At 49.9% G+C, this 486,302-nt stretch overlaps 2 protein-coding genes, 1 long non-coding RNA gene and 1 other non-coding gene across 6 annotated transcripts; 3 read left to right on the forward strand and 1 right to left on the reverse strand.

Annotated features, from left to right (window-relative positions):
* Positions 1-105,996: 105,996 nt before the first annotated feature.
* P2RY6 (pyrimidinergic receptor P2Y6) lies at positions 105,997-211,649 on the forward strand. 3 transcript variants are annotated; one of them, XM_050930854.1, is made up of 3 exons: positions 105,997-106,044; positions 202,143-208,470; positions 209,034-211,649. In XM_050930854.1, exon 2 carries the CDS (start codon positions 202,194-202,196, stop codon positions 203,178-203,180), a length of 987 nt encoding a protein of 328 aa, XP_050786811.1. In that variant the 5' UTR covers positions 105,997-106,044; positions 202,143-202,193; the 3' UTR covers positions 203,181-208,470; positions 209,034-211,649. The 3 variants fall into 3 exon arrangements, with proteins under 3 accessions (XP_050786811.1, XP_050786803.1, XP_050786794.1); XM_050930846.1 differs by lacking the exon at positions 105,997-106,044 and adding an exon at positions 174,183-174,362; XM_050930837.1 differs by lacking the exon at positions 105,997-106,044 and adding an exon at positions 181,300-181,410.
* LOC127043421 (U6 spliceosomal RNA) lies at positions 107,206-107,309 on the forward strand. The gene has a single exon (XR_007772266.1). It is a non-coding gene; the product is annotated as a U6 spliceosomal RNA (small nuclear RNA).
* LOC127038655 (uncharacterized) lies at positions 211,638-218,290 on the reverse strand. Its single transcript, XR_007770759.1, has 3 exons — positions 218,245-218,290; positions 216,695-216,808; positions 211,638-211,721 (listed from the first exon to the last, which is right to left on the reverse strand). It is a non-coding gene; the product is annotated as an uncharacterized LOC127038655 (long non-coding RNA).
* Positions 217,978-477,972, forward strand: ARHGEF17 (Rho guanine nucleotide exchange factor 17). The gene is made up of 21 exons (XM_050930300.1): positions 217,978-221,310; positions 399,630-399,707; positions 410,582-410,764; positions 427,951-428,067; positions 429,324-429,416; positions 445,566-445,742; positions 446,620-446,670; positions 451,808-451,917; positions 453,721-453,806; positions 456,301-456,419; positions 458,898-459,111; positions 459,847-459,920; positions 461,391-461,584; positions 462,678-462,928; positions 467,182-467,428; positions 469,373-469,459; positions 470,317-470,384; positions 472,109-472,257; positions 473,791-473,965; positions 475,024-475,281; positions 477,557-477,972. Exons 1-21 carry the CDS (start codon positions 217,978-217,980, stop codon positions 477,745-477,747), a joined length of 6,255 nt encoding a protein of 2,084 aa, XP_050786257.1. The 3' UTR covers positions 477,748-477,972.
* The last annotated feature ends 8,330 nt before the right edge of the window (positions 477,973-486,302 follow it).

Below are 486,302 nucleotides of genomic sequence, written 5' to 3' on the forward strand. Positions count from 1 at the left end.
GAGGAGTATGGAACTTCTGAACTCCAGAGATAATGCTGAAAGCTTTTCACTCTGTATGTGCATAGTTCACCTCAGGAGTAGGCAGTGATGCAAAGGCAATTGGTTTCTCCATGCCATTAGAAAAATGTGGAAAAGAACTGTACCCAGTCCATGTGGTGAAGAATCACAAGCCAATTGCAATGGCAGAAAAGCATCAAAATCCATAAGACCTTCAGGGGACATCAACAGTTTCCTTGCTTCCTTAAATGCACACTCACTCCATTTCCATTTTTGTTTTGCTTATAACAGTTCGTGCAAAGGTGTCAATACTGTCGCCAGATTAGGCACAAATTTACCATGGTAGTTAAGCAGTCCTAAGAATGAACGTAACTCTGACATGTTCTCTGGCGATGATGCTTCAAGAACTTCTTTCTTTTTCTCTGATGATTTCCTTAAGCCTGTGGCGCCAATTACATGTCCAAGATATTCAACTGAAGGTTTGAAAAACTCACATTTCTCTTGCCATACTCTCAGTCCATGGTCTTCCAAACACAGTGTCCAAATTTCAAAGATGATCCTCTCATCCTGTTCCTTTAATAAGAATGTCAACCAAGAGCATAGAACTCCATTCAGTCTCTTCAGAATCTCATCCAGGTCTCTCTGGACCTGACCAGGTGTTGGTGTGATACTGAAAGACAACCTGTTGTATCAAAATAAACCTTTTTGTGTGTTGATTGTGAGATATTTGCAAGATGCCAGATCTATCTCCACCTATGGGTACACACTGACAGGGCCGGCTCCAGGGGTTTTGCCGCCCCAAGCAGACAAAAACAAAAAAAAAGTCGTGATAGCAATCGTGATCTGCGGCAATTCAGCGGGAGGTCCTTCGCTCCGAGCAGGAGTGAGGGACCCTCCGCCAAATTGCCGCCGAATACCTGAAAGTGCCGCCCTGCTCTGGAGTTGCCTCCCCAAGCACCTGCTTGATAAACTGGTGCCTGGAGTCGGCCCTGTGCACTGAGCAAATCCTGGAATGATAGAATGTAGCCACTCACCATGTGCAACAGTAACAAGACTGGGATGTTCGCTAATAATCAGCTTCCACCAGAGGCTTCAAAGCAAAAGCCACAGCTCTGGGCTTTCAATATTTCAGCTGACTTTTAGACTTAACAGTGAGCTTCACTGACACATTGCTCATCTGTCCAACCTCTTTTTCAAAAACTTTGAAGTGTCTGTCCAGTATTTCTTGAAGATTTCAAGATTCTTCTGTAATCGTCTTGATCTTGGTCCAACTCACCTTGAGTTTCTCAAGCCAAGATCCATCAAATACTGGTTCATACTTTCCTTCAGTCACAGAGAAGGGTAAAATGACCAATTGCCCATCTAGTTGAACTTTCACATGGAGCATCCCTTTGGGGATTAAGTTTTCTCCATTATAAGTCTTCAAAACGGTGGCGGTTTCTTGCAGGGGAACTTGTGACAAAGTCTGGTGACAGGTAGATGCAGCTGTCAGTGAAACCGCAGCTCCACTCTTGTAGGAATTCCTTCAATCAAGAGCGTAACCTGACTCCAGCTTCCAAAAACATGCGTAGTGCTAGGTCTGAGATAGTGTCACGAAAGCTCTTGTCCTTTTACACATAATGAATTCCTAGCTTCAATTCTTTCTTAGGTTCAGTCTTTATAGGTGTCTTCTGGGATATAGTTACTCTGTGTTGCTGGTTGTTGAAATGTGTGACAGGTCTCAGTGATGTGTCCTTTCTTCTGGCACTTCCTGCAAATAACCTGGCATACCCAGCAGTCCTTCTCAGTGTGTGTGGTTTGTGCACAGTGGCCTCACAGAATGTTTCTCTGGTCTTCTGGTGAACTGCTTGGTCCACCCTAAAGTCCAGAGAATCCTTACCTGTGCTCTCCATTCGAACTGCTACTTCAACACTCTTCTTGAATGTAAGCCCTGATATGGTCAATAATTTCTTCCGGACCTGGACATTGTGTAACCCAGAGACTAATTGGTAACGCAGGGCACCACTTAATGTTTGTCCAAACTGCCAATGCTCTGACAACTTCCTTAAAGCAGCAACAAACTGTGCTACTGACTCTCCACTTCCCTGATGTCACTGCTGAAACTGACATTGGTCTGCTATCATCCATGGGGTAAGACAAAAATGTTCCTGCATTGCTGCAGAGCTTGTGGCATACCTGGCAGCTCCAGGCACAGCTGGAAACAACAGGTCACACAGCAGTCTGTACGCCTTCAGACCCATCACTATCAGCAAGGTTGAAACTTGTCCATCTGGAATGGAGTTGCAAGCTACAAATTACTCACAATGTTTGCAATACACCACCCAGAATTGGCGGATTTTGTCGAACTCACCAACATTGCCCATGAAAGGTGCCATCTCTCTGTTCTCCTGTTGGATTTCACGCCCCCCAGATGCCTTTTCCACAGGGAAATTCTCCCGTTTTTTTTTAAATTATGCACTATCTGCATCTGATTGCCCTCTTCTGGCTGTGCTGACACAATCCTTTGGCTGCACCAGGGTTCCCTACCGGTAGACTAAGCTGTTTCTCAACCTGGTTACATGAGGTTAAGAAAGACGGCTGCTTGCTGAGGCTCCCTCCTCACTGCTAGGTGTGAACAGTGACTGCGGACCCTTATCCATAATTCTATCTTTATTTGTCTACTTCCCCCTCTCTAGCTGGCTGGTTCACACTGTCCCAGGACCAAAAACCGGAGTCTGGCACCCTGTGCTTCTCGGTGATTGTTAACACCCTTGTTTATAGTATTTGTGACGAACAGGGAATGTTCTTAATGTTTTATCTGAATACTGTGTTGGTGCCTCAGTGTCCCCATGGCAGTTCTTAAGTATCTGGCAGAGCAAAGGTCCAGTGCACCTAAATGCCTGACACTCTGTCTCCTAGCAACTGATGGCCTGGGCCCCTCCCCTGCAAAGGTGCCAGCTGAAGGTGTTGGAGACAAAGAGATCAGGTGACCTCGTGTCCCGGGAAAGGAGCTGAGCAGAGAGGAGGGGCTGGGGGGCAGGTTGTTAGTCTGGAGCTGGCTGGGGTCGAGGAGTGAATTGCAGACGCGGGGGGTTTGTTTCACTGCCCCCCAGAATGGACCCGGCCGAGGGGTCCTGTTCTCTGTATCTACAAGCTCTGTTGACCCTGTTCCTGTCATCGAATAAACCTCTGTTTTACTGGCTGGCTGAGAGTCAAGTCTGACTGCAAAGTGGGGGTGCAGGACCCTGTGGCTTCCCCAGGACCCCGCTGGGGCGGGCTCGCTGTGGGAAGCGCACGGAGGGGCAGAGGATGCTGAATGCTCCAAGGAGAGACCCAGGAGGTGAAGCCATGTGAGCTTCTTGCCCTGAACAAGTCTGCTCCAAGGGAGAGGAGGCTCCCCAAAGTCCTGACTGGCTTGGTGGGGAGCAGTTCTAGAGCATCGCCTGGAGACTTCGTGACAGTATTGTTTACTTTTTCTTCTTCTTGGTCAGGCGTTGGGAGCACTGCATAGTCATGGGATATAAATTCCTCATTGCTGAATGTTATATTTCTGGAGCCAGCAGAGAAGGAGACAGACAGACAGATGCAGAGGGGGAGCTGATGGACATTCAGCTGTCTGCTGTGGCAGCTTCATTGTTCTTGCAGCAAAACATCTGCCTTTCCACTGCATTTCACACTTCTTTACCCTGTCTCTTTGAAGCAAATACAACAGGTGGCAGATTGCCACTCCCAGAGACGGGCATGTGATTGATCTATGGAATGGCAGAAGAGTAGAGACCAGCTGTGGAAGTGTCCCAACATTGCCTTGCACATGTGCCTTGAAACATGCATGCTTGGAGTTGGATTAACTCCTCCCTTCGCAGCAAGGTCAGAGACAGGCAGTTGGATGTGAACTACTTTCCTAAGCCCTGTGCACACAGTAACTTTCAATTGCATTTGCAACCAGCTAGTGGACTCTAAATGTGATCTGTGTCCATCCAGTGCGGGGTTAATGCTGTGTACTGATGGCAGCTAAACATGTATTGTTCTTGCCACAGGCCTTAATTGACACTATGCTGTCTTCTGTAACCAGGTCATAATGACACTGGAGCACATCTGAGCGTATGTCTACCCTTGGAGCCAGAGGTGTAATTCCTTACTCAAGGAAACTTGCCTGCACTAGCTCTGATCACGCTAGCTTGCTAAAAGTAGAATGTAGCCGTGGTGGCAGGATGAGCTGCCTGTCCCAAGCATGAGCCTAGTCCTGGACGAGTATGTTCTTGGGGCAGCTAGCCCCTTCCACTACTCACCCCATGGCTACATTCTATTTTTAGGGTGCTAGTTTATCAGAGCTAGTGTGGATATAGCTCCTTGAACTGAGAATTACGCCCCCAGCTCAAAGTGTAGACATATCCTGGAGGTCCTAGAAGCCACAATGATACAAATAGTCAACATTAATTTTGCGCTATGGACAGACCCCCTAACTATGCTGCTGTAACTAGTTTGGCCAATCTGCCTTTCTCCCAGCTCTCTGTGGTGGGACATCCCAGAGTGCATTGCTCCACACCCACCTGATGCTGCTTTGTTATCATGTCTTCTGGGCATTATGGGATAGCTGCCCAGATTTTTCCATAACGCACACCACATAGCCGGGAAGCATTGTAGGTGCGGATGAACAGATCCACTCTTCCCATGGTTGTGTTGTGAAAAAAGTCGCTGTTTTGCTTCAGTTAGACCATGTTTGTGGTAACCATCTCAGATGAGTCTCTTGAGCTGGTTCCAAAAACACGGTTGTCCTGGCAGCACAAGTTTTCCTTCCATGACCCATTTTCCTGAGGTATCCTTATACTGTCAGTGAAATATGTGGGCGGGTTTAATCTAGATCTACTAATATGTGAACACTTCCCTCTTTGTGTACTCTGTTTGTGTAGGGCAGGGATTCTCAAACTAGGGCTGCCTCTTGTTCCGGGAAAGCCCCTGGCGGGCCGGGCAGTTTGTTTACCTGCCGCGTCTGCAGGTTCGGCTGATCGCGGCTCCCATTGGCCGCAGTTCGCTGCTTCAGGCCAATGGAGGCTGCAGGAAGGACGGCCAGCACGTTCCTCAGTCCATGCCACTTCCTGCAGCCCCCATTGGCCTGTTATCACTCAAGAAAGAGATCTTGGAATCATTGTGGATAGTTCTCTGAAAATATCCACTCAATGTGCAGCAGCAGTCAAAAAATGAACAGAATGCTGGGAATAATTAAGAAAGGGATAGAAAATAAGACAGAAAATATCCTGTTGTCTCTATATAAATCCATGATAACACCCACATCTTGAATAGTGTGTGCAGATGTGGTTGCCCCATCTCAGAAAAGTTATATTGGAATTGGAAAAGGGAAACAAAAAGTATTAGGCGTATGGAACGGCTTCTGTATGAGGAGAGATTAATAAGACTGGGACTTTTCAGCTTGGAAAAGAAATGGCTAGGGGAGATATGAATGAGCCTATACAAAAAGCATGACTGGTGTAGAGAAAGTAAATAAGGAAGTGTTGTTTACTACTTCTCATAACACAAGAACTAGGGGGTCACCAAATGAAATTAATAAGCAGCAGATTTAAAACAAATAAAAGGAAGTATTTCTTCACACAATGCACAGTCAACCTGTGGAAGTCCTTGCCAGAGGATGTTGTGAAGGCCAAGACCATAACAGTTCAAAAAAGAACTAGATAAATTCATGGAGGACAGGTCTATCAATGGCCATTAGCCAGGATTGGCAGGAATGGTGTCCCTAGCCTCTGTTTGTCAGAAGCTGGGAATGGGTGACAGGGAATGGATCACTCGATGATTACCTGTTCTGTTCATTCCCTCTGGGGCACCTGGCATTGGCCACTGTCGGAAGACAGGATGCTGGGCTAGATGGACTTTTGGTCTGACCAAGTAAGGTCGTTCTAATTTTCTTATGTTAGGTTCTGAGTCGTCCCCCCAACCTCCTTCACTGCTGAGGAAGTGGGTGGACCATTGGACTGTGGTACTGTTCCCTGAAAGGGGAGAGCACAGAGTGTGGCACAGCTAGAGGGCTATGTTCTGAAGAGGACACTATGGTCCTTGGAGCGACACAGGTCCAGAAGCAGAAGTGACGGCAGGCGCGACACCACCAGGGGTCGGTGTACCGACCTGTGGAGCTGATTCGCAAGATGACCAGCAGGAGGCACTAGCGTGGTGAGTTGCACCCTGTCATGCTCCTGCTGTTTGGTCTTATCTTGTCTGTTTACCCAGAGCCTGGTGCACGTGCTCAACTTTACACACGGAGTCCTCCTCCCAACACCATGCATGCAGCTAAGCACATGAGTAAGTCTGAACAGCACCCAGCACAATGGGGTCCAGATCTCAGCTGGGGCCTCTAGGTGCTACTACACTATAAATCATAATAACCAAACATGGCAGCTTTCTAACATCCTGCCAGCACTAGTCGGTAATGCAGTGATAAAATGTCCACAGTGACTGTTCCACACTACGTTCCATAATTAACTTCAGATGCCGTTTTTCTGAATGCAGTAAAATCCCTGATCCTTTCATGAGTAGCCCCAGCCGGCCAGCTACATGAACCCAGTTTAGCATCTTGCGGTCTGCCATCCATTCATTGAGAAGGGCCTGTGCCTTATGATCTCATTCCTGTGTGCTTACTAGAAGCTATCCTAACATAACACAGCAGCGAATGAACCGCAGTTCTTGCCAAGTAAATATCAGGTGACATCTGCTCTTTGGAAATCAAATCAGATGGGTTGTGTTTCTGGGTGGTCTTGAAGCAGGAGCTTTGAAACTTGCTTTCTGAGGTCTGCATACTTGGGTTTGTGTAACAAACACTGATTGTTATGCTCTGTTTTCAATGGCCTGTCTTTTACTGGGTCTGGCCTGAATCTGAAATATGAAGCACCTACAACGTTATTGCAGCAAAGAATCCTGTGGTACCTTATAGACTAACAGACATTTTGGAGCATGAGTTTTCGTGGGTGAATACCTACTTCATGGGATGCATGACTAACACGGCTACCCCTCTGATACAATGTTATTGTAAAGGTTCAGCTTGTACTCCTGAAGGATGAAATGAACTGCTCTGCAGAGGTACGGCAGAAGGCTGATGCACCCCTACGGTCCTGTGTAAGCCTTGTTCTGATGGCTTAAGTGGTGCATTCACCCTTTGCACGGGTTGAATCGCACTCTAATGTTATTACTTTAACTCTCTGCTCAAGTGGTGTTGGCAACAACAGGTCCAGGTTCAAATAGTGAGGCGTCCCTCTTAAAACTAACAAACACCACTGGCTCAAGCCCCATTCAGAATTGCTGGAATCTTTAACCACCTTCCCAGAGTGCCCATAATAGGCAGTTCATCCCCAGTCGCAAGCACCGAAACAAGGGGCATGTCCAGACTACCCGCTGGATTGGCGGGTAGCGATCGGTTTATCGGGGATCGATATATTGCGTCTCATCTAGATATATCAATCCTCGAACGCGCTCCCGTCAACTCCGGAACTCCACCAGGGTGAGCAGCGGTAGCGGAGTCGACAGGGGAGCCGTGGCCGTCGATCCTGCGCCGTGAGGACGGGAGGTAAGTCGAAATAAGATACTTTGACTTCAGCTACGCTATTCCCGTAGCTGAAGTTGCATATCTTACGTCGACACCCCGCCCCCCAGTGTAGACCAGGCCAAGGAAAACTCTGAGGAGGAGAACGGGAAAACACTGCAACAAGTGAAATGAACAATAATAATAAATAAAATGCTCCCATGGTGATGGAGTCCATTAATTCAGTTCCTTACCCACCGATGTGAATGCCACTAGGCAACTGTCCCTTTACCATGACTCTTCTCATCTGCTAAAGCCCACGCATGATTTTGTGTCAGTGTGTTGCGTAGTCCCAGCACCCTGAGGTGCGTTTGGGAAGGCCTGTCTCTGGCCCCTAGCAAAGTCCTGCCTGGTCCTGTCCGGAGGCTCCTCCACCTAACCCAGCAATAGTGATTTCAGCGTTAATTAGGGGCTGGATAGGATGGGCCTCACCAGCTTTCCCTCAGGTCTGCCAGCCTCAGGGCAGAACAGTGCAGACCGGACCGCCCCCGCCCCCTCTCCCCACCAATTGATTGTATGTTCCATCATTAGACTTCATCAACCCACTAGCTTTATTGCCTCATTATGGAGCTGATAGAGCATTTATAAAGCAGTCTCTTATGCTGCCAGCGAGAGAGAAAGCAATTAACTTGCAATGAGAGCAAATGTTTACCCTGAAAGACACAAATTGACCTTTATCTAATCTCGAACCTAATGAATAGTTTGATTTAATAACACTTCGAAGGGATTGGTTCCTATTTATCATATGCAAATCCAGAGTTGGTTAGGCTGGGCAAAGAGGCGAGGGTTTGGTTATTTCTGCCCATCCAATTAATGGTTTTATACTGACACTCAGAAGATGTTCTCAGAACTGCAGAACTACTTTATGAACACGATCTTCATTTTCTATAACCAAAGAGAACCAAAGATGGGTACAGGTGCTGGCTTTGGAGAAATAATCTTCTTGCTTCACAGGCCAGGAACAGCATGGGGTATGTCTAAACAGTAATCACAGGCTGTGGTCGCAGTTTTCTGTAGACATACCTGAGCTAGTTTTAATCTAGCTCTGCTCAGGTACCAGAGCAAACTGCCCCCATGCTGCCCTCCCATGTGCCTCAGTCTGGAAGTCTAAGGGCCTGTTCTAAGAGCAAAGAAGGCAGTACAGTCTCTGGCCAAGATTTTCAGGGTTGCCCAGTGTCATGGTATAATTCCCCACTCTGAACCATAGTGTCCAAAAGATGGGGTACCAGCATGAATTCCTCTAAGCTCAATTACCAGCTTAGTACTTGTAGCGCTGCCACCAACCAGGAAGTCCAGTGCCTGGTACACTCTGGTCCCCCCAAAACCTTGCCCGGGGACCCCCAAGACCCAGTCCCTCTGGATCTTAACACAAGGAAAGTAAACCCTTTCCCTCACCGTTGCCTCTCCCTGGCTTCCCCTCCCTGGGTTACCCTGGAAGATTACTGTGATTCAGACTCCTTGAATCTTAACACAGAGAGGAAAATTCACCTTCCCCCCTCCTTCTCTCTCCCCCTCACAGACTCTCCCTGAGAGAGAAAGTAATCCTAACACAGAGAGAAAATTAACCTCTCTCTCCCCCTTCCCTCCTTTCTCCCCACCAATTCCCTGGTGGATCCAGACCCCATCCCCTGGGATCTCACACCAGAATAAAAAAAACAATCAGGTTCTAAACAAGAAGAGCTTTTAATTAAAGAAAGAAAAACAGTAAAAATTATCTTTGTAAATTTAAGATGGAATATGTTACAGGGCCTTTCAGCTATAGACACTGGGAATACCCTCCCAGCCTAAGTATACAAGTACAAATTAAAATCCTTTCAGCAAAATACAAATTTGAACTCCTTCCAGCCACATACACATTTGCAAATAAAGAAAACAAATATAAGCCTAACTCGCTTTATCTACCTAGTACTCACTATTCTGGACATATAAGAGACTGTATCAAAGAGATTGGAGAGAAACCTGGTTGCACGTCTGGTCACTCTTAGAACCCAGAGAGAACAACAACCAAATTCTAACAGTACACACACAGACTTCCCTCTCTCAAGATTTGAAAGTATCCTGTCCCCTGATTGGTCCTCTGGTCAGGTGAGAGCCAGGCTCACTGATCTTGTTAACCCTTTACAGACAAAAGAGACATGAAGTACTTCTGTTCTATTAAATCTTACTTATCTGTTTATGACACCCAGTGATTCTGTGCTTCTTGATTTTGGTGGCCTCTTTAGGACCCCTTAAAGGAGCCTGATTTTCAGAAAATGATGAGCACCTGACCTTGGGAAATCAGGTCTGTTCAAGGTCTCGCATTGGTCACCCCAAAAATCGAGGCATCCAGAATGGCTAATTCCTTCTGAAAATCTCAGCCTTCATGGAGTCAGTCCTTGGCCGCTCTTCTAGTTACTTCTTAAGGCCTCAGTGCCTGAGACTGAGAATGGTACGTGGTGGTGGGTTTTATGATGTGGAGTTTTGTCCACTATAAACTGGATTAAGTCCATCAGCATCGGAGTTTCCTTTAAATGACGTCAGGGTCTGCCTTGACTCATACACGCTGCACTCCTTCAATGCAAGATTACCGTCTCTTTTCCACCTCCCCCAAATGCTCATGGTACCTTTGCGAAATTTTGCTCTTCCTATTCTAAAGCTCCATATTTATACTGCTGTGAAAGTGCAAATCTGATCTCAAAAACAAGGTAAGGGTTTGCTGCTCAAGAAGCCAAATGGAACAATCTGGCACTGGTGTGTGCGTGTGTGTATTCACGTGTCTGCACACGAGAAAGCAAGACAGAAACCGCTGCCACCGGACCACCGAGAGACCCTCAAACCAATTCAAATGTGTGACCATGTTGCTCTCTAATGGCTGCAGCCTATAAGCCGCAAAGCTGCTATAGCTAAGCAAGATGCTTAATGTCGGACTGAAGGTCTGGCTACACTAGGGTGACCAGACGTCCGATATTATCGGGAACATCCCAATATTAGGAGGTTTGTCTTATATATGCAACTACACCCTCCCCCCACCCCCAAAAAAAGAGTATCCCAATTTTTCACACTTGCTACCTGCTCATCCTAGTCTCCACTGTGATTAGACATCCATGGGCTGTTTAATTGTGGTGTAGGTGTTCAGACGGGGGCTGGAGCCATTTGCTGTCTCTTGTATTTCAGTTAATTGCAGCATTATAGGGTGTCTCAGATGACACCTATAAGGCACAGCATGGTACCACACTCAAGTTCCATAAGAGAGGCAGCAGAGCTGAGTTATTCCTTTGAAACTAATGCCAGCTGCACCACAGTGAATGCCTCCAGCACCACGCTGGGAAGATGGTAATAGTTCTGTTGTATTAGCTTTCTGGGAAGAATCTCACTGATTGACACCAGCTGAGGGTCTGGTCAAGATGTGAAAATTCAGGTTAACCTTGCTATTTAGAGTCCCAGAGGTCAAGGGTCTATTACAGGAGAGAGTGGGTGAGGTTCTGTGGCCTGCAAGGTGCAGGAGGTCAGACTAGATGATCATGATGGTCCCTTCTGACCTGAAAGTCTATGAGTCTATAACTCGAGTCTGCTGAGTCCCAGTCTCTTGCCGCAGCTACTAGGCCAAGTGCAAGTACTAAAAGCAGTTGAACAATCATAATAACCCCCCACAAGTGTCTACTGTGAGCGAAACCACTCAGCTCTGTTAACAAAAAGACAGTAGCAGGCTCATAAACCTCAGTGTGGTTCAGAGAGGGATTGAGACATTCTCTGTGAGCTCAGGTTATACTTTTGGGGCCTGAACTCCCTATTCGTACACAACTGGCCTCCACCTAAGAAACTGCTGGAGTGTTGAACTTAACAGAAAGAACGTTGGGTGTTAGGTGAGGCCCCGCCATGGCCCACGGCACCCGCTTCGATAAAAGCACCTTTAATTACACAAGCCTGTTTCCTTACTATTGTTTTTGGATGCGTTGAAGTTTATAACTAACACTGAGATGAAGTAAAATGGCAATAAGCCCTAGGGCCCAGGAAGCCAGATGTTGGCGTGAAGCGTGATCCAGATGTGGAAGGGAAGCGATGGTATCCAGGAGAAAGGAGAGACATTTGGGCTTGCTCAAAGTCAGCAGTTTAGCTTTGGATGCTGATCATGAGGCCAAGGCTTTTTTGTTTGCTCAGCCAGGGGCTGACCAGGAAATGAAGCCAAGGGCAAGTTGCCTGGGTGGTTATGGGTGACTGGTGAGGTCTGTCAGCTGTTTTCTGGGTCACGTTTTACTTGTTCAGACTGGTTTACTAGTCTCTACTGATGAAAAGCTCTGATTGGTGGTTCTTCTTCCTGGCGTTAATCCCATCAAATGAGATTCGCTCTACAAATCCCGTCCCACCAAAGTGCTCTGTCCTCTAGCACGCCCCATGCTAACATGTCTTCCTTTATGACAGCCCACCACTTCTTATTGGGCATCTGTCTTTTTCCTTCAATCTTGATCCATTGGACTCCCTTCCTCACCCCATTGTCAGGGCTGCACTTCACAGAACCAAACCATCTGAGCCTGCATGCTCCCCATTTTTTGTTTATGGGTGTTGCTTTGAAGTTGTCTTTAATATACACATTCTTCAGGGGTGTGCCGTGTTGTTGTAGCCATGTCGGTCCCAGGATATTAGAGAGACAAGGCAGGGGAAGGTAATCGGGGCTATCCCTACCCATACGCAAAGTGCGCAGCTCCAAAGGGCACCAGGAAATTTGGGGCACCAAATTTCCTGGTGCCTTACGCAGCTGCATGCTGCTCCAGTCCCTGCCCTGCTCCTTCCACAAGGCCCCTGCCCCTGCTCCACCCCAGCCCCACCTCCACTTCCCCCACCCCTGCTCCACCCCCAGCCTGCCTCTTCCCGCCCCTGCTCTGCCCCAGCCCCACCCCTACTCCAGCCAGCCCTTCCCCTGAGGACTGCAGCAGGGATCGGGCTCCCTGCACCCACTGGCAGCAGTAAGTAGAGTGACCTAGCCCCAGCCTACTTCGATCCCCTGGCTCCCAGCCGTGCCACCAGCAAGTGCTGGAGGGCAGTTCCCCCTTGCCCTCCAAGCCTGGGAGCCAGGGAAGCAGAGCAGGCTGTGGGGGTCACTCCACTTCCCGCAAGAAGTGGCCAGCTTTCCCCCCCCGCCCCCTGCGGAGGGGCTGCATAGGGCACCAAAATGGTGAGGGAGAGCCCTGAAGGTAATATCTTTTATTGAATCAACTTCTGTTGATGAGAGAGACAAGCTTTTGAGCCACACAGCGCTCTGCTTCAAGTCTGGGAAAGGTATATATGCTCTGTCTACACTACCACTTAGGTTGGTATAACTTACATCACTCAGGGGTGTGAAAAACACCGCCCCCAGAGTGACATAAGTTACACCAACAGAAGCACCGGGTGGACAGCACCAGGTTGACGAGCAAGTTCTTTCCCATCGGCACAGAGCAGCTACACGGGAGACCTTACAGCAGTGCAATTACATCGGTATAGCTGTGTGGCTGTAAGCTCCCTAGTGTAGACATGGCCTTAGCATAGTGGATCTCAGCTAAATACAAGATTGAAGTGATAGTTTAGTGAAGGGTTAAAATCCATGTGCATTTTATATAACAGCCTGATATATGGATTGTGCCAGCTCTTTTCCAGACCCAAAGTCCAGAGTTTGGTCAAGAGACCAGAGGCCTAGCAAATAGTGATCACCTAAGAGAAAGCTGGGGTAAACAAGATAACTGCCTTTGCTAAGATCTGCTTGGTCAGTAGAAATGCCAGATGTTGAAGCAATAACTGAATAATTATGTTTCATCCAATGTTTCAGACTGAACAAAGGATCCCTGTTCCTATTGTGTCAGTCTCATTTGTAGGGAACATTCTTCCCACAGATCCAACCTTGAGTTTATGAAAAGTTGGCACATGTCAGTATAAGGTATGGCATCCTTCCACCTCCCTTCTCAGGGACCAATGCCTGCCTTAAGACATAAAGGAGACGATCTGTATTGTCATATACTTGCACTATTTCTTTGCTTTAACCCCTAGGAATGTACCTGTTGGACAATCAAAGGAGATTCTCCATTCCTATGGACCCCAAATCAGAATTCAACGTATATATTTTATACTAATAACATTTTATCAAAGTATTCATTAAATGTTAACTTGCTTGCTTGAGACCATGTGTCACGGTATAATTCCCCACTCTGAACCTTAGCATCCAAAAGATGGGGTACCAGCATGAATTCCTCTAAGCTCAATTACCAGCTTAGAACCTGTAGCGCTGCCACCAACCAGGAAGTCCAGTGCCTGGTACACTCTGGTGCCCCCAAGACCTTGCCCGGGTAACCCCAAGACCCAGACCATCTGGATCTTACCACAAGGAAAATAAACCCTTTCCCTCACCGTTGCCTCTCCCAAACTTCCCCTCCCTGGGTTACCCTGGAAGATCACTGTGATTCAAACTCCTTGAATCTTAAACAGAGAGGAAAATGCACCTTCCCCCCTCCTTCTCTCTCCCCTTCACAGACTGTCCCTGAGAGAGACAGTAATCCTAACACAGAGAGAAATTAGTCTCTCTCTCCCCCTTCCCTCCTTTCTGCTCACCAATTCCCTGGTGGATCCAGACCCCGTCCCCTGGGGTCTCACACCAGAAAAAAAAACAATCAGGTTCTTAAACAAGAAAAGCTTTTAATTGAAGAAAGAAAAAACAGTAAAAATTATCTTTGTAAGTTTAAGATGGAATATGTTACAGGGTCTTTCAGCTATAGACACTGGGAATACCCTCCCAGCCTAAGTATACAAGTACAAAATAAAATCCTTTCAGCCAAATACACATTTGAACTCCTTCCAGCCGAATACACATTTGCAAATAAAGAAAACAACCATAAGCCTAACTCGCTTTATCTACCTAGTACTCACTAGTCTGAACTTATAAGAGCCTGTATCGGAGAGATTGGAGAGAAACCTGGTTGCACATCTGGTCCCTCTGAGCTCCCAGAGTGAACAACAACCAAAAACTAACAGCACACACAAGAGCTTCCCTCCCTCAAGATTTGAAAGTATCCTGTCCCCTGATTGGTCCTCTGGTCAGGTGACAGCCAGACTCACTGAACTTGTTAACCCTTTACAGTCAAAAGAGATAAAGTACTTTTGTTCTATTAACTCCTACTATCTGTTTATGACACCATGGGCGGAGACATTATGTAACCTTTTAACCATTGGCTAATGTTCTTTCTTGTCTTGCTGCAAAACCTATCCCAGGGTGTGGAACAGCCTACCCCATCATTGTCCCCCACCCTTGGAAAATCTACATATTCTATTGTAATCAATTGATTGACAGTGTCTCTGAGCCTGATAAGCAAAGGGACACTCCGCCAGCGCTGTGTGTAATAAACTCCTATGCTTGACCTCTACACGGTGTGGATTTATGTCCTTCAGTTAGCATAAGTAGTTAGCCCATATTCTAAGGGACCAGCCAAGGTGAAGTGGGCCCTTAACACCCTGTAGTCATAGGATAAAAAAGGGGGTTAGTGAGTAACAAGTTTGTTGTAATAAGCCAGACAGATCCAGTGTCTTTATTAAGACTATGATTTTTAGTGGCTAGCAAAGTTATGGATTTAAGCTCCCAGGCTTGTCTTTTGAAAAGCTAGGTCAAATGCCTTTTCCAGATCAATGAATGCCTTGTTGGTATTTTTCCATTTCTCTCTACATGTTTCCACTAGCTGTCTACCTTCTTGGCACAAATTCATATGCATTATCTCTACTATCTACTTCACTTCTCAGTCTCTTATCGATGACTCTCTCCCACAGTTTCACTGAATGATTCACCAGCTTTACACTTCTATAATTTGTGCAGTTCCCAGCATCACCTTTTCCTTTATATATAGGCACCAGGATTCTTTTCCTGCACGGGTTTGGTTTCATTCCCATTTCATAGCTGAACTGGGATGTCAGCAGCTGGATGCCATCTCTTGCAAACTCGTCCATGCCTCAGTAGGGATTCTGTCTGGGCCTAGGGCTTCATTCTTTTTCATTTCACTTACAGCATTTGCCACTTCATCTGGTGCGGCAGGTTCCAAAGTTCATCATTTTGAAGTCGCACTGCTCTCTTCATTTAAAAGCTGCTGTGATTGGTTGTCTCACGCAAAATTATTGTGGAAGGGCCTAGAAAACCCAGCTGAGACGGGAGCCCCATTGTGCAAGGCACTGTACTTACACACCCCTGCCCTAAAGCTCTTCCAGTCAAAACAGACACGAGAGACAACAGGCAGAGGAGGAAACAGAGGCACAGAAGGGGGAAGTGACTTGCCCAGGGTTACACAGCAGGTTGGTGGCAGAGCTGGGAACAGACTTCAGGTCTCCACTTTGTAAGGGGATTAAGCTAAGTTGCACAAAAGCACTCTCAGCTCCCACCCCACCCCACAACGGGGAGGTCTTGCAGGATAGCTATGGCGCGTTAAATTCCAACCCTAGCTTATATTGCAGGAGCTTCCTGGTGTAGACAAGCCCTTATGAGTGTATCACAAAATATCTGAGAGAGAGTCTGACCTGCATTGCAACTCACCCCATTATAAGAGGAAGGATGGTGTTGTGGGTAAGACACTGGACTGAGGTTTATGGAAAGGTCGCATATCCACATACTGCCCAGGAGGTCCCATCCTACTCAGATGACAAGGCCTGTTATGATCACAGCAAAAGCGGTGAGGCAGAGGCTATACCGAGTAACAGCAATGTTGAAGCATTTCCCAGAGTCAATTTGTTTTTTGAGCTGTCTTGAAAATATCCGAGGGCCACCGATGACTGTAACCAAACTCTGCCCTCCTGCAACCTGTGATCTCCCCTCCACGTTCCATGATCTCATTATCAGCACCTAATCCTGGCCGTAATTCACTCTGTTATTGCTTCATTGCTCTTTGCAATCAGTCGACTTGTGATGATAAGAAGAGACACACAGGACAACACAAGTTTTGTGAATCAGTCTCACCTCTTCTTCCAAGGTGATAAATACATATCAGGATGTTTATGACAGGGGAAGAGTGACAATAGCAGGGTGACCTCGTCTCCTCGCATCACGCAGGGATGTCCTTGAGCCATGTTGCAAGAAGGGGTGTCTGGAATGACGGGAAGATGATGCTCTTCAAGAAGCTCTTTGCAGCATTGCCAGACCCAATTGTTTAAAAATCATGAGTCACGTCCCTCAGAATCATGAGACTGGCTTAAAAATCGTAAGTGGATTTTTGTTTGTTTAAAAAAATAATGAATGTTGGGTTCTTTTTCTTTGCTTTCTGGTTTCTGAGACATTAGGTCACTCTCAGATCATGGTTTCAAGTTTTTCTCTGCAGCCACCAGGGTTAGAAACTTTTTTTTTCTTCATTTAAAATACAAGCCGACAACGCAAGGAGCTGGGGCTTTAAGAAAAACACAAGATTAAAATTGCTGTAAGTTGGCAACACTGCTTTCCCTAATTCTTGGATCCCGGTTATTGGAGAGGCGCATAAAAATGTACCTAGATTTCTTTTTAAACAACCTTCTTCGTTGTGCTATTTATTCCTGATCCACACTGCATGTTGGCAGCTTTTGTTGCTCTTCCCTGGGAATTTTGGATAATCTCCTTGTTATATTTAATCAAAATAATACGTCTAGAATTCACTCTTTGGCCCAGTATTTGGTCACCCACCCTAATGTCACTCAGATTCCTTTTCCAAGCTTACCTCTTCTGCAAAGAACTCAAACCTGTATCAGTAAGATGCATCTACAAGCTACTGCGTGCTGGGTAACACCATGAGAGGACTACATGTTTCCAAAAGAAAACTGGCTAGTTATGTAGAGAGCTATTTACAGAGTTGTTGCAACTGCAGCTAGCATTAGCCATGTGCAGCACATAGAGCCTGCCTTCCTAGTGGCTCTTCCAAACTCCTCCCTCCTGCAACCTGTGCTCCTCGCTCTAACTTCCATGCAAACTAGATCAAGACAGATATGCTACTTTCCTGGGGAGGGGGGCAGGGTGGAACTGCACTGTCCTGGGATGAGCCCCAGGGATTGTGCCTCTGGCAGGCACTGTTCCATGAGCACAGGAAGCAGGTTGAGTACCCACTGCACCAGCCCCGCACTGGAGCACCCACTTTGAGGGCTGGTGCAAGGGGATGTGGGGGGGAGAAAGTGTCCCCCTGCTTCCCAGCCCTCCTGTTCCCTTTACATTGTGTTAATGACCAGGATCTGGGCAGTCATGCCTAGTGGTTGGAGCAGGAGTCAGCAGAAAAGAATTGGAGCCAAGCATCAGAACTGGGTTATCTGAGTGAGGCAAGGCTGCCATGGGCAAGTGCTTCCAGCCAATCAGACGACCTTGCCTGCTGCTGGCCAGTTGTGCTGGTAGGTTGCCCAGAGACGGGCTTGCTGGGGGCCAGGGCCGGCTTTAGGAAGTGCGGGGCCCAATTTGAACAGTTTCAGTGGGGCCCTGGCAGAGATGACTTAAATAAAAAAAATATGAAAAAACACGGGGGCTTGTGCTCACCGGGCGGTGCTCCGAATCTTCGGCGGCACTTCAACGGTGGATCCTTCACTTGCTCCAGGTCTTCAACGGCACTGAAGGACCCGCTGCCGAAGACCTGGAGTGAGCAAAGGACCCGCCGCCAAAGTGCCGCTGAAGACCCGGAGCACCGCTGGGTGAGTAAAAATTAAAAAGGCGCCTCTAGCCAGGGAAGGGATTCTCACTGGGCACGGGGCCTTCTTAGGCGCGGGGCCTGATTCAGGGGAATTGGGAATAGGCCTAAAGCCGGCCCTGCTGGGGGCCCTCCTCCTCGACCCATTGTGAGGAGCAGGAGTGAGCACAGCTTGTGCTCCTCGAGGTTGTTGTTGCGGGCAGCCTTTGCGCAGACATCCAGGGCAGCAGTTTTCATGCCCATCCCTCTGCTGCAGCCAGGCCGAGCTGAGCCTGGCTCTCACTCATCACCATCACGGAGGGTCTGATCTTCACCTGCCCACTCAGATTATAAACTCCACAGGTCACAGGCTGTGCCTTGATTTCGCACAAGCAGAGCATCGCGTTGGTACTTTAAAAATAACAGTTGTTACCAGGAATAGCTTTATGTAGCAGGGGACAGGACAGTGATCTGGGAGTCAGGAGAGCTGAGCTCTGTCTCCCAGTGCTGCCACACATTCACTATGTGCCCTTGAGCAAGACACTTCACCTCTCCATGCCTCAGTTTCTCCCATCATAAAATGGGAGCAAAGATATTTGTCTTTCTTTGATCTCTGTAGGTAATAGGTCATTTATAGCTGCTAGGAATCAGTATTACTTTTATCTCAAAGAACATTACAAAGCCTATAGGAATCACTTCACCTAATGCTACAAGGCAGCCACCTCTGGGGAGGCACATGGCAGCTGTTTAATAGTGCACAACAAGACTGCACAATCAATTAGGGCAGGAAGTGAATAAGAATCCCATGTCCATTAGGAATGGCAAGGGGGTGTTTATTTCACCTATCAGCATTTGCTCAGGAAGTTGGGGCTACTTATTTATTTTTTATTAATTTCTAGAGAGCCTAAGGCTGCAGCAGATCAATCCTTCACACACTCTGTCTTTGAATTAAAGGCTCAGATATTCCCAGCTGCTTTCCCTCCAGCCAATGATTGATGAGGGAACATGAAGTGACACCCGCCAGGAAAAGAAAGGTAGCCATTTTATCACTCATTCCCAGTGGGTAAAGCTCTGAGCGTGTTTGAATGAGACAGGGAACCGCCCTGCCTCTGACCCAGAGTTATGCAGGGATGCTGCTCTTGCATGAAGTTTATCTTCAGGTTCTGAAATCTGGTTATTACTTGGAACTGGTCCACAGTAGCTGCTGGGGCGGTTTCACCTCGCATAAAAACATCAGGATTGATTTTTCGCCCCTCCCTTACAACAGTCTGACTCTAACGTAGCTCTGTTGATGTCTTTGCAGTTTCTCCTGATTTGCATCCGTGTGTTTTACAGGTGAATCAGGCATTAGTCATCGTGTGTGCGCAAAGCAGTGCTAGTGCACTGAAATTCTCCGGTCACTTTGTGTACGTCTGTGCCGGTGTATGCTTTACGGGTGAGTTATGCGGCCTGCAGTGAGGTGCCATAGGTTATAGAGCAGTCCAATACATTAGGAAAAGTGCTTTCATGCTGTGGTTTCAGTATTGTCCCGGCTTTCTTTGGCTTTGTCTACACTGGATGAAGGGGTCAGAGTCAACACACTGAGCGAGCCCTGGTCTAACCGCAGCCTTCAGCTCTCTGCGGGTTAACCGTTCGTGCCTCGACGTAACTGACTGTAGGGGGAACCTCTCACAGAGACAAGGTGAAAGGAGGAATGATTTTGTGGTTAAGGCAATAAACTCAGGCAACATCTACACTACTAACTTTGGTTGACACCAGTTACGTCAGTGTATAGCCACTGCGGTTAGTATATTGCTCGTGCACATTGCATCAGCACTACACGGACTCACAGTGTCGATGCACAGTAGGCATCTCAGTGTGTGGCCTGCCACCATCCAGCGCACTCTTTTGGGAAATCTTCGCAACACCTAGTGGGGCAGAAATGAGTCATGCAGGGTGACTGCGAGCTAGAGGTTAAGTTCCCATCATGCAGTTTTCTCCATCCCATAATGCCATCTGGCATTTTCAAGCATCTATCCAAAGCGTGGAGCCCGCACAGCTCTGCATTCTTGTCACAAATGCTGCAAACACAGGACAAACAATCCTCCGGTATTTGCAGAGCTGCACAAAGAACTGCAGCAATGAGGGAACACGATCTTGTGGAGAACAGTTTGCTGAAGGCCACAGTGAAAACCAATTCAAGGTTGTTGATGGCGTTCCCGGAGCAGCTGCAGACGGTGGAGCACCACTTCTGGGCCTGAGAAATGAGCACTGACGGGTGGGTGGCATCGTAATGCAGGTTTGAGATGACAAGCAGCAGCTGCAGAACTTTTGGCTACAAAAGGCCACATCCCTGGATCTGTGGGCTGAGCTTGCCCCAGCCCTCCAGCACAGGGACACCAGAGTGAGAGCTGTATGGAATGCGATCGCACTATGGAAGCTTGCACTGTCGGATTGCTACTGGTCAGTGGGAAATCATTCAGGAGAGCTGCGGTCAATTCCCTACTCTGCCACAGACTCCCCATGTGACCTTGGATAAGGCACTTAATCCCTCTGTCCTTAGGGCCTTCTCTGTAAAACAGGGGTAATAACGCTTCCTTTCTCCCACCGCTTGTGCGTCTTGGCTATTTGAACTGTAGGCAGGGAGTGTCTCTCGCTGTTTGTATCCAAAGTGCTTAGCACCACAGGGCCTGAAATCCCCTAGAACCTCCAATTGCTACTGCAATACAAATAATAAATCATGAGGTGCAGGCAAGGCTGCTGGCACCTCCCCTCATTTAACGAGCACTTAATTAATCCAAAAAATGTCATAAGGAAATACATCAAGTCCAAGCCATTTCAAACTATTCACGAATAAGACCAACCCCTAGCTCTTATCGTCAGTAGATCTCAGAGTACTTTACAGAGGAGATATGGATCAGTATCCCTGTTCTATAGATGGCGAATCAAGCCCACAGAGGTGAAATGACTCACCCAAAGTCATGTAGCAGCCAGGCTGGCAATGTGAACGCTGGTCTCCAGAGTCCCAGTCTAGTGCTTGTCACACTAGGCCACACTGCTTTCAATAGTGGAGGTGTATTTTGGAAAGCAAGGGATCTTCTGAAGCAGTATTGCCAACCAAATGCACATAGAAACGATCAGGCAGATCCAAAACCCATGTTTGTTTGGTTTTTTTTTAATGTTGGGATTTTGTTTATTTATTTATTTATTTAGCCTCCTGGTTTCTGAGCCTTTGGGTCATGTTTTCAAGCTTTCCTCCACAGCCATGAGAACTAGAAACTTTTTTTTTAATGTAGGCTGAGAGTCCTCCATAATCTCATGACTTCAGCAGCTGGTGGCTTTAAGAAAAACTCCAAATAGCGTGAGAGTCGGCAACAATGCAAAACGTTTCCTAGCCAACTTCAGGGAACAACCCCCAAAGTCTCCAGGGCGCCTTTGGAATTTTGCAGAGCAAATTTAAAACTTGAAATGAGAAATGCGAACATTTTTTTTAAAAAAAGAACTATTTGCTTTGAAATACATTTTGTGAGAGGTCATTTGGATCTGGAGCATCTAAATCATAAGAAAGATCCAGGAAACAAGATAACTTTGAAACGTATGTAGCATCGGAGCTATTTCCTAACACACAAACACATTGCTCTTTAATCTCATGTGATATCCCATCCCGGCACTTGAGCTTTGAGCCTGGCATCAGAAAAACCAGTGGATTCCTTAAGTTTCCCAGTAGAGTTGCAGAAAGAGACAAAACGCAGTAGCCGACAGGTGCAAACAATAGACTTGTCATCTCTGCATCTGTGAGTCAGTAGACACCCCTGGGCCTGGTTCTCCATTGCTTTGTACCTTGGACAATCATGAACATCTGAGCAAAGCGGGGTCCAAACACTGCCACAGGTAGGTGTGGAGGATTCCGAACTGGTAGCATTTGATAGCCACTTGTATCAATGGCTACACATGATGCAAAGGCATGAAGAGTCAAGCCCTAGGAGTTCAGGAAGTCAAGAAGCACTCTGGACTCAGCCATAATTCCTAGGCGAACCAGCCCTTCTCCACAGCTCTCTAGTCCATAGATCGGAATGCAGCTGAGGAAGGGGGGGCTATTTGTGGTGTTCTAAACTCTGCTGGTCCAAGCAGTCCTCAAGGAGCTGTCATGTGGGTGGGAATTGCTGGAGGGTAGCAAAAGCTGGCCCCATCCCTGCATACCCCAAAAAGGCCTCTTATTCCATCTCTGCCCCAGCCCAGGGCTTCCCCACGTCAGGGAATCTTCAGCTGCTGTTGTGTCCTGTACATGCTCAGCGTCACCAACTCTCAAGAGTTCAGCTGGGGCTAGTTTACACCTCCAGCCAATTGCATCCTTGCCTGGGGGAAAAATTCCTCTGATTGGCTGCCCTCCCCACTGCCCTGCCTCCCAGAGAAAAGCAGGGCTGCTGCAGGCAGAGATCTCTCGCCCCTTACCAGCAACTCAAATTCTTGCAGGAAGGGAAGAGGGAGCAGAAAGAGACCAGTATCTCAGGGTAGCACTGGGATCTCCTCTTGCCTTCCCTCCTGTGAGTGACAGAACAGCTCCTCAGCCCCCCTTCTTTACAACACCTGGCCTGGGAAGGGGCAGAGGGAACTCAGCTGCTCCCCCTGCCCGCAGATCTGGAGAGGGGAGTGAAGAGCCCCAGGAGCTACAGGAGGGGCAGAGATGAGGCTGAGGGGGTGGGGGAGAGCAAAGCCACATTAATAAATTTGGGAGCGGTGACAACACTAATTGTCCTAGGCGCCCACTGGGGATGGGCGGGGGAAGTTCAAAAATCAAAAGGCAAACCAAAAAAATACAATATAATTGTTAGAAAAATCTCATGATTTGGGGGCCAATCTTGAGATTTGGGGGTCAGACGTCTGATTTTTGAACCTTTCGAGTTGGCCATACTGCACCGTACACACCAAAGCAACCCCACATGGGCACAGCGGGGTCCAAATAACCATGTTTACTGATGACACGCACACATGCGAGAGACCTAGCTAGCCATATATACACGCCGCTGCTGCAACTAGTTTCGAAAACATAGAGCAGTGAGCACCACTAGAGGGCTCCCAAATATTTAAAGGGATAGTACCCAGTTCCTATTGTGACACTGCACCCATATGCTTCATAAGAATATTGTTATGATATGACTATGGCATAACTAAGATATGTTTTATGCAAGATGGATCATGTGAATACTGACTATGTAACAATTACAACTATGTGTGTATCTGAGGGGGGACGCCCACCAGACCGTAGGCAATCAGCCTGGATTGGGCCGTTAAGAAGGACAATAGAACTTTGAAGATACTAATCTCCCACCTTCCTGAGAAGCTTCCTGGGATCCTGCTTTGACACTGCAGAGTCATGTGATAATGTCACCTGGTACGGAGTACCACCTGGGACACTGCTGGTATTTTTCCATTGGAAGCAAAGGATTCCCACCTTATGTTAATTCTATTTAAGGCTGGGAAGTGAGTCAATCAGGGCTCTTCTCCATTGCCTTCCCGCCCAAGAAGGAAGACGGCTAAAAATCTCTGAAGGAAGAAAGGAACTAATCAGGGGAAAGGCAAGGGCTGAGTCCAGGCAAAGAGAGGGTTCTAGCCTGTGAAGAGAAATCATTGGAACTCTGAGTTGCAGAAATGCTGCATCCTGCCTAAAACAACATTTAGGGTGAGATTTTACTGTTTGTAACCTGTTTTTTGAGTATATTAAGCTTAGTTTGCGTGTTTTGCTTTATTGCTCAGTAATCTGCTTTGTTCTGTTTGCTATCCCTTATAACCACTTAAAATTTACCTTTTGTAGTTAATAAACTTCTTTTTTTGTGTATTTCACACCCCAGTTTGTGCAATTCATATGTGTGGGGGGTGGGGAAGCTGTGCATATCTCCCTCCACATTGAGGGAGGGGGCGATTTTTATGAGCTTGTGTTGTACAGATCTCTCTATACAGCCAAGACAATACTTTTTTGGGTTGAGGTGTGCACATGAGTGATGGGTAAATCCCCAAGCTGAATCCTCCCACACAGAGCCAATTTCAGTCTGTGTCTGCAGCTGGGTGAGGCCTTACCTGTGTGTGTGCTAGAGAAGGCTTGAGGGCCCGACACAGCAAGAAAAGGGTGAGGAAGCCCAGGCTGGTGGAATGGGCAGGCTCAGTGTGACCATTAGTGGTCCAACCCATCACACTTATACACTATAGCTACCCTCCCAAGGCAGCTTTATGACCTCCTTCCACCACCAGCGTGGGCACCAAGACCTAGCACAGGATCTCCCTAAGTCCTGGCCTGGAGTAAGCCTGTAATAGGGTGGTCTGCTCCTTTCAGGCCCAGGGGACTTGGGGCCAGGCAGCCCTGTTCTGAGGGAGAGCCGCTTTGAGTACGTCTACACTGCAGCTGGGAGCAAGCCTCCCAGCCCAGGAAGACAGACTCACATTAGAGGGGTCGAGCTAGTGCCCCATGTGCCTACTGCAGCTCAGGCTCTCAAACCCACCCAATCCCACTAGCCATGAGAGCCTGAGCTCCAGCCCAAGCAGCAATATCCACACAAAGCAGCTGCGGAAATGATTGCTATTAGTGTTTGTATTACTGTAGCGCGTGAAAGCCCTAGTCATGGACCAGGAACCTATTGTGATAGGTGCTGTACAAACACTCTTCATAGCCTCTGTTTCTGTAACCATTTCCTAATGGCCAACTACTTATACATTTTGATTAGGTGAGATCCAGATTGGATGGCAGCTGCCTGGTATTCGCTGTTTGTTAGGGAAGAGAAGCCCAGCCTTGGCATCTCAGACAGAGGGAAATTGACTAGGGCAGGGGTTCTCAAACTGAGGGTTGGGACCCCTCAAGGGATCGTGAGGTTATTACATGGGGGATCGCAAGCTGTCACCTTCCACCCCAAGCCCTGCTTTCCCTCCAGCATTTATAATGGTGTTAAATATATAAAAAAGTGTTTTAATGCATAAAGAGGGTTACACTCAGAGGCTTGCTGTATGAAAGGAGTCACCAGTACAGAAGTCTGAGAACCCCTGGACTAGGGCTAATCTGTTTCTCTCTGCATCCAGCTCTTCAAGCCAAAGCACAGCTGGCTGTAAAAGCAAACTGAGTGATCTAATGGACTACTACAGCTATTTAAGACTTTTTGGTTTAGAGAAGGGGTTTTCTACCTAAAAAATTTCAAATGGAGGTGCAGACCCCTTTGGAAGTCTTAGACGTAGTCTGCAGACCACCAGTGATCCATAGTCTATATATTGAAAACCACTGCTCTATGGTAACAACAACCTTTCACGGACCCCCTTAGACACACTCTGCGGACCCCAAGGGTTCACAGACCACAGGTTGGAAACCACCGGTTTAGAGCAAGTGATCCAGCATTTGCGTAGAGTCGTACTTCTTCCGGGGAAGGTGGCAGCATGTTTGTGTGTCAGTGTTGCCAGCTCTTGTGATTTTTATCATCTCTTGCTGCATTTGGTGGTTTTTTGCTTAAAGCCTCAGCACTCAGAGTCCTGGAATTATGGGAGAATCTCAACTTTCATTTAAAAAACCACGAAGCACGTTTCTAGTCCTCCGGGCTGCAGAAAGAAGCTTGAACGTATAAAATGGGCCACCATAAAGGCAAAGCAAAATCCACCACTCAGAAGGCAAATAAAAAGAATCCAAAATGGCTTTTATAATCTCATGGTTTTTAAGATAATCCCATTAGTTTTGGAGCCTGACATGTGACATTTTGACATGTGGGATTGGCAGTGCTGCTCTATGCACCCCCAAAGCTTACACCAATTGCAACGGGTGTTTATTTTCTACCTCTAAGCTGTTCAGTGTTGCTGACCCCCAGTTCTCTGTGTGCTGTCTGCTGTGCATAGCATGGGGCTCCTCATAACACTCCCTCATCCTTCAGCCAGATGAGACATGTTCTAAGGACATGCTTTTGTATTACCAAGAAAGAATAAACCTCCTGGAGTGAGTGGCTCCAGCTGTGGGGGTCTCTGAGTTTGTACCTTATCTCCCAGGGAACAATGTATTCCATGTGTTTATAAACTGCAAATGCTGCTGCTTTACCAGCTAGGTCTGGTCAGTGCCTTGGTTTGCGATCAAAAAAAAAGCTGTCTCCCAGCAAGAGGAAAATAAACTTAACCAGAAAGTTAAACTATCAAAATCAGCTCTCTCGGGTCTCCTTGTTTTATTCCTCTAATCTTCCCTGCTGTAAGCAGCTCACTTCCATTTCCTCTGACCTCTAGTAGATCTCCTTGTTTATTAATGCAGCGTGAGTGGGAGCAAGGCTGCCTCCAGCTTTTTTGCCGCTTCAGTGGGAGCCCATTGGCAAATACCAAAAGTCACTGTAACAAAAAGAGTCAGGATGTTCAGGTGGGGGCTTTGTGTGGTGTGGCAGCAAGTCCCACAAACGCCAAAATGTTTCTATCCCGAAGAGGGACATCATGAGATTTACAAAAGGTCATGGACTCATCCAGTCTGGGTGCGTCAGTGCACGACACTCACTAAGTTTTCAGAGATCTCTGCCCATCGTGCCTTAGGTCAGGGGTGGACATACTATGGCCCGAGGGCTGCAGGGACAGCTCTGGCTTTTTTGCCACCCCAAGCAAAACCATGCAGGGCGGTCGGAGTGTGGGTGCAGGGATGGGGAGGGAGCAGGGAGGGAGAGAGAAGGGGGGAGGTCAGAACTTCCATTGTGCCATCTGCCAGGAGGGCTCTGCTCCGCTCCGGTCAGCAGGGAGGGAAGGACACGGGCTGCCCTGCCAGGCTTGCTACAGACCTGGCACCAGTTGGGGCAGATGGAGGGCGCAGCCCACTCCCAGCAGTGCGCTCCCCTCCTCTGTGCTGCCGTCCCCTACAGGGCGGCCGGAGCAGTGAACCAAAAAGAAAAAAGAAAAAAACCTGCGGGGTGGCCGAAGCGTGGGCTGCATCTGGCCCATCAGACCTTTTAATCCAGCCCTCGAGCTCCCACCGGGGAGAGGGGCTGGGAGCTTTCCCTGCTCCAATGCTCCAACTAGAGAGCCAAGTAGGGGTCTTGCCTTGCTCCACTCTGTGCGTGCAGCAGCTGCGCACAGCTCCTGGAAGCAGGAGCAGCCAGGGGGCTCCACATTCTGCCCTCATCCCAAGTGCTAGCTCTGCAGCTCTCATTGGCCAGGAACCGCGGCCAATGGGAGCTGCGGGGGCGGTGCCTGCAGATGGGGAAACATGCAGAGCAGCGTGGCCCCAACTCCACATGGGAGCCAGAGGAGGGACAGGCCGCTGTTTCAAGGAGCCACTTTAGGTAACTTCCACCCGGATCCTGCAGCCCTGAGCCCTGCCCAACCCTGATGGCCCTCCAAACCCTTTGATCCAAGCCCAGTGCACCCTTCTGCACCCCAAACACTCATCCCCAGCCCCACCCCAGAGTCTGCACCCCCAGCTGGAGCCTCAGCCCCCATGTGCCCCTATCCCCTGCTCCAGCTGAGAGCCACCTCCCACCCTCCAAACTCCTCCATCCTAGCTCAGAACACCTTCCTGCACCCCAAGCACCTCACCCTCAGCCCCACCCCAGAATCTGCACCCCCAGCCGGAGCCCTCATCCCCCTTGTGCGCCCCAATCCCCTGCCCCAGCCAGCCCTCCATACAATTTCCTCACTGAGATGTGACCGTCAGGCCAAAAAGTTTGCCCACCCTCTGCCTTAGGTCCTTGGGTTGGAGTCTTGACAGACGGTCTCTACTTCAGTTGTCCCAAAGTCCTGGTCATAATAGAATCGTCAAAGTTTCAGGCGGGAAAGGACCAGGAGAGGTCACCTAATCCAGCCCCCTATGCTGAGGCAGGACCAAGTAACCCTAGATCATCCCTGACAGGTGTTTGTCTAACCTGCTCCTAATAACTGGGGGGGAATAAGAATCTTGCCAAGTCATTAGGGCTGCTATGGAAGCAAGATGGCCCACAGGCAATGTGGTTCAGTGGATCTTTGGACTGGTTCTACTAATGACCAGCTGTGTGAACTTGAGCAAAATCATTCACTGTTCAGTGCCTCAGTTTTCCCATCTGCAAAATTGGGGTAATGAGCCTCGCCATCCTCGAAAGGGCTTTGACAGTGATGCATGAAAAGAACAAAATGTTTGTCTTGAATTGCTGTGATTGGCACTGTACGAGATACAGCTTTGTCTCTTTCCCCACTGCTGTGAGCACCTCACCATCTTTAATGGCTTCACAACACCGCAGTGAGGTCGGGCAGTGCTATTAGCCCCATTTTACAGGTCATGCACTGAGGCGCAGAGAGACAAAGAGCAGGTCTACGCTTAAAACGCTGCAGCGCCGCCGCTGTGGCCCTTCAGCGAAGATGCTACCTACACCGACAGGAGCAGTGCTCCCACCACACCGAGAGGCGGGGTTGCTCTGTCGACAAGAGAATTCTCCCATCAACTTACGCTGTCTACACTGGGGATTAGGTTGCTTTAACTGCGTCACTTGGGGGGTGAACTTTTCACACCCCTGAGTGACACAGTTCTACTGACCTAATTTCCTAGTGTAGATATGGCCTTTTGCTAGGCCTACCCTGAGAATACTACAGTGGTAGTGCTGCAGGGTAGACACCACAGTGATGGGAGGGATTCTCCCATCGATATAGTTAATCCACCTCCCCAAGAGACAGCAGCTAGGTCGACATTGTCTACACTGGAGGTCGGCTTAACTAGGAGTCTCAAGGGTGTGGATTTTCCACACCCCTGAGAGATGTAGCTGCGCCCACGTAACTGTTCATTGTAGACCAGTTCTAAGAGACTTGTGCAAGGTCACACAGGATGCTCATGGTAGAGTAGGGAATTGAACCTCTAGCTCCTGAGGTCTAAACACATACCCTAAACACTGGGCCATCCTTCCTCTAAAAAATAATCTCCCCAGCAATCCAGACGATGGACAAATATCAGGCAAGAATGCACGGAGATCCCCAGAGGACAGGGATAACATGGCAATGATGTTACACTGACACCGGACAGGAGGAAGTAGTTTTTTTCAGAAGAATTTAAAAGAAGAGCCAAAGGATGCCTGATCCATTGGGATTAATGCACTGCACTGCCCTGATCTGTATTAGCCAAACATGGCAAGTTTTAGCCAAACCCTTCAATAATAATAATAATAATAAATTTAGTCATATTCTACGTTAAGCTCTAAAGGGTGAATAAATAAGCATTAGATGTGTTAATAAATAGTTTGTTGCAACTAGGCTTGGTAAAATTTGATCTTTTCTCATTTTGACAGATAATATTGATGTGTATTTTTAAGCATTTTTTGAGATGATCAATTTTACATGTTCACAGTTGTGGTAAATTATGTGGGGGTCAAACAATTATTGGACGACAGTAGATGTTGAGATGCAAAAAGTTAAAACTTTATAAGCCATTCAAATACGAATCGTCAACATTACATGTCAAAATATACAAAGTAAATAGCCTCAAATCAACAAACCATACCTGTCTTTACTATAAATTCACTAGTGCATTTGTAACAAGCCTAACTGGAAAGTCAAAATCACTGGATTTCGATTCTAGTAAGTTCTCAAACAGCATTTTTCGTACTGTGCCTATTGATACATTTCTGTTATTATGGATGGAAGTAACTGTTCGTTGATTTGTGTATATATGATGACATTGACATTTACCGATAAAAATTTAATCCTTCCAAACTGGGCTTATAACCCGTTACAACAGATACTACATGTTTCAGACACGTACCATTAATATTAATGAATCGGTGTGTCAACTCTATAAATGTACCCTGATAAAAAGTGTGGCCAGTAATTCTTTGTTCAGCATTAGCACCTTCCATCAAAAGGATTTCAAAGCTCTTCAGAATATCTGTGACTGTATCCCCTTGGCATCCTGTTTTATGTCAAGCTGGCAGATGTGGGGGGAAGGGGATGGAGCAGAAATACACAGTCACTCAGAGGCATGAATAGAACTCTGATCTCTTGACTTTTTCTCCTGTACCCCAATCACAGGCCTGTCCCTCCTCTCCAAAGGACCTAAGAAAGCTGAGAACTCTTCCCTATAAATAGTGCTCTGGGGATGGCTGGAGTGCATAATCCTAGTTCTTTTAGCTGCTTTATATTAAAACATCTAACAAAACCCTAACAGGCCAAAAAGAGCCCCCGTTTGCTTATTAATTTGCATTCCTGGGTAGAGGTTGATTCTGGGGGGTAGGGGAGAGGGGTTCTGTGACTGGCTGAATTTTGATATGTTCACCTGAAGGTCTGTTAACTAGGGCACCTTGATTTTCACTTCCTTCAAAGGAATAATAGAATATCAGGGTTAGACGGAACCTCAGGAGGTCATCTAGTCCAATCCCCTGCTCAAAGCAGGACCAACTCCAACTAAATCATCCCAGCTAAGGCTTTGTCAAGCTGGGCCTTATAAACCTCTAAGGATGGAGATTCCACCACCTCCCTAGGTAACCCATTCCAGTGCTTCACCACCCTCCTAGTGAAATAGTGTTTCCTAATATCCAGCCTAAACCTCCCCCACTGCAACTTGAGACCATTACTCCTTGTTCTGTCATCTGCCACCACTGAGAACAGCCTAGATCCAGCCTCCTTGGAACCCCCCATCAGGTAGTTGAAGGCTGCTATCAAATCCCCCCTCATTCTTCTCTTCTGCAGACTAAACAATCCCAGTTCCCTCAGCCTCTCCTCATAAGTCATGTGCCCCAGCCCCCTAATCATTTTTGTTGCCCTCTGCTGGACTCTCTCCAAGGCAGATGGAATCCACAGATAAGTCCCAAGGCCAAGTTCACCCTGTAGCTCTGCTTGGATGAGACTCGTTCCATCACAGAGCAGCAATAATTCTAGATAGCTGACTGTGTGTGACTTTGGTGCTTCAGACCATGGGGGGTAGGGTCATGACCATGTAATGCGGGGCATCATGACCACCCTACTGTTCCCAGATTGCTAGCTGGGAGAGCGGGTCTTGGGGAGAGCTTGGCTAGTGGGGAAAGGGAATTTCTCCAGCCTTCTAAGACATTTAGAGAAGGATTGTCTTTAAACCCTCTGCAGTGGTGTGTGTGAGGTCGCTCAGCATCCTCTACATTGCAAGGCTCAGGGCTGTCTTGAATTGAGCCTCTCCCTTGGTTACAATCTTGTGTTATCCCAAGTGGGTGAAAGGTGGCTTTGAAATGCATGAAGTTATGGAATACACCTGTTGTTGAAAGACAGCCCAGGACAGAGCCAAGGGAATGGTGAGAACTGGGTTTGTTTGGGCTGAAGGAATGACTGATTAGGGTTTTTCAAGGTTCTTCTTGAGGTCATAGAATTATTATAGCAACAGGCCTGATTCTCTCCAAGATGAGAGGAAGTGCCCAGATATGGATTACGCCAGAGATGCGTGCTGGGTTTATGCTGCTAGCTCCATCCTCCTTATCTCTAGCTGCTAAACTGCACTAATGTACCTAAATATCCATTTGAGCCAAGTTTTTCAGAAGCGACTAATGGTTTCGGTGCCTTAAAAGGGTCTGATTTTGAGAAAGGGCTTTGAAAATCAGGCCCCTTTGACGTGTCACCCAACATCACTAGCAGCTTCTAACGATCTTGGCTTAACTGAACGGTACCTTATCTCTCCACATCAGTGATTGCTGTAGCTAACACAGGGACATTATCCGATTGAGACTGGGAAGGGAAATGTCTATTGATCTCCCTCTGTTTAGCTGTGGTCCAGTCTATGAAAATGTTTGAGAACCCTTGGACTGTTATTATGGTCGTTCCTAGGGACGTCAATCAGAGCTCAGGATCCATGGTGCTCAATGCTGTACAGGCAAGAAACAAAACAGCCCCTGCCCCGGAGAGCTTAATGTCTATGACACAACAATGGAGTCTGTCGTTTGTTTGGATTCCATCTAACACAGGAACAGAAACACACAAACGTATAATATTCTGGTGTTCTCTAAGATCTGGAGTCAAGGAATGAATGGTAGTTCTCTAGCATGTTGTTAAATAGAGGCATGAGAAATGAATTCCACTATCTCAGCACACATCGTTGCATTCCAGTGGGTTAAAGCCGTCTATTACTGCATTCAAGTGTGATCTAGTAACAACAAACATTACAGGGGCCTCCACTCTACCTGCTGCCTTGATCACTTAATCCTTATCTACTGAAGTTTTAAGAGCCCATTTTTCTGCCTGAGTAGCATGACCCCTCTGTCTAAACACTGACTGATATGCTCATTAATCCACAGCACAAACAGTCAACACATTAGTGGGAAAATTGTGCAATGCTTGACAGATTGTTCAATGAAGATAAACCCAGCAGTATAACCCTGTGTGCAGACTTCGCAGGCAGACGGCTCTGGTAGTAATTTCAGGGCTGGGTCTGGAATGGTCTCCAAAAGCCCTAGTCCTGTATGCAAACCATTGCCCTCTGCTGGATATAATCCTGCTTGCTCAAATGTGATTGAGTATTAATCCTGGGGGAATTCTGCACCACTGCATATGCGCAGAATTCATGTCCCCTGCAGATTTCTTTGCTTCCCCACAGAAAAATGACTCTCTAGCAGTGTAGGTACATCGTTTCAGAACAGTTTCACCTGGAGCAGCCGGTGGAGAGGTAAATCACTGTGGGTCTGGGGACATCCCAGACAATGGCTCTTACCCTGAGCCAGGATCAGATGTTAGTCCTGGCTCGGCTGGAGACAGGAGAGGATGGGACTTCCTCTTCCCCTGAAAGGAGTGGCTGGGGCTGTGTCAGACCTACCCCCAGAAACCTCCTCCAGCTGCAGGAAGCTCGGCATCCTCCCCTGCTTCCTTCCCCTATCGCTCCTCGGCTGTGTGGGGAGGGGTCACTGTATGGGGAGCTGCTCCCCCATCCACTCAACCCCCATGCATCCGGACCTTCCATACTCAGACACCCTTGCCAAGCCTCATCCAGTACATCCAGAACCCCCCTTGCCCTTCATACCTGAATCTCACCCCACTGAACCTCAACCCCTGCATCAGGAGCTGCCCTGCACCCAGACCCCCTGCCTCCAGACCCCCACTGAGTTCAAATCCTCACCTGATGCCCCCCCCTCTGCACTACCTTAAGCCCCACATCCAGACCCCCACAACACTGACCACCAACTAGCTGCACCTAAACGCCCATCCCACCAAGCACCACTCCCCCGGAACCCAGACCCCCTGTGCTGAGCCCCCACATGCAGACCCCTCCACTGAGCCCCAACCACTTTCAACAGGAAGTCCCTGCAGAGTCCCATTACCCCTTCACCTGTAACCCCACCATGAGCCTCTGCGCATCCAGATCCCTCCACACCTAGATCCTCCACTGAGCTGTCTGAACCCAGATTGCCTCATACCTGGGTCCCCCAACACTGAGCCCCTCCACACTTGAATCCTGCCTGGTTGAGCCTGCCTGCCCCACACCTGGTGTAGAGGGGCAGGGCCTCAAGGTGTTTCTGGGGCAGGTCCAGGCCTTGTGCTGTGTCAGGCTCGGGTGCAGCCTCACTGCTGAGTCCATGTCCCAGGGGTGGGGGGTGGAGTGGGCTGCAGAATGATCTTCCACCTTCGTGCAGCCAGTAACCTGTGCTGCCCACTGCATGCTGCAGCCTCTGCATTTATTTATTGACAAATAAAACTTGCAAAACACTGCAAAATTTTAAAATACTGTGTGCAGGATTTTTAAAATATTGTGTGCAGAATTTTTAAAAAATTTTTGTGCAGAATTTTTAATTTTTTGGCACAGAATGTTTTCAGGAGTAGAGTTTATTGCCCTCTGGTATCTAGAGGACTACAAGGAAAATCAAAACCATACTACTAGTGACAAATAGTGGTGATTCTCTTTGATGGATGCCTGCATCTTTGGAGTCAAAGGGCATGAGTGCTGTTTCCTCCTGCGGTGTGTAATAACCTGCATAATTAAGTTATTGTCGCCTTGTAAATCCCAGAGTTTCCCATCTGCTGTCCCAGGCCTTTCTGCCTTACTTTTCCTCTCTGTTCTCCCTGCTCTATAGCTGGCCATGGTTTCTTTATTGGTCACTGCTTGGCGAGAGGGGGATGCATGTCTCCATGACTGATAGTTCAGGCAGCTGCTCAGGGGTGTGATCACCCTGATTACTTGCCAGAAGAGAAGTCTCTCCTCTCTCTTCCGCCTGTGCTCAGTGTGGGGTTTGTAAACCCCATTACAGGGCCCGAGTAGAGATGAACTCACTGGCAGAGTAAGTGATTAATACCTGGGGGAGCAAACAGCCGTACATATCTCTCTATCAGTATTACAGAGGGCGGAGAATTTATGAGTTTACCCTGTGTAAGCTTTATACAGAGTAAAATGGGTTTATTTGGGGTTTGGAGCCTATTGGGAACTGGGAGTCTGGGTGCTAGAGACAGGAGCACTTGCTGAGTGGTTTTCAGTTAAGTCTGCAGCTTTGGGGGCGTGGTCCAGACCCTGGGTCTGTGTTGCAGCTGGCTGCTGTGTCCGGCTCAACACGACAGGGTTCTGAAGTCCCAAGTTGGCAGAGAAAACGGGCTCAGAGGTAGTCTCAGCACATCAGGTGACAGTCCCAAAGGGGTCTCTGTGACCGAACCCATCAGAAAAGAGTTCACAGGAGGGCCACAAACATGATCCAGGGGCTGGAAAACAAACCTTACCATGCGAGGCTTCCAGTGTCTTAAAGTGGAAGCTAGACAAATTCAACCTTGCCACAAGACATGATTTCCTAGCAGGGAGGGGAGTTGACCGCTAGAACAGTTTACCAGGGGATGTGATGGACTCATTGCTGCTTGGAGTCTAAAATGAGATGAGATCGCTTTCTGAAAGATATGCTTTGATCTTTAACCCAGCTTCTGGGAAAAGTGGTACAGCCTCCATGTGTGGGGGGCAGGAGGGAATTAGGCTTGATGGTTGTGGTGGTCCCTTTTGGCGTTGGAGTGCACAAATCAATGAATTCCCCTGCCCTTTCCCTTCCTTTATGGGCCATAGGGAGAAGTTATAGTTCTGCCTCAGCCTCAACATGCTCAGAACACTTGCAGCTCTGCATTATAATCAAATCTCATGCTTCTGGGCTTCCACTGGCTGCCTGCAAGGGTCAGGAAGGATTTTTTCCTCCCAATGCACAATTTACCAGATTTATTCTGGGGGTGGAGCTGCCTTTCTCTGAAGCATCAGGTATTCACCACAGCTGGAGAAGGGACACTGAATGGGGTGGACAGGTGTGTAGTAAGTGAAGGCCCTGATTAAGGCCCAGTATGAAGCCTGAGGCCTGAACTAAAGTAATGGTCAAGACTTAGCTAAAAAGCAAAGTCAAGCTGTGAGCTGGAAGCCAGCTCGGTTCACAGATGCTGGCTAGGAAAGGGCTGATGATGCATAAACATATAGTCACCTAGCATATTGAAGTATAAATACGGCACCAGAACACCTTATACTGGAACATTCCACAGATAAGAAAGAACAGGCCGACCCATCCCAATGACAGGGGCAAAAGGGTAAAATGATGGATAGAGTTGTTGTGATCGAACCAACATGTACAAGGTGAGAGGTGGCACCTTACTACGTAGAAGGGTTGCACCTTACTGCGTAAAGGAGTTGCACCTCAGTACGTCAGGAGTGATGTGTAATTTGTTTGTACCTGTGTATAAGAATGTACCCCTGGGGCGGTGTCTTGGTCCGGCCAAGGGGGCAGTGGAAAGTCCCGCCACTGACTGAGCCAGGTCCATTGCCAAGAGGCACTTTCTCGTAGTATGCCCGGTAGACTAAGTAATCTACGGGGAACTGCCATTGTGTCCAAGATCGCAATAAACCTAGCCAATGTGACTTCTAACCTTACTAGACTCTGTGGTCATTGGGGGTTCTCTTCGGGTCTGCTGTGTCAGCTATCTGCGCAGAGCTGGGGCAGCACACAGAGGGAACACACGCACGCAGCCGAATGATACCAACAAGGAGAGAGCAGAGCACCACACCGGTAGCATCTGACAACACATCTGACAACAAGGTGATCTAAGGTGGTACAGAGAATTGTCTTACTTCAGTGTCAGCTGGTGTGTCATCCTCACAAGCTGAGAAGCTGATTGCCAGATTAGGAGTCAGGAAGGAATTTTCCCCTAGGCAGACCTTCCCCCAGTCCCAGGTTTCACAGGCCTATCCTGCTTTGACCAACAAAACCTCTCATCCCAGTTGAAGCAGTTCTTGGTCCCCCAAGGCTGACTGGGCTCAAATCCCTCTTCTGGGTGTTGTGACCCGCTCCCCTTCCCATCCCTGCTCTCCAATTCACTCCTTGTTCCCAGATGTACCCCACCAGGGACCTTTCCCAGCCTTTCCTCATCCTGAGTCTGGCACATGGTCCCTGCTCAGACTATTGGCGCCGAGCCCAGCCAGCCCTGTGGGACAGGTGCTGTTCCTGGGGATGAGTTTGGGATGGGCTTGCTCTACAGCTCCCTCTCACCACCCTCTGCCTGATCTTCCCAGTTCCCCTCCTCTCCCCAGCCTACTTTAGCCACCTGACATATTGGGAGATATGCCCAGGTCAGAATGGCAGGGGACCTTGATGTGTTTCCACATTGTGGCATGGAGCACTAGTCACCTGCTAGGATCATCTAGGCGTATCCTACTAATCAATTCCCTGACATTGCAGGAGCCTGGGGCATTGACAGCACCTTGGATTCTCCTGTTCCCTGCCTGAGCCACACAACAGTTTTATCTCGTGAGGCCAGAATTGCTTTAGTCTACCCTAAGTTAGTGGGCTCGGTACAGGTAATGGGGTGAAATGTAATGGCCTGTGCTAGACAGGAGATCAGACTAGATGATCTATGGTCCCTTCTGGCCATAAATTCTATGAAATTATGGCATGGGCTTAGGACACAGGGGACCTTGGTTCAGTTCTGCTCTGTCACAGATTGTCTCCTGCCCTTTGTTTGCGTTGTCTATGTCCACTGTAAGCCTTCAGGGCAGGGACTACCTTTTACTTAGCCTTGGCCAAATTCAATTGTTATTTTTTTATCCTTTTGATGCATAGTACCAATGTATTTTTAAGCATTTTTTAACTGTCATCAATTTAACTTTTCACCGTTACAGGAAATTGGAGTCGGGAGATCAGACAATGACAGTGGATGTTGAAATTCAAAAAGTTAAAACTTTATAATGGTTACAACACAAATTGCCTCTTGGTGTTATTGGACTAGAGATAATAATTACACCAGTACACTTCACTGGAGCCAACCATGCTGGCCTGGTGTAAATAAAAGCAAAATTTGCTCTCCTGTGTCTTAGAATAGAAAGTCAGTGGAAATGAAGACCTGAAAATAACAAGCCAAAAGGAAATGCTGCCAAAGAAATCTGTCAGCACAACAAATCTTATTAACTATACAAAAGTCATCATCCAGCTGGCCTGGCATCCTAAATCAGGAACAATGATGGAATTACAGTCAAAACTACTGGCTTTCCGCAAACTATTTAAAGGCCATTCTGAATAATACCTAGTGAAACAAACGTTACTCGTCTCGCATGGAAATAGACTTTTTTAACTTGGAAAAGTACATCATTGGGCAATAGTCTTCCAGGCAGAGACAGGTAAGTGGCACGTAGCAAAGAAAGTGCAAGTTAGAGATGGAGGGAACCAACTCCTGCCCACCCCACCACACACCTCTAACCTTCCCTGTGGTACTTTAAGAAAGTCCAGCTCCCAAATCTGAATGGTGTGATTCAGGTGCAGCTCTTGGCTTCCCTCACCATAGTATGTGAGCACTTCAGGTTCGTGAATGGATTTTATCCTCCCAGCTCCCCTGCAAGGTGGAGAAGGACAAACATCTCCATTTTACAGCTCGGGAACTGAGGCACAGACAGACTAAGGCCCAGGTCTTAGGCTGCTAACTGCCACTGACTTCAGGTAATCTGGGGTAGGGCTGGGACAATATCCCTGGCCTCTAGCCCAATGTCTTAATCTCAAGACCACCTGATTTCACTTTATACTATAGCCAACTTGAACTGTGTTTAGGAGCCATTGCCCCGCTGAAAGCCAATCCATTTCAGTTAGTAAGTTTCAAGGCTTTTCACATCCTGCACCCTCCCCTGGTAAGTTTTTGAGGCTTGAACAGTTCTGTGTTGCCATCGTTCATTTTCGGCTCTTCTCTCTCCTGTGGCTACAGGAGAGACTCAAATACACAAAAGAGGAAACTGGTTCAGGTGAAATAGGGGTAAGGGGGCAGATGTGCCACCCACATTGCACTCTGCTACCCCAGCAACCAAAAAATATCCATTGACCTCCGAGGGGAGGTCAGCCAAAGCTGCTGAGCCCTGCCTGCTTTGGGGCTGAAAAATCACAAGAAGCCATAAGTCACTCCAGGAGTGTCTGAACCTGAGCCAAGTGTCTGGTTTCAATCCAAACATTTTGCAAACTCCACTAGTTTTGCTCTAGCTTCAGCAGACTTCAATCTCCTGTAGGTGCCTCTAATCTGGGCCTAGATGGTCCTGGGTTCTGTCCCCTGTGATGATCCTCGGTGGTAGATAGAACCATAATTCTCCTGCACGTTCATTTTGAGGACCACTCCATAAGAGTTTCTCTTGTTGAGCCACCTCCCCTCCCAGCCCTGCATTGTTTGGTTTCCCCAAAGCCTTGTCTACACTGTGCAAGAACACATTGAAGCAAACCATTGGCTAGAACACCTTATGATTCACATACAATGACCTGCAGCCACACACAACAGTTGTGCCAGCCTTTTGCAGACATGGATTGTAATGACTGTGTTCCATCTCATGCACCGAGGTCTTTAGCTCAGGTCCAGCTAAACTAGGGTAATCTACAATGGTTTCTCCCCAGTGCAGACAGGAAGTTTCAAGCATTGAAGTTGTACTGATCCGCCTAACTCCACTCCATGGCAGGTAAATGGAAAACTTAGAAATAAAAGAGAGGGAGTGACCCAATTCCCAGCCCAATGCTCTAATTGCTAGACCCTATTTCTTGCCTGTGTGCAGCTTCTATTAAGGTTTTTCTGAAAGATATGATGGGGTGAGGGGCAGACTAAATGCCCCACAAGGGAGAGGGCAGTTAAAAGAATCTGCCAATCTGGGTGCTTCAAGAGAGTCATTCAATCTATCTTTGCATATTGTAGGATCTTGTTTATGATGGTTTCATGGAAAAATACACATAATTTGGCTGAGGTAATAGATTTTGTGTTTGCTTTGGAGTAAGGCCATTCCTAAGGAGTCGAAAACTGTTTACTGCATGTTTAACTTATTCATTCCTGTTCTACAGCAGTTCAAACAAGGAAGTTAACCTATAATCCATATCAATTACATGAAATCAACTGAGTAAAGACCAGTTTACAGTTAATACTGTCATACAAACCACTGATTTGATCATTGCAACGTTTCTTAATCAGGTTGATAATGCAACAAATCTGTGACCAGTTAGGACTTCATGATCATCATGAGGCAACACATGGTGACTGTAGCAACACGCCTGGAACTTGGAGAGAAGAGCTCATGTTGAAGGAAGGAAGAGCTTGGAGAAGGCACCCAGCAGTCAGTCTGTGTGCACATGGCTAGAGTGCTCACTGCAGTTGTTGCACCTTTGTAAATAGTTCTCTTAATAATGAGCTAGTTTAGTTTACAAGCATAGAGTTCTGTCATATTATTACTGAGCACATAGTACCTGAAAAAGTGACTGCTCAGTAACTCACAGCAGCATCGGGGCTCGAACTGCTCCAAAAGCATAGCCCCCAGGCACTTTGAGCTAAGAGGGAATCCCTATTAATGATTAGCAGGTGTCACAACCTGGTCCAGTCCTCCTCTCTGGGCCGATGCTGGCCTGTTGTGAGTGGGCCCAACTGCTGGAATCCACTTCTAAACCTCCTGGGTCTGGGAGTGACTGGTCACTGTTCTTGGCTCTGGGTGTCTCAGGTGCAGACCCCCCCCTGCAGTCTTAGCCATCTTAGATCCCAAAACATTGTGCCAGCTCTCCTGAGCCTTCACTTGCTTAGACACGTTTCCCCAGGTCCACCTGGCTGTGGATGTTTTGGTTTCTAGTTAACCTCTTCATGGAAAATGCAACAGGAAAGCAAGGAACACAGGATTAGCAAAGGAGTTTCGTATACACACAGGCTTTACTCTTCGCAAAGCACACTGAAGGATGACAGATCTTTGAAAAACAACATACTCTTGAACGTCGCCCACCAGGTCTGATCTCACCCCTTCTATGAGTGCTGAGTTTGGTCAGCGTCCTTAGGCCAGGCAGCCATTCCTGCCTCCTTAGCCTGGTCTTCTTGCATGTGGTGGTGGATGGCCCTTTGTTTTCGCAGTCTCTGTCCCCCTTTTGCCCACATGTTTCTGCTGGGGGTGTTCTGGGATCCAGCCACACATCTGCTTCTGTGCAGAAGAGTCCTTCAAAGTCTGGGACCCTACCAGTAGAAAACCTACTGCTTCGGCAGGGGAGCATCATTCAAAGTTGATGGCCTTTGATGGTTCCATCATAGCTTCTTAGACATAATCTTTCCACCAGTTGTCAAGCTCCTGCTACGAAAAGGATGCTCTAATCCACTAATATGTCTGTTGTGTATTTGGGGAAAACCCAGATGGTGCAGTCATATCATATCCCATTTATCCTTTTTAAATATTGCCACAACATTAACTTTCTACAAATCTTCTGGAACTTCCCCACTGTTCCAAGCTATATTGAAAAGCAACATAAATGGTCCAGTGAGCTCCTCAGCCAGCTCTTTTAACACTCTTGAATGCCAGCTGTCTGGACCCGCTGATTTAATATCTAATTTTAGTAGCTGCTATTTAACATCTTCTACTGGAATGGAAAGTGTGTTATCATGGGATGACCCAAGTAATTAGAGGCCTGTCAGTCTGATATCAATCCCGGTCAAGATAATGGAACGGCTGATACAGGACTCGATTAAGAAGAATCATAGGAGGGTAAAATAATTAATGGCAATCATCATAGGTTTGTGCAAGATAGATCCTGTCAAACTAACTTGATATATTTTTTGATGAACTTACATATTTGAGCGAAAAAGGTAACAAAATGTTGCAGTGATATTCTGTGGACTTGCCTACAGGGCTCAGCTGTTTGGACTACAGGGGTGTGAATTGCAGCACGTGCTAGTTTGCTGCACTGTAACTACTCCACACAGATGCTTTGGGTACGAACAAAAAAGTATCTAGTATCTAGTTCCCAAAAATGGGGAATTGTCATTGAGCAGGTGTGTTTCTAGTAGGGATGTAGAATAGTAAACGGTTAAACCATTAACTGGTGAACATTAGTCTTGCCAGTTCACCCAGCCTAACCGTTAACCCCCAGCCCCAGCCCTATCAGCTGGCTGACCCCAGTCCCAGGGGCTGTGCCGGAGGGAGCCGGAGCCACAGCCCTGCGGGCCACACCAGACAGAGCCGCAGCCCTGTGGGCCGTGCCGGCTGGCCGACTGACCCAAACCACAGCCCTGGGCCATGCCCGATGGAGCAGCAGCCCCAGGTCACGCCAGACGGATGGCTGATCCCAGCCACAGCACTGGGCCACACCGGACAGATGGCTGATCCCAGCCGCAGCGCTGGGCCCTGTCGGCCGCAGCAGTAGCCTCACTGGCCCCACCGACCAGAGTAGCAGCCCCGAGCCATGCCAGCCAACCCCAGGAGCAGTCCCAGCTCCGTGCCCGCTGGCCAGAGCATCCCAGCCCCTCTAGGGTGACCAGATACCCCGATTTCATAGGGACAGTCCTGATTTTTGGGACTTTGTCTTATACAAGCGCCTATTACCCCCCACTCCCATTCCGAGTTTTTACACTTGCTCTCTGGTCACTCTAAGCCCCTCTCCCTTTAATTATTTAACAGCTTAACTTTTTAAACGATATTTACATCCCTAGTTTCTAATGAGATGGCTCCACTTTTCACCACGGGCTTCCCCGCCCCTCCTCTTTCCCCCTAAGGTCCCGCCCCCCTGTCCAGGCCTGCAGCTGGAGCCCGGGCTGCGTGGGGCACCACGCAGCTGACCCTCCTCATGCAGGGTGTGGGGGCCCCACAGCTGCACAGCTTGTACCATGGCTTGGGTGCGGCTCCAAGGCTCCGTCTCCCAGCCAGAGCCGTCTCAGGGAGAGCCACGCAGGCAACCATGGGGAACCGCAAACCCTCCACCTGCCCTGGGCAGGGGGTCTGCAGGGCAGGGACACAGGCTGAGGGCTCCTCTCAGCCCCTGCATCACGGACAGGTGGAGGGTCCATGGCTCCCAGCTTGCTTCCGGCTTGGCCAGGGGCAGGGCCTTAGGGGGAAGTGGCAGGGCAGGGCCATGGAGGGGATGAGAGCCCCTGGACCCCTACTTTGGGGAAGGCTCCATCATCCCTGCGGGGCATGGATCTTTGTAATTGAAATGAATGACAGTATATGGCACTGTCACAGGGTCCACACAGGTTTCCGCCTTCTCGCCCTGTGCTGAGGCTGGTAAAATAAGAGTTCTCACGCCTCCTTCTGGTGTTTCATCCTTGTGCTTTATTTTACAGGGCCACCGTGCAGTCCCCTCTATCTCCCAACAGTTATCCCCTTCCCAACCAGTTCCAGGGTCTCTTGGCCCTTGAGGCTCCCTTCCTGTGGTGAGGAGACAGAGGCCTGGTCTACACTACGCGTTTAAACCGATTTTAGCTGCGTTAAACCGATTTAACGCTGCACCTGTCCACACAACGAGGCCCTTTATATCGATATAAAAGGCTCTTTAAACCGGTTTCTGTACTCCTCCCGGACAAGAGGAGTAGCACTGAAATCGGTATTACCATATTGGATTAGGGTTAGTGTGGCCGCAATTCGACGGTATTGGCCTCCGGGCAGTATCCCACAGTGCACCATTGTGACCGCTCTGGACAGCAATCCGAACTCTGATGCACTAACCAGGTAGACAGGAAAAGCCCCGCGAACTTTTGAATTTCATTTCCTGTTTGCCCAGCGTAGAGCTCTGTTCAGCATGGGTGGCGATGCAGTCCCAAATCCAAAAAGAGCTGCAGCATGGACCGTACGGGAGATACTGGATCTGATAGCTATATGGGGAGACAAATCTGTTCTATCACAACTCTGTTACAGAAGACGAAATGACAAAGCATTTGAAAAAATCTCCAGGCTATGATAGACAGAGGCCACAGCACAGTGCTGTGTGACAAGCGTAACGGAAAGTCAAAGAATCAAATGGACGCTCATGGAGGGAGGGAGGGGGTACTGAGGACTCCAGCTATCCCACAGTCCACAGCAGTCTCCTAAAAGCAGTTGCATTCTGCTGAGCTCCCAATGCCTGTAGGGTCAAACACATTGTCCGGGGTGTTTCAGGGTATATGTCATCAATTTACTTCCCCTCCCTCCCCGTGAAAGAAAAGGGAAAAAAATTGTTTCTTGACTTTTTTATATGTCACCCTGTGTCTACTGCATGCTGCTGGTAGACGCGGTGCTGCGGAAATGAATAGCAGCATCCTCTCCCCTCCCCTCCCCGGTGGCAGATGGTACCGTACAAAAGAACTGATAGCTGTCCTCATCATCCTGTGAGTGCTCCTGGCTGACCTCAGGTGAGGTCGGCCGGGGGTGCCTGGGTAAAAATAGGAATGACTCCCGGTCATTCCCGGTAGATGGTACAGAACGGCTGGTAACCGTCCTCATCATAGCAACTGGGGGCTGAGCTCCATCAGTCCCCTCCCTTTCCTGTGTAAAGAAAAGATTCTGTACTGCCTGGACTATCATAGCAGCCTGGACTATCATAGCAGCTGGAGGCTGCCTCCCACTCATTTTATCTCACTAAAAACTCAGTGTTTCTTATTCCTGCACTCTTTATTACTTCTTCACACAAATGGGGGGGACACTGCCATGGTAGCCCAGGAAGATTGGGGGAGAAGGGAAGCAATGGGTGGGGTTGTTGCAGGGACACCCCCTAAAATGGCATGCAGCTCATCATTTCTGTGGGATCTGACACAGAACGGCTGTGCTCTCTGATTCTCTAGTACACTCGCCCCATATTATAGGCAGGACTGACTCTATTTTTAGATACAACATAAAGGAGGGAATGACCTGGGGGGGTCATTCCCATTTTTGTCTTTGCGACCCCAGCCGATCTCAGCAAAGGTCAGCCAGGAGCACCCATGACAACAACAACAGCAGCAGCAGCAGCAGCAGCAGCAGCAGCAGCAGCAGATGGTACAGAATGACTGATAACCGTCATCTCGTTGCCAATTTGCAATGGCACAGCAGCCGGTACAGAACAACTGGTAACCGTCTCTGCTACCTTGCAAAGGCAAATGAATGCTGCTGTGTAGCGCTGCAGTACCGCCTCTGTCAGCGTCATCCAGTACACATACGGTGACAGTGACAAAAGGCAAAACAGGCTCCACGGTTGCCATGCTATGGCATCTGCCAGGGCAATCCAGGGAAAAAGGGCGCGAAATGATTGTCTGCCGTTGTTTTCACGGAGGAAGGATTGAATGACAACATTTACCCAGAATCACCTGCGACACTGTTTTTGCACCATCATGCATTGGGATCTCAACCCAGAATTCCAATGAGTGAGGGAGACTGCGGGAACTATGGGGATAGCTACGGGATAGCTACCTACAGTGCAACGCTCCAGAAATCGACGCTAGCCTAGATACATGGACGCACACCGCCAAATTAATGTGCTTAGTGTGGCCGCATGCACTCAACTTTATACAATCTGTTTTACAAAACCGGTTTATGTAAAATCAGAATAATCCTGCAGTGTAGACGTACCCAGAGCTGTAGCCTCCTGTCCCCTCCCAGGCTAGCCTCCTGAGTTTTGTTCAGGGCTTTTATAGCCCTCCCAGCCTTCAGCCCAGCTGTTGCTGCTTAGCTCAGTGTATTGCAGTGAGCCAGGCCTATTTAGGGCTCTCTGCTGGCTGCTTTGCACCTCTGCCCCTGCCTCTCTGCCCAAAAGCAGGGCTTAGCCAGCATTTCAGCAGGGCATTCAAGGGCTTTCACTCCTGTCCTGCCACCGGCACTATAAGGCACTGAGCAGTGGACAGAGCAGAGCAAAACTGAACACTACATAACAATAGGCCTGATTCGCCCCTGTGTTATTCTGGGTAATGTTGTGGCGCATCAGCCCAGCCCACAACAAACTTGACTGCGGTTAAGCAGCTGATGTGTTGTCTCATTGTACTTCCCCACCTACCTATCACCATCTGTTGTCTCTTGTCTTATACTTCAGTTGTAAGTTCTTTGGAGCAGGGACTTTCATTTTGTTCTCTGTGTGTACGGTACCTGGCATAGTGAGATTCTGATCCATGAGTCAGGCTCCTAAGCAGTAAGGGTACGTCTACACAGCAACTAGACACCAGCGGCTGGTCCATGGCAGCCAACTCTGGCTTGCGGGTCTGTTTCCTTGCTGTGTAGAGTTTGGGACCCTCCCACCACTGGGTCCTGGAACCCAGGCCCCAGATAAACCTGAAAGTGTACTCAGCAATGCAAGATGCCCACAGGCCGAGCTCCACGAGCCTGCAGACATACCCCAAGATAACACAACTAATAAACAATAAGTCAACTTCAGCCTTGGTGTAAGTAGCTGAAACACCACTGGGTTGTTCAGTGGAGTGGCAATGCCAGCATTGAATCTGGCCAAATGAAACACAGATTAGGGTTCAGAATGTATCGCATTAATGGATAAATGGGAGATTTGCTACTGGCCTCCCTGGCTGGGAACAGTGTTTATAAGGAATATCATCCAGTTTTTCTCTCTGTTTTTTATTTTAATTGTTTGTTACTGTTTAGTCTCTATTAAAAAAAATTCCCAAGATCCAAGAATAGAGAATTATGTAAAATAATAATAGGAAAGAAGTAACAATTCCTAGGTTCCTCGATGGCTTACATTAAACATAACCCACAAGTTCTTTCTATTTATTCCAAAGCTGCTTTACTCAACCCAAATGTTCAGCTGTTAGGATAAGGCCCAGGAAGGAAGGATGACCTGGTGGTTAAGGTGCTGACTGGGAAAGTGGCAGATACGATTCATTTCTCTGCTCTGCCACAGACTTCCTGTGTGACCTTGGGCAACTCACTTAAACTGATCCACACTGCAAAATGACATGGCTTGGACATGAGTCAGAGCAGGCCTCAGGCTCTCACCCACGCCCCTAGCAGGGCCCTAATACCCAGGTCCTGAGTCCTTGCTGACCCAAGTCAGACTGATTTGTGTGTGGACAAAAGTGGGGCTTGGGCTCAAATCTGAACCAGAGCCCAGGCTTAGTGTGCAGCGTAGCCATACCCCCAGTCTCTCTCTGCTTCACTTCTCCATCTGTCTAACGGTGATAATAGCACTGAGCTACCTCACAGGGGTACTGTGAGGATAAACACATGGAAGATTATGAGGTACCCAGATATTTCGGTAATGGGAGACATATAAGGACCGTAAATAGAAATGTATCGACTTGTCTATGCTGGAAATGCTACAGTGGCACAGCTGTGTGGCTAGAGCACTTTAGTGTTAACTCTACCTACGCTTATGGGAAGAGTTCTCATCCACTCCTCCAAGTGGCAGTAGCGAGCTTGATGGAAGTGTTCATTCATCGACCTAGTGCTGTCTACAGCAAGGGTTAGGTTAGCTTACCTACAACTCTCAGGGTGTGGGCTGAGTGACAGAGTTAAGTCCACTTAATTTTCTAGCGTAGACCAGGCCTTCATCTACATTACTCAAGGGATGCTGTCCGATTAACAGTTATATCTGTTTTTTTAAAATGTGTTTTCTCCCTTGTGTTAGCAATAACAATGCCAGTTACTAAAACTAAGAGAATGATTAAAAATCAGACTTTGTCCCTAGTTATTCTGTTAGTATTAGCCCCCGCCCCAAAGAGCTAACCATCTAATGAAATAGTTTGTAAAAATGATGTATTTACTTTACAGAACCTAATGGATGGGCCTAACCTCTCTTGGGTTCATTTTTTGTTAAGGGGCATCTTTCTTGTGGAGAAAAGCAGAATGGCAAATGACGCACTTTATAAAAGGTCACGTGGGTTGTAATTTGTTATGAAGACCTATGGTCTGTCACACACTGATAATACACTGTGGATCTGGGGGAGGGATTAGAGTAGTGGCTCATTCACGGATGTCAATTGGAACTGCATGCAGGGAAGGCCTTGCGGGAACAGGGCTGGTTTCTGCAATCTTCCGGGAACGAGACAGTCTCGTTTTGCAGTGGAAATCCCCATGCAGAGAAATATTTTTTACAAACCATTTTAAACAAGATAGACTTGTTCCAACCGTCTTATCTCACAAATATTGCAGGGCTGAAAAATGTGGACTGCACTCTCTCAATCTGAAGGCAGATCATCTCATGCCGAGAAGCCCAGGGGTAGGGCACAGAGCTTGACCCTGCAGAGTTCCCAACTAACTGGTGGGTGGGGCTTTGGCCCAGATCTACAAAGGGACTTCAGAGCTGAAGTCCCAGTTGTAGGCACCACTATGAGCCACAAAACTCCTGCTCGGCTGCCACGTAATCCTAAAGGGGCCTCCATTTCCTCTGTAGAAGTCCCCAAGGGCCTCTCAGCATGCGCGCTGCTGCCTGTCTCACACCTAAACCCCAGCGTGATCCTCAAACCAGGTGAAGACAGATCATCACGCCTGCAGGGCCCAATCCGACACGTGTGCTTTGGGCACACTCAATTCCACACCAATGGCAGGGTGTGGGGGAGGAGGGTGACTGTCTGGTAACCTTGATCCCAATGGTTATGTGTAGTGGGGTGGTCACCCTGCTCCTGCCCTGAAGGGGTTAAAACTGCCCTGGGAGAGGGCTGTGGCAGGGGAAAAACTGGACAGGTAGAACCCTCCCCCCCTTGGTGGGGTATCTGAAGGGGGAGGGTGTGTAGTGGGGTGGTCATCCCACTCTGGCCCTGAAAGAGTTAAAAGCAGCCCTGCAGAGGGCTGGGGTGGGGGAGCTAGGCTGATTGGGTGAAGCAGCCACAGCTGGGGTCATGCGCCAATCAGAGCCCAGCTGGCCCTTATAAGAGGGCTGTGGGCCACAAGCAGAACACACTCTCTCTAGCTTTAGAGAGAGCAGACCCTGGCTGCCTGGGAGCTGGGAAGGTACCTAGGGTGGGGCAATGCTGAGGAAGGACAGAGGGAGTTGGGGAGCTCCAGCCTAGCTAAGCCCCAGGCTGCAAGCCTTGTTAAAGGCCTATAAATAGGTATTGGGGCTGCAGAGGGGCAGCCCAGAGATAGGCAAAGGCAGCAGGTCATAACCCCTTTGCCGATGATGAGTGGTTTACAGGCTGCCGTTGGCCCCAGGGAGCACGGGCTAGATGGTGACTGGCAGTAGCCAGTGAGCCAAGGTGGGGATAGTGGGTTGGGGGTTCCCCTGTGTGGGGAGACCCAGATTGTGGGTTACTGCTGGCGGCAGAACCCTGATGTAAAGGGCACCGGGGGTCTGGGAGGGACATGAGGGCCAGCGGCAGGTGAGATACTGGCCTGCAGAGGATGCGCCAGGCTGGAAGAGCTAATTCCCCAGACGACTAGCAGGAGGTGCTGGGCCAGTGAGTCCTCACCCCGCCACATGAGGGTACTCAACTGGGACGTGGGAGACCCCATTTCAGTTCCCCCTCTGCTTAATGAGAGGGGCTTTGAATGGGGGCTCCCACCTCCCAGGGTAGTGACCTAACCTGTGGGCTATAGAGATTCTCATGGTCCTCCCAGCCCAGGGCTTATTTCACTGTTATTTATACACAGTGGAGCAGCTTCAACAGGTGGGATTGAGCGAGCCCCACATCATCCCAGTGGTTAGAGCACTTTGTGGATCTAGGTCTTTGACCTCATGATCCTGGGATTCGTGGAGGCCCACAGCTGGGAAGTCCTTCTGTACTGTCTGCTGGCTGAGTTCCCCGCAGCCAGGGAGGATGCAGTGAGGAATCATGCTGGCTCTCCTGCATATCAGCTGAGGCACAGGGGTGGCGGGTACAACAGGCCAGGAGAGGCTAATCCTCCCTGGTGCAGCCACTGTTGACCCTGCTGCCAGACACCTGGGCCAGGGCGGCCCCACATCTTCCCCTCCTGCTGGGAGTGGGCTTCTGCGGGAAGTTTTTGCTTATTTATTATGTGCCAGGTAGGTTCCTGGGCGGCTGAGGAGGTGGTATCTGCTATTCAGCTTCCCGGGTCCCCTGGACTCCCCAGGGAGATTACTGGTGAACCCGGGAAGCTGAGTCGCAGATACCGCCTCCCCAGCCACCCGGGAACCTGCATGGCACAGATAAAAGCTCAGCATTCTCTGCCTGGCTGCTCCTCACCGGCACTCTCCATCCCCCTCTCTGGAGATCGGGTGACCAGATATCCCGATTTTATAGAGACAGTCATGATTTTGGGGTCTTTTTCTTATATAGGCTCCTATTACCCCCACCCCCACCCCCGTCCCAATTTTTCACACTTCTTGTCTTGTCACTCTGTCTCAAAATCACCACCACCGTGCACCGGTTCCTCCTCTCCTCCCCACTGACACCCCCCTGCCACCACTCGCTGGTCCCTCCTCCCCATTTGGGCCCCCCGCTGCCACTTGCCAGTCCCCCCCTCCAGTGGGAGGAGGGATGCAGTGAGTGGCAGCGGGGGGCTGAGTAAGGAGGGAGGAGAAAAGGAGGCACCGCATGCAGTGAGGGGTGGCAGGAGGGAATGGGGGGGGGAAGAGGGGAGGGATGCATGTGGTGAGCAGGGAGGGGGCCGAGCAGGTGGGAGGGGAAGAGAGCAGATGAGCGGAGAGGGGAGGGAGAGGAGAGATGCCTGCTCCAAGCAGGGAGGGGGTAGAGTGGGGTGGGGCCAGAGGCAGGAGAGGGGGCTACCCTCGCTGAGGGGAAACTGAGGCGCCTGGATCTTTCACACCCCTGAGCACCGTTGCACCGTTGTCCTACCTTTCAAGTGTAGAGCAGGCCTTAGACTGGTGACTATTTCTGCGAGTGCCCTTGCCGGAAAGGGAGTGCCTAGCGTAAGCCTGTCGCTGAGCACATAAGGAAAGCTCTGTCTGTGCAAATGGTTAGAAACTGGCTGGTCCTGGCAAGCAGCCCTGACAGAAAAGTACTGTGCCCTCCTTCTATAACACCTTCCATTGGAAGAGCTCTATGAACTTAACAGTCATTAATTAATAGAGCCCCGCCGCATGCTTGGAAGCTGGGCAGCTTCCCTGTTTTACAGACCACTTAAGGTTGCCTGTGTCTGACCCTCCTCTCTCCACCAAGGGCATTTTCCTTTCTTTCCCTCCATAATTCGAGTCCATGCTGAAGCAGAGGGACAGGTGTGGTAATTGGCAATAACTCATTATCAATCCCTAACTTTTACACAGTGCTTTTAATCCAGAGATCTCAAAGCAGGTCAGCATCACTACCCCCATTTTACAGAGGCCCAGGGAAGGAAGAACTGGCTTCTGTCATTGGCTCTGCCACTGGTCTGCTGGGTGACCTTGGGCAGGTCACTTCACAGGAGCCACGGGAGGTCCACCGGAGCCACAGGACCAGCGGACCCTCTGCAGGCATGCCTGTGGGAGGTTCACCGGAGCTGCCTGCCGCCCTCCCGGCGATCAGCAGAGCGCCCCCACGGCATGCCGCCCCAAGCACGCACTTGACGTGCTGGGGCCTGGAGCCATCCCTGACAATGTTACCAAGAGCAGAAAGGTAGCATTTCACACCCAGCTCTGCACTGGTATGAATGACTGTACAAGGTGCAGGTGAATCAGGCCCTCTGAGTTCTCCTCTTCAAGGGCTCAGTCCTGCATGGGGCCAACCACTCGGCCCCTGATCCACCAAGGCACCTGCTGAGCTCTACTCACACAAGTAGTGACACTGATGTCAATGGCCCAGAGTGCTTCGCACCTTACACTGCTAAGCGGGGAGGTCACACCAGACAGCAGAGTTTGTCCTGTTTGGCAGACAGACAGATTCCAGACGTTGCAAGGGCTTGTGGATGCAGAATTTTATCAGCTCCATTATTTCACAACCATGGCTTAGCACTGGAGCTGCTGTCAAAGGAGATTAGTTTTCCTGCCCATTGATGGATCCCTTAGCAAACTACCTTCATATTTAATGTGTGGGAGAGGATGACAGCGCAAGAGAAGCCATCAAACTGTTCCTTATGAACTGCTGTTTGCTTTAAATAAACAAGAATGCAGGAAAAGGGTATTTACTATCTGAGCAGCACTTGTCTCCAAGCCAAGGCCTGTCAGGAGGCAGCCCTGAGCCTAGACAAGGCAAATTTCAAAGATGTTAGCAGAGAGACCAAACATCTCATATGAACATGAGAATGGTCATACTGGGTCAGACCAATGGCCCATCTAGCGCAGTATCCTGTCTTCCAGCAGCACCTGGTGCCAGATGCTTCAGAGGGAGTGAACAGAGCAGGGCAATTTCAACTGATCCATCCCCTGTCATTCAGTTCCAGGTTCTGGCAGTGGGAGGCTTAGGGACACCCAGAGCATGGAGTTGTGCCCCTGACCATCTTGGCTAATAGCTGATCCTCCACGAACTGATCTAGTTCTTTTTTGAACCCAGTTATACTTTTGCCCTTCACAACATCCCTTGGCAATGAGTTCCACAGGTTGACTATGCATCATAGGCACTGACTTCTAGCTTTCTCCAGGGGTGCTCCAGCCCACTCTGCTCCAAGGCCCTGCACCCACTCGGCTATCTCCTCTGAGGCCGTGCCCATGCTCTGCTTCTTCTCGCCCTCCTCTTAGCCCCTCCACAAGCCACCAAACAGCTGTTTGGCGGTGATCTCTGATCAGCTGTTTGGTGGCACCTCCCCGATTAGTTCAGCCAGGGCACCGCCAAACAGCTGATCAATGACAGCAGCAGCACCGAACAGCTGTGGCTGGTGGGTGCTGAGCACCCACTATTTTTTTTTCCCCATGGGTGCTCCAGCCCAGTCGTCCCTTCTCTAAGCTGACCAGTCCCGGTCTTTTTAAACACGCCCAATAGAACCAGACTTGCCCTGGAACTTCCCGCAGTTAGGTGCACTAAGGAGTCCCAGAGACTCTTCTCTTCCTGCTGGATTAGCTCTTTGTCATGGGCAGGTGCGGTGGATCTGTCTATATGCAGAGGAATTGCTGGGCTCGTGCTCTGTCCAGCCCACTACCCTGTCCCCGAAAGTGGCCAGGTCCAGATGCTCCAAGGACAGTACAAGAAACCCAGCAGTAGACAGATGTGTGATAATCTGTCCCCAGGGGAGTCTCACCTAGTACTTAGCAGTGAGGTCTTATATCCCATCCTAACCTCTTTTTGAAGTATTTAACACACCTGGGAATCTAGGGAAGATTAGAGCCAGGACCATGGGCTGCTCAGGCCCCAAACTTCCTACCAAGCTCATATTTTCCAGTAGCCTGGAATCACCTGGAGGAATTCTTTATGTTTAAGGAAAGAAGCATTCAGTGGTGTTTGTTCTTTATTGACTCTCCTTTGGAAGTTAACTTGGCCCTTATTATCGGAGCTATTTAAGCGGGTATAGCGCTGGTGCAAGGTCTCTTTAGCCAGATAAGAAGTACAGCAAAAGCAGCACAAGCTTCCCCTAATACTGGCCTTACCCGACCAGCAGGAAGTACCTTTGGGAGTAGAACTTGCCCATTCTGCAGGAGAGAGACTATTCCGCTCTCTATGCCAGTTCAGTCTCCATTGAGACTGTTGACAAGACTGCAGCGGTGATATGAGTTAGCTGGGTGGCACTAGAGTGGTGGGTGGTGGTGCTAATGGGGCTGTTTGGAGGATAATGATCGTTGGGCTGAAATTCTTAAAACGAAGTAGAATGGCCAAGTCTAAGGTGCAGTAGCTGCGTTCCGAGTACAGGTAAGTCACTGGTGCCAGCCGCAATGGATTCTCTCCAGCCAGCTCTGTGCTTCTTACTTTTGTTTATGCAGATTGTGTTTCTCCAGCCACTCTCTGCCACCTTGGCCAGACCTCACACTAGGGTGCACACCCTGATCGACAGCTTCAGTTAGGGAGAAATTTCCCTGATAACGCAACAAGATGCATAAAGTGCATTTTACACTGAAGCCTGACGCACATAACATTGGCCACTGCTGGAGGCAGGATACCGGCTCAGATGGATCATTGGTCTCCCAGGAGGCATTTAATGCTGATGAGAAAAGCGAGCTGTGCCAGGTTCAAAGTGGGTGGGGCACCTGGCGAGCACAGAGCTGGTAGGAGAAGTCCACAAGAATTGATAGGTGCCCAGCTACCATAGTGAGGGCAGCCAGATGCCTACCTAGATTTGTCATCCCCTCCTGCTCTTACCATATGGCTCTGTCAATGTAACACACTGGTGAGCATATGTGTCAAGTCCCCCTCTGTGCCCATCCATAGAGGATAGGAGTTGTTACAGCCCCTAGTTACAGAGGTTTGGTTCTTTAATTAACATATAGGAACTTACGCTTTTAGCTCTGGGGTCTCTGGTTCAATGCCCAGTTTGTCATCCAAGATGCAGCCATCACATCAGTAAAGCTGGAGAAATAAAACCATGGATGGTGGATGCATGTTTGTTTATATCGTAATCAGTGATGCACAGCGTTGGCCGATGCACAGTGACATTGGTGAAACCCGATGAGACCCAAAGGGCAGCTGTGTTCATAATGCTGCTCCTCAGCCCCCGGTCATGACATCCAGTAAGCTACAGTGCAATACTCACAAAGTCAGGTGGTGATTGAGCCACATCCATCGTCACACGAACATATGTGGGCTCTCTCAGTCCCATGACGTGTTTTGTCCCGTTGGATACAGCGTGGTACAGACGGGGAGAATTTTGTGGGCTGCAAACCAGGTCATGTCATTACAGCCCCAAGTTCCTTCTCAGCTAGCTGGATGCACGTTCTTCTCCACTGTGTTTTTACAGCTCCGGGCATGGTGGGGTCCTGTTCCATGACTGCGGCTCTGAGGTCCTACAACAATACAAATAATAATAATCAGTTAATTTAGGCACGGTTTGGGGTTCCAGCATTGTAGCCACTGGGACGTCTCACCTGAGTAAAATTACTCGTGTGTAAATATGTGTAACTCGTGACTGGGTTCTGGGTTCTGCATCTGCCTCTGCACGATCTACAGATCTGCTACAGCCATCTATTAGGTGGATTCATCCTCAGACTGCAGACGTTTCTGCTCTTAACATTGGAGATCCTGGGTTTGACTTCTGATGACAACCATTGGGAGGATTGTTCCGTTCAAAGGCCTGAGAGCTCAGTGACTAGATACAAACTGGCTAGGTCTGGAAACTGAAGCCATGCCAACCAGGTTTTAAGCTACCTGGCAGTTAACAGTCATCTGTCAACAGGATCTGAGCTCTCCATATTATGAACTAGCTTGTTTGCTCAATTACTGCAATATTTGTATTAAAGAAAGAAGCCCAGCATTGTTGCTCTTTTCCACACTTGCTGTCGAAAGCCCAGGCTAATGAGGGGCTGCCACAGATCTGCTGCCCCATGACTCAACAGTGAGTTATTCACAAATCACTGCCCAAAAACGTCACTGATGCAAAGTTCAGGTTGAGCAGCAGCGTCTCATAGTCTTCTGGAACCTCAGAGGTACCTGCACTGAAACCTCTGCAGCAGGAGCAGTGGAAGCTCCTTTAAAGTGGGGGGCCACCAGTGCCTGCTGGGGCGGCTCCAGGCACCAGCACAGTAAGCGCGTGCCTGGGGCGGCAAGCCACGGGGAGCAGCTTGCCACTTGCCATGAGTGCGGCAGTCAGGCTGCCTTTGGTGGCGTGGCTGCGGGGGGTCCGCCGGTCCCACAGTTTCGGCAGTAATTTGGCGGCGGGTACGCTGAAGCCACGGGACCGGCGGATCACCTGCAGAAACGTCACTGAATCTGCGTGACCGCGGGCTGCCTGACTGCCGTGCATGAGGTGTCAAAAAACACAGAGCCACCCCTGGGCACCTGAACTGTGGCCACGCCCCCTATGCTGCTCCTTCTCCCCAAGGCCTTGACCCTGCACCGCCTCTTCTCCCTGAGGCCCCTCCCCCACACCCCCTCTTCCCCAAAGCCCCTCTCCCTCATTCCTCTCCACCCCCTCATCACTCGCCCCTATGGCTGCTAAAAAGCTATGCCCTCCCACTTTTAAAAGTGATGGGGTCATGGCCCCCTGTCCCATCCCCCCACATTCCGGCACCCCTACTCTGCAGACTAGGGAATACAGAGTTAAGATACGCACCAACCCCACAACCTTAACGCTGCCCTCTGGGGCTGGTGAGGGGTTATACGGCACATATGCTTCAACCAAGCCTACTCCATAATAAGCAGCCAGGAGAAAGGGCTACATCAATATGCCATTTTATGTTTTGGGTTGTGTCCGACGGAACCATATTCTCTCAGTCATCGTGCACTGACTGTCCGCCACCCTTTGATCAAACAACCCCATATTTGCACCACTAACTCCACCCCAGCCTTGCTGTGGCACACCACTTTGACAGGTTCTCTTTGTGTGTGGGGCTTAGAGCAGTCTGAATGTTATCTATTGGCGGGGCTGTATCAGAGGAACAACTTGGTCAAATGAGCTCCCAGCTAGCAGAGACAGGCAGAACAAGAACAAATGGCAAATTCAAATTAAAAATAAGGCACAAATGTTTAACAGTGCTAGTGGTTAACCGTTGCAATAAACTACCCAGGGAAGTCGTGGATTCTCCATCTCTTGATGTCTTCAGGTCAAGACCAGATGCCTCTCACAGAACCATAAAATCATAGGACTGGAAGGGACCTCGAGAGGCCATCTAGTCCAGTCCCCTGCACTCATGGCAGAACTAAGTTTTATCTAGACCGGGGTCGGCAACCTTTCAGAAGTGCTGTGCCGAGTCTTCATTTATTCACTCTAATTTAAGGTTTTGCGTGCTGGTCATACATTTTAACTTTTTTAGAAGGTCTCTTTCTATAAGTCTATAATGTATAACTAAACTATTGTTGTATGTTAAGTAAATAAGGTTTCAGAATGTTTAAGAAGCTTCATTTAAAATTAAATTAAAATGCAGAGTCCCCTGCACTGGTGGCCAGGACCTGGGCAGTGTGAGTGCCACTGAAAACCAGCTCACATGCCGCCTTCGGCACCAGTGCCATAGGTTGCCTACCCCTGATCTAGACCATCCCTGACAGGTGTTTGTCTAACCTGCTCTTAAAAATCTCCAATGATGGAGATTCCACAACCTCCCAAGGCAATTTATTCCAGTGTCTAACCACTCTGACAGTTAGGAATTTTTTCCTAATGTCCAACCTAAACCTCCCTTGCTGCAATTTAAGCCCATTGCTTCTTGTCCTATCCTCAGAGGTTAAGAACAATAATTTGTCTCCATCCTCCTTGTAACAACAATTTTCTGGAAGATCTGCTTTAACCAGACACAAGTTGTTGGGCTCTATATAGGAATCACCAGATGAAATTTAATGGCCTGTGCTCTACAGGTCAGGCTTGATAATCTAATGGTCTCTTCTGGCCTTCAATTCTAGGACTCTGTCTGCCCCACTAACTGTACCCCTGGCTCTGATGAGACACAGCAGTTTTCAAAGTAATCTGAATACACGTGTGGATTTCAGAGCACCTTCAAATATTGGTTCTCACTGGAAAAGTCCTGCAATTGGGGCAAAAGTTTCAAAAGCCCCTTTGCAGCTCCCCTCTACAGGAGCACAATGAAGGCAAACAGTAAGAACATGCACAGCAGACACAGTCAGCAATGCGCCAGAGGCAGGACTCGAACTCAGAATCAATGAGCATAGCTCCTGCTTGACGGCTACAGCACATTGTCCTGAGAGCCTCTGATATTGGATATGCCTGTTGCCCATCACTGAGCAGCAGTCCTGCAGCATGTGCAAAAATCACTGATTCGAGCTGCCTTGGAGAGGCTCCTGTCCCCAGAAGTAACTTTTGAAATAGTTTCCCCAAAGGGACAGTGGGCGCCAGACACTAGCTGAGTTGAAAGGTGAGAGGGACGTACCACTTTGAGGAGGATCAATGCAATGCTTTGAGCCTCAGGTGCTTGCAGAACAAGAGATAAGAGCCACAAGGCTTTGATGCCATGTGATTTTTTTAATTCTTTTTTTTTTTGGGGGGGCGGGGGGTTGATCTCAAAGTTAAACCACTGACCCCATCCTGAGCCCTGATGCAGTACAGCACATTTCAAGGTGTATTTTAGAGCACTTAGAAAAGCTGGCTATTAAAGATCCAACCTGTCTCTGCCCCACCACTGTAATGAAGGGTTGGCCTAACTCTACACTCTGTGCAGTTGGTGGCCGAAGTCCCATTACTTCAATGGGAGCAGAAATCAAGCCATATGTTCTTGTGCTAATTGGCTCTGTCCTGGGACTTTCATCTTGACTCTCCCCCACATACATTGTTCTGAATTTGTTTCATAAACACAAGGGCAAACTGTCCTGTTGGGGCTCTGGGACAACCAGATCATTCTTACCATGCCTTACATACAAGTGCAGAACTGTCCCTGGGAAACAGTCAGACTCCCAGTAACAAGGCTCCCACAACAAACGCCAGATCATCCTGGTTAGGTCCCTTGGCTTTTAGACTCAGAGAACTATAGGGTTAGAAGGGACTGCAAGAGTCATCTAGTCTAACCCCCTGCCAAGATGCAGGAGTCTTACTGCCCAGACAGTAACCGTGTGACTCTCACAGACTGCGTTTGTCCCAGATTCCATGAGGAGGCTGGTCTGGGTTTGTCCAGACTCAGAGAACGACTCCCAGAACTCTTTCCATTCTGCTAGTCCCAGTCTGCAATCTCATTTCATCTGCGCCCAGGCACGTGTTCCCCAGCAACAAAGGCAGACAGCAGCTTAGCTCTGTTGCTCGGGGAGCAAACTTCAGCCCTCTTTCAGCCAATCAATGAGCAGGATCTATCCACCCTGTCAACATACCTTGGGTTGAATAGCATCTGATGGGTAAATCTAGATGAAGGGACCACTAGGTTGAGTTTGACCTCCTGTATAACACAGGCTAGACAACCTCACCCAGTTACTTCTCTACTGAGCCCATCATTTATCTTCCACTAAAATGTATCTTCTAGAAAGGCCTCCAGTCCTGATCTGAAGACTTCAAGGCATGGAGGATCCACACCTCCCTTGGTAGTTTGTTAATCACCAGCACTGTTTGGGGGAAAAAATGTGCCTTATTTCTAATTTGAATCTCTCTGGCTTCAGCTTGCAGTCATTGGTTCTTGTTCTGACTTTCTCTGTGAAATTAAAAGAAGCCCTTTCCTACTCTGTATTTTCTCCCTGTGAAGGTACTTATATATCATAATCAGGTCACCTCTCAGTTTTCTTTTTGATAAGCTAAGCAGATTGAGCTCCTGAAGTCTCTCCCGGGAAGGCTTTTTGCCCAGCCGGGGGTCATTCTCACGACTCTTCTCCGCGCCTTCTCAACTTTCCAACAGTCGGTGGAATCAAGTCTAACGGGGCCAATTCCTGGTCCCACTGAAATCTAGGAGAGTTTTGCCACAGACTGGTGGGAGCAGAAATTTGATCTGTTGTGTGTGACTGTGTAATTAACACACCAAGATGCCATGGTGAAAAGCTCTGTATAAAAAATCTTTACCAGGGTGAGATGAGGCGGAAACCCAAAGAAGATGTAAGTCACCCCAGCTTGGAGTACTTCCGGCTCCCCTCTGAGTTTGGCTGCCTGGGCTGCATGTCAGGGCAGACTCTGAACCATCATCTTGCCATTAGAGCTGTGAAAAGGAGCCATGCAGTCAGCCTGCACCATAGGTTGTTAAGATCTCTGCTTGAAAAGAAAATACCAACGCTGATGTTTACCTCTGAGACATTTAAGAAAATCAAAGAATCTGACTGAAGCCACAGTTCCAACACCTGTTAGCACATCACTGAAGATCAAAGCTTCTGAATAGAGACTGGAACAAAGGCGCCTTGCCTGAATGCACCTAGCCAGTCAACAGCGGTGACCCACGGGGACCGGATTCTCCCCTGTTATGGTTTCAGCTCTTTGTTTGTGGAACTATTGAAATCTTTGCAATTTAAGAACGAGAAATCTGGGCATCATCGCTATTTATAGACTTGTTTACAAGATGCTGCCAAGGCTACTGGGGTTATGTCCTGGCCAATGAGTGTGTGTTCCAGTCGTGTGGCAAAAATAGAGACGCCATCCTGGAAGGATGTCTGCCCATTACCCTGCAGACTTAGTCCTCAGATCTGGCCAAAGGCTAGCTGCTATTTATTATTTCTGTCTCTCTTGGGGTTTTATACTGCTGTCCATCTCCTGCAGTATCTGGGCGCCTTCCATGTAGATCAGCAGCAAAGTCCCTAGTGGACTTCATGGATTCTAAAGATTTGTCTACACTGCGCACTAAGCCCAGGTTCTGACTCTGGTTTGGGTCCACCCACCTGCTTTCCATCCACACACATCAGTCTGACTTGGGAAAGCAAGAAAGCACCCAGGTCCTAGGACCTGCTAGGGGAGTAGGTCACAGCTTGAGTCCCACTGTGACTTGGGTCCAAGCCCTGTCATTTTGCAGTGTGGACACTGGTCAAGCCAGAGACCTGAGTCAGAAGGTCTGCATGGTGCAGTAAGGATGCATTAGCATGGCTGTGAGACCCTGGTCCAGCAATGGTAAACCCATGGGTTGGATACTCTGAATCCACAAGCCTGAATCCCACAAACCTGGGCTTAGTGTGCAGTGCAGACAGGTTCTTCTCCCTTATTTGGAGGTGTAGTGCCTAAAGGCTGCACATAAGATTGTGTCCCCACTATACTTGGCATTATAAAAACTCACAGTTGGATGGTGCCTGCCTGAAGATCTTAGACTGAATAGGCAGACAAAGGGTGGGAGAAAGGAAGGCGTATTATCCCCATTTTATAGTGGGGAATTGAGGTGTGGACAGATCAAAGGACTTGCCCAAGATTCCCCCAGTGTGTGCTCCTGCCACATCTTACAAGCTATGTTGGGGAGGCCTGGGTCAAACTTAGGCATTCCTTGAGCATCTCCTATCTAGGTAGTGGAAGAATTGGTAATAGTGGTTTAGCAGCAGCACCCTTCCCCCTGAGTCAGTACTGAACCAACATACCACCATGGCCGTATGTTGTTGGAAGAGGTTTTGACCACATGAGATCATCAAAGAGACACTTTTCATAAGAACAGGGTCATTATTTCCCTGTCCTGGCCAAATTCCAAACCCCAAATCTGGCAAGTACATGCTGTCCCCCTGCAGCTTACCCCGGATCTCGTTTTCGTCCTCCCTTCCTGCCCTGTGTGAATGCACAGCCTTGCTCTGTGGTGTTAGACAGTGGGTGTGTCTGTGGCAGGAAAGTGATCCCTGCCCACTCCTTGCCTAAACTGCCGGGGGGCAACAAACTCAAATTAGTTAATGTTTGCAAAGCACTGTGGCATCCTCAAATGAAAAGCACCATGGAAGAGCATCGTTTTATTACTCCTTACTCACTTCCCAGGGAGGTTGTGAGGGCAAATGGATGCTTGTCGGGATCTTTAAGCACCTCAAATGGAAGACAAGTGCAAATTGTTATAATCATATTGAATACTGCTTAATGAGAACTCACCCTTAGGAACCTGGAGACTGGGTACCAACCCTAAGGAAATTTTTGCCCTTCAGGTTATTTTTTAAGCCTAATGAACACAACAGCAAATTAATCTTTTTTATTCACCACTAGAAGATGTAGCAGAGAAGACTGTCCTATGTTTCAGTGGTTCTGAACCTTTGGAGCTAATCTCATAGTAAGAAAAAGGCAAATTCCTTGAATGACCTGACCTGCCTTCCGTTTTCCCCCTCTTCCAGTGTACTTCTGAAAAGCAGAACAGAAATACAGAAGCAACATTATGTGGCCATAGTCCCATGACTACCAGGCCCAGAGTTGGGGGTGGGGGAGACATGACACAATGCTTTAGGGAGGAGTTAAGTCTTAAATTAGAAAGTGGGATCTAGTTAGCTTGCATTGCTAGATCAGGCACTAGGATACATGGGTTCTACTCCCAGTTCTGTTATTTGCTAGCTGCAGGGCACAAACCCTGGCTGTGAAATGGTAACTGTTTCTTGAGTGGTTTAATTCATTCAGGTTTATAAAATGCTTTGAGACTTTTGAATAGAAACCACAGATGCCTGACTCAGCTAAGGAGGTAGATGCTTATTTGTAATGCAGGGGCTTACAAAGCAGGGCAACATTTCTGCCCATATTGGTGGATCATTAGCTACCACGCATGCTTTGTGTTGCCTTAGAGGGTAGCTACTTTTGTTGCTTGTTTATTCTCCTTGTACAGTAAATGTAAAAGCCCTATAAAAGCGGGTTTTCTTTTTTTCTTCTGGATGAGACCCTTGTGTGATTTGTGCTGGGGGGCAGGGAATCCAGTCAGTGGCGCAGCTGGGGTGCAGAGGCAGGCTTTGTCATAAACAGATAGCTAAGGGTTAATGTCTCTTTCACCTATAAAGGGTTAACAAACAGTGACCTGCAAACACCTGACCAGAGGACCAATCAGGAGACAAGATACTTTCAAATCTCGTGGAGGGAAGCCTTTGTTTGTGGGTTTGGGGTTTGGCTTTGTTCTCTCTGGGTCCTGGATGGGGCTAGAGGTGCAACCAGGTTTCTGCCAATCTCCCTGCTACAGACTCTTATCTATTCAGAATTGTGAGTAAGAAAAGGCGGTCACAGTCTTTTAATTTGTTTTTTTTTTTCATTTACATATGTGTACTTGCTGGAAGTAGCTTAAATTGTGTTTCTGCTGGAGAAAGTTTCTTTCTATTGTTTATAAGTTGAAAGACCCTGTAACTGTTTACCGTCTAAAGTGCAGGGATAAACCTTTTACTTTTTTCTTTCTTTTTTATTAAAAGTTTTGCTTTTTAAGACCTGTTTGATTTTTTTTCTCCTAGTTAAGCTTCAAGGGAATTGTGTCTGTACTCACCAGGAAATTGGTAGGGAGAAGGGAAGGATAAATTTTCTCTTTGTGTTATATTCACGCAGCTTGTATTGCCTCTGGGTGAGGGGGAAGGTAACACTCCTCTCGGTGTGGTGATTCAAGAAGTTGAATCAGGCAGTCTCCTAGTGTTCCCAGGGCGGGAAGGAGCTGGGAGGAAGAAGGGAGGGGGAAGGGAATGGTTTATTTCCCTTTGTTTTGAGACTCAAGGAATCTGGGTCTTGGGGTCCCCTGGGAAGGTTTTGGGGGGACCAGAGGGTATCAGGCCCTAAAAATTCGTGATTGGTGGCAGCATATCAGATCTAAGCTGGTAATTAAGCTTAGGGGAATTCATGCTAGTACCCATATTTTGGACGCTAAGGTCCAGATTTGGGAATTATACTTAACAGGCTTCCCGCCTGTCCTGGCACTGCGGACCACGCTGCGCCCCGGAAGCAGCCAGCAGCAGGTTCTGCTCCTAGGCAGAGGTGCGCAAGCGGCTCCACACGGCTCTCACTTGCAGGCACCACCCCCACCCCAGCTCCTATTGCCCAGTTCCTGGTCAATGGGAGTGCGGAGCCGGTGCTCAGGGCGGGGGCAGCACGCGGAGCCCCATGGCCCCCCTGCCTAGAAGCCGGACCCGCTGCCTTAGCTGGGTGGAACCACTGACGGGACTTAACATCCTGGTTGGCAGTATGACCAGAGCCACTAGGGTCCCTGGGCGCTGAGCAAGGTGACCCAGTGTCTTACATGACCCAAACTTTGAAAAACACTGCACTAGTGCCCCTATGCTTTGGGGCAGGGACTTGACATTTGGGCAGGAGGTGGCCTGTGTGTCAGGGAAGCGCAGTTTGCTGTCCCTGGAGAAATCCACCCAAATTTGGCCAAATTATAAGCTGTTGAAAAATGGCATTTTGCACATGCTTGGTAGAGACTTGCTAGAGCGTTAGAACGTAATTCCACCAAGATTCTATCTGCACTGAGCATGCTCCAGCCCAGGGGTGAACAGGACTTTCCCTGTAATTACATTTTTGGATTGTATTAGGTGAGGACCAGGTCCAGGCACCTAACTTGAGAGCAGGAAGCCTGTCTCTTCTGTGCGCTCAATGCCCCTGCCCACCTGGCTGGGCCCTGGCAGCTTGAAGGAGGAAGCTGCCTGACTTGAATCCAGACCTGGGGAGAAGCGGGGAAGAGACTGGGGCTGGAGGGGACCAGGACTGGGAATTGAGAGGCAGAGATTGGGACTGGTTGAGTGAGGAGACGGGGAGAGAAAAACAAACAGTATGTGATCACATACTTAAAAGACTTTATCATAATGTATATGCACCAGGGGGCCACGTTAAGACTGCTAGGCAACCTTGATTCTGAGATTTCCTAGCATCTGAGTACTTGACTTTGCAACCTCTATAATGTTATTTTAACATAGCGTTTTGTGCATCTAACACTGCAAATAGACTGGAGTAATGGTTCAAACAACAAAGCAGACAGTCTATGGCAGTGGTCCCCAACCTTTTTTGTGGCCGGTAGCATGTTCATGTTTTCAGAAGAGTGTGGTGGGCACCAACAATTTTTCAAGGCTTATTTTGTATTTGTACATTAAATAATACAAAAAACATCGTATTTAATATATATAATATATGAATCCATAAGATAAAAAGGGTAATTTTACATGTAAAAGCTATTAATTAAATTATTCGGCAGTTACTCTTTCACCTTACCATGTGAATTTGCTCTTTTTTATCTACCCGTAAGAAAAATTAAGGAGTTTTTACAAAATAAATATCATAAACAGTTTTCATTATTTATTTTTAAAAAGCTAAACATTGTTGAACTGCTGGTCCAAATATATTTATTATTCTTACTTTAATATAGAACGAAGCCTGCAGCCCCGGAGTTCTCTGTCCCCTGCAGGTGCAGGGCTGTGGTTTCTCTCTGGCTTATGCTGCGGCCCCGCGCCTGCCAGGGACCGAGAACTGGCGCCTACAGCCTGCGGCCCCAGAGTTCTCTGTCCACAGCAAGGGCTGGGCCACGGCTTCTGTCCGGCTTCAAAGCCAGAGAGAAGCCGTGGCCCGGCACCTGCTGGGGACAGAACACCAGCGCCCGCAGCCTGCAGCCCTGGAGAAGCCGGAGAGAAGCCACAGCCCCGTGCCTGCCAGGGACAGAGAACGCCGGTGCCCGCAGCCTGCAGCCCCGGAGTTCTCTGTCTCCAGCAGGCGCGGGACTGTGGCTTCTCTCCCTTGCTGGACATTAGCCAGGCGCACATAAATGCCCCAGCGGGTGCCATGGCACCCGCAGGCACCGCGTTGGGAACCACTGGTCTGTGGGAACTACTGCACTAATTCCAGCCCATACACGTCTCCAGTGAAAAAGCTGGGACAATGAACTACTGGTATGTGTTGCCAGCTTCTGATCCTGGGCGGCACAGGAAAGGCCTAGCCATGAATAAAGGAAGTTACAGTTCGAATATTTGCTGGTGTTGCAGGGTGTGATGCATCTACCTGATGATGACACACCTGGTCCAGGAAATGTCAGAAGAGGCTAAGCATTCCTGGAAGGTAACATTAATCCTTTTGTTCTACAAGTCAGGTTTTTAATTCCTAATGAATCTGGGTCCACATGAAAGGCACTGGATACAGAGGTTCCTCTATGCACAGAACAGATACATTTTTATTAACAGTTATTATCATTTGTCTTGCAGAAGTGGCTGGAGGTCTCATCTGAGATCGCCGTCTCCCCACCCCCACCCCCACCCCGTGCTAGGTGCTGTACAGACATATAATGAAAGACTGTCCCTGCCCCCAAAGCTTGCAGTCTAAATAGACAAGACATGCCAAGGGGGGGATGAAGGAGGTATTATCACCCCCATTTTACAGAGGGGGCACTGACACCCAGAGAGTGATATGCCCGGGTCAGACATGGAGAACTGAGCCCAGAAATGGTCAGTCCTAGTCCAGAGCTCTAACCACAAGGCTACACTTCCTCCTGTGTTGATCGATGGGGCCTTTGGTGCCCTGGGGCTAGCACAGAACTCTGCTTTGTCATCATTTGCGTTGTGAGTGCCTGGCAGCTTGATACAAAGCAAAGGGACATCCGTGGTTGTCAAGAGAGAAGGAAATCATGGAGCCCTATTAGATCAATTAAAAACAACATGCAGATACGCTGCCTGCCAGTGGCCAGCTGGTGCATCTCGGGGTTTGTGGAATAGTGGTGTTGTGCTCCCCTTGCAAATATTCTGCCCATGGCTAGGTGGAAAAACCTACTCGTTTCTTTAATCCAGTGGACGGATCTCATGGTGACATGTAATTGGTTTTACTCTTCCATCGTGGGATGGAATTTAATTGAGTCTAATCTGACACAAGATGAGGAGATGGTGGGAGAGAGAGGGAGGGAATGTTTCTACTTCTAACTCCTAGGCAGTCTGGGAGCTCTGTGCTGCGTGACCCCGACCAACGTAAGCATCATTTGTGGGATTAGAGTAGGGTCCTTGAGAATGACTTGATAGAGCAGTGGCCCCTGTTCATTTCACATTTGCCAGGCTCTCCCTTGAATTGTACAGCACCTAGTGCAAAGGGCTCCTGATACCTGACTGAGGCCCCTGGGCACTACCATCATACCGATAATCAATATTTACCTCTCTAAGAGGGTTCACAAAAGAATGAGAAAAGTTCGTGGAGGATGGAGGCTGTTAGCCAAGATTGCCATGAATACAACCTCACTCCAGGTGCCCCTAAACCTTCAACTGCCAAAAGCTGGGACTGGACAACAGGATCACTCAAAATTTCCTTGTTCTGTTCATTCCCTGTGAAGCACGTGGCCCCTGTCAGAAGATAGGATACTGGGCTAGATGGACCTTTGGTTTGACCCAGTATGGCTGCTCTTATGTTCTTACAATCACATTAATTCTGGTTCCCACCTCTAACTCACACCCAGTATCAAAATCTGACTTACATAAAATATACACATTCTCTATGTCAAACAGTAATTCTGTGTCTGATACTAATAATTCTGTGCATCTAAATCTCATTGTGATTGTCCTCATCCCCTTGTACTCTGTATTTGTAATGATCACCCTTGCTCCGTGATTGTAATGGATGAAATATCCATATATTCACACACTCTCCCCTCTTCAGAAACACCCACTCACAACTCTGACTACCCACAGCCATGACTATGCTGTCCTTGTGAGCTGGTGCCAGGATGACTCATGTTTCCTGGGTGATAACTGCAGTGCATGTTCTCTCCTGCATCCCCAAGAATTCCTGTTCCAGTTCTGACCCAAATCCCACCCTATCAGGTCAAGCGAAAAACTCTGCTTTAGAAAACCCCAGCAAAAGAATCAGTGTGATCCATTTCGTGCTGCTATCAAAGAGTTACAGCTGTTCCGTTTAGTTGTACAAAACATCTATTTAAAAGACCCCCAGTCCCTTTGTGATGAGCTCCTCGCCTCTTTTGCCAACTGATACAGCTTCCACCACCTCTTCCCAGCAGTCACATAACTAGCTTGGTCACAGCATAACAAAACCCCCACTGTTCTCCAAACTAAACTCTGCTCTCTATGGGGAGCCCTCTGTATTACTTAAGCCCAGCAGTGGGGCTATGCCAAGGCAGGGGTTTATACTGAGGGCAAAGCAGCTGCTGCCAATAGAAAAGGGGTCTCCACGCTGCTCCCAAAGAGGCGAGTGCAAAGCAGCAGCTAGGGGATGGGCACAGGATCCGCACTGATGGCCCTAAATCTCTGCATAGGTATATCAGCCGCTATTCCAGCCCATGGGCTGTAAGAGAGACGAGGATGGGAAGGACACCCCAGTGGTGAGGGTGCTACCCTCGGCTCTCTGACACCTGCATGCAATTCCCTGCTTTGCTCCAGGCTTCCTGTGTGACATCGGGCAATGCTCAGCTCCTATCAGTCAGAGCGGGATGGTAGCCCTGGCCTTCTGCACCGACGTATTCTGAGGATAAATACATTAAAGATTTGAGAAGCTGAGATTCTATGGTAATAAGAACCATAGACAGAAAGAAAGTGAGCAAAGGGCCGAATCTGAAAAAACCATTTCCAGCAGTGAGAGCCATTGGCTGGTGAACAGACTCCCCAGGGGAGTACTGGAAGCTTGATTGCTTGAGATACATCTCTGCAGCAGGGAATAATCCTGCCTTGGGGCCTGAACCAAAGCTAGCTGATGTCAGGGGGAGCCTTTCTATTGACTCCAGCAGGCTTTGGATCAGGCTCAAGGCCTCGTCCTTCTCTAATGTCTATGAGAGCCACTCGGATCTCTACAGTGACTGCCAAGCTCAGATCTGCCTGCTTCAATGGCACTTGAACTAAGGGAGCGTAGGGCCTATGACACTCACTAGAGCAGTTCTGGTTCCATCCAGTAGAGGGCAGTGGTATTCACACACCAGCCAACTTCAATACGTTAGGCCAAACCACACGCTTATTGGCAAGATGGATTTTCCCCAATGTTACCCTGCTTTCTAAATGTGTAGGCACTATCTTCTGTGTCTCCTGCACTCAATAACACACCTTTATCCCAGCAAATATCTTGGTTAACTGACTGCTGGGTGAGGAAAGTAGACGGTGGAAGCATGTGACTAAGAGAACCAGGCAGAGGAAAAGACGGACCAGTGAAGGAGGAATAGAACTCAGGAACAGGTTTGCTGAGTTGGAAAATGAAGAAGGGGCACAGCAGGTGGTCGCTGAAGGAAAGAGAGCAAGGAAAAAGAGAAGAGCTGTTAGTCCTACAGGAAGAGGGGAGGAGTCAAAGGAGGCAACACCAACTATGAGCCCAGGAGGATTGCAAGGGTGAATAGGAATCGAGAGGACTTGCAGCCAGTGGGTGCAGGGGATAGACCGGAGAATCACACTGTCACCAGGAAAAGGCAGGTCTACGTGATTGGAGACTCCTTGCTGAGAGGAATAGACAGGCCTGTAACTAGAGCTGATCCAGAGAACAGAAGGGTGTGCTGTCTGCCGGGTGCTAAGATACGAGATGTGAACCTGAGGCTGAAAAGGATCCTAACGGGAGTAGGAAAGAATCCGTTGATTGTCCTTCATGTAGGAACGAATGATACGGCTAGATTCTCGCTGGAATGTATCAAGGGAGACTATGCCAGACTAGGGAAGATGCTTAAGGAAATCGAGGCTCAGGTGATCTTCAGTGGGATTCTGCCGGTTCCTAGAGAAGGGCAACAAAGGTGTGACAAGATTATGGCGATCAACAGATGGCTCAGGCAGTGGTGCTATAAGGAGGGCTTTGGGATGTACGGCCATTGGGAAGCATTTATGGACAGAAGACTGTTCTCTCAGGATGGACTTCACCTGAGTAAGGATGGAAATAGACTTCTAGGATGGAGGCTCGCCGAACTGATTAAGAGAGCTTTAAACTAGGAATTTGGGGGAGATGGTTGGGAGATGTCCAGGTGATCTCCACGCCGGAATTTAACTTTGAGAGTGAAGAAAACAAAGTAAGAGGGGATACAGCCGTGGACAGAAGAAATGACATAAGGAGGAAGGGTAGTGTAGATACCAGTCTAACAGGTGATGCTGGTGGTAGAATGTCTGTGCCTAACAGGGTAAAGAATGTTAGTGAAGCCAAACGGCAAAAATTAAGATGTCAGTACACTAATGCGAGGAGCCTAGGGAACAAAATGGAGGAACTAGAGCTACTGGTGCAGGAAGTGAAACCGGATATTATAGGGATAACAGAAACATGGTGGAATAGTAGTCATGACTGGAGTACAGGTATTGAAGGCTATGTGCTGTTTAGGAAAGACAGAAATAAAGGCAAAGGTGGTGGAGTAGCATTGTATGTCAATGAGGAGGTTAACTGTAAAGAAATAAGAAGTGATGGAATGAATAAGACAGAGTCTGTCTGGGCAAAAATCACACTGGGAAAGAAAGCTACTAGTGCCTCCCTTGAGATAGTGCCTGGGGTGTGCTACAGACTGCCGGGATCTGATTTGGATATGGATAGAGACCTCTTTAATGTTTTTAATGAAGTAAACACTCATGGGAATTGTGTGATCATGGGAGACTTTAACTTCCCAGAGATAGACTGGAGGACAAGTGCTAGCAAGAATAATAGGGCTCAGATTTTTCTGGATATGATAGCTGATGGATTCCTTCACCAAGTAGTTGAAGAACCAACAAGAGGGGATGCCATTTTAGATTTGGTTTTGGTGAGTAGTGAGGACTTCATAGAAGAAATGGTTGTAGGGGACAACCTTGGTTCGAGTGATCATGAGCTAATTCAGTTCAAACTGGATGGAAGGATAAACAAAAATAGATCTGGGACTAGGGTTTTTGACTTCTCAAGGGGTAACTCTAAAGAATTAAGGAAATTAGTTAGGGAAGTGGACTGGACTGAAGAACTTGTGGATCTAAATATGGAGGAGGCCTGGAATTACTTTAAGTCGCAGCTGCAGAAACTATCAGAAGCCTGCATCCAAAGAAAGGGGGGAAAAACCATAGGCAGGAGTTGTAGACCAAGCTGGATGAGCAAACATCTCAGAGAAGTGATTAAGAAAAAGCAGAAAGCCTACAAGGAGTGGAAGATGGGTGGGATTAGCAAGGAAAGCTACCTTATTGAGGTCAGAACATGTAGGGATAAAGTGAGAAAGGCTAAAAGCCATGTAGATTGCACCTTGCAAAGGGAATTAAAACCAATAGTAAACGGTTCTATAGCCATATAAATAAGAAGAAAACAAAGAGAGAAGAAGTGGGACCGCTAAACACTGAGGATGGAATGGAGGTTAAGGATAACCTAGGCATGGCCCAATATCTATATAAATACTTTGCCTCAGTCTTTAATAAGGCTAATGAGGAGCTTAGGGATAATGGAAGGATGACAAACGGGAATGAGGATATGGAGGTGGATATTACCACATCTGAGGTAGAAGCCAAACTTGAACAGCTTAATGGGACAAAATCGGAGAGCCCGGACAATCTTCATCCGAGAATATTAAAGAAACTGGCACATGAAATTGCAAGCCCATTAGCAAGAATTTTTAATGAATCGGTAAACTCAGGGGTTATACTGTACGACTGGAGAATTGCTAACATAGTCCCTATCTTTAAGAAAGGGAAAAAAAGTGATCCGAGTAACTATAGGCTTGTCAGTTTGACATCTGTAGTATGTAAGGTCTTGGAAAAAATTTTGAAGGAGGAAGTAGTTAAGGACATTGAGGTCAATGGTAATTGGGACAAATTACAACATGGTTTTACTAAAGGTAGATCGTGCCAAACCAACCTGATCTCCTTCTTTGAGAAGGTGACAGATTATTTAAACAAAGGAAATGCAGTAGATCTAATTTACCTCGATTTCAGTAAGGCATTTGACACGGTTCCACATGGGGAATTATTAGTTAAATTGGAAAAGATGGGGATCAATATGAAAATTGAAAGGTGGATAAGGAACTGGTTAAAGGGGAGACTCCAATGGGTCACACTGAAGGATGAACTGTCAGGCTGGAAGGAGGTTACTAGTGGAGTTCCTCAAGGATCAGTTTTGGGACCAATCTTATTTAACCTTTTTATTACCGACCTTGGCACAAAAAGCGGGAATGTGCTAATAAAGTTTGCGGATGACACAAAGCTGGGGGGTATTGCTAACACAGAGAAGGACTGGGATATCATACAGGAAGATCTGGATTACCTTGTAAACTGGACTAATAGTAATAGGATGAAATTTAATAGTGAAAAGTGCAAGGTCATGCATTTAGGGATTAATAATAAGAATTTTAGTTATACATTGGGGACGCATCAGTTGGAAGCAACAGAGGAGGAGAAGGACCTTGGAGTATTGGTTGATCACAGGATGACTATGAGCCACCAATGTGACATGGCCTTTAAAAAAGCTAATGCGGTTTTAGGATACATCAGGCAAGGTATTTCCAGCAAAGATAAGGAGGTGTTAGTACCGTTATATAAGGCACTGGTGAGACCTCATCTGGAATACTGTGTGCAGTTCTGGTCTTCCATGTTTAAGAAGGATGAATTCAAACTGGAACAGGTTCAGAGACGGGCTACTAGGATGATCCGAGGAATGGAAAACCTGTCTTATGAAAGGAGACTCAAAGAGCTTGGCTTGTTTAGCCTGATCAAAAGAAGACTGAGGGGGGATATGCTTGCTCTTTGTAAATATATCAGGAGGATTAATATTAGAGAGGGAGAGGAATTATTTAAGCTTAGTACCAATGTAGACACAAGAACAAATGGGTATAAACTGGACACTAGGAAGTTTAGACTTGAAATTAGACGGTTTCTAACCATTAGAGGAGTGAAGTTCTGGAACAGCCTTCCAAGGGGAGTAGTGGGGGCAAAAGACATATCTGGCTTTAAGACTAAGCTTGATAAGTTTATGGAAGGGATGGTATGATGGGATAGCTTAATTTTGGCAATTGATCTTTGATCATCAGCAGGTAAGTATGCTCAGTGGTCTGTGATGAGATGTTAGATGGGATGGGATCTGAGTTACTACAGAGAATTCTTTCCTGAGCGCTGGCGGGTGAGTCTTGCCCACATGCTCAAGGTTTAGCTGATTGCCATATTTAGGGTCAGGAAGGAATTTTCCTCCAGGGCAGATTGGCAGAGGCCCTGGAGGTTTTTTGCCTTCCTCTGCAGTGTGGGGCATGGGTCACTTGCTGGTGGATTCTCTGCAGCTTGAGGTCTTCAAACCACAATTTGAGGACTTCAATAATTCAGACATAGGTTAGGGGGTTGTTATAGAAGTGGATGGGTAGGGTTCTGTGGCCTGCTTTGTGCAGGAGGTCAGACTAGATGATCATATTGGTCCCTTCTGACCCTAAAGTCTATGAGTCTATGATTGAATCCTATTTCTCTTTGTCTATATAATCAACTGGCCTGAACGCTCCTGACAACAGGGATGTGATAGGAAAGTGTCTATCTGCTGGAGAGGGTTGTGTCCACAGCTGCCTTCTCAAGCGCACAGACTCTTCGGCTGGGGCCCCTAAGCTTTGATGGATCTGGATCGTAGACTGGCCAGAGCAGGACCCTTTGCTTTATACCTGCCTGTAAAATGCCTAGCAGTGCTCAGTCCATCACAATAATTGCCTTCTGACATCACCTTCCTCAAGAATTACAACTTATTGGCAGCTGTTCCTTGCTCTGCTGGGAGCTCAGGAAAAGCGCACGAGCCACGATAGCTGCAGGGTTAAAAGTCTCCCTCCTAATTTCTCAAAATGCTGCTAAGACCAGGTCTTTCTGACCTGCCCATTGATTTTCCTTCCTCTTCACCTGCTCTCAATCTAATGAAGGCCCCCGGTCCTCATTAAACCTTCAAATATTGCTCTGGATCCATATCTAGGGCTAGGCTAATGCTTCCTCAACCAATTTAGGTGGCATGGATCCATATGCTCCAGCCAAGCTTGTGATCAAACCAAGGCTTATTATGCCCTCCTGTGCTTCCTTACACGTATATATTTTCAAAGCACCGCACATATAGCAGATAATTAACCCTCCTGTCACAACAGCGAGGGTGGGAATCATGATGCACCACACCTGACAGATGGAGAAAATGAGTCACAGAGCTACATCTGCCCACTCCAGTGGAAATATCCACTTCAGCTTCTCCTCCGAATGAAGGGTTTGGGATGGCTCCAGCTCCCAGCACCATGGACTCGGGTGGATGTGGAAAGGCAATGAAGGATCCTCATGCAGATGCTCCCAGGACCAAGGTTGTGGAAGTGTTGTCTCCTTTGGTTTTTTTCATCTATTTTTTCATCTAATTTATTTCTTTCCTGCTTTCCCTAGTGTCCCCACCCCTTATTTTCTCGTGTCTCTATTCTCTCTCTTTCAAGAGAGACCAGCTCAAGGCAATCTGGAGTCCTAGCCACAACTCATATATCAGCCCCATCTCCATTGCACCGTGCCCCTACCCCTCCTTGAGGTAGCAGCAAGTGTCAAAGTTAAGAAGAATAAGGCAGTTCACACCTCTTGGAGCTATTGTGTCAGGCTTTCTGCAGACTCAAGCAGGTCTGAGTTACACCCATGCCACACCTTCAACCTTTTCTTTTCATCCATGAGTGCTAGAAACAAAGGTTTTAAAGAAAATAACAAGAGCTGCGCTCCTGATTTCATCACATGACTCCAAGAGCTGGTGCTTTAGACACGGTGGTATAGTGCCTGTACCTGAAGCCAGCCCTGGACTAGATAACACACTCTCCTTACTTCCAGCTGCAGGTGATGGCTTGAGGGTGCTGCCTTGGCATATAGGTAAGCTTCCAGCCCTGCAGGGATTATAGCAGCAGCAGCTTCCTCCACATTACCCCACTTTGTGCCTCACCCCAATTTAGGGATGAGAAAGTCACTCGCTCCCCAAGGCCATTTGCTCCTTGCACCTGCAGCAGAGAGGGCCCGTTGCAGTGGTTGTGGGCCTCCATGGCTGAAGCAGGCAGGATTGGAGCTGAGGAATTTAGTGGCAAAAGGCTCCGTGTCCAACTACCAACCTCTCCCGCACCATCTCAGGAGAATGGCTTTCTAGCAGTGTGCCAGCATCTGCCTCTGCTACTGAAGAATGCTTAGCCTCTTTGTTACACACTCTCCTGAGTTAGGCAAGTCCTCTCTCCAGAGCACTCACTATACCTTAGGGGCTGTAAAGCATGCACTCTCATCCGAGGGCTGAGCGACAGGCACAGGGCACTGGCTAACCTGTTCGCTCTCTCGGCTCCATGCTGATGTGCTACCATGTGCATCCTTCTCTCAGGTTTCATTTCATGCTATCTTAACCGTAACACTTTCCACCTCTCTAGCACCTTTTCATTATTTGTGTTTCCATAGTGCCGAGAGAACCCACCTGGGCGCCTGGCCCCATTGTGCTAGGCGCTGTACGGATGCGTACTAAGAAACCAGCTCTGCCCAGAATAGCTTCCAATCTAAGTAGACAAGAGGGACAAAGGGCAGAAGGAAGGACTACTAATCGTATTGAAAGGTGAACTGTCGGACTGGAAGGAGGTCACCAGTGGAGTCCCTCAAGGATCGGTTTTGGGACCGATCTTATTTAACCTTTTTATTACTGACCTTGGCACAAAGAGCGGGAATGTGCTAATAAAGTTTGCGGATGACACGAAGCTGGGGGGTATTGCTAACACGGAGAAGGACAGGGATACTATTCAGGAAGATCTGAACCACCTTGTAAACTGGAGTAATAGAAATAGGATGAAATACAATAGTGAAAAGTGCAAGGTCATACATTTAGGAATTAATAATAAGAATTTTGGATATACGTTGGGGGCGCATCAGTTGGAAGCGACGGAGGAAGAGAAGGACCTTGGGGTACTGGTTGATAGCAGGATGACTATGAGTCGCCAATGTGATACGGCTGTTAAAAAAAGCAAATGCGATTTTGGGATGCATCAGGCGGGGTATTTCCTGCAAGGATAAGGATGTATTAGTACCGTTGTATACGGCGTTGGTGAGACCACATCTGGAATACTTGTGCAGTTCTGGTGTCCCATGTTCAAGAAGGATGAATTCAAACTGGAACAGGTTCAGAGACGGGCTACGAGGATGATCCGAGGAATGGAAAAACTGCCTTATGAAAGGAGACTCAAAGAGCTTGGCTTGTTTAGCCTGGCCAAAAGAAGGCTGAGGGGGGATATGCTCGCCCTATATAAATATATCAAGGGGGTTAACGTTAGGGAGGGAGAGGAATTATTTAAGTTTAGTGCTAATGTAGCCACGAGGACGAATGGGTATAAACTGGATATTAGGAAGTTTAGACTTGAAATTAGACGAAGGTTTCTGACCATTAGGGGAGTGAAGTTCTGGAATAGCCTTCTGAGGGAAGTAGTAGGGGCAAAAGACTTTCCTGGCTTTAAGACAAAGCTTGATAAGTATATGGAGGGGATGTTATGATAGGATCGTTAATTTGGGCAATTGATCTTGAATTACCACCAGACAGGTCTGCTCAATGGTCTGCGGGGAGATGTTGCATGCGATGGGTACTGAGTTGCTGCGGAGAATTCCTTCTTGGGTGCTAGCTGGTGACTCTTGCCCACATGCTCAGGGTTTAGCTGATCGCCATATTTGGGGTCGGGAAGGAATTTTCCTCCAGGGCGGATTGGCAGGTGCCCTGGAGGTTTTTCGCCTTCCCCTGCAGCGTGGGGCACGGGTCGCTTGCTGGTGGTGTCTCTGCAGCGTGAGGTCTTCAAACCATTTTTGAGGATTTCAATAACTCGGTCCTGGGATAGGGGTTGTTATAAAATTGGATGGGTGGGGTTCTGTGGCCTGCCTTGTGCAGGAGGTCAGACTAGATGATCAGATTGGTCCCTTCTGACCTATGAGTCTATGAGTAATCCCACTTATAGATGGGGAACTGAGGCACACAGAGACTGTGACCTACCAAAAATCACATTCAGCATCCGTGCCAACAGCAGGAATTGAACCAGATCCCCAGCCCAGGACCATGAGGTCTAAGCTGAGCACAGAACTCCGGCCTCCTAACCAGTAGATCAAGTTATTCCTCTGATTGCTGCCATGACCCTTCATCCCTAGGATGGAGCAGGCAGTGCTTACCTCCTGGCTATGACCTGGGAGCAGTTACCATGCAATAGGAAAAATCTGGGCCACTGGAGATACTGTTCTGGGGATTTAGCCAAAGATAACAAACGATCGAGGAAATAGTAATGAGTGGCCTGGAAGTTATTTTAAATCTTTCCTAGACTGGAAACACAGAAAACAACATAGAAGGCACCTGCAGAACGTGACCACTTTAAACCCCAGGGAGGCTGGGAAACGAGCTGGAAAAATAGACCGGTTGGGAGTGAGTAGCTGAAGTGGCATCGTTTAACTTCCCTCTGCGTTTAGGGATCCCAGTGTGCTGTGGGTATGGCCGGGGAGAGGTGTGGCATCATACTCCTTCAGAGCCATGGGGACTGTCCTGCAGGAGATCGTGCTGATGCTGTCCACATTAGCTTCCTCTGGATACACCTCCCCACTGATAACACACCACCCGGAGCTGGGTCCAGAGCAGCCACTACTGAGGAGCTGGAGGTTCTGCTCCGGGAGGCCAGATCTATAGAAGTGTGGGCTGTTGGAGAGGGAGACACTAAATCCATATGTCTCCCAGCCACCATGGCCCCATCACATCCTAGGCCAGTTCTGCGGACTCCGGAGGCCTTGCAGGAAGCTGCATTGTTGCACCCCAGTTCCTGAAAAAGTCAAGTGCTCTAAGGCAGGATTATCCTCCAGTTGTCCTAGTGAAAGTCTAAACTCTTGGGGGCAGGGACTGTGCCTGGATGGTGCCTGGCATATTCCTGGGTGTGGGCTCACAGGAGCCCAGGGTTTATGCACTGACTGGCTGTATGAATGAACAGTGTGGGAAAACAAGATGGTGAGCGAGGGAAAGGTCAGAGAACCTAGCTCTGTGCCTGGGGAGGGTGACACGCGGCAGGGGAGCCTCATCTAAGCAGGGAGGGAGGACGAATCCACCATTTTATGTTACAAAAACAGATACGTGTGAGAGAGTGTGTAATTTGCATTGTAGGGCTGTGCCAGGCAGGCTTCCAGGTTCCACATGGTGCTGGGGGAGGTCATGGCAGCTGGGAATGGATGGGAGCGCATCAGTGTTCTAGCAGGTGAGGAGAGCAATCAGCGTGTGCTCGTCACGTGGGGCTGGAGCTGGGAGGGTTCTTGGCTGTCTGGATAGGGGAGATGAGAACCTGACAACTCAGGGTATGTCTACACTGCACTCAGAGGTGTGAGCGGAGCCCAGGTAAGTTCTATGGTTTCTTTTCTTTGGTATTTGCATGAATATAAGTGCTGGAGTGCTTTGATTTGTATTCTTTTTGAATAAGGCTGTTTATTCAATATTCTTTTAAGCAATTGACCCTGTGTTGTATCATCTTAATACAGAGAGAACATTTGTATGTATTTTTCTTTCTTTTTATATAAAGCTTTCTTTTAAGACCTGTTGAAGTTTTTCTTTACTTCAGGGAAATTAAGTCTGTACTCACCAGGGAATTGGTGGGAGGAAGGAATCGGGGAGATCTGTGTGTTGGATTGCTAGCCTGACTTTGCATTCCCTCTGGGGGAATAGGAAAGTACTTTTTGTTTTCAGGATTGGGAACAGAGAGGGAGATTCACTCTGTTTGGATTCACAGAGCTTGTGTCTGTGTATCTCTCCAGGAGCACCTGGAGGGGGGAAGGGAAAAAGGATTATTTCCCTTTGTTGTGAGACTCAAGGGATTTGGGTCTTGGGGTCCCCAGGGAAGGTTTTTCAGGGGGACCAGAGTGCCCCAAAACACTCTAATTTTTTGGGTGGTGGCAGCAGGTACCAGGTCCAAGCAGGTAACTAAGCTTGGAGGTTTTCATGCTAACCCCCATATTTTGGACGCTAAGGTCCAAATCTGGGACTAAGGTTATGACAGCTCGTCACGTGGGGGTGGAGCTGGGAGGGTTCTTGGCTGTCTGGATAGGGGAGATGAGAACCTGACAACTCAGGGTATGTCTACACTGCACTCAGAGGTGTGAGCGGAGCCCAGGTAGATAGATCCGAGCCAGCTTTGCTCTAGCTAGCTCAGGTACTGATAGCAGGAAGTTGCAGCTGTCTGGACGTCAGCATGAGCAAGCTGCCCAAGTACATGCCCAGGCTCCTGCATGGGTTTGCACAGCCAGTGCTGCTGCAGTTTCATGCTATTGGTACTCACGCTAGCTAGATAAAACGAGCTCAGGTACTTCTAAGCACCTCTGACTGCAGTGTGGACGTATCCTGAGACGCTGCAGGGGGAGGGAAGGTGCGTATTGGGTGGTGTTGCTCTTTGTTGCAGCCCCAGCTGTCTGAAATTCTCTCCCCCTCCGAACCACTCAATCCTGCTAGGCCAAATTCAGATCTGGCACAAATTCAGATCTGGCACAGATCTGGCAGCTCCACTGAAGTCAATTCTCCTCCTGTCACCAGGCCATTCCTGTCTTTGAATCTCAGTTCAGGGAATGTGGCCACTACATGTTTCCATGTAGTCACAGCTTTCAGCAGAACTGGAGTAATAAATCACTGGAGGTTCAGATTCACAGACTAGCTCAGTCACTTATGTTCACCCACAGCAAATGCCCCTCTACTGGCAGTGTGGATAGAATGATAGACCAGAAGCGCTGGGTTCTAGCCAGTGCTGTCACTGCCCTGCTGGGTGATCTTGGCCAAGTCGCTTCACTGCTCTGTGCCTCAGTTTATCCATCTGTGAAATGGAGATAATGATATTGACCTCCTTTGTAAAGCACTTTGAGAGCTATGGATGATAAGAATGAGGTATTTATATTTTTATACCCACAGGCAACCACTGGCTTCCATAGCTCAGGGGCTGAATTCTCAGGAACTAACATGCTGCAGAGTCCAAAGTGACACATGGGACAACACACGTTGCTAGCAAACTTGCAGCTATCCCAGTGCTTGGAGAGGGCTAGGATTCCTCGCACCTGCAGCGCTCCAGTTGTACCTTGGCCAAATGTTTCAGTGGATCATGTCAACTCGGAGCAGGTGACCTATTCAATGTGCTTTGAGTCACTTTTCAGGCCATTTTTTGGGTGCACTTGCTCTGGGGAGTTTATCCTGTAGGAGTTTTGTTATCACACAGCCTAAAAGAACTAAATTAAATTGTGTGGACCAGGGCCGCCCAGAGCGGGGGGGGGGGGCAAGAGGGGCAATTTGCCCCAGGCCCCGGGCTCCGCAGGGGCCCCCACGAGAGTTTTTCGGGGCCCCTGGAGCGGGGTCCTTCACTCGCTCGGGGGCCCCAGAAAACTCTTGCGGGGCCGGGCCCCGGAGCTTCTTCCGCTCCCGATCTTCGCTGGCGGGGGAGTCCTTCCACTCCGGGGAAGAAGGACCCCCCGCCATCGAATTTCCGCCGAAGCGGGACCTGCCACCGAAGTGCAACCCGGTCTTCGGCGGTAATTCGGCGGCGGGGGGCCCTTCCTTTCACGGACCCGCCGCCGAAGTGCCCCAAAGACCCACAGCGTGGGCCCCCCACCACCGAATTACCGCCGAAGAGCAGGCTGAACTTTGGTGGCGGGTCCTGCTTCGGTGGTAATTCGCCAGCGGGGGGCCCCCGCCGCGGGGCTTCGGGGCACTTCAGCGGCGGGTCCCAGAACGGAAGGACCCCCCGCCGCCGAACAGGGCTGGCTCTAGACATTTTGCCGCGTGGGGGGCCCCCTGCCGCTTGCCGGTCCCACGGCTCCGGTGGACCTCCCGCAGGCATGGCTGCGGAGGGTCCGCTGGTCCCGCGGCTCCGGTGGACCTCCCGCAGGCGTGCCTGCAGATGCTCCCCCGAAGCCACGGGATCAGCGGACCCTCCGCAGGGACGCCTGCGGGAGGTCCACCGGAGCTGCCTGCTGCCGATGGCCCCAGGCCCCTTGAATCCTCTGGGAGGCCCTGGTGTGGACGGGGAGGAGGCTTGTAGTCTGGAGAGGCTAGAGCTGACTAACATGGAACAATGATTTAGTTGGGGATCGGTCCTGCTTTGAGCAGGGGGTGGGACTAGATGAGCTCCTGAGGTCCCTTCCAACCCTGATATTCTATGATGCTATGAATGGCCCTGGGGGACTGGAAATAGGACATCATGAAGAATGGCTCTAAGTTAGTTAGGTGCCTAAATATCTTTGAGGAGCTATGCCTAAGTGACTTGCCCAGATCACACAGGAAGCCTGTGGCGGAGAAGGGAACTGGATCCAGGTCTCTAGAGTTCCAGGTCCGTGCCCTACTCACTGAACCACATTTCCTCCCTACTAGGGACAGATTCGCTCCTGCTGGCACGTAGAGTTACCCCTCCTGTCACAGCTGGGCTTGCTGGGCCCCAGCACATCTCACCCAAAACAGGCAGGCAGCAAACCTGCCTCCTGCTCCTGGGATTCCCAATGGGACTTGGCGTAGGATTAATTTCAGCCAGGGGCTCCTGCCGAGGCTCTGTACTGACTCTGTCCATGCCCAACGCCACCCTAACAGGGCCGTGCCACGCACTTTGGGGCCGGGCTCCCGTTCAGCAGAGCCCCTGACAAAGGTGGGGCTGCGGAGGACTTCAAATCCCGCACCCCCTGCTCTCCTAGAATCTAGTATTAGGGGACCAGATTCAAAGGCAGGGGAAGACTTTCCATTGACTTGACTGGGCTCAGGGACAGGCCCTCTTTTGGAGGCCAGAAATAGGAGGGGAAGAGGTGGACCCATGCTGGGCAGATCGTGGGAGGCCCCATTGCCTAAAGATAGAAATGACACACACAAGCTGGCCCCCGGAGCTGCGAACATTTAATTTTGGACTGAAGTAAATCCTGGAAATAGCAGTGAAATCTGACCAAAGGAAATGGCTCTGCACATCCAGAAGGCAGATCAGGATGTGCCTGTGTGGCTAGAGGAAGCCTGTGAAAAGACAAGCGCATTAATCATATTTGTGTTTGGGGAGGGGTTGGAGTTTTGGAGGCCCCATCCTCCGCTGGTGACAGCCGTTCGCAGTGTTGGACTATTGAGTGGCCGCTGCCTGGTACACAGGGTCCGATTGCCCCCAGCATGCGAGATCAGAATGAAAAATGGTGAACGTTTAGGGCAGACGGCTGCAATGCAATATCCAAGCTAATCAGCGCTGCGTCTAGCTACCACCAAGGGAATTTTGCCAAGAGAAAAAGGGAAGGTCTTAAATAAAATCTAAATGAATAATGAACCATCAGGCCCAAATCTGTCATCTTGGCAGGCTGGCATTGCAAGTAAGAGGATGTGAGAAATGAGCTTTACTGAGATGATAACGTCCTGCTTAGATTAAAGGTAATGTTGGTTTGAGAGGCTAGCACGCCTGCGGGCAGAATTTTCAAACGTGGGTGACTAAAGCTGGGGTTGGCAGCACTGTCTAGTGGACAGGGCAGTGGACTGGGAGTGAGGAGACCGGTCCCTAGCTCTGCCACTGAGTTGCTAAATGACCTTGAGCAACTCACCTCACCTCTTTGTGCCTCTGTCTCCCTTCCTACCCTTTATCTGTCTTGTCAAATTAGACTGTAAACTCTATGGGGCTGGGAGTGTCTTTCACTAGGTGTTTGTACAGCACCTAGCCCAATGGAGCCCGGATCTTGCTGCGGGGGGCCTCTTGGCATTGCTGTAACACAAGTAATAATAAAGTTGGGCACCTAAATAAGAGTGACCTGGTTTTCAAAGGAGCCGCACACCCGTCTCTCCTCAGGCAGTGGGAGCTGCAGGTGTCCTGAAAGGCCGACCATTTATTCAGATGCCTAACCAGGGAAGTCACATGTCTAGCTTTAGGCACCTAAGCTTGGAAATGTTCATCTAGATAACTAGTAACACACATCCCCTCCCTCCCCCGCCCCCGCTGGTGGTGCCTAGGGGACGGAATTAAAATGTGTTTGTAACAATAGACTAGAAGTGACCTTACCTCTGCTTGGAATGTCTCCTGTGTTTGGCCTGGGCTGCGAATTTCCTTTGCCACAGCCTGTCTCATCAGGTTTGCTCCTGTTGAGACAGATGCCAGCATCCCACCCATTGATGGAAATACTGAGACAGTGGCAGGTGTTTAAGTGTTCTGAGAATTCAGTTTCCCAGGCTGAACATTTCACTAGTGATCTAAAACGAGAACAAACCTCTGTCATTTTCCAATCAAAACAATCGGGAGATACGAGGCTGAATGGTGTGTAAGCACGTCCAGGGCTACTGAAGACAACAGCCTGTGCTTGTCTACTCTTTGATTTACGATTCGTAGGATGCTAGTGTCTGTTGGGTAGGGCGCTGGACTAGGGTGCTGGAAAGCTGAGTTCTGTTCTCAGATCTGCCACCGTCTGCTGGCTGACCTTGGGCAAGTCGCTGTTCTGTGTCTCAGTTTCCCCTTTCTCATTCTTTCTGTCTTGTCTAGTTAAGAACGTCTGTGCTTCAGGGCAGGAACTGTATCTCACTGTGTTTATATAGTGCCCAGCATAACGGCAGCATAATCTCAGTTAGGGCCTTCAGATGCTACTGTAATACAAATAAACAATAATAGGAGGATAGGGAGCCCAGTAGGTGTATCGACACATAGCAAAATAAGATCTCTCTCCCAAGAAAGAAATCCCAGAAACAGAGTGTAACTACCACTCGGACACTGCAGAAATACATAAGAACCCAGTGGCAATGATAGATATACTAGAAACAGAACAGGAGACGAATGGCATAACTCACATACCTTGTGCGTGGCAAAATGGATTTATTTCAGATACCTCCCCCGGGCAAGTTTATAGACCAGGAGTGGTGCATGTTCTGAAGCTGCAGCTTCTTTAAAACGTTACCTAACCGGGAACCAGAGTGGATGTGAATCTCCTCCCGTTTTCACTGGCGCTATATTCGAGTGTCTGTGCTGAACTCAATGACTGGAGCTATCCTGGTATAAATCTGGCCTGTGAGACCTATTCTCGGTATCGGAATTAAAGGAGCAATCGCACATTTGTCATCACCATGACCAATTAACCATCTTCCAACACTGATGTGATGAAACAATGACCATTGTCGCCACGCTCAATATCATCAACATTAAAAAAAATAAAATAGACCCCACCCATTATAAAACAAACTACAGCTGTACAAACTGAGCCTAGGGAAGTATCATGCGAAGCAGGATGCAATATCAAACCCTACGGCAAACGAAGGGCTTAGCTCACAGTGGCCAAATAGCCTATGATCCTTGCTAATACAATTATAGAAAATATAGCACCAAATGCACAGAAAATAAAGCAGATCCAAAGTCTCACAAGGCCAAATTAATCCACTGCAGTCAATGTACTCACCCAAGGGATTAATTTAATTTTATTAGAGGCCTCCTGGTTGACAAAGGCCTAAGATATTGGGTCCGGATTCTCAAAGGGAGTTAGGCACCTAACTCAATTGATTTCAGTGGGATTTTGGTACCTAAATAGCTCTGAAAGTCTGGGCTTTGGTCTTTAACTTTATCTAACCACCTCTCCCCAGAAGGTCATTCGCCACTCTGTGCCTCAGTTTCCCCATCCGTGAAATGGGACAATAATACTGACCTTCTTTGTAAAGCACTTTGAGACCTACTGATGCAAAGCACTAGAGAAGAGCAAGGTATTGTTCATAACTCTTTCTGGCCTCATTGCTTGCAAAAGGGAGGAGTCACTGAGGTGACCTATTTTAACCACTCTAAAGCAATGGACCGATGGAGCCTTCAAACTCTCCCCGACACGACTAGCCTTTAGCAGTTGAATATTCCCACTGACTGATTGCATGTGAGTAAGGGTGTGCAGGGTGTGCAGAGCCACTGCAGTGCCTCCAGATTCACTCTTGTGTAGCTGAGATCAGAATCTGGCCCACGTTCTCTAGGCTCAGTTAGGGTCTGTCTTCACTGCAGAGTTAACTGAATCATCTCCACTTGAGTTAGCCTAGCTTAAGCGACGGCAGCCAGGCTACGAAATAACACTCCATCTGCTGTGTCCGCACGGGCACTTGCTCACTTGCGTGAGTTGCTGGGACTTCCAGGGGCGCATCCCATGGTTCCGTGCAGTGCGGTAAACTGAGATGCTCTGTGAATTCTTTCCCAGTGAATTGTGGGGGGACTTTGCTGTCCTTCTGGGGAACTGTGGGAAGGCATTGGAGGACTAGCAGCACTTGAGTGGAGCCAGCGTGCGTCTGCACTACAGAGCAGTCGTGCTAGCTGATGACAAGCTGTGCTAACTTGAGCTTTAGCCAGCCAATGTGAGGTAGAAGCACCATCACACACGTGCTAAGGGTTTGTGTGTGTGGATGGGACTTGAATTAGGGGCAGCACTCCAGTTATAACTTGAGTTAAATTTGCAGTCAAGTCCAGCCCTTGGTACCACAATCTAGACAGCAAAATAACAAAGCCACCGCATGCACATTACAATCAGTGATGGGTCAAGGAGGCAGAGTTTAGATCCAGATAGCACTGGTTGAACCCCAAACCCTAACGGGTGATGTTATTACTATACAACAGCAGCTAGCAGCCCCAGTTGATATTGGGTCCCAGTCTACTGGGCACTGCACATATACATACTGAGAGACAATCCCTGCCCTGAAGAGCTTACAATTTAGATAGACAAAGAGAGAGAAGAAGGGAGTATTATCCCTGTTTTACAGATTGGGAACTGAGGCACAGAGAGACTGAATGATTTGTCCAAGATCATACAGGGAATCTGCTGTAGAGCTGGGAATTGAACCCCAGCCTTCTGAGTCCCAGCTCAGTGCCTTACCTATAACAACATAATTTGGGGGTTTAGATGCAACTACACTGAAGTAGCTCAAGCTGTTTTCAAAGATTTGGGCCTCATCCAAACCAGACCCATGGGTCCCTGTATAGTTTTGGATCCTACACAGAACCAAAGTGGTTCAGATCTGGGGATTTCTAACTCTTGAAACAAACATATAAACAACAGTTTGGGAATTAGAAGGGGGTTGGGCTGGGTTCAAAGTCCTGGTCTGTGCCCATCTGTAATTACAAAGGGAATCTGGAAGAAGAAATTTCTTTTGATTATCCAAAGTGCTGCCTGACCTGCCAAGTGACCTGCGTAAACTATAATATAATAAAAAGGAGAACGCTTGGGATCAAGGATTAAGCCCTCATTTGACTGAATTTCAAACATCACTGGACTTACTGTGATTACCACACTCAGCCTAAATAATCAGTCTATGACTTGGATTTCTTCTTCAAAGGAAGCAGGAAAACACGGAGAAATTCCCCAAGCTTTGGACTTTTTTCAAAGGATACAAAGATAAGACATTGGGTCCAGCTTTATACTGTAGTAACTGCTGTCCCGTTAAATAATCTAATTTGAATGCTAACAACTTTGGACTTGATTTTCAAAAGTGTGGGAATTTGAAGAACTGAGGCCATCAGACTCTCCAAGACACTTGTGCTACTTAGAAGCTTTTTGATAATCTCCCCCTTTATTTCTGTCATTAGCCAATCATTGTCGATTAAAAATATCAATGTCCCAACAACTTTAAGCAATCTTCCATTCTACTCTTGTCAGGGCTGTGAAAAAAAGTTTGTTGGTTTGTTTTTTCTACCAAGAAACCCAACCTAGTGGTATTTTGGGTATTTTACTGGGATTTTCAGGTTTTATTAAAGTTATTATTTAGAAGTTTTGTGAAGCATTTACATGTCCCTTTTACTTATATATATATATATACACACACACACACACAAACACACATACACTACTATCAGAGGGGTAGCCATGTTAATCTGGATCTGTAAAAGCAGCAAAGAATCCTGTGTACCTTATAGACTAACAGACGTTTTGGAGCGTGAGTTTTTGTGGGTGAATACCCACTTCGTCAGATGCATGGAGTGGAAATTTCCAGGGGCAGGTATATATATGCAAGCAAGCTAGAGACAACGAGGTTAGTTCAATCAGGGAGGATGAGGCCCTGTTCTAGCAGTTGAGATGTGAAAACCAAGGGAGGAGAAACTGGTTTTGCAGCTGGCAAGCCATTCACAGTCTTTGTTTAATCCTGAGCTGATGGTGTCAAATTTGCAGACGAACTGAAGCTCAGCAGTTTCTCTTTGAAGTCTGGTCCTGAAGATTTTTTGCTTCAGGATGGCCACCTTAAGGTCTGCTATAGTGTGGCCAGGGAGGTTGAAGTGCACACAGCAGAGGGGCATTGCTGGCATATGATGGCATATATTACATTGGTGGATGTGCAGGTGAATGAACTGGTGATGGTGTGGCTGATCTGGTTAGGTCCTGTAATGGTGTCGCTGGTGTAGATACGTAGGCAGATTTGGCATCAAGGTTTGTTGCATGGATTGGTTCCTGAGCTGGAGTTCAGATGGTGCGGTGTGCAGTTACTGGTGAGAATATGTTTCAGGTTGGCAGGTTGTCTGTGGGCGAGGACTGGCCTGCCACCCAAGGCCTGTGAAAGTGTGGGATCATTGTCCAGGATGGGTTGTAGGTCCCTGATGATGCGTTGGAGAGGTTTTAGCTGGGGACTGTATGTGATGGCCAGTGGAGTCCTGTTGATTTCTTTCTTGGGTTTGTCTTGCAGTAGGAGGCTTCTGGGTACACGTCTGGCTCTGTTGATCTGTTTCCTTATTTCCTCGTGCGGGTATTGTAGTTTTGAGAATGCTTGGTGGAGATTTTGTAAGTGTTGGTCTCTGTCTGAGGGGTTAGAGCAGATCAGCCATACCATCACCGGTTCATTCTCCTGCACGTCCACCAATGTAATATATGCCATCATATGCCAGCAATGCCCCTCTGCTATGTACATCGGCCAAACTGGACAGTCTCTATGGAAAAGGATAAATGGACACAAATCGGATATTAGGAATGGCAATATACAAAAACCTGTAGGAGAACACTTCAACCTCCCTGGCCACACTATAGCAGAGCTTAAGGTGACCATCCTGAAGCAAAAAATCTTCAGGATCAGACTTCAAAGAGAAACTGCTGAGCTTCAGTTCATCTGCAAGTTTGACACCATCAGCTCAGGATTAAACAAAGACTGTGAATGGCTTGCCAGCTGCAAAACCAGTTTCTCCTCCCTTGGTTTTCACATCTCAACTGCTAGAACAGGGCCTCAGCCTCCCTGATTGAACTAACCTCGTTATCTCTAGCTTGCCTGCATATATATACCTGCCCCTGGAAATTTCCACTCCATGCATCTGACGAAGTGGGTATTCACCCACGAAAGCTCATGCTCCAAAACATCTGTTAGTCTATAAGGTGCCACAGGATTCTTTGCTGCTTTTACATATACTACTAGAAATATTCAATCTGTGAATGAAAATTTTAATTATTCTGATGGCAACAATAATGTTCTTGTCAGGCCTATTGGGGAACAATAAGGAATTTACAGAACTGCATAAAAGCCTGGGGAAGGAGACTGGGTAGAGTCATTCGGTGACTGGGAAAAGGGGGGTGATTAGTAGTTAGAATCCACTGTCATTGCATGTGGACGAGATGGAAGGGTGAGCTCTTGCGGGGCTTGGTTTGCTGGAATTTAGAAATTTCTGGAAGATGGAAAAGGCACCTGATAATGAGGTCCTATAAAAAGCTGTTTAGCTAATCTTACTTTTAGTCTTTAGCCTGCAGAGTGTTGAACGAACTAGGTGATTGTTTCTCATTCCAGCAGGGGTAACTGTGAACGCTGATGATCAATACTACAAATAGGTGATTAGTGTTCAGTAATTTACTAAACATCAGTGTATGTATTTCTTACTCAGCACAAAAGAGGTAATTAGTCTGTTCTTCTATTGGGAGACTCATTCATAGTCTAAAAGATATTATCCCTGGGTTCTCAATTTTTCCCTGATATTCTAAATTATCTTTAATCATTTTTCCTTTAAACACTTAAATATTTCCTTTTCCTCCTTGGTATTTGTATTTTTCAACTATCTATCCCCTCTTGGCCATCTCTTTGCCTATGCAAAGAAATTAATTCAGATTAAAGTAGGGTATGAATTGAAAGCAGAATACATATGTCTGATTAACTTCCTGTGTGGATGCTCTTATTCTGGAATAAGAGTGTTTTATTGTGAATTAGCTTCATCCCTGGATTAATCCACTGGAACAAACTAAAGTAATGCACATTGGAAAAAATAACTCCAACTATACATACAGTATGGTGGGGGCTAATTTAGCTACAACCGATCAGGAAAGAGATCTTGGCGTCATTGTGGATAGTTCTCTGAAGACGTCCATGCAGTGTGCAGCGGCAGTCAAAAAAGCAAACAGGATGTTAGAAATCATTAAAAAAGGGAAAGAGAATAAGATGGAGAATATCTTATTGCCCTTATATAAATCTATGGTACTCTCACATCTTGAATACTGCATACAGATGTGGTCTCCTATCTCAAAAAAGATATACTGGTATTAGAAAAGGTTCAGAGAAGGGCAACTAAAATGATTAGGGGTTTGGAAAGGGTCTCATCTGAGGAGAAATTAAAGAGGCTAGGACTTTTCATCTTGGAAAAGAGGAGACAAGGGGGGATGTGATAGAGGTCTATAAAATAGTGAGTGGTGTGGAGAAAGTGAATAAGAAAAAGTTCTTCCCATAATATAAGAACTAGGGGCCACCAAATGAAATTAATGGGCAGCAGGTTTAAAACAAATAAAAGGAAGTTCTTCTGCACACAGCGTACAGTCAACCTGTGGAACTCCTTGCCTGAGGAGGTTGGGAAGGCTAGGACTGTAACAGGGTTTAAAAAAGAACTAGATAAATTCATGGAGGTTAAGTCATTCAATGGCTGTTAGCCAGGATGGGTAAGGAATGGTGTCCCTAGACTCTGTTTGTCAGAGGGTGCAGATGGATGGCAGGAGAGAGACCACTTGAATCTGTTAGGTTCAATCCCGCTGGGGCACCTGTCATTGGTCACTGTTGGTAGACAGCATACTGGGCTGGATGGACCTTTGGTCTGACCCAGCATGGCCAGTCTTATGTTCTAATTCAGAATAAGGCACTCTTATTCCAGAATAAGAGCATCAACACAGGAAGTTTATCAGGAACAGCTATTCTGGAATAACTCCCTGGGCAGATAAACCCTGAGATAAATAATAGATATTTTGTTCTTTTCATCCTTCTATAAATAAATGAATGACCTTAGTCCCCGGATAATTTTTGAAGTTTTAACTCCCTCTAATTTTTCACATCTTTCTGCTTATAAGGAAGCTGGGACTCAACATGTTATTCTAGCTGTTATGTCACCAACATCTGAAAGCTTCCTGGCAGCAAGACAAGATGTTTCTGTGAGTAGAGCCCTCGGTCACATTGGCTTTTCTGGCTGCCATATTGCATTTTAAATTCAAATCTCACTTGCTCTCCGATCACCCTTAGCCAGGCTTCTCCCTCCCATTGGATATCTGCATTTCAGATTCTTTTTTGACAAATGGAATAGCTGCATTTTCCCAAGCTCGACTTCATGTTGCTATTTGGTGCCCATATTTCTCATCTGTTATTTCTTTGTGCTTCCTGATGTTATCAACATCTCCCCAGCTTATCACTATTAGCTCACTGACGGCCAGATTCTGCTACTCTTATTCATTGTGCGTAGTGCTTTCCTCCTTAAGTAATCCCATTGAAATCAGAACTACTCCTTCATTATCATACTGCTTTAGCATTCTTCCAGATAGCTAATACCCATGGATCAATGGATAAGGCTATAAGAAAATGGTGGGCCCTGATTTTGTTGCAGGAACCAGAAGTTCTATGGTTTGTGTTACACAGGAGGTCAGATTAGGTGATCATAATGATCCCTTCTGACCTTAAACTCTATGAATCTATGAACTGTTAACACACACCACAACTTTTTATAGTCGCCCTAAACTTGAGCAGGGACGTACTCCGATTTGTCTGCCTTTGAAAGCCCAGCAAGACACACTGTGTCTCCCCTGTGCTGCTGCCCTGCTTTGGAAGGCAGGCTGCATGCCTGGAACTGCAACTTTAACCATTGATGGCCACAACTTTTGAATTAAAAAAATATATATCAGAACTGTCTTAGAACATAAGAATGGCCATATTGGGTCAGACCAAAGGTCCATCTAGCCCAGTATCCTGTCTTCTGAAAGTGGCCAATGCCAGATGCCCCAGAGGGAAAGAACAGAACAGGTAATCATCAAGTGATCCATCCCCTGTCATCCATTTCCAGCTTCTAGCAAACAGAGTCTAGGGAACGGGCAGCTCCAGGCACCAGCAGGCCAAGCGCATGCCTGGGGCGGCAAGCCATGGGGGGCACTCTGCCAGTCGCTGCGAGGGAGGCAGGCAGGCTGCCTTCGGTGGCCTGCCTGTGGATGGTCCACTGGTCCCGCGGCTTCGGTGGACCTCCCGCAGGCATGCCGCCAAATCCGCAGGACTGGGGACCTCCCACAGGCAAACCGCCAAAGGCAGCCTGCCTGCCATGCTTGGGGCGGCAAAATACCTAGAGCCGCCCCTGGTCTAGGGACACATCCCTGCCCATCCTGGCTAATAGCCATTGATGGACCTATCCTCCATGAACTTATCTAGTTCTTTTTTGAACCCTGTTACTGTCTTGGCCTTCACAACATCCTCTGGCAAAGAGTTCCAGAGACTGACTACACGTTGTGTGGGAAAATACTTCCAGGGAGAGGGATAGTTCTGTGGTTTGAGCATTGGCCTCCTAAACCCAGGCGTGTGAGCTCAATCCTTGAGGGGGCCACTTAGGGAACTGGGGTAAAAATCAGTACTTGGTCCTGCTGGTTAAGGCAGGGGGCTGGATCCAATGACCTTTTAAGGTCCCTTCCAATTCTAGGAGATTAGGCATATCTCCAATTGTTTGTTTTAAACCTGCTGCCTAATAATTTCATTTGGTGGCCCCTAGTTCTGGTGTTAACAGAAGGGGTAAATAACACTTCCTTATTTACTTTCTCCACACTAGTGTTAGTGTCACAGACCTAAGCAGCTTTTGCCCTTTCCTCCATGTTCAGGAAACGAGCATGCACGTACTCTCAAGCGAGAAACATTTCCGAAAGTTACCGTTGGGGCTAGGCAAATTTTGTGGTCAGCCATTTCCAGGAACCGCCCCCCCCCCGAGGGTGGTAATGAGGCACCTGTAAATCTCCTAATTAGGAGAAACCTGGCCAAAAAACTGGACACGTCATTACCCTTATAAATTGCCCACCGTGCAAGGGTGGGCAGGGAGAAAGAAACGCAGAAGCCCGTACCCGTAACCGAGCCTGATCAACTCGAAGTCTCCCTTGGCTCTGTGTTCTCAGAAGCCTACCCGTCTGCCGGTGGTGATGAAACGTTTGTGGTTTGTGTGTGTGAGTATGCCTAGCTGCTAGTTCTGCTACTTTTGCTAGCTAACTGAGCCTGTAATCGTGTTGTAAGCCGGAGACAAAAGCCGATCCCAGCCGCCCCAAGGCTCCTGCTAGGGGAAACCCGTTGACCAGGAAACCTTGAACGCAAGGGGGATTGACCAGAGTCTCACGGCAATCTTTAACTGTCTTATTGCATTTTGTTTTTATTTAGACGAGTAATTGCATTTATGCTTAATAATAGCACCAATAGCACCCTTACTAACCCTTGGAAGGACCTGAATAGCTACTGGGACCTAGAGCGGTACCAGGGTCAGCTTCTGTTTGTAATTGCAGTATTTTTATTATTTGTTCTGGTATTATATTGTAAGCCCAAGTTGTAACTAGTATTAAGTTGTTCCTCATCCTCACTTGTGACCCATTCAATAAACCCTCAATTTTAACCCCACGACTGATTGTTTGCGTTATCCCCATTGCTACCTTCGGGGCACTTGTCACCCCTCCCGAGGACATCCAGTGATCGAACCTCCACCCTATCCCAACGCTCATTACCCGGTAGATAACGGGCACCTTGTGACCATATCGGTGAAGCGAGGGGCGAGAGTAATTGGTAATCAACAACTAGTCATGATTTTATAGACCTCAATCGTATCCCCTCTTAGTCGTCTCTTTTCCAAGCTGAAAAGTCCCAGTCTTACTAAGCTCTCCTCAGATGGAAGCTGTTTCATGCCTCTTACAGTCTTGCAGCCTTATCAATAGGTCTTTTCCATTGCTAACTCATAGGATCAATCAAAGGTAACTAGGGACTGGAACTAGCTTGAGGGCTCCTCCTTAGTCCCCTCTCTCACTTGATACCTGCTTTCCGTCGCCACTCTCCCTGTCTGCTTTCCGTCAGCAGGTGTTCAATCCAGGAAACCAATTTCAATCCAGGTCAATTTGATTTAATTTTGCAAGAGAGGACACATTATCAAATGCTTTACTGAAATCCAAATGTAATTTCACCTCCATTTCCTGTGTCATTCGTTTTAAATCGAGGGCAGACTTTATGCTGACGCCAGAAAGGCAAAGCCCTGGGGGAGGGGAAGGAAAGGTGACTTGAAGCCACCCATGTTCTGGGCTGCTGCAGAAGCCACGTGGAGCCGGCATAAATCAGAGCAGCCCCAAGAATTGCTCTAGTTTATGACCACCACCCTGCTGCAGTCTAGAATACCCATAATGCTGAGGTGCATCCCTTTAGGGTTGTCGCTTTTCTAACTGCTGGTAACTGGACCCCGAGGCCCAGCCCCCTTCGTCACCTCTCCACCCCCAGGCCCCACCCCGTCACTCGCTCCTCTCTCCCCCTCCCAGTCATTCGCTGAATCATCTCCCCTTCCCTCCTGCCCACCCCCTAGCTGGGCTACCTCTGCTCTGGGGCTGGAGCAGGAGCTGCTACAGCCTGACTAGGCGTCTGCCTGCAGATAGGAGGCAGCCCTGGCTGAGCACGGGCTGGTGTGGGTTAATGACCTGGTGCCTTCCCCTGCCCCATGATAACCAGTCTTTTGGTGTCCAGTCTGTACATCAGACCGGACACCGCCAGGTGCCCTTTTCGACCAGACTTTACATTTGAAAAACAGGCACCAGACAACCTTAAATGGAACCTAGACACAGAAGCCAAAAACCAAACTGTCCGGGTAAAACCCTAATCCCCTTCACCACCTACCAGGGCCGCCCAGAGGATTCAGGGGGCCTGGGGCCTTTGGCGGCGGGGACCCCTCGCCGCCAAATTGCTGCTGAAGACCTGGCACTTCGGTGTCAGGTCCCGGGGTGGAAGGATCCCCCACTGCAGGTCTTTGGGGCACTTCGGAGGTGGGTCCCGGAGCAGAAGGACCCCCCGCTGCTGAATTGCCGATGACGACCTGGAGCGGAAGAAGCTCCAGGGGCCCAGGCCCCGTGAGAGTTTTCTGGGGCCCTCGGAGCAAGTGAAGGACCCTGCTCCAGGAGCCTCGAAAAACTCTCATGGGGGCCCCTGTGGGGTCTGGGGCAAATTGCCCCTCTTGCCCCCCCTCTGGGCAGCCCTGCCACTGACACACCACCGCCACCAGCGCTGCTAAGGGGAGATGCTGTAGGGTTGCTTATGTCAGCCCTGTGCTCCTGCTCTGGACAAATTCTTTCTCTACCCCTTGCAGCACATAAGGGTGAGGTGCAGGGCCAATAATTGGTCTCCGAGCTTGACTGCCAAGATCTGTTCATTAAGGGTGTGATCCCCATGCCTCAGTGGAACGTTGACTAATACGCAGCTGGAATCAGTCTGGCTCTGTGCATTAAAACAGGTATCAGAATGATAAGAATGTGTTTAAACTTCATTGAATGCGTGTGAGTTGCTGTCTGCATTAATCTCACCTGTAACCTCTTTATCCCATATTGTAAGGTAATATTTGAGTGGTTGTATTGTGAGCCTCTGTTACCGTGTAAATCACCAGACAGGAGAGAGCCAATTAGTGGGAAGTGCCGATCTGCGACAGAAGGTGTTACGGTCTGCTCAACAGAAACGGTATATCGACACCAGAAGGACAATAATGAGATGTTAAAGGGGACAAAAGACTTTGTTGCTCTGCTCTGCTCCCCCATCAAGATGAGTCATGCAAGTGGTTTCCCCCATCATCTGAGTTTTGCTGCTCAGAGCACATGGCAGGAGAGAGTAAAAACCCCAAACAGAAGGAACTGAGTATTTCTGTGCTGCTTGGACTCTGGAGAGCAAGGTTTTCTAGGCATAAGCCAGAAGTTTGCAGCTGTTTCATCGGGGCTAACCCTAAAGGACATATGGAGTTTGCTTATTATAGAAGTTTCTATTACCTGTTGAAACTTAAGATTGTAACTCATTTGAATATCTATGTTTACCTGCTTTAACCTTGTAAATAATTCTCATTTCCTTTTCTTATTAATGAATCTGTATATAGTTTATTATAGGATTGATTACAAGCGCTGTCTTTGGTGCGAGATCTAAGGTGCAAGTGACCTGGGATAAGTGACTGGACCTTTAGGACTCAGAGTAACCTGAATATTGCTAAAAGTGACAAAGAGTCCTGTGGCACCTTATAGACTAGCAGACATATATTGCTGTGATTCTTGATGTAAGGGACCATCTATAACAAAGGTTTGTTTGCCTGGGTGGCGAGACAGATTGGTGTACCACAGGGGATTGTCTGTACCTCCATGTAAAGGATGTTATAGTGCTGAGGAGTTTACACTTGATAATTGGTGGGGGAAATCTAAGTATAGAACTCACCACCAATTTGGGTTCTGTGCCATGGTTCTTAACATAGTTGTATGCAGTATCGTAGCCTTGTCAGTCTCAGGATATCAGAGAGAGAAGGTGGGGAGGTAATATTGTTTATTGGACCAACTTCTGATGGTGATAGAGACAAGCTTTCGAGCCACACAGAGCTCTTCTTCGAGTCTGGGAAAGGTACTCCAAGTGTCACAGCTAAATACAAGCTGGAACAGAGTGTTTCTTGGGCCTGGTCTACACTACGCGTTTAAACCAAATTTAGCAGCATTAAACTGAACTAACCCTGCACCCGTCCACACAACGAAGCCCTTTATATTGATATAAAGGGCTCTTTAAACCAATTTCTGTACTCCTCCCCGACAAGGGGAGTAGCACTGAAATCGGTATTGCCATGTCAGATTAGGGTTAGTGTGGCTGCAATTCAATGGTATTGGCCTCCAGGTGGTATCCCATAGTGCACCACTGTGACAACTCTGGAAAGCAATCTGAACTCAGATGCACTGGCCTAGTTGACAGGAAAAGCCCTGCGAACTTTTGAATTTCATTTCCTGTTTGCCCAGCATGGAGCTCTGATCAGCACGGGTGGCGATGCAGTCCCAAATCCAAAAAGAGCTGCAGCATGGACCTGGAGATACTGGATCTGATTGCTGTATGGGGAGACAAATCTGTTCTATCAGAGCTTCGTTACAGAAGACGAAATGACAAAGCATTTGAAAAAATCTCCAGACTATGATAGACAGAGGCCACAGCAGGACTCAGCACAGTGCTGTGTGACAAGCGTAACGGAAAGCTAAAGAATCAAATGGATGGTCATGGAGGGAGGGAGTGGGGACTGATGACTCCAGCTATCCCACAGTCCCCGCAGTCTCCGGAAAGCATTTGTATTCTTGGCTGAGCTCCCAATGCCTGAAGGGTCAAAAACATTGTCCGTGGTGGTTCAGGGTATATCTCGTCAATTTACTCCCCCTCACCCCCATGAAAGAAAAGGGAAAAAAATTGTTTCTTGTCTTTTTTCAATGTCACCGTATGTCTACTGCATGCTGCTGGTAGACACGGTGCTGCGGCGCTGAACAGCAGCATCCCCTCCCCTTTATTTCATGATGGCAGACGGTGCAAAATGGTGGAAAACCGTCCTCATCATCCCGTGAGTGCTCCTGGCTGGCCTCGGTGAGGTTGGCTGGGGGCGCCTGGGTAAAAAATGGGAATGATTCCTGGTCATTCCCAGCAGACAGTGCAAAAGGCTTGGTAACGGTCCTCATCATAGCAGCTGGAGGCTGAGCTCCATCAGCCCCCTCCCCTTTCATGTCTAAAGAAAAGATTCTGTACTCCCTGGACTATCATAGCAGCAGGAGGCTGCGCTCCTCTCCCCCTCACCCTTTAATGTCCTGCCTGGACTATCGTAGCAGCTGGAGGTTGCCTCCCCCTCATTTTATCTCACTAAAAAGTCAGGGTTTCTTATTCCTGCATTCTTTATTACTTCATCACACAAATGGGGGGACACTGCCACGGTAGCCCAGGAGGGTTGGGGGAGGAGGGAAGCAATGGGTGGGGTTGTTACAGGGGCACCCCCTAGAATAGCATGCAGCTCATCATTTCTGTGGGATCTCTGGGGCTCTGACACAGAGCAGCTGTGCTCTCTGGTTCTCTAGTACACTTGCCCCATATTCTAGGCAGGACCAACTCTATTTTTAGACAAAACATAAAGAAGGGAATGACCCAGGGAGTCATTCCCATTTTTGTCTGTGCACCCCCAGCCAACCTCAGCGAGGCCAGCTAGGAGCACCCATGACAGCAGCAGACAGTACAAAAGGATTGATAACCATCATCACCACTTTCCAATTGCAAACAGTGCAAAATGACTAACCATCATCTCATCACTAATTTACAATGGCAGCTGGTGCAATAGGGATGGTAACCATCTCTTCTACCTTGCAAAGGCAAATGAATGCTGCTGTGTAGCACTGCAGTATCGCCTCTGTCAGCAGCATCCAGTACACATAGGGTGACAGTGACAAAAGGCAAAACAGGCTCCATGGTTGCCATGCTATGGCGTCTGCCAGGGCAATCCAGGGGGAAAAGGGCGCGAAATGATTGTCTGCTGTTGCTTTCACGGAGGAAGGATTGAGTGACGACTTTTACCCAGAATCACCTGCGACACTGTTTTTGCACCATCATGCATTGGGATCTCAACCCAGAATTCCAATGGGTGGGGGAGACTGTGGGAACTATGGGATAGCTACGGGATAACTACCCACAGTGCAACGCTCCGGAAATTGATGCTAGCCTCGGTACATGGACGCACAAACACCGAATTAATATGCTTACTGTGGCCGCATGCTCTCGACTTTATACAATCTGTTTTAAAAAACTGGTGTCTGTAAAATCGGAATAATCCCATAGTGTAGACATACCCACAGAATCATAGGATGGGAAGGGACCTCGAGAGGTCATCTAGTCCAGTCCCTGCACTCATGACAGGACTAAGTATTATCTAGACCATTCCTGACAGGTGTTTCTCTAACCTGCTCTTAAAAATCTCCTCCTCCCTATGAAATTTATTCTAGTGCTTAACCACCCTGACAGTTAGGAAGTTTTTCCTACTGTTCAACCTAAACCTCCCTTGCATTGCAATTTAAGCCCATTGCTTCTTGTCCTACCCTCAGAGGTTAAGAACAATTTTTCTCCCTCCTCCTTGTAACAACCTTTTATGACTTGAAAACTGTTATCCCCCCTCAGTCTTCTCTTTTCCAGACTAAACAAACCCAGTTTTTTCAATCTTCCCAAATAGGTCATGTTTTCTAGACCTTTAATCATTTGTGTTGCTCTTCTCTGGACCTTCTCCAATTTGTCCACATCTTTCCTGACATGTGGCACTCAGAACAATACTCCAGTTGAGGCCTAATCAGTGCTGAGTAGAGCAGAAGAATTACTTCTTGTATCTTTAAAAGCAGCAAAGAATCCTGTGGCCCCTTATAGACTAACAGACGTTTTGGAGCATGAGCTTTCATGGGTGAATACCCACTTCCTCAGATGCATGTAATGGAAATATCCAGGGGCAGGTATATATATGTGTGCTAGCAAGCAAGCTAGAGATAACGAGGTCAGTTCAATCAGGGAGGATGAGGCCCTGTTCTAGCAGTTGAGGTGTGAAAACCAAGAGAGGAGAAACTGGTTCTGTAATTGGCAAGCCATTCACAGTCTTTGTTCAATCCTGAGCTGATGGTGTCAAATTTGCAGATGAACTGAAGCTCAGCAGTTTCTCTTTGAAGTCTGGTCCTGAAGTTTTTTTGCTGCAGGATGGCCACCTTAAGGTCTGCTATAGTGTGGCCAGGGAGGTTGAAGTGCTCTCCTACAGGTTTTTGTATATTGCCATTCCTAATGTCTGATTTGTGTCCATTTATCCTTTTCCGTAGAGACTGTCCAGTTTGGCCGATGTACATAGCGGAGGGGCATTGCTGGCATATGATGGCGTATATTACATTGGTGGATGTGCAAGTGAATGAACCAGTGATGGTGTGGCTGATCTGGTTAGGTCCTGTGATGGTGTCGCTGGTGTAGATATGTGGGCAGAGTTGGCATCGAGGTTTGTTGCATGGATTGGTTCCTGAGCTAGAGTTATTATGGTGTGGTGTGCAGTTACTGGTGAGACTATGTTTCAGGTTGGCAGGTTGTCTGTGGGCAAGGATTGGCCTGCCACCCAAGGCCTGTGAAAGTGTGGGATCATTGTCCAGGATGGGTTGTAGATCCTTGATGATGCGTTGGAGGAGTCGATGCCAACTCTGCCCACATATCTACACCAGCGACACCATCACAGGACCTAACCAGATCAGCCACACCATCACTGGTTCATTCACTTGCACATCCACCAATGTAATATACGCCATCATATGCCAGCAATGCCCCTCTGCTATGTACATCGGCCAAACTGGACAGTCTCTACGGAAAAGGATAAATGGACACAAATCAGACATTAGGAATGGCAATATACAAAAACCTGTAGGAGAACACTTCAACCTCCCTGGCCACACTATAGCAGACCTTAAGGTGGCCATCCTGCAGCAAAAAAACTTCAGGACCAGACTTCAAAGAGAAACTGCTGAGCTTCAGTTCATCTGCAAATTTGACACCATCAGCTCAGGATTGAACAAAGACTGTGAATGGCTTGCCAATTACAGAACCAGTTTCTCCTCTCTTGGTTTTCACACCTCAACTGCTAGAACAGGGCCTCATCCTCCCTGATTGAACTGACCTCGTTATCTCTAGCTTGCTTGCTAGCACACATATATATACCTGCCCCTGGATATTTCCATTACATGCATCTGAGGAAGTGGGTATTCACCCACGAAAGCTCATGCTCCAAAACGTCTGTTAGTCTATAAGGTGCCACAGGATTCTTTGCTGCTTTTACAGATCCAGACTAACACGGCTACCCTCTGATTCTTGTATCTTGCTTACAACACTCCTGTTAATACATCCCAGAATGATGTTTGCTTTTCTTGCAACAGCGATACACTGTTTAGCAATAAACAATCATTATAATCCACTAACAACCCTCCCCACAGCTACCTTCCCCTCTCCTTATTTTCCCCCTATGACTGGAGAGGTGTTAACAGGACACTTCACCTTAAATGGTCTCTTGAAATATAATATGCGTTAATTACTTTTGCTAAACAATCTGTTCCACCTTGTATTTGGCTGTGACACTCTGAGTACCTTTTCCAGACCAGAAGAAGAGCTCCGTGTAAGCTTGAAAGCTCCTCTCTCTCACCAGTGGAAGTTGATCCAATAAATGATATTGCCTCCCCCACCTTGTCTCTCTGGTTCGGATTCAATCTGCCATGAGGTTGGTACTCACACTTTTGAGTCACTGCAGGCCGCTAGCCAAAGGACTTGCTGCAATTGCCACTGAAGTCAACAGACAGACTCCTTTAGACATCAATGGGAATTGGATCAGGCACCCATACAACCTTGCTGCTTAGTAGTAGGCATCCTTCAGTCTTGAGAGACCGGGGCATGCACCCTTGAGAGGTAAAGAATTTACTCAAGTTGGTTTTGTGGCAACTGCAAACGTGGCTGAAGAGACCCCACTCGAGAGAGAGAATCTGACTCTGCTGCATCTGTCAAGTTCCCCGAGTGGGGCTCGAGCCACGAGCACCAGCTCGCCGGGGTGCCAGAAGTCCAGTCACTTCCGCGCAGCTCTTGGCAGCTCCTGGCATGTCCTTGTGGCCCCTAGGAGCAGGGGCATCAGGGAAGCTCTGTGCGCTGCCCCTGCCCCCAGTACCGGCTTCACGGCCAATGGGAGCTGCGGGGGCAGTGCCTGCAGGCGCGGGCAGCACACACCGCGCAGAGCTCCCTGGCCTCTCTGCCTAGGGTCCAGAAATGGTGGCAGCTTCTTGGAGCAGCGCAGAGCCCTGGCAGGCAGGAAGCCTGCCTTAGCCCTGCTGCACCACCGACCGGGAGCCACCTGAGGTAAGCACCACCCAGCCTGAGCCCACACTCACTGCCCCAGGTCAGAATCCCCTCCCACACCCTAACTCCCTCCCAGACCCCAACCCTCGGCCCCAGGTCAGAACCCCTTCCCACACCCTAACTCCCTCCTGGAGCCCCCACCTGCACCCCTACTTCCTGTCCCAGCCCTGAGCCCCTCCCACACCCAAACTCCCTCCTGGAGCCCACACCCTGAACCTTCTCCCACACGCCAACCCTCTGCCCCAGCTTGGAGCCCCTCCCACATCCAAACTCCCTCCTGGAGTCCACACCCTGAACCTCCTCCCACACCCCAACCTCTGCCTCAGCCTGGAGCCCCCTCCTGCACTCCCCAGCCCCACACCAGAGCCCACACCCCCAAAGACCTCACCTCCTTCCACACCACAACCCTCTGCCCCAGCCCAGAGCCCCCTCCAGCACCCTGAACCCCTCATTTCTGCCCCACCCTGGAGCTTAAGGGAAGCCCTGAGCCTTCGCACACACACCCTGCAAGGCTGGAGCCACGACTGCTGGCTCGCCCCCCTGCGGGGGAAGCCACAAGCCTCCGCCCCCACTCGCTCCCACGGGGCTGTGTGTGGCCTGCGACTGTTTTTTTCTGTGGGTCAGTGGCCCAATAGAAAAAAGGTTCCCCACCCCAGTCTACTAGATACTTAGGCACAAATCTTCAGAGGTATTTAGGTGCCTAACTTCCATTGATTTTAATAGCAGGTAAGTGACTAAATATCTGGGCCATAATGATTTTTCTCTTACCATTTGTTCTGTTCTGGTCTGTTATTGAAGCTTGAAGTTAATTGTAAGTTTGTCGGCTGGCTCCCTATTTAAAACAAACAGAAGGAAGTACTTCAACCTGTGGAACTCATTGCACAGATGTTGTGAAGGCCAAAACTCTAACAGGGTTTTGAAAAAGAAACACCTAGGTAAGTTCACGGAGGAGAGGTCCATCAAGGGCTATTAGCCAAGATGGTCAAGGATGCAACCCCATGCTCTAGGTGTCCCTAGCTTCTGGTTGCCAGAAGCTGGGAATGGGTGACAGAGGACGGATCACTTCATGATTCCCTGTTCTGTTCATTCCCTCTGGGGCACCTGGCATTGGCCACTGTTGGAAGACAGGCTGCAGGGTTAGGTGGAACATTGGTCTGAGCCAGTATGGCCCTTTCCATGTCCTTAATACCTGCGGATGCATGTCAGTTGGAGTTACTGATACATTTGTATTGACATTTCCAAGGCTTCCCATCTTTGATCTTTATCAATAGCTGTTTTTACAAGGTGTGTGTTACTTCTTAACTGCCAAACTTCTCTGGCAATTTCCTTTAATCCAAGCAAGGCAGATTTGAAAACATAATTTCAGTATCTCAGCTATTTAACAGGCCTCAGTGATTTCCTCACTCCCCTCCTGGATCGCCCTTTGCCTCGCTGTGATTTCTTTTGCCCGTGCTTCGTTTGCTAACCTCTTTAGCTGCATTACTTCACTCCGCATCTTGGCTGCTCTCCTCTTTCCCTGCAGCATTGACTGACTCTGAATATTCTCCTTTGGCTGCTTCCCCATCTGTCTCCTTTACAGATTTACTTTTCACTCAGGTTCCCAATCAGGCCTTAGGAAGCCAGATTGAGCTATGGTATTAAAGGGCCAGATTCACTTCCACAGGAGGAGCACACGGTCCTTTCCTCTGCACACTGGGGCTTACTGCACCACGGGAGGCAGTCGGCCACTGGGGTGGGCTGGCCACAGCACAGCCGCCACCACATCTCCCAGGGCTTCTACCACTGGGAAGCAGCTTTAAGTCCCATCCACTGGCAGAAAATGTGCGAGAGGGGCACAGAATTAGCACGTCCTCCTCCTGGCCCACACACAGCTGCACAGCCAGCTCTGGGCACCCCAGCGGAGCAGGGATTGCAGGGGACTTGTGCAGGGCCATCCCTAGCCATTTGGGTGCCCAATGCAGCCCCCCTGTGAGGGAGGAGGCTGTGTGGGGCCCCAGGCCTCTCCCTCCCAGGGTCTGGGAGGCAGGAGCTGTGGTGGACCACTTTTGGGGGGGCCCACAGGCCCAGAGTGGCCCAGGAGATTAGTGGGGGGCCGGGAGCAGCCCACTCCACTTCCCTCACCCCGGCCCCAGCCATGTCGCTCAGAGGAAGGGGTCTGGGGGAAGAGGTCCCCCCCCCACACTCACTGGCAGCAGCGGGAAGTGGAGCAGCCTGGCCCTAGCCTGCTCTACTCCATCAGCTCCCAGCCTCAGCGCTCCGCTTCCCCCCACCGGTGAGAGCCTGGGACAGTCCTTTCCTCAACCCGAGCGACATGGCTGGGGCTGGGGCCGCATCGCTCTGCTTCCCGCCACTGGTGAGTGCGGGAGTCACTGGGGGAAGAGGTGGAACAGGGGCAGGACAGGGGGAGAGTGGGGGGAAGGATAAGAGGCAGGGTAGAGGGAGTTATCCAGGGCCCCACACCCCCCTAGGGATGGTCCTGCCCCTTGCAGTGGGTGCAGCCCGTGGGGGGATGGCCAAGGGTTAGGGCTGATCGCTGGGGCTGGTGCTGCTGCATATGCAGCATACAACTGCCTAGGGCACCATGAAATATGGGGCACCAAACGCAGCTGTATATGCCTAAGGATGGCCTGGGTTTGTGCTGCAGTTACACTCCACCCTGCACCCTCTCCCACCAGGGGCCGCATCGTTCCAGACTGGGCTGGTGGAACCCAAGAGAATCTGGCCACTAGCCAGTTCTCTCCCCACCTCCCTTCTTCCCCCGGGTCATCTTTTCAGACAGCAGCCCCATGCTCAGACAAATTCCTGTCTCACGAGGCTACTGGCTGCTGCTGCTGGCTGACGGCCCCAGATGGTGCACCTGCCACGAGGTGGTGCCTTGCTGAGTACTGAAGGAGAGGTGCCTATGCTGGCATGGCTGTGTACAATATAGAGTGGCTAGCCCCATAGCAGAATGGCAGGGCGCAGCATTTCCACAATGAACAAGCACCTTAGGGGAAAGGTCACCAAAGAGGTGAGGAGCCATAATGGCTGGAGGGTTAGGTGCTGCCTTAGTGCTGGAAGGCGAGGGGATGGGTGCTAATGTAAACCACTGGGGAGGGTGTGTTACAGGTCCCCCCTCTGCCGAGACACAGAGGATATGAGTCTGTTACCGCCGCTAGTCCAAGTTGTAACAGCTTATGCTATGAGGCTCTGGGGGTCCCTGGTTCAGTCCTTGGTGTGTCAGCCTAGCGGAGGCAAAGCCCTGCGGGCTCTGAATGACTTTCTGCAGCTCATTGTGGGCAGCTGGCAGGTCTGGAGGCATTGAACTCTCTATGGGGTCCAGGGCTGAGCAGGGAGGGCCCTGGATGGCGTGAGTTTTGAGTTTGTGACCACTTGACAATGGTGGGTAATAATGCATTTTTAAAGAGTGAATTTTCCACATGCCTGGAGTCTCACAAGAGGAGCATCGGATACACAGATATCAATAAATCTACAGACTAGACAGAAATTGATCCCAACAGAGACCAACTGGAGAAAGCGGTTTAAATGAAGCTCCTGTTTCTAGTGTTTCATTGCACAAAACTTTCAATGAAAAGGGACACACTCCAGGCTTAAACAGTGTACAGCTGGGGTCCTGGGCCCTGATTCTCTCACTGACTTTGTGTTTACACCGGTCGACCCCCCTAGAGCTCAGGGAAGTTGTTCCTGGTTTGCACTGCATTCAGGTGCCTGCCCCAGAAGGCGTTTCTCTCTGTTTCAGTACCGGCGTTGTGCTGAGTTACCCAGGGTGTGTTTTCTGGTATGAACCCATCCCGGCCTGGTGTATTTGGCTGCACCCCATTGGAGGCTTGTGATCAGGGTCAGTCTTGGAGTTTCCCTGGTGCCCTGGGCTGCTAACAGGGGCAGCCTGAAGCCAGAGGCTGCATTCGGTTTCACATCTTTGCTACTGCAAGTTTTAAAAAGCCTGACACCTGGTGAGTACAATTCACTCTCGTAGCGTTGACAGATAAGGTGACAACCAGCACTGTCATTACGGTGAACCGATGCTGCGCGTGCACTGGTGCGCTTCTTCTCTGCCTCATCCATAAAGACTGCCTTGAGGGCACAGTCTGTCTGGGTTCAATCCCAGCTTTTATTGTCTTCCAGCTCTTTGTCAATCTGTCTCTGCGCAGTCATCAGTCACAGTGTCTAACCAGTGCCAACAGACCCAGCTACTGACTCATTGCATAGTCCCCACCCACCTCCATTTCTCTCACGCTACCTTACTCCGAGATTGACGCCTGGGGTATCACACGATTTGACAGAATATATCTAACTGGACATTTCCCTAATATCTGACTGGTCTCTTCCCCAGGTCCAAGAAGGGAGGATCATATAAAGTGAGAACAAATCCATCAGCTAGTCTGTCCTTCTGCGTAACATCCATTGTTGGTGGCAGCATTGCTGTAGACATGTGGGTCCCAGGATATTAGCGAGACAAGGTGGGTGAGTTAATATCTTTTATGGGACCAGCTTCTGCACAGAAATAGGTTCAATAAAAGATATTACCTCATCCACCCTGTCTCTCCTGCAGAACATGCAGGCCAGGGGATTTCAACCATTGATTCTTGAATTGAGCCCAGAAGTTGTGGCTGTGTGAGTTCGCATCTCTTAGAAAGACAGCTAGTCATGATGTAGAGACTTCAAGTGATGGAGAATCCATCACATCCCTGGGCAAATTCTTCCAAACGTTTGAGGAGCTGAATTCCTACCTCCTCTTAGAAGTTTGTCTCAGCTCTGTTTAATGCTGCCCATGTCACCTGTACATATGGCTGCTAACGGTCACAGATATCAAGGCCCAGAAGAGACCATTGTGGTCATCTAATCTATTCTTCTGCATAGCACTTCACCCAGTTATTGCAGCCAGGCATAGCATTTCACCCAGTTATTGCAGCCCGGTAATGCATCTCTTCCCAGCTGTGATTCACTCGCATGATCCTTGGTTGACTATGTTGTCTCACGCTAGCCTGTTTACCTCCCGTCACCGCTTGCACGTATGTGTGTGCCCCCCTCCAGGCATTGCACAACTGAGTCACAAAGGACAGCTGGCTCCCAGTCCGTCAGCCTCCCGGCAATTACAATCTGTGCCCAGGCTTGCCAAAGGCTGAGTGTCCACTCATCTTGGAAAATAAATAGTGGGTACATAGTCTGTATATCCTCCAGCCCCGTGTGAGAGAGATGAGCTGCATGGAAGCCTCTTGGGGGATGGAAGCCAGGCTCTCAGGAAGAACGTCCCGACAGATGGAGGTATGGAATAGTTTCCCAAGGGAACTGGTTAGAAACACCATCCCTGGAGATGTGTAAAACCCAACTCTAGGGACCAGCCAGCAGGAAAGATTGGTCTTTCCCATTGCTGTCATCCTATGATTTAATTGTGCATTTACTGCCTTGTGCCTTTATTAATTATTGTGCCTTAGGGGGCATTTAGTTATTGCAGATTTAATGGTGCATTTGATAAAACACAAACATTGAATAAATCTGTAATGCAGTGGTCGCTCCCCTCCTCTCCCTTTCCCCTGGTAAAATCCAGCTGTTTTCCAAATGAACTGCTTCTTCCCACCCCTTCCTGGTACAATGCAGTTGGTTTGTAGAAGCGCTGCTCCCTGTCACCAATTACCAGTAAACTCCAGCTGTTTCATAGATGCATCACCCTCCCCCCCTTACTGGTAAAATCCAGATGTTTTCCAGATGGATTGTCACACCGACCCCCTGCACCCCCCAACCCAGCTGCGTTGCAGGTGCATTGTCACACCTACTCCCCTGCACCTCCCAACCCAGCTGCTTTGCAGGTGCATTGTCACAACTACCCCCTGCACCTCCCAACTCAGCTGCTTTGCAGGTGCATCATCACAACTACCCCCTGCACCCCACCATCCGCAGCTGCTCTGCAGGTGCATTGTCACAACTACCCCCCAAAATCCAGCTGCGTTGCAGGTGCATTGTCACAACTACCGCCTGCACCGTCTCCCCAGCTGCTTTGCAGGTGCATTTTCACACCTACCCCCGGCACCCCCCCAACCCAGCTGCTTTGCAGGTGCATTGTCACACCTACCCCCTGCACTTCCCAACCCAGCTGCTTTGCAGGTGCATTTTCACACCTACCCCCCTGCAGCCCTCAACCCAGCTGCTCTGCAGGTGCATTGTCACACCTACCCCCTGCTCCCTCCCCCCAGCTGCTTTGCAGGTACATTGTCACAACTACCACCCCCCCAAACCCCAGCTGCGTTGCAGGTACATTGTCACAACTACCACCCCCCCAAACCCCAGCTGCGTTGCAGGTGCATTGTCACAACTACCCCCTGCACTTCCCAACCCAGCTGCGTTGCAGGTGCTTTCTCACAACTACCCCCCAAACCCCAGCTGCGTTGCAGGTGCACCGCCACTTCCTCTCCTTTGCGGCTCCCCTCCTAGACCTGCTGCCACGAGAGCGAGCCCCGCGCTCCCCGCCCAGGTGGGTGCGGGTGTGCGAGGGAAGGAGCCGCCTGGCAGCGCCCCAAGGGGGTGGGGTCGGGGCAGCGGGGCCGGGGCAGGCGAGCGGAGGAGGCGGCTGCCGCTGAGAGCCGGGCAGGCGCCGCGCGGAGCGGCCGGGCAGAGCGATCTCCGCGCCAGTGCGGGGTCCCCGGCCCTTCCCAGCGCCTGCCCAGGCTCCCGCTCCGCAGGCGGGGCCCCCGAGCCAGAGCACGGAGCAGCCGGTGAGTGCCCCAGCCCCCTCCTTCCTCCTCTCCCCGGGGAGCTGGGCTTTCCGGGGGACCTGCTGGGGTGGGAGGGTTCACGCGCGGGCGGGCAGGCTCCAGCGTGGGGTTTGGGGCTGCTCCAGGCGATGGCAGCATTAAATCACCAGCCTCACTCGCATCCCGCAAAGATTGGTGCGTGGGGTTTAACTTTAAGCAGCTGAGTCGTGCCACTCGCGTGCTCAAAGTTATTGCACGCTTGGGCAACTGTCTTTGTGTTCTGGGTTTGCACCGTTGCATATGCTTAGAAGACAGCACCTGGCACAGAGGGGTCATGGTGGATACCTGGCCTAGGTATTATGGTCATACAAATAACACAAAGTAATAACCACATAAGCTTTTGCAGGCTCTACTGTTAATATTATTTGCCTCTGTCCTGAACTTGAAGGGGTTGGTGGCAGTAGGAGTGTTTTGTGTTGATCTGTGTTACTCGCATTCAAATAGAATGAGAAAAATGAACAATTTCTAAGTCCTGTTTTATTCAGCTAACCTTCATTTGTGGTTCATACGCATCAGTGTGTTACCGGGTTTCCCTGCTTTTTCTCTTATGCAGTTGGCTGGGTTTCCTTTCCTCTTTGCCCATCCAGTGGGGGAGCTCTTCTGAGGGTAGCTATTTAGTGTTGCTGTTTGTAAGAGCATAGGGCTGGAAGGGACCTCCTGGGTCACAAGTCCAGTGCTGACCCTCGCAGGCAGCCCCGTCATGTAATCTCGCTCATAAATTGATCAGACTCCATCTTAAAATCAGTTTGGTTGTTTGCCCCACTGCTCCTAGTGGGAGCCTGTTGCAGGTACTCGTTCCTCAGGCTGTTAGAATTTCTTATCTAATTTCTCATCTAAATATGCTCATGGCCAGGTTCAGACCCATTGTTTCTTGTGCCAACGTATTCCTTTCGCTAAAGTAGCTCTCCTCCCTCCCTTGTGTTTTACCCCCCTGACTGGCCCATTCAATGAATGGGAACAAATATTTACAAGAATCTACCTGTCTTCAGGATCCTGATCAGCTTCATACCTTAAGATCACGTACACGAGTGTTTGTTAACAATGCTTGCCTCTTACGTAGCACTTTTCAAAGTGCTTTTAAAATATTAATTGTCTGTTTATCTTCAATATCTGCACTTAAGATTGCTTGCTTCGGCAGCACATATACTAAAATTGGAAGGATACAGAGATTAGCATGGCCCCTGTGCAAGGGTGACATGCAAATTCGTGAAGCTTTCCATATTTTCAGGGAGGGATATCTCTGTGGTTTGAGTATTGGCCTGCTAAACCCGGGGTTGTGAGTTTAGTCCCTGAGGGGGCCAGTTAGGGATTGGAGGGGAAAACTGTCAGGGACAGTACTTGGTCCTTCTAGTGAAGGCAGGGGACTGGACTCCATGACCTTTTAAGGTCTCTTCCAGTTCTGTGAGATAGGTATATCTCCATATGTTGCTGTTGTTATTATTATAAGATGTTGCTGGAATCCATCTATTAAGTTGGAAGCATTTTCCTATCAGACTATTTTTACTAACAGTCCTTTTGAAATGGAATTTACTGATGGGCTCTTTCTGTGATTTTACTCTCTCGCTTTCTCAAACCGATCGTGAATTTGTTGACGCCCTTTGTGTGTGTGAAGGCCTGGTCAGAGTTTGGCAGGCACTCAAGTTGTTTGGATCAGTGTTACATTGCTATCAGGATGGGGGCTTCTCTGCTACAGGCAATTCACTGCTGGGGACCTGTCCAGAAAAGTTAGGTTGGCTTGACAAGCATCTGTGTCCTTAAGGAAAGATCGGACTAGTCAGTGTCTTGTAACTGCTGGAAAACATGAAGTTATTGCCCTTAATTTCATTATTGCAAATGTGGATAAAATGTAATGGTTGCAGTTCTAGCTGCAGAGCTAAGAGCCCTGCAAATCCGCGGACCATGTTTGCGGATCACGGATTGGATGCAGATACAAATTTTGAATTTGCTCAGGGCTCTATGCAGAGCTCAGATTGAGTAACTGGCCTGTGCATTGTGACCTCTGTTGGGATAGGGGTGAGGGGAATCCCGCTCTGTACTCACAGGTATCTTAGCTGCAGTAGTCCACAGTGACTTCTGCATACCCCTTCCCTGATGTAGGCAGGACTGAACAGCGCAGGGGTTCTCAGACTTTTGTACTGGTGGCCCCTTTCACACAGCAAGCCTCTTGAGTGTGACCCCCCCCTTATACATTAGAAACACTTTTTAATATATGTAATGCTGGAGGCAAAGCAGGGTTTGGGGTGGAGGCTGGCAGCTCGCGACCCCCCATGTAATAACCTGGTAGGCTCCTGAGGGGTCCCAACCCCCAGTTTGAGAACCCCTGGAATAGCATGAGGCAGGTGGGAGCAGCTGAGTGCTGAGCTCCTTTGAAAATCTGCCCAGCACTCATGGATCCATCTGCTTTCCTCCTGCACGCTGGAGAGAGGTGTGGAACGGCGTGTAGGGGGTTTGGAGCCAAGGCACAACGTTCCAGCACCCCTGGAACAAGGGGGCTGGCCTATTCTATGAAACTGGGCTCAGCGCCTGTTAGGTCCAGGTGCTCCCTGTTTGCGCCAATTAAGCGGGCGGGGCAGAACCTGGGGGGCTATAAGGAAACTGTGAGAAGACCTAGAGTGTTAGCGATGGCTCAGGCAGGGAGCTGCGCTGCGCTGCGCTGCGACGCTACAGAGACTGGGGGAATGCAGGAGAGGAGCAAGAGGGGTTTGCTGGCTCCTGTCCCCAATCCAGAAAGCCAGGGCTGGAGAGGGCTGAAGGCAGCAGCAGCTGCACCAGAAGCAGAGGGAGATGCCAGCTGGCTCTGAGCTAGAGAGCTGTAGCCGAGGGCCTGAGAGGACTGGAGGGACGGGGAGCGGATGAGGAGTGGGGAGTTACCTGCTGCTGTCTCCTTGCTGGAGAGCTGGACCCCCAGGAACAAGAGAGGATGCTCCCAGCAGAGAGGCGGTGGCTGTCCCCTTGGGAAGGGTAGGATTACGTCCTAGAGCAGAGGCGTTGGAGCAGGACGGGCCAGGGGGCCATGGCCCCACCACTTTTTAACCAGATGTAAGGGCAAGGGAGTGAGGGGGCAGAGAGGAGTGAGTGGTGAGCGGAGTCTTCGGGGGAAGGAGTCACAGTTTTGGGCGCCTGTGGTGCCCCCATGTTTAGGGTGCTTCTGCCGCTCCTGCTAGAAGGAGGACTGATAACAAATCCAGTTACGGCGGAAGATGCCAGGAGGAGAGACTGAAGCCATGATTTCAGAGACTACTTGCAGTGGGGTGATATGGCCCATGCAGTGGGATGGCTGCATTGTGCTTGGTTAACAGTCGTGTTGATGGACTTGAGAACTTGCTTCCATGCAGTTACTGGTGCCTCAAACGGGAAACTGAGGTGAGGGGCAATTTGTAGGGTCGCTGTGAGGAGGTGTTGGGGAGGAGGGCAACGTGTTTAGAAGACTGCTACGCATGTGGTCTTTAGGAGCATACTGGGTCAGGGTGCACCATGGCCACAGTATATGCTGGGGTGGGGACCAATATTTGCCCCTCAGAGTGTAAACCATGATGGGATTGTACTTCAAGTGACTGCATTTCCCAGGGAATGCATCACAAAAATAAGTCATCTGGTCCAGTCCCCCGCCTGTGGCAGGACTAAGTATTATCTAGACCATCGCTAATAGGGGTTTGTCTAACCTCCCACAACAGAGATTCCACAATCTCCCTAGATAATTTGTTACATTGCTTAGCTACCTTTACAGTTAGGGATTGAATGATAAAACACTGTGCATTGGCCAACTGTTGTTTCTTGTTAATTGATAAAGGCAGAGGGAAGCTAAGGGCCGGATCCTGTGCCCCTTAGACAAACAGAAGCTTTGAGTTGTATCTAAGCAAGAAATGCAGAATTGGGTGCTGGTACTGTAAGAAACCAGCTATAATTATGTAAAGAGATGTATGGAAAGAATTAGCTGCTACAGTTGTTAGCCACCTAGGGTGAGTCTGCAAGCTAGACAACAGTGATGTTCGTAGAAGTCAGTAAGATCCAGATGGTGATTGTCAATTTTATAATTTTTTTCTGCTGTTTAGACCCATATTTGGAAATATTAATGCAATAATACCTAGCTCTTCTATGGCACTTCACACAGGAGCTCAGTATCATTATCTCCATTATACAAATGGGGAAACTGAGGCACGGGAAAATGAAGTGACTTGTCCTAGGTCAGCCTGCAGGCTGGTGGCAGAGGCAGAAATAGAACCTAGGGCTCTTCTGTCCTAGTCCAGTGCCCTGTTTGCTAGACAGTTTATGAATGGAATCTGGTCAGTGCTCCTTGCTTATGGGAAGGTCCTGTTTCAAAATGAACACTGCTGGTTTTCCAGGGCCTGGCACTGTGGAATGCCAAGGGGTAGATCAACCTGAAAACCAAACCGCTGACAGAGGTCCTGATCCTGCAAGCTCACGTGCCTGGGCAGACGCTGGCATTCCCACAGAGCCCCACTGAAGTCAGTGGCTCTGTGCAAGAGCAAAAGTCGGCCATGCACAGGAGCTTGCAGACTCCAGTAAACTTGTCTTGGGTCTTTCCTGTTCAGTGGATGTAGGGCAGTGGGGCTGCTTCACCAGGATGACTTGAATCCTGCTCCCTTTAAGATAAATTCTGTACAGCGCTAAGCACGATTGGCCCCTGACCTGGTTGATGATGGGCCCGTGGGTGCTCCAGTGATACATGCAAATCCCAACCTGACCAGTGATTATGGGCACACGAGCTTTTACACTGTCTATTGACTTTAAAAATCCAGCAGTCCTGCAGTTAGACAGTAGCTTAGGGCCTAATCCCGCAAAGTCCAGAGCACTTTCTGTTGCGAAGTGCCTTCAGCTCCCTCTAAGGCTGCTGGTCCTGCATTATTGAAGTCAATGGGTGTTTGCCATTGGCTTCCATGAGCTCAGGATTGGGCCTGAAAATTAACAAGAGTTGTCGCTGCTCAGCATCTTGCAGGATCAAGCCCTGAGATACCTAGACAAGTGAATGCATAAGCCAGGTAAAGTCATAGAGTCCTGTCATTTTCCTCCTTGTTTCTTTGCTCTGGGGAAGCCGGGGGGTGACAGACCTTCTCTTCTTCCACTCCCCTCACCCCACACAAACAGCACCATTCTCCGTCAGTCCCAAGTCTTTTGGAGAACTGCCCTGCTGCATGGGGCCTGTTGGGAGTGGTCAGGGCCAAGCTGGGAGATGGTCTCTCTCTGGATCAGACCTTCTGTTAGCGTTGTTAAAACAGATGTTAAGTTCATGAGAACCTGTCTAGTGTTTAGACTTTATGAAATGCTTGTAAATTGCTCCATGTATTAATGTCATAACAGCTGTACCTGGCATTGTAAGGTTGTATTGAGTGTTTGCGTTGTAAACCTCTGTAACTGTGTAACTCAAACAGGAAAGAAGCATTAATGAATGTAAAATGCTGGCTTGCTACAGATGGTGTGAGGTCCTGCCCACCAAGAAGGCCCACTGAAACTCAACAAGCTGTGGTGAAACAAAGAACAAAAGATTTTGTTAATTACTCTCCCCATGAAGAGGAAATGTGCATGAGGACTCGTCCCATTGGCTTGAACTCTGGGGGAAGGGAATAAAAATCCCTGACAAGAAAAAACTATCTCTGTGCTGCTTGGACTTTGAGAGAGCAAGATTTCTAAGCATAAGCAATAGCTCCCCAGCTGCTTAGCCTGGGTTAGCCCTAGGGGACATATAGCTACCTTTTGAAACCCATTACTGAACTCATTTGCGTGTGTCTGTTTAACTGCTTTAACCTTATAAATAACTCATTTCTTTTTCTTAGTTAATCTTTAGTTAGTTTATAATTGGATTGGCTACAAGTCTTGTCTTTGGTGTAGGATCTAAGGTGTAAGTGACCAGAGATAAAGTGACTGGAAGTAACCTGAATATTATTGTGATTTTTGGTGTAAGGGACCAGGTATCACAAAGGCAAGCTTACCTAGGTGACAAGATGTACTGGTTTCAGAGTCGTAGCCGTGTGAGTCTGTATCAGCAAAAACAATGAGGGACACCATCATAGGGCCTAATCACATCAGCCACACCATCAGGGGCTCGTTCACCTGCACATCTACCAATGTGATATATGACATGTGCCAGCAATGCCCCTCTGCCATGTACATTGGCCAAACCGGACAGTCTCTACGCAAAATAATAAATGGACACAAATCAGACATGAAGAATTGTAACATTCAGAAACCAGTAGGAGAACACTTCAGTCTCCCTGAACACTCAATAACAGACTTAAAAGTGGCAATTCTTCAACAAAAAACCTTCAAAAACAGATTTCAGCGAGAAACTGCAGCACTGGAATTAATTTGCAAACTGGACACCATCAAATTAGGCCTGAATAAAGACTGGGAGTGGATGGGTCACCACAAAAAGTAATTTTCCTTCTGCTGATACTCACACCTTCCTGTCAACTGTTGAGAATAGGCCACTTCCACCTTAATTGAATTGGCCTTGTTAGCACTGACCCCCACCTTGGTAAGGCAACTCCCATCTTTTCATGTGCTGTAATTTCTATTATTTACTGTATTTTTCACTCCATGCATCTGATGAAGTGGGTTTTAGCCCACCAATGCTTATGCCCAAATACATTTGTTAGTCTCTAAGATGTACTGGAGTACCCAAGGGGACTGTCTGTGACTCCATGTTCAGGCTGTTGTTGTGTTCGAGGAGTTCACACTTGATACTTGGCTGGTGAAATCTAAGTTTAGAATTCACAGCTAGTTTGGGGTTTGTGCCCTGCGTCTTGACAGACGCACTGGCATCACGGCAGAATGAGAGCCACTCCCAGCAGCTTGACATCTCACAGAGATGCATTCTGACGGCAGAGTATCTACTTCATTGGTGAGCCCTTGACCTCTGTTCTCCCAGGAACTCACTGCAATTTTACATGCATTATTTCCTGGAATTACTTACTGGAGAGGGGTGGAAATGGCATGGGTTGAGCCACAGACGACAAAGAATGGCTACAGGGAGAATACAAAAAAGGAAAGGGGGATCCTCTTATTAACTTCCTATTGTCCAAGTGCAGGTTTATCTAATAACAATATCTAGCTCTTACGTAGCATGATGCATCGGTAGCTCTCAAAGCTCTTTAAAAAGAAGGTCACTATTGTTTTACCAATGGGGAAACTGAGGCACAGAGTGATAGACTCATAGAACCATAGGATTAGAAGAGACCACAAGGGTCATGTAGTCTAACCCCCTGCCAAGATTCAGAATTTGTTGTGTCTAAGCCATGCAAATCTGGTAGCTGTCTAGCCTTTTGAAAACCTGCAATGAAGAAGCTTCAGCAAGTGATTTAACCAAGCTCACCCAGCAGGTCAGTAGCAGAGTCAGGAATAGAACCCAGATCTCTTGAGTGGTGCTTGAGTGCTCTGTCCACTGAGCAATACTGTCTCCCGATGCAGTTGTTCGTCCAATACAGTCAAAACAAAGATACTAAACTTGAGTCAGGAGCCCTTAGTGCTAGAGGAGATTTATAAATAGTGGTTGGCTATTGTCAACTAAGCCAGCAAGGAAATGTATCTTCTCCCACATTCAAAGAACAATACAAACTTTAGAGGCTGTATCGTACTGGAAATGCCAAATTTAGGTGCATCAGAATCTGTTTTCCAGTAAAATCCTATTTGTACAGCTGGGTTGAGGGTGGAGGCTGAGGGAGGGCAATATAATTCTTAATTTTTTAAATCTAATACCAAGTCTAAGGTGGTGGATGAGTTCTAGAAAATAGTAATGTGCAAGACTGTGTGTGTAGTTCACCCCAGTGGGTCTGGCCCGAACACCTGGGTTACAATGCCTTCCAAATACAGTTAGATCCAGTTTGTTGTAAATTTCAATTAACCTGAGTATTGTAGGGTTTTGTCAACCTTCATTTAAAGGTGACCAGGAAAGGAAAATAAAATTGGGTTCTCATTTTCTGCTTCTTTTGATTATATAAGGAAGTCTTGACTTTATTAATAGAAGAAGCTTATTTTTCTGTCTAAGGTACTTTACGTTACCGAAGTGTTGGAGCACCTCACAATCTCTTAATGTGTTTATCCTGGCAACCCCATACAGATGGGGAGTTGTGGCCCAGAGAGATTGTGACTTGCCTGAGTCACATAGGAAGCCTATGGTAGAGCAGGGAATTGAACTAAGGTCTTGCTGTCCCAGTCTAGTACCCTACCCGCTGGACCATCCTTCCTTTTCTGCTTGATTTTTTTATATCATTTTATTTTCCTTATAAATATCAGGAATATTGAGTTTTATCTTCAATTTAAGCATTGGCCTGCTAAACCCAGGGTTGTGAGTTCAATCCTTGAGGGGGCCACTTAGGGATCTGGGGCAAAAATCTGTCTGGGGATTGGTCCTGCTTTGAGCAGGAGGTTGGACTAGATGACCTCCTGAGGTCCCTTCCAGCCCTAATATTCTATGATATCCACTGGAGGTCTCCTTGGTGACTAGCCCTCTGTGGAGAAAGAAGTGATTCAGGACTATTTAGAAAGCTAGACGAGCACAAGGCCATGGGGCCGGATGCACTGCTAAAGGAGTTGGCGGATGTGATTGCAGAGCCATTGGCCATTATCTTTGAAAACTCATGGCGATCAGGGGAGATCCCGGATGACTGGAAAATGGCTAATGTAGTTCCCATCTTGAAAGAAGGGAAGAAGGAGGAGCTGGGGAACTACAGGCCGGTCAGCCTCACCTCAGTCCCTGGAAAAATCATGGAGCAGGTCCTCAAGGAATCAATTTTGAAGCACTTAAGGGAAAGGAAAGTGATCAGGAACAGTCAGCACGGATTCACCAAGGGCAAGTCTTGCCTGACTAACATAATTGCCTTCTATGAGAGATAACTGGGTCTGTGGACGAGGGGAAAGCAGTGGACATGTTATTCTTTGACTTTAACAAAGCTTTTGATATGATTGTGAAAGGTTGAATCACAGAAGCCCCCTTAGGAGCTGCCACCTGATGTGCCAAGACTACTTCTGCCTCTGCTTTCCTACCCCTTCAGCTTGGGACTTCAGTGCCCTGCCTGGTTTGAGCCAGACCTGCTAGCCTGCTGCAAACCCAGACCCAGGTCTGAACCACGTCCCCTAACAGCCGTAGGCTTAACTGAAAGCAGCTAACAGAAGTGTTTTTGTCTTTTGCACTCAGGTGCCTGACTCCCAATGGGGTCTAAACCTAAATCCATTTTACTCTGTATAAAGCTTATACAGAGTAAACTCATAAATTGTTCACCCTCTATAAGATTGATAGAGAGATATGCACTTTGCCCCCACCCCAAGTATGAATACATACTCTGGGTTAATTAATAAGTAAAAAGTGATTTTATTAAATACAGAAAGTAGGATTGTAGTGGTTTCAAGTAGTAACAGACAGAACAAAGTGAATTACCAAGCAAAATAAAGTAGAACATGCAAGTCTAATACAGTAAGAAACTGAATACAGATGAAACATCTCTGAGGGTGAGATCTTAATACGTTTCTTTCACAGACTGGACACCTTCCTAGTCTGGGCACAGTCCTTTCCCCTGGTACAGCCCTTGTTCCAGCTCAGATGGTTGCTAGGGGATTCCTCATGATGGCTCTCCCCTTTGTTCTGTTCCACCCATTTATATATCTTTTGCATAAGGTGGAAATCCTTTGTCTCTCTGGGTTCCCACCCCTCCTCACTGGAAAAGCACCAGGTTAACGATGGATTCCAGTTCAGGTGACATGATCACATGTCACTGTAAGACCCCAAGCCTTCATTCCTCCCAGCCTGACTCACAGGGAAGGCTTGCCAGCAAACAGAGCCATCCACAGTCAATTGTCCTGTTTGATGGGAGCCATCAAGATTCCAAGCCACCAGTAATTGCCCACACTTTGCATAATTGCTGTAGGCCCTCAGAGTTATATTTCATATTTCTAGTTTTAGATACAAGAGTGATACATTTATAGAAATAGGATGATCACACTCAGTAGATTACAAGCTTTGTAATGATACCTTACAAGAGACCTTTTTGCATGAAGCATATTCCAGTTACATTATATTCACTCATTAGCATATTTTTATAAAATCCTATATAGTGCAACAGTATTCTTGTCAGCAAGTTGAAGTATGGGCTAGATGGATGGACTATAAGGTGGATAGAAAGCTGGCTAGATCGTCGGGCTCAACGGATAGTGATCAATGGCTCCATGTCTAGTTGGCAGCCAGTATCAAGTGGAGTGCCCCAACGGTCAGCCCTGGGGCCGATTTTGTTCAATATCTTCACTAATGATCTGGAGGATGGCGTGAACTGCACTCTCAGCAAGTTTGCAGATGACACTAAACTGGGAGGAGTGGTAGATATGCTGGAGGGTAGGGATAGGGTGACCAGACAGCAAATATGAAAAACTGGGACAGCAGATGGGGGGTAATAGGAGCCTATATAAGAAAAAGACCCAAAAATTGGGACTGTTCCTATAAAATCGGGACATCTGGTCACCCTAGGTAGGGATAGAATACAGAGGGACCTAGATAAATTAGATGACTGGGCCAAAAGAAATCTGACAAGGTTCAACAAGGACAAGTGCAGAGTCCTGCACTTAGGACGGAAGAATCCCATTCACTGCTACAGACTAGGGACCAAGTGTCTAGGAAGCAGTTCTGCAGAAAAGGACCGAGGGGTTACAGTGGACAAGAAGCTGGATATGAGTTAACAGTGCACCCTTGTTGCCAAGAAGGCTAATGGCATTTTGGGCTGTATAAGTAGGAGCATTGCCAGCATATCGAGGGATGTGATAATTCCCCTCTATTCAACATTGATGAGGCCTCATCTCGAGTACTGTGTCCAGTTTGGGGCCCCACACTACAAGAAGGATGTGGAAAAATTGGGAAGAGTCCAGTGGAGGGCAACAGAAATGATTAGGGGGCTGGAGCTCATGATTTATGAGGAGAGGCTGAGGGAATTTGGATTGTTTAGTCTGCAGAAGAGAAGAATGAGGGGGGATTTGATATCTGCTTTCAACTACTTGGAAGGGGGTTCCAAAGAGGATGGATCTAGACTGTTGTCAGTGGTACCTGATGACAGAACAAGGAGTAATGGTCTCAAGTTGCAGTGGGGGAGCTATAGGTTGGATATTAGGAAACACTATTTCAGTAGGAGGGTGGTGAAGCACTGGAATGGGTTACCAGGGAGAGGTGGTAGAATCTCCTTCCTTAGAGGTTTTTAAGGTCAAGCTTGGCAAAGCTCTAATTGGGATGATTTAGTTGGGGATTGGTCCTGCTTTGAGCAGGGGGTTGGACTAAATGACCTCCTAAGTCCCTTCGAACCAGGATATTCTGTGATTCTATGGATATGTCTACATTACGAGATTATACCAATCATGGATGTTGTAAACACCTTGCGCATTATTGTGCAGTCTGTGCTGAACCAGGAACTGCAAAACCAGGCGAGGAGGAGGCGGCTCTGGCAGCGCGGCGACGAGAGTGATGAGGACATGAACACAGAATTCTCTCAAACCGCGGGCCCCTGCGCTTTGGAGATCCTGCTGGTAATGAGGCAGGTTCTAGCCATTGAACGCCGATTTTGGGCCCAGGAAACAAGCACAGACTGGTGGGACTGCAAAGTTTTGCAGGTTTGGGACGATTCCCAGTGGCTGCGAAACTTTCGCATGCGTAAGGGCACTTTCATGGAACTTTGTGACTTGCTTTCCCCTGCCCTGAAACGCCATAATACCAAGGTGAGAGCAGCCCTCACAGTTGAGAAGTGAGTGGCAATAGCCCTCTGGAAGCTTGCAACGCCAGACAGCTACCGGTCAGTCGGGAATCAGTTTGGAGTGGGAAAATCTACTGTGGGGGCTGCTGTGATGCAAGTAGCCAAAGCAATCATTAAGCTGCTGCTACGTAAGCTCTGGGAAATGTGCAGGTCATAGTGGATGGCTTTGCTGCAATGAGATTCCCTAACTGTGGTGGGGCGATAGATGGAATTCATATCCCTATCTTGGCACCAGGGCACCCAGTACGTAAACCGCAAAGGGTATTTTTCAATGGTGCTGCAAGCACTGGTGGATCACAAGGGACGTTTCACCAACATCCACATGGGATGGCCAGGAAGGGTTCATGACGCTCGCATCTTCAGGAACACTAGTGTCATAAACAGATAGCTAAGGGTTAATGTCTCTTTCACCTGTAAAGGATTAACAAACAACACCTGACCAGAGGACCAATCAGGAGACAAGATACTTTCAACTCTGGGTGGAGGGAAGCTTGTGTGTGTGTTCTTTGTTCTTTGTCTGTGTTCTCTCTGGGATCTGAGTGACCGGACGTACAACAGGCTCTAATTTTCTATTCAACTAGTAAGTGCAAATAGAAAGGCGGTTTAGTCTTTTTAATTGGTTTTCTTTATTTGCAAATGTGTATCTGGCTGGTAGAGTTTTAATGTGTATTTGGCTGGAAGTATTTTAAATTGTATTTCTGCTGGAGGAGGCTTTTTCTCCAGTTTCTATAAGCTGAAAGACCCTGTAATATTCCATCTTGAATTTACAGTGATTTTCTTTATTCTCTTTTCTTTTTTTAAACGTTTTTCTCTTTGAGACCTGATTAATTTTTTCCCCTTGTTAAGGCAAAGGAACTGAGTCTGTACTCACTGGGGAATTGGTGGGGAGAAGGAGTAGTGGGGGAGGAAAGGTGAATTTCCTCTGTGTTTTAGATTCACGGAGCTTGAATCTGTCTATCTCTCCAGGATAACCCAGGGAGGAAAAAGCCTGGGAGGGCGGGGAGAAGGGGGAGGAGAAACCTGATTTCTTTATGTTGTGATTCAAGTAGTTTGCAGCACGGTGATCTCCTGGTGTACCCAGGGCGGGAAAGATCTGGGATGAAGAAAGGAGGGGAGAAGGAAAATGGTTTATTCCCCTTTGTTGTGAGACTCAAGGAATTTGGGTCTTGGGGTCCCCAGGGAAGGGTTTGGGGAGACCAGAGTTTATCAGGCACTCCAAGTCCTGACTGGTGGCAGCTTATCAGATCTAAGCTGGTAATTAAGCTTAGAGAAGTTCATGCTGGTACCCCAATTTTTTGGACTCTAAGGTTCAGACTGGGGAAAGATACCATGACAATTAGTCTGTTTAAACGGCTGCAGCAAGGGAATTACTTCCCAGACCAGAAAATAACAGTTGGGGATGTTGAAATACCTGTAGTTATCCTGGGGGACCCAGCCTACCCCTTGATGCCATGGCTCATGAAGCCATACACAGGCAGCCTGGACAGTAGTCAGGAGCTGTTCAACTACAGGCTGAGCAAGTGCAGAATGGTGGTAGAATGTGCACTTGGCCGTTTAAAGGCGCGCTGGCGCACATTACTGGCTCTATCAGACTTCAGTCAAACCAATGTCCCCTTTGTTATTGCTGCTTACTGTGTGCTCCACAATCTCTGTGAGAGTAAGGGGGAGACCTTTATGGCGGGGTGGGAGGCTGAGGCAAATCACCTGGCCGCTGATTACGCGCAGCCAGACACCAGGGCAATTAGAAGAGCACACCAGGAAGCGGTGTGCATCAGAGAAGCTTTGAAAACGAGTTTCATCACGGGCTAGGGTACGGTGTGACTATGTTTGTTTCCCCTTGACGAACCCCCCCCTTGATTGACTCATTCCCTGTAAACAACCCACTCTCCTCCTTCGATTACAGCTTGCTTAAGGAAATAAAGTCACTATCGTTTAAAAATCATGTATTCTTTATTAATTCATTATAAAAAGAGGGAGAGAACTGACAAGGTAGCCCGAGTGTGGTTTGGAAGGAGGATAGGAGGGAAGGAAAAGGCCACTAAAAAAATTTCAAAGTAATGACAGCCTTTTGGTTGGGCTGTCCGCGGGACTGGAGAGGGCGGGTGCACAGAGCCTCCCCTCACGCGTTCTTACTGTGACGAACTGGGAATGTTCTTAATGTTTTCTCTGAATACTGTGTTGGTGCCTCAGTGTCCCCATGGCAGTTCTTAAGTATCTGGCAGAGCAAAGGGCCAGTGCACCTAAATGCCTGACACTCTGTCTCCTAGCAACTGATGGCCTGGGCCCCTCCTCTGCAAAGGTGCCAGCTGAAGGTGTTGGAGACAAAGGGATCAGGTGACCTCCTGGCCCGGGAAAGGGGCTGAGGAGAGAGGAGGGGCTGGGAGTGGTGGTCAGTCTGGAGCTGGCTGGGGTCAAGGGTGGAGGGCAGACCTGGGGGTCTGGCTCACTGCCCCCCAAAATGGACCCAGCCGAGGGGTCCGGTTCGCTGTATCTACAAGCTCTGTTTTAAACCCTGTTCCTGTCATCGAATAAACCTCTGTTTTACTGGCTGGCTGAGAGTCACGTCTGACTGCAAAGTGGGGGTGCAGAACCCGGTGTTTCCCCACTGACCCCTGGGCAGCCCCCTATGTCTCTCTGCTCCACCATCACCAGTCCACGCTGCTGCTGCTTCTCATGCAGCTTTTCCTCGGGCTCTTGCTTTCTCTCACGGTCCTCTCGCTCTCTTGGGCTCTGCTCCCATCCCATCCGTCTCCAATCTCCTGATGGGGAACCCAATCGTGAAGACCCTCGTCTTGATTGGGGACCAGACTCCCGGGGATGCCTGGCTGATGCTCCAGCTGCTCTCAGATGTGGAACATGGTGAGTGGTGAGGGTGGTTACACAGGGGCTGCAGTGGCACTCTGTGACCCTGCTGCTGTTCCTGAAGCTCCACCAGACGCCGGAGCATGTCAGTTTGATCACGCAGCAACCCCAGCGTTGCATCCCGCCACCGCTCATCTTCCTGCCTACACCTCTGATCTTCCTGCCACCACCTCTCGTCTCGAGCGTCCCTCCTGTCCTCACGTTCACTGGCATCTTTCCTATAATTTGATACCACGTCCTTCCACTCTTTCAAATGAGCTCTTTTTCATTGCAGGTCTCTTCCATGATTTCCGAGAACATTTCGTCTGACGTCTTCTTTTTCCTCCGCCTTATCTGAGATAGCCTTCGGGATGGAGTAGGGAGGCTTGAAAAATTTGCAGCTGCATGAGGGAGGTAAAAAAGGGAGAGAAGTATTAAAAAAGATACGTTTTACAGCACAATGGTTATACTCTTTCACGGTGAACAACACTATTCACATTACATAGCACATGTGATTTCACTACAAGGTCACATTTTGCATCTTAATATTGAGTGCCTGCAGCTCTGGTGTTAGACATCTCACAGATGCTGATCCGGGCAGCAGAATTCGGCTTGCATGCGGCCATAGTAAGCCATTGTCTTCTGCAGCCTTCATATGTCCAGCGCCCTCCTTTACCAAATAGCAAGCAAAGCCCGTTCAGTGCTGCTTCTTTCCTGTTAACATGCAGCAGCAGAAACCACCCCCCCATCCAATTCTCTGGGATGATCGCTTTACCCCTCCTCCCACCGGGTGGCTGGTATCATGGAAGATCACTGCTAAACACCTCCCTCCCCCCCCCCCCCTCCAACCGCGTGGCTGGTAGCAGGGAAGATCCCTGCTAACCAAATGTGAAAAAGCTCAGTGCCAATCACCTGCCCCCCTTCCCCCTGCTTGGCTACCTGCAAGGAAGGATTTCTTTTAAGCAACAGGCAAACAGTCCAGTAGGAATGGCAATCTCTGTCCCCTTAATTAAATTCTGAAATTTCAACCAGCTTACCATGAACGAGATCACTCTCCTGAGGATAACACAGTGAGATAAAGAACGGATGTTGCTTCAATGCCAGCAAACACCGGGACCATATGCAGCTAGGCTTTGTCATGCAGTGATACCAGATTACTTGCTACATGCATGGTGTGGTCAAGTGTCCTACCATGGAGGACGGAATAAGGCTGCCCTGCCTAGAAACCTTCTGCAAAGGCTTTTGGAGTGCCTCCAGGAGAGCTTCATGGAGATGTCCTTGGAGGATTTCCGCTCCATCCCCAGACATGTTAACAGACTTTTCCAGTAACTGTACTGGCCGTGAATGCATCCCAAGTCCTCAGGGCAAATTAATCATTAAAAAACGCTTGCTTTTAAACCATGTTTTGTATTTACAAAGGTACACTCACCAGAGGTCCCTTCCATGGTTTCATTATCTGGGATAGTGGCTTGGGAGGGCTGGGAGGGTAATTCCCTCAGAGTGAGAAAAAGCTCCTGTCTGTTGGGGAGAACGGAGTGCTGTGTGCTCTCTGCAAGCTTGTCCTCCTCTTCCTCCTCCTCATCTTCCCCGTTCACAGAATCCTCAGCCATGGCTGAGATTACCATCCCCACCTCGGAATCCACAGGCAGGGGTGGAGTAGTGGTGGCGGACCCCCCTAGAATTGCATGCAGCTCAGCGTAGAAGCGGCATGTTTTCGGCCCTGCCCCGGACCTTCCGTTTTCTTCTTTGGTTTTCTGGGAGGCTTGTCTGAGCTCCTTAACTTTCACTCTGCACTGCACTGAGTCCCTGGTGTGGCCTCTCTGCATCATGGCCTTGGAAATTTTTTCGAATGTTTTTTCATTTCGTCTTTTGGAACGGAGTTCTGTTAGCATGGAATCCTCTCCCCATACACCGATCAGATCCAGTACCTCCCGTGTGGTCCATGCTGGAGCTCTGTTTTGATTCTCAGGAGACTGCATTGTTACCCATGCTGATGAGCTCTGCATGGTCACCTGTGCTGGTGAGCTCTCCACGCTAGCCAAACAGGAACTGAAATTCAAAAGTTCGCGGGGCTTTTCCTGTCTACCTGGCCAGTGCATCCGAGTTCAGATGGCTTTCCAGAGTGGTCACAATGGTGCACTGTGGGATACCACTGGAGGCCAATACCGTCGAATTGCGGCCACACTAACCCTAATCCGACATGGCAATACTGATTTCAGTGCTACTCCCCTTGTCGGGGAGGAGTACAGAAATTTTAAGAGCCCTTTATATCTATGTAAAGGGCTTCGTTGTGTGAACAAGTGCAGAGTTAAATCGGTTTAACTCTGGTAAATTTGGTATAAACGCGTAGTGTAGATCAGGCCTATGATTGGGAGAGTGGAGATCTATGTGGAACTTTCTCGGGCCTTAGGTGTAGCAGCAAAGCTAGTGGCTGAATTTTTAACAGAGACGTGCTCTCCTTATGGGGCCAAGTGTTGGAGTAAAAATGGAGGTTAAGCAAAGTAACAAAGGCATTGAAACAGGCTGACTAAAGTATCCCTTCGCTTCTCAGATGTTCAGGTTTCACTTCCTTAGAACTTGTCATAAACCTCCTAGTTCTCTAGTCATCCATAGAACTATCCAGGAAAAAAACAAGGAAGACAAAACCTGAACATGTAATATTTAAAAACAAAACAAAACACAAGCAGATTTTTTTTTTTTGAGAGGAGGGGAGACAACTAGCTAAAAAAATGGCCTCGGACTCCAAAGTACCGTATCCCAGTTTGCGGGTAACTTACTTGCCCAGGTAAACTCGCACCTCTGGTGTGATTCTGCTGCCGTCAGCATAAGTACAGAGCACACCCTGCAGAACTGTAAAATTGAAACCACTTTTTGAGAATCAACCTGAACTTACCTCTCAGAACGGATTGGGAATTTCCAGTACTTTGTGCTTGTGTGTCTCTCTTTCAGGGTTATTTTCCCACCTCTCCTGTAACATAGACATTCAACCAGTTTGACTGGTTTAATGGCACAGTCCCCATGTAATCAAGGCAGCAGAAGCTGAGCAACAGGATTGCTCTGGGGAATGGCAGCAGGTTAGGATTCTCCTCCCCATTTAAATCAACAGCTTCAGTCCAGGACAAGCCCTCAGTTTTGCAAAGCCAATGGGACTGTTCTTGGCACTGAGGGTCCATGCTTGCAGATGTTTCCGCAGGATCAGGAAGTATTGACTGCAAGAAGTTACCATCTGACAATTGTTCTGTGTCCTATGTGAGCTGAATAGACAGATCTTGGAACAGTTTCTCTTGGACAAGTGTCCACACACCACAGAAATCAGACCCCTTCCCCTGAGTACCTGGTGGGAGCTTCTGGAAAAGGCAATTGAATGCATCTGCATTAAAGGGTTTGCTTACCACAGATTTAAGTGCTGTCAGATGCACAAAGAAGGCAGCTGCTGCAGTGAGAGAATGTGCATTCCCTATTCATGCATCTCTCTGTCAGCAAAGGAAGACAGACTGCCCACGGTCAGACAGTGTTGTTCTAGCTGTGTTCTGAGTGAGACAGTGTGGATGAGGTAATAACTTTCGTGGGACCGATTTCTGTGGGTCGAGGTAGCGTAAAAGTGGGTCCCTTTCACCCACAGAAAGTGGTCCCATCAAAGATATTCCCTCTCCCGCCTTGTCTCTCCAGGGTCTGACTGTTCTGTACATAGCGGTAAAACAATGTCCGTGGTGAGCACAAGGCAATGCACTGCTGGGAAGAGTTGCTCGGTAATATTTGTGGAGCGATTTCTGCACCACTAGAAAAGGTACACAAAGGAGATGTCTTCTGCATTCTGTCCGCGTCAGTTTCCTGATTCTGCCACAATCCCACCCCATTTGGGGGCCTGGAACTATTTGCCCGTGTAGCTTACGCATATACAGCCGAATGTCAGCCCCTGCGCACAGCCCATGCAAACAGGATAGAGCAAAGTGGGGTGGCTCGGGGTTGGGAGAACAGAAGCCTCTCTTCCAGGCTCAGTAGGCCCTAGAAAGGAAGGCCGGTCCAGCGGTTGAGGCACCAGCATAGGATTGAGGAGAATTTAGTTGAGTCCCTTACTCTGCCACAGTTTCTTGTGTGACGTTGGGCAAGTCACTTAGTGTATGTCTACTCTGCAGTTAGACATCTGTGGCTGTCCTGTGCCAGCTGACTCAGGCTCACGTGGCAAGGGCTCAGCGGCTGTTTAACTGCCATGTAGACATTGGAATCGGGCTGGAGCCCAGGCTCTAGGACCTTGCAAGCGGGAGGGTCTCTCTCAATATCTACACCACAGTTCAACAGCTCCTTAGCCCGAGTCAGCTGCCATGGGCCAGCTGTGGGTGTGTAAGTCCCTCTGTACCCCAGTTCCCCATCTGTACTCTGGGGGCGATAGCGCTGCCCTACCTCACAGGAGTGTCGAGAGAATAAATACACTGACAAGTGTGAGGAGCTCAGATACTATGACAATGGAGACACTGTAAGTACCTTAGGTAGCTGCTACCTGTGGGGGAGTTTGGCCAATAGGTAGAGCTGGTTGGGAAATCCTGGGTTTGCCCCCTTGAAAAATGTTGATGAAAATGTGGGGGGTTTTGTTTTTCTCCCTTCTCCTCCATCACAATTGACCTCTGATCCCCTTTGTGAAATGTGTTGCTTTGGGCAAATCACATATAGCCTGGTTTTCCAGAGGTGCTGACTGCTCCCAGTTCCCACTGACATTAACGGGAGATGTGGATAATCTGAACCTTTGAGAAGTTTCATTGATTTCCAATGTCTGTTCTACAATGTGTCAAACGGGCATAGTGATGCTCTCCTCCCTGAGATGTGGTGGTGTGAAGCTGGATTACTCGCTGGTGTTTGTAAAGATCTTTGGAGATAAAAGGGGCTTCTTAATGGCCATAAAGGAGCAACTGATCCCTGCATAAAATAAACATTCCCCTTTGGGTGTTGAAAAGTTGATCTTTTGTGGTTATGTCATTTCTCCTTCAACTGCCAAGCTGTGAACAGTAAAGCAATTAGGGACAAAGGGAAAAGAAAACAGGAGGGGTGACAGAGGAGGAGCTCTTGGGAAAGCGAAATCTCCCCCCCCAAACTTGCCTGTGCCGTGGTGCTTGCAGATCAGCCCAAAGTGATTGCAGAGCTGGCAGGGTGTGACTGCTGCTTATCATGCTGATCATAGAATCATAGGGCTGGAAGGGACCTTGAAAGGTCACCAAGTCCAGCCCCCTATGCTGAGGCAGGACACATAGAGCATCCCAGACAGATGTTCTCCAACCTGTTCTTAAAAACCTCCAGCGATGGGGATTCTACATGGGGATTCCAAGGGGATTCCCTTGGAAGCCTAGTCCAGACCTTAACTACCCTTATAGTTATAAAGTTTTTTCTAATATTTAACTTAAATTCCCCTTGCTGCAGATTAAGCCCATTACTACTTCTCCTACTGTCAGTGGACATGGAGAACAATTGACCCCATCCTCTTTCTAAGAGCCCATAACAGATTTGATGACTCTTTTCAGGTCCCCCTCAGTCTACTTTCTCAAGGCTAAACATGCCCAGTTTTTTTTTTAACCTCTCCTCATTGGTCAGGTTTTCTAAACCTTTTATCATTTTTGTTGCTTTTCTTTCGACTTTCTCCAATTTACCCTCATCTTTCCTAAAATGGGGCACCCAGAATTGGACACATTACTTCAGCCGAGTCCTTACCAGTGCCGAGTAGAGAGGGAATAATTTCCTGCCATGTCTTACAAATGACACTCCTGTTAATATGCCTGAAAATGATGTTAGCCTTATTCACAATTGCATCACATTGTCTCGTATTCAATTTGTGATCCACTATAACCCCCGATCCTTTTCTGCAGTGCTACCACCTAGCCAGTTATTCCCCATTTTGTAGTTGTGCGTTTGATGGTTTTTTCCCTTCCTCAGGGCTGTGCTTTGCATTTATGCTTATTGGCTTTCATCTTGCTGATTTCGGTCTAATTTGTCAAAGTCATTTTGAATTCTAATCCTGTCCTCCTGAGTGCTTGCAACCTGTCTCTCTGCTTGTGTGGCAAATTTCATAAGCATGTTCTCCTTTCCTTTATCCGAGTCATTGAAGAAATATTGAAATGATATGATGAGGGTGGTATAGATGTATCGTAATCATCGTGCTGTTACCTTGGACTCACCCCACCTGTCTGTATCCACCAGTTGTCTCATCTTATTATAGTTGGATTGTAAACTCTTTGGGGTAGGGTCTGTCTTTTGAGAGTCCAGAGGGAGAGCAACAGTAGGGCCCAGATCACTGAGTGTGGCCTGTGTTCACTTTCTTAATACACACATCAATGAGGCCCACTTTATAGATGGAGCACTTTGGCCCAGAGAGATTAAGTGACTTGCCCAAAGTCCTCCAGGAGCCTGTGGCAGAATTCTCTTCTTTTCAGTGGCCTCTAAAGAGGGGATACTCTTTGTATGACAGCATCATCGCGTATAATGTCTATTAGGGTGCACCCCTGCTACAGCCAAGATGTGAGGTGTGTTGGGATCTGCGGCCTGAGCTGAAACCTCTCGGTGTTATTCAGATGTAGAATCTGGACACTGTGATGCTAGGCATGAATATCGAGGTTCCATGTAGATGATTTACAGGAGTGATTTTTCTGGCTTTCCAAAAGTGAAGCAGGCATCTCAGTGGAAACCAAGAAGGACATGGTCTGCGTCCTGGCCATCTTGCAGCCTCAGTTTGGACGTAAGTGAGGGTCATTAACAAACACAGGATGGGACAAGGGTTACAATGATCAGGCCTGCACGGTTTCCTCAGAAGACTGGACCATGTGATGGTTCAGATAAGTTAGATTTATTATTAACTTCTGGTGGGCGACGTGTCCCTATTGAATGTTTTGGAGGGATTTCAGCTTACAAGAGCTTTGGAGGAGGGCGTTTCAGGGACAGGGTCACTGTGGGAACAGAAACTAGGCCTGATTTTCAGAAGTGTTGAGCACTCAGGAGAATTCCTGCTGAAGTCAGTGGGAGCTTCAGGTGTACAGTCCCTCTGAAAATCACACCCACTGAGGCAGGAGAAATAAGGGACATTAGGGGTGGATCAGAGGCAGTGGGGATGAAAACAGAGACAGCATTGGGGATCCAATCTGGCCTTAAACTGTGTCTGATGCTGATCCCAAACACAATGAGATGTTAGCTCCTGTTTGCTGGGCACAATGATTCCACTCAGCCGCTCACACTGAGCTATTCAGACTGGAAAGAAAGAACAACTTTGCTGGGAAAAATTACAGTGGGCATCTGCTGTGTGAATGGCACTGGGCAGCGTCCAGCAGTAAACAGCAGCAAGGTCTCCGTGCCCAATTCCAGTAGCGAGTGGGCAGGGCGGGATACCAAGAGGAGCGAAAGAGGGTGGCATTTTTACAGGGCTGCATAGCTAGGTGAATAACTGGCACTGCTGTGGCCCCGTGGAGGGACGGTGCCAGCGAGGGCATGTAGCAGACTGTGTTAAGCAGCTTAATCCAGTTAAAAGTTAAGCACTTTTTTACTGCAAAACCTTTACTTGACAAACCTACTGACAGCTTGCAAAGCTCTCTGCAGCAGGGACTCCTGCAGAAGTCAGTGGAAGTTCTGCATGTCAGGGACTCTTAGGGTTGAGATCATGTTTTGTTTCTTCATTTCAATACACAGGGCCACATCCTCCGCTGGTGTAAATCAGTGTCACTCCAGTGAAGTGAATGAAACTACTTTGATTTATATCAGCAGAGGATCTGGCTTTCGAAGGGTTTGGGAAAGGCTTAACTGAGACAGCAGCAGAGATCAGGGCTTACAGCAGGGGACCCCTGGGTTCTCTTCCTGGCTGTGATACCGACTTGCTGTGTGGTCTCAGGCAAGCCACGTCTGTGTGCCTCCATTTCCCAATTTTCGAAGTGGCGATGGTGATGCTTAGCTGCCATACAGTGAGGTTTGCTGCATCTAATGACTATTTGCAGAGCTCTTTGGGATCTCAAGTTGAGAGCGAAGTATTCATTATTATTACATGTTAACGGTGATTACTACGTTTCTAACTAATAGTCCCAGGAGGTTGGAGAATTAGAAGCTACTCTGGAAGAGAGGTTTGTTTCCACTGAATTTAGTAAGAAAACACAAGTGGTATTTTCTGTTTTCATTGAAAATTCAACGTAGCAGCCACAAAGCTTTTATCCGTCCCTACGGAAACGGGGGGAGTCAAACAGGTGCTCGGCTAAGTGACTCAGAGTTCTCTGCGGTATAAGGTCTTTGGGGCAGGGACTGTGGTGTTTGTTCAGAGCCTGGTTCAGTGAGACCCTGGTCCACGAGTGGGACTGCTAGATGCCACTGCAACACAAACAATAACACTAACACACATGCCACTGCAGCAAATGCTCATTGTCCGATGGCCATTACTCGTCCAATAACCATCTCTGCGGGAAGTTAAGGGTCCGTGGGCCTAGCTCAGAGATACTGTCTCATTCCACTCGTGACCCAGCACATGAAAATCTCCAGCTGAGGAAACCCACAGGTTCTGCAATTGTAAATCTGTGCCATTTTTGCTCTTCTGCAGAACTAAGCCATCACTTGAGAGCATGTGAGGGATGTGGGCGGGGAGGTATGTACAGGGCCTGATCCCCGTCTTCCCCCTGCCCCCGGGCTTCCCATCGTTATCAAGCCACTGACTTGAGTGCGGTGACTCCAGGCTTACAGCGCCGTGAGCGAAAGGAGGGCCAGGCCCATTGTGCGCTGCTTTTTTTTTTTTTTTTGCCTTCCTGCTGTGCTCATTTCTCTCTCCCAATCTAAACAGACCCGTGTACTCCTGACTTGTTAACTCAGCCTGTCAGGAAACTATCTACAGGGCAAGGAGAGGCCATTTCCCCAGAGCCTGCTGTCAGTAGGAGCCCCCTCCACCTGGGGACTGGCCAGGAGAAGACACTTCCAGGCAGAAGAGAGGTTGTTTCCCAATCTGCCTTTACTCAGTAGCAGAGAATTCCCTTCCCCATCCTCTAACTTTCCAGGCAGGGGAAGAGTCCCTCCCCGCCGGCCCACCAGCATCCTGTTGACTTGTCTAATCAGGTTTGTGTCTGGCTTTGCAGTAAACTTTACAGGAATGCGGGGATTTGGAGGTGGGGTGGGAAGGGAATTGATGACGGTTACAGGCAGTTCAAGGAAAGGGGTGAGCGGCTAGGAAGCCTGAGACGTCGTCGTTACATTGAGTGAAAATGAGGGAGGAAGGTGGTGGTGGTGGGCTCACAAACTGGGAAATGAGGTGGAATAATCAAGGGATAAATCTTCGTCCTTCACAACCTCCTTTGTAGGTCTGGTCTGTTACAGTAACTCCTCACTTAATGCTGTAGTTATGTTCCTGAAAGATGCGACTTTCAGCGAAACGATGTTAAGCGAATCCAATTTCCCCATAAGAATTAATGTAAATTGGGGGTGTTAGGTTCCAGGGAAGTCTTTTTCACCAGACAAATGACTATGTACACAGCGATGATGATCGTGAAGCTTGGTTGAGGTAATGAAGTCAGAGGGTGGGATATTTCCCAGGGGATGCCTTACTGCTAAATGGTGAACTAGCAATTGGCTGAGTCCTCAGCGGTTAACTGGTTGTTAATATAGCCTCACACTCTACAAGACAGCATGAATGGAGGAGAGGAGGCAGCATGACAGACAGAGACAGACGCACACACCGTGTGTGTGAGAGAGAGATATGCGTTGCCACTTTATAAGTATGCTGACCCCACTCTAAGTACACTGCCTTTTTAAGTAGATCAGCAAGCTGAGAGGGCAGCTGCTGCCAGGAAGCTCCCTCCATCCTGAGCCCTGTCATATGTCCCTCCTGCTCACGGAGATGGGGTAAGCAGGGTGCAGAGGCAGGCGAGAGGAGGACACCCTGACATTAGCCCCTGTCTTGGGCCCCCTCCTCCTCCCTGCACAGCAAGCAGGAATCTCGGGGAGCAGCTCCAAAGCAGAGGGCAGGAGCAGCACATGGCAGTCGGGGGGAGGGGCAGCTGAACTGCCTGCAATTGATAGCCTGCTGGGTGGCTGGGAACTCAGGAGAGTTGATTAGGGGGCTGCCCTGGTTCCAAGCCCCAATCAGCTAGCTGCAACGGGCTGCTCTTCCTCCAAGCAGTGGACAAAGCAAATGGCTGCCAAAGGACGTTATAAGGGAGCATTGTGCAACTTTAAACAAGCATGTTCCCTAATTGATCAACAACGTAACAATGAAACAACGTTCACCAGGATGACTTTAAGTGAGGAGTTACTGTATCTGCTTGGGTGTGCAAGCCCTTTGGGGCAGGGACCCTGGCTCTTATTCTCAGTCCCACCTTGGCCAGGGGCCCATCCTTTATGCTGCTGTCATGTTCCTCTGGAGTTTGGTCCCCAGGGCTGTTTGAGATCACCTTTGCTTGAATGGCTAACTCTGAGATCCCTCCTTGTGCATCAACCCATCTGGTCCCATGTTCCCCTCGGGTTACTGGGTGTGTCTCTCAGCAGCGAGGTGGTCTGGACGCTTATGGAGCCTGCAGTCCAGGATTTTAATTACAGTGCATGCCTGGGCACAGGTGTAAATGACAACATGGTGCAATTATGAACCACCCCCAACTCAGGGTGACGTGCTGGCCCCCTCGAGCAGTGGGGGCCATATGTAGCGGTTGACGAGCTGGCTACAGCAGAGCTGGCTCTCTTAGCTCCAGTGGTAACTCTGGCTTTTAGATCCAGACGTCCCAGGTTCGGTCCCCAATGCTGGTGGCTCACCCAGAGTATTGTCTTGCCCGGGCAGGAATTTGAGCTGGCTGGAGAATGCGGCCCATAGCTGCTGGGGCGAGCGGGTTGCGTAGTCGGAGTACGCGTTTAGTCTCTCTGGTGAGAGAGAAGAGCTGGGGTGAGAGGCTCAGCAGAGCTTGTTAATCTCCCTGCAGATTTTGGCTGCAACTGCAGCTGGACCATAAATTGGACACACAGGCCTCTGTCACAGAGAATGAGGTGCATGCTCTGCAAGGCAACACACCATGCTCTGGTAACGTGGTTCAGGCCCAAGCAGTCACCTCTCCCCTCTAGCACAGGGTCCCGTTTGTCCACTGACCCTTTCCAGCTTCCCTCTCCAGCGCTGGTGGGCATTGCCCTCCTTCCTTTCTTTACTAGCTCCAGGTGGGTGTCATGCTGGTGCTGGGGAGGGCTGGGTGATGTTGGGGCACAGGGTGGAGGTGATCCCAGCACTGAGCAGGGCTGTTCCCTGGGGCAGCAGCTGTCTCTGTGCTTGGCCACATGTGGCTCCTCGCTCTGCTGCTCGTTAGGGTTGCCAGCTTGGTAATATTTGAAAACCGGACACTCCAGGAGTGCCAGAACCTCCCCTGCCCTGCCTCTTCCCCTGAGGCCCCGCCCCTGCCCCGCCTCTTTCCTTGAGGCCCCGCCCCATCCCACCTCTTCCCCTGAGGCCCTGCCCCTGCCCCGCCTCTTTCTGTGAGGCCCCGCCCCATCCCACCTCTTCCCCTGAGGCCCTGCCCCATCCACTCCTCTTCACCCTCCCTCCTGTCGCTTGCTGCTTTTCCCCTCCCCGCCCGGCAGGGGTGGTGAGTTGTATGGGCCCTTGGTGTCCGTGCTCCAGCAATATTCAGGGCGCAGGGGCCAGGCTCCACCAATGTTCCGGGCTGGGTCTCTCACCTACCTCCCCCACGTGCCTCCCCCAAACATCCCTGCCTATGCCCTGGGCAGTGTGCAGCTGCCCCCTGCAGCTCTGTGCTGTGCTACACTCTGCCGAGTCCCGGCATCAACTGCTGCTGCAGGATCCTAGCACCCCCCAACCACTAGTGCCATTGCAGCTGATCCTGCCCTCCTTCTTCGAGTGCTTGCTCATATCCATTCCAGTTAGGTGCGCGCGCGCCGCGTGCATGTTCGTCGGAAGATTTTTACCCTAGCAACACTCGGTGAGTCGGCTGGGTACCCCCTGGAGTGGCGCCGCTATGGCGTTGAATATATACCCCTGCCGACCCAGCCACCCTTCAGTTCCTTCTTACCACCCGTGTCGGTCGTTGGAACAGTGGGAGCGCGGCTTAGCTGACCTCCACTTCCCTACGGAGCCCATGCCCGGCTCACCGGGTTTTAAACCTTGCTCAGCCTGCCACAAGCCGATGCCGACAGGAGATCCGCACGACTCCTGTTTAAGGTGCCTCGGGGAATCGCACTTCACAGCTAAGTGCCCCATTTGCAAGGCTTTAAGCTGAGAAAGAATGGAGCGGGACTTTCACTTACCCCTCCACCTTCGGCACCGAGCTGTCATAAACAGATAGCTAAGGGTTAATGTCTCTTTCACCTGAAGCACCTGACCAGAGGACCAATCAGAAAACCGGATTTTTTCAACTCTGGGTGGAGGGAAGTTTGTGTCTGAGTCTTTGCCTGCCTGCCTGCTTTCTCTGAGCTTTGGAGAAGCAGTTTCTACTTTCTAGTCTTCTGTTTCTAAGTGTAAGGACAAAGAGATCAGATAGTAAGTTATATGGTTTCTTTTCTTTGGTATTTGCATGAATATAAGTGCTGGAGTGCTTTGATTTGTATTCTTTTTAAATAAGGCTGTTTATTCAATATTCTTTTAAGCAATTGACCCTGTGTTTTGTCACCTTAATACAGAGAGACCATTTGTATGTATTTTTCTTTCTTTTTTTTATATAAAGCTTTCTTTTAAGACCTGTTAGAGTTTTTCCTTACTTCAGGGAAATTGAGTCTGTACTCACCAGGGAATTGGTGGGAGCAAGAAATCAGGGGGGAGATCTGTGTGTTGGATTTGCTAGCCTGATTTTGCATTCCCTCTGGGGGAATAGGAAAGTGCTTTTGGTTTCCAGGACTGGGAACAGAGAGGGGGAGTCACTCTGTGTAGTTTCACAGAGCTTGTGTCTGTGTATCTCTCCAGGAGCACCTGGAGGGGGGAAGGGAAAAAGGATTATTTCCCTTTGTTGTGAGACTCAAGGGATTTGGGTCTTGGGGTCCCCAGGGAAGGTTTTTCAGGGGGACCAGAGTGCCCCAAAACACTCTAATTTTTTGGGTGGTGGCAGCAAGTACCAGGTCCAAGCTGGTAACTAAGCTTGGAGGTTTTCATGCTAACCCCCATATTTTGGACGCTAAGGTCCAAATCTGGGACTAAGGTTATGACACGAGCGCTGGTCAATCGGCGGGCAGAAGCGCCTCCCCGGCACCGGACCCCGCCGGCACTGCCAAGGCCTCTCAGCACCGGCTGTCGCTGGCACCGAAGTCGACTCTGCATCGCTCCCTCTCTCCGAGGTCGAGAGAGCCCACGACTCCTCCTGCCAGTGCCTGACAGCTCCCCGGCATGCACCGTGGTTGAGCTCCCTGCTCCTGCTGCTTCTGTGCCAAAGGCACCGCAGCCAGAGAGCTTGTCTAAGTCAGATCGCCCGACACCGGCAGAGGCACCGATGACGTCAGCACCGTCGATTCCGGTCCCACGGGGCCGTCGAATCCAGTGCCTGACAGCTCCCCGGCATGCACCGTGGTTGAGCTCCCTGCGCCTGCTGCTTCTGTGCCAAAGGCACCGCAGCCAGAGAGCTTGTCTAAGTCGGATCGCCCGACACCGGCAGAGGCACCGATGACGTCAGCACCGTCGATTCCGGTCCCACGGGGCCGCCGAATCCAGTGCCTGACAGCTCCCCAGCACGCACCGTGGTTGAGCTCCCTGCTCCCGCTGCTTCCGTGCCAACTGCACCGCAGCCAGAGAGCTCGTCTAAGTCGGATCGCCTGGCACCGAGACCTGCTGAGGCACGGACGACGTCGGCACCGTCGATCCTGGTCCCACAAGGGCCGTCGAATCCAGTGCCTGACTGCTCCCCGGCACGCGCCGTGGTTGAGCTCCCTGCTCCCGCTGCTTCCGTGCCAACTGCACCGCAGCCAGAGAGCTCGTCCAAGTCGGATCGCCTGGCACCGACACCTGCTGAGGCACGGACGACGTCGGCACTGTCGATCCCGGTCCCACAAGGGCCGTCGAATCCAGTGCCTGACTGCTCCCCGGCACATGCCGTGGTTGAGCTCCCTGCTCCCGCTGATTCCGTGCCAACTGCACCGCAGCCAGAGAGCTCGTCCAAGTCGGATCGCCTGGCACCGACAACTGCCGAGGCACGGACGACGTCGGCACTGTCAATCCCAGTCCCACGAGGGCCATCGAATCTAGTGCCTGACAACTCCCCGGCACGCGCTGTGGTTGAGCTTACTGTTCCCTCCACGCTGGAGACATTCCCAGCGGTGAGGGATCTCATTGCCATTACAGAGTAGTTGCTGCCTGAATCCCCAGCACTGCCGGTGCGGGTAATACAGTCTCTTGGCAAGCCTCCCTTGATACGACCATCCTCTGTCGGCACAGCAGAGTGGCACCGTTCATGATCATGGTCCCGCAGACGCTCCAGGTCCCATCGGCACTCCCGCTCCTGACGCCACTTGCAGTCCCGGTGCTGTTCTCCTCCTCGGTACCGGTTGCACTCGCCGCCCCAGTCGGTGTCCTGTTCGCCGACCCGCTACTCTCAGCACTGTTCCAGCTCCCGGCACCACTACAGGCACCGTGGCTCCTGTAGGAGCTCCCAACATCGAGCCTCGAGAACTCGGTCGACCTCCCGGCACCGCTTTGGTCGCAGGTCCAGATCTTGTTCCAGGTACCGGTACGCCCTCTGGTACCGGTCTCCAGTGTGGAGTTGAGCAAGGTCCGGTAGAGTCAGAGACTCTGACCATGATTTTTCAGCACCTCCGTGGCCATCCGGACACGCATCAGTGCCATCCCACGCGGACAGCTCTTATGCTCAGGACTGCGATTCTGATGTGCTCACCAACAACCTGAGAGCCCATCAGGACCTCCTAAGCAGGGTAACACTCTATATGGACCTCCAGGTGGAGGAGGTCCCGGAGGTAGGGGACCCGGTAGTGGACATTCTATCGGCGGTTGCCCCGCTAGAGAGGCCCTACCCGTTTATTTGGACCATCCAGTCGAATGCCGATACTCTATGGGGGATACGACTACTTGTATGTCCGTCTTCCTCCCTGCTCACTAGTCGTTCAGTCTGTTAAGGAAAGGGAATGGCATGGCCAGCAGGCGCCAGCCCTGAAATCAAAGGAGGCTAGGCGAATGACCCTACTCAGATGCAAGGCGTACTCTGCAGGGGCCTTATAGCTCTGCGTGGCAGATCAACAAGCCTTGCTTAGCCCATATCATTATAACACCTGGGTGACGGTGGATAAGTTTATGGAACTTCTCCCTCTAGACTCCCGCCAAGAGTTCACTGCCCTCTTGGAGGAAAGGGGAAAAAAAAAAAAAAAGTGGCCAGAGCTTCCCTCCAGGCCTCGTTGGATGCAGCAGACTCAGCAGCCAGGGCTCTGACATCGGGTGTTACCATGAGGAGCATCTCATGGCTTCAGGTTTCAAACCTCCGGCCAGAGCGGCAGTGTACCATTCACCGACTTACCATTTGATGGTAAAGGCCTCTTCGTGGCAAAGACAACCCCAGGCTGCAAAGCCTGAAGGACAACAGGGTCCTAATGCGCTCTCTCAGCGTGCATACGCCGACGACCTAACGCAGGCCTTTCCGTCCCCAACCACCCTGCCGTACTCTGTGCCTAGCCACAGACAGGTCTTTGGCAGACGGCGCGGCCGAGGTGGTCGCAGATGACCGTCAGGACCCCTAGAGGGCCAACATCAAGGTCCCTCGCAATCACCACCGGGACCAAAGACGAACTTGCGAAGGTGCGCCCGAGAGCGGCGTACCAGTTACAGGCGGGATCCCACTCCTACTTCCTCTTGGTGTGGTCTCAGTTAACTTCAGATCGCTGGCTCCTACACATGGTGGAGTATGGGTACCACCTTCAATTTGTTCCAGTCCTGTCCCTCTTCAGGGACCCCTCTCAAGAGCAATTTCTCTTACAAGAGGTGCAGACGCCGATGGACGAAAGGGCAAGGGGTTTTACTCCCATTATTCCCTAATCCCCAACTCATACGGAGGTCTCAGACCTATCCTAGACCTGCGAGGACTCAACCAGTTTATGATAAGGTTGAAGTTCTGCATGATATCTCTGGGAACCATTATCCCATCCTTGGATCATGGGGACTGGTATGTCGCCCTCAATATGAAGGATGCGTACTTTCACATCGCCATCTTCCCTCCGCACAGGAGATACCTCCGCTTCTAGCTACAGCCCCACGAGTATTAACCAAGTGTATGGCCGTAGTCGCCACCCACCTCCGCCGACGTTGGCTATGCGTTTTCCGTATCTGGACGATTGGCTTATCCGAGGAGACTCCGAGACACAAGTCACTCAGCATGTGGGCATCATCAAGGACCTATTCACACGTCTAGGCCTGATGATCGCTATAGAAACATCCACTCTGGTTCCCACGCCGAGGTTAGACTTCCTAGGAGCTATCCTGGGCTCCGACCTAGCCGGAGCCTGCTTACCACAGCCGTGGGTTTCAGGCGATGGCAACAATCATCCGAGGTCTGCAGACTTTCCCAATGACCTCGGCTCGCACTTGTCTCGGTCTCCTGGGTCCCATGGCTGCCTGCAAGTTTGTAACCAAACACGCCAAGCTGCGCCTCTGTCCTTTCCAAGTTTGGCTCAAATCGGTGTACCACCCGGACAGGGACCCAATGGTCACGATCGTCACCATTCCGTCAAGCACCCTAGGCTCCCTAGAATGGTGGCTAACTCCTTCCCTGGTGTGGGCAGGGATGCCGTTCCATCCGCCCCAGCCCTCACTGTCCCTGAGGACGGACGCGTCATCTCTCGGCTCGGGTGCTCACCTTGGTCACCTTCGAGCTTAAGGCCTTTGGTCTTCTCAGGAGCTGGCATTCCACATCAAGTCCAAAAATGAGAGCAGTCCGCCTGGTGTGCCAGGGGTTCCAGCAGCAGCTGCGAGGCCGTGGTGTCTCAGTGTTTACAGCCAACACAACGGCCATGTGCTACATAAACAACCAGGGAGGGACATGATCCTCCTCCTTTTGTCAGGAGGCCATCCATCTCTGGGACTTTTGCATAGCCCACTCGATAAATCTGGTAGCGTCCTTTCTCCTAGGCGTTCGGAACGCCTTAGCGCTTTAACTCAGCAGGTCTTTCCTGTCTCACGAGTGGTCGCTCTACCCCGATGTGATGCATTCTGTTGCCAGAAGTGGGGATTTTTCCCCACACAGACCTGTTCGCTTACCGCGAGAACAGGAAATGTCCGAGGTTCTGCTCCTTCCGAGGTCTCTCCCTGGGATCGATCTTGGACGCTTTCCTCATGCCGTGGAAGGGCCAACTCCTTTATGCCTTCCCACCGTTCACCCTGGCTCATTGGGTCCTGCTCAAACTTTGCAGGGGCAGGGCGCGCATCATCATGATCACTCCACCGTGGTCCAGGCAGCACTGATACACCACATCGCTCGACCTGTCAATAGCCAACCCAATTACCCTGCCACTCCACCCAGACCTCATAACTCAAGACCACGGCAGGCTTCGTCACCCGGACCTGCAGTCTCTTCACCTCACAGTGTGGCTGCTGCGTGGCTAAACCAGGGTAGCAGGAAGCCTTCCACCTGGTCAACATACCTGGCTGAGTGGAAGCGTTTCTTCTACAGGGGCGAAACGCTCGATCTTACTCCTACTGAGGTCTCCATCCCCTCTGTTTTGGACTGCCCTCTGGCCTACAACAGCAGGGCCTAGCGGTGTCATCGCTGAGGGTACACTTGGCGGCCATCTCTACCTTCCACCCAGGCTAAGGTGGACGTTCCGTGTTCTCACACTCTATGGTTTCAAGGTTCCTCAAGGGCTTGGAGCGCTTACACCCTCAAGTATGCCGCCCAGCCCCAACCTGGGACCTCAACCTGGTTTTAACCAGACTTATGTCTCCCCCATTCAAGCCGTTAGCGACCTGCTCGCTGCTATACCTGTCTTGGAAGACAGCTTTCCTCGTAGCTGTTACATCGGCCAGATGAGTCTCCGAGCTCAGAGCTCTTATGGTGGTTCCGCCGTACACTATGTTCACAAAGACAAGGTGCGGTTACGACCACACCCGGCTTTCCTCCCTAAGGTGGTTTCGGCCTTTCATGTTAACCACACTCAATGCAATGGGGGCAACAATTGGACTCCCTGGACGTCTGTAGAGCGCTCGCATTTATATTGAGCGGACAAAACCATTTCATAAAACGCCCTAACTCTCGGTCGCAGTAGCAGACTGAAGGAAAAGCCTACCTGTTTTCTCTCAGAGGATCTCATCTTCGGTGATCACGTGCACCCGCACTTGTTATGATTTGGCTCACATTTCCCCAAACCACATCACCGTGCATTCTACCAGGGCTCAGGCTTCATGTGCCGCCTTGCTGGCTCGTGTACCTACCCACGAGATCTATCGCGCAGCTCCATGGTCCTTGGTCCATACTCTTGCTTCGCATTACGCTCTGGTTCAACAGTCAAGAGATGCTGCAGCCTCTGGCTCAGCAGTTTACATTCTGCCACATTTCACTCCGACCCCACCACCTACATAAGGCTTGGGAATCACCTAACTGGAATGGATATGAGCAAGCACTCGAAGAAGAAAAGACGGTTACTTTGTAACTGTTGTTCTTCGAGATGTGTTGCTCATATCCATTCCAAACCCGCCCTCCTTCCCCTCTGTCAGAGTAGCCGGCAAGAAGGAACTGAAGGGCCATTGGGTCGGCAGGGGTATATATCCGGCGCCATAGCGGTGCCACTCCAGGGGGTGCCCAGCCAACCCACCGAGTGTTGCTAGGGTAAAAATCTTCCGACGAACGTGCACGCAGCGCGCGCACACCTAACTGGAATGGATATGAGCAACATATCTCGAAGAACAACAGTTACAAAGGTGAGTAACTGTCTTTTCCACCTCAGACGGATGGACGCTTCCCTTTTCCAGCGGGACCCTCCACCAGCACAGGGGACCCCCCTACCTCCAGTCACCACTTCTTCCCCATGCTGAGCAAGGGGCAGCCCCCACCCCCAGTGAGGCTACAGTGAGGGGCAGCAGCAGAGGAGGAGGCGCACATGTGATGGCAGCTCCCTCCACCCCTGGCACCCACCACAGGGGAAGTGAGGGGGCTTCCTGGACTTCCTGAGGGGGCCCTAGGAGCACATACAGTGACAGTGGTGCGAAGTGAGTGTGCTGCTGGGGCAGGGGAGGAGAGGGGGCCCCTCTCTCAGAGCTCACTGCTGCCATCTGGGACGGCTGGAGGGGAGTCCTCTCTGACCCCAGCCGGGGGCAGCCTGCCTGCACCCCAAACTTCTCATCCCTGGCTCCGCTCAACCCCACCCCAGAGCCCTCACCCCCCGACACACCCAACCCTCTGCCCCAGCCCTGAGCCCCCTCCTGCACTGTGAACCCCTCATCCCTGGCCTCACCCCTTTACCACAATCCTCGGCCTGAGCCCCTCCCACACTGCAAACCCCTCATCCCCAGCCCCACCCCAGAGCCCTCACATTTTTACATTATTTAAAAATATATATATTGGCTTACAAGGCAGGTGGGTGGGGGTGGGACTTGGACCTGTTCTAGGCACCACCAAAAATTATACAAACCTGCCGCCCCTGCCGTCTGGGTCAAGAGGGACTTGCCTGCGGAGCCGGGGCTGGGAGCTGCAGCCACCTGACAACGGTAGGCGGCAGCACCAGCTGAGTAGGGAATGGAGCAGATGATGACCCGGCACTTCCCTGACTCTCCTGGTCATAGTAACCGGACTTTGGGTATCCAGGCAGTAGATCTGACTAGACACTGTCAGGTCCCCTTTGCAGTTGAAAACCAGGCAACTGGTCACCCTACTGCTGGTGGATAATGGATGACTCGGCAGAGGCCTGTGGTGTGTGGCTAACATTGCCCTTGTTTGCAAGGGTGCAGCTCACAGCGAAGTCCGTGGGAGTTTCGTGCATGGAGCCAACAGGGCGTTGGGCCAGTAGTCCAGCAGTCAGGTTCAGTACCAGCAGAATCGTCACTGCGGCTGGCATTCAGCTCTGCTATCCTGCCCTTGCTCTGGAGGTTTCATTTTGCTGGACAGTTCCCTGGTTACTTTTGGCACGGCAGTAGCAGATGATATGCTGTGCCCCTCTAGTTCACAGCAATTAGCGTAACCTGCTGGAGGGAGGGAATTCTTAGAGACGTGGCGGCCAATGTTCTATGCTGGGGTTTCTCCTTCATATCATAGGCGCTGACTCCATGGGTGCTCTGGGGCTGGAGCACCCTCAGGGAAAAATTAGTGGGTGCTCAGCACCCACCAGCATCTCCTCGACCCTCTGCCCAGCTCACCTCTGCCACCTCCTGGAGCTTGCTGCATGCCTGCTTTTTCCCCCTAGCTCCCAATGCTTGTGCCGTGAAACAGTTGTTTTGCATGGCTGGGAGGAAGGGGAGAGGCGGGGGAACGCAGCGCACTTGGGGAAGAGGCGGGGCCGGGGCAGAGATTTGGGGAAGGGGTCCAATAGGGGCAGGGAAGGGGCGGAGTTGGGGCGGGCACTTCAGGGAAGGTGTTGGAATGGAGGTGAGGCAGGGGAGGGGAAAAGGTGGAATCAGAGCTGGGGTCGGGGGCGTGAACACCCAGTGGTGCCGGGGAAAGTTGGTGCCTATGCTACTGTCATGAAGCAGACTGTATTCAGAGTGCTAGACTGTCTCTTACGGCTTCTCCACACGATACCGCAGGCCGGATTCCGGGGGTGTGAATTGTAGAATGCTTTAACTGCCCCGTGTAGACCCTGCTGGCACGAACTGGAAGGTACCTAGTTCACTTTGATGCAGTCTCATTCCAAACAGGGCTACATCAACCTGCACCAGGTACAGATTTACTTGTAAACGCTCTGAAAACCCATTCTGTATGCAAAGAGTGAGTGCTGCGAGTCGGGGGAGGGTACAGTGCATTTTTCATACGTAACGAAGAGACTGAATCCCAGTTTTTGGTGCCAAATGAAACTCAGCTTCATCTCTGGAGGCATGGCGTGCACCTGCATAAGAAGATCTATTCACTCAGAAGGATTCCAGTGTATCCTCTTACTCACCCCGATGTGGAGCTGCCTCTGGGGAGCAGCACAGCACCTGTTCCAGTGGCAGCAACATTACACAAGAGTTTAGAACCAGAAGTAAAGAATAACCACATTCATCTGAAACTGCAGAGGGATTTCAGGTAGCAGAATGAAAATGAACAGCAGTATGAGAAGAATGTATTAAGTGACGAATCCCTGGGCTTCTCTCTGCCTCATGAAATTGAATATTGAACCAGACTTAGTTCAGGGTGATAGAACCTGTGGCGTCTTTCAGCCTGACTGAGTTTTGAATGTGGAGGCAGATGAGTTAAACCGACCCATTTGTTTTCCCTTTCTCGTGGCCATGAGGCTGTTCTGTGGACTCTGAGGCATGTATGAAATGAATTCCTTCTCTCAGGAGCAGTTATTCTCCTTATTCGTGTGGCCCCGTAGTTAGATCTCCAGATCCGCTGAATGCAATCTTACCGCTGGGGATGTTTGTTTATTTTAGGAGCTGCTCTGAGAGGAAAGCAGGGCTGTATTTGCTGGACCCTGCCAGAGCTCAGTGATTAGACATACAGTGCCTTGGCCTCCTTCCCAGCCTAGATGGTGTAATTTCATTAATTTTTTCAGTGCAGTCAGGACACTGATCCCAGACTGCTCTAAGCTCGCGCTGATGTCGCTGGTAGATGAGGGAGCTCAGCCTGTTGCAGCATTGGGCTCTTACCTCGTTATTTGTAAATTTGTCTCACTAAAAGGTACACTATCAATTGACCAAATTAGGTTCAAAAGTGTGTCTGTGTGTGTGTGTGTGTGTGTGTGTGTAAGGGATGGCTACAAAACCTAATATTAATAGAAAGGGGTGGGGGTGAAAGTTATTGTTTGTCAATGGGAAAGTTTGGTGTGTGTGTTTTGTTTTATTTTTAAAGAAGAATTAATCACACTCTCTTACAATGGTTGGAAACCCATCACAGCAACCTTAAAGATTGCCTTAACTTCTGAACCATGGGATAGCTACCATATTTTCCCAGAATGCACACATACAAAAGCAGTCAGGCAGTGTGGTAGGTGTGAACATACAAACATGGCTGACCGATGCCTGTGTCATGGGGAAGGGAAAAAAGGATGTATGAACAGAACAAAGTATTATTATTTATTATTGTTGTTTTATTATGTGTATTGTGGAAGTGCCTATAAGCCCCAGTTTTGGGTCAGGACCCCATCATGCTAGGCGCTGTACAGACTCAGAACAAAAAGACCGAATCAGGCGAGTGTCACAAACTGGTTGTACTTCAAAGCTGAGATTTTTCAAAGCTACTTAGTGGACTCGCCTGCCCTGGGCCCATTAATCATAATGAGAATAAGGCGTCCATACCCCTTTGACAGCTCTGAAGCTCTCAACCATAGCAGAAGCGTTCGTCTATAAGGTGCCACAGGACTCTTTGCCGCTTTTACAGATTCAGACTAACACGGCTACCCCTCTGATACTTGACAACCATAGTGTTAGGATATAGATATTCAGGCCTGTCTGCAAAGACCTATACTTTAAGAATTTAGGTGTATTCTTATCACCTAGCTAGTTATAAAGGTATAAAGGAAAGAATCAAAAATCACTGTCTGTCTGTGTGATGGGCTTCTCTTACTGTGACAGTCTGAGGCCTGGTTCTTCAGCTAAGCAGCAGAGGCCAGCCATAAACTGGGAAATGTATGGTCACATCCTCACATTCCAAACTAGTCACATTGAAATAATGTGCTCTTGGGCTGTTAGATATATTATTTCTATCACCTCCAGAGAAAGGGAAAAGCCTAGAAGATGTAAAGGGAAACTTAGTTTGATAGCATCCTGTCTGGCAAGAACTCACTTATCAATAGCTGGGACGTGAAATCCTCATTTTTGTATTGTTCTATCACTGTAGTCTCCACTTCCCTATTGTTTGTCTGTATAAGCTCTGTCTGGTTCTGTGATTGTTTCTGTCTGCTGTATAATTAATTTTGTTGGGTGTAAACCAATTAAGGTGGTGGGATGTAATTGGTTAAATAATCATGTTACAGTATGTTAGGATTGGTTAGTTACATGTCAGTAAAATGGTTGGTTAAGGTATAGCTAAGCAGAACTCAAGTTTTACTATATAGTCTGCAGTCAGTCAGGAAGTGGGCGGGGGAATGGGAGCAGGGACTGGGGATGGGGGAATTGGGATCATGTTTTGCTAAAGGGGGAAATGGGAACAGGAGATGGGAACAGAAACAGGGACACAGGCAAGGCTCTGTGGTGTTAGAGCTGGGAAGGGGGACACTAAGGAAGGAAACTGGAATCATGCTTGCTGGAAGTTCACCCCAATAAACATCGAATTGTTTGTGCCTTTGGGCTTTGGATATTGTTGCTCTCTGTTCATGCGAGAAGGACCAGGGAAGTGAGAGGGTGAAGGAATAAGCCCCCTAACACATAGCATAGACGTGACCCACTGCTGTGTGTTACAGAGACTTCTCTGTGCCCAATCTGCCGAGGATATGAGGCTGGCACAGCCCCAGCTAATGAGCCAGAGTCTTTAGCTCAATCTGCTACAGCTGGAGCCAATACTTTTAACCTGGAGGTCCGTAGCGTGTCAGTCAACATGGCGGGCATCCAATGTGCATGGCCTTGGCTGTGTTCTCATGGCTCATTATGGTGTGTGCACGCAAAAACCCGAAAGATAATGTTCCTCTTCCTGAACTGGCCGATTGGTCGCCCTGCTAAAAGGCCATTATAAAATGTAGGACACTTTTCTTTTTTCCAGATTTAATTTTTTTTTTAAAGAATTAATCTGATTGCAAGGTTTATTTTTGAATTCTCTAGTCTTGGATGGCTCTGGAATCCATGGCCTGAACCCTCTCAGGAGCTCAGCCCAAGAGGTTGGGGCGGGCCAAAGATGGCCTCTCAAATTGTGGCCCCAGCCAGGGGTTGCTGTGAATGACATACCTGGGCTACTCCATCAGCTCTGAATAGGCAGAGCCAAATCTGCTCTTGAGCTACTCAAGATAGTTAAGTCCCAAGCAGACTGTGAAGAGCTACAAAAGGATCTCTCAAAACTGGGTGACTGGGCAACAAAATGGCAGATGAAACTCAGTGTTGATAAATGCAGAGTAATGCACATTGAAAACATAATCCCACCTATACATATACATTGATGGGGTCTAAATTAGCTGTTACCACTCAAGAAAGAGATCTTGGAGTCATTGGGGATAGTTCTCTGAAAACATCCACTCAATGTGCAGCAGCCATCAAAAAAAGCAAACAGAATGTTGGGAATCCTTACAGAAAATATCATATTGCTTCTATATAAATCCATGGTACGCCCACATCTTGAATACTGCGTGCAGATGTGGTCGCCTCATCTCAAAAAAGATATATTGGAATTGGAAAAGGTTCAGAAAAGGGCAACAAAAATGATTAGGGTTATAGAATGGCTTCTGTATGAGGAGAGATTAATAAAATTGGGAGTTTTCAGCTTGGAAAAGAGACGATTGGGGGGGATATATATGATAGAGGTCTATAAAATCATGACTGGTGTGGAGAAAGTAAATAAGGAAGTGTTATTTACTCCTTCTCATAACACAAGAATTAGAGATCACCTAATGAAATGAATAGGCAGCAGGTTTAAAACAAACAAAAGGAAGTATTTTTTTCACACAACGCACAGTCAACTCTTAGTCAGAGGATGTTGTGAAGGCCAAGACAGTAATAGGGTTCAAAAAAGAGCTAGGTAAGTTCATGGAGTATAGGTCCATCAATGGCTGTTAGCCGGGATGGGCAGGGATGGTGTCCCTAGCCTCTGTTTACCAGATGCTGGGAATGGGTGATAGGGGATGGATCACTTGATGATTCCCTGTTCTGTTCATTCCCTTTATGGCACCTGGCATTGACCACTATCAGAGAACAGGATACTGGGCTAGATGCACCTTTGGTCTGAACCAGTATGGCTGTTCTTATGTTCGTATGCCCTTTCCACTCCCCCAGCATGACCCTGTGCTGGGTCTGTTCATGGGATGAGCCCAGGGCCATTACACTGGACTGTCCAGGATCAGAGGTATTCCCCAGGCGATGGCTGAGCAGCTAAGGGACTGCATCAGAGGCTAGAATTGGGCCCCAGGTCTGAGGTTTGCACGGCTCAAAAGGTTGAGGAGTCAGTGTGCTGCATCAGCTACAAGGAGTACGTTTGCAAGCATTTTGATATGAATTCTTCAAGCCTTACCATTCCTCGTTTGCCATCACCAGCCCTAAAAGCAGCTTATCTGTGGTAGGTAACAAATGAGTAACGGTAGCGCACAGGGCCATGTGCTCATAGGCAGTCTTGCAGTAAAGACAGTCTTGTGATAAATACCCAAGCTTGGTGTCTTCTGCCGGGGAAAGGCAGATGCTTGGTATGGTACCATGCCAATCTCTGGATCAGACATACCAGTGCACTGATGCAGTGGGGCTTTAGCTGAATAAGAGCAAGAAGCTGTGGCTTGGTGGTGAGGGGTGGGGGAGGTTCTGTTTCTTGCCCACAGGGTGTCTTTTATTTTGTTTGGTTTTTAATGAATAAAATGATGCCGTCTCCTTTTTTAAATCCTGCAGCTATCCCTGATCTGTTGATATATTTAAAAAGGCTGTTGTGTCAAAATGAACATGATTCCCATGTCGCTGTACCAAGATGCCTCCGCTTCATTCTGGAGGGACCATTTCTAAGAATGAGCAGGAAACGTAGTTTCCATTCAGTCATCTAGCCGTCGGATTACAGGGCTGGGATCCTTTGATGTTGATGTTGATTTCAATGGCAGCAGCAGCGTTGTGACTTTTATCTCGCTTTGTTTTTTCCACCGCTGTAAAAATCTTTTCTGTTGAGGTTCTTTTGCTTGTGCCCGTCGCCATGATATCAGGATTACTGGGAAATAGCCCATTGCTGGGTGAAGTGACTTCCAGGTGTGGCTTCTGAAGATGAATTTTATGCATAATTATTAATAGCGCTCCATTATGATCATCTAGGCTGACTTCTGCTTAGGCCAGGCTAGAGAATTTCACCCACTGATTCCTTCCATAGCCCATGGCTTGTGATTACGCGAGGGTAGACAGCCAGTCTTGATTTAAAGACTTCAAGTGATAGAGAATCCACAGCATCCCCCAGTGGCTTGTGCCAATGATTAATGACCCTCAGTGTTAAAAATGTGCATCTTATTTATAGCCTAAGTGTACCTATCTTATACCCGTTATTCTGTCCCCCCACCCCTACCCTGCTGGGAAGTGCTAGTGGTGGATATTTGTTCACTAGACCAGCCACGCATTTCACACAGGTCACCAAATAGCCATCAGAAATATAGTGGCTTTGGGGCATTGCCCACCTAACCTTGACTCTGTTCAGTGATCAGGCTAGATGCTTCCTAGTCTCCTGAACCATCAGGCCCCCAAATTGGGCAGGTTCTGAAGGTCAGAAGAGCAATATGGCAGTGTGTGCTGAGCTACTCCCATTAAAGTCAGCGGGAGCTGAGGACTCCCAGCACCTTCTAGGAGATACTCAGTACCTCACAGGATGGGGATTTGATGCCCTTGTTTAAATTCTTTGGAGCTGATAAAATACTGCAGGATCGTGACCACTGAGATAACCATTCACAATCTCCCAGCATTCACTGGGAACGGCTGGTGTACTATGGCAGGATCCAGTGTGATGCAGCTGTGACCCTAAGAACCTCTCAGTGCCAGCTGGCAACATGTTCATTGCTCTGTAACAACAACTCTTGACAGGCCTGACAAACTCACTACACCCAGTGCACTGCTTTCATGGTATTTTATCCAACGAGGGTCAAGTGAGGTATCTAATAAAATCTGTTGTCATGCTGACCTTCATAATCACTGTGAGATGTATGTACAGATCTTTAAGGAGCTGCATATAGATATTGGAAAATATATTTTAAAGTCTGAATCAAAATAGGATTGACAAGCAGGTTTTGACCAGACAAATGATATATATTCACCTGTCTGCCTTGGATCCCATGCAAAATAAGCATTGTAAGCCAATCCAATATAAGCCTATTTACATAGAACATCAATATGAGGATGTGAAGGCAACATGGAGCCAGCCCACCATGGAGGTCATCCTGACGCTGGGGACAAAACAATGGACTTCGGGGATATAAGAGGAAGGTAAAAGGACAGCACGTTTTGCATTCATGAAAGAGGGATCCCAGTCATATTGATTGGAGATGCTGGGAAGTTGCTTTAGGTGAGGCAAAACTACTTTAAACAAGGGTTTTTAGCCTGTTAAAATTCAATTTAGACTCTAGGAACCATGTTATACCTTTTGTTTTATATGTAATCATTTCTGTTTCCATTATTATCCTTATTCACCACCTCTTAAATCTTAACCTTTGATAATTAACTTGATTGTACTCACTGTAAACATACCTCAGTGCTGAGATATTGGCGCTGATCCTCAGTTGAACTAAACAAACTAGCATGTGCCCAGTTTGCAAGCCATCCGTTTGTAAACGGACTCTTCCAAATCTAAAGAGACGCTTCTGATCATCTAGACCGACCTCCTGTATTACACAGGCCATAGATTTCACTCAAACCCAACACTTTGTGATTGCACTAGAGACTCTCTCCCATCTGGATTTAAAGACTCCAAGGGATGGAGGAATTGACCGCATCCCTTTGGTAATCTGTTCCAATGCTAAAATATCCTCAAAAATATACCTCTTACTTCCAGTTTAAAGTTTACTCATTTCCTGCTTGCCCCGATGTTGAACTTTTGGGAACAGAGAAGCTTTTTAAAACTTATTTACTCAAATAAGAAAAAAAGCAGTGCCTATCTCTTTAAGTGACAAGAGACAGCCGCAGCATACTTGCGATTGCTTTGATGTGACTTGAAAGGGACATCTGCTTTGAACAAGTCAGTTGGAGGTTGTGTTAAAAATATTTGTTGACATAAATGTTTACCGTGTAAATTTAACTAACTTGCCAAGAAAGGGCAAGAAAAATTATATTCTGTTTCCTGTGAAGATTATGTTATTTTACACATTGTCGTAGAAATGTCAGGCTGCAAGGGACCTTGAGAAGTCATCTAGTCCCTGTGCTGAGGCAGGACCAAGGAAACCTAAACCATCCCTGACAGGTGTTTGTCCAACATGTTCTTAAAAACCTCCAGTGATGGGGATTCCACAGCCTCCCTCAGAAACCTATTCCAGAGCTTAACAAATCCTTATAATTAGCAATCTTTTCCAGTTGCATGGGTCGTGGCACCAGAGGCACAGCTGAACTGTGCTGAGAACTAACCTCCCACCGCTGCAGCTACGCTTTACTGCTAGCTCAGGTTGATCTAGAACAGGTGAGTCTCCGTGAACTGGGAATTGCACCCGGAGCTCGAAGCATAGACCTGCTCTTCGGCTCTCTGTGACATCTGTCTCTTGGCTCTGCATTGCAGAGGTTTGTGGTTTAGGCCCCGATTCAACAAAGCACTTAAGTATGTGGTTAACTTTTAAAGCATGCGCTTAGCTGCCATTGGCAGCAATGTGATTTAAGTATGTGCTCAAGTATGCTCCTGAGCCAGGGCTTTTCAGCATTAAGAAATGGAACCCAAGTGCATTGAAACCTATGGAAAGACACTAGTGGCTTTGAATCAGTCCCAAAGATATCAGTGTGGGGGTCAGGAAGGAAATTCCCTTCCCCTACTTGGGGCAGCACTGTGCAGTTGACTAGAGGCACTGTGGCCACTTGTGTCTTCCTGAGTAGCAGGCGATGCAGGTCGCTGCTGGAGACGGTACCATCCTTCCCCTCTGAGCAGCATGTTCTGTATCTTCGTTCAGTTGTGCTCTTCTTCTGTTTTATAGGCTGATGGAAAACAGGTCCCCTAACACATTGATCTGCATCAATAAGTAGGTGTAAAATTCTGTCTGGTGCCTTAAAAAATGACTAATCACCATCGTCTCCACCTCAGCAATACCCTTCTCTACTGCACTGTTGCCAGCTCTTGTGATTTTATTATTTATGAGGCTTGTGATAATTGGTAATTTTCGTAAAACCTCAGCTGCTGAGGCCATGTGGTTTGTGGGAGAATCTCAGCTTTTATTTCAAAAGAAGTAGGTTTCTAGCCCTTGTAGTTGCAAATTGAAAATGGGATTCCTCAAGGCTCAAATCCCTGAAGGTGCATGAAAAGACCCCCAAATAATTACTGTTTGTCTCATTGTTCTTAAAGCCAGCCTCGTGATTTTTGGGGCCTGACTTGTGATGGGTGCCTGCTTGGAGAATGTGGTTTCTATTGCAGAGCAACGAATTCTTCAGAAATGTAAAAGTGGGGACATCAGATTCCTGTGTCGAGCCAGAGATAATTTGGGTCCAAAAAGAGGAAGTGTGATAGACAGACAGTAAGAGTGAAACATACCCAACTTCCTGCACTGCCTAGAAACAGCAGGGCTATACTGGAAGGCTGGATAGCTGCCAGCGTGTGACGGAGAATTCTCCCACTAACAGGCAGCTTCCCGTCCCCTCAATGAATTCACGCTAACCACCCTGCCACATGTCTGCCAAGCAGCCGGGGTGCACAGCTGTTACATTTCGGTAACATTGACACTGCTGGACTGGATCAGACCCATCATCAAGCCCAGCACCCTGTCTCTGACAGTGGCTAGCACTAGATGCTTCAGGGGAAGGTGCAGGAGCCAGCTGGTGGGGAGATGTGGGATAACCTGCCCCCTACCTAGCTCTCATCCTGGTCTCTAACAGAGATTGGCTAAGCACTGGCACATAAAGTATCCCATTTATATCCATTAACTCTGGCGAGTCTTGATCTCCATAGAAATGTCCAATCCCTTTAGAGCCCTTCCCTAGAAGGGAGCTGAAAAAATCCCCTAAAACTCCCCAGAGGGCCCCTCAAACAGCCGGTTTAATTGAAGAGCTTCTCTTGAGGAGGGATGTCACTCCCTTGTGCCTTATGGCTCCCCTTTGCCCCCCACTGGGGCTTTTTTCCCCCATATCTTCCTGGCTACCCTCTCTAGGCCCACAATGCGGGCTTCTTTCTTGGCTAATCAGTCTCCCTCTGCCAAGGGCCTCTTTCAGCTGCAGGCAGCTGGGCCCTAGCTCTGCCCCCTGGAGCTGACCCAGCCCCACACAGGGCTCCTGTGGCATTTCTGCTGCTCATAGGGCTGTGGCTGGGGGGTGTTGACGCAGTTGAGAGAAGGTTCCTCATGTTCCCAGTGCAAATATTTGCCAGTGAAAACAAGAGATATTGACAAATCTGTCCTGAGCAAAGTCCTATTTTATTTTTTTTTGTGATGAGCAGAGCTCACAATCGAATCCCTTTTTTGCCAACCCATCTGCACCCCAAAATTTCATAGGGCCCAAAGAGAATGGAGACAGCCTAGGTGGAGGGCAACCGATCAATTGCTTATGTGGCCTTGCACCTCCCCTGGTGCCTTTTTGACATGAGGTCTCCAAATCCTAGGTAGACTAGAGGGCTGTTCTGCAATATCTTAATTTGAGCCAGGACCCCATTGCGCTAGGCGCTGTACAGACAGTCCCTACTTGTATTAGGGGAGTGGGTGGATCAGGGCCTCATTGTGCTAGGCACTGGGCAGAGATAGAAGAAAGGCAGTCCCCACCCTGAAGATGTTACAATCAGCCAATTATGTGCTGAAGAGGGAGTCACGTTACAGTTTAATGTGTTCTGTCCCCTGTCTGACACCTGCATTGTCAGCTGTCTGGAGCAGGTGCCATCTGCTTTGTTGTGAGTTGTCTATACAATGCCCAACGGCCTGGAGCTGTGCTGGGTTCCTACGTGTAACCGTAATATAAGTAACACCAACACTTTTTGGGGATTCACGGAGCAGATGCGTCTTGCGGAGGCCTCTGGCCAATGGAGAGTCTTGGCCAATTAAGTAAATGTCCAGCAAGCGCGGGGCTGCCAAGCTGTGAGAGCCTTGACGATTTTTGTTTTTAGAATGATCTTCTAAAAGCTTCCTCAAAACACATTGCGAATTCCTTCCCTGGTGGAGTGAGACATGCAATCGCCTTCAGAGGTGTCCCTGTGAACGACCCCCCCTCTGCTTCATCCCCACGGCTGCAGCGGGTCCATGTGCCACACGTCAAGCACCACGTGAAGGGAGGGGGCCTGTCTGAGTAGAGCACTCGATGAGCAGTTAAAGATCCGGGTTCAAGTCCTGGTCTCACCATAAATCCTCTGGCGCATTACAAATCCCCTCCACAGACCCAAACGTATCGGGAATCTCTGCCTTCTGTAGCACCCCTGTGAGCTAGGGCAAGTCACTTAATCCATTCACTTCCCTATCTGTAAAATGGGGATCATGATAATACTTATCTCCCACCCTTCTGTCTTGACTATTTTTAGTTTGTAAGCTCCTTGGGGCAGAGACCGTCTCTTTCACGATGCGTATGTACAGTGCCTAGCACATTGGAGCCCTGATCGCTGTTACTTTAAGACAGATAATAATAGGAGGGCTGCATTAGGGACCATCTTTATAGTTATGGCTTCTCCAGTATAACATGTTAACCCAGCATACAGAGAAGCGTTTTGAGATGATGTAGGTCTCTGAGTGAGGGACAGTCTCCTGGAGAGGCCTCTCTAATGCCTTGTGGCGCCAGCAGCTTTAAGGGAGACATAAAGGAAAATGGTTTTTGGACGACTGATTGTGGCTCTCTGCCCCAGGGGTGCTACAGAAGGCAGAGATTCCCGATACGTTTGGGTCTGTGGAGGGGATTTGTAATGCGCCAGAGCCTGTGACCATGATGCCACAGTATAACGGGTGTTGGAGGAAAAGGAGGGTCACACTGCCTCTGGGTCTGCGACCAAGCGTGTGGCATGATACGGCGGGCGAGGGACTCACGCAGCACTTCATGGTTCAAATAAACCAATCTGGCCAGGCGAGAGCGCTCTCCTTTGACTGAGGACAGCACGTCCCTGCAAGCTAGTGGGTGTGTACTGCTTCTTAGGTCTGACATTGCCAAATCTGCATTTTCTACTTGCTCTCGTTGGGAGTATGGTGGGTGAGGTAGGGAGCTCCAGGGACTCTGTGGCCACGGTTAATATCATACAAGCTTTGCCAGGCTAGCCATGTTTAAACCCAGCGAGCACCCGCTGTGACCCACCATTGACTGCATGACCACCAGGCAGCAGGACTCTCAGCCATAGAGCTGGGTGGCCCCATGAGAGGAGGAAAGAGCTGGGCAGGGAGTCCCATTGCTAACCCCAGCACAGCTTGTGAAGCCGCACCCTTGGCCAGTGCCCTCCAGTATTTCAAGGACATTGAAACACTGAGATGAGTTGCACTTGCTTTACTGCCCTAACCGCTCCCATGTCATGCCCCTTGCTGTGTGCTCCCCCGAGGCAGTGAGCTCTTCTGGGGAGCAGTAGCGGATGCAAATGGGCAGGTAACACCCTAGTCCTTGAGGACAACAGCTCTCATGGGTGGTTTCCCCTTGTAAGACAGCAGCTGGCTCCACACACACATGGACAAAATCAGCCTGGAACCTCCACAGCTTCCTTCAACCCATCACCGTCCCGCGGGTGAGGGGAGCTTGGCCTGGTCCAGTGTCTGCCCTCCTCACAGCTCACTCTGGCAGTTCAAAGGGACACACAATTCTTTACTTGCCTCTGCTTCCCAGTGCTCTGTCTGTCCCGCTGTGCTACCCGGCTATCATACAATCATAGAATATCAGGGTTGGAAGGGACCTCAGGAGGTATCTAGTCCAACCCACTGCTCAAAGCAGGACCAATCCCCAACTAAATCATCCCAGTCAGGGCTTTGTCAAGCCTGACTGTAAAAACCTCTAAGGAAGGAGATTCCACCATCTCCCTAGGTAACCCATTCCAGTGCTTCACCACTCTGAGTGAAAAAGTTTTTCCTAATATCCAACCTAAACCTCCCCCATTGCAACTTGAGACTGTTACTCCTTGTTCTAACATCTGCTACCACTGAGAACACTCTAGATCCATCCTCTTTGGAACCCCCTTTCAAGTCGTTGAAAGCAGCTATCAAATCCCCCCTCATATCCAGCAGCAGAATCCAGACACCAGAGGATGCAGCAACCTGCAGGGACATGTGACTCCAGAAGCAGGGGATTATGGCTATTGAGTGAGAAACGTCCTGCTCCTACATGGGAAGAGGAGGGAAGCTTTTAAACGGTATCCATGGTCCTTGGGGTGGGAAGCTGATCTGAGGGATGGTAGGATAGCTTCCCAGAATACACTGCTGAAAACACAGTCAGGGTGCTAGGTGTGAGTTAAAAACCTGCTCATGGTGATAGGAAAGCTGCTGTGTGGACACATCCTGAACTGGGCAACCAGCTGCACAAATGCTGTCCTAGCGGTGGAAAGGTGATCGGTAGGGGGAGCTCTTCCTTCTCTGTCAGTAAGATAGGGGGCGCTGTGTTTCTGAAGGTGGAGCCCTGCAACCCAGCAAGACCAGGCTTCAGGCTTGGATCAGGTATCGCTCAGGATTTGTCTGCAAACAGGAACGTTCTGTTCGTGGCAAGCTGGGGATTGTACCCTGCTGCAGTTGCTTGCTGCGACCTGTTGGTGTATTCTGCAGTGCGCTATTTCTCTGACCTTGTGTGCTGTCCAACCACAAACATGGTGAAGTTTGCTCCCAAGTGCGCAGGTTAAAGCAGGTGGAGCGGATCCCGTAAAGCAAAGCAATGTTATTGATGATCCACCAATAGCTCAGTGGTTTGAGCATTGGCCTGCTAAACTCGGTTGTAAGTCCAGTCCTTGAGGGGGCCATTTAGGGGTCTGGGGATTGGTCCTGCTTTGAGCAGGGAGTTGGACTAGATGACCTCCTGAGGTCCCTTCCAACCCTGACATTCTATGATACTAGCTGCCCAAAAAAAGCACTGCCTGGTTTTGATGCCGGGGGGAATCTACACGACAATGAAGGACTTACAAGAGGATGAAGTGCGGCCGTACATAGCACAGATGGCCATCATGGAAAGTGAATGGTATGTGTTGAGTTGGTGGGTGAATAGAGCGCTGTGTATCCCAGATTGGCCGTGGGAGCGAGAAGTGTGCTATGTATTCCAGCCAGCAACAGCAAAAGGATCTTCAATGTGGCTGGAAGGCCCATTAGCCAGTGGAAGACTGTCCACAAGCCATCAGCAGCGAACTCTATTCTTTTCTTAAATGACTTTTAAAAAAAATAAAAACCTGCTTTTTTAATAACTTTTAACATGTTTTCTGTTAAGTGTTTAATAGCTTTACCTATCCAGTCTAAGTTGACCAACTTGAGACTAAAATTACATTTATCACAGATCAGTACAGACCTGCAGGATTACTTAATTATTGAAAGAGGATGGACATGCATGACTCCTGGTTTACAGTAAGAAAAACATATTGTTTTTAGAATCTTCATGTTCAGGTCAATGTTAATGTTGCTTATTGAAGCTAAGAGGTGCCTTGTGGGTGGGTCTTGGACTTTGAAGTCAAGAGGTTCGAGGACAATATCGTCCAATTGTGGGTAACCCCATGCTGGTAATGATAGCAAAACTGGGGTGTCCCCTCCCACCTGTAATCATAACATAATTCTAGGTATCATAAGTATGTTGCACTTTCCAGTACTAGTGGGAAGAGAGTGGGGTTGTTCAGAACTTGCTTCAGGGCTTCTGTACTAGTAAATATGAATGTTACTTTGTGGCAAGCAGGGATGTGAATCATGCGCGCGCACACACGTGTCTGCCATGGACTGAGAGCTTGTATACATGGAGACAGCCAAGAAAATTAATCTGAATTAACTAAAGGGGTGGATTTGAAGTGGGTTAGTTAAATGGCATTAAAACCCCATATGGACACTGTTATTGAGAATTGGGGCTTGTCTACTGGGATACTTGGGAAAATTAATCCAAATGAACTTTTAAAATAGATTAGTTTAAACTGCAATCCCTATGTGGATGCTCTTAGTCAGAATCAAAGTGGCCTTAATTCGGTTTAGTTTGGAAAATGACATTTGGAATTTGAAAGCAAATTAAACTAAATTAAACTAAGGCTAATTTAATTCTGAGAGAGTGTCTATGCTGGGGTTTAAGGTGTTTTAAGTAATCCACTTTTAAATTCACATCTTTAGTTAATTCAGATTTAATTTTCCTGAGTATCCCTGTGTAGACAAGAACTTTGGGTGTGAATAGCAGTGTGCACCAAAGTGCTGTGCGGTAATTCCCCTGTGTGGACACACAGGCATGAATCTAAAGGTCCTGAATTAACTCCGGAATACACATATCCTTAGTCCAAATGGCAGGGTAGTATAGATGTGCCCTTAGTGTGGCCTTAACTTGGTTTAGTTTAATTAATTTTGGAAGTGTGTCCACAGAGGAGTTTAATGCGGTTTAACTAATCCAGTTCAAATTCACACCTTTAGTTAATTCAGATTAATTTTCCTGGATATCTTCTTGTGCATAAACTTTGGGTGTCTATGTGCACCCTGCTGGCTCGTGTATTCACTGGACTGGATCCAGTTGGGATTGGAATTGATATAGATCAGAGCGCATTAACAAACCGTTAATGGGCACATCAGCAAGTTGCAGTGCATGCACTCTTATTAGCTGGGACAAACAGGAGTGAGTTTGAATCAACCGAAAGCTCGGGGGGAAATTTTAGAACTATGGTATAACGTCATGAGAGTCCATTACGTGCATCGGATTGGTGCTGAGTGCTAAAGCAGATCGGCTGTCACAGGCATTAGGGAATGATCTGCGGCAATGTATATTAAAAATGTCGTTTAATTTGTACATTTGAGGTTTACTCCTATGCTTCTGAAACTCTGAACTTCTTGTACTTAATTCAAGTCTCGTATTCCTGTGCAATTAACATGAAAGATGTTAATTGATAACTGAACCTTTCCTGTTGAAGTTTGAAATTCCTCACTTGTTCTCAGGTCTGTCAATTAACGATGAAATAAGTAGGAAGAATGATTTGATTAAAATGAAGACGCTTATATCACTACTAGTAATTCTGGTTAACTCTTTTGTAGTTAATTGTTTGAGAGCATAGACTGTCAGAGCTATGACTTGCTGCTTAAAGATCTTGAAATGAATGCTGCTGATGATGTTTCATCAAGAACTGCATCAACTTTTAGCTGTCTGTTTGGAAAAATGGGCTATTTGCTCCTTACATAAAATGTGAATGCTGTTCTTTCATAATTTCCATTGTTAATACTTTATACAGGAAGATGCCTTCGTGATTGATAATGATTGTATGCACTTTGATCATCAAACTGTTACAGTTAAACAGGTTGTTACAGTCAAACTGATTATTCATGCACTTTGATCAGAAAATATCATGTTGCCTCTATAAAAATCCATGGTGCGCCCACATCTTGAATACTGTGTGCAGATGTGGTCATCTCATCTCCAAAAAGATATATTGGAATTGGAAAAGGTTCAGAAAAGGCCAACAAAAATGATTAAAGTTATGGAACGGCTGCTGTATGAGGAGAGATTAATAAGACTGGGACTTTTCAACTTGAAAAAGAGATGACTAAGTGGGGATGTGATTGCGGTCTATAAAATCATGACTCGTGTGGAGAAAGTAAATAAGGAAGTGTTATTTACTCCTTCTCATAACACAAGAACTAGGGGCTGCCCAATAAAATTAATAGGCAGCAGGTTTAAAACAAACAAAAGGAAGTATATTTTTCACACAACGCACAGTCTGTGGTTCTCTTTGCCAGAGGATGTTTTGAAGGTCAAGATCATAACAGGGTTAAAAAAGGAACTAGTTAAATTCATGGAGGATAGGTCCAGCAATGGCTATTAGCCGGGATGGGCAGGGATGGTGTCCCTAGCCTCTTTTTCCCAGACGCTGGGAATGGGTAACGGGATGGATCACTTGATGATTCCCTGTTCTGTTCATTCCCTTTGGGGCACCTGGCAACAGCCACTGTCGGCATACAGGATACTGGGCTAGATGGACCTTCGGTCTGACCCAATATGGCCGTTTTTTGTCATCTTATAATCTAGACTCAGTGAGGTGTGCACTTTGATCAAAGTGTTAGAGTCAAACAGTTTGTTAATGCACTTGGATGTGGACTAGATCAAAGCACATTAACAAACTTAATGCGCACGTTAGCAGGGTGCACAGGGACGCTTAATGTGTGCAAGGTTTTGGGTCAGGCTGGAAGCAGCTCCACATTCTTGGGCTCACCCAAGTTGGGATTGCTTCTGGTCTGCTTGGGTTTGGGTTGGATATCAAAATTCAGCCCAAGCAGACCTCTAGCTGATGGTGTAATCTGGAGGGAGAGGTATAAAATGTAGGCTGTCTATACTGCACTTTTGTTTGTAAAACTTTTGGTGTTCAAGAGTGCGGGGAAAAAACCACCTCTGGCTGACAGGAGTTTTACTGACAAAAAGCACTGATGTGGACAGTGCATTGTCGACGGGAGAGACACAGCTACCACCCCGCGTTGGGGGTGGTTTTATTTTGTCAACGAGACAGCTCTCTCCTCCCAACAAAGAGCGGCTACACCACGTATCTTACAGTGGTTCTGCTGTAGAGGCATAGCTGCATCGCTGTAAGGTGCAGAGTGTAGATAGACATAGCCTCAGTTATCGCTAAAGATCTTCTGGCACTTTTCACAAGAACGTGGTGTGTCTTGGCCAAATCTGAATCGGTCAATTACACTCTGCCTTCCCACCATGGCCCCTGCCTTTCACATCAATACACCCGTTCCTCAATTCCTGTCCTAAATGGGGTTGCTGGGCACTGTTGCAGCATTTCACCCTAGAGGTGGTTATGTTTCTAGATGTTATTTTGAGGAAGTTCTATGGCCTGTGTTATATAGGAGAGCAGGCTAGATGATCACTATGGTCCCTTCTGGCCTTGGGATCTATGGTGGGTTTATTTTATTCTTACATAGGATCAAACTGTGCTCTGTTACACCCATGGAACCCACTGACTAAAATGGAAACAGTATCTGGCCCACGGTTTAATTCTGAAAGGTGCTTTGAGGATCATCTGCTAGTAAAGTGTTAATTTATAAAAGAGGGTCATTATTCAAACACAGTCACCAGCTTTCTGGCTGAGCTGTACTGGATGGATAGTGCTTCCTGTAGTTAATCAAAACGCCCACAGGACTCCCTGGCTGAGTCCCACTTACGCTGCTGCTAGAGAGTGGAAGGCCAGGGGTGCAATCTGAACCCATTCCAGTACTCGTAATTGGGAACAAAGGAGTCGTGGTACTCTACGCAATCTCTACCCCTGGCTGGCTGCACCTGCTAGCAAGGACAGCAATGAAATAGTTAATGACCTTGATGTATCATCAGCGTTATATTTCAGAATTAATACTCCATTAAGCTGAATGGAGGCAGATTGCACCTCTTGGGGCTCTCAGTCTGTTCCAGGCAGAGTTGGTGGGTTGGTTTTAAAATGACAGCTTAAATTCTGCAGCGACTACTGGAGTCCCCAGTAAAGTATGGTTGTGCTGTGTGATCTCTCAGACCAACAACCCCACCCTAGTCCCTTCCATGGCAATGCAGAACACAATTTGCCATCTAGATCTTCCATCCTAGATACACATATTTTGTTTTTAACAGAAATGCTGCTTTCCTTCCAGCAAGGAGATGCTCTGGCTGTATTGCAGGGTTGTTTCTCTCCCCCCCACCCCACCCAGCAACTTCTGGGAAACAAGGCTCAAAGGTTTCTCAAGTAAAGACATTTTGGAGCCATTCATTAACATGAAAGGCCAAAATTCTGAACATCTGGTGTCAGACATGGACTCCCTCTGTCAGGGGTGACTTACCAGTGGGAAAGATGAAGTCTTTTGCTGAGCTGTTTAGTGCTTTTCAGAACAAAACCCTGGAAGATGCCAGCTGCATTTTAATACGGTTCAGGGAACACTTTGAATGCCTGCTCTTAAGAAAGATCTTCAATTGGGGCTGGGGGTGGGGAATGTGTGCTTTCTGTTGTTACAAAGGAGAGCACAAGCTTCCCCTTCTTTGACTTCTGGCAAGGAGAGTGTAATCGCCCCAAAGCCTTCCACGGCCTTGCAGAATAGTGGGATGGTTTTAGATCATCCGTAGCTTTTTATAACAGCAAACTAATCTTATTACATGAATGGACATTGCTTGCTCTTTTTCATTGTCTTCGCATCTGCTTTTTAATTTTCCACTCTTTACAAAATATTACTGCTTGTTTGCATTCCAGTAGAGTCCCCAACCAATATCAGGAACCCATTCTGTGTCTGTCTCTTGTGCTAGGCGCTGTATAGTCCCTTCCCCAAAGAGCTCACAGTCTGAATAAAAAGTTGGTGTTCTGTCTCTGGACCTAGAAGAGCCAGAGATAGACACGGAGGGAGCTGATACAAACACAGCTGTCTGCAGTACTCCCTTTATTGTTCCAGCTGCAAAACTGATGCTAACACAAACAAGAGGCTTTGCACTGGGGAGGAGCCAGTGCTGAAACATTTAAAAGGACAGGACGTCACACAAAGGATGGGAGAAAAGAAGTTATTCCCATATTACAGATTGAGAATCTTAATTTTTTGCTGCATGTATGTCCTTATGGGAAAGTCCCTTAGAATTGAATGCAAAATGATCCCCTTTCTATCTTTTTTTTATTTTTCTATGGAACTAATAGATACTTTTGTCCCTTGGACAAAGCTTTGAAAAGAATCTAATTATTTCCTGATTTTTACAGGGTTTGATAGATGTTTGTATAGAAACCTGTATGTTTCATCCCTACTTATGGCCCTAGACTGGGGACTCAGGAGACCTGGATTCTATTTGTCGCTGAGTCTTCTGACAAGGCCTTGCACGCCTCTGTGCCTCAGTTTCCCCATCTGTAAAATGGGAATAATGTCATCTGTAGCACTCAAAGTGCTTTACAAACTATCTTTATCCCCATTTAACAGATAGGGAAACTAAGGCACAGATGGGCAACGTGATGATCACCCAGCAAGCCGGTCGCAGAGCAGAGCTGAGTCCCAGTCCAGTGCTCTATCCACTAGGCAGTGTTGCCTGGACTCTCACATGGGATATGCAGAATCACTGGCTACATTTTGGAAATCTGGCTTAAGGATTCCGTCTTGTAAATGCTTCTGTTTCTTCCTGCAGTTTGTGACTTTTATGCCTCTGTCTGATGGATCCTAGTTCTTGGCATAACAAGTTCAATGTACTAGGAGCACTTACTCATCTCTGTAGCAAACAGCAGTTTGGAGGCAGGACATTAAGTAAAATGCGTTAGCAACCGAAACCCCATGATCCTGTCTTACTGACTTATTTCAAATCTTGCTTTCACAAACCTCCATCAGAAGCTCATACTATTCCAATAGAGGGTAGTGATAACATTTGCCACTTGCATAATGCGTCTTGTCTCCAAAACACACTGCAAAGAGAATTAATCTGTGATAGATTTCACCACAGATATATCTGGCTACGTATCACATCACCTATTTCCCAGAATAGTGTTTGTTTGGTTTTGTGGGGTTTTTTCCACTCAGTTTAAAAAAAAAAAAGTGAGAGTGAAAAGTTCATTTGCCTTCCTGGAATTACCCAGCAAACTCTTCCTAAATGAAATGAATACAGTACACCCATTGTACAAAGGTACTCTGCAAAACTGACAAGAGACTTCACTACTGAAATATTTAAAAGGCAAATACATTTGCTTTCCCTATTGGCTTTCAGACACACACATTTCCCAAACGAGAGCCCAGCTTGGTTGGGCAGCTGCCCGGGATAGCTCATAGGCTGGTGATGTCTCTCCTATGCAGCTTTATTTTCAAGGGTCAGCAGCAGCAGGTGACCTCATTTCCCTCTCTGCTTCCCCCCACCCTCTGGACCCCCACTTGCCCCCCTTCAAACCCTCCCTCTGAGACTGTCTTATTTCTAATTGAGTTCAGGCTACAGACAATCTCCTCATGCAGCAAGCTACACTGCTGCCTCTGATACGTAAAGAGACAAGGTGGGGACCTTTTATTTGACCAACTTCTATTAGCGAGAGAGATGAGCTTTCGAGCTTACACAGAGCTCTGCTTCAGGTCTGGGGAAGGCATTCAGAGTGTCACAGATGGAAGAGGTTGTTTAGCCTAAATAGTTAGCACGAATTCTAAGGGACCATTCAAGATACCTGATACATGTAGGCAGCAATAGGGGAAAGCAGAGAGATTCCTCTGCCTGCAGCACCAGGCCGTCTGGGTGCCCTGATTTTGCCATGAATCAGGCGTTTCCGGTGTTCTGATCTGCACCAGAGTGGATAGGGTTGTGCCAACGGGTGCCTAGAACATTCCCTGGAATTTTGGAATTGAACAGCGCAACATGCCAGCGTTACCACATTGCAGACAAACAGAAAATGATGTCATATTAGGTACTAGCCCTCACTTTGCTCAGCCAGCTAACCCACCGGCATCTCTTGCTGCAGCTCCAACGTGCTGCTGGAGGAGTCACCTATCCAAGGGCTGACCCAGCCTCGCTTGCGAGAGGAGATCCTACTGGATTTCTCAGCTCATGTGACTAACCTGATACATCATGGCCCAGTGCCACTGTCTTGGTGGGTCAGTAACAACACTGATCTTCAGTAATGAATGAGACTGTCTCTTTTATTCTTTCTTTGTCCCCTTGAGATTAAGTGTCCTATAAGGGAGAAAAGATAGGACCAGAGGACAGAGATCTCCAGTTCTAGCAATATCTCTAGGACCTGCTTTTTTTCTTTTTGTCAAAGCATGTTACCAGGGCTTAACCATGTTCCTTTCCTAGACTTCCAGTGTGACTCACGTAGCAGGACTGCAGTCTTCATCAGCTACCCTTTTGTACAAAAATAACATGACACTTTTATAATGCCTTCCATCCAGGGAGTTCCAAGTACATGCAAACTAATCCCCACAGCCCCCTCTTCGCCCCCCGAGGAGGTGCGAAAGTATCATCCCCATGTTACAGACACATGAACTCCGGGGATCTCAAACGTAGTATGGAATCCAGCTTGAAAGGGACGGTTTAATAATCAGAGTTGTAAGACCCTTGTAGAGCCATACAATTAATATTAGATGCATCTGCATGAATCTCGTGCTCTTCTGGTTTCCGAGTATTATCATATTTATTAGGGGCATGTTGCAGGAAGTGCTGGTTGAATTCTCTGGCTTGTCTTATGCTGGAGGTCAGACTAGATGATCACAGTGGTCCCTTCTGGCCTTTACAATGTATGAATCATTCACAGTCACATAACATCCCTGTCTGAATGACCACAAGTGCTGCAGTGTAGCCATGTGGTGCCCTGCTTACGGCCAACATTCGTAATTGGGGTTCTGGGCTTTGCTATGGCATCTGCTTAGTGCACTAATATCCTGCTCTGCGCAGGCTGGGGCTGATTTGATTCCCACCAGTGCTTTGAATGAATCCACTTAGCAGAATAGTCACCTAATAACAATGCTGCACATCTAACGGGATGCCCTGCTCCCAGCATGGTCCTTTGATGCTGAAGAGAAATCATGTTAGCATAGCCTGGATCTGAAAGAAGTGGGCAGCTTTCAGAGAAGGATTTTGGAGCTTGGCAATGGGATGCAGAGTCTCTCCATGCTGGCGTGGGCCAGCGGTTCAAATCTAGCTCAAGAGTGGTAGAGAGGGACGGCTCACTACTGGCATGTGAATTGGCATCCAGATACTGTGGGAGTGAATTGGCATCTAGATGAATTGGCATCTAGACGCCATGGGCGTTTGAATTCCCAGGTGGAGAAGTGATCACACTGCCAGCAAAACTGGCTGTAATTGGACTCCCTTGTTGGCATTCTCATTGGAGTGGCCAAGTCTTGACTGGGTCCTGGAGACTGACATGTGCAGCCAGCCCTAGAGATGGTCTCCTCCCAGTTCAGGTATGAAGTGCCCTTATGGGGCAGGGTAGGGGAAGTTGGTTTTGCTACTGCCCACGCCAACTGGGATAGAGGACTTTGTTCCCCCGAGCTATCAACCAGAGCTAAATCCCCAGGAATGTTAGATTTCAGAGTGGCAGACGTGTTAGTCTGTATGAGCAAAAAGAACAGGAGTACTTATGGCACCTTAGAGACTAACAGATTTATTTGGGCATAAGCTTTTGTGGGCTAAACCCCACTTCATTGGGTGTGTGCAGTGGAAAATGTTAGAGTAACATTGGTGGTGGTCAGAGTAAATAAGATCCCAAGGGGTTAACGTGATAACTCTGATGCTCACCAGATTCGTAAAGGTTCAGAGTGTCCCCTCGTGAATTGGTCTGTTGGCTTTCTCATTGACTGTAACATTTCTACAGCAGGGAATTGCTTATGCTGACTTTAACATGGCTTAGCTGGGAGACAGGATGTGGAAGGCATGAATGGGTTCGGTGCTGAAAGTGTAGATATCAGTTGATAATGAACTGAACCCTGGGGACTACAGTTGGGTTCTGGAGATCACCTTTTTCATCACGCTGAGGTCTGAGGACCAAGACCTAAGACTCAGTCTTATGAGGTGCTGCCTGTATGCCTCTCCCATGGAGTGAACTTTTCTCTGCAGATGTAATCAGTAGTGCTGTGTCCTTCCAACAGGAATTGAAAGGTAGTGGAGGACATTCTTTCATCCCAGTAAGGTCTATTATCGGTGCTATCCCACCTGATAGTCAGCCTGGAAACTCACCCAAGCTCTTCCTTTAATTTCAGGTTCTGTCTTGGCATTTTACCCTTCTTTGCTGAACATGCTGTTTGTCCACAGGAGAAGCAAATGTAGGAGGGAGGAAGTGGGGGTCATTTTGTGTGGGGGGTGGCTATTATTTGACTGGGGAGTGTTCCACAGAAACATACCTTTGGACTGATGTCGAGGCAGGCTCTTCCTCCCCCTTGTTGCAGTGGCAGTCACGTTAACAGATCTAAGAGGAAGCCAACATATTGATGTTTAGGTCTTAGGGAATTTTAGCTGCGTGTTTGCACAGCAAATGTCAAATATTGAAAGATGCAAGCTGATTGCCGGAGCTAGGTGTTTACTTTGACTCCCAGTAAAACGTGAAGGAACACAGCAGGGTGGGACTCATGCAGAAAGACCCCCTGTAGAGCAATAAAATCAACGTTAGACGCATCTTCATGACTTTCCCAGTCAGTGAGATCAGGTTTGGCAGAGATGACCTAGCATTCCAGAACATAGCTTGCTATTGCTCTTCTCCGTTATGCACAGGTGCAGCCCGTGTGGCCACAGGTTCCAGCCTGTGATCTTTCTTCAGCTCCAAGCAGCTGAGCCATCACCTGTGTCTCCTGCCCTCTAGCTTCATGACCAATGTGACTGCTGATTGTCACTCAGTTAAATCTTATGGTCAAAGTCAAGGCTTTGTCTTTCGATACAGGATCAGTTTCATGAGAATGAGAAGCCAGTGACATTTCTAAAGTGTGGTCTCTCGCAAATGCTTGGGGCTGGAAATGAACATCATGGACCCTTTGCCAGCTCTGAATCTCAGCTTTCCAATGCAGGTAGTGTGTGTTTCTAGCCCAGGCGGGCCCTGCAATATTGGATTGCCAAAGGGCACTGGTCTGAGACTATCTTGCCCTCTTTCCCTGCCTCTGTTCTACTTTGATTTTGGTTGTGGTCTTGGGAACTGCGAGAGCCCAGTGTCACGGCTGTATGAACGCGGAGAGCTGTAACTGTGTCCTGTTTCAGTTCATGGGACCTGGGTTGCTAATAGGTGTTCCAGGTGAGGACAAAACCAAAACCCAGAGAGAGAAACCCCAGAATAACCAATAGCCCAGTAGTCAAGGCACTCAGCTAGGAGGTGGGAGGCCTAGATTCAAGTCCCTGCTCTGCCTGATTCAGAGAGAGTGCCGTGACCATGGACTAATGGCTATTCTGGGGGGAGGACTGGCGGGCGGGAGGAGGCTGAGTATTTCTCCGTGTGTGTGTGTGTCTCTCTCTCTCTCTCATTTGGATCAGAAATTCCATTCTCGCTCTGATAATCCTTCCCAATGAGTGTTGTGTCAAGCCCAATAGCTTTCCACGTTATGACGAATTGGCCTTTTCCCTTGAAAAACCCTTATGTCCAAAAATTCCTGACCAGCACTACTTGAGATCCCTACAAGCTAAGCAAGCGAGGGACAGATCCGTTCTTAAATGGGGGACAACGGAAGGCTCAAGGTGCTAGAGGAGGTGATTCACTGTCCTATCAGGATCCCAGTATGGTGCAAGGGACAGCTGTCTTGTGGGAGACGCCGTCTTGTGGATGAGCAGGTATAACAGAGGTCTCCTGACTAGCTGCAGTCCATAAGGATCCTCCTTGTCAAAGGGTGTCCCTGGTCAAATCTAGACTGAGGTAATTATGTCCTGCCTATTTAAGTCCATCCCCTGCTGTTTCCCTTGGATAGGGTCATCTTCGCTTCTGGCCGTAAACTGTTGTGTAGTGTTGCTGTCATAGAATCATTAGGGTTGGAAGGGACCTCAGGAGATCATCTAATCCAACCCCCTGCTCAAAGCAGGACCAATCCCCAAATGGCCCCCTCAAGGATTGAACTCACAACCCTGGGTTTAGCAGACAAATGCTCAAACCACTGAGCTGTCCTTGTCAAACAGCTGCTGTAGTTCAGTGGTGTCTAGGGTGATCTCTGCTTATAATTTATAGAGCAGCTTTAAGTGCTTTGAGGGGAACTGTAGGACAACGTTGTTGTTATTTGGGATTTGAGTCAAAACCTTGCATTGTTCTGCTCAGCCTCACTCAGGCAGTAATCGAACACTGTGGAATTAACAAGCCTTGTATTCCTCTCCTGATGAGCAGGAAACGAGATGCAGTAGATTCTACCCTTGGCACGTGCATCACACGAATCCCCAAATGTTTTGGGTAGAATCTGGATTTGCTCTCTGGTTCCAGGGCCCGTCTGGTGTGTTATTGGACTGCTCATTTGCTGCACTTTCATCTCCAAACTCGGGCATGGCACTTGAATGTATTGATATGGCAGGTTTTAATTATTAACCAGTACAGCACTGTAGCATTTTATGTAGTGGTTTCCCAGTGTCTGAGTCTGGGCTCTCCCTCTCCGAACCTGAATCCTGGCTAAGATGTGGGCTAACCGGGTTCTTGCTTTTTCCCAAGGTCTGATATTTGCTAGTCCAACCTTGTCCCACCCCTTCATCTTCTGCAGCCATTTTTTCCCTTCCCAGTACAAACCCATCTTCTCCTCCCCAGGCCAGCCTTGGACAGAATCAATGCAAGCAACTTCTCTGCTGACTTCAGCATGGAGCGCGTCCAACTAGAAAGGGGAAAACTCTGTTGGCCAAATTCTGCTTTCAATCACATCGAACACCGCCAAGGAAATCGGTGCGATTGCATGCACTTCACAGAGGGCAATATTTGACCCTGTGCCTTCTGCTTCTCTGCTGAGTGACTCCTCTCTGAAAGCTATGGCGCAGAAGAAGCCAGCTGGGGCTTGTCTGTTTTGCTGTGTAAGAGAGGCAAGGTGGGTGAGGTAATATCTTTTATTGGAGGACTTCTGTCGGTGAAAGCAACAAAGTGTCGAGCTTATGCAAAGCTTGTCTCTTTCGCCGACAGAAGCTGATCCACCTTGTGTCTCCAATATCCTGGGACCAACACGGCTACAGCACATGTTCTGTAAGAGGCAGTTTTCAGCAGCGAAAGCAGCTACCTTTTTAGCTCTTTGGTAGAGCTGGGTGAGCAACGTGGCTTCTAAGTGCTACCCAGGCAAAAACCTCAAAAATCCCAGTGTCCCCGGATGAGAACCTCAGGAAATGTTGGCCAGATCCCACCATGAAACATCATGGAGTTAAAAACCCAGCAGGGCTGGAAATACCAAGTGAGGCAAGTCTGATTTTAGGTGCATTGGAGAAGAGCCTTTCCTGGGGCATCCACCCCTATTTTCCAGAATGCTGTTAATTTCTTTCATTCCTATCTCTCTGGTCCATCCCTCTCAGTTCAGGTGAGGATCTTGTCTTCTAGCCAGCTACTCAGGGACTTTTCTAGCCAGCTGGCTGCCTGCTGCTGTCTATACTTTGGGGCAGGGGGACTCAAGAGCATAAGCCATTTTCTAGTTATGGTTTTTTCTTGCCACAGTCAAGTACCTGGCACACACCCCAGCTTACGGTGCCCGATGAAACGGGGTGCTCTGGGCAGCTGCCTCTGAAAAATTGCTTTGTTTTCTATCAGGGATGTTCTTGATCCATCCCACCCCACAGCCAAACCCCCTCCTCACCCTGGGTATATTTGGTTCAGATCTGAATTTTACATGCCTGGGCCATCTCTACTGTTATGGTCTTTTTGCATAATGTGTGTTTGCCTTGGAGAATTCGTTCTCTTTTTTTGCTGCTTGATTTGTTTGGCATGTTCCCCTCCAAAGGGAAAATCGCTTGTGACAGAAACACTTCCAAAGCATGAAACTCAATTGCTCTGGCTCCTTGAAAACGTCTGTCCTGGCTCCATTTCCCCTCGGAACCAGTCTGACAAGGCTACAGGCCCACAGAACGGCTTCTCTCTCCAGGACTCACATGTCCAAGCAGGGAGCTGAAGAACCATGCTGGACCCTGCTCTTGCTGTGTTGCTTGGTGAGGAAGGCTGGTCCGGGGCTTAGGGCACTAGTTGAGGACTTGGGTTCAAATCCCTGCTCTGCCACAGACCTCCTGTGTGACATTGGGCAAGTCACTTAGCTTCTCTTGGCCTCAATTCCCCATCTGTGCAATGGGGTCAATAGCCCTGCCCTGCCTCACAGGGATGTTATAAGGGTAAATACATTAGAGATTGTGAGTTGCTCAGATATTACGGTCATGGGGGCTATATAAGTATCTAAAAATCTAGGTGCAATACAGTGGGATTTGGTTTTCGTTGCCACTGGTTACAGGGTGAAATATCCAAAGGAGGGACCCAACATTAGGCCTGTGTATGCCCACAAGCCTCATGCTGGGCCCTCTGCACACGGGTGAATTTGAGTGGTGCCTAATCCTTCCCCAGACATCTGCACAGGGGTGACTATCACCTGTAGTGATCACTGTAGGTCAACAGCCCCTTTCCAAAAGCTACTCTGAGTCGGTGCGGACGTGTCTCTGCCGTCGCTGAGCAGTGGGATACTTGACTCTAACGGTCAGCTTGACAGTCTGTGCTTTCTTTCTGGGGCAGGAAAAAGTTTTGCCCCTTTTTGAGAGCCACAGGGCCCCAGGTTAGGTGTGTTGCAACTTCTGGGAGTGACCACCGAAGGCAGTGAAAATGTGCCTAGCAGAATTCCGTCCCTCTTAACACAATTGATACTTGCACGCCTAGGTAGGATTAGGCAGTTGGGCGGATCTGGATTTAGTGATCATGCTGATACAACAGCCAGTTAAAAAGAAAATGATTTGTACTGTGGTAGCACCTAGCAGCTTCAGCTGAGATCAGGGCCCCTTTGTGCTAGGTGCTGTACAAACACATGAGGCGAGAGAGTCTTTGAATGAAGGAGATTATCAGCCAAATAGACTAAGTGTGGATGGGGAAACTGAGGCACAGAGGGAGGAAATGAGGTCAGTGGCACAGCTGTGAACAGAAACCAGTGTTCTATAGCAAAGGAGGGAAGAGCATTGGAGTGAGAGTGGCAGGCAGTCTGAACAACACCAGCCTTGTTCTTTCACCCTCCACCAATCTCTGCTCTTCCCAGTGGGGTGAGATGAGAGGGAGAATTTCTTCTTCTCTATAGTTTTAGTGATGGGGCAGAAATCCTTTACTGTGAAAGAGGAAAAGGAGAAGCAGGTTAACCTGGAGATGCTCGAGCAGCTGTGACCTCTAGAAAGCATGATTTGGAGGCACCCTGCCAAATCCGGCACAGTGACCGAACCCTAGATGCCCCTGAAGAAAGGCAGGAATGAATGGCTTCCTGTCAGCCCAAGCCAGGCAAAGCTTTCCAGTCTTGGAAGGTGATGATAGAAAGCACATGTCAGAGCTCACACGTGTGCTGACCCAAGGCTGGCTGACATCCCGGCCATATGAATTCCCAAAGACCTTTGTGCTGTATATGCAGCTAAACCCCATCTCCTGGAGTCACTAGCTGACACGTGAATGCAGAGCAGCCACCAACAGTAACACCGCTTGACAGAGTGTGTAGCCATCTGTCATGGGGCGGGACTCACCCCTGCGGCGCCTCCTGCTGGTTCATAGAAATTAGCTCTGTTTCCAGCTCCGGAGCACCCTCTGCAGGCCAGTGTCCTGCTTGTCGCTGGGCCTGTGTCCCTCCTGGACCCCGGTGCCCTTTCAGGCCGGGGTGCTGCCCGCTGGCAGTACCCCCGCAAATCTGGGTCTCCTCTCCCCAGGGAAGCCCCACCCTCTATCCCCACCTCGCCTCAGACTGTGACTACTGCCAGTCTCGATCTAGCCCCTGCTCACTGGGGCAGAGTGCAGTGTAAACGCCACTCATCACTGGCAAGAGGGCTTTAGGACCTGCTGCCTTTGCCTACCCTTGGGCTGCCTCTCTGCAGCCTGGGGATTTTCTCTGCTGGAGCTCCCCAGCTCCCTCTGCCCTTCCCCAGCCCTGCTCCAACTCAGGTACCCTTCTCAGCTCCCAGGCAGCCAGGTCCTGCTCTCTCAAAGGCTAGAGAGAGAGTGTCTTTGCCCCTGGCCCACTGCCCTCTTATAAGGGCCCTCGGCCTGATTGGGTCATGGCCCCATCTGAGGCTGCTTTCCCCAATCAGCCCCGCTTTTCCTTCTCTGCCACAGCCCTCTCCCCGGGCTGTTTTAAGCCTTTTAAGGCAGGAGCAGGTGACCACCCCGCTACACCATCGAAGGATGAAGCCTAGGGGAAGGAAACCAGGAAGGGCCTGATCCTGTGAGGTGCTGAACACCTGCCATTTCAGCTGACGTCCAGAGGAGAGGGCTCAGCCCCTCACAAGAATCAGGTACAAAAGGACTGGCTTTTCCATGCAGGAGCTGAGCCCCCATGTTGATTTCAGTGGCAGCTCCGAAGAGCAGGATGCCCTTGTTAGACGCTGAGCTGTAGATACCAGTGCCTAAGTGTGGGCACTTGGATTGAAATGTTTCTTCCGGGCTACTTGGACAAGCGGGTGAGTTTGGCAGGGTGGTGAGAATGAACCCCCAGTGGCAACGTGGAAATCTCTCCGGCAGGCACCGCCCCCCAACATGCTCATGGTGCAGTCCCTCCCTCGGGGCGCTGGGGACAGGAAAGCAAGCGGGCGCAGGCTGGAGAAACGATCAAACCCGGCTAAGGGGAATGACACCCAGGCTAGCCAGACCCTGCTGACGCTGAGGTCCAGTGGGATGTTACTGCATTGTCCAAGGGCAGTGACCAGGCTTACGCCAGGGTACCAGAGAGCTGAACCCTGGCCCGCTCTGTCTCGGGCCTTTCCCACTTAGTGAAGTCAATGAACAGGCTCCCACTGATGGGATCAGGCCCATGGAGAGGAGACCCATTGTATCTCCCCCCATCAGAAATGCCCATAGACATAGGAAGAGGATAGCAGCTTCTCCCACAGCGGAGGGACAGTGCAGTGCCGGCTGTTGGAGCACAGCTTTCTGCAGGTCCCAGCCATACCACGTGTGAGCCATCCCCGTGAGCTGCCGGAGGGTGCCCCTTGCAGGGGCTCTGCTGTTCGCTCTGGCTTGCATCCAATCATCCTCCTCCTCCCCCCCCCCCCACATAATATGAGAAACTAATACCCTGGCTTGTTTACAGTTTATTTGTTGGACTGAAAGGAGGCACTTTCCTGAGAGTAAATGTGTCTGTGCTCAGTTACCCAGCTGTACATTCAGAGCCACTAGCTCGCCGGACGTCCGGGGGAATAACAGGACAATCCAGCCCTTGTGTGCAGAAATGGGGCAGGGTACTCAAGGGAGGGGGACGTGAGCTGGACAGGGTATGATCCGACTAGAACGCAAACACCACCGACAGGCCTTTCTTGAGGCCTCTCTCTGCCCGTTGCGACTGCTGCAGTTTGCCAGCGAGTGAAGCGATCTCTTGCCTGTCTCGTGTCTGGGCCTGAACCTGCCATACTGACTCATCCGGGGCTCCCCAATGAGGCCTGCTAAGTGCCGAGGCCGGAGGAGTGTCAAGATCTACCTCCACAGGCTGCCCCCAGAGGGTGAGTAGTCACTGGCCCACCTGGCGTTTTGGATGTGACTGTCTAGATTAGGCACTTATCTGGCCCTCCCTCCCCTAGTGTCTCAGCATCTCACGCCCTTTTAACGTATTTATCATCACCCCACCCCGGGAACCAGGGCCAGGCTGTTATCCCCATTGCATGGATAGGGACCTGAGGCCCAGAGAGACTAAGTAACTTGCCCAAGGTCACACAGAAAGTCTGTATCGGAGCTGGGAATTGAACCCAATTCTCCTAAGTTCCTGGTAAGTTCCTTAACTGCTGGACCATCTTTCCTCTTGCTGCGCTCTCTGGTGTTCCTCGAGTCTGAGGCTGGTAGAAGTCTACTGTAAGCAACGGCATTACCTAGGGCCAGACGTGCAGTAACACGAGTCATAGTCACTCTTGCCGAGCTCCATCACTAGCTCCTTCCTTTCAAGAATCTCCAAATATTCTTCCCACGCTAGCCCCGTTTGCAAGTGTAACGTAACGCACCTCCTTCTCATTTCCCTGACTCCCTGTGTACTAACACTGCTGGGTTGCTATGAAAAGTTCACCTAACCCATGTGACTTATTGAAACTTTGGGGTTGTTGAGGCAGCACTCTTGTCCTGCCACAGTGAATACCAGCCTTTCAAAACCCTGGTTTTTTTTTCTTTTGCTGCTCTGAAAGGGAAATGGAGATGTTGGATGTTTTTTGGCTTTGGCAACCTAGGCCCTGCAAATATCTGTGGGCTTGGCCCTACAGCCATTGTCGTCTGTTTAAACTCTCCTCGAACTCCTCGGCCGGGCGTCAGCTCCTGCGGTTTGCTGTCCAAACTGGAGTCCCGTTCCCAAAGTGCTGAATCACTAGCGAGGTTTATTTGTTCAGTGAAATATCAATACACAAAAAAGGCTGGACATGCGCCTTGTGCCTCCAGAGACTCTGTTAAGGACAGTGTCACTGCTCCTTCCTGGCACTTGGCTGCTGTGTTGCTATTAAGCAATTATTGATGTATTCGGCGCTGGGTTTTCCAGGAGCATGTATACTATCCTCTCTGTAAAGAGATGTGGGACCTGGACTCTTTCAACACAGGTTGCAATCAGTCATGTGTTGGCATTGTCTTCGCCATATCACTGTGTTTGTGCTACTGCGGTTGCTTCATTTCAATGGGGAAAATTTCCATGCTTGCAACTCAGAAACGGTCTTCAGCTCACAGGCAGTAGAGAAAGGGTCTCTTGCTTATGGCTCTGTGCTGGGACGCAGCAGGGAGATCTGACTACAGTTCCCAGCTCCTTCTCTGTCGGCCTCGGGTGTCCTTGTTCGTCTCTTTTGTCCTCGGAGAGCCATATACACCACTGCAAAGTGAGTGTGAAATGAACCTGTTCTGATCTGGTGGCACTTCACACCCACACTGTACAGGCCAACAGAAACTCAGGCTCCTTGTGTCTCGGTTCCCCAAGTGTAACGTGGGAAGGTTACGCCTTCCCCACTTCGCAGGGATGTTGCACTGACACATTCAGTAATGACTGTAAGATGCTCTGATACTAGAGCAACAGGAGCCAAACTAGGATCTAGATCTGTGGTCCTCAAGCTGTGGGGTACGCCCCTCTAGAGGGGCACGGAGAAACGTCTGCGGGGGGTGCCACCCAGCCCTGTTCTGCCCCCAGCTCTGCTCCAGCCACAGCTCTGGCCTCAGTCCTGGCCGCAGCTCCACTCCCAGCCCGGGGATGGAGTGGGGCAGACATATTCCATTACTGGGGGAAGGGGGGCGTGAGAGGAAAAGTTTGGACACCACTGAGTTATCTGTGACTCAGAAACAGGCATTGCCTGTTTGACATAGAGTGCTACTCCTCCTCCCCTTTGTCCCCTCGAGCCTTCCTAAATAGATGATACCATTGAACCACGGCATCTGCCAGCTCTACACAAGCCGTCAGCCAGTCCGTGGGCTACCAGGAGAGCAAGTGTCCATGGACAGGCCGCAGAGCAGGAACCATTGCTCTTATCCTCTGTAGGGTGACTTGTATAGCCTAGTCCATTTGACTACAGTAACTATCCTCCTCTGCTGGAGCCAGGTCCCTTCCAAAGGCAGGTGTCATTGAGACTCTAATAGACGAGTCTGGCCTCATTAACCTGACACTGTTCACTTCAGGTATGGATCCAATTTTAATTGTAAACAAACAAATGCAATGGGCAACCCCAGTCTTTATATACACACACACACACACACACACACACACACACACACACACACACACACACACACACACACACACACACACACACGTGTCGCTGGCCCCTCTAGCTCCGATTTCCAACAGTGCAACCAGGATTACATAGCGAGTCTTATCACTGGTACATCTGATTGCTGCAAAGCTCTTCACTCCAGTCTTTCTCTGCTATCCTAGATCCTCTTCTCTGGACTCAGGATGTGGTTGCTGGACTCCCCTGACAGGCCAGATTTGCTGATCCTATCACTCTTGTGCTTCGTTCCTCACTCTGGCACCCGAGATGTCAATCAGTTGACTTTCCGGTTCTGCTTCTTTTATTTCCAGCCCTTCACAGCCTATATAACCATCTTCTCGGGCTGTCCGCCTACCGCTGTTCCCCCGCCATCCCAGCACTCAACCGGAGCAGGTACAATATTCAGACCGGCCCCCTTGAGCTGAGCTGCAGGGATGCCGTGTTCTGCAAGCATGGGAGCAAGATGTATCCACTTTGAGTAAACCCTCTCTGCCCTGCCAGCTGAGCATCCTGTCCCATCCACCTCCGTGAGAACAGCAGAGGTAAGTGATGGACTGCGTGTTCGAGGCATGAGGCTGGGGGAAAAATCTCCCAGCGGCAGCAGCCAATGCGCCATTGCTTGGCACTTTTAAAATTGGCTTGAACAAAGATCTCTACCCTGGGAGGTAGGGGTCTGGGTGACCTCACGGAGATGGAAAGAAACCTCCTTGGAGGCTGGGAGCAAGGCAGGGTGTGGGAGGGTCACCTTGGAGGTGTGTTCACAAACTTGAACCTGCAGGAGCCTCTTTGTGTCATGAACTGAACTCTGGGTTCAGCTTGTGACTCCCCATCACGAACCAGACTCTGTAGGTTTCTCAGCTCTACTCCTCCCTCCCCAGCCATGGCCTGAGGGTCCCCTGGGCTTCTGGCGGCTGATCTGCAGCCCCTTCCTCTCCTGCTTAGGAAATAGGGTGATGAAGGGGAATGGGCATAAAAGTGTCTAATCTAAGTAAATCAGTGTCTAAGCAGATGGTCCGGGGTGAGGGTGTTTATCCTGCAATTCAGGAAAGTTGATTTCAATTCCCACGACTGCCACAGCCTCCCTGTGAGACCATGGGGAAGTGTCTCTTTGTGCCTCAGTTTCTCCTGGTATAAAATAAGAATCATGCTTCTCTACCTCACAGGGGTCTTGTGGAGGTAAATCATTGAAAGACTGTGAGGTGTGTGGTAGTTGGCAATAGGAGCCATGTAAGTTTCGTATGTAGGTGCGGCAGGAGATTAATTCGCAACTGCTTGTAAAATGCGTAAAAGACAAAAAGCATTGTACTAATGCTGGTGTCTTCTATTCCTGGCTGCCTGGAGCACGGTATTTTCAACACTTAGTCATCTCTAGCGACTTGTATGTAATAGAAGCATTTAAACGCTCTTGATACAAAGTGTGCACTACGTCAGGGGTAGGCAACCTATGGCACGTGTGCCAAAGGCGGCACGCGTGCTGATTTTCAGTGGCACTCACACTGCCTGGATCCTGGCCACCGGTCCGGGGGGCTCTGCATTTTAATTTAATTTAATTTTAAATGAAGCTTCTTAAACATTTTAAAAACCTTATTTACTTTACATACAACAATAGTTTAGTTATATGTTATAGACCAGGGGTTGGCAACCTTTCAGAAGCGGTGTGCCGAGTCTTCATTTATTCACTCTAATTTAAGGTTTCATGTGCCAGTAATATATTTTAACATTTTTAGAAGGTCTTTTTCTGTAAGTCTGTAATATATAACTAAACTATTGTTGCATGTAAAGTAAATAAGGTTTTTAAAATGTATAAGAAGCTTCATTTACAATTAAATTAAAATACAGAGCCCCCCGGACTGGTGGCCAGGACCCAGGCAGTGTGAGTACCACTGAAAATCAGCTCGTGTGCCGCCTTTGGCACACATGCCGTAGGTTGCCTACCCCTGTTATAGACTTATAGAAAGAGACCTTCTAAAAATGTTAACATGTATTACTGGCACGCGAAACCTTAAATCAGAATGAATAAATGAAGACTTGGCACACCACTTCTGAAAGGTTGCTGACTCCTGCACTACGTAAAATCTGAAGGCCTTGCACTTTGGCATGCAGGCATTGGTACTGTGAGCTCTGTCTGTGAGCAGTCTGAGGCACCTTATTCAGGTGTGAGAGCTTTATAAGCCTAAGCGGCGCAGGGAAACAAACTAGCCCTGACTTTGCCTAGTTTAATTTCGATCATTAAGGGTTCAATCCAATTCTAACTGAAGTCAGTGGGAATCTTTCCCGTGCTTTCAATGGGAGTTGAACCCCTAGCATCTGATGCTTTTTACTGCCACAGTTTGTTAAAAGCAACGAAGAGTGTGGCACCTTATAGGCTAACAGATGTATTGGAGCATAGGCTTTTGTGGGTGAACATGTGTCTAACAAAGTGCGTATTCACCCACAAAAGCTCATGCTCCAATACATCTGTTAGTCTATAAGGTGCTACAGGACTCTGTTGCTTTTTACAGATCCAGACTAACATGGCTCCTGCTCTGATGTTTGTTAAAGTGTGTGTGAGTGAGAGAGAGACACACACACACACTTCAAATCTTTGCTAGATGATATGTTCTCTTCCTCTTCTAAACGTAGCTTTTATTCCCTGGGGAATGGTTTGGTGGGTTGAGGTTATGCAGTTAGAAATTGGTGTTGATTAGGCTGTTGGCTACTGAGACCACTGTTGTGACTGATTTATGCATGCACTCCTGTCTCTGCTATTATCTGTATTACAGTAGCCCTGAGGGGTTAAATTGTAATTTGTGAGCTCCCTGGGAGCAGGGTTTGTTCCCTGGTCCCTTTCAATATGGAGATATAACTGGAAGGAACCTTGAAAGGTCATTGAGTCCAGCCCCCTGCCTTCAGTAGCAGGACCAAGTACTGATTTTGCTGCAGATCCCTCAAGGATTGGGCTCATAACCCTGGGTTTAGCAGGCCAATGCTCAAACCACTGAGCTATCCCTCCCCCCAGTGGTGACCTGACTAATCATGGTCCATGGACTGATCACAGCTGCTTAGGAGCTCTCACTGGACTAGACCCGGCCTCGTGGCTTGTTTTTCACAGCACTTTCCTCATCGGAACCCTTTGCAAATGTTAGTGAGACAATCCCGACGTTAGAGGAAGTAGTCCAATTAAAGAGCATTAGGACTAAATACCAGGACCAAGCCCAGATTCAGCCTGAGGTCAGTAGATTTACACCAGAGAGTGAATTGGTCCCTTAGTTTGAATGATTAAAATGGAAACAAAAAGGACTCCAGAGGTTGCTCCCAGAGCTCTGCTGTTGGTGTAAGGCTTTATCCAAGGTTCTCTGCCATGCTTTCATTGACATCTAAGCTGCGCCATCTAGTGGGCCCTTGCATGGAATGCATCCCCAACCACGCACGCTGGATCCACAGTCATGGGGCTGGATTCTCCTTGCAGCAGTGTAACTCTGTTGAATGAGGTGTTCCTGATTTACACCAGCGTAACCAGGAGGAGGAGCAGACCAGTGGCATGGGCTCAAGGACAAAGCAGATTGTTCCCCCAGCCGGGGGAGGTGATAATATCACATCTTGAATTCTTGTAGCCCTGCAGGAAAGGGTACAGCGGGGCTGGTGCCTTTCCTTGCTCAGTACCTCTTCCCGTCCTTTGCCAAGAAAGCTCACAAACTGGGGGTGCTTTGGGGTCCCCAAATGCTCCTAGAGCTCCAGGCAGCCAGACAAATCATTCCCATCTATGTTCGACTAGACTAGTGCCCATGTGTGTTTTCAGTACGGCCCTCACCCCTGGCTTGCATGCCTCTCTGAGCTCCCACCTGCAATGGTTCTGTGGGGTTTAAGCTAGCGCAATGTGTGTCTTGCCACCTTTTGTCAGAGAGCCTCTAATGCTTGTGCTGTAGAGGCTGCACTGGCTTTGTGTTCATCCTCCTGTGCCACTCACTCGGCTGAGGGTTTTTTAATCCAGAACCAACTGAACAGGAGCTCTGAGTTGGATGCTGTAGTGAAGAGGGCTAACGTCTGGATGTTTAAATGGGGGAATATCTAGCTGGGCCAGGGAGCTGCTATTTTCTCTGCCTATGGCACTGCTGGGACCATTGCATCCACTTCTGCGATCCACACTTGAAAACCAGCGTCAAAACTGGAGAGGGTTCAGAGAAGAGCCACAGAAATTATTTGTGGTCCTTAAAGTGAGAGACTTAAAGACTGCCCCGCTCTAGCATATTGAAGAGAAGTTTGAGAGGGAATTGAATTGCAGTATAAATACCCACACAGGGTGAAGTTCTCTGATACTTGAGTGCTTTTTACCATGGGGCTGGAAGGGACTGCCGGGTAATCGAGATCAGTCCCTGTGTAGTCAGCCTGGGCTTGGCCTTCGTCTCTTTACGTCTCTTGTCCCTGGGTCCCCTCCGGAACCACCACTCCCGGGCGAGCCTGCTGTTGCCCGAGGGTATTGTGAAGGCCAGTACTATAACGGGCTTCAAAAGGGAACTAGATAGATTCATGGAGGACAAGCCCATCAATGGCTATTAGCCAGGATGGGCAGGGATGATATCCCCAGCCTCTGTTTACCTAGTTGGGATTGGGTGACGGGATGGATCACTTGATGATAACCTGTCTGTTCATTCCCTTTGGGGCACCTGCTATTAGACACTGTCAATGGACAGGATACTGGGCTTGATGGATCTTTGGTCTGACCCAGTGTGACCATTCTTATGTTCTGATGTTCTAGAACAGAACAGCTGTTCTATTGATGTCAGCTGGGAAGCTTTATCTAACTGCCCCTGTACAGGACATCCTCAGCTCAGGGGCCGTTGCAATTCCTCTCCCCTACCTAGCTTCGACTGGGCACAAGTCAGTTGACTTCCAGGGCCAGGTGTAAAGCTCGTCTGCTCGTTCAGGCCATTCCCTGAAGGAGGGAATTATCCGGAAGATCTGCAGCTGTTCAGGGAAGCGAGTCTGTTTAACCTTTATTTTTTTTTAATTTGCATACATATTGCTCAGTCCAGTTGTGTGGCCAGATTGTTTGGCCATCGTTGCTGATGGACAGGTTAGATACAGATATGATGCTCAGTGCTTGAGACATTTAATGGCAATGATTTGTTCTTGGCTTGATTTCCTGAGTACTTCAGTGGGAGCCCAGAACAAATGAATGGCCATGTTGAGTCAGACCAAAGGTCCATCTAGCCCAGTATCCTGTCTTCTGACAGTGGCCAATGCCAGATGCCCCAGAGGGAGTGAACAGAACAGATAATCACCAAGTGATCCATCCCGTCGCCCATTCCCAGCTTCTGGCAAACAGAGGCTAGGGACACCACCCCTGCCCATCCTGGCTAATAGCCGTCAATGGACCTGTACAACAGACAAATAAATAGCACCTTCGTAAGGCTCTTTATTTGTATCCAAGCCCAACTGTTGTTTGCTGCATGTGAATTAAATCCTGACTCAACCAAATAAATGTGATTCAGGCGGTAGATCTGGAAAACAACACAGAGAAGGCATCAGAATCCAGGGTCTCACACACACAAGGCATGAAGTCACTTGAGCAGCAGTGAGCCCCGAAGACCAGAATTTCAGAAGAACTTGGTGCTGCTTCATTGAGCTCCTTGGAAAATCTGGGTCCAGTTGTGGGTATGGAGCCCTTTGAAAATTCTGGGCTAATTAGTCCCATTTCAAGCGATAGCGGCACTGTGAATCTTTTGTGTCCGACAGTATAGGTCAGAATCCAGTCGAAGGTACCGGACTCCATGAGTTACACTGGATGTGACTGGATCGTGGGGCGTTCGTATAATCAGGAGTCAGTACACCAAGGGGACAGGCTGGTGGTTGATGAAGAAGGGAGTTTTGAACAGCTGGGGGGTTGCATATTTGGATTCGGCGACATGCAAGGTTATATCATGGGGGAAGAATCTTCCCTTTAGTGAAACATTAGCCAGTCTTTAGTTCCGGTCACAACTATGCTATGGTTTTTTTCTTTTTAAGGGAAGGTTCGGAAGGGGCCCATGCAAGGTATTTTCCATACGTTTTACTATTCTATTCCTTTTTTAAATAACTCTGGAAGCTGACATGTGCTTCCATGCTGGATTGGTGTTTTTTTCCATCACACACACACACACACACACACACACACACACACACACACACACACACACACACACTTGTTACTGTCATTTGTTCAGGAGTTCTTGGCTGCTGGTGGACGCAGGAGGGGCGTGTGTGTCTGTGTTAAAATCAGTATTAGTACTTGATCCTGCAAGGGCAACTGTATGGGTGGACCCTGGCACCCGTGACTTCAACAGGTCTTCACATGGGCCCACTTGGAGATGGGGGGAACTCTCTGCAGGATCAGGACCTTAAAGAGCTCACGTTTAAAAACAGCCTGAGAAGACCTGCTGAGATGCTGGCATTGAAGTTAGTGGAGCGATGCCATTTTACACCTGATGAAAATCTGGTCCATGAAGTCAGTGATGCTATTCCCCTTCACACCAGCTGAGGATCTGGCCCAGCGTTTGTGAAGCATGGGACAAACCTTACTACAGGTGTGTTCTGTAATGCTAGTTACACTTGATGCTAACACAGTTTTTAATTCCACTAATGGCACTGTGGGATGGGTTATTGCTGGCATTGCACAAGGAGCTGTGTCTGCATTTTATACCATCTGTCTTCTCCTGATCCACTCCTAGCTGGGTCAGCAAGGGACCAATCCCTCTGCACTGTAGAAGCCTTTGAAAGTTCACCTTGCTAACCTGACCCCCAGGGGCAAAACGCTGCAGAGAGAAATATGTCAGATGATTGTGTCCTATTCCCTGCTCCCCTGCCATCTCCTCATGTGAAGTCCTATATTTTCTGAAGTGGCCTCTAACTTCGGGGGCCCAATTTTGTACACCTGGGACCTGATTTTTCAGAACTACTTAGCTGCTTGCAGCTGTTATTGACCTCAGCTGGAGCTATGGACCCCCTGAAAATCAGGCCCTGGGCACCTCAAATTGGGCACCCAAAATTAGAGGCCACTTATGAAAACGTGGATGTTACCTACCTCAGTGTCCCCACCTTTGAAATGGGTCTGTTGGGCCTGATCTCAGAGCTGTAACTGACGTGCATAAGAAATGTGTATTCAAGTGCTTAGACTATTTAAGTGCTTAGAGTTTCATGCATGGATGCTAAAAGAGAAGAGGAAAATTTCATTCTCCTTATCACAAAACCGCTGATATTCATGCTGCATTTCAGAAATGCTGATGCAACTTTTATAGCAGCAGGCAGTGTGTTTTCTACCGAATGGGCAAGCATTTTCTGTTCCCTTTCCTGTGCTGTTTCGTTACGCTGCTTGAATGATAAAAGGAAGTCTTGCCAGAGCAGAAAAAAATCCACATAGCAAAAGTCTCAGATGCAGGCCATGTTTTCAGGGGCTGAATGGTGGGCTTTTCTTTGGCAAACTTGGATTCATAAGCTCTGCACTACATAGCAAGTGATTAGAAAAGAAATGCCTAGAAATTATGCTAGCAATACCAGCCTGAAGCTGGTACCGGAGTGGCTTTTATATTTTGTTCCTGGAAAATAATCTTCATGGGTAATTTTTGCAAAATACTGGTAAGTTATCAATCTCTTTATCTCTTCTTATGTTTGATATTCCACAGGTATGTGAGGTGGCTTCTGTGCTATATAGGTAGGTGGTAATACTAGGGATACAGGGTAACGTTTGCAAAAGCACCTGAAATGACCAAGGAGATACAGGGTATTTCTGCACAGCAAAACAAAAAAAACCCACAGCAGTGAGTTCAGAACCCAGGTCAATGGACTGGGGCTCACGGGGTTCACACTGTGAGGCTTAAAATAGCAGTGTAGACATAACTTGCTATTTTTAGCCCTGCAGTGCAAGCCTGATTCACTTGACCCCGGTTCTGAGGCTTGCTACAGCAGGTTTTGTGGGGTGGAGGGGGAGTTTTGCTGTGTAAATGTACTCTAAGTCCTACTGAAAATCAGTTTGCTGGGAGCTGGATGGTCACACCTAATATGTGGCTCCCTTATTGAAATTTCATGGGACTTGGGCTCCTAAGTCACTTCGGAGCTTTTAAAAATTGCACCCACACTGCTTAGATCTGAAAGTGCTTTACAAGGGAAGGATCATTCTCCCTGTGTAACAGATGGGGAAACTGAGGCACATAGCAATGACATAACTTGCCGGAGATCACACTGTGAGTCAGTGGTAGAGCGAGGTGTAGAACCCAGCACACTTAACTCCTAGTCCTGTGCCCAATCCACCAGGCCGCATGACATCCTATATATTAGTTTTGGGTCATAAACTGGTTAGCGTTGCTCTGTGTTTACCAGCTGCTACGATCCACTCAAGAGGTGGCTCTATAGTGGTGGTGGCTGAGGTAAAGAGCTCGAGTATCTTGCTGGCTGTAAGGTGCTCTGGAAATATAAGCTAATTACTGGTGCTTTATTCTGCTGCAGTGGTACCTGGGTGATATAAACTCAAGCCACAAAGTCCTTTCTTTCCATTGTTCTTTTGACACAGCTTTTTTAACATGGCGACAAGTAGGCTTCCTGTAACCCAACTTCTGCTTCAGTGACATTGTCACCATTCCCAGCACCTTGATATTGGGGTTTAGCCTGAGCAAAGCAAGTGGGAACCAGGATGCCCTGCAGCCCTCTTGAGATGCATGGGGGAAGGAGCACGCTGGCAAGGGGTTGCCCTGTGTCTGAGCAGGCTGGGGCGGATGCTAGTGGGACTGGGATCTCCAAGAACTGCTGCAAAAATAGGAAACATTCTCCCCTCCCTCCACCCCATCTCTTCTGTTTCTCAAAAAAACTTTAACTGGCTTGGAATTTTCCATAACCAAGCACTAGGCAGACAAGCTTCTCCTAAAGGCACTGGCTAGCAAGGCCTGGATTTTGTTCCTGAAACATTTCATTCCCTCCAAGATTGGGTCCCAGCGTGCTGGATGCTGTACATACACATAGGAGGGGCTGGTCCCTGCCCTTGAAAGCTAGCAGTCTAAACAGACAAAAGACTCAGAGGAGAAAGAGCAGCACAGAGAGGTGACATGATTTGCCTGTGGTCAGTGGCAGAGTCGGGAACAGAGCCCCACATTTCTTGCTACTTCATCCGCTGCTCTGTGTACTAGGGCAAACTACTGCTGGACCAAGTTTATGTCAGTAGGCTGCAGTGTCATTTCAGAAGCTCCTGAGGATTTATTTGCTGCACTCCTTCCAAGGGCAAACAACGGGCTTTGTATTTCTAGTGTCTATCCTATCCTGTCCTTAAGTATTTATCCTGCCCTCATCACCACAGTATCGGAGCACCTCCAGTCATGTATCATGTGACAACGCATAGTCAACCTGTGGAACTCATTGCCAGGGGTATGTTGTGAAGACAAAGAGATAACTGGGTTCAAAAAAGACTTAGAGAGTCCCGGCAGGATAGGTCCATCAGGGGCTATTAGCCAACATGGTCAGGGATGCACTCCCATGCTCTGGGTGTCCCTAAACTTCTGACTGCGAGATGCTAGGACTGGATGACAGGGGATGGCTCACTCGATAATTGCCCAGTTCTGTTCATTCCTTCTGAGGAACCCGGCATTGGCCACTGTTGGAAGACAGGATGCTGGACTAGGTGGACCAATGGTCTGCCCCAGGATGGCTGTTCTTGTGATGTAACTGACATTTGTCACATGGTTGTTACAGAGTCCCCAGGCGATGCTCCGGAACTGCTCCCCACCAAGCCAGTCAGGACTTTGGGGAGCCTCCTCTTCCTTGGAGCAGACTTGTTCAGGGCAAGAAGCTCCCACGGCTTCACCTCCTGGGTCTCTCCTTGGAGCATTCAGCATCCTCTGCCCCTCCGTGCGCTTCCCACAGCGAGTCCACCCCAGCGGGGTCCTGGGGAAGCCACCGGGTCCTGCACCCCCACTTTGCAGTCAGATGAGACTCTTAGCCAGCCAGTAAAACAGAGGTTTATTCAATGACAGGAACAGGGTCTAAAACAGAGCTTGTAGGTACAGAGAACCGGACCCCTCGGCCGGGTCCATTCTGGGGGTCAGTGAGCCAGACCCCCACGTCTGCCCTCAGCCAGCTCCAGACTAACAACCCCCCCAGCCCCTCCTCTCTGCTCAGCCCCTTTCCCGGGCCAGGAGGTCACCTGATCCCTTTGTCTCCAACACCTTCAGTTGGTACCTTTGCAGAGGAGGGGCCCAGGCCATCAGTTGCTAAGAGACAGAGTGTCAGGCATTTAGGTGCACTGGCCCTTTGCTCTGCCAGATACTTAAGAACTGCCATGGGGACACTGAGGCACCAACACAGTATTTAGAGAAAACATTAAGAACTTTCCCAGTTCGTCACACATGTGGTTCATTCTCTCTGTATCCCTCCCCCAGGGGGAGAATTGCGCATGCAGTGGAGGGCAGGGTTTGGGCTTTTATGTCCACGTTCCTCTACATTTACGTTAGAGAAGGCAGGTCGGAGAACTGTCCCTCGCCCCAGGAGCAGAAGATGGAGAGGTTTGTCATGGCCTTTAATTCCTGGAGTTCATTCCACTGCTTGGATCAGCCCCCGCCCAGGAGCTTCACCGTTACTGCAGAGGGCTCCACTGTGCCAGAGGGGGCAGTTGTTGACCATAGTCTTCATCTTAGAGCTTTAGATCGTCTTAGGCACCCTGGACTCAGGCTGGTGAGCACCGTGAAGAGAAGGACCAAACCCTTGAATCTGACTCTCCGGGAAGCCCGCGTCGGGAGCAGAGGACCAGGATGATGTGCTCATGGTGGCCTGGGTTGCTGAGGAGACATGCTGCTGTATTCTGTAGGAGCTGGAGGGATACGTCCTCTCTGACGGGGGTGATAGGGAATGAGCCCATCAGATGCAGGGAAATCACCCCCATCTCCCTGCAGCCTGATGGCCAGATAGTCATCTGAGCCTCCCAGGAGCCTCTTCGGGTATGTCTGCACTGCAATAAAATACCCGCGGCACTGAGTCTGAGATTGGGTCAATAGACTCGATCTCGCCGGACTCAAAATTGCAGTGCAGACGTTTCGGGCTGGGGCGGGAGCCCAGGCTCCAAGACTCACCTGCCTCGCAGGGTTCCGGAGCCTGCCCTTTATGGCCCGAGCCTGAAGGCTACTCTGCGATTTTTAGCTCCCAGCCAGAGCCTCCCAAGCCCAAGTCCACTAATCTGGGCCAGCAGTGGCGACACTCCAGGGCTTTTAATGCAGTGCAGAGGTACCCTTCCACTACAGAACTCTTATTCCAGGGCATAGAGCAGCCTCCAGTAGGGGGAATGGAATGGATCGTGTGAGAGCAAGGGATTAATAGCAGCTACTCAATCCCAGGCCTGGACCAACTCTCCCTGTGCAGCACTGCCAGATGCCCTTTGTTGCTGGCCTGCTGCCCCACTGCTCATCTCGATCTCTGCCCCCCAAGGAGCTCCATAGTGACGATAACACTTTGACTTACAGACAGTGCCTTCCCCCGGAGGATGTCAAAGTGTGGGGCAAATCCTAACGTGTGTAGCCTCACTACACCCCCTGGGAGAAGTAAGCTGCAGTAGTCATGTTCTGGGGGGCAGAACGAGACTCAGAGAGGTGGAGCGATTTGCATAAGGACCCACAGGAGTGCAGCACTGGCAGAGTTGGGAAGAGAAACCAGATCCCCAGGCTCTGGCCACAAAACCATCCTTAGCCTCATTCTCAGAGAAGGTCTGCTAGTGGTTTAAACACTTCCCTGTTCAGAATCTCAGCTGCTGCAGTACCCAGGCTCAGGAGCTAGAGGGGCAGCCTGAACCACCAGGAGTCCCAGCCATCTCTCCCCCGATCTAATGACTGCAGCGGCCAGTTCTCAAAATGCCAAGCATGCTCTCAGCCACAAACTCTTTCACTCATTGGATTTCTTCTCGTTTTTGCTTCCTTCTTGGCCTCGGTGAGTCACAGCCCCGGGCTGTTGGGGAGGGGACGTGGAAGCCAACATGTAAAAGCCACTAGAGAGGCGGGAATTGAAAGAGGAACTGGTGGCACCAGGCCTGCCTGCCTTGCAATACCTCAGCTCATTGCACCACGTCTGCACAGCCAGCGGACCCAGCCCCTGCATTGTCCACACGCAGGGCCAGCCTGTCACCCCTTCCAAGACCACCCATTGCCCCTCTCCACAGGGTGCAGGCTCCTGGGGGGAAGCACCCCACCATCCCCTCATCTGTTCCCCCTTCCTCCCCCCAGCATTGGAGACCCCTGCCACATAGAATCCCCCATCAGGGGGAGCAGCTCCAAGAGGAGGACCTCTCTGCAGCAGGATGGTGGGGCAGTCCCCTGCCCTGCCCACCCCCCAAGAGCTGGAAGAGTGGGGGAGGGGAAATGAAGTTCCTTTCTGCATCAGGAGGATGGGGATGGACAATGCAGCTCCTCTTCCCAGCTGCCAGCGGGACTCCCCTCCCAGCAGCATGGTGGGGGGCAGGAAGGGCAATGGAAACCGTCCACCAGCAGCCTGGAATGGGGAAAGTCTCCAGTGGGTTCCAAAGAGGGGGCCTGAATGAGGAAATCCAATGCACTCCCCCCGCCCCCGCCACAGCCAAGAAGGAGCAGGGCAGCGTAGAGGCTGGGGTGACACTGAGCTCTTGCTGGGCATCCTTCCTGCAGGACAGGAGTTAGGATTTAAGGCACTAGGATTTAAGGTTCAATTCCCAGCTCTGCCCCAGACTCCCTGTGTGACCCTGGGCAAGTCACGCGGTCCTCATTCCCATCTGTACAATAGGGATAGCCTGCCATGGCTCACAGGGGTGTTGTGAGACTAAGATATTAAAGAGTGTGAGGCTCTCAGATGCTCTAAGGATGAGGGCTAGATAAGTACCTTCAGAGCTGGGACTAGGGGGTATGTCTACACTATGGGATTATTCCGATTTTACAGAAACTGTTCTTTAAAACAGATTGTATAAAGTTGAGTGCACGCGGCCACACTAAGCACATTAATTCGGTGGTGTGCATCTATGTACCTAGGCTAGCGTCAATTTCTGGAGCGTTGCACTGTGGGTAGCTATCCCATAGTTCCCACAGTCTCCCCCGCCCATCGGAATTCTGGGTTGAGATCCCAATGCAAAACAGTGTCGCAGGTGATTCTGGGTAAATGTTGTCACTCATTCCTTCCTCTGTGAAAGCAACGGCAGACAATCATTTTGCGCCCTTTTTCCCTGGATTGCACTGGCAGATGCCATAGCATGGCAACCATGGAGCCTGTTTAGCCTTTTTTCACTGTCACTGTATGTGTACTGGATGCTGCTGACAGAGGCGGTACTGCAGTGCTACACAGCAGCATTCATTTGCCTTTGCAAGGTAGCAGAGACAGTTACCAGCTACAGCACTGTCTGCAATTGGAAATTGGCAATGAGATGACGGTTACCAGTCCTTTTGTACCATCTGCTGCTGTCATGGGTGCTCCTGGCTGGCTTCGCATTACGGCAGCATTGGTTCAAACCCCTAGTGTAGACTGACAAAATGGCTGTGCACATGGCTGGATTTTTCAGGGGGGCATTGCCTCCCCCAAACGGCAAGCCTCAGGGAGGCAGCCTTAGTGTGCAATATAAGAGGTTCTGCAGAGGAGCCAGGAGACTGCTCCCAGCTTGCGCCCCTGAGGGCACACAGGGATTAACGGGTGATTAAGATAAGAAAGGGCTGTTAGCATGTTTCCTAAAGTTAAATGATCCGTTCCAAGCTTGATGAACTGCAAAAAGTAGCCCAAATGATAGAAATTAGTTGTAGATTCAAGATGTAGTAACAAAGTCACTAATATCTTTCTTTGAGAAGATAACTCATTTTTAAGACAAAAGAAATGCAGTAGATCTAATCTACCTGTGCGTCAGGAAGGCATTTGATACAGTTCCACATGGGAAATTGTTAAACTGGAGAAGATGAGAATTAATATAAGAACTGAAAGGTGGATAAAGAACTGGTTAAAGGGGAGACTGCAACGGGTCGTACTGAAAAGTGAACTGTCAGGCTAGAGTGGGGTGGGCAAACTTTTTGGCCTGAGGACCACATCTGGGTGAGGAAATTGCATGCAGGGCCATGAATGTAGGGCTGGGGCAGAGGAGTGGGGTGCGGGAGGGAGAGCAGTATGTACAAGGGGGCTCAGGGCAGAGGGTTGGGTGCAGGAAGGTGTGGGGTGCAGAAAGGGGGTCAGGGCAAGGGGTTGGGATGCAGGAGGGATTCAAGGTGCAGACTCCAGCGTGGCAGCGGCACACAGCAGGGCTAAGGCCAGCTCCCTGCCTGCCCTGACCCTACGCTGCACCGCTCCCAGAAGCGGCCTGCACCACATCCCTGTGGCCTCTGGGAGGGTTAGAGGGCTCCATATGCTGCCCTTGCCTGTCGGTCCCTCCCCTGAAGCTCCCATTGGCCGCGGTTCTCTGTTCCCGGCCAATGGGAGCTGTGGGAGGCGGTGCCTGCGGACAAGGGCAGCATGCAGAGGACCACATAGACATGGTGCTGGCCACTTCCGGGAGTGGCGTGGGGCCCCTGATGCCACAGGGGTGGCTGTCCCGTGGGCCAGATCCAAAGCCCTGACAGGCCAGATCCAGCCCGTGGGCTGTAGTTTGCCCATCCCTTGGCTAGAGGGAAGTTGGGAGGTATTGCCAATATGGAGGGGGACCGGAATATCCTACAAGAAGATCTGGAGGACCTTGTAAACTGGAGTAATAGAAATGGGGTGAAATTTAATAGTGCAAAGTCATGCATTTAGGGACTAACAACAGGAATTTTAGCTATAAACTGGGGACTTACCAGATGGACGTGACAGAGGAGGAGAAAGACCTGGGTATATTGATTGATTCCAGGATGACTATGAGCCAGCAATGTGATGTGGCTGTGAAAAAGGCTAACACGGTCCTGGGGTGCAACAGGCAAGACCAGGAAGTGTTAGTATCATTATACAAGGCACTGTTGAGACCTCATTTGGAATATCACATTAAGTTCTGGTTTCCATGTTTAAGAAGGATGAATTCAAACTGGAACAGGTGCAGAGAAGGGTTATTAGGATGATCCGAGGAATGAAAAACCTGCCTTATGAGAGGGGACTCAAAGAACTTGGCTTATTTAGCCCAACCAAAAGAAGGCTGAGGGGTGATATGATTTCTTTCTGTAAATACATCAGAGGGTTAAATACCAGGGCAGGAGAGGAGTTATTTAAGTTAAGCACCAATGTGGATTCCAGAACAAATAGATATAAACTGACCATCAGGATGTTTAGACTTGAAATTAGATGAAGGTTTCTAACCATCAGAGGAGTGAAGTTCTGGAACAGCTTTCCCAGGGGAGCAGTGAGGGCAAGAAACCCAACTGGCTTCAAGTCTAAGCTTGATACATTTATTGAGGGGATGGTATGATGGGACTGCCTATATTGGCATATAGCCCGTCTATGACTACTAGCAGCAAAAATCCCCAGTTGGGAAAGAATTCTCTGTAGTACTAAAGGATAACCAGTTATCTTCCTGGTGGGTCTTGTCCACATGCTCAGGGTCTAACCGCTTGCCATATTTGGGGTTGGGAAGGAATTTTCCCCCAGGTCAGATAGACCACCACCAGGGTGCCAGTCTTCTTCTGCAGCGTGGGGCATGGGTCAATTGCAGTTTTAAAATAGTGTAACTTGAAGTCTTTAAACCGTGATTTGAGGACTTCAGTAACTCAGCCAGAGGTTGTGGATCTATTAGATGAGCGGGTGGGTGAGGTTCTGTGGCCTGCAAGGTGCAGGAGGTCAGACTATATGGTCATGATGGTGACATCAATAAGTGTATCTGAGTAAGAATATACATTACAATTTTAAACCTAACCAGTATCCCTTAAGAGACTTACCACATGACAGAACATGTTAGTATTAGAGCTGAGTGGGTCTAATTAATTTTTTTTCTTGATTTAGGAATTAGATACAGTCAGATGATTTTTAAGTTATCTGCCAAAAAACTCCTAGAGTTTTCAGTTGCCTGTGTAGTCCCTGGAATAATGGTTAAAGTTGCCCCCCCCCAAAAAAAAAAATATCTGAACTGGTGCCCCGGTGGGCAGGCATGGAATTTGCCCCAGGCACACACATGCAGCCCCATTGGCCTGACTGGAGCACCCCCCAAAAATTAAGAAGTCAAACTCTTCCTATGGCTGTGCACCTTCCTCTAGCTTCAGGCAAACTCCCCCAGCGCAAATCATGCAATGTAGTGGCTTTGCCTGTGCCAGTGGCTGGTCACTAACAGTGAAAATCCTCAGTATAGACAAGGCCTAAGACATGCTTTGGACCAGTTAATGAGCTGCCATGGTAATGAGACAGCCCAGCCTGACTAAGAAGGACTGTGTATGTTCCCAAGGCTGTATCTGCCATCAGGAATCTCCAAGGCTGTGCAGATCCCATGGCACCCACTCGTTCACAAATCTCTGCTGATTGGTACAACAGGAATAGTTGGGGCATATGCAGGGGGCCAGATTCTGCAGTGATAGCCTGTAGGAACCCCAGAGTAGCTCTACTAGCTATTACTCTGGATTTACACCAGCATCATTGAGATCAGAATTTAGTCCACTGTGTAGAAAATTACATGGATATACACTTAGGCAAAATGGTCTAAGTTGTGGTGCCTAAACAACAGAGGCCTAATTTTCCAGAGGCAAGCAGAGCCTTCACGAGGAGTGCACGGCAGCTCAGAAATTCAGGTATCAGACCACTTGCACTGGTGGAGTTCTGTGTTAACCTTATGTTGTACTACATGGTATAAAACCATATGTACTGTAGCAAGGCAACAACTCACTGGCACAGCACCTCCTGCTGGTCATCCTGGGAATTAACTCTCCAGCTCCAGAGCACCCTCTGCTGGCCAGTGACTTGCATGTCATTGCCCCCCCATGTCCCTCCCAGACCCTGGTGCCCCTTTCATAAGGGCTCTACACACTGCAGTGCCCCTGCAGTCTCTGGGTCTCCCCTCCCAGGGGGAACCCTCAATCTCACCTTGCCTCAGTAGGTGCTGCCAGTCATCATCTAGCCCCTACTCACTGGGGCAAGCTGCAGTCTGTCGTGTCCACTCATCATCAGCAAGGGGGTTTTGGACCTGCTGCCTTTGCCTAATTCTGGGCTGCACCTCTGCAACCCCAGTACCTGCTCTGGGCCTTCAGCAAGGCCTGCAGCCTGGGGGTTTCTTGGACTAGAACTCCTCTGGCCTTCTTCCAGCTCTGCACCACTCAAGGTACCTTCACAGCTCTCAGGCAGCCCAGTTCTTCTCTCTCCAGCATGAGAGACTCTTCAGTGGGCTCACAGCCCTTTTATAGGGCCAGCTTCGGACTGATTGGGGCATTGCCCCAGCTGTTGCTGCTTCCCCAGTAGTCTAGCCTTGTTCTCAGCTGCAGCCCTCTCCAGGGCTGTGTTTAACCCCTCTTAGCCAGTACTGGATTTACTATGGTGCTGGGCCCATGGCCCAAAGGGGCCCCCAGCCTGCTCTTCTCTACCCATGCCCTTCCCACCCCCGCTGGGGGCAGAAGCTTAGTGCTGCCGACAGCCAAGCTTCTTCCTCTTCCCTTTCCCCAGTGTGCTACATTCCCCCTGCTGCTGATCAGCTGGATCAGCTGCTTGAGGGAGGAGAAGGAGCGGAGCCTCGGCACCCTCACTGCTCGGGGGAGGAGGAGAAGGGGAAGGGGCTCGAACTGGGGCATACCCCCTCCAACCCCCTGATGTGAGCACCCCCATGACCCCAGCCCACACTCACAGCCCTCTGCCCACTCAGACCCTGAACCCCCCTCACACACCTTCAGCCTCCAGCCCCTACCCCGTCACACACACCCAACCCCATGCCCTGACCCCTGCACCCCCATCACACACACCCAGCCCCCTGCCCTGTCTCCACCCTCCACATACAGCTAGCCCCTCCACACCCCATGCCCTGACTTCTGAACCCCCCACATCCCTATCCCCATCCTGAGCACCAAACATGAGCTCCTGCACCCCCCCCCCCCCGCATTCCCACCTGCACCCCTCACACCAAACAGGACCTGCCTCAGGTAAGCGCACCACAAACCAACCTCCTGCCCCAACCCTGAGCCCCCTCCCTCACCCTAGCTCCTGGCTAGACCCTGCACCCCAACATGTTTTACAATATTTGGAAAGATCATTAAGTGGTCCATCGAGACCCTCCGCGATTTTCAAGTGGTCTGTGGAAAAATAAATTAGACTACAAGAACAATCAAGGTACCTCACTTTATTTTCATTTACTTGCTGTTACTTATAGGAGGAGGATGAAGGAAAAAAACCAGGGGCGGAGGGAGATGAGAGAATGTTCTTTTTTCTTGGCTGGGTCCCAAGGAGGGGCCCCAAAAATGAAGCTGAGCACAGGGCCTGGGGGGGTTCCACTAACTCTAAACCCACCACTGGCTGTCACGTCACCTGGGCTGGTGTCAGCTGATCCCCACAGTCTCCAACCTACCTGGGCAGTACAGCAGACATGGCCCTGCCCATTAGTTCCTCTCTACTCCCTAGCCCACCCACCCCTTGCTTCCCACTGCTTAAGGCTTAGCCGTCTCACTTCTAAAAATGATTGCTTGCCCCTCTCCTCCCATCAGGCTTTTCTGGCACCTCTATTGCCAGGTATCCAGTTTTAGACTGGAAACTCCAGTAGAAAACGAGACCTGGGTGTCCAGTTAGCCGTACTGACTGGAAACTAAGAGTCCGGTTATAGGAGTAAACCGCATTATCCTCTGCTCCTCCCAACACCCACCCCCGAGGGCTGGAAGAGAACCTGTCCTGCTGCTGCTGGATGTCACGGAGTGTGGGGGAGTCAGGGTCCTGCACCCCCCACTTCCTGTGATTACTGTGACTCTCAGCCAGCCAGTAAAACAGAAGGTTTATTAGACGACAGGAACACAGTCAAAGCAGAGCTTGTAGGTATGGAGAACAGGACCCCTCAGTCAGGTCCATCTTGTGGGGTAGGGAACCCAGACACCAGTCCTGGGCATCCCTCCATTTCCCCAGCCAACTCCAAACTGCAACACTACCCCCCAGCCCCTCCTCTGTCCTTTGTCTCTTTCCCTGGGCCAGGAAGCCACCTGATCTCTTTGTTCTCCAACATCTTGCAGAGGAGGGGCCCAGGCCATCAGTTGCCAGGAGACAGTGTGTCAGTCATTCTCTGTGCAGACAGCATCGCATCTGCCCTCTTGGGCTCTGCAACAATCACACTCTCTTATCCCATCTCCTAGATATTTAAGAAATGCATAGGGGAAACTGAGGCACCCACACACTATTCATAGAAAACATTAACAACATTCCCACTTTGTCACACTGGAGGAGGGGCAGATCAGTGCAGAGAGGGATAAAGAGAATGGGCTAGAACCAGAGAGAAGGTAGGTACCCACTCTATGCGGGCAGGGGTGGATCCTGTTTACCACCATCCCCAGACCTGCTCTGCTTGCAGTTTGCCCCTCACCCCAACCCTAGCTCCTGCCCCACTGTGCTTTTGCCCCGGCCCCTTTTACAATCATTTCCCAGGGGTGCCCACAAGTATGTTTGGAGCTGGGCCCACAAAAAATTAATCTGGCCCTGCTCTTAGCCAGGGAATGGGGTGACTGCCCCACTACAGTACATATGTGCTCTATCCGAGAGGTCTTCCACGAGACCTCTCCAAGCTGCCGGTCTTCTACCAGGACCTTCTCTGGACCTGGAAACTGTTCTCAGCGACCAGGTGCATGGCGGCCACAGAAGGGGCAGATCTCCTCGCGGAGCCCCTGCTACACAACCCCCAGCTCTGTGTGCATGTGGTGGAGTCCCCTGCGGTGCGCTGGAGGTTGGTCCTGGCAGAAGCTAGCAGGGTCGGAGACCTCTTGGATTACGACCGGGGAGAGTGGCTGGATCCCCTGATGCTCACTCGGCGTATGGGGCTCTCCAGACCTTGTACTCCCTGGCACGTACTACAGGAGGTGAAGGCCGCTTTGCCACCCACTGCTTGGGCCTACGTCGACCGGGTCCTGCGAGAGGGCACGCCCCACCCACTCTCCAGCCTGGGCCCTCTGGACCTTCTCATCATGCCTCTGCCCCGTGGACCCGACTGGCCCCCTTGCCCCTTCTCCGCAAGCCGGCTGCACAATCTGCAGCCGGTCTGCTTCCAAACCGTGCCAAGGAAACATCTCTACACACTCGTGCTCCACACCCTTCACTTCCTCACCCTCGTGTCCCGCCCCGACACAAAGTGGCAGGACCTCCTGCCACCTCTCGAGGGTGAGGAGCCCCAGTGGGCCAGCCTCTACTCTACTCTGGTCCCGAGGCCCGCTAGGGATATCAGTTGGCGGCTCCTTCACGGGGCCATGAGCACGGGCGTGTATTTGGCGCGGTTTACCCCTGTTCCAGACATCTGCCCCTTCTGCGGCGTGAGGGAGACCCTGGCGTATGTTTACTTAGAGTGCCCCAGGTTGCAGCCCTATACTGGCTCCTCACCAATATCCTGTTATGTTTCTGGCTGCACTTTTCCCCTCACCTCCTTCTTTATGCACTCCCTATCCGTGGCCCCACAAAGTCACGGGACCTCCTGGTAACCTCCTCCTCGCCCTGGCTAAAATGGCCATCTATGCAACCAGGGAGAGGAGATTGGCCGATGGAGACTCCTGTGACTGTGGGGCTTGTTTCCGATCCTTAGTCTGTTCAGGTATCCGGGCGGAGTTCCTCTGGGCGGCGTCCACTGGCTCCCTTGATGCCTTTGAGGAGCAGTGGGCGCTGTCTGGGGTTCTCTGCTCGGTGTCCCCGTCAGGCTCCCTCCTTTTGACCCTCTGACCGCACTCCTGTCCCTGTTCTTTTATTAGTTGACCCTCGAACTCAGTTGGGTTTTGAGGTCCTGTAGATCCTCCCTTTAGGCTGGGGGGAGGGGGGATCCTTAAGCAGAAGGGGAACCCGATAGGTACAGTACATATGTGTATCTCAGAATATCAGCCGTATAGTCGTGAGAATAAAACTGTATCTGCCTGGTTAATTTCACTTTTACCTGATGTCATACAAAGTGGCACCACACAGAACTTGTAAAGGAACTGTACAAGGAAATCATGCAAGGGAGAGAGGTCAGCGCTTTTAGATGGGAGTCCAACGCACGGCCTGTAGGCCGGAGCTGTCCTCTATTGTGCAGTCACGTAGCTTGCGTGGCACAGTCAGATATGCTATCTTAGCTTTAATGTTAAACAAAAAGTAAATTTCTAGCCCTCTTGGCTGCTGAGAGACCCTTCCCAATGTGAATCAAAAGTAATGGATGCAGTGATGCTTGCCTGCGTCTGCAGATAGCCTGAGACAATGGCTCAGAGGGGTGAACTCCCCTGGCTCCTATTACTGAGATTGGTGTATCGACTTTAAGTGACACATCAACATTAAGTGTGCAGTTCTGGGCTCCCATGTTTAAGAAAGATTAATTCAAGCTGGAACAGGTGCAGAGAAGGGCTACTAGGATGATCCGAGGAATGGAAAACCTGCCTTATGAAAGGAGACTCAAAGAGCTCGGCTTGTTTAGCCTAACCAAACTAAGGCTGAGGGGAAGTATGATTGCTCTCTATAAATATATCAGAGGAATAAATACCAGGGAGGGAGAGGAGTTCTTTAAATTAAGCACCAATGTGGACACAAGAACAAATGGATATAAACTGGCCATCAACAAGTTTAGGCTGGAGCAGCATCCCAAGTGGAGCACTGGGGGCAAAAAAAACCTAGCTGGCTTCAAGACTGAGCTTGATAAGTTTGGAGGGGATGGTGTGATGAGACCGCCTACACTGGCATATAGCTGATGTGCAACTGCTAGTAGAAAATATCTCCAAACAGCTAGAGATGGGGAGGGCTCTGAGTTACTACAGGGAAACCTTCCCCAGATGTCTTGCTGGTGGGTCTTGCCCATATGCTCAGGGTCTAACTGATCACCATATTTGGGGTCGGGAAGGAATCTTCCCCTAGATCAGATTGGCAGAGACCCTGGGATTTTTTTCACCTTTCCCTGCAACATGGGGCCAATTGTCCATAAATCTTCCTTTCTATGACAGCTTCTTACTCTCAGTTTAACTAATAACAGCGCTCTTGGGACGAACGAGCTGGCGTCATGTGGGTTATATTGCTTTCTGTAAATACATCTCCCTTCCAGTGGTTCTCCTAGTCCTTCATTTTCTACTTGTGATATAGTCCTCCTAGGGCTGTCGGTTAAGTACGGTTAATTTTGTTTTCAATTAATTGCAGGCATTAACTTTTTTGTCAATTAATCGCATACCTCTGGGTGGGGAGGGAGACATGGGGGTGGGGGGAGCATGGGGCTAAAGCCCCAGCCCAGAGTTCTGGGGCGGGAGAGGGTGGGAAGAAGGTGCTGAAGCCGCAGCCCACAGCTCTGCAGGCAGCTGGGGGGAGGCTGGAGCCCAGAGCCCCACACCCTGATCCCCCTGGTGCTGAAGATGGGGGGGCACACTTTTTTTTAATTCCAAAAGGAGTCACCAGCCCAAAAAGCTTGATAACCGCTGCCACAGGGAAGAGGGGCCTGGCGAGCTCAGCCTCCCTGCCCCAGCCTCTCCTCACCGGCCGCTGCAGAGTCCCTGAGGTAAAATCCACCCTCCCTTGCAAACAAGGGCTTGCTTGGCTGAAGGGTGTTATGCAAACATCATAATGATTCATTTGCAACTTCACCTTTCATGATAAAGATTACCCTGCAATACGTGTACGAGGTGAATTGAAATGTTGTTTTTTCTGGTTCTTTCTTACGGTGCAAATATCTGTAATCAGAATGAATAGTGTAAAGTGAGCCCTATGGACTTTGTGTTCTGTGTTGTCATTGAAATCAGTATGTTTGAAAATATAGAAAGCCCCCAAAAATATTTTTTGAAAAGTATTCAATTATTGCTTAGTGCTATTAACACCGCAGTTAATTACGATTAATGGTTTTAATCGCTCGACGGCCCTAATTCCTAGATCGGGGTTGGCTACCTTTCAGAAGTGCTGTGCCGAGTCTTCATTTATTCACTCTAATTTATGGTTTCGCGTGCCAGTCATACATTAACCTTTTTAGAAGGTCTTTCTATAAGTCTATAATATATAACAATTATTGTTGTATGTAAAGTAAATAAGGTTTCAAAATGTTTAAGAAGCTTCGTTTAAAATTAAATTAAAATGCAGAGCCCCCCGGACTGGTGGCCAGGAACAGGGCAATGTGAGTGCCACTGAAAATCAGCTTGTGTGCTGACTTTGGCACATGTGCCATAGGTTGCCTACCCCTGGCCTAGATAATGAGTCTGACCAACCATAGCATCTACCGGCTAAGAGCAGCACCCCCTTGTGTCAGACACTGCAGGAGAACGGAGCGTGACGGCCCCGGCCCCAAAGGTGGTCTAGATAAGACAAGGCAGACAGACCACAGGAGGGAAAAACAGAGGTGAAGTGACTTGCCCAGGATCACACTGTGAGTTAGTGGCAGGGCTGGGAATAAAAGTCAGGTCTCACGATGCCCCACTCGCCTCCCCCGGTCTCAGCCATACTGGGCTAAAAGGTTCCTTCGGGTCGGCTGCAAACCTCCCTGTCTCATGCCGGTGGTTTTATCCTGAACGTTCCCAGCAAAGCTCAGATTTCAGTGGCTGGTTCGCTCTCACATTTGTGCTTTTTGAGTCTTGTTCTAGCCAGGCTCGCCCAAGGCACGAGGCAGTCAGTCTGGTGACTTCTGAGTGGCTCCGGAGCCTCTCTAGTGTGGGCCCTGATCCTGGGAGCTCTCCCAGCCCACGAGATGTTGAGCCCCCCGTGACAGGGCGATGACTCACCAGCGCAGTGCCTCCTGCTGGTTGTCCAGGGAACTAGCTCTTTTCCAGATCCAGAGCACCGTCTGCTGGCTGATGTCTCACCTGCCGCTGGACCCCGTGTCCCTCCCAGACCCCGGTGCCTTCTGTCCAGGGGTTCTGCCCCAGCAGTAACCCACAATCTGGGTCTCTCCACAACCCTCTATCCCCACCTTGCCTCAGTGGCTACTTCCAGTCACCATCTAGTCCCCGCTCACTGCAGTCTATAAACCACTCTTCGTCGGCAAGGGGGGTTGGACCAGCTGCCTCTGCCTGTTCCTGTGCTGCTTCTCTATAGCCATCGTACCCTTTTTGTGGGCCCTTAACTCGGCCTGCAGCCTGGGGCTTAGCTAGGCTAGAGCTCCCCAGCTCCCTCTGCCCTTCCCCGCACTGCTCCAGCCTAGGTACCTTCCCAGCTCCCAGGCAGCCAGGTCCTGCTCTCTCCAGAGGCTAGAGGGAGAGTCTCTTCATCTGGTCCACTGCCCTCTTATAAGGGCCAGCTGGGCCCTGATTGCACTGGCTGCAGCTGTGGCTGCTTTCCCAATGAGCCCAGCTTTTCCCCTGCCACAGCCCTCTCCCAGGGCTGCTTTAAGCCCCTCAGGGCAGGAGCGGGGTGACCACCCTGCTACACCCCGCCCCTCAGATGCTCAGGATCGGGGTTCACAGAGCCTTCCTTGGCAGTGATGTTATCCTGCCCACTAACCACACAGCCCCTGTGCCAGCAGGGCTGGTCACAGCGTGACCACAGGGCAGACCACGTAGCTGTGGGCTGGACCCAAGTCACTGCGGCTCCAGCAGGAATGGATTTGACGCAGAGCGTCTGGCCCCGCTTGCTCTCTTGCGCCACTGACGACGATTCTCAGACACTGGAGTCGTAACTCACCAGAGGACCTTCCGCCTCGACCCAGTGTCTTTTATGATTCAGTAGATAAACAGTTATCGTTAGCACAGCGGCGTGTCCCGGCCTGACGCGCTGCAGGGCACGGCTCGCCTGTGGGAAGCAGCAGCCAGCAAACCTCCTGGGACAAAGGGATTGAGCTCTTCCCACTCCCCCTCGTTCCCCTGCTAAAGGCCGATCCTTTGCTGCCATTCTGCTCCCATTGCTGGTTCCTGTACCTGGCCTGGTAAGACAGCTCCTCATCCCTCCCTCCCCTGCTCCTGTCACACTCGCTGGGAGGCCAGCCTGAGTCAGGCCTCACTGTTGGTGCTGCGTATGTTCAGTGCAGCTCCTGGCAAGCGCTTGGGGCACCCCTGTGTCACAGAGCACGGACCCCCTGCCAAGGAGGGCAGGCACTTAACACACGCTCCAGCCCCAGGGCACTTGATAGATAACAAGCCAGGGCCCATAGGCGCCAACTTTCTCCGGCACCAATGGGTGCTTCCACCCCTGCTCCACACTTTCCCCACCCCTGGCCCCACCCCCATTCCAACCCCTTCCACAAAGACGCTGCCCCAACTCCGCCCCCTCCCCTCTCCTATTGGATCACTTCCCCAAATCTTCCCCCTGGCCCCCCCCTCTTCCCTTGGCACACCACATTCCCCCTCCTCCCTCCTACCTGCCTGCCCCGCCAAACAGCTGTTTCACGGTGCAAGCACTGGTAGGGGCGGGAAGAAGTAGGACACAGCGGTGCACTCGTGGAGGAGGTGGAGGCGGAGCGGAGGTGAGCTGGAGCAGGGGAGGGCGGAAAGCTGCTGCACCCACCAATTATTTTCCCTAGGTGCTCCAGCCCCAGAGCACCCACGGAGTTGGTGCCTATGCCAGGGCCTGATTCAACTCCCACTGCAGTCAACAGGCTGCCATGGAGTTAAGTGGCAACTGGATCAGGCCTTTCTGTGGGGATCTAGTTACTCTCTGCCAAGGTTGTGCTGCCTGTCATCCCGTTATACACTCTTGGGGCATTTGTATCCATGACCTGTTCCAGGAGGGAAGAAAGGAAGCTGTCTGTCCATGTTAGGAGGACCTGGGGGTGTTTTATTGTTAAGGGATCTAATAATTTCCAGTTCACATCATACTAACCCATCACCATTGGACTATTTGCTCCCGTTGTTGTTTGCAGTGTTGGTCCCAGGATACTAGAGAGATAAGGTGGGCGAGGTGATAGCTGTTATTGGACCAACTTGTGTTGGTGAGAGAGACGAGCTTCTGAGCTACGCAGAGCTCTGCTTCAGGTCTGGGTAAAGCACTCAGAGCATCACAGCTAAAGGGTGGAGCAGCTAAAGAGTTAACACATGTTGCAAGAGACCATTAAAATTGAAGTGGGCAGGTAGCACTCGTACAGTCATAGGACAACGGAGGAGTTAGTGGGTCACAACATTTTGTAATAAGAGACACTGGCTTTATGGCTCATTAAGTCCATCATTGTTTGGTGTCCAGCAGAGCTATGGATTTAAGCTTCCAGGCTCATCTTTTGAAGGCTTTGTGCAGCTTTCCTTGGAGGACGAGGACTGAGAAGTCAGATGTTGAGTGATCACTTTGTGAGAAGTGTTCGCCCATGGGTAAGAGGGTGTTTTTGTCTTTTATCATTTTCCTGTGTGAGGTCATTCGAGAGTGGAGTGATGGTCTGGTGTCCCCCGCACAGTTGTTATTGGGATGTTTCGAGCACTGGGTGAGATACATCACATGTCGTGATGGACTTTTTTAGGACTCGTGGAGTTTGAAAGGTGTGTTGGGGGTGGGGTATGGAACAGCAGCTGAGAAATGTTTGTAGGTTTTGCATCTGTTGTTATGGCAGGGACTGGTGCCACTTTGTGTTGGTGGATCCTGGTCTGTATGGAGCTGGCTCCTGATGAGACTGGGGGGTTGTTTGATGGCCAAAAGAGAAGGGTTCAGGAAAGTTTTCTTTCAGGATGTGGTCCCCACTGAGTATGGGTTGTAGTTGTTTGATGATACCCCATCGGGGTTCCAGTGTGGGGTGGTAGGTGACAGAGAGGAGTGTGCAGTCAGTGGGTTTTTCCCCTCTGTATTGAAGCAAGGTCTCTCTGGGTATGTGGGTAGCTCGTTCCATGATGCGATCTAATTCTCGGGTAGAGAGTCCTTGTGTGGGGAAGGCAGTTTGAAGTGTGTTAACGTGTGTATCCTGGACTTTCTTGGGGCATATTCTGTGATATCTGAGTGCCTGGCTGCAGGGTTCAGAGTGGTGCTGGGGAAACATGCAGCATCAAATAGTTCTTGTGGCACTTTCTGTATCCACAGCATTTGATTGCATTAAGGCCTCGTCTAGACTAAGGGTTTACACAGGGACCTCCTACAGCTGCAATGGCAGCAAAGCCACTGTGTAGACAGGGCACTGAGATCTTCCCTGGATGGTACCTGGCCTAGTGTGCCAGTGCTGTTAATGCATTGGATAAGTGTTGTCACAAGGCAATCACAGTGAGCCATCGCCAGTTCTGGGCCATTTTACACTAGGTAGCATCTTCCACACGTGCTCTGTTTACCATTGCTTATTGGGGACCATGTTCTCACTTGACTGTAGCTCAGTTGACTTCAGTGGAGAGATGCTGCTGCTGATTTACGCCAGGTGAGTGTTTATATTACACTAGCGCCCGCCCCAGAGGCCCGGGTTGGGATCAGCCACCCACTGTACTGGGCCCTATATGAACACAGTCACTGTTCCCAAAGAGTCTAAAATCTAGCTCTCCCTAAGGGCTTTATCCACTTGAATGAATTTGCTTGGAGAGTGAGATAATACTCACAGTGGAGGGAAAGAGATGGAGCCATGTTTTCAGAGACATGGCAAGATGGCAGCAGCTGCAAGGGAGAAGGCACTTGCACCGACAGCGTGGCAGTGGGAAGGGGAAGGATTGTCGTGCGGTTGAAGCACTGGATTGGGATCCAGGATAGCTAGGTTCGTTTTGTGGCTCTGACACAGACTCACTGTGTGACCTTGGGCAAATAATTTAATCTCTGTCTGTCTCAAAGCCCCGCAGGGGCTAACCCTTCCTTGCTCCCACTTTTTGTCTCTTGTCTGTTTTCATTGGCTGCACCTCAGTGCAGGGACTTGCTGTGCATGTGTACAGCACCTAGCACAACGGGGCTCTGATCTTGTGTGGGGTCTCTGGGCCCAGAGTGGTATTAGTACATCATGAGGGGAGGGGAGGAAGCTGGTGCTAGGGGAATGGGGAACAGAATGGGAAGAGACAAGGTCCATGAAGGAGATTGAAGCGAGAGAAGCAATTCTGTGCAGTCTGGGGCTGGGTGGTAATGGAGAGGGGTCGGGGGAGGACAGGAGAACCGCCTCACTAAATCAAGACGGGAGGAGATGCTATGATCTGGCTCCGCGAGTAGTTCTGAGGTCAATGCAGGAGTCACTTGGTGAAATCCTCTGGCCTGGGCTATGCAGGAGCCTTAGATGATCATATTGGTGGCACTCAGATTTATGAGCTGGACCTTGAGCTGAATGAAGGGCCAGTGGGGTCATTTGAGGGATGGGGGTGATGTGTTTGTGCTCCTTGGTCCAGGGTGAGTTTGATGTCAGCATGGCTATCATGCGTGTCGGTATATCGATGTGACGCATGGTTCCTAGTATGGAACGAGTTCCTGACTGTCCTGTTCTGTTTTGCTTGCAGGCTCTTCTGGCCTGGAAAGCCTGCTGGGTCTGGGCCAAGTCCGGCGCGGAGATGGAGAACAACACCGTGGCTCCGGCGACAAACTCCTGCACCTTCCATGAGGAGTTCAAGCAGATCCTGCTGCCCCTGGTCTACTCCGTGGTGTTTGTGGTGGGGCTCCCCCTGAACTTCATCGTCATTGTGCAGATCTGGCTCTCCAGGAAAGTGCTGACCCGCACTGCCATCTACATGCTGAACCTGGCCACGGCCGACCTGCTGTACGTGTGCTCCCTGCCGCTGCTCATCTACAACTACACGCAGAAGGACTACTGGCCCTTCGGGGACTTCACCTGCAAGTTTGTCCGCTTCCAGTTCTACAGCAATCTGCATGGCAGCATCCTGTTCCTCACTTGCATCAGCGTCCAACGCTACCTGGGCATCTGCCACCCTCTGTCGTCCTGGCACAAGAAGAGGGGCAAGAGGTTCACCTGGATGGTGTGTGGTGGGGTGTGGGTCATTGTCATCGCCCAGTGCCTGCCCACCTTCGTCTTCGCCTCCACGGGCATCCAGAGAAACAGGACCGTGTGCTACGACCTCAGTCCCCCGGACCGCTCCGCCAGCTACTTCCCCTATGGCATGACGCTGACGGTCACGGGGTTCCTCATCCCCTTTGTCTTCATCCTGGTGTGCTACTGCAGCATGACCAAGCTGCTCTGCCAGAAGGATGAGATGATAGGCCTGGCCGTGCGCAAAAAGAAGGACAAGGCCATCCGTATGATCATCATTGTGGTCATCGTCTTCGCCATCAGCTTCTTCCCCTTCCACCTGACCAAGACCATCTACCTGATCATCCGCTCCTCGGCGGGCGTGCCCTGCCTGGTCTTGCAAACCTTCGCCATCGCCTACAAGTGCACCAGGCCCTTTGCTAGCATGAACAGCGTCCTGGACCCCATCCTCTTCTACTTCACCCAGCGCAAGTTCCGGGACAGCACGCGCCACCTGCTGGACAAAATGAGCTCCAAGTGGAGGCACGATGCATGCCGCACCTACAAATCGTAGGCTCTGGGGAAAGGAGAATGAGGGAGGATGTTCTGCTGGGCGGAGGCAGAGGACTGAATGGCTGTAGCTTTATCGCAGCCAGCTCTGCTTTACCCAGCAACAGGGAGAGAGAGAGCAGGAGGCAAGGGCTGATGGTCCTGAGCATAGCGCTGGGAGCCAGGAGCTTCTTAGTTCTACTCCCAGTTCTGGCCGTGGGTGGGTCACTTGGTCTCTCTGTGCCTCAGTTTCCCCATCTGCAGAATGGAGAACAATACTCTGTAAATAATAGGTAAAATGATGCTGACCTGCCTCACACCTTGGTCAGGGCCCGGAAAGTGCTCTGAGGATGGACCAGGCTAAGAACAGTTTATCCTTAAAATTCCAGCAAATGGCCTGAGCTGGGAAAGGTTACAGTGCAGTTGGAAAGAGGGAAGTGAAAATAATTGGGCGCAGGCTTTGGGGCTGGGCTAGGTGGTGTCCGACGCAGTATTAGTGCGGTTACTGTGGTGCACTGCAGCTGTCACCGCTGAGGAGGAGCGGGACTTTTTGCAGATCGGCTGCTCAATATTAACTGCTGCTCTCTCTGTGGATTTCAGCAGAACTGCTGAGGAACTGGTGGTCGTTGCCACAGATCTCTGACTGGCAAAGCCCTAGCAACCACGCATGGGGCTTTGCAGTGACTTGTGCTACTCACACTGATTACAATGGGCCACAGTCCACGCCAATGGAGTTGCAGCACGGATGGGTTGGTCCCAACGCGTTTCATTGAGATTGAAGTTTCCAGTGATTTGGGGGATCAGTTATTAGCAAGTAGTTCAGTGCTTCCTCTGCTTTACAACTACCTAGATTTTGTGGACAAAAATCTCTCCCCACGTCAGTCCCCTACAGAGGAGATCACCTCTGAGAACCAGCAGTTCGGGAATGGGAGAATCAGCTGCTGCTTGCCAGTGCACGAATTACTGGGATCTGGCCAGCTTATCCACCAGCCAGTGTTTTTTCACTGCTTTGCCACAGTAATTCAGCTGAGTTTCCCAAGCAGAAAGCTGCTTTACTAATGCAAGGAAAACCTACCCTGGGAATTTAGAGAAGACAGTAGGTCTCTTGGGACCACATGAGTCTACAAAAGGATTGATCCATATGGGAGGGCAGAAAAAGGGAAATCTAGCGAGTACATCTACAGTATTATTGGCTTTTAACAATGAGGACACAGTCATTAAGCTAACCTGACTGCTACAGTCCGATTCAATTCCATCTAGGTCGTCTTACAACTCTCATCACTGTAATACCTGAGTACCTTACAGTGCGATCTTCCTGGTTTCTACTGTTTTAAAGATTCACCAGTTGCCTGACTGGCTCTAATAAGGCTCTGGTGTGTTTTTATTTTATTGTATTTTTGTGCACCCTCGTTAGAAAAGAATTCTCACATCCTCTCCAGCATTTTGAGCTAAGATCTAGTTCATGGGAAATTTTAATCTTGTGGGGGTTTTAAAAAAGGAACTGGAAACCAGCGTATTTTTAAAGAATTGCCAAACTAGCTGCAGTGTTTTTATGATAACGCTGGTTTAGTGTGTATAAGCATGTTTCCCTCTAGTGGCAGATCCCAGATACAAGTCTGCTACTTCATTTAGCTCATGCAATAGAGACCTGTGTTTTTGAAGATGACGGGTTCAGCCCCTACTGCAGTTGGCGTATGCGCAGCCACATCTCCTGACAGGCTGCGCTGGGCTTTTTAAGCAAGTCAGCTCTGTTGTGACCCATCACTGACTAACATTTCATTTGGGTGTGGGAGTGCAAGAAATTATGGGAATGACTGTCAGTGCTTACTCCTGGGATGGTTCTTGATTAGCAGCAGAAACTAGCCAGTGAGTATGTGCAGGGTATGAAATAAGAGTTGAAGAATTTAAGTGAACAAAGGTGGAGTCAACATACTGGGCCAAAGCCAGCCCTGGGGTAATGGAGCACAACTCGGATGAAATCACTTTGAAGTTTGTGGAGTTGCATCTGCTGACAGCGGGGGTGAATTTGACACAGTGGGAAAGTGTAGGTGCTATATCTTCCCGTGCTGGGCACATTTGAAATCAGTGTTGAGACAAGTAGCCAGACCTCTCCTAGGCACTACTCTGAGCAGTAAGGTGCCATCTATCTACCAGCACAATCACGTCACAGCCACTTGTGCCATTGTCCTCTGAGCTGTTTATGGGATGACTGTCCTCTTGGCCGATGGACCAGGGGTTGAACCAGGGATCCCCAGAGCTAAAAGCACAAGCACTTACAGTGTGAGCTAAGGAACCTAGCTCCTCTAGTGCATAGCTGTAACAGCTTCTGTCACTGCAGATCCTCTTCTCCAACCCACCACTCCCATGTCTGGGGGGTAATGGAGGCTGGGGGACCCAAACCTCTGTTAATGCTCCCCGCCGCAGCCCTGGCGTGGGCCACGGCAGGGCTCAGAGCTCCTCTGAGCAACCCAGGCTAAGGACTCGGTCCCGGCCAGCCAGCTGGGGCTCAGGACTCCTCTGGATTGCTCCAGGCGCCAGCAGGCTGTCTGAGGCTCGGGGCTGCTCCGAGGGGCTGGCCAGAGCTCGGGGCTGCACCAGCGGGCCAGCCAGTGAGAGCAGAGGGGCATCAGGCGAACAGGGCAGGGCCTCGGGCACAAGAGGCAGGACAGGGGGCTACCCTCCCCAAACAGGAGTGAATATGCCACCCGTGGCCACTCCTTTCCAGTCCTCGCACCTCTCCCAATCTCATCTCCTTGGCAGCTCCCTCTCTCTTGCTAACCATAGAATCCCAGAAGTGTAGGACCGGAAGAGACCTCAGGTGTCCCCTGCACCAAGGCGGGACTAAGTAATAACTTGACCATTCCTGAAAGGTGTTTGTCTAACCTGCCTCTTAAAGCCCTCCCGTGATGGAGCTTCTACAACCATCGCCATGAGCTGCACTCTAGTCATTTGCACTGAAGAATAATCCCACTTCCCCGACAGGAGCTTCTTTCCCATGAAGCTCTGCGCAGAACTCATTTGCATAATGCTCTTCACTGTAGTCCTTTGTGGCAAAGGCTGGGTTGCCTTCTGTGTTTGTGCAACGCCTCACACAGTGGGGCCCTGAATGAGACTTTGAGGGACTTCCGAAATCCAAATAAATAGTATAGTGTGAATCCATCCCTACCGCTCTGTACCAGTGCATTCTGGGAAAACTATCCCATAGTGCCTTAGCAGGCGATAGCATGCCCAGACTAGAACTAGCAGCATGTGTAGCAATGCCTTCTGGGATGTCCTACCACGCACGCAGCTGGGAGGGAGCAGGCCTGGCCAAGCCAGTGATGCAGGCCTGGTGTGGGGGTACCATGGACACTGCAAAGGAAACATTGTGCCAAAGCAGTTCTAGGAAAGCATCTAGGGTTCAGGCAGGGCTGGAACTGCTGCCATGGTTGCTAACCAGGTGTTAGTGGTGGAGGCAAGCCAAGCAGGCCACTGCCTGGCTACAGACGCTACTAGCAGTTGTACTATGGACGCTGTAAGGTCAAAGGCAAAGCACCCACTGAGCCAACAGGTGACATGTCGCCACATCCACACACACAAGTCCCACAGAGTGTCCGTCGCTGTAACTCTTAGCCATTCACTGGACACCACAGCTGCAAACGCTAGATCTGAACCACCAGTTCTTGCCCACTTAAAGCTCCCCCTGAACACGCATCAGGCCTTGCCTAGGGGGAACTGAGAGGCTAAACCGCCACCATCTGGTGCATGTGTTTTGAGAAGCTGTAGAGGGACTTTGTGTGGAGTAACCATAGTGTTACCAGCCCGGCCCCAGGTGTAACTCTACACTCAGCACAGGCGCTGACTTGTAATTTTCCCCAGGGGTGCTCCACCCCCACTCCGCTCCTTCCCCCGAGGTCCCACCCTCGCTCCACCTCTTCCAGCCCCCACTCCAACCCCTCTCCCAAAGCCCCCGCCTGCTCACTGCTCTCTGCCCTCCCGCTAGTGCCTCCTCCAGCCGCTGAACAGCTGATCGGCGGCCCCACTTGAGCCCCAGAGCACCCATGGGATCGGTGCCTGTGCCTTTAGAGCTGACCCAAAGCCCAATGACAAAAGTAGGAAAAACTCCCATTGACTGAATGGGCTTTGGATTGGGGCATTTCTACTGGTTGATTCTGGAATTTGAAAAGCTCCTAGAGAGAGTTCTCATGCAGCTCTTTGGCCTGGAGGGACCTGCCCCAGTCTGGCATCTTCCCAGAGTGGCCCTGTCTCTGGAGTTGAATGACTGGTTGTCAGACCTCCTCCTCCTTGGTGGAGCTCACCGGGTCTGATTGACATTTGCTTGAGAGCAGCGCCCTCTGTTTGGGCCAAATCCAGGCTTGGAGTAAATAGGATCATTTCCACCATAGTCCGTCAGCCGGCAAAACTCCCAGATGCTTCAGTGGCTCTAGGTTCAGTGATTCTCAGACTTCAGTGGTCCAGGAGCCAAATCAGCCATCAACAGTAGCCCCAGGAGTGTGAATTCATTGTTTCATTGACTATTTTTATATCTGTATAAGTATTCTCACAGCAAAATGGCTGACCAAGTAGTCTACAATTGGTTAATAACATAGTAAAAGCTTCCTGATTGGTTAATAACTTAGATTGGCTAATAATGAAATCACCCAGGGTTTTAATATCATGCTCTGCAAAGAGCTGCAGGAAATGCAGTAAAGAGCCATTTGTGGCTCCCCAGCCTCAGTCTGAGCATCGTAGATAGGACTCTGCACTGGGACTCAGGAGAGCTGGCCTCCAGTCCCGGCTCTGCCACTGGCCAGCTGCATGATCTTGATCCAGTCACGTCATCTCTCTGTTTCCTCTCCTACCCTTTGGCCGGCTTCTCTGTTTAGACTGTAAGTGCCTTGGGGCAGGGAGCGAATCTCACTATTGCCTTTATAAAGCGCCTCGCACGATGGGGCCCTGATCTTGACTAAGGCTCCTAAGCACGGCTGTCGGACCAAGGATGATAACTAGCTGAAGGCCCGTGCTGTCACACGGGTAATTCGGAAATTCATGTGTATCAAAAAGCTGAAAAGAGCTGGGGGCTTAAAAACTGGAAGGTAACAGACTGCGAATCCTCATGCTGATTGGACCTGCTTCTAGTCTAAACACAGAGAGCTCTCAGCCGGGCTGGTGCTGTTCCCATCACTTACTCAGCAGGGAATCTGCACTTCAAGGGACACCCAGACAGACTGAGAGCCCTGCAATCTTCTTCTCTAGCTAACTAGTTGTCCCTGACTAGTCTAGGCCTGGATTTTGGGCTTTGAGGAGAAGGCCCAGCAGAGATACCTGTAAAGAAGGTTTCTGACCATTAGGGGAGTGAAGTTCTGGAATAGCCTTCCGAGGGAAGTAGTAGGGGCAAAAGACTTTCCTGGCTTTAAGACAAAGCTTGATAAGTATATGGAGGGGATGTTATGATAGGATCGTTAATTTGGGCAATTGATCTTGAATTACCACCAGACAGGTCTGCTCAATGGTCTGCGGGGAGATGTTGCATGCGATGGGTACTGAGTTGCTGCGGAGAACTCCTTCTTGGGTGCTGGCTGGTGACTCTTGCCCACATGCTCAGGGTTTAGCTGATCGCCATATTTGGGGTCGGGAAGGAATTTTCCTCCAGGGCGGATTGGCAGGTGCCCTGGAGGTTTTTCGCCTTCCCCTGCAGCGTGGGGCACGGGTCGCTTGCTGGTGGTGTCTCTGCAGCTTGAGATCTTCAAACCATTTTTGAGGATTTCAATAACTCGGTCCTGGGATAGGGGTTGTATAAAATTGGATGGGTGGGGTTCTGTGGCCTGCCTTGTGCAGGAGGTCAGACTAGATGATCAGATTGGTCCCTTCTGACCTATGAGTCTATGAGTCTAAGAAGGATCATAGACACATAATGGAGTGTCAGTTTAGAATTTACAGACAGGATTTCCCTTTGTCCATTTCTTGCTTTATTTACAAATATCCTCTGAACTCTTATGGTCCCAGTGAGCCCGTAAATAGCAGTAAATGGCTCATTGCACTGCCCTGGGACAAGGTTTCAATTGAATTTGTGGGCTGGCTTGCTGGCTTTTACTCCACTAATTCAGGGGTTTCAATCTTTTTTCATTTGCAGACCCCTAAAAAATTTCGACTGGAGGTGCGGACTCCTTTGGCAAACGCTGACATAGTTGGCGGGTCCTCATGGGTCTGTGGACCGCAGGTTGAAACCCACTGCCTTAAATTAACTCTAGGGATGGAACAACTAGTGGGCTGCATTTGTTACTAGAAACTAGGTCTCGGCTGAGGACTCACTCTGTTGCTTGGATCCCTGACTTGCCCTAGTCCCTTTAGCTGCTTCATAGTCAGTGCAGCAAATACTAACTGGACTTTTCTGAACCCAGACATTCTGGGCCGAATTCACTCTCCTTGTCACAGATGTAAATCAGGAGTCACCCCACTGAAGTGGGTAGAGTATAAAAATGGTGTATGGGAGATCTGGATCAGGTCTCTTGTAACTTAGGCTTGGCTTGTCTGTTTTAAAAGGTTCTAGCCATGTAATGTTAAGAGTGGCCACAATTCCTAATGGGCTTAAGTAAACCTTATGATGAGTTATGCTATGTAAATATATCATATTGTGCCAGTCTGGCATGCAGCACCCTGCAATGTAACACCCGCTCCCCCTGCCCCTGAGCCGAGGACAGGAAATCCAATTCTCACCCCTGCCTGCTTTCACTATTTGACCATAACGAAACCCCCTCCTTGCAGAAGGGGCAGATTAAACACAAGGTATCCAGATCTGAGCAATATAACATGCCATGACGGAATCTGTACAAACTCTATGTTCCTCTGTCCTCCCAGGACAGGGCACCAAACAATGACCAGGGTGTATAGAAGTGAAAAAACGTGCTTGTTGCTGTGAGGAGGAAGTCAGGGGTGGAGTGGGGAAGAGGAGGGAGAAATGTGGGTGAGCAACTGTGCGAGAAGGAGGAAGAATGAACAGGCCTTTAACATTTTAAACAGATCCCTGTAGGGTTCCCTTACCCCAGTTGTATACGGGTGGATTTATTTTCCATGCTCTGCTTTGCATTGTTCCGTTCCCCAGACAGAAAAGAACAACAAATCCTGAATCGGATGCAGACCCTGCTTCCACAGTCCCGTCCTCTGGGATAGTTTTCTCTCTGTTGTTTTTTCCCAGCTGCTAGGAACTTCCCTTTTTTTTTTTAAATAAAAACCAGTGTCCGGATTTTACTTTCTGCTAGTAATATCTGCTCCTGCCTGATGATGAGCCAGAAAGATCAGGAGAGCTTCAGGTAGACCCAGACTAGAGTTAAGGCCTGAGCCATGAAGTTCTGATCTGGATTGTAAGAAGAAATTCCCCACCACGAAGTACAGCACCTGATCCACAACCGTTTGGGAATCTTTACACTGAATGTAATGGGCTTTGGATCATGTCCATATGGAACAATGAGATGCATTATGGGGATTGTAGCCTTCCTCTGAAGTATCTGGTCGGAGACAGTGTACCAGCTTAGATGGGTCTGTCCCTGTTGGAGATGGGCCCAAGCCGCCCACTTTGAATCCTGTCCATTTGGGCTCATCTCTGTTTCTGCAAGGTGGTGGTCCCGGCCGTTCCCCCAGCAACTGTAGGTGCATGCCCGATGGCACTGCTGCTTGTGACAATGGCATCACAGCCTCAGACAGACAGATGTGGGTCGCTCGCGGCATTCTGTGCTCTCAGGTGCTTCCCTATCTTGGGAAGAACTTGCAGCTAGTGGGGTGTGGTTTTGATCATGCGTCTTTGATCGGTTCATCCCTTGTGTTGATGGTGCGCTGTCCAGTGCACGTGCCATGCATGTATCAGCCGTCCGGTGACTGGGTTGTGCTCGGTGACGCTGCTGGCACCATGCTGCTGGCAGGGCCCTGTTTTACCACCTCCCTCTCAGACATAATTTTGTAGCATTGAGATGAAGGTAAATTATTGTCTTGTCCTTTCAGAATGACTAATGGAAATAAAATGGAGGTTACTGTACGTCAGTGTCAGTGTGGTTCTGTTGGTGCTCTCTGATGTTCTCCAAGGACAGGGGCCATGGATGGCAGAGATGATGCCAAGACTCAGCAATCGAGCTGAAGAACAGTTGAAAGCGTTTTCATTTTTGATAGCATCGAAGAGGCTTCCAGTCCCTCTAAGGGACTGATAAAGCGGAGTGGAGATATTTCACATACTGTACATCACTGAAACGCAGCAACTTCTAGCACAGAGACAGTAGACAGCAGAGATTAACAGCATTGTCCATAATGGGCTGGAGGGGGGATTTGGGGCAAAGACGTTAGGGCAGACCTGCTTCTCTTGCACACACACAAAAAGATCTCCAGTTTCTGTGATCTCCACGCAGAACCGAAGCTTTTAAAGAACCTGTGGTCCCAAGTGTTCTGTCACTGGAGTCTAAGGGAGTTTGAGCAGGCTTCCCCCCTCTCCGGGGTCAGTGAGGCCAGAATCTGTATTCTAAATTATCATTCAGAAGAAGGTGGGCGTGGCGGAGGATCAGCTTGGCTCTCTCAGATCCCAGTATGAGTTTGTGGCACTGGCCTTTAGAGAAAAAAACAACAATCTGTAGTTATGATCTTAGCCCATTTGATCTGGAGTCTCTGAGACAGGCCAGAAGCATGGAGCCTCTCAATGCCTTTGTTACCCCTTCAGAGTAGAGACGCACATTAAGATATTTCAGTGTCTGTGTGCCAGGGCCCTCTGCTGGACAGAATTAGAACCACTTAACTGCATGTCATAAGCCTTATACTGCTGTAGCGAATGGCGCTTCCCCTTCAGCTCCTGTGGTAGGAGGCCTGTGCTTTTAAATTCAATGCCCTCTGCTGCTGTGACGTTCTGAATGGCCATGACACAGGACACGGAGCTGACTATGAAGGTCCTAGGAAGCCACAGACTTATATCAATATTGACAAAATAGCTGAAACTGGCCAGTGGGGTCCTTTTTGTGCTGAACGTCTTCCATGGGGTCTGGGAGAGGAATGTCTTTGTGCACCTTGGAAGCTGGGTTGATGCCTGCCCAGGGAGAGTTTAATGCTGAAAGCCTAGTTGGTTTCATTTTTGATTGCTTTAGAAGAGCAAGTGTAAGAGCTGGGTTTGTCCATACAGGACAACAGCTAAGGCCTGGTCCTCGCTATCTGTTCTGATTCAGTAGCAAATCCCCCTCCTGGAGATGCTGCTTGGACTGGCAAGAGTTCTGCTGCAGATGTAGCTTATACCAATTCCCTGAGCAAAAGCTGCTCCATGGCAACAGGCTTTCTTTGCCAGTAAAATTTCATCTACACGGGGACTTGTGCTGGGCCAGCTCTGATGGTTAGAGGTGATTTTCCCCCACTTTCCTAACTGCCACAGCTATGCTGCTGAAGCTTTGACGTGTAGCCCAGGTTTCAGAGAAGGGCAGGTGATTTTGAAGGTCCGACTAAATAGATTTCAGTCTGATGGGAGTGAGAGCTCTGTTTTTCCCACGGACCAGAGAGCTCCCCCCAGCCCACAGCCCTGCCATATGCATCAGCCCAGGTGGAAGGAGCTAGGCTCAGTCCCCGCTACTTGTGCATTCCTTGGCCTCTCTCCAGAACCTGCAGCTATGGACTCCTGGCCTGGGCCCCATCCCTGTTCGCTAAGCACCTTCTCTAATCATTGTCAAACCCGCTTCTTTCATGGATCCCCTCTGGGTCGGTCACTTCGCCAGTGGGTTCTCCCACACGTCTCCTACCCAACCATTGCCCTCTGGGTGGTCCTGTTGTGAGAGTGTAAGCTTCTGGGGGCAGCCACCAGGTCAGTCTCTCTGTGGGTGGTGGAAACTGCCAGGAATATAGAAATAAGTCCTCCTCCTTGGGCACAATCTGCACCCTGGGCTTGGAGGTGAAAGGCTCCACTTCCCACCACGGATCCCTCTGGACCCAACTATTTGCCCAGAAGGAATGCAACATTTGGAGCAGACTTACACTCAAACAGGGGCTGGAGGAAACTTATTGTAAAGAACCTTATTTGTTGAGGCATACTGGGGAAAGAAGAACCTGTGATATAACAGCAGAGTGCTTAAAACAGGGGGGTCATTACTGTGGAGGGGATGTGTATTTCAGAAGCTCCTCGGTGACTAACAGCAAGCAGGGAATCATCTAACCCTACACATCTCAGTATGAGAGTCTGTCTGTCTTCTCCCACAATGTCTGGCCTCTGCCCTCTTCCATACAGAACGTCAGGCCTGCTTGGGATGGAAGTGAACGTCACCCCCTAGCAGTGGCCGCCTACAAAAGGGTATAATCCTTAATACTATTACACAAGAACAAATTTGGATTGCTGCTAATGATTTTCTATGCACCACCAGCAGCAGCAGCGAGTTGAGCAGTGTTGCATGACTACACTGCTGTCTAAAACACACACGGTGCTTTTGAACTCTTGCGGAAATCTGTCCCGCTCCCATACCTGGTACTGCCATGTTAGTGAGTGGGTTAGGAATACAGAGCAGGAGAGCTGCAGTACTGGAGCCACAGGTACCTTAGGTTTCTGTTCAGTAACCCCTTGGCCCAACTCATCACCAACTGGAGCCACATGAATCTCCAGCAAACCTTCTTCAGAAAGTGCCAGGGAATTGAATAAGCACAAAGGGCCCCAATTATCCATTATAACTAATTCCTAGTGGTGCATGGCACAAACACTCAATGAGTTACTGATTAAAGGCTGGATGAGAATGGACCAGGGCTGTAGTCACCTTCCCCATGCTTTCTGATGGGTTTTCTGTCCTGCTGGCTTTTGCTGGTTAAAATATAACTAAAGCACAGCTCACACAGCAGATTTTTTTTAAAGGCGCAATCTTCACAGGAAACCTCTCTGAAAAGGTTTAATTTGCCTCTCCTGAGCTGGAAGGAGCAAATGTGAGAGGTGCCAAACACAGAGGTGCACTCTGATTACATTGCACTTGTGTTGTCCCGTGAACAGGAGCATCCACTTTCTTGTGACAAAGCGCTGAGATTAGGGGCATGCAAATACTTGCATCTAACAGAGTAATTGACATCTATAGGACTGTTCCCAGGAGTCCAGACAACACTTCCAAATAAGGGGTCCAGGACCAGGCCCTGGGTTAGTGACAGAGCCAGGACTAGGGAGCCCAGGAGTCCTGCCACCCCCAGACCACACTCCCTCAACTTGTGTTGTAGTCAGCACCACAATTACCATTTACTTTAATGGGAGAAGGTTTGAGCCACTCCAAAGATTCATGGGTTTGGAGAAAAGATTAAGCAAAATTATCTAAAACACTGAGAACAATAACAAAGGTGGGGGGGACCCTGACACTGAAAAGCTAACTCATTTTCCCACATACTTTCTAAGCGAAAGAAACACTACTCAAGATTTGACACTGCCAGTCTAGAAGCAGGTTTCAGAGTGGTAGCCATGTTAGTCTGTATCAGCAAAAACAACAAGGAGTCCTTGTGGCACCTTAGAGACTAACGAATGTATTTGGGCATAAGCTTTCAAGGGGTAGAACCCACTGCATCTTATGAAGTGGGTTATAGTTAGAAGCAGTTACCTTTCCCTATGTCCAGTAGGGGGCGCAACACTGTCAGGTTTGGAAAGAGTCCTGATAAAATCTATAGTGCTGAGAACTAACTTTAATAGTGAAACCAAAGCCCTGCACTGAATGAAGACATAATTAGTTTGTGTCCCTCTAGCAGGTTACTCAGGCCTCTTGGCTATTTCCTATTTTCCTTCTGGTCCATCTCCATCCAGCAGCCTAACCTGCAGCATGTCAGGGCTCCAGGAATGAGGGGTGTGAATTCTGCCTCTCTCACCACCTCTCCACACAATGTTGTGGGGGCCACAGCACGGCCCACTGGCTCGCTGGGTTAGCAGCGTAAGCACAGCACTGGGGCTGACCTCTTCCTAAAACAGACCAGTGAGGACAGAGTTTTGATTTATGTACCCTGTAAGCATTTTGGAGCAGGGCCGGTCTCTTACCATGTGTCTGACCAGAGCCTAGCAGAATGGGGCCCTGATCTCCGCTGTGGCCCCTTGGCACTACTGTAACACAACTAATCATACAATCTGCTAGCTCGCAGGCTGGGGGAACGGAAGCACCGAGCAATTTCCATTCGGCTGTCAGGAGTGGTGCTCGGCTGAGCAAATAAGACAGCTGCAAATTGGGCTCAGTTTGTGGGATCCTGTGGCCCACCCCTGCTCCATCACCTTCCTGCTCTGCAGATCATGACCTTGAAGGGAACCCTTCACTGGATCCTAGGAGCAGGGGGGACGGATTATGCAAAGGATTCCCCAGAGACAGTGAATTCCATAACATTATCAGGCTTTTTATGTCACCGGAATGGGGAGGTTGTAGGAGGGGATGGATCCAGGGGCTTCTGCTTCCCTGTCCCTCTTCTAGTCATCTACCCTGGCCTCCAATAGGTCCTTTAGCCATGCATGCAAGACCCTCTTTCTTTGTATCTTTCCCCATCCGGACAAGCCTTCCTCTGCCCCCACCGATTCACTGATGCGACCCGTTTTCCAGCCTCAGCTCACAGCATTTCAGCCAGGGCGACCCATGAGAATTTCCCTGTTCACTTCGAGGGGAAGTCCAAGCCCAGAGGGAACTTGCGTACCAACCAACCAACCAAAAAAGGAATAAAATAAACTGTACAGACCGAATCTTAATTATTGTAGTCAATGGGTGCTGCTGAAGGCCTCTGTGTTAGGTGCCTATGTATGGAATTAGGAGCCCAACTGCAGGCACCTTTTTTCAAAATCTTGGCCGTGATTTTGCTGTCTCTTAGCTAGAGACACTGTTATTATCTGTCTTGTAGTGACACCTCTGCGTGCCAGCCCCCCCACTGTGCCAGGTGCTGTACAACCACAAAACAAAAAGAAACTCCCCCATCCCCAAAGAAGTCACAATCTGAGTCAATTACTGAGCTATTAGTACTATTAATATTCATTTGCATTGTGGTAATACCCAGCAGCAGCATTCCAGACCGGGGGCGGGGGGTGTACAATTATATAGCAAAAGGTAGTCCAGGCCCTGAAAAGCTGACTGTGTATGGATAAAAAAAGCCTTTGAAAAAGGCACAGGCAGAGTTCATTGTTGATTAAAAAGGGGGAGGGGAACATCATGAAACTGTCAGTGTCCCCGGTTCTTCCCTGCACTTGAAAACTTGGCAGAAAAATGTTATCAGCATTTCCAAATCTGAAAAGTGGCCGCTTTCTCCGCTGCCTCTCCAGGTACTGGAATGGATCGAAGAAGGAACCCAAGACCTCCTGCCTTGCGATTGTTTTTATGTTTAGGGGAAATCCACCCCCATCAAAACAAGCAAAAGACCTGAAAATATTTAAATTCTTGCCCTGTCTTCCTGAAAGGCTCAGAGAGAAGTAAAAAAAAAGGGGAGGGGGAGGCTGATCTCCAGTCTAACCACATTTAGTAGATATTTAAAAAGTATTAGATCTGTAGCCAAAGCAGAGCCCAAAGATTTAACACGTGAATACACTGGAAAATAAAGGCATATCGGGCACTCATAGGAACTCAGCGTTACCGTATTGCCTCTCGCCTCACGTTCTTTTTCTGGTAAAGCCCTGTTCCCAGACTTTCCTTCCGAGACCACCCCCTCATTTCAAGAAACCACGCCTCTGAGGGAAAGTTTATTTGCCTGCAAAGGGAGGAAGAAATTTAAGCCAAAAAATAATAATTGAAAAAAGAAGGGACGAGGGCTTGTCTCCATGTGGCAAGGCAAGTGGGCCGCTCTGGCGTCTGACCAGGAGATGCCTTCGGATTTCGTGCGGCGGGGAGATGTCGGTGCGGCGGCTGGGCGCAGGGGATGAATTCGGATTGGAAAGGGGGCCACTTCCTTTCACCGACACGGATCGGCCGCTGCAGCTGGGAATGTGCCACTGACTGAAGTTTGCCGCCTGCTTCTCCCCCTCCCCGCAAAAGAGCCCTTCGGGCTGCCTGGGAATCGCCTCGGAACCGGAGCAAAGGGGGAAAGCGATCAAGCCGCGATCCGGGGCTTTGGGAGAGGGCGCGTTTGCAATCCCCCCCCCCCCCCGACTTGCCGTGGGAAGTGGAAGTTGCCTCCAACTTGGCAGCGCCGCGGGGACCCTGGATGGCGGAGGGCGGCGTGCAGGGGCCGGACTGCTCGCCGGAGCGGGCTTAGGGCTGGAGCACAGGGGAGGAGAGGAAGGGGGGGAGGCAGAGAGAAGGGGGTGGGTGGGCTGAGCGCGGTGTGTATATACAATGGCGGAGGGGGAGGCCGAGGGGACAGCTCCCCTCTGCCGGAGCGTCTCCTTCAAGCGGCTGGAGCGGTGGCTGGAGGCAGCGGCGGAGGGGGAAGGAGCCCGGCAGCCGCCCTGCCCGGGCGCAAGGGCGCAGCAGCCGCCGTGCCAGTGCCAGCCCCCCGGCGCCAGGGCGCAGCAGCAGCAGGAGCGGGACTCGCCGCAGCGCCGCCGGCGATCGCCCTCCAGAGCCGCCTCCAGCGGCCTCTCCAGGAAAGTTTCCAAGCTCTCGGCCTCCGCCTGCCCCTCCCCGGAGCTCCGGGGCAGAGCCCTGCGGAGCCTGTCCCCCTCCGTCCGCCAGCTCTCCCAGCGCTTCGACGCCGCCGCCGGGGCCGCTCCCCCGCCAGCCCCCCGCGGCTCCCAGAGCGAGGAGGAGCCGGACGAGGACGGGGCCACCTGCTGCCCGCCCCAGCCGGCGAAGAGGGAGGCTCGGCCGCCGCCCGATGAGGAGGGCGGGGGGCAGCAGCGCGGCCAGGGGCTGAGCGAGCCCCCCAAGGCGGGGGAGGCCGGGCTGGAGCCGGGGGGGCTCTGGCCCAGCGTCACCGAGATGCGCAAACTCTTCGGGGAGAGCTTTCGGCGGCAGCCCCCCGGCCGGGCGCCGGAGGAGGAAGGTGGGGCCCGCTCCCTGCACGGAGCCGGCAGCTCGGCCGCCGCGGGGACTCCCCCGGCGGGGCTCGGGGCGCCCCGGCCGGGCCTGGACAGCCCCCCGCTTCCCAGCAGCGCCCCCGCTCCGGCCAGGAGGGAGGAGGAGCGGCTCCGCGCCGGCCCCAAGCAGCCCCCCCCTCCCCCGCCGCCCCGCAGCTGCATTCCCTACCCCGGCCTGCTGCGAGCGCACCCGCTGCCCTGCGCTCCGGCCGGCGGGGAGGCCAGGCCGCAGCACCCGCACCCGCACCAGGCGCCTTGGGATAGTTTACATTCCTGGCATAGTTCTGCCAAACCACAGGCTGCCCCCCCGCCCTCCACCACCTCCTCTGCTGGCTGCAACCTCCTCCGAGAAGAGAGCTCCAGCCACCAGGAACTGCCTGCTCACAGCTTCCCCTTCCCTGGCAGCGCCAACAGCAAGCATGGCCCCTGCGGGGACAGGTCCAGGTCCCTGGAGAGGTCCTCGGGGAGTGAGGAGGAGGGGAACCAGCTAGTGACCCCCAGGAAACGCTCCGTCCGGAAGAAAAAGAAAGACCTGGGCCTTTGGGACCATGAGTCCGACAGCGATGGGCTAGCGGGAATGGAGACTGTGCCAGGGCGGCCCCCCCGGACTCATGAGGTCCTGGCACACCTGCCTCTTCCTGCGAACAATGGAGCCAAGCCGACCTCGGTGACAAAGAGTCTGGTAGCAGCAGATTGCAACAATGGGAACACCTTTGCCGCCCTGCTAGGTGAAGCCAAGGCCGTGGGCAGCGCCGAAGGGCACCGACAGTACACGAGGGGCATGTCAGAAGGCGTATCCGCTGCTCACTTCCCGCTGGCCACAGCGCCACCTGTACCCCTGGTCTCCCGCGTCTCCAAAGTGAACATCCCGCCTTTCGGGCCGAGCCCTTGCGGGTCGAGAAGCAGCAGCAGGTACTCAAGCACTGAGACGCTGAAGGAAGAGGACCACTTTGGGCCCTGCTGGCCCAGCCAAAGCCGGAGCTTCCAGGGGGGCCTCGGCATGTACAGATCCCCCAGCTTCGGCCAAAGCGACAGCCTCGCCAGGCTTCAGCAGCAGGTCCGGGTGCGTCCTAAGCTGCCCATGGGCGTCGGCAGAGTGAAACAGGACCCTTCCAGTGAGATTCTGCTCCACCGTGGACCCGAGGCTGAACAAGCCAAGCACAGGAAGTCCATGTCCAATCCTGACATAGCCACTGAGACGCTGACTCTCCTCAGCTTCCTGAAATCGGATCTCTCTGAGCTGAAGGTGAGGAAGAAAGGTGGCGGGGTCAGTGACCAAGAGGAAGGGGCCTTAAGCAGTGGCAGGAGTGAGAACTACCAGAGCCCAGCTGGGCACCAGCTGGGAGGCAGAGGCCAAAGTGTGGCACAAACCTCAAACCGGTGGGCCCTAGGCGTCCGCCCAACTCTCAAAGACCTCACCGCAACCTTACGCCGGGCCAAGTCATTCACCTATTCTGACAAACTGGCGCCACGCAGGCTCTTCCTCCAGAGCTCCATGAAACAAAGCTCCTCGGAGCTTCTCCTGGCCAGCAGCAGCGACCATGACAGCGTGGTTTCGGACGGTGATGCTGTCCAGGGAGAGGACGTTGACGGGCTCCCGGTCGTTATCCAGGATCAGTATATTCAGGAAGCACGGCAAGTCTTTGAGAAGATAAGTCGGATCGGCTCCCAGCACGACTACGGCTTTGTGTCAGATCAGAAGGACAGCGCAGGTGTGAAAAGTGGCGGGGAGTTTACAGAGAACCAGAAGGAAGCCGATGAGGCCCTTCTGGGGAGCAAAGAGCACAAGCAGTGCCTGAAGAAAGCAGAGTCTGAAGAAAACCTCTCTTGTGGGAAGTCCATGGAGGAGCTCTCAGGTCATGAGTCTAGTATGACCGATGAAGGCATCGTGACAGAGCCTGAGATGGGTCCCACCAATGCTGGTTACAGGGATCTCCATCAGGCTGTCACAGTGTGGACCCTGGCCAACGCCGACCTAGGGGAGAGCGACACTGATCGAATGAACAGTAAAGAGATTCCTCTCCCTGGGCTCGCAGCTAGAATTAACCATGAGGGTGCTGCTGTTGATGACCTTCCTGGTAAAGTCATGGCCCAGGGGTCCCTAGAGGCACCTTCCACCCCAAGCACCCTGCGGCGTCGAAGGAAGTTTCCCTCTGTTGGCAACAACTGGTCCGATTCCAGCAACGGGGAATCCAGTGGTGAAGCCTACAGATCCTTAAGCGACCCCATGCCCCACAGGAGGTGCTCAATCACAGAAGAGACCGAGAACTTCTCAGTGGACAGTAATCTCCTAGGTTCCCTGAATTCCAAGGCCAGTGTCCCAGAGTCTTTGGCCATGGCTCTGTCCGAGTGCACCGGCAGCGCTGCCAGTGACCTGTCCGTGTGTAGTGATGGAGTCAAGGATTACAGCACCGTGATCCAGAACATTGTTAGCCAGCCCGGCGCCATGGACAAAGTGATTGACGAGCGGGGAAACGGTAAGACAGTCAAGAAGAAATCATTCAGCGACCCCAGCCGTCGCAGTGAGTTGGCCAGTGCAGGCTTTGAGGGCCCCAGCGAGCCAATCAGTGAGATGGACCAGACCATCCCGCCTTCCAGCAGCGAACCCATCCTCTCCGAGCAAAGGGACGAGGTGGAGGAGCTGGAGGAGCTAGGCCAGGAGGTTGAGAAGCTGCGCTCTCAGTCTGAGCAGGTCCTACCTGCAAAAGCAGGAGGCAGCAATGCAGGAGAGACCACTCAAAGCTATAGCTTTGACCCCAAACTGGCGGAAGTCCTGTCCCCCAGGATCATCAGGCGCAGTTCCAAGAAGCGCACCAACCGGGTGACTCACCAGGAGAACCATGAGACTGCATCCTCTGCCGCAACTCCTGCTACTATCCTGAGTAGGTCCAGGCCTGCATCCAAGCATGTCCGGCACACCAGCGAGCCTGCCGCTTTCCTCCCCATCTCAGCACCTGAGCCTCTTGGGTTGCTCAGGCAAAACGTCCATGTAACTGTGCCAGAATCTTCACCTCTCCCCATCAAATCCTACCCTGTTCTCCAAGCTCCATCCTTGGAGGATGTCACCAAGCAATACATGTTAACTCTTAACTCAGGGGACTTGTCTTCTGGTGGCACTGTGGATATGCCCAGGTCTTCGCCTGCTACACCGACTACTTCAGAGCCCAAGCTGCTGAGATGTCCAAAGCAGCAGGAGGAACACAGCCTGAGCAGCACCAAGAGCAAGCCTCAAGTGGTAAGTGCCCCTGGATTTAAGATGCTCTAGCTTAGGACCTGATCCTAAACCCAGTGAAGACAATGGAAGTTTTTTCTTTGTCTTCAGTGAACTTTGGATCTGTCTTTTGGGGGGTGGGGGTGGGGGCAAATTCTCCTTTCATTAACACAATTGTAAATCTGGAGGAACTCCATTGACTTCAGTTAAGTTACTCCAGACAAATGAGATCAGAATCCGGCCCTTAACTTAATTCACTGCCATCCAAGCCCTTACACGGGGCAAACTCCCATCGATGTGAATGTCTGAATTCGGACTCAGTAGTATGGGGTATAAGACACAGGTTCTGGACCCATTTTAGTGGATGACTGTTTTCTTGCTTTCAAATTCAGTCCTGCTGTTTTGTCTTTGTGGGATGCTACATAAGGTCTCCATAAACTGTTGTTCTCTTGGCTGGCGGTGGTTGATGTTTTGTTTTTATTTGTTTGCCTTGAATGTTGAACAAATGTTGCTTTTTCCTAGTCTATAGGGAACTTCCATAGCTTTTTCCTTTCATTATTATCCCTGATATTCTGCCCATCGTACTGTAGCTCAAGAACACATCACTTGTTTTAAATATGTATATAATCTTGAAATTCCTACCTGTGGGAATCTGTTTAACAGGAATAAATGCAGCTCTTTCCCCACCTACAGCTGAGATTCTTTTTGGCACTTTAATTTTATTCAGGCTTGTTGATAATTTATGACATTGCTAAGGGCTTCAGAAATAAAACAGACCCTCTTTTTTAAAGTATCAAAATCAGGGAAAACTGAAAAAAACAACAAAAAAGTTTGTGGCATATTAATGATAACCAAAGTTAGCATCCTGTTCCCATAGTAATTCATTAGGATTTTGCCTTTGGCATTAGTGGAAGTAGAATCAGGGCCAAATGTTACTACCAGACTGCAAATTGGTATTCAGGGAAGTTGATTTCTAGCTATAACCCACATCCCTATGTTCTGGTCTGTTTGTTCCCTCCCTGGTTGAAATCTCTGTCAGGGTGGAATGTTCTGTGAAATACCCGTTGCTCTGATCTGTTTGATTTAAATATTGAGTAGATTAAGATGTCTCTGTTGTGCTGGAGGATTACATTGGATTCAGAAAGATTTTTCCAGTTGGCACAGGAGAATTTGGAGAAGACCGCCAATCTAGCTTGAATCACGTGACTTTCCGACGGGAGCAAGGGGCTGAGAAATCTCAAGAGCAGTGTCTTCTGTAAGGTGCTTTGAAAAACAAAAGTTCAATATTATTAAAACAGAATCCGCATTGTGGGCGAGATTTGCAGTTGACTTGATCTAAAGTTCCCTTGAAAGTGCATAGGCAAGTTTTGTTTCTTCTTTCACTCCTATAATCAGAAACGATCATTGTGGCTGCTGTTGCGGTCTGCTCGTGTCATTTTTTACCTAGTAAAATCTCTTCTTTGGGGGAGGAGGGTGTGTGTGTACTTTTGCATGGTTTGTTTACGAGAGCTGAATGCCGTGTTCACCAGAGCATAAACTGTCTACTAATTTGGCAACAACTGTTCTCTTGCTCCGTTGTATTTGCCCCTAGTCATGTGTTGTTATTATTTTTTGAACTTTTCTTTCAGTGGTTTTCTTGCAAAGGCGTTTGAGTTTTATTTGTGTAATGTGCTACTAGAATTGTGAGCACCTGACCACGCCTTACTGATTTATGGGATCGTTACTCATCAGTGTGGAGTGACCACTACTGATGTAATGCTTTCACTTTTAGCTTTGGCTTCTTCCCGCCACCAATCCCTGCATTTATTTGCTTTTCACTACCTGTTGTCTCTCATCATATGCGTCGGTTGTAAGCCCTGTGGGGCAGAGAATCCCTTTGTAAAGGGGCTGTGGTCCCTTGATTGGGGCCACCCTAAATAATAGGCTGGTGGAAGGGCACAGTCCGGCCTTGTGATGACTGTCTCAGTCTGAAACAATGGGCAGGCTGGAAATCCCACCTCCTGTATCTAGTGGGCAATTCATTCACCCCTGCTGCCAGAGGTTGAACAGCTCCTCATTGGTAACTGTGGGCTGGCTCCTTAGCTGGTGGAAATGGATTGAATCCAGCCCTATCAAGATGTTCATAACAGAGGAGCGTGGTGGGGAAGGGAACAATCTTGTCACATTGAAAAGCTTTTAGAGGAGAAGAGTTTACCACTGTTCTGATGTGTGATGTGTGGATGCTGGTAGATTGCCCAGTCCCACCTTGAAAAATTAGCAGCAGCCAAGCAAGAAGTGACCGGCAGCCAAGCTGCTGGGCTGGAGCAAGTAGTTGTCCGTAACTCTGAAAGGTCATTGCTAGGGACTGAATTGTTTCTTGATCGAGTGAGGAGCTGACACTTCTTTCTGTCCGAGTCACCTGACTGGGAAGAGCCAAGGAGTCTTAAGTCTCGTCAGATGTTTCAGTTTTGTTTGATCTTGGCAAGTGCTGCGTGGTTTGTTCTGTTTCTTTGGCAATGGCTGGAAGGGAGCAGGGCTGGTATCTGCACTAATTGGAGCAGTCTGTTTTGCTGAAAGAGACTGGGGGGAGCTGGCGCTCCGTAGGTTAGTGTCTCATTGAATGAAGTGTGTGCGTGCGCCTGCGCGTAAAAGAGAGATGGGTGGATGGGTGGCTACAGAGGATTCTTACTGGATATTGATTTTTACTTGAGTTGGGCTCAGATCAAAACCCCAGATCCAAACAGCCTCAACTTCAGGCAAATCCAGACCCACAGCTGGACTTTTTCTGTGACCCACCTTGCAATAACGGGTCAAACCAAATCCCCCCGGCTCCAAATACCCTTGTGATTTAAGAAAGTTTGGATCTTGATAAAGATCCAGATTTGCACCTGGTGTCTGGACCAAAACAGCCCTGATCTTTGTAGCTTGGGCCTTCCTCTGAGTTTTACCAAAAGCTCAGCAGCTGTGTTCAGTCATTTGAGTTTTGTTTTGCCTTGAGCTGAATCAGAAGGAACTCTCCATCCTCTGTCCCCCCACCCGCCCAACCATGTTGTAATTTACCCCCTGTGTTCTCCAGGATTAAACTCCTGCCGCTTTCCTTTGTCAGGACTCATTCCAAATTATATATATGTTGGTCTCATTCCTAAAGATTGTTTATTATAAAGGACCTGCAAGGGGGAGTAGCCCAGGCAGCTACAAACAACCATCTGAGACAAATGATCTTATCTCCCAAGTACTGTCTGGGGATTTCGGATTGGAGAGGTTTGTTTTGGGATTGAACTTCGAGGTTGAGCTTGAATAGAAAAAGGTTCCTTCACTCTCTTCTGGTCAGGGCACATTTACCAGTATCTGTACATCATTACCACCAGCTGGATCCTGCGAGGTGCTGAGCACCTACGGCCTGGTGCAGTCAGTGGGAGTTCAGGGCACCATGCCCAACATTGAAATCCCCTTTTTTCATAATATTATCCAGAGATCAGGACCAAAGCCCCGTTCCAGATGTTTGTGCTGGATGTTAGGCGACTGTTCCTAACCCAGCTGCTTAGAATGAATTTTAAGATGGTTCATTTACGGGGTGTCTTTATAAGGAGCTGTAGTGACTTTAGGAACGAGTAAAGGAGCCACAAGGAGTGAATTTGGGCCAAGGTCCACAAGGTATTTAGGCTCCTAACTTGGAGCCTAAATACCATTGTGGATCTTGGCCATAATCTCCAACCTTTAGAGTGGCTGATAATAATAGCACTTATTTTCTAAGCACTGGACAGACTTCGAGTCCAGTCCATTGTTCCCTGGGTCCCCAGGCCTGCTGCTGACCTCAGTATGCAGGATTAGGCCCTCAGACTAATTAAGCCTCACAACATCACTGTGAGGCTGGCAGGGAGAGTTCTATTATCCCCATTTTACAGATGGGAAAACTGAGATTTGTTCAAGGCTGTAGAGGCAGTCCAATGCCAGAACCCAATTGAGAGTGCAAGGGTTCCTAGGGCCCAGGTCTGTGCTGCAGCCAATGGAATCTCATCTTCTGTCTCCACTTCCCCAACCAGGGGCGGTGCTTTTCTAGCAATTGTTGCTTTTATTTTCACCTCTCCTGGGCCCTGTTGCCCAATTGCTTTTGTGCTATGCCAGGGTCAAAGCACTCCGGCAAAGAGAGGAACTTGCACCAGATCTGCAGCATCTCTTGCCCCGAACTCAGTGTTGCGCTCAGGCAGGCGCTGTGCATTTTTGGCGAAGTGGGTGCGGCCAGGAGGGAAGTAGGTTGGAGCCAACGGGCTGCTTTAAGGCTACATGAAACAGCCAGGGGCTTCTTTAAGGGCTCTCCATACTCCCTCTCAAATCTTTTGTGGGACAGTGGTGTGGGGGAACTTGGCCTTTAAGGGGATCAAGTCCCTGCTCTGACTTGGGCCTAGAAATAAAAGGCAGGTCCTTTTTCCTAGCAGATGGGAGATTTGATATCCGAGCGGCATTCTGGGGCCAGTGAACCAAGAGGGAGCTAGGAATGGGCCACGCAAGGGGCTCAGTGAAAGGGGTCCAGAAGTCAGGCCAAAGTCAGAACGTGGCCTGGAGAAAAGTGAAGCAGAGTCGGGGTTTCTGGTGTAGGGTCCTTGGGCCAGAGATTGGGGTAGAGCACGAGCTTGGCTCCCCCTATTGTGCCACCAATAGGAGGTGGAAAACCCCACAAGCCAGGGTAGGAAGCTGTGGCCTTGGGAGGCCAGTGTCTGTGACATCAGTGAGACCGATACTGGAGTACTGTGGACGGTTCTGGGGTGCACATCATAAAAAGGATGTTGGGAAATTTGGAAAGTGTGCTGCGAAGAACCACGGGAGTGATGCCAAGGCTGCAAAAAATGCCTCGCAGTGAGAGACATAAGAATCTTAAAAAGAAGATGGAGAGGTGATTTGATTAGTGTCTGAGCACCTTCATGGGGAGAAAGTACCAGCTAGCAAAGGGCTCTTCAGGCTAGTGGAGAAAAGCAGATCAAGAACCAATGGGTAGAAGCTGAAACCAGACACATTCAGGGCAGAAATAAAGTGCAAATTTCTGAACAGTGAGAACAGTTTACCACTAGAACAAACCACCAAGGGAAGTGGTGGGTTTGCCATCTTGTGATGTCTTCAGCTTGAGAGGGGCTGGCTTTCTGGAAGGTTTGCTTTTGTCAAACACAAGTTAGTGAGCTCTGGGTGACTGGGAAGAATTCTATGGCCTGGGATACCTACAACCTGGGACATATACAGGAGGTCAGACCAGATGATCTAACAGTCACTTCTGGCTTTAGAAATCTCTGAGTGCTGTCACACCTGAGCGATAGGGTTGCCAATTCCGGTTGGACATATTCCTGTCCTCGCATGACCTAGCATTTAACTGAACATTAATCTTTAATTCCTGGAGACTCCGGGACAATCCTGGAAGGTTGGCAACCCTATGAAGGGAGAAGCAGGCAGACCCTCAGCAAAGTGACTGTGTAATCCCCCAGTTTACTCCACTATAACCTGCTGACATTAGTGACACACACACCACATTTGTATTGTGGTTTTTTCCTCCTCTCAGCACTGCTAGGAGACAGTGAGCTGGGGTGAAATCCTGGACTGACCCCTGGATTCTTGACTTCCTTGGGCCTCTTCAGCAGAACAGTTTGCTAAGTGCCAGCCCCCCAGCCCTTTTGACAGTGGGGCAGCAGGAGAGTCATGGAGCCTTGACAACCGGTAAGGATCCGTATGATGGAAAGAACCCCGACCAAGTTTGCAGAGCAGAGTTGTCTGGATCCACTGGAAGTCAGGGTGACAGTCTGGAAAGACATGTCCCAGCTCAGACTCTTACAGGGTGGAAGCTTAGGGGTTATTGAAGTTTTGGGAGCTTACGCCTTGAGAAGCTGTGGTGCAAGTTAACCTCTATGGGGTTTGCACTGTGGCTGCCCCGATGCAAAATCCCCTATGGCGGACAAGCCCTGCTTTTCGTACGATCTCGCAGGGCTTGGTACAGTGCAGGCTTATTTGGTGGTTTTTTTGAATGAAGTTTTCCCGTGACTCCCTGAAGTGTTTCAATAGACGGATTTCCTGAATTGCCTGTTGCGCCACTTCTAACGCTGCGGCTTGCCAGTCCCGTGATCGCTGCCTGCAGGATGCGTATGCACCCTGACATGCTCAAGGGGCTAGATGGCAGCTGTCAGATCAGGGAGGGAGCTATCAGTCCCGAACACTCGCAGATCCAGAGGTTTGGAAGTTTTCCTGGTGTTGAGGGGAAGCAATTCATTATTCAGGTGCAGCTTGGAGTGAAGAGCTAAAGGGGAACTGCAAACATAGATAAGGAGTTGGTGTTTACAGTACTTGAGCAATGAGAGCGAAATGCCCTGGCTAAGGTTAAGAGGAGCATTCTGCACAACTGACCAAGAACTCCCCTCTAATGTTTTCCTTTGGGATCCCCCAGCTGGGAAGATATGTACGATGATCCAGATCCTCAAAGTTATTTAGGTGCCTAACTCCCACTGAAGGGATCTGGGCCCATGTCACTAGAATGAGAGAAAATATGCAGCCAGTCCACCTAGTGGGTAGTCCATATGGAAGATAATTGCCTACTACAGCTAGCTTATGGAGTTACTCCTTTAGTTCAGGTGGGAGGGGATCTGTGTTGTGGCCCTTGAAGGTCTTCTGTTCAGACAGTGGTGATGGCTGGTGTGCATGACTGATGTGACTCAGGTATTTCTGGATGTCTGAGCAAACTCAGCTGAGTGTTTGTCCACTTGTCCACCAAGTGCTTCCTAGACCTACCTAAGGGATCGGGTCGTGAATAGCTACAGTAGTGGAAGGAATCAGACAGTGGGGAGTGTGTGAAATGGGACAGGGATTTGGCCTGGGGAGGGCCAGCTGTCGTGGTGTGCTGGGAGCAGGTCAAAGGAAGCCATAGAAGAGTGTGCGTGTGATGGCCGAGGAGCTTTTTCATTTTTGCAGGAAAATTGGTTCACTGTAAAGTCAGCAAGAAAAAAATGTTGTTTTTCTAAACACCGATGAAGTGATGCTTTTTGAAGGGATACCATACTATGTTTCTCTTCATGCCTCAGACTAGATAAATAGAAAATCCCACACCAGATGTTCTGTACAGCACAATTGTGAACACCTAGCAACCTAGTCAGCAAACCATCAGAATGAAGCCCTCTCTGGAGTGGGATTACTCCGCGGGTTTGCGTCTCCCCTCCCATTTTGACTTTTTTTTTATTATTTGTGAAAAATAATGTGAAGAATGCTATGTGATCGTTGCAAGTCCAAATGCTGATTCAGTACAGACGCCTCCAGAACTGTTTGGGCGGAAGAGAAACTGGAAGGGAAAATTGCAGCTACTGTGGGTTTGCCTGAGTGCGATTGTACAGTCTTCCTGGGAGTCTTTTCATTTCATTACGAGCCTGCTGTGTGTAGTGCAATTCCCTGAAGTTATTGACTAGTTTTCTTTGCAAATGAATGTGATTTGAGTTAGTGGAAATATTACTGATAACAATGTTTTTCATCTGAGAAGTTGAGTGCTTCATAAATATTATCAGAGGGGTAGCCATGTTAGTCTGGATCTGTAAAAGCAGCAAAGAATCCTGTGGCACCTTATAGACTAACAGACGTCTGTTAGTCTATAAGGTGCCACAGGATTCTTTGCTGCTTTCATAAATATTAATTAAGCTTCCTGTTAGTTGCTGGCCTCATTTTTCAGACACAGAAACAGGGGCACCGAGAGACCGAATGATTAGGCCAAGGTTGCGCAGCAAGTCAGTGCTAGAGTTGGGAATAGGACCCAGGAGGCCTTAATGACAATCCTTTCCTGCTCATCACTAGACAACTGTATGCTGCATTGCTTGATAGACTGCAGCTGAGGAAGTCTGAGATCCTAATGCTAGAGATGGAGATTTTCAGAACCATAAGAGGGACTTTAACCTTGAATCCTAATTGAAAATCGGGGGTAGTTAGGAAGTAGCTCCATGCACACTCCGGTACATTCAAATCTGGCTGCTTTCCCCAAATGCTCACATGCTAACACCATCCTCAAGGGTGAGCACTGGAAAAGCACTCTGCTGTTGGATTCTGGCATCCCCAGAAGATACGATTTGAGAAACCGAGTTTGAGTTGGCGGGTATGATGACCGGCTCCATGAGTCATCTGGGAGGTGGTACAGTCTAGCAAGCAGAACTTGTCCCTGGGAATCAGGGCTCCCGTCTTCCATCCTAGTTCTGCTGCTGGGTGATTTGGAGCAAAGCGTTTATCTCCCCTCCATGCATCAGCTTCCTCACATGTAAAGTGGGGATAATAAAATTGGCCTTGCAGGGGATTAATTAATGTTTGTAAGCGGCTGGTGAAAAGTGCTATTTAAGTGCAAAGTATTCTCCTTTGTCAGCACAGCCTGTTATTAGTAACACGCACAGTATGTAGGCTCAGAAACATCGTGCAAGTATTTCCAGAATTCTGTTCAAAGAGTCATTCAAGGTTCTTCTCTAAATAAAGGACCCACACTTGCACAGAGAAATTATTTGGTGAGGTGTAAGCTGTAGGCAGTGACGTGGGTGGCAGCACTGAATCCCACCTGGCCGAGAACTCTGTGCTGATGGACGTGTTGGCCTTCAGACAGAACGTAAAATGGAGAGCCCAGCCATTAAAAATCTACAGTGGACTTCTGGCCCCAGCCTTCTGGCCAAATTCCGATATAGGTGAATCCTTTCTGCTTACATCAGTCCTTCCTCTGACTTTGGTACAATTTTCTTCGCTTCTTGTTGTACGTTTGTTGCCCCCTGGCTGGGGTTTGTTGGAAGTCTCCCATCCAAGAACTGTCTGGGCCTAGTCCTGTTTAGCTTGGGAGTATTGGCTGTTTCCCAGCACAAGCCAGGCTAGCTGTATGGATTAGTCCCTGCTGTGAAGAAACCTTTAGGAGAATAATGTCCTTAAATCACTTCTAGTCTCTGGCACGGTGGTTCTTTATTAGTAGCGGAAGTAGACTCCTAAGAAGTTGACATTTTCCTTGACTTCCTCGTGGGAAGGGAAGCTGCCAGAGGAAGACAATTGCCTTTGATGGTGCTGCTTCATCAAATTGTTATTGGTTAAATATGTTGTTGTGGCTTTTTCCCATACAGAGAGATTTTCTCCTTAACACATGTTGACAATGAAATCTCAATTAACGTGATTCAGTTGATGATAACGGAAACTATGTATCTGGTAAGTTTCCAACAAGTCTGTACAGGCTTCTGGGCTTGTTGCTGTAACATAATTAAAAGTGATTTGCAAAAGAAACAAAATTTAGCTTATGTCTCCTTTAAACTTAGTAAATTCATGACACACACAAATCAGGCTGAATAAATGAAAGGGCTTTTTATATTAATTAAAAAATATATACAGAGAGAGAGAAATATAACAAAATATACATAAACTTTTCATAATACATAAATGTCTCATAGTATATTAACCGTTTGCTACCTAACCGTAGTTATACTGTAAACATTTAATTGTATGTAATATGAATGGGGAAAATATAATTATTTGCATGACGCAATTTACAAACAAAGAAAATTTGCTTATAAAAAGCCACCTAGTTCAAGAAAAAATATAGAAGTAAGAAGGAATAATAGAAGGAAAATTCAGAGAAGCGGAATAGAGATAGGGAAGGAAGTGAGCGAAGAAGCCGGGGAGGTGATAAATGCCAGGCATTTAATAGGATCATTCAGATAGTTCCACGAGAGCATCCCTTATCTCTGAGAATTTTCCTTGGGTATTTCTGGTATTTTATACAGTTCTTTCCATGATGGCCAAACTGGTGATGTCTATGCTCCATCTTCAGTTGTTGGTTGCTTTTTGGATTTCCATGTCTGTATTATCAGCCTTTTAACAACTATTAGTGCTCTGCTTAGCCAAAGTCTTTCCGATTGATTCTGGGGAAGGGGTTTTTAGTCACTGCACGAAACTCTTTATTTGTTTCTGTTACCTCCTATTAATCTCCAATGACTAATGAGTTGTTTGTCAAAAAGAGACCTTTGTTAAGAGTCAACATCTTGCTTCAGTTAAAATGCAGATGCTCAGAGCAGACATCACAGAGACCTCCCAGTGGTCTTGCAGCAAAACCAGGGAAACAGCAGACGTAACAGTCCTATGTTTTCTAAGGTAAATATTTGGCAGAACCCTCCCTTTTCCTTTTTTCATCTTTTCTTTTAATTTTTGATCTTCCAGGGCTCCTGTGTCTGCCATAAAGAAGCCAGAAAGGCCACCACTCCCTTTTTGTCACCTTTAATAAAAACCAGTGGATACAGATTAACTTTCTGAGCTTTACTATAGACGCTGATAGCCTCTGTCATTGTTCAGGTTGCCAAACTCATCCCCTGAATCCCACTACTACCACCCCAGTGCTCTTCATTGAGGTTAAAGCTGCTTGTACGGCATCGTTAGTATAGTCAAGGGACGACCTTGTGCGTGGCAAAGGCAGTCCCTGCCCAAGCATTGTACAATCTAAGCAAGACAGGGTGTGGGCAGGACACCAACGAGGGAAGAACTAGAGTGTATGGGCCAGATCATCAGCAAATGCAAATCATTATAGGTCCACTGATTTACACCAGCTGAGCTTTGGGCCCTGTGTATTCGCTAGGATGCAGATTGTCTCCCTGGTGCAGCTGAGGGTGTAGTGGTGCAGTTAAGGCCCAAGGTGTGCAGTGGGCTGCCATATTGACTTCAGTAGTTTACACTAGAGGGTGAACCTCTGCTGCAGCCATGTAATGCTGTTGACTTCAGCGGGGGTTGTGTGGTTGGAACTGATAGCAGAATTTGGCTCTGGGTCTCTCTGAAAAGCACGGAGCAGAAACTCTAACTTTCTGCCAGGGACAGGGGTAACCGGGGCAGGGATCGGCAGAGTGCTCCTTAACTTGGGTGAACTTTCAGGCTGCCGGCCTAAGCAAAGTGGGTGCAAATTTTTCCTTTTAAGGGCAAAATTTCAGCTGGATCTTTGAATCTCTCTCCTGCCTTTTGGTCTCTTTGTGCCGCAGTCATAACATAACTTAAAACAGTATTTTATTTCTCTTTGATTTATTATATATGGGAGCAGGACGCTGAGATGTTTTACTTCAGATGGCACCAGACGTGAACTGAGTGGAGTGGAGGGGAGCTCTGGAATGGAGTTGCTTTAATTACAGGACAAAGTACCCGGGACCCAATATAACTTGGCATTATCGTTTTGGGTTCAAGGGGAAATTTACATGCTCCGTGACTTGCGGATAAGAAATGATCCTTTTTTTTTTATCTCAGTAGGAAGGGCCAGGGCTGTTCTGTACAGAGTCGCCTCAAATTCCAAGTGACTCGGGTGAAGGGTTTGAAGCACATTAATTTGTTAATTGGTCGGTTAGACCTGGCAGCAGGAGCCTGGGAGAGCAGGGCTGGACATTTTCCACCAGTAAACTCCAGTGTCAAGAGGGTTTTTCAACCAAGACTGAGTTCCCCTGGGTTGAAATTTTGGTTGATGAGAGCTCAGGCCAGGAGTGAAAAGTGTATGAAAAATGAATCTTTGTAACGCTGTCTAGATGCGCTTGTCCCTCTGATCACCCCTGTTCTACACCGAGGGGACAGATCCTGAGCTAGTGTAAATTGACCTTACTTCAGTGTGGTCCATGGAGCAATGACAAGGTAGTGCTGGCTGAGGGTCTGGCCCCAGATCTTCCAAAGGACTCAGGGCTGTATGTGTCAGGGGCTTGTGGCAAAGAGCGGCGAAGTCAGCGGGAGCCGTTGACTTCCCTGAGCAGTGGATCATGGCCTCTGTGCTCAGTACCAGCCTTTGGGGTCAGACTGTAAAAAGCTCAGCTCTTGTTTAGCCACCTGTGTAAGGGACGGATCTGTACCAGAGCTCGGCAGCTGCCATGTGCGCGCGCGTGTGTGTGTGTAAAGCCTGGCTCTGTGTGTGTGTGTGTGTGTGTGTGTGTGTGTAAAGCCTGGCTCTGTGTGTGTGTGCGCGCGCATGCAAAGCCTGGCTCTGTGTGTGTGTGCAAAGCCTGGCTCTGTGTGTGTGTGCGCGCATGCAAAGCCTGGCTCTGTGTGTGTGTGCAAAGCCTGGCTCTGTGTGTGTGTGTGTGTGTAAAGCCTGGGTGCGTGTGCACGTGTGTATATGTGTATATGTGTGTGTGTGTGAGAGAGAGAGAGAGTGTGTGTCTGTAAAGCCTGGCTCTGGATGTGACTGTCTGTGTGTAAAGCCCAGCAGGGTGTGTGGGTGTGTGTGCTCACACTTTTGTATATATAAAGCCTGTGTGTGTGTGTGTGTGTGTGTGTAAAGCCTGGCTTGGTGTGGGCGTGTGCTTGTGCGTGGGTGTCTGCAAAGCCTGGGAATATTGTCTTTACTCCATATTTGAGTCACCGAGTGTCTTTATACTTGAAATACACGTTCATGCTCTTAAGCACCTGGTCTTGCTCCACTGCTGTCCGCATGGGCAGGGTGCAGCCGTGGTGCTGCTGGGATAACTCGTGATGCTGTGCTGTCCGTACCGTGTTGTAGAACTGGTGCTCCACGTGCGTGGGCAGGCGTGGGCTGGACATGTTTCCATGGTGATATAAAAGCAGATGTGTCCGCAATGAGACCTCCAGAGAAACATGCCATGCAGGTGCGTGCATCTGTGGGCGGGTGGGTCCCCGGGGGCCGATCCGCTGCGGTTCTAGGAGTCACAGATGCTCAGCATCTCACGAGAGGGAATAATACTAGTCACCCTGATTTCCAGAAGGACAGGAGCTGTCACGATTTGAAGTAATGAATCTTCGCGCGGCTCCATAGACCAATTCAGGAAGAAGAACATTTCCTGCACTGTGCACAGAGCCCTAGGCCTGCTTGTGCTGATCAAGCTGCCGCTGCTTCTGTACCTGGCGCTGGCTTCTCGCGGCTCACAGTGCATTTCCTCCCCAAGTCACGGACACTCACCCTCTTGGCGTGGGAGTGCCCGGGTAGGCTGGCCCGACGCGGTTCTGGGAGTCCCAGATGCACAGCATCTTGCTGGAGAGACTTGTCATGTGACAGCATCGGGGCCATGGTCAGCACATGTGACAACACATTGGAATTCCACATTGTATAGCAGAACTAATACAGTGTGGGGAGAATCCTTCCCTCTTCTCCAGACTGGGAAAGGCAAGGATGTTGGGAAAGGGGATGTTGTCTGTTTCACTCATTCCCTCTGAAGCACCTGGCATTGGCCACTGTCGGAAGACAGGGGCCGTTGGTCTGACCCAGTGTGGCCGTTCTTATATTCTTATTCCTAGCCAGCTGCAATCCCTGGGCTCTGCTCTTGGGATCTCTTTCATCTCAACCTCTGGCTAGTGGCTGACCTGATCCCTCTGGTTGGTAGAAGTCAGAAGCAAGATCTCCCTTCCTATCCCGTCCCTTCCACTCGTCTGCTGACTGCCAGGAAGGCCTGTCTGTACTTCAACCCTCTCCCGGACGCTGTTAGTTCTGGGTCCTCCTTGTCAGTAGCGTCAGTGCCTGTCTGTTCCTCAGAGCTTTCCCAAGTAGCAGCAGGATTAAACTAAAGGGGCCATGAGAGCAGCAGCAAAACTAGGCAATAGTCTAGTTAAAGCCACACTGTACTGCCTGGAAGTGCTCCGAGCAGCCTGTGTGGCACTGCATTCTCTGTCTGCAGACTCAGGAGGACAGCACGGCACTGGATCTCCTTCAGACAGGTTTCTTTGTAACCCTTAAGGGTTAGAAACTTTTTGTCTGTGTGTGCGTGTGTGTGTGTACATGGATGTTTATTTGGTAGAAATTGATGGCTGAGACCCCACCACTTCCCAGAGGAAGTTTCGTACTGCCCACTGCCAAGCAGGTCCGTGGATCATTTGCACCTTGAGGAACAAGTTGGGGAGCAGTACATGGCCAGTTCTGCACTGGGTGGCACAAGTGTTTTGTTGGTGTAACTCCACTGCAATTAGTGCAGTTATGCCCTTGTAAAACTGGCATAAGAGAGTGGAGCATCAGGCCCTAAATTTTTCCAGCACTGCACTATTTTGTTTAGATAATTATTAATCAGACATTGTTCCCACCGTAATACCGTGGCTCTAACATTGCCAATTTCCCCTCTCAGTTACCCCAGTGTAACTTCATTGATTATAGTGCTATTGTCTGTGAGTAACCAGGAGTGGCTCATTCTGCTAACGTTGTGCCAGGGTCTCCTACTCTAGGGGCAAAAACTGTCCCCTCTTTAAAAAAACAAAAAAACCCATTATTTAATGTCCCATATATCTGTAGGGGAAACTGTAAATGATGACTGACAACATGTAACGGTCTCATTCTGCAGCGTACTTAGTTTTCTTGGGCACGTTCCAATACTTTGGCCTGTTGTTTTTGGAGGGGTTTTTGTTGTTGTTGTTTTTTTTCCAGAAAAAAGACCAGACTTCTAAAGAATTCCTGAATCAGAAAAGCTCCTCCTTCACTTGTTTAAAAATGCGCATCAGGATTGTATTTGCAGGAGAGCAGTTAATTCAGAAGGCAAATGTTGTTTATCCTATTGGACCAGGCTTTTGCTCAGGCATGCACAATGTAGGCCGTGAGATGAAATAACGCTTTCAAAGACAAAAACAAAAACAGGAGCGGAGGGAGAGAAACCGTTTGCTGATTCCATCAGAACCCACTGGCTGTCTGGAACATTAGAAAACAAATGCACACAATAGCCGGGGTGCAGAATAACATTACAGAGCTCAGGCACAATCCAGGCTCTGCATATAAGTAAAGCCAATGGGGGCCGTTGGTTACAGGAAGGGCTGGACGTACTGAGATCTAATCCGCATTGTGCTAGATGCTAGACATACATATAGTCAGAGTCAGTCCTTGCTCTGAAGAGTTTGCAGTTGAAACAGGCAGGGGACAGATGATTGCCTTAATGTTACAGCAGGGCAACTGAGACACAGAGAGATTAAACTGACTCATCTGTGGCCATATAGGAAATGTGGCTGAGCCAGAATGCAGCTCTCGACCATAAACTACTGCTGGGTGGAAAATTAGGCATGTTCATTGACATGCTCTGTGTGTTGACTTAAGCAGGAGTTGTATTAAATGGAAAAATACTGACTCAAATAGTACCTGTCAGGAACAGGCCAGTCATGGGAATGTAGGCACAGCACTATCCTCCCACTCTGTGCTCAGGTCACCTAGTCTATTCCAGGACGAGCTGGGGCTCAGAGAAGGGTGACAAGAATGATCAAGGGCCTGGAAGAACTCGCCTACAACACTGGGACGGTTACCTTAGAAAGGAAATGAATAGGAGGAGATGTGATAAAAGTCTATGAAAATACTGAATGGCTGAGAGAAGGGAGTTTGGGAGCTTCTAGTCTCCCTGCCTAACAAGAGGGCATTCATAAATATCCAAACTCAAAACTATGGCAAACACTTTCTCACACGGTGTATAATTAAACTGTGGAACTCATTGCCACATGATGTTGCATCCAAGAAATTAATCAGCATCAAAAAGGGTTTGGACATTGTTATGGCTATCAAGACTATCCAGGGCCATAATAGCTAACACTAACAAAGTTTTGGAAGGGATATTAAACTTCATGCTTCAGGGCTTTGTCAATCCCTAGTTATTAGAGACCAGGATGAGACCAGATATGGGAGGTGGTGGTGGTGATCGGATTCTCCCCCATTTGCTACTGTGGGACTCTAATACCTTCCTCAAAGCATCTGGCACTGGCCACTGTTAGGGATAGGATACTGCACTGGAGGGATATTGGGTCTGATCCAATCTAGCAATGCAGTTGTTCCTAGTGGTCAAAGCAGCCTGGACTCGTTACTGGGCAGGGCAGGGTGGAATGAGTCACACTCACACTTTGACTCCCATGCATTTGTGTTTTAGACATCCTGGATTCCTGCCTCTCCTTATAAACATCTGAGTTTGGATTTGGCCTGTCACGGACATTCCTCTCTCCCTTGTCTTTTTCTTTGGCGTCTCGTTTTCATGGGGGAACCTCGAAGGAAAATCTCTGGGGTCAGATTTCCAGGAACGTAACAGTTGCGTAAAAGGCGTGCGGCGCACACTCCCTGCAGCAGTGGCACAGACTCAGTAAGTCAGGCATGATGTCTCATGTAGCCATCTGAGTGCACTGCAGAGCTGTATGCCACTGTCTGGCATTTTCGCCAGTTCCTCTTTTGGCTTTTTTCCCCATTCCCCATTTTATAGCTTTTTCCGCTTGCACCAAAACCTTTCTCCCTCGAGCACCATTCTGGGGTAATCTGGGTACAAAAGAGGTAGAGGAGCAGAAACCACCTACCCCTGTGTTCTTACCCTCATGTGAGGAAGGATGGTCTTGTGGTTAAAGCACCGACTGGGCTGTATCAGGAGACCTGAATTCCTCTTCCAGTGACTCACCATGTGGCTTTGGGTAAGTCATTTAATCTCTTCGTGCTTCAGATTGTAATACTCATCGCCCGTGGGCAGAGTGGTGGAGGAAAACTCATGGCGAACGGGGAAAGTCCCGGATGATGAAAACTCATGGTGAACGGGGGAAGCAGTTCTGCAGAAGCAGTTCTAGGAGTTACAGTGGACGAGAAGCTGGATATGAGTTAACAGTGTGCCCTTGTTGCCAAGAAAGCTAACGGCATTTTGGGCTGTATAAGTAGGAGCATTGCTAGCAGATCAAGGGATGTGATCATTCCCCTCTATTCAACATTGGTGAGGCCTCATCTGAAGTACTGTGTCCAGTTTTGGGCCCCACACTACAAAAGGGATGTGGAAAAATCAGAAAGAGTCCAGCGGAGGGCAACAAAAATGATTAGGGGTCTGGAGCACATGACTTATGAGGAGAGTCTGAGGGAACTGGGATTGTTTAGTCTGCAGAAGAGAAGAATGAGGGGGGGGATTTGATAGCTGCTTTCAACTACCTGAAAGGGGGTTCCAAAGAGGATGGATCTAGACTGTCCTCAGTGGTACCTGATAACAGAACAAGGAGTAATGGTCTCAAGTTGCAGTGAGGGAGGTTTAGGTTGGATATTAGGAAAAACTTTTTCATTCAGAGAGTGGTGAAGCGCTGGAATGGGTTACCTAGGGAGGTGGTGGAATCTCCTTCCTTAGAGGTTTTTAAGGTCAGGCATGACAAAGCCCTGGCTGGGATGATTTAGTTGGGTATTGGTCCTGCTTTGAGCAGTGGGTTTGACTAGATACCTCCTGAGGTCCCTTCCAACCCTGATATTCTATGATTCTATGATTAACCCATCAATTGTTATCAACCAAGCTCTGACAATGAGTCTCTGTGTCCTTGGGCAAGCTGTTTAATACCTTCAGTGCCCTCCCTCTGTAAAACAGTCTGGTAGTATTATCCCTATCTCGGAGGGGTGGTCTTCACTAGCCTTTTTTTTTTAATCTTGAGTTCATTGATTTCATAGATTCCAAGGCAGAAGGGCCCACGTGAAGATCTAGTTTGACCTCCTGCATACACAAGCCAGAGAATTTCTCTGAAATAGATTGCAAATAACATCATTGTCTGACTAGGAAAAACGTTATTAAAACCCAAGTGTAGACAGGGCAGTTTGTGTTTTAACATGTATTTTAACATGAAGAAAAAACTGAGGGGGGACATGGTAACAGTTTTCAAGTTCATAAAAAGGTTGTTACAAGGAGGAGGGAGAAAAAATGTTCTCCTTAACCTCTGAGGATAGGACAAGAAGCAATGGGCTTAAATTGTAGCAAGGGTAGTTTAGGTTGGACATTAGGAAAAAACTCCCTGTCAGGGTGATTAAGCACCGGAATAAATTGCCCAGGGAGGTTGTGGAATCTCCATCACTGGAGATTTTTAAGAGCAGGTTAGACAAACACTTGCGAGGGATGGTGTAGATAATAATTAGCCCTGCCATGAGTGCAGGGGACTGGACTAGATAACATCTCAAGGTCCCTTCAAGTCCTACGATTCTGATTCTGTGTGTTAGCTGGTAGGTGTCAAGACAAGCATGGAGCCTAGAGTTTATCTTGACCGGCTAACACGTGTTAAAGCTAGAAATTGCCTTGTCTACACTAGGGCTTTAACACTTGTTAGCTAACATATGCTAACATCATGCCTTTAGGGTATGTCTACACTGCAGTGAAGGGTGATTGTGATGTGGGTAGATGTACCTATGCTAGCTATAATCTAGCTAACAGAGGAACATTAGCAGTGTAGACATGATGTCAAGGACCTCATCTCAGGGTAGGACCCTGAATATGTACCCAGGATCCTGGTAGGCTTGTAGTCAGGTTGCTAGCCTGTATTGAAACCCATGTTGCCATGTCTACCCTTCCTACTCTTATCTATGTTAGCTGGACCAAAGCCAGTATGGGAACACCCATTCCATAATCACACCTTAATTCCCAGTGTATGCATGCCCTCAAACCCTAATGTAGATACATCTTAGTGTGTACACAGGGTGATCTCTAGAGTGAACTACAGATGTGTCTAGCCTGAAGCAGACCTGCGTGAAGTGTCCATGCTAGTCATCACAAACGTGTTAATTCTCGTGAAGACAAGCACAGAATGCCTCATGCTGGCTCTGTGCATGAGGAAGGCAAGACATTCGCCCTGCGTAAAGTCTTCTAGTTCTGCATTTACTTGCCATTCTTATTCGGAGCCGTACAAAGAAAACCATTGAGGCAGACACAGCTGGGGGTGGGGCAGTGGGGCTGGAACACTTTTTGGAGTGGGGTGCTGAGCTGCACACCTCTTACCCCTGTCTGCACCCCATATTGCCCCCTACGGTTGGGGCCAGGAGCAGGGCTGTGGCTCTGGGAGGGGGGTATGTGGACAGGGTAAGGCGGCTGGGACCCCACGTGCAGAGCCAGCAGCTGGGATGCCGCGGTTCAGTGGGATCCCGGGCCGGCAGCGAGCCCCCGGGCGCGGGGCCAGCAGCTGAGTGGGACCGACGGCCGAGCAGGACCCGGGGCCGACAGTGGAGCCTTCAGGCAGTAGTGAGGCCGGTGGCCGGGACCCTGGGCGGCAGGGGCATGGGGCCAGCAGCTGGGACCCTAGGTGCAAAACCTGGGGGTGCTGCAGCACCCCCTGCACCCCTACTTCCCATGCCTATGGGTGGGGGTGTCTGAATCTGTTAAGAAGTAACTAGAATTTGTTGGGGTTTTTTAATCCAGTTTATACAGTTTTTGTTCTGTGTTACACCAGTGACTTCAGAGGACTTTCACCAGTGTAACTGAGATAGCAGGTAGCCTTTTAAGAACTCTCTGTAGCTGAGCATGGCTGGTAGGTTGCCCTGCCATCCCTTCCTCCTGGTGGGTTCTCTCGCAATTGAAAAGGGAAGCGAGTGACCCCTGCAGAGTGACTCTCAGCTGATCCCGGAACTGTATTCTGTCCTGGCACAGTTAGGGGAATGTGCTGTCACAGCCTTTGTGCCCTGGCTGGGCCTTTTCACGCTGGGCCTTTTGTTCTCTCATCACTGTGTGTTCCCGTCCCTTTGATTGCAGCTTGTGAATAGCTTGGCTGGTTACACAGTGCATCTGAGCACTTTGATCCTTGGAAGTGTGCATACCTGGGGCTGTATCCTGCTGTTCTCAAAGTCAGGAGGAGTTTGATCCATTGCCTGAAAGGGGGCTAGGATTTGGCCCTAATGGGTGGACTGGCTTGGGTCTGATCTTGCAGTCTTTGCTCACTCACAGAGAGCAGCTCCATGGTCTCACCTGAGTAAGCACTGCAGGGTGGCTGTTTCTCATGGTATCTGTGGGTTCCAGGGTTTATTCCTAGTTCACAGGAGAGGTGTTTGTGTTTCACTGGCTTTGTTAATGGTCCCAAGACTCTTACAGAGCCAAGGCAACAGGAGACCTGGTTTCCTCATGGCTGTCCAGTTCCTGGATGATAGAAATAACATAAGGCAATATTCTGACCTGCAGTGAGTATAAACGAATCTGCTGAGCGCCCTCAACTTCTATAGAAGTCAGTCACTTGTATGGTTGGACCCATAGACATCAATAGGGTGTCACTGGGGTTTTTTCTGGTTCCTCTGGAGCCCTGATCCACAGCCGTGGCATTTACGGAGATGTCCAGTTTTACAGGCTCTCCAGGGTGGAAAACATGTCGATAGGTTTATAAAAGCGTGTCTGTCTCTCCCCTTTGTGTGCCACTATAAGGCCTCTGAACTGGGCCTGGCACAATGGAGAACCAATCCTGGACACTTCCCCAACCACCACGAGCCCTTCCCTTTGCTCCGCGTCAAGTTCACAGCGAGCGAGGATAGCTTAGCGTTTTCCAGAGGGCACTGGGTTGAATTCAGTGGGAGCAGAGTCAGCACAAAGCTGAGCAGGACTGAAAGCTCCACCATTAGATTTTAGCAAGGGAGGGTGTATGGATTTCATTCAAGCGGGAAACTGGGACACAGCAGCCTTTAAAGCTGTATAGGCACCATCGTAGCCATGTTCCTTGGTTAATTTGAATCAGCAGTTTTAGCTTTAAAAGGAAAAAAACCAACAAGGTTTACTGTCTGCTACTGTCAGTTTTTGTCACCAGAGGTTAAAAGTCTGGCCTCCCTGGACACACCAATACAGTAACTCCTTACTTAACGCTGTAGTTATGTTCCTGAAAAATGCGACTTTAAGCGAAACGATGTTAAGCGAATCCAATTTCCCCATAAGAATGAATGTGGAGGGGATTAGGTTCCAGGGAATTTTTTTCACCAGACAAAAGAGGGCGCGCGCGCACACACACACACGCACACACACACACACGCGCGCACACACACACACACTCACTCTCTCTCTCTCTCTCTCTCTGTCTCTCTCTCTCTCTAAGTTTTAAACAAACAATTTAATACTGATACACAGTGATTATGATTGTGAAGCGTGGTTGAGATGGAGGAGTGAGAGGGTAGGATATTTCCCTTACTGTGAAATGATGAACTAGCAATTGGCTGAGCCCTCAAGGGTTAACTCTCTCACTTTACAAGGCAGCAGGAATGGAGGGAGATATGCACATCTCCCATTTAAGTACACTGCCTTGTTAGTTAGATCAGCTTGCTGAGACCGCAGCTACTGCAAGCTCCCTCCGTCCTGAGCCCTGGTGTGTCCCCCCCTGCTCTATGGAAGATGGGATAAGCGGGGTACAGGGGGGAAGGGGGACATCCTGACATTAGCCCCGTCTTTCTTCCCTCCTCCCCTCAAAGCAAGCAGGGGAGCGGCTCCGAGGCAGAGGGCAGGAGCAGCACATGGCAGTGGCGGGAGGGACAGCTGCAATTGCTAGTAGCACAGGGAACTTAGGGGAGTGGGGAGCTGATACAGGGGCTGGTGATCTACCCTGGTTCCAAGCCCCCACCAGCTAGCTGCAACTTTAAACGAGCATGTTCTCTAATTGATCAGCAATGTAACAACAAAACATTAACCCGGACGACTTTAAGTGAGGAGTTACTGTACTCTGCTGTCATGGGTGTAAATCCTGGCTACTCTGACACCAGGAAAACATCTGGGTTCACTTGTCCAGATATGCAAATTGTGATCACACTGACAAATGGTCATTCAAAAACCAGAATATCCCACATTGCTAGAGATGGATCCAAGTAATGTGTTTTGGCTCTGGAGCAGGATCCACATTTTGGAGGTGTGGAGCTCCAGGGTTTTGGTTTTGCCCATCGTAGAGACAAGGGCAAGCAACAAAGTCTGGCTCAGAACTTTCCTCAGAGTTTGGTGGAGTTTGGATCTGGGATTTTAGCTTGGGCCATCTCAGTGCATTCTCCAAGTCATCCTTAGTTCACTAGTCGTGATCCGCCCAGAAGTACAGGTCTGTTTTTCACATGCAGATCAAAGATGCTGGGAGTTTTATATAAGTGTTAAATTCTTCGTGTTTCTTACTAGAGGGCCAAACCCATCTAGAAATAGACACATATTTTGGGTTTGATTTTGCAGAATCAGAATCGGCTAGGGATTGAGATCCAAGGCCTCATTTTATCCAGTCTCTCATAGGTCTGTGTGCATAGTTGGGATACATTAGCTAGTCTCAAGAATCCACCTCCAAACTTCCTTGGGCTCCCACCCAACCGTGGTTGTTATCCAGTTCCCTGCTTAGTACTAGCAGCAAAGAATCCTGTGGCACCTTATAGACTAACAGACGTTTTGGAGCATGAGCTTTCGTGGGTGAATGCATCTGAGGAAGTGGGTACAGGATTCTTTGCTGCTTTTACAGATCCAGACTAACACGGCTACCCCTCTGATACTTGACTGCTTAGTACTGTGGCCTATTTCGCTGCTCCGGGGTGGAGCTGTTCTGGGACAAGGTCTCTGCTCTGGGCTCACAGGAGGTCAGACTAGATGATCATGGGGTGAGTTAAGAGAAAGGAGGAAAAATTTAAAACAAGTTTTGCATTTTTTAAATTTCAATTTTCTTGTATGGGGGGGGCGTGGCGGCAACTTGAGGCTTTGAGGTCCGAGCGCTGCCGCACCCCTTGCCGTCTGTTGGAGTCCAGCCAAACAGGGAGGCCCCCCCCCCCAATAACTGGCCATTTGCAAACTCGTTTGTGTCCTTTCCCTGTGTTTAGGACGCCAGGCAGAATTGCATTCCTCCGGGGGTGGGGCTCATCCTTCGTGGGATGAACGAGCCAAGGGAAAATTCCCTCCTTTCTGAGGGCTCCAGCTTGTTAGCAAGACTCTCTCTGTGGTGTAGCTGACAAAGATCAAATCACGGCCTCAGCAGACTCTCACCCCTGAACCTCTCACCTGAGCCATGCTGAAGGGTGCCCCTCCTTATATTTACCTCAGTTCCACATGGATCCAGTCCCCACCCCCTCCTTCCTCTTGCATTCCTGTAAATGTCTTACCTCACACGTAGGAGATTAGCAAAACCAGAAGCCCAAATCAGAACCCCTTGCAACTGGGGGCCCAAAAAGGGAAGGTTTGGATTCACAGCCTAGATCCGATCCCGCCCCCTCATGCTTTCTCTTCCAGGCTGTTTTCTGGGTCTGGTTTGGATGCAGCTGCAATCTTGTGGGGTTGTCATGGCTTTCAGCCCACATCTCATGCGAACAGAGAACTGGGGAAGTTTGGGCCTTGTGGATTCTCTCCCCTGATCCAGATTCACCTTTGAACCTGACATGGAGCTTAACCCTGCTCCGAACCTCTCTCTGACCACTGCCGACCATGAACCGCCTGCAGCAGCAACACAGAACTATGGAGCTCAGGGGCCAGAAAGGTTATTTAATATATAGAAATGAATCTCGCTATATTTTGTGCATCACTGATACTTGTGCAACACTTTATATCTCCCCCATGGTGCTTTGCAAGCATTACCCCTCACATATCTCTGCAAGTAGGTAGGTAAAAGTCAAGATCCTCAATTTACAGGTGGGGAAACTGAGGCACAGGGCAGGCCACACTTCTTCCCCAGTTGCTTATCCTCTCATCTGCATAGCTGGCTCCTGTCAGTGTAACATCTGAGCACCATTTAAGGGTGAAATCCTGGCCCCATTGAAATCAATGTATGTTCGACTTGAAGCTACACCGCTCCTTGCAGGATTGTGATTTGATCATTAATGTATTGACGTAAGCATCCGGGAACTCGGTCTCCCATCTCCCTTCTTTCCGTCCCTTCCCTGTGACCTCTTCACGGATGCCAGGTTCCAGGACCCAGCTGGTCCCATTTTCAGCATAATCTACAATCTATAACTAAATGTCTGTCATGGTGCAGCTGCCCCAGCAGGGGGGAGGGGAAGAGGAAATATAAATCTATCCTTTCCTGGGTTTTCTTTACAGCTGCGATGGCCCTGCCGATGACCCGGCATACTTTGCCCTGTGGCATGGATTCCCACTGAGGTTAGAGTGTAGCGACATTGCTCCTAAGCCTCGGCCACAAGCAAGCCTGTGCTGTAAGAAAGGGTGGACCCATCAGAGCAGCCTCGATAGTCTGAAACCTTGTCGGCCAGAACTAGGGCCTGGTCTCACCCATCTCTCTCAGATCGGGCCAGGAGGACCCATGGAAGGGGTAGGGGACTGAGGAGCATCCTGTCCAGGAGAGAGGTTTGGAGGCCTGTTGAACTGACCGGGCACAAGGCTTCAGGATTCTGTCTGGCTCCAGGCCGCTCTCGTGGATGGACCCTCCGAGCAGGTGTTCATCAGTAGCTGCAGAAGGCCCGGTGGAGGAGCCAGCGGTGCTCACTTCTGCTAGGATATCCCTGGGCTGCCTCCCTGCTCCAATCCCCCGCTCCCTGAATCCCAACCCCCACGGAGTCCCTTGTGTGCAGCGCCCCAGCAGAGGGGCTTATGCAGGATGCAAAAGGTGGCACAGTGGGGTGAAGGCTGTGTTCCCTCCGCTTCCCCGTGGACACTGAGAGCTTGCATCTGGATGCTTGTAGCTGCGGAGAAACTTCTGGCCATTGAAAACTATTACACACATAGTATTACCATAGCGCTTAGAGATCCCATTGTGCTATGTGCTGTACAGACACACTGAGACAGTCCCTTCCCCATAGGAAGGATCATGATCCCCATTTCACACATGGGGAGCTGAAACACAGGGAGATTAAGTGACTTGCCCATGATAACACATGGAGTCTGTGGCAGAGCCAGGAACCAACCTCAGATTTCCTGATTCTCAGTCTTTCGGCACAAGATCATTCTTCCTCTCTAAAGTCCTTTAGTGACTCTACCCTGTTCATTGCACTCTGTGACGTTGGGGTAATCAAGCTTGTGCTGCAGCTCTGTGCTGACATGAGTGATTGCACCATTTCTATCTATGCTGTGTTGGATAGTACAGTATAGTCTGACCTTGCTTTGCAGCGCTTCATTGTTACGAGCTGTGATTCCCCCGCCCTGTGTGCTTTGCAGAGGGAAATTACAGCAGAGAAAGAAATGAAGGAAAAGGCTGTTTTCCAGCAAGATCTAAAAAGCAAGGGAGAGTCGGTGATGCGGAGAGCTACAGAGAATGGATTTCTGCTCTGGTTTAAAAAAAAATCACAACAGTACTCTAGTGTAATGGCCCCAAACCCAACAGCATGAATTACTGTTAACACAGAGCTTGGGACTCTGGCTAGCTGGAGCTGCAGGGGAGAGGTTCTGATGCCACCAGTGGCATGATTTTATAGAGGGACAGAGTGGCATCCAGCGTTAAACAAGCTGGAAGAGTTGTAAAAGAGACACAAGATCCATTAGGAAAACTTTCCCCTTAGCACAGGCCCTTTTATGACATTAAACATAACCGTGTTTAAACCTGGTTGTGGCCAACACATATTCTAACATGGCCGAGGGTTGCCTGGGTAGGCAGAGTTAAAACAGGTTAGAAAAGCATGCATTAGCCTAGGTACTATGCACAGAACAGGTATATTATTATTCATTGTCTTGCAGAAGTGGCTAGAGGTCCCATCTGAGATCAGGGCCCCCCTGTGCTAGGTGCTGTACAGACATGTAGTGAAAGACTGTCGCTGCCCCCAAAGCTTGCAGTCGAAATAGACAAGACATGCCAAGGGGGGGACGAAGGAGGTATAATCACCCCCATTTTACAGATGGGGCACTGACACCCAGAAGGCGGTATGCCCGGGTCAGAGATGGAGAACTTGTCAGTCCCAATCCTGCGCTCTAACCACAAGGCTACACTTCCTCTCTGTGTTGATTGGTGGGGCCTTTGGGGCTCGGGGGCTAGCACAGAACTGTTCTTTGTTGCCATCAATGTTATTAGTGGGTTGAAATAAATGGGGAGGCAAAGGGACATCTGGGGTTGTCAAGAACGAAGGCAATCACTTAGCCCTATGAGATCAGTTGAAAACACCATGCAGCTGTGCAGCCAGTGAACATCTGGACCCCACTGTGCCAGATGCTGTACAATCACAGGACCAAACAACAGTCTGTGCCCCAAGGAGCTTACGGTCTAAGTGATGGACACACTAGAAATTCCTTGGAAGACGGACACGATGCTGAAACATTTGGAATTGAAAACACTAAAAGGGCTCTTTTAAAAAGTCAATTTCCATTGGATTTTTTCAAAATCCTGGGAAAACAGCCATTTTCTAGAGTTTATAAAAGGTCAGTTTTGCCAGACCTACATTTTTGGGCCAGTCTTTGCAGTTCAGTGCCTCTTTGGCATAGCTCAGAAACAAACGACCAGGTCCAGAGAGCACCGACTGGGACAAACCAATCCCCTCTCCGTCTGCTCTGAACCAAGGGCAAGTTTGAGGGATTCGCTGTGCAGGAACTTGCTCCTGGGTTAGACCATCTCAGGAACAAAGGCTGCCAAAAAACAAGTGACTGGGCACAGAGCAGTTTGGAGCAGGACAAACTTTGATAGTTCCTTGGGGTATTGAATGGCGCCGAGTCACTTGGTGCTGCTGTTTGACATGTTCCGATTGTAGCATGTGCCTCGATTGTGGAGTAGCAGCATGAATAAAGAGCTATAAGTGTGTAATGATTCAGTGCAATCCCAGCTGCCCGCTCTTCCCCAGCCGGTGCTCTGCGCTGCTGGGGTAGCACTGGCTGCCAGTGGACTGCCTCCCCTGCAGATTTTCCACCCACGGGACCCGTATGCTGCAAATCTTGCTGGCATCAGACAGGACAGCCCCCGGTGAAGCAGCTGCAATTATAACTGACCCCTCCTGCTGGATGCTTTTCCTGCTAGAGCTCTCAGGGCCAAAATTGTGCATTGACTTATACTCTGTATGATGCTACCGGAGCCAGTGGGATTGTGCTGGGTGTAAATGAGTGCAGGAAATGGCCTGACTCTGCTTTCAGTTACACTGGGGTGAAGCTGGAACAACTCCGCTGAAGTCAGAAAAGTTCCACTTCCCGTCCATCACCTCTAAACTGGGCCCCACGTTTCAAAGAGCCGAGGGAGTCAGGGGACACCTGGACCAGCTGCTTCATCCCGCGGCTGGGTTGTTAAGGCATTATGGGTGCTTGGCTCATTTGGGGGAGTGGTGGGTTTGTGGGTAGGCTCAGGAGATGTGCTACAAAAGCCATGCAGAGCGCACTGGAGGTTATCCAGTGCTGCAGTCTGGGGGACCGAGTTACCAGCCCTCTTAGTGTGGGCTGAACCACTGGCCATGGCACAGGAAGCGAAGCCAGCAGCATGAACTCCAGGAGCCGGCACCGCGAGGACGATCTCATTCAGTTATAAGCTATGGGGAGAAGGCTGAGATACAGCTGAGCCCATGGCTCAGTTCAGGAGAAGGGAAGGGAGAGTCACAAGTTACCGGATGACAATTTCTAGCCCTTGCTCTCCGAAGCTGGGCACTCAGGGCTGCAGCTGCTCTCCTGGCAGCTGGATAAATGGCTCAGCATGTAAGTGTGTCTTCCCGGTCTGGTGCAGGGATGGAATGGGCCCAGGTGTGAGGGCAGAGTGGGAGCAGTCGTAGTTTCCCAGGGGGCTTGAAGTGGAAGGCGTCCTGTTGGAAAGGTGAAGTGGGAGGCAGGAGGGGATCGCACAGGTGGGTGCTTAGATTGGTTCTGAACGTCCCGTAACCCCACAACAGCAGACCTAGTGCCCCAGGACAGATGGGGACTGAACAAGGGGAGTTCAGGCTGGCTAGGCTGTGTTGCTGTCTGGCAGGAATTGAATGAGAGACCTCCAGGGAAAAGCCAGGGTGGTGCAGGAATTGACGCTGGCAATTCAGGAGGTGTCTTGGCGCTGGTACTGACCTAGTGACCTGGCATGGTGTTATGGGGGATACTGTACTGATAGAGATGCCACCAGGGCCGGCTTTAGGCCCATTTACCCGATTCCTGGGAATCAGGCCCCGCGCCTATGAGGGCCCCGCGCTGTAGGCGCCTTTTAAATTTTTTTACTTACCCTGGCTGCAGTCTGCTCCAGGGTCTTCCATGGCCCCGCTCCCCTAACCAAAGCACCGGCGGGAACGCGGCTGCCCCACAGCCCCGCTCTCTCATCTGGAGCTCTGACCAGAGCGCCGCAAGCCCCGCGGCCCCGGCTGGAGCTCTGGCCGGAGCGTGGTAAGTCCCGTGGCCCCGGCTGGAGCTCTGGCCGGAGCGTGGCAAGCCCCGTGCCCCCGGCTGGAGCTCTGGGCCCTTTAAATAGCCCCCAGATTCCTGGGGTAGCAGGGGGCTCTGGGGGCTATTTAAAGGGCTGGGGCTCCAGCTGCCTCTGTCACCCCGGTCCTTTAAATAGCCGCCGGAGCCCCGCCGCCCCCATGCATTCCGCAGGGCTCCCACGGCTATTTAAAAGGTCCAGGGTGGGGTAGAAGCAGGGGAGCCCTGGGCCCTTTAAATAGCCCCCAGAGCCCTGGGATAGCGGGGGACTTGGGGGCTTTTTCAAGGGCCGGGGCTCCAGCTGCCTCTGCAGCACCCCCTGCCCTGCCACACCAGCCCCGCCCCCGCTGCCTGCAGCCAGCTCTGCACCCCCTGCCCACAGCCAGCCCCTACCAAACCCCCTGCCCTGTCTCCAGCCAACCCCTGCCACACACCCCTGCCCGCACCAGCCCTGCACTGCCCACCCTGCCCTGTCTCCAGCCAACCCCTGCTGCACCCCCCTGCCTGAAGCCAGCCAGTCCCATACTCCTGTCTCCAGCCCTGCCAACCCCTGCTGCACCCCCCTGTGGCCCTGCCTGAAGCCAGCCCGCCCCACACTCCCCTGTCTCCAGCCAGCCCCGCACCCCTTGCCCTACCTGCAGCCAGACCCTACCTCGAACCAGCCCCACGTCCACTGCTGCCCTGCAGTTCCCAGGCCAGTAACCTGCACACCTGCTTCAATGAGGGGGGCAGGAAGCAGCGGGGACCCACACATGTGCACACCCCCAGTGTGTGGCGGGGACCCACACATGTGAAACGGCAGTCATTAATAACCAATCAACAGCATATATGATGCAATGTACATAATATACAATTTTATTATTTATATAGTTATGGAAAGTAAATAATACATGGAAGAAATGGAAGGCTTTTTTTTACACTTTTTTCTTTTTAAGTCATCCCTGCTAGGGCCCCGCCGAAAGTGTTCGAATTGGGCCCCGCACTTCCTAAAGCCGGCCCTGGATGCCACCTCTTGAGTGGGCCATAAAGTCAAGGTCCAAACAGACCAACCGCACCTGAAGGGCTTGTCACGTTCACTGTGGGCAACGGCACTGTACTGGTAAGAGTTTGGGGGCTTCTGGTTTTGGGTTCCCAGCTTGTGAGGGCAGGTGCTCCCACATTCTGTAAACCGGCCTCTCTTAAGATCTCTCAAGGTGGGCACTCAACTTCTTGCTCTGCCTAAAATCACCTCCGCAGTTTTAACGGGATATTAAATTCTTAACTTCTCTCTTCAACTCTGATGTGATGTTGAACAGCTGCCATGCTCCCCCTCAGAGGTGGCTGCATTGCAGCAGTGGGTGAAGTCATTTCTTGATCTATAAAGCCTGTCAAGTGCTTTGGGATGAAAAGTACTGCATCCATGTAAAGGGACAGCAGAAGATTCAGGGGTCCACACACACAGGCTGCGATATTTGCTGCAGTCCACTAATTAAGGCTGTAAGAAAGAGGTTCAATGAGAAATAAAGCTAGGCTCAGGGACAGTGTACTTGGCAGTTCATATTCCTTAAGGCTTAAGAATGGTACCCACAGCCGTATCCATTATCCAGTAGAGATGCTTCGCTCTCGTCCCTCCTCCCCTTTTCTACCACCTGGTTTACTGGTTTACGGTGACGCTTCTACAGCAAGTTTTCTGTTGGATGGATTGAGACACACAGAGTACATGTGACTTCCCCCAAGTCCTCTGCAGCCTGGATCCGAACCGAAGCCCTCTCCTGGCTCTCACTCATCTCGCCGGCTTCGTGCCCACAAGTGATCAGGATGTCTGCTCTGCATCTCTCCTGCAAGGCTTCCCTTCCTCCAGCAAGGCCCCATGCCTCTACTGAATTCGTGATTGCTGGAGGTCTCCCAGCCTAGGAGTGATCCAGTCAGACCCTGCTGCTCTTTGCTCTGCTGTAGAGGTTATTATCCAGTGCTGACCCCCGTGGGCCAGAGGAGACTCAAGTGGTGTGATTTATAGAGCAGCAGCTTCTTCATGCTTCAAACCTCCCCAGCGGGCTCAAACCACTTGATTTTAGTGCATTGTGTGAGCGCGCTCAGCCCCTGAGGGCCAGCAGCAGACAAATGACACCACTTCCATGTTAATCTCAGTGCAGGCTGATGTCTCCCATACACAAGCCACACCCTGAGAGGAGAATAGAACCTAGAGAGCCTCATATCCAATCGAGTAGTCTGGCCAGATGCATTGTGGGTGGGTGGTGTTCATTTGCACTAGGAAATGTTACATAGAGGTAACTGTTGGAAACGAGTTAGAGCGGATGGAGCAGCATTCCTGTATCAAAGCCGTTCTATGGCCCCTATGACCCTGAGCACCTCAGAATCCTTAACAAATGTATCCTTACAGCAGCTCTGTAAAGTAGGGCAGTGCTGTTAGTCCCGTTGTACAGATGGGAAACTGAGGCACAGCGAGTTTAAGGGCTTGTCTACAAATGAAAATAAATCTGAACAAATAGGACATGGTTTAAAGTGGGCTAACTATTCCTAGCTAACTTATTCCAGAGTAAAAGTGAGATAAGCGCATCCAGACATGGAGCTAATCAGAACTAGGCGTGCCAGAATAACTCCCCACGTAGACCAGCCCTAAGTGACTTGCCGAGGGCCACATCGGAAGTCAGTGGCAGAGCTGGGAATCAAACCCAGGGCTCTGGCTAGTACCTTAACCACTGGCCTGCCCTTTCCTTGGCTGTTCTGTAGAGGTTGTTTAAGGGTGGTACAGCAAACCCTGGCCTAGCTGCAATGTCCCTGCTGCCTGTAGATCAACAAAGGGGCCTCACTTTTCACAGCTCCTCTGGCGTGACCTTTGGCAGCTACAGATATTCTTCAGAGGTATCACAGCAAATCCTCCAAAGCTGAAGCTAAAAGGCGGCTTTATCTCAGCTCCCATTCCTGAGTAAGCCCACTGTAAACACCTCCTTTATAACATGCACCTGGCTACAGCCTACAGATTCCTGCCAGCCTTAACCCAGTCAGAGGCTGTGTTACCTTCCTGGAAATGGGTGGTAGGGGGAGGAGAGGGCCTCTGGAGTGCGCTCCCGCTGGCTTCCCTCCTTCAAACAGCTATCCCCACATGGAGGAGAAAGGAACGGGCGCGCGAGCTCTTGCAGGGCTCAGCCGTTCTCATGGCATGGCTGGCCTCGGGCCATGGAAACCTCAGCAGACTGCAGAAATAGATCAGTGGGAATGCAGCGTGATTGTGAGGGACTGAGTGTACCAGGAGGGGGTTGGTTTGCAGGAAGAACCTACCTCCAGGCCTACTGCCGCCCCACATCCGCCTTCCCCTTCCCGCTCACCCAGGGGGAGGACTAGCACTTTGAGCCAGCACAAATCAGCACCCATCTGGCTATGGTCACTCAGAGCACAGAAACAGGCTGCCAGCGGCTCAGTGATTCTCCACCAGCCTCGGCATGATGAGGGTCACCAGCCAGAATTCCTTCAATGCCAGAATGTTAGCAAGATGGCCCCAGTTCAAGCCCCAGTGCCAAGCCAGAGGAGATTCAGAATGGATACTGAGGATAAGCAAAGCAATGTGGCAGAATCTCATGTCCTGCCGCCAAACTCCCCTTAAGTCTGCCCCACCTCCCATGGTGTGCTACACTCCTGCTGCCTTTGCTTTGGAACAGGGACGTGTTCTATTGATGGGCCTATCCTCCATGAACTTATCTGGTTCTTTTTTTGAACCCTGTTACAGTCTTGGCCTTCACAATGTCCTCTGACGTGAACAGAGGATGTCCCTGAGCCCAGAGGGGTGCTGGGGACTCGTGAGCTGAATCATTAGGCTCTACTCAGGAGTGCTGGCTGGGCAGCTTGTTTCGAAAGTCACAGAGCCCTTTTTTCTCCAGGATTGTCCCTCTCCCTTTAGGGGGATGAAAAATCATCCCTCCTTGGGTCGGTTTAATGCACAGGCTGAGCGTAAAAGTCTGTCGGTCCGTGAGTGGTGGAAGAAGAAAGGCTAGTGGCTGGTTGTCCCCCTTTGGAAATGATGGTAGCAGGTATACGGGAGCGTGAAGAGGGAAGGAGCATATGGGGCAGTTCTGTACCTCCCTCTTCCTGTAGAAAATCAATTCTGCTGCTATCTCAGCAAGTTCCACTGGGCCCCCTCCCAGTGCGTTTAACTGGCTTAGTGCATGAGAGCATGTCTCCCTCTAGTGGCCAGACCCTGTGACTACAACAGCTGTGGTTTTTTAGATACCACGGTGATAAGTGCAGTCTAAAATAGTCCCTGAATTACTGCTTGCTCCAGGGTCACGCTGCTGCGACTCAGCAGCCGTTAGAGTCCTGACAGTGACATGGGTCTGCAAGCCCACAAGATATGGAGGGAGCCCCTCCTCCCCCCCATTGGCCTCAAAGTCAGTTCCCTCCAAGGGGGCTTCTCGGGATTGGACCCTGGGGAACAGACTGGTTTGCAGTTCTCTCTTGCAAATCCACTGAAGTCTGTGTGGGGCACAGGTGCAAACGGAGGGCAGAGTGCAGCCCTCTTGTGTTTCCAATGACACTGCAAATCACTCGTGATGACTGTAGCACCTAGAGGCCAATATTGTGGTTGCGTTGTGCTAGGTGATAGACTCATAGACTCATAGACTCTAGGACTGGAAGGGACCTCGAGAGGTCATCGAGTCCAGTCCCCTGCCCTCATGGCAGGACCAAATGATGTATAAAACACACTAGAGAGAGAGTTCGAACCCTGAAGAATTTACAGTCTAGGTAGATGAGAAGGAGGGGAGACAGAGGACCAGAGAGGTGATAGTCAAACAGCAAGTCAGTGGTAGAGCTAGGCCCATGGTGCCCTATCCACGGGCTTGGAAAGATCAGATTTTTCTTCGTCTGTGTCGATAACCACGTGCTATTTGCACACAAACTGATGAGAAAATATTTCCATCAGTAATAATCAAACTTTCTGTATAGGCCAAGTAAGAAAATTGGTGCTGGAGAATTTATTAGAGTTTGCCTTGAAGCTATTTATTTTGTATATATAGTGACATGGGATGTTGACAATTTGCATTTTAACACTTACAGAACTTGTTGAATCTCAGTATCTACTGTCATTACATATTCATTATCAGAGGGTAGCCGTGTTAGTCTGGATCTGTAAAAGCAGCAAAGAATCCTGTGGCACCTTATAGACTAACAGACGTTTTGGAGCATGAGCTTTCGTGGGTGAATACCCACTTCCTCAGAACATCTGAGGAAGTGGGTATTCACCCACGAAAGCTCATGCTCCAAAACGTCTGTTAGTCTATAAGGTGCCACAGGATTCTTTGCTGCTTTTACATATTCATTGTCTCACACTCCCATTGTCTGATCTCCCACCCCCATAACTTCCCTTAACTCTGAACATTTACACTGATAAAAAATCTGGAAAAACCCATAAGTTTGTGCAACCGTGAAAACGATAAAACAATAAACGTCTTAAAAAAAGCTTGAAAATAAACATCTATATTATATGTTGAAATTACTTTTAAAAAATTAAATTTTGCCAAGTCAATCTATCCACTAGACAAAACTGCCTCCTTGATAGGGCAGAAGACTGGAGAATATTGTTCCCCTTGAACTATGTGCAGACTTGGGTACAGAAGAGGTGATCTAGCATCCAAACAGGGCTTTGGTGCCTTCCTTCTGCCTGCCTAGCGGCAGACTTGTTACAAAAATTTTCAGGCCAAATCCTCAGCTGGCATAACTCCATTGACTACAATGGATTCTGATTGCATGGTTTGCATTAGTGACAGAAGAGCCTTTGTTGATTAGGCTGGAAAGCACCCAACCTTAATTTCACCCATGGGCTTATTGCACATGGTGTGTGGTTTAAAAGCCAAGCCACCTTTGAAGGTGCTTCCACTCCACCCATCCACAAAAACCATCAACAAATTCGTCTGAAAGACTCCTTGATGGTTTCACTCTCCTGCTGGCAACTTCCTTAAAATCGGACCTAAAGCATGGGGCTTACAAAGTTTTTCAGAGTTTTGACATGCACTTATCCGGCATACTCAAAGCTCTTTACAAATATTCATGAATTTTTCCTTACCAGGCTCTTGTCGTTGTGCGAAATCAGCCCAGAGTTTCCTCTGTGCAATTTCAGAGATCCTGGCATGTAGTAATATGAGCATATTGACCAACATTTCAAGAAGTGATCCTGGTTTTGGGAGCCTTTCAGATCCCACCCATTTCAGATGGACTTAGGATGCTCAGTACTTCTGCAAATCAGGCCCCAGGTATCTTAAACTGGATGCTCAAATATGGAAGCACACAAAATTAGTGGCCGCTTCTGAAAAATGTTGACCTTAAAGTTTTGAATGTCCTCTAGTGGTAATTCACTGAGCTGGGACTCAAATACCTGGTTTCTATTCCCAGCTTTGCCAGTTGGCCTGCTGGGTGACCTTGAGCAAGTCACTTTACCGTTCTGTGCCTCAGTTTCCCTATGTGTAAAATTGGGATCATGCTACTGACCACCTTTCTGAAGCTTTACATCTGGTGATGAAAAACACTGAATAAGAACTAGATATTTAACATTAATGCCAGGAAATACCTGTTGGACTTGATCATCCAGGATCCAACTGGAAGTTGGGTGTATCTCTGTTTGGGGGGGTAGAAAACAAACCCTGGTGGGTTCTGGCAACAAACCGCACGGTCTGTCTTTTTGATTACAGAAAAAGATCAGTCTCATGTGTTGGAAATCTAGCACAGACCCCTGCTGATTTGCTGTGAATTAAAACATCCTTTTCTGGGACTGGGTAGCTCCTTTATTCCAGCCGCTCAGTAGAGGCATGAATTATATTCATAGTCTGTGTGTCGTTTCCACCTTCAATTCTTAATTAAGCCTCACAGTGTCCCTAGGAAGTAGTGGGACAATACTGTAACCATTTTACTGATGGGTAAACTGCGGCAAATGGGTTAAGGTCAACCCTTTCAAACCTGGGCACCTAAAACCACCGATAGGTACTTAAATAAGTGACCTTATTTTCAGATCTGTTGAGCACGAGCAGCATCTGTTGACTTGGATGAGAGCTCGGGTTGGAAATCAGGCTGTTTATTTAGGTGCCTAATTATAGATGTAGGTTTCTAACTTTAGGCCACCAAGTCTGACCAGTTAAGTGGCTTCTTCAAGGACACACTGGATGTCAGTGATGGACTCAGGAGTAGAATCTTGCTGTCTCTAATGCACCTATTGTTCTATTCAAGCCCAGATTCCCTGCTCACCCCATGCATCTTCCTTGTTAATTTCAATGCAACCAGTGGAGATAGAGGAGGAACCTACCTCCTCTCCAACCCTGAGTCACTCCTGTTGCAAGAAACTGCACACCCTGCCCTACACAGGACCTCAGACAGATCACAGCTGTCCTGCCCAGTGGACTATTTTTACCATGTAGACCAACATTCTCATTGTTCTGTGGTTGCATGGGTGGAACAGAAAGCACTATATATTTTGTTCCCTCTGTGGCTGATTCTGGTTTTCGCTCCAAGCAGCTGAAAACAGCGCCGCAGCTCCTCCTTTCTGCCAAGAGATTGTCAGTGACTGGAGTGGAAAAAAACCCCAAAGAAGCGGGGTCCTTTTGTTTTTCCTGGGACCATAAAATAGCTAACAGGCTGGATCAAAGAGAACAGCATCGGCCCTGTGGAGGAGCACGGTGCACTTTGGGGGCTGGTGTATGAATGTAAATAAACACTTGTTCTCGCCGCCTCTCCACTGTGTTTGCTTCTTGTTTTGGTGCATAGGAGCCAGGCAGATGTTTGAAAGGGATGAGACAGGACCAGGGAGTCACTGAAATAAGATAGTGAGGCTTAGCATGGCATTGAGGGCTGTGCAGTCTACTGGATAAGGCGTTGGTTAGCAAGTCGGAGGATCTGGTTCTATTCCCAACTCTACATGACCTTGGGCTTTGTTTCCGCTGTCACCCTTTATCAGTCTCTTCTATTTAGACTGTAAGATTCATAGAGTTTAAGGTCAGAAGAGACCATTATTAGATCATCTAATCCAGTAGTCCCCAACCTTTTTGTGGCCGGTAGCACATTCATGTTTTCAGAAGAGTGTGGCGGGCGCCAGCAATTTTTCAAGGCTTATTTTGTATTTGTACATTAAATAATATGAAAAACATCATATTTAATATACATAATATATGAATCGCTAAGGTAAAAAGGGTAATTTTACATGTAAAAGGTATTAAATTAAATTATTCATCAGTTACTCTTTCACCTTACCATGTGAATTTGCTCTTTTTTATCTACCTGTAAGAAAAATTAAGGAGTTTTCACAAAATAAATATCAACAGTTTTCATCTTGTTTGTTTTTAAAAAGTAAAACATTGTTGAACTGCTGGTCCAAATATATTTGTTATTCTTACTTTAACATAGAATGAAGCCTGCAGCCCCGGAGTTCTCTGTCCCCAGCAGGCACGGGGCCACTGCTTCTCTCCAGCTTAAGCCACAGCCCCGCGCCTGCCAGGGACTGAGAACACCGGTGCCTGCAGCCTTGGAGTTCTCTGTCCCCAGCAGAGGTGGGGCCGCGTTTTCTCTCCGGCTTCGAAGCCGGAGAGAAGGGCTTGGCACCTGCCGGGGACCGAGAACACCAGCGCCTGCAGGCCCGGAGAAGCCGGAGAGAAGTCGCAGCCCCGTGCCTGCCAGGGACAGAGAAAGCTGGCGCCTGCAGCCTGCAGCCCTGGAGTACTCTGTCCTGAGCAGGCGTGAGACCCCAGCTTCTCTTCCCTGCTGGGCACTAGGCGGGCACACATAAATGCCCCAGCAGGTGCCATGGCACCCCCGGGCACCGCACTGGGGACCACTGATCTAATCTGACCTCTTGTATATCACAGGCCCCAACATGTCACCCAGTTACCCCTGTACTGAGCCCACTAACTCGTGCCTGTTTAAAGCATACATCCAGAAAGGCATCCAGTCTTGATCTGAAGACATCAGGAGTACGTCTACACTGCAAACAGTAACCCTGTACCACTGAATCTGAGCCCAGGTCAACTGACTCGGAGCTAAGAATAGCAGCGTACACATTCTTGCTCGGGCTGGAGCTTGAGCACTGAGACCCATTGCCCTCACCAGGTCTCGGAGAACAGCTTGGCTGCTATTTTTAGCCCCAAAGCATGAGCCCTGCGAGCCTGAGTCAGTTGACCTGGTCGCTGAGACTCACTGTCCTGGGTGGGGTTTTTTTTTTGCAGTGTGGACGTACCCTAGGAGATGGAGAATCCACCCTTTCCCTCTGTAGTTTGATCCAGCAGTTAATCACCCTCATGCTTAAAAAGTGGTGCTTTTTTTTTCCAATTTGAATTTGTTCTTTGGGGCAGGGATTGTCTCTTACTATGTACGCACAGGGCCAAGCCCTGATTTCAGTGGAGGCCTCCAGGAACTACTGTAATACAAATCATAAGACTCCCTAGCCAAAAGATCTGTGCAAACACGTCCTCCCAGCAGCTTCGGTAAGAACTTGCCTTTGTTAGAGGCCTATATTTAATCAGGTAGCACACTCCGAAGCGAGGTGCTGGATAGTTATCAGCCACCCTACAATGCAGGTTTTTTTGATAACTCTGTCTCTTAATTGGAAACACTCTCCCCTGGTTTGCAGTTTGAAGAGCTCTTATCTGTGCAGGAATCACGTTCAGTTCAAATGGCTGCTCTGCATGCAGCTAATCCCAGCTCTGCTTTGATTCTGCAGAGCTGAGCGGGCGGGCAGTGCAGGGGGCAGCGGAACTCTTTCCTGCTGCCCCGGTCACCGGCCACGGAGTGGGGAGGAGGTGCTTTGCTTATTCGGTTTCTTCTTTTATGTTTTGTTGGCTAAGGTTCCTTACTGAATTAGGCCTTGGATGGGTTCTATCTGTCTGCCGGTCTCTCACATCAGGAGGGGCTCTAGCTTTTCTGCCTCCCCAAGCACGGCAGGCAGGCTGCCTTGGCTTGCTTGCTGGAGGTCCACCGGTCCTGCGGATTCGGCATACCCGCCGCCGAATTGCTGCCGAATCTGCAGGACCGGCAGACCTCCCACAGGCATGCCACCAAAGGCTGACTGACTGCCGCCCTCGCAGGAACCTGCAGGGCGCCCTCCGTGGCTTGCCGCCTCAGGCACGCACTTGGAGTGCTGGTGCCTGGAGCTGCCGCGGTCTCATGTTTAGCAGGAGTGGAGCTGACTCAGTGTTTCTGTCTACACTAGACTCTTACTTTCATCTATTACCAGTCTGGGTCCAATGGGGAAGATGAGTGCAAAAGCTCCCAGGGTCTTAACCAGTGTCCTCTCCCCTTGCTCAGAGCAGATCGAGAAGGCGTAGGCTCTAGTTCTCCTCTTACTCCCATTGGTGCAAATCAGGAGTAACTCAGCTGAAGTCACTGGGTTACACTGGTGTAAATGGTGCAGAACTAGTGTAAGTAAGAGGAGAACTAGATCCTATACCCTGTAGATCTGAAGTATTGAGAGGAACGGTGACCCAGCGTTAGGATACTAGCTTGAGGCATGTTTTCAATTCCTGCCACAGACTTCCTGTGTGACCATGATCGAGTTACTTAGTCTCTCTTGGCCTCATTTCTTCATCTGAAGAAGGGGATGATCGCACTGCCCTGCCTCATAGGGGTGTTGTGAGGATAAATGCCTTAAAGAATGGTACTCCAGTAACAGTGGCCATATAAGTAGGACAGGGAGAGGCCCAGGGACCATATCCTGAGCTGGTGTAAATCAGGGTAGTTCCATTGTGTTCAGTGATAATTGGTGTTAGTAATAGCAGGATGGGTTCTTGTCTTGCAAGGAATATCCTGTAACGAAGACCCCATAGGAAGGAAATTAGCTTGGTCATAGCTAGTGTCTCTCAAAGGTTCCATCTTGCTCCGAAACAGACATAGCCACATTTGCTCTCACTTGCAGCACTCTGAACCTGGAGGGACTCCATTGACATCAATGGACTTCGCCCAGATTGGTGGGGTATCTGAGGTCAGCAGTTGCCGATGCTGGAAGATGGGTGTCCAGGCAGAGCATATTCTGAAGGGTGAGTGCGTGCTGGGAGCGTTCCCAGCGTGCCCGCACACAGTGGCTGAGTGCAGGCGGCTGTTGTTTCATTGGTGAGGTAGACCGAGAACGTTTGTCCATGTTCAGTAGCCCTCAGCTTTGTGCTTCCAGCTGTGTGGTCTGGTGCTTGTACGCTGTGCTGGAATGGAAAGCGGCGGATAACACTGGCGGGCCTGCAGGCTGCTTTTACGACTCTGGCTCTGCTGCTGTGTTTATCCTGCTTTATTTCTTTGTTGCTGTATTTATATATTTTGTTTTTTTTAAAGGGGCAGACCTGCAGGGAGCTTTTGATGTGACAGGATCTAGCCCTCGTCACCCAAAGCACTTCACCAAGAGGGTAAAAATCAGTCTCCTTTTACACGTGGAGAAAGACAGGTACAGCTGTGTGCCTCCAGTCCCTGGCAGATCTGGGAGCAGAACCCACATTGGCCTTTGTCTTGCAGACTTCCTGTAATAATGCTATTAGGGTATCTAATGCCTTTCCCGAAGGATCTCGAAGTGTGGCTTTCCTGGGTGGATGGAATATAAACCTGCAGGGAGGCATAACAACTCCTTGGAGTTCATCATTATCCTGCTGTCTATGCGGGCGCTTGAGAACCTGCCTTCCTGGCAGCCTGCCTGCTGCCCTCTGGGCTTGCACTGAAATACCTGTGCAGTGATTCACGAGCATCGTGAAGAGCTAGCCCATTGGGCGGTGATGTTTCCAGCGTACTCACAGCCAGTCTGCATTTGGAGGGAGGGGGCTAATGGAGAAGGCACGTGGTTAGCTGCAAGTGAAGTCTGTCGTGTTCTGTATGTTTGGTTTCTTGTGTCTGGAATGTCAGATTGGCTACATGGCCTATTTGGGCTGTGCCATTGCTAATCATTATCTAGACTTGTTCGATTGTTTGTAAGTATGGCCCTGTTTCGTGACTGAGGAAATAAGTCCTGCTGTTGGGGCTGGCCACACACACAGTCTCCCTTAGCTCACGTGGCACAGGCTTGTGTTTCTGGAGCAGTCTTCCTGCGGTCTATCCCTGGTGACGCCTGTGCAGCTAAGGGAGGGGGATAGAGAGAACGGATCTGAAGTCATTCAGCTGCAGATGGATACCAGCTTGTGTCTAATCCAATCTCTGGGCCCAAAATGCACAAACAGAGCCACTTATAACATAGGGCACAAGTGACTGAAAGCAAACAGAGCCACAAAGGTGTTTGTAGTGCTCTCAACCCATGTGACGGCACTAACTAATCAGATGGACCCTCGAGAGCTAGGGAATCTGTTATGCTCCTTTCCCAGCTGCACAAACAGAGGGTTCACGACACATCCGAAGTCCCACAGCAATTTAGTGGCAGTGACAGGAACAAAACCCAACAGTCCTTCCTTCCCGCCCTATGTTAGGCCTTGCAGTCATTTTGCCATCTCTGTTTTTGCTGTCTTGGGTCCCCACTAACCTACTGATAGGAGGTGCTGCTTGTCTCTGCTCACTGGGAAGCCAGTGGAGTTTACAAAGGGAGAAAACTGGAGTTAGATCAGAATCTGATCCCAAACCTGCGTATGGAGCAGCTGACAGTGTTCAGCCTCATCCCCACACTCGTTGCACTATCAGTGTCAACCCATCAGCTTTCTTTGGGGCTACTCCTGATTTACACCGGCGAGAGCAAGAGGAGAATCAGGCATGTTCCTTTCTGACACATCACCCCAGGGTGGCATGGGGCAGTGACACTGGCTCCAATTCGACCCTGTCTTAATCAGCCTGTTAACTGATAGGAAGTCAGTGGAGTTGCACCTTCTTACCCCAAAGCTGACTCTCCCCCAGTGGCTCCATCAGTGCAGATACAGGGGAGCGTGCTAGTCGGGGTTTATTTGCTCTGAGATCTGTTAAACACACACAATCCTGCAGGGAGAATATTGTTGGGGGAAGGGATTATATTTATAAACTAACCCTCCTTTCTGGGCCCCTTTACGACTGCAGAGGGGCCCTGGAGCTAGAGGGCTTATAGCCGTTCTCTGCTCTCTCCCCTAGAAAGGCAGGGCTTGGCAGGGAGCAGAGGAAGCCTGGAAGGGCAGGCTGTTGGCCAAATGCTGCATGCGAAGACTCCCATGCTTTACTTTTGTCAGGACAGTGGGAAGGACAGGCCGAACTCTTGTTCTCCCTGCAGCGTTTTGGAGATTTCCTTCTATGAGAAGACACAGGGGGAAGTGGACTTTGCTTCCCAAGCGTATGTGTGTGCAGGGAGGTCCATGTGTGCTCATGCACCTCTCTGTGCGGATGTGCATGTCCCTCTGTGTGGGGGGTTGGGTGTGTGTGTATGAGAGTGATGCTGGGCAAAGTGTATGAACATGCACAACTGTGTGTGTGGACATGCACGTGTGTGTATGCACGCACCTTTGAAAGTGTGCACGCCCTTAGGCAAGTATCTACTGGGCATGGCTGTGTGTGGGTCTGTGTGGTCTCCTGTGCATGTGGTTACACTGCTGTGGGTTTGTGTGAGCGCATACACATGCTGGGCTGTGTCTGGGTGTGGATATTGCTGTGTGTTTGTGAGTGCATACATGTGTGTTCCTGGAAATGTAGGGTTGGAAGAGACCACATAAGAACGGCCATACTGGGTCAGACCAAAGGTCCATCTAGCCCAGTATCCTGTCTTCCAATAGTGGCCAACACCAGGGGAACAGAACAGGCAATCATCAAGTGATCCATCCCCTGTCACCCATTCCCAGCTTCTGGCAAACAGAGATTAGGGACACCATCCCTGCCCATCCTGGCTAATAGCCAGTGATGGACCTATTCTCCATGAACTTATCTAGTTCTTTTTTTGATCCCTGTTGTATTCTTGTCCTTCACAACATCCTTTGGCAAGGAGTTCCACGGGTTAACTGTGCACTGTGTGAAGAAATACTTCCTTTTGTTTGTTCTAAACCTGCTGCCTATTCATTTCATTTGGTGACCCCTAGTTCTTGTGTTATGAGGAAGAGTTAATAACACTTCCTTATCTACTTTCTCTACATCAGTCATGATTTTATAGACATCTATCATATCTCGCCTTAGTTGTCTGTTTTCCAAGCTGAAAAGTCCCAGCCTTATTCATCTCTCCTCTCATGGAAGCTGTTCCAGATCCCTCATCATTTTTTATTGCCCTTTTCTGCACCATTTCCAAAGGTCATCTAGTCGTCCCTCTGCCATGAGGCAGAATCAAGTATACCTAGACCATCCCATTCGTGTGCATGCTGGGTGGTGTGTGGGTTGCCTCCTGTGGGTTGTGCGCACACTCCTGTGGGCTGTGCACACACTGTGCAGTTGTGTACTGCTGTGTGTCTGTGCATGTGTGTATTCGTATGTGGTGTTCTTTGTCTGTGAACATTCTTGAGTGAGTCTCTTTCTTGCTTAAGCCTCTTTTGGCACCTGAAGAAGCCTTGGGAGCAGCTCCATTTATAAACATCCATTTTCACGCAGAGGGCAACTGGTGGACAGTCTGCCTGTGTTGAGTCCACAGACACTTGATGGGAAGCGGTCAGCTCAGCACAGCCCCATGAGACTTCTCCTGGCGTTGGGACCAAATCCTGAAGCATTTATGACAGAGGAAGACAAGCACTTACAGATCAGGAGATAACCTGGGAAAGTTTGGTCTAACTTCTGCTGTTCATGCATGAACAGAAAGCTGCCCACTTTGTGCACAGAACTGAGCCCAAAAGCCACCCACCCGGCCAGTTCTCCCCTGCCCTCCTTTCTTGTGCGTTTACAACAGTTAAGAAGAAAATGTAGAAATGTTCTTGATTTCTAGCAGGCCCCGTGTGCTGAGAGGTATTAAAGGGGACGTGCAGGGGTTTAGATCAGCATAGATTGCCCCTGAAGGCAAACTTTCCATACCTTGATGCCTGACTCATCCTTCAAACACAGATGGGATCATGGCATTTGGAAACAGATATTCCTTCAGCGCCATCCCAGCCACAGATCCTACAGTGTAGCTTTGGGGGCAGAACTCAGAGCAGTCAGTCACCAACTCAGAGATCCGCATGCTCCTCCTGGCTTGAAGAGCCTGCTGGCCATCTTCAGGCGTTGCAGCTGTGTCCCTGCTGAAGAGCCTTTGGAACCAGAACATTTTTCCAAACTTGAATAAAACCTAAAAAGTTGACGTTTCTGGGGCAATGAGGCTGACATTTGGCTGGGCCTGGGCCAGATTTTATACAGGGTTTTTGGGGGATAAGCCACTCGACTCTGGCTTTTCCCTTCCTTCCTGTGCAGCACATCGTAGATGACGGTTGATTATTTGTATTATGGTGGTACCTGGGATGAGGCATCATTGAGCACCTACCACCGTGTCCAAGGCAAGTCTGGCTCTGCAGCAGATGTAGTCGGTACGTCAGCTGACCTAACAACACCTGAGCGTGGACTGGGGACTTAGCTTCTATTTCTGGCTCTGCCACTGACTTGCTGTGTGACCCTGGACAAGTCTCTGGACCTCTGTTTTCCCTCTTGTCCTTTGGCTATCTTGTCTTTTTAGGCTGTAAGTTCTTTGGGGTAGGAACTGTCTCTTACCATGCGTTTGTAAAGCATCTAGCACAATGGAGGCCTGATCTCTTTGGGCCTGTAGGTGCTACCATAGTATAAATAAATAAATAATAATAATTCAGCAATGGTTAAAAAAATGCTGAAAGCCACCACAGATTTCTCGGCACTAGAGCTCCCACAGGGAAATTGCACTGATGTAGATGTAACCCATAGGTCTCTGCATGTGTGCATGCCCCTCTGTGCCTGATCCACAGATGACACATTACAGCTCCTAGCTGCAGAGCCTAGCTCTTTAGCTCAAGCTTTAGAGGCTGATGCTTGTAGGTCTGGAGGTCCTTGTGTCTATCTCCAGCATTGGCCAAGATGTCAGCCACCACATAGACAAGGCCTTGATGATGAATGGTCACTGATTTAGTCCTTAGGGAGTAAGACCCTTGACTCTGCTTCCCACTTCCTCTGCTTTCCCACACTGTTTTCCTCAGTGAGGAAACACTGTGTGACTCTTGCTAAAAGTTCACCACCACCTTTTCTGTCCTGTGGGAATGGCCTGTCCGCTCCCAGCAGACTTGCGGTCTTTGCTGAAAGCCTCTTTATTTCCATCACTGAAATCTAAGACGACAAAACCCTTCACATTCAGGACCCTGGAGGGGAGGGAAAAGGAGAGGAGGGGGTTCAGCCCTGTCTCTCTGTCTCTGTTGTTTCCTGTAATGAGGCCTGACCATGCAGGGCCTAAGTTCTGAGGCCTTGACATTTGATCATGAGAATGTCAAGTCGATACCTTGCCTAGAAAGGGCTCCAGTTACCTTGTGATTTCAACTGTGGTGCTTCCTGGCCAATCAGCATGCATGAATGGATCTGTCCAAAAAGAAAATCAGCCAATCACCCCTCCCCTGCAATCTCTCCTCCACTCCCACTCTGATAAAACTCTGAGGCCTGGTCTACACAAAAAAGTTAGGTCAACCCAGCTGTGGTGCTCAGGGGTGTGAAAAATCCACGGCCTAATCCTGGTGTAGACAGTGCTAGGTCAATGGAAGAATTCTTCTGTCAAGCTAGCTCCTGCTGCTCGGGGAGGTGGATTAGCTGCGCTGACGGGAGAACCCCTCCTGCTGGCATCACTCGTGTCTACGCCGAAAGGCTATAGCAGCAGTGCTGCCACTGTAGCGTTTCCAGTGTAGACAAGCCCGGAGGTTTGCTCCCAGTGGGGCTGTTTCTTGGACTCTTTTGGTTACCATGGCAAAAGATGAGTGAGGAATTTCAACGGGAAGGGCTAGAGTAAATGAGCCTCTCTCTATTTATAGAGTGTTTACTTTTTGGTCTTTGGGAATTGTGGCCTGGCCAATGAAAGAGAGAGGGAAAATTGCTATCTGGTTCTGTAACTTACACTTCTTTCAGACTGTGGCCTGTCATTGCTAGAAGGGGTAGGGCCTGGAATTGCTCCATTGCACAGATGAATGCAGGGGTCGCCAGGAGATAAATAAAGCCGCTTGGCCAAAATAGTTTTTTTTAAAGACGCATAGGAACTGCCACATTAGATCAGACCAGCGCTCCATCTATCTCAATATCCTGTCTCCCTGGAGCATGAGGACTTATATAGCCCCTTCCAAACTTCTTGTTTGTTTCTTGTTTAATCCTCATCGTTATAACTGTGGATATTTGTTATCCATAGAAATAGCTAATCCTTTTCTTAAGGCAGCTAAGCTCTTGGCTTCAACGATCTCCCATGGCAATGAGTTCCACAGGCTAAATATTAACTCCACTAATCACACAAAGTCCCCCAGGACAATCTATTTCAGTCTTTGTGTCCTTCTGTCCTATTATGATGATTAGTTAAGCCCATCTACATTGTCAGCACTGTACAGAACAGAAATAAAGTGTGTTCCAAATTGTTTAGGAACTAGTTTTCATAGGGATTTAACCCAAGAGCTGCATTTGCTCAGCACCTCTGAAAAAGTTCAGGCCTGTCCCATCCCAAAGGCTGGACATAGAAAAGAGCAAGATGCGCTTGGAGACTCAAAGGAAGAGGATAACTTAGATAGCTTGATTCTTCACTGCATCTGAACTCTGCTCATGGAGGGTGGGGGAAAGGGAGAGGACTGGTTCCCTGATTTTCAGCTGCAAGGAGGCAGCTTTGATTTAAGCCACCAATTTAAGTCCCTTGCCAATAGAGAATTAGCCATAGCTGAGTGTTAATTAATTGTGCCACCTCCCAGCTCCAGAGATACTCCCTTGGCCCTCTCCACTTATGCCAGGCTTCCATCTAAGGAAGCAGAGAGTCCCCCACCCAGTTGAAATTCCCAGCTCAGGTCTCTCTCCACGTTAGAGTCACTTTACACTTAACACAAGGTGAAATCGGGGGATTGGCGAATCCAACCCAGAATGTTTATATAATTTCCTCTTGTCCCCTTAGTCTGAATGTTGGCATGCAGAGGGCAATTGTTTGATGTGGGCTGGTCTCTCTCCTGATACTTACCCCTTCTCTAGTGCTAGATGAGTGCTGAGGCTGAGTTTTTCAAAACAACTTAGGACACCTCGGCACCCAATTCCCGTTAGAATTAGGTGCCCAGTTTTATTATCTGGGCCTCCAGATTAAGTTAATTGGGCACCTAGACACAAGTTCTTGTCTCAGTACAGGGATAACTGGCTGAGTTTTTATGGCCTGGGTTATTTATGTCAGACTAATTGATATAATGGTCCCTATTGGCCTTTAAAAAAAGAAAAAAGCTATGACTCTATAAACCCTTGGAATCTTTGGAAATCTCAGCCCAAATAACTATTTTAATCCCAAATAACTCTCCTTCCCTCTGTGTTCAACTTGTCTTTCTCAAGATCAACTGGGTTACTGGTTAAGATTTCCCCAGCCAGGCAAAAGAGTTTCTATTTGTGCAATGCATGTTCTCTGGCCCTTTGGTACTTGCCAAAGAAAACACGAAGGGAGCTGTTTGATGAAAAGACTGGTATCTACAAGACTTGGATAAGGTTTCCTCCACACACACACACACCCTTTTTTTTTAAAGCAGAGGTGGATAGGAGGCTAACTGGACTCTACAAAACCTGCCTTGCTTTGGGTTTTTAGGGCTTGATCCTAAACCCTTTGCAGAAGTCTTATTACTATCCAGGGGGCCTCTAAAGAGCAGGATGGGTTGGTTTTGTATTCAGTCCCCTTAAGAGTTCTAGGTAGGAAATATGGTTCCGGTTTGCTCTCTTATTTTTAAATGCTCTGGTGAGAGGGGATTTAGGTGGCTCAGGGTATCAGTAGGAGGAGGTGGGGGCTCTTCACATCTGAGCTCAGTAGAGACTGAAAGATATCACTACCTTTTGGCTTTCTAGTGGCTTATGTGAAACGAGTTGGTGCAGCTCAGTCCCGTTCTCACTGTACCATTGCTAGTGCAGACACTGGTTCTTGCCGGCAACCTCAGCACAGGGACCATGCGCTGCATGGGGGTGAAGATTTACCTCTTAGCTCTGCAAGGCCAGGACTGAGGGCCGTTAATGGCACAGCGAGAGGAAATGGGAAAAGCTCTTGCTGCTTCTGTACTTCATCCCCTTCACTCTCTGGCCTTTTTAGCAGCCTGATTTCCTGCCTAGGGAGAGGAAGAGGTTTCCTTAATGCCAGCTTTAGGGAATAAGTGGGGCTTACCTACCACAGAGGGCCTTTTGCAGGCTGCCTGTGCTGGGGGCAGTGTCACCCTTCCTGGGTTTTGTAGGCATCAAAGTGACTTCAGATTAAAAGCCCTCAACACAGGCATTGTTCAGCATTTTTCTTGTCGCTTTCAATGCGGGCTAGTTTTGCTCCTCAGCACATAGTGTTAAATCTATTCTGCTTTCTAGCTGTCACATCTGTCAAGATTCCTGCTCTGGCCTTGGCCAAACCCAACCCAACAGCAGAAACGTTCACATGGTGATCCAAAGCCTCTCCCACAGGCGAGATCTTCAGTGGCTGCACCTTTCTTTCTGGGCCAATGCGGAGAACGAGGGACCAGGCTCTCCGCTGGTGTTAATCAGAGTGATGAACGACACTCACATACACCAGCTGAGGACTTGGTGCCTGGTGTGGAAGTGTATGGAACCAGGAGGCACTGAAGTGCTTTTGCTTGAATCATTTATAACTGGGTGGGACAAAGCCACGGAGCACAGACATGTAACAGGGTCCACTCTCCACTAGGTGTTCCCTCATGGCCAGGCATGGCATCACAGCTCCCTCCCTGGGCTAGCGCCTCCTGCTCATAATCACTCCACCGCAGTGGTGGTTTCCCCACCAGGTAACTTGGCCCTCCAAGAGGGTCACCATCTTTGCTCCACCCCTTCTAGGGTCCTATTTGTCCCAAACTAGAATCCTAAAAAGGCCTTTAACAGAAAGCAGTTCTTCCACCCTCTCTGAGGCTCTTCCTTAGCTGTTTGTTCAGCTCAGCCTGCAGTCCCTTTGCTGGGCTTAACAGTCCTTTCCATAGGCGCCCTTCCTTGGGGCTGGTGGGGGAACCCAGTACCACCCTAGACTCCAGGGTCCTGGACCGGACAACTAGGTCTGCACCTTTACCTTTTGCTGCAGCTTTCCCTAGGCTGCATCCTACCTCTCTCCACAAACTCCTCTCTGGGTCTCCCAGTCACTTCCCTGGACAGTCAGGGTCTCTCCTCACTCTGTTCCCTGCAGTCTCCTTTCCCCTGATGACTCCGGACCCTGCAGTCTCTATAGACACAGCTGCAGTCTCCTGTTATACAGGAATCACCTGATTCCTCTCAGGTGGGACCCATCATGTTTTCAAGGCTGGCTTAGCTCCAGGCTCTCCAGCCCACAGTGCAAGCCGCCCTGTTACAAAACTGTAGGGAACAGGTCTACAGGAGCTCCCTGTGGGAATAGATTAGAATGGGTGTTTCTCAGTGACTGGTGCTGGTGGAGAAACCCTGGATTAGATGAATTAACAGGCTTTTTCCATCTCCAATGTCTGCCTTTATTTCTAGAGAGGGACCTGTACGTCTGAAACCGAAAACTGTATCTGCCGCAATATTCCTGCCCTGAGATCTGTGATTGCTCTGAAAGAATGCGAGTGTTTTAATTGTTGTCTTGGAGTTTTCATTGGTCAAAAGAGCCCTTACTCTCTTCTCCAGGCACTTGCAAAACAGAAGCCCGTACGAAGTTGTCCAGAACAAAAAGGAAGCTCAACGATCTGAGCTCATATCGGGGACACATTTGGGCTGCTACTAGCAGGAGCTAACTTTCTGAGGTGCTCACAGCACTTTACAAATCGCTGCTTGTTATTCCTGTCAATTGATCAGGCCTCATAACAATCCTGTAACAGAGAAGTATGGACCCCATTTTGTCAGATGGAGAAACAGAGACACAGAAAAGCTAAATGACTGGCCCAAGTCCATTGTAATATTCATGGAGAATTAAGGAGTCTCAGTGTTTAGTGAAAACCTTTTTTATTTGTATTACCATAGCCTCTAAGTATATGTCACAGAGAGCTCCTAAACTCTAAGTACTTATATCACCTGCGTAACTATAATAGCAAGCCCCTCACAATCCTTACCAATATCCTGTTTTACAGATAGGAAACTGAGGCACACAGAGGCTAATAGATGTTTCTAAAGTCACACAGAGCATCTGTGGCAGAGTAGGGAATTGAAGCCAGGTCTCCCACGTCCCTATGGAGAAATCGGAGTCTCTGAGGTTCGCTCTCCAGTTACTGATGTGAGCATGTAGAGTTCTGTTCTGCCTGTCTATTAGAACAAATAAAATGAAGACGCTGGTTCAAACCTGGCCCCGGTCTGTTAGCACTGGGGGTGATGGTCTCCTGAAGTAAGTTGTTGGCTCTCAGACCAGTCATAGATTCATAGATTTTAGGGTCAGAAGGGACCAATGTGATCATCTAGTCCGACCCCCTGCACAAAGCAGGCCATAGAACCCTACCCATCCACTTCTATAACAAACCCCTAACCTATGCCTGAGTTATTGAAGTCTTCAAATTGTGGTCTGAAGACCTCAAGCTGCAGAGAATCCACCAGCAAGTGACCCATGCCCCACACTGCAGGGGAAGGCGAAAAACGTCCAGGGCCTCTGCCAATCTGCCCTGGAGGAAAATTCCCTCCCGACCCCAAATATGGCAATCAGCTAAACCCTGAGCATGTGGGCAAGACTCACCAGCCAGCACTCAGGAAAGAATTCTCTGCAGTAACTCAGATCCCATCCCATCCAACATCCCATCACCAACCACTGGGCATACTTATCTGGCGATAATCAAAGATCAGTTGCCAAAATTAGGCTCTCCTATCATATCATCCCTTCCATAAACTTATCAAACTTAATCTTAAAGCCAGATATGTCTTTTGCCCCCACTACTCCCCTTGGAAGGCTTTTCCAGAACTTCACTCCTCTAGTGGTTAGAAACCTTCATCTAATTTCAAGTCTAAACTTCCTAGTGTCCAGTTTATACCCATTCGTTCTTGTGTCTACATTGGTACTAAGCTTAAATAATTCCTCTCTGTTACGGAGTCCCTGGGCAATGCTCTGGAACTGCTCCCCACCAAGCCAGTCAGGACTTTGGGGAGCCTCCTCTCCCTTGGAGCAGACTTGTTCAGGGCAAGAAGCTCACACAGCTTCACCTCCTGGGTCTCTCCTTGGAGCATTTAGCATTTTTTGCCCCTCCGTGCGCTTCCCACAGCGAGTTCACCCCAGCGGGGTCCTGGGGAAGCCACCGGGTTCTGCACCCCCACTTTGCAGTTAGACGTGACTCTCAGCCAGCCAGTAAAACAGAGGTTTATTAGATGACAGGAACAGGGTCTAAAACAGAGCTTGTAGATACAGCGAACCGGACCCCTCGGCTGGGTCCATTCTGGGGGGCAGTGAGCCAGACCCCCAGGTCTGCCCTCCACCCTTGACCCCAGCCAGCTCCAGACTAACCACCCCCCTTAGCCCCTTCTCTCTGCTTAGCCCCTTTCCCGGGCCAGGAGGTCACCTGATCCCTTTGTCTCCAACACCTTCAGCTGGCACCTTTGCAGAGGAGGGGCCCAGGCCATCAGTTGCTAGGAGACAGTGTCAGGCATTTAGGTGCACTGGCCCTTTGCTCTGCCAGATACTTAAGAACTGCCATGGGGACACTGAGGCACCAACACAGTACTCAGAGAAAACATTAAGAACTTTCCCAGTTCGTCACACTCTCCCTCCCTAATATTAATCCCTCTGATATATTTATAAAGAGCAAGCATATCCCCCCTCAGCCTTCTTTTGGCTAGACTAAACAAGCCAAGCTCTTTGAGTCTCCTTTCATATGACAGGTTTTCCATTCCTCGGATCATCCTAGTAGCCCGTCTCTGAACCTATTCCAGTTTGAATTCATCCTTCTTAAACATGGGAGACCAGAACTGCACACAGTATTCCAGGTGGGGTCTCACCAGCGCCTTATATAACGGTACTAACACCTCGTTATCTTTGCTGGAAATACCTTGCCTAATGCATCCTAAAACCGCGTTAGCTTTTTTAACGGCCATATCACATTGGCGGTTCATAGTCATCCTGTGATCTACCAATACCCCAAAGTCCTTCTTCTCCTCTGTTGCTTCCAACTGATGTGTCCCCAATCTATATCTAAAGTTCTTATTATTAATCCCTAAGTGCATGACCTTGCACTTTTCACTATTAAATTTCATCCTATTACTATTATTCCAGTTTACAAGGTCGTCCAGATCTTCCTGTATGATATCCCGGTCCTTCTCTGTGTTAGCAATACCCCCCAGCTTCATGTCATCCGCGAACTTTATTAGCACATTCCCGCTTTTTGTGCCAAGGTCGGTAATAAAAAGGTTAAATAAGATTGGTCCCAGAACCGATCCTTGAGGAACTCCACTAGTAACCTCCTTCCAGCCTGACAGTTCACCCTTCAGTATGACCCGTTGTAGTCTCCCCTTTAATCAGTTCCTTATCCACCTTTCAGTTCTCATATTGATCCCCATCTTTTCCAATTTGACTAATAATTCCGCATGTGGAACCGTGTCAAATGCCTTACTGAAATCTAGGTAAATTAGGTCTACTGCATTTCCTTTGTCTAAATAGTCTGTCACCTTCTCAAAGAAGGAGATCAGGTTGGTTTGGCACGATCTACCTTTAGTAAAACCCTGTTGTACTTTGTCCCAATTACCATTGACCTCAATGTCCTTAACTACTTTCTCCTTCAAAATTTTTTCCAAGACCTTACATACTACAGATGTCAAACTAACAGGCCTATAGTTACTCGGATCACTCTTTCTCCCTTTCTTAAAGATAGGAACTACGTTAGCAATTCTCCAGTCGTAGGATACAACCCCTGAGTTTACCGATTCATTAAAAATGTCCCTGGGACAGAGGTGTCCATTGTTGGCACGCATGGGCACTTTCTGTGGGGAGGCCCAGGACCCACAGAGCCCTACAGTCTGAACTGTGGTAATGAAGCAGCTGGCTCGTTACTGAACACCATTGCCACCTGCCAGCCAAGGACTCCATGATCCCCTCCAGCACAGGAAAGGGCGGTAATGCTCAGGAGGGGGCCAGAGGCTGCAGTCTGGAAGCTGGCTGGAGGGAGGCTAGTGGTAGCTGTGGCAGGTGGATAGGCCCGAATGGGACCCGAGGTGTGAAGAGACTGGATCTGGCTGAGGGATCTGCTGGCCAGGGTGCAATTGACTATGGAAGAGTAGAGGCCTGGGGTGAGAAGAGAAGAGCTGGGAATACAGTAACTATCATTATTCCTGGCACTAGGCCTAAGGAACCCCACTGTCGTGCCAGGAGGTTGACTGGGACTTGGTGCACCCTGAGTTTATCATCTCTTGTTTGTAAAGTGAAGCCATCCTGCCCAGGTGCACAAGCTACTGAAGCCATCTTGTTACTCAGCTTTTGAGTGTTCCCAGAAATTCACTGAGGGCCAGAGCCTGAACAGCCTGGTGCCTGCCACCCGTGCTCCCCCAAATGTGTGGGGCCCCCAGCAAGCTCCTAGACTGCAGTGTACCCCACCAGTTTCAGGGTGGACTTCAAGAATCTATGAATCCCTCATTGGAGTGGGACATACACCCCTGAGATGTCCTCTCTTGCCTTGCCATGGTGCCACAGCTGAGATCAGCTCCCAAGGGCCCAATCCAACACTCCTCAGACCCAACAAGGAAACCCTTATTGACCTTGGTGGGAGCTGGGCCCTGAGTGGAAGGGGTGTGCTGGCAGGGCATTCTCCCTGGACCAGCCTTCCCCCCCCTACAACCTTGGCAGAGCATGGATCTGTTTCTCTCCTGGATATGCTGCATGAGGCTTCTCTCTGGCATGTGGGGCTTTGTGAGGGAGGGGGTGTGTTAATCTATTGATTTGGAGCATTGGCAGGCCAGGGCTGATAGCCGTTAAGGGCAGGCTATGCGGTTGATGGCATAGGAAGTTGATGAAATCATACATATCTAAAGGCCCCCAGAACACAGGGTGGGCCTCTGCCATCAATCCTATAGGCAAACACTTCGGGATGCTCAGATCAGATATGATGGGGAAGGACCATAGACGGACCTAGACCTAGACAGATCAAGGGCCCTGTGTAAATGGGGAGAGGAAAGTGCCACAGATTCCATTTAGTCCGCTAGGGGCTTTGCTCCCACTGACTGACAGTGCCCAGTGGCTACGGTGAGGGGAGTCATATAAAGACCTAAGGGTGATAGACAAAAGGTGTTACAAATACTACGACTGAAAATCAAGACAAGTTGTTGCCTTGATCTCAGGGTGCAATCTCAACCTTTTCTTCCCCTCAAGCCTTTAGCAGCCAGACGCTGAAGCTCTTTGTTTGCCAGGCCTCCCAGCAGGAGTCCCTGAGTTTTTAGGAAGGCAAAGTTCACTTAGAAGGTTGGGGGGAGTGAGGGGGCCTGGTCTTTGCTGGGGATGGGGGTGGAGCAGAGGAATTCTTCCCATTTCTGGGGGGTGGCCACTGGCCTGCCTCACCCCCACTCTGCTCAGGCTCGAAGGGAGCCTGCAGGCTCTTCTTGGCCAGTGTTTACAGGAGGGGAGGGAGGGGAGAGCAGCCCGGCTGTTTCTGTGTGACCTAATCCTCTGGAAAGCAGCTCTCTTGGGCCGGGGCCTGCATGACTAAAACTGAGGCAAAAACCTTCCATATTTGGTGAAAGCCATTCTCGGGACTCGGCTAGGGCCTGATTCAGAACTTACTGGCTGGCTCACTTCCCCTCCTTCTCTCCCCAAACACTCCTTTAACTCTCTGGGAGCACATGTATTGGAGGCCGCATTAACCGTTTTAGTGCTGGATCTCTCTTGACCCACCCCCTGCTAGCGCCGGGGAGGTAAAATGGAACAGCTGGGAGCAAGTGCTGGAGAGAGCGACTCCTCCCAGCTGTGGGCTTGTCGATACACAGGAACACATGGGCTGTTTAGTCTGATGCTGCTGATCAAGATTCACTGGAAGTGACAGCTTTGCCTGCATCAGGGGCAGGTGTTTGCCAGCTCAGGCCTGGGGATGGTTGAGTGGTGTGTCTGATTTAAAGTCCCTAGGTTCCCTGGGACACCGGACAGTGTGGGCCGGGGCTCTGAGGTGGCACCAAGCATGCTGTCTCTCAGGTGTTTTCCTGGCTGGCTTTTGCCCACGGAGCTCTCCTCACTCCGTTCCCTGCAGTCTCCTTTCCCATGATAACTCAGGACCCTGCAGTCTCTGTAGACACAGCTGCAGTCTCCTGTTATACAAGAATCACCTGATTCCTCTCAGGTGGGACCCATCACAGCAGAGGTGGGGAAGGAATTTTCCCCCAGGTCAGACTGGCAGTGACATTAGGAGGTTTTCAGCTTCCTCTGCAGCATGGAATGCGGGTCCTTTGGCAGGATCATCTGGGTATATCTCACTTAGGCCACGTCCAGACTACCCGCCGTATCGGTGGGTTAAAATCGATTGCTCGGGGATCGATACATCGAGTCTAATCTAGACGCGATATATTGATCCCCGAGCGTGCTTATATCGATTCCGTAACTCCATCAACCCCAACGGAGTTCTGGAATCGACACGGAGAGCCGCGAACATCGATCCCGCGCGGTGTGGATGGGGGAGTAATCCGATCTTAGATATTCGACTTCAGCTACGTTATTCACGTAGCTGAAGTTGCGTATCTAAGATCGATTTCCGCCCCCCCTAGTGTGGACCAGCCCTGAATCACTTCGCTGCCTTGGGCTCTGGTGCACCTCAGTCCCTCGAGTCTCTGCCTGTGGCACATCATAGTTTAGTCTCCTGTGGGCTGGAATACTTGAGTCTCGTTTCAGTTGGGTTGAGTATGCAGGTGCTGGGTGCTGCTGGCGGCCTGTGGTACACAGGAGGCCAGACTAGATGATCTGCTGGTCCCTTCTGGGCTTAAACTCTATGGGTATGTCTACAGTGCAATAAAAAACCCATGGCAGCAAGTCTCAGAGCCTGGGTCAATTGACTTGGGCTCCTGGGGTTCACACTAGGGGGTGAAAATAGCAGCATAGATGTGTGGGCGCAGGCTGGAGCCCTGGCTGTCAGGACCCCCCCTCCCTCTGCTCACTAGGTTTCAGAGCCCAAGTGGGAATGTCTACACTGCTGCTTTAGCCCCATAGTGCAAGCCCTGGAAGCCCAAGTTAGCAGGCCCAGGCTTTGAGACTTACTGCAGCAGGTCTTTTATTGCAGTGTAGACGTGTACCCTGTGACTCTGAGCACGAATGTGAATCCTGCCAGGGTCAGCCTCGCTCTTTGCCTGTCCGTGGTGGACGAGCCCAGGTTTGATTCTGATCAAGAGTCAATGGGAAAACGGGTGTCAGTGAGGGGAGAATCAGGGCTGCTGAAGCCCATAAACTTTGTTTTACCAGAGGGTTGCTAGGATCTGACTTTAAAAAAAGAAGAAGCTGCTGTTTACTCTGCATGCACGTTAAACCTCCCTTGGCACATGAGTTGATCCCAGTGTTCTTGGCCAAAATTCATCTCCTCCCCCAGCTCCCGCTCTTTGCCTGCTTCCCCCCTCTGAAATGGCTGGAAGCGTCCCTGCATGTGTGCATGCCCTGAGCTTGCAAACTGCTCTGCGCAGGGGGAGCCCCAAGGCTGCCTGGAAGCGCACTGATGTCAGTGCGGCTCAGCACAGGCACAGGGTCTCTCTGTGTGTCATAGCTGTCAGCATCGGGGCCGCAGTTTGTAATGTAAAGTTTTTGGCTGTTTGGGAGCAGGAGAAAGGTGCTTTGTGATAGCGAAGATAGTCTTGTGGCTAATAGCGCCGGGCTGGGAGGCAGGAGAGCTGAATTGTAGCCCTGCATAGTCTTTGGCAAGTTGCTATCTTGGGTGCTTTGGGATAGTCGGCAAAACTTTCAAAAACACCCAAGTGACTTAGTTTCCTAAGTACCATTGTCAAAAAGAAAGTTGGATACTTAAGCCCCTACATCTCATTGGGAGTCAGTAGCCAACTGCCATGTGTAATGACACGATCACATGCTATATCTGAAACACAGTATAATCCATTATAACATGCAGTATCTTACAGCCTGCAGTACACGGCTTCTTGTAATGTTGTATGCTACTGTGTGCTTGCCAGAGAACCAGCCATTTCTATGCTAATTACACAGCAAACTGTGCTTACGCGACACACTACTGGTCAAGCCTACCAGATATAATGAAAACTTGCTGGCTTAGGCCATGGCTACACTCACAACTTCAAAGCGCTGCCGCGGGAGCGCTCCCGCAGCAGCGCTTTAAAGTGCGAGTGTGGTCACGGTGCCAGCGCTGCAGGTACTCCACCTCCACAAGGGGATTAGTTTACGGCTCGGCTCCCAGCGCTGGGGCACTGTTTACACTAGTGCTTTGCGGCGCTGTAACCTGCTGTGCTCAGGGGGGTGTTTTTTTCACACCCCTGAGCGAGAAAGTTGCAGCGCTGTCAAGCACCAGTGTAGCCATAGCCTTAGGCTGAGTGCCCTTAACTCCCATTGACTTCAGAGGGAATTAGAACTGCTCGGCACTGGGCACATTCGTGCTCACCTGTAGGTCACCTAAATGAGAGGCAATGTGGCTTAATAGCTAGAGCTGGGACTCGGGAATCCTGGGTTCTATTTCTGGCTTTACCATTGGCTTACTGGGTAACCATAGCCAAGTTTTTTTCCACCTTTATGTGCCTCAGTTTCCCCATCTGTAAAATGGGGATAAAGATACTGACTTCCCTTTATAAAATGTTTTGTAATCTACTGCTGGAAAGTGCTGTATAAGATCTAGGAATTGTTACTAAGGTCTTGATCCTGCCAATCACTTCCCTGCAAAGTAGCTGGCAGGATTAGGCTCTAAATTCTTGCAGCTAAGTGCACTTCTTCATAAACTACCTCATCTGCTGAACTGCAGCTACAAAAGGCCTGTTGCTGTTTGAAAAGAGCATATATGGCTGCTGACCAAATCTCTATAACAAGTCTAAGTTAGTAAAGAGATATACTGGGCCAGTATGACAATGAAAATAGCGTACGTGTATACAAATGGGGGAAAATATGTGTCTACGATTCTCTGTAATTTTTTTGATAGAATATATTTATAGTCACTCAAGTGCAACAATGATGAGTGCAGTATACATGACTAGAGAGAGAGAATATTGACATTCTTACACTGTTATAGGGCCGACCACGCCCACATCAGTGGATTTTTGACAATGGTTGAGTCCCGGGAGTGCTCGCTTACTAATTTTAACACTGGGTTCTTTTCAGGTCAACTCTTAACTTGAACTTCTCAAATCAGGGCAATTGCTTATTCTTAACCAGCCTGCAAATCATTAATTCACGAGAGCCACATGAGTATACAGTCAATTGTTCATACTCAAGTGTAGCCATAAGCAGGGTTCTACTTGATAATGGTTGATGTTTGAGTAGTGACCCTGTCTCTATGTTTTCCTGTAGTCATAGAAATGTAGGGCTGGAATAGACCTCGAGAGGTCATCTAGTCCAGCCCCCCACGCTGGAGCAAGACCAAGTAACTAGAGATGGAAAAGACCAAGTAGGCCATCTACTCCCATGCCCTACTCACTCGTTCCCCTCTCGTTAATGCAAACTTGTTCCCTTCAATAGCTGTTCTAGGATCCTGTGCTATAGCCAGGGTCTGTGGCATCTTTTGCTGATAGGTGACCAGTACATTTTCCCTCCACTGTTAAATACATGGAGCCCCAGTTGACTATTAGGATTTGAAGTCTTTACTCTGTTTTTATTTAACAGAACTTTCATGAAAGTCAGATTCTCGGCTGCTGTCAATCAGAATAGCTCCATGGAAGTCAGTAGAGTTGGGCCAGTTCACGCCAGCTGAGGGTCCAGCCCAGAGCATGGTTACATTAGTGGCTCTGGGAGCGGGGACGCAGACAGGGATAAGGGGGCTGAGGGTAAGGCCACAGTTGGGAGTGGACACAGGGCTGGCAGCCGGGGCTGGGGCCAGGAGTGGAGCTGGGTGATGCTCCTTTCCCACTCCCTGTGGAGACTGGCCTGGGCCCCAGCTGCACCCCATGAATGGTCCTCTGCACCCCCATAGGGGGGCATGCCCCAAAGATTGGGGACCTCAGGTTTAGTGGCTTAACCGTAAGACCACAGCGATCAAGTCGTCCACGGGGCCCAGGCTCAGTGGGATAAGGGCAGGCAGTGCACTAGTATCTGAGCACTACAGGTCCTTGTTGGATTGATGCAGCAGACCCTGCCACTTATTTGAAGCCAATTTTTTTTTAACAGTAGCGCTTGGTCTTTGCTGGCTGGAGGGGGCAGAGTCTGGCCAGGGAATCTCAGGAATCCTCTATCTGCCTCACTGAGCGCGGAGCCGCTGTGGAGTCTGAGGCACTTTGTATTCCCTGGTGGCAGAGGGTGAAGCTGCGCTTTCTTCCTTTCCCAGGTTGAGCCTGGAAGGCAGCTGTGCCCGGGGCTGCTGGAAAGCCGCTTTTATAAATGGAGGTTTCTGTACGCAAAAACAAAGCTCTTGTGCAGCCTGGGAGCCTGGGAAAAACCACGGACAAGTCAAAAGCAAACATATACTGCCGGAGGGCTGCGGATAAACACAGGAGTATTATTAGTAACCAAGCCAAGCTGAATCACAGAGCGGCTGATTTATGCTCTGATTTTCTCTAAAGAGGTTACGCCTTGCAGAGTGACATGGGCTCTTCTTACCCGTGGGAGAACAGCAGCCTGGATCCTGAGCTCATGCATCTCGGCGCAGAGGACAGGAGGGTTTAACGAGGCTCCTGCATCATCAGCCCAGCAAAAGGCTGCCCAGGCACTGTGACCTTTGCTCTGCTTTTCAAAGGAACTGGCCCAACGCCTGCTTACGCAATGACCGAGCTAACATCTCTGTAGCTGTGTGGGATATTGCACAGCAGGTGTCTGTTACGGACAAGCTGTAGCCCTCCCTAGCAATGGTTGGCCCTTCTGGAGCACTTTTCAGATGAGGAAAGGATGGGCTTTGAAAATGTGCCCCTCTGCTGCCCCTCCTACTGCTAATCAGCAGATCATGAGTTCTCATCCTTCCTCTGCCAGTTACTTGGTGTGGGGCCTTGGGTGTGTGCCTGTATCTTTGTTTTCCCCTCTGTAGGACGGTGATAATGACGATATTGTCCCACCTACCTCACCTCACCGAAGTGAGCGAGGGCTAATTAATTGATATTTCTGCTGTGCTTTGACTGTAGAGAGAAATGAAATAATATGAAAGCACTGTACAGCTAGCGCTTTAAGACGCTCACCTCCCTTGCAAGGCAGGAGACTACTACCCCTGTTTTATAGATGAGTGGACTGAGGGAAAGAAAGGTTAAATAATGTGCCAGGGTCACATAGTGGCAAAATGAGAAATCTGACATACCTCTTCCCCCTCGGTTCCCTCTTGGGGGCTTTCACCGCAGGTGTGGTCACCTCTCGGCGTGGAATCGCACGATTCACTCACTCTTAGAGCAGGAGCTAGGGTAGAGACCCCAGTGTGCTAACCATGATTACTTCAGCAGGCCGTAGGTTGAGTCCCTATATCTCTGCCTATGGAGAACTGTGGCCAGCGATGCACGCAGAGGGGCCCGGCAGTCCTTTCAAAACAATGTATTGTTCATTTTTAACCCCACCTAGCCTAGGAGAACACCAGTAAACCAGGCTGCTTGCAGGCTCGTCTCCCCAGATCTCACCATCCCCGGGGTGTTATCCCGGTAGTCCAACTTCTGTCTTCCTCCCCAACGCCTCTGTCTGTGGCAGCCTGTTTCCCCGAAATAGCTCCCAAAAGCCGACTCCCCCTCTAGTCTAGAGAGTGATTTTTTTTTTAACTGTTTGGTTCTATCGATCTTAGGCTCCCGGCCTTGGCAAAAAAGTCTTTTATCTTTGCTGGCGCCATGGCAGGTAGGCCCTTCGAATTGATACCCAGTCGTTACTGTTCTCTTAACCAGCCTGTAGCGTTTGACCCAGAGGTGTCCAAGCTGTCGTCATTGTTTTATTTCAGGGTTGGGCAGACTTTTTGGCCCGAGGGCCACATCGGGGTTGTGAAAATGTTTGGAGGGCCAGATAGGGAAGGCTGAGCCTCCTCAAGCAGCCTGCCCCCCCGCCCCCTATCCACCCACTTCCTAACCCTCTCAGAACCCCAGACCCATCCAAGCCCCTCACTCCCTGTCCCCTGACTGCCCTGACCCCTATCCACACCCCACACCCCTACCCCCTGCTCCCTGACAGGTCCCACACCTATCCAACCCCCCCCACTCCCTGTTCCCTGACTGCCCCAACCCCTATCCAAACTCCCTTGCTCCCTTTCCCCTGACTCCCTCCCGGGATCCTCTGCCCCTTATCCAACCCCCCTGCTCCCTGCCCCCTTACCATTTCAGAGCCAGCCATGTTGCCATGCTGCCCGGCAGGAGCAATGGGCCAGAGAGCTGGCGGTGCAGCAAGCTGAGGCTTCAGGGGAGGGGCCAGCGGCTAGCCTCCCCAGCCAGGAGCTCAAGGGCCGGGCAGGATGGTCCCGCGGGCATAGTTTGCCCACCTCTGTTTTATTTCCTGCTTTGGGCTTAACTGCATATGGACGGAGAGGAAACATCTCTTAGAGCAATCAGACAATCATATGGCATATAGAGCAATCATTAGTTATTACAGACTGGCCCCCGGTACCTCAGCACCTGTCAGTCTGTCATGTATTTATCTTCACAGCACCTCTGTGATGCAGAACAGGCAATTGCACCTAAATTTCTTAAATTCCTTACTGGTACCCTAATCACTGAGCCATCCTTTCTCATACAAGAGAGGACGGTTGCAGGCATAAATGTTAGGTACAAAGTACTAGACAGGAAGTCGTGTGGGTGAGGGGTGGGGGAGTATGTGGTCTTCCATTAGAATGCTGGTGTGTGTCTCCAAAGTTACTCACACCCGACGTGGTGGGAAGAGATACAGAAGCAGAACTAAGACTGTTAGTGGATCCTTAGTACCAACTTTGTCACTTGCAGATGTTTGAGATTTTATAACGAGGGTCTTCTAATAACATTGGTTTGCATTTCTGGGTGTTTTTTAAGCTCTTGGACTTTATTTTATCAAAGTGTTTTATCTAGGAATTTCCTTAGGTTTTTTTTTTTTAACAAGTAGTTAGTGAATGACACAAATAATACCCACCTCTTTTCATCCACACATCTCAAAGTGCTTTACAAAGGAGGATAGTATAATTGTTCCCATTTTGCAGAAGGGGAAACCGAGGCACAGAGCAGGACAGTAACTTGTCCAACATTATACAGCAGGCCAGTGACAGAATCAGGAATAGAATGCAAGTCCCAACCCAGTGTGCTAGCCACTAGGTCACACTGCCTTGTGCTTGGGTTAAATTGCTGCCTGCAGATTTGTCATCTCCTTGAATCATTGAGAGCTCTGAGAAATTCAGTGGCTGGATTCTTCACTAAAGGCATGCAGCACAAAGTGGCCTTAAACCAACTGGAGGTAGCCAGTGAGAATAATAATATGGTATAATATATGCTAACATGACATGGAAGCAGAATATTACCACACAGTCTCACCACCTCATCATATCATGCTCCTCTCCATGGTGAAATTGACTGCTGGGCAGAGGGCCAAGCCAATACTTAAGCCCTGTATTGGTTCTTCTTAACAGCTATATTAAACCTAATCAAACTCTATATTTAAAAATGCCTCAAGAGGAGATAAGGTAATTTATCCAAGCTAATCTCCGTCCAGAAACCAAACTATTGAGAAAATATGGAATATAGAATCATCATCCAAGCTATTTAGGTTAGCGTAAGCCACATCGTTACTAACCACCAGCCCTGTAAACCCTAAAAACAGCTCATTTGATTAACCTCAAGCTTTCCTCCAAAAAAAAAAAAAAAAAAAAAAATCTCCTCTGGCCTTAAAGTTACCATGAAAAGTACCAGGCAGAAAGCAGCTTTTTGTTGAGAAAGCTAGATAGGGGTGAAAATCAGGCTTATAATAGATATAATTTGGTTACTTCCTAAATTATGTAGATTCCTTATTTAAACTTCCCTGTAGGGAACAATCCTGCATTGTCAAGCATTTAGACTGAAAGACCTTTGAGGCAGGATCTGTCTTCATTTTATGTGTCTAAAGTTCTTAGCACAGTGGGACCCTGGTCCCTGATTGGGGCCTCTTTGGTAGGTGTCACCAGGAGGCACTGTTACACATAGCCTTCTAAATTCTTTTCCTTGCTGTGTGGGTGAGTTTTGATACTTGGGGAGACATGCTGTGGTGTTAGATTTGCGCTAGGTGAGGTTTTCGTGTAGAGGCAATTTGAGGAGCTGTGTGAGTAGCAGCAGAGTTTGTGCTCTGCCGTTGGCTCTGATTAGAGCCCATTCTCGAGGCAGAGTTGCTCCCTGAGGGCCAACTCTGGTCTTGGGCTGAGATTCCTGGAAGAAGGGGATTGCCCTGCCTCCTCTCTGCCTGTTTCATTTCAGGACCAGTGTATGTGTGCAAATAATGCAAGTGGCAGACTACACCGAGATTCCACAGCACTGAGTGACAAAGATTAAATGAACCAGCAAGTCTTTTCTGTGCTCTCTCCCGTGTACGTGATTTTGTGGATACTTTAGCAGACGAGGGGATAGACCAGAAAGGGTGACCTAACTGGTCTTCCTCTCCTCTGATGTCTCTTGTGATAGGGTCAGTGGTCACTTCACTCCCTTGCTGGAATGTTTTTTTAATGTCATTCCACCTTCACTCGGAAAGGTCTGCTCAGTGCTGGTATTCTGCCTGGTCGTAATCTTTTTGCTGGCTTATTAAAAGACTCCTGTTCCTCCGTGACGCTTACGCGGAGTAAGCATGTGATCCCATCAGCCTGATGTCAAGTCTGCAGGAACTTCCGGCGGGAGCCGAGCCGTGTAAGCTTGGCTGATGAGGGTGGTTAATGCCAAAGACAGAGAGGTCTCATCAACAGCCTACTTAAAGCCAGACTAGGCAGAGAAAAAAGAGACACTGTCTGGCAGCTGTGTTGATTTCCCGGTCGTGGCCAGGCCTTTGGGACTGTTCACTTCAAAGCAGAAGTTTTACCTTCTCTATAGACCATGCATTGTTCATCACCAAGCTAGACAAAATAATGAGTGGTCTGGAGAAGGTTCATTGGGCCCTTCTATCCCTTCTCTCTCTAGTGTTACAAGGGGGCATGCTAACATCACCTCCCCAGTCCACATCCTCTTGAAATGGGGGTAGAGTTCACAATGTCCTCCCATGCTGCCATTACATCTCATTGGTACCACTGCACGAGGTGCCAGCAGGGGGCGCTGACGCTTGCCATGGTCCCCGTTCTACCATCAGGTGCCAGTTCTGCACCTGAGCTTTGGCAGGGTGGAGGATGAATGCTGTTGGTTCCCCCTGGGATGTTTGACTAAACGATACTAGGATCTGAGGGGAAACCAATGCCAGTGCTGGGTGGGATTGTTGCCAGGCAGGGAGGCAGGCGGAGACTTGCTCTCATTTCACATTAGAGGTTCCATGATGCTTTTACAGGAGTGTGAATTCAAGTGTCATAGTCAAAAACCCAGGATAATTATTGGGACTGTAGCCCTTAGTGGCCTCAACTACGATCGTGCAGAAATAGCATGAGACAACCCATGCCCTGAAGAGCTTAAAGAGGCTTTGGGTGGGAGGGGATATATATTACAAGACAGAATCAGAACCCAGCTCTTGGAGTTCCTAGGTCACTGCCTTAGCCTCTAGGCCAGGCCATACTGCTCCCTATAGGCTGTGTGGGTCCCAGGAGATGAGAGAGATGAAGTGAGTGAGAGGTGAGACAAGGTTGGTCGCTCTTACCAGCAGGAGTTGGTCTAATAAAAGATATTACCTCAACCACCTTGTCTCTTTCCAGTCCCATTTTCAGCTGGGTGGTTATTAGTATTTATTGCATGTATTCCAGTAGCTGTGAAAAGGATAAGGACCGAGTGCTGCACGAGACCAGAATAGGGAGACAGACCCTGCCTGGAAGATATTACACCCCTAGTTAAGACAGGATGCAACCAGTGGGTGCAATGAACAGTCGGAAGGAGCAGAGAGGGTGACCGATAAGAGAGGCTGGTTAGGAGCGTGCTAGGAGATACTTTCCCCTGTGCCGATTGGATGTTTACTCCACAGTCACTTCCCCTCGGCTTCATTCCTCCCATCTGCTTTCCTTCCTTCCTCCCCCACTTCATTAGCTCCTCTCCCTTCCTTTTTTATCTCATCCTGCTCTAACAACCACCCCCACCCAAAAACAAAAAACCCAAACCCACAGATCATCATGTGGATCATTCCACCAGTATATTCTGTCCCTTTCCCCACCTCCTCCCGCCTTCTGTCTTTCTTGGCCATGTAGGTGGTCAGCTCTTTGGGACAGGGACTGTCTCATTCTGTGTGAACGCAGTGGGGCCCTGAGCTCAGCTGGTGTCTAGGCGCTACCATCGTATTAATAAGAGGTAATTTTGAATCAAATATAAATAAAACCCACCAGTCATCTACCTAGCCGCCCTCAGAGGTCCCTCTTTGGCATCACCGTAGAAGTGGGTCTCGGGGAAGGAACAAGGGAGGGCCTTTAATATACAATGGGGAAGGTGGAGAGGGACTTAGCTGCAAAAGATTTAAGGTGAGGACAAGAAGCTTGTATTTGAAGTGGCAGAGAGCTAGGAGCCACTGGAAGAACTCATAAGGAAAGGGGCATTCCTCATTTCCTGACTTAAACTCTTAGGTAATGTAGCTGCATGTTGTTAAACGTCTGCCACGTTCCACCGTAGAAGTGGCTGAAATTTACCAGTATGGGAAGCAATTCTCAGGTAGGAGAACAAAACCCTTTGGGATTTTTCTGGATTAAAAGCCCTCTATAAATATAAGATTATTTATTGTGCACCTGGGGGGGGGGCAGATTCATGCCTGGTGTAATTTGCTGAAGTCACTGGCACTACACCAAGGATACATTGGACCCTTGCTACTTATTTAGAAGATGCAGAGGGTGGAATTTGTTTGCATTTGAAATATCCCAGGACACTGGAAGGAGCAATGAGCAAACAGGCTTCCTTACTAAATCTCAGAGAGCTCTAAATAAGGAGGGAAATCTCCCACTGTCCTGACACTTTGCACCTCTATTTTTGCTGCATTTTATTGCGTCTGGGAAAATCTGACTCTTGCCTCCAGAAGATTAACTACTCTGGGATTGAGTTTGGTTTTTCCCTTTACTGTATTTATTGCCGATTCCCCCGCTCCCCCAATGTCCCTGGCTTTGGTGTTAATTGATTTAAGATATGCTCTGATTTTTTGCTTATGTTCTAAGAGTTCAGCTGCCCCAGACTGGCTGTATGATGACCAGTTTGCCAGACACTGCACTCCACAAAAGTAAATAGGGTCTGGCACAGCGTTCAGAGGGCTCTTAACCCAACACTCTGTAACCATCATAAATCAGGAGATGAGAGATGAATGTCTGAAACACAACCCGTGCTGTGACTCTCTCCTTCCCAAGTACAAGTGCGGGAGCTTTGGTTCATTGATAACGGCTGCAATCAATCCATTGGGCTGTAATAATATTGGATCACGTCGTCCATCTGGACTCACGTGGGGTCCCCGGAGGGGCTGAACATGAGCTGGTGCTAATAAGGGCTGCACAGAGCTGCAGCATCTGCAGTATGTCTGGAGGTCAGCCTGCTCCTGACTAGTGGAAACATTAGGGGACGTTTGGTGATCAAAGAGGTGGTTTAAAATATCAGGATGGGGCTTTAATGAAGGAGCTGGACTCCGCCCCTTATGGGAGGCATCTTGTAACCCCACCTTCCTTTTGGGACAAGGAGCCCACTGCTGAAGAGTATCAGACCCAGATGTGAATGCCTCATCTGTTGGGAACATGGTCTCTCCTACCCAGGACCTGGCTGGGCCCTTGAGTCTCCAGTGCACATAGCTGTGTGGGACTGAGGCACTGAACCACAGTGTAGGGGAGACCAGACCAGTCTTGCCATGAGTCACTTGCTGTGTATGAAATAGCAGGAGCAACAACTGGACTGAATGCCCTATGCTGCCTTCTGTGAATGGTGAGTAACTAGCCCTGGGCCCTGGCCCCAGCCACGTGCTAAGCACGATTCCTGCGTCTCAGGCTATAAGACCCGAGAGAGCAGCAGTCAGTGAATCCCAAATAGACTTGAGATACTATAGGGAGCAGCACTTGGGACGTGACCCTGCAAGGTACCTTGGCCCCAAAGCAGGTGCTTAAGTGCTTTGGCTGGGTCAAGGTCATAATGCTCAGCACCTTGCAGGATTTAGCCCTTGGTGACTCAGCCGGAATAAAGGCTCTGGCGCAGCACTACTGACATACGCCAGAGCTGCTTGCAGAAGAATGGAGCCATCTGAATTGAGACTCGGTTGATGGGAGGGGGAAGTTTCGTGCCGTCAAATTGGGCACAACGTCTTTCGGAGAAAAGAACCAATGTTGCCTCTGTGTCCCGGCTTTGTTCCCCCTTGGGCTGGAGTGCTCCATCCCTTTTACCAATGGACAAACTAACAACTAGGTCTCGTTCCATGCCCCCCTACCCATCCTCACCCTTTCCTAATATTTCATTTGGCATCGAATTAGCTGCCTCTGTGTCCAGCATTGGAGTGTAGCGGCAGTGGCCTGATTTCTGCCCAGAGATGGATATTTTCCTGGATTCTCTTGTCATTCACTGATGACTTTGGCTTACATCCAGGATTTCTCATCTGCTGTCTTCATCCTTCATTGTACTGAGTACGGCAGTTTGCCTTTTCCAGGCTGGGGACTCTGCTGCCTTGGCTTCTCTGCGGCTGCTTTAAGCAGGCCCTTCTGGAGTCTGCTGTTGCCTCTTACAGATTGATTCCACATCTAGTACACTGGTGGGTTTTTTCCCCCTTTTTGTTTGAATTTAAAGGACTGAACTTAAGTTATAAGAACATTAGCACAGAAGGCACCTCGCTGCACCATTTACAGCACCTTGATTGTTAGAGCTTAGAAATAGCGAGTTGTCACTGTTTAGTTTGCTTGTTTGTTATGTTGCCTTTCACTCTGTTTGAGCAGTGAAACTAGACAAGTCAGCTTTACTCTCTGGTCCTGAGTTTTTGGCCATGCTCAGCACATTGTGTAGTCATTGACACCTGAGCAAAAAGAGCACCGATTGCTTTTACTCACTCTGGGCCAGGTATTCAACTGATGTAAATCAACACAACTACGTTGATGTTCCTGGAGCTTACACCAGAGGAGGAGCTGACCCAAGCCTTCTGACTTGGTAGCATTTTACAGCTGTTTTGTATCCACTTTGCCCCGGTGTAAATGACCACACAGTGGGGAAAATCAGCTCCTCTGTTTTCTAGTCAGTTTCTCAGTTCCAAGACTGGGGAAATGTTTACACTTAAAAAAGGTTAATTGCTACCTAAACCAATAACATAGAAGAGTTTAGTAACCACCCACTCTTTATTTAGCACTTGGGCCCTAAACTATCCAGAATTTCCTTTTTCCACCAGACATAGAAAATTCTTGCTTGGGGTTAATAGCTCTTTTCGAGGGGGTTGGTGAGCAAGTAAAATCTCAGTAGTTTTTTTTTTTTTTTTACTGTCAGTCAATATGGTAAATGGTGGGTGACTAGGCTGTGGTACATCTTCATTGCAGAGTGAATGCAGGTGATCACCACTCTAGGTGGCCTAATCAATGATTCCTAGCACTGCAGTAATTTGAGCTGCTCTATGATTCTTTCCCAGTGAATTGTGGGAGAGCTTGTCCATCCTTCTGGACGCACAGGGGAATTGTGGAAAGGCATTGGAAGACTATCAGTGCGCTTGAGTGGTTTAGCCTGTGTCCTCACTGCAAAGCAGGCAGTTTTCTCAGCCCAAGTATAAGCAGCAGTTGAGCTTTCGCTTGTGCCAGCTAATTCAGTGTCAGGGTCCTGAGTGAAGGTAGGCAGGACTAGTGGCTGGAGTTTGGTAAGCAGAACAACCGCTAGGGTTCAGAGTTAGCATCAGGCCGAGGTTCAGGCTGAGGGGGAGGGCTGGAGACAGGTCAGGGATCAGACTCAGGGTCAATATTGGGTGTCAGGGTCTGTGTGGGAATTCCGGGGTTTGAGCGGGAGTCAAGGCTCAAGGCAGAACCAAGGTCTAGCTAGCAGCCCATGCTGTTGCACACCCCTTGGGTTTATATAGGGTGGGGAGCCAATCAGGTGCCATTAGGCTACTGTCTGTTAAACCCCTTGAGGTGGGACTTCCTGTGGTCAGTGTGTGCAGCACTGGTCCTGGGTAGGGGAGCACGGGTTAATTACAGCTGCAGCTGGGTGGCAGTGTGGGAACTTTACTTGCAAACTCTACGGGCCTGGGTGTGAGACTCGCTGGGCGTAAAACGCCACCACATTCAGCTGAGAGGGTTTTGTGTGTGGATGGGAGGAGGGCTGGGCCAAGAGCCTGAGTGAACTCTTCAGGGAAGACAAGCCCTGTGTGTCTTTCATTTCTATCTCACAAGGCTGCTCTGCATGGAAATCATTGATCTCTGCTGAAGTTCTGATGCCCCAGACAGTCAGAAGGGAGTCTGAATGTTGCCAGGGCTGAGTAGGGATAGTCCCTGGGAGCTGAGGGCACTCAGCACTTCTAGAAGTCAGAGCAAGTGTCTAAAGATGGGCCTCCGAAAAAGAGAATTGGTGGGCACTGCAACTGGCCTGCAGGAGCCTGAAGGAATTACGGTGAAATTTGCCTCCAGTCTCTTGGATTTTAGGAACATTGATGCAGATGAGATCATTTTACGCTTATCTTTTTCAATCCCCTAGGGTGGCTCTAACAAATCCTTGCGCTGCATCCAAACAGACCGATTACTAAATAAATCACATCTACCCTTGCACAGCTCAGGCCAGAGCTCTGGTTCTTTACCTCTGAAACCGGAGGCATCCAGCAGGTTAGCACCAATAGCTCCCTTACCCCGTTTGTGAGCCAGCCACTAGGGGGCAGTATCACACAGGCACAAACAGCGTGTGTCATCAGGACGATGCGTGCTTTCTCCTGCGAAGGGCTTGTAGGCAGCTCTGACGAAGAGTTCGTGGATGCTCGAGCAACCGGAGTGAACCACAGCGGAATGGCAAATGCAGAGTGAATTCAGACCAGGAGGTAGTGTGTTTTGGAGAAAGGTCACGAAGAGTTAGGGAATTTTCCCCACTGTGCACAAAGAAGAGAGACCGCATCAGGTACTGCTGCTTATGAAAAAGTCTTTCTTTCCAGGTGCTCTGCTTGTGATCCGTGCTGTCAGTTTGTGAGGCCGCAGAGCTCTGTGCATTAGCCCTGGTGCTTCTTGTTATGTGCAGGTGCAAATCACCCGAGGCCACTGCTCTATGGCCAATTTCAAATTTTACAGGGAAAAGAAATCACATGAGGCAAATGTCATGGTTGCTTCATTTCCAGACCTGAAATGCTGGTCATGTCTCCCACTGAATCTCTGCCTTGCCTAGAGGTGTGTGATGGGATGCAACCAGGGAAAAACTGGGTTTGGTCACAAAGCTTTTCTGACTCCGGGCTAGCGAATCCATGTGACACACAGAGACTTGGGTCCCAGTGTGGACTGATCTTAGCAAGGTTCCTCCCTGTGCTTTCTGCGGTATCTGGATATTCATCTGTATCTGGGGCTGATGTTGAGCCTGCTACAGAAGGAAGTGTCTTTCAAGCTAGGTCTCAATGAAAGCAAAACATAGAGTGAGGGTGAGATTGTCCGATGGTTGGGGTGGTAGCGTAGGACTTGGGAGACGGCGAGATGCTCAGATACTATGGTACTACTAGGGGAAAGCTAATCCCCGTAGCTAACTGGAAAGGGATTTGTTATGCTAGATTCTTGCAGGTTTTCTACTGGAGACACAAGTTCAAATCCAGGCCCCGTTTAGGTCTGTGCCCTTCGCCAACCTTGGCGCCAGTCGTGTGTGTGTGTGTGGTCAAAAGTGAAACAGAGCCTCCATCTGCTCTTCCTTAGCCAGAAACTTGTCCCTGGCTCTGACTGCACTGACAGGACATAATATTCCTTTACAGCCCAAGAGGAAGTTTAGACGTGAGCCAGCTGCACACTAGAGAGACTGTGACTTGATACCTGACAGCCCCGGCTGTGTCAGGAGAGGGGCGGCTGTACTGGCGACAGGCTGAATGTGTCAGGCCCACAAAGTGGCACTGAAAAGAGCAGTTCCCCAGAGTGGGGGCCGGGGGGAATCCAGGAGTCTGGCACCATGCCTTCCATATACACACCAACAACCAAGGCGGGGCCTTTCCTGCGTAAGGCTGTTGCATGAGTTGTGCTGGGGAGGGGCATATGGCCATTGCCATGGGGCCAGTCAGAGATGCAGGAGCCGAAAGTTGGGTCAAAGCACTCTTTGCTACAGTGGGAGGAATCCAGCTGAGTGAAACAAGAAACTACCTGAATGCTCCATTGCCAAAAACCTTTGAGTTAACCTCGGGGGGGGGGGGGAGTTAGCAAGCAGGTGGAGAGTGAGTGGGATGTGATGGGGGAAAGAGGATCTGTGGGGGAGTAGAGGGAGTGGCAGTGCATGGTGGGGGCACTGGGGGGTGATAGGGTCAGTGGTGGAGGTATGGCAGGAGCAGAATGCAGTGTGTGGTCTCCTGTCCTGCAGCTAGGGGGCACCTCTCCCCTCCCCATGCATGGGTTCCAACATGACACACACAATTCTGGGCTGCTCCAGACAGCCTCTGGTGTAACGTACAGCAGCACCCAGGGCTGCTCTGACTTAGGGCAGCCTCCCTACGGCCGCCTAAACCTTGCGGCACAAGCCAGAATCGCTGTAGCAAGGCATGCTGCAGCCCTGCTACCTCCAGCAGGACAAAGGCAGGCTGCAGTGGAAGAGAGAATCCCTGCCCAGGAGCATAAGCTGGAAGGCAGCAGTGAATTGTAAATGTTACGTGGTTCAGCCTCTGTGTGGGTGGGAGGGACGGGGATGATGCAGATGTAGACTTACGTGATCAGTGTATTACACTCACGATGGATATTGTCCAAAATCAGTTCAATTTATTCTTTTTTAAAATGCTAAAGTTTTAAAGCAAGACTGTACTTAAAATATCAGTCTTATCTCTGGATCAGCCTTCGCCTTGGCTAGCTGATAAGATCTGTTCCCCGCTACCCCTCTAGCTCTCTCCTCTCAGAGAAACTCTGGTCCTGGTGCTAGGGTGAGTCAGCAAAGCAGCTCTGCACCTCCAGACAACATCATACAGCAGGACATTGACAATGTCCTTGTGCGTAGATTCCTAGATTCCAAGGCCAGAAGGGATCACTGTGATCATCTAGTCTGACCTCCTGTGCTACACGGGCCACAGAACTTCCCTGAAATAATTCCTGCTTGCATGCGTGTGTTAACACTCGCTGCTTCCGCATAGCCCACCACTCCCCATTTCTCTCCTGCTCCTGGGGAGATATCCCAGCCAAGGAAAAGTTTTTACTCACCTCATCGTTCCCCACAGTAGAATTTCAGAGCATTGTAATTTATTGAGCATCCAGTCTCTTCACCCCACCACCCCCATCCACCTGCTAAACGTGTTGAAGGCTCTCACGGTGCGTGTGAGAGGTTGACCATCTCAGTTCTCATTACTCACACTTTGGCTCAAGCAGACAGGAATAGTGCTTTGTGCCCATGTGTGCAGCTGCAGTATGCACTAAAGCCTGCTATTAACCCATGTCTGTCAGGGAGAGGGGCACTGCATGGCATGCAGGGCACCTCTCCTCAGCAAGGACCAGAGCCTGCAAGAGAGGGCCACAGCCAGCCCCTGCCAACATGCTCTGGCTCAACAGCCATCTGAGTGCCTTGAGCTTGTCGCCTGGCAGCCCTGTCTGGTCACCCACCCATTACCCTGGCGCATCGTACAGCTACGCCCTGCTCAGGAATGAGGGAAGGGCCCCAAGTCTGATAGTGCTGGGCACAGGCAGGTGCTTGGGCTGGCCTGACCGTTACCTATGATAGTCCCAATCATGGCATTGTTGAGGCAGAAAAAGCAGCCTGCCAAGCCCTGGTCCTTAGTGAGGGGCACCGGGCAGATATTCCAGGGGGACCCACAGCTTTGAATCGTGGGGTGCGGTGGCTCAGAGTGGGAATGGCTGTGAACCCTCTATCCTCCTCCAGCCGCCCTGGGAGGCACCCTCGTTTCTCAGGGCCAGCCCCTTCTCCTCACCCTCCACCCACTGCTGGCGGCTCCGCTTCGCTCTCTGCAGCCCACTGGAGGCATTGGGCTCCTCCACTAACATATACAATCTGGGGTGGCAATGCCCTCCATGTCCCCCCCAAACTCCAGCCATGGCAGACCACCCAGGACTGTGTCACAGTTTGGGAACCCCTGGTCTAGAGGATGGAGCTCTAGACTGGGAGTCAGACCTGAGTTCTGTTCTGTCGGCAAATCGCTTTCTTTCCCTGTGTCTGTGTCCTCATCCCTTATCTATTTAGAATGTGAGCTCCATACAGCACTTAGCACAACAGGCCCCTGATCTCAGATGAGGCCCCTGGGTGCTACTGGGCACTTCCTGGGAGCCTCAGCAGTGAGGTGGAGAATGGATTGGCAGGGGTCTCTCCCCCAGGCAAGGTGGGCCCTGTGGGGCAGAGGTGCCACACTGTGAGGCGGAGGGCTTAGCTTCTTCTGTCCCTGCCTGCGACAGGCCCGTGCTCTGGACAAATGGAGGGATTTGCTTTGAAAGTCCCTCCAGCCAATGCTGAATTCACACTGGTAGCCAAGGGGCCAGTGATGCTCTTCGCTCCCTAAAATGCAGAGGAGGAGTAATACCAGAGGAGGAGAATGTGGCTCCAGGAAGCAGTGCTGGATGGTGCGGGACTGAGGCAATGAAAACGTCAGTGCAAATAATCAACCCAATAAGCAACTGCGTCGCTTACCTCTGTGCTCACCCCACTGAGTTCAGTGCCTGTCACTGAAGGCAGAGCTTGGCCTGTTGCGAATAGCAGATTGAAGTGGCAGAGAATGAGCCCAGAGAATCCCTCAGCCAGGGAGAGACATTCCAAGAAGACCCGTTCCACTCTGACAGGCTGAGCTCGTAAAGGAGTTAATTCAGAACGTGCTTTCCTTTCTTCCGAGAGGCCTGCGGAAGTGAATGATAAGCCCAGCCATGGCTCTCAGAATATCCTTCCTTATTTGGATTCCCAGGCACCCCAGAGGATTTCCAATTAGCAGAGCACAAACCTTCTCCTCCCAAGCTGGAGGCTGAAGTCAGAGCCTAAAAATGCATGAAAATCATGTTGAAATAGAGCAGCCCGCACAAAGCAGGAGTTGATGGAATTGCTCCAGTTTTACACAAGTGTAACTGATGGCAGAATCTGGGCCAACACTCTCTATGAGCTATTCTGGTACCCAAGAGGAGAAATACATAAAGGGACATTCCATGGCCTTAGCACCTTAACTGGGGACTGGTTTCCAGGGGAGCTCAGCATCCAACATGTTGATGACCTTTGGGAATCTGACCATTGAGCTCTGAGGATTGGAAAAATAATCCCAACTATACACACAAAATGAAGGGGTCTAGATTAGCTGTTACCACTCAAGAAAGAGATCTTGGAGTCATTATGGATAATTCTCTGATAACATCTATTCAATGTGCAGCAACATCAAAATAGCTAACAGAATGTTAGGAACCATTAGGAAATTGATCAATAATAGAACATATCATAATGCCACTATATAAATCCATAGTATGCCTACACCTTGAATACAGCATGCAGTTCTGGTTGCCCCATCTCAAAAAAGATACATTCTAATTGGAAACGTTGCAGAGAAGAGCAACAAAAATTATTAGGGGCAGGACCAGCTCTAGCCATTTCACCGTCTCAAGCATGGCAGCACACCGCAGGGGGTGCTCTGCCGTTCGCCGGTCCCGCGGTTCCGGTGGACCTCCCGCAGGTGTGCCTGCGGATGCTCCACCGGAGCCACGGGACAGCGGACCCTTCGCATTCACGCCTGCGGAAGGTCCACTGGAGCCGCCTGCCGCCCTCCTGGCAACCAGCAGAGTGCCGCCCGCGGCATGCCACCCCAAGCACGCACTTGGCGCGCTGGGGCCTGGAGCCGGCCCTGATTAGGGGTATGGAACAGCTTCCATATGAGGAGAGGAAAAGATGGGGACTGTTCAGCTTAGAAAAGAGATGGCTAAGGGGAGATATGATGACAGAAGCCAGTGAAGTGATGACTAGTATGGAGAAAGTGAATGGGGAAGTGTTGTTATTTACTCCTCATAACACAAGAACCAGGGTCACCCAATTAAATTCATAGGCAGCAGGTTTAAAACAAACACAAGGAAGTACAGTGTGCAGTCAACCTGTAGAATTTGTTGCCTGGGTGTTGTGAAGGCGAAAAGTGGAACAGGGTTCACAAAAGAACGAGATAAATTCATGGAGGACAGGTCCATCAATGGATATTAGCCAAGATGGTCAGGGACTTAACCCCATGCTCTGGGTGTCTCTAAACCTCTGATTGCCAGAAGCTTCTGGCCATGTCCCCTGTCAGAAACAGGGATATGGGGCTAGAGGGACCGTTGGTCTGACCTAGAATGGCCATTCTTATGTTCTTAAGGAGGGCTGGATCTAGAACCCAGGTGCCACAGACCAACGGACCTGCAGCTAGGCAAATGGTGCTCACCCTCCCTAAAGTGGCTAAGTCAAAGCCAGCCTCAAGATTCCTCCTTTAAAAATCACTGGAACCTCCCAGCCTGAAGCGTAGCTGTCGGAGGCGAATGCCGTGACAGAGAGCTGGAAGTAACTGCCTGTCATCCAGTGAAAGGGGTGGCATATGACGCACAGGCTAAGCAGTGTTGTCCAGTGGTCAGGGCAGCGGGAGTGGACCCTTCCCCCCTGCAATGCTGTGCAATTTTTGTAATTCCAGGCAATTCTCATTGTTCTCTGGCTGGGGCTACAGCTAATACTTAGCACCAGCGTTCCCCTCGTCCTTGTTACAGTTAACCATCAGCAAAGAGGATGTGGTTAAAGTGAGCTTTGTTTGTGGTGAGTTAATGCTAATGGAAGGTGGCTGAGTGGCAGTGCTAGAGACCCGAGTCCTGTTTATCCGCCGCACAGGAAGCAGCTGGGTCGCCTACCAGCCTCCTTTGAAAGGAGGAAGGAGTAACTAAGCCTCCCTGCTTCCAAAACAGATACCACTTATTATCCATTTTCATGGGGCAGCCACCTGTTGACTGGGAGCGGTAGCCACCAGGCGGCCATTGAAGAACTGCAGGCAACAGCCATTGAACAGGTCTGGATTTGAACCCTTGACCTGGAGGTGGTTGGCTGTGTATGTTGTCACGTATCCCTTTGCTTTCATTCAATGTATAGTGCTAACCTTTCATTTGCCTTCTGTGGAGAGAGGCTCAGAACACAGCACACCATGTTGGTCTTGGGGCTTGATGGACAGATTTGGGTGAATGCCCTGCCTGATGAAGAAATGCTTTGCCTGACTGGTTCCCCATCAGGTACAGGAGAGGGCTTCAGGCTAGGGCAGGGGGTTGGGGTGTGTGTGGGGGTATGAGCTCTGGGCTGGGGATGCAGGCTCCGCCTGCAGCCAGAAATGAGGGGTTCAGGGTGCAGGAGGGGCTCTGGGCTGGAGCAAGGGGTTGGTCTGTGGGAGAGGTGGAGGACTCTAGCAAGAGGTGCAAGCTCTGGGGTGAGGCCGGGGATGAGGGGTTTGAGGTGCAGGAGGGGACTCCAGGCTGATGCAGGGAGTTAGGGTGCAGGATGGATATGAAGTCCCAGCAGCACTTACCACAGCTCCCAGGAAGCAGCCACCAGGTCCCTGCAGCCCCTAGACGCATGAGTGGCCAGGGAGGCTCCTCGCGCCTGCAGGCACCACCCCTGCAGCTCCCATTGGTCGCAGTTCCCAGCCAGTGGTAGCTGCGAAGCTGGCACTGGGGCGGGGGCAGCGCATGGAGCCTCCCTGGCTGCCCATGTGCCAAGGGGCTGCAGGAACCCGACGGCAGCTTCCAGGAGTTGCACGGCACTAGGGCAGGCAGGGCGCCTGTCTTAGCCCTGGGGCCCTGCTGCGCTGCCGACTGGCCTTTCAACGTTCCAGTCAAAAACCAGACACCCGGCAACCCTAGGTAGCAAAAACCACACAGGAGTGGCATTGACTCCTGCGGTGAGTCCCTGGAGCTGGGGGTAGGGGAAGCAAGCCTATTGCTGCGGCTCCAAGGTGGACTGGGAGCAGAGCTGGCTGAGGCTAGGAAGCTACCAGGAGCTGGAGTGTCAGAGGCGCCTGGGAGGGGTGGCCCTGCAGCCTGGGGGCCAGCTACTGACTTAAGACAGTGCTCTGGTTATTTGTTTAAACCAGTGGTCCCCAAACTGTGGGGCAGACCTGCGAAGGGGGCACGGAGGAACATTTGAGGGGGCATGGCGGAGCCCAGGCCACCACACACACACCCCGGCGGGCAGGGAGGGGGTGCCCCCCACCCCCTCTCTGCCCCCAGCTCTGCCCTGGCTGCAGCTCCAGCCATGGCTACGGCCACTGGCTCCCGGCCCTGGCTCCCAACCGCAGCTCCCGCCCTGCTCTCAGCCCAGGGGCAGGGGGCGTAACCAAAAAAGTTTGTGGATCACTGGCTTAAACTTTATGGTAAAAGAATAAATCTCCTTACCTGGGACAGGGCGTGGCAGCACATGTTTGGAACTGGGGTGCAGCGGTGGTGTCATAACATATTCCCAGATTTGGACCTTAGCGTCCAAAATATGAGTGTTAGCATGAAAACCTCCAAGCTTAGTTACCAGCTTGGACCTGGTAAAGCTGCCACCACCCAAAAAATTAGAGTGTTTTGGGGCACTCTGGTCCCCCAAAAAACCTTCCCTGGGGACCCCAAGACCCAAATTCCTTGAGTCTCACAACAAAGGAGAATAAACCATTTGCCTTCCCCCTCTCCCTTCCAGGTGTTCCCTCCCTGGGTTCCTGGAGAGATATACAGAAGCAAGCTCTGTGAATCTAAACAGAGAGAATCCACCCTCCCTGTCTCCAGTCCTGGAAAACACAAGCACCGAGATAGCTAATCTCTCTTCCACACCCCCCCACCTTCACCCAGAGGGAATGCAAAGTCAGGGTCGTAAATCTAACACCCAGAGATTTTTCCCCCTGACTTCTTCCTCCCACCAATTCCCTGGTGAGTTGCAGACTCAGTTCCCTGGAGCCCCCACTAAAGAAAACTCCAACAGGTCTTAAAAAGAAAGCTTTATATAAAAAGAAAGAAAAAATACATAAAAATGGTCTCTCTGTATTAAGGTGACAAATACAGGGTCAATTGCTTAAAAGAATTATGAATAAACAGCCTTATTCAAAAAGAATACAATTCAAAACACTCCAGCAACTACACACATGTAAATACAAAAAAAAAACCAGTATAAACCACTGTCTTATCTCTTTGTACTCACAACTTGGAAACAGAAGATTAGAAAGCAGGAGACAGAAAAATCCTCTCATAGCTGAGAGAGTACAGGCACAAGACCAAGAACAAAGGACTCACACACAAACTTCCCTCCACCCAGATTTGAAAAAGTCTTGTTTCCTGATTGGTCCTCTGGTCAGGTGTTTCAGGTTACTCCTTTCCAGGTGAAAGAGACATTAATCCTTAGCTATCTGTTTATGACACGCCCCCCAAATTGCAGACAGTGGGGAAGCTCACTGGTGGCGATTTCTTCCTAGAACTTTAAAATAAACAGATTAATACAACACATGCACCTTTACATATACCACTAAGTATATAACTAACAGACTTGTACATTTTAAGAACACTTTTTAACTACTGGATTCTGGGAAACTCTCGCGGGAGAGAGCATCAGCTACTTTGTTAGAAGCTCCTGAGATGTGCTGAATTTGAAAATCAAAATCTTGGAGAGCTAAACTCCAACGAAGAAGTTTCTTGTTGTTCCCCTTAGCAGTATGAAGCCACTTTAGTGCAGCATGGTCAGTTTGTAGCTGGAACCGCCGTCCCCAAACATATGGGCATAGCTTTTCCAGGGCGTACACAATGGCGTAGCATTCCTTTTCACTGACTGACCAGTGACTTTCCGTCTCAGACAGTTTCTTGCTGAGAAACACGACAGGATGGAAGTTGTGATCTGTTGCTTCCTGCATGAGAACTGCTCCTATACCACGCTCAGATGCATCTGTGGTTACTAGGAATGGCTTGTCAAAGTCCGGGGCCCTGAGCACAGGGTCAGACATGAGAGTCGCCTTAAGCTGGGTAAAGGCCTTTTGACACTCATCAGTCCACTTAACTGCATTTGGCTGGGTCTTTTTGGTCAGGTCAGTCAGTGGAGCAGCGATTTGGCGTAGTGTGGTACAAATCACCTGTAGTACCCGGCCAAGCCTAAGAAGGATTGAACCTGTTTCTTTGACTTTGGGACAGGCCACTTTTGGATAGCATCCACCTTGGCCTGTAGGGGGTTTATGGTTCCTCGACCCACCTGGTGTCCCAGGTAAGTCACTCTGTTTTGGCCTATTTGACATTTTTTGGCCTTAACAGTTAGTCCGGCCTGCCTGATGCGCCCAAAGACCTTTTCCAGGTGTAGTAGGTGTTCGGGCCAGGAGTCTGAAAAAATGGCCACATCATCGAGGTAGGCAACTGCATATTCTCCAAGTCCTGCTAGTAGACCATCTACCAGCCTCTGGAAGGTGGCAGGTGCATTTCAAAGCCCAAAAGGAAGGACATTGAATTCATACACCCCTGCATGCGTGACGAATGCTGACCTTTCCTTGGCAGGTTCATCTAGCGGTACGTGCCAGTACATCTTGGTTAAGTCTATGGTAGAGATGAACTGGGCACGTCCCAACTTCTCCAATAGCTCATCGGTGCGTGGCATTGGGTAGTTGTCTGGACGAGTTACCACATTTAGCTTACGGTAGTCCACGCAAAAGCATATTTCCCCATCTGGTTTGGGTACCAGAACCACTGGAGATGCCCATGCACTGGTAGATGAGTGGATTATACCCATCTGTAGCATGTTCTGGATCTCCCGTTGTATAGCAGCTTGGGCATGAGGAGACACCCGGTAGGGTGGGGTTCTAATTGGGTGAGCATTACCTGTGTCAATGGAGTGGTATGCCCGTTCAGTCCGTCCTGGGGTGGCTGAGAACAATGGGGCGAAGCTAGTGCACAGCTCCTTGATTTGTCTCCGCTGCAGACGTTCCAGGGTGGTTGAGAGGTTCACCTCTTCCACGCCACCGTCTTTTTTCCCGTCGTAGTAGACACTTTCAGGCTACTCAGCATCATCTCCCTGGACTGTAAACTGACAAACCTGTAAGTCTGTGGAATAGAAAGGCTTGAGAGAATTAACATGGTACACTCTGGGCTTTAGTGAGGAACTGGGAAATGCTATGAGGTAGTTCACAGTTCCCAGGTGCTCTTGGACCGTGAATGGCCCTTCCCATGATGCTTCCATCTTATGGGCCTGTTGCGCCTTCAAGACCATAACCTGGTCTCCCACCTTGAAGGAACGCTGTCTGGTATGTTTGTCATACCAGGCCTTTTGCTCTTCCTGAGCATCCTTTAGGTTTTCTTTAGCAAGGGCTAAAGAGTGTCGGAGAGTGCTTTGTAGGTTGCTTACAAAGTCCAGAATGTTAGTTCCTGGAGAAGGCGTAAACCCCTCCCATTGCTGCTTCACCAACTGTAATGGCCTCTTAACCTCGTGACCATACACAAGTTCAAACGGTGAAAACCCTAAACTGGGATGTGGTACAGCCCTGTAGGCAAACAGCAACTGCTGCAACACTAGGTCCCAATTATTGGAGTGTTCGTGGATGAATTTACGTATCACGGCCCCCAAAGTTCCATTAAACCTTTCCACCAGGCCATTGGTTTGATGGTGGTAAGGGGTGGCAACCAGGTGGTTCACCCCATGAGTTTCCCACAGCTCTTTCATGGTCCCTGCCAGGAAATTAGATCCTGAATCTGTAAGGATGTCGGAGGGCCAACCTACCCTGGCAAAAATGTCTGTTAGGGCCAGGCACACAGTGTTAGCCCTGGTGTTGCCTAGAGCTACTGTTTCCGGCCATTGGGTAGCAAAGTCCACGAAAGGCAGTACGTACTGCTTTCTTCTGGGTGTCTTTTTTGGGAGAGGACCCAGAATATCCACAGCTACTCGCTGAAATGGGACCTCAATTATGGGGAGTGGCTGGAGAGGGGCCTTGACCTGGTCTTGGGGTTTTCCCACTCTTTGGCATACCTCACAAGACTGGACATACTTGGCAACGTCCTTGCCCATCCCCTCCCAGTGGAAGGACTTCCCCAACCAGTCCTTGGTTCTGTTCACCCCAGTATGGCCACTGGGATGATCATGGGCTAAGCTTAAGAGCTTCCCCCGGTACTTAGTTGGAACCACCAACTGTTTTTGCGGCTGCATTCTTCTCGGTGTCCACCAGAAAGAATCTCCTTGTATAAAAGTCCTTGGTCTATAACAAACCGGGATCAATTAGAAGAGCTGAGAGGCAGTGGGGTGCTCCGTGCCGCCACCCAAGCTTTCTGAAGACTGTCATCTGCTTCCTGCTCAGTCTGGAACTGTTCCGTTAAGGCTGGGGTCACCAGTTCTTCCTCAGACTGTGGACTTGGGATTGGTCCCTCTGGAAGCGATGTAGGTGATGGGGTTGTTTTCGTTGCTGGTGAACCGCTCTCCGCTGGTGCACCTGAGGGTATTCCAGGCTCTGGCTGAGCCTTTTGGGTATGGCTGTCTGTTGCTTCTGCCAGTTCTGGCTTGCTGGCGCCCTCTGGCGTTGAGTTTGAAGATGTGGTTGCACTTGCTGGTGCTGGTTGCTGTTCCAGTTCCGGGCCTGGGACTGGAGGTGCTGTGGCTGTTTCAGTGGTTGGCATGGAATCTGGGTCCACTACCTCTGTCTGGGTCTCTGGTAACACAGACGGGGCGCCTGTGGACGGCTCAGGAACAGGAATGGGTCTGGAAGCTTGCCTGGTTTGGCTACGTGTAACCATTCCCACTCTCTTGGCCCGCTTCACCTGGTTGGCCAAGTCTTCCCCCAGTAGCATGGGGATGGAATAATTGTCATAGACTGCAAAAGTCCACATTCCTGACCAGCCTTTGTACTGGACAGGCAGTTCAGCTGTAGGCAAGTCTACAGCTTGAGACATGAAGGGGTAAATTGTCACTTGGGCCTTTGGGTTGATTAATTTGGGGTCTACGAAGGATTGGTGGATAGCTGACACTTGTGCCCCTGTGTCTCTCCACGCAGTAACCTTCCGCCCACTCTCAAATTTTCCCTTCGCTCCAAGGGTATTTGAGAGGCATCGGGGCCTGGGGATCTTTTGGGTGATGGTGGTGTAATGAACTGCACTCGGTTGGCGGTCTTTGGGCAGTTGGCCTTGATATGTCCCAGTTCATTACACTTAAAGCATCTTCTATCTGACTGGTCACTGGGTCGAGGTGAGTTACTGCAGACTGGTGAGGTGGAAGAATAGGGCGTCTGTGGCTTTACTTGGGTTGTATGTGGGGTCTTTGGCTGTCCTCGGTTGTAGGGTTTGTGGTCGGTGTGCCCCCTGGGGTATTCATTCCCCTTGAGAGTAGCTTTCTTGCTTTCTGCCACTTCCATCCATCTGGCTCCAATCTCCCCCGCCTCAGTGAGATTTTTGGGTTTTCCATCTTGTATGTACCGTGTTATGTCCTCAGGAACACCATCCAAGAACTGCTCCATTTGTATGAGGAGGTGCAGTTCTTCCAAGGATTTAACATTGTTTCCTGATATCCAGGCCTCATAATTCTTTCCAACGTAGTAGGCGTGTTTGGGAAATGACACATCTGGTTTCCACTTTTGGGTTCTGAAACGCCGACGGGCATGATCCGGGGTTATCCCCATTCTGTATCTGGCCTTGGTTTGAAAAAGTTTATAGTCGTTCATTTTCTCGTTAGGCATTTCAGCCGCCACCTCTGCTAAAGGTCCACTGAGCTGTGGCCTCAATTCTACCATGTACTGGTCTTCAGGGATGCTGTGTCCAAGACAGGCTCTTTCAGAATTTTCCAAGAAGGCCTCAGTGTCATCACCTGCCTTGTAGGTGGGAAATTTCTTGGGATGTGGAACCATAATTGGCGAAGGGTTGTTAGGATTGGCTGGAGCATGTTGCTTAGCCTTTTCTAATTCCATGGCCTGTCGGTGGGTCTCCCTCTGGAGTTCTATCTGTCTTCTGTAGGCTGCCTCTTCTTCTTCTTGTTTCCCTCTGTGGGCCACCTTTTCTTCTTCTAGTTTCCTTTTGTGGGCTACCTCTTTGGCTGCTTGTTCTCTTTTGTAGGCTGCCAGTTTGATGTTTTCTTCCTTTTCTTTCAGCTCCACCTCTTTTTGTCTTTTTTCCAGTTGTCGCCTGTGTTCAGCTTCTTCGATTTGTTCTTCTGCCTCCCTTTTTTCCTTGGAAGTCATGGTTCCTGTTTTCTTGTGTTGGGGTGCCCTCTGGTGTTTATCTTCTGAACTGCAGGCTCTCTGTTGCCTCCTGGGGTCTGCCTAGCAACAGTGCCTTTTTCCCTTTCTTCCTCTAGCTAATCTTTTAAATGTAAAGTAAACTAGAAAAACCACTTTATTTGCATGTGCATTGTGCTGGTACTTGACTCCTAATGGGAGTGCTATGTCTGACAAAAGACCCTTTTGTCACAGCTTAATGGTTCCTTGCTTAATATGCAAGCTACTGCCAGGAGAGAACAGAAAAAAAAATTCTCTCTGGTTCCTTTTAAAACCAAACCCTCTCTGCTTAAAAGCCCCTAGCAGAGAAAAGAAAAATATAATATTCCTACTGGCTTCTGGATTCTATCTATCCCACCACTGCACACCATGTCATAACCTATTCCCAGATTTGGAACTTAGCGTCCAAAATATGGGTGTTAGCATGAAAACCTCCAAGCTTAGTTACCAGCTTGGACCTGGTAAAGCTGCCACCACCCAAAAAATTAGAGTGTTTTGGGGCACTCTGGTCCCCACAAAACCCTTCCTTGGGGACCCCAAGACCCAAATTCCTTGAGTCTCACAACAAAGGGGAATAAACCATTTCCCTTCCCCCCTCCAGGTGTTTCCTCCCTGGGTTCCTGGAGAGATACACAGAAGCAAGCTTCGTGAATCTAAACAGAGGGACTCCACCCTCCCTGTCTCCAGTCCTGGAAAACACAAACACCGAGATAGCTAATCTCTCTTCCACACCCCCCCACCCCCCGCCTTCACCCAGAGGGAATGCAAAGTCAGGGTCGTAAATCTAACACCCAGAGATTTTTCCCCCTGACTTCTTCCTCCCACCAATTCCCTGGTGAGTTGCAGACTCAATTCCCTGGAGCCCCCACTAAAGAAAAAACTCCAACAGGTCTTAAAAAGAAAGCTTTATATAAAAAGAAAGAAAAAATACATAAAAATGGTCTCTCTGTATTAAGGTGACAAATACAGGGTCAATTGCTTAAAAGAATTATGAATAAACAGCCTTATTCAAAAAGAATACAATTCAGAACACTCCAGCAACTACACACATGTAAATACAAAAAAAAAAAAAACCAGTATAAACCACTGTCTTATCTCTTTGTATTCACAACTTGGAAACAGAAGATTAGAAAGCAGGAGACAGAAAAATCCTCTCATAGCCGAGAGAGTACAGGCACAAGACCAAGAACAAAGGACTCACACACAAACTTCCCTCCACCCAGATTTGAAAAAGTCTTGTTTCCTGATTGGTCCTCTGGTCAGGTGTTTCACGTTACTCCTTTCCAGGTGAAAGAGACATTAACCCTTAGCTATCTGTTTATGACAGGTGGCCCAGCTGGTGACACCTGCATATGGTCCATGGCAAAGGCATACAATGAACCATACAAGGGGCACTTTCTAAGCTGGTATGAAGTCAGTCCCTACCTCTTTGTTTCCCTTAATCCCTATTTAGCTTCACTGCCTAATTGACACTTGGGGGAGAGGCTGTCTTTGTTAGACTGAACACCTCTAGAAGTGGTGAGAGGGCTTTTTCCCCTAACCCATAAAAAATGAAAAAGGAACCCCTCTCAGCCATGCCTCTTTGCGCACCCACCCTCCCCCCATCCTCTACTCTTGAATTTATAACTTCTTACATTCAGATTCAGGCCTTGTCTGAGGCTGTGTTTACACTACAGCTTATGTCAGTATAACTGGGAATCTCCATCACTGGAGATTTTTAAGAACAGGTTAGGCAAACACCTGTCAAGGATAATACTTAGGCCTGCCACGTGTGCAGGAAACTGGATTAGATGACCTCTCAAGGTGCCTTCCAGTCCTATGACTCTATTATTCTAATTTATGTCGCTCAGGGGTGTAAATAACCCCCCTACTCCTGAGCGACATAAGTTACACTGACGTAAGTGCTGGTGTGGACAGGTCTATGTCGGTGGGAAGACATTGGCATAGAGCGTATACACCAGACGTGCTACAGCAGTCCCTTTGCAGCACTGGGCATGTAGACATGCCCTAAATGAAGGCTATTTGCACCAGTGTAACTACATGGATGATTTTTCCCCCCTCCCTTCCTCTCCCTATGTGACTGCAGGGGTGTTAACAAGACCTTGAATGGTCCCTTGAAATGTGTGTTAACTACTTATGCTAAACAGTCTGTTCCACCTTGTATTTAGCTGTGACACTCTGGGTACCTTTCCCAGACCGGAAGCAGAGCTCTGTGTGGCTCAAAAGCTTGTCAGTTTTACCAACAGAAATTGGTCCAATAACAGATATCCCCTCCCCCAGCTTGTCTCTCTGCAAGCCCCTAATGTAGATGCTTTGCCCCTCCACAGAGAGGCTTGCACAGGTGCAGTTTACTTTGATGGGTTACTAGATTAAGCCACAGCAGAGTGAACCCTGCCTTGCCCTGGATCTGCATTAGAGGTGTGTCCCTGTGTAACTGCAGCCGTGTAGTTTTAGTGTGAAAATGTCCTTTGTGTAGACAGGGCCTCAGTTATTGACATGCTTATACCAGCTAACACGTCTGCTCTGAACCCAGCCAACAGGCTTTAAACAGTAATTCTAAGTAATGGGTCTCTTAAGTGGGCCAGGATCCAGCTCAGAAGGATGGGGGCTCCCAAGGCTGGGAATTAGCCAGTGAATGTTTCTGTGGGCACCATGCGCTGTAGCACACGTGGGCTGCCATCACTCACCCAGACTGGCCTTTGGCAGTACAGCGTGTAAGAGAACTGCACCCGGCCCACAGATGCTTTCTTAAGTGACTTCTCTGTGAGCACTGCTTCCTGCTTTAGTGTTTCAACATGCAGGAAGCCAAGAGGACCAGTCTGCTGATGCTCCCCAGAGCCATGTTACCATCTGCTCCATCCCACTGATTCCGTCTTGGCACAGTCCCTCTGCAGAGGGGGTACCAGGCTGCACCTGTCTCTCTCTCTGAATGTCAGAAGATACTACTCGTAGGGTGGAGAGGGGAAATGCCTGAGGCATCCTGCTTCTTTGGTGATGCCCCTCTATGGTATGGGTCAGATCAAGATGCATGCTGGGAATTGAAGTCTCGGTGGGCCTCTTGTGTAGGTGAAAGGTGAGGACAGTCAGACTCATGGGCCAAGCTTTGGAACTCGGGGCTGCATTTCAGGCACCTGGGAAGCAAGCTGAATTTTCCCTTATCCTGCTGCTTGAGCCAGCCAGCCAGCCTTGGGGAACGGAAATATGGTGTCAATTTTTAGCAGTGAGAGTAATTAACCATGGGAACGATTTCCCAAGGGCCATGGTGGATTTGCCATCTCTGCAATTTTTTAAATCAGGATCTGCTGTTGAAATGATTGTGGGGCAGTTCCCTGGCTTGTGTTAGACAGGAGGCCACAGTGGTCCCTTCTGGCCTTGGGATCGCTCAGTCTGTGAAGGCAGACACGCTCCCTGAACTCTCTCCAGGTACAGACCTTGACATGGCAGCTTATAGTCAACTCCCTTAGAGCAGTTCTGTTGCCTGTCAACTTGGGCACAGCCTGTGTATGTGGACAGATGGAGAGATTTAAGGCTGGGGACAGATGGGCTTCCTCCCCCCCTGCCCCCTTAAGCAGAAACAGAGAGACACTTATCAGGACATAGCAGGAGCTGTTTGCGCTGCTGCTGCCCATCCTGTACCTGTTCTGGGGTAAATAAAGTCTAGCCCCAGTGCTGTTAATACATTTTCATCCTGGGTACGTCTAGACTGCAGTCAGGGGGGTGGTTGTAGACATACTCGAGCTCGCTTTACTCTAGCTGCTTCAGGTGCCCACCGCAGCATCACAGGTTTCAGCACAGGATAACTAACTGAGTAAGTACCCAGGCGGACGTGTACAGCTCATACTGAAGCCAGCCCTGATTCTCTCTGCTGGGGGTGGACCGGAATAGTGCACATGCTGGAAGTTAGCTTCTGTATGTCGCTCGACCCTCTCAAAAGCTGTGAGCCTTGCTGTATTCTCATTTAATCCGGAATGGGCACGGCACATGCAGCAGCAGTGCTGCCTTCGCACGCACAGGCTGCAAGCACCTCTAGGGACAATGGTCCCTCCAGGCATTGGGTTCTCTCTGGAGACTGTCAGCTCAGAACACAGACTGGAAGGGATCCTCTGGGTCATGGAGTCCAGCCCCTGCTGGCCACATTCAGGTTCTGCAGAATTGTGGAGTATATTTTTTTTTAAAGGAAGTGTGTAGTCCTTGTGGTTGCAAAGAAACCTTTCAGCTGTGAATCAAGGGTACACCAAGACAGCGTTTCTTTCCTGACTGCAGAGAACCTGGAACTATGGCTTGGAGAAGTGTGAACCTTCCTGTCCCCGGTTAATCTCATGGGCTCGCCAGCCAAAATGCAAATGCTTTAATCTCAATTTGAACTAGGTCAGTGCTGATCATTTTAGCAGTGGCATGAGGAGTTGCTGCAGGGAGATAAATGCAGATGGAAAAAAGGAGGAGAAGAGACACACCTACGGGAAGGAGAGAATTAGACAAGGGAGGGCGTGGAAGAGACAAGGGGGAGAAATAGGAATGGTTAGTATTAACCACTGTGGGACACTGAATGTGACAGTATTAATAAATAACACCCACTAGCAGTCTCGTTACTGTATACAGGCCAGATTCTCCCCTTTATTCACCTCCAGTGCATGGAGGTGAATAAAAAGTCCTACATTAATACTCTGGCTCACAATTAAAAGTGGAGTGAGCACCTGTGCTGGGTGCGAACCAGCCCCCTGACCTGATGGAAAAGCCCCTAATGCCATCACTGGGGTGCTGAGTCACCCAGTCCCACCACTTTGAATGGTAGCACAGTGCCACACTTGTACCTGAAGCCTGTAAACCCACTGAGCTTCTCTCCTCCATTGTTTCGTCTGAGAGCAGGAATGTTTTCCCAGGCCCTGCTGCAGAGGAGCCAGAGTATGAATATTGACTGGCATGAATGACCCCTCTGTTGGACTGACTGGAGAAGGTTCAGAGTGCCCCTTGATGGCCTGACAAAGCCCTCGGAGGCTGGGAGCTGGGCTGGCAGGCAGCCATTTGTCCTGCCCAGACCACAAGCCGTTCCTGGTCACTGTCTCTTCCCCACTGCTGGGCAGGACTGACTCAGACACTGGTGGAAGGGGGAAGGCCTTCATAAAACCAAGGTGGGAGGCAGGGCTTATTGCACTGAATCTCCTTGAGGCAGGCCCATTGTGACGGGATCCCCAGGGTACAACCTGGAATGGGGGTACCGCTGTGCCCCCTTAACTCTCCAGCCTGGGCTGTCTCTCACAATGCTTTGCTAGTGACAAGCAGCAAACACCCCACCCCTGCCGTTCTTCCTGCCCCGCCCTGCCTCTTCCCCACCTAGTTCCCCCCCACCAAGCACGCTGTGCCCTCGCTCCTCTCCCCTCCCTCCCCCACGCCTCTTGGTGCCACAAAACAGCTGATCCACGGCAGGTGCTGGGGGCGGGAGGAGAAGGTTCTGATCAGGGGCTGCCTGTGGCCACCGCTTACCTCCTCACCCCCAACCTGCCTCACAAAGGCGGAACCGTCTGAGACTGTGCTGTGGTGGTGATTGCTCTTTGCGACTATGAACACCTGTACTACGGTAATATCTAGCGGCCCCAGTCACAAATTAAGGCTCTGTTATGCTAGGTCCTATAGATATAGAACACAGCAGAAGAGCCATCCTCTACCCCAAAGAGCTTATGATCCATGTCTGGGAGGGGGAGCAGGGGGGTACGGCACACAGCTGGGGGAGCACAAGGCGACAATGCGACGGTTTGGATGCTGTGGTGTCACTGATGCAAACACTGTGGGAAGCGTGTAAACTAGTGAGACTTCATGGTAACCAGAGAATAAGTAACTGGGAAGGGAATGCCTGGTTCCACACTCCTCCCCAGTTTAGCGTATTCCTAGGAACTTGGTGTGACCAGCTTTGCAAACAGGGTCATTTTTACTGGCAGAAATGCAAAGCTGTTTTTAAAACAGTCCAGCATGCACCTTTCCCCTGCAAGTTACAGCCATTTCCTGATGCCGCTATTTACAGACCCTTCTCCTTAGGCTGGGAAGGGACTGTGAATGAAGCACGCTCCATTGCTGCGTCTGTACTCTTGATGAGCTTGTTTCTTCAACTGTCTTAGCTCTAAGAACAGAGTTCTAGCCCACGAAAACTTATGCTCAAATAAATTTGTTAGTCTCTAAGGTGCCACAAGTACTTGCGTACTTTTTGCAGATATAGACTAACACAGCTGCTACTCTGAAATCTGTCTAGCTCTGTTTGGTGCCTGTTTAGCAGCCCTGGCGAGTAAAGGCCTTGTTTAGTCACAGAACAGGTACAGCAGGGACAAAAAGCAGGACCAGCCATTGAGGTGGCCTAGAATGATCCCTTCCAGGAGCGAGGGAAGCTTGGCGTAGCCTCTCTGCTGAGACTGAGGCCTAGGTGTCCGCTGTGGTGTGAACACACCTCTTCTTTCTCTAGCAGCTGGGCTGAGACCCCTTTGCTGCAGGCCCCCAAACAGCTGGGAGTTGGCTGTGAAGCCAGTGAGAGATCAGCCAATTACTGACAGTTCAAGGGGCAGAGCGGGCTAGCTGGCCCTGTCATTCATATCTCTTTATAAATACAGACATGAATGGGCAAACGTGTGTATCTATAAACCCCATTATCCATTAGATTGTATCTTCCCCCCACCCCTTCATCCGTTGCTCATCTGCTTAGCTTGTAAACAATTCACGGAAGGAGCCAGGGGCTGGACTAGATGACCTCTCCGGGTTCCTTCCAGGCTCATGTTTCTCTGATTCTGGTGTCTTCAGAAATGTGCAGCACCTAGCACCCCAGACCCCAGTCCTGAGGCAAATCATGAACAATGCTCTGCTTTAGACCAGTTTGTCTGGCCCAAGTCAGATCAGCAATCAATTGGTTGCTTAGATCCCGATCCTGCAACCTGCTGAGTGTCCCGACTGCCGTGGTAGCCATTAGAGTCAGGTCATGCGTGGCTGTGGGAATGGCAGTGGGGTGGGAGCTGTATCCGGTGAGCTTGTTGCAGTGGGTACACAGCCCCTTGCATCCGGCCCTACACCTGTTGTGCTAGGCCTTTTGTAACCCGGATCCTCCTTTGACAGCTCCCAGCAGCATTGTGCTGTCCGCACTCTGTCAGTACTTGAGTGTGCATGAGTTGGAGGTGAGGATTTAATGTGGTTTGAATCCTCTTTTGGTGCCTCTCTGGAAAATCCAGCATCCCCCAAAGGCAGCGTCCCTGTCCACCGAATCCTCAGGAGCCTGATGTGTAACTTACCATTGATATGGGGGAGAATGGAGGGGAGGAAAACCCTGCCTTGGCGTAGAGGAAACCAGGCTGACCGTCCGCTGTCTCCAGCCTTTGTACCTGATGCTGCCCAGCTGGGAGACCTGCCGTGTATTTTGAGTTAGAGGAACAGAAAATTACATGGGCCGGGCTGTTCAAGGATCCGTTCCCTATGAGATGAATAGCACTGCTGTGCCGGGACCTCGTGCCAAGTCATGTGCTTTCACTTTAACTACATGCACACAACGCTCCGGGCTTGTTGTCTTCTCTCGGCTGAGGTGAGGAGAGAGTTTACAGGAGATCTGTTGTGTACAAACCTGCAGGATACTAAGGGGCTTAGGGTCTGTCTGTCAGGTAGTCCACCCCTGGGAGTTAATGTCCAAGCTGAGCTTGGCTTAACCTTATCTTCTCCTGATGCAAATGCGCTGGGAGGTGATGGAATCTCCTTCCTTAGAGGTTTTTACAGTCAGACTTGACAAAGCCCTGGCTGGGATGATTTAATTGGGGATTGGCCCTGCTTTGAGCTCCTGAGGTCCCTTCCAACCCTGATATTCTATGATTCTATGATTGCCTGGCAGTTTATTGAGTGGGCAGAAGACCTGGAAAAACCAAGTTTGCTCTATATGAACAATCAAGGCTGCATTTTCTAGGAGTTCCCAATCCTGCCTCTATTTCATTGCTCACAATCAGCAGGTTGCAAAATTGTCAGTGTAATTACTAGTGAATACCAGGGACAGCCCCTGCAAATCAGGCAGCTCTTGTTTCGATAGCTTTGGCCTGATTTCCCTCTCCCCCCAGAATGCTGAGCATTTGGGGCTGCCGCTGGCTTGGCACATGTTCGCAGCCTTGCTGATTAGCAGGTAGTGGGGTGACAGTTACCTAAATGAGTAACAGTTGCCCTGGTGCGAATGGTTACTAGCCCTTAACTCAGACACTTCTTGGTGAACATCTGCCCAGCCTGTGGCTAACAGGGCTCATTCTGAGGGCTTCACTCCCCTCTTTTCCAGTCTTTCCGACAGCTGTAGCTTGGTTCATTCTGTAGTGACACAGATTGCCTGCCCAGGACAGTGGGTCCATCCCAGAGGAATAACAGTGTGCTTTCCAGCAGGATGTCCTCCCGTTGCGATGTTCCTAATAAACCTTTCAGCGAGGCAGCTCGAGTTTCCACAAAGCTGGAGTGGAGCCTTGTGCAGGGTTTGGGTGTCCTTCTGGGCTGACGTGCTGCAGAGATCCTTTTGTCTGCTTTCGCCGTGCTTCAGCCGGCTTAGAGAGTGCCCCTCTTGCTGCTGCTCAGGGATGGAGCAAGGGTGGCCAGGTACCCGATTTTGAACTGGAAAGTCCGGTCGAAAAGGGGACCTGACAGTGTCCAGTCAGATCTTCTGACCGGACACCCAGTGTCTGGTTACTGCTGGCAAGGGAGGCGCAGAAGCGCTGGGTCATCACTCCGCCAGCCCCTACTCAGCCAGGGCCGCCACCGACCTGCATCGGGCAGCTGCAGCTCCCAGCCCTGGCGCTGCAGGCAAGTCCCTTATGGCCCAGTCAGGGGGGTGAGGGCAGGTGGGAGGGGAAAAGCAGTGAGTGGATGTGGAGTGGCAGCCCAGTCAGCCCATGAAAGGCCAACTGGGAGCATTATATCAGCAGAACAAACACCAATTGGCCAGAAATATCCTAGGGGCAGGATGTTGAGAGCTTATTTTAGGGGACGAGAGCAGGCTCCCTTGACCGTCTTTTCCCTTTGGGCCAATCCAATTGCAAATGCTGCCCCTCTGGCACCCTTTTAGCGCCTTACAGACTCGGTGCTGGCTCAGCACACACCCCCTCCAACCCCGCCCCCCCCCACATTTATTCATTCTTTTTGGCCTCCGGCCTGATCGAATTTCGATGTTTCCTTGGCAACCCTGTGTCCCGTAGCAACCTCCTCCAGCGGGTGAGCTGCCTGGGGAGGCTGAGCTCTGAGCTGGAAGGCAGGAATGTAGGACGCTACTCAGAGGAGGAGAAAACCGACAGGGAGAGAGATTTTTAAGGCCTCAAACCTTGGCCCTGGCTGGTGGGCTCTGCTGAGCCAGGGAGCACCTATTAGACAGATTAGCCATGCCCCTCTGAGCCTAACAGCCCCCATGGCTGGGAATTTATTTGTCCTGTTTATTAATCAGGTGGCTGTGCCCGTCCCTTTGAACTTTCCTTAATCTCCCTCCCCCTGTGCCCCCTCATCACATGTGCGATGCCCGTGGCATTTTAGGGAGAGCAGACGAGTAAATATTTTGCTTTGCAGGGGGTTTGCCTGTTCAGAGAAGCTCTTGTGGATTGCAGGGGCTGAACGGGCCATTTCACAAGGAATTGAGTGACATTCTTCTGGTTTCTGCTTTCCTGGCGGCCTCTGGGCTGAGTGTGGGGGGCTGTTAACATGGAAGGCAGGCTCTGAGATACCAGTGGGGATGGCACAGGAGAAAGGCCAGTTCTGCAGACCAGGGCTCAGATCCCACTTCGTCTTCCTCACATACCACACCCCACATCTTCAGGGCATGGGGAGGCCCCCAATATAGCAGAGTTGCTGAGGTTTCCCTGTATGAGGACAAGATCAGACATCCTTAGCAGGGGGTGGGTTGCTACAGAGAGGCAGTGTGGCATAGTGGATCGTCCGTTGGGCTGGAAGTCAGGAGTCCTGGCTCTGCCACTAGCCTGCTGAGTGACCATGGGCAAATCACTTCCCCTTCTATGCCGTGGTTTCCCCATCCGTGAAAAGAAGGTAATGATAGTGCCCTCTTCTGAACTCCTCCCCATTGGGATTTATGGATGAAAAGGGCTATATAAGAGCAAGATGTTATTTCACAGATCCTTCCATTCCTTACCCCAGGGAGGTGGAGGACACTGCAAAGGAGACTTGCACTAGTGACAGGACAGACCTCTCCTCCGAGTTATATATGAACATGGGATTCCTTTAACCAAGGGATGTGCTTGTTCAATCAGTCACTTATCATGTCTATTGGTTCTTTCTTGTATAGAATCACAGAATATCAGGGTTGGAAGGGACCTAAGGAGGTCATCTAGTCCAATCCCCTGCTCAAAGCAGGACCAATCTCCAACTAAATCCCCAAATGGCCACCTCAAGGATTGAACTCACAACCCTGCGTTTAACAGGCCAGTGATATACACGCCACTCTCTGTTCTTTGTCTGATGTCTTCAGTGTCTCTTTTCCTTTGCTCTCCCTCCATTTCCCTCATCTTTCCCTCTTTCTTTCCCCTTTCACTGCACTGTGTTCTTTACTCACTTCTGGGTATTTTCCATCGCTCCTTTTCCCCCCACTCCACACGCTTTAAAATTCTCTCTCTCCCCCAGTACGTCCCTTTTTTAACATATCCCATCAGTCTCTCTACCATGCACAGCCCTTACCCAGAGACAGCTTAGAAACTTTTACCAGATTCCAAATAGTCACAGGACTAACCCTAATCCCCACCAGCTAATAGGAAAGAAGTGGTAGCCCCTCCTTGTCCAGAAGCAAAGGCTAGGTGAGAAACCAACAGTCCTAACCTCCTCCTCCTCTGTCCTTAGCTTCTGGCTAAAGAGAGGTTACCGGGATGCCTACTAGCATCTTATCCCTACATCCTACCATTTTCTCTGTGTTCCCCGTCCATAGAGATTCCTGTTTGCTGACACTAGGGCGGTGACAAGGTGTCTTCTCTTCTGTATTCATCCTATAGACTCATTGTTTCCTCCTCCAATGCATGACCTCAGCTGTTGCTCACACTGTGGTTTTCCCAAGCAGCAGGAACAGCAGAGTGAAGTTAATGTGGTTGTGGTCAGTTTTCACTTTGCTGCAGCTTGGGAAAAGCCCTGAGCAGCAGCAGAGGCACTGGAGCTGAAGAAGACGGTGCTCCATTGCTTTACACTCTGGGCCTATCTGGGAGGGTTTCTTCACACCATAAGGCTAGAAGCCTTTTTTTTTTTTTTTAAAGGCAACTGTTGATATCCCTCTCCTGGGGAAGAGTCCTCCTTGCCTGGGGGGAGTGGATTCCTCAGGCCTTACTTAGCAGTTGTATTGCTCTTTTTTTTTTCATTTTTAAAGTCCCTCACTGTGTTGTTCTCTGTGGACACAGAAAGGCAAACCCACATCTGCAGTTTTCTCCAGAGATTTATTTAACACTCCTGGAAAAAAACAAAACACAATAGCTGTGAGATGAACCTTAGCGAACAAGGACAGAGCCTGACAGCAAATTCTTTGTTTGATTTTTTTCTTTATAATTAACTTTTAATTGCATTTTAAATGAAACAGCCCGTGTTTACACCAGGGCCATTCAGACGGCCCGACAATAGAATGCAAACACAAATGAGTAACAGATCACAGAATTGAGATGTTCCACAATCACTTGCTATCCAAGGAGTGACTCACGCTGCGTTTTTGTTTATTTCTGTAAATACATGTTTTCCAGCAAGCGTGCTTGGCAGCTGTAAGTTATAGGAGTGTAGGCATGGAAAGACACATTCTAATTTGAATGTGTGTGTGGAGATCGAGTGCAGGTTATCAGCTAGAATACAGGTTGTGGAGTCCATTTCCTGGGTTCAACTCCCAGGTCTACTGCTTTCTATTGATGTGCACTTGGGCAAATCATTTAACCTCTCTGTGCCTTGGTTTGCCTTTGCTAAATGGCTGTCACAATATTTTATCTTGTAGGAGTGGTTTGAAAATTAATTCTGTTTTAGATACATTTGTGGCCCCATTACCCTAAAATCTGAGTGCCTCACAATTTTGAGTATATTTATTCTCACAACACCCCGGAGGCAGGGCAGTTGTATTATCCTCATTGTACAGATGGACAACCGAGGCAAATCCAGGCTATGTGACTCTCCCAAGATCACACAGGAATTCTGTGGTGGAACAGGGAATTGAACCCAGGTGTCTGGTTAGGATCCTAGTCACTGGGCCATCCTTCCCCTCTAAGTTGTGTTTATAGAGTGTGGTGAATAAAAAAAAACTAAGTGGAAACCCCCCCCCCCCCTTCACACACACACGCACCCTAATCTGGTACATCAATGCAACTTTGTTTTATTAGCACAAAGTAGCCCTAATCCAGGTCCAGCACACTGAGGATTTACCGGGATTGGGGGATTCTTGGGTGCCATAGGACTCCCATAGTGGCTCCTATGCCACCACTCGGTGTCAGGTTCATGGGTAGGTAAAAGGATTGTGAACGTTCCTACATGCCAGCAATCCCTGACTGCTCTGACCTCTCACACACTTAGCCGGGAATATGCCTGGGATTGCTTCCTGGTTAAGTGTGTAAAGTTGATTTACTAAATACAATCTGGTTATACACTGATTGCTCACATGATACACCAATGCAGGGCAGCTACACCCATACATCAAAGCTGTCCTTCCTCACCCCAATTCTTGTGTCCCTCAGTGGGAGTTCTAGGTATGGGTATGCAAGGAATGCAGGCTCAGGCCCCAGGGGGTAAGCCCACTAGTTGCGGGTTGACATCATCCTTGGTAAATATAGCCTCAGGAAAGACTGACATCCTGCTTGAGTTAAGACTGAAAATGAATTCTGGAGCCCCAGCCTGACTCACGGTTTGGCACGATTTAGAATAGGGATCTTGAGGAACACGGTTAATTGTATGTGGTCCTTGTGCCTTGGAAGTAACAACAGCTGGAGCTGCTCCGAGACAGAACCTGAGAGTGAAGCGGAGCAGGATGGAGCTCGCAAACAAGGGCTCTCCTCTTTCTCGCTGGGCTAACTGGATTCCCCTTTGGAGGGGCTCTGTTTCTTCTTGTTCAAATCCAGTTAAAGTCATTGTAGTTAATTGAAGGCATGACTGGCTGGCTGCATTTTGAAAGACGTACCGGAGACCCGGTGCTGAAACAGCGGGGACATATTGTCAGTCAGGACTGAGACATCTTGGCAGGACGGGAATAGCATGCTGCTGGTCAGAAGTGAGGTTGTATTGACAGGGCTGTCGGTGGGTTCAGGTCTTGAGTAGCAGAGAGAGCTGTGGGTTGTGGAGTATCCGCATAATACTTCCTCAGCACCTACCCACGCTAGCTACGTCTGGTTTTACTATAGAGAATTCTTCCCCGGGTGTCTGGCTGGTGGGTCTCACCCACATGCTCAGTGTCTAGCTGATTGCCATAGTTGCGGTTGGGAAGGAATTTCCCCCAGGTTAGATTGGCAGAGACCCTGGATTTTTTATTTATTTTTTTTTTTTTGCCTTCCTCTGCAGCATGGGGCCCAGGCAATTTGCTGGTTTGAAGTAGACCAGCAGTTCCCAGATTGCGAGTTGCGCCTCTAAATGGGGTCGCGCCATCAGCAGAGGGAGTCGCAGCAATCCCTGCTGTGCGGAGGGTGGCATTTTTCTCTACGCAGCCTGACCTCACATGTACGGTACGTGGGAGGTCACACCGTGGGAAGGATGCTGTTTTGCAGAGCAAAATGGTGTCCTCTATGGTGTGCGCGAGGTCACGCTATGTGGGGGATGCCATATTGCTTTTCAAAATGGCCTCCTCCATGCTAACTGGGGTCCTGGCAGGAAATATGTAATTAAAATGGGGTCATGCCAGTAAAGAGTTTGGGAACCCCTGAACTAAAATAACTGGTGGAGTTGCTGTAACTTGGAGTCCTTAAATCATGATTTGAGGACTTCAGTGACTCAGCCAGAGGTTATGGGCCTATTGCAGGAGTGAGTGGGTGGCCTGCAATGTGCAGGAGGTCAGACTAGATGTGGGGTGGGCAAACTTTTTGGCCTGAGGGCCACATCTGGATATGGAAATTGTATGGCGGACCAGGAATGCTCACAAAATTGGGGGTTGGGGTGCAGGAGGGGGTGAGGGCTCCGGCTGGGGGTGCGGGCTCTGGGGTGGGGCCAGGGATGAGGGGTTTGAGGTGTAGGAGGGGGCTGTGGCCTGGGGGTGAAGCAGAGTGGTTCAAAGTATGGCAGGGGGATCTGGGCTGAGGCAGAGAGTCAGAGTGTGGGAGGGGATACGGACTCTGGGCTGTGGGAGTGGGTTCCAAGGTGGGGCCAGGGATATGGGGTTCAGGGTGTGAGAGGGCAAGCCCTCCCAACCCCGCTTCCCGGTGGAAGCTTGAGGGCCGGATTAAAAGGTCTGACGAGTCGGACGCTGCCAGCAGACCGTAGTTTGCCCACTCCTGGACTAGATGAGCACGATGGTCCCTTCTGGCCTTAAAGTCTAGCAGTAGGACAGATATTAGCCATGTGCTTGGGAGAGTAACTACCTTCATTCACAAAACTAAGTCAGTCTTTATCAAGCAGTTGAGCTGGCTCTCCATTCCATAAAAATAACCAGCAAACTCTTGCATCAGGAGTAGGCCAGGGACTTCCTCCTATAAGTCTGTGATTTGTTTTCCTTTGAACTCAGCCACACAGCACAAAAATATATTAAAGTGAAGGCTGCCATCTGTCACCTGCAAACTTAAATATCAGGGGATTAATTACTTTATTCAGCGCATGGTCCAGGTGACCGAATTCTTCCTGCTAACTTTTTAAATGCATGGTTTTAGCATTAATTGCTTGGTTTTTCAGATGATCTGTAAAAGTGCACTTCCTGTGTGGCCACTTAAGATTCCCATGGACTTTTTGTGAGCCTCAGGCAGTTTTTGTCAGTTTAGGTAATTATCAAATGTCAGCCTAACGCTGTAGAGTGGACTAATTATATTTATTCAATTTCTGCCCTCATCCAGTTGTTATGCTCTATTAAAGCAGCTGCTGCAGTTCACCCCAGAGGTGGCTACATTACCATGGTGGGTAGATGTAATGATCCCTCTATTTTATTTATACCAGCGTCCCCATCATCACTCCTTTAGGCGCACAGAGTGGGGATAAGCAGCAAGTGTTAATGGAGGGTTGTTTGCTCCCACGGGTGGGGAGGGTGGTGTCGTGGAGCCCAGGGAGTGAAGCGACACAGGAGTGGAGAATGGTTTGATTTGGACGTGGTGTTTGACTTTGTAACAGTTTGAAGGGGTGGGGGGTGTTTGCTCTGGCTGAGAGAGCAGGAGGTTAGTGTGGTTAGTGTAGAAGGGGAAATGGGCCGGTTTCATCTCTGCAGTCACCAAAGCTGAGTTCCTCTGGGCGCAGAGTATTTGCAGAGTTGCAAATGCTGGGTAGAGTGACCAGACAGCAAATGTGAAAAATCAGGTCAGAGGGTAATAGGAGCCTATATAAGAAAAAGACCCAAAAATCAGGACTGTCCCTATAAAATTGGGACCTCTGGTCACCCTAATGCTGGGTTTCCATTGGGGTTTTGTCCCTATTGGTGTAACATGCCGTTCAGGTCCGACCCCTGATGCCTATGTAGTAGGAAGGGTTGGATGCATGGATGAGTGGCATTAGCAGCAGTCCCTGACCTGCTGTGTGGCCTTGGACAGGTCTCTTAGTCTCTCTGTGGTCTCCATTCTCTGCTGGGCCCAGCTTCATTCCATCTGCTCAGAGCAGCTGAGCTGGTGGCGGAGTCGAAGGTAGCTCTAAGCTCCATTCCCATCTGGCTCGGCCCTGTGGCCAGCCAAGGGCTGGAATGCCTTCCTGACAGATGAAATTACAGCAGTCTCAGGGCGGCTCTAACTTGCAGCTATCTGGAGCAATTCCCTTGGGAGCCTTCTGCTAGCCAAGAATCACTAACCTAATGTGCACTCTGGCCATGCCTATACACGTCCCTGGGCTGCCAACGCCAGCTACGTGTAGGCTGGAGCAGGCGGCATACCCAGAAGTTAGCCATCATCAAGAGATTCCTCTACAGCAGGGCACCTTTACGTCCCTTTTCTCCCTTCATAGCCCACGTCCACACTACAGGGTAAAATCGATTTTATTAAAATCGATTTTATAAAGCAGGCTTTATAAAATCGATTTTGCGCGTCCACACTAGGGCTACTTACATCGATGTTGAGCGTCCATGTTCCCTGGCGTCCATCTTTTCCCTGAGCGTTGCACTCTGGGTACCTATCCCACAGTTCCTGCACGGGTCCCTGCCCTTTGGAATTATGGGTTACTAGCCCAGTGCATGATGGGATCAAAGTCCCCGTCCTGGGTGGTTCTGGGTACAGCCCCCCCCCCCCCTTCCTGTAAACGGCACACAGTCAGTTCGCGCTGTTTTTACTGGCTGCAGTGAGGGAAACGCCATTTTGCAGCAAGCATGGATCCAGGTCTGCTCTTGTCCTTGATCGCGAATGCTGTAAATAATTCACGCATTCTCGTTCTATCACTGCTGACCCATGATGCAGAAATGCAAGAGAGAATGCTTGAATGCGGGGACGACAGCGATGACGAACTGGAGAACGAGTTTTCTGACTCCCCGGGCCCCTGCACGTTGGAGCTCCTGACGGTTATGGGTGAGGTTCTACCCGTTCCGCGCCGCTTTTGGGCACGGGAAACAAGCACTGACTGGTGGGACCGCATAGTCCTGCAGGTGTGGGACGATTCGCAGTGGCTGCGGAACTTTCGCATGCGTAAGAGCACTTTCTTTGAACTTTGTGACTCGCTTTCTCCTGTCCTGAAGCGGCATAATACCAGGATGAGACCAGCCCTCACAGTGGAAAAGCGAGTGGCAATAGCCATATGGAAGCTTGCAACGCCAGACAGCTACCGGTCAGTCGGGAATCAATTTGGAGTGGGCAAATCTACTGTGGGGGCTGCTGTGCTGGAAGTATCCAAAGCAATCATTAAGCTGCTGCTTCGAAAGGTTGTGACTCTGGGAAACGTGCAGGCCATTGTGGATGGCTTTGCTGCAATGGGATTCCCTAACTGTGGGGGGGCCATAGATGGAACCCACATACCTATTTTGGCACCGGAACACCAGGGTGCCCAGTACATTAACCACAAGGGGTACTTTTCGATGGTTCTGCAAGCCCTGGTGGATCACAAGGGACGTTTCACCAACATCCACGTGGGATGGCCAGGAAGGGTTCACGACGCACGTGTCTTCAGGAGCACTACACTGTTTAAACGGCTGCAGCAAGGGACCTACTTCCCTGATCAGAGAATAACAGTTGGAGATGTCCAAATGCCTATAGTTATCCTTGGGGACCCAGCCTACCCCTTGATGCCCTGGCTAATGAAGCCATACACAGGCAGCCTTGACAGTGCTCAGGAGTTGTTTAATTACAGGCTGAGCAAGTGCAGAATGGTGGTAGAATGTGCATTTGGCAGGCTTAAGGCGAGATGGCGAACGCTTCTTACTCGCTCAGATCTTAGCCAAACCAATATCCCCTTTGTCATTGCTGCTTGCTGTGTGCTCCACAATCTCTGTGAGAGCAAGGGGGAGGCCTTTATAGCGGGGTGGGAGACTGAGGTAAACCACCTGGCCGCTGATTATGCGCAGCCGGACACCAGGGCAATTAGAAGATCTCACCAGGATGCTGTGCACATCAGAGAAGCACTGAAAAGTAGCTTCCTCATGGGCCAGGGTACAGTTTGAATGCTGATTTTCCTTTCAATTGATTGCTGCCCTCCCCGTCTATGCAGTGTTGCTGCTGCAAGATACTTTGCCTGCAGCATTCCTCAATTGCTTGCTTAGGTTACTTGCGAGAGCTGTCCATTGGAAAACATATAATTCTGTATTTCCCAATTATTACCTACCTCCACCATTAGCTGCTTCCGTCTGCTGCTAGGCACAGTACCTGCAACCTTCCTTAACTGCTTTTTTATTGAAAATAAAGTTACTACTATTTGTTACAAGAATTGTGTTCTTTATTTAAAATCAGACCCTTTCATCAATCAAGCATCATGCTTGTTGTTACAATACTGTGCATGAAATTTCATAACTCAGCGTTCTATGGGGGACGGAGCGAGGGAGGTTTGGAGGAAGGGGGAGGGAGGTTTGAAAGAAGAAAGTGCATCAGAGAAGACAGAAAAAGAATTCTCATGGACCAGGTTACGGTATGGCTGCTTTCTTTGTTTTCCCTTTATTACCCATATCCCCAATTGTCAAATCCTGATGCTGATAACTAGCTTCCGTGCAGCTTTCCAAAGCTGCTTGCTTTAGTTCATTACCAAACTACAGTCACACTGCCTTAATAGCATGACCTGAGAGTAAGAATAGGCAAAGGTGCCATGGGAGAAGTTTGGATCATTAGAGGAGGGAAAAAACAGGACACAAAGGGCTTTTCAATCTAATGAAAGCCTTCTGGTTGGAGTGTCCGCAGCAGTGGAGGGGGCTGGTGCAGAGAGCCTTCCCCCACGCGTTCTTACACGCCTGGTTCTGGAAGGTGTGGGACAGGGTGAGTACTGAGGGAGGTTATACACGGGCTGTAGGGGCATTCTGAAACCACGGAGCTCTTGCAGCATATCGCGGAGGATGTCAGTCTGATCACGAAGAAGATCCAGAGTTGCTGCTCGCCAGCGCTGATCTTCCTGCCACCTGACATCATTTTTGGCGTCCCTCCTGTCTTCGCGTTGACTGGCAGCCTCCCTGTACTTTGCGACCAGTTGCTTCCAGTCTCCCTGCAGAGCTCTATCTGTACGGGTTACTGCCATAATTTCGCTGAACATGTCCTCACGCGTCCTCCTTTTCCTCAGTCTTCTTATGATACCCCCCCCCACGTAGATGAGAAGCGAGAGGGAGGCTGGAGAAATGTGCAGCTGTGTGTGGGGGGGTGGGGTTTGGAAAGAGTGATAAAAGAATCATAAGAGACACATTTCACACAACCATGCATACAGTCTTTCTCCTCACTGACCTGTGCCTGTTACCGAACCTTGAACATTTTACTTTACCACAAGGTCACCTTAGGATTCCTTTAATACTTATTGCTTGTGGCTGAGGACAGAGAGTTCTGCTCAGACGCAGGTCAGGGGAGCACACAGACCGTGCCCGGAGAAAATGGTAAGTTAATAATGGCTAGTAATCCCTGTAGTAGATTGTACTGGTAATCAAGCTACTCTCCTTCCCTGCTTTGCTCTCGCGTTCCCTGAACAAGCAGGTCTCCTTGCCTGCGGTTTGCTCGGTGGTTCGGGGAACGGGAGAGCAAACCGCGGCGAAGCTACTCTCCTTCCCTGGTTTGCTCTCACGTTCCCTGAACAAGCAGGTCTCCTTGCCTGCGGTTTGCTCGGTGGTTCGGGGAACGCGAGAGCAAACCGCGGCGAAGCTGGTCTCCTTCCCTGCTTTGCTCTCGCGGTCCCTGAACAAGCAGGTCTCCTTGCCTGCGGTTTGCTCGGTGGTTCGGGGAACGCGAGAGCAAACCGCGGCGAAGCTGGTCTCCTTCCCTGCTTTGCTCTCGCGGTCCCTGAACAAGCAGGTCTCCTTGCCTGCGGTTTGCTCGGTGGTTCGGGGAACGCGAGAGCAAACCGCGGCGAAGCTGGTCTCCTTCCCTGCTTTGCTCTCGCGGTCCCTGAACAAGCAGGTCTCCTTGCCTGCGGTTTGCTCGGTGGTTCGGGGAACGCGAGAGCAAACCGCGGCGAAGCTGGTCTCCTTCCCTGCTTTGCTCTCGCGGTCCCTGAACAAGCAGGTCTCCTTGCCTGCGGTTTGCTCGGTGGTTCGGGGAACGCGAGAGCAAACCGCGGCGAAGCTGGTCTCCTTCCCTGCTTTGCTCTCGCGGTCCCCGAACAAGCAGGTCTCCTTGCCTGCGGTTTGCTGGGTGGTTCGGGGAACGGGAGAGCAAACCGCGGCGAAGCTACTCTCCTTCCCCGGTTTGCTCTCGCGTTCCCCCAACAAGCAGGATGAATCCGCCCTGTTACAATGGAGACTTTTCTAAAAACCACCTCATGGGTCACTGTTTTAGGAAAGGTTTTTAATCTACTTGGTCAGTGACTCTAAGTACAGGTAGTGATTTGAAGCACCCAGTAAAAAAGGCTTACATTAAACCGAAGCTTTTAGTAAAAAAAATTACTCTCACCAGAGGACGGTCCCTCAGCTTCATTTTCTGGAGTACTGCCTTGAGATGGCTGGCAGGGAACCTCAGTAAGGGTGAGGAAAAGATCCTGGCTGTTTGGGGGGATAAAATGCTCTGTGCTCTCTGCTGGAGCCTCCTCCTCTTGGTCCTCATCATACTGATCATCGCCATCAAATAAATCTTCCGTAGTTGCAGGAATCACGACACCCACCTCTGAATCAACAGACAAGGGGGGGGTTCGTCGTTGCGCTGTTCCCCAATATTGCGTTAAGCTCGTCGTAGAACCGGCATGTTTTGGGGGCAGAGCCTGACCTGCCCTTTGCTGCTTTGGTCTTCTGATACGCCTGTCTGAGCTCTTTCACTTTCACTCAGCACTGTAACGAGTCCCTGGTATGTCCCCTCTCCCGCATGGCATTAGAAATTTTTTCAAAGGTTTTCTCATTTCGTCTGCTCGAGCGCAGTTCTGAAAGCACTGACTCTTCTCCCCATACAGCTATCAGATCGAGTAACTCTTGTGTGCTCCATGCTGGAGCTCTTTTCCTATTTTCAGGAGACTGCATTCTTCTCTCTGCTGCTGAGAGCTCCACGCTGTGCAAGCAGGAAATGGAATTTCAAACTTCCCGGGGCTTTTCCTGTTTACCTGGCCAGCAGAAGAGTACCTTTACCTGTGTAGAGCGGCCACTAGAGCACTGTGGGATACGTCCCGGAGGCCATTAACTTCGATGGCCGTCCACACTATCATAAAATCGATTTTAAAAAATCGATTTTGGGGTTACTCCTCTCGTTTTGATGGAGTTCCAAAATCGATTTTAGGGACCCTTAAAATCGATTTTATGCACTCTGTAGTGTGGACGGTTACAGCTTTAAATCGATTTAGAGCTCTTAAAATCGATTTAAAGCTCTAATCTGGACCTGGCCATAGTGATGCAAAGCCAGGGCTGAGGCCTTAACTCACTGATGTCTGTGGTGCACTTTGAGATCCTGGCACCAACAAAATGTCAGGAATTAATAGAATTCTATTCTGCGTGGTGGAATGCAATGGAGATTTTAGGTGCATAAACCGGGCACTGTCAAGTAGGAGTACAGAGATTATTTTACCTCGGTATTTGCCACTGGTGCAACTGCTGGTGGAATACTGTGTTCAGTTCTGGTGCCCACAATTCAGGAAGGCTGCTGATAAATGGGAGAGGGTTCAGAGAAGAACCACGGGAGCGATTAAAAACCGTGCCTTCCAGTGATATATTGAGCTCTTTGAGTCTGTATAGATAAACAAAGATTAGGGGTGACTTGATCACAGCCTGTAACTATAGGGGAACAAATATTTGACGATGGGCTCTTCTGTCTGGCAGAGAAAGGTGTAACACAGTCCAATGGCTGGGAGCTAGACAAATTCAGACTGGAAATAAGCAGTACATTTTTTACAGGAAAGGTTATTATCCGCTGGAACAATTTACCAAGAGTTGTCGTGGTGCATTCTCCATCACTGGCTATTTTAAAGTCAAGATTGGAGATTTTCAAAAAGATCTGCTTTTGGAATAATTTTGGCCTATGTTACACAGCAGGCCAGACTAGATGATCACACTGGTCCCTTCTGGCCGTGGAATCCATGAATTTTAGTATTTTCCAGTTTCTTCTAGCACTGTTGAGAAAGGGATATGGGCAGGGAATGGAGCAGTTAACAGCAGCCTTTTGTAAGCAGCTGAAGACGGGGCTAAGGAGAGAACTACATGGTTGTCTCCTGCGAACACGCTCTCACAGCAGTGATGCTGTTAGCAGAGAACAGAGGCAAAGGGTGTCTCTTACTCTGTGTATGTACTGTGCCTCACACAATGGCGCCCTGGTCTTGTTTGGGGCCCTTTGGGTGTCAGTATAATACAAATAACACCAAACTGATCACAGGTCTCCTGATAGTTGATGTTTTTTCTTAAAGCAGAGCCGCCCAGAAGGGAAGGGGGCAAGTGGGATAATTTGCCCCAGGCCCCGCAGGGGCCCCACAAGCCCTCGCTTGGCGGTGGTCCAGGTCTTCGGCGGCATTTCGGCGGCAGGGGGGCCTTCAGTGCTGCCGAAGACACGGAGCGACTGACGGGCCCCCCGCCGCCATAATGCCACCGACGACCCGGACTGCCGGGTGAGTACAAGTGTTGCAGCTTCCCCGCTTTGCCCCAGACCCCCTGAGTCCTCTGGGCAGCCATGTCTTGAAGCCCCAGCTTTTGGAATCTAGAAATCACCTGAGAATCTCAGCTTTCTGTTAAAGAAAAACAAGTTTCTAGCCCTAGAAAAGCTTGAAGATGTGAAGTCCCAAAAGTTAAGAAGCCAGAAAGTGGTAAACCCCAACAACCAAAAATATATTGGTTTGGTTTGTTTTACATCTCTTGATTTTTAAGATTTTGGGACGCCTGACTCATGATTTTTGAACAGTTGGGATTGGCAGTGCTGAATAATACAGAATAATTAGGCATTTGCCAGAACTGCAAAGTTTAGAACTGGATCTGAGTTTTTCCATTGATGTGCTTTCCCCTTGGTCATCAGTTCCCCCCATGGATTGTGTGAGATTTTCCCACAGCAACAGAGGAGAGAGGAAAAAATACTTGGTAAAAGTAAAAAACCGTGATTGTGAAACCACAAGAGGGGACTCAGGGGCAGGTGTAATCCCATAGGAGAGCTTTAACTCCTTTCTTTGAAAACAGCTAGATTTCAGATGACTGTATCCCTAAAAATCCATTATTTATGTGAACATACTCTCATCATTTGCACAGGAAGGCAAGAAGCAGAGCCCCGGAGACCATTGCAGGGACCTACCACAGATCTGCAAACCAAAACCCACCATAAATATCTAGATATGTTCCCAGTCTGTTTCAGATTGAACCTCAAACCCCTTTGCAGGCTGTTGGATTTCCCTCCTCCCAAACAGTGTAATCCTCCAGCTGCGTGTAAATGAGGACCCGGGATGGCTTCATGCAGGAAAGACATTCCAGGGGCTTGGGTTTAGTCATCCATCAGTGCATGAGACAGAGGTCAGAATTAGGGTGAAATTCACCCCTCTGCCGGAGATGTAGGCACCCCTTAAGCCCATAGGAAAGCTGCAGTTAAAGCCAAATGTGTTACCAGAGAATGTCCTGGGATTGGATCCATACCCCCATGGTTCCATCCGTTCAGTCTGATACGACTGCATCTGGCTTTTCAGACAGCTAAAAGGAGGAGCAGCCGAGGGGGCAGGAGAGTCATAATATTCTTCCAAGCTCCACCCACAACCCAAGCTCCACCCACGAATGTTGCACAGACGAGATGCTGCTCGCAGTATATTGTGCAGATCTTCATAAAATCAGTACTGCCAACTCTTAACCCTTTCCTGGCGATTTTGGCCTGGGCTGGGGTCAATCTGGCCATGACTGGAGAAGCTCCAGCCCTCTTCTGAATTCTGTCTATGCCTGGGGGTAAGATGAGGGGAGTCCCCTCTGACTGGCTGCCTTCCCCACTTTCCCACCTCCTGGGGAAGAGCAGCCAATCAGTGCAGCTAGGGGAGGCTGGCAGAGCTCTTCCCCAGTCAGGAGCCAAGAGGAGATTTTGGATAGGGGCTGGAAGAGCAGAAAGAACCCAGCAGCTCAGGGCGACCTTGATCCTTCATCCACCCTCCCCTTCTGTGAGCAGTGAGTCAGTCTGGTCTCTGTCATTCCCTGCACCACCAGGCGTGGGATGGGGGGCAAGCGGGATGGAACTACCTGCCCAGTCTGGGGAGGGTGGGGGTAGGGGGAGGGTTGTGGGGGCAGAATGAATGTAGGGGTTAGGGGGCAGAGTTAATTGCTGGGCTGGGGAGGGTGTAGATGTGGGGCTGGAGGGACACAGAATTAATGAACTGAAATGTTGGGGTTCGGGGAGACGCTGGAGATTCAGCCCCATCATGCAGCAGCGAGAGCTCCTGCAGGGGGGCCTGACTCACTGAACTCTATACATTGGGGGAGTTGGCAGCACTAATTGTGCACATACTGGAGCAGGAACATAAAACCCCCGCCACAGTTAAGACTATTGTTTTGTTTTGTTTGTACAGCAGCTAGCACAGTCCGGCCCTGGTCCATGAGTAGGGCTTCTAGGTGCTTTAGTAAGACACACAATTAATATTCTCTTTGACCCTAAAACTAGTGGCAGGAGTGGGATCTCATTGTTTTCCTCTCCTGCACACGTTCAGCAGCAGCAAGTTAGCAATGGTGCTATTTACATTGTCATTGCCGGGCTTCAGAGTTACCACTCTTTGACATAGGGGCCGTTCCCACCTCTTTCAGGGCTATCTATTCTTTTAGGCTGTCTGCAGCCTCAGTCAAATCTTGCAGCCTCAGTTACATTCAGTTCACATGCTGGAGGTTTTGCTCACAACTACATGAGAGCTGCAGATGTCTGTAAAGTAAAAGCTTAGATGCGCCCACCTGGGGAATGTACCTGCCTCCTGAATAGCTGTGACCCAGTCCACCAGTCCCACCCACAGCTTCTGGTGAAGAATGGGACCTGTGCCTGTATGAGCACCACTTATTCACAGTAGGGGCCAGGCTTTAGGTGTGAAGGGGAACACCCTCACTCTAGCAGAGAGGACACTAGCAAGCTCCTATGGCCTCAGCCAGCACTCACCCGACGTACCTGTAGGACTTGCCAGGGCTGGCGAAGGAAGTCTGCCACAGCCTGGGGCACTGACTAGGGAGAAGACTGCTCACCGTTGAGACAAATCAGCAAAGAGGGAGATGGTTGCAAACCCCTGAGGCTGCATGGACCAGGTACAAAGCAGGGTGGGCCAAGAAGAGGGGCTGGCGACAGACCCAGATCCTGATTAAAGACACTATACCAGCTGATAAGCCAAGCCCCAAAGGGGCATCCCAAAAGACTGCCTAAGAGACAGGCCACCTTTGCCTTTTCCTCGGATTCCCCTCTCAAGGCAGAGAGAAAGAGAAGGACCCTTTCTTTGCTTGTGTGTCTTGTTTGGAGAATCCCTCGTGCTACAAACAGGGGGAGGACATTGTAAACAGCTCAAATCGGGGTTCGGTGGAGACTCAGGGGATCCCAACCCCATCCCCCAACAGGCCTGGATATGTTGGCCCGAGAGCCATTTTTTGTTTGGCACCATCATGTGGTGTTATAATCGGTTTTAGCCACAATTGAGTTGAAAACCGGCTTAATGTGCTTAGTGTTTAAAACAATTAAAGTGTGCTTAGCGTGCACGGTTGTTTGCCTTCTGCAGACGGGGCTGTGCTCTGTCGGTCTGACTCCACAGCCAGAATTTGCTGAGCCACAGTACAAATCTAGGGCCTGCAATCCCCATGTTAGAGCAGCCACACGTGAACTACCTGCCCCCCTACACATCAGTTCAACACGTCTTTAATCCTGGAGCACACAGCTCCCACTGTCGTTATGGAACAGCTGTTATGCAGCGTCTAGGCAAAGTGACCGTGATGAAATCATGGCAAAGGCCCAGAGAGGAAGGGTGGGCTTGTAAGGGGTTATAGTGACTCGCTATTGGATTACTTGTTGATCGCCTTGTTCTGTTCATTCTCTCTGAAGCACCTGGCATTGGCCACTGTCAGAAGGCAGGATACTGGGCTAGATGGCCCTTTGGTCTGACCCAGTGTGGCTTTCTTATGGCTCTGGGTCCAGTCCACAGCATTGCCAGCGGCTTCTTGTGTGACTTGGGCAAGTCACTTTGTCTCTCTGTGCTTCATTTCCCCATCTGTACAATGGGGATAATCATCTCTCCTTTCTCCCACCCTTTGTTTAGATTGGAAGCTCTCTGAGGCAGGGGCTTTCCATTACGCTCTCTGCAGCGCCTGGCATAATGAGGCCCTGATTTTGGTTGGGGCCTCGAAGCACAACCATACTCCGAATAATGAAGGACTGTCACAGAGCCACCGAGGGTTAAGTGGTGACACTAAGGCAAATACAAGATCAGGTAGAAGGGACTTACAAGTAAGTCTGTTCAAAACTCAGTGGTCTTAGATCTTGGGCTCATATGAAGCGCCCCATGGATTTGGGTGCTGCAGCCCTTTGGGTTTTGACAAACCTTCCATGTAAAATGAAAAAGGTCTTAGAGGAGTTTGTAAACTCCGGGCAGAGGGAAAGCTGATAGGTGCAGAGGAGCACACAGTTCAGGCAGACACATGGCATAGGGAAGGATGCTCGATAGCCTAGTAAAGAGGAGTGGATAAAGTACAGAGAGGAGCTGCAGGGAAACAGTCAAACAAAAAAGAGTCTCGTTCAATTACGTCACATGAAGACAGATAACTAAATATTGACAAATCGTATAAATGCTTGTACACAAATGCCAGAAGTCTAAATGCTAAGATGGGTGAACTTGAGTGCCTGGTATTAAATGAGGATATTAATGTCACGGAGTGTGGGGAGTCCAGTCCTGCACCCCTCTTCCTAGGACCCACAGTGACTCTCGACCAGCCAGTAAAACAGAAGGTTTATTGGACAACAGGAACACAGGTTACAGCAGAGCTTGCAGGCACAAGTCAGGACACCTCCATCGAGTCCTTCTGGGCTTTCAGGGTGCTTGGATCCTAGCTAGGATACCCTGAATTCCGCCCACACAGCCCCAAGCCCAAACTCAAACTGCTTCCCTCTTGCCACTCCCTTCCTTTGTTCCCCCTTCCTGGGCAAAGATGTTGACCTTTCCCCTCCCTTACCTAGCTCAGGTTACAGGCTCCGGTGTGGTCCATTCCCTAAAGTCCTCCCTTGCTCTCCCATTCCCCACACAGACAGGCCCTACCCCATCACAATTGATGTAACAGGCATCGCAGAAACTTGGTGGAATGATGATAATGATGGGACTCTTTAATACCAGAGTACAAAATATATAGGAGGACAGAGTAGGTTGTACTGGTGGGGGAGTGGCACTATATGTGAAAGAAAGCGGAGAGCCAATACACCTCTACCCCGATATAACGCAACCCGATATAACACAAATTCGGATATAACGCGGTAAAGCAGCACTCCGGGGGGGGGGCGGGACTGTGCACTCCGGTGAATCAAAGCAAGTTCGATATAATGCAGTTTCACCTATAACGTGGTAAGATTTTTTGGCTCCAAGGACGGCGTTATATCGGGGTAGAGTTGTATATAAAAATCCTGAATGCATCAACAGTACCATAGACTCTGTCTGGATAGAAATTCCATGCTTGAATAATAAGAATATAGTAGTAGGAATATACTACCAACCCTCTGACCAGGATGGTGACTGTGATTGTGAAATGCTCAGGGATGCACAGCTCAAATTTCTAGACACCATTAATGCATGCTTCTTGGGGCAGCTAGTTTTGGAATCAACAAGTGTCGAAGCAATTTTTACTTTAGTCCTAAGTAGTGCACAGGATTGGATCCAAGAGGTGCATATAGCAGAACCGCTCAGTAATAGCAACAGTAATGCATTAACAGGTGTGTTGTAAACAGGACACGAGAAGTCATTCTTCCGCTCTACTCTGCGCTGGTTAGGCCTCAGCTGGAGTATTGTGTCCAGTTCTGGGCACTGCATTTCAAGAAAGATGTGGAGAAATTGGAGAGGGTCCAGAGAAGAGCGACAAGAATGATTAAAGGTCTTGAGAACAGGACCTATGAAGGAAGGCTGAAACAATTGGGTTTATTTAGTTTGGAAAAGAGAAGACTGAGAGGGGACATGATAGCAGTGTTCAGGTATCTAAAAGGGTGTCATCAGGAGGAGGGAGAAAACTTGTTCACCTTAGCCTCTAATGATAGAACAAGAAGCAATGGGCTTAAACTGCAGCAAGGGAGATTTAGGTTGGACATTAGGAAAAAGTTCCTAACTGTCAGGGTAGTTAAACACTGGAATAAATTGCCTCGGGAGGTTGTGGAATCTCCATCTCTGGAGATATTTAAGAGTAGGTTAGATAAATGTCTATCAGGGATGATCTAGACAGTATTTGGTCCTGCCATGAGGGCAGGGGACTGGACTCAATGACCTCTCGAGGTCCCTTCCAGTCCTAGAGTCTATGAATCTATAATATAATTAAATTTAACACCCTTATAGGAGGGAGAAATCACAAAGAAACCCACCATACCAGCATTTAACTTCAAAAAGAACTACACCAAAATGAGGAGGCTAGTTAAACAGAAATTAAAAGGAACAGTCCAAGTATGAAATGCCTGCAAGCTGCATGGAAACTTTTTAAAAACACCGTAATAGAGGTGCAAACTAAGTGAATAACCCAAATAAAAAAGAAACAGTAAGAGGACCATAAAAATGCCACCGTGGCTAAACACCAGAGTAAAAGAAGTGGTTAGAGACAGAAAGACACGCTTTAAAAACGCACTCAAATCCTGTGGAGGAAAATAGAAAGGAGCATAAACTCTGGCAAGTGAAGTGTAAACGTATAAGTAGGCAGGCCAAAAAAGAATCTGAAGAGTAACTAGCAGTTGCTATCAAAGAACTATCCCCAGTGACTCCAAGATCTCTTTCTTGAGCGGTAACAGAAGAAATTTGACAGAAGAAATTTGAAATGCATCAGGAGCAGGAAGCCTGCCAAACAATCAGTGGGGCTAATGGGTGATCAGGGTGCTAAAGGAGCACTCAAGGAAGACAAGGCCATTGCGCGGAAGCTAAATGTATTCTTTGCAGTGGTCTGCAGTACAGCAGATGTGAGGGAGATTTACACACTGGAGCTGTTCTTTTTAGGTCTGTCCCAGATTGAGGTGTGCATAGAGGAGGTTTTGGAACAAACTGATCAATTAAAGAGTAACAAATCACCAGGACCAGATGGTATTCACCCAAGAGTTCTGAAGGAACTCAGATATGAAAGTGCAGAACTACTAACAGTAGTGTGTAACCTATCACTTAAATCAGCTTCTGTAGTGTACTATATGACTGGTGGATACTAAGGGGGATATGACACTGACTTTTTTAAAAGGCTCCAGGACAATCCTGGCAGTTATAGGCCTGTGAGCCTAACTTCAGGACCAGACAAACTGGTTGAAATTATAGTAAAGAACAAAATTATCAGACACCTAGATGAACACTATATGTAGGGGTAGAGTCAATGCAGTTTTTTTAAAGGGAAATCATGCCTCACCAATCTATTAGAATTCTTTGAGAGGGTCAACAAGCATGTGGACAAGGGTGATCCACTGGATATAGCATACTTGGATTTTCAGAAAGCCTTTGACGAAGTCCCTCTCCAAAGGCTCTTAAGCAAAGCAAGTGATAACTGTTTTAAAAACAGTAAACAAAGGATAGGAATAAAGGGTCAGTCTTCACAGTGAGAAGAGGTATATTGTGGGATCCCTCAAAGATCTGTACTGGGGCCCATGCTATTCAACATATTCATAAATTATGTGGAAAAAGCAGTCAACAGTGAGCTGGCAAAGTTTGCAAAAGATAATAAATTACTCAGGATAGTTAAGTTCAAAGGAGACTACGAAGAGTTACAAAGGGATCTCACAAAACTGGGTGACTGGGCAACAAAATGGCAGATGAAATTCAGCGTTGATAAATGCATAGTAATACACATGGGAAAACATAATCCCAACTATACATACAAAATAAGGGGGTCTAGATTCACTGTTACCACTCAGGAAAGAGATCTTGGGGTCATTGGGGATAGTTCTATGAAGGCAGCTGCTCAATGTGCAGTGGTAGTCGAGAAAGCAAACAGGATGTTAGGAATCATTAGGAAGGGGATAGAAAAAAGATGGCTAAGGGGGGATATGACAGAGTCTGTGAAGTCATGAATGGATGTGGAGAAAGTGTATAAGGAAATGTAACACAAGCACCAGGCGTCACCCAATGAAATTAACAGGCAGCGGGTTAAAAACAAACATAAGGAAGTACTTCACACAATGCACGGTCAACCTGTGGAACTCGTTGTCAGGGGATGTTGTGAAGGCCAAAAGAATAAATGACATGTTGTGAAGGCCAAAAGAATGAGATAAGTTCATGAAGGATATGTCCATCAGTGGCTATTAGCCAAGATGGTCAGGGTTGCAGCCCCATCCTCTGGGACTGGACAACAGGGGTTGGATCATTTGATAATTGCCCTGTTCTGTTCGTTTCCTCTGAAGCATCTGGCACTGTGCACTGTCAAAAGACTGGATACTGGTCAGAGGAACTATTGGTCTGAGACAGTGTGGCCATTCTCAGAAATCCAGGCAAAATGTTGAACATTCACCTTGTGTTGTGTTTAAAACAAAAAATCCTCTCCAACCCAGATTTGTGATGACTTGGTGGACTGTGTTCAGTAGAGCTGGGCAGAGACCAGAAAAAATGATCTGTTGGGTAAGTTATTCTGTGGAAAAGGGCATTCTGCAGCCGAGGTTTGGTACAAAACCCAAAAGGAGCGGAGTTTTCCTCCTGGCTTGGGTTGTGAATATGTTTCATTGCTCTGCTTAACAGAAAAAGCATATATCAGTGGGCATCAACGGAGGGTGAATTTGCTCTTTGATTTTACCTGAGTGACTTTCCTAGATTACTCTGACCCGAGAACAACCCTCATTAGGAATTTGAACAGCTAACTGCCCCCCTCCAGAGTTGTAGCTGTTTTGACTGTAGTCTCCAAGGCAATCTCCTTCCTACTTCTGTAGTTGAGTTGTATTATTGATGCTCGAAAATGCCTGTTTTCAAAAGATCCCTGGGGCCGAACTAGTTTAGTCGAACGGCATTGTTATTTCATGCAGCATCTCGCCTACAAATCATGGACCGAAGCACCTGACAGTGCTTATTAGCAGCGAGGGGAGAGAGATGGAAGAGTGCAGGCTAGAGAGGGAGAGATGTTTTCAGATGAGGTTTGCAAACAGATGGGGGAGAGGCACCGAGGTGCAGAGATTTATGAAGACTGGGCAAGGTGTTAAGAACTGCAGAAGAGAAAGCTCTTGCAATCATAGCTTCATAGATTCTGAAGTCAGAAGGGACCATCAGGATCATCGAAGTAATCTGACCCCCTGCTATGGAACTTCGCTGACTTAGTTCCTGTTTGAACCAGAGCATCTCTCAGAAAAACCTCCATTCTTCATCCAGCATTGACCGTGGTGAGGTTGTGCGAAGGAACAGATGAAGGCCTGGAGAACTGAGAGTTGAGGAAAGAGAAAAGGCCCATGTGACAATTTTGGTAATACTTAACCCTCGATTAGCAGCTTTCAACTGTCAATTTCAAGGCACTCTCCCAAGCTGGGTTAATATAATCACCCCCATTTTGCAGGTGAGGATCACAGAGGACAAAGGCTAATGTTTTCAGGAGGGGCCAGTGGTCTTTGTTGGCCAACATCAGTGACTCAGAAACCAGCCACAATTTTTTGGAAAATTTTGGTCCTAAATAACTTTCCCAAGGTCACACAGCGGGTCAGTGGCAGAACTGGGAATAGATTCTGGGTTTGAAGAGTCCCGGTCTGGTGCCCTAGTCACTGGACCACACTGACACTGTAAGAGAGATTGGAGGGTTCTAAAAACAAGGAGGAAGATTTGAACTGAATCCTAAAGTCAGTGGGAAGCCAATAACATGGGGGAAGAGAGCACGGTTTGTGGAGAAACAGGGGCAAATGTGGCTGCACATCTTTGTAAGTTACATGTGCATGGCAGCATATCTCATATGGTTCTGTTTGCAATGTCCCCATATTCACCCATTCTGATGTGTCACTGCTGTATTTACCTTCTGGTTTGCCACTGAGGTGGAAGTGTCCTTCAGTCCGTGCAAAGCGGGGAGCCAGCGTGAGTTATTGGGTTTTGGCACGTTGGAATTACACCGGGATCATTGCCTTCAGTGGAGTTACACTGTCATCATAGCAGTGTGGCAGCAGACTGGAGAATCAGCCTCCTGGGTTTTGCTTAAATGTACAGCTAGGAAGCTGAGCAAAACCAATGGCACTGTTTTTTTTTTTTATTGTTAGGACCTCCGGAAACAATGTTCTCATCTCCCCCTACTAGTATAAAAAGGCAATTTCTGCTGCCAGCTTTGGCATCTTCAGTTGCACTCTGCACAACAGCAGTTGCCCTGTAAGAGAGGCTTTCCGTATGCTGCTTGAATGAATCAGCCGTTGAGGGGACACTGCCTGGGGAGGCTGACTGCCCTTTGCTTCTGTGGGATACAGTGGACGTGGAGGGTGCTCAGCAGCTCAAACTCTTTAAGGGAGGCCTGGTCCTGAGGAAAGTTAAGGCTCTAGGGAAACCTGCAGTTACTTCCTTGCTCTGCCACAGACTCCCTGTGTGACCTTGGTCAAGTCCCGGGTCACTGTGGGCTCCATTGCACTCTGTCAACACAGAGTAAGCTGAAGAGCTCGCACTTTAAACAGACAAAGGGTGAGAGGGGAAACCGAGGCACAGAGCAGGAAAGCGAGTCACCCAATGTCACACAGCCAGTCGGTGGCAGGGATTAGAGCCTAGATCTCCTGGTTCACAGTGTGATGTGCTATCATGCTGTCTCTCCAACTCAGTGCAGCCAAAACTGAGCTCCACTTTCCTCCCAAACTACCTCTAATCCATTAGCGTGGACAACCCTGCTCTTCTTTCTTACCCATGCCCATGCCCTTTCTTACCCATGCCCATCGCCTGCAAGTTCTCTCCTCTTCTCATCCTCTCTCCTAGTTGTGACCACGCCCTGTATCTTTTCCATCCACACCACTCCTAGTCCAGACCCTTCTTTCTGTCCTGAAAGCCCGACTGCTTGCCCATGTCCTAACCATTTCCCATCTCTACTACTGCCGTCTTCTCTTTTCTGGTCCTGGGTCACTAACATTCTCCCCTCTGGTGGAGTCCATCCAAAATGTCTCTCTCCGCTGTCGCTGCAATCACATCACTCCTCTTTTGAGTCGCTCCTTTCAACACCTCAGTGGGGAAGTGTAATTATTAAGGCTAAGATTTTGGCATAGATATTTTTAGTAGAAGTCACAGACAGGTCACAGGCAGTAAAGAAAAATTCACAGAAGGCTGTGACCTGTCTGTGACTTTTACTAAAAATATCTATGATAAAAGGGGAACCTCAGCTGGGAGGTCCGCACAGTTCTTGCAGCAACTAGGCAGATGTGGAGGGCCTACTTGGAGCTCCAGGTCCCACCACTGCCTGTGTCGGCTGGGAGCTCCAGGGTCCCCCCATAGCCTGTGGCGGCTGGGAGCTCCAGGGTCCCCCCACTGCCTGTGGCGGCTGGGAGCTCTGGGTCCCCCCCACTGCCTGTGGCGGCTTGGAGCTCCAGGGTCCCCCCATAGCCTGTGGCGGCTGGGAGCTCCAGGGCCCCCCCATAGCCTGTGGCGGCTGGGAGGTCCGGGGTTCATGGCGGCTGGGAGCTCCAGGGTCCCCCCCCGCCACCTGCAGTGGCTGGGAGCTGTGGGGTACTCCCACCGGGGGCGGGGGTACCCAACAGCTCCCAGACGGTGAGGGGGATCCTGCAGCTTCTAGCCACCATAGGCTGAAGTCACAGGGGTTGCCGAAAGTCATGTATTCCATGACTTTCGCAACCTCCATGAAAAAACTGTGATCTTAGTAATTATCCCCATTTTCCAGAGGCACGGAGAGACTAAGGGTCGAACAATGAATCTCGGCTAGAGTGGAAATAAAATCTGAGATCGGACTCACTTCCATCTCATTTTCATCTAATAATCTTGCTCTGTGGTCTTTCTCTCTTTCTGCATTAACCACATGCTGTGATTAAAATACTGCCAGTCCCCACCATTAATACCAAACAGTCCGATTCAGATGGAAGAAGACATCTCTGCGGTCACGGAGCTGATTGTGGGTTTGGAGTTGAAAATCTGGCGTTGGGGAATGTTGGATGGATCTGAGTGGTTACAGCACGTTGCCAATTTATTGTCTTCACTCTGGCATTTGTAAGGGCTGGGTGGTTGGCTTGGTTTTTTTTTTTTTTTTTTTTTTTTTTTTTTAAGAAAGGAGAGGATGTGGGTCTCCCCAGCAGGATGTCAAAGAAAAGAGAAAAACCCAATACTCAGCTAGATTTTTCCCTCGTGTCTTTTGAGCAGGGACCACAAGCATAAACAAACAGGCAGAGTGTTATCGGGAGAAAGCAGTTGGACAAGCTAATTGGCGTTTGAGGTGCTTAGATGCTACAGTAGTGGACCACATAAATACCGTCTCCCTACCTGGCTGTACATTAAGTATCAGGTAATTCTGTTCCACTTAGCGAGTAATGTCACCAAGTTAGGCCACCTGTCCCCAACCAAGTCTTGACCCATCCATTGCAACACCGTAGTATTTTGTAGTGCTATCCAAACCCTACCTGAAGGATCCCACAGTATGTACCAAACAGAAATTGCCTTGCCTCTAAACTGCAGCTGCCTCTGGAGGTGACATCTGTACAGCCGGCATCTGTCTCGCTGTACAACAGTTCAGAGGGCAAATACAGGCTGAGGACACTGGAGGCAGCATCAGCTCTTCCCAGAAGCCCTTGCTCTAGGGCTGGCTTATGGGGTTTTAGAAACAGCCAGTGCAGAGACTGAAATTGTAGCCTGCCCCTGTGCAGGGGCTGTCAGTGAGGGGAAGGCTACTGGCCCCCATTCCTCAGAGCCAGGTGCTTCATCTAGAGTAGGTTGGACCTGGGCTTGTAACAGCTGCATCTGAAAGGCACCGATGCAGGAATCTGCATGAAACTGGGACTTGCCTTTCCCCAAAGGACTGATCAGTCAGGCCAGGCTTTGAAGCTGTAGAGGAGGGGGAATGCCATGTCCTTTATAGGGGTATAAACCATCCCCAGGATATTCCCTAGTGGCAGGTTATTAAGAGGTGTGCTGGCACACAGACGGAAGTATCCGCCACCCCCTGTGATTCAGTGGAGCTTGAGTGTGCACAGCTGAGAGCAGAATTTGGCCCAGTCCCTTATCCCAGTGAAGACAAGGCACCGTTGCAGCTGCTTGGACTAGGAGTTCCAAGCCATAGCCTAGTGTTTTCTAGCTACCAGCTGATGGATCGCAATAAACAACACCCTGCTCTGTGTGTGTGGGCAGGGCTACCCACTGATAATGCTCTGGGCAGTGTCTCAAAGGGGCTTTGTTCCTGCCAGCAGTAAATCAGATGCAGGTATTAACCCCGATCCTCTGGTAATGTGACCTTCTGCAAAGCCTTCTCTGATGCCAAACTCTGAATTGAAGTGACCGTTCAAGGAGACGGCAACCGTAGCTCTAAAATGCTTGAACGCCGGCCAACCTAGGGGTCAGAGAAACTGCTGCTTAAAACTGCCCTGAGTCCCCATGGAAATGTGTCATGATATCTGCTGCTTTGCTTCCCCCGAGAGCGGGCGTGGCTTTAAATGCAAATGTTTTTAGGGTGGGTGGCGGGGGCATTCGACTGCTGTGTTTGTCCCTCCCTTGTCAGCGCGCTGAACTCTGCCTGTGCCTCGTCTCCCAGAGCACTCAGCATGCTTGGCTGGTGCTTCGTGCCCAATAGGTCATTTGGGGTAAGGGGAATTATGTTGAAGGACTCTGGTAATATGGCTGCTGCTCTGGCAGGTTTTTTTTCATTTGAAGGGTTTATTTCCTTCTTTCCCTGCTTTCCTAAGGAGCAATTTGTGGTGAAGCTCATTCAGGGTGGAGTGAAAAGAGAGCTGGAGGCTGAGTCCTTCTGGTTACCCTCAAGCCAGAGAATGCACAAGAGCATATGCAAGTTGAGAGCTTGGCTTTGAGACCAAGAGATCAAGCTATTAGGGGCATAACAGACACGGCTTTGCCCAGATCCCCGGTGTGCTGCCTGGGCCTGTCTGCGCTCTGTGTGAGCACCAGCAGGTCAGGCAAGTTAAACACCGTTTATCTGAGGGACATGGACATGAATAATCCAGTGAAAAGCTTGATCTCTACCTAGCCTGCTACACATGGGGCTGCGGGGTCGCTCCCTAACTGAGAGAGCCTAGACTACTGGGGTCTGCACTGGGAGTGTTTGGGTCTAGAGCCCGCTGGGTCCCATGCTACCTAGGTCACCATTGACCTTCAAACCGCTTGGGTCCCTACTTAGTTTTCAGAGTCACTAGTCTAGCAATGACCAGGTCCTGGATAATGTGGAGTGCCCTCTTTTAGGTGCTGCTACAGAAGGCCCCTCTCTCATGTCCAGCATGGCTTTCAGACACTGTTTTTAAATGCTCCTGGCTCACTCACCCTGGCAGACTGTGTCCAAACCCTCCCTGCTGAATTGCTGGGAAAGCAGGTTGAAACTGGTCTTGTTTAACCTGGGTCTGCCCCAGGGTAAAGAGGGTCTCAGTCAGTTTCTCAGTTTCAGACGCTGCAGCTCCGGGCCCAGCTCTGCTTCCTGTGGCCATTGAGGCAGGGTGCCGGCATTTGGGGCCGTCTTCTCTCTTCGGGATCCCAGCACACAGTGCAGTAAAGTTCAGAACGGGATTAGACATCAGCTGACAGCAGTGTGACAAAGGCTAACAAGGCCAACGCTTCAGGGCGTAAGTGCCCCATCAGTTGGAGTCAGGAAGAAATCTCTCCCGTTGTTTGGTAATGCACAGTGAAGTGCGATATGTGGGGTCAGCGCCTTCCGCCAAAGCACTGGGCCTTTGCTAGTGGGCCTCCCTTCTGTGTTGTTCCACTAAGCACAACAAAAGGCTCCTGTCTTATGTTCCCAGGCCTGTGAAGCCTGCTGGCCCGCCCCAAAGCCCAGGGAAATCACTGGAAAGGATCTGCGGCATGGTTAGCTTTTGATCAGTGTTAAGAGAGGAGCGGGGTGGCGGTGACGGGCCCTCTGCTAATGTGGCACAGGAGATGAGCTATCGAGGGCTGTTGTCTGTATTCATGTCCAGATCCTGGCCACAGAAGCATCTACCAGAATTAGTCACATTGAATGGCTTTCGCTGTATCAGCATGACCCTCCCTCCTGCAGCCCACAGAAGGAGGTAACTGGTGTATGCTTGGAGGGGGAGAGGGGTGTTCTATCAACCAGGCAAGGTACTAACAAACTTCAACAGGACTTCATTTTTAAAATGGAAACCTCTTTACCAAGCTGCTGCTGCACCCTCTGTAACTCTCACTCTGTCTCCTCAACTCCTCCCCGTTTCCTGTCCTTTCAGACTCCCAACAGCCAGTGCTCCCAGTTCTAATAATCACAAGCAACATCTAACCACCACAAGGGAGCAGCTGCATGACCGAGGAGAGGAAGGAGCTAGAACCATCTTTCACAGCACCAGCCCTGCTGCTCTCCCAGTATCTCCATTCCCATGCCAGGAGGGCTGCTAGCAAAACACTGGGACCAGCACAGAACTGCCAGGTAGAAGGCCTGTCTGCACTAGGCCAGTACTGACAAAATCTCCCACTGGTGCTACCCCGGCTTCCACTCTTGTGACTGCAACAGCCAGAGCCCTGATGTAGGCAAACACTGGAGTGAACCCACTGAGTTATCTACAGGCAGACTTCAGGTGGGTGCTGGGGCCTTGTCTATACTGGGGTTTCCACTGACAATATAGTACAACTTCAGACCTCTTCCTGCCCTCCTCCTGCCCGAGGATGTTTTTGAAGTACCAGTTGTGTGCCTGCACATTAATGGCTTTTGCAATTCAGTTTCACAATCTCTTGGCAGGATCAGATGAATGGAATCAAATCCCACCCCCTTCCTCCCCACGGTAGCCATGAAAATCTATTAAACTTCATTTTAAAGAACTAAGTCCGTTTCTTCGGGAGGATTTTGACCTTTCTGGGAAGCAAGCAGCTCCATAACACATTCTGGAGTGAAAGAATGTAGAAGAGGAGAGATAAAAGACTGAGCAGACAGGAATGCAGCTTCTCATTAATCAAAAAAAAAAAATCTTAAAAGAAGTATTAAAAGGTACATGCAAAGAATGATTCTAAAAATAACATTGTCATATTTTAGACTTCCCTAAAAACAGGCCAGGCTCTTAAAGTGGCAAAACATTCCAAGAATTTCCTGCGAGCTGCGTTCAGCAGGAGACTTTTCTTTCTTTCTCTTCTTGAGGCTTGATGATGATTTAATATCTGGGCCCTTGGTTCCTTCCCCATATGCTGCTCTCATTTCCACCACTTTGATTCTGGAGTAATTCCAGGGCGTCTGACTCTAATCTCACAGTGCCACTATTGAATTCAGGGCACTCACTTCTGATTTTACAACCATGCCAAGAGCAGGGTCTCGCCTTGCCTGCTCCAGCCTCCTTTCCTTCGCCAGCCGGCTGCAGTTTGAAAGGGAATATTTGTGAACATTTATCTCCTTTGCTCTCCTGCCTCCTTCAGTAAGTTAAGTAGGCCCTGCAGAGTGGCTCTGCATTACTGTTGCTAGTATAGCCAGGAATTGGCTAACTTGCCTACTCCACTTTTCCTTTGAATTGCCTGTCTCAAGTTCTGGGCCCTTGTATGTTGTTTATAAAAACCTTCTGTGAAAGATGAATGGATCGATAGCCATTCACCTCTTGGGCCATCTTGTGCTCCAGCCCATCCTCCCCATCAAGAGAAGCCAAAGGAAATAGAAGTGGGTTCTGGAGGTCAGTAAATGTGGACAGAACCATTAGCCCCTTCCCAATCAAACCAGCCCGCTTGCCAGTGTGAGTGTTGATGATTCCTAACATCCTGTTTGCTTTTGTGACTGCCGCTGCACATTGTGTTGCGGTGGCTAATGGCAGGGAAAGAGGCTTTCCTTAAGGACAAACCCTCTGGCCCTGTCTAACTCAGCGCAGTCTGGCAGCGGTAACAGAGGCCTCATGCTGCAAAGTAACAGGCTAGTCGCACAGAGATTGGGCAAACGAAGCAGCCGTTCTATACTCGGGGACACCTCCTGCTTGGCTCCAGACATTAGAAGCTGCCTCATCAGGAGAGACTGTCGGGAATGTGCCATGTAGACGAAGAGCCGGAACTTTGTCCTCTCAGAGTCAATGGCAGAATGTCCCGTGAGTCCAACAGGACCAGGGCTTGGTCCAAAGGGAGGGGATAGGAGTTGCGCTGAGGCAAAGGGAAAGGAGCAGGAGGGGATGAAGGAGATGCAAGATTCAGGCTGCTGCCTGGACTTAGATCAGGGGTGGCCAAACTTACTGATTCTCCGAGCTGCAATCTTCAGAAGTTCAAGAGCCGGGGCGCACCTGACGGGACTCAGGGCTTCAGTCCCCCAGGAAGCTCCTGCTGAGGTTCAGGGCTTCAGCCCCACTTCTGCTGAAGCCCCAAGCCTCAGCAGGTGAGAGCCCCAAGACCCCCCTCTTCGCTGGGCGGAAACCTCTATCCCACCTGAGGTCCTGAGCTCCCCACCAGCCACAGTCTGGTAGGTGGAGAATGGAGGGGGATGTGGGGAGCTCTGCACGCCACAGTTTGGCCACCTCTGGCCTAGACAGTCCCTGCACTGGGGCTGTCACTCCTCGTGGAGAGATCGCCCCGCAGCTGACAGGCTGAACCTGACCTTTGATTGAAAGAGCAGAGAGGGTTGGATGGCTCGGTGATGGGCATCTGAAAGCTGTTACCTTGTGCTGAGTGTTTGGTACTTCCCCGGTCAGTGAGGTGGGCAGGGGAAGGGCGCAGTGTCCCACGTATCAACAGCTGTTCTTATCCCCGGGGCTCTGGGGAAACTTGCATTGCTGCTGCGTGGTGGAGAGAAATCATGGGCCGGAGTGAAAGTAATTTACAGGACTTACCGGTACTGTCGGAGTCCTGAGAGGGGTGTGACCTCAACTGGAAAAGGCGTGGCCTCATCTAGAAGAGGTGGGGCCTCTCAAGATTTAAAGGCCCTGGGGCACCGGCTGTGGCTGGGAGCCCCAGGACCTTTAAATCAGCCTGAGGCCCCCAGCTGCAGAGGTGGCTGGGAGCCTCAGGGGCAAATTAAAGAGCCCGGGACTCTGTCTGCCGCAGAGCTCCGGACCCTTTAAATCTCCACCACAGCTCCCGCCACCGGAGCCGCGGCCGGGATTTGAAGGGTTCTGGGCTGACTGCAGCCACAGCAGCCCAGAGCCCTTCAAATCCGGCCCCAGCCTGGCTACCGGAGCTGCAGCGGTGGGGGGATGGGGGTTAAAGGGCTCTGGGCTGACCGCAGCCGTGGCAGCCCAGAGCCCTTTAAATCTGGCCCCAGCCCAGCCGCCCAAGCTGCGGGCAGGATTCAAAGGACTCTGGGCTGCCCGCTGCGGTGGGGAGCCCAGAACCCTTCAAGTCTCCACCGCACAAGATGGTGTGGTCCGGCACGGCGTACTGGCTCTTGTTGGTACACAGTACCGGCTTACTTTCACCTCTGGTCATGGGGCTCATTGAGGTGTTTGAAAAGATGTGTGCGAGCTGTGGGCAGATCCCGTGGGGAGCAAGGGTTAACCCTGACTGCAAATGTGCTTTCCTGCTCTAGGCAGGACCAGTAAAGGCCAGAGTCTCAGAAAGAGCTCAGCACTCGCTCTCCAAGCCAGCTTTCTGAAACAGCCTCACCCCCTGGGAGGCACCCAGATGAAGGTGGCATATTTTAGAGAGCTTGGTCTGTTGGGCAGTGGGCTCTTTGGAAAGTCAGCCAGAAAGTGCTCCAGTGGGAGCTGTTGAGTGCTGGGCACGTTGGCAAACCTGGTGCTATTGACGGCTGCTGCACTAGACCATCTGGCTCCGATGGAGGGTCTGGCTGCTGTTTCTTTTTGTTAAGAAGCACAAGTTGGCTTTCACACTAGGCCTTCCTTTCCCCCTACATCATCACCTGGCAAATGCCCCTCACCCCATGACACCCTAGCAGCAAGCCTCCTCATTAGCGACAGGGCAGGGAGAAGGATCCCCCGAACTTAGAAAACCATCATGCCCACCGTCTCGAAGAGGTGGATTTCAGTATGGGCCGCCCCAGTGACAGCATCCTGCTGAGGAGCTTACCAGACAGCAGCTGCTCGGCTGAAGTCCTCTAGACATTGGAGTAGAGTAGGGGCTGCCAGCGGACACTGCCTTTGTTGGCTTGGCTAAATGGATGGTCAGAAGTGAGTCTCTGAGCACTGCCTATAAAGGGAACGTGGGCGGGGGGATGTGTTTCTGGCCCGTCACCTGGGAAAGGAATAATCTATTGGGAGTTATTTTCTGTGGGTTTGTTTCTGGTGAATGCCAAGTCAAAGAACTGCGACTTTGTTTGGCTGCTGGTCCCCACTTTGCCCCCTCTTCCCTGCAGCCGTCAGTAGCTGGTGCAGTCTGTATCCCTACGTATTGTTCTCATCGTCTCCCTGACTGGACCGTTTGTTCATTGTCGGGGAAGCGCTTCGTCGCTGTGGAATATCTGAAGCTAATGTCACTAAATACTGCACCTAATGCAGGATGTAGGAAGGATGGTCCAGTGAGTCCGTTGTCAGGTTAGAACATCACAGAGGTGGGTTCGATTCCTAGCTCAGCTCCGGACTTCCTCGGTGATCTTGGGCAGTTTTCACAGAGCTTAAGGCCAGAGGGGACCGTTAGATCATCTGATTTGTGCTCCTGTATATCACTGCCCACTGAAATTCACCCACACACCCTTCTGTTGGGCCCATTGGACTAAACGATTATCAGAGAACAAGAGAGACTGAGGTTAGTTACTTAAGGTGCCTCTGCATAGCATCTGTGAGCATGCAAGTAGAGAGAGACAAGCTAGTTCCGAGAGTCCCAGGGCTGTATCTAATTTGCATAAAATGGCAGAGATACCAGCTGCCCTCCTGTTCAGCTTCATCTCCCAGCATGCAGTGTTTAAATCCAAAGGGAGCATGGCATCCTGGGATCTGCAGTGGCAGCAGACCACACTGCCTATTCCATCTCTCTCACAGAGACTTACAGCACCATCCCAGCAGTATCTAGATCAGTGCTGAGAACAGCCACCCTATTTCAGAGAGAAGAGCAGCCCTTGCTGACATGGGAGAAGTCACATTTGGCCTGTGAGCTCCTGTTGGTCATTCCCATCTGTCTACGTATAGGACAGGATTTGAGGCCCTCACAGGCATTCCTGGAGCCTTGCCTTCCAGCCTGGGCAGGGCAGCACGATTATCCCCATTTCACAGATGGGGGAATGAAGGCACAGAGACCAAGGGCACGTCTACACGGCAGCTGGGAGGGGTGCTTCCACCGCATAAGTAGAGATACATGTGCCAGATCTGGTTGAGTTAGCGCCTTAAAACAGCAGCATAGCTGTAGTGACACGATTCAGGATAGCAGCCCGAGTACCTAGCTTGGGCGGGATTGTTCTCCCGCAGCTATCCTGAGCCATGCTTATCTGGATTTTACCCCATTTTACAGATGATGAAACTGAGGCACAGGGAGGAAAGTGACTTGTCCAGGGTCACCCAGAAGGCCAATGGCAGAGCGAGCAATGCAACCCAGGCTCCTGTGCTCCACTCCCGGGCTTTGTCTAGTAGGCCACACGGTCTCCAATACAGTGTTGAAGTAGAGTGCCTCCTGTTTACACCAGCTGAGGATCTGGCCTACAGCTTCCTAAAACTGACCTGTATACCTCTGCAAACTTGGGATCTAAAAGGGGGAGATGGGCTATCAGGGCCGATGATGTCAGCAGACATGCTGTAAGTTCATGGTGATGGAGCCTGCCTCTGCAATTCTTTGGCCGAGGAGTAAGGACCCCCATCCTAAGTGCACTGATGCTAACAGGTATTTCTTTAGAACTCAGTGGCCTTGGGATCAGGCTGCAAGGTGAAATGATCCCTAGGAATGAGGGGCCAACAGGAAAGCAGCAATCTCCTTCTCCAGCAGAGAGACAAAGCTGAAGTGGATGCCATAGATTTCCTGTCTCAGGATGGGTTCCACTGCTAACCTGGCCTGTTCGTCCTGTAAGTTTTATGCATGAGGACAAGTCATGTAAATGGTGCCATAGGTGTGGCACCACATTGGTCATGAAGACGTTCCTGCATCAAACCCATAACTTTGGAGCAGGTGCATGTTTTGTAGGACAACATCCAGCCTTGCTTTAAAGGCTTCAAATGATGGAGAATCCACCACCTCCCTCGGGACAATTTGTTCAAGTGATTGATTGTTTTCACTGTTCAAAATGTGTGCCTTATGTTTAAGCCTGAATCTAGCTTCAGCTTCTAGCCATTGGATCGTGTGATGCCTTTATCTGCTAGACGAAAGAGCAGTCTGCTATCAGAAATCTTCTCCCTGTGCAGATACTTTGATCAAGTCACACCTTACCTTTCTAAAGAGCTAAAGCTAAAGAGATGGACTTTCCTAAGCTGGCCACTGGAAGACATTTTTTCCAGAGCGTGAAACCTTTTTGTAGGTCTTTACTAAGCCCTTTTTAATTCATTGACATCCTCTTTGACGTGTAGGCACATTGTTTCTATAAAGGTCTCCCCAACACATTATATAGAGGGGTCTATCCATTGACTGCTGTTGATCTATCCAAGGATCACATTAGCCCTCTTAGCCGCAATGTTGCACTGGGACCTCAGAAGCAATAGCTCAGTGGTTTGAGCATTAGTCTGCTAAACCCAGCATTGTGAGTTCAATCCTTGAGGGGGCCATTTAGGGAACTGGGGTAAAAATCAGTCTGTAGATTGATCCTGCCTTGAGTAGCTGGTTGGACTCAATGACCTCCTGAGGTCCCTTCCAACCCTGATATTCTATGATCCACCATGGCTATTAAGTCTTTTTCAAAATCATATCTTTCCAGGACACAGTCCCTCATACTGGAAGTGTGACCTACATTCTTCACTCCTAAATGTATGCCCTGGCACTTGGCTGCATTAAACCACGTCGTTCAATGGGCTCAGCTTAGCAAGGCATCCAGATGGCTCTGTATAACTCTCCGGTCTTCCTTATTATTTACGCCTCTGCCAATTGGTGTATCATCTTCAAACTTTGCCACCAATGATTTTATATTTTTTCCCAGATCATTGATAAATATATTGAAAAGCATTGGGCTGCAAACAGATCCCTGCAGGACCACGCTAGAAACATCCGTTTTGCTGGTGATTTCCCAATTTACAATTATCTTTTGAGGTCTGTTGGTCAGCCAGGTTTGAATCCATGTAATATGTGCTGTAGTGATTTCGTATAGTACTGATATTTTTTCATCAGACTATCTTGACCCACGATCACAGACCGAGTCTCTGAGACGTGGCTCCCACACTGTGACAGAGTGCTGGGAACCAGTAGCTAAACCAGCATTCTAATCACCAATTAATTCCTCCAGAGTGGACCTGGCTGTGCCTAATTAGTAGATTAGAATGGGCTGTGGAGGACTAAAGAGCTAATTAGACCATTAGCACACAGGGTAAACAAAGGCACAGGAAATACTGGGGAGAGAGGTGGGCCAGCAAAGCCAGACCCAAGAAGGATCTCTGTGTGGAGAGATCCCTTTTCTTCCCTTCCCTTCACGGAAGGGGAACAGGTGTTGTAAATGCTGCGGTGGATGGATCAGTAAAGGTAGTGGGAAGAACAATGTACATAAACTACTTGGTGGTGTTTAACAACTGGTGGTCTCTGAACAGTCTGTGTAAGACAGATCAGAAGACAGGAGTGGGACCTCTCCCTGTATTACACACACACACCTATGCCCAGACCTCACTCGCCCAGGCCCCCTAACACAACAGCTTGACTGATGGTTGTTGTTGAGGATCACAGAGATGGGTTTTAAGGGGACACATCTGCTATATGGAGCAGCAGTGCAGAGGCATTTTATCCAATGTAATCTCTATCTTTGATAGCTCTGAGGGAATAAACACCCAGACAACCCAGGCAAATCATAGAAACGTGGGCAGGAAAGAACCTCAAGAGGTCATCTAGTCCGACCCCCCAACACTAGGTCAGGATTATGTATACCTTGACCGTCCCTGACAGGTGTTGCTCAGATGTTCCTCAGCAACAAGCACATTGTGAGACTGCTCCATTAGTTCATAATAGCCTCAGCATTCTGCAGTTCTTCAGAACAGTCTCCTTCCTTCCAGGCCTGTCTCGGTTGAGGAGATGCCCTTGACAGAGCCTGAGACTGGTCCTTCAAGCCTTTCTTTGGAACCCTCTTCGGGTTTCTTTAACTGTTACGGGAGCAGCCATCACTATGTGGCCAGAAGGATTTCCAGGCTGGGAGTGAGGCTCATACAAGGCAGTTCAGCTCATTCCATCAGGACCAGGTCATGCCCTGCCTGTCACCAAGGTTTACCCTCCAGAGAGGCTGAGAATGCCCCCGTGTCCCCATTTTGTCTGGTGTGGATACAGGACAGGTCAAGAAGCTGGCACCAGTTCCAGGGCAGCTGTCTGGAAATCTCCCATAGAACAAGTGTTGAATACCCGTTCTAGTTGTTGCATTCCAGCCGTGAAATACCGTTGGCAAAGCAGCTCCTTCTCCTAATGCCAGGTGGATAAGAGCTAACATCTGCGAAGCGTACAAAGGAATGCAGCCACCTCAGGGAATTAGTACGCGTTCCACTAAAGCAGGGGGGCTTGGCCTTGTTCCAACCCGGAGCCCTGTGTGCAGGCTCCCTTGACCAGATGTACCCAGAATCCTCCCACCAGCTTCCCGGAGGGGCTGGTGATGGGGCCGGGTCCATGGTATTTGGAAGAATGTGCAGGGGGTACGGCTGCAGGTTACAGGTGCTGTTGTTACCTGCCACGGGCTCTGAGGAGAGACACAGCAAGAAACAGGCAGGAGTGGATGACGTGACAAAGTCAGGCTGGACAGCTGGAAGAGAGTGGAGGAAGGCAGGTATCTTAGCTCTAAAATGATAAAGGCCCTTTTCCCTATCAGCTGAGAAAGGGTTACCTCAGGTCAGCTAGGGACACCTGAATCCAATTGAGGGCTGCCTGAGACCTTTAAAAACTCTTCCTCTGGTGGGAGCGGAGGAGGAGGAGAGACAAGCTTCTGTAGGGAGAAAGGCTTCTCCAGGGTGGGAGGCTGGTCTGCTCCCTGCAGGAAAAACTGCCTTCCTGGTAAGGGGATGGACTGGTACTCGGGGGCCCATAACAAGGCCCTGGCCCCAGAGAGGGGGTAGGGAAAGTCTTGGGCTTGCCCCCAGCCTACTCACAAAATACTGACAAAGAAACCACCCGTGTCTGGAACGAGGCTGGTTTCCACCAGGCCCCCCAAGCGCCAGAGGGGGAAGTACTGTGCCTGGCGAGGTGCAGGAGGTGCCTTGCCATGCTGGTCAAGGGAGTTTCAGGGGAGCTGGAGCTGGAGACCTTAGTGGTTCGGCAGCAGCTGCTTGTGCTCCCTCATGGACGACCCCGGTGCAGTGCACAGGCCGCAGCTTCAGAATTGCAGCAGTGTCAGGAACAGCTCCAGTGCCCAGTGTAGACGTTGGTCTAATGCTCCTGACCCCTGGCCTCTTCAGCAGTGGGTGGGCTGCCAGCAGGAGGGGTCGCCTCACAGATGGGTGTGTCATGGTGTTGTGTTCTCCCATGAGATAAGGCTCCCACCACCTCCTCACGGGGGCTGCGTATTACCTCTCCATTGGAGGAGAGCCGAAAATGCCGAGAGGCAAAGCCACCAAGATCAAAAGCGGCTCCTCCTCTGGGTGCCTTAGTTTGTGCTTGTCTCGTTAAGGATACCTGGGGTGACAGCGTGGCCACATTGAAGTCAGCGGCAAAACTCCTGCTGGTTTCAGTGGGGCCAGGATTTCACTCCCTGGGACGGGCTTCCATGAAATCCGGGGTCTCAGTGCATCTGAAAATGAGGTTGCTTATCCCCCAAACAAACTGACTTGGGGAAAAGGACAGGCTGGGAGAGGGGAGGTGTGCTGAGGCAGGCTGCTTCTGGAGCAACGGCCTGCTGGTCACAGCACTAGCATGGGACTTAGGAGAGCTGGAGTTCAAATCCTGTTTCTGCTACAGACGCCCTATGTGACCTGGGGTAAGTCACTTAGCCTCTGTGTGCCCCCATTCCCATCTGTGCAAGGGGACTACCAGCACTGTCCAGCCTCCCAGGAGTGTTGTGACCATAAATACACTAGAGATAGTGAGGTGTTCAGACACTTCAGTGGTGGAGGCCATAGACAGAATCTTATACAGATATGGGGAGGCTAAAAAGCTGGGGAGGATGAGAAGTGGGAGAGTAGAGACCATCTTTTTCCCTCTGTCCTATAATCAGAACCTCCCTGCACTCATTCCCCCACCCCTGCCCACTGTGACATCGGGCCTGGTTTTGTCTTCCAAATATCAGGGCGCCCTGTTATGAGTGTCCACAAATCGATATTCACTCTGCAAAGGCGGGTTCCTGGGGCTCAGCTCTCAGGACAAATCATTCCTTCCCCTGTTGTCAATGGTCCCAAGGGCCACGCTGTTTAGACATTGCTGAATAAAACCCTAGGTCATTTATTTTGGGTGGGGCTGCCCTGATAAGGGCGGTTTTCAGCCTGGAGGGATTATCTCTGTCCTTAAAGCACTACATAGACCCTGCCTGCATTCTCCACAAGAGCAGAGCCATCCTTGCTATGACGGCTCAGTGACGGAGACTGGGTGGGAGGGATCCAACTTGCAAAGTCCATTCCATATGCCAGAGAACATGGCCAATTTCAGACCAAAGGCTGTCTCTGGTGAAGTTCCCCGTGGTGCCACCTGCTAGCCTGAGATGGGAATAGCAGAGGGAGTGAGGGATGGCCTGTCCCTGGCCCGCTCTCACCCCCAGTAAGAGGATCAAGCCTGGAAATGTGTTTCCATTGCTTAGAGTACAGCTCTTTCCTGGATTGCTTCAGATGGGCTCTCTGATTTACAGCCAGCTGGAGAGCTGTGGGAGGAGTGGGTGGCTCCAGGAGTTGGTATGGTCCGGGGTAAGTCACTGATTCAGAGCCTGCACAGTAGTAACCCAAACATTGTTCCCGTTTGTTGGCCTTTCCAAACACTCGTTGGGAAGGGAGGTCTTGTGTGTGGAGCCCTTGCCTAGAGCCCAGATCTGGTATCTGTCCCTGGCTCTGCCACAGACTTTATAACATGACCTTGAAGATGTCACTTAATCCTCTATTCCTCAGTTCCCCATGGGTACAGTGGGGATGATAGTGCTGCCCTGCGGGGATGGTGGGAAGGGACCACAACCCTAGCCATCAAGGGTGTCACTTATCTCATGGAGGAGGCTGGGGGGGTGAACTGCCTTATTTATGGCTAGTGGTGTCTTCTCCAGGGCAAGGCTGAGTTCTGTCGGTATAACGGGATCTTAACAGAAGAAGGGGCAAGTGTGTGAAGTGCTGGGCTGGGACTCGGGGGCTCTGGGTTCAGATGTGGCCCCAGACTCCCTCTCTGACCTTGGACACTTAATTTCTCTCTCTCTCTCTCTCTCTCTCTCTCTCTCTCTGTTCCCTGTCTGTAAAATGGGGATGATAGTCCTTCCTTTCCCCCATTGGCTGAGACGTCTATTTAGGGACAATCCCTAACACACTGGGGCCCAATCTCAGCCAGGACCTCTAGGCATTACTGGTATACAAACAGGAGTAATAATAGGCTTGTGCTGCCACTGCTCAGGCAATATCTGTCCAGTGGCTAGGGCCATGTTTGTACAGCACCTAGCACAATACAATCCTGATTCATGACTAGGGCTCATTGGGGCTACTACTATGTAGCTAATACAGGGCTCTGTTCTGAGAGCCTTTGGTCCACCTCCTTTCATCTGCAATCACACAAAAGTGATTTTAACAAAGCCAAACCCATCTGGTGCTCCTAGACTGTTTTGGGAAGCCATTACAAAGCTGAAGACTTTTTTTTTTCTTTTTAAAGAACTAAACCAAAGCAATGAAATAAAAACATGACCCCACTTGCCAGGCTTTGCGGGCCTTGTTGGGAGGTCGGAGATGGGATGCCCTGCACTCCTGGAATTGGTTAGCTGCCTTCCTGAACGCTGGCTTCACTGACGGCTGCAGTGCTCACCAATTGAACTCTTTCATTGTACATTTTCCTTTCCCCTCCCAGCGCTATTCCTAGCACGTTCCTTGTGTGTGTGTGTCAGACCAGAGTGCAAGGGCTGCCCGCAGAGTACATGTGCAGGGATGAGTGTGTGGAGATCGACTGGCAGCTTCCAATCATGCCTGACCAACCTGTTTGCCTTCTATGACGAGATAACTGGCTTTGTGAATATGGGGAAAGTGGTGGACGTGATGTATCTTAACTTTAGCAAAGCTTTTGATACGGTCTCCCACAGTATTCTTGCCAGCAAGTTAAAGAAGTATGGGCTGGATGAATGGACTATATGGTGGATAGAAAGCTGGCTAGATTGTTGAGCTCAACAGGTAGTGATCAACGGCTCAATGTCTAATTGGCAGTGGTATCAAGCAGAGTGCCCCAGGGTTCGGTCCTGGGGCTGGTTTTGTTCAACATCTTCATTAATGATCTGGATGATGGGTTGATTGCAAGTTTGCGGATGACACCAAGGTAAGGGGAAGAGATAAATACGCTGGAGGGTAGGGATAGGTTCCAAAGTGACCTAGACAAATTGGAGGGTTGGGCTAAAAGAAATCAGATGAGGTTCAACAAGGACAAGTGCAGAGTCCTGCACTTAGGAAGGAAGAATAACATGCACCGCTACGGGCTGGGAACCAACTGGATAAGCAGCAGTTCTGCAGAAAAGGACCTGGGGATTACAGTGGATGAGAAGTTGGATATGAGTCAGCAGTGTGCCCTTGGTGCCAAGAAGGCTAATGGCATATTGGTCTGTATTAGTAGGAGCATTGCCAGCAGATCAAGGGAAGTGATTATTCCTCTCTATTCGGCACTGGTGAGGCCACGTCTGGAGTATTGTGCCCAGTTTCAGCCCCCTCCCCCCACTACAGAAAGGATATGGGCAAATTGGAGAGAGTCCAGTGGAGGGCAACAAAAATGATAAGGGGGCTGGAGCACATGATTTATGAGGAGAGGCTGAGGGAACTGGGCTTATTTAGTCTGCAGAAGAGAAGAGTGAGGGGGGATTTGATAGTAGCCTTCAGCTACCTGAAGAGGGGTTCCAAACAGGATGGCTGGGATGATTTAGTTGGGGTTGGTCCTGCTTTGAGCCGGGGATTGGACTAGATGACCTCCTGAGGTCCCTTCCAACCCTAATATTCTGAGTCTGTGATATTGTTACCATTGTTGTTCATTTGTATTGCAGTAATGCCTTGAAGCTTTTCTCCCAGACCAGAACCCCACTGTGCCAGGGTCTGTACAAACATGGAACAAAACGAGGTGCCTGCTCCATAGAGCTTACAATCTAAGTCTAAGAGGAGGGAGAAGTGGATACTGGCCGTTGGAGGAGTGCAAACAAACAGTGAGACAGTGATGCTTGAGGACTTGTTTCGCGGCAGTTCTGTGGCCTGCCTTACACAGGAGGTGAGACCAGATGATCACAATGATCCCTTCTGGCCTTGAAATCTATGATTGTAAAGAACCATTGCAACAATTAGAGTGAGGCAAGTTGACAGCAGTTTCTGTTAGTTGCTGAGGCTTCTGAACTGGGTCTTTGGAGACTTGGGTTTTATTCCTGCTCCGTGACCGGTTTAGAGCTAAGGTGAGTTAATGCCCTGCTCTCAGTTCAGTCTCCTGCGCGTGGGAGACACAGTGCCATGATGCAACTTTTGATGTTTGACCTTGGTTCTCCAGGGCCAGAATCTCGGGGGGCAGGGAAGCTGGCTGGGGGATTGTTCAGTGATTACTTTCCCTGTGCTGGGCTGTGATGCTGGCTCTCCAGTTTTGCACCTGGGACAGTAAATGTGCCAACTCCAAAACTCCCCCCAGAACAGCTCCCCCGAATGCAGCATCTTCATCTAAAATAAACTTGGCTCGGCACAAAAATCTTGGGAGTGCTTTTGACACATTGTGAAACCTCTTGGTCTGCAGCGGCTCTATTTTTAGGGAAATCCTGAGGACATGCTGTTCCCTGCAAGTTGATTACAAATACCCTCTTGGCTCCTTAGATTGGGAAAGAATCGGGTTGTAGGACCTGGCTGTCTCTCGCTCCCCTACACCTTGACAAGGCAGCTTCTCCCACAGATGGTTCTGATGTCTTCCTCTGCCTGTGTTCTCCTTTTGTTAGAAGTTGCTCCAAGTTCACACGTGGGGGTGAGGGGAGAAGTCTATTGACTGGGCCAATTCCATCCCTGTTCTAAACCAGTGGCGTCGAGGCAAGGATTAGTTGGACACATTGTTCCTTTCTAGGATGGTCTCAGTGGTTATAACCTCTGCTCACATCCACCACAAGCCTCGTGAATGTCACCGAATCGATCTGGGCCAAATGCTGCGCTTACTTGTGACCTCATTAAAGCCAAAGAGATCACGCTGGGTGCAAGGGCAGGATCTGGCTGTCTTTGTCCCTGTAGAAGGGGTGTAATAACAGCTGTCTCTTGGGGGTGGGGAAATTTAGTGAATGTTTGTAAAGGTCTGTTAAATCCTTGGATAAAAGGGTTCAGAGGGTTGTAGCTCTGAACAGGGGCTCTGTGCTGGGATAGAACCTAAATGTAGGCCATTTAACCTTTGATCAGGCCCAGTGGGGGTAGTTTCATGGGCACTGCACACAGGGGGGTTGTAACTGAAAGCCCAGGCTGTCGTAAAGTCCTCAGTCGGAAGCCAGAGCGTTCCTTCAATCTCGCCTTGTGAGCTGTCTGCGCACAGAATCCGTCTGTCTGTCCAGGTGTCTGTACTGCTTCCATCAGGGTGGTGCTTCTGAACGAGGCAGTTACCCGTGTAAGGCACTGGCTGAGGACAGAGGTGGAGGAGACCAAGGGTGTAGGACCCGCTTGCACTGGACATGAGGTTGAGCTGCCTTCAGGGGCCCAGTACAAGACTTGTCATTTCATGGGGACTGGCGGAATCAGCCCAGCCCAGGCCTCCCAGGAAGGGTGAGGCGTGTGGAGCAGAGGGGCGGGGGAGCCTTGTCCTTTCGTGGGCATTCCTTGCACCTGGGAAATTGAGGTAAGGAACCCTCAGACCCCACAGTGATTGCAGGTGATGGGAAGTGCGTGTGGTAATAATGAAGGAACAGAACAGTCTCTTGAGGGATGTCACAGAAGATCCATTTCCTTCAGCATGTATAAAGCGCTGGGGGAATATCATGTATGGAGGAGTCCCTGCACTGCTCCCAGAGGACCCTGGGAAGTGACCTACAGCAAGAGGCCGTGTGCTTGAGGAACTGACCTGGAACCCTGGAGATCTAGGTCTGTTTATGTTTTGTCTCTTTAGGCTGTTCGTTCTACAGGGTAGGGGCTGTCTTCCACTGTGTCCGTACAGCTCCCAGCGCAGCGGGGCCCAAGATGAGGCTCTTGGCACCACATAAATAATTACAGCAAACACAACCATGAGGTTCATGTTTCCGGGCTATTGAGCAGACAGAGGAGGCCAGTGTGGGGTGTGCACCTGAAGGGCTCCTGGGGATCAAATTGAGGGTGGGTTAGGAAGAGACCCTTCAGGGGGTGATAGCAATGTTGATAGGGCAGATGCTATGGTGTAGTGATCTGAGTGCTGGACTATGGTTCTTATGATTCCTGAGTTCTAATCCCACCTCTTCCTTGTCCTTTAATCTCAAGTAAATCACCCAGGCCAAAATTCTTGGTGGTTTGAGGTGCCTCATTTTTAGGGTGCCCAACGAGAAGCACCTGGGATCTAATTTTTAGAGAGGCTGAGACTCCTCAGCATCAACTGGTCCCGCAGCAACTAAGGCACCCACAACTGGTGGCCAGTTTTGAACCCTTGTAGCATTAGTATCTCTGTTTTCAGATCAGGTTCTCCACTCTCTTTGTTCTTGTGGCATCACTTACCCTGCGCCGATGGGCTGTAAAATGTCACCATTCAGGCTCCATAGCATTTTACACCAAATTGTGTCTGTATGGCTAATGTTTATGTAGGACCTGTTCAAAAATAACAGCCCTATCTAGGCCCCTTTCCATCTTTGCTGAGCACTGTGGCGCGTTGCCATCCTTGAATCAAAGTGCTATGTAAATCCAAATCATGGGCCTTTCAGATGCCTCAGGGGATAATCCAGGGTTTCCAGAATTTCTGCTTGATTCATACAGTACCAAGGCAAGAGAGCCGCATCTGAGCTCCTGAGAGTCCTCGGAGAAGGCGGCTGGATTATAGGTACACTTGGAGAGCAGAAGCAATGCTATCTGTTCAAAGGGTGTGAATGCTGCCATCTGCTGGGGGCAGGAAGGTTGCAACCTTTAACGTGCCCTTGTGTCGTCGCAGCTAACTTAAGAGTCAGACTCAAAGTCTCTTGAGGTCAGTGGGAATCTTTGAATCAGACACCAAGAAGCCATTATTACCTTGGTAAAACTGCTTAGCAGACTCCTGGGGAAGCCAACTAGTGTTTAGCATGACATGATTTTAGCGTCTTCTGTGAGGATGCAACCCAAATCCGCGTCTCTCAGCTCATTGGCACCCCTCCTGCCAGCAGCAGACCAGGCAAAAGGTGCCTTTGCTCTCATTGGCACAGTAGCACACTCTAGTCTGCCAGCCAAGCGAACACTTAGGAATCTGTATAGGTATCTGCAGCCACAGCCATCACAGGATGACCAATCTGCCAACACCAGCAGCAGAACATCATTCCTGACATTTAAGGAGTTTGACTGGGAGCAGTCAGTGTGTTTTGGTGTCATGGAGGTTCTGTAGACAGTGGACCAAATTCTGTTACCCTGGTGCAAATCCAGAGGCCGTTCAGAGTTTGAAGTCTCTTGGCTTTGTTCTGCCATCTCATACATCAGAAGAGACTGTTGAATAAAGGGAGACGTGGTAGTTGGGAACACATTAATGAATGGTCTATCCAAGGCTCCCTTCCTCAGCAACAAGGGACCAGACAATGAAATTTCAGGCTAATGCATTTAAAATTGATAGAAATACTTTTCACATGAAGCACGATTTAACCTGTGGGATTCTCTGCCACAGGGTATCACTGCAACCAAGAACGTAATGGGATTCCAAAAAGGATTCCCCATTTATATGGATAATGAGGATAATCGCCATTTACACTAGGTAAGATATAAAATCTCATACTTCAGGTCATAAACCAACCACCAACAGACCAGCGTGAGGAAGAAACTTCCCTGAGGGACAGATGATTCTATAACTGTCCACTAGGGGGTGTCTTGCACTGTCCATTGAAGCAGCTGGTCTTGATCACTGTGAGAAATGGGATATTGGGCTGTATGAGCCATTGATCTGATACTCTCCCATGAAGTCAATGGAATTACACCAGTATCAAAGAGGATTAACTGAGCTTAGAATCAGGCCTGTTAAGTGCACTGGAGTCACTCTGCATTTACACCAAGGGTAGCACAGAGCAGTTCTTGGTCCTTGGTTGCCAGAGCGTCAGTGGCTTTGTTTTTAATGTTTCTGGTTCATGCATGTTGCCCTCCCTGTGGTTGCGACTGAGGTTTTAGTCAACTGACGTGACTGCATTTTCCCTGATTCCTGGTTGAATTTTCAGACGGAAGCCTGAAATCTGGGTCTGAATTTTGGAGGGTTTCAGATCCAGGTTTCTGGCTCAGCCTGTTAGAGAGAAATGGTGCAGCCGCGAACTTCGGATCCAGATTTCAAGCATCAGCTCTTGGGGCAGGACCGTGGGAGCGCACACTGCACTCAGTGGAAGGATGTCCTCTGCCGCGCCCCCACCCAGCACCCTGGGGCCGTTGTTTGCCTCAGCACCGAGGGAAACACCCTGGCCCTGCCACTGCAGGGGACTCCCTCTGTCTCCCTTTACATAGGGCCTGCTTTGGCTGGCTAATAAGTGTTATGTCTTCACCAGACACCCTAATTACAGTGGCTAACCTGGTCCAGCAGCAAACACCATTATCTCTGCAGCTCCCAGGATGGAGAAATTCTGGGTGATTTATGGCAGCTACTGCTTTTTGGTCTCAAGAGTTGAAGAGTCCATAGTTTGAGAGCTGGCCTTCTCGTCAGCTGGCTGGGTGACAGGTGGGCAGATGCAGTTTTATCTCTCCTAGCTGCCCTCCCACTCCCAGATACAGATGGGCACCCAAATGAGACCAGCCTGGTGCCGTGCTCTCTGGTCCGGAGGGCAGAGCTCAGAGGGGTCTGGATCCCTAGGATCAGGGGCCGTGCAAGCATCCTGCCCAGCCACTGAACAGGGTTTCTAGCCCAGAGACTGGCAGCGTTCAGACCAGCTGCCTATCGGCTTCAACCCTTTAGGAAGCCATAAGAAAGCTTGGGGCTCCCGGAGCTTGTTAACACGATTGACCTGTCAGCAGGGAGTGAGAGCCAGACCTGTCCTCACCCTGGGGACATTTCATCTGCTTCCAACAGCCTTCTGGGGGATGACCTCACTGTCTGTCAGCAGGTGTGAGATTTCTGGTGGGTTTGCTGGGTTTGGCCTCTGGGCTGGCAGGGGGGATGGAAACAGTGAGGCTGCAGCTGCTACTGGACACAACTGGCAGTTCTATTCCCTTATGCTGTAGTGGGAGGACCCGCCCTGCACCCTCTTTACACCCTGGGCTGGATCCTCAGCGTTGCACCGCTGATGTGAATGGAGCCCCCCTGCAGAGGAGGACTTGTATAAATGGTGGGCCAATGCCAGACCTGACATAGCTCCACTGACTTCAGCTGGCTCCAGTGCTGGTGTTCAGTGGCTTACCCCTGCTAAGGATCTGGCTCCCTGTGCGTACTAACCCTGCAAAACCTAGACACTGAAACCTTTTTCCTGCTCCACCTGTGCTTCCACCCACGATATGTTCGCTACTGTAGTTGCCGGTGACTGTTGGCTACCGTTCATGCTGGTTTGTTATTATAGGGTTGCCCACGAGGTGCCGGACAGTGTGTTTGCTGGTTTGTTATTGTAGGGTTGCCTGTAAACGCTGGGTATCATGCACACTGGTTTGATATTGGAGGGGTGCAAAGGAGGGGAGGGGCAGCATACACACTAGTTTGTAATTGTAGGGCTGCCTATGAGGGGCTGGGTAGCATGCACACTGGTTTGGTATTGGAGGGGTGCAAAGGAGGGGAAGGGCAGCATACACACTAGTTTGTAATTGTAGGGCTGCCCATGAGGGGCTGGGTAGCATGCACACTGGTTTGGTATTGGAGGGGTGCAAAGGAGGGGCTGGATACACGTACGCTGGTTTGTTATTGTAGGGTTGCCTGGAGGACTGAGCTGATATTGTTGATTTTGATTTTTCGCTTTATCTATTTATTAAGGATAAGAGTTCTGAAACATCCGTTTTCCTTAATTAAAAACAACCCTCCTGCATTATAATCCCCTCTGTGAGCCGTATAAGGTGGCTTGAAGTCCTGCCCACCCTGGCAGCATGAGCTCAGTGTGACTGTTGGCACTGCAGGGCGGGCTAGAGGGAGAGGATAGAATCGCCAGGTTCTCAAACGGAGGTGAAATGATGACACATGGGGACAGAGTCTGCCCAGCGTTATCGCAGGGAAATGTGGAGTTACTGCACTGATGTCGGTGCTGCTACTCCCAGTTCACACCACTGCAGGGAACAGCCTGATCCAACAGCAATGACTCCAGTGGGCTTTGGCCCAGGCCTTAAGAGCAGAGTCTGGCCCGCCCGTTCCAGCTTTGTTTGCTCAGTGCTTTTAAATGTTGCTTGCCTCTTAGTCCCCAAGCTCAGGCTGAGGGTGCTCTGTCAGATCGCGCCTGTGTTGTCAGAAACCCGCCTGTTTTGCTTGGTAAGAGATAGGGCTGAGGAGTCTCAGCTCATCCCTGTAATAATCCAGAGAGCGACTCATTTCAAACCAGCTGGGGTCAGACATGGGCCCTGATGCCCTGCAGCCTGCCCCTTGTGTGGGCCCTGCTGCCTGGGCAGAGTGAGTGCCCACAGCTACCACATCAGAATTCACCCCAGGTCAGGCTGTAGCTGCTTGGCAGGGTTAGCCACTCCCAGAGCAGGTTGGGCTGAAATTACCATGAGCAAAACACTGACCTCAAATGTTTCAATCTACACACAATTCTCCCCCCAGCGAGCAGAACAGAGTCACACGTGACATGCTAGGGACATGCGCAGCACCTGGGCCCAGATGCAGTCGACTAGACTGTCATTGGAGGGAGTGGGGTATTGCAGGTGGATAGTTAGATTAGACAGGTAGGTTTTGCCGATGGTGATGCTTACTGTTCTCTGGTTTCCATGCGCTGCTTTGATGGCCCTTGTTACAAGGCACCAGGCCTGCATCTCTGTGGCTGCTGCTTGCATTTGTTTTCCTAATCAGCTGTGCAGTCGGAGTGTGACTCACACTTGCAGCAAAAGTAGGTTCCGACTGTGTTCTTCCTCCCTGCAGCGGGGGTGCTACAGCTTCTTGCTCTGGGTGTCTCGAAACCTGTGACTGCCAGAAGCTGGGACTGGACAACAGGCAATGGATCATTCAATAAATTGCCCTGGTCTCTTCATTCCCTCTGAAGCATCTGGCACTGGCCACTGTCGGAAGACAGGATATTGGGCTAGATGAACCATTGGTCTGACCCAAAATGTCCTTTCTTGCGCTGAGTGACTGGTTTGCTGGTCTCACCCTAAGCCCACGTCCAGACTAACCCGCTGTATCGGCGGGTTAAAATTGATTGCTCGGGGATCGATATATCGCGTCTAGTCTGGACGTGATATATCGATCCCCGAGCGCGCTTACATCAATTCCGGAACTCCATCAACCCGAACGGAGTTCCGGAATCGACACGGAGAGCCGCGGATATCGATCCCGCGCCGTCTGGACGGGTGAGTAACTCGATCTTAGAAATTTGACTTCAGCTACGTTATTCACGTAGCTGACGTTGCGTATCTAAGATCGATTTTCCTCCCCTAGTCTGGACGTGGCCTCAGATACCTGCCTTGGACCCACCATTCTTTCTTTCTAGGTTTCACCTGGTTTCCTGTTGCCATTCCTGGATCTCATCTTACATAGCTGGTGTGGCAGGCAGGCAGTAGCGGAAAGCAACTCTCCCTCCTCCCCGCAATCCTGGAGTCTTTCTGAGCCCCATTCAGGCTGAGCTGTGACATGACTCCTTGTGCCTGTGCAGTGAAAACAGTGACCCTTGTTCCACACCCTAATGGAATGTGGATTGGAAACAATGTATCCTTCACTCATGGGATATGAATACCCCTCTCCTTCAGAAATCAGTCAAAGGGCACGTAGGCTGCCTCCAGGTAAAGGCTGCCAAACCTTGCCCAACAGAGAGCTGTATTAGCACCTTGCCAGTAGCCCATGGCATAAATCTCATAGAAATGAGACTGTTGCAACTCAGCTTAGCAGTAATACTGAGATTCAGGCTCATGGCCCCAGCATATTGAGCCAAGGCGGCCCAATTTGTAGCAAGATGGTGCACTCAGTGGTAGCAGATGACAGAACAAGGAGCAATGGTCTCAATTGCAGTGGGGGAGGTTTAGGTTGGATAGTAGGAAAAACTTTTTCACTAGGAGGGTGGTGAAGCACTGGAATGGGTTACCTAGGGAGGTGGTAGAATCTCCATCCTTAGAGGTTTTTACAGTCAGGCTTGACAAAGCCCTGGCTGGGATGATTTAGTTGGGGATTGGTCCTGCTTTGAGCAGGGAGTTGGACTAGATACCTCCTGAGGTCCCTTCCAACCCTGATATTCTATGATTCACTGCATGCTGGGAGCTGTAGCCTCCCCAGGCCATTCCTCCACATAGGCACACATCCAAGCAGTATAGAAATGCCTACAATTAAATTAAGCATAATTGTCTGTTATGCCTGTATTCACCACTGCCCTCTATTGATTGGAGTGAGAATTGCTCAACTATGTGTCATAGTCCCCACAGTGCTAAGCACTCATGGAGATGTTCATTGAGCTCAAATGCTGGAGGCCTGAGTTTCCAGAACAGGAGGATCTGGGGTCTATCCCCACTTCTGCTGTGACGTTCCATATTACCCTGAAGTTGCAGCTGGTTCTGGATGTGGAACGTTACTGAAGAAATGGGCAGCAATAAGCTGCAGCTGCGGCGCTCTGGAGGCTGTGCTTGGCCTGACGGCTGCCTTTCCCTTAGAGCTGTAGGGAGAGGAAATTTACTGGCTGTGGATGTAACCTGACAAAAGAACTGCTGCTGCTGCTGCAGTTGCTATAGAAACTGACAAATAGCCAATTAGATTTAATTAATGAATCCGGGGTTGGTGTTCAGGAGCGGAACTAGCGCTGGCTGAAGCAGGCCCCAGTGAAACAGCCCCGTTGGCTGCTTCTCGTGTGTTTTTGGTGCTCTGGAAATCAATATCGGAGGCTGGACAGCACTCATCCCCATGGGCCCCGGGCTTGTGTGCCAAATGCTCCGCACTGTTGCTCCCACCGTTACAGCTGCACCAATGGCACCAGCGATGGGAGCTCTGGTGTAGACAGGGTCCAACCGACAAGGAGCAATGGGAGAAGCTTGCACTGCCATTGCCCGGGCTGAACCTCTTCTGGGGCGAAGCAGAGGGCGTCAGTGGCTGGGGCTTCCACTCCGCCGCTTTGCACCGGCTCATCAAGCGGCTCATTGGGCGAGGGGCATGCTCCCTGCTTTGCGCAGGAGGTTTTGGGTCCCTCGGCCAACCTGTGGAAATTACTATCCCCTTTACCAGCCCCAGGCTTACTACAGCGGGGGAGAAAATAGAAAATAGCTCCTTGGGGACTATAAGGTGGTAGCGAGCAGGTTGGCAGCACTGGCTTTAGAACACTGGATAGATACACTGTGCTACATTGATATTTGTCCCGTCTCCTAAGGCTTTGAATCCAAATCCCAGCAAGAGGCTGTTAGACTGGAGCTCAAACGCAGCTGCCGTTGCTGCAGTTCAAGGAGCACAGTTTATCTCTGCTTCCACAGGCAGAACCATCCAGGTTAATTTCGCTGCCCAAGCGGGACGAGGAACCACACTGCTTTGATGGGGCTGTCATATGAGCGGTGATCACTTGAGGTGTTCTTTAAAGTGCTGATAAGGAAATAGTGAGACGTCTCAGATCTGAATCATGTCAGGGCCCCTTTAAAGTCGTGCTGCTCTGAAGCAATACGGCCAAAGTGTGCGGAAAGTCCCTGACCCCTCCAGAGCTCAAGCTGGAGTGCACAGTGGGTCAAATCCAAGAGTCGTTAATCAGGCAAGATGCCCAGAGCCAGCTCCCCCTGATGCTCTAGGCTAGCCCAGGTGTCTAGACCCATCTCACCTTGGCTCTCTGTGCCTGTTTCCCCAGCTGTAAAACGGGGGTGGTAGCTCTTCCTTGTCTCCCAGGGTGGCACAAGGTTCTATGTCAGCAATGCACTCTAGGAGGCAGTGTGGCCTAGCAATTAGGGCAGCAGACTAGAGCTCAGGAAATTTGGGTTCTGTTCCAAGCTACACCATTGGCCTGCTGTGAGACCTTGGCAAGTTCCCGTGCCTCAGTTTCCCCATCTCTAAAATGGGGATGATGACACTGATGTCCTTTTGTGAAGCACTTTGACACCCACAGAGGAAAAGTGCTGTGTAATAGCTAGATATTGCTGTTATTTATACTTGGAATTCCTCCAGGCAACTCCCCTTTCTAGCAATCTATAGCTCGTATTGCTAAGGTGTGTGTTAACCCTGAACATTGGCATCACAGATGCAGAGCCTGAAATTCACTCTCTCTGGCTCTACTGCTCTTTGCAAACCTCTCAACCATTGGTGACCTCAGCCAACCCTCCTGAGTGAATTACAGCCTTGGATTCACTGCACGCCCCCGTATTAGCCCCGACTTTCTTTGTAGTGATACAATCAGATAAAGGAAGAAGTTATTGTTAGCCCAGCGGTTCTCATTCTGCAGTCAAGTAACCCGCAGCCATCAGATGGGTCATGCACCTGCCTCCTTGCCCACTGTCTGTGGAAGGGCAATTGCTGAGTCACGTGCCACCTGGCCCCCATGGAAATCACTGACCTCAGCAGAGTTGTCCCAGGGATGAACTTGACCCCAGAGGCACCCCATAGGCACTTTCTCTAAAATGTTCCACCACCTGCAATGTAAACCCACTCGGAGGGAAGGGGAGTTACTGCTGCTTGTGCCAAATCCCAGGCAGATTTCTGATCTGCTAGGACTCCCAGGAGAGCTGGCCGAGAGAATCCCTAGCTCCTCCCACCCCTAGGGCTAGCTCCACCCCCAGGGCCAGCTCCACCCCCACTGAGCCTCTGCCATGTGGAGAGGCTCCCAGGAGGGCTGGGAACTCAGCCCAGCTCTGCGGATGGATGTACGTTTTACTACCAACGTTTATGGAGGGGAAGGGCCTGCTGCCGCTGGAGCCTGCTGTTCTGCTCACACTTCTCCCGACTGATCACTGACTATTCCATCTGAAGCCTGTTTATTTCCTTTCCTCCTTACTGTCTCCACCTAATTCCTTGTTATTTAAATGTGGCTATATTCAATCGTCACTCATCTCCCTCTCCCCGATGCAGATCTGAACTTTGGCAGCCAAGACGTTTGGCTGTTTTTAATAGAACTGAAGTTTTACATGTGGCGTCTTTTGCATAGGAAGAGGCAGCATATTCATTGTTTCCAAGGCCACACGGGACCATTGTGACCATCTAGTCTGATCTCCTGTATAACACAGGCCACAGAATTTCCCTGATACAAATTGCCAGTGATGGACAACCCTGTGCAACCCTGGGTAAATTGTTCCAACGGTTAATTACTTCCACTATTAAACATTTACGCCTTTCTTCCAGTCTGAGGAAGCGTGTGTCTCTGGGTGAGGTGCCTGACTGGGTCTCAGGAGAGCCGGGTTTAATTCTTGGCTCTGGCACACCCGAGTGCCCTCTATGAGCTTAGGCACATCACCAAGAGCTTGAGACTGAGTCACTGGGAGTCTTCTTAGTGGTCTTTGGCTCAGCCCCTCACTCTCTCTCTACTTCAGTTCCCCACTGTACAATAGAGACCATGTCCCAGCCATCACTGAGGGCACTATGGGATGTACCAGTGGTAGAATGCAGTTGGGATGGATGTATTGCTCATGCGTGATGAAGCCAGGGTCTCCAGTTCTTACCTGGCACCATGTGAGTACTTGAAAATCTCAACTTTTTCTTTTTTAAATGGAAAGTTTCTAGCTAAGTGAAACCAAAAGGTTACAAACCCATTAGCTTTTACGTCTCTGATTTTTAAGCTGATCTCGTGGACTTTGAATGCTTGGGGTGGCGAGACTGTACAGCCACGAGTGAGCAATGCAGGTGACCCCCAGTGAGAGCCAGTCAAGTTCCCCTCGTCCCCCAAGCAGCTCTACCGTATATGGAGGGACTTAGTCGGATCAGAGGAAACGGCATTGCCTGACAGCCTGCCGTGTGCTTGGCGCTTTCTCGCGGAATAACCAGCCAATTCAAGTGTAAAGCTAAATGATCTCGCCCTCTGCTCGCGGGAGGCCTCTCCTCTGTAAATCCCGTCTAATCTTCACGTCAGCCTAATTGAATGGTGGATTTCTAGAGCACCGGCACGGCACCACACGTCACAGAGAGCCTTAGCTGATCAGACCTCATTTCTTGATTGTTCGGCAGCTGCTTTGAAGAAGTGAACTGCTGTAGCAGGGCGAGACTGGAGCCAGCTGCTAACTGTTATTTATTCAGTGAAGTGAAAGGGGAACTAAGCCACTCTTTTTGCTTGGGGCCTGATCCTGAAAGGCACGGAGCACTTCCTGGTCTGTGCCAACTCCCGCAGGGCACCATATGAATGGAGGGGATTGCCATTGCGCAGGATTGGGCCCCGAGGAAGGAGGGTGTGGTTAAAGCACACTCCAAGGGGTTAGCTGATGTGGCCCTTCGACAACCATTTTATTGGGCCTCCAGATTGAGAAGCAATGTTCCTCTCTGCCAGGAGATGGCGCACGTTATATTAACATCTCCATACCTTCCCCTCCTTCCTGTCAAACTCCCTTAACAGTGGGGCCTTCGCAGGGGTGGGGAGCACGAAGCAGTTGGAGATGCTGGGCTGCCTGGTGCAATAACGGTGCTGAGGGCTGGTAGAGAGAGTCGTCGCCACAGAAACCCACACCTTGAAAGAAAGGAAAAGCGACAAGCCCTCTGTGCAACAGCCAGGAGCTTCCCGGGCTTACGATTGGCTTCATCGATCAGTCTGCTGAACTCAGCGGCTGTGAGATCAGCCCCCCGGGCAGCTCTGTCCCCTTTGGCACTGCCCTGGACAGGCAGCTTTTGCAGCATGCCTTCACATGGGGGCTGCTGCGAGGGGGAAGGGGAGCAAAGCACCCAGGGGCAGCTCAAAGCCTCGAGCCCTGCTCTCTGCCTGCCCAGCAGCACTTGGGCCCTGTGGATCATTTTGCAGTGGCTCCTGTGGGTAAAGTTGTGGGTTAACCCTCAGGGTCTGTGTAAGCTGGTGGTGGGAATGCGCTGGGCCAGCAATGGGCGGGGAGCCTTTCAGCAAGCGAGATTTGTGCCCTTCCCGTAGTGTGCTTAAAGGGAAACCCAGCGCAGGTGGTAACTCCCTAGCAACTGGCCGCATTGCTGGGCTACCTGAGACCACTCTTGTCTTCTCCCCTCTGCGAACCAGCCAGCTCTTTCTGGAGCGTGCTCTGCCCATCCTCTGCCTGCCCGACTCGCCCTTCAGCTGCTGCTCCTGCTCCATTCCGCCCCATGGGGCAGAGACGACCCCCGAGTGAACCCCTTGCCTGCTGACACGCCAGCTGGCTCTCTGCCCCATCCTAGCTGCCCTCGGTGTGTGTTTTGTATTTCACTGGCCAAGGGGGGATTTCATGCGGTGAGCAATCGGAGGTGCTTCCATAAGCTGGAGCCACTGACTGTCGCTCTCTGGCCCCCTCTAGTGGTCGGACCACATAAGAGGTTTGAGTCCGCTTCGTCCTGCGGGTTAATGGACTTACTTAGACCCAGATCCTCAAAGGTGTTTAGGTGACTCACTCCCCTTAGGTGCCTAAATATCTCTGAGGATCTGGCCCTTAGCACTTTAGCTTGTGCAGCAGCAGTTCATGGTTTATATCCTGAAGGCCCAGGTTCGGTCGCTGTAGACAGCCCATCCAGGGGGTTGATTGTCACACCTACAGGTAGCAGATACTGGCGGTTTTGTATCTAGTAGACAACAGATATTGTGGGCCAAAGGGCTTGCACAGAATAGTGTGTCCCACCGCCTGATGTGCTTGTGCAGATGAGACTTTGCAAACACACAGTTATGCCTACCCACTCACCTGGCTGAAAGGCGAATGCATTATGTGCATCTCCCCACCACAGGCCCTGCAGCATGTGCTGCATTCTTGAGCCCTGATTTTTGTCCATTGCAAGGGCTTGAGTTAAAGGCAGAATTAACTCTTCTTTTCTGAGGATTTAAGTTGTGCCCTTAATGATCCTTTACGAAGTCTTTCTGGTGCTATCAATAGAGTCACCCGCCTGCTTCCTGTGCAGTTACTGTGCAGCGGGATATTAGAGTGATAATTTCTTTACCCCACTCATGATGGGAGCTAGAGATGTGCTTGCCATGTAAAGCTGAGATCCAGAACCAGATCTCATGGAGGTTCGAATCTGTGGGGGGAATTGTTCCCATATGCCCAGGAAATGTGCTGAAGTGGAAAGATTTCCCTCTCCCACGTTAGCACAGACCGCATTTACTTTTCAAAATCAGATGGGGGTGGGGGTGGGGGCACGTGCAATGTCAGTGTCGATTCATAGTCCCTGGCCCGGTTCTTGCCAATCATTCCATCTCGCTCTGGTGGTGATTGTTCTCGTCTGCCGAGTGTCTCCGAATAACAGCAGCAGAGCTACATGCAAGCAGCACACCTGCTAGGGAAAAGAGAGAGCGGTCCTAGGTTTGGAAAGAGAGGGAGATTCAGAGAGAGACGGAGGAGGAGGAGAGACCACTCACACCCCTTCCTCCTTTATTTTTGTATATTCTTTCACACACACACCCTTCCCCTCCTGCTGCTAATTGTCACTGGAATCTTGCCGTTGTCAAACGGACAAACCCCGGGAACCGCATGCTGCAGATGGTGAGGACGCTGGCCCAGTTCACGATCGCATTGGAAGACATGCGAGAGATCGGGGACGGCGCCAATGCCACCTTAAGCACCACCGCCGGAGTCGGGGGAGCCGCGGAGGAGATGCAAGAGAAAAGCAGCAGCAGCCAGAGCAGTCCCACAAACAATGGCATCACCGAGGTGATGAGGAGAGAGGAGGGGGTCTTGCAGGGAGGTGGGGGATGGAAGGAGCTGTGGATGTGCAGAACCAGGCTTTGATAAGTCACTGTGGGCTCGTTAGCTGTGGCGCTCGAGCCAGTATATGGGCATCCGAAGCGTGCCAAGGCGGCCGAGGCTAATCCAGTGGGTGTGAATGTTGGTCTGGGCGTATTTGGGTCTGCTCTGGAAATCTGCGTACCGCGCATCTGTACACGTGTCCATGCTGGAGAGCAGTGGTAGGGAGCTGCCAACCCGGGGGGTTATGAGGTTGCTCCAGGCTGTTGTCAGCCCTGGAGGCTATAGGCGTCATTGCGCCATCAGCATAATGCTCAGCATCTCTTCCCACCCCGCATCGCGCTCTAGGCTCGGCAGAGGCGTTCTTCCCGGGGGCTCGCGGGAGGGAGGGATCGCTAGTGGTGCCAGGGCTGGGGGGGTTGTTTCCTGTGGACGTGTGTCGGTTGTGTGGTCTGTCAGCCTGACACCGGGAGGTAGTGCCTGCTGCTCACAGCCACTGGTGCCCCTCTGAGGGGTTCCACTCCAGCCTGAAACGTAGCCAGGGGAGGTGGCTTTCCACAGCAGAAGCCTTTTCTAACCAGGGTGGGTTTTGCGTGAGAGGTGCTGGTGAGACAGGCCTTGAGACTAGGGCTAGTTTTCCAGCATCCCACACTGCCCTGCCAATGTGCACCAGCCTGGACCCCTCTGGGGTGAGAGGTTAGATCAGTCACCAGGCCCAGCTAGCCCTGGGTCTACTGCTGGGGCTGTCTGTTTGGGAATGTGGTGAGACTGATACCCCCACAACGCACGGCCCATAGGACGTTGACTAGATGGTAGCAGCATGGCTTGGACGCTGTGCTGAAAGCCTCCATCCCTGTGCACTGCGGGACGTGTGTACGTCCTGTATCTTGCTGCATTTAATGACAGAGGCCACACGGAGATCATCCTACTGAGCAGCCGTGCTGACCTGCTGCCTCCTCGGCCTGCCTTACTGCCAGCGCGGCCCTCGCCAAGGGGCGAGATGTCACGCCAACCTGTTCCTATCCCTGCAGAGCGACGCTCTGTGCTGCCCTGGGGCTGCCAGACGGGGAGCTCAGTGAGCCATGCGAGTGTCAATTCAGTCAGTCTCCTGATGTCCTGCAAGGTGGAAGCGGTGAATTATCCCTGCTTGGGAGATGGAGATGTTCAGAGGTAGATGGGCTGAGGGCCCCTGCCCTCCTCGTCCAAAATAGAACAGAGCCCATAGGTCCAGGCCTGAGATGTGCACAGAGGAATAGCCACCTCTGCAGTATGCTCCCCTCCACCCACATGGGTCTCTAACCCCGTAGAGGTGGAGGGGGCACTGGTTGGGCTCCTTGGGATTCTCCCTCCAAACTAACAGGGGAAGGCAGCAGGAGATAATAGCGTACCAAGTCGATGGCCATGCTGTGCTGTGGATTGCCTCTAGGGGCAGCAGCAGGCAGAGAAGTCTGTCAATGTAGCTGTACCGGAGCTTTGCTGCTCCAAGGAACCAGTGGAGAAGTGCAGGTGACCCCAAAAGCCAGTGCAGGATCCACACAGGTCGTGGGGTAGTACTGCTGGCATCCTTTGCGGGGTGGGGGAAGGTGCAAACCTGTTTTGTCTGCAAACATGTAAAGTTTGCAAACGCTAGGGTTAGAGTTCAAAATGATCTTACCAAATCTGAGAAATGGTCTGAAATAAAAACAGGATGAAATTCAATACGGACAAATCCAAAGTACTCTGCTTAGGAAGGAATAATCAATTGCACAAATACAACATGGGAAATGACTGCCTAGGAAGGAGAGATTGCAGAAGACCATCTAGGGGGTAGAGCGGATCACAAACTAAATAAGAGTCAACAGTGTAACACTGTGGCAAAAAAAAAGCAAACAACGTTCTGGGATGTTTCATCAGGAGTGTTGTAAGCAAGACACAAAAAGTAATTCTTCCGCTCTGCTCAGCGTCAGGTGTAGGACAGCGACCAGTTCTGGGCACCACTCTCCAATTTATTCATCTCCTTCCTGAAGTAAGTCCAGAGGAGAGCAACAAAAATGATTAAAAGTCTAGAAAACATGACCTATGAGGGAAGATTGAAACATTAAGATTTCTTTAGTCTGGAGAAGAGAAGACTGAGAGGACATGATAACAGTTTTCAAGTACATAAAAGGTTGTTACAAGGAGAAGGGAGAATAGTTGTTCTCCTTAACCGCTGAGGACAGGACAAGAAGCAATGGGATAAATTGCAGGAAGGGCGGTTTAGGTTGGACTTCCCCCCTGTCAGGGTGGTTAAACACTGGAACAAATTTGGTCAGTGGAGGTATTAAAGAACAGGTTAGACAAACACCTGCCAGGTCTAGATCATACTTAGTCCTGCCTCAGTACAGGGGCCAGACTAAGTGAACTCTCAAGTCCACTTCCAGCCCAATATTTCTGTGATTCTGTGGCCCAACTCCTCATCCCTAGGAGACTCCATGAGCTGAGATGCTGCAGTGTGGGACCCTAAGGAATCAGGGCCAGGTTCTCAGCTGGCGTAAATTAGCCTGGTTCTAGTGACGTAAATGGAAATGATGCTGATTTACACCAGCTGAGCATGTTCCTGTTCCACTTGCCCAGGGATCACCCACAAGGTCTGTGGCAGTGTTGGAAATAGAATACAGTTCTCTTGACTCTCTCTCCACCCCGTCCACGCACACACACACACACACACACCCTTCAGCCCTGTGTACTGCTGGCAATCTCATCACTTGGTTGGCACATCCGGGGGATAGAGCAGACTTTGAGTGAGCTTCCCTCGAGTTCTCGCTGCCTCGCAGGTTGTTTATCCACAAGTGGGCTTCAAACCTCTGACTCTCAGAGCCATCAGGGATGCCAAGATGTTGGCCAGCCTGGTGTTTGCTCTGTTTGCACATGTTACAGTCACCTGTATCACCAGTGGGACATTAGGGAGATCCTGCTGCTGTGTATGGGGAGTGTCAGAACATATAGGTCTGGGCAAGGCCGACAAACATCTAGTAAGCCGTGCCGGTGAGGAGTGTGAACCCCCAACATGCTAGCCGAGCACGTGGGATGTTATTAGAATTTTCAGATGTGTCACTGATCGAGCTGGGGCTTTGCCGATCAGAGGGTCTTTGTTAGAGGGTTTGAGGGCAACTCCAATCACTGCTTTTAGCTACCGATGCTGCAGCATAGCGGGGCCCTAGAACACTCAAGTTTCTTGCTTTAATTATTTTCCACTCTTGCAGCAGCACGGTAGGGGCAGGAGACAAAGCCCACTGAAGTCCATCACCAACTCAGGGCTTTCTGATGTCTTGAATAGATCTTGAGCCTGCCCCTAGGTTAGAAAATACAGTGAAACCCCGCTATAATGTGACCTTTGGGGTCCAAAAAATCCCATCGCGCTAAATGCAGGGTCGCGGTATAGCAGGGTTTCAAATCAGTCAGGTGGTCCCCAAAGCAGTGCATTGAGGTGCACCACCTAGTGCCCCTGGTGCCTAGTGGCCAGCAGGGGACAGGAGCTGTGGCTCCCTGCCTGCTGGGGACAGAGAACTCCGGGGTTGCAGGCGCCGGTGCTCTCTGTCCCTGGCAGGTGCGGGGCTGTGGCTTCCCTCTGGCTTCAAGAGGAGCCGCGGCTCCCCGCCTGCCGGGGACAGAGAGCACCGGTGCCTGCAGCCCTGGAGAAGCCAGAGGGAAGCTGGGGCCCTGCGCCTGCTGGGGACAGAGAGCACTGATGCCAGCAGCCTCGGAATTCTCTGTCCCTGGCAGGTGCGGAGCTGCAGCTTCTCTCCCCAGCCATGGTGTTGGGGACCATTGGTACAGTGTCATACTGTATCTTAAAGGGGAACCAACCTGCGATCGTGTTCTATGTGATTTCGCATTATGGCGGGGCGCGTTATGACGCGGTTTGACTGTACCAAAAAATGGTCTGTAGCAATTTACAGAGAGAGGGGTGTGTGTGTGTGTGTGTGTGTGTGTGTGTGTGTGTGTGTGTGTGGTGATTTACGGGGGGGTAGCGATTTACAGGTCTGTGTGTGGCGATTTACAAGGGGGCTGTAGCGATATACGGGGGGTAGCGATTTACGGGGGTGTGTGTGTGTGTAGCAATTTACAGGTGTGTGTAGCGATTTACAGGGGATGTAGTGATTTAAAGGGGGTGTGTGTGTAGCAATATACGGGGCGGGTGTAGTGATTTTATGGGGAGTGTAGTGATTTACAGTGTGTGTGTGTGTGTAGCGATTTACAGGGGAGTAGTGATTTACAGGGATGTGTTTGGTGGTTTACAGGAGTGTGGGGGGGATAGCAATTTACACGTGTGTGTGTGGCGATTTACGGGGGGGCTATAGCGATATATGGGGGAATAGTGATTTATGGGGGCTAGCGATTTAGGGGTGTGTGTGCGGTGTGAGTGTGTGTAGCAATTTACAGGTGTGTGTAGCAATTTACAGGGGATGTAGTGATTTACGGGGAGGGTGTGTAGCAATATACAGAGTGGGTGTAGTGATTTGCAGGGGGTGTAGTGATTTGCGGGGGAGTGTCTAGCGATTTACGGGGGGTAGCAATTTACAGGGGTGTGGGGGGGTGTATGTGTGTGGCGATTTACAGGAGTGTGGGGGCATGAGAGACACATGACTGTTAAGAGGTCTGGGTTCTTTTCCCAGAAAGAAATGTCTATAAATAAATGTGATGAGGAGACAGGGTGGAGAGCTGCACTTAGGGGCTATTTCTTCGTACATCAGTGCAATTCCGCAGCCCCCCTTGCTCTTAGGGGGTGCTGTGTCTGTTACAGAGGCTTAGTACACCCGTAGATTGTCGCCCACGTTCCGTCGGCACTCCGCCACTGTTAGTCTAATGGGTCTGCCCTGCAAGGACCCTGAGATGCGGAAGAGGGACGAAGTGAGAGGCATATGTGATGTGTGTGGTGGGGTCCATTCAGAGCCTGGCATTGGTTTGTGTGCTTGGCATGCAGGGCACTGTGCTCTGTGGACGCTGTGCTGCTGGTGTGTCAGATGCTCTAGCTCAAACAGGGATTGTTTCGGGGAAGCGCTACGGCCTATGTGAGACAGGAGGTCAGGTGCCTTCTGGCCTTGGAGTCTATGAATCTGTCACAATGTTTACCCTGCAGATGATCTGGAGACTGGCCTTGGGGAGGAGGTGGCAGGGTGCGATCCCAAAGCAGCGTGTCTGGCCCCACTCCTCACGCGTCCCTTGACTCCTACAGCCGTCAGCTGTTCTGCAGCTGTGTCCCTCAAGCTGCTATTGTTGATATGGTGTCCCTAGTGCACTAGGTGCTGTCCAAACCGATCGGGAGACAAAGGGCCAGTAATTCAGCCTAGCTCCGTTGATCTGAGAATGGACCAATGCCAGCAGACGGTCTGTCCCACAGCCCTGCTCTGGAGAGTTCATAGTCTGAGAGATAATAAGCAAACCAGAAGTGGGGGCCAAGCCCCAGACTGGGGTCAGAGCAAAGATTGGCTCCCTGGAGGCTGCACGTTTTGTCTTGGTTGTTGTGTGTGTCTCAACTATCCCCAACTCCTGTCCTGTGGTGGCACCGAGGAACTCCAGTCAGGAGTCAGGGCCCCATCGCTCCAGGTGCTGTACAGTCCCAGAACTCTGTGGTCCCTGCCCCAAAGAGTTTCCAGTGTAAGTGTAATCTCTGCCTGGAGAGGGCGAGCTGGCTAATTTCCTGTAGGTGTTGGGGAAGGGGGTCTTGAGCAGGGATCCCAGTGATGAGAGGGACGTGGCCTGGTGTGTCACCTCAGAAAGGCCATGCATGCCTCGGAGCAGGGTGGAGGAAACACAGAGAGAGCCCGTGATGTGGAAAGAGCCAGGGCCCAGATTCTCAGTTGCTCTGTTCCTGGGGCTTCGAAAGGGACAGGGCTTCGGAGCAAACATTGCCATAAGCCACTGTTGCACACTCCATGTTGTGGGGCTGTGCAGGGCCCTGTTCCACCCCACGGGAGTTAGAGCAGCCTCCTCTGGGCCCTTGCAAACCGAGGCTAGCCACAGCTCCACACGCACTGGCCATGGGAGGCTGAGAGCAGGCCAGCGAGACGCCCTGACGCCAGCTGGAGAGGTGCCCAATGCAGGAGTATCCAAGGGGGTGGTTTCCACCCCCTTTCAAGGGGCCCAAGGGCAGTAGGTGGGGAGGGGAGAGCTGTGAAGGATCTTGAAGGGGAGGATGAAAAGCTTGACTATGATTGTGGCTGAGTGTCCACCCCGCCTGAGCCCTGAGCTGGGCCAGAGGGGGCCAGTTAACCTTTGATGCTGCACCTGGAGAGCAGCCAGGGGTTGATAACGTCTCGGGGCAGATGAAGCCAGCCGGGGTTGGAGCTGGGCTAGGAGTACTGGCCAGGGAGTGAGCGCAATCACTCCCGAAAGGGAAAGGGAGTTGACTGGGGACAAGGAGGAGATCAAAGGGGAAGAGTGAGGCCTGGAGTCCTGCTCTGAACTGAGGAGTCTGGCGAGAGGCCGAGAAAGATGAAGTAGGCACAGGGAGAAGAGGAATCTCTGCTGGTTAAACCCAGAGATAGGCAAGGTGATGGAGAGGCGAAGTAAGAAGGAGCCCAGGGAAACAGCAACAGAGTCTGAGACTAAACAAACCTGGACAACTAGTCACAGGATTCCTGGTCTAAAACCCAGAGTAGCAGTGGGACCAGGATCCCCTACCAGGGGCACAGGACCTGGAGACAAGACCGGTGTCCGGAGGGACTTGGTTAACCCAGAAGCAGAGGACTTTGTGATTTGGCCCTCTGGCCAGGTGAGAGCACCCTGAGTCATTGTGGGGGGGCTGAGGGAAGGGGGTGCCAACTGGGGGGAGAGCTAATTCCCAGACCCAGCCACTAGGAGGCGCCCCTGTGGAGCGTGGACCCCTTCAGAGGGACGCAATGGAGAAGCAGAGTGCCGTGGTCAGAGCAGTGGGGTAGGAAGGTGGTGTCAGGCAGAGGCCAGAGATAGGGCATCTATCCATGGTACTTGTGTGGTCTGTTACCCATAGTATCTCATAGCGCCGCACAATCTTGAATGTATTTATTCTCACAGCACCCCTGGGAGCAGGGCAGTGCTATCCTCCCCTGTGTACAGAGGGAGAACTGAGGCACAGAGAGGCTAATCGTTCCTTCAGAACCAGCTGTCTGGGTTTGGTCAAGGACAGTGGCTATAAATCAAAGAGAATGAAGCCGCTGTATACAAGGCAGTCAGATGCCATGGTGATGGGCAGGGAGTAAGAAGCCGAGCAGAGTAGAACAGACTCCAGAGGTGACTGTGGGAAACTGCCCTGGGTTAGAGCCGCCACCCCCCCAGCGCAGAAGTCAGGAGATGCTCAGGGGCAGGAAGCCCTGACATACTCCTGGGCCGCATTCACGGCTCAGAATCAGGCCCTGTATGTTTGCAGATGGAGTCAGGGAGGCAGGGGGCCACTTCGGTCCCCCTAACTTCAGCAGAGTCAGAGGCAAGGCTGCCAGGGTGGCATGTCTGGCCCACAGCCTCAGGAGCAGCCCAAGGAGAAGGAGGGCAGAGTAGAGATGGTCGACCCTGTGCAAACTGGGGCATCATTAGGGCGAGGCTGTGAGCCCAGTGCCCTTGGCAGGCCTGTGATGTCGGGTGGGGATGAAGATCCCTGTTACGGAGCCTCAGCCTGGCTGAATTTACTGTTTGGACTGGCAGAGGGCTGGGCAAGCAGTGCCCATGCATGGCAGGGGCTGTGCATTCCTCCACGCCCTGCTGAGGGGAACAGTGCATGGTGGTTTGCAGGAACAGGGCAACCTTAGACGAGATCCATTCTGATGCAGCACCTAATTAATCCGAAACACAGGAACTCGCGGCTGGGGTCCCGGGATATGATTGCAGTTAGTAGTCATGTGAGGGGTTAAAAAGCATTGTGTTTCTAGGAACATCTCTGCACTGGCTCCTCCCTAGGGACACGGCCAGGAGCTGCTCACTAGATGTGGCCACTAGAAACACTGCCCCTGGGGTTATAGTAATGCACAGAGACGTGCATTGTGGGAATTTCCTCTGTAGCATCAGAATTGGCCATTACTGGAGACAAGATACTGACCTGCCTGGACCTTGCTGTGGTCTAGTTTGGCAAACCCTAGCTCTGTTTGAGCTGTGGGTGCCTTTCCCTCTCCTGCAGATGGCCCATCTAATCAATGGGACGAGAGAGCTGGGGATCAGCATGTGGTTCGGACCCAGGGCTTAGAATCATAGATTCCACAGCCTCCCTTGGACGTCCAGACTTTAACTACCGTGAGAGTTAGGAATTTTTTCCTAATAACTAACCCAATTGTCCCCTGCTGCAGATTTAGCCCATTATTTCTTGTCCTATCTTCAGGGATCATGGAGAACAATTGATCGCCATCCTCTTTATAACAGCCCTTAATGGAATCAAAGATTATTATCAGTCTTCTTTGCTCAAGACTAAATTTGCCCAGTTTTTTAAGCTTTCCTCATAGGTCACATTTTCAAAATCTTTGATCCCCTTTGTTGCTTTCCTCTGGACTCTCTCCAATTTACCCTGCACTCATGGAGCCTCACAGCTCAAAATCAGGCCCTATATGTTTGCAGATGGAGTCAGGGAGGGAGGGAGCCACTTTGGTACCCCTAACTTCAGCGGAGGAAGAGGCAAGGCTGCCAGGGTGGCATGTCTCCGGTGCATTTGCAGCTGCCTAAAGGGCCATGCTCAGAACTGGACACAGTATCCAGCTGAGGCCACACCAGCGCCAAATAGAGCGAGAAAGTTCCCAGCCTTGTTTGACATACGGCAGTCCTGTTAATACCCCGCAGAATGAGATTAGCCTTTTTCACAACTGCATCACCCTGGTTACTCAATCTGTGATCCACTATAACCCCTAGCAGGACAACCGCCTAGCCAGTTAGTCCCCTTTTTGTTCTTGTGCATTTGATTTTTCCTTCCTAAGGGCAGGTCTGCACTTAAAACACTGCATCGCTGCAGCTGCGGCAATGTCGCGCTTAAGTGGAGATGCTCCTACGCCAACGGAGTGCCCCGCGAGGCGGTAGCTGTGCCTTCAACATATACCGATCTTAACCCTCTGTGTGGACAGCACTAACTACGTTGTTCAGGGGGTGTGGAATTTTCACTGGGACCCGAGCTAGCTAAAATGAAAGCTAGCTTAGGTTTACAGCCGCTACAGTCATGCCTCTGAGTGCAGTGTAGACAAACTGAGCTGCAGAGACCAAGTCCGCTCCTCCCACGAACGCTGGCATCCTCTGACAGTGCGAAAGCAGGGCTGAGCCTAACGGGAGCGCACTCTTTCTGCAGAGAGCAGCTGCCTTCCGAGAATGCAACAGCTGCTCCGTGCCAGTGACTGAATCGCAGAGGTTAGAACCCTCAATCAGCTGGTCTGTGTCTCTGGGGCCGCTGCAGGATTGTTCCATCTGGTGTGATTCCTAGGGCTTCATCCTGTTTCATTTTAAATGAGTCGAGCAATGGAGCATCCTCCGTTCCCCCTGAAACTGGACAATGTTCTGACCTTCCATACAGCAGTGCAGGACTGTTCAGAATTGAGATCGCTGCATGAATTTATGAAGAGCCGCTGCTCTCCTCCATCAATCTCTTGTGTACGTAGCCCATCAGTAAGGCAGGACCAGAACCTGCTCTTACTGGAGTCAGTGGTGGAACTCCTGTGGACTTCTGTGGGAGCAGGATCAGCCCCCTAGTTAGTACTTTTCCATGGAATAATACTCTGCAAGACAAGAATGACTTATTTATAGCCTGCTACAGACATGGGTGGAAAGATGCCACTGGCTGGTCTTGGCCAATCAGCTTATTTCCTTTATAGGTTCAGTAAATCTGTCTGCTTTGAGTAATGTAACTGAGGAACAGGAGGGGTGGAGCGAGGGGAAGGACTAGTGGATCCCTGTCAGCCCCTTAGGCATACCCATTACAATCAGAAGGAAAGCAACCCCCTCCATATTGACTCTGCCACTCCCGCGTTCTGTCCCATCCCCAGACTTTCTTCCAGTCCCCAGTGCATTTGCAGCTGCGTGTTCCTATGCACTGCTTGCAGCCTGGCTGGTTTTTTTGCTGAGGGCTTCCTGTTTGTATGTTCAGAAGCCAGGGCCATGGGGCTTAATGCCTGGGGATTAGTGCAGGTATAGGTGTTGGTTAAGGGAGTTCGTGCTGTGTCTCCCGACCAGGTCGGCTTAAATTCAGACTCCAGAGCCATCATAAACTCACTCCTGTACATGTACACCCGTGCCCGCTGTGTTAACCTGGTATGAGTGCAGCGCTGCCATCTACTGGACAGAATCAGAACGGCTCAACTGTGTGTCATAAGCCCTATACAGCTAACAGCGTCGCCTTTCGTTCAAGAGCTCGAGTTGCTTACAGGGCGGGCGGATCTGGGGTTTGTCCCTGCTGTTCTCTGGGAGCTGGTTGTCCTTGTGTAGGTCAGCGAGACCTGCGCTGAGCGGATAGAAAATGAAACCAAACGAGACAGTGGAATATCGGGCTCTGGGAAGTGCCTAGTGGACATTGTGTGCCACGTAATGGCATCTATGGAGTCCTAGGCCCATCCCCATTCATTCAAACCTACCCACAGCGTCAAACCCTCCTGTGGGTTATGCTGCTGGATCCCCGCTGCTGACAGTGGGGCTGCTGTGGAGTAGCTGAGAGGGGAATTGGGCGCAAGTATTGTGGGCTCTCGACTCCCTGGCACTGTGGCATTCCCCCTGCTAGGTTTTCCCCCTTTTAAAGTTTAGGTGCTGAATGGGGTGGGATCATGCTGTCTATTTCTCTCCGTGGGCTGAATCCTGAAATCCCTCCTTGGTATTTACTTGGGAAAAACCTCAGACTTTGCATGAACATTTGGCCCCATGCTTTGGTAACATCAGTCTCTCCCAATGCAAAGCACGTCTGGTTCGCCCTCATGTCACGGGGGTGGGCGGCTTAGCCACGTGTGCAGCGGCAATGGTCACACACACGTTAACACCTTTGCGTTGCTATTTATGCACCAGTTTTCATGATTGCGAAATTGCCTTTTGGGGGTGAGTCCCCAACACCTTGGAATTCCCTAGCGTGAGGACGCTGGCACCTGTAGCTCATGTGATCTCTTGCAGATTGATGCTGATTTCTCTCTGAAGCAGTAACCAGTGGCTGTGGTAGGAGTTGGTTGCTTGTCTTGTTTTCACACAGACTGCCTCCTCTCTGGTCCCTCCCCTCCCCCATCAGGCAAGCTTAACACAGGGCCTAAGCTCCCAAGGAGCCCTCAGGGGCAGTGAGTTTTGATCATTACCCAGCAGGGCTGTGTTTGAACTGGTCACCTAGAAGTGACAGATTGATCAGTAGAGCTTTACTTCTCCTTATTCCTTAGGGTGACCATCTGTCCTGTTTTGAAAGGGACAATCCTGTTTTGGGGGACTTTTTCTTATATAGGTGCCTATTCCCCCCCACCACCCCCTGTTCCGTTTTTTCACAGGTGCTATCTGGTAACCCTATTACTAGTGGGTCTATCTCTAGCATTTTGCTCTCGGGTGGTGTGTGCCATATGAAAGCATCTAGCGAAGTGAAGCAAATGTGATTAAAATACACATTATCATTATTGTTTCATGCATTCCCCGCCTGCGTGTTGGCTTCTCTAAGAATTATTTACCCCAGGCTGCTTTCAGGATTGGCAGCTGTCATGGGATAGCGTGTGGATGGCTCAGTGGGCAGAGGAGAGAGGGGTTCCTTTTGAAAAGCAGGGTAGAAGTGTGGGTAGGTGGTGGTTGTTTTTTAACCCTTCGGATCCTGTGTTGGATGGAAGTTTGGGAGTCGTCGGGTGTCAGATTGCATCGTGGTTCCCTGTGGATGATGTAACGTGATGGAGATGTGGCAGAGGAGTGCACGTCTGCTAAGCAGGCTCTGGTCAGTCAGTGTCTGCAGGGAAGGAGTTCCGAGGAAGCATCCAGGGTGCTGCAGGAAGTGGCACTGGTCATATCGCGCTTGATTCAGCTCCCATTGAAGCGACGGGAGACTCTTTCCATTAGCTTCAGGCCCTTCATAAGTAGCCGTCTTCCCTCTGGGTCATCGCTGACCTCAGAGCTTCAGCATTGTGCAGGGTGGCCCATCCTGCTGAGGTGTCATCTCCGGTGTGAAACTGAACTGTTGTGAAGGGTAGCTACTGCTGTTGTGGTTGGCACTATTCCTCCCCAGAAGTGGCTGCATTTGGGAGGTGGGGGAAGTGGATGCCCAGTTCCTATTCACCTCTGGCGGAATGGAATAGAACCCTAGGTGCACAGAACACCCAAGGGGAGGTGCTGAGCTGCCTCTGCTCCTAGTGAGGGCGGTAGGAGTGACCGACATCCCATAGCAGGCTCGGGCCTATTGTTTGCCATGCTGTGAGGCACTTTGTGGCTTGGGCCTGGGGCTGCAGAACTCGAGCTGCAGCTGAACTAGTCCGCTGAGGGCTCACCAGGCTGCCTGAGACACACACAGGGTCCGCATGAGGACGGGCGCGCTGCTTAGAAAACAGAAAGATTGCTGGGTGTTGTGGGGGGAGGGGAGACTCCTGCTAGCACCCCTGACGTCTCCACCAGTTTCGTTGCAGCGCTGCTGTTAGGAAGCCTCTGTTTTCTGGATATGTAACTTGCTAAGGAGCTGCCGGCACAGCTGGGTTACCAGGCTGTCTCTCGGACCCCTCCGGAGGGATCAGCCTGAGAGCTGTGTGGAGGCAGCTTATCTTGTATCTGCTTCCTCTGAACATCTGGTACCGGCTGTTGTCAGAGGCAGGATACTGGACTGGATGGACTATGGGTCTGTTGTGGTCTGGCAGAGACAGTCTCTGTGCTCATTGGTGAACTGGCCGCAGCAAGCATGAAATTCAATACAGACAAGTGCAACATAGATCACTTAGGAAAGAAAAATCAAATGTATAACTACAAAATGGGGGACAGCTGGCTAGGCAGCAACGTCCTGCTGAAAGGAAACTGGGGACGGGGTTACAGTGCCTCACAGACTGGACATGAGTCAACAGAGTGATGCTGTTGTGAAAAACGCTAATCTCATTCTGGGGTGGATTAACAGGAGTGTCGTATGTCAGAGGTGGGTTGTCCTGCTCTACTCGGCGCTGGTGAGGCCTCAGCCAGGGGTGAAAGTAATATTCAATTCTTACCGGTGCCCCCGGAAGGGGCAGGGCCTCAGGCGGAAAGGACGGGGCTGCGGATCAGCATCCCCCAGCCAGCCCATCCACGCTGCCTGGCTTGCACCACCCAGGGCTCTGGTGGCGATTTAAAGGGCCCAGGGCTCCGACTGCTGCCACGGCTGCGCTTTAAGGAGGGTCTTTGCCACAGCAGAGCTTTAATGTCGCTGTCCCTCTCCCGCCATCGGCTGGGTACAGGCCCGTACCGGCTTCTTACTGGTACACTGTACCAGCCCGTACCCCCCCCCCCCCACTTCCACCCTGGCCTCAGCTGGCTTACAGTGTCCAGTTCTGGGTGTCACGCTTTAGGAAAAAGATGAATAAATTGGAGAAAGTCAAGAGGAGAGCAACAAAAATGATCAAAGGTTTACAAAACCTGGTCTCCGAGGTAAAGTTTTAAAACATTGGGCAAGTTTAGTCTTGAGAAAAGAAGACTGAGGTGGGGACCTGATAACAGTCTTCAAATCTGTTAAGAGCTTTTAAAAAGAGGCTCAGGATCAGTTGTTCTCCTTGTCCACTGAAGGTAGGACAGGAAGTAATAAATGTAATCTGCAACCTGGGAGACTTAGGTTAGATAGTAGGAAAAACTTTCCAACTCTAGGGATAGTTAAGCTCTGAAATTGGCAGCCAAGGGAGATTGTGGAATCCCCATCACTGGAGGTTTTTAAAGAACAGGCTGGACAAACATCGGTCAGGGATCATCTAGGTTTGCTTGGTCCTGCCTCAGTGCAGGGGGCCAGACTAAATGACCTCTCCAGCCTGTCATTTCTGTGTTCCTACGATCAGCATGTTATTCTGCAGCACTCAGGAGGGAAGTCCCTCCTCTTAGGACGATTTCCCATCGCTGATCACTGCAGCAGCAGGGCATCATCAGCTGATCCCCGTCAGGTTCCAGCACAGACGTGCCCGAGTGTCTGCAGACACATGTTGCTTCTCTTCCACTCTGGAGCCTTTCTGGAAACTCAGTCTGTTAATGAGATGCAGAGGAGCTTCTGTCGGGGCTCTGCGCGGTGCCGAATGGAGGTAGAAATGTCTCACTGGCATTACACCCTCGGGGTGGGGAGTGTGAAGGGCTTGGTGGCCTTTACCCAGACAGGGACCAAAAGGCAGTGTGGGCCAATGGATAGAGTGAATGGCTGTGAGTCAGGAGGCCTGAGTTCTCTTCTCCACTCTGTCCTAGCCTTGCTGCCTGACACTGGGCAGGTCAATTCACCTCTGCTTGCAGGTGTTTTGCACTTTCATCTGAAGCCTCTGGTGCTGGAGACAAGATACTGGACAAGATCGATCTCAGAGCTGATCCAGCCTGCCTGTCCCTCTCCATCTCAATTTCCCCCATCTTGGAAAACAGGGCTCTTGAGGAGAGAGTGCTCTGAGCTCTCTGGATGAGAAGCCCGACATCAGGGGTAACTCTCCCTCTTTTGCAAACCTGCCTGCACAGATTCCCTGTTTAGCACACACAGGGCATGCACCTAGCCACAGGCCACTGGGAAACGGCCCATGCAGACGTCCTTGTGTCTGTGCTAAGGCACCCTCCGGTACTGGGAATCAGTCTCCGAATGTTCTGCTAGCCGTGCTTCTAACAGCCACACCGATCCCAGGGTCTGTGTTTGCTCGCCCTAGTCGTGAACATACAGCACTCACCATGGCTAGGATACAGGCAGTGGGAAGGGGGGACCAGTCGACTTTGCCCCCTTGTAGGATGTAAAGCAACACTGAACCATTGTACAGCAGCCGCCAAGTGCGGCCCTCACGCGCGTGAATTGAGCCTGTGAGGTTGGTCGTCGTCCTCATTTATACAGGGAGGGAACTGAGACATGGAGGATGTGCAGAAGGTTATGGCAGAAGTCGGGCTGCGCTCCAGGTCTCCCGAGAACCCAGTGCCTTAGCCACAAGAACATCCATCCCCCGTGCTAGGAGTGGGCAGTCACTGTGTGTTTGCACTAAGACGCAGCCTAGGACAGTTTAGGTGCAAGGGATTCATGTTATTGCCCCTTCTGCTTTAACAAGGCCACTGGGATTGGGCTGCTCCTTCTTGCTGACTTCTGTGGCCCCTCATGGGCCAGGCTGCAGAAAGGTCCTTCCTGGTTCAGGGACCCCAACTCTTGTACTTGCTCTGTGCATCCACCTGCCTCCCACGCCCCCCTGCTTCCTTCAGGGCTCAGCTGGTTGCCTTTCTGTTCTTCCTCTCAAGATGATTTCCCCTCCTGTCCTCGGCAGCTCGTCTCTGTTGGGTTGGCTTTCCCATCAGCCCCTTCCAGCATGCGTTTGGTCAGAGTCGCCGGCTGCTTTCCTCCAGAGAGCGTGTTTGAAGTCTCGGCAGCGTCCTCGCTGCGTGCGGGGGCAATAGCAGAAAAGGCTGCCGGAAGGCGTTGTTCATCTCCAGGCAAATGGGATAAGATGTGTGTGCAGGTTTCCTAGGATTCTTATCAATGCTGAAGCGGGCCAGATCCCATGCTGGTGGAGCCGTGTTGAAGTCAGTGGAACGATGCTGATTGACACCAGCTGAGGATCTGTTAAACTCCGGAAGTTAAAGTCGGTTGTTTTACCCTGAACCTCTCCCTTCCTCCAGTGGGACCTGATCTGGGGAGAGAGTCTGCTGGCTGGTTCTGCACGTGCAGTAGCTGTCCAAGCCCCCAGTGCCACAGATACACACACACCTGCTCACCTCGCCCCCACTGATCTCCGCACTCACGGTAACAAGGCCAGCCATGTGCGAGGCCATGTCTACACGACAGCTGCTACAGTGGCACAGCTGCAGCGCTGCAGCTCCACCACTGCAAAGCCCTAGTGTAGACACATCCTGTGTCAATGGAAGGGAGTTTTCCCTCGGTATAGTTAATCCACCTCTCTGGGAGGTGGTAGCTAGATCAACAGACCTGGCTGCATCTGCAGTGCGGGAGAAGTCAACCTACCCATGGCGCTCGGAGCCCGAAATTTTTCACAGCCCTGAGCAGTGTAGCTAGGTTGATCTAAAGGCCTAGGTGTTTGCAGGGTCGAGTCCAAGCCTGCGTGGGCTACTCATGTCAGCACATCTTGACATCCCGTGCAGAATTTCCTTTGCTTCTTCCCCTAATTTATCAGTGTTGATAAATGCAAAATAATGCACACTGAAAAACATAATCCCATCTATACATAGAGTGATAGACCCTGGCCAGTTGGGAACAGCAGAGTAGTAGAAGGAAGATATACTGGCCGCTGGATAAACAGTTTTCTGTTCCCTGAGTGACCAGAGCAGGGGCTGCTCCAGGCTAATGAGAACACCTGACTCCAGAGTCAGCGCAACCCATTAGGCAACCTAGGCGGTCGCCTAGGACTCTAACATTTGGGGGGCGACGACCGCGGCAGCAGGACCTTCCGCCGCCTCTGTTGAGGACGGCATTTCGAGGGCGGGACCTTCTGCCACCTAGGGTGGCAAAAAAGCTAGCGACGCTCCTGCCTGACTCCAATTAACCTGCTAAGAGTCAGGTGAGGCTGTTAAGCACCTGACTCTAATTAAGGCCTCTCTGATTCTATAAAAGGGCTCACTCCAGTCAGGCCAGAGGGAGCCAGGGAGCCAGAGGAGAGGAAGTGTGTGCATGCGTGTGTGCGAGGAGCTGGGAGCAAGAGGCGTGCAAGAAGCTGAGAGTGAGTAGGCATACTGCTAGAGGACTGAGAAGTACAAGCGTTATCAGCCATCAGGAGGAAGGTCCTGTGGTGAGGATAAAGAAGGTGTTTGGAGGAGGCCATGGGGAAGTAGCCCAGGGAGTTGTAGCTGTCATGCAGCTGTTACAAGAGGCACTATAGACAGCTGCAATCCACAGGGCCCTGGGCTGGAACCTGGAGTAGAGGGCGGGCCCGGGTTCCCCCCAAACCTGCCAACTCCTGATCAAACACAGGAGGAATGGACCTGGACTGTGGCTTCTACCAAAGGGGAAGGTCTCTGGGCTGTTTTCGACCCACAGGGTGAGTCTGCGAGGCAAGCAAATCCACCAATAAGTGCAGGACCCACCAAGGTAGAGGAGGAACTTTGTCATAATAGAAAATGATGGGGTCTAAATTAGCTGTTACCACTCAAGAAACTGATCTTGGAGTTATCATGGATAGTTCTCTGAAGACATCCATTCAATGTGCAGCGGCAGTCAAAAAAACTAACAAAATGTTGTAAATCATCAGAAAAGGGATGGATAATAAGACAGAACATATCATATTCCCTCTATATAAATCCATGGTACACCCACATCTTGAATACTGCATGCAGATTTGGTCACTCTATGTCAAAAAAGATATACTGAAATTTGAAAAAGTTCAGAAAAGGGCAACCAAAATGATTAGGGGTATGGAACAGCTTCCATATGAGGAGAATTTAATAAGACTGGGATTTTTCAGCTTGGAAAAGAGACGACTAAGGGGGGATATGATAGAGGTCTATAAAATCATAACTGGTGTGAAGAAAGTAAATGAGAAAGTGTTGTTTACTCCTTCTCATAACACAAGAACCAGGGGTTACCAAATGAAATGAATAGGCAGCAGGTTTACAACAAACCAAAGGAAGTATTTCTTCACACAACGCAGAGTCAACCTGTGGAACTCTTTGCCAGAGGATGTTGTGAAGGGCAAGACTGTAACAGGATTCAAAAAAGAACTAGATAAATTCATGGAGAATAGGTCCATCAATGGCTATTAGCCAGGATGGGCAGGGATGGTTTTCCTACCCTCTGTTTGCCAGAAGCTGGGAATGGGCAACAGAGAATGGATCACTTGGTGATTACCTGTTCTGGTCATTCCCTCTGGAGCACCTGGCATTGGCCTCTGGTGGAAGATAGGATACTGGGCGAGATGCACCTTTGGTCTGACCCAGTATGGCCGTTCTTGTGTTCCTGTCTGAGACATCCCAGGAGAGTGCCCACCTGAGATCTCCGTTATAATGGAGGGGAGAGGGGCAGTCAGTTTGCCGTCACTTTCTCCTGTGTACTTGAAATACTGGCAGCAGTAGCAGGAATCTGCAACGTTGATCACTGTTACCTGTCAGACCTTCTCCTTCTTGCCCTTCCCCCTGCTCTGGATCCCTGATCTGAGCGTCTGCAGCATCACCTGGGCTGCTCTGAGCCCCCGCCCCTGTAAGCACCGGAAGCCAATGACGTTCTCCGGAAGATAAGCACTGAGGTCTCCACCACCCCTTGCGGAACAGGGGTTCTAATGGGGCAAGTAGCAGAGAGTTTTGTGCCTGCTAAATGCCATGTGGCTTTTACGTGTGGTCAGGTTCCTGGGCACTGGAGAAGGGGGCATTAGAAATGCAGGTAGCTGAATAGACAGGCTTGGTGGGTGGGTGAACAGACGTTCAGAATAATCCTGTCCCCACAATGCCTTTTCCAGGAGCTGCCTTCCTGGAATCTGCAGTTTCCCCTTTGTGCTGCTGCCAATCTCCTAGGGCTCTCCAGATCTCCTGGGGGGCGTTGGTTCCTTTGTCCAGCCCCTGCCATGACATCTCTCCCTACCTGAGTGCTTCATGGCAGTCCCGGGCACCCTCGGTGCATTGGCTGCAGCCTTGTGAGGCTGGATGCCTCTGGTTTTCCCTTCTCTAGTGTTTGACTCTGAAGGAGACCGAGGCGCTGGACCGAGTTCCCTTGATGGCTAGGTGGCTGGGCAAGGCCTTCGAGGAGGCCGGCGTATGTCTTCTGTGCCTGTGGCACCCAGTGGCAGCGAGAGACCCTCCAGGCCAGGCAAGCACTGATGGCCCTGCATGTCCAGAGCAGAGATCCAGGACCAGTGGGTGATCTGAACTGAATAACATGGGGCCCAACCCTGAGCGGGGTGCAGGGGCAACGCGGGGGCTACAGGAATAGCCGCTGGGAGGCAGGCTGTCTCAGACGCTCCTTGGAGGCACAGTCCCCGCCTGGCTTCCCTGGTGCTCCAGGGGAATAGCGATTTGCTGCTAGCTTGTCCCCTCCTCCCCGAGCCTGCAGCAGTTCGCTGCCCACCTGCTCCCAGGGGAGTAGCGGGTGTGCAGCACTTATCATTGATCTCAAGTTGGGGTACCCCATACAGGAGTGTTGGGGGTGGGGGGAGATTCTTCCTCCCCTGTGTGAGCATGCAGCCCATCATAGCGCTTGGCCCAATCCCGAGCGCCTCACTGAGCCTCACCCAGGCCCGCCTCCCTGGGAGTGTGAGAGAGAGGCTGTCCAGACACAAGCACAGGTTGTAGGCAAGCAGCCCGCGGTGGCCGAGATCCTCACTGCTCTGCCAGAGACCCGCGAGGCCGCTTGCTGCTGCAGCTCGGGCTGTTTGCGTGGGTTGGAGAACAGCCACGGGGCTGACTCACATGGCTGGCCTGGAGCAGCAGCAGCAGCACCTCTTAAACCGAACACTTGGATTAGTCCTCGGCATGTAATTAATCCAATAATTACATCAGATTAGCCCAGTGGTGTGTTTAGAAGCTTTTAATTGATAATTAAGGAGCGAGGCCCGTGAACAGGCACCGGGCAGGAGTTGGAGCTATGCTTTCCCGCTGGAGTGCTCTCAATGGGGGTTGGCCGGCCCTGCGGGAGGCTTTCCATTGCTGATGTTCTGGAGTGTACCCTGCTGCGGGGCTGCAACTTTCCAGCAAGGTAGGGAGAATTGGATTGGAATAAATGACTCATCAGGTAGGACTTTTCCCTTTGCGTGAGGACTGACTCCCGCCTGGTGGGGCGTCAGGGGTCACTGTGCTGCAGGAGGTGTTGTTTTCTCTGATGAATACAGACCATGGGGCCATGTTTGATCATTAAAGACCCCTGAACCTTTTGGGCAAGAGCCGAGGTCTGAGTTCTTTGTGTCTCAGCCACCTTTCAGTTTGGATATTTACAATCTGTCAATTAGTCTCTATATTTCCCCTGTTAGTGAAATGAACACAACATTCTCAGGCCCGGATGAATACAGCACTCAAGCATATGCTTAAAATTAAGCTTCTGGCTAAGTGCTTTGCTGAGTCGGGGCCATAAACAGCTGCTGCATTCCTCCCCAGAGGTGGCTGCTTTAAAGTGGTGGGCCAAGCCTAAGAAAAGAGCTGCATGCCCTGAAAATCAACAGATCTGGGGTATTTCAGATCCTGGATGCAATGAATTCCAAATTCTCAGATCCCTCTGGGAAAACACCCTACCAGAAGCTCCCTCTGTTGAATCAAGGGAGATGCAACTCTGCTGGCTCTGCAGATGCTGCTGGGGCAATATGTATGACATAGCAGAGGGGAGTAGGTGTCACAAAGAGGGGGATCTAAGGTCATTTAGGGCTCCCTAGGTCACCAACCACATCTTGGACTCCATTGGGAACCTGCAGGCAGCCAGTGCCAAGAAGGGAGTACTGGGGTCACATGCTCCTAATGAAAAACCCCATTTGCCCAAATAGCTGCAGGTCCCCAGTCGATTTCTAGTGCATCCCCATGGAGAGCGCATTGCAGCAGCTTAATGTGGAAGGGGCAAAGGCATGGATGGTAGCAAGGTCTGTGTGGCCAGAAACAAGGTGGGAAAATCCTGGCCCGGTCACGGCTGGTGTGTGATTGTCTTACAGCAGGTGGGGATCCAGCAAGGCCCTGGGTTGAGTAACAAATGGCTGGGAAGTGTCTCGGCAAAAGGGAGAGATGTAATCCTGCCCGTAACTCATTGCCAAAGTACGGCCCAGGGCTGAGCCCAGCCTGGAGCTTTCTGCCGCCTGCCTTGCTCTGCCTTTATCTTTAGAACAGAGGTCAAGGCCGCAGTTCCAAGCTTGACGTGTGATTCCCCTCACGTTGGATTCCCCATCTTGACCCGGATCCAGATGGACTCTCCCGTGGTGGCGTCTCTAATCTCCGCCAGCCCCGTTGCCGTATGGAATATCAAGGCTGCTGCAGCATGCTGGGTGGCATTCGAATCAGGGTGACCTGTTGGCTCGTGCCAGGCAGGCCGTGCTGCCCGGCTTTAGGCAAAGCTTAGGTGACTCCAGTCTATGAAAAGGGGCTTGTTGCAAATCTGTGAGGCGGAGGGGACACTGGCTGTTACCCATTGCCTACTTCTTTCAGAGGCATTTAATCAGTGCAGTGGGCTCTTTGCAGGCCTCCCGCCTGCTGGTGTGGCTCCAAGTGCCTGCTGGACACATCAAAGCTCCTCTGAGCTTTCTTTGGCAGGAGCAATTTCACTTCCCCATTTATTTGCACTGTCGCTAAATCCCCACACAGCCAATGCCAGCATGTAAGGGAGCAAGGTGCTGCTGCTCTAATGCCCTCACATGGGCCTCTGTCATCTGAGCAGCAAACCCCTCGTTCCGCGCCAGCACTGTCACAAGGGCTGAAGTGCTGATGTTTGAGTGCTTTGTGTGCAGATCTGGGCTGGTCACAGCCTGTGGTACGGGACGCTGGGAACACTGGAGGGGCAATGACTCAAGATGGGCGAAAGTGGGTAGAAGTTGGAGGAAGGAGGTGAAATGAAATGAACGAGAATTTGGGAGTGAATCTTGGTTGAAGTAAGGACGGGTGGACTAGGCTCTCAAGGGAAGCAGCGACTGTCCCATTGCCCAAATGGAGCTATGACCATTTACACCGGCTGATTTAATTTTGATCTCACGCCAGTGTAAACTTGGCATCCTTCCAGGAAGTCAGTGGAGTTGCACTGATGTGAAACCGGCGTGAAATGAGCATTGGTGTCTCAATTTCTTGCTGCAAAAGGATGACTAGAAAGAGCACTTCTGTGTTGAGCCGGGCTAGTTAAAAGTTCCTGGTGGCTTTTTTAATGTGCAAATAGCAGGGCAATCAGGAGCCAAAAGAAGAAATAGGTTGAAAGTGTGGAGGGGCCATTTCCTCAAACTCATACTTCCTATGAAGTGATTTTAAGTGAATAATGGCTATGTTGCTGCTGCTTCCTTTCTGCAGCCATTATCAGGTGGTGCCTTCTCTGCCACCTGTGGCTGGCTTTGTTTGCTGCTAGCACCATTCATTAGTCTAAGCTAAGGTGTGTGCAGCACTGACTTGACAGCCTTGCTCTGACAAATTTGGTGCAGCTGAGAAGAGATCAGGCAGAAGGGTGGAGGCAGGCAGTCTCTGAGAAGGGATCACTGTGGGCAGCCTTCACAAAAAAGGTCAAAATCATTGGGTTTTTTTACACATAGGGAAACTGAGGCACAAAAAAGTCCCATGACTGGCCCAAGGTCATCCAGCAGATTGGGGAATAGAAGCCAGGTCTCCAGGAGTCCCAGGCTAGTGTTTTGTCCACTAGGACATGCTGCCTCCCGTGTAAGAGCCTCTAGATGTTTCCTGAGTGTAAAGACTAGCATGACAAAGTCCTGAGGTGCTGGAGAGAGGGAGAGACAAGGGGGACCCCAAAGGAGAGTATGGGTTGGAGCACAGGAATGTAGGACTGGAAGGGACCTCCTGGGTTCAGTCCCCTCTCACAGGCATCCCCATCATATAATCCCAGTCGTACACTTATCAAGCTCTGTGTTACATTAAGTGAGATTTGTGGAGCGGTGGCTGTCCAGCTTTCAAAGGGAATAGTCCTCTTCCCTGTATGACCCCTTCGTCCCCTGGTGCTTGGCTGTCCATCTGTTTCGTTGTGCAGAACACCAGGACGGGTGCCCCAGAGCACCGCTTGAGGGGCATCTCCACAGGGGAAGAGGCAGCAGGATTCTGTGAGAACCTGCGTGTGGGGGAAGGACAGACACAAAGCTGGGATTGAGGGTTCTTAGCATTCCTGGAGCGGGGTGGAGTGCTGCCAGAGCAGTCCAGAGCATCACTCCAGTGCCTGAAATACAGGACATGGCTCCGGCATGGCTCCAGCACTATGCTCAGTCCTCCTGCACCACTGCTTCTGTAGATCGGGCCACTTCGCTCTGACTGTCCTTAGAGCCCAGCATGGTTCTGAAGAGGGGAGGAGCCCTAGTCACTGAGAGACTTAACGTATTATTTCGTATGCCCCACCTGTGCTTGCAGGGAATCCAAAACTGTCCTTACAGGCTTGTGGGTAACACCCCACCACTGCATCACAGAGGCTTGCAGTCTGGCCATTGAGCGCGGTTAGGCCTGCCCTCTCGAAAACCTTGTGCTAAATGTTTCATTAGCGGTAGCCTGAACTCTTACCACAGAGTGACTGGCATCTGGCAGCCAGGGCAGGTGGAAATCAAGACTCCTGGGTTCTGTTCCCCATTCTGCCACTAACCTAATGTGTCAACTTGAGCAGCCCTCATAGGACCCAACCCTGTTCACACTGAAGTCGGCGTCACAGACTTGAATCAGAGTGACTGGGTGCTTGGTGCATTAACATTCCAATCTGTGAAGTGGGTATAATAATAACTTCCTTGCACAGAGGGTTGGAGTGAGGCTTAGTAAATTACTGAGCTAATTTGTACAGATGAGAGGCACTAGAGCAGTACAGCGGGTTGATATTGTTATTGCTGCTTTTCATTCTGAGGTATCCTGGACACGTATATCCTGGATGTCCAGAAACCTACTCTCACACACGCACACGCTCCCTCTGGACACTAGAAGACTCCACTCTTGATAAAGATACACTTTTGACCCCTCATCTGCTCAGACTGTAGTAAAGTCTAGGATGATCCATTGCATTTACTTTTATACTAGCTTAAATCAGTGTCTCTTCTGGCAGGATGGTCCTGCTGGAGGAATGTCTGATAGAGCTTGTGCGTCCGTGGGGGTTTGGAGGCTTGCTGACCTCTCTCACTTTTATTCGATGGAGAGGTCTCTTTACCCAGAGCATTAAGATGAACGGGGGGCGGGGGGGGTTCCTACAGATGGATCCCAGTCACAGTGGAGTCATGTCACAGAGAATTCCCCTCATTGGAGAGTATGTTTCTTGGCCTCCTGGCTCTTGCTCCAACACGTATCAGTGGTGCAAAACTCCCTGCCTAGGGAATGGTCCCTGGGCACTGCAGAATATTTTGATTTTTAATGCACACATCTGTAAGCCAATCCGCCGCCATCTGTTCCAGCCTCTGATTTAAGATTCCAAAATTCTTCTGCATCATACAAGGAGCGAGCCAGATCCAGTGGGGGAATTAAAGAGGCCTTGCCAAGATTTTTGTCTTGGGGCTAAGTTGCCAGAATTTGAGATGCAAGCCAAGCTGGTTTCTGACAGCGACGAACCAGCTCTGCGGCATCGCAGCCTCCTGGCCCCCATATGGTTTGGTATCAAGAGAGGTGAGAGTGAAGGGACGGGCAGGAGGGAATAGGAAAGGAGCTGGGGAAATAGCTGTGAATCCATCATCCCTATAAATGGGTGGAGCTTTAAAGTTTGTATAGCCTGGGGTTGTACTGACTTTTCTGCTCCATGCTGGGGGTGTTCCAGGGGCAGCTGCTAGCCAGGGGAGCCCTGCCATCACCATAGGGCCGTAATCCTGATCACCACTGGAGCCCCCCAGATCCATTTGACTTTGGCAGCTAAACCTCCCTGCTCAGGGGAGGCAAACCAATTACCCCCGTCCCCTCATATAAGGGAATAAGGATGGATAGTTAACTTGTGCTCCTGCTGACTCATTGGCCTTGCAATAAATAGCAGGGCACAAATCGTTGTAGGGCCTGCATAAATAACCAAACCTACTCCAATTGAAATCAACAGGAGAATTTCTGTCATTAATAACAAGAGCAGGATCGAGCCCACTAACGTGGCTATTATTGTGCTGTATCTTTAACGAGCAAGGTCGACGGGGGCTTGGCAGTGACACTACACGATGGCACCGAGCTGTGTCTTTGGGTGTCTGCCCCCATCACAGAGCACTGATAGACCATTTCCTTCTCATGCTGAGTACTCAATGAATGCAAAAGGTGGGGCCCAGAGAACAATACACAGATCGAGGGTCACTTCCAAAGCCCAAGGAAGCCCTGTGACATCCCCCACCCCCACGACTTTGGCACACCCTGCCAGCGGAAGGTGACCGTCTGGGAAAGAAGAGCAGGGAGTTCAGTCCTCCAAGGGCTGCCCAGAGGGACTGCCCAAGAGCAGCAGCAGTGAGGATTGGTTCTCAGGCAGGAGCCAATCAGGGCTCACCAGGCAAGATAAAAAGGTCTGGCTGCTTCTTCCAGAGGCCAATTCTGGGTGAAGCTGGAACTGGGGAGAAAGGATCTTAACCCAAGAAGCCTGGCCTGTGCCTATCTCTGACTGCACCTTTTGGTTAAGCCAGCAAAGGGCTGTTTTGTGTTTAGAATTTTGATTTAAGTATCAGTTTACAGCTGTGAAATCAGGGCGCACTCACTTCATGAGACATTTCTTTGGCCCATGCAAGCCTGTGACTTACTATTGGGTGTCTACCCATTGATCTCTGGATCAAGTCTTAATGGGTAATGTCAAAAAACCTAACTTCTCACTTGGTCTATATACATACCCTGAAATCACCTCCCTTCCTAGAAAAGGCTGAGAAAATCAGGACTCAGATCCCATGGGGATGAGTGCCACATAAGAACCTAAATACAGCAGAGCAGCTTTATACCATGCCCTAAAGGGTCAAAAGACTTAGCCACCATTAGAGCAGGGAGGAGAATGTCATGCTTCCATATAGTAAAAAGTGAAAGAATAATATATAACAAATAGAAGAAAGATGAAGTTGATAGCCATGAATATAAATCAGAAGTTAGGAATTGTGGAAAATTGATAAGGGAAGCCAAGGAGCACAAGGAGAAATCTAAGGCCAGTCGAGTTAAGGACAATAAGAAGGAGTTTTTAAAATATAATAGGAACAAAAAGAATCCTGACAATGCTGTTGGTCCATTGCTAGATGGAAATGCTAGAATTATCAGTAATAATTCAGAAAAGGCAACAGTGTTTAATAAATATTTCTGTTCTGTGTCTGGGGAAAAAAACAGATAATGATATAGACTCATCACAGGGTGATGATAACACTCTTTCCGTTCCATTAGTATCTGGAGGATATTAAACAGACACTACTAACATAGGTCATTTTTAAATCAGCAAGTCCAGAGAACTTGCATCCAAGAGTTTTAAAAGAGCTGGGGAGGCCCTCACTGGACCATTAATGTTGATTTTCAGTGAATCTTGGAGCACTAAGGAAATTCCATAACACTTGAAGAAAGCTAAAGTTGTGCCAATTTTTTAAAAAGATAAATGGGATGACTCGGGTAATCATTGGCCATCAGTCCCCAGAAAGATAATGCAGTAGCTGATCAGGACTCAATTAATAAAGAATTAAAGGAGGGTAATGTCATTAATGCTAGTCAATAAGGGTTTATGGAAAGCAGATCCTGTCACACTTAATTTTTTTTTTGATGAGATGATAAACTTGATTGATAAAGGCAATAGTGTTGACATAATATACTTAGACTTCTGTGAGGCATTTGACTTAGTACCACATGACATTTCAGTTAAAAAACCCACAATGATATAAAGTTAACATGGTGCATACATTAAATGGATTAAAAATTGGCTAACTGATAGGTCTTAAAATATAATTATAAATAGGGAATCATCATCAAGCTGGTATATTTCCAGTGGAGTCCCACAGGGATTGGTTCTTGGCTCTGTTGCAATTTAACATTTTTTAAAATGGGAGAGTGGTAAATAATGAAGAGAATGAGTCACTGCTTCAGAGCGATCTGGATTGCATGGTAAACTGGGCACAAGGAAAAAAATGTGTTTTAATACAGCTAAGTGTATACAGGATGGGAGACTCTGCACTGGGAAGCAGTGACCTGAGAAAGATTTATGGCGGCCGTGGAGAATAATCAACTAAACCTGAGATCCAATGTGACGCTGTGGCCGAAAGTGCTAATGTGATCCTAGGATGCATAAACGGGAATCTTGAGTCAAAGATTATTTTACCTCTGTGTTTGACACTGGTGTGACCACTGCTGGAATCCTGCGTCCAGTTCTGGTGTCCACAATGCAAGACGGATGTTGATAAATGGGAGAGGGTTCAGAGAAAAGCCATGGGAATGATTAAAGGGTTAAACAACCTGCCGTATAGTGATCGAGCTCCTGGAGTCTATCTGCTTAGCTTAACAAAGAGAAGGTCCAGGGGTGACTTGATCACAGTCTGTAAGTATCTAGGTGGGTTTGTCCGTCTAGCAGAGAGAAGTATAACACGATCCAATGGCTGGAAGTTGAAGTTAGACCAATTCAGGCTGGAAATAAGGGTACATTTTTGAAAGTGAGAGTAATTAACCATTGAGCAGTTATCAAGGGTCATGGTAGATTTTCCATCATTGACAGTATTTAAATGCAGACTGGAGGTTTTTCTAAAAACTCTGCTCTAGGAATTATTTTGGGGCAGTTTCATGGCCTGTGTTACACAGGAGGTCAGACTATATCAGGGGTAGGCAACCTATGGCACACGTGCCACAGGCAGCACGCAAGCTGATTTTCAGTGGCACTCACACTGCCTGGGTCCTGGCCACCCGTCCGGGGGGGGGCTCTGCATTTTAATTTAATTTTAAATGAAGCTTCTTAAACATTTTAAAAACCTTATTTACAATAGCTTAGTTGTATATTATAGACTTATAGAAAGAGACCTTCTAAAAACATTAACATGTATTAGTGGCACGCGAAACCTTAAATTAGGGTGAATAAATGAAGACTTGTCACACCACTTCTGAAAGGTTGCCGACCCATGGACTAGATGATCGCAGTGGTCCCTTCTGGTCTTGGAATCAGCAAATATAATCATTACGATTCATAGACTCGTAGAAGATTAGGTTTGGAAGGGACCTCAGGAGGTCAGCTCGTCCAACCCCCTGCTCAAAACAGGACCAACCCCAACTAAATCATCCCAGCCAGGGCTTTGTCAAGCCTGACCTTAAAAACCCCTAAGGAAGGAGATTCCACCACCTCCCTAGGTAACCCATTCCAGTGGTTCACCACCCTCCTACTGAAATAGTGTTTCCTAATATCCAACTTAGACCTCCCCCACTGCAACTTGAGACCGTTGCTGCCACCACTGAGAACAGCCGAGCTCCATCCTCTTTGGAACCGCCCTTCATTTGTATTTATTATATTTTGTCTTTATTATAATTGATATTTTTAATCATTAGCTGTTATCTGTCAACAATGTGTTCTGCGCTAAATGGGACCCAAGTATAAACAGAGTTGCTTAGAAACTATGGGCCCAAAATGCGTAACACCGAGGGTTGCACTTAGTACAGTGCAGTAATAACAGGTTAGAAAAGTGATAGTAACAAAGTTATAACCACTTCTACCTTGAATAAGTGTTTTGAGATTTGGGCTCTAAGAGATAAAACCGGGTAAGATAAGATGATCTTGTAAGAGGGGAAGCTTAGGGACTGTCATTTGGGTTTCCTGGTCTCGCTCTTCTCCCCTGTACTTCATTGCTAAGGTGCATAACACATGCAGCGTGGGTTAGTGTGTCTGTGTGTGTGCATGGGGTGGGAGTGAGGGCGCATCACAAAAGAAATGGCTTTTGGGGTCTTGATCTGTCCACTAGAGTAGCGAGCAGGCGGTGCTTAAAGAGATGTGGTGTGATTTCTCTGAGGTTTATTCTTTAGTATGTCTGACATCTGTTGGGATTTCTTAGTTTTCTCTTTTCTCTTCTATAACTCATTGCAGCACATGGTTGTGATTTTATGGCTAGCTGGGTTGGTTACAATGCCTGCAGGTTTTTAGGGGGAAACCAAGAAATGGAAAGACTGAGTAAATATACCAGGAAGGGGCTGACAGCACCATTAAAAGTACAAAGTTTGGTCTATAAACAACCTACTTGAGTAGGGTTTTGCTTGAAGGAAAGGGAGAGTAGTTTAGTGCTGAGAGGAGAGGAATCTGGGCTCCTCCTGTCTTCTTTAGCTCTTGCATTGACTCACTATGAAACCTAGAGTGACTCACTTTAACATGGTAAACATACCTACCTCCTGGGAGCATGGGAGGGATTGTCTACATGGGGATTTGCTCTGGGTTATTTAACAAAAGGTGTGAATTTAAACCCTTGCAAACCCATGTAGACATTTTTACATCAGTTTAGTTTAAGCGGATTAGGAACAGGTTTGAGCTAAACCAGTAGCCCCTCTTAAACTGAAATCAGAGCATTCACATAGAGCGTTGCACTGATTCAACTAACCCAGGCCTTGGCTACACTTGAGAGTTACAGCACTGGTGGTGGCTTTACAGCGCTGTAACTCACTCCCCGTCCACACTGGCAAGGCACATACAGCGCTGTATCTCCCTGGCTACAGTGCTGCTTGTACTCCACCTCCATGAGAGGAATAAAGAGAATAGTGCTGCTGTTGCAGTGCTGAGGTGCCCGTGTAAACAGTAACTCTCTTTGTTTTGTTGTGATGCCTCGCCTCCGTTGTCACTCCGGGCTTCTGGAGCTGCTTATCAGAAAAACAAACCCAGCTCCTGTTTGCTGTGAAGGAGCAGAGGCAGGGAGCTCCCTTTGGAACACCCACAGCTAGTGTTTGCTTGAAGAGAGAAGCAGCCCGGTGGGCGGGAGGGGGTGTCCATTTCAGAGCGGCTCCTTATCTGGTCTGTGAGAAAAAAACAAACGGCTGCTATTTGCTTTCAGTGAGTGAGAGAGGGGTGGGAGAGGGGGTCAGAACTTGCAGATGCTGACAGAGTGTTGGCTCCAAAAATCCAATCTCTCTCTCCCCCCACGCTCCCTGTCACACTCCACCCCTCCCCACCCCACCCCTTTTGAAAAGCACGTTGCAGCCACTTGAACGCTGGGATAGCTGCCCATAATGCACTGCTCCCAATGCTGCTGTAGATGCTGCAAATGTAGCCACGACAGTGCGCTGGCAGCTCTCAGTGTGGCCAGACTGCAGCACTTTCCCTACTCAGCTGTACGAAGACAGGTTTAACTCCCAGCGCTGTACAGCTGCAAGTGTAGCCATACCCCTCGTTTAATTAAACCAGTGCAAGTCTGTGTGTCGCCAAAGCCTGAGTATTAATTAATTAACCAGCATGAAATGCTTTGAGATCCCAGCTGGAGGGGTGCTGTAGAAGTGAAGCGCTAACGCTTATTATTTTTGTTTAGACCAGGCTTATTTTGCTGTAGCTTAAGTCAATTAGGAAGAAGTTTCAGATAAACTGAAAGAAGCCCCTCTTAAACCAAAATCAGACGATCTCTACAAGGTTTTACACTGGCTCAGCTAAAGCACTGCAAGTGTGCATGTGGACAAGGCCTCGGGTCGGCCCTCACCTTCTTCTCTGTCCAGCTGATCCTGGGTAGAGTGAGCTGTCCTGACTGTAAGGCTGTGTCTCCCCCTACGTTGATTAGAGAAAGGGAAAGCAGAATGAGTGATTGTCCTCAGCTTTGTACCTTGTTTCCTCATGTAGGCCAATGGCAGCATTTCTCACTGAAATGGCCCCAGTGCACGTGGCTGCACAAGGCGTCAGGCAGTGGAGAAAACAATACAAGAAACAAGAGTTGTGGAAGGAATATCAACCCCCCCATGCTTGGAGGAAGCTTTCCATGGGGCAGGGTACCCCATCATTGCCTGAGACAGGGCTTCTTCCACTGAAGCTGGTGCTAGTCACGGTCAGAGATGGGCCCCTGGCTAGAGGGACCCCGAGTCTGATCCAGTCTGGCAGGTCCTGTGCTCCTGATCAGGCCCAATGGGCATAGTCACTAGCTGGTAGGGAGGAAGGGGCTGCAAATGCTTCTCTTCTGCATTTAAAGGGCCAGTGATGAGACAAGCCTGCAAGGGGAGTTTCCTGGGTAAAGGGGGAGCTTCCATGGTGACTAGGTGGTTGTGGAAAAAACTGCTTGAAGAGGAGGGACATTTGCCATCACCGGGTTTCTCCGGGTGTCACACTGGGGTTTGAGGCAGCTGGGTCTTTGTGCTGACGCCATATTTCTGTTGGCAAGATCTGAGCCAGACAGTCTGTGTTCAGTGGCCTACGCTGCACTGCCCAGATGAAGCCCAAAATGGTGGGTTTTGGTGCCGTCCTCTTGCCCATAAACCAAACGTCCTGGGTGCATGTGATGTGCCAGAGGGCCTGGCCTTCTTTGGATTCAGGGGCCTTTGTGTGCCCCCAGCATGCTGACCGTCAGGCCTTTTCTCTCTCGCTGTCTCTGACCGCCGGGCCTGGTACTGAAAAAGAATAACATGGAGGGAGTACTCCTTGGCAGACACCTGCAACAGAGGCTCCCGGGGGCTGGTTCAGCCATGGCCCTCTAAGTTCCACATTGCTTGCCATCACCAGGGTTCTCACCATGTCTCTTTCCTTCCCTGCAGGACATGCGGAAACATGTCACCATGACGCTCCTGGATACAGAACAGTCCTACGTGGAGTCCCTCCGCACACTGATGCAGGTATTGTGCTGCCGAGTCCGTGCAGACCGCCCCAGGGAGGGGAACAGGGGATCAATCACACAAACCCATGGACTGCATGCAGAGATTGGAACCTGTGTCCCACATGGGGCATCAGGGCTGGTACACAAGACCCATTCCAAAAAACAGAGTCCTTTAGCTATCAGTAATAGTGGGGCTTTTATCATGTGCAGGTATTCATCCACTAGAGGGCAGTGCTGCGCATAGCTATGGCTCCGAAAGCAGGGTAGTGAGTATGATACTATCTGGTCTCTTTCCCTTTGCAAATGATCCTGCTGTCTCCCCTACCTCAAAAGAAGCTGGACAGGCCTCTTGCTAGACTAGGATTGTCAGTGTCTGAATCATTGTGCTGCAGTAGCGAGCACAGGGCCAAATCCTGCCTTCCTGTACATCTGAGGATGTCATTGGGGCTGCAGGGCTGGAATGTGGCCCATAGCCATCGTGGGAGCGGTGATGTCTTAGGTAGCAAGGACCAGTTCCATGGAGGACTTTGACTGTCAAGGCAGAGACCCTGAACTGGCCTCTGTGTTCGGTGGGAGCCTATGGGGAGAGCAGAGCACTGGGGTGCTTTGCTCATGACGACCTGTGCCAGCATCCTCTCTCTCTTGTCTGGGGTTAGCTTTAGACACTCAACCTTCATGCAGGCCCTGAGAAAGCAGGGGTGTGGTGCTGCATCCAGTGGGTGTAAAGGAGGCGCAGAGCTGGGAGCGGTCTGCATGCTGCTAACACCTCGCTGCGTCCCCAGCCGCTCTGCCTAGATGTTGGATACCCTGGGAAAGAGGCATGAACTTTGCCGGACTCCACAAGTGACAGCTCTGGGATTGGAGCAAGAGGGGCCCAGAATGGCCCTCTAAGTTTGGTCTGGGCGTAACAACCTGAGCCGTTCCCCACCACGGGCTCATGGAGGCGGGATAGTACTTGGGGACCAGCAGTGTCGCACGCTGCAGAGAAGTCCAGTGGGACGAGTATGGCTGTAGCTCCCTTGCCTAGGGACCAGAGGAGGCAGTCCATCACAGCAGCGAGTGCTGCCGCGGCCGGCAGCCTGACTCAGAGGAGGCCCTGCCTCCCCAGACAATAGCTGATGTTCTGCTCTCCAGAGGGGCTCTGGACTCCTGTCCCTTGGGATGGGCGTGCAGTGTTTGATGTTAGATGTCTTTACATGCAGACAGATTTCACCAGACAGGCAGGTGTTTAACTTTGCAGGGTCCGCACTGGAATAGCTCTGGACAGTGTTACATGACACTTCGTAACACTGATCTTCATTATCCACTTGGAACAAAATGTGTATATCCAGGCCTAGCTGCCCTCAGGGACCTTTGAATGAACTCTGTAGGGAAAGGACTTTGAACAGCTACCTGCACCTGTGGGTGACCTGGTAGGGTGTGCAGCAGCTGATATCCAGCTTCATATTCATAAACTGCTGCTAAGCCATGACGTGTACCTACAGACCTGGGGAATGCAATGGCTTTAAGAAGTCACTCGGTCTCTGCTATAGCCAGCCAGCTGCAGCCAGGATACAGAGGTGGCCAAGGTAGAGATCCCACGGAATTCACATATGGCCTTGGAGAAATCTCACATGTAGCCTGTGGTTGCCCTTGTCTCTGATACAGAGGAGGGAACCTATGGAGATTACGAGGATAAACCACCTCTGGATTCTCCCCAGGCTGCCATGCAATATTAATGACAAAGTTAATCAAGGAGCCCATGGAAGAGACATCCCCAGAGCAGGGACAATCTTGCAGCAGCATGGAGATGGATTAGATGTTTGTGTCCAGATTGTGTTGGTCTAGAAGTGAGCTGCTCAAGAAGCTCAGCTGGCTACTGTTAGTCCTAAAAGGGACCCGCGCAGGGAGCAGAAATGGGGCATGTGTCCTTTTTAGTCATTGTGAGGCATGAAAACGGCCCCAAAGGATGGGGGTTTTGGATACGGAGCATTATTTTTAATCTTTGTTTCTAACAGAATAGCATGTAGAGGATTAGGGTCACATTGTGCTAGGTACAAATACAGAGCAGGACAATTCCTGCCCCAAAGAGCTCAATCTAATCTAAGCTAAGGGGCAGCGGCTGGCCTAGCAGAGGCAGGAAAGGATGGTCCAGATGTTGGGGTGCTTGCCTGGAACTTGGCTGTCCCAGGTTCAACCTCCTGTCCTGCCACAGGCATTCTACATGACCTTGGGCAAGTCACTTAGGCTCTGTCTACACTGCAGACCTTATAGTGGCACAGCTGTACCGCTACAGCTGCACCACCGTAAGGTCTCCTGTGTAGCCGCTCTTTGCCGATGGGGGAGCACTTTCCTGCCAGCATAATTAGACCACTCAAAACAAGTGGCAGTAGCTATAACTGACATAGCACTGTCACACCAGTGCTTTTGTCCATGAAACTTATGTCGGTCAGAGGTGTACTTTTACATACCCCTGACCGACAAAAGTTTGACTGACAAAAGTGCTAGTGTAGACAAGACTCCCGCCTCTCAGTTCCCCGTCTGTACAGTGAGGAGAACAGCACTGGCCTACCTCAGAGGGGTGGGGTGAGAATCAATGTTAAAGACTGGGAGGAGCTCCTATACCACGGTGATGAGGGCCATATAAATAGATAGCCAAGACGAGGGATACTACACGAACAACGTGTGTTAACACAGTGCCAGTGGCTTTGCATCTTCCATCCCCTACGTCCTCTCTCAGTGAATAGATGGGCGGATTCTCTCCCCTGAGGTCCTAGCTCCTTAGTGGGAGACCAGCAAAAGTCCTTCAGCTCCCAGAGAAAAAGGAAGCAGATAGATTTGTCTCGGATGCAGCAACACCAAGAATACAGTGACTGGCAGGCATGAAAGGCTGTTCCTTGCAGGATGGTTTTTCTGCTGTTTGTTCAGCTACAGCTTTGATATATTTCTTTGTAAAAGAAAACCCTTTGGTCTAACCCAAGCCAGAAAGTCTCTGCTTTTCAGAGAATGGCCTTAGAGCCACGGTGCACAGGAGCTAGGGAAAAAATAGCCCTGAGGCTTAGGAGAGAACCGCATGATGCAGAACATAAGCTCTCCGGACGATGCACAAACGCTTCCCCTGGGATATCCCGTGATGCCCAGGGAGCTCACTCCAGGGAGGGGAGGCTTGGAGTTCAGAGAGGCACTGGCTTTGTGGGGATGATTAACAGGCCTAGGAATGTTCTCATCACAGCTGCTTCAGCCCATCAGGCTGTGACAAGGTGCTTTCTGTGGGGCCATGCTGCTTAGAGCCACGTGGCTGAGGCCAGGCAGTTACATTCAGTAGGAGCATTTCTTTCTCTTTTTCTGCTGGGACTGCCAGGCTGGATATGGGCACTTAGCTTGAAACCAGATGTGCGCTCACGAAACAGTTGTATTCCCCCTTTAGATTTATAGGGTGAGATCCTGGCCCCACTGAAGTCAGTGAACATTTTGCTATTGATTGCAATGGAGCCAGGATTTCTCCTTGCAACAAGGAGAAAGTGCCTCTCCCAAGCTCTCGGCCCCTTTGACAGAATGTTCAAAAAATGCACTAAAATAACATCAGCTCCGCACATAGTCTCATTGTGATCTCCCTTCCCCCACCCCTCCCCTGGCCTCCGGCTGTTCATTGTATTTGCATATTGTCACTCATTAACGCTGTAGTAAGCACCTAGCACAACATGGTTCTGATCCTTGATTGGGACCTCTAGGTGTCACCATCATCTGAACCATCATTACATGACTGGCCACAGAGATCGAATCAACCATCTTCTACCCAGCCTGCAGTCACGCCATATCCTGTCCCATCGCGCCCCTTCCTGCTCAAATGCCCGGGCAAGTTGATGGGCCTTGCAACGTACTCGGAAGGTCACCAGATTCAGGCTGCTCCAGACCGAGCACTGGTGTCATTTCACCACCTAACAAGCTCTCGGCAGGGGCAGCCCTGCCTAGAGAGCCTGGCAGCAGCTGGCAAAGCTACCGACCACGCTGGCAAGGGCTCCGGGCAAAAGAACCAGACTGCAAGTTTCAGGCAAGATGCAGCTGCCATGTGATCATGCGACATCAGCTGGCAGTGTGGCAGTGCCCTCCCCGCGTCGTGAAATCTCATGCCAAATGATGCACACGCCCCTTCAACCAAACGTGCTGATGTCACCTTCATGATGACTTCTGGTTGGTTCCCCCAGCCTCCCAGCACCATCTCGCTTTTACCCAATAGGCCTTCAGCGAGCTCGCTGACAGCCACACCTCAAGCATTGGAGAAGGTCGTTGACGGCACTGGCAGGGTCGGATGAAATAGAGTTCATGCCTCCTCCTCCCAACAGCCCCCTAGACTCACTGAACAAGGGAGGTGCCTGGAAGAAAGCTCCACGCACAAGAGCAATCGCTCCCAGATTTGTGCAGTAAGAATAAACCCGCTGGGGGGAACCCCATCTGCTCCCATTGCAGCTCAGGGGAGCCAACACCTCGTGAAGGCAGCTGATAGCTCCCACAGTCTAAGCATGGATGCCCAATGTCTATCCCTCACCAGGAGAGGAGGAAGCAGTTTTCACCCCTTAACCTTCCTTGCAAAGATCCTGGAAGGCTCAGTTAATGAATGTTTGAGAAGCTCTCTGAGATCGTGGGCATTATGACGGAGGGTGAGAGAGAGCTCCATGGTTTGAGCATTGGCCTGCTAAACCCAGGGTTGTGAGTTCAGTCCTTGAGGCGGGGCACTTAGGGATCTGGGGCAAAATCAGTACTTGGTCCTGCTAATGAAGGCAGGGCTGGACTCAATGATCTTTCAGGGTCCCTTCCAGCCCTATAGGATAGGGATAAAAAAAATCCTCATTGTATAAATGGGGGAATAAGAGGTTAAGTGATTTAGCAAAAGGTCAAGCAGCAAAGCAGTGTCATAGCCAGGAGTGAAACCCAGGAGTTCTGGCTGCCAGCCTCCTGCTCCAACCCCTAAACACACTCCATTCCCCACTACATGTTAACTCAACCCCAGTGATTACGGCAAATGAGAGATGTTAGTCTGAGACCATTTGGATTTAAAGTCAGTGGAACTTATTTATGGGCAAGATCCTAAATCCAGATGAAAAGTGTGTTCTCTGGCTAAGGCCTTGTATCCTGAAGCTCATCCCAGAATGACTGAAAACAGCTTTATTCTAAACTCCCAAATAAAGGGGGGGATTTCTCATGTTTCCTGTCCCCCGTGCAGCATTAGAAGCCCCACTGCAGTCTAACCTTTTAAATGAACCCTACATCAGTCCCATCTCCCTCTGAAGTGGAGAACTGTGCCAATAATCTGAGCCGTGTGAACTGCACGTCATCTAGGCATGTATACAAAGGGGAAATGTCACCATGTCTGAGGCCAGCTGGCCGTTGAGTGAGTAGAAGCACCCAAGGTCATCCTCATTCCACCAGGCCATTTGGAATGCTCTGCCGGAACTGGCCTCCCTAAATAAAATCCTGGCCTCAGCTTGGCAGCGAGCAGCACAGCTTAGGTCACCCCGGGCCTCTCATTGCAAGCCCCCGGCTTTCAGTCACTCATAACTTTTCGAAGACTTTGCTCTTTGGGGCTGAAATATTCCAACCTGGGGATCAACACTGAGGCAAATGGCCTGGAATAAGTGAGGAAATACCTGTTTTCCGAGCAGCAAAGAATCCTGTGGCACCTTATAGACTAACAGACGTTTTGGAGCATGAGCTTTCATGGGTGAATACCCACTTCTTCAGATGCAGATCCAGATCCAGACTAACACAGCTACCCCTCTGAGACTGTTTTCCGAGGTCTCAGATAAGAGATTTGCCCAGAATCATATAGCAAGTCTGGAGCAGGCCCACGTCTTTTGAGTCCTGCTCCAGTGTCCTAACACAGGACCATCTGGTTCAGCAGGGTGGTAGTCAGCATTATGTCTGGTAGTGAATGTTTGCAGCATTGTGTTTCCATGAGAAGCGTAACTCCTGAATCCTTTCACTGGGGCTGATGCAGGATGTGGATTTTGCAGCTTGGTCACTTGAGCAATAAGGGCCCAGCTCTGTCCCCAGATACACAAGCTCAACTTCCTCTGACGTCAGTGAGCATTACCCACACCCATCTGAGAGCGCTCAGGGGCTGCAGTGGTGGGAAAGAACCAAAATAGAATATCATGACAGAGGGGGCAGAATCTGCTCCAGGGATCCTGATTGTGAAAGGCCTCTCAGCCCAGCCTCCTGCTTGGCACTTGCACTCTTATAATGCAAAAAGACGCCCAGGACCCAGTCTGTGGGCACGTGGGTGGTGATTAAGTGGCACCACTGCTCCCATGTTATTTTTGTGCCTGCCCTAGTAAATAATGATTTTAACCCACTGGCCAAAGTCTTCGCCCCCTGCTCTACTCGCTGTGCACCACGCCAGCAGTGCAGTGAGACAGAACTGGCCTGGCTGGCTTCTAGCCACCCTCCCACAGCACCTCTAGCAGGGGATGGGGAGGAGGCATTGCTGTAGTCCAAGTTCCCAGTAAGCTGCATGGCCACCCAACCACCTATTTAGCACCGCGCAGGTGCTCGGTGAACTGGCCCGGAGCGAGGACCTGCCGGGGGGAGAGAAGGGGCACCCCTTCCCCAGCCCCCAGCCTGCCATGGGAGCGGCGCCCCGCCCCAACTCAGCTCGCGGCCCGGACCTGTCGTGGCCGGGGCAGGGCAGCTGGATCAGGCTCAGCCACAGCCCAGGCCAGCCCCAGGTGTGGCCAGGGCAGCGTGGCCGGACTAGCCCCAGAGCAGCCCAGACCCAGTTGCAGCCAGGGCAGTGAGGCCCGCCCCCACCCCGGAGCGGCCCAGACCCAGCAACGACCCGACCCCGTAGCAACCCTCCCCCGACTCGGACCTGCTGGGGCAGGGGGAGGGGCACCTGTCCTCCAGCCTCAGAGCTCCTGTGGTGGGGAGAGAGCTCTGGAGGGAGCCCTCTTTCCCCACTATAGCCCCAGAGCACCCTCCTGCACCCCACACCCCTCATCCCCTCCCCCACCCAGAGCCCACACCCCCAGCCAGAGCCTTCACACCCCTGCACTCCAACCCTCTGCCCCAGGTCTGAGCCCCCTCCCACACTCGAACCCCTTGGCCACACCCCCACCACATGAATTTTGTTATGTGCACCAATATGAAGGTGATGTGTCACATACAACCTCCAAACACCGGTGCACATAACCAAATTCATTCCTCACATGGGTGGGAAAAATCAGAGGGAACACTGCATAGCCTGCTTTCCTTTGGCTATGCCCAGCATCCTGATGGCTCCCTGGGAGCTGAGAGCAGCTGGAAAAGTCTCTGAGCCTCTCTGAACCCTCTGGAGCTGGTGCAAAACTGCTCTTGGGATCAGGAAATCACCGCGAATCCCCCACCTTCTTGCAGCTAGAGGACAGAGGGATGATCTCTGGGGTTAGGGCTAAAAACCACTGAACTGCGCAGTCAGTGGGCTGTTGGCTAGGGCCAATGCAGCACAAACTGATTTCCACGGTGCAGCCGTGACTTTGTGCCGTTTGAGTTTCCCCTCGGGGTGCCCTGCCTGCATCCTGGAGCTCACACACTGGACCGCCTATCCCTTTGGTGCTGTGTAATGAAGCAAGTTTCCATCTCAGCAGCACCTGGGGGCAATCCACCATGGAGAATGACAGAAGCTAAGGGAGCAGGCACTTGGTTGGCTTGAAGGATGAGGTGGCTAATAAGCATTTAGAGTCCTTGAATTCACATGGCAAAGTTCCTGGAAATGTGCTTGTCTTATTCATGTATGCTGCCCGGCAAAGCACGCCGCCCCCAGCATGACTGGTGCAGGAAATGGAACATGTAATGAAAGAGCAAGCTGTCCCCTTCCACCACCCTGCAGTCCTGTTCCCACAAAGTGAATTAAAACATCTTCCGTTCCAGCACGGCAGATGGCTCTTTTGAGGTGGTGGGAGTGGGAGCAGCTAAGGAGTCCTCCAGCTTTTTGTGTCTTTGGGGTTTGCAGGGCATGGCTGTCTGTCCAGCTAGCCATCAAGAGAGGTAGGGCACTAGCCAGGTACTCAGGACACCTGGCTTCTATTCCTGATTGTCCCACTCACCTGGTGTGTGACCATCGGCCGGTCACTCGACCGCTCTGTGCCTCAGTTTCCCCTCTCACCACTTGTCCGTCCTGTAAGCTCTTAGAGCAGGGCCTGTCCCTCATTCTGTGTATGTACAGCACTTAGCACATTGGGGCGCTGATCTCAGCTGGGACCTCGACAAATAGGACTTGCCATCCTTACATTGGTACAGTTCACAAGCCCACATTTGGCTGTAATTCCATTGTGACTTCTTGGTGGCGCTCAGGGGGTGGGGAACTGAATAACGCGGGCCTGCCACTCCTTGCAGTTACACCCGTTCTTGAGTCTGCCTGTACCAGAGCTGGAGGTGTGATTTCCAGCTCAGGGATGTGCACTCCCTTGGGTCGAGCAAATGGGCTAAAACCAGAAGTGTAGCCATAGCAGCACAGGTGGCAGGCTGGGCCAGTCACCCCAAGTACAGTTCCCTCTCACCATCCCACCCCAGCTCCCTGGGTACTTGCTCTGACCCTGTATACCTCCGTGGACTTCGGGGGTGTTATTGGTGATTTACAATGGTACACATGAGAAGTCCTGCTGGTGTCAGCTGACAGACTGGCCACCTCTCTGAACTAGAGGTTCGAGCCAAGCTGCAAAACCTGGATCTGGGTTAGAGTCTGGATTTCAAACCCACCACTAGGTTTGAGGGTGTGTCGATCTGGAGTTCTGGTTTGACTCATCAAGGAGGTAGGAGAGGCTGTCATCCTGAAACTGGGATTCAGGTTCCAGTCCATCTCCCCCACAAAGTGTATGAGGGAGTTCAGATTTTTGAGGAGGTGGTTTATTTGGTGAGCCTGGATAATGTGCTCAGTGCTGTACAGCACAGAGAGTCAGTGTCCTCCGCCTGGCTCCCAAGGTGAAGGGCTGCGACAAGACCCAGCAAGCTCTTCACCATCAGCTCCCTGCCTCCATCCTTGCTCTCAGCCCCGCCTCCACCTCTCCACAATCCTCTCATCTGACTGCTCTCCCACTGCCGGCTTTGAACTTCTGCCCTGCTGACCCCTGAGCCAGGCATCCACCCCCTCTCCTTCCTGCCCTGTCCTCCTCATGCCAGTAGATTGCTCACCTGCTGCTCCATCCATTGTCCTGTCTGACTTAGGGCCTGATCCACAGCCTACACCAGTCAGTGGAAAGATTCCCACAGATGTCAGTGGGCTGTGATCCAGGCTTTAGTCCGTAAGGGGATATCTACACTGCCGTGTAAGCCCGGGGTTCGGACTCAAGCTCAGGCCTGATCCCCTTTCCATCTATACACAAATCACACTAACCCAGGGTCCTAGGCCCCATGGGGATGAGGGTCTGAGCCTGAGTTAAGCCAGGACCCAGGGTTTAAGCCCTGTTGCTTTGCAGTGCAGTCACAGCCCCAGCAGACTCATGCTCTGGGACTCCACCAAAAGTATCACACAGTCCAAAGTTCTTTGTCCTCTGGACAGTCCAATTTGGTGGACAGTCAAGTTTTCCTAGGCTGCACTGTGAACCAAGGGCTAGAAAGGCCACACCTCAGGAGAGCGCTAGGAAGTCTGAGAGATGGCTGGTTGACCTCAAGCCTGCCTTTTGCAGTGTGGATGCCGGAGCCCCGGTTTCGGGTCCAGGTTCGAAAATTCTTGACCTTGGGTTGAGAGTCAGTGTAGATGCTCAGTTCCTGGGTTCTCTAACCCAGGGTCCACTGACTCAAGTTCCACTAAGCTGAGGCTTACATTGCAGTGTAGACATACCCCGAGGCTGTGTGGATGGGATAAGTGCCTTTACCCTGTAGAGCAGATCCTGAGAGCTGCGGCACTCCAGGCTGCATCTCCCATTGACTGCAAGGCTTTCCTGAACACCGGCATCCCGCTACCATTGATGTCAACGGCAAGACTTCCATGGACTTCAGCAGGGGCAGGGCCTCAGTCTGTCAAGTGCCGAGTGAGGGCCTGATCCTGTAAGGTGCAGCGTGCCCTCAGCCCCCAGTGATATCTCAGGATCAGGCCCTTCATGTGCAGCACCGAGCGGCCATCAGATTAGGCCATGGATGCTGGACTGCGGCACCTCCAGTGAACCAGGCAAGAGCAGCGTGCCATGCAGCCCTCCCAAACTCTCCCCAGTTGGACTGTTGTAAACAGCACCCCATTGATTCCGTCACTTCCCCGGACCCTCGGCGCTATGGAGAGGTGCTGAGGGTGGACCTGGCCACTTGGGGTGGGAAAGGAGAGAGGTGGGGCAGGAGTGGTAGGCTAAGCCACAAGAGCATTTCATTTGTTCCGAGGCACAGTTGACTTGTTTCATGAGCATCCCTTGGACTGCGAGTGACTGCAAAGCCCATAGACTCTGAGCACATTTCCTTTGTACTTTGTCTCTGTGGGTAGTTTACATGGAGTCTCTTGTAAGCAAGCGCCATCATTGGGTTGTGTTGGAAGTTCTGGTTAGGTTACAGCCATGGAATGGCGAGGGGAGATTTTTACGGGAATGCAGCTCTCCCTTGATAGATTAAACTTGTAAACAGCTGGGGTTGCAAAGCAGCTGAAACACACTGCTGTTAAAAACCACCTTATAACCTTTCCAGTAAGGATCGCAGAATACTCTGCACAGATGAGTAATTATCATCTCATTTACAGGTGGGGAAACTGAGGCACAGGTGCTTCCCTTTGCTATAACTCACTCTTGGGGGGCAGGAATGGGTTTTAATTACAGAGGGGCAGTGATGTCTTTAATCCACACTAGTTTGATGAACCCCACAGAGTAGCTTGAGGAGGGTAGGTGCCCTTAGACTCCATCCTGTCCCTGACTCCGCCCATGGGATGTTTTGATTTTTTTTTTATTATTATTATTTTTGTAGGGTTATATGAAGCCCTTGAAGCAGCCAGAAAACTCGATCCTCTGCGACCCGTCCTTGGTGGACGAGATATTCGACCAGATCCCCGAGTTGCTGGAGCACCACGAACAATTCCTGGAGCAGGTCCACAACTGTGTGCAGAACTGGCATGAGAAGCAGAAAGTGGGAGACGTCCTGGTACAATCTGTAAGTGCAGCAAACCTTCCCCCCACACATACCCTGCGTTACGGCGCCTGGGGCCATCGCTGGGCAAGGTTCACATTGACTTCAGCCGAAGGATGGGGACCTGTGTGCCAATGACAAGAATCCATATTAACTTGTCCAGCTTAACTTTAATCCACAGGACATGAGGAAGGTCAGTTCTGTGCCAGATATGGAAGTGAGTCATTATTTGATGATCTGGGCATGGGTAACATAAACTAACCACCGTGCCTATAAACAGACGGAACCATGGAGCAGTAAAGCTCTTAATAAGAGCAGGAAGCCCAGGCAAGAATGCCAAGTGCAGATTGCGTCGCTTTTGCTCATGGTGGTGAGCTGTCCCTGTCCGGACTTCATTGCTGCTTGGCTGGGTAAATGCTACCCATCATGAGTAACAGTTGCACAATCTGGCACCTCTTTAGAAATGACATCAGGAGGCTGAAACTTTGCATTCTCTTTTAATGGGCCAGATCCTGCTAGCCTTCCCTGCCGCAGCTCCAGGCTTACACTGGTGGAACTGAGATCAAGATCTGGCCCGCTGACTCCAGATCAAGATGCCTCCGTTCCCCAGGCCAAAAACCAAAAATGTTTTTTCTGAGCCCTACCAGCCCACTTTAGATATGAAAAATCCAGCCAGGCTACCTCTGATCTCACCCCCTGGAATGAAGAGCCCCCATCAGAAGTTAGCTGACAGTGTTGTTGGCGAGGCGCTAGGCAGAACAGAATCCAGTTTGTCTTGGCCACGAGCAGGCAGGTCTCAAGGACACACACATATCCACGCCCCCGAGAGCAGGTCCAATGAGTTTGAAGGTGCCTTTTCTAGAAAGTCTTGCTCCTACTTCTTCTCTAGTCTCAGAAAACGACATGTGGCAGGGGAAGTTAGGACTCCCAGTTCTAATCCCAGCTCCGCCACTGGCCAGCCATTTGGCCGTGAGAAAGCCACTTACCTTCCTGATGTCTCCTCTGTGAGCTGGGGAGGATAACTCCCAGTTCTCAGAGGGTGGTCAGGCTTACTTAGTTTTTGTGATGTGCATTGTGCAGCGCCCCAGAAATGCCAAGCCTCGTTAGAAATAAAAGGGACAGCATCTGAGATCACGGATGCAATGCGCGCAAGGTTTAGTGGTTTCCCCAGGAGAGTCCTGAGAGCCCCAGATGTCCCAGTTTTATAGGGACAGTCCCAATCTTCGAGGCTTTGTCTTATATAGGTGCCTATTAACCCCCCACTCCTATCCCAATTTCTATCCTCGTCCCAGTTTTTCACACTTGCTATCTGGTCACCCTAATCTACACTTGTATTTAGTGGCAAAACTTCCCCATCCTGGCTAACCCGGACAGGCTCCTCCAGGGGAGGAAACAATGCAAGCCCTTGTGTAGACAGGACTCCTGCTACTGCTAGCACTGGTCGCGCTGCATCAGGGTCAGCAGCGGTGGGGCATTCTTTGCCAATGAACTCTAGTCCAGGCAAGCCTGAGGTACTCGCCCTGCCTCCTGGTGATAGACTCCCTGCTGACGGAAGTCTGCCTTCACAGCTGAGCAGCGGTATATGTACTGCAGGGACGTAAACAGCTGCAGACATAAAGAAGGAGGGGCGGAGTCAAATAAGTTTGAGAACCACTGCTCCAGAGTCCCAATAGGGGTCACCCTGCAGGGCTTGCTACAGATCAGCAGGAGGCGCTCTCCACCACAGGGCTTCCATGGCTTCTAGAGTTCTGTGGCCTGGGTTCTGCCGGAGGTCAGACCAAAAGATCGCGGGGTTCGCTTCTGGCCTTGGAATCTGTGACTCTGTGCCAGCCTGAGGAGGACGGTACTGAGCCCTGGTCCTGAATCCTGATCTTCCTGAGTGCAGCACGCTGCACTGCTGCTTCCACATGCAGGCTGGTGAGACGGCTCATTCCCACAGAAGCCTCTTTGCATGGCAATTGCTGCCTGGCAGCAGAGAAGTGTGCAGGCCACCAGGGGCTTATTGCCAATCCTGGTGCCATCTGGGTAGGCTGGGCACTAGTGCCTCACCCCAAAGGTAGTGCTGCTGGAGCAGCGGTGCGGCCTCCCATAAAGATTCAGCAGTGACAGACCCTGCTGACACGCCTCACTATGAGTGGGCGACCTGTCTGGCTAGACTGCAAGCTCTTTGGGGCAGGGTCTGTCTCTCTTCTCGTGATGTGGATGTACAGCTCCTAGCACAGTGGGCCCTGATCTCCATGTGGGCCCTCTCAGCGTTGCCGCAGTACAGATAACAAATACCTGTAATTCGGCGAGCCTTAAGTCTGGAAGGGAGAACGCAAAACCTACGGCACCAGAGAGTTACCATTGTTTCGGGAAGGGATGCTGTGAACCGAGCAGCTGTGACTGGAGTGCACGAGCGCTGTCCTTCCAAAGGGAGCCCAGCACGGAGCAAGAACAAGGCAGCAGGCTGGACAAGGGGACGGGGGGTCTCTGCACAGTCCCAGCATGGGTTACACACAGCCCTGAGCCATCCCGAAAATTTCCAACTCAGACTCTTCACGCGGCATTCCCTTCCCACTGGCCCCACGGCTGGTGCACAGGGACCTGTGCAGCCCCTGCCTGACTCCCACAGCAGCTGCCTCTCTGATAAATGAGCAGGGACAAGCAGAATCTAATGATTCAATCAAGCTGGGTTTAATGCACACTCTGGCCCTGGCAATTAAAATGGAAACCAGACTGATGCTGGCATCCTAGCCTCTCACCTAATGAACTGCACGATGCCACGGGGCTTTCACAGAGCTCTGCCGTTTAGCTGGAGATGATGGTGGAGGATTGTGCAGCACAGGACGGGAGAGACACCACTCAGCAATAAAGGAGAACGAGACAAGTTCAAGGCAGAACAAGCTGGCTCAGCTGGGGCAGGGTCACCCAGAGGGGGCCTGGGGTCTTCAGCGGTGGGGCTCCTTCTGCTCCAGGTCTTCAGGGCACTTTGGTGACAGGTCTCGGAGCAAGTGAAGGACCCGCCGCCGAATTGCCACCGAAGACCTGGAGTGGAAGGAGACCCCGCTGCTGAATTACTGCCGAAGACCCGGAGCAGAAGACGCTCTGGGTCTTCAGCAGCGGGTCCTTCACTCGATCCAGGTGTGTTCGGTGGCACTGAAGGACCTGCCGCCGAAGACCCGCTGAAAACTCTCATGGGGGCCCCTGAAAATTCTCGTGGGGGCCCCTGCAGGGCCCGGGGCCTGGGGCAAATTGCCCCACTTGCTCCTCCCTCTGGGCGGCCCTGCTGGGGCCCTGTGGCGGTGTTACCTCAGTAATAAACATGGCCGGGATGATGGATGCCTTGATTAGTGTGATACAGGTGATGCGGTGGCTGGTGAGATTGCCTGTGGCTCTCAAGACAGGAACGCTGATGGCAATCATAACAGGAAGGCTTGGGGTGTTCATTTTTCACCGTCTCCTCCCAGCACACGGCTAGTCGCTGCAGTGAATGTAGCACAGTTGAGGTGGGAAGTCCAAGGTGACCTTCACTGCTTATAATTCTGCCCTGTGAGTTGTGGTGCTGCGCAGGTGTTCCAGATCAGGTGAGGCGTATGTGCCAGTGGGTGTTTGGGGGGAGTCTGATTTTGCTCGTGTTTGTGTAGCAGAAGAGTTGTGTTTTGCGTGTAGGTGTGTGTTCAAGGGCAGTGCCGTGTGTGTTCAGAGCTGTTGGCATGCACATGGTTGTGCTTATGCGAAGATGTGAACAAGTTGGAGTGTGGTGTGTGTCTACTACACAAGTGTGGAGCTTTTTCTTTGCTAGTATTTATATCCCCACAGTGCCTACGAGCTCTAAGAAAGGATCAGGCTCCACTTGTGCTAGGTGCTGTATAAACAGTGGAAAGAGGGAGACATCAGACAGCACACAACAGGTGGATGAAACAGACAGGTGAGAGTGGGGAGTTTAGCCTAAGAGCAGGAGGCTCAGTTCACCACAGGGCCAGACAGTAGTGACTTGGAGGCATGACAGTGTTAGCATTGCAGACGTTCTAAGCAGCAGTGGATGTGCATTCACAGGTGTGTTGGAAAATGTCCCAGACACACCTGAGGCAGGGCATGCATTTGATTGGCCTCTGTCTGGTCCCAGCTTTTCTAGCTGCTGGAGGACCAAGTCTCGCTGGTTCCACCAGCAGATCCTAGATCTCTCAAGGCAACCCATTTAGGTCCAAACGGATTGGTCTTCTCTTCCAAAAGGACAGTGCACCAAGATAACGGAGCCTAAAATGGGGGCACCCTGTCACAAAGGGGCCTCAGGCATTGATGCAGCTTGGTCCCTCCTGTTCACTGCCTGTGGCACACAATACTTCAGTCTCCTGAGGGCTGTAATACTTTGGTCTAATTCGGTGGCAGGGCTTGGTGTGTGTCTGTTGGGTGGTGTTTAGTGGCCTGGGTTAGGAGATCAGACGGATGATCTGGTGGTCCCTTCTGACCTGAAACCTTGTGGTTGCTTATGTGAATGAGACTGTGTTCCTAGGTACATATCAGGGTTTGGTGGGTTGGTGGCTTTAATCTGCAACCTCAACTGGTGTCAACAGGCATAATGCCATTGTAGACAGCGGAGCTTTCCCTCTTCACTCCAGCTGAGATTCTGCCCTGGGATGTGTGTGTAGTGTTAGCATTTTGGAGGTGCGCATGTGTGGGTGCTGGGGTGCTGAATGCCTCCATCCCATATTTGTTCGAATTAATTAGTTGGTGTTTGTACAGCATTTTAAAGATGCAGTGTGCTAAGGATTCTTGTGGGGATTGTGATTCTGAAAGTGGAATTGTCTTTTAAATACATATTTTAATGCCGACGTCAAACAAGGTCTTTCATCATAATAACCAGCCCCTTGAGCATATTGATTACCTCCCAGCCCAGAAAAAGTGAGAGGCTGCTCATAAAGCAAAGGCCAGCAGCTCTAGAAACATAGTTCCTGGCCCTGGTGCCCTTGCCACTAAGGCATTGGTGCCATCAGACTGTGCTATGTGCCTCGTCTCTGTTTTGAAGGATTCTCGGTTCCTGATCTTTCATTTTGCACAAGCTAAAACCAAGAGCAGATATCGATCTATGGCCTTGGAGCGGTCTGGCTGCTGCTCAGCACCCAGCCTCAAGCAGGAATGTTACAAAGTCCCCAAAACTGTTTTTGAGCAGGCGTTGGAGAAAGCATCTAGGAAGCATCCGCAAGGCCTGAATAGATGATCACAGCATCACTAGAAAGGGAGTGAAGATACCGCATGGATTTATGGCTCATTCCCTTCTTGATCTCAGCGACGGCATGAATCACAGTGATGGTGGTGTACAATCTGTCAGGCTGGAATATCATTGGGAGGGGGCTGATGAGCTGTTCTCTGGGTTAGAGGGAGCCCAGGGCATGAGGCAGCTGCCAGTGTGTGTACACACAAGGGAGCATTCAGGTTTGTCTATGCTTACCTGCTGTCACAGTCCACATGGGACTTTGGTTTCTCTTCCCGTCTTTCCTAAGCTAAGCAGGCTCTGTTCAAGGGCTAGGATGGGGAACCTTTAAGCGGAAAGCCAAGTGCTGCAGAATGTTAATAGTAAACCAGCGTCCAGGGAGCTATGTTACTGCATGAGCTGGGCTGCTTTTTCCACTGCCCTGCAGTGCCACAGTACCCTGTACTGCCACTTACATCTGTGCAGAATGGGTGCAAAACACTCCATGTCCCATTCTGCAGCCAGTGTCCCTTGCTGCAGCTGAACCGAAGCCAGTGGCACTGGCTCGACTTCCGACTGAAGATTTGACCCATAACAGGATCATTGAATTGAAGGCCGTGGAGCTGGGCTGAGGTTCTGGTCCTGTCACTATGGTCTAGTACTGTTCTATACTCACTCTGATCAGGTGTGACTGACAACATGGGACAAAGCGGGGGCTGGTATTTGCAATAAGACCTAGAACCCCAGCTCCTGACCCTTTGTGGGGATATTAACCCAGGTATCCTGGCCAAGATCCAGCTTTTGCTGAAGACGTTCTCTGAATTCCCCCTGCAGTTGAAATGAAGAAGCAAAGTGCCAGGGGAGGCGGGGGTGTATTTGGATGAAGGGAGCTGTATAAAGGCTCTTGCTCCAAGCCCTGCCTCGAGGAAGCGATGCCAGTGCTGGGGAGGAGCAGTAATGGGATGGCACACACAAGAGGCAAGCCAGGCCTAATGCTTCATCCCCAACTCAATCCCTTTTTCAGCCTTTTCCTTGATTTTGGCAGGGGCAGGGCCATGCTGGAGCCAGGAGCCAATTGAGCTTGTGGCCGCTGTGGGCTGTTTAAAGCCACGCTGCTTGGGCCAAATGGAATCCACACAGTGTTAAGGGTTGCCTCGTTCGGGCTAATGCTAGACTTCGGAACATCTCCTGGCCCCCTGCTCTGATGCTGTTTAAAATCAAGCTGCATCTGAGCCAGGGAGGAGAGAAACACTGCACGGCTTCTTGCCAGGAGGTAGCTCTTGCCCCAGGGAGCGGAAGCAGGCCAGCTGCGCGACAGATGTTCCCACTCGGCTGTAGTACTCCGGAGCCCAAGATGTATGTGTGTGTAATTTACTGGAGCTACTACCACCGTATTTTGTGTTATCAGAGTGCAGGGTCGTTGCCCAGGGTAAGCAGGTCCAGAGGCAAAGAGCTGGGGTGTTTAAAGGAGATCACACATTTGTAGTGTTTCTTTTTCAGATGGGAATGATACTGCAAGGCAGGAAAGGATGGACTTGTGATTAAGGGTCAGGTCTAGGAGATGTGGATCCTGCTATTGTGAGGAACTTTTCCTGGCTAGCAAAAGGATCTGAGTCCTCGCTCTCTCTCCCTTTATGCAGAGGTCTGCCTGACCTCGAGGACTTTCCTTGCGCTCTCCTGTGTGTCAGAGTCTTCATAACCCCAACAAGGCTTGGCCCAGGATTCCTGAGGGGCTCAACCCCCAACCTTGTCGTGGTCACTAGGACAGGGGCTAGGGTGTCCCCACTCCATGGTGCTCTCTCCGCACCAGATGCTTCCCTGACCCCACTGATCATTGCATATAGTTCAAAGCAAATACAATTTATTAAACAACAACCAATTTTAAAAAATGGGAAAGGTTAAAGGAAAACACGTCACCTTGCTCTGTGGTGTGGGCACATCATAACCAGCGTCTCTGTAAGGGCAGTTCACAGTCTGTTCCTCACACTTTCCAGGCCTCCTGCCCAGGCTTGGCTGTGCTGCAGGGACGCCGCGGGTCTGACACTTGCTCTGGCAGTGGCCACATGCCCTCAGGCTCTAGGTGGCAGGACCCTTCTTTCCAGCATCAGCCCCGCCCCGTCAGGTTACAATCCCCCTTCAAGTCCAGCCTGCCATACCGCTTGGCTGGGAGCATCTCCCTGCACTGAGCCCGTTGCCCAGGGTCCCACCTCGCTCTCCTCAGCTGCTCACAGCACTCGGCTTCGGACTGCTCCAGCCCCAGCTCCAGCTCCACCACTCTGCCTCAGCTCCAGCTCCCTTCTGCCTCAGCACTGCTGCTGCTGCTCCTGCTCCTCTGGCCCTTCTGGCTCTGGCTCTGCTGTCTCCTTAGCTCTGCCCAGCTCACACAGAGGGAGGGACCCCGTGCTCTTGACTCCCTCACTGGCCTGTCTGCTCTGTCAATCAGGCTGACCTGGTGCATTGGCCTCTCCCCATTGGCCCTGGGCACTATCAGTCTCAGGGTCTTGATTTCTCATTGGCCCTTCCCCTTTCTTTTGGTACTGGGAGCTAGCTAACCAGAAAAACCCACAAAGTTTCACCAAGGGACCAACAGTCCCCTTACATTCCCCCTTGCTAAAATTCTGTCACAACCAGAATGTTCACACCAGCACATCCAGGTCCCATAGCAACAATAGTCACCAGCATCGTGTTATATAAAAAACATTAACAATTAACGAAAGAACATTGAACACATTTAACGTTCGATATCCAGTTCTTTATACGATACATGCTAATATTCATTAAAACACTACATAGAACCGGTAACGAGCACCTCTAAGTTTGACAGGCGGAACACCCTTACGAGCCCTCTGGGACCTTCTTCAGACTGGTGGTTCATCACTTACATTTTCTATTCTCCTGCCCTCGGGTAACACTGGGTCAGTTTGAGGGATCTGGCCATTCCCCCACTTTGGTCCCCTCCATTTTTGGTTTGTGGGACTAGAACCCATCCCCCGCATTGGTTTCAGTCTCCTCAAGATATGCTGATCTGTGCCCCCTGTAGTCCCTGATCGGACTAAGAGTCAGGGCTGGCCTTACCGTGAGGCAAACTGAGGTGGCCGCCTCAGGTGCCAGAGGGGCCACTAGGACCCAGAGTGTAGAAAATTGTGTCTGCTGCTGGTGCATCTGTATTCTCTCTGCTCTAGATGCCCAGAGATGGTGGAGTGCTGTGCTGGAGGAAGGAGGGGACAAGAGACATAACAGGCAGGCAGGAGAAAAGGTGAGAGGGAATAACAGAAAGCAGCAGGAGCTGCAGGGAGAAGGAGGAGGAGGAGCCTCTTATGTACCTCGCTAGCACCCCCAGGAGCCTGGACCGATGAACACCAGCTTCTCAGGGAGCTTCCTGTTTCCTGCTGCTTCCCTGAACCCACTTGAGGAGACCAGGCAGTCAGCTGAAGTAGTAGGAGCCAGTTAGGCCCTTAAGACGCTGATATCTTCCCTCACTCAGGCCCTTCTACCAGCCTGCTTATTTGTCCCCTTCAACTGGGTGTTGAGAGCCACTCTAGCTGGCACAGAACAGCAGTCATGAGTGAAAGAAGAAAACGCCCCTCTGGGGCAGCATTCAGAAAAAGAAAGAAAGCAAAGGAGGCTTTTCTATCCAAGCAGGAAGGAGCTCTTCTGAGATACATAGACACAAATGTTCACGGTGAGCCTTGCGGCCCTAGTGAGGATGTGAGTGGTGAGGAGATGCCTGATCTTCCAGTTAGTCAGAGTGCAAGTGACCTGGCAGCTACTGCAGCATCCATATCTCCATGTCAAATGGATGTAGCCATGCACATTCCTGAAGAAAAGTATAAATCAGAGAAGAGTGTGGAGGAGGCGCAAGAAACAGCTACTGCTGAGTTTAGTTCCTTAAAGTCTAGATGATCCAGGCGTGTGGACCCACTTGAGCAGTAGCCTGAGGAACATCCTTGTACTGCATGGGCCACAGCAAGTGAAAAACTTCATGTTCCCCAAGACAATGAAAATAGAAGTTTCCATCGAGCACGTTACTGGCGTGAAATCCCCAATGGTGACAAAGTGGAGAGGCCATGGCTTATGTCCTCAAAAACCCAGAATGCTGCACACTGTTTTTGTTGCAAACTCTTCCAGTCTAATGATCCAGCCACGTTGCGTTCTACAGGAACAGAGGGCTGGAAAAATCTGGCTAGAAATCTGGCATGCCATGAGAAGGCAGCAAATCACCAGAGAGCATTCCATAGGTGGAAAGAGCTTGAGATGAGACTAAAGTTAAAGGCCACCATAGATTGCATCAGAGTCTCTTTATTGGCAGAATGTTCTGAAAAGGCTCATTGCCATTGTGAGAATGCTTGCTACCCAAAACCTAGCACTGCGTGGTACTTCAGATCAGCTGTATGTGCCAAACAATGGAAACTTCCTTAAAATTGTGGAGCTCATGGCTGAGTTTGATGCTGTACTCCAGAAGCATCTAAGAAGAGTCACCACCCAAGAAATGTATGCACATCACTACCTTGGAAAAACAACTCAAAATGAGATCATACAGTTACTGGCAACAAAAGTCAAACAGAAGATTGTGGCAGATCTGAAGTCAGCAAGATATGACTCTCTTATTCTGGACTGCACACCTGACATCAGCCATATGGGACAAATTACTTTAATGGTGCGTTTTGTAACAACAACAGAACCTAGTGAAAATATCCCTGCAGTGGTGACTGTCAGAGAGCATTTTCTAGAATTTATTGACATTGATGATACTACAGGAGCTGTTATGACAAATGTGCTTCTTAAAAAGCTGGAAGATATGGGAATTGCAATAGCTGACATGAGAGGTCAGGGCTACGTTAATGGTGCCAGCATGAGAGGAAAGAACAGAAGAGTGCAGACACAGATCTGAGAATTAAACCCTCGAGCTTTTTTTGTCCCATGCAGTTCTCATTCATTGAACTTGTTGGTCAGTGATGCAGCATCAGCTTCTAGTGAGGCTGCTGAATTTTTTAATGTAATTCAAAGCATCTATGTATTTTTCTCTGCATCAGCTCATCAACGGCAAATTTTGAAGCAACATCTGGGAACATCCTCCCTGACACTGAAACCACTGAGTGCCACACGATGGGAAAGTCGAGTGCGGACAATAAAACCTATCAAACATCTGCAGTGCCTGAATGGAAGATAGATGATACCATAGTTGCCATGATGAAGGATAATGGTATGACAGGAACTGTTCGTGGAAGAACAGTGGCAGAGGGAAATGGAATCACCAGAAACATAAATAATTTCAAATTTTCTGTGTGGCTTAGTGTTGTGGCATGATGTACTGTTTGAAATAAATGTTGTAAGCAAGAGACTCCAAGGTGTTGACCTTCATACATCTGGATCAATGGAACAACTGGACCAAGCAAAATCATATCTACAGTCTTACCGGTCAGATGAGGGATTTCAGAACATTCTGAAGAGTGCACAGAAGTTAGCAAAGGAACTTCACACTGAAGGTGTTTTCCCACCCAGTCAAGAATACAAGAGTCACTGAAGAAGACGACATTTTGATTACGAGGCACAGGATAATCCCATAAGAGACCCCAAACAACAATTCAAAGTTCAATTTTTTAACCAGGCGCTAGATTGTACAATACAGTCAGTTGAAGAACGTTCCATGCAGCTCAAGGAACACAGCAGTATATTTGGAATGTTGTATGATATTCCAAAACTCCTCACTATACCTGAAGAAGACCTACACCAGCAATGCAGGGCACTAGAGACAGTGTTGACACATGATGACGTGCACAATATTGATGTGAGTGATTTAGGTGATGAACTGAAAGCCCTCTCAAGATACATTTCAGCAGGATCAACACAAATAAGATGACCACCCTCTTTTCAAACCCTTTTGTTGCTCTGCATATACTTCTAACGCTTCCTGTAACAGTTGCCATGGAGAACGCAGCTTCTCCAAGCTGAAGTTAATAAAAACACATGTACGCTCCACAATGACACAAGAGAGGCTGGTCGGCCTTGCAACCATCTCAATAGAGCATGAGCTGGCCCAGACTGTGGACCTACAGCAGAAAACAATTCAAATCTTTGCAACCAAGAAGGCACAGAAAGCACCACTTTCATTATTCAAACAGATAAAAATGCCAGTGTTTACTAAGCAGACAAGAAAAGTTACATTTGCTGTTCAGGCGTTTGAAAGTTAAGCGTTACTTAAAATTTTTGAACAAGGCATTTAAAATTGTTGGTTCTCCTTTATTGGGGTAGGTAGCAGAGCAGTACCATGAGAGGAGTAGAACAGGAAGAAGGCAGAATTGAGACCTTTCAAAGTTTTGGCCCAAACGAGGAGGCATGGGGGCATCATTTGAACTCCCTGCCTCAGGTGTCAAAGTGTTGTGGACCAGCCGTGCTAAGAGTGCAATCTTTTAGCTAGTCCCTGTGTACTACTCTCTCAGGAGCACCTCATTCAGGCTGGATGGTGTAAACTGGTAGCTTGGGATTGTTGTGAGTGACTGTAATGTGGGGATTCAATTCCCACTTGTTCTGTATTTTATTGCACCCTCTGTGTCTATCGTTATGAGCTAGTACACGGTCACCAGACCTGATGAGAGCCTCACTGGACTTGCGATCATAAGTCCTTTTCCTACGTAGGGCTGTGTCTTTAGTTGTACTGAGAGCAACTTCACAGGCTGTCTTCAGCCTGTCATGGTGACCTTTTATCCAGTCATCAGAATTAGTCACCTCATCCTCCTCAGGGCGCTCTCTGTCCAGAATATCTAATGGCAACCTGGGATCTCTCCCAAACAGGAGATAAAAGGAGCATAACTTGTCGATGAATGGACATGGCTGTTATAAGCCAACACCAACTCAGGGAGATGTTCCAGCCAGGCACACTTCATTTCACCTGGGAGTGTTCTTAGCATGTCATGCATTGTCCGGTTAAACCTCTCGCATGGAGCGCTTCCTTGCAGGTAACAGGGTGTTGTTCAGCTTTTGGCTACGCCGTACAGTTTGCACAATTTAGATATCGCCTCTGACTCAAAATTCCTCCCCTGATCTGAGTGTAACCATACCAGACAACCATAGTACATGAACCAGTTTTTTATGAGGGCTTTGGCCATTGTCCATGCTGTCTGGTTTCTAATTGGAACAGCGACGGTGAATTGGGTAAACGTCTGTGAGAATCAGTACGCTCTCATACCCCTCTGAAGATCTCTCTAGCCGTGTGTAGTCCATCGCTAGGATCTCCATTGGAGCAGTCACATTAGTACAGGTCAAAAGGGCTTGGGTGAGTGGAAACACATCCTTGGTTAGGGCATACCGTTTGCACTGATGGATCTACGATTGCACATTGTTACCCATCATGGGCCAGTAACAGTTTCACCTCATCACCTCCAGAGTGCTCCTTCCTCCAGAATGCCGCCTGTGATCATGCCTGGCTTCATAAACTTGCCAGTGTAGTGACACGGGCACCACTAACTGCCACACTTTTTTGCCATCTCGAGGATGATATGTTACCTAGACAGCTCTCCGCGGTGTAATCACAGTCATTCTCACTCTCTGGACAGCTTCTTAGTCTGGGGGTATCTGGCCCCAAAAGTCCAGTTTGGCCTCGTTCAGCTCATGACTGCCACTTAGACAGGCCCGACATCACCTTCTTGTTGCAGAGTTGGAATCTCCTCCCACGCTGTGCCCTTTTACCAGGTTTTGTACTGCAGCCTTTACCATCACTTTGTCCTTGGGCTTTGAATTCTCTAATCACAAACAGGTCCACACAACATCTGCAGGAGTGACCAGGAAGTCTTTTTCCAGATCTTTGCCCTCTTCTGATTCCTCCTTTAGAGGCAATCTAGACAGAGTGTCTGCGCTGATGTTCTGCCTTCCAGGTTTATACTGGCCTTTTCAATCTAGGAGACAAACACAATTCATTGGCTGGCCTTTGAATCTAGCTAAATTCAGACTGGAAATCAAATGCTAATTTTGAACACTGAGGGTAATTAACTCCTGGTACAATTTATCAAGGGTCATAGTGGCTTCTCCATCACTGAAAATCTTCAAATCAAAGTTGAATGTTTCTTAAAATGTATGTTTTAGTTCAGCTACCAGTATTGGACATGATGCATGAATCAGTTCAGGGAAATCCTGTGGCCTGTATTATGCAGGAGCTCAGATTAGATGTTTGAGCGGTCCCTTCTGACCTTAATATCTCTGACTCACACCCTCTGTTGTATCACAATGCGGCAATGGAATGGGGAACTGAGCGGTTGGTGGGATTTCCTCTTCGGTTCTAGAGGACCAAGCAGTCTGGGTTTGATCCAGAACCCTGCATCCGGAGTGCTGGGCTTGTGGAATAGCTGCATTCCCATCCCCTGTGAAGGAGCCAACTCCAAGAGGCAGCTGTTCCCCCGCATGCAATTTCCTTGGAAATGTACCTAACAGATGCAGCATCTTCAGCGTGGAGGGGCTGGAAAACACCCAACTCGGCTGCTGCGCCCCAATCCTACCCGGTGCCACCCCACCCCCCAATTCTGCCACTGTACTTCAATCCTACCTTGTGCCACCCTGGCCCCCAACTCTGCCACTGCACCTCAATCCTACCCTGTGTCATCCTGCCCCCCAACTCTGCCACTGCACCCCAATCTTACCCTGTGCCATCCTGCCCCCCAACTCTGGCACTGCACCCCAATCTTACCCTGTGCCACCCTGCCCCCCAACTCTGCCACTGCACCCCAATCCTACCCTGTGCCATCCTGTCCCCACCTCTGCCACTGCACCCCAATCCTACCCTGTGCCACCCTGCCCCCGGTCTGCCACTGCACCCCAATCTTACCCTCTGCCACCCTGCCCCCCAACTCTGCCACTGCACCGCAATCCTACCCTGTGCCATCCTGCCCCTGGTCTGTCACTGCATCCCAATCCTACCCTGTGCCATCCTGCCCCCCAACTCTGCCACTGCACCCCAATCCTACCCTGTGCCATCCTGCCCCCCAACTCTGCCACTGCACCCCAATCCTACCCTGTGCCACCCTGCCCCCCAATTCTGCCACTGCACCCCAATCTTACCCTGTGCCACCCTGCCCCCAACTCTGCCACTGCACCCCAATCCTACCCTGTGCCATCTTGCACCCCCAGCTCTGTCAATGCACCTCAAACTTGACATGCAACCTGCTGTTCTGTCTAGTTATGGCCCCATCACTTTAATTCCTGAGTCCATCTTCCAGTCCTCAGCTCCCACAGAGCTCTGCTAATGTACATCAGTCCTGACCCACAGTGCCCTGTGCCAGTCCAGTTCTACACAGCTCTGGCAACGGCTGCCCTCTAGCATCACTGCTGAGTACCGGCAGCTGTCACTCACTGGTTCAGGGGTTGGCAGCGGCGTCTAATGCTCAGTGTTTGTCTGATCCACATAGAATTACCTGACATTCATCACTGTATCCTGTGGGAAAGGAGACTGTTATTGGACGATAGCCCTCTAGTCATCCATTGTTCCTGCTGGAGGGTCAGGGTAAAGAAGAGGGAGGAAAAAGCCCTAGAGATGATGCTGCCTGATCCACTGCTTTGTGTTTCTTCTGTGGGTTGCAGCAGTTGGTCTTAAGTGACTCACCCAAGTCACGCAGGAAGCCGGTGGCAGAGCCAGAAATAGGAGCCAGGTCTTCTGAGTCCAATTCCTCCACCGTAACCATGAGATTCTCCTTCCTGGGGACGGCTAGATACCTAATCCAGGCTTTTGGGCCAGAAACCCAAACGCTTCCGCTAGCCCTGCCACCCCCTTTCCTGCTGGACCAGGGGCTGCAGACCCCATATTATTATTAATTATCTATATTATCACAGTGCCTACCAGCCCCGCTCACGGACCAGGACCCCGTCGTGCCAGGCTCTGTACAAACAGAACTTCTAAAGCACAGTTGATTCTGAGATTACACATGCCAGCTTAGGCAATAGAAGCGATGAGGTTCTGAAAGACAAAGAGATGCCAGGTTGGAAACAGCTGACAGTTGGTTGGACCAGGCTTTGCGCGTGTGTGTGTGTGAGAGAGAGAGAGATTGACAATGTTATTAATTATCCACCTGGTAAACACAGCAACGATCTAACAAAGTGTCCATTGAGTCAGCCAACAAGTAGGATTGGGTTAGGAACGGGGTGCCGGAATGGGTCCAGGGGCCATGGCCCCACCACTTTATACCAGTCATAAGGGCAAGTGGGGGGAGCAAAGAGGAGTGAGTGGGGGGGGGTGTCTTGGGAGGAAGAGATGGTGTGGGAGCAGGGCCTGGGGGGGAAGAGGCGGTGTGGGAGCGGGGGAAGAACCAGTGTGGGGGCAGGGCATAGGGGGAAGAGCTAGGGTGGGGGTGGGGCCTGTGGGGAGAGAGGCGGCGTGGGAGCGGGGCCTCAAGGGAAGAGGCAGCATAGGGGTGGGGTCTCGGGCGTAGAGGCAGGGCATCGGGAAGAAGCGGCATGGGGCGGGGCCTCGGGGAAGAGGTGGTGTGGGAGCGGGGTCTGAGGAGAGAGGCAGCGTGGGGGCAGGGCCTCAAGGGAAGAGACAGCGTAGGGGTGGGGTCTCGGGCGTAGAGGCGGGGCCTCGGGGAAGAGGCGACATGGGGCGGGGCCTCAGGGAAGAGGCGACATGGGGCGGGGCCTCGGGAAAGAGGCGGCGTGGGGGTGGGTCAGGGCCACGTTTCGGGCACCGGTGGCCCCCCCGCTTTTAGGGAGCTTCCGTCGCCCCTGGTTAGGAATCGATTCATCCCTTCTTCCAAGCAGTCTTTAAACTGACATTCATGCTTCACTGAAGGCGAGCCCAGGCGAATGCAGCAGGAAGCTCCTAGGTCAATAAGACTAATGCTGGAGGTTAGATGAGGTGCTCAGCCCGTCTCACAGGCTGCCCAGATTTAGTCCATAATGTGCTTTCTAGACACACACACACACACATACACACACACACACACAGGTGCCAACTCCGTGGGAGCTGGAGTGCCCACAGGGAAAAATTAGCGGGTGTTCCGCACCGGCAGCCAAGCTCCCCTCACCCCCTTCTCCCCCCACTGAACACGCTGTGTCCCCGCTCCTCCCCCTCCCTCCCAGCACCACCCCCACTGCCTAACAGCTGTTTGGCAGTGCTTAGGACTTTCTGGGAGGGAAGTGGAGCAGGGACGCAGCGTGCTCAGGGGAGGAGGTAGGGTCGGGGTGAGGAATTTGGGAAAGGGGTGGAATGGGGGTGGAGCAAGGGAGGTGCGGGGACGGGAAGCGGCGGGGCCAGAGGCGGTGGGGGGTTGAGCACCCACCGGGCAGAGGGGAAGTCGGCATCTATGCACGCGCAACAAACAAACCAGGCCTTCGGAGGACATGCTTTAGCTCAGGGGTTCTCATCCTTTTACTTTCTGAGGCCCTGCCAACATGATATAAAAACTCCACAGCCTACCTGTGCCACAACTGGTTTTCTGCAAATAAAAGCCAGGGCTGGCATTAGGGGGTAGCGGCAATTGCTTGGGGGGCCCTATGCCACAGGATCCCCCGCAATGCTAAGTTGCTTAGTCTTTGGCTTCAGTCCTAGGTGGCAGGGCTCAGGGCCCTGGGCTTCAAGTCCATGCAGTGTGGCTTTGGCTTTCTGCCCTGGGCCCCAGTGAGTCTAACGTTGGCCCTGCTTGGAGGACCCCCTGAAACCTGCTTGCAGCCCCCCCAAGGAGCCCTGGTTCAGAACCGCTGCTCTCGCTCAGCCCCGCAGAAACTCCCCCAGATCACAGCTGCAGTGAATACTTGGCTTTACTGTTAAGCTTTACGTTCGTATTGTCTGTAGCACAAAAGCAAACTCTGATGACAAGATCACCAGATTAATGGGAAGCCTGGGTGAAGCAGAGCACAGGCAGTCGGCCCTGCCCAGAGTCAAAGGTGGGGACTCTGCTGCTTCTCCAGCCCTTTCCAGACCCTCCTCCCAACCCCAGAGTTACTCATGTGGTTTTGTTCCCTGGTTTTCTCTGTATGACGAGCTCACAGAAAGCCTCTCTCTCGTCCTGAAAGGCCCCCCTCCCCACCTCATTGGTTTCTCTGTTTACTCCCCCAGTTTTCCAAGGACATCCTGGTGAGCATTTATTCTGCATACATCGATAACTTCCTCAATGCCAAGGATGCCGTGAGAGTAGCCAAGGAAGCCAGGCCAGCCTTTATGAAATTCCTGGAGGTAGGTTGCTATCCCGGCGGGGCAGCTGAGCAGCTGATTTGGTTCTGCAGCTCAGTAGGTACAGTTTACGCATGTCCAGAGATGATCATCCAGACTCGTCCCTCCATTGACTGGGGCTCAAGGGGCATCATGCTGGAGCACTCTGGTAGGGGCGAGGGGAGTGGGAAAGAAAACGTTGGAGGGAACAAATTTGCATTTATCTGGCCAGGATTTTTCCATGTTCCTGATTCTTTTATTGCAGATATTTGGGCCAGCTCCTCAGCTGTTGTGAATCAGTGTCACTCCACATCATCAGCTCATGTGAATCGATGTCACTCCACATCATCAGCTGGTGTGAATCGGTGTCTCTCCAGATCCTCAGCTGATGTGAATCAGTATCACTCCATTGACTTAATTGGCACTACACCCTTTTACACCAGCTGAGCATCTTGCCTCTTGTGTCTGAATAAGAACTTTCTTCCTTCCCGTCCAGCTTCTCCTGCTCCAGCGCCCCACTCCTGTGCTGCTGGCACTAGTCTGACACCATGGGAGTGACCAGGCTCATTCTCACTGAGATCCCCGTGTGAGCCAGATTATGCCCTTGCTGCTCTCTGCAGACAAGGCTTGTGGACATGTAGCAGAGCTGCTCTGAGGCATCATGCTTCTGTGGTCCAGGCTCAGGGATGCTAGCAGGCTCGGAGTGCGGGAGAGGGGCTGGCCATGCCCCCAAGCCATTTAGCCATGCCTCCTTGGTTCAGTCTTCAGTGGTGGAGATGAGCATGAGTTTCTAGCCTGGGAATTCCCAAGGTACTGGATCTTGATGCTGTCTATGTGGTTTTGTGCATGGTCTGGGGCTGATTGTGGCTCGTTCTGAGCCTTAGACCATAGGAATGGGATCAGATCTGAGGTCCATCCAGTCCAGTGACAGTGACCAGAACCAGATGCTCAGGGGAAAGCATAAGACCCCTGCAGTGGGGAGTTGTGGGGTAATCTCTCCCCCTGCCCCGCGTGTTAGCTCTCATTCTAGTCTATACTAGCTCAAGGCTGGCGAAGCCCTGAGAACGAGGTTTAATATCCCTTCCAAAACTGTTGCTGCTAGTGATGATAACGCTGGGTGCTCTTGATGTCTGTGTGAATGCCTTACTGAATAAAGTTACGTTCTCAGCCATGATCCATGTGGTGTTCTGTCCCCGTGAGCCATGGAGCAAATCACGCAGCCGCTTAGTCTCATTTCTGACGAGAACTCCCTCTCCCTCCCCTTCCCCACTGTTCTGCAGCAAAGCATGCGGGAGAACAAAGAGAAGCAGGCGCTGTCTGACCTGATGATCAAGCCTGTGCAGAGGATCCCGCGCTACGAGCTGCTTGTCAAGGTGAGGAGGGGCGGGGCCGGCACGGCCGCATTTCCAGAGTGACACAGCAGCCTGCCAGGGCGGTCCATGCACTCACTGTCCCCACTGGCCTGCAGGCTCTGAGAGGAATGCCATGACGCCGTCTGTGGGGCAATGCAGATAGGCTGGGGCAGTCGGGAAGAGGTGTAAGTTGGATGCCGTGAGGTCGGTCACCCCATGAACTCTGGGGGAGCTGATGGAATTTCTGTTTGTAGAGTTGATCACATTCGGCTTGGACAGAGCCCCCAGGGACACTCCGAAGGGAGCGATCCTGCATTAGTGGGGAAAGGGCTGGATGATCATAAGAGCAGCCATACTGGGTCAGACCAAAGGCCCATCTTACCCGGTATCCTGTCATCCGACAGTGGCCAATGCCAGGTGCCCAAGAGGGAATGAACAGAACAGGTAATCATCAAGTGATCCATCCCCTGTCACCCATTCCTAGCTTCTGGCAAACAGGCTAGGGACACCATCTCTGCCCATCCTGGCTAATAGCCATTGACGGACCTATCCTCCATGAACGTATCTAGTTCTTTATTGAACTAGGCCAATAGGCCTTTTCCCTCTCTGTAGACGGTACCTGAGTCGGCTTGGTGCGGGCTTGCTGAAGGAGGTGTGGTTCACTGGTGTGAAGTCAGGGAGCTGAGTTCGAGTCCCACTTTCATTGCTTTCGGGTCAGGCATTTGCGAGCTGGTTTGGAAGAATGTCGCATCCTCGACAGTCCATTGATGTCAGTAGGACTCACAGGTGCTTCACCCAGCTGAGAAGTGACCTTTGACCTCCCTGGCCTGTCTACACAGGCAAAAAGGTGCCTTTTCCAATTGAGTCAGCTGAGCAGGGCTGAGCCGTCCCTTGTATGCCTGTGTAGATGTGTTTTAATACCTTTCCAGTTGTTCTAGCTGGAGTGGGAGATTGGGCCACAGCCCAGCCAGCTGACCTGACTCGGAAAGTGTTGAACTATGTCTACACTGCTGTTAAGAAGGGAGTCTGGTCCCATTCAGCTGACTGGGATCACCCCATTGAAGAAAGGTTCTTTCTCCCCATGTAGACAAACTGTCTGCACCTCTTTTTCGCATGGTTGCTGCGTGTGTTATGGGGCCGGATCATGAGGGCCTTCCCAGATCTCTACCCCATCTCCAAAGGGGAGTCTGCTTGAGTACAAATGAATAAACCCTGAACCAAGGGCTTCAGGACCTGGCCCATTTCTGTCTATAGGATGGCTCAGGGGCCCTGAGCTGGAAGGGTTTACGGATGAGTTCACTGCACTCGTCCATAACAGGGCTCTTTGCTTTTCTGCATGTCTCGAAGTCCGTGCAAGAGGAGACTCCCTGGAGCCTCTTGGGAATGCTGAGCACCCTTTCCGTGCTCCCTGTGCCTTGCTGGGCCACAGATGATCATCAGGGTATCCAACAGTAGCAAGCACAGGGCTCCTGGCAGTGTGATAGGTACCTGGATGGGCCAGCGCTGCTGAGGGGAACCAAACCAGGATGGCTCAGTAAATCTTTGCAGGGTAAAGGTCCTTTTGCAGAGGAAAGAGGGGCAAGGTCAACCGAGAAATCCCTGACTGCACTGTTCCCGCATCCCACCAAGGGGTTGGGTGCTAATAGCTCAGGCATTGCTGCGAGCAGCCGATCAGACGAGCCAGTCATTAAGCTGGGGGGAAGCTGGGAAGAGCCTGTGGGTCTGGGAAAGGATTAGATCTATCTAGACCTTAGAGCGAGAGCAGTTTGTAAGGAGCAGCTTCCAGCGATGATGGGAGGGGCTGGTCTATTTATATCCTGAGTAGGGTGGGTAACAAAAGGCCCCACCCCTCAGTGAAGGGAACAACCACAGCCCCAGAACTGTACAGAATACAAAGAGGGGTGCTGGACTGTCTGGTCTGGAAGACAAAATTCCCAGCAGGATTTGCAGAATTGGTGCAGCACAGGGCAGAGCTCTGCAAGTGTCCCCTATAGTGCTCCGCCAATGGGCAGCTCCCCTGGCCCGGAAAGGCCACCTTGGGGCATGAAAGGGCAGGTCAGTCTACATGGCCCATCCAGTCCAGGGGGTCTCTTGAGATTTGCCTCTTAGCACCAACCGATTGTGGTTTTGGGCTGTGGACAATTGTCCCTGGGAACAGCGGTGAGACCCATCCAAATTCTCTCCCGTCGGCTCCCTTTAGTAGCCACCAGATAGCCTAACCAAAAGAAGGCAATTAATTGATCTTTGACTATTAGCGGTAAATATGCCCAATGGCCTGTGATAGGACACTAGAGAGGGTGGGATCTGAGTTACTACAGAGAATTCTTTCCTGGGTGTCTGGCTGGTGAGTCTTGCCCACATGCTCAGGGTTTAGCCAATCGCCATATTTGGGGTCGGAAAGGAATTTTCCTCCAGGGCAGATTGGCAGAGGTCCTGGGGGTTTTTTACTTGGCTCTGCAGTGTGGGGCACAGATCACTTGCTGGAGGATTCTCTGCACCTTGAGGTCTTTAAACCACGATTTGAGGACTTCAATAACTCAAACATAGGTATGGGGTTTGTTACAGGAGTGGGTGGGTGGGATTCTGTGGCCTGCGTTGTGCAGGAGATCGGACTAGAAGATCATAATGTTCCCTTCTGACTTTAAAGTCTTTGAGTCTATGAGACAGCTGTCAGTAACCAGGATTTAAAGTAGTGATATTAGAACACTCTGCTGTCCCGCTGCTGGGAGGGCTCACATGGATGGATTGCTGTGGTAACCGCGCCGCAGCCCTGCTTAGCTGGCTGGTGGCAGACTCTGGTGTTGTGGAGCTAATTGCCACTGGCATACAAAGCTGCATTTGTATTGCAGAAAGGTGGGAGGAAGTGGGCAGTGAGCCCCAGGTGGCTATAGCATTACAGCACTACAATGGGAAGCAATATGTACCTAGAACATGCTTCCCAAGGCTGACTATTTCCTATGGTGTTTAATAGAGCTTTGGTCTTAGTGCAGTAAATGGAGATTTGTAAAAGTGTTTCTCCTCATGGGGTTTGAGGGAGCTGGGATCCAAGTGGCGTTTTGGCCCAGCAGGTGTGTGCAGCGCGGTTAAAACCAGTCACACTCAGGCTATTTTCTGCATGTTCAATGTCAACGGTGATCCAGAGACTATGAATTTGAATCTCTGCTCTTGTTGGCCGAGGGCTGGAGGAGAGAAAGCAGCTCTTAGAACTGCAGCTGCAGAACAGTCTGCCTCCAGGGCTTCATGTTGTAAGGTACTGGCTAGTGTGTCTGTGCGACCACTGCTTTCTGCTGGATGGAGTCAGGATGGCTGAACTGTATGTCAGAAGCCCTGTACTTCCAACAGCCAGTGGAGAGTCTTCTTATATCAGGGGGTTGTGCGTTTGGAGCTGGAGGATCTGAGTTCTCTCCTGGCTGTCTTTGTGAACTTGTGATTGGTGCTGGTGGGATGTGACGGTCGATGTGGCCATGAAGTTGGTACCATACACTGGTATAGAAGTGTAAAGGGGTGAAGCCAGAGAGTAAAGGTTAAAGGTAGATACGTAGATTGTAAGCTCACAGAGGCAGGGACCATCTCTTTGTTCTGCGATTGTACAGCCTCAGTACCTAGCCCAGGGCTGTGACCGTGGGTCCTAGACACGATGCTAATGAGACGAGCACTCTGATAGAATTGAGATGAGCATCTTCCACAAGCATAAATACACGGATGCCTAAATACAGAGTTGGGGCCAGACCAAATCCCTGAATGTATGGAGATATATAGAGGTCCCTGGATCAAACATCTGCAGACTTTGCAATTAAAGGACTTTCCAGTGACTGTTATCCAAGCAGCTCCTTCTGGATAGAGCTGGGTAAAGTTCTGCCTGTCTAGGTCCGTATATCGTGCTCACTACCTTAGCGGGTGAACAGACTTGCAGCAGTTTCTTATTGCAGAGATCTTTACCACCAGTTCCTTCTGGTTTTATTTGCACAGGATCCATGTCCCCTGTGCTTGGCTCTGAGTTGCTGGTTCCAGTGACCCCAGATCTCAGTGTCAAACAGGGTCCAAACCAAGGGGGTTCACCTGGTTTCATTTTGAATCCATGCCGAGCTGCTAGCATCACATGATTAAGATGTAAAACTGGATCGTTTAAAACAGGGCCTGGATTCACTACAAAGGAGCCTCCCGCCTATCAGCAAGGTCCTCCTTGAGCTTCACCTTTGTAATGAAATCCAGACACTAGGCTGGCCTTGTGCAAGGGCTGCCTTCCTACCACCACCGTGGATTCTCTGGCCTTTCCCAAGTGCTGTTCAGCTGTCGAGAAGAGCGCAGTACCCTATTCCTTGCCATTGCCCCCCAAGCAGCTGCGGAGGCAGCTAACGAGATCCACAGGCGGGCAGGCAGCAGCACTCCTTTCAGCTGCGTCCTCTAGCCTGCCCTTTTCACAGCAGACCAGCTGTCCAGTTCAGTGACTGCTGATTCAAAGCATTGCCAGCTCCACAGCTGTGTGTATCAGGGCTTTAGATGCCATGTTGAGCTAAAAGCCTTGTCCATGACCAGGACTCCCTCCATCCTTCTTCCCCCGATTTGTCCACTGGCCTTTCATTCCTCAGGGACAATCATTTATTCCCTCACTGGCTGTGCAGGAGAGATTTCACGCTGGCACTCAGAAAAGTGTAGCCACCAGTAGCCACTCTCAGGGCTGGCTGTTAGGCCTGGTCTACACTATTGCAGGAAATCGATCTAACTTACACAACTGCAGTTACCTGAATAACGTAACTGAAGTCGACATAGTCAGATCCACTTACCGTGGTGGCTACACTGCATTGTGGTGAGGGAAGAGTGTCTCCCGTTAACTTCTCTTATGCTTCTCAGGGAGGTGGAGTACACAAATCGATGGGAGCGTGCTCTCCCATCGATTTAGCATGTCTTCACCAGACCTGCTAAATTGACACTTGCTGCCCGTAAGTCTGCCGGTAAGTGTAGACATGCCCTCAGCGTTCAAGTTTCTTCACACAGCCCAGCCATCACTCCCGATTCCATCCAGTCGCTCCTGATAACCCCATTGTCCATGGGCACCACACAGCAATATTGGTGTTGCCAGCACCTCTGCTATTCCAGTCACTCTCCCAGTGGTATGAAACTTGCATCTTGTTTTGTCCAGTCTTCTCTAGAAAGCTCTGGATAAGGGGAGCAGCTGCAGGAGTCCAAGGTTCAGCTTCAGAAAGTTGAAGCTAACTTTTTTCTTTTTGCGTTGCAGACGGCTGGATGCCAACCCCACACATACAGTATAGCTCCTCTTTAAACACACGCGTCATGGGAATAGTCGTCGTTTGAACTGGGATTTCTGAAATGACACATAAAACAATCACACTGTATAAAAAGGATCCCAATATTACAGAGATCACTTAAGCTGCAATTTGAAATGCTGCCGCCTCTGGGGTAATATATAGCAACAGTTTAGAACGGGAAGTAGGGAGAAAACCATTGTACCCAGCTAAAACTGCAGAAGCTTTAAAGAAGAAAAACAAAGCATACTACATGCAGATGCAGTCGCCCCATCTCAAAAAAGATATATTGGAATTGGAAAAAGTTCAGAAAAGGGCAATAAAAATTATTAGGGGTATAGAATGGCTTCCGTATGAGGAGAGATTATTAAGACTGGGACTTTTCAGCCTGGAAAAGAGGCGACTAAGGGGGAATATGATAGAGGTCTATAAAATCATGAGTGATATAGAGAAAATAACTAAGGAAGTGTTAGTTACTCCTTCTCATAATACAAGAACAAGGGGCCACCAAATGAAATTAATAAGTAGAAGGTTTAAAACAAACACAAGAAAATATTTTTTCATGCAATGCACTGTCAACCTCTGGAACCCTTGCCAGAGGGTGTTGTGAAGGCCAAGACTATAACAGGGTTGAAAAGGGAGCTAGATAGATTCATGGAGGATAGGTCCATCGATGGCTATTAGCCAGGATGGGCAGGAGTGATGTCCTTAGCCTCTGTTTGTCAGAAGCTGGGATTGGGTGGCAGGGCACGGATCACTTGATGATAACCTGTCTGTTCATTCCGTTTGGGGCACCTGCCATTGGCCACTGTCTGAGGACAGGATACTGGGCTAGATGGACCTTTAGTCTGATCCAGTGTGGCCATTCTTATGTTCTGATGTAAATGGCAGAGCTTGAATTTGGCCAGGACACCGGGGTTAATGCCGCTACTCATTTGAGAAGGGCTGCAGGATCTCAAATGGCTGCAATTAGTTAAGGCCTCTTGTTGTATGGCGCATCTGAAAGACACTGGCTAGGGACACAACGTACCTCGTGGGACATTGAGTCAATGCCATCTCCCTGGCGTGTGCAGTAACAATGCCACTTCCTACAGCAGCTGTGGTTTCCGTTGCTGGTCTCCTGTCCTGGGACTTGCGGTGAGTCTGACCTTGCTGAGTCTGTAAGGTTTTTTAGACAAGATCACAGCCTCATTTTTGTTAACTTGCAACATGTAGGCCACTTGTTTTGACCCTTAGTAATTACCTGTTTCTGCTGCCCTCGGTTTGTCTGCCAGTGCCCTTCTTGATGATTTGCATACCCATAATGTATCATCCTCAAGCCTTCAATGCCAGTAGTTTTGCGGTCACCCTAACCTAATTATGGATGTGTTTTAACTGGCTGGCTGCTAATGAAAATAAGGGATCCTAGCCAGTCAGTTTCCCGTGCCTTGTCTTTGTTTCAGTAATATTTGCAGGCAAATGGAATGATCTCACTGGTCCCTGCTTTTGTGCCGCATACAGACCCAGACATCTGAGGTTTCCACAGTGAATTAAGCCAAGGGGCATTGCCAAAGCTGTCAGAGCACAGACACTGTGCAGACTAGGGAAGAAGTGTAATTCACCCAGCAGGGGACGGCGTTCTAGGCAAAATAGGAAGAATTTTTAACCAGTGCCTACAGGTGGTTAAATTGGTTGTCAGGTCAAGCACCAGGTAATCTTCTAGAGCATCCTTAAAGTTCTTAGAGGCCAGCTGTGAAATCGGATTTATCACTAGCCACCTGACCATGAAAGCTAAAGACCTCCCTCACATTTTTTATCCTGAGCTCTGGATTAGTGCCTTTTGGGGTTTTAAAAATAACTCTACTGAAAGGATCAAATGTTACCTATTAGGAAACAAGATTCTATTTACTTGAGCAAAAACATAAAGCAGTTGACAGGGCTTGCTACCACAAATGGCTTTTATTTCAGGAGCTCTGAATTCTCAGCATTTCAGTTCTGTAAATAAAACAAGCTGCTGTTAGAGAGTAAAGCGATTGTTTGCAACAAGTTTAGGTTGCTTGGTCTGTTTAGCTTGGCAAAGCGAAGGTTATTTGGGGGTGGTGGGAGGAGGACTTGAGCATGGTTTATAGCGTCCTACCTGGGGAGAAGATTTCAGCTAGAAAAAGGCTTTTAAATCTCACAAGCAAAAAGCATAATAAGATCCAATGCTGGAAGCTGAAGCCAGATCATTTCAAACTGGAAATAAAGTGCCCCTTTTTAAAGTGAGGGTAATTAGCCATTGGAACAATTCACCTAGGGATGTGGTAGATTCTCCATCACCTGATATCTTAAAATCAGGATAGACTTTCTTAAAAATGCGCCTTAGCCCTGGTGATGCAAGAGGTCAGACTAGATAATTGTGAGGTACTGAGATACTACAGTCGTGAGGGGGTAGCATGTAAACACCCTGGATAGACAGATTACCATAATAGCCTGAACGTCTATGAATTGGGGAAGTGTTTGCTGCTTTTGTTTTTCACAAGATTAATACATCTAAACCACAAGTGTTACCATTTCCAGAGAATATGCTCTCGGTCACTGCTGTTGATTGAACCATCTCAGACTATATCCAAAAAAATCAGAGACTGCAGCTCTGAACATTAATAACTAGACCAAATGAACATGCCTATGAAATCTTCCCTGTTATCCCAAAACAGTCAGGCCCTCAGTCAGTGCTCTGCGAAAATAATGGGAAGGGTGGCTTCTGGTAGTCTGAAACCTGAGTGGGAAACAGGATTCTTTTCCAGCCTTGCAACCAGTAGTTTTTTAACTCCCTTCTGCTGCTCTCTTTTCTAAAGGCTGGGGTTATGCATACTCTCCAACCACTCCAGGAGTGTTGATTTAGGTGCACAGTCCCCTGATGGGGCTGTTCAAAGGGTTGCTGCTGATTATTTGAGTGCCCAGAAATGCCTCCACAAAACACATAAGACAGGACGTACTCCTTTCCCCGAGCATTGTACTCTCTACATTCAGATTGTCACAACAAGTGAGGGGCCTAGACAAGAGGGGGGCAGGAGTATAAAGGTCCCAATAGTCAAGTCACTCAGCGACTCAGTGTAGCTGGAAACGTTCTTCATCAGACAGGGACTTATCAGCCACACCCAAATCAGTCTTTAGCCCTATTTCTGGGCTCCATGTTGTGACCGTGGTTGCTGGAGGGGGCCACACTGAGAATGCTCAGTCAGGGCAAACTGTAAAGAAGGGGCAGATTACCCCCAAGACTGGTGGTTTATTCTAATAATTAGATTCACCAAGCCAGCAACAAAACAGCTTCTGCAATACCTTACAGGTTACCAGAAGCCAAAAATACAGCTCCACTAAAACAGTCCAGCCCTAGGCTCCCATCTAGACAGCCAAGTCAAATCTAGTGAGAATTACTTAACATCTTATTCACCGTATATAAAGTTCTACCAATCCCAAGAAATCGGACACATACCCACCAGGTCAATGAATATTTAAGATCTCACCCAAATTTTTGTTTGCAGCCAATTCTTATTCATTAATCTAAGATGTATTAAAAAGAAAAAGTTCTTGTGCCTAAAAGATCATTATACCTGCAGATATGAATACAGTTCTTAGGTCAGTTGCATAGCAGAGATGGTGAGCTGCTGACTTGTAAAAGTTCTTCCAGAATCAATTTCGTAAGTTATTGTCCATGTATAGAGTTTATTCAAATTCTTGTTCAAAACAGGTAGTCATCAAGTGATGGATCACTTGATGATTACCTGTTCTGTTCATTCCCTCTGGGGCACCTGGCATTGGCCACTGTTGGAAGACAGGACACTGGGCTTGATGGACCTCTGGTCTGACCCAGTATGGCCGTTCTTATATTCCATGAGAATTTTCAGGGTAATCCAGAAGACCTCAGTCATGTGACTTAAACTTCCCCTGACACAGTTCAAGCACATCTGAGATGACAAGATCAGGTCCTAGAGTTCCTTTATAGAACTCTGTGAGGCTACGATAGCCTCTTGACAGCCGATAACACAGCAGGCATTCCTTGGACAAAGAACAGGTAACATATATTGTTGCTTTGAAGTAAACATCACATTTCCTATGTATACACAGGTAATTAATTGCATTGATTAGCATAAGTTAATTACCCTTCCAAGCCGCTCATAGACAGTTTACTACAAACTTCAAAGAGAAATATAGACATTGATGTTATTAAATGTTAATATTCCTTTTTGATCTCTGAATCAATAGAATATGGTAACAGACAGCAACAGAAGTTTAGCATCTCCCAGCTGATTAGATCACACTGTTAACGGCTAACAAGATGTAGGTAATCACTTCTAATTCTCTGTTACAGAACCCTTGTCCATTTAACATGGCATTGAAAACGATCTACCAGAAATGACCCTGTTTATCACTTCTATACTTTTCTAATATGTCCTTTAAAGGTTGATTTTAGGACACAGCCTGTTGGTTGCTTAACACTAGCTGGCTCAAAGTCACACATGTATATTGTCGAAACAACCAGCCAACTCACAAAACTTCCAGCTGGGGCTTTCTACCCAGTCACAACTCCCAGGGCTTCCCACCTGGCTCCTCCCTTCAGGAGAGTCTCTTTTCCTGCAGGTCCTCTCTGCAGTCTCCCAGCCCCTTTATATGGGACATCTCTCCCCTTCACAGCTGCATCTATACCTCTTGCAGGCCCGAGAGCCCAGCCTAGGGATTTGAAAGGAGGGGTTGGTCAGTTGGCAAGCCGAGTCTGAGCAGTGTGTGTTAGTTCAGAACACCAGTTCTGCTTGGTCCCCCGGCCTGGCCTCTCTGTTTAAACCTGTCTCTGAGCACTCACTGATGCCAGTCCTCACAGCCAGGGCCGTCCTTAGGCATGGGCAACATAGGCAGCTGCGTAGGGCACCTGAAAATTTGGGGCACCACTGGGTCTTAGTGTCCACCCTCTAGTTTTCCTATCCCTGTTCTGACCCTTCCTGCAGGCTCCCACAGATGGCTGCACTAGCCTGGTGAGTCTTCCTTGGGAGGGAATCTAGTAGTTAAAAGTGAAAAAACCTCCAGCCTGCCAGACCTATTAGCACAACATTGAAACTGTTAAAGAGACATTCAAGGGGTAATAAAGCCATTTAACAGGCATTTGCCAATCCCAAGGTATATACTGACAGGTTTCAGAGTGGTAGTCCTGTTAGTCTGTATCAGCAAAAACAAGGACGAGTCCTTGTGTCACCTCAAAGACTAACAAATTATTTGGGCATAAGCTTTTGTGGACTAGAACCCATTTCATCAGATGTCCACGAAAGCTTACCCCCAAATAAAATTTTATACTGTCAGTTTCTGACTTTACTGACAAAAACAGTTGTGCATTAATGTAATATTTACACAGAACATGTCAGTCTACAGGACCTTAGTTTAAAGTTTGCTTTAAAAATATTTCATTAGTGAGCTGGTGAAGATTATAAAATCACATTTCTAAAAAATGCTTGCATAGAGTTTTAGATGCACAATCATCTTTAGCCTTAAATGCATGGATCTTCAGACATACAGTTTTTTAAATAAATCCTTCAAAAGACCTCCCTTATCTAAAATACACATTTTAATTACTATAGTTTAAAAAAAAAGTGCTTCCAAGTCTTCCTGTGTCCTTTCTGTCCATCCCTTCACCACCTCTCCCCCCACTCCCCACTGAAGAGAGCCCTTAAAGGGACAACAGTCCTTCCCTTCCAGATAGCTGGACAAAGAGTTTCCCTTTCTTTACCTCTGACTATCCGACGAACTAGTTTTAAAAGAACCCTCCAGCAAAATCAGTACCTTAGTAAGACGAAATCCTTGTTATACCTAAAATCTTTGGAAACATATTTTTTTAAAGTTGGTGAAATTTCATAACCATGTCTCTTGTTATGGAGATCACACAAAGTAAATTACTGTTCCCTTTTTCTAAAAGCAAAGAACATTGTTATGAACACACTAAACCTCTCTGATTAATTTAAAAGAATGTCTTCGTTTCAGTGAGTTAAATATGTAGTAATCTGGAACGCTGGCTTAAGATTTGAGTACGTTTAAAATATAAATTCAGCTTAGAAATACTGATTAAGAAAATGTAAAACAGAGAAGAGCTGCATCATGTATTCCATTATATGTAATGTTGTATTCAGCAGGACAGCTGACTCACCCTTACTATGAAGTTTTTGCAAATAAATCTCTGACAAACTTCAGGGCATATCAAAACACCTGTGACTGACATTTTTTATTCCCAAATTTTAGTGCTTTTAATTAGGTACTTTCTTCATGTCCATTCTGCAGGAGGGAGAGGGCATGGAAGTCTTTGCGGGGAACTGTGACTCTCCGCCACCATGAGGCAGGCTGGGCATCTCATTATCCTTTGCTGTCAAGTCCCTCCTCCCCCTCCCCCACCAGCCTGTGAGCTTGGGCTGCCATCCGGCATAGGGGCACCAGTTTAATAATACTGCGTAGGGCCCCATAAATCCTAAGGACGGCCCTGCTCACAGCCCCTCTCAAAGCGTGTCTGCAATGGCGCCCACCATTCCCCACTTTATTCCCCATCTCTTTTCTCATCCTCGGCCGTGGGGTCTCCTTCGTACCCCAGGTCAGCCACCCAAGGCTCCGCCTCTCATGCTAGATACGGCACTCCACTCCTCCGGCTCGCTCCCGGCTGAAGTGCTTGGTGGGTTGTTTGCCACGAGCTATTAAGAGAATAAGGGGACCATTTGGGGCACTTCTGTGGGAGGCCTGAATCAAAGTTTCCATCTGCTTTTCTCCCAGGAACTTCATCTAACGTTTCTTCCCCTTCCTATGGAGTTTGCCTGTTCTGGAGCCCAAACGCACTGTGAAGCTGCCTGCCGGCTTCTGGATTCGCTGTTCTCTCTCTCCATCCACTTCCAAACCCCTCCTTAATTTTGTTTACATGCTGCAACTGTGCTTCCCAGCCAGCGAGTTTTCATTTGCTTAGCGCCCTCCAGCGGGGTTTTGCCTCTGAATTTTAATTCACTCTGCCTTGGCCCCACCCCTCCTCTTAAAGGGGCATTGATAAAGCTTACCCTGTTCTCCCCTTCCATTGCACGAGGGAGCCCAGTAAAACAGCCAGCCTGAACTAGGTTTGTTTTAATATGTGCTCTGTTCATGGGCTCCATTGGAGGGCTTGATCTGCCAGGAATAGCTCTCCTGGTCACTGGAATGACCCGCGTGTAAACTGAACAGGTAAGAAGAGAGTCAGGTTTTATAATCTCCCCTTTGTCCCTTAGGGGCTGATCTTCCAGATTGCTGAGTACCCTCCACTCCCACCGACCTCAGAGTAGATCCACAGCATGCAGCCCCTCCCCAGGGGCGCTCAGCACCTGACAGGATCGGGCCCTATCTCCTCCACTAGCCATCCCCGCTTTAAAGGGCCATGCAAAGTTAACTGTGTAAAAGGTGCCTGGGGTCTTGCCACCAGCTAGGAGCGGGTCCATACATCTGTACTTTCTGCTTCGATGTGGTCAGCAGCCAGAGGAGAGCAGAGGCCTGAAAGCCAGGTGGGCACATCCCCCGGAGCAATTCCGCATCTATAGGGGTTCGCACTCCCTCTGAAAGCCCAGTGCCGGGCATCGCATTGGCCCAGGCCAGCCCTTACTGCTCCTTGCCAAGCGTCTGGCGGGTCAGTTGATCGCTGGAGACTCCGGTGCTCCTTGGAAACCTGTTAGCGGGGGGAGACGGAAGCTAAAGTAGGTAGAAGCAGCATTCAGTTCGATGGCTGGTTCACGGGAAGAGCTGCAGGGAGGAAGCAGCGCCAGCCATTGATAAAAGGCAGAGCAGCTCCTGGCTGGGAGCCCGATGCACAAGCCGGGATGTTAGGGAACCTGCCGAGATGCCGACGGAGCCAGAGGGGAAGCAGAACGGCGACAGAAAACATGCACACACCGCAGCCAGATCGATCTCTGTCCAGACAGCCTCTCTCCAGCCTGGGGGAGCATGCCTCCCGCCGCTACAGAGCGCACGTCCCCAAGGAGTGGCCAGGCTTGCTGCCATCCCCACCACTGTCATCTGCCCTGATGGATGCCTGTGGGCCGCACTAAATTAACTCCAAGTACTCATCTGCCCGAGCGTTTTCATTCATATCCGGCCAATTAACCAGCGGGTTTTGTTTGCTTTAAATGACTAACGTCCTGACAGCCGGCAGAGCAATGAAACCAGTTGCCCCTTCTGCTCAGCATCACACTTCTCCTCCACCCTGCACTCAGCGAGCACCTGCTTTATTCTGCAGCAGTTTTCCCCAGGCAGTTCCTCAGGTGGCACAAATCAAGGTGGGGCTGATCCATGGCAAATATGTCAGAGCAGGTCTGGGCCAGCCTTGCTGGGCAAGGCACTGCCATGGTCGCCCAGTTGGTGTTATCTCCTGTTTGGGTGAGAGCAGCTCCTCTCGGGGCTCAGGCTCCACGAGGGCTTCAGTGAGATGGCTGTGGGGGGATATGATAGAGGTCTGTAAAATCATGACAGATGTGGAGAAAGTAAATAAGGAAGTGTTATTTACTACTACTCATAACATAAGAACTAGCGGCCACCAAATGAAATTAATAGGCAGCCGGTTTAAAACAAATAAAAGGAAGTATTTATTCACACAACGCACAGTCCACCTGTGAAACTCTTTGCCAAAGGATGTTGTGAAGGCCAAAACTATAACAGGGTTCAAAAAAAAACTAGATAAATTCATGGAGGATAGGTCCATCAATGGCTATTAGCCAGGATGGGCAGGGATAATGTCCGTAGCCTCTGTTTGCCAGAAGCTGGGAATGGGCAATAGGGAATGGATCACTTGGTGATTACCTGTTCCATACCCTGTAAATTAGTGGTTGATCATATTTTAGCTACTGTGTCCGCTGCTGGACATTTGACTTTAGTAATGAAGCAGATTGGTTAGTTACGTATGAACGGAAACACCTGTCCCATGACTGGCTAGGAGTAGTCACGAAATAAGTCTTCAAGTTGTTTATCTTCTGAGAAGATTGTCTAGAGCAGTGAATCTACTCTTGTGGTATTTAACATTACTTTATATGTTCTGCCATCAACTGATCCACGCAACACCCCAGGTGGCAAGCAGGTATCTGCAAATGAGTGTATTGCGATTGATTCCAGCTGAGATCTGTGAAAATGTAATTGCACTGTGATGATCCAGTCATACAACATATGCAAATCTTTGCTTCCTGATTGGCTTATGAGATGTGTAATAGATTTTTTTTTTTTTTTCCCCTGGAGCCTTCAGCTCCCCACTGGCACATCAGAAAGGGAAAGCTGGTACCTTTTTAAAAAGTATGTAATCATCATGGAGATATTTCTGTCTGCTACCGATGAAGATATTCAGAAAGTAGGGAGCAGTACATGCAGCATAATGGCGTTGTGTGAGCATCAAGAGTCTGGAGGGCTGGACTTTGAGGGAGAACAGACCTGTCTGCAATTGCGAGAAGGGCTGAAGGAAATGACTGGCAAAACCCTCTCTGTAATCGTCCTTTGAATTTTTCTCGCTACTGGATGTCCCCTTTGGAAGGGCCTCAGCCCATGCTCCTCCGAGAGCTTGTTGCTTGGTTCCCATGCAGTGTAAAGGCAACAGGCTTTCACAAAGGCAACTGATCTCATTCCCTGTGATACCCTGCCAGCTGCAACTGTAGGTTTGCTCACTCAGAGGCCCTGTCTGCTGGCCTGCCACTGACCGTTGCTGGACTTGGTATTGGAAATCGTTTGCCCACTCGTCCTGATGGCACAAAACTATCTTCAGTACCATTACATGAAGCATGACTGAGACTTGGTGCCAGCATGTCTATAGTGGTGCCAGAATATCTGCCTCAGCTACACTGGCAGATAAATCATTGCCAGCCTGGGTTCAGAAGGGCCCATCACAGCCAGCCAGGTTCATCAGTAGCCTCAAATCCCCTAGGGATGTTCTGCAAAGCTTTCCCACCATAGCTAACACTGGCTGAGCTGTTAGCATCATTGGGAGCGCTAGTCCAGAGGGGATCCCATCTCTGACACCAGAGGGATCCCACTGCTCACTCCAGTGTTTTAAGTGCTATATCATCTAATCCTGCACAGAGCATATCTAATCAGTGTGATGTTTAAAATGCAGGGGTGGCAATCAGCCCTTCTACACTGAGGTTTTGTCTCCACTGCTAAAAAAGTGGGGGTTAACTAACACACCATAGCTATCTTGCTGCAAAATCCTAGTAGAGACAAGCTCATTCTAGTTTTTGTAGCTATGTAAGATCAACTCTATACCCCTACCCTAATGACTTCCCCTAATTTACCACCTGGTAAAACTACAGAGCCTTGTCTCTACTAGGATTTTACAGTGGGATGGCTATAGAGCACTGAACTGGGCTTCAGGAGACCTGGGTTCTGTTGAAGTAGGCAAGTCACCTCACCACTCCACGCCTCAGTTTCCCCGTCTATTAAATGGAGGCAATGATCATAGAATTGTAGGACTGGACCTCAAGAGGTGTTCTAGTCCCATCCCCTGCACTCAAGGCAGGACTGAGTATTATCTAGACCATGCCTGGGGTGTTTGTCTAACCTGCTCTTAAAAATCTCCAATGATGGAGATTCTACAACCTCCTTAGGCAATTTATTCAGTGCTTAACTACCTTGACAGGAAGTTTTTCCTCATGTCTAACCTAAACCTCCCTTGCTGCGATTTAAGCCCATTGCTTCTTGTCCTATCTTCAGAGGTTATTGAGAACAATTTACCTCCCTCCTCCTTGTAACAACTTTTTATGTACTTGAAAACTGTTATCATGTCCCCTCTCAGTCTTCTCATCTCCAGACTAAACAAACCCCATGTTTGCAATCTTCCCTCCTAGCTCATGTTTTCTAGACCTTTAATCATTTTTGTTGCTCAGTGCACTGTTTTGGGTACCTTAACTTTTTTCTATATTTCTTCCCCTAGGACCTTCTGAAGCACACGCCCGTGGACCACCCCGACCACCCCTTCCTAATAGATGCCCAGAGGAACATCAAGCAAGTGGCCGAGAAGATAAACAAAGGGATGAAGAGTGCTGAGGAGGTGGAGAGGAATGCCAGGATAGTACAGGAGATTGAGTCCCACATCGAAGGGATGGAGGATGTACGTATGCAATGCTCCATGCAAACCACTGGCTACCCGCATCCTTTGTACAGAGAGGGTAATGGCCCTGGGTAGCATTCTCAGGGGCGTGAGCTAGAGGCTGGTTAAAGATGTAGCCTGGCTCAGAGTCCTAGGCATTGGTTGGGTGAGTGGCTGAGCTGTGGTAGCAGAGAGTTCAGGCCTAGCGCTGCTTCAGGGGACACAAGCACCTTCAAATCTAGTTTCTTTCTCCCAATCCTGCACTGATTGTTTCAGCCCCTAATTCGCCCTGCCGTGAGATGGGGCCCAGACCGCACCCCAGTCCGAACACACCCAGACTTTGGGATGTTGTGGATCTGGACTAGAACTTCCCTAACTCTGCAATGGGCTGAAACGAAACCACAGATCTGAACTTTTTTGAACCCTGCTAGAGTTTGATTCTGAGTCTGAATTTCACAACTAACCACTAGCTCTGGGGAAGGGGTAATTGACACCAGTGGTTTTACCCAGAGGTATCTGGCCAAGCTGGCCCCTCTCGGTTTCTCCAGTCTGGTTTCTCCTAGGACAGATCCTGTCTGTTTGCACTGGCCCACCGCTGCTTCTCGCAATCTAGCCTGGTTTCTCCTCTGTGTGGCTAGGCCTTCATGCACCTAGCCTACAGGGAGGCTTTGAGGAGCAATTCACTGATGTTCATAAAGGTGAGCCCCTCTGTTGGAAGATGGTCCAGGAGCACAGGGGAGTACTTAAAACCCTGCTGCTGCTGTAACATCCTGATTGAATGCCTACCATGTTAACAGCAAGGGCCTTGTCCACATTATCATGCCCACGCCCATGTTAGTACTGAGACCAACGGAACACGTGGCGCCTTCGACAACTCTTTTTGTTTCCGTCCTTGCAGCTCCAAGCCCCGCTCCGGAGGTTCCTGCGCCAGGAGATGGTGGTGGAAATGGTAAGAGTCACCCTCTCTGTCTAACTCTCCTGCCTTCCCTGTCTACCATCACTGCCCGTCATCCTCAACTGCCCCTTCCGTGCGCGTGTGGCCTCGTGACTCAGAGACGTTACTTCTCAGAGGTGATGGGGTCACCTTCCAGGCCTGCTGAGCGCTTAAAAAAAATATATGGAGATATACCTATCCTCATGGAACTGGAAGGGACCCTGAAAGGTCATCAAGTCCAGCCCCATGCCTTCACTAGCAGGGCCAAGTACTGATTTTGCCCCAGATCCCTAAGTGGTCCCCTTAAGGATTGAGCTCACACCCCTGGGTTTAACAGGCCAATGCTCAAACCACTGAGCTATCCCTCCCCCCTAAATGCTTGTAGTGATGTATGCAGAGTGGAGAGCCGAGTGCAGTACACAAGACTCCCAGAGGATAGATCTCCCCTGAATCACCGGACCCTGGAGTCACGTGTATCTTGGCACTTTATACAGACAGTGAATAATAATTGCAAGGCCTGAAGTTTGGGGAGGGAGCTCTACCGCTGTTGCTGAGCTTTGACTGTTGCTGAGCTTGTTTCTGCCACGTAGGGTATTCCCTTCAGCAATTTAGTTGGGGATCGGTCCTTCTTTGAGCAGGGGGTTGGACTAGATGACCTCCTGAGGTCCCTTCCAACCCTGATATTCTATGATTCTATGAATGTAGTGACAGTCTCCAAAAGAGCAGAGACCCTGTTTAGCTGCCGGACAGCTACAGCAAAGGCAATAGCAGCGCAGCTCCCGGGGGCTGCCTTTCCCGTGACTTTCTGGAAGGGGAAATCTGCTTTGGTCAGAGGAGAGGACTGAATCTATCAAAGGTACAGCTGTGGGCCCCATCACCACAGTAGCTAAGCACCTCACAATCTATTTACATCAGGAGACTCCTGTGAAGTAGGGCTGTGCAATTGGCCCCATTTTACAGATAGCCACCTGTGACACAGAGACTTGCCCAAGGTCACCCTGGAAGCCTGTGGCAGAGCAGGGAATTGGACCCAGGTCTTTCTCAAGGCCTAGGTGAATGCCCTAACTCCTGCACCATCCTGCCTCTCTGCTGTCAAGGGGTGCTGGCAGCACTGTTTACCGGTGCCAGTTTATTGTGCGATGGGTGGTGTTCAGGTAGGTAGGTGCCAGGGCCCAGCTTGAGAACTGGGACAGGCAGGTGGAATGGAATCTGAAAAGAAGAATCAAGCATTCTAAGCTTCTAGAAGGTAGAACACTGGGGATCTGGGCCAAATTCCATGCAAGTCAGAGAAGAGATTCCCATTGATTTTAACGGGGGTTCGATTGTGCACTGATTTTTCTAACAGCATCCTTCTCAGCAAGTAAAACCACATCATCCATGCAAAAAAAATCATACTTTATATGGGAGTTCTGTTTATAGAGGATTAATAGACATGTTAATAAACGGTTAATCAGTTGTTTTAGATTGTTATTGGGTCCTACCTGGTGCAGATTTTTAGCAGTGTGGATGATTAACCCTTGGAAGGGTGGAAAGTCTTTAAATCCAGACTGGATGTCTCTTTTACTGTAGCTTAAACAGAAGTTGTGGGCATGATGTAGAAATTAGTGTGTGACTTTCTCTGGCCAGCGTTATGTCAGATTAGATGATCTCTTCTGGCTTTCAAATCCATGAATCAATAGGTCATTTGGTTCTTGTAACCATGGCTCATGGCCATCTATAGCCCCTTCTAGCCATTCATAACGCATACCACTGGTGTCTGTCACATGCTTAGCACCCTGATTGATCATTTATTAACCCTTTATAGACCACTTATAAATGGAATCTTAAGAGATTTTTTGTGGATTAGTTCCCCATGGGGCACTCTGTCTTAATTTAAACCCCTCCAAGATAATCCAGAACACTATGACTATGGACTGGTGTCCCAAGGCAAGTGGTTAAAGTTGCACCACTTAAGATACTTGGAGTTCAATCAGACAAGGCACTTGAAGGAATGGCTACCATTCTGGAAGAGATGCTTCAGCCAAACACAAATCGTTGGACAGTATAGGAGAAACTGGGTGACATGTAACGGCCTGTGATATACAGGAGGTCGGACGTAGATGATCTGACGATCCCTTCTGGCGTTACCCTCTTTGGATCTGTAAATTATACCATAAAGACCCGCGCAGGTGGGGATGGGCTCATAGGCGCCAACTTTCCCGGGCGCTGGTGGGTGCTCGCGCCTGCCAACCCCTGCCCTGACTCCACCCTTTCCCTGCCCTGCCCCAATTCCAACCCCTTCCCCAAATCCCGGCCCCAAGCGTGCTGCATTCCCCCTCCTCCCCCCTCCCTCCCAGCTGCGCGAAACAGCTGTTTCGCAGCACAAGCGCTGGGAGCTAAGGGGGAAAGCATGCGACTCAGGGGAGGAGGCGGGGCGGAGGTGAGCTGGGTGTGGGGAGCGGGTGGGAGCTGCTGGTGGGTGTTGAGCACTCACCTATTTTTCCCTTTGAGTGCTCCAGCCCCAGCACAGCAACAGAGTTGGCGCCTAGGGATGGGCTGGAAGAGCTAGAGAGAAGTTTTGTCCCCCAATTCCTGTCATTCTCTGACTCCAGTTGTGGTGGGGGAGTGTGGTCTGTTTAAAGTGCTACAAACCCACAGAGAGAAACCTTCATTCATCTAGCGCACACGGCCGCTTTCAGAACAAGCATGTTCGCTGCCTCCTCCTCGCCCTTATGCAATGAAACCCAGGGGTTTCAAACAAGAGAAAAGCAAGCCTGCTTCTGCATTTCCCAGTCAAGTAGTCCGTGGGCTGTTTCCATGGCAACCCAGCACCAGCCTGCCAGTGCTGATCAACATACATAGGCCCATTTTCACCAGAAGCGCTAGCCCAGCTCGGACCAAAGGTCACTTGGATTTGCCTAGGAGAGAGAGCACAGGGGTTCATACCGACGCGGTTCTCAGACCCCATCCTGGGAGCTCAGCCCCAGAAATCGGGCAGGAACTATAGGTGGGGCAAGCAAGAATGACACAGGTTATTCAAAATAATGAAAAAGGCTTATTGCCTTGGGTAAGTGGGATAAGAAACTGGTCAAAAGCAGAGAGAGAATGGTCAAGAGGAGAGTTCAAATCACTCAGTGCAAACAATATTAGCCGTTGATTCAGCCCCGTTTTACCCTTCACGAGTTGCTCCCAGGTCAATTCCGCTTCTTGTTGTCACAGATGCCAAGTAGATTTTGCAAACCAATTTTGGCCATTCAGTTGTACGTGAACCATTAATTTCATACGTTGCTGCCATTGGTAGAGTCTTATTAGTTACTTAAGTCACATGATATTATATCTGCGTTGCCCCCAACAGAACAACTGGCATTTTTTAAGCAGTCGAACAACAAGTCACAAAACTCAGTGAAATCTTCCAACAATACTAATTTGTGCTGCGATCAGAGGAACTGTCAGGATTTGCCAAGGTTTTTGGCAATGCCTGGCAACCATCCAAAGACTCACGATGACCCCACAGATGCCAGCAAACTGAATGCAATTTGCAGTGGTGTCTGATCACTTGACTAGCTCTGAACAAGAGGCCGTAGGACGAACATGCATTGGAGGTGGGATGGGCTAGCTGACTTACAGTAATTGGTCCTTCCCATCACCCATCTCTAGGATGACTCTGTGGTCCTACTGTGGTTATTTCTTTGTGTTACTCCGGATCACTCAGAGCCCCTATTCGGATCGGAGCCCTGTTGTGCTAGGTGCTGTACAAACACAGGGAAGACACGGCCTCTGCCCAAGAGTTTACAATGGGAGTAATGGCCTCAGACTTTAAATGCATCTTACAGTAGGTTATTGCAGTGGTTAGGGCGTATGGTGTAGAAGACTGTTCTCCACAGGTCAGCAGCACTTGCCATGTGCAGCCTAAGGATCAGGAGCTGCAGTCATACGCTTACTCAGTAACACAGCGTGTGCTGCCCTGTGGATCCCATCTGTCATGGGCCTGCAGTGATGTCCTGTCACCCAGCTCGGCTCCAAGGCACCACGAACGTGCTTCGGGTCATGACGAGCAAGGCTGCTCATTCAGACAGGGTCTGCCCATCTTCTGACCAGTGGTCCTTGCTTCCACCTGCCCTTCATGCTAGATCAGGCTGTCCCTCTCCACTCTCCTCCGCTCTGTGAGGCTGCACTCGGCAAACCCTGCAGACTGTGCTGTACAGCCCTGCTGATGTGCTGATCACACGCTACTGTATTGTGATGGCGTCTTTCCAGCCTTGATTCAATTCTCTGAGCCTGTATTGCTGGCTTCCACGCAAGGCTAGTAAGGCACCAAGGTGCAGTGGCTATTGCTGAGAGCCAGGACTTCTGGATTAACAGAGCAGCGTGTCTGACCTGAAGTGCATAAATAAGTTGGCCTCTTCCAGCCCCAGTTCCTTTGCAAATGGACAGTTTGCCAGCCTAGCCAGCCACTCTGCTGCAGTCAGACTGAGGCTGACTATTTGGGCCCTGTCCTGGCTGATTCTGAAAGTGGCACGTGGGTTGCAACTTCTAGAGAGCAGCAGGTTTGAGGAAACTGAGGCAGGCAGCTCATTCGGTTTTAGCTTCAGGCAGGATGTGCTGAACAGTCAGTGCACCTGGGACTTTTATACTCAGATCAGCCCAGCAGCTTATCCTGGCCCTCAGAAAATGTAATATACACAGGACACAAGCCTGGCAGCGTCAGTCCAGTGCTTACAAAAGGTGGCCCTTTATTAATAAGGGCTTGCCAGATCCAGAGGTTTACTCCAGCTAACTTCCCACTGCCGTCACTGGGGGCTGAGCCTAAAATAAGGTCTGAGCAGAAAGTGAGCTCGAGATTCGTCCCATAATAAATGAACTTTAAATGTCATCTTGGCCGCAAAAAGCAATATCGGGGCAACCATCTTGTCTTGTCGGGCAAACAAATCTGAGCTTGGCTCGTTCAGGGACAAGCCATTAAAAAATGTCTCTAGCCTTTATCCCTGCAGTCCGGTGTCCATTGGGCAAGTAAGGGGGGTTAGAATCATCCTCTCATCTCCAGATCCTTCACCGTTATGCTCTGTTAGCCAGAACCTGTTTTACCTTTAAATGTGCTGCTGTTTTTTTCTTTGTATTGCCATCTCCTGGGTTTTGGGAGTGAAAGGTTAATTCCCCCCTTGTTGCCATGCAGAAGGCAGTGGGTGGGAAGAAGGACCGCTCGCTCTTCCTCTTCACGGACCTGCTGGTTTGCACCACCCTGAAGCGCAAGTCCGGGTCTCTGCGCCGCAGCTCCATGAGCCTGTGAGTAAAACAGCTGTCAGCCTGCAGAGAGGGTCAGGGCTCGCCAGTGCCGCTGCCTGCCGCCGCGGTGATGGGGGCCACGTGCACACACTCACAGACAGCTGCTTTCACAGCAGCCCAGCCATCCCTGAGCAGTTTGAGCTTCTGCTTTGAATTCTGGGGGATCGATCCAGACCCAAGCCCAAAGGGTGCAGGGACATGGCCCAAACACAGGGAGGTTCTGGCTACTCCTCTGCTGACCCAGACGGCCTCGTTTCACATGGCTCTGAATCCAACTGTCAGTGATCAAAAGCGAACGACCCTCAGAACCAGATGAGACGAGGGCTATGGGGTGAAAGGAACTAACCTGTCCCACCACCATCACCTCCATCTCTCTCCTCTCTTCCCTCTCGCAGCTTGGGAATCCTGCTGATCCTCTCATACAAAAGACAGGCACCTCCCCGAGGGAGCCCCAGGACCCTCCCCTCAGTGGCAGGCAGTTTGGGACCAGCACCTGTGGTGCCTGGTGTTTCCTCTGCCAGTCCCTGGGCTGGTTCTGATCCAGCTTGGATTGTCTCTTTATAAGACTCAAAACACTGTCCAGGCTGAAGGACCCCAATGGAGAACTGCCCTAGGGGCCGTGTTCTGTGGGTACCCAGGCCTGGCCATTGGCTCCAGTGGAGCAGCAGGGAAGAACTGGTCTCCACGTACTGTCCAAAGTCATCTGAGCCACTTGCCCACTCCAGCCCCCACCCACTGATTTATTTGGAGCAGAGCAGGTCAACTGCACACGCGCCCTTCCCCAGCACAGAACGTCTTTAAACATACTGGACAGGCCCAATCCTGCAAAGGGCTGAGCTCCATCACAACGCCCCGGCCTTCAGTAAGGGCAAGCTTGCCCAGGGCAGAGGTACAATGGGCCAGCCTTTGAGAGTCACCACTGTGCTGAAGGGGCTGGATCTGGCTGACATAGGCCAGAAAGTGGGCCCAGGTGGCTGGAGAGGGGGTGGGACCCAGGCATTCTAGTTAGCCTGCCCTAGGGGCGGGGGATTCCTCTGGAGTCCCCCAGCAGAGCCCAAGAGAGAATCCCCCTTTGTGGGTGCCAAGGGCTGTTGCAACAACCCTCCCACATACACACATCTGTAGGTGGGGGATCAGACCCACAGACTTCATTGTGCGTTGAGAACACTCAGTGCCACGCAGGACTGGTCCCTAGCAGCCCAGACAGGGATGTCGATTTCCCTTCCTCCTCGCTATTTCCCTCTGGCTTCCATTCTCTTCCCCCTTTCATTCCCCAGCTTTCCCCACAGCTGGCCATTTGGGCTCAGTGGGGATCTGTGCCCATCCCGCAATAGAAAGGGGGGCGTTTTGGCTCCCTGGGTGCTCTGCCCATCACGCTGAGGCAGAGCAGGTCGACGGGACTTGTGGGAGGTATGGGCTGGGGGCTGAGGAATAACTCGGCTGGGACCCCCCCGAATGCTAAAGCCAAAGCCAGCCTTGTTCCCCATCCTGGTAATAAACCCCAGGAACCAGACTCCGAACACCTGCCTATCCACAGCAGCATGCCAGGCCTGTGCGCTGTGCTCCCGTGAGCAGGCAGGGATGTGACCCAAACTTCCCCAAGTGCTGAGCATGAGAAAAGAAATTGGTGTGACGCGCTCTGGGCTCATTCTGCCAGGACAGCCCAGCTGCTGGAGCTGGTTTTAGGCCCATGATCAGTTCCTGTGTTAAGCCTGGCTCTCTTCAACTTGCCACCCTCACCACCTAGTGGTCGCATTCAGGATTGCGGTCTGAGAATTGATGCATGTCAATTTTCTTTTCCAGTTACACGGCCGCCAGTGTTATAGACATAGCCAGCAAGTACAAACTGCTCTGGAAACTGCCCCTGGAGGATGTCGACATTGTGAAAGGTCTGTACTGACATTATTAGCCATCGTTTGTATTACAGTAGCGCCCAGAAGCCCCAGTCAAGATCAAAGCCCTGGTATGCTTAGTGTTGCGCAGACGGAAGAAAAGACACCTTCAGGAGCCTTGGCTGCCTGTCATCCTGGCTTTGCAGCAAAGGATTGCCCATCTATTCTGTCCATGCTGAGTGAAGATCTGGCGAGCAGCTCCCCAATGTACAATGCTGTATTAGTGCTGTGTTTAACAAAATTGTTACAGGGACAGATTTGTTTGCACCTGCTGCGCTCAGCTGTTTTCCAGTAATCTTCAATAACACGAGCATTTAAATACCTGAGAAACAAGCCCTCTTATCTTCACCGCCCCCCAATACTATAGGGACCAAGCCCCATATAGCTCCAGAGATGCTACTTCTACTTGAGTGTTTGGCTCTTAGTTGTACCACACTTCAGTATTCTTATAGGGATTTGCAGACAATGACTCACTCAGTTATTGAGTTAAATGCCTATGTGCACCACTGCCCTCGGCTGTTTAGACTCGGAACTTCTTGACTGTGTGTCATAAGCCCTCTACTGCCAGCAGCTAGTGGAGATTCTTCTTTAGCTCAAGTGCCAAATTCCTGTGCTTTCAAGGCAGGATGATCAGAATTCTATTGCTGTGAAGCTCCCAGTAGCTGTGGTTTGCAGCCTAGCAACGCAGGGCATGTGACTATATCTGTTCCTTAGTAATAGATACATACAAAATAACTGAACCATTCAGCACATTTCATATTGAACTGCAGAAAGCAGTAGAAAATATGCCATTGGGAATGTCTATTATAGCATCTCTAGGTATCAGAAATGTCAGCAGAGGACAGAGCAGGTGGCCTAACAAGTCTTTTCCATCGGTTATTTCTGCGATTCATGCATGTGTCAGGGCTTCTGTCCTCCAACCCAGCACAGGCAGGTGCAGAGTGACCACTGTGTTCCAGCCTGTATAACAGGCTGTGGGCCAGGGTCTCCCAGAAGGCCCAGGCCAGGCAGCGGGAGGCCGAAGGGGACACTTGTGCACCAGCCACATTCTGAGCCGTTCCGGGAGCTTATGCAGACCCTGGAGGCTGCTCTAACGCTCAGCTATCCACCAACCCCAAATAGCCAGAGCACACAGCACTCCAGCCCCTCCCATCCTGGCCATGGCCCTAGGGAGATAGGAGGAGGTGTCCGAGAATCTGGCCCTATATCCCCCTTTGAGCCTCATGAAAACAATCACAGTTATTTGTGTCTCAAAGCCCCAGGCCTCTCGCCAGCACCCAGCCTGAGTAACTCAGCTGGCTGTTGGAGGACAGTCCTCCCCAACCCAGGCCACGGGGTAGGAGCGGAGTTGCTCCCCAGGCCTTCCCCCTGTGTAATTGCTTAGTGGCTGCTGCAGCCCTAGTGACTGTCTCCTCCCCAGAGTGGGTGGGTAGAAGGATTAGGGGAGTGGCTGGCCCTCCCTTGGCCAGGGCTCCCGATGGTGTAAACACATTAATCCCTTGGCGTCAGAGGGGGCATCGGCTCCCGCATCAGTTTCCCTCAGGAAGCCCCGAAGCTCCAGCATCTGGGGACCAGTGCTGCAAGAGGGCCCAGGACAGCTGGGAGGAGGCTGCCTCACTCGGGGATGACTCACCGAGCTGTGGGCCCTGATGACTCTAGCCGGGGCTCTGCCGCGTGGGAATCACTCTGTGCATGAGAACCCAGCCCTCACACTGAGCAGAGCCAGCTGGCTGCTGTGTGCAGCAATGTTCTGCGGACGCTGAGCGTGGGGGAGAACGTGGGGGAGGAGTCGAGCTGCCTGATGCCCATCACAGCAGCCCTTCCGGGGTGGCTTCACCACCCTGGAGTGCCCTGTCACAGAAGATCCGTGAGCAGTAATGACCTAGCGTCTTTGGGTTAAATTCACCCATGTGCAGGCCAGCACAGGGTTTGTGCACCATCAGCTGACAGGCTGAACAAGCCCCTGGGGCCTTCATTTCCAGCTGCTATTCGTGATGCAGACATGCTGTCCCCCAGCTCTTGGATAAGCCAACAGTCTAAGTGGGCCTTTGTACTGGGATGAATTTCAGCGGCTTAGCACAGCAGGCACCTCTGAGGGGCTGGAAGAGCATGTCCCAGTCCCAGCCCCCGAAGAGCAGGACAGCCCTGAAGATCCCTAGAATGGGGTTGGGGGCAGAGATGCAGCAGGAGAACAGGGGAACTAGAGAAAGGGGGTTGTACCCTGAGGCCAGACAAGGCTGGGTTCAAGATCAGCTGTACAGAAGTTCTTGGTAGTCTAGCAGTCAGTGGGGGAGGGGGTCTCATCTGACCCTTACGGTATCAGCAGCTGGAGAACAGGAGGGGAGCTGGAGTAAGACTCAGGTGAGGCTCAGTTTGTATTTGGCAGTAGAGAGTCCAAGGGGGAAGGTATTAAATGAAATGTTAAATGGGGGAAGTATTGTCTCAGCCCAGCTGCTGCCTGATGCACCCTGTCACTCTGTTTGACACACAGGGGCTTCCCAGTCCACCAACCGTGAGAGCATCCAGAAGACGATCTGCCGCCTGGACGAGGACCTGAGCACGCTGGGCCAAGTCAGCAAGCTCTCCGAGACCCTCAGCTTCCCCCACCAGGTGAGGGTGGGCTCCTTGTGGGGGCAGCCGGGGTCTGGGGGCTCCGGTTTAAATCATCTCTCAAGCTCAGATGGAAGCAGCCCTGTCCGGCCACTGCAGAGCCAGCTGGGCCCGAGACGACCCATCCTTGGGCACCCTGGAAATACTGCTCCTTGGACAAGATCGCACCCAGCATATTTCAAAGAGGTCCTCAGCGAAGAGCCAGACATGATCCCCCTACAAGGGCTCTCTCCATCTCCCCCAGCTTCATGCCATGCAGTGCTGAGCTCCCATCCCACCGTATATTTCTATAAACCTTCCCAGCAGCTGCTTTGCCAAGTGCTGCAGCCTCCTTCCTCGGCTGCGCTTGGCAGGCAGCACTTGTGGTTAAAGGGGATCTGAGTAGAGTCCCTCACCCCCTCTATCCTGCCAGCACCTGCATCCCAGGGGCTATCCCAGGCCAAGGAGGGACAAGGTTAATGGGCTGTGCAGGAAAGGGGCCAGGTGGGATTCTGATATGCCAGGGGGCCAGGGGGAGGGGGGATTGCTGCAGGATAGATTTAAAAACCAGCAAGGACCATTGTGATCATCCCGTCTGATCTCTACCCATACTGCCTGGGTGTTCCCTTTGATTGTATTAGGAATACTTATAAAGCATGGTAAATCAGCATAAGCGAGGATCAAAGGCTGTAGCTTATGGTGCCTGGGCACATACACAACTCACAAGCAACTCATTGAGCGGTGTTAGCAGACTGACCCTCCCATGAAAGAAACTAGACACCAGCCTGTATAGAGCTGCCTAGATGGCTTTAATTGCGAGGGTCTGTTTAACACAGTCCGGTGGCCCGCAGGGGATTGGGGTTTATAATCTCTCTGATAGATATTTTTCCCTTGTTCGTTTTATGAGATTAGTAACGAAGGTCTTGTCTACTCTATTCTCCCTTTGTCTGCCTGGGGAATGAGCAGTGTCTGACGTGAAACCTCAGCAGCTGAGGCGGGAAGAAATCAGCACAGTGCCCTTGATTTTGATGGAGCGACGCTGATTTACACCAGCAAGGGATCTGGCCCTTTTTGTGGCTTGTTGGTTGCTTATCCTCCATTTAACCTGAACACCTGACAAACAGTGGGGAGAAAAGCCCTCGTTCTTAATGATCCAACCACACGCCTCCTGCCCCATCCCTCTGTTAGTGGTTTAGAAAATTCCTGCTCCTGTTCTCTTGGTTCTCCAAGGAGACTTGCAGCAAAAACGGGAAAGACAAGACTTGAGGTGGGTGCTATCATCAATGTAAGAAACAAGCAAAAAAAAAAAACAAAACCCCTTTCGGATTAAAACCTAAATCTTTTGAGCCCCTTTCTTTATCCATCAGAGAGAAGCAAATAAAGGCCACAAGCCCCGTTTATTTTTCCTCGGTCAGCATTAAGGATGAATATGATGATTAGAATTACAATGGGGTTGTCTGCCATAACAGGGGACTCAATTTCAGATCCCTTCTGGTCCTATGTCCATGATCTGTATCACGGTAGCCGTGCATAGAGATCCCAGTCCAGATCAGGGCTATATTATCTCTACCACCAGCGACTGCTCCTATCCCACAAGAACAAGGGGGGGGTGTGTGTCTGTGTCTGTGTGATTTCTGCCATTTGGGGCCACAGTCTGGTGAGACGAGCTCATGAGATTGTTGCCCTATCATATCAGAACCTGCTCCTGGCCCTGGTTGAGACCCTGGAACCTGAACTCCCGCCCCCCTAACCAAATTGTACTCAAATCTGCCATCCTCTGCCCATTTAGAGCTGTTTATTTTTGTAAACTTTGCTCCACACTCCAGCTGTTCAGAGGCAGCTTCTTCGTCACTACTCTGATGACAAGTGACTGCCCCTTGAATGCCAGCCACTGCAGCACATTAGCCTCTTTTTATATTCACCCTCCTTAGAGCCAATCAGACTCTGGTTCCTGGGGAGGGCTGGTGTTGCTAGTGGCAGTGTGGCAGTCCCCAGGTTCTGACACTGAATTTGGCGCCTCGATTACCACAGCATCCTTTTCTCTGGGCTGGAGGAATGTGTTCCCATCCCCTCATAGCCCCTCAGAATGCTGCTGCTGCATTTCCTTTGCCCATCGCTTTGCCCCCTCCACAGGCTCCCCTTTCTCTGTCACATCGAACACAAGCACCTTGTCTTCACTGCCAAGACCCTTCACAATCGGCCCCCAACCTCCCTATCAGCTATGGATGAGCAGTGAGTGGCGGTCCCTGCCCAAAAAGCGACACCTATAGGGTCAGGAAAGAAGCTCTGTCATCCTCATTTACACATGGGGACTTCAGGCACAGAAAGGCTAAGTGACGTGCTCAAGATCCCGCAGGGAATCTGTGGCAGAGCTGGGAGTTAAACCCTCATCTTCCAGGTCCCCATCCACCACCTTAACCACAAGACCATCCTTCCTCCCTGAAGCACGCTTCCCCTCCGGATTAAAAATGTTCTTCCTGTTCCTGTGTGCGTCCCCAGAGCCTGGATGACGTCATCAAAGACCTGATGGCCGCCATACACCGAGAGCTGACGGAGAAGCAGTCCCTCTCCTTCACCATGTCCTTCCCACCCAACAAAATGGAGCTCACCACCACCAAAGCTGATGGCACCGAGTCCTTCATCTTCGAGTTCCCCAACCCAGACGCGCGGCACAGCTTTGAGCAGGCCTTTGAGGATGCCAAGAAGAAACTGGGTAACTAGCTCTGCAAACAGGGTCCTGATGTGATCTCCACTAAATGCCAAGGGAAGATTCCCATTGATACCAGCGGGAGTTGTTCTCAGGGCTCCAGACAGGGTATTATCCCTGAGAATCAGTCCTTCCTTGGCTAGGAGGGGCTGGCTGGTTCACTTCTGGGCTGGGAGACAGCCAAGGAAAACCCCAGCTGCGGCAGAAAGTTCCACTGATAATCTATCAGGTAGCACCCTCCCTTCTGTGTCTATGAAATCAAAGCCCTGCTGCGGTGTGGGGAGATGCTAAATGAAATTGACCGGTCATTGAAAGATCCCAAGACATGTTTTGCCCAGAGAGCGGGTGTTATCCTTTGTGCCTTAGAATCATAGAACCATAGGGTAAGACGAGATCACGAGTGTCATCTAGTCTAGCCCCTTGCCAAGATGCAGGATTTAGCCAAATTCCAGTTTGATCACAGACATGCTGTCCGACCCATCTGCGGTTTCAGTTGAACACAGTATTTTCCACGTCCAGCACTAACACATTGCCCAGTGGTGTTGTGTGCTGTTAAGTAACTGCGGCGTTCCACCCCGCAGGTGGCTGCATTTCAGTGGTGGGTGCTGTGGTCCCTGTCTCTGTGATGTGCAAAGCCTTCTGGCCTGGGGCATTTGCTGTTGTTTGAGGTTACTACTATTGACTGCTATAGCCACAGACTCACCAACCTAGCTTTTCTTGTCTTTCTTTTCCTATCTCCAGCTTCTCACAAGAACTGCCTGGACCCGGAATTCCTGAAGGCGATCCCGATTATGAAGACACGCAGCGGGATGCAAGTATGTTGGCCTTTTATAATGAGACCCACAGAGTTAGCTCAGTTCCCTTCCCCTTGTCCCCGAGCTCCTTCCAACACCTCTGGTGTAGCATTGACACATGTATTAGAGATGAGCCTGAACCACGCCCCACATCTGAACTTTGGGGTGTCCAGGATCTGAATCCAGATTGGGATTTCAAACCCCAGAGTCTGAGACTCTTTAGAGCAGGGGTATTGGTGTGGCCTGTTACGGGCATAGGTCCTTGGAGTGAATGGAAAGACTCCAGTTGACTTCAGTGAGCTTTAGATTGGGCCCATAAGGGCTAACTGTAAAACTGGATTCAGATCCCAAACTGCTCTGAGCCCTGGTCCGGGTTAGACCTGGTCTATACTGGGATAGGGTGGGGGATCGACCTAAGATATGCAACTTCAGCTATGAGAATAGCATAGCTGAACTTGACGTACCTGAATTCGACTTAGCTTGTGTCCTCACGGCACGGGGTCAACTGCCGCCACTCGCCCATCGACTCCACTTCCACCTCTCACCGAGCTGGAGTTCAGCAGTCAACGGGAGAGCAATCGGGGATCGATTTATCACGTCTACACTACATGCGACAAATTGATCCCCAATAGATCGATCTCTACCCGCCGATCCAGTGGGTAGCTTAGATGTACCCTTAGTCTCTGCTATACCTGATCCCTGTTTCCCCCACCATCCCCTCTCCACCTGATGCCCAAGAGCAAGATGCCGCTTGTTGTGGGGACCAGTGCAGCCCCTAGCCCTCTGTGTTGTTTCCAGAGACAAAAGCCACCACCCACTGGCCTTGATCTGCAGTGGCATGTTCCTGTGGGAACTCAAAGGTCACATCAGGCCCCAGCTCCATGCAGTTCCTGCAGGCAGACGGGAACAGGCCCTTACGTCTCTTACCCAGCCAGAAACCCACACCCCTTCCGTAACACAGGTCACCCCTGCCTTGGTGGGTGGGGTGCGTCGCTGGCTGCAGGTGCAGAGCGGCAGGGACTGTTCTTTCTTCATGGGACCCTAGTGCTGGTCCGACAGCCCTGTCTGCACAGGGCAGATGCAGGACAGCGGACGGCAGGCCACGACTGCCCTCGCCACCCTGCCAGCTGTTTTAAAACCCCTGGTCCTGCTCTGCGGTGCCAGCTGTTACTGCGTTTGCTTTGTGTTGCTTTGTGTTGTGGATGCCTGTCCGCAGGGCTCGGGACTGTCTTCTTCACCTCCTGTCTAACAGCTGACATGTTCCACCCCAGAGGTGGCTGCATGCCAGCGGTGACACCTGTGTATCATTTGGGATGACCGGTACTATTGAAAAGGAAATTGGTTTTATTCAAACCAAGAGACAGAGCACCTCCTCTGTCCTGTGCCCTTCCCCCCACCCCCGGCCTGGCTGCTTTGAGACATTCGTTGTGAAGGCCTTTCAGTACAATATAAAAATGACCTGAAAATTCCTTGTCTTTTGCCCCCTTCCAGTTCTCTTGTGCTTCTCCCAGTCACAGCAGCCCCGAGAACACCTACGAGGTGTGGGTGTGTAACAGCGACGGCTACGTGGGGCAGGTCTGCCTCCTCAGCATCAAGAAGGAGCCTACGGTGGAGGCCTGCATAGCTGTGTGCTCAGCCAGGATCCTCTGCATCGCCGCCGTGCCGGGCCTCAAGAGAAGCTTCAGGTACAAGATGTCAGCGCATCCGGGGAGGGAAGGAAACAGGGATTGATGCGGGAATGGACGCAGGGCCCCAGCACCGCAGGAGCAGGCTGAGCACTGGGTATCTGCCCAGGAGGGGAAGGGGTCCAGGCCAGGCAATGGTCAGAGACACCACTGAGGCCTGTTAGTGTATGAGGCATCAGAAACAAAGAGCAGGTTCCTAGGATAGCTGTGAGGAGAGACAGGCTGACCCAGTGGTCAGGTGCTAGCTTGAGACTCGGAAGAGCAGCTTTCAGGCTCTTCTGTGCCTCAGACTTCTTGTTTTAAAGGGATTTGAATGTCTGTTAAAACCTGGGCCTTAGTCTGTCCACACCCTGGATCCCCAGCTGTCCAGTGATACTCGCACTGCTCTACTTCACAAGATAAACGCATCCCAGTTGTGAGGCGTTCAGATAGTTCAAGGGTCCCAGAGCCCAAACATCTCCACTGCAGCTTTACAGCCCTGCAGCCCCACGAGCCCAGGTCAGCCAGCCCGGGTGGGCCGTGGGTGTAGAGGTCCATAAGATCTGTTCCAGGGGCTGGCAGGACTTGCCTTTCGACCTACTGCACCGTGCTTTACGAACATGCCACTTGGGAGCTTTTGTGGCGATCTGAAACATTTTGGGAGTCCTAGTTGTCTCCTGCCCAAAGCAATAAGGCATCTTGCTTTCTCGGCAGAGGGGAATCACCGACGTCGGTTGTTATTGAAGCGCCAATGTAGACTTTCTGCAATATGTGGCATATAATAGAAGCATTTGGGATTTAATCCTTACAACACCCCCTCTTAGGCAGGTGAGCCTTCTTATACCCTTTTTAAAGGTGGGTAAACTGAGGCACCGTGGCTTTCCCAATGCACAGGATGAGTCAGTAGCAGAGCTAGGACTACAACCCAGGCCTGCAGGGTCTGATACTACTAGCCATTCATTTACATATGTCATCGGTAGCTTAGCCACTTGTGAGCAATGTAGTCACCCCAGGTTTCGTCCCTTCCTATAGCCATGCCCCATCCTGTATGGCGCGGGGTTTTCCCACATGAATGTGCTCCTGGTTTTACATCCGTGTGTCACTCTAATAACAGGGAGCGTCCCGAGTCCCTGTTGAGTCCAACCTCCGAGCCGGCTCCTTCGGCGCTGGATGACTCCGGGCCGCAGCAGTGCCTACATATCTCCATCTCCGGCTCCTCGATAGAGCTTTCCGAGCCCATGGACAGCGCCAACAGGGAGCTGATGCCTTTTGACAGCGACGATACAGACGATGAGTCCTCTCCAAGCCCGTCAGGCACACTCCAGAGCCAGGCCAGCCACTCCACCATCTCCTCCAGCTTTGGAAGTGAGTCATCAACTCTTAGGCCAGTAATGACTGAGCCCTGCTATTATGGGGGAGCTGGTAGTGACGCTAACACTTTCCATTATAAAGGATTCTTGACACCTTTTCTTTGAGAAGCTCTCGCACCATCATTAATTGCATCAGGCCTTTGATATTCAGCAAGGGAAAAGCCCTCAGACTAGAGGGGTGCCTTTTCTTTGTCCCACGAAAATCCATTCAGCTTTGGTTGAGATATAAACCATCAAATCGCCTTTTCCTTTCGCTGGCTTGCATTTCTCAGGGAAATCTTGTTGCAGTCACAAATAATAGAATTTGTTTTCACTTTTTTCTTTTAAAAACAAACTCTAGGAAATGACATACAAGAAAATGATGTTCAAAGGTTGTTATTAAGGTTGCAAAATCAAGCACTGGCTAGTTCAGAAATGTTAGAATTATTCAGCCACTTTGTGTGTATGCATTAGGATACAGTCTTTAATTAAGTATCAGAGGAGTAGCCATGTTAGTATGGATCTGTAAAAGCAGCAAAGAATCCTGTGGCACCTTATAGACTAACCGACATTTTGGAGCATGAGCTTTCGTGGGTGAATACCCACTTTGTCAGATGCATGTAGTGGAAATTTCTAGGGGCAGGTATATATATGCAGGCAAGCTAGAGATAATGAGGTTAGTTCAATCAGAGAGAATGAGGCCCTGTTCTAGCAGTTGAGGTGTGAAAACCAAGGGAGGAGAAACTAGCTTTGTAGTTGGTAAGCCATTCACAGTCTTTGTTTAATCCTGAGCTGATGGTGTCAAATTTGCAGATGAATTGAAGCTCAGCAGTTTCTCTTTGAAGTCTGGTCCTGAAGTTTTTTTGCTGCAGGATGGCCACCTTAAGGTCTGCTATAGTGTGGCCAGGGAGGTTGAAGTGTCCTCCTACAGGTTTTTGTATATTGCCATTCCTAATATCTGATTTGTGTCCGTTTATCCTTTTCTGTAGCTTCTGTCCAGTTTGGCCGATGTACATAGCAGAGGGGCACTGCTGGCATATAATGACATATATTACACTTGTGGACGTGCAGGTGAATGAACCGGTGATTGTGTGGCTCATCTGGTTAGGTCCTGTGATGGTGTCGCTGGTGTAGATATGTGGGCAGAGTTGGCATCGAATGCACCAGCGACACCATCACAGGACCTAACCAGATCAGCCATACCATCACTGGTTCATTCACCTGCACGTCCACCAGTGTAATATATGCCATTATATGCCAGCAGTGCCCCTCTGCTATGTACATCGGCCAAACTGGACAGTCGCTACGGAAAAGGATAAATGGACACAAATCAGATATTAGGAATGGCAATATACAAAAAACCTGTAGGAGAACACTTCAACGTCCCTGACCACACTATAGCAGACCTTAAGGTGGCCATCCTGCAGCAAAAAAACTTCAGGACCAGCTTCAAAGAGAAACTGCAGAGCTTCAGTTCATCTGCAAATTTGACACCATCAGCTCAGGATTAAACAAAGACTGTGAATGGCTTGCCAATTACAAAACCAGTTTCTCCTCCCTTGGTTTTCACACCTCAACTGCTAGAACAGGGCCTCAGCCTCCCTGATTGAACTAACCTCATTATCTCTAGCTTGCCTGCATATATATATCTGCCCCTGGAAATTTCCACTACATGCATCTGACGAAGTGGGTATTCACCCACGAAAGCTCATGCTCCAAAACGTCTGTTAGTCTATAAGGTGCCACAGCAGTCTTTAATTAGATGATCAAGAACTATTTTTTTCCATAGAATCCCTGCTTTATTCAGTGCACAGGATGGATGCACAAGGGCAGAATGAGGCTGCACTGGCAACTGTGTATCTGGCATTTTCCTAACTTTTAAGTGCTTGACTTTGCAACCTAAACAATGTTCTTTGTATGTTGTTTTTAATACGTAATAAATATCCATGTCTTCAGTGCTGTTGTAGCCGTGTTGGCTCCAGAATATGAGAGAGACAAGGTAGGTGAGGTCATATATTTGATTGAACCAGCTTCTGATCCTGGAAGGGGCTTTTGAGCTATACAGAACCAGAATGTCTTCTCCAGACCTGAGGAAGAGCTCTCTCGAGCTCAAAAGCTTGTCCCTCCCACCCACAGAATTTGGCCCAATAAAAGGTATTACCTCACCCACCTGGTCTCTCATACAGATATTGGACATATTTTACATGTATATTTAATATATCGCTAATCTTGGTGTCCTGACTGCAGTAAGACCAGGATTTGGATTCTGATTTCCAGTATAAATCCAGAGTAACTTCACTAAGTAAATGGATTTACTCTGGATTTAGACTCATAGACACATAGACTTTAAGGTCAGAAGGGACCATTATGATCATCTAATCTGACCTCCTGCACAATGCAGGCCACAGAATCTCACCCATCCACTTCAATAACAAACCCCTAACCTATGTCTGAGTTTTTGAAGTCCTCAAATTGTGATTTGAAGATCTCAAGCTGCAGAGAATCCTCCAGCAAGTGACCCGTGCCCCATGCTGCAGAGGAAGGCGAAAAAACCTCCAGGACCTCTGCCCTGGAGGAAAATTCCTTTCCGACCCCAAATATGGCGATCAATTAAGCATGTGGGCAAGCATGTGGGCAAGTGTGACGATGCGGTTCTGGCGGGACCCAACTGAGAGTGCCAATTCAGGACCAATTGCTCAAACAGGGCAGTCACAGCCCAAGGCTGGGGTTTTTCCACCTCTAAGGCAAACCAAACCAGCCAGACAAAAATGACTTTGGTTTCACCCCACTGGCTAACCACACGTCACACAAGCATTTCCTTAGACACTCCAGTCTCCCAGTATCACCACCAGTGCCACCCGTCCTGGGGATGAATGGTTATGAAAACCAACACCCCAGTAAAAGAAAAAGGTTCTCTCGATCCCAAAGGACCAAGCCCCAGACCCAGGTCAATATACACATCAGATCTTACCCACAAATCACGCTGTTGCCAATCCTTTAGAATCTAAAATCTAAAGGTTTATTCATAAAGGGAAAAAGATAGAGATGAGAGCTAGAATTGGTTAAATGGAATTAATTACATAAAGTGATGGCAAAGTTCTTAGTTCAGGCTTGTAGCAGTGATGGAGTAAACTGCAGGTTCAAATCAAGTCTCTGGAGTACATCCCCAGCTGGGATGGGTCATTCAGTCCTTTGTTCAGAGCTTCAGTTTGTAGCAAAGTCCCTCCAGAGGTAAGAAGCAGGATTGAAGACAAGATGGAGATGAGGCATCAGCCTTATATAGGCACTTCCAGATGTAAGAACACTTCTTTGTTCTTACTGTGGAAAATTACAGCAAAATGGAGTTTGCAGTCACATGGGCCAGTTTCTGCACACCCTGCTGAGTCACAAGGCGTATCTGCCTCCTCTCAATGGGTTAATTGTGTAGCTGATGGTCCTTAATGGGCCATCAAGCAGGCTAAGCAGAGCTAACACCCACTTGTCTGGGATCTTTCCCAGTAACACAGCCTAAGTTTGAAATATAGACAGTATAGAGCCAATACTTATAACTTCAACTACAAAATGATACAGACATACAGACAGCATAATCATAACCAGTAACTCATAACTTGGTCTTAGACACCTTATATGACCCCCTTTATATAGGATTTGGTGCCACTACAGGACCTTGGTTGCAAACCATGTTCTATATGATCCCAGTTTATATCAATAACGTCACAGCAAGACTCACCAGCCAGCACCCAGGAAAGAATTTTCTGTAGTAACTCAGATCCCACCCCAGCTAACATTCCATCCCGGACCACTGGGCATACTTGCCTGCTGATAATTTGGCAATTGATCTTTGATCAATTTGGGTCGGTGCATCTGAGAACAGAATCTGTCCCCCTCTGCAGAAGGTTTGGGGATTGCTCCTACAGGATGAAAAGTGCCATGGAAATGTCAGATACTAGAAAAAGCTGAAAGTCTCAATGTCTTTTGTTATATAACTTGGCCTGGGCTCCCATCAGAGAGCACCTAACCACTGTGCTATTCAGCTACAGTATGAAATATCCTAGGTCAAACTCTGCCCTCAGCAACACTAGGTAATGCCCACAGTATCTCCATCTGGTGCCTAGACACCGTGGTAGTGGGTACAAGAAAATAGATGGGGTTAAACTGGAGTCGACTAGATTGGGTTCGGTGGAAATGAGTGAGTTAATCCAGAGTCACACTGATCAGAATCTGATCCTAAAACATCCTGGTTTGTTCTTGTCACCTCTTCTTGTCCAGACGAAGAGATCCCCAGCTCCAAAGATGTGGCAGCTGAAACCACCAGCTCGGAAGAGGAGCAGGACCCAGGCTTCCTTCCCATCTCCAGCACCTTCAGCCAGAACAGGAATAGCGAGAGCCCCATGGATGGGCGGGCGATGAGGAGGTCAAGCCGAGGGTCCTTCACAAGGGGCAGCTTGGAGGACCTGCTGAGCATAGATCCTGAGGCTTATCAGAGCTCAATGTGGCTGGGCACAGAGGATGGCTGGTAGGTCAGCTAGGAGCAGGCAGAGTATTGGAAAAGGGGTGGGGGCTTCTTGGCGGATGTCACCTGATCCTGGTGGCTGCATGCAAACACTACAGAGCCAACTTCCTTTGGTAGCCTCTGTAATGGACGGCTGTGCTGGAGTGAAGCTGCCAATATGGGTGTTGTTGGCAGGGGGACACTTAGCATGCTGGGAATGGGGGGATGGCGTGACGAAGGAGAGGATTCAGGTACTGTCTGGGGTAAACCCCGAGAACGGAGGGAGGTGGAGCTCAGTGCTGGTGGAAACGCTGGGCCAAACACCGGCCCGGTGTAAAGCAGGTGCAACTGCATTGATTTAATTGGCATGGTACCCGTTGGCACCGGAAGGATCTCATCAAATCCTGGTGAGCCATATTCTGCACTGAACAGGGAGGCAGACTCTCTTAAATCCACCTCGTTAAATGTCCACCTACCCCACACACGGCACACAGGGGCATGCATTTGTAAGTGCCCCTGGACGCACACATAGACAAGGCATCATGCCCACGTGCCCGGCATCCCCACACAGAGGCACACAGGATCTGGTAGGGTGGCTTCTTCTGGCTTTAAACTCTGTGACTGTGTGTCCACCCCTCCATGCACAGCGTCCTCCCCCCCCCCACCCCCCACACATTTGTGTGCACACAATCCATGCACACACAAGACTGAAGAAGAAGAATGGAAATGTCTGAAAACCCTCTCACCAAAGCATGGCCCCGCACCCCAGGGCTGGGGGCTGGCTCACACTTTTGTGTTAATGTCAGTGGCTCAGGGATTTGTGCTGACACTTTTCCTGGGCCATTTGTAGGCCCTGAGGAGCTGAGATCACACAAGAGTTGGTTTTCTGAAGGTCTTCCCCAGCCAGCTGGAGGCTGCATTGCTCATTGTCCTGGCCCATAAACACAAACACTTCTGCCTGCACACACCCCTCGTACATACGTACATAGACACTGCACTGCCCACCCACCCCAGCTCCTCCAGCCCCAAAAGCAGGTCCTTGATGTGGAGGCCACTAGAGGGCCACCTAAGTACAGCACACACACCACACATCAGAGGTGTAGCCGTGTTAGTCTGGATCTGTAAAAAGCAACAAAGTCCTGTGGCACCTTATAGACTAACAGAAGTATTGGAGCATGAGCTTTCGTGGGTGAATACCCACTTCGTCAGGTGCATCTGATGAAGTGGGTATTCACCCACAAAAGCTTATGCTCCATTACTTCTGTTAGTCTGTGAGGTGCCACAGGACACTCTTTCGCTTTTTACACATCACAGTCAACCTGTGGAGCTCATTGACAGAGGATGTTGTGAAGGCCAAAACTATAACTGGGTTCAAAAAAGAACTAGATAAGTTCATGGAGGATCAGTCCAGTCAAGATGGTCAGGGGCTCAACTCCATGGTCTGGGTGTCCGTAGCCTTTGGCTGTGTGATGGTGGGACTGGTCAACAAGGGATGGATCACTTGATAATTACCCTGTTCTGTTCATTCCCTCTGTGGCATCTGACACTGGCTGCTGTTAGAAGACAGGATACTGGGCTAGATGGGCCATTGGTCCAACCCAGTATGGCCGTTCTAATGTTCTAACCCTGTGAGCAAGCCTTATAATGGGTGGAACTCACACACCAGCCAGGGCATACCAGTGTCACCCAGTGCTGCACGCTCCAGAGAGCTGTGAGCCAGTGCTAGGGAGTCTTGTGAATGACATCATTCCCAGCTGCCCTGTGGGTGAGCTTTGCTGCCCTGGCACTGGTGCCAGTGGAGAAGGGAAGGGAAACTGAGGCTGAGCAAACATACAAAGTGTGTTTCCCAGCATTGGGATTTGATGTGACCGGAGCTGCTTCGGGTTTCCCTCTGCCTGTGCCAGGTCAGAGAATCGGTTCCATCAGCCAAGGCAGAGGAATCTCAGCTGCCTCCCTTTTATCTTCTAGCATCCATGTATACCAGTCCTCAGACAACATCCGCAACAGGAAGAACAGCATGAAGATGCAGCACTCGGCCTCCGTCATGTGCATCCTGTAAGCGGTACACGGCACGTGGCATCGGCTGCTGCCAGGGCCCTGCCTAGGCCTCTGGGGGTACATCTACACGCAGTTAGATACCTGCAGCTGGCCCGTGCCAGCTGACTTGGGCTAAGGGGCTCTTTAACTGCAGTGTAGACATTCACACTTGGGCTGCAGCCCAAGCTCTGGGAATCTGCCACTTTGCAAGGTCCTAGGGCCCAGGCTCCAGCCCAAGCCCGAACATCTACACCACGACTAAACAGCCCCTTAGCCCGAATCAGCTGGCATGGGCCAGCCACAGGTGTCTAACTGGTATGTCTTAGGTGTCACCATGAACTCGATAGTAACTAATACAGAGCGTAGATGGCCTCGTGGTAAAGGTGCTTGAGGGGACCTGGCTTCAGTGCCTGGTTCTGCCACGGACAGTCACGGCCTCGCTCTGTGCCTCGGTTTCCCTAGCTGTCCAGCACAGTTAGCACGCCTTCCCTTGTTGGCTTGTCTGTTCAGATTGTATGGCCTTTGGGGCAGGGACCTTTTCTTGTGCAGTCCCTGGTACATCAAGGCCTGGATCTGAGTTGAAGCTGATGTGTGGGGAGGGTGGGAGATGGAGCTGCAGATGGCTGCGGGGGAGCGGGGGCTGTGCAGGATGCTATGTTTGAAAGAAGAACTAGAGGTTGGGATTGGGGGTAGTTAAGAGCCCTTGATATGGGGCACTGTGGGGAGGGAAGGAGAGACTAAAGTGCCCCAAGGGAACAGCCTTTTGCAGGAGAGACTTGATTCCCTGGGAGCAGCCTCCTGGGAGGGAAGCTGCTGCTGCGCTGTTGCGGTGACGTCTGTTGCAGGCTAACTGCACAGGCTTCTCTCCTCGGCAGGTACCTGGATAACCAGGTCTTTGTGTCCCTGGCGAACGGAGAACTCATCGTCTACCAGAGAGAGGCAGGTGAGTCTGATGCCAACAGCGCTGCGCCCTGGTGTAGGGCCTTCCACGCCGCCGTCCCACAGCGCTTCCCAAGCAGCTGGCTGAGCCTCTCAACTCCCTTGAGCGACAAGGTAGCATTAAGACCACCCCTGTGCTGATGGGGAGCGGAACAAGAGAGGTTACTGAGCTGAGGGCAGTGGCAAAGCGGTGCATAGAACCCAGGAGTCCTGATTCCCCATCCCCCTCTCCAACCGCTACCATCATGTCCTCTGTGGCTTTAGATTAGCTCCTCAATTTGAGCCAATTTTTTCAGAAGCATCCGCTAATTTGGGGCACCCAGAGGTAATGGGCTCTCTCTGGGCACCCAGAGTTAGCAGGCACTTCTGAAAATGTTGGCCTTACATGTTTAAAGTGCCAGGCTGCCCTTTCACTAACTGATCTGGGTCCGATTGTCCTCTTTCTTAGCCTGGTGTAAATCAGGAGTAACTCCACTGAAGCTCGTGCAGTTAGACTGGTGTAAGGAAGAGGAGAACCCAGCCTTGTGTGATCACTTCGCCATTTAGTGTGGCCTTGGCAGGGACAGAAGCCTTGGTATATTTTTCACAATGCTTAGGGCTCATGGAATTGGAGATTCCTGGCCAAACTCTGCCCTCACATAAACTCGATGCCCACGTCGACCATAACCCGGACCCCCATTGTAGAGCTGGGGTCAGAGCTAACGCGGTTTGGACACCAAGGGTCAGATGCTGCTCCCAGCGGTACTGGCGCGAATCGGGAGTGACCGGGCTGCCTGTAGGGGAGTCTCTCCAGAATGACACTGCTGTAACTGAAGGCAGGATTCATAGCCTGTAGAATCCACATCTCAGAGGAATGGCTGGGGATGATGGGAGGAGAAGGAAACATCCTTGAGGTTGCAGAGCAGGTTTATGGCCGCAGGCTCCTGGCCTTGATTCCTTGTGTCTCTTGCACTGTAGTGAGGAGTCGCTGGAAGGCTGAGATGCAGCCAGGGGGAGGTGGGAGTTCTGAACTCGGTGGGCACTAAAAGTGCCTGGCCAGCTAACTTGGCTGCAGAGTGGCTGTGGCTGTTAGCCTGGCTAGCCTTAGTCTGAAGGGCCTTTCCTTGGCTCTGCCACAGGCTTCCTATGTGACCTGGGGCAAGTCACTTAACCTCTCTGCCGCCGTTCCTCCATGCAATGGAGTAAATAGCATGGACCTGCCTCACGGCGCAGCTCCAAAGCCTCATCAGGGCTCTGAGCTCTTCCTCTGGAAGCCACCACAGAGATGTGCACTGTTACTGTCATCACCATCCTTAATCCCATCTCTGCCAGCTGGTGGCGGTTTGCATGGCCCAGAACATTGCACACGCTCTAGCCCAGCGGGTAGTGCACTAACCTAGACCTTGGAAGACCTGGGCCCAAGTTCTTGCTCTGCCACAGACTTTTGTGGGGTATTGGGCAAATCACCAAAATTCTCTGCGCCTCGGTTTCTCACCTGTATGATGGGGATAACAGCACAGCCCTGCCTCCCAGGGGTGCTGTGAGGAGCTCAGATGCTGTGGTCATGGAGGCCATACAGGTGTCTCAGCTGGGCAGTAGGCAGCTAGAGGGCATTCAAAGCATCACCCACATGTCATGCCTGGTTTAACAGAATGTGTGTCCACCGGCCCACGTGGCTGCTGTGCTGTGGAGACCCATAGGGGGCAGCTAAGGAGAACCCAACTGTTGATTTTTTCTTTCTCTGTGCAGGACATTTCTGGGACCCTCAGAACTCCAAGTCCCTGTCCCTTGGCTCCCCGGGCAGCCCTGTCTCTAAGATGGTGTCGGTGGCTGGCAAGCTGTGGTGTGGGTGTCAGAACCGAGTCGTTATCCTCAACACGGCCACACTGCTGCAGGAGGTACCCGCTCACTTTCCTTGCCCCGGGAGGGCTCAAACAAACATGCGGGCATGGGGGGGCTCAGGAGGCTGGTCATGAGCTTTGGGGCCCAACCTGAGGCCTAAGGGAGTCTGTGGAAAGACTCCTCTTGATTTCCGTGAGCTTTGGATCGGCCCTTCAGTCAGGGCGCACACAGCACAGAGCCGGGATCTCTGATCAGGAGAGCCACCTTTGTCCTGAGGTAAATACTCCAACCCCTCGCAGTGAGATGTGTTTAGCCACCAGGGTGCCCCCTCGGTTCGTTCCTACATCACTTTCCAAAAGGTCGTATTCTGCCCTGGGACAGTCCATGGCCAAGCCCCATTGTCTTTGGGCCCCTAGCAGTGACTGATCCCACTGGGTCTGCGTCATGCTTTCCGTCTGTAAAGCGTGGCAGCCTCAGACATGCCGGAGCTTGTGTAGGATCAGGGTAACCCTGTGAGCAGCAGAGCTCCGCGTATAGGTGACCATGGGGGAGATGCTGTAGGAATGCACAGGGGCAGCAGCCTCCTACCAGCCGTCACTGAGATGGATGCTGTGTAGAAGAGATTAGAGGTGGAGGAAGCAGACAAGAAAGGGTGGCCTTGTGGTTAAAGCAGGTGGCATGGGAGCTGGGTTCTGTTCTTGGCACCATCTCTGGATCACGTCACAACCCTCCAGGTTTTTGAATTTCTTCTGCCTTTGAGTGCCCACTGTGAGACACCTAGAGCCCGAATATCTGAGAGGCCAGCACCTATTGGCTTCCACAAGAGGGCGCTCGGCACCTCTGAAAACCATCCCCAAAGTGTCTCTGGGCAGGCACCCAAAATAAAGGCATTCAAAAACGGAGTCTAATTTTCACAGTGCGGTCCTGACCCTCTCTCCCTCAGCTGGGAAAAAGCTGCTTACCTCCCTCCCTGAGGAGTTTGTGAAGCGCCTGCCATCTTGTATGGAAAAGGCTACAGAAATGCAGCGTATTCGTATATTCCTCTTCATGCATCCTGGACAATGGCCCTCTTATATTTAGCTTAGCCCGGGGCAGGGGGGTTGTTGATGGAATGGCTCGGGGGGTGTTGTGCTGATGGAATGGCTCGAGTGTCTTACTGAGAGACGTGAAAGGCAGCATGGTCCCATGGCCGGGAGACTGGCCTGGGTGTCAGGAGACCTGGGTGCTAATCCCAGCTCTGCTACAAATCACTCCCTCTCCCTGTGCCTCGGTTTCCCCTTTGGCCTCATCTATTTAGATTGCAGAGTGAAAGCACCTTGCTCCGTGTCTGTACAGCACCTTGCCCAGTGGGGCCTTGATCTCAGTGGGGCCCTCTGGGTGCTACCACACTGCAAATAATAATAAGGGAGAAGTGCCAGGGGAACATTCCACAAGGAGGAGAAGTCACTTCCTCACCAGCAAGTCTGGATCCCTAAAGCACAGGGCTGCACGGCACAGAACCAGAGTGGCCCATTGGCTCTGCTGCCAGTGCGGAGGGTCCCATCCTTTGGCAGCAGTACGATGGACGCACTTCTCCTCTCCATCCCCAGCACACGTTCCATATTGGGCAGGACAGCAACCGCAGCGTGACCTGCATGGTGAGCTGCAGCCCAGGTATCTGGATCGCACTCCAGAGCAGTGCCCAGGTGAGGCTGTATCACGCCACAAGCTACGAGCAGCTGGCGGAAGTCGATATCACGCCCCTGGTCCACAAAATGTTAGCAGGTACCAGCATTGCCTTCGAACGGTTTTTCTGCGGCACTGAGCTATGAAACCAAGGGAGACCTGCCTCTGCACAGCTGCTGGGTCGGAGCCATAGAGACCGGGTTGTGGGGTTCAGAGAGTTCAGTGGCAGCCCAAGGGGAGGCGTCTGAACAAGGCTTACTTTGGGGTCTGCAGATGCCAGCAGGATGCGTTTGGGATCTGATCAGTCATCCCTCCGCAGGCCACCCAGGGAGCTGGCATTTGCTGCCGCTGGCTAGAGTCAGGCTTAACAAGGGCAGTCACTGGACCAGCTGCCTCAGCCAGCAGCCATGCTCCTTCCCCCTGAGCGACAGCGCGTGCTGTCCAGGGCCCGGCCAGGCCTGTCTCAAGCAGAGACTGCACGATGTTCTGAGGTGCGAGCCGTGGGGATCAAAGACCACGGGACCATCCTGTTTCTCTTCCCTTTGGACCATAGAAGAACTCACATGTTGATTTCCCAGTGAGGACAGGCCGACGTGTAATCACTGCACCCGCAAACCAGGGCTGCCGGAACAGAGGGAGCCTAGGGTCCATGGCCCTCCCACTTTTCACCACGGGCTGGCCCCCTTCCCCTCCTCTTTCTCCTGAGGCCCTGTCTCCTGGCCAGGCTGGAAGCTGGAACCCAGCCCAGGTGAGAGCTGCCCAGGGAGCCTCCCTGGTGTGGCTGTGGCTTCTAAGTTGGCCGGGGGGCAGGGCCTCAGGGGGAAGAGGAAAGGCAGAAGCAGGTTCATGGAGGGGATGGGTCTGCGTGGCCCCCCCACTTCACCCCTGCCCAAAACACCTGACTCAAAAAGCTAGGAAGACCCAAGATCTGGCACTGCCCATCCCATGCTATCTTGTGACAGAGATCATGTGGGGCATGCCCACCTGGCCCAGATGATCCTTACTCGATGCCCTGCAGAAAGGTGCATTGCCCATGGGAGATAGATGCTGCAGAGAGCTTGACCAATAACCTCCTTTGGTCACATGTTCAAGGGACCTTTTAGTACTTCAGCTTACCTGTGTTTTAACCCCTCGTCCTCTCCTTGTCCCACTGGCAGGTTCGGATGCCATTATCCGCCAGCACAAGGCTGCCTGTTTGCGGATCACAGCACTCCTGGTTTGCAAGGACTTGCTCTGGATTGGTACCAGCGCCGGGGTGGTGCTGACGCTCTCAATTGCGGCCAATGCCACCTCCTTGAAGATGCCCCTGATGCCGGTGGGTTTGTCCCAGGGGCACACTGGGCACGTGCGCTTCCTCACCTCCATCGAACTGCCCGACAGCTTTGATATCATCTTTCCACTGCCGAGGGATCCAGGTGGGTCCAGCAGGCGGGTTTGTACCCACACTCAGAACCCAGAGATCATCAGGGGCTGAAATTTCCACCCAACAGCTGCCCCCCCAACCATGGAATCCCAGGGCCAATTTTCCCACGTTCAGTTGTTTCTTACTCTTAGGGTCGTCCCTTTGGATGGGCCTACTGGAGGGGTAAAAAGTTGGGGATGGGGCATATACCCAGGATATCAAATCCCACTTAGTCTATCCCCCGTGGGGCCCAAGCAGGATTGTTCCCCTCTAATACCAGATGTGGACAAAAATAATGTTATAGAACCATTAAAATGTCCCGTGTGATTTTTAGTGGGTCTGTATCTCAGGAACCCCTTGCTCAAATAACTCCAAATTTGGACCACTAACCCTACCCCAGACATCCATGAGGCACAGCAATTTTCAAGACAGTCTGAGTTGGCACGTGGATTTTAGTGCATTTGGGAAAATCATCTTTTAAACAGTAAGCGAGTCTCAACCCTCACTATAGCAGAGCCACTGCTACGCTCTCATTCCCTGGTTCTTTGTCCAGCCTATTTTTCAATCATCCAAGAGACGCAGCTTCACTGCTACTTTTGGGAGACGTCTCTGGGTGCAGCAGGGTGCAGGTGCTGAGTGTGACCCCTTATGGCATGGCATGGTACTGCAGACACCCAGCCTCAGTTTAACATCTCTGTTTGGAGGGGGAATACCAAAGAAGCCCACCACCATAGCCTTTAACTTCTAAAAGAGGAAATACACAAAAATGAGGAGGCTAATTAAATGGAAATTCAAAGGAACAGTCACAAAAGTGAAATGCCTGCAAGCTGCATGGAAACTTTTAAAAAACACCATAATAGAGGCTCAAATTAAATGTATACCCCAAATGAAAAACACATTAAAAGAACCAAAAAAATATCACCATGGCTAAACAACAGAGTGAAAGAGGTGATTACAGGCAAAAAGGCATCCTTTAAAAACTGGAAGTGAAGTCCTCCTGAAGAAAATAGAAAGGAGCATAAACTCTGGCAAGTCAAGTGTAAAAGTATAATTAGGCAGGCCAATAAAGAATTTGAAGAGCAGCTAGCAAAAGACACAAAAGCTAACAGCAAAATAAATAAATAATTAAACAATTAAGTACATCAGAAGTGGGAAGCCTCCCAAACAGTCAGTGGGCCACTGGAAGCCAAGGCTGTTGCAGAGAAGCTAAATGAATTCTTTGCATCGGTCTTCACTGCTGAGGATGTGAGAGAAATTCCCACACTTGAGCCATTCTTTTTAGGTGACAGATCTGAGGAATTGTCCCAGACAGAGGTGTCATTAGAAGAGGTTTTGGAATAAAGCCATAAATTAAAGAGTAATCAGTCGCCAGGACCAGATGGAATTCACCCAAGAGTTCTGAAGGAACTCAGATGTGAAATTGCAGAACTACTAAGTGTCTTATGTTACTTGTCACTTAAATCAGCCTCTGTACCAGATGACTGGAGGATAGCTAATACGACATCGATTTTTTAAAAAGGCTCCAGAGATGATCTTGGCAATTACAGGCCAGTAAGCCTATCTTCAGTACCAGGCAAACTGCTTAAAACTATAGTAAAGAACAGAATTATCAGACACATAGATGAACACAATTCGTTGGGGAAGCGTCAACATGGCTTTTGTAAAGGAAAATCATGCCTCACCAATCTGTTAGAATCCTTTGAGGGGGTCAACAAATGTGTGCACAAGCATGATCCAGTGGGCATAGTGTACCTGGACTTTTTGGGGGGAAGTTCTCCGGCCTGTGTTACGGAGGAGGTCAGACTAGATGGTCAAAATAGTCTCTTCTGGCCTTGGAATCTATGAATAAGCTGCCCCTTCCCTCAGTCTCCCTGGAGGGGAGGCTAGCACAGAGCAGAATTCACGCTGCTCTTGGGAAAGGTGAGCTGGGGACTTCAAGAGTGAGAAGCCCATTCCTTTTGACCAAGGCTTTCCAAAGTGATTGAGGAAGGGGGCATGGGATTTGGGATGCCTGGTGTGAAACTCCTTAAGGGTTCTGATTTTCAGCAGCTTGGGTTCTCCAAACTTTCTGAAAATCAGGTCTTCAGGATGAGCTTGCAAAATCACCTTTAAAACTCCTGGCCTTTGGTGCTCTGGAGGAGAGTGGGGTGGACCCATGCATGGCAAGCCTCCTGGGGGCGTTACGGCTCGTGTCTGGGGAGGGACATAGACTGCCAGGTTTCAGAACCCCTTCGCCACGTTCCGTCAGGCAGCTGCTGTGATCTCTCTGGGCTTGTTCCGTTTCCCAGGTACCGAGAAGCTGAGCGATGCAGAAAAGAGAGATTTGGCAAGACACAGGTCCTCCAACATGGTCCTCTCCAAGTCTAAGATGCTTGTGATCAGCGGGGGGGATGGCTATGAGGATTTCAGACTCACCAACAGCAGCGAGACAGTGGGGCGAGATGACAGCACAAACCATCTCCTCCTGTGGAGGGTCTGATCCGTGGCAGCACGGGACCCCACTGTGGGGGAGCACCAGCCCCACCCTTGCCTCCTCTTGTTACCAACCGCCCCCGAACCCGTCTCGTCTCCCATCCCGGATGATTTGTGTGTGCCTGGGGACAAGCTCCTCCCAAACACAGCGTCTGCAGCGTGGTGAGAGGAACACACTCGCCAAACAGATCCTATGGCGCAGCCTGCGCTTACGCCATCTGCGAGTGCGGGTGTGAGGGGCACCTGGATGGACAGGTGGACAGGGGCACCTGGATGGACAGATTTATGTGGCACTGCTTGGAAGCATCCAGGCGAAAGAGGAGGGCTTAGTAGAGGAGAGAATCCATTGTTTGTGAGGTCGGCAAGGGACCTTTCTTTCGTGTCTTATGCTTCGACGGGCCTGGGGTTCCAAATCCAGGCGCTTGGGAGCGGAAGGTCCATGTCTAAGCAAGCGCTGCCCACTCTCTTGCTCTGTCTCTTGTCCACCCAGCCAGAATCAGCAAACCGTCACATTCACTTCACCGCCAGCTTCACTGGGATCCCCGCACACCGTGCTCCCTGCTCCTCCCGTCAGCAGCAGCCGCTCCAGCATCCCCGTTCGCCACAGCTGCTCCAGTGTCTCCAGGTCTCTAGCTAACCCGCTTACTCATCGCTGTCACCCAAAGAACGCTTGTGGTGGTGGTGTTTGTTTTGCATATATATACAATATCCTTATTTATTTTCTGTGGGCGGAGGGGACATTTGACATGGAGCTTGCATGGAAGCGGAGGCAGTGTCGTGCCCAGGGAATTGCAGGCAGGGTGCCGACACCTCAGCCTGCCATCAGTCCCAGCCAATGCTGAGCTGTATATAGCAAGTGTCATACAATGGCAGCAGTATCACATTCACCCACGAGCACTGATCTCAGAGGGTTACCTGAGTGTCTGGAGGGGAGAGGAGAGGTGGGAGCGTCTTGGCTGAGAGTCAACAGCTCTGATTGCAGAGATGGCACAGAGCTGATCTCCTTTCAGCCAGCAAAGAGGGGCGCCGCTGGAGGAAATAAAAAATGTGCAATATTTAGCTGGATCCCTGCAAACGGGCAGCGCCACAAGGGGGCACCGTGAGAACCTCCTTTGGCTTTAAGAGCAAAGCAAGTTGGTTATTGTGGCCTATAGCCGGGGCAGAACCAGGAGGAGCATTGTCCAACGGCGACGGTGTCTTGCATTGTACAGTATTTATGGTTGTTTTTTAACTCGTTACCTTTTTGTCCCCAGCACTTAATTTATATACTTAGCTTCCAGATCCCGAATCGTGAGTGAGGGTAGGGAGCAAAGAGAATCATGGGGGTTTACTCACCTAGTGAAAGAGTATGAATCCACTGTCAGCCAGCTTGCACCAAAAATATCCCCAAAGGAAAGTGTTTTACAGGCAGACTCGCCCCCAGGGCTGCCTGTGAGAGTTCATGTGGCCAAAATGGGGCCTTAAGGTGAGTGATGAGGGTTGGGTGCCCAACCAGAGACACTTTAAGGACCGTTTTTTCAGAGGGCAGTACTGGGAATTTCAAAAGCACCTGACATGACAAGAATTTATGTGCTATGGACTCTCAGTGGGGTTTGTGCTGCTAAGTCGCCAGTGTTGCCAGCTCTTACAGATCTCATGATATTTAGTGCTTATGTTAAAGCTCCAGCCTCTGGAGTCATGTTATTTCATGAGAATCTCAGCCTTTTTTTTTTTTTAAATTAAATTTCTAGCCCTCATGGTTACAAAGAAAAAGTTGGGAACCAGGGCCTGAGTGCACCCCGAAGGCTCAGTAAGGTAAATCAAAATGAACCCCAGATGAAGGATTTTTTAAACACTCTCATGATTTTGAACACAGTCTGGGGGGGGTTGAACTCTGGACTGGCGATACTCCAGAACCCTGGCTCTTTTGAAAATCTGCTCCTGGCTGCTCACGCTTTCTGAAAACCACCTTTAACGTTTCTCACGTTAGACTTCAAAAATGGAGGGCCATTGAAATGGGCCAGAATCGCCCGTCATTTTTGAAAAAGTAGACCTGAATGCCAGCTTCTCAACCCATGTTTACTTAGGTTGTCAGCTGTGTGGGGCAGGGACTATCATTCTGTTCTGCACTGTATAGCACCTACCACATGGGGTCCTGGTCCGTGAGTGGGCCCTTCCACAATACAAATAATTACAAACAAGATTTAGACACCTAAACGTGTGGCCTGAATGTTTTATAAGGGGTTGAGCACTTTCAGCCGTGCCCATGATTTCCTGATGAGACGTCTCCCCACGTGTTGGGGGCCTCGTCGCGTCTGAAAATCAAGCCACTCATTTAGCTGCCTAAATACGGGTTTAGGCACTTAACTTTAAGCACCTGCTTTTTAAAAATCTTGGCCTGTCTGCAGACGTCAGTAGGTTTAAAGACCACCCTGATTGGGTTCTCCCAGTTATACAGCAGCTCTGGTGCAATAGCTGAGTGCCCGAACAATGTGCTTTAAAGCTCCGGGTCACACACCTAGCTAGTGTCAATGGACGTCGCTCCATTGCAACCGGCGTGGCTAAGCCTGCTTACCGTAGCTGTAGTCCTAGCCCGGTTGAGGTATTTGAAAATACTTTATTTCTATAGCATTTTAAATACTTCAACAAAAAACTTAAACAACATTTTGTGTCCCCAGTGACCTGAACAATGTATACAAGTATATTTTAAGTCTTCATGCAAGAGCCTTCTCCTCTGCAATTCCTGTTGTCCAGGGCAGCTTTCTTTCATATCTCTCCCTCATCTGCATACTATCTGTTTTCCTGTTTCATCTAAAAACGTATAATTTCTCCGTCCTCCCTTTCCCATTCTGGCTGATTAGCTCCATCAAGTAGTTTGGGATTTTGTACAGAAGCATGGTCATGTTGCTAGGGCACTGGGCTGGCGGTCAGGACACCTGGGTTCCATCCCCATCTCTGCGACTGAGTGACCTTGAGCAAGTCACTTTCCTCTCTGTGCTTCTGCTTCCCTTCCCAGCCTTTGTCTGTCTTGCTTATTTAGATGTGAAGCTCTTTGGGGCAGGAACCGTTGGTTACTCTGTGTCTGCACTGCATCGAGGACTGGCCTAGCAAACCACCGGGGATGCTGCGTGAGGCTGACCTTCCTTTAAGAGAGGCAGGTTTCCTTGTGGATGCACAGTGTGTTGCTCAAAGTGGTTTTTCCAAGAGGTTCGAAAAGTGGTTTTTCCAAGAGGTTCGTTCACCAATCGCAGGGTCTTCACCTGCCGACGTCAGTAACTGCCTGTGTCTCTGTTTACCCAGGGCGGAGGTCAGGATGGAATTGGCTGAGTGTGTCTGAGCAACGTGTGGGTTAAGATACAGCAGCTTCCCCCTGGGGCCATTCTCTTCCTCACGGGGTGATCTCCTAGGCCGCAAACCATCCTACATCAAATCCAATTTAAAGATTCTAGTCGGCTTTGGTAGGCAGTAGATCCTGCTCCCGGAGAACAGGTGGCAGGGTCAGCATGGCTCTTGATTGACAGCTGGGTGTGTCTCTATCTGAAAGGGGCATAAGGTGCTGATTTTGAGGGTGGAGGGTTGGTGAGATGCAGAATTTCTTGCGCAGGTGGGATAGAGAGACAGTTCCTCAGCCTGCATAATGGAGAAATTGTCCTGCTCCCTGTCCTTACCTGTCAGAAAATACCAATATGGCAAAGCCCTACATGGAGCTCTTCCAGTTAGCACTGTGTTAGGAGTAGCTAAACCCTGAGGCCGCAGAGCACTTAGGGACATGCTGTGGAGTCCGTGGGGCCTAGCCAGATGCTTACGTGCTTTGCTGAATCAGTGCCCTAATCAACCCAGGACAGGGTAGCCTGCAGCAACACGAGTCCCACTCTGAGCACTAGCTGCCATGTGCCAGACCCGCATGGAACTAGCCCAGTCCTATCTTCCGACAGTGGCCAATGCCAGGTGAACAGAACAGGGCAATTATTGAGTGATCCATCACCTGGCATCCACTCCCAGCGTCTAACAATCAGAAGCTAGGGACACCCAGAGCAGGGGGTTGTGTCCCTGACCATCCTGGCTAATGGCCACTGATGGACCTATCCTCTGTGAACTGATTTAATTCTATTTTGAATCCAGTTGTACTTTTGATCTTCACAGCATCCGTTGGCAATGAGTTCCACGGGTTGACTGCGTTCTGTGAAGAAGTACTGCCTTGGGTTTGTTTAAAACCTGCTGCCTATTAATTTCATTGGGTGACCCCTAGTTCTTGTGTTATGTGAAGGAGTAAATAACACTTCCCTATTCACTTTCTCCACACCCGTCATGATTTTATAGACCTCTAGTATATCCCCCCTTAGTCGTCTCTTTTCCAAGATGAACAGTCCCAGTCTTTTTAATCTCTCCTCCTACGGAAGCTGTTCCATACCCCTAGTCATTTTTGTTGTTCTTCTCTGTCTTTTTTCCAGTTCTAATGTATCTTTTTTTTGATGGAGCTGCAAGAACTGCAGCAGTATTCAAGGTGTGGGCGTACCATGGATTTATATAGTGGCATTACGATATTTCCTCTTATTATCTATCCCTTTGCTAATGATCCCTATCATGCTGTTTGCTTTTTTGACGGCTGCTGCACATGGATGTTTTCAGAGAACTATCCACAATGATTCCAAGGTCTTCCTTGAGTGGTAACAGATTTGGACCCCGTCATTTTATATGTATAGTTGGGATTATGTTTTCCAGTGTCCATTTTGTGACTTTGCTTTTGTCAACACTGAATTTCATCTGCCATTTTGTTGCCCAGTCGCCCAGTTTTGTAAGATCACTTTGTAGCTCTTCGTAGTCTGCCTGAGACTTAACTATCTTGAGTAGTTTTGTATCATCTGCAAATTTTGCCACCTCACTGTTCACCCCTTTTTCCGTGTTATTTATGACTATGTTGAACAGCATTGGTCCCAATACAGATCCTAGGGGGACCCTGCTATTTATCTCACTCCACTGTGAAAACTGACCATTTATTCATATCCTTTGTTTCTTGGTCACACCCAATCCTGGAGGTGTCCAAGGAGCGAACTTCCACAGGAAATCCAGTGTGGGACCATAACTGCTCCTTGGCCATGAAAGGAGGATGATCATTCCTGTCATCCCCACCGTGCTCAAAGGGACCTTGCTTTGTCCTCTGGTATTTCATACCAGCCCATATGTACGGTGAACACTCTTGAATATTCTGTGCCTTCTGTCTGTGCTTTGGAGGAAATCAGAGTCACTTTGGCTGCAGCATCTTGCCACCAACATGGCCCCAGATTCCACATCCTTATTCAGTATTCACCACTTAGGAGCAATGCACCCCCAGTAATAACTCTAACACAATGACTTCTCCTTTTGAAAGCCCCGTCACCACCATCTCAGTCCATGTGACTGGCAGGCTGCAAGAGATCATGCATCGGTCTGTCTGTTTTCTCTCTGGTGGGGTCATCATGATCTTGAACTGCTAGGCCACATTAGTCACATTTCAACTGAACATTACAAGAAAACAGACCGGGGTCTCGGACACGGTGAGGATTTGGTTGGAAGGGAATTGGTTGGCATGGCAGGAGTTTGGATGCTCAGTAGGGCTTGGACGCAACAAACTTGACTGGGAGATGGAAGAGGGAACAATCTCCTGGTCACCTCGTTGAAACCTTCGCAATCTCTCAGATGTTCCGAGCAGACTCTTCCAGCAGTGAGGGGTGAATCCTGCTCGCTTGACCCATGCAAAATCCCTGTTGGGTGTTTCACAGAAGGTGAGGTGGGCTTGGCCTTGAGATGCAGTGACCTGGATGCTCCCCTTAAAGACAACTAGGTCCTCAGCGATGAATGGGTTTTGCTGAACCCCTCTTAGGGGTGAGCTGCAGAGCTTTAATAGCCAGTGGGCCTGTTAGATCAGCTGCTGAGACTCAGTACAGTCTTAAAACCAGCATGAAAATCCCTCCCTCGTCAGCTGTGTATAGAGGGTCTTTAGACTCTGTCCATTGACATCAATGGACTTTGGCTCAGTCTCCTGGGAGGAGCTGAGTACCCTCTGCCCCCATGGAAATAAATAGGCCCTGTTCAGGATCAGGCCCCAAGTTCAGCGTTCCAGGTTTCCCCCAGGATGGGGTTGCTGCCAGGTCACATGCCAGGTACTGCCATCCCTCCCTCTGGATAAGGTATTCGTGGTGAGATTGATGTCTGCAGAGAAGTACAGAAGGTTGAGCCTGGGATAGAGCACGTGAGCCAAGGGCAGACCCAGTTGAAATGAGCTGATTGAAATGTTTTCCAGGGGGGTGGGGTTCGGAGGGATTGGGACATTTAGGGCAATGTCCCTCCTCTTTTCAGCCAGCTCTGTCTTCAGATAAATTCTTAGATTTCAAGGCCAAAGGGGTCCATGGGGGTCAGAGTCTGCATCCTGCACAGCACACAATTGTCCCCCAGTGTGAAACGCTGTAGGAATTGTTTGCTCTCAGTCTAGTGTCCGGCTGCTCCTATCAGATCTCAAACAGTTAAAGGAATGTATATGCCGTACATGTTTTGCAGCCCACCTTCAGCTTCAGCTAAGCCTAGAAAAGTGTCTAACGATCCTAACTGCAGGATTCATTCTGCCAGCTAGAGGTGAACTGACAAGCAAAACCAAAGGCATGTTAGCTCACTCCGGCCTGCTCCTTGGTGACCAACGACAGCGTCCTGAACTGTGTCGGAAAAAGATGCAGGGAGACGTTTCTCCTGGTTCTTTTCCATTTGACATCTCAGCTCCTCACATCCCTCCCTTTGCTGGAGGACCTTGGCACGGTCTTTGGCAGGCCAGAGTGGCGATGTCACGCGGTGCAGCGGGGCTCCCTTCCCGCTACTAAGAGGATGCTGTTCCTTAGATCTGTCCAAAACTCACTTCCCCTCCCCTCCCCCCAGTTCAGTTGCAGGCCCAGAGACCTGCCTCAAAGAGTGTAAAATCCATGAGTGACCGTGAGGCTTTCCCAAGGTGATGTGGGCCATGTCAATACCGATCTGCAACTCAGATCACATTATCCTGTTGAAGACGCCGTAAATATTTTCTTTGCATTTCACCCTTAAAGCAAAGTCCATCCCGTTTGTAAACACTAGGGGGCGCCATTTGGACACATTGGGGCAGACCACTGCCATTCCCGGCTACCAGAGAGGTAGAAGGGATGCACAAAGCAACTCCATCAACGTCAGAGAATAAGGCCAGGCTCCTAGACCGTGCCGGCTCCCTGCACAGTCTAGCGATGCAATGGTGGCCGAGTTGCATGTGACACATCAAAGGTCCAATCCCTGCTACCTAGGGGTGCTGGAACAGGGGGGACGGCACCCCTCCCCCCCACTTGAAGTGGTTTCCATCATATTCAGTGTTTGCGGTTTTGTTCATTGGCTCTCAGCGTCCCCACTATAAAAATGGTTCCAACATCACTGCCGCTACCACCCACATGCCAGGCGAGTGAGGTTGGCTCCTCCAGCCAAAACCTGTGTCTTTCTTTTGAGGTGGGTGCTGCTGCTACTCCATAGAGAACTAAGGGACTGGCATTTCCAGCACCAAAGGACAGGACAGGTGTGATTTCCCATGCTCCCTCCCCTTCCTGTTTGACTCTGTTCTCTTGGCTTTATTTCTCTGTTTGGTGAGAGATCCCACTGAGACGTACTGTAAATATTGGTATATATTGCCTCCTCTGTACATAGTGTTCTCAAGTCTTTTATTGTTGATATGAACTTAATGGCATATTTTTATATACTTGTTTAAGTTTCACAGGCACAGCAAGGGGTGCCGACCACACTTAAGTTATAACTACTACAGTGCATTAAAGACCAGAACAAAACAGAAAGCTTTTACTCCTGAAGTATTACCAGTCCCATGAGGTGTTACGACGATCACATTATTCCTGGGTTTGTTTGTTTTTTCTTTTGTCACTGTGGGTGCTTTGTCATTAAAGGTCACTGATGTCAGAGCCCAAATCTGTGTGTGTTCTTTTCCTTCGCCCTGTTGCGGCAGTTTGTAACTGATAGCGGGGTTTGAATCAATGTCCTTCAGCTCTAAAAGCGGGAAACACTATTGCTCAAACTAAGGGTACGTCCAGACTACCCGACGGATCAGCGGGTAACGATTGATTTATCGGGGATCAATATATTGGGTCTCATCTAGACGTGATATATTGATCCCCGAATGCGCTCCCATCGACGCCGGAACTTGACCAGGGTGAGCAGCGGTAGCGGAGTTGACGGGGGGGAGCCGCGGCCGTTGATCCCGCGCCCTGAGGACGGGAGGTAAGTCGAAATAAGATACATCGACTTCAGCTACGCTATTCCCGTAGCTGAAGTTGCGTATCTTACATCGACACCCCCGCAGCATAGACCAGCCCTAAAGGTCTAACCTGGCAAGCCACTATCTGCAGCAGGCTCATAAATCTGCTTTTTAGAGCAGTCACTAGTGGGGGACAAAGACCTCCACTCTCCTAGTGTGGGTTGCAGCTATCTTAGGGTATCCAGCACTGCAGCATCTAAGCAGTGAACAATAGGAAATGGGGCATCCTTCTGTCATAAATGTTGAGTTTTCATTGAAATATTTGGATTTTGAAATGT

The sequence above is a fragment of the Gopherus flavomarginatus genome, chromosome 1, assembly GCF_025201925.1.
Source record: "Gopherus flavomarginatus isolate rGopFla2 chromosome 1, rGopFla2.mat.asm, whole genome shotgun sequence".
NCBI lineage: Eukaryota > Metazoa > Chordata > Testudines > Testudinidae > Gopherus > Gopherus flavomarginatus.

What these genes read in the sequence shown, in the direction of transcription:
- P2RY6 (XM_050930837.1), top strand. Translation starts at nt 181,387, where the DNA reads ATGGGTAATTTTTGCAAAATACTG. An exon ending in GTAATTTTTGCAAAATACTG is followed by an intron (nt 181,411 to 202,142) that starts GTAAGTTATCAA and finishes TTTTGCTTGCAG; the next exon opens with GCTCTTCTGGCCTGGAAAGC.
- ARHGEF17 (XM_050930300.1), top strand. Translation starts at nt 217,978, where the DNA reads ATGCGCAAACTCTTCGGGGAGAGCTTTCGGCGGCAGCCCCCCGGCCGG. An exon ending in GAGACGTCCTGGTACAATCT is followed by an intron (nt 410,765 to 427,950) that starts GTAAGTGCAGCA and finishes TTACTCCCCCAG; the next exon opens with TTTTCCAAGGACATCCTGGT. An exon ending in TCCACTGCCGAGGGATCCAG is followed by an intron (nt 475,282 to 477,556) that starts GTGGGTCCAGCA and finishes TCCGTTTCCCAG; the next exon opens with GTACCGAGAAGCTGAGCGAT.